The 576,716-nt window shown below is 32.8% G+C and overlaps 15 protein-coding genes and 3 long non-coding RNA genes across 39 annotated transcripts; 3 read left to right on the forward strand and 15 right to left on the reverse strand.

Moving 5' to 3' along the window:
* Positions 1 to 10,349: 10,349 nt before the first annotated feature.
* On the reverse strand, positions 10,350 to 62,663 carry LOC145316082 (protein Wnt-4-like). Its single transcript, XM_080156376.1, has 10 exons — positions 62,246 to 62,663; positions 42,068 to 42,256; positions 38,101 to 38,219; positions 32,475 to 32,631; positions 25,504 to 25,630; positions 22,808 to 22,951; positions 17,546 to 17,612; positions 17,086 to 17,159; positions 11,259 to 11,383; positions 10,350 to 10,471 (listed from the first exon to the last, which is right to left on the reverse strand). Exons 1-10 carry the CDS (start codon positions 62,308 to 62,310, stop codon positions 10,396 to 10,398), a joined length of 1,143 nt encoding a protein of 380 aa, XP_080012502.1. The 5' UTR covers positions 62,311 to 62,663; the 3' UTR covers positions 10,350 to 10,395.
* Positions 62,664 to 109,419: 46,756 nt separating this feature from the next.
* Positions 109,420 to 150,167, reverse strand: LOC145316083 (uncharacterized). Its single transcript, XM_080156377.1, has 7 exons — positions 149,877 to 150,167; positions 148,617 to 148,761; positions 122,575 to 122,725; positions 117,983 to 118,056; positions 117,513 to 117,587; positions 116,936 to 117,170; positions 109,420 to 109,678 (listed from the first exon to the last, which is right to left on the reverse strand). The coding sequence occupies exons 1-7, from the start codon at positions 149,920 to 149,922 to the stop codon at positions 109,496 to 109,498; spliced, it is 909 nt and encodes a 302-aa protein (XP_080012503.1). The 5' UTR covers positions 149,923 to 150,167; the 3' UTR covers positions 109,420 to 109,495.
* An 18,671-nt stretch (positions 150,168 to 168,838) lies between these two features.
* On the reverse strand, positions 168,839 to 172,089 carry LOC145316084 (uncharacterized). Its single transcript, XR_013878291.1, has 3 exons — positions 171,551 to 172,089; positions 170,555 to 170,643; positions 168,839 to 169,846 (listed from the first exon to the last, which is right to left on the reverse strand). It is a non-coding gene; the product is annotated as an uncharacterized LOC145316084 (long non-coding RNA).
* A 9,654-nt stretch (positions 172,090 to 181,743) lies between these two features.
* On the reverse strand, positions 181,744 to 187,826 carry strat (RAB interacting factor STRAT). The gene is made up of 5 exons (XM_080156386.1): positions 187,668 to 187,826; positions 184,876 to 184,985; positions 183,892 to 183,954; positions 182,499 to 182,558; positions 181,744 to 181,883 (listed from the first exon to the last, which is right to left on the reverse strand). Exons 1-5 carry the CDS (start codon positions 187,723 to 187,725, stop codon positions 181,785 to 181,787), a joined length of 390 nt encoding a protein of 129 aa, XP_080012512.1. The 5' UTR covers positions 187,726 to 187,826; the 3' UTR covers positions 181,744 to 181,784.
* An 819-nt stretch (positions 187,827 to 188,645) lies between these two features.
* Positions 188,646 to 193,015, reverse strand: LOC145316091 (ubiquitin-conjugating enzyme E2 G1-like). Of its 2 annotated transcripts, XR_013878295.1 has the most exons (6): positions 192,872 to 193,015; positions 191,903 to 192,004; positions 191,495 to 191,669; positions 189,982 to 190,147; positions 189,342 to 189,491; positions 188,646 to 188,691 (listed from the first exon to the last, which is right to left on the reverse strand). XR_013878295.1 is itself a non-coding variant. In XM_080156384.1 (5 exons), exons 1-5 carry the CDS (start codon positions 192,887 to 192,889, stop codon positions 189,446 to 189,448), a joined length of 507 nt encoding a protein of 168 aa, XP_080012510.1. In that variant the 5' UTR covers positions 192,890 to 193,015; the 3' UTR covers positions 189,242 to 189,445. The 2 variants fall into 2 exon arrangements, 1 of the variants encoding a protein (XP_080012510.1); XM_080156384.1 differs by lacking the exon at positions 188,646 to 188,691 and having other exon boundaries at positions 189,242 to 189,491.
* LOC145316090 (uncharacterized) lies at positions 192,929 to 196,148 on the reverse strand. Its single transcript, XM_080156383.1, has 2 exons — positions 195,710 to 196,148; positions 192,929 to 194,634 (listed from the first exon to the last, which is right to left on the reverse strand). The coding sequence occupies exons 1-2, from the start codon at positions 196,019 to 196,021 to the stop codon at positions 193,738 to 193,740; spliced, it is 1,209 nt and encodes a 402-aa protein (XP_080012509.1). The 5' UTR covers positions 196,022 to 196,148; the 3' UTR covers positions 192,929 to 193,737.
* A 3,128-nt stretch (positions 196,149 to 199,276) lies between these two features.
* On the reverse strand, positions 199,277 to 199,748 carry LOC145316086 (uncharacterized). Its single transcript, XR_013878293.1, has 2 exons — positions 199,610 to 199,748; positions 199,277 to 199,383 (listed from the first exon to the last, which is right to left on the reverse strand). It is a non-coding gene; the product is annotated as an uncharacterized LOC145316086 (long non-coding RNA).
* Positions 199,749 to 200,612: 864 nt separating this feature from the next.
* On the reverse strand, positions 200,613 to 211,418 carry rush (pleckstrin homology and FYVE domain containing family member rush hour). Of its 3 annotated transcripts, XM_080156379.1 has the most exons (10): positions 211,266 to 211,418; positions 208,546 to 208,781; positions 207,923 to 208,054; positions 207,469 to 207,611; positions 206,782 to 206,924; positions 204,811 to 204,878; positions 202,278 to 202,444; positions 201,506 to 202,061; positions 201,093 to 201,318; positions 200,613 to 200,753 (listed from the first exon to the last, which is right to left on the reverse strand). In XM_080156379.1, the coding sequence occupies exons 1-7, from the start codon at positions 211,279 to 211,281 to the stop codon at positions 202,391 to 202,393; spliced, it is 792 nt and encodes a 263-aa protein (XP_080012505.1). In that variant the 5' UTR covers positions 211,282 to 211,418; the 3' UTR covers positions 200,613 to 200,753; positions 201,093 to 201,318; positions 201,506 to 202,061; positions 202,278 to 202,390. The 3 variants fall into 3 exon arrangements, with proteins under 3 accessions (XP_080012505.1, XP_080012506.1, XP_080012504.1); XM_080156380.1 differs by lacking the exons at positions 201,093 to 201,318; positions 201,506 to 202,061 and having other exon boundaries at positions 202,274 to 202,444; XM_080156378.1 differs by lacking the exons at positions 200,613 to 200,753; positions 201,093 to 201,318; positions 201,506 to 202,061; positions 202,278 to 202,444 and adding an exon at positions 204,252 to 204,393 and having other exon boundaries at positions 211,266 to 211,408.
* A 2,102-nt stretch (positions 211,419 to 213,520) lies between these two features.
* On the reverse strand, positions 213,521 to 213,847 carry LOC145316100 (uncharacterized). The gene is made up of 2 exons (XR_013878296.1): positions 213,717 to 213,847; positions 213,521 to 213,581 (listed from the first exon to the last, which is right to left on the reverse strand). It is a non-coding gene; the product is annotated as an uncharacterized LOC145316100 (long non-coding RNA).
* A 1,257-nt stretch (positions 213,848 to 215,104) lies between these two features.
* On the reverse strand, positions 215,105 to 317,398 carry LOC145316094 (SLIT-ROBO Rho GTPase-activating protein 1-like). 11 transcript variants are annotated; one of them, XM_080156390.1, is made up of 17 exons: positions 291,053 to 291,144; positions 289,436 to 289,505; positions 257,912 to 258,035; positions 254,309 to 254,534; positions 253,588 to 253,710; positions 253,136 to 253,432; positions 245,868 to 246,190; positions 242,705 to 243,119; positions 234,813 to 234,984; positions 230,070 to 230,111; positions 224,151 to 224,271; positions 222,064 to 222,326; positions 218,636 to 218,736; positions 217,940 to 218,019; positions 217,023 to 217,584; positions 215,546 to 216,801; positions 215,116 to 215,337 (listed from the first exon to the last, which is right to left on the reverse strand). In XM_080156390.1, the coding sequence occupies exons 1-16, from the start codon at positions 291,140 to 291,142 to the stop codon at positions 215,572 to 215,574; spliced, it is 4,239 nt and encodes a 1,412-aa protein (XP_080012516.1). In that variant the 5' UTR covers positions 291,143 to 291,144; the 3' UTR covers positions 215,116 to 215,337; positions 215,546 to 215,571. The 11 variants fall into 11 exon arrangements, with proteins under 11 accessions (XP_080012515.1, XP_080012517.1, XP_080012520.1 ...); XM_080156389.1 differs by having other exon boundaries at positions 215,105 to 216,801; XM_080156393.1 differs by lacking the exon at positions 230,070 to 230,111.
* An 826-nt stretch (positions 317,399 to 318,224) lies between these two features.
* Positions 318,225 to 338,738, reverse strand: LOC145316097 (CWF19-like protein 1). The gene is made up of 14 exons (XM_080156401.1): positions 338,608 to 338,738; positions 337,799 to 337,913; positions 337,305 to 337,507; positions 336,729 to 336,840; positions 336,392 to 336,440; positions 335,917 to 336,009; positions 335,287 to 335,443; positions 334,776 to 334,862; positions 321,981 to 322,137; positions 321,433 to 321,505; positions 320,395 to 320,528; positions 319,942 to 320,087; positions 319,405 to 319,485; positions 318,225 to 318,448 (listed from the first exon to the last, which is right to left on the reverse strand). Exons 1-14 carry the CDS (start codon positions 338,689 to 338,691, stop codon positions 318,380 to 318,382), a joined length of 1,560 nt encoding a protein of 519 aa, XP_080012527.1. The 5' UTR covers positions 338,692 to 338,738; the 3' UTR covers positions 318,225 to 318,379.
* On the reverse strand, positions 338,714 to 341,036 carry Dbct (Dihydrolipoamide branched chain transacylase E2). Its single transcript, XM_080156402.1, has 2 exons — positions 340,938 to 341,036; positions 338,714 to 340,667 (listed from the first exon to the last, which is right to left on the reverse strand). Exons 1-2 carry the CDS (start codon positions 341,000 to 341,002, stop codon positions 339,221 to 339,223), a joined length of 1,512 nt encoding a protein of 503 aa, XP_080012528.1. The 5' UTR covers positions 341,003 to 341,036; the 3' UTR covers positions 338,714 to 339,220.
* On the reverse strand, positions 341,004 to 345,802 carry LOC145316099 (ciliogenesis and planar polarity effector 2-like). Its single transcript, XM_080156403.1, has 5 exons — positions 345,618 to 345,802; positions 344,347 to 344,440; positions 343,067 to 343,148; positions 342,134 to 342,746; positions 341,004 to 341,455 (listed from the first exon to the last, which is right to left on the reverse strand). Exons 1-4 carry the CDS (start codon positions 345,757 to 345,759, stop codon positions 342,531 to 342,533), a joined length of 534 nt encoding a protein of 177 aa, XP_080012529.1. The 5' UTR covers positions 345,760 to 345,802; the 3' UTR covers positions 341,004 to 341,455; positions 342,134 to 342,530.
* LOC145316093 (uncharacterized) lies at positions 345,774 to 356,419 on the reverse strand. Of its 2 annotated transcripts, none has more exons than XM_080156387.1 (11): positions 355,932 to 356,419; positions 355,290 to 355,416; positions 354,462 to 354,950; positions 354,118 to 354,289; positions 353,677 to 353,820; positions 352,857 to 353,379; positions 352,470 to 352,696; positions 351,982 to 352,123; positions 351,068 to 351,154; positions 350,420 to 350,540; positions 345,774 to 349,949 (listed from the first exon to the last, which is right to left on the reverse strand). In XM_080156387.1, the coding sequence occupies exons 2-11, from the start codon at positions 355,413 to 355,415 to the stop codon at positions 346,530 to 346,532; spliced, it is 5,451 nt and encodes a 1,816-aa protein (XP_080012513.1). In that variant the 5' UTR covers position 355,416; positions 355,932 to 356,419; the 3' UTR covers positions 345,774 to 346,529. The 2 variants fall into 2 exon arrangements, with proteins under 2 accessions (XP_080012513.1, XP_080012514.1); XM_080156388.1 differs by having other exon boundaries at positions 356,085 to 356,106.
* Positions 356,420 to 356,762: 343 nt separating this feature from the next.
* LOC145316102 (leucine-rich repeat and WD repeat-containing protein 1-like) lies at positions 356,763 to 364,377 on the forward strand. 6 transcript variants are annotated; one of them, XR_013878299.1, is made up of 14 exons: positions 356,787 to 356,922; positions 357,450 to 357,604; positions 357,726 to 357,789; positions 358,492 to 358,614; positions 359,430 to 359,628; positions 359,855 to 360,015; positions 360,258 to 360,355; positions 360,804 to 360,864; positions 360,979 to 361,047; positions 361,327 to 361,464; positions 362,098 to 362,214; positions 362,705 to 362,990; positions 363,239 to 363,639; positions 364,023 to 364,377. XR_013878299.1 is itself a non-coding variant. In XM_080156406.1 (12 exons), the coding sequence occupies exons 1-12, from the start codon at positions 356,857 to 356,859 to the stop codon at positions 362,753 to 362,755; spliced, it is 1,302 nt and encodes a 433-aa protein (XP_080012532.1). In that variant the 5' UTR covers positions 356,787 to 356,856; the 3' UTR covers positions 362,756 to 363,009. The 6 variants fall into 6 exon arrangements, 1 of the variants encoding a protein (XP_080012532.1); XR_013878297.1 differs by having other exon boundaries at positions 356,763 to 356,922; positions 362,705 to 363,004; positions 363,239 to 364,377; XR_013878298.1 differs by having other exon boundaries at positions 362,705 to 363,004; positions 363,615 to 364,377.
* Positions 364,374 to 402,727, forward strand: LOC145316101 (uncharacterized). 2 transcript variants are annotated; one of them, XM_080156404.1, is made up of 11 exons: positions 364,374 to 364,494; positions 389,119 to 389,571; positions 390,900 to 391,104; positions 391,560 to 391,770; positions 396,230 to 396,371; positions 397,538 to 397,627; positions 397,766 to 397,859; positions 397,969 to 398,303; positions 398,638 to 398,700; positions 398,885 to 401,892; positions 402,184 to 402,727. In XM_080156404.1, the coding sequence occupies exons 2-11, from the start codon at positions 389,212 to 389,214 to the stop codon at positions 402,404 to 402,406; spliced, it is 4,731 nt and encodes a 1,576-aa protein (XP_080012530.1). In that variant the 5' UTR covers positions 364,374 to 364,494; positions 389,119 to 389,211; the 3' UTR covers positions 402,407 to 402,727. The 2 variants fall into 2 exon arrangements, with proteins under 2 accessions (XP_080012530.1, XP_080012531.1); XM_080156405.1 differs by lacking the exons at positions 389,119 to 389,571; positions 390,900 to 391,104; positions 391,560 to 391,770 and having other exon boundaries at positions 364,375 to 364,494.
* Positions 402,728 to 409,496: 6,769 nt separating this feature from the next.
* LOC145316087 (uncharacterized) lies at positions 409,497 to 422,441 on the forward strand. Of its 2 annotated transcripts, XR_013878294.1 has the most exons (7): positions 409,497 to 409,582; positions 413,762 to 413,841; positions 414,688 to 414,784; positions 415,113 to 415,224; positions 416,433 to 416,454; positions 421,581 to 421,660; positions 422,164 to 422,441. XR_013878294.1 is itself a non-coding variant. In XM_080156381.1 (6 exons), exons 1-5 carry the CDS (start codon positions 409,535 to 409,537, stop codon positions 421,652 to 421,654), a joined length of 411 nt encoding a protein of 136 aa, XP_080012507.1. In that variant the 5' UTR covers positions 409,497 to 409,534; the 3' UTR covers positions 421,655 to 421,660; positions 422,164 to 422,441. The 2 variants fall into 2 exon arrangements, 1 of the variants encoding a protein (XP_080012507.1); XM_080156381.1 differs by lacking the exon at positions 416,433 to 416,454.
* A 20,388-nt stretch (positions 422,442 to 442,829) lies between these two features.
* Positions 442,830 to 482,238, reverse strand: Vang (Strabismus domain-containing protein Vang). Its single transcript, XM_080156382.1, has 7 exons — positions 481,955 to 482,238; positions 475,088 to 476,354; positions 468,072 to 468,177; positions 460,782 to 461,549; positions 448,590 to 448,758; positions 445,903 to 446,111; positions 442,830 to 443,443 (listed from the first exon to the last, which is right to left on the reverse strand). The coding sequence occupies exons 2-7, from the start codon at positions 475,411 to 475,413 to the stop codon at positions 443,225 to 443,227; spliced, it is 1,797 nt and encodes a 598-aa protein (XP_080012508.1). The 5' UTR covers positions 475,414 to 476,354; positions 481,955 to 482,238; the 3' UTR covers positions 442,830 to 443,224.
* Positions 482,239 to 576,716: the final 94,478 nt, after the last annotated feature.

A 576,716-nucleotide genomic window follows, 5' to 3' on the forward strand; every position in this document is an offset into this window, starting at 1 on the left:
ATAAGAAAAGTTTTACGGATAAAAAACTATATCTAGCTATTTTCTAGTGCAGTGCATCAACTATACTAAAGTGGTTGGAGAAAAGAATAGGTAAAATAAATCAAAATTAAGCGTTTTTAAAACTTAAAAAATGCCCCGTTAAAAAAAACGTTGCTGTAAACATTCTGTTTTAAGAGATAATTTCCCTGATATTTACGTCACTATTATTACCAAAATATAACATTATTACATAAATCTTTAATCATTTTAAAATTAGCTTATTCAACAAAGTTATAATGGGTTTTACCAAATTCATTCCTAAAGCATTTTTGTTGGACTATCACTTTTTCCCCAGCTAAACGTCTAATTAATCAAAATGTTGTTTTTTGTCAGAATTATGTAAAACTAATGAAAGGTTAATTTTGATTGACGGATAAACAGCTCTGGCCCCAAGTTTTGTGAGAAACAAACTTGTTTTACAAAATACACAAAAATATTTGTGCTCTGCACTAAATCTTTATAGAAGAAGGACGTAACAAGGGGATGGGTTTTGTTTCGCCAAAGAGTATTCTTGTATTTAGAAATTTAGTTATTATGAGGCAGGTTTTCATCCATTTAGAGAGAAGAGTGAAAAAAGTACCCCCAGAAATATGTTACCGCCTACTGATTTCCACTTTTACCGTTACCGTAGTGCTTTAACATTTTAAATTACCTGAAATTTTGTGTTTGTTAAAAGATCTCTGAAACAGCTTGGCTTTAAAGAGAATTTTTAATTTTTCTAAGCAATCATTTGCCAAAGATACATTATTATGTTTGAGAAAAAGGGCCGAATAAAATACTACCACCTATTTAGAAATGAATTTTTTTTCTTCATAAAAAATGAAGGGGGGAAATAAGACCATTTCTAGATATAAAGCTTGTTTTGATTTTAAATGTTTTTAGGTGTATTCTTGAACAATAAGAATAAACAAGGATGACAACATTTTTAAACGAAATATTGCAAATGAGAACATGTAATATATTGCTCAATTTAAGCTTTATCTTATTCTTTGTGTATATTGTAGTGTCCTTGTTTGAGGAATATGGTTATATTTTGGTTAACTAATTTAAAAGATAAAGCAAATATTTTGCGAATTTTTTGCATGCTTAAAAGATTAGTAAACGTCTTGAACTAAAAACTTTCACTAAATTCAAATTTAGAATATTGTTTCTTAAATTTTGTATTTTACTAATTTTCTAAACAAAAGAACCCATTTAAGGCTTGGTGTAAAATATAATTTGCGAAATTTTTAAAGCGAATCTTTTTTAAATAGATTTGTGCGTCAAAAAGTCACAACAAGTTTTTAAAATTTTTAACATTTTCTGAGAGTTATGAAATAATCAATTGTTTAGTTTGTGATTCCTGTAGCAAAACTACTGTATATTGTAACCAAAAAGGAAGTTAGAAAGTCCTTACGTTCAATTAAAACATGCTGAATTAGTAAACTTTTAAAAACAATTTTTGCATTATTTAATTCTCCTATTCATCTGATTTATTAAAATTATGATTCATAGGACAACAAGGTACAATATCATAAGCTAAACATTTATATGGTCAAATCCCAAAAATGTTCTTAAATAGTATCCTGTATTTAAGCAATTTTGAAACAAATTTATATACTTTTGCTTATTAAGTTTTAACACTTAAATGTGTTAGTTTTCGTTTGTCATACTCTACGCTTTTAAAATACGCTTTTATGGATGTTGTCGTTGTTATCCTTGTTTTATTAAAGAGTTGTAACCCTTCTAGAAATAACCAATGTCCAAGCTAACAAAATTTAATCAAAAATCTCTTACTGTAACTAGACAGTATTATAACTAGGGGAAAAGTTTGTATGTATGAATAAGTAGAATATTTGTTATAAAGATAGATCATCTATCAGAATTACATATACTGACATTGGAGCATTTAGTAGCCTTCGGCCCCTCGGAGTTAACAAAACTGGTTTAATTTCATGATACCTATTTTAATATTCGTGGAAAATTGTCGTAATACGATGCTATACATGAGATTTCAGTAAAGCTGAGAACCAGTTTTAATCCAGTGGATATCAATCGGTTTCGAAGCCATACTTGAAATGTCATTCTCCAGCTTTTAGTAACGCAGCTACTCACCACAAATGTTGTCTGATTTTTCTAGTGTAGATTCCCTAGCTATGCAGATTATTTTGAAGTTTGAACATCATATAACATTATTTTTTTCAATGTTATTTTACTACTTTGTAGCTTGTACCAATCATAGCCACGAAATATCTTTGAGTGTCATTCAAACCTTGCTCAATCTTAAAAAGTCATTGCTTAGCTTGCGGGGATTTTTTTGATCTTTACAATCTCATCCTAACCTATCCATAAATATGATTATCAAGCTATTATGGGTGGTCCATCCGATAAATATGAGATTTTGCTGATGGTATTATGAGAGTATAAAATTGATTTGACACGGTATAGTAGCACTCTTTCCCCATTGTCCAATGGTGCTTTAATAAACTAGCAAAATTGAAAATAACAACATAGCTTTTATACATCAAAATTTAAAAAAAATAATCATTATAATTAACTGACGATTCTTTAAGAACATTTTATGAAATAAAGACTATAAATGCAATTTAAATAGTCGATTTATTTAATGAATTTTCATAAAAACTAGGTTGAAATCTATATTTACTTGTTTGTTGGGACGCCTGTCCTTCGCCAGGTCACTATTTTTAACTGAATATTATCGTATAGACCATTCAGATGGCTTTTGACATTATAAAAATTATAAGTATGTAGGCCTTGGCATATAAACAAAACAAGGATGACAACATCCATAAAAGCGAAGCACTGAAACGGTAAGACAATCGGACATTAACACTTGTATAGTGTCAGAACTGAATAATCAGAATATATATGTATAAGAGTCGAAGTAAAATTGTAAGAAAATTTGTTGAAAAACTGCTTATTACAGGGTAATGTTTATGGACATATTTACATTTTTATGACTTGATTATAGAGTTGCTTCGTTTATAACATTATACTTTGTTGTCCCAGGAATCAATATACAAAAAATCAGATCAATCAGATAATTAGATCACATAAAAATTTGTCGTTAAAAAGTAGAAAAATCAACATGATTAAAATGGACGTAATGATTATAGGAATCACCATGCAAAGTTTGAAATCGATAGGACAATTCTAACATGCCTACATTAACGAAAAAAGCTATCTGTCTCAGACGCACGTACGGACGGACCGACTCTAATTCTAGAAAAGCTTCGCTTTTAATAATTATAGAAAAGCTTTTCTTTTAAAAATGATGTTACTCCATTGATTGTAAATTATAATTTTGTCGGATACCTGTGCGTGTTCTTTACAATCTCTTAAACGGCTTGAAGGAAGCCCAGGATTTGTAAGGATAAACAACACAAAAAAAAGTCCTTTCTAAGTTAATTCTATTTTATCATAAACTTATGAATAATCTACTCCCTTTTATTCTCATTTATTATCCTAAGCTAGAATAAATCTTCGTAGATTTTTTTGATATATAAAAAAGAAGAAATTTTAACTTTTTTATAAAATCTTTAAAATTTCTGATAATTTACTTGTCTCTCTATATAGGGTAGGGAGGGAACATTGGACTGTTAATTATACTTGCAACTTGTAAAAACGTTAACTATTTTATTCGTTGCATGGTTTAAAAATTCACTTTAATCTACAGAAAGTGTAATTTCGTTTTTCTTCATGAAGGGTTGGGGGGGGGGGGGGGGGGGGAGTCTATGCCGTCTAGAGAATGTTGTAGCCCGTAGGCAACCCCTAATTTGAATTTTCAAATTTTTTACCACCCCTCCCCCCCCATCGAAAATCTTGGACGTCCTTGGTTTTAAGCTTAGATGAAAAAAATTAAAATAAATGATTAAATCTAGTGAATTCAAAATGTGAATAAGTTTAAAAAGTAAGAAGACAAATAAGCATCAAAACACGAGCATACTGCTTAAAAAATGAATTTTAAGTAAACCCTTATTTCAAATGCAACAAAATAGGTTCCTAAATTAGCCTATCGTCAATAAATACATGCATAACATTTTTATTCATATATTTTTGTGTATATATTAATATTGATAAGTCACCTAGATTCTATATAAAGGTTATGATATATGTGCTGTCTGATATACTTTACTGTAATATACAAAGTTAGTCAAAAAGTCACCTAAAGATGTTACTAAACCTTCTTGATTGAAAAGGGTAATGATATTTAAGGGGAAATAAATTGACGAATAATGTAATTCATGACAATTTTAACTGCAGCCAAATAATAAGCAAAAATTCATATATGATGTTTTTAGGTTAGGTCAAGTAAGGGTTATTCGAGCCACACAGGGAAAGAAACCTACAAAGCAAGAGCCCACCGGGTCGCAAGATGAACGCTGTCTGCATGTTTATTCCCCGAAAATGCGCCAAACCTATGATTGTATGACTTAATAGATAAACTTTGGTTTAATCAGAGACACCAACGATAAAGGATTAGTCTTTATTATGTTTATTCATATTATGATATAATTTATTAATAATTTATATTTGCAAAATATAATCTTTTTATTTCCTATGGAACTAGTGTTTTTTTTTGTCTTTAATGGCATCATATCCTTAGACACTTTTACATTTAAAAAATCTGGTTCAGAAACTTCATAAGAAAATTTAATACCGATAAGTCATAGAGATGCATGATATTTTATTCTACTTTCATTTGGAAGAGTTTATTTAAAATTTTATGAATAATTAACCTCCTACCAAGAGATGTATGTCCGCTAAGATCTCTTGACCATATAGGTTTTCATTTTCAGAGAGGCTTAACGTAGGCATAGAATAAGGAGGAATAGAAATGAAAACCTCAAATATTTTAGGGAATATTGAAGAAAAGTTGCGCTTGCGCAATAAAAACATAATATGAAACTTGAATGGTACTTTATGTTCTTTGAACGTAGGTCCATGAAAAGCCCAATTTTGTGCTTGGGTAGTGTCAACCAAATGTCTTTTGTGCAATTGTTAACCCTTAAAAATAAAATAAAGGCGCTATGATCCTATTATATTATAAAGTAGAACGGATTTTTATATCTGAAGAAAACATCTCGAAAATTAGTGGTCAAAATAGGTTGTAATTTACAGGGAAGTGTTTTAAATGTCTTGTTGATGTGGTTTTTGGCTCTTTTCCTCATATCAGCTAGAAGCTAGGAGCGAAGCAACTAGTTATATAAATAGTGCAATATAATAATCAAATTGTGACATGTTGACTTTTAATCCATGAATATCATTTATATTATATTGATATTAATATTAGAAGCTAGTTCATTAGTTCATTTCATCATTCTGTCAACATTCAGTAGTAATAATTGCAAGTCGATAAAAATTTCAGCTATCATCCCCCCTTAATATAGAAGACAAAAAGTATTACACAGTCAGTGGCGTTTACGAAGGGGGGTTTAGCCACCCCCATGGCAAACATACTCGACACTCCACATAATATCTATCTTACCCCTAAAGGCATAAACCCCCTTGATACCTTGTCTGTTAATTACCCTGTAAAAACTCGGTGCACGCCACTATAACTGGCCATGTGTCAAAGCTTGAAATTAGTTGACTTAGAAATATACATTCGAGCTACTTTTCTATTAAGCTAAGCCTCTTCTTTACTTTTTTTTCTTATTTTGCCTAATGAACTAGTTTATTGATAATAATATTTGTTTGTAGATATTATTGGAATAAGGTGATGACTCTTCGCGGGTTTCACACAATCAAACAAACAAAAAATATTACTTAGACAGCTAAACTACTCTGCAGGTTTTCGTGGCTTTATTTATTGTAGGTATGTTTAGATCGGATCTACACTACAAAGTATTCAAAAGGATCTTATTTTACTATCAAATATTTTTTCCATTCAGGAGCTTTAATAGTTATTTCTCGCATCGTATTATAAACGGCTTTCCGCGGATATAGAATGTACAATTATGAGATTAAAACTAGTTTTAATCTTATGATTGTACATTTTTAAATTCGTAGAAAGCTGGATGTAATACAATGCTAGACATAGTTTTTTCGTATGGATGAGAACCGGTTCCTATCCACCGGATTCGAATAAATACGAGAAAAGTTTTAAAAAAATTGTATCAAAATTGGATATAAATGAGGAATGACTCAATAATTGTAGTTAATCTGTGATTTTTCAATTTATGATCATCATTTTTATGGATGTTTTAATCCTTCTTTTCTGTTTAAAGACGATGTCAGCAATATATGTATATAAAAAAATAATTTACTTATTTATCCAATACTATGTTTTTGTTACTTTGAAGGGCCACTCTTTAATTAATATGCCAATAAATAATCAGATTATCATTACAATAAACATATAAAAAAGGTTTCAAAAGTTTAAGAATAAAATTATTTTCTTGTTCGCTGAATATAAATCGGTTATGATACGAAATCTAGTTTTAATTACATTAAAAAAGTTCTTTCCTTCATTTAGAACATTTTTCATTAAAAAACATATACTACTTAAAGAGTTAAGCTTACAGCTAAAAATGTAAGCATCATAAATCTATTGCATCATTTTAGTTAAAAAACGAAACTCATCTATCTATTCACAAGATTGATATAGTAATTTTTAGTCTACTCAAAATTGTTTTTATCTATTAACATTATTTATGAGGCCTACTTTTTATATTTTTCTAGTTTCTTAAATTTGTTGATATTTCATCTAAAATCAATTAGAATTAGAAAAGCTTTCACACAAAGTGTGGGTTGATAACTTAAAACCCCACGCTCCACTTTTTGAAATAAATAGAAAACCTGGTGGTTGGTTTTTTTTCTTATGCATAACCCCAGCAGGGCATATACCTGCGGTGCCCTAACCCTGCGCAGCTACAAATTACACAACACAACCTAACCTAACCAGACTAAATGAGAAAGAACCATAAAAATGCCCCCACCCCCATCCTTATTGTCTTATTGTTTACAGCTGCAGTTGATGATATTCTTTTTATAAATTATAAAACCATTTATAAATTAAAAATATAGAAGAGATAAATGGTAGCTTAAACCCAGCTCATACCAATAACGAAATTAATTCGGAACTAAATCACGAAACCTATACGTGTTTTTCAGCTGTCGTTGGGGGGCAACACATCGTAAAATTGACGACCTCTCCATTTGCCCCCCAAATATTATTTTAGATTTATTTTGCTTGTTGGTTATACCTTATTCCTGGCTTAAACCTTTCAAAACAAACCAATAAAATAAAAGAAATTGTAGAGTAGCCATGCAACTAAAATCATTGTTAATTTTGTGTACTTTTGCTGAAATCATGCAGTTTATTGAAAAATGAAAAACATTCCCATACATAAATGCACCAATCTAGTTAAAAATACTTAGCCTGTTTACACGTCCATAAATCCCTGACTGAAAGAGAGAGAAATACATCTTATCTAAAAATGTAGTTGAGAAGTCTGACTGGTGGAATCAGGGAAAAGGGATAATGCATTTAAAGGAAAACTTTGCACCAGTGAAAATTACCATTTTCTTTTTAATTTAACAGTATCTATGTTGGTAGCTAATAAAATAGAATAGAAACAAAATAAATTTAATTTTGTCTCCATAGTTTAATATTTTCAAAATATGTAAAAAAAACTTTATTCGGATGTATTATCTCTTGTCCATGAATGGAACATGCTTTTTACAGCTAGAACCACTTATTTATCGCTTATCGCCACTACCCAACTTTTTTGGAGGGTAACTTTTCATAAATTTACATATGTATGCCGTCACGTTCCGTGTATGACTCATCATCCACACAATTTTCAATTGGAATCACAATCAATTGCTGTTAATACTCAAAAAGCAGTGATCAACAGCCTTAGCTGCAGCCTAATCCGCATTTAGTTGCTCGACTTAGTGAACCATCCACATAAAAGCCCCAGTCGGGTTGGAGAAATGAAGAGCCACTTGAAGCCTCAGCCATATTAGTAACCAACAGCTGCAGACGCAAAATTTGAACTTAGCAACTGTCGCGCCCTGTTCAAAACGTTTGATTATATCCTTTAGCAGCAAAGTTGAAGATTGAAATAAAAAATAAAAAACTTCCATTGAACTCAAATACTTTATATTGGTAGACGGACATACACTAGCTATTAAGAAGCCTTGTAATAAAACATTTAAGAGAAAAAATCAGTCTTTGTGTATTTATGTACACAGCTTGTGAGGGTTTTACCCTATTTTACCAATTGGATGGACCCCCAAACTCATGAAAAAATAAAGGAAAACTTAATCGAAAAAAATGCCCTATTTGAAAACAATATCTCACAATTCACATTTAATTTTGGATTGAATTATTAAAATGTTTATGATTATAAATTCACAATTAGAATAATCTATAAAGTTGAGCTAAATTCTATTTAAATTGTTAAACTTTGATTCTCTAATAACCCTGTTAATCTTTTGTGCTATTATTATTTTACAATGACACCTAATCAGAGTTAATTGTTAAAGAAACTATTCATGTTTTTTTTATGTATCTTGCAGCATTTGTCGATTTTCCATTTTAATTTTTCCACGTCGACTTCAGAAAGATTAATAAATCTTAAAAATATATTAAAACTATGGAGGAATGGAGAATTCTTTAAGCATATCCCGAGCAAGAAAAAAAAAACACCAGAAAAAAACTACACCACGCCTTATTTACAATTTATCTTAAAATAAAGGGGGGGTTTCAGTGCTCGACTGGGCATTTTGTGGGAAACCGCTTTAATGATAGTTTGACTACTTGCTGGATCACAAGACAGGAATTTTTAGTGATGGCTTGATAGTCGACACAAACCATAAACAAAATATGTCAACACAACGCCTCTAGATCCAACAGGGATGGAAGAGAGAGAGAAGCAAATTTGCTAATAATTTAAACTCTAAACAATATTGGAGAGAGATAATCCGATATCATCAAAATTCTCTCAACAAATCCTAAAATTTTGATATTTGGCCCACTTTAGTTTTATAAATTATGGATGTTAGAGTTGGACTCCGGAAATTCTCTCAATTCAAAATAAATATTTTGTTCCATTTTAATTCTTTTAGTGACGAAGCTACTTTACAATTGTCTGTTTAAAACTGACATTTTTAAAGTGTATAATAGGATATATAAGTTGGAAGTAATTTTAATGTTAGAGGGAGATTTGAAATCTGCATCAAATTTTAAGGATTTTTTATAAATTTCGTTTTTTGTATAATTATTTATCTAAAAGCGGAAATACAATTTAAGTTCATAAATTTTGACCAATAGGATAGGTGGATTGGAAACTACCTGCGCTCTAATTGGTTGAATGATGTGCGACACTTAAGCTTCTACTATCACAGATGTCAAAATTAATTAACTTAAATTGTATTTCCGCTTTTAGATAAAGAATTCTACAAAAAACGAATTTTACAAAAAATCCTTAAAATTTTATGCAGATTTCAAATCTCCCGCTAACATTAAAATTCTTTTTAACTTATATATCTTAGTGTATATTGCTTTATAATCCAAATAGTAAAACACTGACTTGTATTTGAGTGTAGTGGGACAAAGTGTCTCAATTATCAGCCATATGACGTTATAAAAATGAGGGAGATTAGCGGAGAAGTGGAAAAGAAAACCCCCCAAAAAGAAATGGGTGTTCTAACTGTTGTAGATGGACTGACGATTTAATCATACTTACAGAAAAGCTTCGCCTAAAAATCAACAAAAAACAACTCTTCATTAAACAAAGAAATGAAGTTCTTTTTGTTTTGTTTTTTAGGTATAAGAAACAATCTAAAAAACCATTAATCTTGTAGGATCATGTAGGAAATACGAAGTTCGTTGGGCCGATCGATGTAGATGTAAATTAAACAAGGATGACAACATCCAGAAGTTGCTAAGCAACAAATGAAAAAGTGAGATAAAGGGCAGATGTTTAGTAGTAATGAAAAGAAAAATTAACAATAAATAATCACAAAACCTTGAAAAAACTTTTCTTGCATGATCGTCAGACCGACGGACCAAGTAAGTTGTAGGCTGGATGATCTTGAGTATATTTACCAAAATAATTCACAATCTATTACAGATACCAGCTGAGAAAATCACATTTTCCTCATTGCGAAAAAACTTGTTGAAGGTCGGACGGACTGGTTGAATTACAGTATAGCGTCGCTACTATACTACCAGGGAACTGGCAGCCAAAAAGAAATATTTTTCTAGTGTAAGCCAGGTGGTTTTGCCTAAAACATGCCCCTTCCTTCCTATATCCAACTTGATCTACCTTTTTTTTACTAAAGGAAAACAATTATGTAGATGTAAATTATTTATTATTACGTATTAATTGTATTATTATAATTCTATTTACATGTATGAATATAATTCTTTCTTTTGCACTGTTTACACTGCACCGCACAACACCAAACAAATTTACACCTGAAATTTAAATAAACATTAATAAAGTTTTTAGGAATCCCCTATTAGCAGCTGTCTAAAAAATCAGAAATGTGACGTCATAAAAATGAGGGATGAGAGGAGAAGTGGGAAAGAAAACACATAAAAAAGAGATAGATAATCCCTTATTTTTATGACGTCACATGGCTGATTTTTTTGAGACTTTGTAAAGCTTCCTCCTATTATATAAAGTAGTAAGGGTTTTTGTCTGAACCGATTTAGTTTCTTTTTTTATGTAAGCTTCACAATGCTCATGGGAAGGGTTAAGGCCGTTATATTTTCAGATTTAAGTCTTGGGATGGTTTTAGGCTATTTTTCAAGCAAATGATAAAATTTAGAAGCAAAAACTTCCTACAATTTGATTTTGCACAGATCAGGTATCTTAGGGAAAAGACAATGGACGATAAATTGATGTAAACCCTAAATTACGACCAACAAAATTATCCCTTCTGTAGATTAAAGTTTTTGACACTAATGATTTGTTCAATCCAATCAGAATTTAATAATAAAAGTTCCGGAACTTTTAGAAGTAATAAAGCTTGGCCAATACTGATCAAAAGTAGAGTAAGAATATCAAAGAATAAGCAATAAGTGATTTATAATAAGTTTTTTTTATTTTGTAAAGTTTGTTTATTTTTTGAAATATAAATATTATGTTGAATAACTTATTTTTTTCATTGTTAAAATTTTTTATTATCCAAAAAGTTCTTGTCGTTTTAAATAATTCGACAAAAGGGGTACAAACATTCTATAATTATATATGACTTACTTGCATTTCTCGTACTCAATCTTGATCTCGGTGGTGAAACCCCGTCCACAACACAGGAATGAACAGCCGTCCCGTCCACGAGAATATTTGTTACATTGCCTTCCCCGGGTTCCCATAACTCCGCTCTAAAATATTCATGTAATCATAATTAGTTTCTTTTTTTTCTGGTGTTCATTTACTTGTTTATTTACTTCATAGAATGAGCTTAAGACAAAATAGGAGATAAATTTAAATGGTTAATAATGTGATTCTGTAAGTAGCACAGCAATACCAAGTATAATAAGTTGGAAGTATAAAGGTCTGTCCTTCTGTCCCTCCTGATGAAGTTTAAGACTTAGCTAACCACTGGACTAATTAGGCTCTGCTTTTCAGGATATATACCAAGTATTGTCTTACTAATGTTTTATCCTTTTTTTTTGGGGGGGGGGGGGGGTGGGGGAGGGGAGCTAAGAGCGATTTGCTACTAATAAGATAAGTTAGACTTTCGTTAGGAATGTTAATATACTTTTTTACAGTATAGACTAAAAGTAAACACATTTTATAGTTACATAGCTTCTCTATACTTTTCGTCTTTATGAATGTCTTCTATTTATCCATCTATCCATCTTTCTTTATCTCATTCTATCTATCTATCTCTTCTAAATTTAAATATATCATTTCTTTTTCTCTAACTCTATCCATCGATCTTGACGTAATTAATTATCTATTGTAACAGTATGACTGAATGTGACTATAAGGGTCGTATCAATTAATGGATGTAGAATAAGCGTGGATATTATTACAGGGGTAAAAATTAAGGTTCTTGTTTCCCCTGTCATTTATTGGCCAGTTCGTTTATCCAGTAATAGGGGAGAGGTTGGGGTTATGGAAGTGGGTGGGGTTGGGATCGTTATATTAGCCAGCAAAAAGATTCACTTTCTTAGAAAACATGAAAATCTGGTGTCATATCCAAGTAATAATAAATCTATTTATGAAGTACCAGTTCTAGTTTTGTCCTGCAAAAAAGCTTAGAATAAATGGATTGGTCATCTTTGTAGATGTTGAGATTTAATTACTTGAAAATATAACTAACAAAAATTAAATGATTACATTAAAAAAAATAATTATCGATTTATTGCAAGAAATGTAAGCCAAAAATATATCCAAAGTGTTTGAAAAATTGCAATTTCAAAATAGTAGAGTCGCTTATTTTGTAGTTACAGTATAAAAATGCTACACATACCATTTTATATGTTATAAGCTCTATTTAGTAAAATATAAAAAGTAACATTTTTATGCCATTACTGATGAATAAAGTTTAAAAATGCAAATTTAACATGACTCAACCATCAATACATTAATTATTGATTTGATTCCAATTCCCTTAAATATTTGAAATGTGACTTTATCAAAAGAGACAACAAAAAGATATTCGTTAAATGCTCTATATGACATTCAATTCATCATAATATGCAAAGAACAGACATTCCAGAATTAATATATACAGCTTTTATTAATTAATTGATAATAAAAAAACATTGTGTAAACTCTACGCTTCCCTAGCATTAATTGATCTTGACTCACTTAAGTCTTTTATCAGTTTATTTCTAAGTATACAGTCACTACGCTGTTTAGATGGATGTAGAAATAGAATATACGTGAATATTATGACTGGGTAAAAATTGTGGTCAATTTAGGTTGTTATTTCCCTTGTCATTTATTGGTCAGTTCGTTTATCCAGTAGGAGGGTAATGGGTGGGGTAAAGGGTGCGTAGTGGGGTGGATCGTTGTTTTAGCATTCTACAAGTTTCACATTACTAAAATACATGATAATCTCCACGCAAATTACTGAAATATTTTGTATGACCAATAGGTTTATTTCCTGAAAATCAGAGCTAACTCCTAAGTTTCATCTCGTCAGACAGATTGATAGATATTTAATTTTTTCTTGCTAAATATATCAATTCCAAATTAATTGCAAAAAATTATCAATAAATTCCATAGCAAATTATCTAATGATATTTTAATTGGTTTTTAAGTGTTGCAATTAATCAGAAATCAAAATATTTTTAATTAAGTCAATTCATTGTCATTAAACTTGATATGTTTAAGAAAAGAACATTTATGTCTATAAGAAGCAACAGTAAATCGTGGATTTTTTCAGCTTTTTTGACATTGACGAGGGTATTTTTTGTGAAAAATACCCTGACCAATAAAGTACTATTCTATCGGTACTATTTCTTTTAAAAACACAATTAGTTTTACTATGGAATTCCCACTTCCTCGTCTAATGGTAAAACTAGATGGCTGTGTTTATTTGTGAAGACTGTTTTGACTGTTCATAATATTGAATATACAGAGCTAACATGGACGTCCAAGCTTTTTTATTGGGGGGGGGGGGGGGGGGGGCTAAAAAGTTGAAAGTTCAAAATTTTTTGGCTGCCAAATTTGGGGGTGGGGATAATCACCCCTTTATATAGAGCGGAGAGAAAATGATTTTTTCATTACTTCTGTTTGAAATTAGCTTCTGAAATTTTTAACTAACTTTCAAATATTATACTGATTATTAGAATCGAATTTAAAAGTAGCTTTGTTAGTCAGTTTATTTGGCTTTTCTTGGCATTTTGGTGGATGTTTGATTTTTGTGACTTTTGCTACTTTTGTATGTTGTCATCCTTGTATTAAAAGCTGTACTTGTACAAAGAGAGGATTACATCATATAGACGTTAATTTCAGGGACGTATGGAACAATTGCGATATAATTTTTTTTACATTACATACAGTTCTACATGCTGACAAGTCAAGGATTTTGTAGTTAATATTTGGAGAGACGATTCATTTATTGTACTGTCCAAACTCTTTATCGTCCGTGTTCATATTTAAAAGTTAGGAACCAATAAATGTATATGTATAGTCTAGATGAGCATTCCCATAGATAGACCAATAGTAAAACAGAGTAACGACCACATTATTGTTTATATAGTACAAACTAATTATATGCAATTCTTTTTATTATTCAATATGATAATTCAGCTACAAACAGATGATTTTCTTAAGATAAATTTAAGCTTTGATTGGGAAGATTGAGTTGGGCGGATTAATGTGTCTGATTGTCAATCTAGGGTTATAAATGTATCTCTGAACCCATATAAATTTCATGTTACATATGTAATTAAACTTTTTACTGTGTGTGTGCATTAATTAGTGGAATTAATACTTTTTTACGCAAACTTTCATGTTAAGTCTTAGTAATATCTATTTGTATACTTATGACATATTTAGAAAAAATTACATTAGAATTAAAACGAAGCTTTTCTCTATTTAGATTCATTAAGCGACTAGGCACAATGTTATGATTGCAAAGCTTCTATAATCAAGTTCTGAGAAAAAACCTTCTTCCTTGGACCTACAGGAACCTTCACTTAAAAGGAGAACCATATCAATTCATCGGTTACCCTTAACATAAATATTATTAACCTTCCCTGGACAATGGCATACGAGAAGACTACTTAAAAGAAGAACCTTATCGGTCACTATCCCACAAAATAAGGACCTACAGGAAGATTCACTGAAAAGGAAATTCATATCGTTTCGGCAGTTAGCGAGAATATCCACTACACAAATATACAGACAGACAGATATCCTTTTACTATTATATAAGATCTGATGTAAAATTTCATTCGCGATTTTTGAGTTTGTGAGTTAAGCCTGGAGAAATATTTATCAGAACTTATCCGGATTTATCTCTGGATGGACCGACAGACAAGGGATGACTAATGAGGAGATATGAACTTAAAGTAGTGGGATGTAGGTGTGTTTTTTAAATTAAGATTTAAAAACTATTTAACAGTTGTATCTGTGTTTTCACAGTGTGCTCCTTGTAAGTTCTGAGAATACATTTAGATTTGACACATATTTATTTAAACTTAAAAAAAAAATTTCAAGACGAAATGTGATTGTTACTACTTGTATTTGTTGTAGTTTATTCAAAAAAGAAGACAATGCCATATTTTCAGTAATAAAAATTTGAGCTGGAAAAAAAGACAGAATTTGTATTTGAATCTCAATTTTTAATTAAATGACCCTTGTCCCTGAAATGGACCAACAGAGTTTGCAAAAATCCAATGATCACTTTAAATTAGACATAAAACTTTCTTCATCTTTATCGTTTTCTCTCTCTATCTCCGTTTTTCTCTTTCGTTCTCCCTATTTTTTCTCTCTGTCTCTATCTCTTAAACAGTATAAAAAGATTAGGAAATTTTCTCTTTTTGTTGGTGGAAAATCCTAACCTCACACCCTAAGAAACAAGTACAATAAAGTTCACAAGTAGCAAGCAGAATAGAGATAACGACATTTTAAATTAGTAAGACCAGTTTAACGTTAGCGCTAAATTACTGAAAAACACACAGACCTTATTTTTGTAATAATTAAAATTATAGTACTTCTCAAAAATAGAGGGTAGGAGGCAATAAGGTAACATTGGTCCCCCACTTGCAAAATAGAGATTGTGTCAAAGATTAAAGTCTCTATATGATTAGGGAATAAAAGTTATTGTAGATGCAATCTTCTTCTATTTTTACAAAGAATTGCATCAAACTCCTCTCAAACATTTACTGGCATTTAAAATAACAAAAGAATATTGTAAAGTTAATTTTTTTTGGAAATAATGACAGCTGGGTCATTGTAAAACATCCTACTGCTTTGGCAGATAGTCATCCAAGTATTGCATAGAACAACTGAAAATCATTAATTACTTCGAAGCAGCTGATGTTGTCTCATAAAGTGAACAAATGACTATTGCTGTCATATTTCCTTTTATTTCAGCCAAGCGCTGTAAAACTTTTTTTTAAAGACACTATAAGCTGTTTCCAAAATTTCATATAGATATTCACATGTACATCCCAAATCTTGACAGAAAGACACTAAACTATTGCATAGAACTACTGAAATGTATAAAGAAATATGATGAAAAATGTCAAAGATAAGTAAAATTTCATTTAAAAGACAAACTCATGTACATCCTACTATTTTCATTTTTCTCATATTTAGTCCCTGGATTTTTTTTTCATACAACATACAAAGAAAAAACTTTGAAATGACAAAATCGTCCTTGTTTGTAAACAATTTACCTCGAAAGTTTAATCTAAATTCCAATCAAAATTAGGAAAAAATCAAGTTGCATTGATTATAATCTTGCTCAGCTATTACAAATATGCAAAAAAAAAATATGCTCTAAATTTGAATAATGTTTTTTTTCAGTATGGCTTCGAACTCGATAATATCGATATGGCTAAGCGTCTTGACCTAAATTATCATCTTTTTCAGGTATTTTTGTCGCATTTAGTTCAACTTATTACTTTTTTACTTTATTTTCGATGCTACGCGGCATAAATTTATGAGCCAATACTATTTTAGTAGAGTTTAGTACAAATTTGCTTGAGTATATATTTTTTTACATCACATAAAGTTTATATTTTATGTAAAATTTGTGTTGCACTTATTTTGTGCTTGGGATTCTTAGAATAATCCTCCATATAGTCTTTTCATTGGGCAATTTTATTCTATTTTATCAGTTAGAAGTATTAGAATGATAGTCTGTTTGTAAAAAACACATGAACTTATCCATTTTATGGATTTTACACCAGATTATCTTGTGCTTTAATAAAGGGAATCTCGAAGTGGGCTAAAATAGCTCCCTTGAACATCCCCCCTTCACCCCATCCCCTCCCCTCCGACTGGTAATACGAATAAATGAAAGGGGAAATAGCAACCTAAATTGACGACATATTTGCCCCCTGTCATAATATCCATGTATATTATACATCCAATTTAAAAAAATATTGCAAACCTTGGGATCGTCTTCGCAATAATCTGGACTTGGCTGGATGTAAACCAAGGATCTCTTACTCACAGGCAGCGAAGCTGAAATAAAGAAAATTATTATAAACAAGGATGACAACATCCATTCAAGCGAAGCTCTAAATTTTGAAATCAGATGGTAAAACAACCGAACATTAAACCTTATACAGTGTGAGAATTTTAAAAGTAGAAAAAATTGTTGCATTGTTAAATACTATAAGATACTGTTTAAGAAAATACTTACATTTTAGGACTTGATTATAGCGAAGCTTCACTTACCTTGTACCTTGTTGTTCTAACAATCATTCTTCCAAAAATCAGATAGATAAGATAATTATATCATAAAAAAAAATGTCAAAAAACTTAAAACTCAGCATGTTTTAAATGTATAGAGTTGCTGTGATTTCAAAATTGTACTTAATTGTTATATCTTTTAAAATCATTTATACCTGGTGTACCAGTGACTGTTCTTCTATATCTGTCTCTGTCAGGATTACTATCCAGTGCTCTGGATACCTAGATATAAATATAATAATATCCACTTCTGTATCTGTCTCTGTCAGGATTACTATCCAGTGCTCTGGATACCTAGATATAAAAATAATGATATCCCATGCTCTGGATACCTAGATATAAATATAGTAATATCCAGTGCTCTGGATACCTAGATATAAATATAATAATATCCAGAGCTCTGGATACCTAGATAAAAATATAATAATATCCAGTGCTCTGGATACCTAGATATAAATATAATAATATCCAGAGCTCTGGATACCTAGATATAAATATAATAATATCCACTTCTGTATCTGTCTCTGTCAGGATTACTATCCAGTGCTCTGGATACCTAGATATAAATATAGTAATATCCAGTGCTCTGGATACCTAGATATAAATATGATAATATCCAGTGTTCTGGATACCTAGATATAAATATAATAATATCCAGTGCTCTGGATACCTAGATAAAATATAATATTATCCAGTGCTCTGGATACCTAGATATAAATATAATAATATCCAGTGCTCTGGATACCTAGATATAAATATAATAATATCCAGAGCTCTGGATACCTAGATAAAAATATAATAATATCCAGTGCTCTTGATACCTAGATATAAATATAATAATATCCAGAGCTCTGGATACCTAGATAAAAATATAATAATATCCAGTGCTCTGGATACCTAGATATAAATATAATAATATCCAGTGCTCTGGATACTTAGATATAAATATAATAATATCCAGTGCTCTGGATACCTAGATATAAATATAATAATATCCACTTCTGTATCTGTCTCTGTCAGGATTACTATCCAGTGCTCTGGATACCTAGATATAAATATAATAATATCCAGTGCTCTGGATACCTAGATATAAATATAATAATATCCAGTGCTCTGGATACCTAGATATAAATATAATAATATCCAGTGCTCTGGATACCTAGATAAAAATATAATAATATCCAGTGCTCTGGATACCTAGATATAAATATAATAATATCCAGTGCTCTGGATACTTAGATATAAATATAATAATATCCAGTGCTCTGGATACCTAGATATAAATATAATAATATCCAGTGCTCTGTATACCTAGATATAAATATAATAATATCCAGTGCTCTGGATACTTAAATATAAATATAATAATATCCAGTGCTCTGGATACCTAGATATAAATATAATAATATCCAGTGCTCTGGATACCTAGATATAAATATAATAATATCCAGTGCTCTGGATACTTAGATATAAATATAATAATATCCAGTGCTCTGGATACCTAGATATAAATATAATAATATCCACTTCTGTATCTGTCTCTGTCAGGATTACTATCCAGTGCTCTGGATACCTGGATATAAATATAATAATATCCAGTGCTCTGGATACCTAGATATAAATATAATAATATCCAGTGCTCTGGATACTTAGATATAAATATAATAATATCCAGTGCTCTGGATACCTAGATATAAATATAATAATATCCACTTCTGTATCTGTCTCTGTCAGGATTACTATCCAGTGCTCTGGATACCTAGATATAAATATAATAATATCCAGTGCTCTGGATACCTAGATATAAATATAATAATATCCAGTGCTCTGGATACCTAGATATAAATATAATAATATCCAGAGCTCTGGATACCTAGATAAAAATATAATAATATCCAGTGCTCTGGATACCTAGATATAAATATAATAATATCCAGTGTCTCTATACTTCTGTATCTGTCTCTGTCAGGATTACTATCCAGTGCTCTGGATACCTAGATATAAATATAATAATGGATTGAACATTTAGATCCTTCAAAGAAGCAGAATGTCTTATCTGCAAGTGTAAGTTTGTGATCGTCAGTGTGTACCAACAGATCTTGTCAAGAGCTTGACCAATTGAATCTTAAGTCTTGTGTAACTTTCATCTACTAAAGTGAAGGATGATCAACCATAAAAATCACCCCCCCCCCCCACCTCCCCCCTCCTGAAAAAATATTCAATTTAAAACAATTTAGAGGCTATGGGCGAAGCAATAATTCAAAAAAGAGCAAGAAATGAATATAGTGTTGACACACTTGTAAATTAATTGAAAATTATTCAATTGTAATCATTTTAATTAATTGCAGAGAGAAAACTGTCATCTACACACGAACTGTTTCTTATTACAAGGATCTTTAGGTAATAGATTTATTATCTTCATAGCTACATACTATGGAGGTGGAAATATCAATGTATTTAGTCAATTTTAAATGCTAATTGGAAACTTAATCAAACTTCCAAAAATTAATGGCCCTTCCAAAAATTGTGTATAAAAATATATATTCATTCTAAAGCACAAAATAAAAGAGGGGAAGGTTGGTTTTTCCAACCTTCTTTTGGAAGAAAGCTTCTTAACTTTCAAAATTTCATCAATTAATAAAAAATCTCGGAAAAGTTTAAGATCAATTAATGAAGCAGAGTGGTTTGACTCGTTGGGTTTAACACTCTAGTTATACTCTTACTTACTTGTTTGGCACTTTTTTTGATTAAAAGACTTTCCTTAAAATTACATCTAAATAATAATTTGCTATAACAAGAGTAAAGCAGAGATCTATAGGGATAAGACAATGGGAGATAAATTGATATACATCCCCAATGTTGATACGCATAATTACCCCTTCTGTAGATTACAATTAGTGTTTGAAACTTTTGGACACTCAATTTAATAAACCAACCAATAAAAAATCATTGAAAATCCCCAATGTTGCTAAACCAACGAATAAGAGAACGTTATAATTAAACATAGGGAACAGTACATTGTCTCCTCTCTTTCTTGAGAGTAAAGGGTATTTATTTCTATGTTTATATAAAATTCTAAAATATTTTTAACTATTCATTTTAAAGAAATTATTCAATAAAAGTACTTATTTGTGAAGGATTTCAAAGTCGTCTAATTTAAGTAGCGTAGATACCCTTAAATGCTAAAAAAATAATGTTTAAATAGTTTCGATATACGACTCTTACCCTTATTTAACTCCATTTACCCATGGATATAAAAGGATAAGATAATCATCGATAAATTGATGTACATCTCAAATGATGATACACAAAATTAGCTCTTCTTTAAATTACAATTAGTGGTTGAACCGTTCGGTTTATAAACTCCATGAACCAACCAATCAAAATTCATTTAAGCCCCCAAAGTTAAACCAACGAATAAGAAAACGTTATTATAAAACTTTAGGGACCAATAAATAGCCCAATGTCCCTTCCCTCCCAGCTATTTACCACAGAATTTTAACCCCATGTAAAATTCAAATAAGGATAAGAAAGAATGCCAGGGTGAAAGGGGTGTGCTAGTGGAAGAAAATCTATTTTTTTTATTTTTCCTACTTTAAAGATAAATTATACATAACATAATCTTTGATTTGGGGGAAGGAATGATTTAGTTTCTGTTGACCCATCCATTTATCCCTGGGTGGGAGGGGGAAAATTTCTAATTGATTGAAATCGGAAGATGGAATTAATTAACACACGACTTTGAATGGGAAATTTTACAGAAAATTTGGAAAGCAAATTAGATATAAGATTACATACATCTAGACTTCACAAATAAGGGAAGAAATAAAATGATTATATTTTATTTCTTGGACTGACTTTGCCCTCCAAAAAATAACCATTACTTGACCAATAAAAATCTTCCTATACCTGACACTTCAACCAATGAATAAAACTCTAGCCTATCCTTCGCTTTGAATTATATTTCATCAGGGCTAGGCATCCTCAAATTTAAACCCGTTTAGATTCGGGAAAAATTCTTTTAAGAATAAGGATTGCAATATTTGGGTTATGTTTAGACTTCAAGCTAATTTTAAACATTGTGAAAGGTTTATTTTCATGAGGTTTACAGGCTGCTGAATTGCGGGGGCCGAGCCCTGTATTTTATCTGATTCCAATATCGACTATATTCTTAAATTGATCTAGTTGACTTGTCCATTTATACCTGGATACTTTGCATATTATGTTTGAATTTCAATTAAAGGAATTCAAATCATAAATCGCTTCCTGGTAATTTTAGAAACTTAACTTTTGGCCATTAAAATGTTTTAAGTGAGGCTTAAAGTAAAACCTAAAAATCTGTTTAGAATAAATGAAATATCTGATATAATTTTCTAGTTTATTGGACTACTTCCTACTTTTCTTAATATGGTTTTCGGCTATTTATATGATTGGAAATATGCTATGGGAAAACCACATTTTTAAAAGACAATCGCTCAATTTTAATTCTAAAATTTTACTTTTTATGATTTTTTTACAACAGGTTTTTTTTTGCTAAAACAAAATTTCTTGTGCAAAGGCCCTAGAAGCAAAGTGCGAAGCTTACAAATAATAAGTCAATAAAGCATAACATCCTAATGAAATTAACTTGAGTGGTTTTGAATTTGTGGTTAAAGGGTTATGACTCTTGTATTCTCACATGCGAAAATAAATATCAACAAGGATGACAACATCCATAAAAGCAAAGCACTGAAACGGTAGGACAAACCGACATTAACACTTGTATAGTGTTAGAACTTAATTATCATAATATGAATTTATAAGAGTCAAAGCAAAATTGTAAGTAAATTTGTTGAAAACTTGCCTTATACAGGATAATTCTTATGGATGGACATACTTACATTTTTAGGACTTGATTATAGAGTTGCTTCGCTTATTAAATTATACTTTGTTGTCCAAGGAATAAATATACCAAAAATCAGATCAATCCGATGATTAGATCACATAAAAATTTGTTAACAACATGTTTAAATTGGACGGTCGGACATTTTGGTAATGATTATAGAGTTGCTACGCTTTCTAAATCGTACCTAACTACTAAAGAAATCACCATGCAAAATTTGAAATCGATAGGACAATTCTAACATGCCTAAATTAACGGGAAAAGCTATCCGTTACGGACGGAGGTGTATAAAATAAAATGCACTTGTTATAAACAATGCATTCCAGTAATGTCTATTTATGACGTCCATCTTAGTTTTTAGCGTCTTTCGTTTGACGAGATTTGAACCCACCGCATGCAACAGTCGAGGTTATAGGTTTTATAGATTTACCTATGTGATATTTACTGAATTTTAGAAATGATATTAGCGTATGGAAAAAAAGAAAAATTCTCCTAAACGAGTAAAAACGTAATCCTCAGAAAATTTGTTCCTTACCTGAACAGCAGATCTGTCATATTTCTTTTTCAAGAAGTTTCCAATTTCAGCAAACTGTGGCAGGCTTCTCCAGCAGGTCTTGAACTGGCAGCTACCTGACACTCCGTGGCACCGACATTTCAGCAGCATCAGCTTGGCTATAGCCTAAAACATTTAAAGTATTTTTTTGCGTTTAAAAATTAAAGATTTTTGAAACTTCTTGACATAAGCTTTTCTTTTAGTAAGGCAATTTATAAACTTTAAATTACACCAGGACAAACAAATCAATAAATATCGCAGTTATAACAAGAGTAATATTTTATGTCTTTAACATAAGATCTCACCAACCTCTGGATTGAAAACTGTCCATGGGGGTGAATCCGCTAGTTTATAAAACTTATAAAAAATTTCAAAAATTCGCTATAAACCAAATTTACAACAATAAAATATTACAACACATTTCCAAGATTTCTATAAAAGGTAATAACTTCACACCTTTTACATTAAGCCCCAACTGAAATGCTAAATTTACCTATTTTTATCACTTCTTGCCTTCCCTTAAAATCCTTCTCCCTACCTCACATTTAACACCTCTCTGTTTTTAGGAGCGTGGCTACTCTACAAGTCATCCGTTTCTGTTACTCTTTATGTATTAGTATGATTGTTTTTTTTTTCACCTATATTTTCTATTTTCACATAGATATCTATACAACTTTTCCTTTAAAACCTGCTTTTCTCTTTTTAAAAGCGAAGCTTTTCTATAATTAGGGTCGGTCCGTCCGTAACGGATAGCTTTTTTTGATAAATTTAGGCATGTTAAAATTGTCCTACCGATTTCAAATTTTGCATGGTGATTCCTTTAATAGTTAGGTACGATTTAGAAAGCGTAGCAACTCTATAATCATCACCAAATGTCCGTACGTCCATTATTGATTTTTTTCTTTTTTAACAACAAATTTATATGTGATCAAATCATCCGATTGATCTAATTTTTGGTATATTGATTCCTGGGACAACAAAGTATAATATAATAAGCAAAGCAACTCTATGATCAAGTCCTAAAAATGTAAGTATGTCCATAAACATTATCCTGAATCAAGCAGTTTTTAACAAATTTACTTACAATTTTGCTTTGACTCTTATACATTTATATTATGATTATTCAGTTCTGTCCTACCGTTTCAGTGCTTCGCTTTTATGGATGTTGTCATCCTTGTTATATTTATTATTAAGTTTAATAATATTTTACTTAATTTCCCCACCTTTAACAGTGTCTTTTCTGCGCTATAGGACAAATGGCAAATAAATATTCTCTAAATTCTATTTAGTGTTTTAATTGTTCCAAACATTGTGCCTCTATTCTTTTACTTTACTATTGTGCCTATCTTGGGTTTTTTTTGGGCATAAACGTCCTTGTTTTGTTAATAAAAAGGGCGCTAGGTAAATTACAACGTTTCACGTCCCACGCGTGATATTTTTTTTTATTTTGCGAATATATTTTGATAAATTAACTCCATATTTCACATCAGCGGTGTTTAACACAAATCAAGACAAAAATAAGTACCTACTACAAACACAGAGGAAGTAAGAAAAGGGGCAGTACCCCTCAATAATATTTTTAATTATTTTAAATTTACCCTTTCCCCCAGTATAAGAAATAAAACCTCTGATACCTATTATTAAAATATTGATGCTTTGTACAATGTACATTAATGAATAAAAGTTTGACGTTTTTAAAACCAAAATGTTGGTTATTATTACCCTTCACCCCCCCCCCCCCAAACAACAAAAAAGTAGTCATGATTTATCAAGTAAATTATATTCTAGATGTTTATTATGGATAGACAAAGTAAATTATAGAGTAGCTTTGCTACTAATAAGTTTCCTTAGAAATGTGAATAGAAAGTTGACAATTAAGAAAAAATATTCTAAATATGGAATACAAAATGTATGTTCAAAATTTTACATGGTATTTTTATGTATACGTGTTAGTTTTATTTTTGGCAGATTTAGATAAATTATGACAGAACAGATTTTCTTGTCTTTGTGGATAAAACAAAGAATACATGGATAGAATTATTTCTTAAATTTAGTTCGTATTTATCTATATAAAGCTCTGCTCATTATTTAAAGCATATGTTAGAATCTTCCTATTGATTTCCAATGTTGCATGGGGGTAAACTATTTATTAAAACCAGGTTGGAATGGTAAACAAAACTCCTTCATGAACTCGATTGCAGGGAGGAGGCAAACACCTCTTTTCCCCCACCCCTGGGACGTCCTTGTATTACATATATAGTACCTAACTTATGTGTGATTATATCTAACAATGCTTAAACAATGATTTTTAATTGTTTTGGATCGATGGGCATAACTTAATAATCAATCATTTTATTGACCAATGTCACGCGGTTGACAAAACAGCACAGGGTAACATAAAACCTTACCAGAGCAAATATAACAACAATTTATGGACCCAAGCTATTATATGATACAAGCGGCGATGGTCCCAGCTAGGAGCTCTGTATTCGAAGGATTAAAGTAGAAAAATAAGAAAACGTAACTTAGATAAAATCAAATAGCATAAAACCACCCAGTGACTTGTATGAAGCTTTTATAAAATGGAGAACTCAATCGGTTCAGTACTTATCGAAATCTTAAGCAATAGACAAAAAACCTTACTACTTTATAAACTTCCGATGCGGAAAGAATCTTACCCTGCGTCCCGCCTCGTTGTTGTGAAGATTCATGAGACTCCTCATGTCACCCTTCTTCCTTACCATCTTCCTGTCCGGGGCGTCCAGGAACTTTCGGGAGAACCTCAGCCCATACTTTAGGTTGTCACTAAATAGAATAGAAATTTAGAAAATAAATACAAATTCCTTAGAATGACAAACAAGCTTTTGAGAATAATGTAAGTATTTATAAATTATAATGCCCATTTTGGGCTAGGTTATGTGTGACGATCTGAGGATTCGAGGGGGAATGAGGGGGGGGGGGCAGGTAACGAGCTCCTAACCTCCTGAAAATGTTTGGCCTTTTGAGGGCTCACATCCCCCTAAGAAATATCGGCGTTCTCCTCTTTTTGAAAATTTGAGTACACCCCCTTCCCCCCCCCCCCCCCGACAACGAACAGGGTCAGATTGGGAGGGAGGGGGGGATTTGATTGGCCAAACTTTAAATATTGGATTATATTATTTGTCGGGTTTAAAGCAACTAGTTAAACTTCCCTTATTCCTGACAAAAAATTCTTCTAATGGCGAAATGGAAAATACTAAAGTAGGGAGTGCAAAATCAAATCTATTCTCTTAACTTTTAAAAAAAGATTATGATTATGACTGAGATAATTAGCTACAAAATTTGTAATTTAGTTGCAGTTCACTTGCTCAGCTGTTCAACGCTGAGAAACCATTCTTAAGCTAACCGCAGCCGCACTGCCTTTTTTTCAATAAAAAAGGCAAAGCCAAACTAAACTGGACAGTTGCTGTGCTCTGACTTCAATTTTCATTGAATATTAATTTTTCCGCTGTGTTAGAGCCGGTTTTGTGCAATATTTAAATAATAACATATATCTATCTTATTACAGAAAATTTTCCAAGAATAATAAAGAAAAAACAGAAAATAAATACCAGTTTAGTTCGCTTAGGTCTTTGGCACCTCAGGGCCAACTAAACTGGTATCAATCTTATAATTCATCACTTTACTATTCACGGAATGCAGTCCATAATACTATGCGATAAATAACTATTCCTGCTAAAATTTAAATTTTCCTAAATGTTTAAGTGAATAGACTTTGTTTCAAACTCCTGCACTGGAATTAATCAGGGAGACAGGGGACATTAGGTGTTTTTATTACACTAGTCCCCAAAGTTTATGATAACGTTTTTTTATTCGTTAGCTTAACAACTTTGGGGACTTTTAGTGATTTTTTTGGGGTGCTGCCACTTTTACCACTAGCAAAAGTACAGCCACTGTGTTTTTGACAAAAATTGGGTGTGCTTTTGTCAATTTCGTTTTTAGCTGTATTTTTGGCAATATTTTTTTATCCACTGTCAAAATTACACCTTTCTGCTGCCATAAACACAGTTTTACTGTCAAGTTCACACCCATGAAATTCAAGTATGCTGTCAAATTCACAGTTTTGATGACAAAAATACACCTACTTTTAAATCAATATTAATTATAAATATTTTGACCAAGTTGTTAAACCTTATAACTATTAATAATAGTTAAATCAATCTACACAACAATAATTCTAAACTTTTCAAAAGAAGGTAACAGACAAATATTGGATATTATAGTGGATCTAGTGGTGATATAAGTACAGGTGTAGACGTTGGAATTGAATGTCCAGGTTCAGGTACAGTTTCAGGTACAGTTTCAGGTACGGTCACAGGTACAGGCACTGGTTTACAGATTGTAATATGCCGTGGTAAATAGAAATTGGAATATTCCATATTACAAGAAGGACATGGTTTTCAACAGTTACGAGTGACAAACAATAATTCTTGTAGAATGTCAGAACTGAATATACAAAAAATTAATATATAAGTTTAGACAACATTATACGTAAATTTTTAACAAAACTTCTTAAATACAGAATTCTGTTTAAGGACATACTGACATTTTTAGGACTTGATTTTAGAGATGCTTCGCTCAAAATATTGTAACTTTTTAGTAGCGAAGCTACTCTATAATTCACTTTGTCCGTCCGTCAGTCCGTCAGTCCGTAACGCTATGGGGGAAATGGGATTTACTCAGCTCCTATAATAGATAGAATGCTGAAATTTTTTGACAACATTTCCATCATTAAGGAGCCTAATTGACTATAAAACATCATTAGCGGTCGGACTGCTTTTTAGCAGGTTTTAGGCTATTTTTATATTTTTCACATTTTTCTTCATATCTTCAGTGTTTATGATCCGATTTTCAAAAACTTTTCAGTTACAGATATCAAAATTAAATTTCCTGTCGTTTAAAGAAAATAACCATGAAAGCCAGACTGCCTTTTTAGCAGGTTTTAGGCTATTTTTATATTTTTCACATTTTTCTCCATATCTTCAGTGTATATGGTCCGATTTTCAAAAATTTTTTAATTATAGATATCTAAATTAAATTTCCTGTCTTTTAAAGAAAACAACCATGACAGCCAGAATGCCTTTTTAGCAGGTTTTAGGCTATTTTTCACATTTTTCTCCATATCTACAGTAATTACAGTCCGATTTTCAAAAATTTTTTAGTTATAGATATCAAAATTAAATTTCCCGTCATTTAATGAAAACAATCATGACGGTCAGACTGCCTTTTTAGCAGGTTTTAGGCTATTTTTATATTTTTAACATTTTCTCCATATCTTCAGTGTATATGGTCCGATTTTCCAAATTTTTAAAGTTAAGGATATAAAAATTAAATTTTCTGTCGTTTTAAGATTTCAACCATGGCGACCAGACTGCCTTTTATCAGGTTTTTGGCTATTTTTATATGTTTTCAAACTTTTTGAGGATATCAGTATCAAAATAATTTTTCCCATTGTTATGAGCATCTTGAATGTAATTTACTTAGACCATCGTCATCATACAAAATAAAACAAGGTTTCACGTTTATTTTATCCAATAAATCTATTCTTGATTTTAATTAATACCCTTTAAATCTACTTGTACGTATTCCCATCTAAGATTTTTTGTGCTTCGCTACTTATGGATGTTGTCATCCTTGTTGTAATATTAATCAGTAATCCAAAAATCAGATCTGATATGAGGAGGGGAGAAATAGGGGGTAAATCAAGGGGTATGTATAATGCTACAACATTAAAGTGGGTTTATACACATATTTTTCTATATGTAATAGATATATTAAATATTATGGATAAATTTAATAGGTGTATATTTGTCAATATGTAGGTGTATAATTTGGATGTACATCGGTTTATCGGCCATTGTGTTATCCCTTCAGACCCTGGGAATTAACCATGAAAAAATGTGCTAGGAAAAATGACCTAATATGCTCTTGGTGAACAAGGTTGGCAATAAGCATAAGTAGCGGAACAGTTTAATAAAATCGATAAAAAAAATGAGAGTAAATAGGATTTTAAGGCAGGAATTACTAAAGCAATTTTATCAACCAATAATATCACATCTAATTTTAAGTAAGTTATTTTTTTAATTTTAAAAACCATTAACAAACAAGGAAGTTACTGTCAAATTCATATAATTCATCATGATTAACGTAGGCTAGCTATGGAAAAGAGTAGCTGCGCTACAAAAAATGTAAGTGAGTGGAGAACATACATTATAAAAATTATGCAGGCATCTTTTCCAAGAAATAAACCCATATGTAGGATGTGGAATCAATACAGCAAGAATTTTTTAGAGAAATTTTAACTATTTTTTTCGGTTTAGAACATTTTTTAAAAGAAATAATGCAAAGAAATCTTTAATTATTCAAATAGTTTTGTTAATTATGGAATTTAAAAGTTTGCTCAAACATTTTTGCTTGAATTTACCACACTATTATTTTTTTGTTGGCTTCGACCTGTGTGCGCTTTTAGAGAAATATTATAATTTGACAAATGTATCTTCTAAAGTGTATACGTACATATATCCTACTTATATAACGTTTTAAGACTAAGTCACCGTCATCATTACTAAGCCATCTATCAGCTTTAAATTGGCGGCTATGTGGCGGCAGACTGATTTTAGTATGGTAAAATCATTAGAGTAAAACACTAGAGGGAGAATGGGTTAAATAACTGTATTTCTCCTTCCCTCGGACCCTGTGCCCACTTTCAATTGGGTCTTCAACCAATCAACCAATAGCATTTGGAATATTAACACAGCCAAGTTGCTATAGGAGCAGAAATCAATTTGCTAGCAGACGAAAAAGGTCTTTAACAGATGGATCCAGTAGTTGTCTGGTTATACATCTTTACTATAATTTTTATTGTAAAATCGAGAAGAGAAAAATTATTTAATTTTATATTGATTAAAAAAAGAGAAACATTATCCAAACTTGAATAAATAGGCCTAAATTTCTTCATTTGTATAATGTAATTACAATAAAATTATATATAAATTAATGCTGCAGGATAAAATGCACAATAAAATACCTTTCAATCAAACTTTCACTCATTTCCAAGAGTCCCACATTTACTTTGCAAACCTTTTTGTTTCACTTCAATGGACATTTCCAAAGATTCAGCCCATTGTGCACAAGAATTTTGGGGAGTCAGGAAGATGTATATTGAAGAAAATAATTCAAGATTAGAAAAATTCTTACTAGTGTAATGGCATAGAGTATGTCCCCACCCAGTAGACCCCGTGTCGACTTTCGATTGGGCCTTTAAATATCAGCTAATAGCGTCGGAAATATTAACGTAACCAAGTTGCTACAAACTAGTAGTAAGCAGACTTTGGATCCAGGTAGTTGTCTGGGTATACATTTAAACTTAATACATTTATTGGCAGGGCAACAAATATGTAAAAGAATGATAAGAAAAGGAACGCTATTCAAATTTATATGTTTTTTTCGAATAGAATATTTTTGATATCTTCCTTAAAAACGTAACAGACTGAAGACAGGCATTTTATCACTTCATGCATTAGTAAGTAGTAACAAAACTGCCAGCAATAGAATGATCAACTGCAACAATTTAACAAAGCATTTGTTTTTAAGATTTGTAGAAATACAGTTGCACTTAAGTGGATGGCTGGGTGAGATGTGCATTTGTGCACATGATGTGTAATACAGTGTGCATTGTGCACATTTAAAGAACATATTTTAAACCAAATGAAGCTCTTTATAGTGCCTATAAAAATGACGTCATATTAGTAGTACATTATTCTATTATGACAGAATTCAGGACTTTTCGGCCAAAAGTTTTTTAATTCATATCCTTATTAAGGGCGCAAATTTTTTTTTTCATTCCCTAATTACGTCATGTTAGAATAATGGACTATTCTAATATGACGTCATTTTTTTAGGCAATATAAAGAGCTTTAACCAAAATTAATGAAAATTGGAAAAACGTGGAAATATAAAAAATTCAAAAATAATAAATTCCTTTAGATTAATTTATGTGATCTATATAGAGAAGTAGTTTTACATTTTTATAAATTTAAAATACCTAAATCATATTGATTTCAATAAAATTCAAATAATAGTATATTATGGGAGGATCTTTATTATTGATTTAAGAATTTATTTAAGTGCCCTAAAGCAAATTTTTCGGAACTAGTTTAGAAATATTTATGCAGGGTGACTATTAAATGAAAGATTTATAACAAAAATTCTTTGAAGTCTAAGATTGAAAGGCAGAAAAAAAAGTTGACATAGAATAACAAAATAATTTCCTGCATCCAAGCAGTGATCTTGGTGAAATCAATACCGGACAACAAAATACTGAAGTGATTTTTTTTTGGGGGGGGGGGGGGAGGGGGGAGGTTGAAAAGTTATAAAATTGTATTTTTACATATTTTATGCTAAAATAAGTATGATAAATAGGTATGAAAATAAGCAAAATATTTTTTTTTATTTTTGGGAGATTTTTCCAGCCACCATGCATTAGATTTTAACATATTTCGACTAAATATACTTTATAAATGAAATATCTGCACCTACTACCAGATTACTTAAATCTGTGTTCAACAAAGCCTTAACATATTTCTAAATGAGAGGTTGAATTACTTATCAGTGTAAAGATCAGCCAGCCGCCCATTTACCGCCGCCCACGCTAAAAATTCAGCTCTCTTTAGTGCTAAATTTGACACGAACTCGCATATCATTTTACAAGGATGACACATTGCAAATATGACATAAATTAGTTATGTTTTTCACTCAAACTATAGCCAAAATGGCAGCAGCAATGTTAGATATAATATAGTTCCTGCACGGTTTTAGGCTATTTTATTTTTTAAATTAAGTCTGGGTATGATTAACGCGATTTTCTGCCCTTTCATATCCATTTGAATATAGATCCCCTAGATGCTAGGGGCGCAGCAGCAAGTATGGAATATATAAAGTGCCAAAAAAAGTAGTGAAATTGAATTTGTGGTTTTTGGGATCTTAGGTATCAAACATAATGTCAACTCGTTTAGATTGATGTCTTTGGTTACTTGGAAGATGATTTTCGAATCATTATTTCGTGTCATTATATTTTCTTATTCTCCTTGCATACAAATATAAAAACTAGAAAAGTGATCTCACATAGGACTTTTTGAATGAAATCTCTAAGTTTTAAATCATAGCACAGTCCCAAAATATTATTATACAGAGTAGCTATCCTACCACACTATGCAAACCGTGACACAAATAAGGAGATAGATCACTTACTAAGACATGTAAGTTAATTTTGAAAGCGAAGCTTTTGTACATTTTGTGTATGTCCTGACCATCCGTTAATCCATCAAGTGTCGTGCTTCATTTTATGAATTTAAAATATTCTTTTTTTAATATTAAATCAATGTTAGTTTAGCAAACCCTGTTTAATTAGGGTTGATTAAGGAAAATTAGTATCAGCTTGTATTGGTTCCAAAAAGCGTGTAGAATTATTTTTATTTGCAAAGAACCTCTCTAAAGCTCTAATATCTAAAAAAAACTCTTTATACTTCTTTTTGCATATCTAACTAATTTGTTGATATTCTTGTTATGTATTGGGTTTGTTTTATTTTATAGTACGAGAAAAAAGGCTTACCCGCAACCGCCCCACTTCCATCCTTTGCCAGTGTCCTGTCCCTGTGTGTATAGGTCACAGCTGCACTCTGTCAGGTTACCAGAGGAGCAGGCCTTGGTCACCACGTGCACAACCCCGGCACTTGTCACCGCGTACAGGAACGCCGTCTCCTTGGAACCTAGAAAAAATGTTTCTTGAAAAGTACAACCAATTCCGATCACTACAAAGCTCACCAAATTGGAAGCCCAATTATTTCTTCCTTTTACGAGATCTTAAGGTACAAGACAAAAAGACAGCCATACATACTTTTGTAATAGAAGATAATTAGATAAGATTTTTTTAGCTTGTTAAATATCTATTTGAAAAATATTTCAATTTTCAAAATTTGATATAAGAATCTTGATGCATTTCAAAACTTTCAGCTTCATATGGGGATTAAGGAATTCTAGCTTAAGATGGATAAATGATATGATGATATGTGACTTACCAACTGTAAATGGTTATTAATGAACATAATCATTATAAATTATCCACAGACAGAGATATGGCAACGGAAAAAATAATTTTCTTGAAGTTTGTAAATCAACATAAGTAAACTTTATTTTGTATGTTGTCACATTGTTATTAAAACATTATTATGTCAAAAGTTAAAAATAGAATGTCGGTAATATGTCAGCCAATGCCACTTATGTTGGATAGAATATAGGCGACATAAACCATTAAAATTGTATGTCAACAAAATGGCGTCAGCTTTAACAGGGATTTCTTTTTATTATTTTGTATCAACAGGGTTAGGGAAGAAGCCGAGAACAGACTAAAACCAAACCAAGACCTAAATTTGAACATATATAAAATAGCCCAAAACAATCCAGTAAATCTTCCCTAAAATGTAAAACTAAAAGGGGTTAGAATTCTATACTTTTAAACTTGCTTAAAAAAAGAACTTGTTAAGGATGCTGTGAGTATTGGTGCAAAAAAATATGACGTAACAAAAAAAATTAGCCAATGAGAGTCCACTATAAATTTTACCATTGGTCAATAACGGTCTCTCATTGGCTAATTTTTTTTTGTTACGTCATATTTTTTGCACCAATACTCACAGCATCCTTGTTAAGTTATTAAAAGTCATTGTAATAATTAGTTTTTAGATAAGCTCAAATTTTCTTATCTACAAATCAGACTTTCTTAAATAGTAAGAATATCAAGAATATTATGGATGTTTTGAATATAAAAAAAATAGATATACCAACGCAAATTTTTGGATATCTTGTTTTTAAGCTAAGGCATTCCACCTACAGTCCAACTATTCATTCTGCATTTAGGAGTGTATAGTATTTTTAAAGTCTTTAGTTTAACGTAGTCTATTTTCTGAATCGAACTCGACACCTTTCCAACATTCTAATAGCTGTGGAGGTGTATCTAATTTTATATTTAGAATGGAAAGTGAAGGGCGTATCCCCTAGAAAATACTCCTAATGAACAAATTATCTGGACAAAGTGTAAATAGTTCTAGTTTTTATCATAGTTGGGAAGTAGAGATATTTTTCTTATCTTGTAAAAAACTTTGGCTACTTATATATGATTTGATTAGGTGGTTTCAAACTAGCAGCGTTAAACTTTTCAACCAGAAATTTACCCTACATAAAATATAATTTATCCCTTCAGACAATCCAAAGAAAATACATTGAAATTTTTTGATTCTATTTATTTTACTTCAGTTTGTTATTATTTTTAGAATTTTTCAATAGTACTTTAATGTTTTAGTTAGAATGAATATATGTCATGTTTCATTTTTAAAAAGAAAGATAAAATATTATCAGCGTCCCACCTGTATTAAGGGCCGCAATTAGGCTAAATTTATCTTATTGTCACTTCAAATTAGACAATTTCATACTTGGATTTCAAGATTAGAATAGCAATAATTTCTAGAGGCGAAGCTTATCATGGTTTGGGCGTATCCGTATGTATTAGATGCTCCGTTAACATCATAAAATTGTCCTTTTAAAAAAAATTATTAATATTTTTGTTTATGTAGGAATTGTAGCTACTCTTTATGATTGGTTTGATCAAACTATTGTTGAATGATAGTAATTATATTTGTAATGATGAATTCTATGACAATTAGGTACAATATTAAGTAACTTTGATTCGAGTTTATAACTTTTAAAATGAACATAAATGCATGAACTTGAATATAAACGATTATTTTTATTTTTATTCGTATTTTTAAAATCAAAATAATGAACTGTCCAATTTGAACAATTTGATCTCAGATAGACGAAACAATATTTCTTAATTAGCCACAAATATATTTTCATTGGGTTACTTTTTAGAGCCGAAAACAAGAACAAGAGTAATCAGTATCCAATTAGACGAATTATAGGTAAAATAATAAAATCGTTACATTGAAAATTTAGTAGATTTAGTATGAAATGTCAAGGTACTATACAACATATGTGATCTGCCTTTTTATGAACTATGGAATTCCCCCTACTATAATATCTTGGGACTGATGACGTAGCTTGTCTCTTGTATGGAGCTGAAACTTCACACATACTCAGGGGATGCATATATACTATATACTAATATATAAAGTAGTAAGCTTTTTTTGTCTGTCACGAAGGATCGCGCTAACCGCTGAACCAATATTGTTCTAATTTACAGTGAAGCTTCTTATAGGTCCCGGGAAGGTTTTAAACTATTTTTGGGGAGGGTGTCTTCACACCCCTCCACCCCCCCCCAAAAAAAGAAATATTTTTTATTACTCTTGAAACTCAAATATAAAATGGGATGAGGTCGACATTTCCCCCTCCTACCCTTAGTGCCCCTAGAGGCTTCTAGGGGGCGTAGCCGCTAGTATCCTTATATAAAAGTATGAAAGACCTTGCTAACCGATATGATGCTCCTTTACAATGCAATGTTTTTTTCCCTATAAAGTAAATATTTCTTTTTAAACTATTGAAAACAAAACAAAATATTATACACTAGCGGCTTCGCACCTAGCCTCTAGGGGCTTTGCCCCAAGAGGTAATTAAAGAAAAAAAAATTACCTCTGGAAAAGCCCCCACAAATTTTAAATAATAAAAAAAAATTGAGGAGGGATTTTTTTCATTTTTTGGGGGATGGGGGTGTCCCACCCCCCAAGAAAATAGCCTAAAACCACCACAGGACCAGTAGGTATATTCCCTGAAGAGTAGATTCCGATCGGTTCAGTGGTTACCGAGATCTTAAGGGACGGACAGACAGACATCATTCTACTTTGTATTATAGATATTGTTTTATTAATGTGAAATATTTTACTGTATTTATATTATATAAAACAAGGATGACATTATCCGTAAAAGCGAAGCACTGAAACGGTAGGACAAACGGACATTAACACTTGTATAGTATCTGAACTGAAAAATCGGAACATAAATGTATAAATGTCGAAGCAAAATTGTAGGTAAATTTGCTGAAAAACTGCTTAAAAACAGGATAATGTTTATTGTTTTTGGACATACTTACATTTTTGGACTTGATTATAGAGTTCCTTCGCTTATAATATTGTTCTTTGTTGTCCCAGGAATCAATATACCAAAAATCAGATCAAACGGATAATTAAAACACTTGAAAATTTGTTGTTAAAAAAGTAGAAAAATCAACATGTTTAAAATGGACGAACGGACATTCTGGCAATGATTATAGAGTTGCTACGCTTTCTAAATCGTACCCAACTACTACAGGAATCATCATGCAAAGTTTGAAATCGATAGGACAATTCTAACATGCCTAAATTAACGAATAAAAGCTATCTATCTCGGAAGGACGTACGGACGGACGGACCGACCCTAATTATAGAAAAGCTTCGCTTTTAAAAATCCAAAAATATTATAGTTTATTTCATGCTATTTGTAATTATACTGAAATAAATTAAACTAATAATAGCTTCCATAGGTCCTGTGAAGGTTTATAATTTTTTGGGGGGAGGGTACAATTACCCTCCCGTGAGAATCGGCCCTAGAAAAATACATCCCAGTTTATTTTTTTGTCTTCCTATAAAGGCATATATGTAAATTTTAAAAACCGCAGAATAAAACTATAGAATAGCTTCGCTACAAGAGTAAACTATCTAACAATTTAAAGGGGCTGTTAGAAAAAAAGGGAGCAAAAAAGAAGGTTCAAATATGGAGAGGAATGATATTTAAGTAAGATAATACGAGATAATTAACAATTTATGTAGAACCTAAACGATAATAGACCAACCATAATTTGGGTTTTGGAATTTTTTGGTTTTCCTCAGACAAATGTGTATAATTTTTTTTCTATTCCAACACATTATGAATAAAAATGCTCTTAGAGCCTAGACGAGAACAGTCTTTAAAATAGCTTTAAAAGTGGTTTACTGGATCCTATTACAGTTCTTGGGAAAACTTTAGGTTATAATCCATAGACGGAAGCAAAACTCCAAGATGCTTGGGCCAAATAAATTTAGAAACAATTAAGCTACACTTTTCAAGAAATGTATATGGTTTCAGGCTATTTTCTATTGATATATTTATTTAAGGGGAGAGCTAGTTTTGGATAAGTCTACAAGTGGTCAGAGTCTGGTCTGATGTCTGACAAGAATTTATGAGTCTGGTAATAGGGACCATTATCATGTCAACTGATAACTTATAATCTTAAGACATTCATTTACACATGAAAAAACTCATAGCAGACAAGGAATGGAGATAGTTAGTAGGGATAGGTTAGTGAGAAAATTTTTTGTAGGTTCTGTGATCTATTACAAGTACAGTACTACCTGTCATACCTGTACTGGTATTCAGTGGTATCTTACCTCTTTCTAGTGTTGACTGTAAGGCCTGTGGTGACCTGTTATCTGTACAGTTCCACCTGTCATATCTGTACTGGTATTCACTGGTATCTTACCTCTTTCTAGTGTTGACTGTAAGGCCTGTGGTGACCTGTTATCTTTACAGTACCACCTGTCATACCTGTACTGGTATTCACTGTTATCTTACCTGTTTCTAGTGTTGACTGTAGGGCCTGTGGTGACCTGTTATCTGTACAGTACCACCTGTCATACCTGTACTGGTATTCACTGGTATCTTACCTGTTTCTAGTGTTGACTGTAAGGCCTGTGGTGACCTGTTATCTGTACAGTACCACCTGTCATACCTGTACTGGTATTCACTGTTATCTTACCTGTTTCTAGTGTTGACTGTAAGGCCTGTGGTGACCTGTTATCTTTACAGTTCCACCTGTCATACCTGTACTAGTTTGCACTGGTATCTTACCTCTTTCTAGTGTTGACTGTAGGGCCTGTGGTGACCTGTTATCTGTACAGTTCCACCTGTCATACCTGTACTGGTATTCACTGGTATCTTACCTCTTTCTAGTTTTGACTGTAGGGCCTGTGGTGACCTGTTATCTGTACAGTTCTACCTGTCATACCTGTACTGGTATTCACTGGTATCTTACCTGTTTCTAGTTTTGACTGTAGGGCCTGTGGTGACCTGTTATCTGTACAGTTCTACCTGTCATACCTGTACTAGTATGCACTGGTATCTTACCTCTTTCTAGTGTTGACTGTAGGGCCTGTGGTAACCTGTTATCTGTACAGTTCCACCTGTCATACCTGTTCTGGTTTTTACTTGTATCTTACCTCTTTCTAGTGTTGACTGTAGGGCCTGTGGTGACCTGTTATCTGTACAGTTCCACCTATCATTTCTGAACTGGTATTCACATTCAATGAGCCCCTGCTTGGTACCAAATGGAACTGACCTGAAAATGGATTAATTAATTTAAAAGATTGTTCAGTCTGCATTTCTAATTTCTCTCTCTTCTTTCCCCAAATATTCTGTTATTTTTTTTAAATAACATAAAAATAAATAGGTAAAACTGTGATTTATAGATATTATTATTTATTAAACTAAAAAGTGAAATAATATCAACATTTCTTGAATTCAATCATACTTGTGTATGATATTTTCAGGAAGGGAGGGGGAATTGGGCTGGTTATTATACTAGTTCCATACTAGTTTCAAAATTACTTTTCTTAATTGTTAGGTTGATCACTTTGTGGACTTTTCTTGAATTTTGATTGGTTGGCTCATTTAGTTGTGTGACCCAACGTTTCAACCAACAATTGTAATCTACAGAAGGGGTAATATTGAGTATTAACATTGGGATAGTACATCAATTTATCGTCCATTATCCTATCTCTTTAGATCACTGAATATTTTTGTAAAAAAAAATAATTCAGGATGAACAAACGAGATTAAAAACTAAAAAAACTTTAATCACAAGTCAAAAGCCTAATTTGAAAATTTTTAAAATTCTATAATCTAAAATGGCACGAAAATTTATTCTTTTTCTAAAAATTTTCTAAATTTTTTATGCCTTTTGGGGTTAGTTTTAAGTTATTTGTTTTTCTGAGGATAAAACCTTATTTTATGTTACACCCTGTAATAATGACAAATCCACCCCAAGCAAAACTTCAAATGCAAAGATTAAATTTTAAACTTTTATATTTCTGTGAATTCTGAGAGAAAATCAATTGAAGGAATAATCATTTTTTGTTTGGGGCCATAGAATAAGGTTTTATGTAGAATACTGATTATGTATGCTCAGATAGATTAATATGTGGAAAAATCAAATAATACTTTGTAGGTTAATGATATTGAATAAGGGTGAAAAATACGCCATAAAAAATCTGCTTTGCGCGGTATTGTTTTCCTCTATTTGTAGTTTTTTAAAGCTTGGACGTATTTGGTCCCAAATAAAAGAAATCTTAAAATTTTGAGGGTGAGTTTTGTTGACCCAAAACTTTAAATTAACCATGCAATTGATTTCTAAATCTGATTTTTTTATGTTTATCCAGTAATATTAATCTACCAATATAAAAGTCTACTGTAATATATGTTTGTTTTGGATATATTTCATAAATCCGCAGTGGAAACTTTTAAATTGTTAGTTTACGAGTGAACAGAGATTTATTGACGGGGAAGGGAGGGAGGGATGGGGAGGGTTGTTATGGTTTGGATTTTTTTTGCAAAAAGTAAATATAAAAAAAAATACATTCTTTTAAATCAAAATAAATAATCATTTTGAAAAAGAACTATACTTTTTAAATATCTTCTTTATACCTAGACAGGTTATGTTTTTGTAGGTTAATTAAATTTCATTGTTAAAATTTAGCCAAAAAATTCAAGCCATTTTTAAAGGTACTAAGCATTTTTTTTATAAACAATCATGATATTATTATGTTGATTGTAAAAAGAGAAAAATATAAAAATTGATAAATCTATAAATAACCATTTTCTTACTCTTCAAAATCTCTATTCTAAAGAGTTAAAAAGATAAACATATAAATTAGGCTTTTTTTGCAAAAAATATCGAAAAAGTCGAAAGGCTTTTTTGTATGTAGCTAAAAATATCGAAAATGGCTGGTCCGAATAGGATGTATATTTGCAGATCATCTTTAACAATATCTTGATGTGGTTTTAGGCTTTTTTTCTGACCTCACCCACCCATCCTAGGTAAAGCAACTAGTATGCTAAAAATGGGATTTGATCAAATTTTTCTTACTCTACCTAATCTCTATGAGTCTATTCTGAATAGTTGAAAAGAATGAAATATTTAAATGTAATAAATCTGAAAGGAGGATATGAAACCACTTTTCACTCCTATATTCATACTTAGCTTTAAACATATTAATGGATCTAATAATTAAGGATGCATATTTTTAAATTAACAAGGACAATTATGTACATAATGATTGATATAAAAGCAAACTAACAACATAACAAATGAAAAAATACTAATTTACTGTATAAGAGAAAGGTTTCTAGATTAGTGCTTTTAATGGCAAAAATTCGATTTTTATAAGTATTGCTGATAAAGTCAATTTTTCTTAACTTACTCAGGCGGAGCTAGATTTGTTTGGCCCCCACATATGATATTTTTAAAAATTGAGCTTTACGAGGGGGGAAGGAGAGGGGGGGGGGTGTAATACATGGCAAGAACATTAGGTATATCCCATGAAGAGTAGAAATTTATTTGTAGTGTACATTGTGATGCTGTTCTGATTTGTACTACACTTAGATAAGGCTAAGAAGTCGTGACCATATCCATATTTATTAGATTCTCTAGAGAGAAGACAAACAAAAAACTGAGGTACGTTGACAGAGACATTTCACTTTGAAATTTTATAATTTCTCCAATTCTAAATCTCCCCCAGCCAGAAAAGAGTGGCTCTTGGTAACAAAAGGATAGTTCCTAATAAGAATCCGACTAAATTAAGTAAACTTAGGTTTTTTTTAAATGTCAATACTAAGAACTACATTTACGTAGTTCATACATATTTTTAAAACCCTGCATTTTCAACAACTGTTAATTTTTAATTCAATTTCAAAAGCTCCTTTATAAAAAAAGAGCTAAGAATAAAAAAAATTTTAATATGCTAAGCTGGTTCAATACCTTTCATGGTTCTACCTCTTTCAACATTGTCTCAACTTTTTGCCTTGAAAACATATATGCATAGAAACTACTCGGTGAAACAATATTCTTAAATATCACGGAGGTAGGAGACATTGGACAGTTACTAATACTAATACAAAAGGTTTATAATCACGTTCTGTCGTTCGTTAGCTTAAAAACGTTAGAGGTTTAGATAGAATATTGATTGGGTTGTACAAAGTGGCAGAGTCCAAAGCTTACCACCAATAGGGATAATTATTTTCCTCATAATTAGGTGTACATAAAAATTATAGTCCATTGCCCCAACCCTGGATATCCCCTGCTAAAAATAAACTATAGAAAATGTTAAAAATCGATGGATATATTAAGCTTATTGAATACTTGCTATAGATATACATTCATTATGGTGAAAAAGGATATATTTTTCATAGTGTAGTATTTTATTTTGAAAAGAGGGTTACTTGGAGATTAAAAAAGTATTTTGGAAACAATGAAAATATTTAACCATAATACCTAATACATACATATGAGTTATTATGTACAGAATGATGGTTAATTTATGTATATCATCAAGATGGACTTGCAAACTTATATTGGTATTTATAGGTAGAGAATTAGGGCTACGAAAAGCTGTAACATTACAATGAATACAAGACAGAAAACAATCATAGATCCGTAGATGTGTTTTGTAGATATAATTTCACAGAGTATAACATTTATGATATTTATATTGAGAAAGAAGTGAGAATGAATTATTATTTTTTTTGTTGTCCTCTCCCTCCTTAAAAATTTTAATAGTTATTTCTCGTATCGTATTATAAACGGCTTTCCGCGGATATAGAATGTACAATTATAAGATTAAAACTATTTATTTTAGCCCCGAGGTGCCGGAGGCACCGGCTAAAAAAACTGGTTTCAATCTTATGATTGAACATTTCTATATTCGTAGAAAACTGGATATAATACGATGCTAGACATAGTTTTTTCGTATGGATGAGAACCGGTTCCTATCCACCGGATTCAAATGAATACGAGAAAAATACTTTAATGTTTCTGTATATCTAATAAAAAACAAACTAGTAATTTTCTGACTTTGAATCTACAAATTGAAGCAGATATTAATAGAGATGCTACGCATATCAAATACTTACTGAACAGTTTCTGGCCACTTGGTGCACATCTTTTTCTGTTGTTGTATTAGACCAGGCATGTTCAGGCAGACTCCTATCTCCTCGTCCCCCTGATCTGACTGCATCCTGTCCAGCGGGCTACCCTTGCCAGCATCCTTTTGCTGGAACATGTTCTCGTACCCAGGGAATCCTCCCAACATACTTAGGGGCCTAAAAATATTAGGACTGTTATTAAATATAAAGTTTAATATTTTAAACATGAAAAAAATAAAATGAGTAAATATAACCTGAAAATTTTTAGGTAGTTTTTATTTTATTTTATTAGAATTGAAATTATTTTAATTTGAAATATCTCCGATTAATATGCATCTACTTATTATGTATATCAATATTTTGTGCTTCACTACTTATGGGTTGTTTCAAAAATGAAAAAAATTAAAATCAATCAAATCAATTTTGTATCATTCTATCTACATTATTTTTTCCTATTTTCGACTGTTTATCGCCGCCACAAAACAAACATTTATCTAAATTACTAATTTGTTTGAAACCTTTCATTGGAATTAGATAATTGTAGAATTCAAAAAAGTCAGGGAGACAGGGACCAATGCCAATTCAATGGCAATTGTTTTTCCTATACAGAAAAGTTTGACTTTCAAATTCAATTTTAAGATCTTTAACATACCTTTAACAAGGAAGGCACCTTTTACCTTTTATTTGCAGAGGTTCCTTAAATTTACAATTAATTGGCGAAAAATGTTTAAATAATTATAATGTGTTAAAGTTACATTTCCCTGACTCCTGATACATACCAAAGGTGTTCCATGTTTCATATACGCAAAAAAAACAGAATAGCAAATAGGAGTAGTTAAGTGCTATTTAATAATGCAACTGTTGCAGTTTGCGCTGTAATAGTTATTTGGGGTTCTGATGATTTAGCAATTTTTTTTGCGGGATCAATGGAATACTTTTGGCAAACTTAGAGGTAAGCAGGGTGAAAATGAGGGAAAAAGCGAATGAAACATAAAATCCTTTCTAAGCTAATAAGACCAATAAAAACACCCCCTATTTCCAATTTAAAAAATTACCCTTGGGATCCTATCCCTGCTGGCCTTACCTTAAATGACCTTACCTAATATAACCCTTTCAAAAACATGTCTTTTCAAAAGTAAGTTTAAGGTCCACTTACAGTTTGAGGGATATTTGGAATGGAACTGCATCCCAATTCAAACTTTTTTTGCAAATCTGGGTAAAACAGACAGCCGGGAATACTGGAATATATATATGGAGGGAGCAGGGAAAGGTATATTGCAAAATTTAGCAGGAGTAGTTGAGGCAAAATTATTTTCTTTAGGTACATAATCCTACATAACTAACAGTAAGATATAATAGAAACAATTTTAAATTTATTGAATGGAATCTTAGCTATTACAGCTATAAAAAAATTTATAGTACAGCTTTTTATTGCTGCAATACTTAAAAATAATGATAAAACAAGGATGACAACACCAATAAATAGCGAAGCACTGAAAATTTATGGAAGGACGAACAGGCAAAATGAATTATAGAGAAGATGTTTAGTTGATAAATATGTAATAATCCCTAGAAATTACGAAACATTTCTGAAATAATAAAAAAAAAAAAATTTAGTGTCTTTTTATGTGTGACCGACAAACTGACGAACAAGGTAAATTATACACTTTATGCTCATTAATACAGGGAATCTTCACCAGAAATTTCAGCTGTCTATTTTTAATAGCACACGAAAAATCCCCATTTTCCCAAAGCGTTACGGGCGGACAGACAAAGTGAATCTTAACTAATAATTACTAATAACTATTATTTCAGAGATTTTATGTTCATCTTTTACTGAAAAATATTCTTAGAACATTAGTATTGTCATGTTGGTTAACCCAATTTGACTCTGGAAAGTATTGTTTTTAGCCAATATAAACTCTTTTAATCTGTTTCTCCGCTCTATATTTGTAACTGTGCATCATATTATACATATTTAAGCAGAAAAGTTGAGACTCTCCAATAAATAAATAAATAACACCAATAAATGGCCTAATTTTCACAGAAACACTATTTTCACCGTATGAAAATTGCAATACTAGAAAATTGGTGATGAAATTACTGAAATCAAGTTGACTTACATAATACACATGCTATAAGATAATATTTTATTGTTCAGTTAACTGAAAAAGCAAAAATATAAAAAGTATAAAACACTATGGAATAGGTGACTAGGGATCTAAAAGGATAAGACATTTGCCGACAAACATCTCCAAATTACTCCTTCTGTAAATTACAATTATATTGGTTAAAACGTTTGAAACTAAAAAAAATTAACCAACAAATCAAATTCAATAAAAGTCCCCAAAGTTGTTAAGCCAACGAATTAGAAAACGTTATAATAAAACTTGGGAATAGTGTAATAAACAGCTCAATGTCCCCTCTCTATATGTTGATTGAATGATATATGTTAGATTGAAAATTATTTTGGTATTTGCTTGTCCTTGTTTAAATTTTAAAAATAATCCATCAATCCCACATATGCTTGCTATAGGTTCATTACCAAAATAATAATTAAGTTTGTCTAAATGATCAACTAATGAACCAAGTTTTGGCTCAAGATTTGTTCAAGTCATGGATGATTTTAGATTCATAATTAGGTAGATAGGTAGATGATACTGCCTAGTTATTAAAAACAAACCAGAGAAATGAGAGTGAAAAATAGGAAATTAAATTGTTGTTATTAAAAAACTATGATATATAATTTTAAAGAATTGGTTATTAATTGCCGTTGATTGGTGCCGTTTACATTCTATTTATTCTATGACTACAAGTATTTAGTTAGCATCAAATATTCAATGCAAACCATACTCAAGTTGTTTACCAAAAATACATAAATACGCCAAATTAAATGTTAGTAGCATTGTTTTTTTAGGTTGAAAAAATATGTAAAAAATAAGACAGTTTTTTATTAAGTGGTAAATATGAAAAAAAAACCTGTATTTTATCACTTTATATGCTGCTAGTAGCCAAACAGCTTATATTCATGAACCGATTTAATCAAATTATTAAGTAGCAGGTATCTCGCAGCGCACGCAAATGCGCGAAATAACCAAACTGGGTCTTGGCTGTTTAATATTATATGAAAGTTTCTTGTGCTTCTAATAACCCTGTGCTAACTTAGCAATATATGTTACATTGTTGGATCCCCATTTAGGCTATAGGCGTTTGGCTAATATGGCAACACGTAAGCACATATTTACATATTGTAATACTTAGCCAAATAAAGCGTAATCATTATATTCTATTAGCAGGAGTTCTACAGCCGTTCTATAAATTTTTGCGGTCGCACGTTCTTAATTAGTGTAGATTTTAAATTCAGTGGTGGATTCTTAAAAATGTAGGCATGTCTCATCCGGCTACCCTTTATCTTTTAAGTACCCACGTTATGAATCGAGGTGGTTGTTTCCTTATCTAAGCAGTTTGCAAGATCTAAAAGACAGACAATAAAACATTCCCTTGTATAACTATACATGGATAAAATATACTATATTTTTTTCATTTGAACACAAAAGTTTGTTATTATAAACTAAAGAAGTTATGAAGAATTGAGATGATTATATTAAATGTGAATTATATTACCCGTAAACGGCACAAAGTGAATGTATTTGTATTTATAATTTGTTTATTATATTATACCATAAACAAGGGAAAGAAAGAAAACTAAATGGAAAAATAAAAGATACAAAGAAATGGATATAGAATTACTTGGATAATGCACCAGATTTTCACTTCTTTTAAGCTAGCTAATAGAACGATCGATATCCACCCTTCTCTCTTATGACTTTTTCACATCCCCTCCCCTGAAAATGGAGGAACGCATTGGCCAATAGCCGATGACTATATGAGCAACCTACACATATTCTCTGATAAAAATATAAAAAAATTTAGCATCAGATAATACTATATATTTATTTCATTGCTGTATAGCATCATCCCATACGTTTTAGCAAAAAAACCTCATTACGATATAAGGAATATTCCAACACTGTATTGAGTACTAGCGGCTTCGCCCCTAGCCCCTAGGGGCTTTGCCCTAAGAGATGGTAAAAAAAGTGTAAGGTGAAATTTGTAAGGACCAAGGAAATCTTCTACAAAGGAAATATTCCACAAAGGAAATCTTCTACAACGGAAATCTTCCACAAAGGGAATCTTCTACAAAGGACCAAGGATATTTCTTACAAAAAAAAAATAATGGGGAGGATTTTTTTTGTTTTTGGGGTGTTGGGGGTGAACCACCCCCCAAGAAAATAGCTTAAAACCACCACAGGACCAATAGGTATATACCCTGAAGAGTAGAATCCGATCAGTTCAGTGGTTACCGAGATCTTAAGGGACAGACGGACAGACATCAAGCTACTTTGTATTATAGATTACTTAGTGTTCTATGGAGTAATATGAATAAATAAAAAATGTGCATTTTATAGTATTATCTAATACTCTCTTTGGAATAAAATTCAATACGCTAGAAGGAAGTTTTTAATACTCTGGTTCGTAATTTTTGTTACTCTGTAGGGTAAGAATTGATACTAAAAACGCAATATCTCTGTATAGTAATAGTTATTACAGTATATAGTAATACATGTTGTTATATATTCTATTTGTTAATACAGCACACTTACGGGTCCAGGTCTAATACAACCCCAGCGTATCAATTGATACTAAATGAAAAAATTATTTTTACAGTGTATCACAATATCCATATAATATATATCCATTAACAAAGACGAGATAAATAATGAAAGATAGATAGAAATACAGATATACAAGTAGTAAGACAGAAAGAAAGATAGCCAGTGGGGTAGACAAACATATAGATATACAAATGAACAGATGGGTGAGAGAGATAGGAAGACAGATATACAAGTAGTAAGACAGAAAGAAAGATAGCCAGTGAGGTAGACAAACAGATAGATATACATATGTACAGATGGGTGTGAAAGATAGGAAGACAGACATACAAGTAGTAAGACAGAAAGAAAGATAGCCAGTGAGGTAGACAAACAGATAGATATACATATGTACAGATGGGTGTGAAAGATAGATCGAAAGGCATATATACAAGTAGTAAGACAGAAAGAAAGATAGCCAGTAAGGTAGACAAACAGATAGATATACAAATGTACAGATGGGTGTGAAAGATAGAAAGACAGCCATACAAGTAGTAAGACAGAAAGAAAGATAGCCAGTGAGGTAGACAAACAGATAGATATACATATGTACAGATGGTTGTGAAAGATAGAAAGACAGATATACAAGTAGTAAGACAGAAAGAAAGATAGCCAGTGGGGTAGACAAACAGATAGATATACAAATGTACAGATGGGTGAGAGAGATAGGAAGACAGCCATACAAGTAGTAAGACAGAAAGAAAGATAACCAGTGAGGTAGAGAAACAGATAGATATACAAATGTACAAATGGGTGTAAAAGAGAAAAACCTAAATATTCGTAAACCATGCTCAGTCACACACACATACACACACAAAGGTCAGTTGAATTTGAATTGCCGAATGTGTACACAGTTTCCTCGGTGTTTCCTCATCCTATTTTGATTTTTTTTGGAAGTTTGAAGTTTTTTTAGCTAGTATTAAATATTGAGATAGGATGAGGAAACACCGAGGAAACTGTGTACACATTCGGCAATTCAAATTCAACTCACACAAACACTTGTTAAAACATTATCACAAAGACAAAAAAATTAAAGATAGCAATGAAAATATTTTGACTTTGAAATTAAAGCAATTACGAGATTTAAACTATTCAGGGATAAGAAAATGATAATTAGTATAATTATGTTTGAAAATTGCTTATTTGCACCAACGATTCAAGATTTAATAAAAGTACCCAAAGTTTTTTAGTCAATAGAATATGAAACAGTTTGTTTAGGAAATCTTGGATACCAGTATAATTTAAAATCCAGTGTCCCTACCTCCCTGATCAACATAAAAGTGATTTTAAGCTGGAATTTTAACTATGAGATAATTTTCTGTGTTATGTATCAACCCTTTTCAAGGCATTGAACATGTTTAAAATCTTAATTATCCATAATTATTATCAAGTGTTGTAATTTGGTACTTGTAACTATGTGTATGTATATTACAACTACCCATTAATATTCTCTCAAACAAAGGAATAAGTAATAGAATTTAATACAAATATGATGATGAGTTGAAAGTTTATACTAATTCTTATGTTTAAATAACAAGGGAGGGATATGCCTGTATGTATCAAAAGATATTCTTAATTACAATGTAACTAAACCAAAAATTATTGGGTATTAAGGGGCGTTTCGTCTTATTTTCACAGTAGCTTTTTATAGGTTATTTTTGATTACGGGATTGCCCCTTAGGGGCTAGAAATAGGAGAAAATCTACTGTGAAAATACGACAAAATGCCCATTAAGAGGCGTTGTCACGAAAGAGATTATATCCAAATTATTTATCTCTTTATCCCATAAGCATAATACTTGAGTAAGCCACGCCCATTTGATTCTTATTCTGACACAGTTCATTACAAAATCTAAGCTATTTCTATTAATTTCTTAAAGTCTAAAAATTGATTGAAACACTGAAATTATTATGTTTTGCTTTTCATGGAAGTCTTATTATCAATAGGTTTAAGACACTTCCATCTTGAGAATGTGCCCTTCACTCATTACACCCTCTCCCCCCTCCACCACCCACAAAATCATTTCATACTAAAGAGAAGAAAAAGCCCCTAGAGTCTGAGAGCTAAACCACTAAGTGTGAAAAAATCTTTAATAAAATTTATATATATATGATTCAAACCATGTTTTGAAATGTATTTTTTTTCAAATTTATTCTAAAAGTTTATCGTTTGTATGTAACAAAGTGCATAAATAAATAACATTAAAAAATATTGGAAAAAAAAACTTTGAAACTAAATAACTTTACATAATATTCTAGACTTAAAGTCTCCTAAAGAATAAATATATATTTACCTCGCTCTACTTACTTAAATTTACAAGGGCATCACTATCCAGAACGTTTATATGTATACATTTAGTGGGCAATAAGCATTATAATGCGTCTTTAAAAAAAGGAATCAAAACAATAAGATATCAAAAGGGCCTAAACTATACTATTTTGTTATCATCTATATATAAAAGTATCAGGATTTCCATCACCGCTTAACCGATAAGGTTCTCCTTTACAATTTATCTTCTCATAGATCCAGGAAAGGTTTATAACCATTTTGGGAGAGGGAACAACCACACTCCAAGGAGAAATCGCCCCCAGATAATAATTATCCCACTCCAACCTTAAAATTTCGTTTTAAACTAAAATTTAAAATAGGGGTAGGGTCGCCCCCTCGCCTAACCTCAAGTAGCTGCTACCCAACAATATACATATATGTTAGCAATCACCTTTAAAAAATACCATAAAGTCGTTGATTGGCATAAAACACTCCTAATATTAGTTTTTCAAAAGAAATTTTGGGTATAGTCCCTTTCGTAACATCGCACCTTTTGGGGCGATTCTTCTTATTTTTCACAGTAGCTTTTCTCCTGCGGGGGGCTCTAACCCTGTGGGGTAATCACCTAACCCAATATAACCTAACCTAACTTAAAATAACCTATAAAAAGCATTTTAAAAATACGACGAATCGCCCCTTATGGGGCGATGTTACGAAAGGGACTATTCCCGAAATTTTGAAGCTATATTTTAGAGACGCATCTACGGACATTCATAATTTCTAAAGATGCTGCGATGCTTTAATAATCTGTAGAAAATGATGATATTTATCAGCTAGAAAATAACTTGGGGGGGGAAAGATTTGAGGTAAATCCTTCATTTTATGGCCGATCAATCCATTTTATTTCATGAAAATAAAGAGAAATATTAAGCAAGGATGAAGTATTATTTTGCCTTTAATTTTTCCGAATATCTAATATAACAGTTCCTTCAAATATTTAACTATGTGTTTTTTTTTAATAAAGTTTAAACTAAAAGAGAAATATTTTGTCTCGTTAACTATTGTTTAAAAAAGGATTTAAAAGATTTTTTTTTTGCAAGTTTCATATTCCTGTCAGTTCTAGCGTTTATTTATATATTGCTTTCTGAAAATAAATACCATTTACAGTATCAGAAATAAAACTCAAAATCAGTTTTCCCATTTTTGTTATAGGCAAAAAGGTAAGTATGAAAATTTTTTTTCGCCCTCCTTATAAGTTAGCATTAAAGTTCAAATTTTCTCTAAAATTTGTATCATATTTCATGGAGACTGGGGAAATATGAAATAACTTGCCAAATTAGTCCAGATTAAATGTGTAAAAGTTTATCAAATAAATTTGAAAAATGCAAATATCTAGAAAATATTTACATATTTCTTGTAACTTGTGTTTCATGAAACAAACTTTTAATTATTTTCATTAAATTTTAAATGAAAGTTTTTAAAATAAATCTTGATACAGCTTTTTAATGAACTTATGTCAATAAATTTCTTGGTATTTTCCTTAATTGTAAAAACATATACAGCATGACCCTCGAAAAAGTATTTTTAAGCATCTGCAGCCCTTATTTCTCAATGAATTATTAAAAAATGCATATGTCCTTGTTCTCCATAGTATTCCACGTAAGTAGATATAAAAATATTTTTTTTACCTCCATTAACACCGGAGATTTTTAGAGCTAAAGTTTTGAAAAAGTGACTGAGAAAAAGAATTTTTTTTGCTTCTCTTATTTTTTGGATGGTTATGTTATGTTTTTCTGGCAACTGAATAATGAGACACAAAGAAAAACAAGTTAACTAAATATTTCTTTTTTATTCCACCAAAAAATATAAATTTTTAATGGCAAAAAATACTACTGAATGAATTGATTATTTGCAAATTTTAGGTTATTTATTAACCCTTATTTATAGAAAAGGATTAATTATGACAGTTGCTCCGCCTACTTTTCTGACATCTCAATTATTTAATAGGGGGTAAATTAAGCTTTTTAGACTAAAAAATCATTATGTTTATTTTTTATTTTCTTTATAACTTTTTTGTTATTAAAGTTAGGATTGTGAAACAATAACAATTTTCCTGCTATATTCATAGAGATTTATTTGGTTTTTTAATCTTAAACAATTTTGCCTAATAAGTAAGTTTTTCAAAATATCATTAAACTAAAAAGACTCAAAAAATATGTGTAAAAAAATGCTTTTTACTCAAAAACTAAATTTTTTATTTCATTTTTGTATAAAGTTTCTGCTAGTAACAAAAATAAAAGGATTTCTAGCTTAATTTTGCTAAAAAAGTCGTTTCATGTTAAAAGTTACTTTTTCCTCAGTCACTTTTTCAAAACTTTAGCACTAAAAATCTCCGGTGTTAATGGAGGTAAAAAAAAATATTTTTATATCTACTTACGTGGAATACTATAGAGAACAAGGACATATGCATTTTTTAATAATTCATTGAGAAATAAGGGCTGCAGATGCTTAAAAATACTTTTTCGAGGGTCATGCTGTAATTTTTTAGTAGAAAAGATACTCTACAGTGATCAAATGTAGTCAGTCATTAACTCTTTATGACGGTACTAGTGGCTACGCCCCTAGAGGCCTCTAGGGGCACTTGAGGAGGGGAGAGTCGAATTTGATAATCCAATTTATTATTTTAGATTTTAAAAGAAAAAGTAAAAAAAAATTGGGGGGGATTTTTTTTAGGGGGGGGGGGGGGAGTGCTCCACCATTTTAATTTAAGCTAAAAAAATAGAATTTTTTTTTTTTTTTTTGGGGGGGTTAATTTTAGCCAAAAAATAGGAAACAATTTTTTTTTGGGAGGGTGGTGGTACCCTCCTTCAAAATAGTTATAAACCTTCCCTAGACCTATGAGAAGCTACCCTGTTAAGGAGAACCCGATCAGTTCAGCAGTTAGCGAGATCCTTCGGTACAAACAGCAACTTCCTATCATTACAGAACATACAGACATACATACATACATACATCCTGTTACTTTATTAAGAGTATTATTATTTTGTTAATGTTGTTTTCTTACCTTTCTCTCTATTTTCTATTTTTATGAAATACAAAATATTAAAATACAAGCACATTTTTTGTACTAAAACCTTAAAATTTAGTTATTACTGAAAAGTGCCCTATTGAAAGTTTAGTTATCTGGACTCTATCTAAAATTATGATATTTAAATTATGACTTCTGCGTACTTATAAAATTGTTGCAATATCCTTTCAAAACTTAAACAACCATCCCCCCACTCAAAAAAAATTAAAGTAAGTTAATTTCTGTGTCTGAGCAAAAGTAATTATTTTAGGGAAGATAATTGGTTAGCTAAGGTTAAGTAAAATGTGGGGTTAGCCCACATGGTGTAGGGTCCTACAGGGCTAAAACTCTGCAGGATTTAGGTTAATGAAGTGTTAGACATACATATAACCAGTCCATACTCTTCGTAACTATTCCTTCTCCCTACCACCCACTTTTATTTTCCTAGAATTTAACACGGGAGGGGGGTTAAGTGAGCCACGTGGTGATTAAAGGGAAAGCTTTTCATATCAACAATAAATTAGATTTATCAAAATTGAAAAGATGGAGTAAAAATTGAACTTGGACAATAAATTAGCCACAAATAGTTCTGGGTGTTTATCAAAAATGTTTGAGTAAATTAATAATAACTTCATGGTTTCCTCTCCCCTAAAGCTTTTATTCAAAACAATAAGAAAATGATTTACATATACATTTGCTGGAGCGGAAAGGGGTTATGTTCTTACAACAGGCTGGCTTTTTTTCTGTAAGTTACTTACTTCCTTCCCTTCTTCAAAATATCCACAAAAAAAACGATTGTGAACCAATTGTTCTAGCCGTCAACGAGATACAAAAAAACATCGAACTACTTTACAATATGAAGTAATTAATGAAGCAGCTTATAGTGCACATAAAAACATGTCGCCATACAATACAAATGACCAATGACAGGCCAGTATACATCTGATTTACCAATGCTAAAATATATCCCTCATTTTTTGTCGTCCCATGGGTGTTATTTGATACACTTTGTCCATTTTCTTGTATGACATCATTATTTATATAGCAACTATAAGCTGCTTCGAAATAATTCCCTTGTAAAAAAACATTCATTCATATCTTTTCTAGTTTCCTTTTTATTATAAAACACATAAGATGATAGGAAACTGTCATTGTCAATAAGTTTTCATTACAAATATTTCATCTAGATATTATTTAATTGACCGTATCATTTTTAATGCGCATATCTGACTTCACCTTGAAAGAAATCAAAAACGAATAATGTTTTGATTAAAAATAGTAATAAACAAAATATAGTCAGACTTTGTTTATCTTACAGCAATAAAACAAATTTCATTTCATAAACTAAAATATGTGAAAACTTGTAATTTGTAATAAAAGGAAGGAACTTTAATAAGAAACAAAGTACTAAATATATCAATAAAAATTGTTAAGATTTTAAGTTTGAAAAGGAACATTTTAATGTCCACAGGTAATAAGATTAACGAGGGTAAATTTAAACCGCCATTAATATGATAAAGCCATGAAAAGCTTCATACAAATTTGTAAAGCATATTAAAGCAATAAAATGGTTTGTCTTAGGGCTTGTCAGCCGCATTCGTAGACAGTACCTTAATTTCATAATTTGCGGTTGCAGCTTAACTATTTTAATCAATTGCCTAATCCAGAGCTGCCTGTCGGCGTAATTTTTAAAGATAATGTACAGCCGGCAATTCCACCACAGCCCTTAATATCAGCGGTCAAACAAAACGGCTACAGCTACAGTCATTCGCAACCATCGGACTGCCATATGCTTCGCCCCTAGCCTCTAGGGGCTTCGCCCCAAGAGGTAATGGAAAGTCAACTCTCCAGAATAATTTTCTAGTTATATTTTCAAAAAAGTTATTCTTTGCCGAATTACTCTTTGGTAAAATTAAACCTAGGTTGTGCACCGTGTGTACAAAAATTTCAATTCGTAAAAATTAAACCCAGGTTGTTCACCGTATACACAAAAATTAAAAACTCTCTTCTGTAAATTTTATTTAAAACCTATAATTGCGACAACTTTTTAAAGATGTCAATTTTTAAAAGTTTCAAAAAGCCCAAAATTTTTTTTGGGTGAAATGGGGTTTCATGGGGGCTTTGCCCCATGGTGCAGTGGGGTTCCCCCAACCCAATTACTGGTTTTTGTTTACAAAAATAAAAAAATTGGAAATGGGGATTTTTTTATTTTTGGGGGGTTTGGGTGTCCCATCCTCCTAGAAAATAGCCTAAAACAACCGGAGGACCAGTGGGTATATTCCCAGAAGAGTAGAGCCCAAATTGTTCAGCAGTTACTGAGATTTTACCAAAAATGAAGAAAAAAATTTTTTGGGGGGGTGGTTTTTTTATTGTTTTGGGGGGGTTGGGGGTGTCCCACCCCCAAGGAAAATAGCTTAAAACCATCACATGACCAGTAGGTATAATCCCTGAAGAGTAGAGCCCAATCGGTTCAGCGGTTACTGAGATCTTAAGCTTCAGACGGACAGACGGACAGACATCAAGCTACTTTGTATTATAGATATCCGCAGCCAGCCAGCCGCCTAATAAAGATGGCTGACAAGTCTCGGTTGTGATGACCATAAGGAGACTTAATGCTGTCAGATATTCAACAATTTCTGGTTAAAATTCTTCAACCATTCAACAGATTTAACCCCTTTCCTAATCCGAGGATTAAAAGTTTTTCCATCCAAGTCCAGCTCAAGATCAAATCGTAAGTTTTTAGCATTAAGTTGAAAGTTACAATGAAAATCAAAGATTAAAATTTGTTTGTTGAAAAAGTTTCAAAATAAATGATAACTTTCAGGATTTAAAGAAAAAGGCCAAGACAATAAATTTCTTGAATATAAATTTACAAATCTGTAAAAATATTCAATTTGACATAATTAATTTGAGCTTTTTAAGTAAAATATAGAACGAAAATAAATATTCATACGAATTTTTCCCCACGATTTTTAGTTCAATAATAATTTTCATTTGAAGCAAATAAATTAATTGTTACGAAGGCTACCATTCTTTTCAATGTACCTATTTTAAATTAAATGAATTGTATAGTCTTCTGTAAAAACTGATCACTTAATACACTTGACAAGGCAGTTTTTCATCTTACAGCACGAAGTTAAGGTGTCAGATTTAAGATTGGAATTCACTGCTTATCAAAATTAGGAGGAGTAGATATTAATTATTCCGTTAAATAAACCCATGGTCGTTCAGGAATAAGATTGGTTCAAACTCTAAAAAAACGGTTGTATATGAGGAAATTAAAATGAACCTACACGTATTTTGTAAATTACTAGGGACTGTGATTTAGTATTTGAAGACTCTCTAAAATGGCCAAATCAAATGGACAAATAATTACGCAAAATTAAATTCTTTTATTTTGAATAGTGTTTATATTGGATTTTTAAAAATAATCATTAGTTTAATCATTCTTATTTTATAGAAAAATCCTCTAAAATCCATGCATTCGGGAGTAGGGTAATCAAAATTAACTTGAGGTTTTAAAACATTTACCTAATACCAAGATTAAAGAGAAAAAGTGGAAAAACAAGGTGGCTAGCTGGTGTGTAGTGACGGGGCAACAGGAGCTTTAACATCAGATTACATTAATCTTTACTTTTAACTATCATCTGATAATTTTTTATATGAAAACTAACTAGTAAACCATTTATAGAAAAACAAGGACGGTTTTGTCGTATATAAGTAAAGCTTTATAAAGAAATAGGTCAACATGGCTTACTTAAAAAAAAGTAGCAAATCAAAATGAAAGGGGCGTTGAACAAAAAAAATAAAGAAGAAAATGTCAGTTTTGGAGTAACATCGCTACAAATACAAGGTCCAAAAATATAAGCTTATCGGTCAGAAGAATCTTCACAAAAAATCAGCTGAAAAATTCACTTATCCTCTTAAACGTAGCTAATAGACAGCCGGATTTTTAGAACTAGCTAGAAGCTTCGCTACATAAAAATTAGGGCAGCCAAAGAATAGACTTAATAATGATCAAAGAATAGAAATTATGTAACAGAAATAGATACAAGTTGTATATTAAATGCGCTACCATCAGAAAAAAGTTATATAAAACAAAGAAGGAAGTTATTATAGAATAAACGGGTATAGTCCCTTTCGTGGCAACGCCTCTTAAGGAGCGTTTCGTCGTATTTTTACAGTAGCTTTTCTAGGTTATTTTATGTTAGGTTAGGTTTCCCCCGCAAGGGTTAGAAATAGGGGAAAAGCTACTGTGAAAATACGACGAAACGCCCCTTAAGAGGCCTTGCCACGAAAGGGACTATACCCGATTAAACATATTAAAAAAATCAAAACTGAAAGTTATTAAATTCCTATAAAAAATAATATAGCTATGCCATCATTTATTTATTTATATTTTATTATACTTTACCTAAGGCTTAGTTTTGTTTAAGGTAAAAGATAATAAAAATAGATATATACAATAGTAGCGAAGCTTTTTAAAACTATGAACTAAGGGCTTACATTTTGGGAGAAAGAGAGAGAGAAAGAGAGACACAGAGAGAGACAGACAGACAGACAGTCCCTCAGAGAAAATAAAGACAGAGAGAATTAGGATAAAAACAACACAGAAAAGACAAAAACATTGCGTATGTTTTTTGTTACAGAAGGAGAGGAGGACATACAGACATGGTAACTTGTAGAGTTGGCATGCTACTGTAAAAAGTAAATATATACAATACCATTCTATTTGATGAGACTCACTACAGTAAACATAAATTATACAATAAATCCTCACAGTTTTAGTAGCGCAGCTACTCTATACTTAGGATTTGTCTGTCTGACCGTACGTCAATCTGTAAAAAATATTTTAAAGATTCCCTAGAACCTATGAAAATTACCTTGAACCTATGAAGATTCTCTAGAAGGAGTAATGAAGGGGAAAAATTTGTCTAAAACCATCAAAGACTTAAAAATCTGGCCATAAAATGGCCAATAAAATGTGAAGATTAAAAAAATGAATAGTTTTACTGGCAATCAAAATCTTGAGTTGATATAACAGTTAAATATTGTTAAATCTTTAATGTTGCGCTACATATGCATATTAACATCGTTGTTACTTGTTTGGTTCTTGTAAAACAATTTTTGGTTCTACTCCATATCTTTATTGGATTTTTATGGGTAATATACTTTTTACTTTTAACTGGACCTCTCCACCTAAGGCCCCCCCTCCCATCCACTTTTTTCTGGTTTACTGTTGGTATTTCAATTTGCTTGAATATTGTGTGCATAGATTTAGAGGAAGAATAATTAATTTACCATTTAACTTTAATTTTAAAAGTCGAAGTTTCATGCAAAATCCATCAATAAAATAGAAACCATTTGAAGATTTGATTTCAGAAGAGAGACGACATTAGACACAGGTAACCAAAGTCTAAACTTCAAAACTAATAATTTTAATCTACAGAAAGTATTTATAATCATTAGGGTCGTACCTAAATTTATCATCCATTGTCTTATCCCTTAAGGTCCCTGATAAAGGCTTAATTTTGATTGATAGCCCTAGGTAATCAATACCTTAAGTGCACATACCAATATATCTGATTTTAGAGGGGTATAGCTACTCTTTAATGTTATTTTATTAACATAAATTTGGTCGGTTGCACCAGTTTTCTATAGAATATTAAACTCGGTATAGGTAAAATGTATCTGAATTAAATTGTATAATAAGCTAAAAGGACATTAATGTGATTTCATAATAAAAAAAACGTGTGTATGCTAAACTTCGCAACCTTTGAACAAAATAGGTCTTGTGTATAACAAAAACATTGGCACCAATAAACCTGATTACAAAAAGGAGTTCTAATTAAAACTTCATATGATAAAAGCTAACCTCTTTTCTGTTATGACCGAGTAATAGAATATATAAACTTAAGACGAACAAGAAGAAAAATAAAATTCATATCTTATATAGGGGCCAATTAAAAATCCTTATTCCTAACATAAGTTCCTGAATTACAGAAATTGTCAGATATAAGTGAAATAAAAAGGATATTTATGCTATTTTTCAATACTATACAAATAAAAGTAAAAAGAAATGTTTATCGTCCAAAGTAAAAAGTAAATAGGGGTGGAAAAATTTTACCTTTGACAAATTGTTAGTAATAGAAAAAGTTAGCATTACTTCTTTCACCTTTTTCTGTTAGCAACTTATAATTGGAACACAAGCGGGGGAGAGATCAAATTTTTAGTATTTCATTCAATTGACATTTACTTTTTTTATATTTTGTTTGCCTATATAAAAGCTATTTGGTCAACCATCTAATTTTTTATAAAAGTTCATGAAAGTTGATGTTTCTTTTTTATTCTAGCCATGACTCCTTTATATAATGCCATATATCGACCAAAGCCAACAAAATATATATTTCCAGTTTTTACAGGAAGGTCTTATAAAATAAAATTTTGTTTGTTCAGAAAAAAAATATTATTTTCAGAGGGTCAATGACAAAAGAGGGATATTGTTTTCTTTTCTTTTTCGCTGTAAATCATTCCTATCTCTTCCTTTTTAATATTTCTCTTGAAATTAATGCATAAGTCTACTCTCAAACACGTATAGAAAGTAAGCATTTTTTAATTTGTAGTCAAATGAATTCGGTAAGTTTCTTTTAATTTAGGTGCGTTCACAGAAATTTGTTAGAGAGTATGCATTCCCTTTTTCTAAAGGTCCATAACACCCCAAATTTCTTATGATCTTTGACTAAAATTCCTATTGACTATGGATAATTTCATCCATGTTACTTCTTTGTGATATTTTAAGGTATTTTTATAAACTTACATTTCTACTAAATCTCAGGGAAGGATAGGAGCATTGCAAATAAATTAATCTATACCAAAATCTTCTCCTTATATTTGAAAACTACCAAAGAAATGACTTGGTGTTGAGAGATAATTAATTTATTATCTACTGTCTTTTCCCTGACTACATTTACATAAACTATACTTAATAAATTTCCAAGAAAAAAATCTATTTCTTAACCTTTTTGTTTAACAATATATACTTATGAAAGTTAAAAATGTTTGTAAATTTCTTGAAAAGATTAAGAATCTGTTTATCTGTCAAAAGCAAAACTATTTATAAATACTTTTTCCACAAAATCATATAAAAATATAATTAATTTTTTGAGAAACAAATTTATATACATATACTCTTTCTTTATAATGTGATGTGAATGAAAGAATTTAAACTCAAAACATCAAAACCCTAAACCGCAGCCACACACAGCCGCAACTAGACTAGGGGTGGCTGCGGCTGGTGGTTCCTTTTCGTGGGTCATGCTTAAGGTGGCTTAGACTAATACGACTTACTTAGGTTTCGCAAAGTTAGATTTTTTGTGTAGCTTTGTAAGCCGCGCGGATGATAGTCAGATCATCGGGTGACTTACGAATTTTGATTTTAGCTCGTATTTGAATTTATTTATACTATATACCGCATTCAATTGTCGGACGTACCCCCCCCCCCTTGCCAAAAAAAAACTCGAATAATAGGGAGTGTATGCATGGGCGGAATAATATCCAATAAAATTGGGAGGAGATAGTGTAACTACAATCCATACATGAGTGATAATAAAAATTTTATGAAAAAGCCAAGGCGTTTATAATAGGTATAGTAATGTCCTACACGTACAAGGTGGGATTGCAGGGTGTTTCTGCAAACAAGTTAAAGTTTAAAATATAATTTGTATAACCAAATATTTTAAATGTATTTCCTTGGTGTCTATGACGAAATTCTAAAACTCATAAACAAATAGATTCACAATTGGTATTAGGCTCTGAAATCAGATTTTGTTTCTTTCAGGGATGATAGGGGAAGGGATAACTGACCCGCCCTAGTAAAGAAAACAGGTAACCAATAAATTATAGTAGTTGATTTATCTCTTAGCTTCCCTGTGTAACATAAATGCTTAAAGCAATAAAGATATTAGAATTGATAAGGATATCATTGATAAAAATATTTATTTCTCTGCCATTAATTTCCTAATTTTAAGTATATATTTATAAATTTTAACTTTATCATTAAAACAGTTTAAATCTTGGGTGGTATTTTTACCCCTAGAGTTGTACTTTTTCAATATTCAAATAACAAGGAAGAAAGAAGTTACAGTTGGCGTAAAGTATATTTAAATATTTATTTTTATATATAATTTTGAAAGCGACTTGTGATGATAAAACATTTGAGAAAAAAATATTTTGTGTTTCACTTTTAATTTAATTAAAACACGTGCGTGCACAGAGATTTGCATTAAGGGTGAATAAAACGCTTCAAAACTCTAACTCTAATTTTGTTTTTAAATGTAATAACAAATCACTGTTAGTGTTGACAGTAAAATAGTTGGATGATATTTTCTCGTATTCATTCGAATCCGGTGGATATGAACCGGTTCTCATCAATACGAAAAAACTATGTCTAGCATCGTAATATATCCAGCTTTCTACGAATATAAAAACGTACAATCATAAGAATAAAACCAGTTTTTTTAGCCCGTGCCTTCGGCACCTCGGGGCTAAAAAAAAACTAGTTTTAATCTCATAATTGTACTTTCTATATCCGCGGAAAGCCGTTTATAATACGATGCGAGAAATAACTATTCTACAACCCCACCTCCATACCTATGTTTTATAAAATAGTTTAATCCCTAAAAAATGTCAAAGTTTGGATGAGTAGCAACCCACCCCTCCCTCCCTCCCCACCCATCCTTTTGCACGCCCCTTATTTAAAATGTTGAAATCCCAGACAAATTAAGAAGAGCGTTTCTTCTCTTGTGAATAATTTAATATTTTAGACTTTTCATATTTCAATGCTAAATTCTTTTTATTTTAAACTAGCAAGAATGACAACATTCATGAAAGTGAATCTTTACAAATCAGACAGAAAAAGAGCATAACAAAAAGTAAGTGTCAAATCGTCCTTTGCAAATTAAAGATAATATAATAATTAGATCAAGATCATGTTAAGGTTTATGTCATACTATACACATAGTAAATTTGTCTAAAATAGACATAAGGATTTTCTGGAAATGCTCGTAAAGTTGCTTATATTTCTATAATATACTTAACTGTTACAGGAATCATCTTGCACAGTTTCAAATAAATAAGACGATTTTAGCATGTCTAAACTAACAACTAAATGTGGAAAACTTTATCTTTTAAATAATAAGATTACTTAATCTAGAGATATTGTGAAGCTCTTTATAGTGACTATGAAAAGTTATGTAAAACAATACAAATAACCAATGATAGGCCAATGCACAGACTAAATTGACAATGACAGTTCAGTATAAATATTAATTGACCAATAATAGGCCAGTATAGGCACTATAAAAACTTCAGATATTTGTAGTAGTGCAGCAATTAAAGGATCAGAGTCAGTCCTTAAGTATGCCTGTCGTTTTGTCTGTCAAATACATTTTACCGCCGGCTAAAAAACATTTCCTTTGGTTAAAAAATCTTCTTCACTTGAACCTGGCAAATTCCATAAGTCCCATAGTACTTATATTAGTAGAAATAAAATCTGGAATTGTAATGTGTAATGTGAGTAACAGATGCAATATTGCAAAAATAAAACTTTTTTGCAAAAAAAAAAGGTGCAAGCATATCATTCTTTTAATTCACTTAAAGGGAACCTACAATAAAGTACTTTTATTTTTGAAAAAATGAGTAAATAAAGAAGACAAAAACATATTCCTATAACTTGCATGTTTTAAAAAACTCATAACATTCGACAGAGAAAGATTACTAGATTTTTTTCCTATATCAAACCTCAAATTAAAACACCAAGTTTGTAAAAATGGTATAATTCAAACAAGGATGATTAACTTTTAGTTTTCATGCATTTTACAGTTCAGGCTCCGTACACATAAAAAGATATATTTTAATAACAAAAAAACAAGATTTATATAAAGTTAAGCAATCAGATTAACTAACTTAATAAGCAGCAGCGATACTAAAAAGTTTTAATTTCAAAATATGCACTTGTGTAACAATTTGTAAATTGGTTATTCCATTTGAAAGATATTAACAAAAAAAGGTACAAAAAAACAACGTCTAACTACTTGAAAATTGAATAAAAAATTTACTTACATCCATGTCCCCAATGTGACATCCACAAGAAAAAGATTGACAATCAAAACGACAAACATCACCATTTGTGCTGCACACAGTCCTTTCAATATAACAAATATAAAATTCCAGGAGAACAGTCCTTGTCACACAGGCTCACTGCACTTCAATATTTAACCAATCCTTGGGTTGGTTTAACTTTGCCTCATATAAAATTCACTAGCTTTAACCCCGAGGAGGTATGAAAGGTAATATTTTCAGTTTCCAATATTGTCAGATTATTTGAAAGAGTTGAACTATGATGAATTGTATGAGTGCTGAATATTTAAATGATCACACAAGGACAGTACGGGAGTATATTATCTCTGATATCAGTTATAACAAGACTGTATGTGTCACATTTTTCTCGTCCTCCTCCATTCTAAACAATGATTACAAACTTTTAATTAAATTTGATTTTTAATTTATTTATAATACTTTACTTATTACTAGCGGCTTCGCCCCTAGCCTCTAGGGGCTTTGCCCCAAGAGGTGATAAAAAAAATTGGACGAAATACGTAAAAGGGCCAAGGAAATCGCCTACAACAAAAAAAAAAGGCGGGGGGGGATTTTTGTTTTTGGGGAGGTTGGGGGTGTCCCACTCTCCAAGAAAATAGCCTAAAACCACCACAGAACCAGTAGGTATATTCCCTTAAGAGTAGAATCCGATCGGTTCAGTGGTTACCGAGATCTTAAGGGACGGACGGATGGACAGACAGACAGAAGGACGGACAGACAGAGAGACATCGTTCTACTTTGTATTATAGATTAATTGGAAAGGGCTCATTCAGGATTCTTTTCTTTCGGGTATTTTGCAACTTTTACTTGATTCAACCTAACCTAATTTACTCATACTGTTTTTAAATATTTAATTTGTGGTCCATATGTGATATGAGTGAAACCGCCATGGATTTAATATTTTTATTTTAAGAACTATACACATAAAAACCCGCATTGTAAAATTAATATTGAACATGAATTTTATCAATAATCATTATATAATCTTATAATTGTTTACAACACTGTATATGTATGTATATAACAAGGGCAATTATGTTCTTGAAAAGCGCAGCAATAACAAGCAAGTAATAAACAAGGATGAAATTTAAAGATTTAAAATAATTTATAGAGTAAATGCTAATAAAGCGAATTACAAGCAGTACGACCGCTATGGATGTCTTATACTTAAATATCCTACATAATTATGGGAATAAGAGCCCAGAACACGTCAATAACGGACAGACTGAATAATATTCTTAAAATTTAATTTAAAAGTAAGCAATAAATTAGAAGTATGCAGTGTCTAAAAAAAGTATAAGCAAATATACAACCTTTTAATATTTACTTCAATAATATCATAACTATAGACGGACGGATACACCCTACATATATAGTAGCTATTCTCCCAATAATATGTATAAATTATACATATTAAAGTTTTAGATACCTATCAAGATTTGATTTACATACTAGATAAAAGTAATCCTTAAATGTTTGTTCATCAATCTCAAATATTGCGGCTATGTTGAACAATTTTATGGAGTTTTATAATTTTATGAGTTTCTCAGAAGCATAATTTAAAAGTCTTTAGTTAAAATATATTACTTTATTTTACACTAGTTGCTTTGCCCCTAGCCTCTAGGGAAGGGCGGAAGATCAGGAAAATAGCCTAAAGCTAGCCCAAAGATAATTATAACCCTTCCCTAAAAAATATATCATATTTAGACATTTTTTTCCAAGATCTTTAGCTTCAGACAAAAAACCTTCCTACTTATGGCCTAAACAAGACCATGATAAAATAAAATTTTTAGGTTATTTCTAGATTATTTTATTAAAAGCAAATCTTTTCAACAATTAGGGTTGGTCCTTAAGACTTTACACGTGGATAGGTTATTTAATTTAGGCAGGGTAAAATTATTTAATTATTTGTTTGAAACAAATTATTAAGAATTTTAGGGTATAGTCCCTTTCGTAACATCGACCCTTAATGGGTGATTCTTCGTATTTTTCTCCTTTTTTTAGTCCCTGCGGGGGGCTCCAACCCTACGGGGCCAATTATCTAACCCTGTGGGGCAATCACCTAACCTAACCTAAAAAAACCTATAAAAAGTTATTTTAAGAATACTAAGAATCACCCCTAAAGGTGCGATGTTACGAAAGGGACTATTCCCGAATTTTGTGAAAAATTGAAAATAAAACATAAACATGATAAAAGTAATCTTATCTAAAATCTAAAGGGCAAAACAAACAGAGTAGTTAAAATATTTACATATCACCTAATCACATGATTTGCTTTCTTTATACCAAAGTGATGGCTTCAGCCCTAATCTTGAAGAGAATATTTTTATATACTCTTTCTAAAGGATTAACTCTAAACTTCATGGAAATTAAGTTAGGCCTAATATTTTTCATTTGAGGAATTATAATTTGTGTTGTTTGAAATATCTGAATATTACACACATACACATCTTCACCGAATATTTCAACTTATCATAGTTTTCATCTAAATTTCTCTTTCTCCCATTTTCTTTCTCTCTTTCTCTCTCTCTCTCTCTCTCTCTCTCTCTCTCTCTCTCTTTCTCTCTCTCTCTCTCTCTCTCTCTCGCTCTTAAAATCTCTTTAGATTATCTCTTTATAATTCACTTTGTCCGTCTGTATGCATATGTCTTTCTTGATAAACTTACATTTTGTAAAATATATTATAAACATGTCGTCATGACTTTGTTAGAATAAAAGATTAAGATGAAAAGCAAATTGTAGCTATCAAGTTTCTACATGAGAGAAAAAACCTGTGCATAATTCAGAGTATTTATATCAGAAACAAAATATGAAGATGATTAAAGTACCTCAACAGAATTTGACGTCATACGATAGAATAGCCAATGAGAGGCCAGTATACACTTTAATTGACCAATGGTAAAATTTATGCTGGCCTCTCATTAGTTATTTTATCGTATGGCGTCATAATCTGTTGAGGGACTTTAATCATCTTCACAAAATATTATTTTCATGTGATGTATGCAAAAATAATTTGCATATTTCAACATCCTGTTTCTTAATCATTTACATATTTTTAATCCTGTATGTTTCAGGATTTATGCAGGCAACGGATAACCCTTCAATTTTAAATCAAACAAAAAAATAATATCAAGTCACGTCGCAATAGGAAATGGTACAAAAATACTGCTTTGCATTTAAACATTTTTGTTAGATTGCTCAAAAAAAAGATGTACGAATTTCAAAAGTTAAATGAGTAAGTTATTATCGGGCGGTTGGGCTTATAATTAGATTTAGCAATAAAACCAAATGCTTTCCTTCTAATTTCTATTCTATAATTTGTTTTAATTCGAAGTTTCTTTGGTCAGAGGTCATGAATATTTTTTTCTGAAGCTCTTAATTAATACATTTAATAGCTGAGTAATTCTTATGAAGCATTACAGACTGCCAGGCAATGAGATGTGTACAAAAATATACATAAATTTATAAAACATTAAAATTTTCATTTATTTTAAAACTTGACCGGACTTTGAGCTAGAATAGTGTGCTTACAAAGCAACCAAGTATTAATGATTTCTGTTAATATGAATACTGTAACTCCAGAGCTAAACAGCCGCAAAACTACTAGAGAATCTGCTCTAATGGGATGCTATACTCTAACACCTAGGGATATTATGTTAAGTAACATCCAACAGACATCCAACACATTTGATTGCACGACCTTTTTGTCTGAGAAGTCCTATCTGTGTATGGCAATGAGGTCCCCCTGTTTATGGACCGAGGCATTCCCCCCTACTCTAACTACTTTTGTCACGCACCTGACACAGCCGCAGTAGGAACCATTTTTAACGGCTTACGTAGGATAAAAAGTTTTTAATATAATGATTTTAAACTTTATTTTTCTTGCTTGTTCACGCTAGAGTAGGTTAGATTATGTAAGTTCCCACAAAGGGCTTTGCTTCTTAATTAAGCTCAAGTTATTTTATCAACACAAAGTTCCAATAAATTAAATATTTAGGTATTGAAATCTTATTTTTGTAAAATATTTGTTTTGCTATTTTAGAAATATTGTTATAATGTAGAGCAACTGTGTTGGATCAATTTCATGGTTTGTAATGAGGACTGACAGAATCAAATTTTCACAAAATGGCTCAGGGTATCAAATACGTTCAAAGATTTTTATCTTTAGCCCCCCTCTTCTATTTTCGGCCTATATCAAAAAAGTATCTTTACTTTATATCTTTAGCAGTTTGATTTTTGGTATCAAAACTTTTATACATATTGGTACGTTGGTTTGTAATGATCTAATAATTATTAGGTTCTTCATTTCTTGTCAATACCCTAACGATTGAAGAGGAATAGAATTGGCTAAAATTATGCCTAATGTTTTCTAAAAAAATATAGGTAGACGTATTTACTTTAATATTAAACATACCCCTTTTCAAAGCTTCGTAATTGTTGGACTGATAATGCCTTGTAATAGAGCATATCATGTTAAATCTAATAAATGCATTATGTATAATTAGTTGAAACTGCTAAAAAAAAGCTTAATTTTTTAACCCACATTTTCCTAAATGGTCCAAAGTATAAAAAAAATCTTATTTTTTGGTGTAAAATAAGGTTGAATATAATTTTGAAATGAATGGAGAAATTTGAATGTAATGCTTAGTGTCTGCTCACTTGTTGACTAACAAAGGTACAACAACATGCAATATGCTAGCAAGTAAAATAAGTTGAAAGTAAGATAAACACTGAACTAAAAGCAACGCATTTGTGGTTGGATTTTTGTGTGTAGATTAATGCTTCGGCATCTCGAGGCTACAAAAAACTAATTTTAATCTTATAATTAAACATTTTATATCCGCGGAAAGCTGTTTATAATACGATGCAAGATATAACTATTTTGTATTTTTTTTCACAAATAGAGACACTCAAAATTTAGATGACATACAATATACTTTTATCTGAATATGCATTACTTTTGGCACTTATATCACCTTTGACTTTTATTGATTTTTACCACAGTGTGAATACAACAACAACAACATTTGATATCGCACAAAATATTTTCTTTAAACAAAAGAATTTGAGAAGTTGCCTGCAAAAAAAAATGTTTCCATCAATCAAAATTATTAAAGCAAAAGATGGGCGTTCACTTAGGGTCTTGCAACATAATTCTAAATAATATTTTCCAAAGATTACATAAATATTTTAGCATAAGCCATAAATATTTTAGCATAAGCCATAAATATTTTAGCATTGATTTAGTTATAACAATGTTTTAAAAAGCAAAAGAGCTGATTTTTGGATTTTTAATCAAAATAATTGTATTAATAGAAGCCAAGTATTTAGCTTATTGAGTGTCATGCGATGATACTGTTAGGGAAATGACAATGGTCATTATATCAATAATCTCATCGAATTCATAACTGTAATATAATGTATGTGGTGGGTGTATATAATAAGGGGAAGAAAGGGTTGTAGGTCAATTCTATTGCCATTGTTCTTCTCCTTGATTTCAAGTAATATTCTTCAGGATTTTTTGAAACATCACAAACAGTCCTGCTGTCATAACATATCTTTGAATTGAATGGATGGTTTGCTATACAACAAGGATGTCAACATCCATAAAAGCGAAGCTCTGAAACGGTAGGACAAATAGACATTAACACTTGTATAAAGTCAGAACTGAATAATCAGAATGTAAATGTATAAGAGTCAAAGCAAAATTGTAAGTAAATTTGTTGAAAAATTGCTTGATACAAGATAATGTTTATGGACATACTTACATTTTTAGGACTTGATTATAGAGTTGCTTCGCTTATAATATTGTACTTTGTTGTTCCAGGAATCAGTATACCAAAAATCAGACCAATCGGATAATTAGGTCACATACAAATTTGTTGTTAAAAATGTAAAAAAAATCAACATGTTTAAAATGGACGTACGGACATTCTGGTAATGATTAAAGAGTTGCTACGCTTTCTAACTCGTACATAACTTCTACAGTAATCACCATGCAAAGTTTGAGATCGATAGGACAATTCTAACATGCCTAAATTAACGAAAAAAGCTATCCGTTACGGACGGACGGACGGACAGACCCTAATTATAGAAAAGCTTCGCTTTTAAAAATGTTAAATGTGAATAGATAAAAAATAGAAAGAATGTTGATGTAAACAAATTTAGCTGGGATGAGAAGAATGCATGTCAGTCTACCAGGTCTGGTGTCTGTACTTCTCATCAAATTCTTTACCACTTCACCTTTTAACTTTTTATCTTTCTAGTTCTATTCCTTCATAATCTAATATCTAGGGACTCTTTTGTTTGAAGGGAAAGATATAAATTGGCCTGAAACGATCCCGAGACTTTTATCTTAAAATAAAATAGTCTAAAACAATCACAGGACCAATATGAAGCTTCCCTAAATTGGAGGACTAAATCGGTTCAGTGGTTATCGAAAACCTAAGATAAAGACAAAAAACCATCTCACTCTTTCACTCTATACCTACTATATTTTTCTCTATGGTTAACCTATTATCTCATTCTTTTAGTATCTCTCTCTCCTCGTTTTATTGGTAGAGGTCCAATATATCTTTACATAATTGGTTGATTTAGTATTACACTAATTTGAGCTTTATTATTATAAGATTTGGGTTTCAACCTACCAAAAGCATCATAAATCACTAACCCCTTTTTTTACTGTACTCTCTACGCCCTTGTAAAGGTTTGTGTAAGATGCAGCTCTATAATTTTCTCTCATGTAAGACTAGTACTTACTCATTCCAATAATCAGGGCTCGGCAGCCGCGTCTAAGCTAAGCACTAAAACCCATTTGAGTTCTCATAAAAAATGTGAGAAACAGTTTAAGATATTGAAGTAATTGTTAAAATTATAAAATGTCGATTTCCATGCGACTTAAAGTAAGCTTGTAACGGCTGTCGAGCCTAGCTAATAACCACTTTCATGTGAGTGTGGGTTTCAATCTTCAACACTGGCTTTTTGTGTGCAAGGTTATACAACTGCTGAATTAGTTTTTGATATTGAAACAGTATGAAAATATTCCTTCATTAAACATTTTAGAGGCTTAACTATATTTACATTAGATTTTTAAAGATTTAATTTTAGCCTATATTACTCTAAGCTACATATGCTTATGACATTAGAAAATCAAAATAACAATCAGATTTTAAAAGGATAGGCTTTTATATGAATGTTTTGGTTTCATGTGTAATTTTGGCTTATGAATTTATTTTGAGTTAATATAACAAGATTCTAGCGGCGAAAACCCTGAAAATTTTGCCTAAAATTTGAAATATCAAATATGAAGTTTAGAGAAAGATGTTAAAATTATTATTTGGTTGTTTATATTTCTGAAAGTTAATATTAGTGTGCAAGAAAATAAGGGAGGAATCTTTATAATAAGCATTTATTATATTTTACAAGTTTTTGATAGGCAAGTAGATAAGACAGCTACTGAATTACAAATAAATTTGTGGTATAAAAGATAGAAAAATAATGTAACCTTTTCGTTTATTACTTATTTTTGAAATCAGTTATATCATAAATTTTCTTTTTATTAGATTATTTCGGAAACTTATAAAAGATAATACTAAGAATAATACTTGGATATTTGAATTAATGGCACCAATTTAAGGTATTTTCATCTGATTAGGATATGTAATATGTCATTCAAAAGACCTGTGTAGGTCTTTTGTTAAAAACTATTATCAATTTTAAAAATAATGAAAAAGGAATTAATGCTTCTATTTCTCAATAGTGGATTATCTGTTGAAACAATGAAAAATGTATTTTATGAATAAGAAAAAATTCTTTGAACAGAGAGGGATATGGAATTTTTACAAGAAAAGAGAACTTTTTGTTCAAGGTGATATTTTCCTTGGGGCAATTTCTCTTGGAAGGGATGTACTAACCTCTTCCAAAATAAGTAAAATCTGCATAGGACCTGTTTGAAGCTTCCCTAAAAAAGGTATAAAGATATGTCCTACATTATTCATATTATTATCAGAATATCAAAGGTAAAATATTTTCTTCAAAGGTGCAATATTCCTGTTTAAGGCCTAGAACTCTTGTTTTCTATTCTGGTATTTTAATATAAATATTTGTCTACTACTACCAAAATACTCGGTGATTTCTCTTATATCGCATTTGGACCACAAATGAACGTTTAAGAAAAAAAATTCGTTTTAGTGTTTATTGTAGGTAACTTAGAGTTAGGTAAGGTTAGAAGAGCCCCGCAGGGGAAGTGCCCCAGTACAGATTGGGCTCTGTAAGATTAGATCTCAATTAAGTCTGCAGGTGCTAGAAATGTGTGTTTTCAAAAATTTATAGTCAAGAAAAAAGTTTTGGTGAAAGAACCCAATATTCTTATTATAATGCCAAAGTTTTATGCAATTTTGTTGTGTTTTAATACTACAGCATGTCGGACAGATATATAATCGTAAAGTTAGGCATGTCATTTGAGAAGGCATAAGAAGGTGATGTTGATTTTGTACCCATACAACCTCTAATTTTAACCTGTTAATGATTTATAGAACGATTTCTAATGAGGAAATCATCCAGATAAGAAAGCTCTTGGTAAAATGTTTTATGTTTAAGATTATTTTCGGCATAGTTCCAACGGAATTATAAGTTTTTTTAACTACCTATTATTGTTTTTCAAGATACTTTTGTTTATGTGAATGTAGAATTGTCGATTTATTGTTTGTTTTTGTATTATACTAGTCTTATAATCATAATTCAGGGAAGGGAGGGGACAATGCCGGTATAATTTTATAAAGACCTCACTTCCTAAAATATTCCAGGTACCAAATTTACAGAAATTACACATGCGACATTTCTATTGAATTACTATTTATCGTTCATTGGCATATCCCTGAATCCCTGGATATAATCTATGTAATTCTGTTCTTATCCAACTTTTTATACAAATTCTTTCCGAAACAAATTAATTTGTAACACATTTCTATGATTGATGTATAAAGTATTGGAGAAAAAGGGGTCCTCGCAATTCGGGAGGGGACATTGGATGTAACAAAGAAAGGATTGGGAAGGGGGGTGGTATTTCCCCCATTATGTACATCTGGTTAGGAACTATGCCATTATTCATCCTTGTTAGTGGCGGAACTATTCAGTAACGTACAAAAGAAATAAAAATTGGCGTTATCCTCTTAGAATTTTTTTTGCAATAAAATAGGGTTAAGTAATAGGCTAGGGGCCGATCGCCCGCGTTTAGGCAAGCTAGGGGCCGAGCTCTGCGGCTAGGCAGGTGAAGAGGCTGAGCACGGCGGCCAGGGTTATAGTTAGTTTTAAAATTGAAAAAAAAATCCTTAGAGGATAATACCATTTTGTTTCAAAAATTTGTTTTTTTATGCTTATTACAGTAAGGCAAAATATAAGGAAATGTGTTATTCACAAATATAGGAAAAGCCGGTTACAATGTTTATACTGATTATATTGACTTCACCCTAGCCTTTTAGGATTCAATATTTTACTTATTTAAAAGAAAAAATGTTAAGACCACTAAAATAAAAAAGAGTATTTTTTGTAAAAAAAATGTTTAGAAGCTGGAAATTTGTAAATCCTGAGCAAGACTTATAGAAAATCACGACTGTAACAAATCCTTTATAGATGACACCAGGGATATTAAGGAATAAGACAATAGTAAATGTGTAAATTTTTGTACACCCTTAATTATCATAAACAAATATACCCCCTTTAGAGGTTAGAATTATTAATGAAAAGAATTTGTATACTGCTAGTTTTGCTCTACCCTATCAGGAGTAAATAAAGTTATAAAGCTAACGAATGAGTGAACGTGTTCTAAAACTTTTATGACCAGTATATTTTACAGTCCAATCTTTCCCTCGTCCCTGAGATGAGACTCATATATACTTTTCAGAAAACTACCAACACAGTAAAATTAACAAGGACAAAAACGGTCAGGACAAACACAGAAAGTATTTAATTATAATGCAAGATTAATATTATACATTACATTACAATAAGTTGTAATATAAAAAGTTTTTCACATATCCCAGCAATGATATCACAAAATAAAAAAATATGTACATGAAATGAACTATATGGATATTTTTTAAAAATTTTGTAGGCTAAGCTTATGTAAAAATACTAGAACTAAGAATTAACCTTTTAGTCTAGTGGGATTATCAAAATTTAAACTACTTCAAAATTTATATTCGTTTTATATTACATGTTTAGCAAAGTGTTTTCATAATAAACCTAAATAAAAACTAGCAAATTTAAATCCAATAAGAATTTCTTCTGAATAAAAATAGATTTCCAAATATTTAAGTTTTTTTGTATGAATATTTCTAGTGAAGTTGAAATATATTTTAATTGACAGGGTTCTAATCCCTCCCCTCTTAAATGGATGTGGAAACTCTACAGCAAATATAAATCAAAAGGGAGTGGAAATGAGACAACAAACAAAAATATTCAATAATATTTGAAATGCGACAGGAAATATCAAGTTAATGACTTTAAAATGCGACAGCTTCCAAAATTCTGATATAAAAAGCCATTTTGTACCGCAAAAAGTTGTAAATTTTTATTTTTTTATTTACTGATGTTTCTAAAACATACATGTATTTTGTTGCTAGTTTATATTCCCAGTGTTCATATAAATCTACAACAGAAAATAGATACAAATTAGCAAATGAATATAATTCATAAAAGCTATCAGAAACTAAATGTTAATAGTAAAATAACTCACAATCTCCCATATTTTACCCAATACATATAAAAAGTCTAGATGATTAATCACCTAATTGGACCAACAGTAACACAGTGTGGAAAAAACAGGACTGCATTTTTAATTAGTATAGTTGAATTTATTTTTTTAAAATTTCGTCATTTAGGTAAAGGTTGACTAACTATGTATCAGCAAAAATCTTCATCCTGGTGGAAATTCCTTATTGGATGGATTAATGTTTATATTTTACCATCTAGAATAATAAATCTATTTTCACACATATATTAATCAGACCCAATCTTATACAATTTATTGACTTGAAATATCAACATATGCTATTGTACTTTATATGACAGGCTTGATTGGACACCATTGAGGGCATGTCTCTTGAGAAAATATTCTAATCCTTCTCTAAACCTTTTTGTGATTCTATATGAGAAATAAAATTCCGACCCGACACATTTTACAAGAATAATAACGCCATAAAAAAAGTTGTTTTAAGACTTGACTTGACCCTTTCTCCCCCTTTCTACTCTCTCTTTTTCTCCTTTTTCTTTTCTGTTCTCTCGCTTTTTTATCCAATAATCTTAAGATGTGTAGTAAATTTGGTAGAATCCAATATTTGAGTAGTATAACCCCTTCCCCCCAATTATTGTCTTATTGGGAGATCTGACCTAGCCCCAAGTATCCTTAACTGTGTCTGTACTCATGGTACCCCTTACAAGCTAACCTTACAAGGCTCAGGGATGTTAAGGGATAAGACAATGGACGAAATATTAATATATGATCTCCTTAATTATGATTGAACTTGACGTTGATTAAAATCATTAGTGGAATGGTTTGGTCACTGTTACTTTGTACAACCAAATCATGATTATCTTTTAAGATGTTTTAGCTAGCGAAACCCAGGGGCTTTTTTTTTTGGGGGGGGGGGGGAATAAGGTTGCCATAAAAGCAAAACAGGGATTTTGTATAAAATTTTCATGTTTAACTAATTCTAGAGCTTATAAGTATGTACATAGGCGTCCAAGGGGGGGGGGGGGGTTAATGGGCCATTTGGCACCCCCAAAATTTTGTGAACAATACCCCCCCCAAAAAAAAATTACCCCTACCTTGGGGGTGCCGTAGGCACCCCCAACGATTTTGGGGGGGGGGGGGGGTATTTACCCCCCCAAACCATTTTGGGGGGGGTAATTACCCCCCCCAAAATAAATGTTCTTTAAAAAAAAAATTTGGGGGGGGGTATTTACCCCCCCCAAATTGAATGTTCTTAAAAAAAAAATTTACTGTCCAACCAGTTAAAACAGTTCTTAACCATGATAACAAAAAATTTAATAGTTTGATCATGTTTTATTTGCTTGGGCCTTTATAAGGGCTAAAACCATCCCGGGGATCTATGATGTAATTGTAAAGCACTGAAGATTCCATAAAATAGATACCTAACTAAATTAAATATTTCATTAAATAATGAAAAAGAATTTCTATAGGCGATTTCTTTTGGGAGGATGTCAGGGTGTCTCAAAACTAGTTATAAAACTTACCAGGACCTATAAGACGCTTCACTTTAAAGTAAAATCATATTGGTTCATTGGTTAGTGAGTTAATTATTGTATTTTTATGTTCTAAAGAATGAGATACTACTATATATTTGAATAGTAGTGGCGCCCTTAGCATCTAAGAACTCGTGTTTTCTAAAGGGTAAAAAGGGAGGAGAAAAATAGCCTAAAACCACTCAAAGGATTGACCTTTAATAGTGTGGAACCATCATGGGATCTATGTGAAGCTTTCCTAAAAAGGAGAACTCAGTATTAAAAGTAATGAAATCTGAAGCTATAGTCAAATAAACCTTACTTACTACTTTATGTTATAAGATAGTACTTATTAACTTAATAGATTAGGTAGGTGCTTTTTTTACATAATTAAATTACCCCCCCCAAAAATTTTACCCCCGGGGTAAATTAGTTTGGGGGGGGTAATTACCCCCCCCCAACAGATTTGGGGGGAGTATTTACCCCCCCCCAACAGACTTTAGGGGGGGTATTTACCCCCCCCCAATCAAATTTTACCCCCGGGGTAAAAATTTTGGGGGGGGTAAAAAAAAATTTCGGCGCGCTTCGCGCGCCATTTTACCCCCCCCAAACACGAATTACCCCCCCCCTAAAATTTTTTACCCCCCCCCAAAAAAAAAGCTTGGACGCCCCTGAGTATGTATGTATATGTATATGTTAAGGAGAAACTATAGAATGCCAACAAAACCAAAATTTAAAAACATTACGTGGACTAATTGGTGTTTTTAACCCCAAACTTTAGTAACAAGTAAAAAGTAGTAATATAGAAAAGAATTGACAAATGTTCAATATAAAAAAAAATATTTCTGATAATGAATATTTTTTTGCAAGTCTATCAACAGTTTTGATTTCAATGTTTCTTGCTAGCCAGATAAAACCACATGACTATTCATCTATAGTTTTTTTGCCATGTAAAGTATATTGAACATAAAGATGTACGTATAAATATTTTATCCTGCGGTAGGCGCTAATCAAGCAGATATGTGTAATGTGTGTTTTATGTACTTTCTGCAATTTTTAAAAAATCCGGTAAATATATTACACTAACCTACTGCTGTAAATCACACTGGTATACAAAGTTTAATATACACGTTTTCAAGTTAGTTGGCTTAAAAACATTGGGTAATCTTGCTAGTTAAATATTGATTGGTTGGTCCAAACAAAGAGTGTCTAAACTTTTCAATTAATAATTTTATATATACAATAGATTGCTGTTTATTTTTAATTTTATTTAAAGTTTTACAAGTTTTAAAATTTACTAAAGTACAAATCTTTTACATATATACTTGCATGTAACGAGAATGGTTTATAATTAAATGTAGGTAAATATTATATCTATAATACAAAGTAGAACGATGTCTGTCCGTCTGTCTGTCCGTCTGTCCGTCTGTCCGTCTGTCTGTCCGTCTGAAGCTTAAGATCTGAGTAACCACTGAACCGATTGGGCTCTACTCTTCAGGGAATATACCTACTGGTCCTGTGATGGTTTTAAGCTATTTTCTTGGGGGGTGGGACACCCCCAACCCCCCCAAAAAATGAAAAATACCCCCCCCAAAAAAAAAAAAAATTTTTACTTTTTCTTTTTAAATCTAAAATACGAAAAATTAGGTTGATCAAACTTCTTGGGGCAAAGCCCCTAGAGGCTAGGGGCGAAGCCGCTAGTATATTTATATTTCATAATAATCTTCCAACGCCCATGTACATTATATAATAGATAATTACATATTGTTGGGATATACATATATTTTTATACCCAAAGAAATTTAGAAAATAAGCTTAAAAAAACATAATTAAATTTATCATTATTTAAACTTAAGTTTAGTGTTTTCTTTAAGTATAAAAAGCTAAAAAATCTTACTTTTTAAAATCAACGCTTTTTGCACGTACATCATCATTACAGTTTTTTATGATTTATAGAGAATTAAAAGATTTTTAGTATAAATTTTTAATTGTATGTAAACTAAAGAATTCTTGATTTTGTTCTGCGTCCCATATCTCTGTCAATGCTTATTTTCACAAATAATCAGGGCTCGGCACTCGTCAATTTTTATAACGGCCTAGGATTAAAAAATGCTACTAGCTAAACCACTTTCTAGCGGCTGGTTGTCATCGAAGAATTTCTTTATTCGATGGATGTTATTTTTTTAACAGCTATGATTGTGTCAAAATCTATGAATAATCTAAGACTGATTGCCATTTAAGGATTGTCAGCTGTTAGCTTCGCCGAAATATAACAAACAAAATTGCTGCGTCCGCCGATCTTTTGTTTCGAATAAAAGGATGTTTGTGTTAACTTTTTTAGATGCATAATTTCTTGCATGGCTGCCTTACAAAGGAAGTATAAAACACAACAAATATTGCAAACGCTGAACTATATGTTAGAATATAGAAGGAAGACCTTTTAACGGGCTAAATATTATTTTTTTTAGTTGAATAGTTGAACTAATGTATTATCTTATTCATGAAATGATGGCTCCAACAAAGTTTAGGAACATTTTATTTGTATCACACTATAATTATGAAAGCTTAAATCTTTTATTTAAACTTAAAACTGACTTTATACCTTTTTAAGATTTTAAAGATTTTATGTTTGTTAATGTTCGTATGTCTGATTCGCTGAGTTTCGTCCTTGGTGATTCTAATATTATCTAATTTAATGAAGAAAAAAGTTTAGAAAACAATATTCAATCATTGAATAAAAGAAAAGAAAAGTTTTGAATATTTATTGAAATGAATTTGATTATTTAAATCTAAAAAGGGTAATTATATTCATAGCATTATGCTTTACAAAGCAATATTCTATTGTTGTTCAAAAATTTACAGAAATTTTGGAATAATCAATCAATTAAAAAATATCACTTAATAAAATTGTTGCAGTTGCCTAGTATTTAAAACTTTTACAGTCTTCGTGATGATGTCTAATGTATAAAGGCAACAAGATGATTAACATTTAGCATTTCTATTAGAGACCTATAACTACCATAAAATCGAATTTTTAGAGAAAATAAAAATCCGCCAATTTAAAAAGATTTAACAATAGGAAAAAAATAAAAAATAAACAATTAATTATCCATTAATCCTTGACTGCAGTGTATATCTGCGCTGCATTTTATTTTTTGCAAAAATCCTAAATTTGGCAAAATCTTTCGCCAATTCTATCCACACAAAGAAAATGTCAGCTTGGTCGGATTTTTAAACAACCAATGTTTCTATTTCAAACATCATAATTCTATCATTTTTGTGCTAGAAAAAAAAAACTAGAATAACAATGGCATATTAGTTTCCAAAAACACCTGATCAACAAATTAAGATTAAATAGACAATAACAGTTTGATTTGACCGACGAAAATACTAATACTAAAGTAAATAGTTTTTGATTTTATTGCCAGTAACAATTTTGCATCGAAGAAATTTGTTTTTAAGTCTTAACTATGCATATTATTGTTTCTGTTTCGAGGCATTCTATCTATTGGCTTTAATATGACGCGGTGTTGAATACACTTGACCCAAGTCGCATTACACTAAACTCCAAATTCTTTTTAAAATGTATTGAAGGTTAAAGAAAAGGTCTTGTATTTAAAGAGAGAAAAAGATAGAGCAGAAGAAAGAGATAGAGAGAAAGAGAGAGAGAAAGAGAAAGAGAAAAAGAGAGAGAGAGAGAGAGAGAGAGAGAGAGAGAGAGAGAGAGAGAGAGAGCCAAGTAATCTAAAATTCAACATCTGTTAAATCATTCAAAAATATTTGGCTCGCCTTCAATATGCAAATTTTGAGCTGCCATTTATGTTGAATTCATTATTGCTATTTTTGCACTTGCAGATTGGGGCGTGGACGAGGTTCGAAACCCCTCCGATCAGGAGAAAGGTTACAAATGGAAGATTGGCAATTTAAGTTTTACCAAAATTGTCAGGTGTTCTAATCAAAATATTCTTCTATATTGGAATTCAGAAAAATATTTGTCATAAATGCAACCAAAATAGGGTTTTTTATATAGTATACGGAATGTGTATCAGTTAAAAAAGTTTTCTTTTCACTACAGTTTTGACCTCTATCAATAACCAAGAAAATGAATGAGAGAAAAATAAAGAGAGAGGGGAGAAAGAGAAAAAAGCGAAAGAGAAAGAGAGAAAAAAGAGGTGAATTTGATGAAAAGAGATATATTGGAAAAGGTAAGGAAGAGATATGACAAAGAAAGGTAGATAGATTTAGTAATTACCAACACGATTAGTCCTACGCATAAAATACAAGTCACAAATTAAAGAATTTACAAACCCAACCATTATTAGAAGCTTCTCTATAACTAGGTCCGTCCGTCCGAGTACGTTAACCAAAATTAGATTCTCAAAGACAATAATGAACAGAGGCCTGTCTGATTCTTCTGGTAAATATTGTCCTATAAATATACGGCATATATGACCATTTGATATCATTAGGCACTAGGAAGCCAGAAAACTTATTGACTGTAGTTTTTTAAAGACTATAGTTTACTGAACTATATTATTTACAATTAATAGATTTAAATTTATTTATGTTTTTTTGCTATAAAAAGATTAAGTTTCTGTATAAAATAAATTTCAATGGCTGCTTCCACTCGAAGTCCCTATGCCAAGTCCTTGCGGGGCTATCCAGTACCAAATATAACCTAACCTGACCTGAAGTAATAAACAAATAAACGATAAGCCTCCCATCAGGCCTGCTCGACTATTCACGCAAAATACCATTTAGATTATGTTGTTGTCCAAGGAAATATTTTAGCCTTACTGTTCTGATTGTAAAAAGTATCCTTTTTACACTTTAGAAATTATAAAATTTGAAATGTCGGGTATAGTCCCTTTCGTGGCAACGCACCGTAAAGGGCGATTCTTCGTATTTTTCACAGTAGCTTTTCTCCTGTTTCTAGCCACTGCGGGGCCAATTGCCAAACCCTGTGGGTCAATAACCTAACCTAACCTAAAATAACCTATAAAAGGCCATTTTAAAAATACGACGAATCGTGTCTTAAGGGGCATTGCCACGAAAGGGACTATTCCCGAAATGTCTTCCTATTTTGTAATGGATAGTTTAACTTTAAACAATGTAAATAAAGTAAAAATGTCTGAATATTTAAATAAAGAATGCTTAAAATATTTACAAAATTTTTAAATTGTTTACAACAATTTTCTAGACATAGAATATAAAATGAAAATGGTTTAAAGTTTGGTTGAAATTAAACAAGGATGACAACATCTTTAAATTAGAAGCTCATCAAATCAGACCTTCGGACAAACGAACATGAACACTCATAGAGGATCTTTACTTGAAGAAACAGAATATTATTTGAAAATCAGAACAAAATATTCTCTAAATTATTGCAAAAATTCAAGATGCTTAGTATTGATATATTTGAAGATTCAGTTGTAGTCTCTACTTCACTCATAATATTATGCCTTATCAACCTAATCATCACTTTTTAAAAACTATGATTATTAGATAACATTTGAATTTCCTTGCATAGTTTGAAATCGATAGGACAGTTCTAACATTCCTTAATTATCTATCAGAGGTGTCCTTTTCTGGCGGACATGCAGACAAGCCCTAATGTATCAAAGGTTCGCTTTGAAAAGTACATACAGTTAGCTATTTAAGGAGTAAGAAAGTTTATTTTACATACAAGGTATTTTCATTACATTTAAATATTTTAAAACTCTTATGTTGTCCCCTTAAACAGGGAGGGAGAGGACATTGCAAAAAACAATTGTACAACCCATAATTAAAAATTAGATTTACTGGCTACCATAGACACTAATAGAGACTTTTGGAAAGATTATTTAACTTCATTGTCCAATCTCTGAATCCTTGCCTCCTATATAAAGCTTACAAGTAAAATATTTAATTCTTTTTTTAGCATAAGCAATTTTAATTACAGTTAAGGTTGAAAACGTAAAATTGCGCCAAAGCTGCCGTAGAAGGAAGCTACATTAAAAGAAGAAAATAATTGAAATGAATAAAATATAGTGAAAAAAAGAGGTTCAGGAATTTTGAAACTTTGCTCTTTGATATAAAATGGTCAAATAAAAAAATTATATTTAATATTCAAGTACTTTATTATTTGTTTAAAAATTTCTTTAAAAAAAGATTTTTAGTTATTTACTAAGCTCTTACAAAATATAACCTTATTCGGACATATTGAATTAATTAGAATTAATATAAATTATACTTCAAAATATTTTTTCCCCTCAAATAATTAACAGTCGAAAATTAAAATAGAAAAGGATTACAGTTTTTGTCAATTAATTCAAAAAACTTTAATTTTTAAAAAGAATTTCTCAGATCATATGTAAAGTCGTATTATAAAAAGTTGTATTTTTTGTTTGTGTGTTAAAATCTCGCTAACCAATAAACTGATTAAGTTCTTCATCTTAGGGAAACTTCATTTAGTTCCTGGGATGGTTTCTTTCTCACATAAACAGATAAAGCTGGTAAGGTTATTGAAAATTACTGTTTTATTTGTTGCATACTTTTTAGTATATATAATGAAATTTATTTTTACCTAAAAATAATTATTACATACAAATTAATCTGAATAAAATTCGGATAACTTATTTATGGTTTGTTAAGTACTTTGAATATAAAATTTATGTTTTAGTTTACCTTTAATTTTTGTGCAAAATTAGTAAACTTTACATTTCTCAATGGTTGAATCTACATTTAATTTTTCTGTTACATAATTTAAAAATAATGAACGAGGGATAGACTTTTTTCGAACAATTATTTTTAAAAATGCCAAAATTGTATATGGTGGAATCTCCCTTTAATTTTTGTGCTGAATAAGTGCAAACTCTTAACATTCTTCAGTCATGTTTAGAGGTGTCCCTTCAAAGCACAAGGAAAGTGAGCTAAGATAAGCAACAGTAAACTGTAATGCATCAATAAAAATAGCAGGTTATACTGAACCTTTTCTTAAAGACATCGAAATTATGCAAAGAAATTGGCAATTGATTTAATTTTTTGAATAATTTTAATTTGAATCATACTTTGATTAACTTAACTATAATATCAAGCATAGCTAAAGAAAATACTATTAAGAAAACAACAGCTTTGTAGTTACTTTAGTTGGAATATCATAGTTAAGAAGATTTAGAAAATTTTATGTTTCTTCATAAATGTAAATTATTATTTTAGATAAATTTAAACTTTACATTTCGATATATTTTATTCAAAGTCAAACTTTTTCAAACTAGGTTCGTCCACAACGGATAACTTCTCCTATGATAAATTTAGGCGCGTTATAATCCTTCTAAGGCCAAGCAATTCTATAGATATTTACAAAAGTACGTATGTTATTGTCTATCAAAAACATGTTGATTTAATTTAACAATTTGATAATTTTTAAAAGTTATATGGATTTCTTGTTCTTACAATTTTTTAAAATGGCGATTCCTAAAAAAATAGGCACCATGTAATATGCGAAGCATCTCTATAATAAATTTCATGACGTTAGTATGTCGTTATCAAATAGTTTATTTATAAAATTTTATCAGAATATTAACTTACTAGTTGTTTCGACCCTTCGACAAAAAACCTTACTACTTTATATTATAGGATTAAGTATACATTTGCAGTTTTGTATTATCTGATATTAAAATTAGCAAGGTAGTTATTGTTTGCCCTCTTCCAGTCTAAATAGTAAACAAATCAGGGATACAGGGACAGGTTAATTAAAAATTACAATACACAATTATTTGAAATAAATTGTCTATTGGATGAATAGTAGTAAAGAGATTCTTAACATTTTTGCTATAAGGGTTTGAAATTCATTATTATAATATTCTTTTTTTTTTGTTAGGGGGGAGGGGGTTAAAAGATTAATGTATCAATTATTGTTCTCTCTCTCCCTGTGAAAAAATTTAAATAGAAAAGGCACTTAAAGTTTCAGTAACAAGTGTAAACCAGAGGACTAAAATTTAAAATTAAGACAAATAGCAATTTTTTGTTTAGCAAATTTAAAGTTTTGTTGAAAATATGCATAATAAGGATATCAGTTGATAAGATGGAATATATCATTTAATTCCTGTTTGCACTCTCCGCAGCAAAATTACTATAAATCGAGGAAATATATATATAAACTTTTTATAAATTTTCATTTTATCCTCTAATAATTTAACTTAAAAAGCGATGAATAAGATAAACTTAAAGTTTGAAACAGTAACTATTGCAAGATTTAAAAGCAAAAGCATTTTTTGAAAAAAAAATCTTTTTTTACGAATCAAAGAGTGTCAAAACAATCCTTTTTAGGAAGAAACCAATTCTAGCAAAACAGAGAATTGATGAAGTAAATATTTTTTATTTTAAGAAAATCCTTAAATAGGATATCTGTAATTTTAAATGAAAATTTGATTTTATTGTTTTTGGTCCGACACTTAAGATCTCTCTAACGACTGGATCGATTTATATATTTATTTAGGTAAGCTTTATATTAGTTCATGGCAGGTTATTATATAAATATTTTTCTCCTAAATTAAGCCTTGAGACTAGTTAGTGGTAATGTCAAGTTTTTTTCTCAATGAAAATATGTTATAAATGGCCCTCTTTAGGAAACAAAATTTCTATATGTTAGAAGCGAAACCGCTAGGATAAATTTTAAAGAAAGAATCTTTCAAAACATATTAGAAGACTTTTTTTATTCTCCTAAAGTTTAATGGGTGGACAGACGGACAAAGATAGTTATATAAAATAGGTGGTAAATGCGCAATAGCTACGCCATGAGAAAAATCAAAAGTACAGGAAAATAAAACATTTAATAAATTTTTGAAAATCTTATGCAACTAAATTATATATGTTGTACGTATATAACATCAAACTTTTTATGGTTAAGATATTCTTCAATTAGCACATTAAATCATAACAAAATTGAGGAAGGACGATTTGTAAGACGATTGGGTATACGTTTCAACTCCATATTCATATGAAGCACAGTAAGTCTAATAATTAAATCTCAAGAAAAATAAAGACACCATGATCTTTTTAAACCTTAAATTTTAGTATTTTTATTGACCAGTGCCTTTTTTAAAAACTTTTTTTGCTATATTTTGATAAATTATACTTTATACATAAAATTAGTATTTTTTGAAACAATTAACAAGTCAGTCCATTTTTATAGGTCTGATGTTCTCGTTCTCCCATTCGTTAGAATAAGAACTTTGATTGGGTTGTAAAAATTAAAAAGTATCATTGTCCTAATTCTTCAATTAATTATTTTATCAAAGTGGTAATTTAAGGTGAAACATTAATTTATCGTACGTTGTCCCATCCTTTTGGCTCCATAGTTTTTCAGATTTAAAATTATATCTCTTATTGAAATTTGTCTAAAATTATAACTGTTGAACTGAATAAATCTAAATGTTCAATAGAATAAATTTCATATTTTAACTTTCTTCAAATATTGCAAAACAAAACAAAAACATCCAACTGATCAAACTGAAGAACGGAGTTGTGTGTTCCCTAAGGTCTCGGAAACAGTTCTACTATTGTTCACAATTTTTTTTAAAAAGCATGTTATAGTCCAAAGGCTGGTTTTTGGCTATTTTGTGGGGTAAAAGTCAACCCCCCTAAAGTTACTATTCCAAAAAAATTTGGCGAGCATTAAGTGTCCGAAAATAAGTGACGTCAAAAAGAGGGATGAGAGGAGAAGTGGGGAAAGAAACCCCTTAAAAAGAGATGGATCTATTGACATTACACGGGTTTTTTTGTTAGGTTTTTTCTTTTTTTAAAAAAAACAACAATTCTATTAAATCTTTTGAATTAGAACAAAACTAATATGATCCATAATTTGTGAATATAAGAAGAAGATAGAAAGAGGTTTAGAAAGGGGGAGGGAAAATGCATTTTCCTTACAATATTTTCAAAATTAGATACATTTTCAATTTTATGCAGAAAAGGAACATTTTATGGTATATTCACCAAGGAACCATCGAATTTTACCAGGTTGAAGTTTGGAATCAATACCAAATAAATAGTACATATATTTGTAAAATTAAACCAAAAAGAAATGTAATTATATTTGGAAAATTAAACCAAAAAGAAAAGTTCTATTAAAGTCAAATATAATCTAAAAGTTTCTTTTTTTAAGTAACTTAGGCTTTAAAAATTGAAAGCTAGTTCTCATTCTTGAACATATCAAAATCTGTAGGTACTCTAATATACACTTCTGTGCATCAACATGGTTTCAACAGTTTTCCTAGGCCCTTGCCTCTAGACAACTAAATTTATTTCTTTTAGTTCTATATATGTTTCGGCTTTATATGTTTTATTTTGGGTCCCTCGTCCAGTATTGGTTTGGTTGTTATCACCTGTCCAGTACTACTGGTAAATCTAGGAGTCTATAACCCAGTACAAAACTAGTACTTTGATTTCATGACCTTTGTCAAGAATTTAATAGAAAACCTTTCAAAGAAAGTAGATCTCTGGCCAAGGCATTTCCCCCACTTTTTCTATGACGCCACGCATCAAATATAAATACGATTTAAATATTTATACTAGAAAAAACAAAGCCGTTGGATTTATTTTTGTCTTGTGATTGATAACTAATTTTTGTTGAAAATTTTAACATTTTAATAGATTTTATGAAAATTCAATTTTAAGATACTTAACCATTAAAATATTGGTTTTTTTATACATATTTAATTTCAATAACCTATGTACGTTTTCATTATCTCATTATCAATAGTTTATTAATTATAATAATAAAAAGTATTCATAATATTGGAATTATTGCTTTAAGAACAAAAAATAAATGAGTTATTTTCATTGACTTTTGAAAGCTAAAAGTAGAAGGGGCCACAGCCACGTAGGTAATTTCACAATGTAACCAAATGAAGAAAATCAAAGGTCGCGGTACAAATACCTGTTCTATGCATAAATATAAGCTTATATATGCAATTTTAGCTTTCTAGAAGCATTCTTAGTGGTAGAAGGTGATTTTGCATTTTTTTGCCAATACGCGAATTATCTAAAACATCGAGGTTCTTGGTTACCCGTCTTTGGGCTGCCCTAAAGGCAACTTAAAGTAATTTTAGACTATAAAATAGCAACTGCCTTTCATTCTTCTTGCAATTTCTAAAAAGCTAAAGAGCGTCTTTCTGGCCCTTCTGTGAGCTGAGATCTGAAAAAAGTGTTACCAAGGCTCCATTGAAGGATTGAAACCATGGAGCTCAAAAAGTCCATCTTTCAACCTGCCTGCTGGCACAGGTGCTCTTATCCCGCTAGAGTTGGGCTAGAATGGTGTTTAAGGTGTTTGAGAAAGGTCATATTGTGAGTAGGAGATAACATTAAAGGGTGCCTAGTCTAAAATTCGTACCCTGAAGACGGGTAACCAAAAAAATTTCAATGTTTCACCTTCGCCTTCAAAATCCAAGTTAAGTTTTGACTTTGCCAGGTCTGCCTGGAGAGCTAAAGACAGTAGACCAATCTTTGTTGTTAATGTGTCTATAGAGAGCTATTATCATAACAAAGAGAAAACTTTAAGGGCTGCAAGTCTATTTCTCACCCAACTTACAACAGAAGGGCAAAAGTCTTGCAAAAATTAGGGTCGGTCCGACTGTCCATCTTTCCAAGACAGTTAATTTAGACATAATGATTCATATAACAGTAAAGTATGATTTTGGAAGCGTAGCAACTCTATAAATGTTACCAAAATGTCCGTATATCCATTTTTATATGATGTAAATATCCTTCTGATTTTTGGATTACTGATTCCTATAACAACAAGGTACAATTATATAGGTAAGTAAAACATGTCTATAATCATGTTCTAAAAATTTAAGTCTGTCCTTAAACAGTATCCTGTATTTAAGCAGTTTTGCAACAATGTACTATTTTTTCAACTTATACATTTGTATTCTGCTTATTCAATTCTGACATTCAATAAGTGTTCATGTTCGTTTGTCCTACCAGTTTGGAGCTTCGCTTTTATGGTTGTTGTTATCCTTGTTTGATATAAATTTGTAATAATTTGCCATTTTCGTTTTTTTTGTAAGAATTGCTGTAAAACGCTTCAAAATTGAAATATCTTTAAAAAAGGAATACAGATAATAATGGATAAATGTCTTAGTACATACTAACTGACATACTCCATCTCTTACAGGGAGGTCATACCATATCGCCAAGTCAAGTCATTAGAGGGTCAGTTTTATTGGTCTTAGGTAAAATATCTGACCCAGCATATTACCCTGACAACAAAAACACCTTTGGAAGTGATTTGGACACCTATAACTGATTCTATGGCCAATATACTAACCCAATAATTACCAAAATCCAAGAATCTTAAAATATTTTCAGTTCTCGACTTTAATGCCACTTTTCATGTCGTTTCAGAATATATGTTCAAATGGTACCTCCTAGTAGAATACAATGCCATTACTAAAATGCTAAAGAACATTTTTCTAGCTCATCTGTGGCCAATTTTAGAGTTATTGTCTTAAAAACTAGGTTGAAACTTTGATGTTTTTCAGTTCTCGATACATGACTTTAGAGTACAAAGGGATCCTTGGTTTGACAAATTTTTCAGATCTCAGACCACAGATGGGCCAGAAAGGCGTTCTATATCTTTTTAGAAATGGCAAGGCAAATGAACTTATAGTCTAAAATGACAAACCGGTGCCCTTAGGACAGCCTAAAGGCCGGTAACCGATAACCTTAAGGTTCAGGTTTAAAGATTCATTCTTCGCGTATTTTCGAAAAATCTTGATTTTACCTTCTACCACTTAGAATCAAGATAGAACCAAAAAAATTCATAGTATTGCTTATTTTTATGTATAGAACAGGTATTTGAACCGCGACCAAAAATTTTTTTTTTTGAAATTACCTAGGCCACAGTCTACTTTTTTAAACCTATATTTTTTTCATTTTTACAAAAAAAAGTTTCTTATATGGTACTTATACAAGTTAAATTTGATTTTAATTCTGTGATGATAGATTTACTAGGTTTTTTAAAGTATTACTAAATTGATTTTTGACAAAATCTTTTTATACATGAATTCTGATTTGATTAATTGTTTTAATAGATTTTTTACCATTTAATTAATGTACCTATATGAAAAAAAAAGTTTGTAATCCCTGAGGTTAAAACAGTCTTTTGAAAAACTCCACTTTTTCAAATTCATGTAACTTTTTTAGCACTGTTTGTCCTTTTATCACTTTTCACTCATTCAAATTTCATATATGAATGTATTAATTTGTCCCTGTCTATTTAGGGTTATTATGTCAGTACTGACCACTGTATAACTGATTCAGTATAGAAACTATCTTTCCTAACCTATCCTAAGAGCCGTCCCTTCTTGTGTGCATATATGATGTGTATGTATGTATGTATGAACAGGATATATCTCCGTGGTAAGTCAACATGTATACAAAGTTTCTCCGCGTATGAAAGCTGCAGCCACGGTTACTCAGTATTTCATAGCCTCGTACTTTTCCCCCACCCCTCCATTTTGTTCCCCCCACATCACAATGGCAAAATATTTTTTTACTTTGGAATTTTAGAATATTTATGTTTCTATGTTCATATTCTAGAAATTCACATTTGTAGTTAAACCAAGGAAGAGATCAATTTTTTTCTACAAAACGTTGTTAAATTAAACAATCTTAGTATTTTAGAACATGATCTTGACACGGACTTAGACTGATAGCTGGGAGCGCACTGCAAATGCCAATAATACTTGAAAAAAATATACATATCATTTTAAATCAATTTAACACAACTTCGTATTATATTCGCTTACCTTGACAGAAAAGTTTCAATAATTCTCATTTTAAATTGAGTCCCTTTTTTACAAAAAAATCATTATGCTTAATTTTTCATACTATTTTTTAACAATATAATTTCCAAACTCCCAAAATGTTCCACTGTGTTCCCTTATACTCCGTATAATATAATATCCACCAATAAATGTAATAATGCCCATTTCCAAAACTTGATTTTCCCCTTTTTCACGGTAAAAGAGCATCACACAGCCAAACGTATAAAAACACACACTCAAATGTTTTTTCAACGTTAATCCTTTTTGTTTGAATGTTTTGATGAATTAGTTATCCTTTGCAGACAGCACAGAAGGGGAATTTTAAAGTTACGGGTTTAAAACAAACTAGGACAGTTGTATCCATAAGTAGCTCATAAGTAAGCCATTTTAATTGTAAAATTATACATATATCTAGCTATATAAAATTAATAGGTAATTAAGATATTCAAGATTTTGTTCCTTATTATTATCCCAGTAACCAGTGAACCGATTGGGTTCTCAATTTTAGGGAAGCTTCACATAGTCCCCATGATGATTTTTATATTTCAGTCTTTAGTGGTTTCGAGCTTTGACTGTTCCCTTCTTCCTAGAAGCTAGAGGTGAAGTATAAAATATGTAAGTAAAACGCACAGAGGCTAGGAAAGTCTACTTTTTATAACGTGTGGTTCCTTGATTGATAAAAAATTTTAATTTTTCAAATTAGATTATTGAAGAATACAAAATTATTAGGTCATTCTTAATAGATATTTACCAGGGATGGAGGGGACATTAAGTTGTTTATTACACTAGTCCCCAAAGTTTTATAATAACGTTTTCCTATTAGTTAGCTTAACAACTTTGGGAACTGAAATTTGATTGGTAGGTTTATTAAGAATGTCCAAACGTTTCAATCACTAATTGTAATCTACATAAGGGGAATTTTTGTGTATCATCAATGGAGATGTACATCAATTTATTTTGTTTTTATTGAATAATGATTAATTTGGAAAAAGTTATGTATTAACAATCGCGGACGTACGTACATACAATAATCATAGAGTAGCTGTGCTAATAAAAAGGTACCTGTCTTCTTATAGGAACAAAAAATATAAATGTTTAATCTATTGGAAAACGAGGATTCCCTAATCTTTAATATCTCAACAACATATTTCTCGTAAAAACAAATTTCTTATTTCCAATTTATATTTCTCTACAAATACATTGCAGGGAGGAAAGGGACATTGGACTGTTTGTTAAACAAGTTCCCATTATTTTATAATAACGTTTTCTTATTCGTTCGGTTTAGTGTCCAAATGTATCAACCACTCATTGTAATCTACAAAAAGAAAAAAAAATAGTGTATAATCAATGTCATTGGGGATGTACATCAATTTACCGGCCATCTTCTTATTGATGATTTATAACAAATCAGGTGGCTTTGAAATCTATTAGCTTGAACATCAATCAAAAATAACTTTAAAATGTTATTCTTATAACGCTTATAAGTTGTAAATAGGCATAAGCAACATAAAGGAAATAGTAGAATTGTTAGAATTAAAAATTAATATTCATTAAAATAACATAAATTAGTATCGTTTTATTCATAAAAAGTAAAGTTAATCATATGTATATCTATTTTTGCTTGGCCATATATATGTTTTAAAGTCTTTAGATTCAAAAGGGGTAAGAGAGCCTTGATTTAAATTCTAAGAAAGAAAAATATTGTTGTCTGATCGTATTGCTGTATAAAAGCTGATTCTTACAATTTTAAATTCATCAATATAACAGTTAAAGTTATGGTTCGATTATTCTAACCTTTTGTAATTATACAAGTTTTCAGGAACCTTAGAACCCAGCCATAGATAGTTTGTCTAGATAATACTTAGTAGCAGCTAATGAGCTGATATGAATGATGTGATATGACATACACTCACTTCAGGGACTAGGTAGATGTTGTGCTTACTGCGATTTTTAGATTTGTGACATTTAAACCAGTGGTGCGGAGCCGTTATATTTTGTTGCGGCTCCGGCTCCTACCTAAAATCTAGAACAAAACCCCCCAAAAAATTTTCAGATATTTTTTAGCTATCCCCGGAACCGGAACCGCTCTGAAAATAACAACTCCAGCTAAATTTGACGGCTCCGGCTCGACATCACTTATTTAAAGTACTAGTTGCATCGCATCTAGCCTCTAGGGGAGTAAGGGAAGTAGAAAAAAGCCTAAAACTTCCTAAAACTCTTCCCTGAAAAGTACAATCAATACAGACAAGCATATTACGAAATCTCTAGCTTTAGAAAAAAACTTATTACTTTATAATTATACTAGCGGCTTCGCCCCTAGCCTCTAGGGGCTTCGCCCCATATATAGTTTTGGGAAGTCAACCCTCCTTAATAGAAATATTCAAAAAAATATTCTTTGTTTAATTACTCTGTGGTAAAATTAAACCCAGGTTGTGCGCTTTATGCACAAAAATTTTAATTTGTACAAATTAAACCCAGGTTGTTTGCCGTATACACAAAAATTTCAATTCGTAAAAATAAGACCTAGGTTGTTCGCATACACAAAAAATAAAATTTAAAAAAAAATATTTTGATTTTTTTTTCGGGGGGGGGGGATTCATGGAGGCTTCGCCCCATGTTGCAGTGGGGTTCCCCCACCCCAATTACTGGTTTTTGTTTAAAAAAAATTAAAAAAAAAAAATTTTGGAAGTGGGGATTTTTTTATTTTTTGGGGGGTTGGGGTGTCCCACCCCCCAAGAAAATAGCTTAAAACCACCAGAGGACCAGTAGGTATATTCCCAGAAGGGTAGAGCCCAATTTGATCAGCAGTTACTGAGATTTTACAAAAAATGTAAAAAAAAAATTTGGGGGGTTGGATTTTTTTTATTTTTGGGGGGGTTGGGGGTGTCCCACCCCCCAAGAAAATAGCCTAAAACCACCACAGGACCAGTAGGTATATTCCCTGAAAAGTAGAATCCGATCGGTTCAGTGGTTACCGAGATCTTAAGGGACAGACAGACAGACGGACAGACAGACGGACAGACGGACAGACGGACAGACGGACAGACATCAAGCTACTTTGTATTATAGATATCATAGGATATAGGGAAAATGCAATGCGTTCGTTCAAAATAAAACCATGCACTTTCAGGTTTGGTGGTCCAAAAATAAGATAAGGTGAAAGCACCGATTAATTTGTGATCCTTTATCCCAGAGTCGTATGACAATGCCAAGTAAGAAAGAAAAGAATATTTCAAATCAGATATTGAGAAGTAAGTAAATGGTCTTATAAATTACATTTTTTGAACAAAGGTTTCTCAAGCGTGAGCCTAATTTCATGAATTTTTAGGACAATAAAAACATTAAAATTTCTTTGCATTATGGCTTCGAATCTGACTTATTTCTGCTGGATGTAAACCGGTTCTAAGCCATTCTATTATATTCTGTGGAAAACAATAAGTATAATATCGATAATACATACAGGTTTAGATCTTCTGTGAGATGCTTTATCAACATTGTTATTTTTACTCACAATACGTATCCTTAGATCCCTGTAATGAAACGAAGCAAACTAGACACAACTTAAGTAACCCCTTATCTCTTACAAAGAGAAAATTTCACTCTCCTTTAAACCATCTAACCACCCTTATTACCCCCTCATCCAATACATATAAACCCACTCACCCCCTATTGTATGATTGCCATTCAATTTTCTCAGGGAGGGGGAGTACAATGATGGTTGAATTAATCTACAACCCTTCTTTCTACCACTCTGCACTGTATGTCATTTGTAAGTCCTAACTGTGTAAGTGTCTTCTGTGTTAAGCGGCTGTAGCTGTTAATTTTTTTAGGAAACCCATTTTTAAACAACAGGCATATATTGGTAATTAGTATATATGTAATATGTATATCCCTTTTTTAATTGTTGAGCTTCGCAGCCAAGGATATTATCATCCTTGTCATATCTATGAGAAGCTTATCGTGTGAGAGTATTTCAAATTTAAATGATTTATTAACAGTAGAAAATTTTAATATAAACAAGAACCCAAAACAGATACACACATACGTAGACATGCAGAGAGTTTTTTGAGGCGTACGCAGAATTTAATGAGGATTTGTGGTTGGTTTTTCCGTTTCTATGTATATAAATCATAAATGTTTGCAGTTTGAAATTTTTTGTCCTTGCATAACTCTAAAAGGATGACAAGATAAAAGCGAAGCTCTGAAACGGTAGGATAAACGAACATTAAACTCATTAGAGTGTCTAAACTGAATAAGCAGATCATAAATGTATAAAGTCTAAACAAAATTGTAAGTAAATTTGTTTTAAAACTACTTAAATAGAGGATACTGCTTACATTTTTATGACTTGTTTATAGAGATGCTTCGCTTATAATATTGTACCTCAGTACAATAAGTATTATAAAAATCAGATCAATAGGATAATATTATCACACAATTTTTTTGGCAAAAAAAGTAAAAATTCAACATGTTTTAAATGGACGTAGGAAGATTCTGGTAACAAATTTAGAGTTTCTACTCATTCTAAATCGTACCTAACTATTATAAGAATTATTATGCAAAGTATGAAATCGGAAGGCCAATATAAACATGTCTAATATAACGAAAATAGCTAACAGTTGCGGACGAACAGACCTACCCTAATTATAGAAAAGCTTCTCTTTTAAAAAACAAGGTGGTTTTAAACCTAGCAATTCTTCTATTTTTGTATTGTTCTATGTATCTAAAATGAAAATAACTAAGAAGCTAAACATACAGAAAATGCATATAGATAATAGGTAATTTTCTTTTCTTTTCAAACAGACTTACTGCATTATAATATACTAGCGGCTACGCCCCTAGAGGCCTCTAGGGGCACTTGAGGAGGGGGGAGTCGAATTTGAAATTTTTTTTTTGGGGGGGGGGTTATTTTTCATTTTTGGGGTGGTTTGGGGTGTCCCCTTCTCCAAGAAAATAGTTATAAACCTTCCCGGGACCTATGAGAAGCTACCCTATTAAGGAGAACCCGATCGGTTCAGCGGTTAGCGAGATCCTTCGGTACAGACAAAAAAAAGCTTACTACTTTATATAATAGGACTAGCGGCTACGCCCCTAGAGGCCTCTAGGGACTTGAGGAGGAGAGAGTCGAATTTGATAATTCAATTTCTTATTTTAGATTTTAAAAGAAAAAGTTAAAAAAATTTACGTTTGACGTTTTTTTTTAAAATTTAATTTCTCTAGGGAGGGTGGTGGTACCCTCCCCGAAAATAGTTATAAACCTTCCCGGGACATATGAGAATCTACCCTGTTAAGGAGAACCCAATCGGTTCAGCGGTTAGCGAGATCCTTCGGTACACACAGACAGACACACAGACAGACAAACATCCTGTTACTTTAGTATAAGGATAATATAACAACCTTTAACAAACTTTATTTATTTACATTCTAATAGAAGATGTATAGAATAGACGTATGTTGGATGTTCAACGGACGATAGATTTATATCTTTACACTCCCAATTACGATAAACTTCTGTAGATTAAAATTCTTGATGGTAAGTTTTACTACAGGCAAATCAAAATTTTATGGAAGTCCCCAAAGTTTTTGAGCCAACTAATATGCGAATACTAAGAACATGAGCATAAAACTTTGGGTACTTGTCTATTGTCCTCTACGTTCCAGTGGATGTTACATCTTTTTTTTGCCTTTTACATTTCTGCTATTGAATATAAAAGGAACGAAAAGACGAATCAACTATTTATATTAGAGCTTTGTTTTTTAATAAATCGTTGGCCTAATTTAACAAATCTTCAAATAAAAGTTTAAAAATCAGCCATAAATAATGGGCAACTAGAAAAAACAGAGCATTTATTGAAATGTAAAATGTTTAATCTGATAATTGATGTAGTTTTATGATCGTTGTAAAACATTTTATGTGCTTAGTTCGGATAAATCAGCAGATTACAACTTTTTTTTATTTTATTTAAAGTCAAAATTCATATTGAAAAACTGGTAATTTTTTTTAAAAAATTTGTTGCTCCTCTACAACTAAAACAAGCTATTATTAAAAGCAAAGCATTTCAATAATTAGGGTTGGTCACTACGTTCGTACGTCCGTCCGTAACGGATATCTCATATCGTTTATTGGGAATGTTAAAATTGTCCTATTGATTTTAAACTTGGCATGGTGATTCATGTAGAAGTTAGGCACGATTTATCAAGCTAGTATTTATATTATACTTATACAGTTCTGACACTCTTGCGTATAATATCTCTTGTTATTATTATTAACAATTTTTTTAAACTGTATATTTTGATACTTCAAGACTATGTGATTTAATGTATAGTTTGTTCTTAAAGGAATCAATTATTAAATAAGGAAGTTAATTCTGACACCCTATAAGTGAAAATGTTCGTTTGTCCTACTGTTTCATAGGCTCTCTTTTCGAAGTCATCCTTGCTTTAAGAAAATCATTGATATGATATTTATCCCTGATAATGTTTATGTCGACTATATGTGGAAATAAGTGGAAATAGCTGACATATATATCGATATAAACAAAATTTCGACCGGGTGAATCCAGTTAAAGTGTCTGACTGATTATGACGTAAGAAAAAAAATTTGCCAATGAGAGGCCAGCATACACTGTAAATGACCAATGGTAAAATTCATAGTGGCCTCTCATTGGCTATTTTTTTTTCTTACGTCATAATCAGTCAGGTCAGACACTTTTACTGGGTTCGACCGGGTCAAACAAGCAATAAACAGTTAAACAGTCATTCTTTCATCTTTGCACCAATAGTCTGCAGTAGTGAATAGATTAATATGTAAAGTTTACAAGTAAAGCATTTGCGTGGATTTATGTTAATTTAAACAAAGGGAGTAAGGTATAATCAAATCATCAAGTCAGTATTCCATACCAGAAAGTTTTTACGTCTAACTTAAAAATATTGAAGTTTTAGCTTTTAAATTGCAACCTCTATGATTATAACTCAAAAGGTAATTACATCTTGATTTATTAAGCATCTTGAATTTAAAGCAATTTTACGACACGTCAACCTTGAATCAGGCTTCTAAATAATATTCTAATTCTTTATTATAAAAAGTTTCTTTTCCATTTTAAGGCCTTTACTAAAAAGTTAAAAATAAATCTACGAATAAGTATGATATTTTAAAGCTTTGCTAGGCCTCTTTGATTTAGTAACCAATTATTTCAAGCAATGCTCAACATTGATTAAATATCAAAATACTGTGATTCTTATACATTATATCAAGATCTACTTTACAGAACCCGTGGCTACGCCCATAGAGGACTATAATGGCACTTAAGAAACGAGGACGGGGGGGGGGGAATTAACTATTTCTTCAAGAGGCGAATTGTCTTGATAAGGTTTATGTAAATAGTTATAAACCTTGCCTGGGCCTGTAAGAAGCTTCACTGTAAAGGAGAACAATATCGGTCAAGCGAGATCTAAAATTAACTACAGACACACGGTTAGGCATTATGTTACTTTTATATAAGGATAGGTAAGCAGTAATCAACCCAACAGCTTCACTGCTAAAGCAATGATTACTTGAACTATTCCGGAGCAGCCTAGACCTAAATCTTCAATTGATAATAGAAAGTTGGAAAGGGAAAATTAGTTTCAGTTCATTTCAACTGTTGAAACTTTATTCTGGCACAATCCCTTAATTTGGTTATGGCTGGCACATAATCAACCCCCTTCCCCATTTTTAAAACATGTGTCTACACAATGACATTTTTGTGATCATCTCGAACCCTACAGTACTAATCAAACCTTGATTGATTAGCAATTGTTTCTTAGGGTTTGGGCCTAAGTAGTCATGGAGTAGGCTGAGACACTTTTGTCTAGCCACTAGGGCTATCAAGATCCACGTTCAAGCACATTATGACTTGACCCGCTGTCTCATGAGAGCTACTCACTAATCAAACCTAGAGGCATTTTGGCGACATAAACTTTTAAAGGTAAAAATTAAAGATAGATGGGACAATGGTTCTTCAATAATTATTTCTCCATTGATAAGTTTAGTTTGACCAGGTTTGGAATAAATAAAGTAACATTATCCAGACTTTTTCTAAATTTACTAATAAAGAAATTTTATTTATTATAATTGAAACTTGTCCCTGGTCAATGTCAACTGTATAACAGTTATACATTGTAATCATTGCCTTTTTTTCTCTTTTTGCATCGTATGCCCAAAAATACATCTTTTTATAACGAATATTAAGAGGGTAGGTATGCGTGGTCCAGCCAAAATTTCAGGGGTTATTCTTATTCCACAGAGAAATGTCTGTTAAACTGTTGCTAAGCAATGTATATTTATACGTTTAACCCTGTCATCTCAATAACTTGTAGATTTACCATCGATTCTAATTATATTAGCCAAAATCTGTTGCTTTAAATGTATTGGAATTCTGGCCAAATGAAATTACACCCACAATCCACATGTCTCACCTAAGATAAACCTACCAAATGGTGCAAGCCCGTATGAGCTCAATGTTTCTTTCAAAGATTTAATTTATGAAGTAAAATGTATTGTTAATGTTGAATTGTACTTATGAGGTAAATGATATGAGCAATGGCTATAGTTCATTATGGGGCTTCAAACAACAAAGGTCGCGCAATTAAGTGATTGATTGTCTATAGCGTGTTGCCGATTGTAAAAAGTATATATTATTACTTGAAATTTTGGGTAATTTACACTGCGCCTAGCATGCCTTAGGTGAATTGCTAATTCAAACAAAAGATTGAAACGAATTAAATATCCAATTTGACTTTACTATAGCATTTGACGATTTTAATAATAAAATCAGTTTTATTAAAGATCTTAATTTTGAAAACATTATTAAAAGCGAAGCTTTTCTATAGTTAGAGTAACTATAAGCGTTACCAGAATGTCCATACGTCCATCTAAAAAATGCTAATTTTAACTTTTTCGACAACAATTTTTTTGTATTATATATTTATCCTATGATTATATGACTTTTGGAATACTGATTCCCCTTACAATAAGGTACAATGTTATGAGCGAAGCATCTCTGTATTCAAGTGCTAGAAATGTAAGTTTGTCCTAAAACAGTAATCTTTATTTTGCAGTTTTGCTATAAATCTACTTATCATTTTGTTTAGACTACTATATATTAGATACATTTATATTTTGTTTATTCAATTTGACACTCCAAAAGTGTTAATGTTTGTTTGTCCTACCATTTCAGATCTTCATTTTTATGGACGTTGTCATTCTTGTTTAGTAAGCAAAAAGTTTTAGAGAATTTTCACTCTTTAAAATTAGTGATTATGTAATCTAAAAGAATTGACAAATAGCAATTAAAAAGGTTAATTACCAAAATAAACATTCACTCTGGTTAAATCGATTATATGTATTGCCAATGCAAAAAAACTTTGCAAAAATAAATTTGCAATTCTTATATAAAAAGTTTGCAACAATGTAATCTGTTCAAATATATGTATTATGTATTTAGTTTGTTTAGTTTTGGTAGCGATGCTTGTATGTTTTTTACTTTGTTCACCTGTTTCCAGTCTGGAAAGATGATAGACGTCAGATTTTTTATTTTGAAGATTCCTCTGACTACTCGGTATTTTTTTTCTATTTCCATATATGTTCTGTAGGGGAACTGTGATTTACTCAGGACGAAGGCCAATCCGTCCTACTTTTGATTCCTGTGACGTCATAAAAATGGAGGATTATCTCCATCTCTTTCTTAGGGGTTTTCTTTCCCTCTTCTCCTCTCATCTCCCTCATTTTTATGAATCAAAAGTATGACAGATTGGGCTTCGTCTTTACTCAGCTTCTATCAAAGATAACAGAAATATTTATCACTTGATCGTAAGTTTGTAAGCTTTTCTTGCTATTAATATAGTATTTAACCAGTGTTGCGGAGCCGGAGCCGGGAGCCGCCATATTTTACTGGAGCCGGAGCCGTAATTTTCGTTAAAAAACGGCTCCGGCTCCGGACTAGATAAATAGATTTTTTATAAATTATAATTTGGTAACTCTGTTTTGTCATGTGCAAATGCCCCTATTAAGTTTTTCAAGTCAATTTTTATCAAAAATTGAACTTTTAAAACCTTCAAAAGTCAAAAATAGACGTGGGAAAAAAATGTCGAGTTTTTTCTTGATTTTAGGTCGGAGCCGGAGCCGCACCAAAATCAAACGGCTCCGCAACGCTGATTTAAACAAAATATATTTATGCTTCGCTTTTTTTATATTTTTATACTTGTTATGTTATTATATTATACTACCAATTTCACCAGTGAATAACATGCATTTTTGTTTTCCCATTAAAAAAAATACTAAAACTTATCCACTGATTATACAAAGCTTCCTTGAAAAGTACAACTCTCAATCCAATTAAAAATGTGAGGTTTTTTCAAGATTTTTGTTGCTCTTTTTTTAGGTAGAAATTAAGAACCAAGGGAATGATAGATCCACATTCTGACTCTTATAAATTATAATAGTCAAACTGTCAAAATTTATTAGTTTTCAATGTCGTGAAGGCTATGGGAGCGAGTCTTTGACCAAATCTCGTTAAATTATAGATACAGATGCTATATCAGACATGTGATATCAGAAGTTATTCTGAACAAATTATAATAAACGTTATTAAAGGGAAAAAAAGCAAGATTTGCAATATTGTTGTTTATTTGTATGACTTCTTTCTGGTGGGGAGCGTGGCAACTATATAACGCAAATCCATACGCAAGATTGTGATTGGCTTTCAGTACTCTGGACCTCTGGTGGTCAATATAAATATATTATTGGATTACTCATGAGCTGAGCTACTTATGGACAATACTTTCTTTGTACGTCCAGCCCAACAACTACATATTCACATCTGTGCTTCTAAAACTAACTTTTCCAACCACTTCAACCAAAATTTGCATCGCGACTAGTGTTTCTATAATTAAACTAAATTTACGTTTTTAGTAGAGGAGCTTAAATATCTTGTTTGCACAATGAAGTGCGAATCTAACATGTAAACCATTTGGTCGCTAGCAGTCAATAATGCTTTACAGTGAACTGATCAAGGTCCACTGGTCCAGGTATCATAGAACCTGATTAATCACGTTATATCTCTGTCAGAACGGTCATCAAATTCTTTAAATACACTGTTAGAGTTAACCTGCTTAACCTCTAGAGCAAGGACGTCCAAGGGGGGGTGGGGGGGGGGGTAAAAAATTTACTCCTGCCAACGGATTTCAGGGGGGTAATTACACCCCCAAGCAAATTTTACCCCCCGGGTAAAAAAATTTGCGGCGCGCTTCGCGCGCCATTTTACCCTCCCCCCCTCCAAAAAAATAAAAAGCTTGGAAGCCCCTGCTCTAGAGGACAAGCTACACCATTAGGTGTTATTTTGGTGTATCACTGAACCATATCTTGTTACTAAAGTGCACGACCTTTGTCTGAGAAGTCCTAACTGTGCATGGTAATGAGTATCGCCTGTTTTGGTCGAAGGAATTCCCCCTGCTCTAATCTAACTAAATGTGTGAACAAATTTAATTGTATTTGTGGAAACACGGTTTGACTTTGAATGTTAAACTTGTTCTGCACACACACAACATCATATAATATGTATAGATGCTTTGCTTGTGCATGTCTAGCGTTGGGTTAATAATAGCTGCACAAAGGTTACAGTCTTAATCTTTGTGCAGCTCTTCCGCAGCCGCTTACCAGCCGCCATTAGCTAAATCTTAAATTTTTGTTCTAGTTTTGCCATGACAAAATGTAGGTGTAATAATAACATAAGTATTACAGTAATAAGTATTTTAGAAAAATAATTGTTATTTCAAAAATTAGTAATGACCCTCTTTATATACATAGTTTCATAAAATTGTTATACCTTTGTACAACGATAATAAGGCAGATTTAGCCACTTTTTATATGATATCGATATCATACAACATTCATTCAACAACAGTTTAAAGGGGGCAAAATGGACTAAAACCATCCCAAGGCTTAAACTAAAAAATATATTTGTCTAAAACAATCCAACGATTTAAAAGCTTCTTTGCTTGGAAAATTCAGTAGTTGGGCGATTATAAAAGGAAAACAGAAAATCCTAACAACATTATATGAAAGTAATAAATAAAAAGATAATACGTCGCATAAGGTAGTAAAGATTCTAATGCGGAAAAGAAGGTTCACCATATTAAAATAAATATATACAAAATGATTACACAGGATATAGATAGATTCAATCTAATAACAAACATGGCAAAAAGTGACAGTTATGAGAAATACCAAAAGAAATACCAACAAAAAGTATCCGTACTTGGGGTAGAGAAAAAGAAGTAGATGTAGAAATATTTAATAAGATCTGTGTGGAGGAAGGATTACTAGATTAATGATTGTTTCTGTGTCCATCAAGACATCAGGATTCTCTACAAGAAAAGTTACTAATTGAATTGATCATTAATACATACCTACACATACACACACATACACATATATATGACCACACACACACACACACACACACAGTCACACACACACACACAGACACCCACACATACAAACAAATATCTAGAAACTAAAGGCAGATAGATTACCTCTAGATTGGCTCTGCAAAAGTTTTTTTGTTAGACTTACAAGCTTACAAAAAATATGTACAAGTCATTTATCACATCGTATCATAGACACGGGTATTAAAATGAAAAATTATAAGAATAAATGGAATTTATTTTATTCGTAGAAAATGGTCTGTAATTCTAAGCAATATTTTTCGGCTGAGATCCGGTTCTAATGCATATAGTTAAAAAACCATTAAAATTGCATGTCGACAGAAACTTAAACCAGATTTTGCGAGTATACGGTGCATAATCTTGTGGCCTTTGACAAACAGACAACGTCAAGCACCACACATGGCAGCAGTAGGGACCATTCTGATGTCTTTATGACAACGAGCATTCCAACATCTTTTGCAACAACCCACTTTTTTTATAGGCGCAACAAATAGAGCATCTGCTGTGCAAATGGGTTCAAATCTCGGTCCAAAACTTCAGACGTTAAAAGTTGTACCTTCTGCTGCCATGTAATCAGACAGTTGATACTTGTAAAACTATATTTTATATCTAAGTTTACTTTAAACACTTAAAACACAAAATAGATTTCTTTAATGTGAAATGATGCTTTCTCTCAAAGTGCCTAATGAACAACACCTTCTTTCTAATTAAAATAAATTGTAATAGGAGGGTTAGGGTGTCTGTGTTCGGTAAGCACTTTAAGGGAAACCGCCCAAATATTATGTTTAATCGATATAAAAAGAATCAAATGAAAAAATCCTAGGCCTTTCTGTTTAATCTCATCTTTATTGACTACAAACATTCCCAGTTCTACTTTTCTCATTGTGTTATATCAACAAAATTAAAATGTTAAAAGGTCAAAGGACATTTGTTATCGCATTATAAAAAGTTTTTCGCGGACGATGAAATAAGAGTTTTATTGGCCCCCGAAGGGTAGTGCCAATAAAACAAGTATTGATTAATTTACTATCCGCGGACAATTGTCTATTATACCATAAACTATATGATATTTTTGTATAACTCAGAAACGGTTCTAATCCAGTGGAAACTAATAGGATTCTAAGCCATACTTGAAATGTTTTATTATCATGTCGGGCAAAATTTCGACGTTATTTGGTAAAAATCTTTTACAGTAGCATACCGTTGAAACCACACTAATAATGTAAGTCAATACAATACTTTCATGTTTAACAGGATGGTCTAAGTCGCAAATCTGTCAAATATGTCCAGGTTTGCGGCCAAATAGAGACAAATTACAGCATACACATTCTATTAAATAACCACGCTCTTCATTCATACCTTGCTTTCGGAGGATTGGATAACTTCTTTATTGGTAGAGAACCTACTCTATAATATGAAATGTCCTTCCAGCCGTCTGTAAGAAACTGCTAGGGGGAAACGTGAATTTCAAGGATGTAATTTACTTTGTCCATCGGTCCATGCTACTAAAAGGCAATACATATTTTATGCAGAAATGTTTTGTAAATTTTTACATTTGTTGTTGAATATAAATTTCTACGCTATTACTTACTTTGTACGTTTGTCCATTTGTTGGATAAAAAGGTTGTTTTTTACTACGATGCCACCACCCCCGAAAATCACAAACAAAATCAGCTGAAAGTACAAATTATTTTTTCTAATAATTTCTTTTGTTGATTACAGCTTTTTCTTAATATGTGCTAACTTCTCTGTATTGCTCATTTGTGTCCGACTAAATTTATTTAATTATTCCTCCATATTGTGGCCCACAATGAAATGATGAGCATATACTAAAGTCCATAACTAATCATTTAATACACGAACTTGCCTTTATTTGAGACCAGACTATAATGCATAGCTAGAACATATTTCACCAGTGTCTTCGCCCCAAATACAATTACATTGGTACCCAAAGTTTTATAACCACGTTATCTGCTTTATTGAATTCAAAACTTATGGTACTTTCATTGAATAATATTCAAACTTTACTACAAATAACTTTAATTTACAAAATGGTTAGTCATCATTGGAGATAAACATTAATCCATAGTCCATTGTCTTATTCCTTAAGATAATTGTACTACATTCTATTCTAAAATATCTTTTCATGAAAATTTTTTCTCGATCTTTTAAATCTATTTGGAATTTTTCGTAGAATTGCATTTTTTCATCAGATGATTAAAATGAAATTTTTTGTTCAAAACTAGTTGATTCCCCTCTTGTTGAAATCTTCCAAGTTTCAGATTTCAGGTTTAAAACCTTTTCTTTGGTTTTGCAAAGTTTTTGCCACACAAACTTGGGTACAAAGTTTAGATCCATGTTCCAACTTGGAAGTATTTTGTTTACTTATAATTGTAATGGTTTATGTCGACTAATTAAAACAAATTGGTCGTAACTCCTCTATAGTAATGACATCGGAACCATGTTGATTGTTGAAGTTGGGTGTACTCTCCCTACTGGTAAAATTAAGGGTTGTAGATTAACTTCCCTTTGGGCAACATCCCCCTACAAAGGGATTGTCAAAAGTTTTGAGTGCGCTTCGCACATACTCCAGGCAAAACTCTGTTCACGCCACTGAATACGAGCTTTCGAAAATGTCAGTTTATCTGATATTTAAGTCGACAAAATGTCCAACAGTAACATTTATTTACCACTTGTTACATCGCACCTGATCTCTTGAAGAAGGCAGAAATTTATCTTAAAATCACCTTTTTAAACCTTCCCTTAAAAGTACAATTGGACAAGTACTTTCCGAAGTCAATACCTTCAGAACAAAAAGTTAAAAAGTTTACTACTTAATAGAATAGGATAGGTACACAGAATATACGCACCGCAGTCAACATATACATTTTATATGCATTCCACACACACACACATTCACACACACAAACACACCCGTTCACACAAAACGCACATTCACACACACAAACAAACAAAACACACATTCACACAAACACACACAATCATACACAGACTTATTACATTGTACAATAAATTAAAGCCTATATTGGGTTATACTTACAAATACAAGTTGGAAGCTGACAACCATTTATAATTAATTCTTACATTAGATTTGTTCCAAACTTAGGATATTTAGATCTTTATTGTACAATGTACAATAGACAAAGATACGTAGACTAATCACTGATCAGAAATAGTTTTAAATAATGATTGAATATCCAGGGATGTACTGTAAGGCGGGTTGATTTCCCCCTTTTTTTTGATTTTCACATTTTTTCAAGTTGGCCAAGCTGTAAATATGTATTTCAAAGGCCCTGAAACTTAAAAAATCATTTAAACTCAAATAACAATTTTCGCGCAGCTACTCCAAAATTCGCTGTTTTGGTGTAGAAGCTCAAAATCCTAACTTTCTTATTTTTTAAGCCACAATAATGGTAAACCTATCAAAATGCACGTAAATTTAACCACAAAAACGATAACCTGAAAATAAAATAGCCGGAAAGCATATCTAAAAAGATACAACACATTTTTTTTATCAAATATCATAATATTTTCATTTTTTTAAAGATGGCTGTATTTTATTTAATTATAATAATAAAGTCATGTTTTTTCCTTTTATTTTTGTCTTGCATCAAGTTTTAACACCCCTCCATCCCCCCTTACTATGATTTTTAGGAAGGTGGGAACTGCTAAATATTCTATTCCACTTATTTTCATGGATGCAATTGTGTATCATGATAGATTCAGCTTAAGAATTATTTTAAGTATTTTTATTACATTTTGATTCATTGTTTCCAGAATACATTGTTTCCAGAATAGTAGTGATCAATTTTTTTAGCCAATAATTTCATTTATCATCATTGGGAATGTATAATGTAATCAGTTTATCATCCATAGTCTTAAACCCCTTTTATCCCTGAGAGACATAGGTTATTAAAATAATTAGTTTACCAAGAGTTTAACATAAGGGATGTTAAGGGATAAGACAATGGATGATTAATTAATTTAAATCGCCCAATGTAAGTTTAAATCATTATTGGAAAAGTTAAACATTGTAGATTGATTTTAAAGCCAACAAATGATATTATTTTATGAAATATTGGGGACCAGCATAAATTATATTCCAATGTCCCCTCCATCCCTGTAAATACCTGTCATAATTATTAAAGAGAAAAAATATTTAAAGCTACAATAAAAAGGGATCTTAAGGGAAATGATAATGGACAATAAAATGTTATACATTCCAATGATTATAAACAAAATTACCCCTAATGTAGATATAAATTATTTGTTAACTAGTTTGTAAACTTAAAAAAAACTGATAAAAATTTTAGAGCCAACGTGGTTATAAAACTTTAGGTACCTGTAATGAACCAAAAATAATAAAAACCATTAAAAACTGTAACAAAAGGAACAAGCTCTCATGTATGAGAGATAAGACAATGTACGATACAATTACATATATCCCATAATTTTAAATAAAATAAATGATTATATAACTTTGGATACCTAAAGAACCAAAAATCATGAAACCATCAACATAAGGAACAAGTTTCAACAAACCAGCTCTCTAAAGAGATAAGACAATGAATGATAATTTGAAAAACAAATATTATTTGTTAACTAAATACAATAAAAGCACTTGAAGTCTGACTGACTGACGCCGACGGACATACAAAGTGAATTATAGAGTAGCTTCGCTGAAAACAATTAATAGATATAGAATAGATAGATAGAATATATTTTATCAGAGTGGAAAGTTGTTCGTCAATTTAGGTTGCTAATATCAATATAATTTATTGGCCAGGTTGTCCCTACAGTAGGAGGGGAGGGAATGGGGTAAAGTTGGTGTATGGGGGAATTATAGAGTAGCTTCGCTGAAAACAATTAATAGATATAGAATAGATAGATAGATAGAAAAGATTTTATCACAGTGAAAAGTTGTTCGTCAATTTAGGTTGCTAATATCAATATAATTTATTGGTCATGTTGTTCCTACAGTAGGAGAGGAGGGAATGGGGTAAAGGGGATGGATGGGGGTTTATTGTTATATTAACCAGCTTGAAGACACATTTTATTAGTGCATGCTCGAATCCATCATGTATTATATATAAATTGCCCTTTCTTAACTTAACATCTTAATAGTCCCTGTATGGGTAAATTTCTAATATTTCCGTTAATTTTTGTGTTAAATGAATGTATTATATACGTGATTGGGGGTTTTTAGGGTCGACTAATTCAAAAATGGGTTCATTTTTTATGTAGATTCAACCATTTGGTATCTAAGAAGAAAAAAAATCAAAAAACCTTACAAACAAAATGGCTTCAGTTTTATCAAAAATTAAATTTATATTTTTTTATCTGCGATTCTTATAAAGGCATATTTTCAATTGAAAATGCAATTTTCTAGGTTATTTTGGGCCATATTATTCTCGCCATATTTATAAAATCACCAATTCCAATATCAACCCACCTTAATGTACTGGGATAAAACAATGGCTGATAAATTGATGTACATCCCCAATTAAGATACACAAAATTAACCCTTCTGTATATTACAATTAGAGATTAAAACGTTTAGACACGCAACTTAATGAAAAACCCTAAAAAAGTTCAATAAAAGTCCCCAAAGTTGTTAAGCCAACTAATAAGAAACGTTATTATAAAACTTTTGGGACTAGTGTAATAAACAGCCTATTGTCCCTTCCCTCCCTCTGTTATATTTACAGATTTAAGTCTTTTTGCAGTTACTTGACCGTCCTACCACGACCGTCTTTGAGATAAAAAAAAATACAGAAGGTTTTATAATTTTTTATTACTATTAGGAAATAAGAATTTTATTTGGGGAAGACAAGAATTTTGATATAATTTTACATAGTTTATATATATATATAATGATTAAAATAATAAAGAATAAAGAAAATTAAAAGAAAAATAGAAATAAAATTTTTTAATGTACCAACTATTCAAATTTGAAAAAATAAAATGGAATATAAAAGACCTAAACAGAATCTTAATGAAAAAAGGTTTTTTCTTATGTGTTTAATGTATAATTCAAAGATTTCATCATACGTTAAAAGGTGAAATATTTTCTAATTGTTTTTTTAAAGGAACGGTGGTTATAAATAGATAGCAAGAAAATTTTATGTCATTTTAAAAACTTAAGTTAAGAATTATTAAAAATGAGGAAAACACTAATTTGGCTTAAAATAATTTATGGATAAGAGGCATTTTTTAATAACTATGATGCTAATATAAAATGTAAAGTTCTGGAATATTTTTCATCTTGATTATATTGCATTATTTTGGCAAACATTCTGTAGTCAGTCAAAACTAAAATAACATACAACAAAAAGGGTGAGGGCGGATGTGCAACTTTTTGAAACCAAAACAAAGAAGAAAAATAGTTATTTACCGCATCGTATTATAGACAGCTTTTAACGGATATAACAAAATTGGTATTGATATTATGATTTTTATTTTAATATTCGTAGAAAATCGAAAATAATACGATACAAAACATGATTTTTCAGTATGGCTTAGATTCTTATCCAGTTGATATTAATTGGTTTCAAAGCTATACTCAAAAATAGTTATAAAAAAACGTTTAGGCCGATGATATTTATATTCAATAAATTACGGCGGTAAATGGTAAATGGCTGTTTCTACTAAGTCCCACATTTTCTAGTATAATAAACTAACTACCAAGCCAAAAAAACATTTTTTTTTAGTTTTTCTTGCATGGTTGCAAAAAGTGGTACATCCACTAATCCCTCTATTTATGAAAATATAATTCTTTTATAATTATAACATCTAAAATATATAAGTGATATAGGAATATGGTTACCAAAGGAAATTTTGTTTGCCCTCAACTTTTTCGCCAGTCATGTAAATACACATAAAGATAAATATTTATATTGCAGATTTTCTAGACTATAAAACGTAGTAATAGAAAAACTACAGGAAAAACTTGTTGGCAACAAAATCAACTGCATGTGTCATATCCCTGCTTATTATGATTATGAAATATGATTGTAATAAAACTTGTAAAAAAAATATAATAATCTAAATTAAAGCAAATGTTTCTGTATTTTCTAGAGGTGTGAGTGAACCTTGGATAGAGGACATTTGGCGATAGGTTCCAAATTTTAGACCAATTTTTGTTGGGGGGAAGGTTGGAAAATAAATTAAATATAAAATAATCCGTCGCCAAAGCGTCATGTCCCTGTATCCTTGAGTATGTGTATTATTTCATTGACTATACCTTTTTGTCAGGTTTTAAATTTGCTTTTTTTCTGAGTAAAAATAATTCATACAAATAGGGTTGGTTTACTCAAAAATAAATCTCCATTACCCAATTGAGAGGAGTTTGGGGTAAATTTAGCTTCCATATATCGATCCCAATATCCCTATCATATCTAAATAATATCATAAAATAAGGTAAATATTTAAATTTAACATACATAATATCATGATTATATTATAATAAAACAAAAAATCACGAAACCTCTACCATAATAATTTACAGAGGTTTGGTGATTTTTAATAAAAGTATAAAATGAAAAAAGAAGAAATAAAACAAAATTATAGCTAATAGTAATACCATTACTGATTACACTTGTTTAAAAATTCAGGTTTCTTAGTTTATTTTTAGGAGAGAAAACAATAAATGATTAATAAAACTACCTTTAAATTTTTCAACTTATTAAAAGTGGCCTATTTTTTTCAATTTTGCAGGTATTGAAGTGTATAAACTAGAACATCACATAAGGTTGTTATTCCATTTAAATTATTTAATAAAAAGGCAATATTTATTAATAAGATTTAAAGATTTGTGATCTTATTTGTTTATTGCTTGAAAAGATACTTAGAGCTCGGCAGCCGAGCGTCAGCCGCGACTAAGCCTCAAATTTAAACCGTTTGGATGCTTTGAATTTTTTTTGTAGGGATTGCCATATTTGGTTCATGTTCGGTTCAGACTTCCAGCGGATTTTTAAAATCAAAGGTTTATTTCCCCGAGGCTTACAGGCGGCTGATGCGCGGTTTCCGAGCCCTGATAATACTACGTGGTAATATTTAAAAATAAATAAATAACCTACACTAAAGGCAATAAATGATCAATAATAAGATTTTAAGAGATGCTTTGAATTGGTACAGGCTTTATCTAAAAGGGAGGGGCGAAAGTGACACTTTTTGAAACCAAAACTAAAAGTCAAAGGAACTCAACTAAAAAAAGAGTTACAGGTCTGAGATTTTGCATGGCAGTTGCTTTATAGGGGTACAATATGGAACTGCGAAGAAACGGCGGCGCAACCACCGAAAACCGCCGAGAAAAGGCAAAAAAAAATTCGGCGGGAAACGGCGGTTTTCGGCGGTTGCGTTGCCGTTTCTTCACAGTTCCATATTGCACCCCTATAAAGCAACTGCCATGCAAAATCTCAGACCTGTAACTCTTTTTTTAGTTGAGTTCCTTTGTTGACTTTCAGTTTTGGTTTCAAAAAGTGTCACTTTCGCCCCCCCCCCCCCCCCCTTTATTTCAGACGATGTTTGTTAAATCATCTAAAGAAAATATAAAGTCATTAGTTCTAAAAACTTCTTAAATCTTATTAATAAATAGCTACCATTCATATTTTAAATTTCCGACAATTATTAAAAATCTATTCTTATAAAATTGTTATTGTAATGCCTGTTTCTTTCTTCTGGACAAAGTGAATTGTGTAAGTTTATCAAATCCTGCCAGAACTCCTGCCCCCGCCACCCCCCGCACAATGTTAACCCCTGCGCCCTTGTACAGAGCGGCCATACCCTCGCTGGCTACTACCTGACGAAGACAGGTCCATGATGATTTGTATTTATCCTGAAAAATAGAAATTGGTTTTAAAATAGTCTTTCACGTCATATTTCCAACATATCTTTGGTGTTTTTGGTCCGATTTTCAAAAAATTTCTAGATTAGGGTATCAAAATCAAATTTCCCGTCGTTCTGACTCTGAATATTAAGGGTTGCACGCGTTTGCTGTTAGTGTGCTAAGGTATTTCACATACTCTTAATTATTAATCATGCGTATGACACAGTAGCAGTATATAAAATTTGACGTTCATGGCGCGTTTAAGGCTTACATTATACTCTGGTAAGCCGAGCGTACTCGGCCCACGGGGTAACGAGTTCGGATTCAACGGGCCCTAGCCTTTAAGTATTCTACCAAACAAACAAGCAGGATTCAATCATACAGAATTATATATTTAAACTGAATAATATTTACAAGTTATGTTTACTATATATATACAACAAAAATATGACAATAGTTAGGGTTGAAGGGGGTGTGGGGCGCTAGGGCTTAGCGCCCGACGGTAGACAGGCTGTGGGGGCAGCGGTGGTAAAAGGGGAGGCAGTGCCTCCCGATTATATAAGTGCATGATGGACTCGTGATAGTTGCATGTTCAAGTCCCCTCCCCACATTTAGGCAGGCTTAGTTTGACCGCCGGGTGCGGGGTTAACAGCGGTCATGAGATGGATAGTGATATAATAGGATTAGTGCGGTGGGTTTGTTATCATAAGTCACAGCGAAGCAACTCTGTATTCGGCCTGTCCGTATGGGTGTCGTATTACCACAACCTCCCCTTCAAGGGTTGCGTGGCTCCTGAGCCACCAGGCCTTGAACCTGGGGATACGACAGCCGGCTCCTGCGCCGGACAGGCAGTTCCTGGGGCACAGCTCGATGGAGGACAGCTCGGGCTACACAGGCTCCTTGGGACACTCGTTGCTCGGTCTGACTGTGGTTGGTGATCAGCATTGTCAGCTCCTGGTTGGCTTCTAGGCGTGGGTTGGCCACGGCCAGGCCTCGCCGCTGGAAATTTTGCCTCGTCTGCAGGATCAGTTCTGTCTCGGCTGGTAACTGGACACGGAGGCCTAGGCAGATTCTGGTGGTTCCTAAGGGTGGAATGGTGATGGCAAAGGGCGCATAGAATTCCATGGGGGCGCCTGCTTGGTTCAGGTTGCTTGGCCTCCTAGCTCCTACCCGGATGGGGATGGCTGTCATCAGCAGGGGGCACATGGCTTCTTCCTCTTCTTCTGGGGCGGCTTCTTCCATCGCAGTGGCTGGCTCTTCTCCTACAGGTCCGCTGCTGGCTGGCAGGTTTTCCATGTCTGCGTCAGGGTTCCAGATGGCATCTCTGAGTGGCTCTGGAGCGGGTGGCGGCGGCGGTGGTTCGTTGGGTTGCTCCTGCAGGTTTTCCTCCACTGGGTCACGATCTTGGCCGCTAGGCTGTGGGGCGGCTGCGGCTGGCTGGTGCACTGGGAACTCTCCTGGGTTGCTAGCTGCGGGCGCCGCCGCTCCAACTGGCAGCTCGGTGGCATCCTCGTCGCCGTCCACGTCAACTTGGATGTCTTCTGGGATCTGGTGGGCAGTCACATCTCCAGTGTATTGGCGCAGTCGGCCTACATGCGCGGTAACTTCTGAGATCCTGGCTACTGGAGAGGCAGGTTTGATGACATAATGGACTTCTGTAGCTTTCCTCACTACTTTCCAGGGGCCAGTCCATCTCTTGGTAATCTTGGCTGCTTTTCCTGGCACCAGGCGAGGGGCCAGGTACCAGACCAAGTCTCCAACCTCATACTTGGCCGTGCCTTCGTAAGCTGCCGCGCTCCTCCTGATGGCTCCCTCCTCCTTTTGCTGGATGGCATCATAAACTGCATAGTAGCGCTGCAACAGAGCTTGGACGTTGGCTGGAACTGAAGCATATTCGGTCTCTGGCAGCCGTAGCACCATGTCCACCGGAAGTTTGGCCTCTCTCCCAAAGAAGGCCAGGAACGGGGTCACACCAGTGGATCTACAGGCCTTGGTGTTGTAGGCAAAGGCGATGGCAGGCAGGTGGGGCTCCCAGTTGTTATCGTCTCTATCTAGGAACAGGCGCATGCCTGTGTTGAGCGTCCTATGAAACCTCTCCACTCGGTTGGACTGCGGATTGTAGGGTGGTGGATGTGTCAGGCCAATCTCGAGCCGGGAGGCCAGTTCCTGGAATACCTGGCCGGTAAATTCCATTCCATTGTCGGAATGGATCTTCAGGGGGCATCCGAACGTGGCCAGGTGGCGGTGCAACAGGGCTTCAGCCACCGTGAGGGTGCGCTTGTTGGGGATGGCGTAGAGGCTGACAAACCGGCTAAATCCATCTTGGCAGGTGAGGATGTAGCGGTTCCCAGCTGGGGTCTCTGGCAGTGGCCCCACCAGGTCGATGAATAGGACTTGCTGTGGATACCCCTGGCGGGAGGGCACGTGGATCCCCTGCTTCAGCCTCTCCTTGGTAACTTTCTGAACACACTCAGGGCAGGTTTGTACCATCAGGCGGACGTCACGGGCCAGGTTGGGCCACCAGAAGTGCATGGCAACGCGGGCGATAGTTGCGTCCATCCCAAAGTGCCCCGCCATGGGGGTCCCATGGGCTAGAAAGAACGCATCCTGCTGGAGGGCCGAAGGCAGCAGGTATCTTGTCCTCTCTCCTGTCAGAGTCTGGTCAGTGGTGGTGAGGCAGCCATGCTCGTCGAGCCCCAGGGCTGAGAAGCGGCTGGCGTACTGCTGCTCGTCTCGTTCCTTGCCTCGCAGCTCAGCCTTGGTTGGGGCCTTGCCATCAGCCACCCATTGGCGGACACGGAGCAGGAGGGGGTCCTGTGTCTGGGCTTCCAATACTCTAGCTGAATCCAGTCGGGCGGCAGGAGGCCGGCTAGCTGCGGGCTCCCCTAGCTGGGCCAGGTTGTGGATATACTCAGCCTGCTCTGCTAATTCTTCGGCGCTAGCCGTTGGCATGTTGGCATCTTCCCGGCGGCTGAGGGCGTCGGCGTTGGTATTCTGGGTGCCAGGCCTGTGGCAGACGGTAAAGTCTAAGGCCGCTAGCTCCTCCTGCCAGCGGGCCACCATCCCTGTGGATGTGTTCAGTGATTTCATCTGTAGCAGGGCAGAGGAATCAGTGTTGATCTGGAAGCTGCGGTAGGACAAGATGCCGTGGAATTTTCGGATCCCATAGATAATGGCGGCCATCTCTCCCTTCCAGGACGGGTAGCGCGTCTCAGGGTCGGTTGTCTTGCGCCCCACGGCGGCAATCAGCCTCTCCTTGCCCTCCTGGCACTGACTCAGTATGGCAGAGATGGCGCGGCTGCTGAAATCTGTGGTGAGCTGGAACACTGCTGGTAAATCAAACCTGGGCGGCGCTCGGATGGGGGCCTGTCGGAACTTGTCCTTGAGTTGCAGCAGCTGGGCTTCCATCTCAGGCGTCCAGGTTAGGGCCTTGGCCGTCTTCTGCCGATTCATCTCGTAGGTGAGGTCTGCATACTCTGGGATGAACAGGCGGTAGTATCCAAAGAAGCCCAGCAACGCCAGCAAATCCTTGGGGGTGCTAGGGGCTGGCCAGTCCAAGATGCGGTCAATATAGTCCTCTTGCATGGCTATCCCCTCTCGGCTGAGGGTGTGACCCAGATAATCCACCTTGGACCGGAACAGCTTGGTCTTGGCTGGCTTGAGGCGGATCCCTCCCCTGCGGTGGGCTTCCAAGACCTCTCGGAGCCTGGCCAGGTGGGCCCAGGTATCCTGGTGGAAGGTCAAGACGTCGTCAAGGTATGACTGGAGGTTGGCGGTGCCTAGTGGGTTTAGGACCCCTGCAATAAACCTGGAATAGACAGACGGTGCCGTAGCCAGGCCAAAGGGCATCCTTTTCCATTGATACAAGCCCCTGGGGGTGGTGAAGGCGGTGCAGGGCCGGCTATCTTCAGACACACGGATGGTGTAGTATGCGGCCACCGCGTCTAGAGCACTGTAGACACGGTGCCCGCCAGCTCGTTCCACCAATTGCTGGATCCTAGGCAGGGGGTAGCTGTCCAGCTCCAGACACTTGTTGAGGGCCCTGTAGTCGACGGCCCAGCGGGTGCTCCCGTCCTTCTTCTTGATGGGCACCAGGGGGCTGCTCCAGGCGGAGTCCGACGGCTCTATGACTCCTTCCTGCAGCCAAGTGTCCAGTTGTTTCTCCAGTTCAGCCTCTTGCCGCGGGTTCAGATCCCTAAATCTCTGGCGGATCGGCTGGGTCCCTGGCTTGAGGCGCAGCTGCAATTCAACCACATCTGTGCAGCCGGGGGTAGAATTGGAGAAGACGTCCCTGTACTCTGACAACGTAGTCCAGACCTCCTTCTTGAGCAAGGGGTCCTTGCGTAGGAACTCATTGTCTTCCATCTCCAAGGCCTCCCACAGCTCTTGCATGTCTATAGGCTCAGCAGGTTCTTGGACCGAGTGAAGACGCGGGGGAGGCGTATCAGAGACCTCCAGAATGTCAGGTTTGACCAGCTCCCCTGCCACTGGGAGGCCAGCATCCAGCAAGAGGGGCACCTCCCCCTCATTGACCACCAGTACTCTAAACACAGTGGCAGAGCCAGGCCTGTGGGCATACAGGCCCTCTGGAATAACAAGGTCCTCCCCAAACCTCTGTTCTGGGGCAGCTAGTTGAATGGCATCCTTGGTGCGATGGCCTACTAGCTCAACAGGGACTGCCATAACCCCGCGGCCAGGCAGGACCACCCGCTTGGCTGTGCGGAGCTGGGGTGGTTGACCGTCAGTTGGAGTGACAGCGCTCAGCCTATACGTGGCTGGTGAGGGGTCAGCCTTGGCTCCGGGACCCACCGGCCGCGACTTGACGGGCTCGGCTTCTGGAGAGGCTGACGGGTCGGAGCCAGGCTTGGCTCCGGGGGCGTCCGGCCACGATTTGACGGGCTCGGCGCTGGGAGAGGCCAAAATGCTGGGTCCAGCTTTGGCTCCGTGGGCGTCCGGCCGCGACTTGACGGGCACGGCGCCGGGAGAGGCTGGGGCCTGAGAGTTGAGTGTGGCTCCGGGTACATCAGACCGCGACTTGACGGGTCTGGACTCGGGCTTGGCTGGTGGACTGGCTGGAGGTCCCAGGTAGAGGGGGCCAGGTGGACACGGCTGGCCGTTGATAAAAATGTCGGAGGAGAAGATTGGTTCTGGAGGGCTGGCAATCTCAGGAAACGTTGTTGGCAGGCTCTCCCTTGGCACCTTGGGCACTGGGGGCAACCCCATGGCTAGCAGGTTAGCGCCCTTGTGTGCGTTGAGCTCAGCGTCCACCCAGTGTGTGCCTTTCTCAACCACACGCGGCTGCTCAGGCAGGGGGCCTGGCAGAGGCCCCTCATAGCTTAGCTCTCTCTCGGCTGTCTCCCGGTCAATGGGGACGCCACGGAGTGGGATAAACTCCCCACGCGCCCACAAGCAAGGTGGTTGCATGTCGAAACAGAGCCTAGTTCCGAACTCCTTGAGAAAATACCCTCCTAAGTTCAGAGGGTGGGAGAGATTTCGGACCACAGTCACGTGGTATAGATGGAGTATAAGAGTGTGTGAAACTGCCATATATAACTCTTTTAATTTTCCAATTACCTGGAGGGGCTGGCCTTCCTCATTAGCAGTCAGGATCTGGGTGTTGTCCGGAATCAACATGCGTTGCACGCCCATCGCGTGCATGAGGTGCTCAGAAATTACAGCAGACCCTGGTACACGGTTGCCAGAATCAACCATGGCATCAACCTGTACATGCTGGGCAGGGTCAGGAGTAGGAAACCTCACCCTGATATGGCAGGGGAAGTGGAGGTCCTGCCCTTGAGACAAGGGGGCCTCTCGTTCGGCTGGGGTTGGCAGAAACTTTGGTGGTGGTCGCACCGCAGCTATGGTGGTATCGCTTACCATGGTGGCTTAGACTGTAGCTTCGAATCACTAGAGCTTATTAATTATCACTTGGTCAACAATTTTATATTTATTTTTATCACTTGGTTGACTTTTTATACACAATGATGTGTTGTTATCACTAGGAGCTCTAGGTGTGATTCTGGAAGCACTGGCAGCAGGGAATGTCCGTCCTGCAAGGTTCAGAGGGGTGACGGCGGTAGGGAATGACCCGTCCTACAGCGCCGCTGGTTCGAATCCCGACAAATGGCGGCAGGGAATGGCCCGTCCTACAGCGCCTCGGGTTCGAATCCTGGGGGGCAGCGGCAGGGAATGTCCCGTCCTGCCGTGCCTGTGGCTCAAAATCTGCTATCCGTCGCAGTGGTAGGGCTTACTTGTGTGCTGAAGCTTCGCAGCCACACATTGCCTTCTTAGGGAGACCAGCACACAGCTGTCTGTCTCGTAGGTTTGGCCTGGGTGTCCTGGGGCTTGTCCCAGCTACACTTGCCAATTTAGACTCAGTTTTGTAGCCGTCTGAGCTAAATTATCCGGTTGCCGTGGCTGCGCACCTAGCGCTACTCCTACACGACACGGAAAAAGCGTCTTAACTGGCGCTTTTAGCAGGCTAAATCTGCTTGCCGTAGGCCAGAGGCCCACATATTGCGTTCAAATTGATGGAAATTCGACCTAAAAAGGCCGTCTCACGGGTCAGTTGGCGGCTGATTGTCCCCTTACTTGCCAAAGGGTCCAATCAGAGGTAGAATAGGCTAGTTTCTGTAAGGCTCGATTGAAACACGCTGACACCAAGTTCTGGTAAGCCGAGCGTACTCGGCCCACGGGGTAACGAGTTCGGATTCAACGGGCCCTAGCCTTTAAGTATTCTACCAAACAAACAAGCAGGATTCAATCATACAGAATTATATATTTAAACTGAATAATATTTACAAGTTATGTTTACTATATATATACAACAAAAATATGACAATAGTTAGGGTTGAAGGGGGTGTGGGGCGCTAGGGCTTAGCGCCCGACGGTAGACAGGCTGTGGGGGCAGCGGTGGTAAAAGGGGAGGCAGTGCCTCCCGATTATATAAGTGCATGATGGACTCGTGATAGTTGCATGTTCAAGTCCCCTCCCCACATTTAGGCAGGCTTAGTTTGACCGCCGGGTGCGGGGTTAACAGCGGTCATGAGATGGATAGTGATATAATAGGATTAGTGCGGTGGGTTTGTTATCATAAGTCACAGCGAAGCAACTCTGTATTCGGCCTGTCCGTATGGGTGTCGTATTACCACAATACCTTACCACCTAAAAACTGATTAAAGATAAAAAATCTACTGTTATTAGGTTGAAATTGAAGTTAGACAAGTATATAATGGGGTTTGTAAACTGTTATGGTGCCATTTCTACCTTCTGTCCAACGGTCATCATCATCCTGCGCTTGATTGTATCCACCGGATAAGCCGCCAGTCCAGCGGTCACAGTGACCAGCCAGCCCAGCAGGAACACATGCACCCAGGAGCCCTCCTCTTTCAGTACAATTGGCTTGAGGCTGTCATACAGACCAAAGTAGAGGCCTCTGTAGATGAAGATACAAGTACATGACACTGCAAAGCCGCGGTACAAACCTCGAACACCATCACTCCTGAAAATTAGTAAAATTAGACATTAGAATTTTACTTTATTTATTAAGGGGCTAACAAAAAAAAAGTTAAATATCGTGGATACTGTTCTAAAGTCAAATTTTGAAATTACTTTTTCCTTGTTTCGATTTCTATTAAACTTGCCATGAACATTCTGTAATTGACTTTATGCTAACTCTTGGTATTATTTGTTGTTTTTAAACTATATTCTCCAATTCTAAAAAACTTTGTTTTAAATGCTTTATCAAATGTTAATTTTTGTCAGTTATAGATAGCTTCAATGGCTTATACATAATCCAAATAAATACAAATTATTCTGCAAAATACAAAAAAAAAACTGGAACCTTATTGTCTGTCTGTAAACATCAATGATGCCAGAATATTGTCGTGTTCCTCCATTTTTGGCATCAACTGCTAACCTAGAAAAAAAAGAGATTGTTTTAGAAAAATTTATTATAAGGAAGTTTTTACACATTAAGATCTATATTCAAATACATACGTCTTCAGCAATATTAAAATTGTGAATAGTTCATGTCAGGACTCGTTAGTGAATCGTTAGAAGTGGGTGTAATTAAAAAGCCACCAAATTAAAACTTTTGGTATCCCAACAGATTATATTGATTGACAGCTGAGATGGGTTCTTAAAAAACATGTATCGCTATGTCAAGTGTTGACAGGTCTAACTTTTGAATGAATAATTTATGAAATCATGATTATTGGATTGTTATGACATCATGTAAACAAAATTAGCAGAATACCTTATCATTAGGATTGGCCCATTGAAAACAGAAAAAATATATATATTTATGTTTACCTAGTTCTGGTGTAATCAATACTCTGTACAAATACAAGGGAAAGGGAACCTGCGCAGCCGCCAGACAAAATATTCTAAAACAAATATTTCAAATAATTGGTGCTTTTTCACACGGTGAATGTTGAAAACAAAAAACTCCTCCCCTATTTTTAAAATAAAGTTAAAATAAGGGAGAGGTTGCTTGTTTCTTAAGCCTAACCCCTGTGAGAGCTCTAAATCTACAGGTCGTATACCTGCGGTGCCCTAACCCTACGGGGCTACCCAGTACCCAATATGACCAAACCTAACCTGACGTAATGAACAAACAAACGAAAAACTATAACCGACAACCCTCCACGTATTTTCAAATAAAGGGGGATAATGATTATTTATGCTTAACAAGACACTTTGAGGGATAAGGCCGAATTATGGCGTAAAATAGTTTAAAAAATTGCGCCCACTAATTAAAATTCTTTGAATTCATTGAGTCTTTGTTGATTGTATGTGTTTTAGTCAAATAACCAACACACAATAAAAACACATCCGAAAAACAACAGGGACATCAGATGAAAAGGATAAAACACTATGTTACAAGTCCATTACAGACAAACAGACCAATGCACATTACTTACACGGTAGCCACAAAACTAATAAAATATGCTAAAACTGTACTTTATGCAAAGCCAAGCCCATCCGATTTGCAAGATAATTCACATTGAATTTTAAAAATTAAAACTTATCCTCGATCACTTAACCTCTGTCCGTCCGTCTTTAGTCCTAAGTATGGCTTTGAAACATGTTAATATCCAGTGGATTAAAACTTGTTCCCATCCATACTGGAAAATCAAGTATAGCATAGAATTACAGACAATCACGAATACAGATTAATACCAGTTGCGTTCGCTTGACCCTTCAGCCCCTCGAGTCTAACAAAACTGGTTTTATCTTATAATATTTTAATATCCACGAAAAGCTGTCTATAATACGATCCGATAAATAACTATTCTTTTTAGAAGATTTAAATGCTGTTGTACTCTACAGCAAGATTAAAAAGAAATAGAGTGAACTGTCAATATAGATGAATGTGACCTAGTTACAGAGTAGCTTTGCTAAAACCAATATACCAGTTTATTGTCTTTTAGTTCCTCTTTGGATATAACCGTCCTAGTTTAATTTGACACCTTAAGATCAAAGGAACAAAAAGCTATTACTTTTCTCAAAAAAAAATATTTTAGTAAAGGGGGGAGGCGAAAGTGACACTTTTGGAAACCAAAACTAAAAGTAAACAAAGGAACTCAACTAAAAAAAGAGTTACAGGTCTGAGATTTTGCATGGCAGTTGCTTTATAGGGGTAAAATATGGAACTGCGAAGAAACGGCGGCGCAACCGCCAAAAACCGCCGTTTCCCGCCGAATTTTTTTTTGCCTTTTCTCGGCGGTTTTCGGCGGTTGCGACGCCGTTTCTTTACAGTTTCATATTGTACCCCTAAAAAGCAACTGTCATGCAAAATGTCAGACCTGTAACTCTTTTTTTAGTTAAGTTCCTTTAACTTTTAGTTTTGGTTTCAAAAAGTGTCACTTTCGCCCCCTCCCTTTGAATTTAAATATTGATCAAATATTTTTTATTCAAATTTTAATTGTCTGTGGAACAAGAACGAAATTGGTTTCATTTGTGGCTTCGAAACCGATTAATATCCACTGGATTAGAACCCAGGGGCGTCCAAGCTTTTTATTTTGGGGGGGGTAAAATCTTTTTAAGGGGGGGGTAAATCGTTTTTTGGGGGGGGGGGGTAAAATAGCGCGAAGCGCGCCGCAAATTTTTTTTACCCCGGGGGTAAAATTTGCTTGGGGGGGGGTAATTACCCCCCCTGAAACCTGTTGGCAGGGGTAAATTTAGTTTACCCCCCCCAAAATTTACCCCCGGGTTAAAATTTTTGGGGGGGGTAATTTAAATTTTATTAAATATATGGTATTAAAAATGCGCGCGAAGCGCGCAAAAATTTTTTTTATTAGAGATTTTTTATTTTGGGGGGTATTTACCCCCCCATAAATGGTTGGGTGTGCCTACGGCACCCCCAGGGTAGGGGTAAATTTTAAATGGGGGGGGGGGGGTAATCGCCCCATTACCTCCCCCCCCTTGGACGCGTATGTTAGAACCGGTAAAAAGTCGTGTATAGCATTGTATTTAAAACAATTTTTCACAAATATTGAAATAAAAATAATAAAATTAGTACCAGTTTAACCTAACATCAGAGGTATTATAGTAGAAGGTTTCAAATCCAGTGTACGATTCTAACATGCATGAATAATCAGAGTTCTTCTAACTACAATACTTAAGGACTAACTTTAAGAGTAGACTTTTAAAAATGAAAAATTAGTGGAAGCAATTTAATATTCAAATAATTAAAGGAAAAATACTTTTGAAGTCGATTTTTATTGTTTCAAGAAAAAAAACTAAATCTTCGTGATTTATCACAGACATGAAATCATCTTGTACAGATAAATTGTACAGATTTTATAAAAAATGGGATCATGGAAAGGAAACGAAGTAGCGGGTTTTGTCGTATTTTCACAGTAGCATTTGATAGATTATTTTAGGTTAGGTTAGGTAAAGTAGATGTTAATGATATCCCCGAAGTTTTAAAGCCCCTCGCAGTGGCTAGAAATAGGAGAAAATCTACTGTGAAAATACTGTGGTAGGGGGCATACGGACAGGCCTTTTCCAGAGTATACTATGCTCCGTGTTTACCAAATAACACCCGGACGTTAATCCCCGGCTTATCACAATTCTAGCCAGCCCATTTTTGGCCATTGTTTGATCATCAGAGACAGTGGTCAACTTATCCACCGCTGATAACGAGAGGGGCGCTGCCCCTCCCCACTTCATGCTCCAGCAACCTACCCCTACCACAATACGACGAAACTCACTAATTCACATTCGCTCCATGATCCCTAAGTTTTTGTATTTGTGCTAAATTAAATTTGCGATAACATCCAGTAAATGTCAGAAAAATTAACAAACCACCCAATGCTTAGACACAAAAGCATTCTTTATGATTTATCTAATATTAGTAATGACAAAAAAAGTGTGTGATTAATATGCTTTTGTCATTAAATGATGTAGTGCGTTGCTCTTGACACTTTGAACTTAACAAAACATTCGATGCTACTTAGACAAAAATAGCTTAAAACATAAATCTTGACAAAATCATTGCTGGAAGGTGTAAGATCACATTGGCCTCATTTGTACACAGTCCTCTTTTATTGTTAACCTTTTTTAGGATTGGAATCCTCACCCCTGCAGGGTCTCACATAATCCAACTTACCCAAAACAACAAAAAAAATCGTCAAATTCAAATCTACGTCAATTTAAAGCCCAATTAGTTATTAAAAGCCGCCTATTAACAAAAAAACATAAAATATTGTATCAATGCTAAGATAAAACTAAAGAAATCGATATTTTTTATAAAAGCATAGCTACTTCAAAACTAGTTTTTTGTTGATCAATAAACATGTTTTTGTTTACAATTCGCTCTCCATGTCCACAAACATTTCCAAACCAGTCTAAACACGACTTACACATAAAACACTTACAATAGCGTTGCTAAATCAGCTATTTTACACATATACACTTACAATAGCGTTGCTAAATCAGCTATTTTAAACGTTAATTCTGTATTAAATATTAGCGGGTTCGCCCCTAGAATTTGAGAATCTGCGCTACATGTGAACATACATTATCTTGTCTATTGCTAAATCAGCTATTTTACACATATACACTTACAATAGCGTTGCTAAATCAGCTATTTTACACATATACACTTACAATAGCGTTGCTAAATCAGCTATTTTAAACGTTAATTCTGTATTAAATATTAGCGGGTTCGCCCCTAGAATTTGAGAATCTGCGCTACATGTGAACATACATTATCTTGTCTATTCTTTAAAGAAAATGTCTGATCATGATGTCATGGTTCATTTCACATATTCACTCATTTAAATAATTTTACAAAAAAACCTTTGTTTTAATTGCAATTTTGTCATTAATCTTAAGGGATTAGACAATCGACAATAAATTGTTGTGCACCCGAAATTATGGTTTATAAAATTACCCCTTTGTTATATTACAATTGGAAAAGTTTTGACCAATGAATCAAGATTTAATGAAAATCCCCACAGTTTCTAAATATTTGAATTTGTTTATTAAAACTGAGGGAACCAAAAAAATTTGCTGTCCAATGTCCTCTCCATCCCAGAATTATGGAGTTAATTGACATTTTGCTAACTTTTTCAAATAATTTTTTTAAAACAGTGAAATTTATTTGTAATGTTTTAACCTTTTTTTTTAATTTTCATTCTTCTTTTATTAACAAGTGGCATTGCAGTGGAAAATTGGGGGATATTTTTTCTTTGGTCTTTACTCTTAGTAAAAGGTTGACAATGCAATGTCTTTGAAAAATAGCCTAAAACTTGCATAAGACTAATACTAAGCTTTTTTGTGAACTCTTAAAATAATATGTGCAAGGGTTTCCAACTCATATATTTAGAACAATATCTAAATTCAAAATTGTAATTTTAGAAACGCATAAACTTTTTAAAACAAAAATAATTAACCTTTGAAAATTTTTCCACATAAAGAGCGTTTTTGCTAGGTTTGAAAATTTTCTTAATTTCATCTTTGAAAGCAAAGTTGAGAGCTTGCTGAGGGAAATATCTGATGACACTGGCCAGGTTGCCTCTCCAGAATCCAACTACTCCTTCATTCCTGAAAATAATATCATCCTATTATATAAAGTAGTAAGCGTTTTTTGTCTGTCCCGAAGGATCTCGCTAACCGCTGAACCGATATTGTTCTCCTTTACAGTGAAGCTTCTTATAGGTCCTGGGAAGGTTTTAAACTATATTTGGGTAGGGTGTCCCCCCCCCCAACAAAAATATTTTTTTTATTCTTTTGAAACTCAAACTTCATATTGGATGAGGTCGACCTTTCCCCCTCCTAACTTAACTGCCCCTAGAGGCTTCTAGGGGCGTAGCCGCTAGTCTTATGATAAAGTAACAAGATGTGTCAAGTGTCTCTAGAGGCCTCTATGGACGTTGCAGCTAGTATCGATCGAAAAAAAATCACAAAACCTATATGTGGTTTTCAGCTGTCGTTGGGGTGGCAACATATAGTAAAATTGACGACCTCTCCATTTGCTCCCCAAATATTATTTAAGATTTATTTCACTTCTCGGTTATACTTTATACCTAGGACGGGATGCACCACGAGATCTTACTTTGTTATATCTCTCTAAAAACTAAGGTCATGATTATACGGTCAATTTTCCTTCAGACTTTAAACCCTTTGAATGCACGACATTTGAAAGAAAGTCCAAACTGTGCATGGTGATGAGTTGCGCCTGCATTCCCAAAACATTCCCCATACTCTAACTATCTATGTCGCAAACCTGACATATCAACAGTAGGAACATTTTTTTCGTCTTTAGTTATGAGATTATGATAGGCCGGGATTCGAACATATTTAACACGAGCAGATACACTACGTTTTATACCTCATTCGAGGGTTTAAAGTTGACATTATATCAATCCACACAAAGAAATCATTTAATTAGAAGACAGATCTCCATAATATCTTTTGATACTTTTGGGAAAAATCGTTGTTTTTTTCTAACATTCTACTTAACCAAATAATACAAAAAAGGGCCGTAAAAAATTCCTATGTTTTTTTTGTATTTTTCAACTTGTTTCATAACTTTTAATTACTAATAAAAAACTATAGATTGTAATTTAGTCATAAATCATTATTTAATGATTTAATAGAAAAAATATGAGCTTACAACAAGAAAAACTTGTCATTGCCACAATTTTTATTTTATTTATAATTTAAAACAAAAGGTAATTAAAAGAAGTAATAAGGCATGCCCATTAACAAGAGTTTACTAATTTTGTTAAAGAGGTAGTTGCACGAAGTGCATTTAAACTTGTATTTAGTGAACTACATATTTTTTCAGTTCAAGAGTTTAAACTACATCTATTCCATAGGACATTTGTTTGAAAGAAAATTGTTTTAAAAATATAAATAGCTGTCAAGTTTTCACAAAAACAGCATGATGACTATTTTGGTGGTGCCAAATTGATTATACTCTTTATTATGCAACTATCCCTTTAGTATAATTGCTATGCAGTTGGAAGGCTATGTAAGAGGATAATTTTTAAATGAACTTCAGAGCATCTTTGCCTATTGAAGCTTTAGATTTTTTAAAAATGATTTAATTAAACAAGTTAAGAAAATGTAGTATTTCTAATCACTTCTTTGTCAAGGACTAAATAATTCTTTCTGAAGGAAATTAGGATGAAGCGGTAGCTCATTCTTGAAAAAAAAACCTCCAAATATTTAAAATCCTATATGTAGTTTCTTTAATAAAACTAACATGGGCAAATTGAATGATGAACAAAATATCAAGAAGCACCACAGCAATTTGATGATAATGTAGGAAATTAAAAGAGAAAACATATATTTTTGTTTCTGTTATTCTATAAGAAATAGGAGGTATCATATAAGTTAATAAAACAGGATATGACTGCAAATTTGTATGAAATTATTTTAATTGTTTGATTTGCGTATTTTTGTGCAATTTTGAATATTAGACTAAAACAATTAGGACTTCATTTAAGCAAATCACATAGCAAAAGTTTTGGAACATGGAAAGAAAACGAAGTAGTGAGTTTCGTAGTATTTTCGCAGTACCTTCTCTTCTATTGCTCTTCCCTTCGGGGCCAATTTACTTAATTTGCGGGGCAATCATTAATATTTTCCTAATATAACCTATCAAAAGTTACTGTGAAAATACGACGAAACAATTCGTTTTCTTTCCATGTTTCTTATAGAAATATGATTATCATTTATTTTAATTTCTACTATTTTGTCCATTTACCTAATACTTTATCCATAGTAAGAAATCAACGAACCAGGATTTAAGTTTTATTAGAGTTGGGGCCTTTTCATGACTATCAAAAATATTATCCATCCACAGTAAGTGAAAAAAATAACAAATAACAAAATATAATGAAAATTTTTGAAATAAGAATTCTAAAAATCCACGACTTTATTCGAAGTAATTTAAAAGAAATTATTGCAGATTTTTTTTGAAGAATTGGATGTAACTCATTATGACCATGACTTACACAAAGCATAATAAACCATGATTATAATATTATTAAAGAATGTACTCTTTCTTCCTTTGCAATTTTAGTTTAGGTAGAAAGTTTACTTTTACTGTAATTGCTCATCAAAGCGTTTGAGCAACTAATTATAATTATTAAACACCAGTGGCGTGCGAACCGAAGGGGGCATTTGGGGCAATCGCCCCCCCCCCCCTAGCAACCAAAACTCCCCCCCCTGCCCCCCCTGCCCCCCCTAAATGTTGAAAAATGCCCCATTTTGCCCCCCCCCCCCCTGGTCAACAAAAATGCCCCTTTTTGCCCCCTACCCTACAAAAAGCAAAACTATCCCAGTTTCCAAAAAAAAGATCAAGAAATACTCAAAAAAAAAATTTTGGAGCTTCGCGCCAAACAGACAGTTACTATTCATTTAACCTTACCAAATTTTTTAATTAGTGTAGAAATTAGGTTATAATCTTTTTTCACTGAACATAACAAACCAGGTAATAGGAAGTATTTTATTTTGTATAATATAAACTTTTTACCAAAGTAATTTTGTACATCCCCAATGATGATACACAAAATTACCCTTTATATAGATTACAATTAGTGAATGAAATGTATGGAAACTCGACTTAATTAACCAACCAATCAAAATTCCATTAAATTCCCCAAAGTTGTTGAGCCAACTAAAAAGAAAATTTTATATGAAATATTGGGGACTAGTGTAATAAATAGCCCAAAAACCCCTCCCTCCCTGCATATTTGAAGAAAAAAATTTGCACTTCGCGCCCTTCCAAATGGTTTCTGCTTTTTATTACATTATATATTTTGTTTTTATTTCTATAAAAACATGTGTAAACAACAAATTTTAATCAAAAAGTTATTTTATATAAAAAAGAAACAGCATTGATATTTATCCAAGCCTTTTTCTCAACACTGTATGTCTGTCTAAATGAATAACTATATATGATGTCATATTATTTTCAGGATAAGTTTATCATTTTTTTGTGTGTGCATACCCTTACAAAAATTTTTATGGCAATTTTCATTAAAAAACCTTAAAACTAACTACACTCTATATTCCTAACTTGATAAAATACGCCACTCTTGTTGTCTTTAATTGATTTTAGTTCAAAGAGGGAGTAAATATTTTTAGGTGCACTTCACGCACCGCCCTTATAAATCATTGGAAACACCACTTAATCAAAAATTAACTGAGTTTTAAAGTGGCATTTAAAGAGGGTAGGATATGTTGATATAACTTTTTAGCTTCTCTATAATTCGCTATGGCTGTCAGTATGTAATGCTAAGGGGGAAATGTGATTTTTTCAACTGCAATTAAAGATAGAAGGCTAAAACTTAATGTTAACATTCCCATCATTATGGAGTATAATTAACTATTAAAAATTCATGGAGGTCGGACTGCTTTTCAGGACGTATTTGGCTATTTTTGTATCTTTTAAATTTCGGGTATAATCCCTTTTGTAACATTGCCTCTGATGGTGCATTTAGTCGTATTTTTCACAGTAGCTTTTCACCTATTTATAGCTCCTGCGGGGCCAATTGCCTAACCCTGCAGGGAAATCACCTGACCTAACTTAACCTAGAATAACCTATTAAAAGCTACTATGAAAATACGACGAAATGCCCCTTAAGAGGCGTTGCCACAAAAGAGACTATACCCCAAAGTTTTCAATATTTCTAAGAGAATTTTATATCTGTAGATGAAAGGACAAGTAATTTTTTTTTATTTTTTACATAGTTCTTTATATCTTTGGTTTTTATGGTACTATAAATTTTTTTGTGGATTATAAGATTTAAAAAAATAAAATTTCTCGCTGTTTCGAGAATCCAGTATGTAATTTACTTTGACTGTCATCACACAACATACAGGAAAAAGGATTTGTGACTTTTTCTATCTAAAATATATATTTTATTATTTTAACAGATGCTCTTTAAATCTATTAAAGTCTGTATTCTTATTAATGATTTTTTTGTGCTTTGCTACTTAAAGATGTTGTCATCCTTGTTGTCATACAATAAAGAAATATTTAAAATCAGTTTTACATATTAGGTTAATTTTTGGTAAATTATTTCCAAAATGAGTGTTTTTATCCCCCCTGTCTTAACCTCTTTTCGAGGAAGCTTTGTGTTTATCAAGTTCGAAATTAATTCCTTATCATTATCCTAGAATTAAGCGCAAATGTCGTCTTTTTTGACTTTCCTTTCATAAAGTGACGCGGCATGGATTGTTTATATATTTTGATGCGCACGTTCCTGACTTTTGAATGAGATATGAGTGTGTGAAGATTTCGGAGAACAAAATTGGGCCTATCATTGGTCTCATAGTGCGTGAACGACCCTAGTATACCAGGGATTTGAAACCATAAGAACTTCAGGTAGAATTTGTTAATTTTATTAAGAAGAATGGTGTATAGGACGATTATATGTAGTTTTAAAAAGGCTTAGCCAGCTAAACATGAAACTTAATAATGATTAATATATGTTTTAGTATTTTTTATGTGCCTTTATTTTTGCATTTAACAATGATTTATTAAACCAAATAATTTTCCTTTAAAGCCAAAGTTTCCAAAGATTCTTAACCGTAGAGAAAAATGATTTTTAAAAAGCAATTAAGATTACGTGGTTATAAATAACTGGAATTATGAACTAATTGATTTTGTAATTTCAGGACTTTGAAATAATTTCATCAATAAATCTATATTCAAACCTGCTGTTGAAACTTGATGGTTCCTGGTATTGGGGGTTTGTATGTTCGCCAACAGATCTCGAGAACTTCCCGCTAATTCGGAAGTCATACTCAACCAAAGTGTCATGGTTGAGACAATTTCAAAGTATCTGATGAATAGGCGTTAGCATTCATCAAGAGATCAATAGCATCCAGTGAATTATTGATGCAATAAACTGTGACAATTTTTCTGTGAAATTAGTACCTAGTGAATCAATATGCCACTAACCAAAAAGCAGAAAATTGAGCGAGCTATCGCTATTGGCAGTGAAAGGCTAGAAGTGTTTGACGAACAGTTAAAAGTGTTTTATGACAATCTAAAAGCCTGCCAAAGTTTTAGTTCATGTGAAAATGTGAATGTAAAATCAATTCGGGACATTTTTAGTGAGGTCAAGGACCAATCTGACCTAATAAAAAGTCTAAAACCTGCCGTGGAGACTAGTGAGCTGCGCGAGTTCAAGCGTGATTTGGATGAAGCTAGTGAGCAGAAAACTGTTGCAGAAAAAGTTTATGCGTCGTTGGAGCAGTGTACAAAAATTCTGTACTGGCTTGACAATGATTCAGACGACGCGAGGTCAAGCACTGTTGCCAGGAACCTCGACGTCATTGAGAAGGTGAAGATGGACATGGGAGTGCTTAAAATTTCCGTGGAGTTGCGCCAAGAAGTACGTGATATGTACCGAAGGCTTAGAGAGATGGAACGTCGTTCATCTAACCTGGATGAGAGTGGGACACCTGCCATGCTCTCCAGAAGTATGTCTGCCGTGGATATTCGGAGTTCCAACCCGCAGTATGGGCGCTGGGACAACAGTTTGCTGCCGTCCTTCGACGGTACTGACACGGATTACCCAAACTTTAAACAGGTCTTTAAGGATCTATGCTCTGGTTACGGATTTGCTGACCAGAGGTTAAGTCTGATGTTGTGTATGGAGAAGGTGATAACCAACCCGGAACTACGCAAGCAAGTGTCAGCGATTAGAGATCATAATGAACAATGGTCGTTTCTTGATCAGATGTTTTTATCAAACACTCGCCGGTTCATGAGGATTTTAACTAAGCTGAACAAGATGAAACCTGTGGATAAACCTGTGGACGTGGTTAGCGCAATTGCTACCTTCAAGAGCATGATGCAGGAAGTAGAAGCCATCGTTGGTTCTGCAGCTAAGGATTACAACCACCTAACTCTTATTCATATATTTAAAGACAAGTGCCCTGAAAATTTGAGAGAGAAAATTATGATGGAGCTAGGTAGCATGAACCAACCAAACATCCAGAAGATTGTAGAGCTACTGGAGAGGACCAGGGGAGCCATGTTGGCCGGTGATATGTCCTATGACACTAGCGCCGGCAAGAGAAATCGTGACAGAGCTGCCGCCGCGCAAGTATCTGGCCGCAGCGACAATAAGAATGGAAAGGCTGGAAAGGACAAGGCTTCCAAGTGGAACAGTGCATGTCCTGTGGAGAGCTGCAAGGAGAAACACCCGATTTTCCGTTGCCTCACGTTTAAGAAGATGGATGTGGTTGACCGAAAGAGAGTTGTCCAGCAGAAGAAGTTATGTGAACTCTGCCTGTGTGACGGCCATACTGCTGACAAGTGTAATAAATCGGATAAGCTTGGTGTTTGTGGTACCAATAATTGCGACAGATACCATTCTAGGTTACTCCATGAGGCTAGTGCTGGTGTGAATACAGTCTACAAGTCAAGTTCTGCACCCAGCCCCTGTACCTTCTTACTTCAGTTAGTTCCTGTTGTAGCACCTGGCGGCGGCACCTGCCACGCCACTGTAATGTTTGACTCTGGGGCAAATTTGCCACTTGTGTCTGAGAAGTTATCCAACAAGTTGAAGCTGAAATCTACCGGCAGATATACAACTATTTCTGTAGCTGACGGCAGTGAGTCTTCCTGCCGCAATGTTGTGTTTTATCTGAAGGATAGGGACGGCAATTTGAGGGAGTTTGAGGCAGCTGTCATGCCTACCCTCGGCGGGGCCAACGAGATGCGCTTGGTCCACCCCGAAACTGCCGCCGAGATATTTAAAATGCCGCCAGAAAGATTTACATATATTAGTGGAGGCTTAGATATCATCATTGGAAATACACATCCTGACGTGTTTCCATCAACCTACCAGAAAGTGGGCCAGTCTATGTTGTGGCGAACCATTTTTGGTAGTGGTTTTATCTGTACGAGTGCTGACGGTGGAGCTGGAGATCAAAAGTCGGCATATAAGGCTGTCAGTGTCAGTGGAGGCACCTTGCCAGACTTTCTGACGTCTGAATTGTTTGGCGTACAGCCGCAGGCACTTTGTCCAGGATGTACTGCCTGTCAAGAGTGCAAGGCTATGGCCGACGGCACTACCTGGGACCAGCGTGAGAGGCATAGGATAATTGAGGCAGGTTTAACACTAGACTTGCAGTCCAACAAGTGGACAGGTCAATATGCTTATATTGAAGATCCTCACACTTTACCCTACAATGAGAGTTTAGCCCGCAAAATTGCTGAAAAGGATCGTGCCAAGATGGTCAAGGAAGGTACCTATGGAATGTATGTGGAAGTATTCAACGACGCCATATCCAGAGGCGTGTTTAAAAAAGCCACGCCTGAAGAATTGCAGTATGAAGGGCCTAAGTCTTGTTCATCAATAGTGGTTGCTTTCAAGGAGGATTCAAGTTCCACACCCATGAGATTGTGTGCAAATAGTTCTCTGACGTTCAAAGGTACCAGTTTTAATAACATAATGCTGGGAGGTCCGCCGCCAATGCAGAAGATTTTTTATCATTTGTTGCTTTTCCGCAGTTACAAGGTTGGTTTAACCGCAGATATTTCCAAGTTTTATAACTCCATCCTGGCCACAGAGTTCGACAGCCAGATGAAGAGAGTTTTATTTTCCCCGACGCCAGACGGTCCACTTGAAATTTACCTGACTAAAGTTGTGAATTTTGGCGAGTTGGCTGCGGGAAACTTGGCAGTTACAGCCCTGAAGTTGACGTCCCGCCTGTTCGGCGGAAAGAGTGAAGCAGAGGTCAAGGAGATGTATGGAGAGGGGCAGATAAACGGTAGTGAAATTGTTGCTAAACCTGAATTATGGAAGGAGCCACAAATACCTACCTACCCTGATGAGGATTTCAAGTTACCTCAGATTCCAGTTGCAGTCAAGCTTGAGAAGCACAGCTTCATAGATGACGTTATTTCGGGAGCAGGATCGAAGCCAGAAGCCAAGGAGATGATGAAAGAGGCCGACAGAATTATCGGCAAAGGTAGTTTTTCCTTCAAACAAGTCATTTATTCTGGAGATGATTGCCAGCCAACCAAGGTTCTCGGGCTGATATGGAAGCCAGCCACCGATGTGTTGTCCATCGCCACAAGAGTCAACCAAGATGGTAAAATCAAGGGAAAGAAGGTGAAAGAGGATGCTGATTTGTACAACCTCCAGGACGCCTTGGACGAGAATCTGACAAAGAAGATGGTCCACAGGTTCGCCGCCCAGACCTTCGACCCGATCGGGCTTTGCAGCCCTATTCTGTTGAGATTTAAACTTGTCCTGCGGAAAACATGTTTGCTGAATTTGGGCTGGCAAGATTTCATTCCAAAAAGTCTACGGGATGAACTTGTTAAGTCGCTGGAGGACAGAGCTGAGGTCGCCAAATTGGAGTTTGACCGTTGTGTGGTCCCGGAGGAACCAACTGGCCTTCCATCCTTGATGATGTTTTCGGATGGGTCATCAGAGGCTTATGCATGTATGGCATATTTGAGGTGGCCAACTAGACAAGGATTTGAAACGTTTCTGCTAGCCACCAAGTCAAGAGTTGCGCCGGTCAAGTGTGAATCAATTCCACGCCTTGAATTGATGGGTTGCCAGATGTCCACAAGGTTGTCAAAGTCCATCAGAGATGCCCTGCCCTTTGATGTTATCAGAGTGATGTACTTTACTGATTCATCGTGTGTTTTATCACAAATAGTTTCCAACAGTGCTATGTTGAACACATTTAATTCTCATCGCATTGGAGAAATTCAATCTGCAACCAACAAGGATGACTGGAGGTGGGTCCCGGGGACACACAATGTTGCAGATTTGGGTACCAGAAGCACCTGCAAGGTATCAGATTTGGGACCAGGTTCCAGGTACAGATTGGGCCCAGAATGGTTGCGCCAGGATGAAAGTGCGTGGCCGGTGAAAACTGCCGAACAAGTCAAGCAGGATTTACCACCAGAGGAGTTGAATACCAAAATGGTTAAGTTATGTTCAATGAAAGTTGCCGGAGAAGCCGCTGAAGATGTCTTTAGGTTTAAGCACAGGAGATCATTTGGACAGGCCAAACGTATTATGGCAGCTGTCCTGCAAGTAGCGAACACCTGGTTGAAGAAGCTAAAGAGCAGACAAGAAGGTAAGACTACAGCCGCTGGTAGTCATGTAGCAGCCGCAGATTCTGTGTACAAGCCGTCTTTGTACAATTTTATGGCGGCGGCGGAACTTTTCATTGTGTCATGTAGCCAACAGGATGAGTGGATAAATGACGCTAAAGGCAATTATGCGTCATTGAATCCATTAGTGCATGAAGTATCATTGACCTGGCCTGTCGTTGGTCCCGGAGGAAATTATGTGACCAGGGAGATGAGAATTCTTAAAATGGTTGGTCGTGGAGAGCCCGTCATTGACGCCATTACTGGTGGCCGTAAGATGATATTTGAAGACATGCCAGGTTTAATAATTTTGGAGCCTGGTAATTGGTTAGCTGCTGTTTTTATGAGAGAAGCGCATGTTGAGCTTCACTCTGGTGTCCGTGGAACTTTAGCTGAGAGCCGCCGTTGGTGCTGGATTGTGAAGGCAAGGAGGCTGTCCATCATGGAAGTGAAGAAGTGTTGGCCCTGCAGTGTTGAGAGGGCCAAGGAATGTCGTACTACCATGAAGGATGTGTTACCTGACAAGTTGGTCCCGAGCAGGCCTTTTGAAGCTGTGCAAGTCGACCTGATGGGTCCGCTGGTTACGAGGAGAGCTGCCGCCAAAACGAGGAGTCAGACAGCAACGAAGAAGGTGTGGGTGTTCGTGGTGGTCTGCAGGTTCTCAGGGGCGTTATGGTTAGATGCCTTGGAAAAGTATGATACCAGCAGTATCCTGTTGTCCCTGCGCAAGTTGGAGGCTGTTCATTGTCTGCCGAAGGTTATAGTAAGCGACATGGGCACACAATTATCCGGTGCTCGCAAGGTTTTAGAGCAGAAGTTGGGCAGCCAGGTAGAGTTTTCTTGGTCTCAGATCCCGGCCCGAGCCCACCATTTTATTGGGCAAGCTGAGAAAATGGTGGGATTAACCAAGAGATTGCTGTCCAAGAAGTTGGTGAATAGTTCTGTTAATTTTAATGAGCTCCTGGTGCTGTTGGCAGAGGTTAGCAAATTAATGAATAGCAGACCATTGACGATAGAAGCTGCGAACGACGTGGAGAATTGGCGGCTGATTACCCCTGGCCAGCTGCTGGGAAATGTTGACCGCCAGCCGTTGTGCAATGTGGCGATGAAACCGGAGGACCAAATTTCCTCCAGGTTGAAGTTGTTAGAAGATTTGTCTGCCCAGTTTTGGACTGCCTACCGCCAGGAGATCCTACCGAAGATATTAAGGATGTCCAAGTGGAAGGATGAGATGGCGGAGCCACTAGTCGACGGAGATATAGTTCTGGTTACGAGTACCAACCCGCTGATGAGATGTTTGAGGATGGGCCGAGTGACGAGGATTGAGGATGGGAGAAAGACTGCAAGAGTCTTGTTCAGGCTGACAGATAAATCTCCCCTGGAAGAACATGCTGTATCAGTCAGGCAGTTGTTAAAAATTATGATTAATAATTGATTCTTATTTTATGGAAATTGAGATTTTTTTAGAAAAAAGCCACATTTTTCATACGCCTATTTTTATGCCTAAAATAAGAATCAAATGAAATGCGATTAAGTTTTATTCTATTTCATATGCTCAAATTTAATTTTATTGAGTTTAAATTCTTTTTAAAAGTACAATTCATTATAAAACTTACCTGAAAAGTTTACTGAAAAAGAATAAATATGTCGAGGTTGCGTGATTCGATATTTATTCTAAAGAAAAAAATCAAGTATTTTTTAGCAGATTTTTTTAAAATTATATATGAATTTCAATCAAGTAAAACATTTTTATTCAGATCAAGGAATGATTGAAAATTCATATTTAAAGTCTCACATTTTTTTTTACAAAGAAAAATTGGTATTTTTTTTCATAATTCCGATGAAAATTCTAACGAAGATATTATTATTTTGCTATTATTTAAGTATTGAAAAGTTTTATTGTTGATTAAGATAGTACAGTTCTTATTCATTAAGTTTGAAAAACTTTCTGCCCAAGGATTTTGAAATATTTTTTCTTACTACTCTTTTTGATGCTTAACAAATTTAGTTTTAAGTACCTATAAATCTTAATTTTCTTGTCTAAGATTTATTTCGTTTATTTTACCATTATTGTTTACATTTCAACCTGATTTCGTAGGTACTTATTGATTTATTAATAATGATTTATTACCTATTGATTATGAAATGATTATTATTTAGTATAAGTTGTTATATTTACAACATCATGATTAATAGGATTATCCACTTTAGGATTTGTGTATGTGATCTTGTGAGTGTCATGTGCATGGAATGTTGTATGGTACAAACCAATCCCCATCCTTCTATCCTAAATGTGAGGTATTATGAGTCCTAGTGAGGAGTATAATATTGTGTATGCATTTCACGGGGTTTCATTTAGTTAGGAGCAAAAATTGTCACGGTTTTCGGGATGTGGCCATTCTCATGTGATTATGGTGAGTTGAGTTTAGTGAGAAATGTTGCTAGTGCTCAGCGCAAAAAAAAAAAACCTTGAATCTCGTTAAGGAAGTTAATTTGACTTTCAAACGGGGGGTGTGTCTTAACCTCTTTTCGAGGAAGCTTTGTGTTTATCAAGTTCAAAATTAATTCCTTATCATTATCCTAGAATTAAGCGCAAATGTCGTCTTTTTTGACTTTCCTTTCATAAAGTGACGCGGCATGGATTGTTTATATATTTTGATGCGCACGTTCCTGACTTTTGAATGAGATATGAGTGTGTGAAGATTTCGGAGAACAAAATTGGGCCTATCATTGGTCTCATAGTGCGTGAACGACCCTAGTATACCAGGGATTTGAAACCATAAGAACTTCAGGTAGAATTTGTTAATTTTATTAAGAAGAATGGTGTATAGGACGATTATATGTAGTTTTAAAAAGGCTTAGCCAGCTAAACATGAAACTTAATAATGATTAATATATGTTTTAGTATTTTTTATGTGCCTTTATTTTTGCATTTAACAATGATTTATTAAACCAAATAATTTTCCTTTAAAGCCAAAGTTTCCAAAGATTCTTAACCGTAGAGAAAAATGATTTTTAAAAAGCAATTAAGATTACGTGGTTATAAATAACTGGAATTATGAACTAATTGATTTTGTAATTTCAGGACTTTGAAATAATTTCATCAATAAATCTATATTCAAACCTGCTGTTGAAACTTGATGGTTCCTGGTATTGGGGGTTTGTATGTTCGCCAACAGATCTCGAGAACTTCCCGCTAATTCGGAAGTCATACTCAACCAAAGTGTCATGGTTGAGACACCCCCCCCCCAAAAAAAATTTTTTAATGTGGTTATTCATCCTTCCTGCCAAGATTTTATAACATCCCCTTCCACCCATAAAAAAGGTTTTGTGGTGTGGGGGGGGGGGGGAAGGTTAAATTATCTTCTGTACTTTTTTTTCGAAGATACTTTCTAGCTCCCTTCCCTTCGGTCATTGCAGGGTGGGGAGAAGGGATGGGGGAGAAGAGATGGGGGGAAGAGATGGGGGATATAAATGGGAAATAGGGATGGGGAAGAAGGGATAAGGACTAGAAGGCCCATAATCAAATAATCCCACCCCTTAAAACGCCCTTATTTAAAATTAGTAATAATCAAAATGCCCCCCCCTAAAGCAAAGTGCCCCCCCCGGGGCACTTTGATTTAGGGGGGGGCAATATTTTACAAAATCTTCAAAATGCCCCCCCCTAGACAAAGTGCTTCGCACCCCACTGTTAAACACTGTTCAAACAAAGAAAACACTTTTGTTGCGAAGCCACTCTGATGTTTTTGAAGATATACGTCATTCCTCATTCGTCTGTCCTTCTGTCCGTCTATCTGTCCTGTCGTCTGTCTGTAAGTCTCTATTCACTTCATTTAGGGAAACGAGATTTTCTGAAATACAAGAGATGGTAAGCGAACTATTTTTTTGTGGGGATTTCTCTGACTTATTATGGAAATTTTTCTGCGATTGATGCTTTGATGCTATTATTGTTTAAATTAAATTTCAGATGAGAATATTTATCCTTAAATATAATATTCAAAGAAGCCTAAGAATTTTATTTAAAAAGTAGAAGGTGCAACATAAAAAATGACTCAGTTTTTTAAAGAAATGACATTATATAAATCGTCAATGATCCGTATCTTACTTTTTTTTCTTTTCGATGAAAAATAAAAATAAATAATTAGTGTCGCGTCCAAATGATAATTGCTCATTAATAAACTTTATATTAGAGATTTCAAACACATATTCAATGATTGTTTGGTAATTTTTAAAAGACGCTTGAGCTAACAATTAAAAACAGTAGTTATTTTTATTTGTACCAAAAAGGCATCAAAATGTTGAATCTTTAACCTATCAATTTGTCAAATAATTTACACAAGTTTGGTAAAAGATGGATTAATTTTCAATGTTAATTACAAAATAACTTCTTTAAAAGTGATTTGTGACTATAACATGGCAATACTAATTTACGGTGCGTGAGCCTCACAAATAAAAGGAAAATAAAGAATATTTTATTTTATTTGAAAATTAAGGTGACAAATATAAATATGAAACCCCAAAAAAGCATGAATGAATAACAGACATTTCTTAGATATTATTTCTTTTGAAACCACCCGCAAAAATCAGGTTACAGTCAAATAATCCATCCCTTTATCTGTGGAAACGACTGCAAAGCAGATGCTTTTCAAACAGGAATCAAGGAACCAGGAAAAAACCAATGAGCAATAAAACTAAACTATAAATCTTGTAGAGTGGATAGGCTTTGATATATCTCTAAATTAATTTATATTAATAATTTTATTGAGTTATTACTAGTTGCTTCGCCCATAGCCTTTAGAGACTTGGTATTAAGAAAGGCGTTAAGGTTCGGTTCATCTTACATTTAATCTTAGTTCTATTAAACAAAAACAAATCTTTGTTTTAAATGAGTTATTTCTATTAGGAATCTTGACCTATACCACCTACAAATGGTCAATAACTTGCACCAGATACGAGATTTTACTGTACAAACACACTTTCATCTTACTTTATAATACAGGATTTTAATATTTTTTTAAAAGTTAATTAATATCTTTTCTCGTATTCATTCGAATCCGGTGGATAGGAACCGGTTCTCATGAATACGAAAAAACTATGTCTAGCATCGTATTATATCCAGCTTTCTACGAATATAAAAATGTACAATCATAAGATTAAAACCAGTTTTTTAGCCGGCGCCTTCGGCAATTCGGGGCTAAAAAAACTAGTTTTAATCTTATAATTGTACATTCTATATCCGCGGAAAGCCGTTTATAATACGATGCGAGAAATAACTATTCTCGTATTCATTCGAATCCGGTGGATAGGAACCGGTTCTCATCCATACGAAAAAAAACTATTTCTAGCATCGTATTATATCCAGCTTTCTACGAATATAAAAATGTACAATCATAAAATTAAAACCAGTTTTTTTAGCCGGTGCCTTCGGCACCTCGGGGCTAAAAAACTAGTTTTAATCTCAAAATTGTACATTCTATATCCGCGGAAAGCCGTTTATAATACGATGCGAGAAATAACTATTCTTTTTCTCCCTGATTTTTTCGGACTTTCCATGACATGCAAAATTTCTTTATTATTTTATTATTTAACAATTTATAAGTTATTAATGTTAGATAAAACGCGTCTCTTCTTCTTTTTACTAATTGCATAATCGATTTTAATATATTTGTAATTAAAATAAAATGTTAATTTCTAGAAGAAAAAAAATCTACAGCAGAAGTATATATAGGCAAAGCAAAAAAGATGTAGCAACATTTAATTTCAACAACAGGTGCTAAAAAATTGCAAAAAAAAAATTTTCTGTATACAGGATGGATATCAATAGCAAAACAATTAAGTTTAAATTGCAATAAACAAGTATTTTCCTATATTAAATAATCCTAGTTGCTTTCTTTATTTCTGGTAAAAAGTTTACAAAACATATGAAAATGTTTTTACCAAGTGACAAACATGACATCAAAAAGATCATGTTTTCGAGTAATGAAAGTTTTCAATTTTAATGTACACTTTTTGTTGATGTTAATATCTTTTTTTCAAGAGGCCTTTTTAGGGTTGAATTGTAAACCCCTTATAATATCATATTTGATCTGGTAGTTTTAGGATTAACAAGATAATTGAATTAGCAAAAATTTAATAATAAAGCAAATGCTTTTTTAGCATAAAAGTTATAGTTTACACAAAAAAAAATGTAAGTATTTTCTGCATGTCAATCGTGTCCGTCTGCCTTTCTAAAAATGGACAAAATTGTATTAGTTTTACTACAAGCACAAGCAAGCATTAAAGTTTACTTCAAGATCTCCACTTCTAATTTTTGTGAAAGCAATAAATGGTTCGTTAAGAATTATATTTTCCAAAATGAAGCAATAAAAAAATGATCTAATTATTGCTTGTCATCCTTGGACGAATTCTAAAACTATTTCTTTCCTTTAACAATAATATAAAAACTAACTAAATAATGAAACAAAGTGAATTATGGAGCAATATTCAGTTGTCACAAAAAGGAAGAAAAAGAGAAAGAAATACATAAGAGGTCCTTCATAAAAATTTTGTTACATGTTGACCGTCGACTAATTAAGTTATAAACTGGTGATATTCACACAAAAATCTACAATATCTAAAATAACTGCCGGAAAATTTACATTTTCCCCGTAGCGTTACACGCTGACGGACGTACAAACATACTAAGTGTATCATAGAGTATATTCTTCGCTACTAAAACGGTCTACCAAGAAAAATTATACAAAAACAATACTGTATATATTAATAAGCCAATTTTAAAACTACAATAAAAAAATTCTATTAAAAATAGAATCTTTTTAAGCAAGCTTCATGTTTCAAAATGAGATACATGTTATTAGAAAATCTTCCAAATAACAAAATATATTTAATGAATTTTCCCCTTTCAAACTTAGCAAGCACGGCAAGGTGGAAGATTATATAAAATAATCTCGTTCTTTGTATCTAATTCTAATTGGTACTACACTAAATACACTTTTTAACAAGAACGATAACATCAATACAAGCAAAGCTAAAAATGATATACAAAGGAATAAACAGACATAATAACTTTAAAGAGGCAAGGAATATACTACTGAGCATAAAAATACCGAATACAAAAATGTTGCTGTTTATTTGGTGCACAATTGCATTCAAAGCAAGATATTGCCATTTCTAATATTGATACAACATAATGATTCAAATATACAAAATTACATTAGAATTTTGCTTAAGATCATTAGAAAATGATCATACATTTACTGCAGTTGATAGAAAATGCCTGAACAAAGAATCAGAAATGGACAGACCTACGAACATACCAAATTTATAAACCAACATTGCTACTAATAAAAACTACGCGCATTGATGAAATGGACCTTGAAAAAGTGTACGCAAGGCAAAATTTATCACAATAATATTTGAATCTTTGAAGCAATGGTCACGATCACAATTAAAATGTCTTTCTTTAATTCTTATATCAAAATGAAAACATATACATATATGTTATTCTTGTATCAATAACTTTATTATAACATATAGCATGCTATACTTAGGTTTTACTCACGAATTAAACATATATCACAGAAAGACAAAAAACATATTCTATCTAGTGATAGTAAATTGTTTTAAAAATCAAGGATGACAAAATCTATAAAGGCGAAGCTGAACAAAGGGAGGGGGCGGTTGTGACACTTTTTGAAACCAAAACTACAGGAATTCAACTTAAAAAAGAGTTACAGCACTGAATTGGTGAAAGCAATAAATGTAAAGAACCATATGTAAAAGATGTTTTTTGTGTAGCCATAGTTTCTTAGTGTTTGGACCTAAGTTGTCATGGCGCAGGACCAGACCCTTTTGTATAGCCACTATGGCCAGTTAAAGCTCAACGTTCAAGTACATTATCTCTAAAAAGGACAAAACAAGTTAGATAGTAACTATAGCACAAAAAGAAAGACAATAATCAATAAAGAGGGCCATCTGTTCAAAAATAACTTTTTGAGCAATACCATTTTACTATGCTAAGTGTGTTCTCTACAGCTTTTCATTACATACTTTATTTATACTGCTATTTATTTTAGGGATCTAAAGGGATAAGACAATGGCCGATGAATTGATGTATTTCCCCAACAAAATTACACTTCTATAGAAAACAATTAGTTGTTTAACGTTTAGATACTCAACTTAATGAACCAACCAAGGGGGGGGGGGGGAAGTTTTGACACATTTGCGTAAACCTGGTGTATAGGCTTTATCTTTGGACTGAGAGGATAGGCTATTAGGGATAAAATCATTCTTATATGATAAATTTCCCCCAGATTTAAGTCTTTTGGATAGGCCTCCAGGTTCCGGAGCTCCAGGCCTCCAGGTGGTCTCTGTACAGGTAAAAATTAAAAATAAGATTTTTTTTTGAAGAGTTAGAGGTTAACTTATAAAACAAAATATGCTTCTTTTTGATTGTTATTCACATATTTGAAGAAAAAACATACATATTTTGTCTCATAAGCTGACATCTAACTCTTTAAAAAAAAATTTTTTTTATTTTTACCTGTAGAGAGACCACCTGGAGGTCTGGAGCTCCGGAACCTGGAGGCCTATCCAAAAAATCTTAAATCTGGGGGAAATTCATATAAGAATGATTTTATCCCTAATAACCTATCCTCTCAGTCTAAAGATGAAGCCTATACACCAGGTTTACGCAAATGTGTCAGAACTTCCCCCCCCCCCTTAATATTCAATAAAAGCACCCAAAATGGATAGGCCAGCCAATAAGAAAACGTTATTTTAAATCTTTGGAGACTAGTGTAATAAACAGCCCAATGTTCCTTCCCTCCCTGTATTTATGTAATGTCTTATCTATAATGTTACAGTCTGTTGGTCTTTATTTTTTTAACATTCTATCTCCCAAGTCAAGAACTTTATGTGTTATGGTAGTAAACAGCCTTGTTTTTATATAACAACATGTAAAATAAAAATGTTATTCTTGGCTTATAAATTAATCTTCAAATGCGGTGCTTTCAAACAAAGTCCCTTCCCACTCCCTTTCTTAAAATAAATAAACATTAAATGAGAGGTTTTCCTATGCTTAACCCCTGCGGGGGCCAAAGCTATGCGAAGCCTTAAACTGCGGTACCCTAACCCTGCGGGCTACCCAGTATCAAATGTAACCAAACCTTACCTGACATAAAGTACCTAATAAACAAAGAAACAAAAAACTGTACCATATTTTCAATTTATTTAAAAAAACAAGGGGGGGGGTCATCAATATACTTTTTGTAACAGCTCCTTAGATAAAAAAGACATTATAAAGAAGATTATATTCATAAAAGTTTTTCAAACTCGATCGTTTGGCTCTTAACAAAAAAAAATCATCAAATTGACGCTCGTTTTCTAACAAAGAGCGGTAAGACTTTTTATTGGGTGCGCAGCTACACTATCATCATGCAGGTCGTTGTTAACACTGTCAAATTGAGATTAATAGCAATCAATGTCTATCTCGAAGTATTGAAACATAAACAAAAGAGGAAATCTTTTTCCGTATTACAATTTACTGTATTTTTAAAATTTAGTATTAGGCATAAAAACGAACCCCTCCCCCCTATTTTCAATTGATTTAAAAAATGTGAGGGGGGGGGGACAGTGCTCAACAGGCACTTATGAGAAAGCACAGAGTCTTCCAAAAAGGGTTTTTATTTGTAAGTTTTTTAAAGTTTATCTTTGTTCATTCATTAGCATTTAACACAATTTTTTGGCAGTTTCAAAGTAATAAAATGAATCTAATGCGAAGTTTTTCTATTTTAATGGTTACCTAACCAGGCTATAAAAATTTCTTTTCTTATTTGGAATATCGATTTTGTTGTTGTTTTAAAATAGAAAATATCAAATGGCTTTATCTGTAAAATAATTTGAACCGTAAAGAAAGTATAATGAAAAGGTTATCTAATATCTATGCAAGATATTTATAAACTAAAAGAAGACAACGATGGAAAAATCCATAAGTAGCGAAGCACTTTAAATTAATGGAAGGACAAACAGACAAATGAATTATATAGAAGGTGTTTAGTTGTATGCAATTATTCATGGTTATCACGAAACATTTCTGATATAATTTTAATTTCTTTTTGTACATGACCGACAGACTGACGAACAAAGTAAATTATACATTTGATGCTTATTGATAAATGGAATTTTCACCAAAAATTCCAGCCGTCTACTATCAATAACAGCCAAGAAAATCTCATTTCCCTCATAGCGTTGCGGACTGAATGACAGACAGACAAAGTGAATTATAGATTAGTTTCGCTACTTAAGAAATAAAAATGACTCTATTGAACAGCAAGAGGAAGCTAATACATGGTTAGAGGCTCGGCAGGTACAGCTTTATTCACAGCTGTAAACAGTTTCAAACAGCCGCAAGTAAGCCAAGCCGTCATGTTGTTTTCAACGAGCATCCGACAACATTCAGCCGCCGCACTTAAAAAGGGCGGCTGACAAGTTATAATATTTGAGCTTAATTTTAAATTTTTACATAAATTTTTTTGGTATATTGGCTTTTTATTTTTGGTCATTCCGACTTTCAAAAAATACAACTTAAATTATGGCATAATTGTTACCTTAATAATTATAAAAAAAAAAATATTTTAATTAAAATTAACAAAAAAATATTGAGACATTAAAAATACAATTAATTTAACCAAATCAGATTGTATGATCCAAGAGAATGACATAATCCTTATTTATTACAAAACAAGGATGACAACATCAATAAAAGCGAAGATCTGAAACGGTAGGACAAACGGACATTAACACTTGTATAGTGTCAGAACTGAATGATCAGAATATAAATGAATAAGAGTCAAAGCAAAATTGTATGTAAATCTGATAAAAAAAACTTCTTGATACAGGATAATGTTTATGGACATACCTACATTTTAGAACTATATTAAAGAGTTACCTTGCTTATAATATTGTACTTTGTTGTCCCAGGAGTCAGTATACCAAAAATCAGAACAATCGGATAATTAGATCACATGAAAATTTGTTGTTAAATAAGTAAAAAATCAACATGTTTGAAATGGACGTACGGACATTCTGGTAACGATTATAGAGTTAATACGCTTTCTAAATCGTACCTAACTACTACAGGAATCACCAAGCAAAATTTGAAATCGAGAGGACAATTCTAACATGCCTAAATTAACGAAAAAAGCTATCTGTCTCGGACAGAAGGAAGTACAGACCAACCCTAATTATAGAAAAGCTTCGCTTTTAAAAAGAATCTAACTTCAAGATAGAATTAAACCAACAGTAAACTTATTCAATAGTTTGTAATATGAAGCTAAAAATTTATGTTGGCGAATTTTTTAGTAGCAAAACGCGCCCATAAAAAGGGCCTCAAATTGCATAATACATTATAGGCTGGGAAAACATATAATTTTAATATTATCAAAAACCATTAACAAACAAGGAAAACTTTTAGAGTTCCAAATTCCCTAATATTATCAGTATAACGTTATTCTTGAATAAAACTTTTTTTTTCAATTTAAATAACCAGACTTACACACTGAGTCAAATAAAGGGTTACTTTGTATGTAAGAAATTAATGAATTAAAAACTTGTTGCATCTATTTAAGCTGTCGTTGTCGGGCATGCATGGTGCATTTTTTCTTTATTTTTTTGTACAAAATAATTTAAATCAAATACGTATTTTAGCAAAGCTTTCTACATCTCCAACCTGTAAAATTATACCATGCGCTTTTTTGCGCATATGCAGAAAAAAGTGCTTATGTAAGGAAGGTTGCTTGGTTTTTAGTTTAATGAATGAAATGATTATATAAAGTAACAGGTTGACTCTGTACCCGACTGTGTAGAAAAATGCTCTTCTAAAAACATTTTTTTACAATTTCAGTCAAAAACGAAAAATGTAGGTGAAGGGTTGTACCTCTCCCACTCTTCATTCAAATGCCCCTTGAGGTCTCTAGGGGCGTAGACGCTTTAAAAAGAAGATACATAAAAATTGTATTGAAAAATAAATTAGATTTGAGATAATTTGACATTTTTAGTTTTCAGTAAGCTAACGTCCTTGTTTAAATTAAAAAGCGCGAATGAAAACCAATTTTAATTTTTTTGCCATGATTGTTTGAATATTTGTTTGTCTGCCCTCCAGGAGATTAATTTTCTTTTCATGTTAGAACATCTTTTGTTTTACCAACTGCTAAGTAATCATAAAGTACATAGATACATTCAGTTTATTAAGCAACCTTTACACATTTTGAAGCGTAGCTTTACCATAATTATGGTATTTTCACCCGTTCTATGCTTCTATGTTCTTGTTGTAAATTTAGGTAGCTGTTAGCAATGTCATATTGATATCAGCCTTACATTAAGATTTCTGTAATAATAAGGTATAATGTGGCAACTCTATAGAGTTATATGAAGGTAAGCATGTTCTGACACTATAGAGAATTAATGTTGAAGTTGATGAATCCAAAATCGATTAGGCCCTACAATAGAAGTGTGCAAATGTATTTATGACATATAAGGTAACACAGGTCTCCTTAGCAAAACCTTAGATTAAAAAAAATCTCGAAAAAAACGGACAACAAGACCTTCAAATAGGGTACAGTGGTGGTCAGAATCCGTTGGAGATTAAATCTTAGCTGCTCCTTCTTGCCAGATATTGCAATTTGAAGTTTTGTGGTAAAAATGCCTAAAATTACAAGAATTCCAAGGATATATGCATAAGTAAACACCTTAATTCATCAAATAAAAAGGGTGAGTTTAACATTTGAGGAGTTTATATGTCTCTGCATATGTAAACTACACAGTCCCTCCCCACTTAGAAAATTTATTTTCTTTAAAGAAATTATTTAATGAAAAAGGTACATTGTTCTGTTTACAACTTTAAGCTAGAGGCTGTTACCCTGGAACCAGTAAAGAATACCTCAGTTCTAGTTTACATATAGCTAAAGTTGATATTTATAATACTCTCAACCCCCCCCCCCCTTCAACCCCCTTTTGCAACCCATAAATTTTAGGGGGGAGGGCAAAGTAATAGTATTATGTTTTACTCAAAACTACTTGAAGTATTGGATGAAAACATTATATGTAAGATTCTTAGGCCCAAAGTTTCTTGAAATATTGATGATTACACCTTCCCCCCACCCCTAATGAAATCTAATTGGAAGGGGGTGAAGAGGCAGAAGAGTTCTTTAGATAGCACTTAAGATATATATAAGCTTTAGTACTTAAACTTTAGTAGGCATCAAAATCTCTTGCAAATATTGCTGAAACCAACCCACTCCCTCCTTCTTAGACCACAAATTATTAGGAGGGGGGCAGTGGATATGGAAAATATTCTTGTGTTACTTTGAAATCACTGAATTATATTAAGCAAACTTTAGATTTAAGCTTTTAGTTACTTTTACAAATATTGCTGAATTCCCCCCCTTCCTCTATCTGTTGGAAGTAGTGGCTAGTGGCATAGGTAAATAATATTGTATATTAATTAGAAACCTCTAGAGATATTCAGGGTTAATACTTTAACTTATGTAGGCTATATTTAATCTTATAAATATCTATTTCAACTACAACCCTCCCAATCTATTGTCAACCCATTGCTCCTTCCCCAAACATTGAATAGGTAATACATATAAAGCAATTTGAAATCTAAAAGTTTTATTCTAAGGTTTGCTCCTTATTGCTATAGTGGTGAGGTTGTATGGAGGGTAGCTGGAGAGGGAGGGGGAGGGCAAGCAATATTTTAATATTTTTTATGGGGGTGGAGGAAATTGAGCAGCAATTTGATTTTTCTGGATGGGGTTGGTTGAGGTTGGGGAAAGGTCAGCAATATTTGTTCAATTATGAAGTAATTATGGACTTACTAAAGTTTAAATCCTAAAGCACTCTATATCTTGAGTAATCTCAAAGTAAATCACAAGGGTATTGCTATACTCCCTTCTATTACTTATTTGGAGGGAGGGGGGGGGGAGATTGTAAAGCAATAGGGAGGGAAAGGGGGCTTAGAAGGAGGTTTCAGCAAAATTTGTTAAAATTACTTTTGACCTACCAAAGCATATTTGCTTTGCTGCTACAATTCTAGTGGTTTCTTAGTAACACACCATAGTAGTAACCTTTCAACTGCAACCCAACCATTCTCTCTTTACAAAATTTAATGTTTTTGATTTATGAGGGGAGGGGAAGAGGTGAGCAATTTATATAAAAGTGCTTTGGGTCCCACAACAATCCAAATCCAAAAGCTTTATATGTATCTCTAATATTTTCTTAAAACACATTGGAATGATCTTCTGCCAACACCCCCCCTCCATAATTATGTCAGGACGAGGGGGAGGAGGGAGAGAAGGTGGTCAACATAATTTCTACACAATTTTGGCCTAAAAACCTTACATAAAAATTTTTCCCACTATACTTCAATTAGTTTTCGAGAAACACATAATAGTATTACTATGCTCCCCCCCCCCCTCTACCCTAAAGTTTGTAGGTTGTGAGAGTATGGGGGGGGGGGAGCAGAATTACTAAAAGTAACTTGGGCTATATGTAAACTTAAACTGAAGTTTTTTCCAGGGTAACAGCCTTTAGGATAAAGATGTAAATTGGGCAAACCTCTTTAAGCTTATAGTACCTTATTTATTACTCTTATTAAAGGTAAAAACATCACCTATTGTGGTAAAACTTGTTCTAAATGGGGATGAAGTGTGTAGTTTACAAATGAATAGATATCTAAACTCCTCAAATGTTAAACTCGCCCTTTTTATTTGATGAATTAAGGTGTTCACTTATGCATATATCCTTGAAATTCTTGTAATTTTAGGCATTTTTACCACAAAACTTCAAATTGCAATATCTGGCAAGAAGGAGCAGCTAAGATTTAATCTCCAACAGATTCTGACCACCACTGTACCCTATTTGAAGGCCCTGTTGTCCGTTTCTTTCGAGATTTTTTTTGATCTAAGGTTTTGCTAAGGAGACCTGTGGTAAGTAAGTAAAGATAACTTGATTGACCTAAAAATTATACAAAAATTCACTCAACAATAAATCCAGATGAATATTCGATTTGTGTCTCCTTCGACATATAGCTATGCATATAAATATGTAATTGTTTTAGCAGTTTAACTGAAGAATTGTTAATCTTTACCAATATTTTTTTAAAAATTAAGTCAAATGTAGTCATAATTTTCATAATCTATACATTATTCTTTTCGTAAATAAGTCAAATTTGTTTATGTAGATCTTTGATATCCAAGTTTGGAAAATATTTTTTGTAGAGCATTCCTTTTGCCTGTAGGAAGAGTGGCCCCAACATTTCATACCACCAAGAGCATGGGTTTATTGTCATGGTAGTATGAAGGACCGGGGGATCTGGAGCACTCTGGAGATGCCAGCAACATCCTCCTGTTAACCCTTAACGGTCGGGGGGGGGGGCGTTGAACGCCCCCCCATCCGGTTTTTTCTATCTCATTTTCTGTGTGTGAAAGATGAAGAGCCCAAACTGCTTGACTTTTTAAGTATGGGTATGACACATAACTGAGAGTTGGAATTTTTTGAATATCTCCATCCTGGCGGGCACAGGATGCCAGCAAACCTGGCAGGGTCATCCAGGTAAAGAGCAAAAATATTTTTTTGACTAAAACAAAGCATTTTATCATACCAAAATACTAAAAAATCCTCTAGTAGTACATCCTAATATGAAATACAGGTGTTCGAGTCACTTTCAGGTTCCAGGTATGATCCTGCAGGTCCTGATCCTCCAGGTCTCCAGAAATCTTTAAAAGGCTCCTGTGGCCGCAATTTTTGACTTAGAGACTTCAAATTTTAAACTTAAGCTTTTCTTACATGTCTACATAACGTATTAAAATTTCATGAAGATCCGCCGCCGTTTTCCCGCCGACCGCCGACTGCGGCGGCTGGCAGCTGCCAAGTACAGCTGCGGCCGCTGAAATTTATATTTTGATATTTCTAATGTAAAATTTACATAAAGATAAACATTTTCTGGAAAAAAATTTTCTTCTAGCTTCAAAATTAAGAAAATTACAGCCGTTTGAAATTTTTAAGTAAAAAAGGACCTAAAAACAAAGGTTGTTAAATAAAAGGGTGAAGGAAGCGAAAATTGACTTAGACTTATAAAAGGTCGTAAATTCATTATCAAACAGGGGACTTGCACAAAAAAAATTAGCCCTCTAGCTCTAATAGGAACTGAGATAATAAGGGGGGCGTTGAACGCCCCCCCCCCCCGACTGATTAAGGTGCGGCAAGGGGCCCGACTGTAAAGGGTTAAGGTATTTTTACAGGTATCCCTTCCCTTCTGATTATCAAATTTGAAATAAATCTAACCTTAAAGTTCTGGTGAAGCACTCGACAACGTTTGTGTATCCCTTATCCAGCCTGCCCTGTTTCATGAGTTCTCCCTGGTTCTGCATCAACAGTTTTATGCGTTCCAGGGGAGCCGCACTAGTCTTCGCAACAGCGGCTGCTGTTCCTGATGTAAAAAAATATATTTTTATTTTTTGGGTAATGTTTTTAGTATTTTAAGAAGTATAATATATTTTTAATTATATTAAGGTCAAAGTAGTCCTAATGTGGAAGGGTTTTGATCTAAAATCACAATAGACTAAAATCACAATAGTGATTGAGTGTGACCTATTCACACCCACGACACCCCTGTAGGTTATCAAGGATGTATAGATACAGCGTTGGATACAATCACACTATAGTATAAGTGTAATTAAATTTAAAATTGAATGTAATTAGTATCACTGTAAAACGGAAGGGCCAACAACGGAACAGTTGTCGACCAATTCCGCATAGCCAGTGTGGCTATTAATCCAATGCAATATTGTATCTCATTTGTTGATTTCCAATTAAATGTTATATATTATATTATAATGTGATAATTACAACCCCCCCCCCCCCAACTCATCACACAAAAAAAGGGAGTAAATTTACGATCTCTTTAAATTTTACCCAAGGGTTAACAAAATTTTAGTAGATAAAAATATGCCTATATTATAATTAAGGTTTTTACCGCCAACCCACTAAAAAAAAAACATTCTTGGACGTTTTTGATAAATATGAAAGAGAAAAACTGAACAAACCTTAGCCAAACGTAAGTTCCATTGGGAAGTAAATTGTTTTCAATTGTACAATCTACTTGCAGGATACAATATAGAGGCGAATAAAAGAGGTAAAAACAAAGACATGGTAAAAGAAAATGGCATATGACATTTAGCTAGGAAAGTTTGAATGATATAAAGCTATGTACGTGTAGAATCAGAAAGTAAATAGCACATCTAAAATTTATCTTTTTTTATAAATGATATCGGAGAGTTCAAATTAATGCACAAAAAAGACCCACAGAAAGACAATATTTAATAACAGTAGCCTCGCTTCTCTCCTATTATATTAAAGTGATAAGGTTTTTTTTCACAACAGCTTAAAAATTCAATAACCACTTTTCAGATTTCCATTTTATGAAAGCTTTATGTAGCTACCGGGTTGTTTTTAGGCTATTTTTAAGCCCCCTCCCTTCCCGCTTCGAATAATTAGTCCCTGGATGTTAGGAGCGAAGCCTCTATCAATGCATAAAATACATACCTGACAACATAAAGTTTTCAGCAAATCCAAGCTTATCTTTACCCATTTTAGACACTTTTAGTCTATGCTATAACATAAAATATTCTTCCTTTCAATTATAACTTTTGTTTATTATAATTATGCACTGTTTTTTTTCACTGTTAATTTTAAATCTCAATTCATGATATGTCTTGCTAATCTAAATCTGAAAAAAGACGTTTAAAATATACTTAATTTATAATATCTGGACGTTAGAAATAATTAAAACAATTGTCTGAGCTTTGTTTACAATTTACTGACCGTACACTTGACAGTGTACACTAAGCAAGGTTGCCGGTGTGTAACACAAAACCATCGTTCTCCATTTTGTAAAATATCACATATGAAATATATTATAATATTTCGGGTAAGAAAGAGTATTATGTTAATTGTTTTCTCATTAAAGTTAAAGAATAGAGGGGGTTAAATAAGTGTATGTTCACAGAGTGGGGACCCTGCGCCCACTAACAATTGGGTCTTTAAATCAAAAAAGTCGCTACAGAAAAGCAGAAATCAATTTGCTAGCAGACAAAAAAAAGGTCTTCACTGGAACCAGGTAGTCACCTGGGTTATACATCTATACTTGTACATTTATTGTTCTCTTATTCAATTCATAACTTAAATCTTATACCTCTTAAAATTATATTTTGTTAATTACAATCACAAAGTATTAATTACAATTAAAGTCAAAAAGACTTATTTTAATAATAGTTTTCCTAGAAAAACAAGACTAATCTTATCGAATATAAGCGAAGCAAAACAACAACAAAAATTTTGCCGTTCGATTCAAGAGACTAAAATTAGCTTGGTTTATTTGATCATCGAATTACTTTTCGGATGGATCAATTTTGTTATTGGCTTCAGCAGCTGCATAGATAACTGCTTTAATAAGTGTAAGCCTATAATATAAGTATAAAGCAAGTCCTAATTTATTGTACTTTTCAGGGAAGCTTTATAAATGTCTCTTGGTACTTTAAGGCTATTTCTATGACCCCCGTCGTCCTCCTCTAGAATCTAGAGTCGAGGGTACTAGTATAATCATATTTTAGTGTTTTCTACCAACCAACAAATTCTAAGCCTGAAAAAAAGAGTATCTTTACACTAAATTAAATTTTGTTTAGTAAGTAATTAAAATCTTGTATATATGCTTTAGAATTCCACATGCTGTTACATAAAAAATCCAAAATTATTATTTTATATTTAACATTTAAACTAGGTAGGGAGGGGAGAAGAGAAGATTAGAAGTATTATTTTGATTTTTTTTTTTTGGGGGGGGGGTGGGTGAGAGGCTCTATACCAATTAAACGCGCGCCTAGCACATAATATTACATCACACGTAGAAATTAATAAGCCATATGTTTGAGTTTGCAAGACATAATTAATGCAACTTACGATGCATGCTTGCAATCTTTTTAAAAGCGCAGTTTCTTATTAATAGAATATATTTATACTGTCTGTCTTACATAAGCTAATTTAATCACAGAATAATTTTTGGATAAAATATGAATAAACATATATTTAGAGAGTTTATTGTTAACCAATTATGTAACATGAAGGATAAATTTTAGCTCATTTATTCGGCAGCGCTCATAGTAATAATAATCTATATAATTATTTAATTATCGGTAATTTGCACAGCCCAATAAAGATTTTATTTAATGTCCCCTCCCTCCCTGATAATTATACATTTTAAAAAAAATTAATAACAAAGAAAGACAAAATTAAACTACTATTTTTACAAAAAAAAAAGTATTTTTATGGTCATAAAACATCCCATTGACTATTATTAAAGTTATAAAACATTACCATTAATTCTTAAAATAACTTTTAGAAGATTTTAATTGGATTCCTTAGTCTTTCTGTCACAGTTTGTTACAATGAATTATAAGCCAGCTCAAGGAAATATAATAGAGTATAAAACTTAAAAAAAAACAGCATTAAAAACCACCTCAAACATTCAGGGATTCAGGCATAAGACAATAAATAATAAATGAGTCTACCCCTATTATATGGGAAATTCTACATTTAAAAGTTAGTAAATTTTAAGGAAAAGAAAAGTTGTAAATTACATTCAATCAGCATTATCCATAATCCTTAGTTCCCTGATGTTTTAAACTTAAATTGGGACGAAAAAGATTTGAGGAGATAAAAGCCTGTGCTGTGGACGAGAAGCCAAAGAGAAAGCTGGTTGTTGTTTTAAGGACAAAATCCAAAACCATTTTCAACAGTGTCGGGTTTTGAGTTGCGTAGCAACTCTACAAGTCTTTATCCAATGCCTAATAATTTACTTACAGAGGAAAAAATTGTGTACGCAATATATTTAAAATTTAATAAAAGTAATAAGATATCTATATGTCTGTCTGAACCTAAAGATACAAATTTTTTAATTTCTCCTTAAATACTTGGAATAATTTTGTTGTGGCTATTTAGGGCAGATTCATATTTTTAAATATTGCAACGAAGCTTTTCAAAAAATGAAATAAAACATTTTTTTAATTATTTGTATTTAAAGAAAAGGTTTTTTATTTGTTTTTGTATTTCTACTTTAGGTTCAATGACACCTAGAAAACACAGGGACAAAAATTTCTATGCAAGCGAACCAATTTTATTGCTAGTTCATTATAGCTTTTAGGTAAAATTATTTGTATTTTTAGAAAGAATTTGAGACCGTAGCCTTAATCATCACATTTTTTCATTTACTAAAGAGATACTTTTTTATGATGTCAGAAAATTATACAAGTATTATGTGAATGAAAGGATAAGTGCACAATTAAAATGACCGGTAGACGGAATCCCAAATATTTGCCGGCAGTTGGTCACTTGATGGTCACTGGTTGGTCACTGGTTTGTCACTAGATGGTCACTGGTTGGTCACTACTTGACTAATGGTTCCCAAAATAGATCAGATACTAGCAGGAAAAATAGGAGATAAGACAATGGACGATAAAATTTTGTAAACCCCCAAACTCCAATTATGATAAACAAAATGAAGTTTTTGTGTCAACGAATGAAACTTTAGGGACAAGTATAATTTACCAGGGACAAGTTTTTTTTTCAAAATTTTATTCTTGTCTTCATTATACATGAAAACCATGCATTTATAAATATCTTTTTATCTATTTTTAAAAGCGAAGCTTTTCTATAATTAGGGTAAACTATAATCATCTGATTGATCTGATTTTTGGTATATTGATTCCTGGGACAACAGAGTATAATGTAATAAGCGAAGCAACTCTATAATTAAAATGTAAGTATGTCCATAAGCATTATCCTGAATCAAGCAGTTTTTTAACAAATTTACTTACAATTTTCCTTTGACCCTTATGAATTTATATTATGATTATTCAGTTCTGATACTATTCAAGTGTTAATGTCCGTTTGTCCTACCGTTTCAGTGCTTCGCTTTTATGGATGTTGTCATCCTTGTTAACATTATTGTTCGTGTGATTTCTCTGCTGCTTATATTCATATCTGTCCTGGTTTAGGAAAAAATATTGTTAATATTTATAATAATCTTTTTATTTAATTAATTTAAATATCCTTGTTTAAAATTTCTCTTTGACAAAGCGAAAGCTTCCCTGAAGGCATAAACAAATATTTTGGCACAGTCGTGTTTGGAGCACATAAACAGACAAACATTCTATCACTTTAAAAAAGCCATAATTAAAACAAGATAAGATTAATTTAAACTAGCTTCCTAGACTGAAGGAATGTGGTTGAAAGTAAGTTTGTAAAAAAAAAGTCTATGAATGGCCGTTCTAATGTAAAAATTGTTTTTGCAACATGATCGATGGTTTCAGGGGCGTGCAGAAGGGGGATATATCCACCTCCCTGGCAATATCAAAAGGGCTGGATGATACACCCCACTAGTTGTCCATCCCTTCTGCACCCCACTAAAACAGCCAAGGGGGTTGTGAGGGTAAAAAGGTTAGATTAAAGGCGGGTGCAAAAAAATTGCGCGCTTCGTGCGTCAATTTACAAATTCAATGACGCTTTATTGACTTTTGAGTAGGTAAGTGGACACATGTATAAAGGAGGTGTCAAAAATCGTATGGAAAGTGAAAAAAATTCGCTGGCGCACCCCCTGGTGAAACCCTCTGCACGCCACTGCTGGGTGGTTTATTGTTACTTTTACTCTGAAATGTAACTAGCTGTCTTTTTTAGCGCTTCTTATGGACCTAATTGTCCAAGGTTTGTATGAAAATTAAGGTCAGTTGTTGGTATGCAAATATTTAATTAAATAAAACCATGAATAACCGACAACTGTTATATTTTCCAATTATGTTATGTATTTGTAGTTAGTTACAACTTAATAAGCGTAACATATTATATACTTACATTGTCAAGCATGCATGAAAATATACATAATATACATAATAGCAAGGCTTATAATAAACGACGAAGCTACTTAGTTCTTCTTTTAGAACTAAATCATTTACTGCCTTATTCAGTTTATATAGTTTTACGTTCTGTTAATCTGAATTAAAGGTAAATTAATTTTGTTATAACTAATTTATCATCCATAGTTACATTCCTTAGGTTTTCTTACAAAATTAGAAAAATATAAAAGCGTCTTTGAATAATGCAGGAACTACGTACATACACTTTAATGAAGAAGTTTTACTACCAAAAAACCTAAGCTTTTCAGGTGTGTTATTAGAAACAAATAAACCTCTAATCCGTTATTATAGGTTATAGTATTCAGTTATAGAGATGCTTTGGTTCTAACAAAAAGTATATATTTAATCAAACGGAAACGTCAAAAAATTGGAACACTTTTATGTCAAAATAACTATCAACAACAGTCTTATTGATAATTATTGTTGTTCATTTAAAAAAAAGTTAACGCAAAGCAAAGATGAAAATAAATGCGTTAAAGACGGACTTACAACTACTACTGCCAAGGCCTTCTGTTATTAAAAAAATTACATTTGCATTTTTTAGTTCAGAATTCCCAGTCCAAATTGTAAATTACAAATAAAAATTTTAGAGCTCTAAAAAGGACATACTATTTCACATACAGGATACGTCATCGTAGATGTTTCTGTAGATTCTTTAAAATCTTGCAATCGATTTCTTTGAGTCTTTGGACGCAGCCATTTAATTGTTAATAAATTACAGACCTTATCAAAATAAAGCCAAAAATGATTCTATTACAATTTCAAGAATACATGAAATATCTTTTATTAAAGCCAGAAAAAGACATGGATTGAAAAAGGCTTAAAATAACCTTAACTCTGTATGTGTGTTTTTATATTTTGTGCATTTTTAGACGTAAGTAAGTGTAGTTTTTTTGTGTTTGTGAGAGGGATGTTTAAGATTGATATGAATGAAGAACCAAAAAAGTACATACACACACACAAACACACATACACAGAAAATACATATGCTCTTACTATTTGACCTGAGTTTAGTTTAAGACCCCTCTGGCCATAAATGACCTCATACACATTCATTTAACAAATAAAAATATAAATTTACTATAAAAATAATAAAGAAATAATTTTTAAAAATAACGTGAAGCTTAAAAATTATCAAAATGGCTAATTTTTTATAATTAAAAAACCTTATGTTTAGGTAAGAGAAGAAAAAAGGAAATCGTATTTAAGATATTTAGTGAAAGTTTTACTTAACATGAACTAGACTATAAGGTTTTTAACTAAGAAACCTTACTTTAATTTACAAGTTATTCTTTTAAAACTAAAATAACCACAATTTCTTATCACTATATAACTAAAGCTAATATTTACACTTTATTAAGTGAAATTTAGAATTCTGCAGTAAAGGATTGAACTTGACTGACTGACGTTCAAAAATTGAAGATAGTTTTTCCAAATGGTCTTTTGGAGTTTGAAACGGGATAGTCCCTGAGCTAAACCTTCTCCTTCTCGCCCCTGGTCCTCCCCACCACCTCCTTCTGGTTGTACCACCACCACCATAGCGCTGCTACCCCGGCTCTCTGCTTCATTCTACATGTGGTGCCCTTCTCACACAGCAGAAATGCGGGGAACAATTTTAGCAAAATACAAATTCAACCTAAAAAGTATCATAGAAGTTTTTTTAGATTATTTTTGAAGATTATCCTCTGATATTGATAAATAGTAAGGACATTCGAAGGTTATGAAATAAATAAAAAGGTTAACAAATAATGCTTTTTTAACAGTTCTTGTTTTTCTTACACCTAGGACTTCGCACTATATCTTTAGTGAATTTTTAGGGGTTATTATTTTTAACATTTCTCCTATCGTTTTAAATTGCAGAAACATCAATAAGAATAATTATAAAGCATCCCTAAATGCAATAAACGAGTACTTGTTGTAGTTTAATACGGAGAGACAGACGAACCGCCAAGTACTGTTTATAATGGATGATGCTTAAATAATGAAAATTTCGACTATTTCTATGATATTTGTTATTTGTTTTGTTTTGTAATATATACATATACATATATCTGTAGTGAAGCATGATATATGCCGTGCTAATTTGGATCTCCTTAGTTTAACTAGGATATAATATATCCTCTTATATGAATTAACAAGCTTTTGGGTCAGTCTGTTATGATCTTGCTAACCACTGAACCGATTGCGTTTTTTAATTTATGGAAACTTCTCATAGCTTTCAGGTTGTTTTTGGGCAATTTATCTTTTCTTTGAAAACGGAACCTCTAGATGCTAGGGGCGAAACCACTAGTATTCTATCTTTACTCTACCTCAGGACATAAGAAATTGTACTTACTGCTCTTATTTTACCTTCGCAAAATGACAGTAAGAGGGGGTAATGTCTTGGTTCATAAATAGGTGCTAAACTAATAATTCGATTGAGTTATCGATTACTGGGAAGTTTATTACAGCTTTACCGGGTGGTTTTAGGCTATTATATTTTCAAAAGAAGGTGTATCAACTATTTTTTTTATAGCTAGCCGGTTCTTTTAGTAAGTAGTAGATGTAAAATTTTTCATAGAATTCAGATATGCAATCGGTTTTTTTGTAGACCTCTTATTTTTTAAGTAATTTAAGTTTTAAAAAAAAAAAATTAAGTCGATTTTAAGGTACTAAAATGCAACAAAAAAAAGAAAGAAAATGGTCATTATGAACAAAAATAGTAAGATCTTTAATTTGACACCTTACTTTTTCAATTCTGTCAGGTAATTATTGAAAAAATCGATTTTTTTAACCCACGAGAATAAAAACTTTGAACTTAATTTTATTATTTCACAAATAAAAAAATATGGGTTCATATATACCTTCAGAATCAGAAAAATATTACGAATCCATTGTAAGCAAAATTGAAAAAAAAAGTTTACAATATAGTATATAAACTACAATAAAAGGAATTATATGAAAATATCATATTATATTGTACAGGCAACGTCTTAATTCTTCAATTGAGTATAAAAATGGGAAGGGGGTAAAGAGGGGGTAAAGAGGGGGTAAAAAAGGGAAGACAATAGTGTTGTCTGAACAAAAAAAATAATTGGCCATTTCTTTAATTTTTTAATTTTTTAATTTTTTTCAATTTTGCTTACAATGGATTCGTAATATTTTTCTGATTCTGAAGGTATATATGAACCCATGTTTTTTATTTCTGTTTGAGAAAATATTTAGGTCTAAAGTTTTTATTATACCGAGGTTAAAAAAATAGATTTTTTCAATAATTACTCAACAGAATTTTAAAAGTAAGGTGTCAAATTAAAGATCTTACTATTTTTGTTCTTACTGGCCATTTTCTTCTTTTATTTTGTTGCGTTTTAGTACCTTAAAACCGACTTAATTATTTTTTTTAAAAACTTAAATTACTTAAAAAATAAGAGATCTACAAAAAAAACCGATTGCATATCTGAATTCTATGAAAAATTTTACATCTACTACTTACTAAAAGAACCGGCTAGCTATAAAAAAAAAAGTTGATACAACTTCTTTAGTATAGGAAAAGAAGAAAAGGGAAGTAATATAAGTTTCTCTTATACATTTTCTTGTGAGTTGCTTGCCTATTTTAAGGAGCTCCGTGATTAAGGCGCTCCCTGCATTTACAAGGTAGGAATCTTAATCCTTGTCTATATGACTACGCGTCGCGCGCACAAAACCACACACTCACACACATAACGCTCGCGCGCACACATATTTAGCATAGACGTATGTATGTATGTATGTTTACATAGAATCTACATGTATGTTTATGTTAGATATCCCTGTTTGAGTAAATTTTCTGGGTTCAATGGTTTTTCAATAGTTCTTGGGATTGAGATCTGAACCACCCCGTTTTAGTACCAAAGCTACTCATTAATTCTTAAACTCTTTCTGAAACGTTTTGAGGGAAACTAGAATTTTTCGGCTGCTATTTGAGATAGAGGGCTAGAATTTAAAAATAGATTCCTATGACCAAACAGCAGCCAGTCTATTATTCACTTGGTTCGTGGGTCTGTCTGTAATGCTTTAAAAGACATTAGATTTCTCCAGGAAAAATTATATTTTCTTGGTTACTATTTTAGATAGATATAAAACGGGGGCTGAACTGTAGCCTATCATGTATCAGTATATGCATCACTATTGTAATGCATCAGTGCCGTTCCTCGGCAAAAATTTAATTTTCAGATCCTCGCGCATTTTCTTCATATTCTTAAGACATTATTGCTGCAAGCAAGGGAGATACAAAATTACTTATTAAATACTTATGTTATATATTGATGTATGAAACTTATGTCTGTTAATATCTTATAAAAGGACTAATTTTTGAGGAAAGCTTGAATTAATCCAAGGAAGGAAATAGAAATTTTGGTTGGGGAATGGGGAGAAGGTTAACTTCAGACACGATACAGGGCCCCAGGAATAGAATTACCTCGCTAAAATAATTATTAAACTATAAGTAATAAAGATGATATAATAGTTGTTTATTGCATCGTATTATAGACAGCTTCTCGCAGATATTAGAATTGAAAACTATAAGATTAAAACCAGCTTTGTTAGCCGCAAAGGGCCGAAGTGGTGCCCGCCAAACAATAAACTAATGATACAATTTAGAGGAAAGCACCATTGAGGTGATAGGCAAATTTTCATTAATTTTGTTTAAGGCTTCCAAAAATATTAAATAAATTAAGATTAAACGGAAATCAATATTTAATAACTATACTAAGCGTTTAGAACACACAAAATACGACTATAAAGTAAAAATATAACGTGAAAGAAGACCATAAACTCACAAGATCTAGCGACGTTACAAACCACAGACAGACTGACCTTTATTATGACTTATAGTGTAGCTTTTTAAAAATTAAGATTTTAGAAAGTATATTTATTGATAAATAACATTTTTTTGCTACTTAAAAGATAATCAGACATCAGTATGATATCCGCATTGATTTTCCAGAACAGTGGTCATATCATCATGACTTGCAGGATCATCACCTGGCACAGATGAATATTCATCATTATCATGAACAGTAGCATAAGCACTGTCACCTGTGCTGGGAGATGCCTGCGGCGGCTGCACACTGTCACTAGTTCTGGGAAATAGCTGCGGCGGCTGCACACTGTAACCTGTGCTAAGAGTTGGCTGCGGCGGCTGTACACTATAACCTTTGCTTGATACACCTGATATTATAAATACTTCAATTGTAAATTCAATATTAATGATTGGAATCTTCAAAATTTAGCCATGTTTAACTAATGAACGTTTTATATTTCCTGATACCTTCTTATTTTAGCCAAAAGGCTGTTTTCTTATTTTTATATTAAAGAAGAAATCATCTTTTCATTCTTCTCAGTTTCAATAACAATATAATGTAAAGAATCTAAAACATCATGTCATTTGTTTTTTGCTTAATTTGTTAAGTATTGACTTTGCACATTGAAATAAATTAACTTTTTATTTGATCTTTTTTATAAGAACTGCGAAAATATGTCATTGACATTGGCATAAAGAAAAAATCACGCAACCTTAAATGTTAAATAACAAATAAGGTTTTGTGAATTTTTAACAATAAGGATAATCAATTGAAGTATTTTTCCTGACACAAATCTAGATTCTACCCAGCCTGATGTAGATGTTGTTGCTACTGGTTGTGAATAGTTTCTAGAAGATTCTATCCAGCCTGTTGTAGATGTTGTTGCTACTGGTTGTAAATAGTTTCTAGAAGATTCTACCCAGCCTGATTTAGATGTTGTTGCTACTGGTTGTGAATAGTTTCTAGAAGATTCTACCCAGCCTGCAACTGGTACTCGTTGTTTCCTTATGACATCATCATTATCTTCAAGAACTACTTCAGGTTCAGATATTCTTCTTAGTCTGAGAAAATACTTGTTCATCAAATTACCAAATTACCATAACCCATGAATAAACCCATAACCTTTAATTTAATTTACAAAAATACTGAATTAAGTTATAAAGCAAATATAATTAGCACGATGGACAAACAGACAAAATAATGAAAATTAATCAATCAAGAACACAATCTGCACATGAAATAAAGGATCTGAATCAAACTTTTTTTTAATTGAAAAAGTATTCCTCCCTGGAAGGAACTGTGTCTAGAGTCATATCATCAATATCATCATTGTCACAAGGAACATCATACACTTCAACTTCAACATTTATTTTTTTTTCATATTGTTCTCTTTGTGCTCTGTTGGATTCAAATCTTATTTCTTCTTCAGAGAGATTAGCATTAAATGTTGTTTTCTGATCAACATTAATATCAGTTTCCTCGTTGGTATCAATATCAAATGTTCTACTGTATTTTGATGTAACATGTCTGTGTATATTTTCTGTTTGATAATCAGACTCATTAACTATCTCAGTGTTACCAAGCATTTGAAATCCTCCGAGACGATGTCTATCTGTTTCAACAGTTTTTTCATTATCATTTGTTGGATATTTTTGTAAAGAAATATTCTTTGAATGATCATATTCTTGAAAACAGTTGACATGATATTTTCCAACTTCTCTGTGCCTTTCTGGAATTTCTCTTGGTTGTGTTTGAGTTGATATCTTTATTTCTTGTCTAGCTTTAGGTTCATATAATTGGAAACATCTTTGATGATACTTGCCAGGATCAAGATTCTTCTCAGGTCTTGATTTAGGAACTGTTGGGGATGACTCTCTATGAGGCTTAACTTCTTTTTCTCCTGAAGGATGAAAACATTTCTCATGGTAAGGATTTATTTCTGTGTGCTTATCAGGACGCCTTCTTGGTATAGTTGGAGAGGATGATCTTTTTATAGATTCACTATCAGCAGCAGTAAATTCTCTGAAACAGTTAGAATGATAAGTTCCTGTTGAAATTTCTTTTTCTTCTCTTTTTCTTGGTATTGTTGGACTTGAAATGTGTTTTTCCAGTTTCTCTGGTTGTTGGTATTCTTCAAAACATCTTTTATGGTGAGAGTTTATTTCTGCTCTTGTTTCTGATCTAGTTCTTGGTATTGTTGGGGAACATAATTTTCTTGGAGCCTCAGTTGGACCTTCATAAGGATCCAAACATTTAGTGTGATAAGGTCCTAGGTCAACAATATTTTCAGTTCTTTTTCTTGGTAATGTTGGTGATGGAAGGTTTCTATCATAATGTACTTTTTCTTCATATTCTGCAAGACAGTTTTTATGGTAAGGCCCTAATTCTACATTTTTATCTTCTCTTTTTCTAGGAATAGTTGGGGAAGGGATTTTTCTTTCCTTCTCTTTGGTTTTGTATTCATTGAGACAGTTTGCATGGTGAGGCCCAAGCTCTATATTTCTTTCAACTTTTCTCCTGTTGTGGTATAATTTAACAATAAAAACATATGGAATATAAGATAAACAAGGATTAAAACATCCACAAAAGCGTTGCTAACAAATCAGACATAGAAAGAAAAGAAGAGAAACAATGTAAGAGTATAACAAATGAAATCATTTATTCAGTGTTCACCATTTAATAACAAGTAAAAGGTTACTGTGCGTCGCAAATTTTACCTAAAGAACGTGTCCTAACTGTTGTGATTTTTCTTTAACCCATTCTTAACGAGCTTCCAAAGTATAAAGTTTTGATTCACCAGGGTTCAACAAAATAGATTTTTTCAATAATTACTCAACAGAATTCAAAAAGTAAGGTGTAAAATTAAAGATCTTACTATTATTTTTTATAATGTTAATTTTTTCTTTTTTTGTTGCGTTTTAGTACCTTAAAACCAACTGAATTTTTTTAAAAACCTTAATTACTTCAAAAATAAGAGGTCTACAAAAAAATCAGATTGCATATCTAAATTCTAGGGATCATTTTACATTTACTACTTACTAAAAGCACCCACTACCTATTTTTTTTTAAAAATCACAAAAGTTAGGACTCATTCTTTTATTTCATAGGAATGTTCATACAAGTTAAAAATAATATTGGTACTCAAATCTATGGTTGAAACCTTATGGATAGACAGACACATCATAAATGTAGCAAATGTAGCAAGTTCATGAAAATATTAGTTTATATTGTTAACATTCCTTGGTACAGTAGGAGCACAGCTTTTCCTTTCAGAACTTTTTCTGTCTTCATACTCATTCAAACAGTTTTTATGGTATGGTCCTAGTTCTATATTTTTACATACTTTTTCTCTAGGAATGGTAGGCGGAGGAGCTTTTCTATCATGCTTTTTAATATTTTCATATTCATCCAAACAAGTTTCATGGTAAGGTCCTAAATCAATGTCTTTGTTAGGTTTAGACCTTGGGGCTGTAGAGGGAGGGGCTATTCTCTCTTTTTTGCTGGTGTATTCATATTCTTGAAAGCAGTTGCTGTGATATGATCCCAAATCAATATTTTTGGAAGATTTAGATCTAGGTATTGTTGGAGCAGGAGCTTTTCTTTCCTTGATTACATTTTTATTTTTCAAATAAGAGTTTTTCCTATGTTCTTTTTTATTTTGATTAATCTTTTCAAAACATTCTAAGCAACTTGTTTCAAAATATTCATATTTGTTTTTAGATTTTCTTTGCTTTGAATATTTTGATCTTCCTCTATTATATTTTGGATTTTTATTATAAAGGTTATTTTCAGCATCAGAATCATTTGTAGAGTCAGTACTATCATCTTTACAACAATCATCTTTGTATTTATTTCTATCTTTACAGTTCGTTTTTCTCTCACAAGATGGATGTTTTATTGGTCTATTTACATCTTTATTGAAATAATTATTATTGGAAGACTTATTATATGAAAGAGTTTCAGTTGATTTTGATCTTTTGTTGAAAGATTTATGATTATTTTCTATTCTCTCCTCACTTTCTGTATACCTACAAAAAAAATTGAAAATTGATATTATGAAAGTTGTTCTTGGGAATTAATTGGCTGATGTTTGCTTTTTAAAAAATCTAATAAAAAACTTAAAAATTTAAATATAAAGATGAAGAGGGAGTTGCAGTACATTAGTTGAAGATTGATATAGCAATATCTTGGAAATTACATTTTACATACTGACAAAAAAAAAATTAGATAAATAAAATTTGGTGCAATATCACCTGCACGGATTGTAAAGAGAGTGGCTGCTGGCAGTCTGCCTCAACTTGAAGAAGTCATCTTCCTGACTATTATTTCTTTCATTAGAATGAGTATTGAGACTTTTGTTTTGATAAAAATCTTTATGTGATCCATAAAAATTAGATCTCTGATGAGAACCTTCTTGATGGAGAGGACCTGAGCTGCTGGACCTCCTCATGGGTGGATCAAGTTGACCAGCTGATTTGCAACAGGAACAGTCAGATGTTCTGTCATCAGGCTTGTAACTTCCTCCTGGTGGCTTTCTCTGGCTCCAGCTGTTCCTGGTCTGACCAGAAGTGTTTGTTTTTTGAAAAAAGGCATTGAGACCAGTTGAATATGGTTGATTGTTAGATATCTGCTGGTTTTTATCACAATATGATTTATCCTGCTGTGTCCAATACTTTTCTTGTCCATTAGAATTAAATCCACAATTATTTTTACTTTGTTCAATTTCTCTGCCATTGCCAAATTGATTTTTTCCATGTTGAAATTGAGTAGCACAATTTCCCCCAGAACATTGGTTAGATAAATTATTTACACCATAACCTTTTCTTTGCCCACATTGTGTATTTTGAGTGCCCAAAGGCATTTGACTATGTTGACTTGTCACTCCAAATTCTTTGCTATGATTATGATCATTTGACCTTGGATTTCCTGAAAGGCCATGATTATGATTATCTGGATGCATATGATTAGAAGGTTTAGAATTACTTGCATGACTATGATTATGGTTAGCTTGTTGCATATAACCATTAGGCCTTGGATTTCCTGAATTACTATGATCATGATAAGCTTGTTGCATATAACCATTAGGCCTTGGATTTCCTGGATGACTATGATCATGATTAGCTTGTTGCATATAACCATTAGGCATTGGATTTCCTGAATGACTATAATCATGATTAGCTTGTTGCAAATGATCATAAGGCCTTGGATTTCCTGAATAACCATTATTATGGTTAGCTTGCTGCGTATGGTCAGAGGGTCTAGAATTACTTGTATAATTATGATTAAAGTTAGCCTGTTGCATATGATCATTAAGTCTAGAATTATTTGCATGACTGTAATAATTGTTAGCTTGTTGCATATGATCATTAGGTCTAGAATTACTTGCATGGGTATGATTATGGCTAGCTTGTTGAATATAGTAATTAGGCCTAGGATTTCCTGAATGACCATGCTCATGATTAGCTTGTTGCACATGGTCATTGGGTCTAGAATTACTTCCATGATTATGATTAAGGTTAGCTTGTTGCAGATAATCATTTGGCCTAGAATTACCTTGATGACTATAATTGTAGTTGGCTTGTGGCATGTGATTATTTGGGATATTGAATTGTTGTTTACCATGCAAATCATTCATTGTCTGTCTTTTTGAACATGTATCATTGTTGCCTGTAGGTGATTGTCCATAACTGTCATGAATATTACCATTACTAGAGGTTTGATAATGGTTACTAACTGCTGGTTGACTGCAGGATCCATTTGGATTAAAATTGCCTCTTTGAGGCCATCCATTACTTTGTTGTATGCCTCCAGGTTGTCCACATGATCCTTGGTGCTGATGTCTAGCGCTACTTGGATCCTGCCAGGCCTCTCGTCTTCCATTTGATTGGTATGTTGGATATCTTCCACCAGGATCCAGATTTACCATGGAAGAGCTTCGCCTGAAAAAGAAGGTTATCTTTAGATAAATAAGAATAACTCCCAGTAGAAGCATTAAACCAATGGGATTTTATAAGTTGTCAGAATAAAACTTTAATTCATTTAGTGGATGTATGTCTATATTTTGTCCAAAAAAATTAACTTTTACAATTTGTTAATTAATCTCTTTTTTACCTCTTTAAGTTATGATATAATAAAATCCGCACGAGAAGAAAGTCGCTCAAAAAATCAGCAAGTGACGTCATTAAAATGAGGGATTATCCATCTCTTTTCTAAGAGTTTTCTTTCCCACTCCTCCTCTCCTCTTCCCTCATTTTTATGACGTCAGAATATTTTTTTCATTTCGAGCGACTGTCTTCATTTACTATTTTATTTTACTTCATCTATTATTCATGATTGCAAAAATGTTTTACTATAAATGATTAATCACCAAACTACCACAAATAACAGTTTTATTTAACATGGGTAACTTTGCCCGACAAAAAAAAATAAAAAAATTAACTGTTATTCAGTAATGAAGCCAATTTTTTAAGGGAATATCAATGAAATGTTGCGGTTAAGCAGTCACAGTGCAATCTGGCAATGTTTTTTGAAGACTACTGAGATCACACCGAAATTATAGAATAGCTGCGCTATTAATGTGGTTGAATTACTCTATTATACACTAGCGGATGCGCATCTAGGGAAACTGTATTCAAAGAGGAAGAAAGGGGATAAATAGCTTAAAACCACCACAAGACTTAAATCTGAAATTAAAGCATAAAACCATTACTTAACCTCTTAAGCTAACTTAAAATAGAGAACCCAATCAGTTCAGTAGTTTTTTATAAGATCTTAAGCTTCAGCCAAAAAAAACTTACTATTTTATGTAATATGATAAGCAAAATGATTAAAGTTATTTTTTTACCTGGTAAAATTTTTAATTTGTGTGCAGGAGCAAGACATTTTTATTATTCTACTTCTTCTTTTTCAATTGTTTGCGACCATAATTAAATAAATGTAACTTTGTCCCAAATAACTTTTAATTTGAGAAAAGCAAGGGAATACTGTTTATTAAGGTAGGCATAATATAGTCTGGAACATGAATAAATTTATATTCACTTGAGTGGCTCATCTTGTTTTCATCATCTTGGTTTTATAGGCATTTAATCACAAAACTACAACTTTAAATTGATATTTTTATAAAAGGCATGATCTATTAAAATTTTACCTAGGACCCTAACTAATTGATGGATCGATTCATAATTCACTGCTATGGAAATTTAACATTAAAATTATCATAGTTTGCTGGCCGGTTTAAAAAATTATTTTATGACTAATTGTTTCCCATCCCACTAAGCAATAATAAATCTGTAAAGCTATCAAATTAATTTGGTATAAAGCTTTTTTGTGAATCATATATTAAAAAACTAAGATATTATAAAACCCACTATAGTTGACACTGATCTACTGATAACTCCAACTATATAAGGTAGTGGTATGCCTAGGCCGGGAGTAGGCACAGCCAGATGTTTGTGTGACACTAGGCAGCTAGAAACTGACAAAATTTGGAGGCCAAGTCATACTATCATAGCTGTAGAGGACACTATAGTATAATATTATAGTAAAACTTTGTAGTAATATTTTATTGTCCAAAGTTTGTTTATTAAAAGTATATTAATATTATATTTTTTTCTTTTTTTTTAAATATGTTTTTTTTGTGTCAAAATTTGAGATTCTTTTGATTGATTAGCCATAGTCTCTTAGGGTTTGGAGCTAAGTAGTCATGGAGTAGGCTGAGACACTTTTGTATAGCCACTAGGGCTATCAAGCTCCACGTTTAAGCACCTTTTGACTTGACCCGCTGTCTCATGAGAGCTACTCATTATTACCTCACCCTCGCCGAGTATGGCAGGTGTTCCAAATTAAGTCACCGCAATGAATGACGCTTTCCGCAGAGGAGCTTGGGATAAGGGTAGTACTGATATTATGTACGTGACTATTAAGTATCCAAACTTACTCAATAATCCCCTTCTTACACAACCAGGGGAAGTTGTGTGAATGTATTCAACTGAGAAATTCGAGTTGCCACACGGGGACTAGAACTCGTACTCTCATCACCGTAACTCAGTGCGTTACCACTGAGCTACGACGCCCCTAGATTCTTTTAAATTAATCGAAAGAACAGAGACGTAGTAAAGCTTCTCGTAAAATCAAGTCAATTGACTAAGCCACAGGCGAACGTTTAATTCAGCGGTAAAATCGTTTCAGAAAAATGCGATGAAAAAATCTCTAAAAATCTAAAAATAAGTTGTTTGATTACTAATTATTATACCTGAAATTATAAACATTGGTCTGTAGGAAAATTATTCTAAAAATATATTTGCAATGTCATGGAGAAGGAGAGAGGGAGAGACTCTGACATAACAGGGAGGAGAGGGCAGGGTTGTGCAAAATCTAAAGATCCTAAAACTGTACGTGCTTCTCTTGCTTGTATATCTCTTCCTGCGTCCACGACATTGACAAAATCAAGCAAAAGCAGTGATAGCAGTGAAGGTTGTGGTAAAGAGGGTGATGTTGAGGATGAAGGTCTTGAGGCAGAGGGTCAGGATTTACTGTTTGCCGACGTCCTATCTGATGATGATATTGACAATGAACTTCTAGACGTGAATCTGGATGCTATTGAGTAATGTCAGTGTGAATAATGAGTCTATTCCTTTGTTAAATACATGCAAGGGGTCAATGAAAACATAATATTTTTTTTGTATAAATAATGAAAAATAAACTTATTTTTAAAACAATTTATGCTTTTTTTTAAACCCAAAAAAACCCTTGGGTTTTTTAGGTGGGTTAAAGGGCAAAAAACCCGGGTGGTTTTTTTTATCTGACAACCCTGTGAGAGGGACATTAGACTGTAAATCATGCCTGTTCCCAAAGTTATAAAAACATACGTTAGTTAAAAAACGTTGGAAACTTATGGATCTGATTGAGTTGTACAAGCTTTCAATGTCCACACTTTTACACCAATGAATTTAATATACACAATGGTTTTCTTTGTCCATCAAAGCAATTGTTTTATCCCTCAAGATCCCTGAGGTCAAACATAATAGAGGTCAAACGCTAACCATGTCAAACCCATTAATAGAATTATGTCCACAATATACCAATAAATTAAATTGGTCCTGGCTGGCCAAAAAATACAAAAGAAGGCCATTTTAGGTTAATGACAGCCGATTTATCTACTGCCCACAACCAATTAAATCTATTTTATTTCTTTTAGGTAAAAATAAAGAGAAAATAATATCGGAAAATAAAAAAATATTCAATTATATAAAAATTAACTAATGACTTAATATGCAAAAGAATTAATTATTTTCTAAAGTTAAATAATAGTAAAGTTCAAATGAAATTAAATGATTTTCTGCTTATTCTATAATACATTTTTATATTTTCTAATAGGCCAAAATAACAAATAGTTTTATTTTTGACAAGGGAATATCAAACTAAGTTAATTTTACGCATTTTTCTTACGATCATTTTTTTGTCTGATTACCGTTATATCACGAAATTACAACAAATAGTACATTGTCCATGAAAAAAGGGTTAAATTTATTTAGGGGGTACAATAACTTTTTAGGGGCTATTTAATCCTACCCAAAAATAATTAAAAGAAACCTCCTCGGGACCTTTAATAGGTTTCAACGTAAAGGAGGACAATATCGGTTCAGTGGCTACCAAGATATTTAGACAAACACACATCCTGTTATTTTTAAATGGAGTTCTTAATTTTTCATTTAAAACAAACAGATTTTGGTTACTTTTTATTAAATAATAAGTAAGATTATTAATAAAGAATCACAGACGTTAAAAACATAAAAATATCAATATTAAAATTGTTGACAAAACCTTTTTTATCTAATGTAGGCTTTTACACCCCCCCCCCCCCCTAAAAAAAGGTTTTCTTTAATTTTATTAAAAAAAGTAAAGTCAAATATATTCCATATATTTTAAAAAAACGTCCAAATTAATATGAAACGAGCGAATAACTAATTATACTTTTTAATTTTGATGAAAAAAATATTTTGCCAACAAATGCTATTAATAAGAATCAGTCACAAGTAAATATTTTGATTACGTCATAATAATGATATTGCAATAATAATAATAATAATTAGTAAAGTTAGATTTAATAATAATTATAGTAAAAATAGATCACAGGTTAAGTTGTCCCACAAGGATAGGTCCATAGTGGATAATTTTGCAGCAATATAAAAAAAAAGATTGATGAACCCTCAATGTTTAAAAACTGCATTTTCTGAAGAAAAGATGTTAGGCTAATTGAGAAAAAAGATATCCAGGAGCCTTTGAGAATTTTGGCTCCCATAGAGGGTAGGCATTGAGATTGACCCCCAGGGAATTATAAAAATATCGTTGAGACCTTTTTTGGCGCTGAAGGCTTAAAATTAAATTTTACTGATATCTTTAAAGTATGCTCTTTCCGTGTTATGAAGTCGATGAATACAGGGGAAATAATTACAAAGTACTAATAAAATTTAAAATAAAACCTTCAGCTTCCAAAAATATTTCTTTTCTTGCTGCAAAATAGATGGTGTTAGTAAAATTGTTATTTTGGTTTAATTAACCCTTTGGTGGCGATGGTGAGGCTGATGGATTTTATCATTTCTTCGGCAGAGGCGGTGTTGGGGTTCAGCTTCCCAAAATGTTGGGGAAACCGTCCTCCGTGAGTTCGCAGTTTTGCCGCTAGCTGTCTCTGCAGCTGAGAAATATAGACCGCGGTTCCTTCCAATATTTCATCCTGTAAAAGATAGGATTTTATAGAAAAACTTATTGTTTTAAATGTAAATTATTTGATTTGCCTCTAGCAGAGACTTGCTTTTAGAGTTGGGGGGAGGAGTTAACAGTACAAAAACTAGTCTGAGACCTGTACGAACTTTAACGTATTGCATTGCCAAATCGGACAAGCTATTTCTAAGAATATTAAAATATTTCAAGGCCATTAGGATTGGTCAATGGCAATAAAAATAACATCAAAAGCACCCAAATTTTGTAATAGCGTACTTAAAAGGGTTTGTGCAGGTTTGCTTTGCCTTTAATTGGCCTATGATCGGTTTAGCAAAAGAAAATTAAGATCCTTTAATTCTGATTTAAGCCATTAAAATAAAACATGGCATGTGGATTAGAATAGAAATGCTAGAAAAGCAGTGATTTATTATGGCATATTAGTTAATATTATATTATACAAAGTTGTAAGGTGTTATTTCTGTAACTTGAGATTTCAGAAACTAATTGAGCTATCCATTTAAAGGAAAATTACAATCTGTTCCAGGATGGTTTCAGGCTATTTTTTGCCATTTCCTATTCTTTGAATACAAAGCCCCTAATTACTTTAATATAATAACAACTGCAAATAAAATAACAAATATAAATAAAAATGCTTTGCTACAAATAGGACGAAACACTCTTCTTTTTTAAATTTAACATTATAAAAGTAAAAAATTTTTACCATTTCATTGTCTTTATTCTTGAGATTTGGAACCATACTTTCCAATTTTATCAACTCTTTCTCCAGGCTTATTGTTCCCATCCTGCAACCTAAATAATAAAACATTACTTATTAGAATCAGGGAGGAAGTGGACATTGGGCTGTTTATTACACTAGTCCTCAAAGTTTTACAATTGCGTTTTCTTATTCGTTGACTTTGGGGACACTTTTATGGATTTTGATTGGTTGGATTGTAAGTTGAGTGACTGTTTCAACCACTAATTGTAATCTACAGAAGGGGAGATTTTGTGTAGCATCATTGGGGATGTACATCAATTTAGCAACCATTGTCTTAGTCTTTAGATTGGAATAATATAAGGTTGAAAACATCCAAAAGTAGCGACAAGCACAAAAAAATCTCAGATGAACAAATTAAGTTCTAGAACAGATGTTCAGAAAAAATGAGAATATGTGATAAATTACATAAAAAATCACGAAACCTTTATTTAAAAAAATATCTTTTTGATTTGATGCATGAACGACAGACAGACGGACAGTAAATTATAAACTGGATGCTATTTGGCACAGGGAATCACAAACCAAATTTTCAGCTCTCTTTCTTAAATAACAGCCTAGAAAATCATATTTTTCAAGATGCGTTACAGAACGTAAAAATTCTCCTTTTAAAAGCGAAGCATTTCTATAAGTTGTTAATGTTGATATTAAAATTATTTCTCATAAAGAGAAGCTTGAAAAAGTTGTTAAAAAGTTAATAATCGCAATGTTTTAAATGAAAGAACGCACTTTCTTCCATCGACTATAGAGTATCTACGCTTTCAAAATCTTACTTAATGGTTATAGAAATCATCATGCAAAGTTTGAAATGGATAGGTCAATTTTAACATCTATGAATTAACGAAAAGAGCTATCCGTCACGGGCGGACGAAGCTTTTACAGACGAAGTTATAGAAAAGGTTTGCTTTTAAAAATAATCATATCATTAAATCACTTTTTTACCTTTTTTCTTGCTTATTTTCTTATAATTACTTTGTTCTGGTTACGTTTTGTTGTTATTGATGAATATGAACTTATAACAAATGTTTTTAGTAACCGGCTGTATTCGAAACTGCATCCACTAATAGCTATTTCTTCAGACACACGCGTTCCATCCACACACACACACATGCACTATCAACCAAAGGGGTGAATTAATACAACCAACCCTTTGATAAACCACCCTACTTCTTAGTGGTGAGCCAGTGATTGAAGGGGTGGGGGGTTATATCTTGGCGCCCCGTCCAGACACAATGGGTTACAGTAACTCAGACGAGACGGCTTATTACACTCAGACAAATTTCTTGGGGGTTGTATTATGTATGATGATGGGTCAATACTTGCATATGTTCATATTCATAAATACAATAACACAATATGAATCCGGGTGTGTAGGTGATGCGGGTTATATCTGCCCAAGTTGGAGTTTAAGAGTAGGATGTTTTATTTAACTTTTAACCACTGCCTCTCTATCTCTCTTGGTATGTACAGACCAGACTGACAGACTTTTCATATCATATGCAAAGAAGGAGAGAGATAGAGAGAGAGAGAGGGAATCCCCCGCATATTGGTTATGGGACAAACAATGAGTTGACAAAAGTTACCTATTTTTTACAGCTCTACAAAATCAGCAAAAAATTTTCTTTATAAAAATAGTTTTGAATTTCCTTAAATTGTTTTTTAAAAAACTAGATAAAGTGCTATCACACCAGAAGATGTTATGTTCAACGTTATCCTTTGTTGATATAACAGCACAAAATTCTGAAAGGGTAACTGTGTAGTTCCCAATAATTGTTTCATATCCTCCCACACTGCAAATGTCCTATGTTGATGTAAAAACAGCAAAAATTCAGACATTGTAGCAGTGTTACCTAATGTTGGTTTCATATCCTCCCACACTCTAAAGATTATGTTGATATATTTACAGTACAAAATTTTGAGAGGGAAACTGTGTGGTACCCAATGTTTGTTTTATATCCTCCAACACTTAATATATGACTATATTATGTTGATATATTTACAGTACAAAATTTTGAGAGGGGAACTGTGTTGTACCCAATGTTTGTTTTATATCCTCCCACACTTCTTAAAATATGACTATATTCCTATTTTGATATATTAACAGCACAAAATTCTAACAGGAAACTGTGTAGCGCCCAATGTTTGTCTGATATCCTCCCACACTTATTACTTGTATAGGTATGCGCACCTGGCAACTTTTACTCTGTGTATCCTATTCGGTGTCCCAACAATTTTGCACAGTTTTCATATTAGCTAATAAATACTTCCTCAAATAGCGCATTCACAACGTTTTTAAACGAATACTAGCAAAGGCAGGGATAAAGCAACCAAAGAAAGACTACTTTGTGCTCTTAAACACTTGACAAAAACATTTTATTTCAGTAGAATTTTGTAAAATGAAATAAATATTGCCCTTTTCATTATGTGGAATATATCTATAATACAAAGTAGCTTGATGTCTGTCCGTCCGTCCCTTAAGATCTTGGTAACAACTGAACCGATCGGATTCTACTCTTCAGGGAATATACCTAGTGGTCATGTGGTGGATTTAGGCTATTTTCTTGGGGGGTAATACAACCCTCTAAAATCCAAAGATATCCCCCCCCCCATTTTTTAAAAAAAATACGGGGGGGGAGGATGTCTTCACCCCCCTACCACCACAAAAAAATATTTTTTTACTTCTATTGAAACTCAAATTTAAAATGGGATAAGGTCGACTTTTCCCCCTCCTACCAGTGCCCCTAGAGGCTTCTAGGGGGCGAAGCCGCTAATGTAACATAAAATAAAAGTGACCAAGGAAAAAATTTCATCGGTATTAAATACTAAAATTTACAGCATTGACAATGATTCATTTTACCTATATGTCATTAAATTAAAGGCGTTATAATTTTTAAATTACATTTGACTATCGTTATTAATTCATATAGCAACAAACCATTGCAGGCGAGGAGAGGACTACACTAGAAATTGAAAATGCCTGATTGTCAATTTTCACCCATATAAGATTAGATTCCCTTGTCAAAGGATAAAAGGTTATTTTGCAGTTTTTCACGCACACTCTCCATTTCTATGTGAGAAGTGCGCGACTACGCAGATTCACACCTCTGCTATACGGACACATGGCATCCACACAACTAATTACACATCATATCATCAACATTACAGATCAAACAACCATCAAACACAAATTTTTACACGTAATTGATAATATGCAAAAAGATTCAATTGTTTAAAATGATTGTAACGGGTGTAAATGAAGGTTTCTCTGCCCCGAGGTTGGCTCCAGATGTTAGGATGAAAGCATTTAATAAAGTTACACTCGACAATTTTGAGAATTTGGAAATTGGGCGGCTTTATTATTCAAAGTTTATATGGTGAAATTTTAGGTTCACATATGTTATTTACTTGCCTCATACAGTCAAATATAATACAAGATTTTTAGTAGGGAATTTACTCTACATATAATTTTGGATTTGATTTTTTATTACCATGATTTTACATTTAAGAAGTTGTATTATATAATTTTTACCTAAAACAAGGATGTCAACATGTATAAATGCGACGCTCTAAATTCAGAAAGTAGAACAAACAAATATTAACACTTTTAGTGAGTCAGAACGTTTTAAACATAATTTTAAAAAAAGTTTATAACATTTTACCTTGTTGTCCTAGCAATCATTATTTTAAAAATTAGTTTAAAATGATGAGTATTTGATATAAAAAATGGTTATCAAAAATAAAAATGTTTTAAATGGATTTACGGATTTTCTGGTAACGGTTATAGAGTTACCATACTTTCTTTAAATCATACCTTACTGTTTCAGGAATCACAATTCCAAGTATAAGATATAAAAGACAAGCCTAACGGATAGCCTAAATTAACAACAATAGCAAACCGTTGCGAACCAACGCTACTTATAGAAAAGCATCGCTTTTAATAAAAGGAGACACGATTAATGAAGAGATAAAGTAAAAACAAGTGTTAGATTAAGAAACATCATAAAATGTTAAAAATTCATATACATGACGCCTATTCATACACACCTCTTATTGTCTGTTTTACACCCCCCCCCCCCCTTGATTTGGGTTTAAGGGGGTGTCAAACTTTTCGGGTGCGCTTTGCGCACGCATACCCTGGCAAAAACCTATGCACGCGACTGGACAAAATAAATACATTTCCCTGTAGCTCAACTTATGGATAGACATTTACAATTAAATGATAAATTTTTATTGTATATTATGTAATATTTAACAAGGATTGCGTCATCTATTAAAGCGAATCTACACAATGCAGACATTTATCAACTATTATTGAGTTGCGCCGCTTTAGATATATACTGAAACTATCTATAATACAAAGTAGAACGATGTCTGTCCGTCTGTCCCTTAAGATCTCGGTAACCACTGAACCGATCGGATTCTACTCTTCAGGTAATATACCTACTGGTCCTGTGGTGGTTTTAGGCTATTTTCTTGGGGGGTGGGACACCCCCAACCCCCCCAAAAACAAAAATCCCCCCCCATTTTTTTTTCGTATTTCGCCAAAAATTTTTTAATCACCTCTTGGGGCAAAGCCCCTAGAGGCTAGGGGCGAAGCTGCTAGTGTAAATATATACTGAAATGATCAAAATAAAGTGTTCATTATATAAACGTGCTTACATTTTATTACGTATTTATGAAGATGCTACGCTTTTGCCTAATCGTCCAGAGAATCAATTTAATGATAATTGATTATAGAGTTGCTACGCTTCGAAATTGTACCCAAATGTTACAGGAACCCTTATATGCCATTTAAACTAACAGATTAAGTTTTCCCTTGTTGTCATTAGGATATACTCTAAATGTAGAAACGCTTTGCTTTGTGAAACATATTGGAAAATACTTCTAAAAGTATGATTATATAAATACGTGGGTGAACTTATTTCAACTTTATTCCCTCTCACATGCGCACTAAACATTAATTTACACAATAATTAAATATAAAAACTTAATTATTTTTAGAAATATAACTTATAACCATTATCATTAATATTATTTTTAAAAATTTAAACAGCTTTTTATTATTAAAAGTAAGGAAAAGTGCTAGTTTGAATATCGAGTGTGTTTGATGTTCGTGGGTTTCTTAGCCTACAGGGATACAACCAGGCATTTAGGAATAGGCCTTACAATACCAACGCTGAAAATGTAATCTATTTTCTCGTATTCATTCGAATCCGGTGGATAGGAACCGGTTCTCATCCATACGAAAAAACTATGTCTAGCATCGTATTATATCCAGCTTTCTACGAATATAGAAATGTACAATCATAAGATTAAAACTAGTTTTTTTAGCCGGTACCTTCGGCCCCACGGGGCTAAAAAAACTAGTTTTAATCTTATAATTGTACATTCTATATCCGCGGAAAGCCGTTTATAATACGATACGAGAAATAACTATTCTCGTATTCATTCGAATCCGGTGGATAGGAACCGGTTCTCATCCATACGAAAAAACTATGTCTAGGGCGACCACTCCGAAACCAAAAAAATATAGTATTTTTATAGTATATTTTTTTAATCCATATAGTATATATAGTATATTTTTTTAAACTCATATAGTATGATATAGTATCGGACTTAGAATTATTTAGTAATACATAGTATATACAATATACATACATCATCAATAATAACTCAAAGCATAGCTGTTATCAAAGCAATTTCACATATAAGGGGTTTACTCTGTGATTATTAGGCAAGGTATCAATCGTGAGATTATAGGTTATTTAGGATAAAAGTTTACTTTTGGTTAGTATTTCACATATATTTAATCATTTTTTGGATAGGTCTCAGGTTCAGATGCTGCAGGCTATCTGGAAAGGTAAAAAAATTTAGATTTCTGTTTGAAGAGTTAGAGATCAACTTATAAAACAAAATATGCATCTTTTTGGATGTTATTAACATAAATGAAGAAAAAATTAAAATAGTCCTCCAAGTTCTGGTCTTGCAGGCCTCCAGGTCCACTCTGGACAGGTTATAGATATTTTTTTATTTGAAGAGTTAGAGGCCAACTAATAAAACAGAATATGCATCTTTTTGAATGCTATTAACATATCTGAAGAAAAAATTAAAATTGGCCTCCAAGTTCTGGTTCTGTAGGCCTCCATGTCCACTCTGGACGGGTAAAATATTAAAATTTCTTATTTGAAGAATTAGAGGTCAACTTATAAAAAAGAATATGCATCTTTTTGGATGTTATTAACATAACTGAAGAAAAAAATTAAAATCATCCTCTAAGATGTAAAAATAAAACTTCCCTAATTGAACAGTTAATGGTATATTTATGAAACAAAATGAGCTTATATTTGGATGTTCTTTATATATTTGAAAGAAAAAAATAAAATTGGCCTTCAAGTTTAGGAGCTGCAGGCCTCCAGGTGGACTCTGGACATGAATAAAATAAAAATTTTAAATTTATGAAAATAGACGTTTATTAAACAACATAAGCATTTCTATAGATGCTATTTATATGTTTAAAGAAAAAATGACAATCGACCTCCAGGTTTGATGCTGCAGGCCTCCAGGTGGACTCTGGACAGGAAAAAATCAAAATTTCTTATTTATGTAGTTAGAGGTTAGTTTATAAAACACCATAAGCATCTTTTTAGATGTTATTTACATATCTGAAGATAAAATACATTTGCGTAAACCTGGTATTTTGGCTTTATCTTTGGACTGAGAGGATAGGTTATTAAAGATAAAATCATTCTTATATGATGAATTTTCACAAGTTTTAAGATTTTTTGGATAGGCCTCCAGGTTCCGGAGCTCCAGGCCTCCAGGTGGTCTCTAGTTAGAGGTCAGCATATGAAAAAAAATTGCATGTTTTTTTTCTTCAAATATGTGAATAACATTAAAAAAGAAGCATATTTTGTTTTATAAGTTGACCTTTTTTTCATTTTTACCTGTACAGAGACCACCTGGAGGACTTGAGCTCCGAATCCTGGAGGCCTATCCAAAAAATCTTAAAACTTGGGAAAATTCATCATATAAGAATGATTTTATTTTTAATAACCTATCCTCTCAGTCCAAAGATAAAGCCTATATACCAGGTTTACGCAAATGTGTCAGAACTCCCCCCCCCCCTTGACCTCCAGGTCAAGGTGCTGCAGGCTTCCATGTAGACTCTGTCCAGAGAAAACCTGGAGACCTGAACTTGAACTCTTCAAATAAAAAATTTGAGTCTTTTACCTGTCCTGAATGAACCTGAACTTGGATCCTGATATGTTAATATTATCCAAATAAATGCATATTATGTTATATAAATAGACCTCTAACTCTTCATATAAGAAATTTGATTGTTTACCTGTTCAGAGTGGACCTAAAGGCCTAGAACTAGGAGGCCGATTTATATATTTTCTTCAGATATGTTAATAAGATCCAAAAAAAATACATATTCTGTTTTATAAGTTGACCTCTAACTCTTAAAATAAGAAATTTGATTGTTTACTTGTCCAGAATGGACCTGGAGGCCTGCAGGGCTTGACCCTAAGGGCAAATTTTCAATTTTTTTCAGATATGTTAATAACATCCAAAAAGATGCATATTCTGTTTTATAGGTTGACCTCTAACTCATCAAACAAAAAAATTTGAATTTTTACCAGTCCAGAGTTGACTTGGTGGCCTGCAGGACCAGAACTTAGAGGCCAATTTTAATTTTTTTCTTCAGATATGTTAATAACATCCTAAAAGATGCATATTTTGTTTAATAAGTTGATCTCTAAATTTTACAATTTTTTTACCTGTCCAGAAACCACCTTTTTCCTACCTGAACCTGGAAACTTACCCAAAAAAATATTGAATGTAAGTGAACTACTACCCTAAAGTAAATTTTTGTCCCAAATACCCTATAGTCTCACATTAATACCTAGCCTAATAATCACCGAGAAAGCGAAAGTCGTAAAACTTACCCCTCACCTAACTCTATGAAAAATAACTGATATTTATATCATAATCACAAACAAAAATATATTTTAAAGGATTTTCTTCATCTTTATGCATTTTAGTCGTATCACAGTATCTTTGGAGCCACCCGCAGGGGCTAGAAATAGGAGAAAACCTACTGTGAAAATAAGACAAAACGCTCCTTAAGAGGCGTTGTCACAAAACTGACAATTTTAGTTTTTTGTTATTTAAACCCCGAACCACTTCATTATGCAATCTACATTTTCCTGGATATTTTGTCTACGGTAGACCATAAGTGTACAGCTTTACAGTACATTGTTTCTATTTGTTAAAGCAACACGTATGATAAAAGAAAAAGATTCTGTTTAAAGTAAAATGCTTATATTTCAATCAAAATCTATATTTTTGTATTTTTTACCGATCCACTTCATTATGCAAATCAAAAGAAAATCAATAAGAAAACGTTTGTTTTGCCCTTTTCTCCACTTTGAAAAAATAATTCTGATAAAATAACAATTTTTTAAGGGATTTATGCATTTATTATAATGAAAAACAGTTTAAGGTAGATTTTATTGATTTTTCTAAATGAGAAATAATTGAAAAAAAGAAATTCTATCCCTATCACTTTAGAGGACAGCTGCCGACCCCCAGTCTTATGGATGAAGCTAAATACATGTAAAAAATATAAATTTGCCTGAAAAGTATACAAAAATGTTTTTTGATGTGTTAAAAAAATCCATTTTAAAATCTTGATTTTGAGGATGATGGCCTTTAAGATGCTCTTACTGGTGGTGATGGTGAGCTAAATGTTATCAAAGTGCATGCCCTTGAAGAAAACTTATATATTGAACTATGGTCCAATTTTTGTAGTCATAGCAGCCTCCAGCCAAGCAATATTAAAAAAGAAAAAAATTGCAATTTTAATTACTAAAATTCATAAAGTAAATAATGTAGTTTTTAGATAATGGTTATATTTCATGTCGAGAGGCTCCACTGGAGGCTGCTATGACTACAAAAAATGGTACATAGGTTAATAGACAAGTTGTTGTAATGGTCATGTACTTAGATAACATTTAGCTCACCTTCACCACCAGTAAGAGCATCTTAAAGGCCATCATCCTCAAAATCAAGATTTTAAAATGGATTTTTTTAACACATCAAAAAACATTTTTGTATACTTTTCAGGGTAATTTTTATCTTTAACATGTATTTAGCTTCATCCATAAGACTGGGGGTCAGCAGCTGTCCTCTATAGTGGTAAGGATAGAATTTCTTTTTTTCAATTATTTCTTATTTAGAAAAATCAATAAAATCTACCTTAAACTGTTTTTCATTATAATTAATGCATAAATCCCTTAAAATATTGCTATTTTATCAGAATCATTTTTTAAAATTGGAGAAAAGTGCAAAACAAACGTTTTCTCATTGATTTTCTTTTGATTTGTATAATGACGTGGATCAGTAAAAAATAAAAAAATATAGATTTTGATTGAAATATAAGCATTTTACTTTAAAAAGAATCTTTTTCTTTAGTATACGTGTTGCTTTAACAAATAGAAACAATGTACTGTAAAGCTGTACACTTATGGACTACCGTAGACAAAATATCCAGGAAAATGTAGATTGCATAATGAAGTGGTTCGGGGTTTATATGTAATATTATATAGTATATATAGTAAATTTTGGTCAAGTAAAGGTTAAAATATATAGTATATATAGTAAATTTTGGTCATATAGTATGATATAGTATCCAAATTCATTCTATATAGTATAAATAGTATATATAGTATGCAGTGGTCGCCCTGTTAGCATCGTATTATATCCAGCTTTCTACGAATATAAAAATGTACAATCATAAGATTAAAACCAGGTTTCTATATCCGCGGAAAGCTGTTTATAATACGGTGCGAGAAAACTATTCTCGTATTCATTCGAATCCGGTGGATAGGATCGGTTCTCATCCATACGAAAAAACTATGTCTAGCATCGTATTATATCCAGCTTTCTACGAATATAAAAATGTACAATCATAAGATTAAAACCAGTTTTTTTAATCTTATAATTGTACATTCTATATCCGCGGAAAGCCGTTTATAATACGATGAAAGAAATAACTGTTATTATTCTAATTCCAAACTAACACTTAAAGTTAATCATTAAGGCTACAGTACACGGCTAATAATTGCTTTGCTTTAGTTGTATTATCAAAACAATTTACCCTTAGGCAAAATTAAACCAACGAAAAAAATTACCCAAAATACCCAAGAAACGCTTTTGCATGAAAAACTAATTTTCTACGAATTAAAAAAATTGGGGATGATTTTTTCACAGAGGTTTCGTTCCATGGTGCGATTGGAGTTCCCCTGGCCTACCTGCTGAAAAAAATCGGGGTGACGGGAAATGTTGTTGCTTTATTGGATTGGTGGTGACACCCCCCGAGAAATAGCTTAAAACAACCACAGGACCAGTAAGTACATTTCCTGAATAGTAAAACTCAATCGGTTCAGCTGTTAACGAGATTTTAAGCTTCAAACATACAGACATACATTGTTCTACTTGGTAGAATAGATGTATTTATCATATAATAATATTGGATCTGAAACCAGATTATCATGTATTCTTATAAAGTTAAACTTGTAGAGGACTAAATTAACGATTCACCCCATTCCCTCCTACTTGATGAACGAACTGACCAATAAATGACAGTGAAAATAGTCACCTAAATTTACGACAATTTTTCCCCTGTCATAATTAACATGTATATTATATACATCCATTAATAAACGACATTGAATTAAAGTCTGTAAATTGCTACCAGTGTTGCTGCCGTACGGAAAACTGCAGACAGATAAGCTAATTAACTAACGTATATTGATCTAAAAGTAGCGTTAAATTAACCTCCAGTCTAAAAGGACACCTGTACCAGGTACATAAGGCAATAAGTAAACTAAGATAAAAATATGATGCAAAATTTTCCAAATTATATCGGAATGTGAGGCTCAAACCAAAAACATCCCATATCACAATAGAAATATTATATCTAGATGTTCTGGATAACGGCATTGTGAGCTTGTACATAAAGTCTTAAAGATAAGCTAAAATAAACCCATTCATAAGTCCATTATTTCTGCCCATAAGACTCAAGATATAGAGTAGCTTTGCACCAATATAACAAACATAAATAAAATGAATAAAAACTATTGTAAAAGCTTTATTATGCAAGTTTTAAAAGTTAAATTTTTTGTACTCTGTCGATGGCCAGGTAGGAGAGCTTGGTGTTGAGGTCATGGAATCCTATGGGGCCAAGATCACAGTCAGCACAGGATAAAAACTAAAAATAAAGGAGTTTTTAATAAGTTTTAACAAAAATACAATCTATATATATTTGTGAAATATATGCATTTCATGAGTTGAGCCTGTTTCAGGTCAGGACATTCCTTTACTCTTTTAATTGTCTCGCATTTGACAGCAGCAGCAGATTTGCCTTTTATTAAAACGCGTCTAGGACCGAGACCAGGACCTAACTCTCCAACTACGAGCGGATTAGCTTCAGTTGTGGGGTTTCTACATAACCTGGAAAATTTTGTCCATAAGTTTTGTCACTCTATAGGTATTTATGTTTGTTTGTTCCAAAGTTTGATTTTAAAGCTTCGCTTTTATGGATGTTTTCATCCTCGTGAATTTGTGCATATCAAGATTTTGACAAATTCTAGAATATTTTTTTATTTTTCAGTATGGCTTTGAAGCAGATTAATATCCACAGAATTAGAACCAAGACAATTTTCCACGAATAATTAAATAATAATCATAAAATGTATACCAGTTTTGTCAGTACGAGCCTTCGGCCCATCGGGGATAACAAAACTAATTAAATCTTACAATTTTTCGTTTTAATTTCCGTGGAAACTGTCTATAATACGATGTGATAAATATCAAATAACTGAACCTTATGATTATCAACAGTGTTTGTAAAACCCAGGTTATCAAAATGGAACATGTCCTCGACCTAAGCAACATAAAACATTTATAGAATTTCAAAATAAAAATACTGCTATCTATAATACAAAGTAGCTTGATGTCTGTCCGTCTGTCTGTCTGTCCCTTAAGATCTCGGTAACCACTGAACTGATCGGATTCTACTTTTCAGGGTATATACCTATTGGTCCTGTGGTGGTTTTAAGCTATTTTCTTGGGGGGTGGGACACCCCCAACCCCCCAAAAAACTAAAAAAAAACCACCCCCCAAATTTTTTTTTTTTACATTTTTTGTAAAATCTCAGTAACTGCAGAACAAATCGGGCTCTACCCTTCTGGGAATATACCTACTGGTCCTCTGGTGGTTTTAAGCTATTTTCATGGGGGGTAGGACACCCCATCCCCCCAAAAATAAAAAAAATCCCAACTTTTTTACTTTTGTAAACAAAAACCAGTAATTGGGGTGGGGGAACCCCACTGCACCATGGGGCGAAGCCCCCATGAACCCCCCCCCCCCTCCAAAAAAAAAATTTTAAATATTTTTTTTATAAATTTTAATTTTTGTGTATGCGAACAACCTAGGTTTAATTTTTACGAATTGAAATTTTTGTGTATACAGCAAACAACCTGGATTTAATTTGTACGAATTGAAATTTTTGTGCATAAAGCGCACAACCTGGGTTTAATTTTACCACAGAGTAATTTAACAAAGAATATTTTTTTTAATATTTCTATATAGGAGGGTTGACTTCCCATTACTTCATAGGGCGAAGCCCCTAGAGGCTAGGGGCGAAGCCGCTATCTATAATACAAAGTAGGACGATGTCTGTCTGTCCGTCTGTCCGTCCGTCTGTCTGTCCCTTAAGATCTCGGTAACCACTGAACCGATCGGATTCTACTCTTCAGGGTATATACCTATTGGTCCTGTGGTGGTTTTAAGCTATTTTCTTGGGGGGTGGGACACCCCCAACCCCCCCAAAAACAAAAAAATCCCCCCCCCAATTTTTTTTTTTTTTTTTTTTTTTTTTTTTTTTTTATTTGCTGAAGATTTCCTAGGTCCTTTGTTAAAAAATATTTTTTATTCCAGCATTTATTTTGAATGAAAGAATAGTAACATTCTCTCACTAAAAACAATAAATATTAATTTTTTTTATCACCTCTTGGGGCAAAGCCCCTAGAGGCTAGGGGCGAAGCCGCTAGTATTTAATAAAGACCCAAAGATTTAATCCAACGAATAAGGGCCTGTTTATAAAACTTTGTAAACCAGTAGGATTTACAGTCCAGTGTACTCTCCCCACCTAACCACAATTTTACAATACATTGAAAGGGTTCAATAAAGATTTTTTTACGTACTATTATTTTTACCTTAAAGAATTTTTTCACGATTTCTTTCTCACCCTTAAAGCTGACCAACTCAAACTCAAGCTCCTACAAAAATTAAAATCGTAAATCAATCCTCATTATGTTAATATCAGTGAATGTGTATTTTTACACCTTGCTTATACAGACAGTTGATCGAGAATAGTGACATATAAGATTATTAGCGGATACGGATCTAGAGGCCTCTAGGGGCCTGAGTGGAGGGGGGGGGGGGGGGTTAAGAAAAAGTTAAAAAATAAACCTTCCCAGGACCTATGAGAACCTAAACTGTAAAGGAGAACCATATCTGTTCAGCGGTTAGAGATCCTTCAGTACAGACAGACACAGATCCTTTTACTTTTTTATTAGGAAAGAATTGATTCAGTGTTATGTACTGGTCTAAAGGGCCAACATAAAGAAGGTAAAAGGTTTTAACTTTTTAACCTTACCATTTATAAGTATTTATATTTTTGTGTACAATTTATGTAAAAACATACAATATATCATTTGTTATCCGAATATAAATGTGATACAGAGCCATGCTTGAATTTAATCTTTGGCTCTAGGAGAATTCTTCATTTTGTTATTTATATTTTGGGGAATATTAGTATTTCTGCTATTTATCTATCTTTCTTTATAAAATCTATAGGTATCATTGTATAAAAATTGATTTAAACCTTATTTTTAGAAGTAATGGAGATTCAATACCTTACCCAAAATGGCCAATCTGACACAATAATTCATTAAACTTGAAAAGGAATTTCTAGCAAGTGAGAATATTTGTTAGGTAATTTATGTATTTTATATAAACTTTCATAATACGAGCAACCAAATTTTGGACAACAGCTACCTAACTTATTAATTTTCCTACCTAGATGAAAAATATTTTGATTGCCCTTGAGAACTTAATGTGTACACTTTCTAACCAATAAAGTGGTCGGATTGTTCCTATACTGTGCTACTAGACTTTCTTCTTATTCCTCAACTTACCATAAAAGTTCCCATGCTTGGAGGAAGAATTTTTGAGCTGCAATTTATGCAAACAATCTGTTTTGTGTTCTTTCCTTCGTCATCGGTTTCCTCAACAATGGCAGCATTCTCTGGTGTAGGTATTTCAATGAAGTCACAATTATTTATTACACTTGATTGACATTAAGCCTTCTTTTTTAAAATTTAAAATCTAAACTTCATAAGCTCAGCACAAAAAAGCATTTTAGAAATATACTTATTGCATAGATATTAATATTATATAGGTAGGACATTAAAAACTTAAAACAAACCCCCAATAAATGTTAATAAAGGGGATAGCTTACACATAACTGAAAAATAAAGATAGATATCAAGAAGTGTAACAGTATTAGGCACTATTAGAATGTCATCATGCCCATTTAGTTAACTCAGACATTTTTTAAAGTAGCATCTACTACGACAGACTTATAGACAGATGAAATCCCAAAATATTTTTGAATAAATTCAGTTGATGATTATCCTACTCTATATGTGATACTAAATGATACGCCCCTAGAAGCACTTAATATGTTAGGGGTTGAATTTGACCCCTCCCCTTTAATTTATTTTAGGTTGTAAAGCACATCCCCTTATAAATTTTAGTTTTAACAAGACATTTTTAAATATTTTTTCTAGTGGTGATGTATCTTGTGAGGATGGTGGACCTATGCGAAGCTACAATTTAAAAAGAACAATTACGGTTGAGCGGTTAGCAAGATCCTTCGGTACAGACACACAGAGATCCTGTTACTTTTATAGAAGGATTAGTAAGATCTAACAAGCTAGGAGACGCTTAATAAAATAATAAGGGGGGGGGGGGGTAATCTCGTAATCAATGTATAAATGAGTAATCCTTGGTAGGTCTATTTTCCCTAAATTGAACAAAAAGTTAGAAAAGTAGCGGCTAACGGCTGAGCCGTTTAGCCATTTGTTGGGTATTTTAAAGCGAAATCCATCACGAAACCTCTCTCCACATAATGCTTTTTTTCCGCTCCAAAACGTTTTCAAACGGTTCTAGCCGGTAGTTGCTGGTACTAGAAATCTAAAAAATGTTTTTTTTGTATCATTTCACATTATTTAAAGCAAAAATATGTTTCAAAGAGTTGATTTCTACGTAATTTATGACAGATTTGCCCTAAAAATTGCCAAAAAAAGGCTACTTTTTGTTCGATTTAGGGAAAATAGACCTACCAAGGATTAATCATGCAAAATTTCAGATCAAAATTCAAAGGGGGGGGAGGGCGAAAGTGACACTTTTTGAAACCAAAACTAAAAGTCAAAGGAACTCAACTAAAAAAAGAGTTACAGATCTGAGATTTTGCATGGCAGTTGCTTTATAGGGGTACAATATGGAACTGTGAAAAAACGGCGGCGCAACCGCCGAAAAAAGGCAAAAAAAATTCGGCGGGAAACGGCGGTTTTCGGCGGATGCGCCGCCGTTTCTTCACAGTTCCATATTGTACCCCTATAAAGCAATGCAACTGCCATGCAAAATCTCAGACCTGTAACTCTTTTCTTAGTTGAGTTCCTTTGTTGACTTTTAGTTTTGGTTACAAAAAGTTTCACTTTCGCCCTCCCCCTTTTAAGTACCATTTATACATTGATTACGAGATGGTTGCATTAAACCACCCCCCCCCCCCCCCTTATATAAAATCAAATAGAATCGTGTTCGGATATGTCATACAGGAAAATAAAGGTACTAAGAAAGAGAGGGAATGTCTGATTGAGCCAATAGGAGAATCGCATCGGTACATACATTTAATTTCATTGGTTGAAATTTTGTACACATCTTGTTACGAATGCATGTTTTTTTTCATTTCATACATAGTTAAAAGTCAGCTGTAAACAGTATATTTTCTTAGTAGAAAGCTTTGCGGAATCAGAATTAATTGCCCAAAAATTTCGATTAAATTTGAAAGCTTCGAAACGAGGTGGATTCTTACAAAACAAGTTAGGCTGGCTACTCGCTGGTGAGGCAAAATTATTTTTGTGAAAAATCCTCCAAAATCGAATAAAAAAATTTACAAAAATTAAATAAAATATTAAAGGGTTATTAACATATGATTTTGTTTAATTTTTGTAGATTTTTAATGTGCTTTTGGATGATTTTTCACAAAAATAATTTTGCCTCACTATCGAGTAGCGAGTCTATAATATTTTAAGAATCCACATCAGCTTGAGTCGAAAGTAAACAATACTTGTCTGCTAGAAATGTTCCTTCTTAGATTTGACGAAAAAGGGGTTCAGAATATGCTTCTATTCTTCTATTTCTATTTACAGGAATTAACTGAGTGATATGCTGGAATAAGTTATAGCCAACACGCGTAATAAAACTAAAATAATATTTGGGGGGCAGATCAAAGGGGTAGTTGCACGAAATGCATTTAAACTCGAATTTAGTGAACTGCATATTTTTTCCTGTTCAATGGCTTAAACTACATTTCTAGGGCATTTCTTTGAAAGAATTTCAATTTTCTACCAAGTAGTTTTAAAAATATTAAGATTTAAGGAAATCGTATTTTTGAAAATAATTCATGAAAATAGCTGGCTTATTTCACAAAAACAGCATGATGACTAATCTAGTGATGTCTAATTGTTAATTTTTGTAATACAAAATTATATATGTTTGATGGCATACGTTTAACTTGAAATTATTTTTCTGAAATGCACTTCATGCAACTATCCCTTTAATAAGAGTTGACGACAGTTGAAGGTAGGTTTCGTGATTTATTTTCGAATTAATTTCGTTGTTGATATGAGCTGCTTTGAAATACCCTGAACATCTTTATCAGGTGCACTCCTTTCTTTCTCAGTTCCTACATTTTCATTCATCTGAAAAAATTGTTTAAAAATTACGAGCCTTCACTTACTTTTTTATACCTCAATGCTTACCTAATATTAGAGCCTATTTTACCAATAATCTAGGTATAACCTTCAACTGAATTAGAAGGAACTTATTGAATATTTCAGCTCTTTTTATGGAAGTTATCGTAGTAAATACAAAAGTACCACCTAAAAATAGCTGAAATTGCGAAATATTTCTCAAATTAATTCAGATGTGGGTTATAGCTTCTATTTTTCTCTTTCTTTATAAAATAATCAAATCCCGTTTCTTGCTAGGTACTTATTTATTATAGTATAATTATATTATACTATAATTATATTATAAGTATACTTGAAATTTTTTTACATATTCAAATTAAAGCCCTGGTTTTAAAATATTAAAATAAAATAATAAAACTCGCACATTACACACATATAATTTATTGAATGAGACGGAATTAGCATGTAAAAAAATGAGTGACAATGGAACTGAATATTTGAACAATATATATATAGACGGTAAAAAAGGTTTTTAAGATGATAAAAAAGGAACAAAACTTGTGGATTTTCTAGATTAAGCTTGAGTAGTTTCTATGTAAACTTGAATTAAATGAAAAATGAAAGTACAGCATTTCTAAATCAAATCTTTGATGCTGATGTAAAAAATTTTGATCACTTTAAAGCTAAGAAGGTCCTATAGTTGATAAAATTCACTAAATTCTTGCTAAGCTTTCTTATCCATACATAAAATTCGTATAAAAAGGTAATACATGGAATTTTTCTATGCAAATCAATAATAAAATGATCAAAAAAAGTGTGTTGAACAGGGTGATGAGGGGGATTAATCATCGGCGCCAAAAGTGATTCCACTGATTCTCTACGATAAAAAAGTGTCTTTCACAAAAAGAGCGTTAGCTTCTGATGTTAAAGGTGCTTTTATGTTGCAGGTTCGAGTTGAGGACAACATTCAGCTGTCTATTCATCAAACACATAAATTTGGATTCAGATTCACTCGGGGTGTTGGAGGAAGATCTTAGGGATTTTTTTGCTTATCTTCGGGACGTCATATAAAACTTTAACATGTGATAGTAAATGAATGTTTGCTAATTGTTTTTCAAATTAAGTACTCACTGTATTATTCATAGTTTAAAATGAGAAACATAAAAAAAGGGGGGGGGCGAAAGTGACACTTTTTGAAACCAAAACTAAGAGTCAACAAAGGAACTCAACTAAAAAAAGGGTTACAGGTCTGAGATTTTGCATGGCAGTTGCTTTATAGGGGTACAATATGGAACTGTGAAGAAACGGCGGCGCAACCGCCGAAAATCGCCGTTTCCCGCCGTAATTTTTGTTGCCTTTTCTCGGCGGTTTTCGGCAGTTGCGCCGCCGTTTCTTCACAGTTCCATATTGTACCCCTATAAAGCAACTGCCATGCAAAATGTCAGACCTGTAACTCTTTTTTTTTAGTTAAGTTCCTTTGACTTTCAGTTTTGGTTTCAAAAAGTGTCACTTTCGCCCCCCCCCTTTAAAAAGAAATTATGCTGTTAATACAGAGAATTAAATAAGTTTTTGTTTGTTGAACCTTGCTATGCTAATGATTGATTTATGATGATTTAAGTGGTTTCCTAGATGGATAAGAGGACTTTGAGCATGGGGCACGTGGAGAGGCTAGGTGTATGTGACATGGTGGTGAAGTGGGAGAGGAGGAGGGAGTATGGTCTGGGTAAAATTACAGCTCCTCTTGAGATTTCCGAACACATCTTGCCACCTTCTTTCTAAAAAGTAATAAATTGTTATTGGATTTTCTATTCTTTTAAGTGTCACTGCCTAGGTTTAATCTTAGAAGGTACCGAATCGTTTAAATGGGTAAATATGATTTATTTTTGGGTTTTCAAAGGTAGGTTGCGGGTAAAATCCGTGAAGGTTGTGTGTTTTAAGTTAAAAACAGTAGTAGAACTATAAAAAATTATGTTAACTTTTTTTAAAAAATTTTTGTCTAGGTATAGTTCTTTTTAATAACAAATACACATATTTAGTGAATATTATCGTTTTACTACTATTTTTAAGCCTTAAAACACATACCTTTACGAATTTTACCCGCAACCTACCTTTACAACACATTTTCTGTTTTCATTTGGGCGTTCTTTAGGGGGGGGGGGGGGGGGGGACAGAATGTTTTTTTTCTTGGGGGGGGGAGGGATGGTATAGGGTGTTGCACTTAGCAATATAGACTCATAGAGGGATAAAACGTAAAATAATACTTACTTGAATTCCGGGTACGCCTCCCTCCACTCCTTGGCCGCGTCTACGTTAGCTGGACTCTCGTCATTAGGGTCTGCGAGCATAGATATGACAGAAATGAGTATGGTTTCAACTGTGTGAATGGGTAACCATCGTTCACTAGCCTTCTCGTAGCCGTATCTATCATCTCCTAGATAAAAAAAAACATTCTTAAAAAAGTAAAAATAATACCTACCCCCCCCCCCCCCCCCTCCCTCATATATATTGTTTTCTCTTAAGTTTAAAATATTTTGGAGATATTATTTTCTGGGCTTTTCATCAATGTTGATGTCTAAAACCTGATCACACCAGGCCTCTCAATATGCATTTAGAATATATGCTGCATATTTTTCTTCTTAAAGGGGGGGGGGCGAAAGTGACACTTTTTGAAACCAAAACTAAGAGTCAACAAAGGAACTCAACTAAAAAAAGGGTTACAGGTCTGAGATTTTGCATGGCAGTTGCTTTATAGGGGTACAATATGGAACTGTGAAGAAACGGCGGCGCAACCGCCGAAAACCGCCGTTTCCCGCCGTAATTTTTTTTGCCTTTTCTCGGTGGTTTTCGGCGGTTGCGCCGCCGTTTCTTCACAGTTCCATATTGTACCCCTATAATGCAACTGCCATGCAAAATGTCAGACCTGTAACTCTTTTTTTAGTTGAGTTCCTTTGACTTTTAGTTTTGGTTTCAAAAAGTGTCACTTTCGCCCCCCCCCCCCCTTTAAAATAATTAATCTTAATTTATAAAGATTTTAACTAGACTAAATGGCCGAAGACCTGCCCAGGTCTAATAATACGCATTTAGAATAGTCATAAAACGAAAACCATATACTTTAACAGAAGTAAAAACCTATTAAATAATAAATAAAATATTAAATATATATTTTAAGGTTTCTCTGAATTTCTTACTCCCGGATTTAAAGATTCATAATAGTTTAGTACAAAAGCACTTAATGCCTATTGATAATTTTTCCATTTCTCGAAAGAAGATACTGTTGAAATATAAATTGGTGATTGACGTATAAAAATTAATTAATGGTAACTCATGCTTTTAATACTATATATATTTTATTTATGTAATTTTTTTATAACTTTGGGAATCAACAATAAACAAGACAAATTAAAATTTTCCCCGAAAAATTAAACTAGAGCTGATTTTTCCCTTAATTTCATTTAACAGAAACCTGATATAGCAAAAATTGCTGTAGTACAAGCCTGTTAGGTGCTTAAAACACTTTATATCGTTCGTGCATAGCGCTACTTCAATGACCAAAATCATATCCAACATGAGAAGGATCTTGGAAAGCCCGGTATAGAAAATAAATACAAAAATGATTTTATTCCTTGACGAACCTTTTCAACTTCCCTTAAAATTGTCCTGTTATTTCAACTATTTTTACTCTCTTCTGTTGTAGTATTTGTTATGCAACGAGAAATTAAAAAAAGAACAAGAATTGCAAAAAAAACAAGTATAATTTTTGTACTCCTTCATAATTTACCTGGTTCATGTAAAATAGATATACAGACTTTGCCATTCTTGTCAATATTTGGGTGCCAGATCTCTGTAAGAATTCTCAACTCTGGAGGCTTCAAGGGATACTCTTTGGGAAACAGAAGGTGACATTTGAAAAATCCTCCCTCGTACAGGGTGTCTGGCGGTCCAATTATCATAACCTGTAATGTTATTAAAATAAATATAAGAATTAAGACAAGTGCATAAGCGTACTTAGATTTTTGAGTGGGTTTCGGTAATCCTCTAATACAAAACTGTTTTTTAAGTATCTCTTAAAATCATACATTTACTGAATATTTTTAGATTTTGATTTCAGGAAAGTTTGATGAAGTTCTTGGACAGGTTTTTAGCTATTTTTAAAAGTTTAATATGCCCCAAGAAGCTTCGTGCTTACCTCCCATCTGTAAATATCATCATCGTCTATGAGACCAGCAGAGAAACCCTCGACAGGATTTTTGTTCAACTCTGCCAACTGTTTACGAAGTAACAGGGATGCCTAAAAAAAATAATTTTGTCATAATCAAATAATATTAGAAAATTTATTTGTTGAAATGTCCCCAAAAAGAATAAATTAAATAAGTTATCAGTACATTTTAACCCTTTTAAGACTTAAAATAAGTTGATTTCAATTACATATTATTTGTGTTACTACTAAGAATGAAAATAACATTGTACTATTAAAGGGGGAGGGGGGGGGGGGAAATGTGGTGACTCGTGCCACGACATACCAGCAATTTTATTTTGGGTGCTACTCCCTTAGTTTTAGAGATAATTGGATGAAATCTTTTGGGCTGGGTCAGTAATTACCCCAACTATTGGTACCTTGATATACGAGAATTTGAAAAAAATGATGAAGTCCCCCCGCAGGGTTGCTTGTAAGGGGAAAAATTTTTGAAAAAAATAACATGGTCTCAAATGATTCCAAATTGCCTAATTCGGCGAGAAATGCAAAAAAAAAAATTTTTTTGGTGGCGGCGGAAAACGGCGGCGGGCGGCGGGAGCGGCGGTCCCGCCGCCGTTTTTTTTTGAAAGATACCAATAGTTGGGGGTAATTACTGACCCAGCCCAAAAGATTTCATCCAATTATCTCTAAAACTAAGGGAGTAGCACCCAAAATAAAATTGCTGGTATGTCGTGGCACGAGTCACCACATTTCCCCCCCCCCCCCCCTTTACTGGTACCCAAGATTTTTATAAACGCGTTTACTCATTTATTGGCTCTCAACCAACAATTCTAATCTTCAAAAGGCGAAATTAAATTTATCATCATTGGAGGTGCAATTTACATCAATTTTATCTTATCCCAGATCCCAGAAAGCCATTAAAGCTGGACACTCAATTTAAATGTGAAAATTAGCACTTACCGTTGAATTCTCCCCCATGGCAACCACTGAAACAAACCCTTCTTAAAACTAATCCACTCTGAAATATTAATAAATATAATTGGTAATGATTATAGAGCAGCTGCGCTATAAATAACCACATAAAACATGAAACAGAGGTGTATATTCTCCACAAGGAAGGGACAAAAATGGAAAAAAATGTTTTCTGTTCTCTTTAGGTATTTTTACATTTTCCCCCAATCACATATTTTTTATCCCCCCCCCCCCCTCTTCCCTGAGCAGGGTCAATTTTGCAGAATATACACCCCTGACATTAAAACAATTAACAAATCACAGCAATGAAAATACAATTATTATTTAACACATTTTTATCTACAAGTTGGTTTTGATTTAAAGTTCACAAACAAATAAATAAAGTTACCTACTTAAGAAAAATAGTTTATGCAAATTTTGTTGCTTACTTAAACGCAAGTCTTATAAAATCTATAGGTCAGTCAATATCAAATAATTTAAAATAAATATTAAAGTTGTCAAATATGGCAGTTTTTACATATAAATATTCTATCAAGACACCCAATTCTTAAGGTTTGTAAATTGTAAAAGAAAATTTTCAACTTTTCTATGGAGAAAACTGCTAAATACCTTGCTTGACGTAAATTAATGCCCTGATTTGCTATTTTTGATTTTAGATGAAAACAGAAATCCGTATTTCTACATGTCTAGCTGTTATTAGATATTTTCTCTTTTTTTTAAAGTAACATCTAATTTAGGGTTTCTAGAATTCATCAGCATTCCTTTCTTTCACAGGAGACATCTTACTTATTGTAAGTCTTCATTTTTATTTCTTCTTGATTTTACCAGTCTGCTTGTAATATTGAGAAAGAAAATCAGCCAGTGACCTCAGCAGGATCTACAACCCTCATCTCTCCTTGATGTTCATAGTCCAGCTGTTCTGCAAGGAAAACTGATCTTCGCCTTCCCGGATTTTCTGCCTGATAACTTAGATACTCATCAGCTGTCATTTCAGCAGAGGATTCTCTTTCGGATGTAGTTACTGTTGTAGCATAGTTTGTATCCAGTGTTAAGCTGTCAAATGAGGCGGCTCTGTTGTTGTCAGAAAAGACCGTGGGTTCAGCCGATTCACTATTATCTTCACAAAATATGACCTCCCTTACAATTGAAAGATCTAGTGGTCGGTAGTCGTCGGACATCTTTTCAGGTTGGTCCGTGGTGATACACAGTTCCTGTGCCATCTCCAGCAGGTTTAGAGATTCCATGTCATGAATTGGTGTGGATAAATTTTCTTCTGGTTCTAGGTTGACCAGCAGGTACACAGGAGACTCCATCTCTCCGGCTAGGGTATCCTGATGTTGACTAGAGTCCGCCAGGTTTATCTTTGAGATCATAGGTTCATTATTTGATTCTAAAGTTGTTATTTTATCCTCATTCAGTCTAGTACTACTGTTATCATAGTCTTGGCATCTGCTCTTGTTAATATGATTACGAATATGTGTTTGCATGTTTTTATGAAAACAACTTGTATATGGACAGTGAGGACATTTCAGGTTTTTAATCTTATCATGCATATTTTTGTGCTCTTTGAAAGCCTTGGCAAGCCGAAATGATTTTGAACACACGGGACACGTGAATGGTTTCTGATCAGAATGTATGGACATGTGGACTGTTAGGTGAGACTTCTGGAGGTAGCTTTTGCCACACACTCCACACTGGTGAGGTCTAGGGGCAGAGTGTGCCCTAACGTGTTTCTTGAAATAACTGCTATCCTGATATTATTAGGTTTGAGTTCATTGTTAATTCAATATGCTCACATCTACGGGATTATAGAAGAAAATATATAGGTATTAAGAAATATAAACTTTAACGAGAAAATATTTTGAAAATAAATAACACATGGATTTTAAGGAATTATGCATAGTAAGATCTTGGACAAAGTAGCTTCGAACAAAGTAGCTTCAGGACAAAGTAGCTTCAGGACATTTACTTAAGAAAAGTTGCTTCCTAAGAAAAATAGTCTCCAATATGGCCGCAGCGCTCGGCCCCCTGGCCTGCCTATCCGCGGGCGCTCGGCTCCCTAGCCTAAAACCTAACCTAACCTATGTTAGCCTCAGAACATTTATTTAAGAAAAATATCATCAACTGATAATACATTGGCGGTTTAGAATTTCGAGGATTTAGCAAAAAGTGGTTGATAGATTATTACAATTTTTAATAATGTTTTTACAATTTTTTGCGACCATGACCTTAAATAACAGTGGAGGCTACTTTGTCCTGAAGCTACTTTGTCCGAAGCTACTTTGTCTGAAGCTACTTTGTCTGAAGCTACTTTGTCCGAAGCTACTTTGTCCGAAGCTACTTTGTCCAGGATCACATAGTACAATAAAGAGAGGGGTAGGTTTCTGGTAAAGTAAAAAAGTAGTAGAACGATAAATAATTATGTTAACTTTTTTTTTTAAATTTGTCTATAGTTCTTTTCAATAAGAAATACACATATTTAGTTAATATTATCGTTCTACTACTATTTTTAAGCCTTAAAACACACACCTTTACGGATTCTACCAGAAACCTACCCCTCTCTTTATATTAATCCTTAATGATTATACAAAAAAATAAAAGTTCCCATTCTGTAGATTAAAATCATTTGTTAAAAAGTTTGGACACTTATACTTTAGAACCAACCAAACAAAATTCAAGAAAATTAGATGGATATAAAAAATTTGGGTACCAGTATAATAAATTTTCCAAAGTCCCTTCCAATCCCACCAGAAAAGCTAATTAACAAATCCCTTTGATGTCTTACTTTATTCTATTCCCTTAAAATATAAATGGACGCAAACCAACCTTAATAGTTTCATTGCATATATTACAAGTAAACGAGGCACTTTCGTGCGTCTTTTTATGTGCATTTAGAGCACCTCTGTGTGGAAAACGTTTGTTGCATACATCACAGGACAGCTTCTTCTCTCCGTGGACAGTCTTAACGTGGCATTTGAGTGTGTGTGGATCTCGCAGAGCTTTCCCACACTGTGTACACGTAAACTGTTGAACCTGGAGACTGCTAGGGGCCGACAGGTCCTGGAGGCTACCAGTGGCCTCAAAGGGAACCAATACAACCTTCTGTTCCTCTATGTCATGTCCGACTTTAAGCTCCATCGGTAGGTAGTGAGTTACCTCTTCTTATGTAAACAAATGTCACATTACAAGTTTTACGGGGGGAAATTCGGCAGTTGACTGCCAGACTTAGTAAAACTCTACATTTTAACTGAAAATAAAAATGTAAGGTTTTAGTAATGTTACTTAGATATAGATTTTTATTACGGCCGACAAATCAAATAATTTGCAATTGTTCTTAATTTGCCAATATGCAATATAGCAACAATTAATGATTTAGTCTGTCTGCTGACAATGAACTAAAACCATATACTAGAACTGTATTGATTAATAACTGAATACCTAAACCGTAAACGTGCTCAGGGTACAAATATATTAACCTCGTTAAGATTTTTAGCGGATACGCAGAGCCCTCAACGGGCACTTGAAATTAAAATGAGGGGGGGGGGGAGACGTTTTAATACATTCCCTAGACCAATGAGAAGCTTCACTATGAAGGAAATCAATATCGGTCCAGCGGTTAGTACTACACACACACACACACACACAGACAAACATACTGTTAATAAATAGGGGATGGGAGAGGGGGGGTGGGGAGGGGGTAGGAAGAAATTAAACTAACTTTTTGAGTTATTAACCAGGTTAAGTATTTCATATATACAGGGTATCCCTCGTAAACTGTTTTTTTTCAAACACTTATTACTCCCTTAATATTTGTAAAATAGAAAGTATTTGGCAGCCTACTACTGATCATTTAATCATATAGTGATGAAAAATCCGCTAAGTTAACAGAAAAAAATCTACAAGGGTTATACATAACAGGCTGATTTTAGTGAATATAAGACTAATCCACAAGAAAATTATGCCTTCGTTAACTTTAAAAGCAGCTGGTGGTCAAACGGTGGATCAAAAAGACTTACTCCAGACATTATAAGAACTGGTATTGTAGTCTAATTTAAAAAAAATTATATTTCAGGTTCTTGTGCGTGCATTTGAAGCGAGCTCACGTGAAAAATTAACAAAGAAGATCAATATTATGCCTATTTTTACATATTGTTCACTTATATTACACTTCAGAATCTTGAATATTGAGAATTTCTGGTATGCCATATATATTAAGCCTGTTCTATTTTTGTGCTTAGAAAGTCTGAGCGACCAGCCGTTTGGACCCTAACTAATCTTAAACTTCACAAAGCAAATATTTTCTTGTGGATTAGTCTAAATTCAATAAAATGAACCTCTTATGTAATACCTCGTAGATTTTTTCCTTTTTATTTTGAGGATTTTTCATCATTACCCCATAAAATGGTCAGTAGTAGGCTGCCAAATACTTTTTATTTTCTAAGATAGCTCAAATATTAAGTGAGTAATAAGCGTTTAACAAAAACCAGTTTACGAGGGACACCCTGTAGGTATTATGCAAAGTACGTTTGAGAGAACAATAAGATAATAATGATTTGTAAATAGTAAATCAATTTAACCTACAAAATAAAAAGGAAAGAATAATATATCTTAATAATAATATAAATTTCAAAATAATCTTTATAACGTATACCTAACAACAATTTCTAAGAATATAATATATATTTAAGTAGGTCAAATTATAAAAATAAATATTTTAGGCTAGCTAGCTAAACGTTTTTATATGATAATTCATGAAAATAGAGAAAAATTAATATAAAATTCTTTTAATACGTTCATATACTTTTTATATCTATCTATTTCAATTAAAAAAACACTCTTTAAGATAAAACCGGCAAATTAAAGAAAAGATTTTTTTCTCTATCTTTAAAGCAGACAAAAATCTGTCTAAAAACACGTTTCTTCGCAAAAATTTATATTTTACAAGTAATGATTATTTTAAGCAAAACATTAAATAGTAAAAATAGCACTCATATTAATAAAAAATATCTTAAAAACTGTAAAATGAAACATAAAAATTGTTGGGACTCAAACCAACCAACCACGACAGTGGACAGACACAGCTTAAGCAGCTGAAATTTAGCTATAAATGGAAAGGGGGAAGGGGGCGATTATGAAGACATATTTTCTCTGTCTATAAATTCCCACTCAGGTAGAGATTTTTGTATCTTTTTTTTCTGAGAATATATTTTGTAAAAAAGTCATTTCCTGTTTTATACACCTAGGTGATAGGTTGTGCTTCTTTCAAATAGTACAATTTTACATTTCTACATTAAACTTTTCATTTCTTTTTGGGCAATGGGCATGTCCTATTTTCCCTCTAAAATCATTCCTTACATCATATTCCATCTTCTACTATAATATAACTTATTATAAAACAACTAATTATGTTTACTTTCAATGGTTCTTTTTGTGACCTAATTCTAAATCTTTATTTTTGGGAAGAAATGTCGTACAGTAAAATGTCGCCTATTAGACGAGGGCGTGAAGGGGAAGGAATGGCATAGCGTCTCTTTCCCCTCGACTTTAAAAAGATGCCCCTCTTAATTTTTTGCTCAATCTATAATACAAAGTAGAACGATGTCTGTCTGTTTGTTTGTGTGTTTGTGTGTTTGTCTGTTTGTAGCGAAGGATCTCGCTAACCGCTGAACCGATCGGGTTCTCCTTAACAGGGTAGCTTCTCATAAGTCCCGGGAAGGTTTATAACTATTTTGGGGGAGGGTACCACCACCCTATCAGGAGAAATCGCCCCTAGAAAAAAATTACCCCTCTCGAAAAAGAGACTCCAACGAAACATAAACCAATTATTTCTGTAATTAGATATTTTAAATAAAAAAAAACATTCAAAGTGCCACTAGAGGCCTCTAGGGGCGTAGCCGCTAGTATACAAATACGACAATAATAATAAGGTTTTTATAACCTTTTCTGGACACAAAGACGGACTAAAAAAATCTCAAGGTAGAGAGATATAAGAAATAAAGATTTTATTTCAACAAAGCGGCCTTGGTATTATATAATTTGTTTTTTTTTTGATTAAAAAAATACCTCTTTATAAATGAACATGAATAATTTAGAAATGGCTAAAAAATGTAGTTTTTCTTTTATTAGGATCGATCCGTAACGGAGGTCCCAACGCACTGAAATCCAAACTCATGCACACAAGCAACCCTTTTATTGCACGGCCTTTGTCTGGAAGAAATCATGGTAATGAGATACGCCAGTTCTGTTCTAAGGCATTACCTTTTCTTTTACGTCTTTTAAAACGCGGATATGGACCGAAATTCAAATCCGTCACCTCCCATACGACGAGTGGATGCGCTATGTTTCAAGTTACAGTTGCGGGTCAGCTTAAAGTACACAAATAAAGAATGACAATTATATTTAAAAAACTTTATTATGATATCTGGAAATTTACTATATTATCATAATATATTCTATATTAATAATTGAACTTAATTTTCTATGGTTATGATATAATGTAGCTCATAAAAAAGATTTTCTATTTCTAGAATTTTTTAAACGTTATTAAAACGAACAAAGGGAGGGGGCTGTTTGAACGTAACACATTTTGTAACCAACAAAACTTGGCCGAAAAGAGAAAAAGCATGATAGTTGCTATACTTTATAGATAAGGAACAGTGGAAAGAATGGAGAAACCAAAATAAATTAGGACATTAATGTAAAAAAGTCCTTTTTATATGAGCTAACCAAGATTAAATTGGCACATAGGTTTTAATCACATTCTTATTTTAAACTGGATATAAGGATATTTTGTTTATGATAGAAAATTGTTAGATCCTCTTAGTTTCTTAGATCCAGGGAGAAAGGAAAATTGGACTGTAAATTATACAGGTATACAAAAATTATTAATCATTCAATTGAAAATTTTAAGACATTTATTAAATCTTGATTGGTACACAGGGATAATTTTGTTTATCAAAATTGTAAGTGTACATGATTTACCGTCCAAGGTCTTATCCCTTTAGATCCCTGGATTAATCTCTTAAAAAAGAGGATCTAACATTTCATAATTTTATGTTAAATGGCTAATGTACAAGAATGGAATTTAATTTGAGACATGTTTCTAATCAATAATCCTTTTAAATAGTTTGAAGTACAAAAGTATACATATTTTTCAGTTGAAATTTAGGGTATATTACCTTTCGTGACAATGCCTCTTCAGGGGCGTTTTGTCTTATTTTCACGGTAGCTTTTGATAGGTTAATTTATGTTAGATGATTGCCCTGCAGGGATAGGCAATTGGCCCAATAGGGGAAAAGCTACCGTGAAAATATGAAGAAACGCCACTTAGGAGGCGTTGTCACGAAAGGGACTGTACCCCAAATTTCTTATATTAGATTGATATCAAAATTATTTTATTAACTAAATTACCAATTTAATTTGATGAATTTTATAAATTTATGTTAACTAAAATTTTCAAATAGCTAAAAAATGAATTAATCTAAAAAGAAAGCAGTGCGTTGTAAAACTAACTACTAAATGCATAACAACTTTACTAGAGGGATAGTTGCATGAAGTGCATTTCAAAAAAATTATTTCAAGCAGAAGTTACAATTATACCATCAAACATACGATTTTAAAACTTGGTAGAAATTTTAAATTATATACCCTATAATGTAGTTTAAACCATTGAACAATAAAAATTCTGTAGTTCGCTAAATTTAAGTTAAAATACATTTCTTGTAACTACCCCTTTCATTACAAACAAAACTAAAATCCAGATATATTTTACAATTTTCAAAATGACTGTATTCAATTACTTGGTATATAAAATATATATCTATTGGAAGGAATTGTCTTTTCGCATATTTCGTATTTAAGTTTGCTGGATCTGGAACAGTTCACTGTAAAATGTTGCTAGAAGCCATTATTTTCAACAACAAAAAGGCCGATAGCGGTCAAACGGCTGAATATACACTATTTATCCAGTACTAGAAGTCGTTCAAATAATCCAAATAAGGAGAAAAAACGTCTGGCAAAAGAATAAAAGCATAAAATAAATCTTTTCGAGCGTATATTTAACCTATGAGAAAACTCTGTAATATTGTGTATTATCTATTTAAAATTATCTGCAAGCTTTTTTGTTCATATCATAGAAGATCTGCCGTTTGGCCACTTGCAGTCCAGCCCTTTTGCATTTTTAAAAAAATAAACACCAGCAAGATTTTACCGTAAACTGTACAAAATCCAGTTAACTTTTCATATAATTTATTTATTTAAAAACTTTTTTTTTTGTAAAATATCTAAGTATGCAAAATAAGCATTTTAGGTTATTCCTTAAGTTTTTTATATACGTTAAACTAAAGCAATTTATCATCACATATCAGATCTCGATAAGGCAATTAACTAAGTCCAGGGATGCTGGTTTTAAGCTATTTATCTTTAGACAAGGTATTCTTATATGAAGAAAACAAAGGTAGTTCAGATACTTTTTATAAAAAGTTTAATATTTATATACGAAGGGCTTATAATTAACACTTACACAAAAGAAAAATATTATTTTGCGAGTTATTTTAGTGTTTTATGCGTTTGTTGTTTTTATGATTTAGAAAGTGCACATTCGGCATAAAAACAAGAAACTACCTAAGCTTTTTAAATATCAACTATGAAAATAAATTTTTTCTCCAGTATTGCTTCGAAACCGTTTAATATCTGCTGGATTAGAACCGGTTCAGCCATACTGAAAAATCATCTCTACCAACGTATTACAGACAATTTTCCACGAATATTGAAGTAAAAATAAGAAAATTAAGAACAGTTTCATTACCACGAGCCTTAGGCCCCCTTGGGCTAACACAACTGGTTTTAATCTTAAGTTTTATAATTTTGATATCTGCGAAAATATGTCTACAATACGATGCGATAAATAAAACATATTTTTGGTTGATCCTATTATCATGTTATTTTAGAGATCATTGGTAACATTGAACTAAAATATTTGATAATAATAATCTTAAGAGTTAGACCAGTAATCCCTGTATTTCTAATATTACATAAAAATATAATTATAATTTAATAACTGGGCTAAATCAAGTTTACAATCAAAGTTATCAAAGACATAGATTTAGATATATTCGATGTTTTTCATAAATACAAAATCATGATCAAAATTAAATCACGGCATGTGTAAATTTCAAATCTGAAATAAGCTAAAATAAAATCATAATATAGGCTCTAAATTTTAAAACGATAATTTTACAAGACGCTTAAAATTATCAGGATAATATAAATAGCAGATAAATCCATTTTTCCCACAATTTAAAACGTACAAAATTCTGATTTTTTAGAAATCGAATCAAACGAGATTCATATTTTTAGAAAAAGAAAAAAAATTAATATGAAATAATTTACCTACCTCAAAAAAATCAAATCAAACAAAATAAGTCATACAAATAAAAATCAAGTAAAATGTATCAAAGGTCGCAAAACAAAAGATGAAATAAATGATAGAAATGTTTATATTTGATTTTATTGTTGGCGTGGTTCGGTTTCTTCTCTGTAGAAGTTAGGCGTCTTGTCATTCTAAAAATAAAATTATTAATTAGATATTTCTTAAATTTATGGAAAGGCTTCGAAACCGTTTAATATCCGGTGGATTACAACAGGTTCTCAGCCATACTGAAAAATTATGTATAGCATCGTATTATATCCTGTTATCCAGCATTAAAACTAGTTTTAATCTTTTAATTGTACATTTTATATCCGCGAAAAGCTGTTATAAATACGATGCAATAAATAACTATTCTTATATGGAAGGGCTTTCCAGCCTCTACAGTACAAGTGTTCTTGCAATAGTTAATGAAAATGATACATTGTCACATAAAAGTGTCTGTCTACTATAATATTTTTATAATATGAAACGTTAGGATATACTATATCAAATATCATAGAACTAGAATTATACTCAGTAGATTGTACCAATAAGAACACAGTTGATGAACAAACCGGCCATATTAATGGTTAGAACGTGTGCACATTTTGGTAAGAAAGGGTAATTATCATTTTTCATTTCGCTTATACTAATATGTGAGTTTAATAAATAGTTTGAATTTCGTCGGTGGTATTATTGGAAAGAATCATATAACTAAATATAAACAAATATGTTTGTCTGTCATAAATTTAAGTTGTATGGATTATTGTAACTGACAACCAATCAAGGGTTATGCATCTATTAATACTACATATACTTACAACACCCCGTGATTCCGTGGATGAGTTATTATGGCTCTCGCTTAATTTTCTGGGCTAGGTAGTATAGTCTACCAACAGTAACACAAATTTGAAATAAGACATGATTAGAATTCCTCCTTATCGTTAGGGTAAAATATTAGATTAGATTAATAAAAGAGGACACCTGCCATACTCAGATTATAGTTAGGTAATATTGAGTAAGCTTAGGCTACGAAAGTGGGTATTTAACATATTTTAACGGTTGGTTTTATCTCACCCCTTACGATTACAAGAGAACACTAGTCAACAAAACAAATATTTTTTTTCAGATTTTCATCTCATAGTCTTTTATTTATTTTTTAAAGTTGTTAGTTTTTGTTTTAGAAGTCTCAAATATATATTTACTAAATATACTAGGTAGGTACAATATTTTGTTAGTCAAGTTAAAAATACTTTATAAAAATATCTACCTCATACTCTAATAAACAACTTTTATTGAGTCTTGAAATAATGTATGAAAAAAAAAAAAATAAATAATATTTATTTTGTTATTGTGTAAGATATGTTAATAGATTAATTTAGATGAAAATGTTTTCCTTTTCATTATTAAGTAGGTACTTCAATGCTTTGTTAATTCATTAAAATACTTTATCTAAATTCTAAACATCTCTTAATTCTATTTTTACTTACGAAATGATTTTTGATAAAAAAATTTCCGGATTAAAAATACTTGTATTGCATTCCATAATCAAATTTATGGGTTAGAATACTTTATGTAAAACCCCAATCAATAATAGATATTTATTTGTTATGTTTTTATCATAAATGTAAATGAGCAAAAAGGGTCTCAACTTAGAAATCTCGCAATTCAAGGTAGTCACTTAAAAAATAACAGGAAGCTCAAACTTCTTAGCTACCTATTCATTTATATAACTTTCACAACGCTATGTATGTATAAATATAAAAAAATAAGTATAAGAATAGAAAAAAAACCTGTTTATTTGGAGCTGTATGTAAATTTAGGCTTTATGTTTTGTTTTTAAGTGACCTTTTTGCCTTAAATATGATATTTCTACAATGGTCCAATTTCTCATCAAATAGTTAGGTTGTTATTTAAAATAAAGCAACTCGGACACCCTTGGATGCTTTCTTACTGGTTTTAAAACTGATGGCTGCTATGGCCAAACCTCCAAATTTTAGCGAGTTATTCTGCGTGAAGAACGAGGATATGAAATGGGTGCACCCGTGGCTACAGTGGGGGCACCCACACCCACTCCTGCCCATTCAAGGTCTACCTCATCCTAATAAATATTCTTAAGTCTTGATATTCACTTTTAAAGAAATGGTACTTGCATACAGCTAAAGTCTTCTGTTAAATACTTAATAAAATTACAACGAGTAATAGAATTGTCACACAAATGTAAAACCAATGAATGTATGAAAGAATCCTTATTACTCCAATAAAAACAAAATCCCCTCCCCTAGGTTTCTTGGAACAAAAAATAGGATCATGGAAAGAAAACGAAGTAGCGGATTTCGTCGTATTTTCACCGTAGCTTTCCTCCTGTTTCTAGCCCCCGTGGAGGCTCTTACCCTGCGGGACAATCATTAACATTTACCTAACCTAACCTATCAAAAGCTAATGTGAAAATACGACGAAACCCAATACTTCATTTTCTTTCCCTGATCCAAAAATATCCTTTACATGATTCTTTTACCTGAATATTTGTAGGATTATCATCATCATCAGAATCATCTTCACCAGAGGAATCTGTTCCCTTAGAATCTAAAAATAAGGCATTCAAAATTAATATATTGACATTTTTGTTTAATTAACTGTTTACATTCAGGTATAGCCAACAAGCGAAATAATTCTAAAATATTATTTGGGGGGGCAGATATTAAGGTCGTCAAATCTAATTAGTGTTGCCCACCAACGATAGCTGAAAATCATGTACAGATTTCGTCAATTTTTGTTGTTGATTTTCTATCTCTGCTGCACTTTTTAATAGAAACCTTTTATCATAGTTGTGTATTCCGCATATTAACACATCCGCAATTGAAAAATGTTTCATTTTTCCCAAAATACACAATACGAAAAATGGTACCTAGGTAATATCCTCTTAGAAATATTTTTTCAATTTTAAAAATTTGTATACCTCCCCCCTTCCCCCCTCCGACAGAACTATAAACTCTGGCCGCGGCGCTCAACCCCCTTGTCTGCCTAGCCAAAGCGCTCGGCTCCCTAGCGTAAAACCTAACCTAACCTAAATTAGTTGTTCTGTTTGAAAAAAAAATATTTCTAAGAGGAGAACGCCCAAAAAGTTAATGAAGAGAATAAAGCAAACAGGTAGGAGCAGTTTGTGCTGTTGTAATAATGTACAGTTCTGAGAATGTGATAAAACACAGCCTTGTATACACATACTAACGGTTGCACCCCTAGCATCTAGGAGCTCTATCATCTTAGGAGTAAGAAAAGTAGGAAAATAGCCCAAACCTAAACTTAGAAATAAAAATTAATAGCCTAAAAACATCCAGGGACCTTCGAGAAGCTTCCATTAAATGAAGAACTCAATCGGTTCAGTATTTATCAAAATTTTAAGCAACCGAAAAAAACCTGGGTACTTAATAAAATAGGATATCATAGAAGAACAAAAAAAATATACTTTTAACACTTTGACGAAACTTATAAAAATTAAGTATTTCAAAAATATCTGCCATGGATCATATTTGTTATTTATCGTAGGTACTATATCATTAATTTTATGCTTATTTATCAATTTAAGAACAAATTGTGCAATATTTTTACAGAAGAGTGCATATCTAAACATCAAAACACCTGATTTTTTTTAACAAATTATTTTATTTGCATATAAGTTTTTCTGTGCGTTCTTTAAATTAAAAAGTGAAAGAATAATATCCCGAAAAAAAAATATTAAGATGCCACACACGTATCCCATTATTGAGGAGTACCGTACAACTGAAGATGTTCTCTTAGGTCAACATAAGCAACAGCATCCGTCCCCTCTTTGATATCATCAATATCTTCACTTTCTACTTGAGCTGTAGCACTATCATTCTCATTAGGTTCTTCAGTAATAGTTGGCACAAAGAAATTTCCACCGTCTAAAGAAATATCAGGACTGCCATCTTCTACTGCCGATCTTTGATTCTCAGACGGCTGCTGGATGCTTTGCTGCGTAGTATCAAACTGCACCCCCTCATCAAAGCTGTCCCACCAGAGCATGGCATCAGCCTCAGATTTTCCAACTTTGCCAAGCTTAGGCTTGCTAAGCTTCGGTATCTGGCGGATGGTAGCGCGCAGGTCAGATCGCAGAGTTTTACCGATATCTTAATTTTGATGAAAACAGAATGATGAAGTTAAAAATCGATTTTTGAAAATAGTCATAAGCTAGACCATCTACTGAAATAGTAAAACAGAATCAAAATACTTTTTCGATGTATCTTAGAAAATTTCTAACAATATTTTATAGAATAGCTATTACATACCTACCTAATGAAAATAATCTTTGTTTAAAATCAAGATTTTAAAATTGTCCATTGAAATTTTTTACATCTAGATAGGTATTACCTAAGAGCCAATGAAATGTGTAGGACAATGAAAAATAAGGTACATTTCCAACATAATCAGTATTGTTTTTATGACTACTTTAAATTGAAATGGTCACCTTTGGAACTGAATCCTGCATTATTAGAAGATTTAGCTAGCTCATCATAACACTGGTCACAGACTCTCAGAGGTTTAGAAGATTGGGCGGGCAGGAGGAATCTCTGCACTGAACATCCATTACAAACAACTTTACCACATTTCCTATAAAAAAATCAAAATAAAGTCACATAACAGAAGGTTTTTAATACTTCTTACTGGGGATCTTAAGGGATAAGATAATGGGCGATAGATTGATGCAAGTTCCGAATTAAGTAAAAAAAATAATCCTTCTTAAGATTGTTTGTGATTTAATTGTACCTATAGCAATCGAAGATCATAACAATAACCACTAACTGTGTAGAGCCTTCTGAAGATTAAAATACCTATTGAACCCTCTTGAATGTTATGGTTCTCATTGGAAATTTTTTATGCAAAATTGCTAACCTATAAAATTACGGAACTATCACACTAAGGTAAATCTCCACGCCTTTAACTTAAAAATAAACTGAAAATAAAGAAAGCCGCATATTTTTATCAACCCTGCTGGGCTACCCACTATCCAATATAACCTATCCTTACCTGATGTAATGAACAAACAAGCGAAAAACTAAACCCGACCCCTTATTTTCAATTCATCTTAAGACTTTTATAAAAATTCAAATTAGGACATAATAAGATATAACAGATCCTTTTCTCATGTTCATACCTGCAATGGTGCCTTCTATTGACCAATGTGAACTGTGTTTTCTTGCAGGACATGCAGGTGTTAGCCTCTGAGTCAGGTACCCACACAGCAGCATGCTCTACAGATGCCTGCTTACCTGGCTTCTTTAACAGATCATGAATACACTGAAATAAAAAGATTAAATTTTAGCATTCTAGTATAGTACCTAATAAATATTAACCAAAAGATAGATGTATGCATGTTCAGTAGAATTTAAAATTGGTCCAAAATTTTAAGAAAAGCTTAACATTGAACCAGAACAGATATAATATTCCTTTTAGAGTGGAATGGGGGTGGTGCTAGTTAAACCCCATGAGAAGCATGGCCCCGGGGGAAAAACTACTTCACACAATTTTTTGGAGGATGAGGGTAAATTTTATAAAACTAAAATCATTCAAACTAGATTAATTATTAATGGACAAAAAATATATTTTACCTTATTGATGTGCGCCATCCATTCTTGTTTTTCTGTGGCTGTAGCTGCGTACACTGCAAATGATTTGCCCCGCGTACAGATCAGCCAACCATTCTTAAATTGGCCGTCATCGTCCATGGACTTTAGCTTCACCTGGAATTAAGGATATACTTTATATTAAGTAGTAATGTTATTTTAAGTATATCCGTTAAGATCTCGCTAACCGCTGAACCGATTGAGTTTTCCATTTTGGGTTTGACTGATTATAGGTCATGGAATGTTTTTGGCTAATTTTATCTTTAAATTCCCTACCCCCACCACCCTAGTCCCGAATTCAGAGCGCCTAGATGCTAGTAGAAGTGCAACTGAAGTTAATGTTAAAGAAATTTAAAACTAACAATGAAAGTTTTATGAATCGGATTTTGAAGAACAGAAAATACTCATATTATTCAAATATAAAAATATGTTTTAATCGTAACCCAAACTACTTGAAAGTGACGAAACATAATTATTTATAGACATTTAACATATAACATTCCGAATTGAATTCCATTAGATGCGCACTTTTTTGTCAGTTCCTACCAATTACTTCGAAACAATTAAATAACATTCTTATGTATCGATATTTTATAAATAAAAATTACCTCTTCTAAAGGAATGATATGTTGTTTATTGTATTTTTTCTTTTGAAGGATAATATTTCCATAAACAAGAATATCATTGAAGAGGAAAAACTGTCTCGGCTTTGGTTTCTTCCTGCAGGACTTGGTCAGGACTCCCTCGCCCACCAGAACCCTGCCGGGGACACCCAGAGGCTGACCGGCGGACCCGAAGCAGGACTCGACAAGGGCAATGCGCCGTGCGTTGGCCTCGGAATTTACTGAATTTTTTAACATTATTAGATTCTTATTATTTATTGTAACATAATATTAATGAAAAATGCTTGACGGGCAAAATATAACTAAGAAAGGCCATACGACAAAATATATAAAAGGATTGTACAAATATAAAAATAAAATTTGCAAAACTTTTTTGGTAGAAAATCGCTTTTATATTGCTTATAAGACTATTGTTAAGTTTTCATGAAACTTGCATTATCTAATTTCAATTTTATTTAAATAAATATAAGATTAATAATGTATTTTACTATTAACACATGTTAAATTTAAAAGTTGTATATAAAGAATCATATGATTATTTGTACATATAATATAAATACCTCCTTGCATGTTTTTTAAAACGGATATATTAACTTTAATCTACATATGTAAATTTAAAATTTTAAATGCGTAGAGACCTATTATGACATTCGTGCATTATTATCTAAACACTTGTTATATCACCAGATAGATCCATATATATGTATAATATAATATAGGTGGTAGGTACTATATGTATATTACTTTGTTTATCAATATCATAGATTTATTGATTTTTATCTACAGCTACTAGGTAGTTTGGACAGAGATAATGATAAGTAAGAACATATTACCATTAAAACCAAGAAATTATATTGATGTAATGGTTATAATAACAATAAGCATCCGGATTAGTTAGATGCAATCAGGCGCGTGACTGGGATTTTGCTAAGGGTAGTCTTTAAGAATATAAATATTTAACAACCCACCGAAAACATAAAACTGGGGGGGGGGGGTGATTACGATATTTAAGAGGGTGTATGTATATAGTTCATCAAGGGGGGGAGCGAAGAGTATAAAAAGAAAAAAAATATTATGGAGATAATTTTGCCCTAGTAAGTAACAATCATATTTCGATAATTTTTCCTAATAATTAGCCGAATCTTTACTAAAGGCATTATATGACCTTCAAAAATTAACAATGTAAATATGTACCAAGGGATTGGGAAAACGGTGTATAGATTGCGTAATCAAAACTCAACTTTTTTAATATACTTTTTTACAACCAAACTTTAAAAAATAAGTCTTTCAGAGGGTAGGTATTTATTTCGCGTTTGAAAATATTTTTTCAAATGCCACATTTTCTTACGGATATTGGCAATTCGAATAAATGTGTGTATTAAGGCTACCCTTTAAACATAGGAAAATCAATATATGCCAATTAAGCCTAATATTTTAATAAAAATATTTCCTAAACTTAAATATTTCACTTACAAAAAGAAGCAAATAATGTATATTAATTCAAAATATATAAGTACAAATAAATTCTTAACAAAACTTTTTCACTTTACCCGACATAGTTGTCGCATGGAAACTAAAAAAAAACATATAAAGTAAAAAAGATAAGAGAAAAAAACTCCCATTTTTTGTATAATATATCTGACTTGACAGTTATAGTTTACTTGTCGGTATTTATGGAGTAAAATGTTTGAGATAAGCTTTATTTTAAATTAAGTATGGTAGGATGGGGAAGGTGATAACACCTAAGAATCAATCAATCATGAATAAATCAATGAATAAAATGTAAAATTTGATTACCTATTGGTCCATAGAAAGATATTTACAAAGTTCATCTATTATAAATAACTATATCTAACTCTTAACCAGAAAAAGACGTCGGCATTTGCTACCGCGGCGATTGTAATCTTTGCTAATTTAAAAATATATATGTAATAATGAATACTTTTATTATGTGAAGTTTTTAAATAAGTGTCCGTTTTATATGAATTACGAAATATCTTCTTTTGTAGTTACCCCTCCCTTTTGAATCATTAAATATTAACATTAATTAATATAATAATAATCTGAATATACCATAAAAATAAGATTGGCTGATTAAGGGAGAGGCGTCGGGTTCGAGTCTCAGCTACATCACCTCTTACTAGACCGAGACGTTAAGATGGTACTTACTGCTACTATGGCAGACAAATGTGCACTAACATTTAATTAGAGTAGGGTGAATACGCGTTGGCCTTTTTCATACAAGCATAATTAATTTATTATGTACAGTTAGGATTTCCAGACAAAGGTCGTGTTACTCTATCTATAAATGGCCCAGATGTTAGGACAAAAATGGAAACATTGCTACTCTTAAAGTTGTCTAATTAACAAGCCTCAAACATATCCCAGATAAATTGCAAGGTTATCGCGTACGTACAAAACTTTGTATAATTCTAATTTTAAACTTTATTATATATATATATTTTACAATGCAACAAGAAAGTATTGATAATTGTACTGATATTAAAACGAAAAATTATTAATGAAATTGGTTCTTAAATTAAAGAAATAATAATAAACAATATTAATGAATATACTTTTGATTTTAATGATTTTAATCGAGTTATGTAATTTATAAAAAAAAAGTTTTTTCATATTGATAATTTTTCTTTCTATAATTTATGTTTTACCATCTTTAAATAGCAAAATGTTATCTAATTTCTTACCTAGTTGATCAACCATTTTAATAAGATTTCATATTTTCACTTAAAATATTCCAATAAAAAAAGTAGAAGTTTAAGTTTTCAGGATAGAATTATTTTCAATTTTAATCTGAATCCATCAATAAGGAATTGTATGTTGACACCACCTAAACATTGAACGCGGCATTCTCTGAGTCATATTGGGATAAGGTTTCTTCGCTTTAATTAAAATTGAAATCAAATATTTTCCTGGCGTAAAAAGATTTATAAAGGATCATTTTCTTAGTGAATATAAAAAAATCTATAAAATCTTTTAAATCTGATATAATTATGTATACCTACACAATTTAAATTAATTTAACTGAAGAAAAAACTCATATATTGGGCGAAGCATATAGATCGTTGTATGCATTGTAAACTTTCCCAGTCGGCTACGAATTCTTTTTTGAAACGAAGCGTTTTTTACAATTTACTTTGTCCGTCCGTAACGCTATATATGAGGAAATACAATATTCTTGACTGCTGTTTTGTAGTAAAATATACTTACTTAGTCCGCAGGTCTGTTGTCATGCTTCAAAAGACATTTATATATTGATATGTAGAGGTTTAGTGGTTATTTATCTTATCCTCCTCTTATCCTCTCCCTCTTTTTATGACCGCTAAACGTCTGCTCTATAACTCACTTTGTATTCCAGATTTTCTTTTTAATCAATCGTACATATAGATTTTTTATTTGCAAATAAACCAAGGATGACAACATCCATAAGCAAAGATTCACGGATTAGAAAGTCAGACAAACAAACATTAATCATCCTATTAAAAATAAATTGTACCTAACTAATAAAGGAATTACCATGACGATAGAGCAAATTTAGTATGCCTAAATTGAAGATATGAGCTATCAGTTACGGTCGGACGGAAGACAGGTTCTAGAAATTTTGGTTAAGGTAAGACATGTTCTCACAATTCCTGTATCAAAAAGGTATAATTTTGAAGCGTGGCAACTAAGATCTTTGACATAAGGTCCGAGTGTTCATTATAAACATAAAAATGTGTATTTTTATTTATAATATACCACATAACCCTTATCTTTCGACTAAATGATCCCTGTGATGATTAGGCAATAGGCACAAATTAATAAGCAAAGCATCTCGTTATGTAATCAAGTTTTAAAACTCAAGTACGTCGATATTGACTTGATTATGTATTTCAGTTATATGACTTTTATCAAGATTTATTCAATTTCTAAATATATAAACGGTTTCACTCTACGAGTCTACATATGATGTGAATACAGATTATACAATGTATTGTACATGGATATTATGACGGGAAAAATTCAAGTAGCAAGCATGGACTGGACATCACTTGTTTGTCAGTTCATTCTCAATGATGAGGAAAGGGATGGGGTAAATGGGGGTTCGTTACTTCAGCCAGCTACAAGTTTCACATCCAAACAATAATGTAATAATAAATCCATCCTTGTTTGTTTTTTAATCTAGCAGTGGAGTATATTTGTATTGGTAATGGAGAATTGTATAGTTCACCAAAATAATCCGATTAAAACAACAAAAGTGGGTGGCGGATGTGCCACTTTTTGAAACCAAAAGTAAAACGTGCATAATCTCAGCCCATAAAAGAGTTACAGCTCTAAAATTCGGCACAGTAGTTGCTTTTGTGGAGAACATATGGAACTGAGAAGAAACGGCGGCGGAACCGCCGCTCCCGCCGATATTTTTTTGCATCTTCTCGACATAATAGACAATTTTCAATCATCTGAGATAAACTGTAAAAAGATTTTACACATGCATTTTTTTTGATAAAATTATGACATGTTTGAAATATAACAAGTGTGATTAAATATAGGTTCCGGTTCCGCCGCCGTTTCTCCACAGTTCCATATTGTTCTCCACAAAAACAACTGCTGTGCCGACTTTTAGAGCTGTAACTCTTTTATGGGCCGAGATCATGCATGTGCATGCATGTTTTACTTTTGGTTTCAAAAAGTGGCACATCCGCTTCCCCCTTTTTGTCTTCAGTGTATCGGTAAGGATCTCTGTAATCGCTGAACCGATATAGTACTCATTACATTAAAGCTTCTCATAGGTACAGGGAAAGTGTTTTAAACATTTTTGGTGAGGGTACAGCCACCCACAAGAGAAATAGCCCTTATAGAAGAAGTTCGACACACTCACTCCCCTCTCAACTCCCTCAAGTGCTCCAAGAGGCTCTAGGAGCGTATCCATTAGTTAAAATAGTTAGAATAAAAAACTACAAAATGGCTCAATAACATTTATTTTCGGACAGACTAGCCTTTACAATGCAGTTTTTAAGGAAACGCTAATAAAAATTTGTATTTTAAAATCTTCTTTGAATAGATCTAACAAATATAGCTTCGAATACTTTAAATGGCCTGCGGAATACAAGCAAACAGTTTTTAAGCCCCAAGAATCTAATCAAAGAAGAAAAAAACACAAAAATTCGAGTTAAAATATTTACACAATTTACGAACTCTGTATGAATAAGAATGAATTAAAGCGAATATATGATAATATGAGATACAAAAAAAAGACGTTTCATTATTATCGAAAAGTTTAATACATTATTACAAGAATCAGTTTTAATAAGACTTATGGTGTTTATTTATTTTGATTAACTTTCTGAAAATTGAAAGATTAGGTTGTCAATAATATTGATTTTTGGAAGGCATTAAGATTTTAATATTTCATTAAGAAAATATCAATTTTACAGCAAATAGTTTTATAAAATCAATTATGTAAAAGTAGGTATAAAAATAAGCAGAAATTTTCTTAAGATAATACTGAAAAATGTAGAATTTTAACAAAAAAAAAAAAAAAACACCAATAATACAGACTAACAAAGTCTTTTTTTATCAAATAAACTTAAAATCATTTGAAATCAGATCAAAACTCTCAAATAAACACATCTTATAATATATAAAGATCACATAAATAATATTATTAAAGGGATAGTTCTACGAAGTGTATTTAAAGAGTTAAGGTACTTAGAGTAGTGAACTTTTATATGTCTTAGTAGAATATATTAGGCATTGGATAGATGTGATTATATGTTAAAGAATTTTTAACATTGACCAGGCCAAACTTTTTTTATTTGACAATATCTAAAAAAGTTAAAGTGATTTGCCACATAAATTGCATGAGAATGGTCTATTTTTTTCCAAATATGTATAGCCAAAACACCAATATCAGAGAATTTTTTTCCACATATTTCACAAGAGTTATAAAAAAATTGAACAGGGGTTCCCCTTGGGACAAGTTACTTAAAAAACATAAAAAATAACGTCCGGTTCATTATAGGACAGGTTTTCTATAGATTCTTTTTTTAAAAAATAAAGAAAACCGTCCGGTTTACTTACAATATACACATTATCTCACGCGGAAATACCAACTAACCATACAACATATATATATATATATTTAAAGACCATTCTCATGTAATTTATGTTGCAAATCACTAACTTTTTTAGATAGTGTCAAATAAAAAAAGTTCGGTCAGGTCAATGTTAAAATTTTTTATCACAATCATATCTATCCGATGCCTAATATATTCTACTAAGACATATAAAAAGATCACTACTCTAAGTACTATACTAAATATTTTATTGGTAAATGCTATCTAAAGTTGTATTTATGACAAAAAAGTTCTTGCCATATATAACATGCAACGAAGTTGAAAATAAAAATGAAAAATTCATTTTTTAGGAAAATCCCTGGTCAAATCTTTTAATTTTAATCAATAACTTTATATTATGCACTACTACGTTATTTAAAATAGAAAAAACTTACAGTTCACTATTTTTTTTTAAATGCACTTCGTGAAACTATCCCTTTACATTATACGTTCTTGTCAAATAATAAAAACAAAAATATTATTAAATAGTTATGTTGCTAACAGAACAAAATTAGGGACAACTTAGTCAAAATTATTTTGCACCATATGAATAAAATAATAATATTTCACAACAAATTAAAATTTTAATTGCATCGTTGTTGTCTCGGGTTAACATAAAGTATTTGTGATTGTTTATTATTTATTTTTATACAGTAGTAGAAGGCTGAATGGCAAATAATTATTAGAGCTAAGGATCCAATAACAGCAAGAATAGGTAGCAAGAATTATTGTACTTTACATTTATTTCTGGAGACATTTAAGCTCGAAGGGTTTATTACTAGTTTAGGGGATTTATTTATACTTTTGTTAGAAAGAGGATTTCTTAGCATTAGTTGTGAAAGATCAAATATGTTTAATAAATATGTAATTGCCATTAAAATTTCAAAACATTATAGGATTATTTAAGGTCTTTTGCGTTGTCTTTCTTAATTTCTGGTTTGACTTGAAGAACAGGTTTAACCCTGACTGATGGCTTGAACGAGGAATTTCCCGAGGCAAAGGATGATGTTGATGTGTCCATGCTGTGGGACGGGGACCCGAGCCCGCCACCTACACCTTGACCAAACTTGGCCATAACTTTCGGCGTCTTCGGTCCAGGCGAACGGATTGGCACGACGGTTGACCCAGGAGTGGAGGGTATTGCAAGTGGTTGTGGACGAGGCTTTGGAGAGGGTGTCAGCAGGCCGCCTGATGACAGGGGTGTCTTTTTTAGGGTGTCTGTGACCGCAGCAAAGTTGTCAGCGCTGGATAATGAACCTGGCTGTGTACTGCTACCACCTGGACTGTCTTCTGACGAAGCGGTTGACCTGCCACTGGCTGAATCCGATGAGGGTGACCGTGACTTTGAACGCCTCGGCCTTGGAGCTGGGACTGGTGGACTACTTGCCAATGGTCCAGCCGGCAGATCCATTACAAGATCAGGAGTCTGGCCTGGAGTATTATTTCTGGAGGTGCTTGTCTTTTGTTCCCAGAAGCTTCTGTTTCCTCTAAAGCTACTCCCCCTCTCACTGCCCTCATCCGCCGAGGATGGACTATTAGAAGTTCTCTTCTCCCACATGTCTTTTTTCTTGGCAAATACTGAAACATTGTTGTCACTGTTATCATGTTCCTTGGTACCTTTCCTGCTAGCCCAACTGTTTTGCTTGAGAAGAACACCTTCCGGATCCGAAGAGCTACTTATGCGTCCAGTGCGAGGGGTAACAGTTGGAGGTGTTGGCCCGGCCTTGGGACGTGCCCCACCGGTTACAACGCCGACCTCAGGACTTTTCTGTCTACGTTCAAATCCAGAATCACTGGAAAGTTGTCTACCAACACCCTCCCTGGAGCCTGGTGTTCTACCAGCAAGCTCAAGCAATGTATCTACCTCGGCAATTGGCTTGTCAAGGCCTTCAGGGCTGGCCTTGCGGACAATAACGTCCTCCACAGCGGCTTTAACCTCGGCAAGACTGCTCTCCAGCTCCATTCTCAGCTCCTGGTTTGAACCTGTGCTGGCAAGGCTGTCCTGTGAGGACAGGATGGATTTCATCTGAGGAGACAGCTTGCGGGACAGCGGTGCTCCACTGCGGACAGTTCTGTCGATGGATCCGCGGCTGATTCCCTCGTGGACTAGAGTTGGACCGGGAGATATCTGGAAAAATAGAATTGTAAGTCAAAGGTAGGACTAGCGGACTAGGACTAAACTATGGTTAACTACATCTAAAACTACAAGGTACATTAAATAACTATTTTCTTTTGTATGTTTAAATGTGTGTGTGTATGTATGTACAGAGTGTGAAAGGTACATCTGTTTTACAATGAGGTCTGTAGTGTTGTTAGAGATTTCTTTGTAATGTTGTGTGGGTTGCTCACCTCGGAGGCCGCGGCCATGGCAGGTGGTGACTGCTGAACGCGCGTCACTGTCGATTCCATAGAATTATCCGCCGACACGTGGATCACAGTTGTCCCAGACTCGGAGGACAGCCGTGGCTCGGAATAATCGTCGACGGACAGGGAGTCCAGGTCTATGGAGCGCGAGTCCGACTCTGAGCCCACCTCCATGGGCGAGCGCGAGGTTCTCTCGCTGGTGAAGGTTGTGTCCGGGGACGGGTTGCCAGAATCCATGGAAAGACTTTCTCTGGACGCATGGGGAGGCACTGAGATCACTGTTGTACGGACAGTCGGGCTGTGACTACCACCGCCAACGCTGCCGCTGGTGACGCTGCCGGTAGTGCTAACGCTTCCAGGCGTGTGGCTGATGGAGTGGCGGTGTGGCAGCGCCCGTGAAAGCGGCGGCGTAGCCGGGGGTGCTGTCACAGAGTGGTGGGAGCGCTGAATTCTAGGACTGTGTTCACTGCGGGTGGACCGTATGGTATCAGATTGGCTTGAGGCTCGACGACGAGGATCTTCGCTGTCCCGTCCATCTTCGTCTCCCCTTAACATATAAGATGAAATTATAGTTCATTATTAGTCAGAGGCAAGAAATAAATATTATTTATGAGCAAATTAACAAAATTTATTACAAAACATTTAACCAATAAACATGCTTCCCCATTTCAAAGCCAACAAATTTAGCTGCATCATAATTTTAATGTTAACACATTTCAGAAGAAGAAAATTATCCATCAAAAAAAGAAATATTAATTTAATTTACTATCCTTTCACCCCTCAAATACCAAAGTTAGAGTTTGTAAGAGATAAATTTTTCTTTAATTGTCCCTATCCCTGTACAAAATGAGGGTTGTTTGATTTATTTCAAAGTGTGTCATCCCTGTGTCCCTGAATCCTACCTGATCTTTATGAGAATATATTTGTCAGGAATAAGTCCTTCTTTTCCTGCCACACTGCCGCGCCACCAGTCTCCGCTCACCTACAAAGTTAACATAGTCTTTGGTTTTTAGACACTCGTCGTGTGTTTAGGTTTGACTGTCATTGCTTAGTTTTGACTTAAGTATCCTTCAATAAAAAGTTTTTAACTATTCCGAGTAAGGTAGGTCCGACCCTCAAGATTTAAATGTATTTAATGTAATAAATTAAATGGATGGGAAGAAACTCCAACCTAAAGCGATGCGCCTAGAATGAAGACAAAAGTAAAATACGCTAAATTTTACAAATTAAGACATGAAAAATATTAAAAATTCACGTGACAAAGGATCAAGCATTACCATTAATTTTTGTAAAATTGAAACCTCTAAATATTTAAGTGTTATCCCCATAAATAGCTCTGCCATAAATATAATGAAATGTTTAGTATATGTCCTTATAATAAAGAAACAGGATCTGTGCCTGGCTGTCTGTCTGTACCGTGGGATCTCGCTAACCGCTGAACCAATATGGTTCTCTTTTACAATGTAGATTCTTAATCTCATAGGTCCTGGGAAGGCTTATCACTTTTTTTAGGGAGGGTACCACCACATTCCCAAGAGAAATCGCCCCAGAAATTCTCCCACAAAAAATCTTAATTTTTCGTTTTAAAACTAAAATACCTGAGCAAATAGAATGATGGTGTCCCCCTTCTTGAAGCTGACCTCCCTCGAGCTTCTGGCGGTGAAGTCGTACTGAGCCTGCGCTTCAAGTACTTCAGTTTCTATAAGATAGAAAGAAATTAGAACAAGAATTAGTTTTAACAAAAAAAAAGGTATTTTCATAAAGATTTAACCTTCTACTTAAAAATAATAGCAAGACAAATTTGGTTCTATTCTTCATACCTATACACCTAAACTCCTTTCACTACCCCTCAAATTTTTAATATGATTAAAAAGCTTTCAAGTAAAAATATTAGAACATTAAAATAACTGAGAGTAGCCAGTGGAAAATTAATAATGGAAAATAGAATATTTGCCTTGCGGACAATATTGATACGAGGACACAATTTATTAATATTTATTGAAAGCTTTACTGATAATGTCTCTTTACACTTTGTATTAAAAAGGATAATATATTATTTTGTGTGAGTGTGTGTGTCTTTGTGTTTGCGCGCTGATAAGAGTAAATTTTGCACAAGTTTATATTTTTATTAGCACAGCTACTCTACAATTCAATATACTTTTTGTATTTAACAGGACTGAGCAGTCCGAGCAATTTAATACAATGTAAGTTATAGGATTATACCAATAATCTGCACATAATCCCCTAGAATTTCCATGGATCACTAAAAATGATTATAATAATATTTCGTTCAGGTTGATTTCTGTTTCAAGTTCGTGTATTTTGAATAGTTGTAAAACTACCCCGTACAATATAAAATTATAAAGTTGCATGAATTTAAAATTGTCAAGCAAAATTGTCCACCCCAAGATTTCAAGTGGCCAGTAAAATTCCGGTCTCTCTTGTCACGTTTCCAATTTCAAAGTTTCCTTATTTCCAAAAGTTTCCCCCTGCAGGACAGGTGTACATAAAAAACCAACAAAATTTCAAACAGCTGTGCCATGAAATGAATTTACTGTAGCTGCATATTTACACCGTATTTAAGTTCTGTTTGAGAATTATATAACTAACTTTAATAATAGAATTCAAATTATTTCTTTAGTTTCCTCATTTAATCTTTAATTTAGCTCTTATAATCTTCAATAAGAAACAAAGCTTTTAATAAAATATCTACAGGAATAAAAATGGTTGCATTGAGAAAACTTTATACCAAGAACCTTAACTACTAAAGGACAAAACTGAACTTAACATAGGACATGTACCATTTTAGCTTTTAAGGTAAGGTAAAGATGCCATTGGTTTATTTGAAAAAAAAATGCATTTCAGCTTTTGATTTCAATCTTAAAATAATCCAATTTAATAATGATAAAAAATTAATCAAAATTTCTATTTTATACATAAATAAAAACAAGTTTGTTAAATATGTATTAAATTATGAATCAAATAAAAAGTTTATTTGCAAAAAGTAAAATTAAATTGATTAAATTGAATGATTTTATTTGGGTCAAGTTGAATTGAGTTTAAATGTTTGAAATGTTGCATGAAATTCAATTTAAACTCAGTTTTAAAATCCAGCACTAAACACAAAGTTTATTAAATTGTGATTCAATTTGGTACAGCTATCAAGTTTTGAATCTGTTCGTTTTGATTTACATTTCAATTTTGAAAATCTAAGGATTTTAAGTCTTTTGAAAATATTTCCTTAAGTTTTAAGTCATCTCGTACAAGCATACTTATTTTTTTTTCAATGAAAGTTTCTGAAAAGTCTTACTCTACTATCAAAACCTCATCAAACCTACACAGGACCAAAAAAGAAACTTGCTGTAAAGTGTACATACGAACACACACATACATTAAGCTTCCTTAGAATAAAGATCGACAGGTTTAAATAATATCAGAAGAAAATGTTTAAATTTTTATGGGATTTTTACTATGAATAAGTCAAACAAAATCCTTGAACCCGCCAAAATCCTAAAAACTTTTTCAACTGCTAACTGCAAAGAATGTAAAACAGCGGGATATTTGCAAAAATGTAATGGTAAGACAAACCCATAAAACCATGAGTATGTCAAGAAAGGAATAGAGATATAAGTGTAGAGTAATTTGTTTATATGACCTTTTTTATTGTTTGAAATGAGAAAGTTTTTGGTGGTACAAATACTCATAGTAACAAGTTACTAATAGAGAGGATATTGTGACTCGTCTACATAAACTCTAATATAATGAACAAGAGTGTAATACTTTTTGTGACATTTTACATAGTCGTCTAATACTGAGAAAGTGTGACTCTACAGAAACTCTAATATAATGAACAAGAGTGTAGCATACTAATACTGTCACATTGGTCATCTCAGCCAATTAAAGAAACAAAGGTTGAGCAGGCAGTATGCAAAAAAATTAAGCATGTTCAGAATGCAAAAAAGTATTCTTTAAAATTGCAAGAATTTTTAGGGATGTAGGGAAAACTTCATAATTGGATATTTTTAATATTGGCCATTAAAATCATTGTCAATTCATCACATTTCAAGAATTTGATTAATTGTATGTCTTTTACAAAGACTACAAGAATTTTTTTGCCTAATACTAATTTCTTCAAAGAAAAAATTTCGTTGATTTTTGTCAAACATTTAAAAGATTTAGGTACCTTAATTCTTTTTTAAAACTTTTGTATATCAAGTAAATTAATAAATAGCTAGACATAAATTTATAACATAAGAAGAGAAAGCCAAGTAAGAAAGTGAATTGCGTGCAAAAAATTAATAACAATTTGCGGATTTTTTACTGTCCAAAGTTAGATTTAGAGCCAATTAAACAAGAACAATTATATCCATGTGCGCAAAGGTAACACTCAAATATTTTTAATACATTTAGAATAGAAACTTTACTTTTCGAGTAATATTAAAAAGCTGTCAACATTGTTGTGCACTAGTTTTGTGTCCGACAGATAAGTTTACAGAATAGCTGCGCTACTTATTAGAAAAAATAAGTGATGGATTATTTCTTTTTTTTAATACCTAGGTATGATAAAAACAAAATATTTTTTTCTTCTTATTCTACAAAAAAAACTTTAATTTTATTCCATCTTTTTTATAAAAAAAATATAGGTATCATAGGTCTAAATACGATGTATCCATGTTTTCATAATATATATTTTCTTATTACTATTTAGCAGACCACAATTAGGTTGGGCTTTTTTTGTTATCCAAACAACTAAATTAATTTAATTTTGTTCATTATTACGTTCTTCCATGTATAATATTTAAAGCAACGAATTTATATAATGATTTTAACTTTATATAATATTTGTATTTTTTTTTATAAAAATAGTAATAGTAATATAACAAGTGGTGGGATATTCTTTTGCTCCTTTCCCTGCTGTGACGTGACAAAAAAAAATAACATCAACTGGCAAATTCTTATTATATCTATACCCTACCCCTATGGATCCACACCAATACGACTGCTATTGAATATTATAAAAACTCACCATCCTCAGTAACCTCTGACTCTAGGTCATCATCCGCCACAAGACTAAACTCCTGGACATCCTCTGGCTCACTAGAGATATACTTCTCATACAGCAGCCCAGACACCTCCACAGGGAAGATGTCCTCGTGGAAGATGATAAAGTTCTTGATGAGCTCGTTCACCAGGTTCTGATACTGGACCTGGTCCCTGTCCGTGGGTATGGGCACCAGGGTCGGCCCGAAACAGATGGCAAGGTTGTACGGGTCCATCATATTTTCATCACTGAGAACAACAAAATAATTAAAATACTAATTAAAAGGTTAAATAAGAATTCTTGAAATCACTCCTCGTTTCTTAAAGAAATTGTTCCTACAACCAACAAAACAGTATGCAATATGTCAGGTCAAATAAGGTTATTTTGGTTAAGGGGGGTTCACATTTAAGAAGATAGGGTTTGAATGAAAATATTATATAGACTTTCATAAGTATAATCCCAACAAAATTAAAAACAATTTTATAAACTAAAAATAGAATTAACAGTCAAAAGTTTATAAAATATTAATTATGAAAAAATCTCAAATAAGTTAAAACATGTGGTCTCTATAAAATATTGTATACATATGCATTGCCCTAATATATCAAAGTTTTTTATGATCAAAATTTTGACATAAATTCATGTTTTGTTAAAATTTCACATTAGGGGGGAATCAAGTCACATCTGAATATATTATGTTTTGTTAGCAATTTTATTTCTTATTTAACCTTGGCGAAAACTTAAGTTATGAAAAAATGTCTTTTGATGAAAAAAATATAGGAGTTGGGTATTGAAAACTAATTTTAATTTTTATAATCTAACGAGTGGAAAAAATTAAAAACTGTTTTAATTTCTTTTAGTTGTTATGTATGAGACGTTATGTTTATGAAAATTATGCTTATTAACCAGGAAATAGGGGGGAGGTGAAACTAAATCTTTAATAATCTTTTATTAATAAGTGTAAAAAAAAACAAAGTTGTTCCAAATGTCCCCTCCCCCCATACCTTCCTTAGATAACAATGCATCATAGATATGATAATCGCAGCCGAGTTGAACAAAAAATATTTTTATATATCTTATTCTTGCTTTTTTCCCCTTAACTTCCTTAAACTATTTTCTACCCTTGCATGTGAAATCCTGCAGGCCGTTTTGTTTAGAAAAACAAAAAAGCTATAAAAAAGTGTAAAACAAAACAATTTGAGATTATACAGGAAAGGAAAAAATAAAACAAAAGAGTGTAAATCTAAGTGTTGCTTAAAAAATACGTTATAACATTCTAGATGTATAATAAAAAAAATAAATCATTATTTTTATCTTAATGCAAATTATTTCTCTAATGAGATTGGCCGAGAAGGTGCCAACCTTTGAATTGAATTGAAAAGAAGCTTTGCTCCAAAAAATACATATTTTGTTTCTTTCCCCTCCGTTCCTAATCTAATTTTTTATGCAGCAACACGCCTCACCGATTTTTCTAATTTAATTCTCAACTTTATTTAATTGTTTGTTTAAATATAGAAAAACAGAAAATGTTAAAACGATTGGAATTGCACTTATTATCCATTTTGTCTGAGACTTGAGATAATTTACATTGATTTTAGTTGAAAAACAATTCTTAAAATCATTTTTTTTTATATTTTGAAGCAAAAGTAAAAACTTTTTTTTTGTTATTTCTTAATCTCTAGCTTTCGATAACTACGCCTTAAGTGGGATTTTAAGAGGTTATCTCAAATTTACAAAGCCAATTTCTCTAAGTTGTGACGTGACCTATCTATTCCTCAAAATAGCCTTAAATCTGTCCAGTGTATCAATATAAGGTGAATTTGAAAACTGAGAAGCAATTGGTTTGAATATTTTAAGATTGTATGGGACATACATACTTCCATTTGCATTGGTATACATAATAATAAGTATCTAGGAATCGGGGGAAAAAATGTTGAAGATTTATTAACTAATATTTTAATGAATTTTATATATTCATTAATTATTTAGAAAACAAAGTTGAAATGTATTTTTTGGCGAAGGGCCTTGAAAAAACCTACTAAAACATTATCTAATATAAAAAAACCTGTCACCTGTATTCAGAAAGATGATTAAGGAAAGCAAAAAGATATCTCATCACAATGAAAATAGTTCTCGGCCAGGTCTTCACCAGGTCTCGAACTTTGATCACAAACTCGTGTTTAGACTCCAGCTCTAAAATAGAAAAAAATATTATTTATTATATCAAAAAATATAATTAAAATTAAGCCTTTTAAAATCATGCAGTTGAAGCAAATCAAAGACAATTTGATTTTACGTTTTTGGACATTTTGAAGCCTTTTGGCATATTAAAAAAAATTACTTTATCCTAAATTAATACCTACATGTTTATATTTCTTTCTTCTTAAAAGCATAAAATATTTGCAAAAAGCGTTTGGAAGTAGTTTAGAAGCAAATTTGTAATTTGTAAAAATGTTTACTTATTGTTTTCACACAAAAAATGATGTTTTATTAAGTGTGTATATGTGTACATGAGAGTGTCGAAGCTACTTGATAATTCAATTGGTCCTTCTGTCCATCCGGCACGCTGTAGAGGAAATACCAAAGAGATATCTTTATACAACTTACTTCGTCCTGCTAATTATAGATAATTTTTTTCTATTGTGATACAATTATCTTTTTTTTTTATGGCCACTAAATATCAGCTCTTTAACTAACTTTGTCCCTTTGACTATTAATGATTTGTTTGTGCTCCCTACTTGTGCAATGTTGTCATTCTTGTTTCTTCCTCAGTTTGCAAAAATAGTATAATTTAAAAACAAAATATATGTAAATATTCAAAAATCAATTTATTTTTGAGTGTACATAAATGTGTAAAATGTGACTTATTATTGAAATGATGTGCAAATAAAAACAAGATTAAAATAAGAATTTGTACCAGGCATGCAATTCTTATTAATTTATTTCTTTTTCAAATGTCCTAATTAATGAATTATTTAACTAATAATCGAAATTTAATCTGTATTCTTTAAAATGTTAATAGATGCTTCGCCCCTAGCCTATAGGGAAAGTAGGTTAGGGATTGGGCTAAGGAGTAGCCTACAAGTATATAAAGACATTTATAAAGCTTCCCTGAAAAATACAAACCATTTAGGCTGGCAATTTCAGATATCTTTAGCTCCACACAAATAAAAGCTCATTATCTATAATACAAAGTAGAACGATGTCTGTCTGTTTGTGTGTGTGTTTGTTTGTCTGTCTGTTTGTGTGTGTTTGTTTGTCTGTCTGTTTGTTTGTCTGTCTGTTTGTTTGTAGCGAAGGATCTCGCTAACCGCTGGACCGATCGGGTTTACAGGGTAGCTTCTCATAGGTCCCGGGAAGGTTTATAACTATTTTCTCGGGGGGTGGGACACCCCCCCCCCAAAAAAAAAAATTCTTTTTTAAAACTAAAATTAAAATAGTGGGGTCGACTAACCCCCCCCCCAAAAAAAAAAAAAAAAAAAAATTCCCCCCCCCAACAAATTTTTTTTTTATTTTTTATTTTAAATCTAAATACGAAAAATTGGTTTGATCAAACCTCTTGGGGCAAAGCCCCTAGAGGCTAGGGGCGACGCCGCTAGTTTTAAATAATAGGATAGGTGCGCCTCATTCAGACATAATTGTTATCCATGGTTAAAATGATCCTTGTTTGATTGTGTTGAAATGAGAAACTGTAGACACAAAAACAATTCAAAGAAATTGAGTCGTGAAAGAAAAGTATCAGCGCGCCTTAATATTATTTTTTTAATACTTGCATTTCTAAAGGAGAAAATTATTTTATTATTTAGTTAGTATTATTAGTAGTAACGTATAATACTTTACATTTATGCATTTCGAACATTTTTCCGCTAAAAAAGAATCCCGAATGCCCTAAAATTGTATTAGCATGTAAAAAAATATTCAAACATTTTTTTCAAAAATGCTTTTGGTTCACAAAACTACAAGAAATATAGCAGATATTAGGTATTACACAATGCAAGAAAAATTATTAATCCGTAAAATTGTTCTTATGAAGAATGACAACAAAAAGATTAAGTAGGACTTTCATGACTGTAAAGAAAAAGTTACTTACTTACTTGCAGCCTTTATTATACAATTTAAGGAAGTTTAGTTACTCTATTCGCAATCGTTGGCTGCAATCGTTAGGACTTACTTGCAGTTTTTATAGTACAATTTAAGAAACTAACAGTTTTGTTACTCAATTTGTAATAGTTTCGCTGCAGACAGACCAACAGCACCTTTGGGGTTAGATTCGTCCAATGCAGCAAAGGGCTTTAACAGCATGTTTGCATCAAAATGAATTCGCTGTCAATTCAATAGATAATCTTTTGTTTTAATATACCAACTAGATTAAATCAATTATTAATAGGTTATCAAACGTTTATTTTAAGAGCAAAATAAAAATTATCATTAGACCACTTATGTCTTTTTATATTTCATTTTTGTAAATAAAATGATGAAATTTTTTTTTTTGAATCATACTGTAAGAAAAGTTAATCTCATGGTATCTTTTTCACATTCATATTAAAGTTCCAACTCTCTCCATTCACAGATTATCCACACACCACCTTTACAATAATACCAGTATCCAAATTATTTCACTTGGACTTGGATAATATCCCTTCTCTTTATATGCTTTAAAAATTTGAGTTAAAGTAAAAATATTCATAGATTTTCAGGGAGGACTTAAAAAAACATAGTATTGAGACAAGATTCAAACAAGACATAAGATATGTCCAGTCGTCCTGAAAAGGCAACGGCGCGGTAATTGCTCTAAGAATTTGAGATTTTAAGTGCCCAGGAAAATTGAAATTGCATATTAAAGGCCTTTAACAATTGATGGTGATATATCATAACATAAAGTAAATCATAAGCTGACTCTAAACGAAATATCAAGAAGATTATTTTACAATTAGCTTCTAATTTTAAACTTATAAATGTTGTAATAGATCATTATAAATGAGGTTGAATTAGAGTAAAGTACCAGCAATACTCTGGATAGTAGACATGTAAACAGGAGTAGGTCCTGTTTATAAGTGCAGGTTTGATGTTGGATGATGAACTATTCATCATGCAATGATTAAATATTTTTTAACGTAATAAAAGAAAGGCAAAATAAAAAGACTTATAACAGACTAGCTACGCTCCTGCATAAAACGATGGCTAGACTAGGCCCGGGTGCATGAGAAATAAAATAGCAGAGTAGCTGTCCTCCTGGCTAGACTAAGGACGGGTGCATGAGAAATAAAATAGCAGAGTAGCTGTGCTCCTGGCTAGACTAAGGACGGGTGCATGAGAAATAAAATAGCAGAGTAGCTGTGCTCCTGGCTAGACTAAGGACGGATGCATGAGAAATAAAATAGCAGAGTAGCTGTCCTCCTGGCTAGACTAAGGACGGGTGCATGAGAAATAAAATAGCTGAGTAGCCGTGCTCCTGGCTAGACTAGGCCCGGGTGCATGAGAAATAAAATAGCAGAGTAGCTGTCCTCCTGGCTAGACTAAGGACGGGTGCATGAGAAATAAAATAGCAGAGTAGCTGTGCTCCTGGCTAGACTAAGGACGGGTGCATGAGAAATAAAATAGCAGAGTAGCTGTGCTCCTGGCTAGACTAAGGACGGATGCATGAGAAATAAAATAGCAGAGTAGCTGTGCTCCTGGCTAGACTAAGGACGGGTGCATGAGAAATAAAATAGCAGAGTAGCTGTGCTCCTGGCTAGACTAAGGACGGGTGCATGAGAAATAAAATAGCAGAGTAGCTGTGCTCCTGGCTAGACTAAGGACGGGTGCATGAGAAATAAAATAGCAGAGTAGCTGTCCTCCTGGCTAGACTAAGGACGGATGCATGAGAAATAAAATAGCAGAGTAGCTGTCCTCCTGGCTAGACTAAGGACGGGTGCATGAGAAATAAAATAGCTGAGTAGCTGTGCTCATGGCTAGACTAAGGACGGGTGCATGAGAAATAAAATAGCAGAGTAGCTGTGCTCCTGGCTAGACTAAGGACGGATGCATGAGAAATAAAATAGCAGGGTAGCTGTCCTCCTGGCTAGACTAAGGACGAGTGCATGAGAAATAAAATGCATTTTCATTATTATTGTATGAAATGCGTGATACAAATTAGTAAAGGTTCAAATCAGGGCTCGGCAGCCGAAAGTCTAAATGATCTGCAGCAAAAATTCTGCTCTGTATCTACGGCCGGACTGCACTATTTTTTAGCCGTCAAAAATTTAAGCAAAGCCATAAGATTTTAAACAATCCAAACATTAAAGCTTGCTCATATTCAACAATAAGCGGCACAATCCCGACCACAAAAACTAAACTACACCATAAAAAATATAAATAATTTTAGGGGTAAAGCAGTGCAATATTGAAAAAGATCAATATAGGTTAACAAAAACTTTTTTTTCTCGGTATTATTTGAAATTTTAAGCAAAAACTGTTTTTAAATGCTCTTACTACAACTTACCATTTCTTACACCAAAAACCGATTAATAGAGAAGAATTTCAGTAACGAACGTTTTTCCGTCTGTTCTAGAGTTTACTAATTTTTTTAGCAAGAAATGTGAAGGTAATGTGACTTTAGGTATGACTCTCTCAATCCAATTAATTTCCGCTGGATTAGAACCAGTTCTGGGCTTACAGAAAAAATCATGAATCGCATTGTAGATATTCACGAAAAACATCAATAGAATCAATCCCTGTTTTTGATGGCCAGGAGCCTTCAGCCCTTGGGTCCAACAAAGCATATGTAAATTCTATAATTTTTCATGTAATTTTAAGCGGAAAACGTCTACAATATATAACTACTAGCGGATGCGCCCCTAGCATCTAGGGGCTCTTTATTTGGAGGGATGTGGATTTGTAGAAAAAAAAGCTATACCCAGACGTTTATAAAAAAAAAAATAGCCTAAAACCATCCTGGGACCCACAAGCAGCTTCACTGTAAAGGAGGACCATAGCGAGACCTTTCGCTACAGACAAAAAAGCTTACTACTTTATAATAGGATTGAAAATTAAACCATTCTTTAACCTAATTTAAGTCCAACTTATTGGCCTAGTAAATATGTTAATGTGACGCTAGTCGACCATAAAATATAAAATATATTGTTTTTTTTTGCAATAGTTTTACATCAGAAGCATTCATAAGCAATCAAGCAAAAAAATATTACAATAAGCAATTTGTTAATAACAAGGACGGCTACGTCCAATAATAGCCAAGCTTTTCAAATTAATAAGATTTCCTAAAACAATGTATTTTTCTGACACATTTCTTACTCTGGATTCAATACAAACGACCAAGGACGTCTATGGGAAGGGGGTAATGAAGATCCTCATCCCCCCCCCTCTAAAAAAAACTTTGGACCCTTACAGCAAAAAAAAAGAATTTTGGATCCTTGCAAGTTACTACGACATTAAAAGCAGACAAATTGAAACAAAAACTTACAAAGTAGCTTTGCTTTGAAAAAAAATATGTCATGGGTCACTGATTGAAATATTACATTTTTTTGTTAAAATAAGTTTAATCATTAGAATTTAATGGTTAATTTATTATAAAGAATATTCGTCTTTGAATTATTCCTAAAACTGTGCTAACATGCTTTTTAAATTGTACAGTGAAGGTTTACATTATTAGCATTTTAATATATTTAGATTTGTATATTTTCCAAAAGTTGAAAATACTATGATTTATTTGTACTAAATATGGAAAATATACACATCACTCTGTGCTTCTTAATCAAGAAACTTAAAGGTTTCGGCCTAACACAAAAAACCGTAGCCCTAATTGAACTTTAGGAGTAGATAAAACACATTTTTAAAATTCTGATAAATATTAATAATTACTATTCTACAACCAAAATGCAAAAGGACAGTGATTTCTTATGTATATAGTTTTAACCTACAACTTTCTTGGTCGAGAAGCTTAGGGTGAATGTTCATAATAATATTTAGTGATAAAAGGACACACTCAAACATACTTATGTCCTTAGAATCTTGTACTATGGGTGGTGGACACTCCCCTGAATAAAATATAAAGTACAATAATGTACTACCTGTTAAATTAAAAAGTACAATATTAGAAGAGACACTCAAATAATTTTTAAAAATAATTTTAAAAAGAACAGACAAAGATTTTGCTGCCAGTGTTTTATAATCTTCTTATCAAAGTCGATAAAACAAGGCGGTAGTTGACATATTATCGACATACTGTTGGGTTATTTACCTGAGATGGATACTTTAAAAAATTAGGGTCGCTGCATCTCTGCCTCACTCGCTGATTTTATTAAATTTTTGTAGATTTTTTATGTGATTTTGGAGGATTTTTCAAAAACAATTTTGGCGAGGTAAAGATGCAGCGACCCTAATTTTTTTCTCAAGAATCCACCTCTGATTTTTTAATTCGTCATTTTTACAAAAATTCCTAGTTGTAATAAAGACATTACATAGTGCCTTAAAAAAAATACCAGATACCAAATTTATTTAGATAATTTAATCACTTCATAAATTTTTAATTCAAGATAATTTACAATCTAAAATTTTGTTTACTTTTCTCCCCCTAAAAATGCTCCCTAAAACCCTTTTAATACACTTGCCCTGTTTATTGTCAGTTGCTTCAAGCATACTTCAAACAAATAGTTTCAAAGTTCTCGGACAATTTTGCTAAAAATTCTGATCAAAGGGGGGAGGCGGATGTGCCACTTTTTGAAACCCAAAGTAAACGCGCATGATCTCAGCCCATAAAAGAGTTACAGCTCTAAAGTTCGGCACAGCAGTTGCTTTTGTGAAGAACAGTATGGAACTGTGAAGAAACGGCGGCGGAACCGCCGCTCCCGCCGAAAATCGCCGTTTCCCGTCAATATTTTTTTGCCTTTTTTTCGCCAAATTAGACAGTTCTCTATCATCTGAGATAAACTTTTTTTTCTCATAAAAATATCCCTCTTATTTTCAAGTGACACTCGTAATATTTCTTACAAGTGTCAAGTTAAAATATAAGGAATTTTTGTTATAAAAAAAAGTTTATCTCAGATGATTGAAAATTGTCTATTATGGCGAGAAAAGGCAAAAATAAAATTAGGCGGGAAACAGCGGTTTTCGGCGGGAACAGCGGTTCCGCCGCCGTTTCTCCACGGTTCCATATTGTTCTCCACAAGAGCAATTGCTGTGCCGAATCTTATAGCTGTAACTCTTTTATTGGCTGAGATCATGCACGTTTTACTTTTCGTTTCAGAAAGTGGCACAACCGCCTCCCCCCTTTTACATGGAGTTTTAATAGAATATTCATTCTACTTTTGTGCCATACGTCTGGATGTCCGTCAGTACATCTGTCTGATAATTCTTAAAATTCTTAAGATCTTTTAAAAGGATAAACTTAGACAATAGAACATGTTTGTCTATTCTACCGGGGGGGGGGGGGGGGTAGCTTCAACCCCCCCCCCACTTTTAAAAAAGAAACTTAAAATTTTTGTACCTATTTCTTTTCATCAAAATTTACTACAAAGTATTAACATCAAGACCTAGATAGTTATATTCCCTCATCTCTTTATAAATAACCCTTTAAACGTTGTTCATTGATTGATATACAAAGAGTTTAACGATGTTTAAAATAATCTGTATAAAAAAAGTGGAAATACATTTTTCTAAATGTTTGGTTTAATTAGTTAATCAAATACCTAATAAAAACATTTTTAACAGTTTTTAGAAAACATAATATCTAAGTTTCCCTATAGAAAATTTAGTGTATTTCAGCAACTTAATTTATCCCTCGTCATATTTATTTAAATATCTCAACCCCTACAGCACACACGCACTCTATAATAGATTAATTCAAAAAGGGTCAAAATGTGCAAAAATAAATGCGACTTTCATGCATGGCTAACACATTATTTTAGGATCTTAAATTTATCCTATTTTTTCCGAAGCTGAAGATCTCAATTACTACTATACCGATTGGGGTCTCTATTTTAGGCAAGCTTCACATTGATCATGTGATGGTTTTAGGCGATTTTATTTTCAGAATAAAGTCTTGGGATGCTTTAAGCTTTTTCTTCTAGCCCCCTATGCTCTTACGATTACAGAGCCCCTACCTATAAGAGGCGTAACCACTAGTGAAATACTAGATTAAAAAACAACCAGCCATGTGGTTCAAATATAGAACTCTATAATTTTGCATAATAGTGTAATTATTGATTTAATTGATTTAATGTTTAAATTGTGTACAATTTAGTCCATTGTGTGAGGATACACAGAAAAGAGCAAACACTTAAGATCAAGTGTAAACTTAACTTTCGGAAGAAGGGGAAGTATCATTAGGATCTTAAGGGATAAGATATTTGATGATAAAGTTATATACATTCCCAATAATGATTTCCACTTCTGTACTTTAAATTTATTGGTTGAAAAGTTTGGACAATACAAGTATGGAACTAACCAATCAAAATTAGATAAAAGTACCCACAGTTTTAGATTAACGAATAAGATATCGTTGTTGTTTTGGTACCAGTGTTATATACAGCCTTGTGACCCTTCCTCCCTGGTTATTTCTAGATTTTATGTAAGGCATCATCAATAATAGACAATTTTAGGGGGATTAAAATAGAGATATAAACAAATATTAGCCTCGTAGATTTTCTCTATAATATATTAATATTCGAACTCTTAACGCCAAGGTGAACATGCCGTTTTTTATAGAAAAAAAATATACTATTTATCTAAATTAGCATAGCATTGAGGTGGAAGCTCAGTACTAGTTTCATTTCAGTAAAAGGTTATTGTCTGTCTATGTGCTAGACAGATAATGTGAAGCTTCTTAAAGGTCCAATGAAGAATTATAACTAGAAGAAATACCCCTTTGAAAATTAAAATTGAAAGTAATGGTCGGCCCCTTTCCCTTTCCTTTAGTATATCTGTAGGCATCTGGGTGCGTAGCCTCAAGTATATAAAGACAGCATTGAGTGCTATAATTGTAAATATAATGACATAACTTATTATAATTTATCAAATGATAATATTATCTTGGTCAATCTGAAGGAAGGAAGAGTGTTATTCTAGGCTTACAAAATTACGCATATTTACTTTTTAGCTAAATATAGCTAAATATTAAAGTGTGTATGCTTTTTAGCCGTGGTTAGCTCTGTGGTGGCTTTAAGCTACCCAGAAAGAACTTTTTTGATCCTATCATCTCTAACGGTTTCCCAAAAATTGCCCAGTGAAACACTTCCTCCCTATTTTGAAATGAAATAAAAATAAGTAGACTTTTTTAGCATTTAGCAAATTAATAATCAGTAAAGAAATAAATCCTATGAAAATCGTTCAAAATCCAAAAAATATTTAACATGCAAAAATTTGATTCCATTGTTAAAAGGAACTAATAATTAATTTTTCTTCCTTCCCGTTACATCTTTTCCTTTTTAGTTCTGGGCTGAACAACTATTTATCCAAATATGGTCAACATTAATTTGTTCAACATCCAGCCCCCCCAATATATAGAAAGCCTAGATGAACAATCCCTCAATTAAACCAATAGGAACAACTGGACCACAGTTTTGGTTAGAAGGTCTTTGACATCTTCGTATGGAAGGGTATTTTATTTCATTTCATCCATATAACAAGTCTTATATTCCTTTTCGAGTTTTACTTGTTATTGTGACTGATTGACCATCAAGGGTAATAAATCTATTACGCCCCTCTTGGTATACCCCCCCCCCCCCCCAGCCCCTTCCAACATCCCTCCTGCAGCTTTTTACAAAGTTTCTTCCCAGAAATTTTAGCTAAAGATGCCAAAATTATGACAATTCATTTTTCTAAAAAGTTTTCTAAAATCTTATTCAATTCCATCACAATGTAATACTCTAAATCATGGAAAATTACAGAATGATAAAATTAGCTAAAAAATGTAATACAAATTTTGATTTTAAATTTTATACAAAAATAAGTATTTGCAACAAAAAATCATATCTTTATTCTTTGACAGCGCAAATCTTTAGTATCTATATATATATTTTTTTATTTTCTTATTAAAATAACTTAAAATAAAATCCATTTTAAAGAAATCTAAGGCAGTAGCATTAACCTATCTACTATAAATCTCTATGGAGCAAACTTAACTTAAAGAAGCATTTATAGTGATAAAATCTTTCTTTAGCAAGTAAAATTAAAAGAATAAAAAGCGTGTATTTTTAATTGTCTAATTACAGGGGATGCATTTAGATTATTATATGGATAAGATAAGGCTCAAGACACGACATAACATCAGCTAAAGACAAGTACATGTATTCTAACAAAAATTTAACAGATGGTCAGATTGTATTTTAAGGCAAAAAAGGTATGGACTGAAAAATTTAGAATTACTTGCAGTAGATATTACTTTTGCAGAAATGTTCAAGCTTAAAAACCCAATGGAAATCATAATTGTAAATATTACTCTGCTAAAACAAACATTATTATTGTCCCTAAGAAACTATTATTAACTTGAACTGTATTACTCTTTATTTAAAAACTACATGTCCCTTTCCATGGCTGACATAGCCCATAATGGGTTCATTTCACTTGGAATTATCTTTAAATGCTTTTTTTCAGCATGCTTGAATTCTAATTTCATTAAATTTTCTTTCTAAAAGGAGGTTGTACTAATAATAAGCAACAATAACTTGTTATTTAAAGATAGACAGTCATCCTAACACTCTTATTGCTAAGTAAGAACCTAAAATAGTTAGAATACTTACGTGCTAGGTCCATGAACTGGTCAAAGTATTGTACAGAGAAGATGGGTTCCCTGAGCTCCCGCAGGTAAAGCTTCATCACCCCGCACACAGAGTTGATGTCGCTGGCGTCCGTCATCTCCCCCAGGGGGTCCTCGCCGCGCTCAAATGCCTCGCGGAAATTGTTGATTTCAACCTAAAAGTAATAGATGATATATAAACTATTAATTATAAATCAAAAGGCTGAAAATATGAAGAAAAAAATAATCTTAATAAACAAATTTACGAAAAAAGCTCCAAAATCATACATCATTGAACACCAAAAAATGACTTGTATTAAATTAAGACCACAAATATTAAATGATTAAACTGATCTAAATCGATCAGCAAATATATGTGAAAACCAAATATAATTGTAACTCCAATCCAATTACCATATTTTGAATTTATTTATTTATGTATGACGAATACCGTTATTATGTCATATAAAGATTTGAAAAAAATTAGTTTTGCCATTTCAGAGCTAGGCAGCAGCGAGCTACTTTAGTTGTTGGTGTTTAAATATATATAGAGTAATATCAAGAATAAAACTGCCTTTTGTTTATCATCATTGGAAATGTAAATAAATTAATCATTCCTTGTCTTATCCCTTAAGACCCATGAAAATAGGCCAAGGCTTAGAAATAAAATACACAAATAAATTAATTTCATAATTCATAGTAAAACATATGGCACCCAAAAATTTAAACATTACAAAACATAATTTTAATCTTTTGAAATTGCAATCAGTCACTGACAAATAGTTTAAATTAGAAAGTTTTTGTACTCTCGAGCATTTATCATTAATAAGTTTCATTTAGATTTATAATTTCTTTCATCACAGACAAGTTATTTTATAGATCTCTCATTAACTATTTTACAGAGTTTTCCATATAAGGGAAGCTTCCATAGGTCTTAGGGCTATATAATTTTGAAATTTTCAGTCTTAGGGTGTTTTAAGTCATTTTTATGTCCAGTCCATTCCCCTGTTAACACAGAGTCCCTAGGAGGTAAGGGCGAAACCGCTAGTAAATATGACTTTAATTCTTACTTTTGTAATATAATAAGAAATTCTTTTTCAACAATGGGCTAACCAAAGCCAACCAAATCTAATAATTAAATAGTTGAAAAAATAACAGTTTGATTTTAAAGTTATTTTATGTTTAGTATAGATTTGGATAACCATTGAATGCTACAGCCTTCTGCATTAAATCTGAAATCTAAGCTCTAGTTTTCAATTTTTTTTGCTTTTACCAATTTAACACACACAGAGCACAAACAATCAAACACACCCACTTACACACACCAACAATTAATCTTGAAGCATGTACAAATCTTGAAAACCATTTAAATTTAAAACAAATTTGAAGGGGGCGTGTTTATGTTTATGTCTGTTTTAGAGCAGCATAAATTAGCATATTTTATTTATAGTTAATGAAAAGAAAAGAAAAATACATATGAATATAATCATTTAAGTTTTCTAAAAAAAATAAGAGTAATTAAGATAGTATGGAATCATGCAGTCTAAGCTCTACAGTCTTTGTAGTCTAAAAAAAACTAGACTTTGTAAACTAAAAACAATCTATACTTGATCTCTACACAATCTAGACTTTACAATCTCTAGGACAAAATCAAGACTATTTGATCTCTACACAATCTAGACTTTACAATCTCTAACACAATTTAGACTATTTGATTACTACACTTTATAATATCAACACAATCTAAAGTTTGAAATCTCAACACAATCTAAAGTTTGAAATCTCTACACAATCTAGACTTTACAATCCCTACACAATCTAGACTTTACAATCTCTACACAATCTAGACTCTAGTCAACAACCTGAAAAACAATGTCCGTAGAGACAGCATAAACAAATTATGGAGTTGCTTCATTTGATTTGAAATCCAAACAGACATAGTCAAATAGAAGATGAAAGGAATCAATATCAGAGAGATAGGTAAATACTAAATAGAATATAAATCATTCTTCCCTCTATCTTCATCTAAATATTTGTAAGTTAAACAAGAAAGAAAACTGAACAACTAGAGTTTGGGGGATGATTAATTTATCTTTCTTGGTGTATCCCTTTATCCCTGGACACGAATAGAAAGCCCCCACTAAAACCAGACCATTATTATCTTGCCAATAAAAAGATGACAGTCAAAATGCAAAATGAACCCTGCAAAATAATTATTTTATTCTTTGCAATTTCATCAATCTTTTATTACTCTTTCTGGTTTCTTCAGGGAGGAAGGGGACAATCCAATTTGATTAATTTGCCACCAACTTCTCTTTCCTTTATTATTGTTCCAAATTATTCTAAATACATGAGTTTTAAAAACAATAACTTAATAAAACAAAAAAAATATAATGTACGCTAATATAAATTAATTTAAAGCTTGTATGTTTTAAGGCAATTACAATAGCAAATACTTATTTAAGTATAATTTCGCATTACTATTACTTCCCTCTTTCAAAGAAAATTCTTTATACATTGAAAAGTAAAAATATTTTTGTACAACCATAAGAGCTATCCTCCGTTTATCATAGTTCATCCTTTTCTATAGATGAAAAGAAAGAATAATTGAATAGAGAACACTCCTTAAAAATAAGAATAATATTGTTCAAAGGATGTCCTTTTAATTTAATAAAGCCTATAAAGTCGCTTCTTTGTAAATAGAGTATATCCATACGGCCGTTCAACATTTCTTATTTATTGACACCCCCCTAGAAAATAGCCTAAAACCACCACAGGACCAGTAGGTATATTCCCTGAAGAGTAGAATCCGATTGGTTCAGTGGTTACCAAGATCTTAAGGGACAGACGGACAGACAGATGGACAGACAGACATCATTCTACTTTGTATTATAGATAGACAATTCTTAGATTCATTATTCTTCTCCACTGGACGTATCTGTCTTTAAACTTTTTATTACATAAAAACGTTGACAATATCTGAAACTAAAGCCAAAAAAGACAAGGTATAAAAAATCTCTTGATGAAAATAGAAAACTGTAAATTTGATTTTAAAGATAAAATCTCCCTCCTGAAGGGAAAAGAAAGGAAGACTAATTTTGTCCTTATCAGGCATATCAATATTGGAGGATAATCAACACAGAATGGCAGGGATCTACAGTCGCTAATTTTCCGCGGTTTTGCAATTTAAGATTTATAAATTAGTAGTTAGTTGCTATATACAAACGTTTTACAAGAATTGGACATCAAAAGTTAGGTTTACTATAATCTTAGCGGCTAGAAAGCCCTGCAGTTAAGCCTACAAATTAGACAATATATATAAAAAAATAGACATCTAAAAAGAAATTCTATAAAAGGTCCATATATATTTTCCAAGAAGGTTTTTTTTCCATTTGTATAAAGCAAGAAAACCTACATTTTAGTAAGATGGAATGATAGAAAAATAAGACTTTAAAGAATAAAAATGATTACATTATTAGTAATTTTTGTAAAATCTATTATTAATTAAACAAAACTTTATCATTAAAAACAATTTAAAATAAATGCAAATATTTAATATACGCATCAAATATTTAACATTCTGTCATATTCAAAAAATTCAAATTAATTAAAGTTTTATTTAGAAAATCAAATGTAAAAAGTGGGTTAAAATCAACACTTCTCAAGGACATTTTTTGATAAAAATTAACAAGGACAAGAACATTAGATTCATATCAAAGACATAGTAATAAAGAAAAAAGATACCAAAAGAGAGATACGCAAAAATACATAAATCAAAGATGTCAATATCCATAAAAAGCGAAGCTAAACAAAACCGCCCAGGCTCATTTAATATTCAATATTATTTTAAAAAGATAATCTGCTTTTAATATTATACCTAATAGTCCTAGGACTCCATATCAAAAATTTCTAATTTAAATACCCAGCTAAATTATTTGTTTTATAACAGGTACATTAATGTCAAAAATAGTTACGTGTAGATTGGTTTGTTCAAAGATGAAATGTAAGTAAAAAATGCATTTTGATATAGACTTACGAACAAGTCATTTAGTACCAACGATACCAAATAGTCTAGCTGGATAAACCAAGAATGTGTGAGTGTGTGTGTGTGTGAGTAAGTTATTGAATTTAAACTAGGTTACAACTATTTTGAAGAACAAACAAATCTAATGAACCTTTTACCTAGTTAGGTTCAAATAAATTTACACAAAACTCATGGACGTGCTGGATTAAATAAAATTTTCAAATATCAAACTTTACAATTGATTTCAAATTAGTATCCCCACATCTCACGCTTAAATGGAGTATAAATGATTAAATATTTTAGTTTTAGTTAATTCTTAGATGACGTGATATTGCATAGCCCTCTAATAATACACACCTAAACTGTAAAAAAATATTTTGCGCATGTTTTAAAGTCCAGAAAGAAATATTTTAATTAATTTCTTAACGAAATATACATCAAATCTATCAAAAAAAAATCAAATCAAATCGAAATTTTAAAAATATTACAATTCCCCCCTCCCCCGGCATATAATTATATAAGGTCCACGTCCAGCAATTATAGATCCAGGTAAGCTGGCCAAATACTGGCGGAGAAACAGAGAAGTCAAATAAATCTCAGTTAGCAGATGGGGTCATTGGTCGCCATTCTTGCAATACAGCTTAAGAAAACCATGATATTAAATAGCAAAAGTAGTTTTTTGTCCCTTAAATTTATTTGCTTTTTAGGATTGCTTCGAAAAGTAATAGACAAGTTTTATGCTATTCAAAAGAGCAAGAAAAAAACTAAAAACCATTTTTTCTTATTTAATACTAAAGAAATTATTGTGTTAAAATAGCATATACTTAATGAGAGGCATTAAATTCTAAAGTTCAGCATCAGCTGATTTGTAAAAACATCCTATCTGCCCCCTCGCAAGATTTCAGACAATTTATAGGAACTTATTCTTACTATAGTAACTTAGACTAAATAGAATTTAGATAAATTATAGGTAATTTAAAAAAGCACTAAAGGCTTCGCCCCTAGCCTCTAGGGGCTTCGCCCCATGAGGTAATGGAAAGTCAACCCTCCAGAATAATTTAAAGTTATATTTTCAAAAAAGTTATTCTTTGCCGAATTACTCTTTGGTAAAATTAAATCCCAGGTTGTGCGTCGTAAGCACAAAAATTTCAATTCGTAAAAATTAAACCCAGGTTGTTCACCGTATACACAAAAATTGAAAACTCTCCTCTGTAAATTTTATTTAATACCTTTAATTGCGACAACTTTTTAAAGATGTCAATTTTTAAAAGTTACAAAAAGCCGAAAATTTTTTGGGTGAATTTTTTTTTTTTTAAGGGGGGGGTTTCATGGGGGCTTCGCCACATGGTGCAGTGGGGTTCCCCCAACCCAATTACTGGTTTTTGTTTACAAAAATCAAAAAAAAATTTAAATTTGGAAATGTGGATTTTTTAAAATTTTGTTGGGGGGGTTGGGGTGTCCCACCCTCCTAGAAAATAGCCTAAAACCACCGGAGGACCAGTAGGTATATTCCCAGAAGAGTAGAGCCCAATTTGTTCAGCAGTTACTGAGATTTTACAAAAATGTAAAAAAATTTTTTGGGGAGGTGGTATTTTTAGTTTTTTAGGGGGTTGGGGGTGTCCCATCCCCCAGGAAAATAGCTTAAAACCATCACAGGACCAGTAGGTATAATCCCTGAAGAGTAGAGCCCAATCGGTTCAGCGGTTACTGAGATCTTAAGCTTCAGACGGACAGACAGACGGACAGACATCAAGCTACTTTGTATAATAGATTATCCTATAATAAAAAGTATTAAGTTTTTTTTTAAGCTAAAGATCGCGTAAACTGATGATCCCAATCGGTTGTTGATTCCAGGTAAGCTTTATAAGTATCTTGGGGTGGCGTTTTATCCTGACCTTTCAAGCCCTACCCTAGAGACGAAGTAACTAAAGTTAACTGATACTATGTACAGCATGACCCTCGAAAAAGTATTTTTAAGCATCTGCAGCCCTTATTTCTCAATGAATTATAAAAAAATGCTTATGTCCTTGTTCTCCATAGTATTCCACATAAGTAGATATAAAAATATTTTTTTTACCTCCATTAACACCGGAGATTTTTAGAGCTAAAGTTTTGAAAAAGTGACTGAGAAAAAGAATTTTTTTTGTTTCTCTTATTTTTTGGATGGTTATATTATGTTTTTCTGGCAACTGAATAATACACAAAGAAAAACAAGTTAACTAATTATTTCTTTTTTATTCCACCAAAAAATATAAATTTTTAATGGCAAAAAATACTACTGAATGAATTGATTATTTGCAAATTTTAGGTTATTTATTAACCCTTATTTGAGAAAAGGATTAATTTTGACAGTTGCACCGCCTACTTTTCTGACATCTCAATAATTTAATAGGGGGTTAATTAAGCTTTTTAGACAAAAAAATTATTATGTTTTAATTTTATTTTCTTTATAACTTTTTTGTTATTAAAGTTAGGATTGTGAAACAAAAACAATTTTCCTGCTATATTCATAAAGATTTATTTGGTTTTTTAATCTTAAACAATTTTGCCTAATAAGTAAGTTTTTCAAAATATCATTAAACTAAAAAGACTCAAAAAATATGTGTAAAAAAATGCTTTTTACTCAAAAACTAAATTTTTTATTTCATTTTTGTATAAAGTTTCTGCTAGTAACAAAAATAAAAGGATTTCTACCTTAATTTTGCTAAAAAAGTCGTTTCATGTTAAAAGTTACTTTTTCCTCAGTCACTTTTTCAAAACTTTAGCTCTAAAAATCTCCGGTGTTAATGGAGGTAAAAAAAAAAAATTCAATCTACTTATGTGGAATACTATGGAGAACAAGGACATATGCATTTTTTTATAATTCATTGAGAAATAAGGGCTGCAGATGCTTAAAAATACTTTTTCGAGGGTCATGCTGTATGTATATTGGTCCCATAAAGAAACACTGCCAGGTTTTAGGCTATTCTGTTAAGAGGCATGGTCATGAATTTCTGGATAATAATTCGTAGGAGGCAAAGTTGTCGATTAAAGCGAAAACTTGAATCCGTAGGAAGCAAAGTTGTCGATTAAAGCGAAAATTTGAAGAACAAAATTTGTGAAGCTTTTTAAAATTAGGTTTAGTCTAAAATGTTTGAATCAGGCACTGAACTCAATATTTGCTCTGCCATGAAAGAAGATATTGGTGTTTTACCGTTCCAACAAAGCCCCACGCGGAAAAGTATTAAGGTAAAACTATTAACGTGGTGGTATATCTATTTAGAAGGTTCAATAAACATATGTATATGCCTACGAACCTTAAATTAATCATATGCACTAAATGTATATTGCTCCATTTCTTTTCTTATAGTATTTAATAAAGAAATTTAACAGTTCTCTTGCACACAAATGTACGAACACTTAAGCCATTGGCCGGTTATAAGTCTGGGCAAGGACCAGGGAGAATCAACTTAAACTAAACCATTTAGATGCTATTGTTGAATAGAAGTCATCAGACCATTTAACACTTCAACAAGATTTTATTCGCAGCAGATTTTTAAAAATTGTGACATACTTAGGTAGTAAAATTGTTCTTAAAGTTTTAGCCTATTTTCTTCAGTCTAATGCAAAGAAAAGTTTCTGCACATTTGGGTAGATACACACACACACACACACACACATATTTACAGATTACCATGAGTTGTATAGAATAAATAGACAACATTGTAGCTAATTCTAAACTTGTTATCCTGAACAATACCCAACACTATGAAACTTACACCATAATAGTAAAACATACAAACATTCTTTGAAAACTTTGTTAGAATATTTAAATCATAAACTTGCAGGATACATTTTGGCACATTCCATCACTTGCAGAATTATCTACTGACCTGTGAGCCAGAGACCCTGAAGATCCCCTGGTGATGCAGACCATATAGATTAATAACGCGGATACAACTCCGCAAAATCAGCGGAATATCCTCTTTGGTTGACTCCAAAAATTCCTCCAGACTGCCGCCAAACAGCTTTGGCTGGCCCGCCAAAATAGTCCGCCCAATGCGGCGGCGGGACGCCGCTATCGGTCTCGGTAACGTGGCAGTTGCCCCGGCCGCGCTCTTGTCGCCCAGGCACTTACGAATGTTGTCATATTTGGCCTGTAACCTTGCTATTCTGTTACTGTTGAGAATATACTCGCGGAACTTGGCCAGGTAGAATTGTTCAGTGTCGTGTCGGTCAGCCCGTTGCTTGTTCACTATTGTGTCAATCTCACGCTCCTTGCGTATTGACTCCTCCTCCACAAAATACCTAATATAAAAGAAAATTTAATAAATATAATACAGAAATAAATCCGAAAATCAAATTTGCCATAAAAACTTATTTCAAACAGACATTTAAAAATTTCGATTATACAAAAATAATAAGAATTAAATTACGCAAGCAAGCAATAAAAGACATGAATAAAGCAAAATGTTTGACATTGAGCTGTCTGATATATATAGTTATAAAAGAAGGGATATTTAAGTTCCATTCCCCTTTCTTTACTTGTTGAAATATTAGTAATAAAATGAAGAAATGTGTAAAATATCAGGCAGGGAGGGGGCATTGGACTGTTGATTACACCACTCCCCTAATCTTTAAAATAACATTTCCTTATTTGTTGACTTAACATCTTTGGGGAATTGAATTGAATTTGATTGGTTAGTTCATTAAGGGGGGGGGGGTTAATGCAACCATCTCGTAATCAATGTATAAATGGCACTTAAAATTCGAATTTTGATCTAAAATTGTGCATGAGTAATCCTTGGTAGGTCTATTTTCCCTAAATCGAAAAAAAAGTTGAAAAAGTAACGGCTAACGGCTCAGCCGTTTAGCCGTTTTTTGGCTATTTTTAGGGCAAATCTTCATAAATTACGTAGAAATCAACTTTTTGAAACATATTTTGCTTTAAATCATGTGAAATGATACAAAAAAACATTTTTTAGATTTCTAGTACCAGCAACTTCCGGCTGGTGGAGAGAGGTTTCGTGATGGATTTCGCTTGAAAATACCCAACAAATGTCTAAACGGATGAGCCGCCAGCCGTTAGCCGCTACTTTTCCAACTTTTTGTTCGATTTAGGGAAAATAGACCTACCAAGGATTACTCATGCAAAATTTCAGATCCAAATTCGAATTCTAAGTGCCATTTATACATTGATTACGAGATGGTTGCCTTAAAATCCCCCCCCCCCCCCCTTTAAGTGTCCACACGTTTCAAACACTATTTGTAAACTACAGAATGGATATTTTTGTGTATCATCATTTGGGGATGTATATTAATCTATCAATCATTGTCTTATCCCTTTAGATCCCTGATAAAATATATAGAATTTAGTTGTGAAGATTCTACTTATTTAAATGTGAATAAAATTTAAAGATTTTGAAGCCACTCTTGTAGAAATGTATGCATAATCATCTCTGAAATATATCACCACGAATTCAGTCGTCTCAAACTAAGAACACCCAACAGACAAACGGCTACTCGAGTCATCTACAAACAGATTCAAATCCTGGACAAGGATATGGCTCAAGAAAATAATTATTCAAAAATCCCAGTATTAAATTTTTCTTATCATTTTCCTTATTCTTAACAACTAACTGACAACAATGTTGATAGAAATTGGGCCATCAAACAAATTTTTTTACAACTTGAATTGAATTCTATTTTCCGGTTAATTGGTATTTTATATCAAAAGGAAAAGGATTTAAAAATGATTTTAACAAAATGTTAGGCATCTTTCCTTCAATTTGCAATTTAATTTAACAGATTAAAAAGATTTTGTGTGGGGTTTGACCCATAAACACAGAATAGTTACAAACCAAACTAAGGATACCCCCCCCCCCCCAAAAAAAAAATGTTGAATTTTCGATTTCTCTTTTTTAGAGATCAAAGGCAACATCAAACTCCGTTGTACAAAAATAAAATATTAAGTTGGAGAAAAGGACCCTCCTAGATTAAGCCCCTAGCAAAAAAAAACAACTAATACAAATTTTCTAAAAATCTTAGGAGTATTTTTAAGGGCATAAAGAAAATCATTGAAGAAATTCCAATAAGTAATTTAGAATTTTCAGATTTAAGTCTAGCTCATCTAAAATTAAATTGGATTATTATTTTCAAGAATAATATGAATGTTTACAAATGGAAAAAATATCTAGAAATTTCAATTACATTTTATATCTTCAATTTTCGTTCTGAAAAATATTTAGCAAACATATACATTTCAGCTAAAGAATAAGGGGGGGGGGGGAAGTTTTGACACATTTGCGTAAACAGGGAGTATAGGCTTTATCTTTGGACTGAGAGTATAGGTTATTAGGGATAAAATCATTTTTATATGATGAACTTTCCCAAGTTTTAAGATTTTTTGGATAGGCCTCCAGGTTCCGGAGCTCCAGGCCTCCAGGTCCTCTCTGTACAGGTAAAAATGAAAAAAAAAAATTTTTTTTTGAAGAGTTAGAAGTCAACTTATGAAACAAAATATGCGTTTTTTTCTTCAAATATGTGAATAACATTCAAAAATATGCATATTTTGTTTCATGGGTTGACTTCTAACTCTTCCAAAAAAAAATTATTTTTTTAACTTTTACCTGTACAGAGAGGACCTGGAGGCCTGGAGCTCCGGAACCTGGAGGCCTATCCAAAAAATCTTAAAACTTGGGAAAATTCATCATATAAGAATAATTTTATCCCTAATAACCTATCCTCTCAGTCCAAAGATAAAGCCTATACTCCCTGTTTACGCAAATGTGTCAAAACTTCCCCCCCCCCCCTTAATCTGCCTCCAATTTCTCACTTAAACAAAATACAAATTATCTTAGATATTCTAAATAAACAACTAAATGATGCATAATGTTGAACACTTGCAGTAAACCAAAACTTTCTATCTCAGTAATGATTATTTTGACTTAAAGATTGCAAAGGGTAGAAACTTTATTGTATAAGAATATGATTAAAGTACGAAAAGCATTGTTTGGCGGTTTTTTTTTGTAAGTTGTAAATCTAAACATTGTTTACCTGGTTGTATCATAGTCATTACAGTTGACCATTTCCAGCAGAGTTTTCTCCGCCTCCTCCAGGCTCTTCCACACCTCCTCCGACTCTGTCCGGAGGCTGGACAACCTGTCCGCCAGCTTACCCTTTCTGGACTCCAGCTCCTCCAGAACCGGCTTCAGCATCACCTCAGACTCGTCCCTGCGGACAGGAACGTACTCAAACTTCTTGGGGATCATGAAGGCCTGGTCGTTCTTCTCCAGGAAGTATTTCTTGTCCAGTCTGGAGTCCAGAGACCCAAGAACCTTCCCCATGCAGTCAATGTCCTGCTGTAAAGATCTTCGCACCTAAATTAAACAAAACTAATTACTAACAAAAACTCTTTGCATCATATTTTAAAAACCAAATGGTGACACTGTTTTGCAAAAATGAAGAATATATCATTTGATTGTTTTCCCTCTATGTAAATATCCCCTTTTTAAATGCAAATATTAAAATAAAAGAATTAAAGTCGTGAATCTAAGTATGCATTTTCTCAATCTAAAACAGCGAGAGATAAAAAAAGGTGATTGAAAAAATATTTCTCACTTATATTGAGAACGTGACACGATAATTTGCAGTTAGGGATACAGGGACAATGGACGCTAAATCAATCTTACAACTTTTCATTGTTTATTTTTCGAATAGAATTATTGGCAGAGAAAGGAGAAAGAAAGGGGCGTTGATTATTTTTAGTTCCAGTGTACCCCTCCCCTGAGTGTAAGTAAAGCTATCTATCTCTCACCCACTCCCCCCACCTATATTCTATTTCACTTTCTATCTTTTCTTCTAGATGTTTATTTATACATAGCATATAATATTTGCCGAATTGACTGTCAGAGATATGGCACTTGGAGAAAAAAACTATCTAACCTCTAACTTTTCAACCAATCAAAATGATTATCAAGTCAAAATGTACTTTTATATACCAAAACTTACTACCAAAACTATGTCAAAAACAAAGAAAACTATAAATAAATGGGTAGTTAATAAGTTTAAGGTTTTTGAATAAATTTAATGCATTATAAAATTCCACTTTTAAATACCTAATTTACAAGTAATCTCTCACTTTTAATTGCCTATCGTAACATAAATTTTAACTCGTAAACCTTTGGTCAATTATGTTCCCCATAATTTGTGAAAATAATTGCTTTTCAGCGATGCATCAAGTTTTGATAGGAAACAGGAATAGAAAATTGGAAGGGTTCGACACCCGCAAAATTAGAAGGATGGCATTTTAAATTAATGCCTTTAGCATATAGAAAATGCCTTGTCTATAAAAAGGCATTGCCTTTTAACAGTAAGGTCTTAAAGGTCTGTCATGAAATATTGGTTGTCTGTTAGATGTAAAGAGTAGTGTTTAAAAGGAGAATGAACAATTGTCAAAATATTCCTAAAAAATGTCGGTTATCGAACCTTTAAAATTTGCACTAATATAGGCCGGTTATACATCTTCTACATATTTAGAACCAACTTTATAATAATCTAATTAAACTAATATAAGATTCAAGGTTAAGTAAATGAGGGTGGGGTTATCATTTGGGGGTGGAGGGATTATTATGACAATTCTGAATTGCCGAAGGCAGAATAATTGCCAAATCCTGAACTTTGAAAGCTTCAGACATGCATCATATTTCATTAAAAGTGAATACTAAATATGTGAAGCTTTTAAAGGCTATGAGCGCAGCTAATATAAAGTATCAATTTGTCTTTAAGTTATTATTTATTGGTTAAAAAGTACTTATATGATGAAACTAAGTTTTATAGGTATTTCTTAGCATTTTTGATTTAATAAATATTTTATCCACTACGTGATCATTGTGTAGAGCGTTGCCGCGTCTTATTAACAACAAATTTGGACATGGTCAACAATAATATATACAATTACAACACTAACATATATCAAATAGCGTCAATAATTGATTTATTAAATATACTTCAGCCGTATTTAGTAATTTTATACGTTAAGGTCGTTAATATATTAATGAATGGTTTTAAAATTTACAGAACCAGTGGCTTTGTCTCCCCCCCCCCTGTACATTTGAAGAAATATCAGACCAATTCTCGACTTCCCTGAAAATAGTGGAACGATCAGTCCAGCCATTTACGAGATCTTGGCTGACATAAAGAAGGATATCATTTTATTTTAATATTTAGGATTGAAAATATAAAATCGTTACTATTAACTAATATTCTATTCTTGTATATTTCAATTTATGTTTTTTTTCATATCATCTAGGTAAAACATTTTTGTTTCATTATTGCGGCTCTACAAGATGGATATAACATTAACCTACAAAAAGAAGATTACATAAAAAAAACTTTAAGCACTATTTTATTACATTTCAAGCAGGGATAAGGGATAGCATATCTGAAGAAAATTTTATTCCAATTTTGTTTATCCAAAATATAAATCATTTAGATAATATTTTTTTTCAGTATCTTATTTTACAATAGAAAATAAATTATAAATCACTAAAAATTGTTTTCTTCAGTTTCAGTATCTCTTATGCACTGTGAAAAGCTATTGGCTTAATTATGTAGTCATTAAATTGCCTAATGACAAGTTTCACCTTGGAGCCTAGTTTTATATCCTAGTCACATAAAAATAAGGATGACAATATCCATAAGTAGAAAAATAAGTTTTTTGAAGGTTATAAAAGAAGCATTATTAATGTGTATTTGTTTCAAGTAAATAATGAGAATATGACATTTGACGGAAATAGAAACTTCGCTCAAAATTCGGATGCTATTCTAAATTCTAAACCGCATCGATTAACTGTATTATAAAAAAATATTCAATCATAAATCCTATAATATAAAGCAGTAAGGTCTTTTTTATCTAAAGCTAAAGATCTTGAACACTACTGGTCCGAATGGGTTGTATTTTTCAGGGAAGCTTTACAAAGGTATTGGGGTGGTATTAATGTATTTTCTTACCTTACCTTTACCAAGCTAGGGACAAAGGAACTAGTGCTCTTCAAAAAGTATCAAGCTATCACGAAAAACAAAGAGCAGCTTAACTCCCCAAAAAGCTATAAGTTGTCAATCTCATGATACTAAACGAAACATAGAATTTTTTAAGTTTAAAGGGTGAATTTTTCCTTGCCCTTGCTCTGTAAAACAGTGAGAAGCTAAAAATGATTGTAAAACTGGGATTAAATATAAAATTCTTTCTTTACTTTAACTGTTTTATAGCTTTTTAGCCTAAAATTATGTATTAGGTTATGTTTAGAAGAACTTATTGACACAGTTTAATAGTTCGTTTATTTTCTAAAATAATTGGAGAGTACTTAGATGCAAAATAGAAAGTGTTAAAGTGCCGTCAAGGCTTTTTGCTCTAAATTTTTGGTAAAAACTTTTAATTGGCAACAATTAAACGTGCCATGAAAATCAGCACTTTCTGCTAAACAATACGTAACCTACTTTTTGAACTGAATAAAATAAAATAAAATTTTTAAGTAAAATCATGCTTACCCCGTAAGCACTATTATGTCTGTTCGTTAAGACCAGTATTAGAAACTTGTGGTTTCCTCAACTATTATTAGGGATAAAAGGCCGATTTTAAACAAACAAGGATGACAACATCCATAAAAGCGAAGCTCTGTAATAAAACGGTAGGACAAACGAACATTTTCACTTGTAGAGTGTCAGAACTGAAAAAGAAGACTATTAATGTTTAAAAATGAACAAAATTATAAGTAAATTTGTTGCATAATTGTTTAAATATATGATACCTACATTTTATTTGATTTAGGACTTGATTATAGAAATGCTTCGCTTATAACACTGTACCTTATTGTAATAGGACATAATATATATTCCAAAAATCAGATGAATAGGATATTTTTAACTTACATGATCCTAGTTATCTTCTGAATACCTATTCCTACTACGACAGCAGGGCATACCGTGCATTTTAACATTTACTTAATGAGATACCAAGTGGACTAATTAGATCAGGGATATAAAGGGATAAGACAATAAATTAAGTTACATCCTCGATAATAATAAAGAAAATTACACCTTCTGTAGATTAAAATTATTGGTTGGTGAGTTTGAACCAACCAATTAGGATTTAATGAGAGTAACCAAGACAAAAATAAAAAGAACAGTTTGTACCAGCATTTACAGTAAAATGTGTCCCCTTTATCCCCTTATTAGCTATTCAAACGAACAAATTTAGATTCCAATCAAGTCAAAGGGTTTCTAATTTTTATGCAGAAAACAAAAAGCTATTAAAAATAGATTAAGAATTCTAGATGACCAATCTATTATAAACTAATAGTAACAAAGTTAATCTACGTCTGATAGAAATTCCTTTTTAAGTTGAAAGGATTGACCATATAGCTCTTTTATTAAATATTTTCCAGTATGACTTCGAAGCCCTTTAATATCCACAAGATTAGAATCGGTTCTTATTCATACTAAAAAATAATTTATAGCATCATATTACAGACAATTTTTCACGAATATTAAAATAAAATTAATAAAAGCGCAAAGCTGTCTATAATATATATCTATTAATATTGGATCTAAAAAAATTCTCTAATATTTTTTTAAAAAACTTATATTTTAAGTAACATCAAATCTCTAATTCGGTGTAAAACTATGGACATTGCATTAATCACCCTAAAACCCCCCAAAAAGAAATTCCATATTCTGCCTTTTGTAGTTTATAGCTATTTGGGAAAAGTTATGGAATTGGATGAATTAAAGCAATTTTTTCTTATGTCCTGATATAAGTTATCATTTTTATATTATTGAAAATCAAAAGTGACTTTAATTGTTTTACCCACGGATCTATAGGGATAAGACAATGGCTGATAAATTGACGAATATCCCCAATTTTATTACACAAATTTAACCCTTTTGCAGATTACAATTAGTGGTTGAAACGTTTGGAAATTCAAATTAAACAAACCAATCAAAATTCATTAATAATCCCCAAAGTTGTTAAGCCAACGAATAAGAAAATGTTATTATAAAACTTTGGGGACAGCTCATTGTCCCCTCTCTCTTTGGCTTAACCTGTCTAGCTAGCGTAATGTGTTCAGGATAACTTAATTTGTATATTGTTGAATAAAAGCGGGGGGTGAGATCTTACTGGGCACATACCAGGATACCAATCAACATATTTTAAATCCTGCAAGGAATTAAAGTACGGGTAATAATATATACTAGCATTTTAAATACTCTTGGTCACTCTTTTAAGAGATTTTGCAATATAAAATCCTAATTTTAATAAGGAAATCAGTGTTAAAAGTTAAGAAAGACAATTAAATATTAAACCACAAAAAAATGAAACTTCAAAATTTCAAGTGCAAAATAAGTTTATTTTATTTATGTTTGTCTATCTAAATTTTAAGTTAAGATTAATAAAAATATCTTTAAAAAACGAATAACCCCCTCCCATTTTCCCTGAAGAAATTGAAAATTAAATAACCCCTTCCCTGGATATTACATTTAGCAATGCATCTTCTCACACCCTTCCCTTCAAATAATAATAATATATCTATCTACTCTCATGGCATTTAGGAACTTTTTAATAAGGAGATTTACAAAAAGCTTTGAACAGCAATAAAAAAATATATCCATGAAAAGTATGAATTTTGAAGAAAAAGCATATACAATATACAAGAATAACCAAAACTCTATGTTAAATTTATATTTCCTTATTGAACTTTAGTTTTTTTTTATTAAGTTTTTGGCTTTGTAATGAACCAAAAATTTCATCTGTAAGAAAATACCAATACCAAATTAACTAAAAATGTACATGCACAATACAAAATAAAATACTGCTTTTGTTCCAATAGCTACATTTTGAGCGTTTTAATTTCTAAAAGCTTTATTTACTTTTATTCTACCCTGTTAATTTTATTATCTATTTAACAGCAAAAAATATCAACATCCCTTTATCCCAACATACACACTTAAGAACCCTCACTCACTGTACCCCTTAATTTAAGTATGCTGTTGTCAACCCTTAACATTATTCAGATCACAATTCTATTTGAAATAATCATATACTTGAGGAGGTGGGGGGGAGGGGCGTTTGACTAGCAAATTGGGACATGTAAAGGTGGTGTTTCAAAAATAAAAAAAGCTCGATATTTTTTTTTATAAAATTAGTGCAACAATTTTTTGAATGACATCTGCATAGAAGTTTAATAATTAGTTTTTGTTAGCAAAAAGTTCCTTTTTTAAGGGGGGTGGGGGGAGGGGAATGGATCTTGTAGCGCGTGGGCACTCTACATTCTTGTTATTCAGATGATAACACAGACAGCAAAAATTTACATATTTTCAAATCTTATTCTATCTTAGATATTATTTAAGATTAATTATCTTATTGTTACACTTACATATTTTTATTGCCATTTCCTTATTTTTAATTACAAAAATTATTTTTCCTTTTAATAACAAAAATAATAATGTAAAATTTTGTGTATGAATGGATAATGATATAGAATATACGTAAATATCATGAGAAAGGAAAAATTGTCGTCCATTTAGGTTACTAACTTACTAACATGGACATCATTTATTGGTCAGTTCGTTGGTCCAGTACGAGGGGAGTAGATGGGGGGGGGGGAGGGATACTCATTTTAGCCAGCTATAAGTTTCACTTGATTGGAGTACATGATTATCTGATGTTGATCCAATAATGATAAATCCCTTTGTATACCTATGCTTTTAAAAAAATTATTCCAAGCCATTTTATCAATTATTAAGAAGTGAGTTAAATCGGTGCTGCGCTACTAACAAGGCGTATACTATTATATAAACCTCCGGAATATAATAAATCATGCTTTGTTTTTAATACTAGGATAATTAGCCTATACAGCTATATTATTATAAAGATATTAAACATATGGCTGTAATAAATATATTTTACATAGATAGGACCTTTATATCATTAAGGAGAGAGTTTAATAGCATCTTTTAATGTGTCACGATTGTATTAATGATTTCTAGTTAGTGAAAAATTATTAATTTGAGATACCAAAATTAGTTTTAAAGGAGTGGGGGTGGGGGGGGGGGGGGTTGATTATGTCGAAACAAAATATTTTCATTTACTCCCTAGAACCTTTAAAACAACCAGTGTAGTTGTTTAAGATGTCATTAGACAAACATGTGTATAAAAAAATGTTGCTAGTTATGTAGTTTTATATTGATATTTCAAGGCTATGTGATTTATAAAGTTATGTAGTTTAATCTATATCTACATTCTACAACCAGGCAAAGATGTTTACCTGTTCCAAGGCTGAAGACCTCATCATCATGGCCCTGCCGAGCGACTGATGGAAGCCAAAGTCCATGCAGTCCATCAGATCAGAGAGATCATCCACAAAATACTTGTGTATAGATGCGTTGGCCGCCTCCATGCACAACAGGTACTCGTTTCTGGCCTTCGTGGCCTTTAACCGCGCCTCCGTGAATTTCTGTGTCCGCTTCGCGACCTCCTTTTCGATGACGCGGTACTTGCGGTTCTTCTCCAGCTTCTCCTTGGGGATCTGGTCCCGCAATTTTGTCCGCTGCTTCTCAACAACCTGTCAGAAAAAATATTACAGCTCATTAATTGCAGCTGAGTAGCTAATAATTAAAAAAGAGCAATGCCTGTCCGTTCGTCCGTCCATCCGTAGGAGGCTTACCTAGTTTTAGGCTGTTTTTCTGGAGGTTGGAACTACATTGATGAAAAAATGACCTGTAATTTAGACTCCGACACCCTGAACTCTGACTGGTAGGTGTGATGGGTCTTCATGGCTGTGTGCAGCTCGTGCAACACCTTCAACACCTCCTCGTGGATCTCGAACCCGATCTCGCGGCACTAAAAGTATTTCAATAAGTCAATTATTAGTCGGTTGGTCTGTCAATACATTAATAAGGAATAAATAATTAGGAAAAGTATGAAAACGCAATAAGTTTATATAAATCTTAATGTCCTTCTTAATAGAGATTCAAAGAAGGGATAATAATCAGTATTCTTTGGTAGATGCTATACTATTTTTTGGGAGAGGGAAGGGGGGTGGTGAATAATAATAAAAAAAAACAATGTCCACTCCCTTCATGCCTTTTCAATTTTTATATTAGTAATCTGAATATAAAAGTCTGTTTTCTCCAAATTCACGTTTTATCACTTATGAAAAAAAAAGATTTAAAAGCAAAAACTTAATTATGTCTGCGTTCACAATTTTGAAAACCTTTTTGTAAAATCATCGCTTTTGTAAATTGATAAAAATTGCATACAAATTAAAGGGTATAACAAACTACTAATTTTTTTTCAGTTTGACACCTTTTTATATTTTTTTTATAAGCCTTTGAAGAAAGCCAAAATTACATAGCAATAACAAATAAGTCTCTATAGCAGCATTTAAAACAATAAACTGCGCTTAGATGGAATAGATTTAATCAATGCTGAAACTGACCTTTTTGAAAATTCTTGTGATGTCATCGTTGAGTTGGTTGCACCTGGAAGTGATGGCGGAGTTGTAGATCTCAGCCAGGGCGGCATGGTCGCGACCTGCCTTCCGAGTCTCGTTCAACAGCTGTTTCCATATCTCGTGACTGGAAAAAGTTCCCCAGCCCTGGGTTTTGGCCTTCTGCTCCTTTTGTCGGCTGCTCAACAGCTTCGCTAAACGGTCCAAGTCACGACTAAAAAAACAAATACAATAAAGTAATTGATAATTTCTACTTTACCAAGAATAAGATGAATGACTTTAAAAAGTTTCCTGTCGTTGACGATCTATAAAAACTAGAGAAGAAAAAAAAATAATGGGTAACCATTACGATTTTGTTAAAATAAAAGTATTTAAGATAAAAAAGTGTTAGTTGTCTAAACCCAATAAAAATTCGATAAAAATGAAATCCAATCAATTTTAAAATAAAAACGTCAAAGTTGTATCTTAATCGATCAAAACTAACAAGGATTTTCAATCGCTTCATTCTGTTTATCTAAAATCTTAATTTGTATTGGATAATAACTCAAATACAACACTTACAGACGCAATTTTTTTACAATTAGCTGCCAAACAAATTTGTATTACTTGCAGCTGGGAATAATCCCAAAAACGGCAGCGACCGTGTAAATAGTTTGATAAGGAGCGGCTTAATCAAGCCAGTCGCCAAATCTACAACAAAACAAAATATGCGCCTACCGAACCTTAGAAAAAATATTGAACTTGTTTTATTTACTCCTCCGCACGTCATTTAAAAGGGCGTTGCTACAAAAGACCAACTCTACAAAAGACCAACGTCTACAAAAGACCAACTCTACAAAAGACCAACGCCTACAAAAGACCAACACCTACATAAGACCAACAACTACAAAAGGGTCAATTTTTTAAAAGCAAGGTTGTATCGGGTTCGAAACTATTCCGTTACGTAGCAAACACAGACTTTGGACAAACTGTCGGACGGAATTTTAAAATTCAGCCTGTGGACAAAGTTATTCAAGAAAGAAATTTCGGTTTTGAATTTTGTCCTTGTGTTTTAATCGCCATATTGGATATCATTAAAATTGGAAGATTTTTTCTTTAAAATTTAGAAGATTTTCAAGCCATTATTTGATTACATTGATACAAAAAAATAATTACAATTTTTTTCTTGTAATTGTGTCGCTTAAAATCTATTTAAAGCATTTTGTAGAACCGACTAGTTGGTCTTTTGTAGGCGTTGGTCTTTTGTAGAGTTGGTCTTTTGTAGCAACGCCATTTAAAAGATATAAACTGTCAGCTGCAATGGTGTTCTTTTGGATACATTCTATTCATTTTTAACCATGGGTGGGTTAAACGTGAGAATTTATTATGCCTTATCACATTGTACGCGATCAGCCAATTTCTCGTAGAATTATTAGTTTTGCAACAATATTTTGTACGCATACCTACTCTAGTCCATCAAACGTCCATAAATGTATTAAATAATAAAAATTTTCAGGGATACATAAAATTTTCTTTCAAAGACTTTCATTGAAAAGTTCAATATATAGACCCATAGCCCATAAAAGTCCTGGATAACAAACAAAAATTTAAAAGATGCAACTTTAAACTTGGACATAAACTGACATATTTTAATCAATTTTCTACAACCCAACCCATTTCTTGAGCATAACATTTTACCAGGGACTTAGGAATAAGACAAAGGACAAAAAAAAATTATTCTCCAAATTAAATGTGTAAAAACCTACCCTTTTGAGCTTATAAATTTTAAATGGAAGATTTAATAAAAATTCTTTTTGTCATAATTTTTATCTTCCCTTGGGTTTTTCTAGAAATATGACATTTCTCTGATTGAAACATAAAGTGGGATTGGTATTAAGGCTTGTGTACAAAATATGAAGAAAAAAAATTATTTCTATTTTTGTTTTGGCCAGATAAACTTAAGTATAAGTTATATTACTATATCAAACCTTCAAAAAGGTGTCCTTTAATTGTAGCAGTTTTCAAATAATTCAATTTTACTATATGTTTCTGTTACCTACTCATTTGTATTGTAGTAAATTAAGCAAAAATTAAAAATTGTTGTTTTCGCATAGCAATAAAAAATCATTGTACTAAATTAGAAACAGGTTTAATTGCTGATATGAGATAACACACTTAAAACTAATTGTTATAAATTGCCCCCTTTGCGTGACAAGTAATTGTCTTTAGTTTATACATATGAGAAATTTATTCTTGGTATTATTAAGATACTTTAATACTAACAATAAAACAAAATAAATTTCACATAACAATCAAAAAAGTAAGAGGGGATGGACCTTATGATAATTTATTAATTATACACAATCCCAAAAGAAGAGTTACTACATTTATTTTTTCCTTTCTTCTGTTTGAAACAAAACCCAAGTTTACACAAGCAAAAAATCAAAAATTTTGAAAAAATTATAATAAATTTAAGTACTGTATACAGCTGTACCCCTAACATATCTCTATCTCATTTTAACTCCTTTGTAGAAAGACAAGCTTCTTATAAATCGACAGACTTGAAAATAAATGCAATATAATATTATATATATGCTTTTCATGTAAGCTCTCCTTTGATAGATCTGCGACCAAGATTCAATTTGGAACTCAATGACGTTTATTCAAACGAAAGATAAAACTCTTTTTGCTTAAATTCATGGCTGTAAAATAAAACCTCATGTTTTTACTACAAGTTTTTGAAAAAGAGCATTAAATCTTTCATACTTCCTTCTTATAACGTCTAGGTTATTAGAATAAAAATAGACTTCTTTAAATATACGTGGTTATTAGAGGTATTATATCTGTCGTCGCATCCCTTCTTGTTGAATTGCAAAATCATTTCTAATTACCCTAAATTAAAAAAAAATATTGACACTCTAAATTCTAAATCTAATGTTCCAAGACGATTATGGATCAAGACGAGCAAAAAATTACGGGAAGGTCTCCAAAATCCACTTTTAAATTAGATGTTTTCAACGTGGGCAAAAACTCAATGGCTGGCAAAGAAAAACTAGACAAATGAGAAATGAACTAAAGGGACACGCCTAAACTTTAAATATTGAACTGATATTTTGTTCATAAAAATTAAAGATCGCGGCCTTAATTTACTTAATTTCTATGTTTTTTTAGTGTCTGAAAAAGTTACAAACCATTCTCCCGCATCTAATTTATATGTTAATGCTAAGAAAAATATTATATATAATTGTCTTATTGATCTCAGAAAAGCATACTCTCTTGAATCCAAGGTGTTTTGTACTGTAAAAGTTGCCAGTACTAATAATTAATTAATCAATATTGCCAATATAAAGAAATATAAGGTTGCCAGATCATCCTTTTATTAAATTAACAGGATCTCTGTGTATCTGTCTGACCTGTAACCAAGGATCTTGCTACCCATTGAACCGTTATGGTTCCCCTTTACAGTGTAGCTTTGCATAGGTCCTGGGAAGGTTTAAACCTACTTAGGGGTAGGTACCACAACCAAACAAAAAAATAGAAAAAATAATTAATAAATTAAAGCGGAAGAATTCAAACATGATTAAAGGAAAGATAAAGAATTTTTATTATTACCTGTAATTTAGTTCGATTTCTGCCCGTCTCTTGAAGACATCCTGTATTTCTGCCAGCAAGCCTTGTTGAGACTCAAGCCTGCCATCCAGGCACCGAAGCTGGTCGTTCAGTTGTATGCGGATATCTGAAAAAATAAACATTTTAAATATATAAAAGAAGTGGGATGTTTGTGTTTTTGTACAGAAATATCTCAATAACCGCTCGACTAATGCGTTTTTTTTTTAATATTGAAGCTACTTATAGGTCCTGGATAGGTTTTAAGGTCAAACCCTTCCACGTAATACCCCTTGAAAAAAACCATGATTTAAAGCTACAAGCTGAGGCGCAGCCGCTATTAAAAAAAGTATCAATTTTATCAGCTTTTTGTGACTTTTTTTTGTTGACCACTAGAAATAAATGTGCAAGAATAAAAAGTGACATTTATCTCTCACACAATAGGAATTTTTGTCTTTCATTCTAACAAAGTTCGGCTTCATATCTTTTTTTTAAATCTTCAATTTTTTCAACTCTAAGATTCTAACAAAGATATTGCAGTCAAAGTTTAAAAGATATGACCATAAAGAAAAATATTTAAAGCCTTTTCAGAGGACCAACACTTTTGCATCAGGACGTATGTGCAGTTCGTAGTAGCAATACTACTCTATATCTATAATGTCTGTAACTATGATTGGCAAATATGATTTATTTGGCTGGATACAATTTTTATGAAAGATTGTTTGGTGAGGGGTGAGGTCAACTTTCACAACTATATAAGAAATGCTTTTGTATCCTATTAAAATAATGAGCGTCTACTATACAAACTTCGCTACCTATTGATGTAGTCATCCTTGTTAATACATGACAAGACAGTTGGAATAGTAAGCAGTAGGCATGATCAATTGCCATTCACTGGACAATAGTCATCACAATTCAGTCGACAGAAGGGGGGGGGGGGGGAGGGGCGTCAATAGTTTGTGTTTGGACACGGTACAATACAATTATGATAATATATCTCCTTGGGGGCTGCGTGATCATGTGCTTAACATTATTACCTTTTCAAACTTTAGTCAAGCATTGCAGATTATGACAATAGGGTACAGTAACAGTAGCTGTGTAGTGAAACAAAAGATATGCCAAAAATAGACATAAAGCCGTAGATACATGAAAAAATACATGATTGAAGCATTTGTTCAAGCGGGGAAAAAGAAAAAGTAAAAGAAATACACAATGTCCAAACAAAAACACACCTCAATAAAGAAACAAAAATATTCTATTTTATTTTGTATCTAACTCCCATTCTTAACATATTACCTCATTTTTTTTTATCTAAAATAAATTGTTCTATCTATTTAATATTTGCGTGACAAAATTTAATGAAAAATCTAATTGGTAGAACAAGATAAGACAAGTGGACATTATTGTTGGGTTTTAAAATATTTTTTAAAGAAAGCCAAATAGTAATTCCACATTGTTCTTAAATTTGATATGTGTTTCAGGAAAATTTCCTTAAATAGACCAAGAACAATCTATATATATTTACAAGGGCATACATATATTGAGATAGCCTAAAGGGGGATTTTTCTTACAAAATAACAGACAATTATTTAACTATAGAGTAGCTACGCTACTAATAAAGAAACATACGAATAAACATAGTTTTTTTTTCGAATGAGGATTAATATAAAAAGTCTTATTACGATTGTATCAAAATAAAGCCATATAATAACAAGTGAGGGTTTCATATAATACAATATGATACCTACATAAATCCTTATTCTAAAGTAACAGAATGTCTATTTGCCTGTTTGTGTGTCTGTGTGTTTGTACCGAAAGATCTCGCTAACCGCTGAACCGATCGGGTTCTCCTTAACAGGGTAGCTTCTCATAGGTCCCGGGAAGGTTTATAACTATTTTGGGGGAGGGTACCACCACCCTTCTAAGAGAAATCGCCCCTAGAAAAAAAAATCCTCCCCCATCCCAAAATAAAATTATTTTTGTAAATTTTTTTAATTAAAAAAAAATACGGCGGGAGGCACCGCCCCCCCCCCCCCCAATTTTTATTTTTTAAAATTTTTCTTTTCAAATCCAAAATCATAAATTGGGTTATCAAATTCGACTCTCCCCTCTTCAAGTGCCCCTAGAGGCCTAGGTGGCGCAGCCGCTAGTATATATATAATACATGTAAAGGGTTGTAACAAAACTCCCTAACACAAACCTACAAATGTATCTCATGTCTAGACAAACAATAAACTTATTACAGATAGATTTTCATCAAAGAAAATGTCAATCTAATGTTCTAGCCTATTCTACAGTGCATGTTTTCAAGGAGATTATATATTTTAAACATTAATGATAAGTTCACCAATACAACCATTCTATGGAAAAATTGTCAATAGTCTTCGACCCTAATCTCTAACGGCTCAGTCAAGAAGAATACCCTAAAAATTTACCCAGGTTTTAGAACATTTTTAAAGAGATAATGAACATCTATCTTTTAAGAGGGTGGTATACAGCACGACAAAAAATAATAGCTCCAACCATAGGGCAGAATGTTCATTTGCTGAAAGCAAACTGCAGATTTAGATATCTTTTGTGTTAGGACAGTCTACAATAGGACAGAATTAATCTGTATCTTCATGTTTATAAAAATGTTTTTTTTTTTAAATTATTGTTACATTTGCTATCCACTGTTTTATGACCATACTGTTGAATTGATAATAAATCTATGCAACACCCACTACCTACAGCATTGAAGATATATCCAAAGATATGCCCGGTTTCATATTATAGCTAACCATATTTGAAACTATGTCTTTATATATTGATAGATATTGATAAAAGATAGCTAATTTGACACTGATTTAGTGATGGGGAGAAGAAAACTGGCTGTATTTTCTTATGAATTATAGTCAGGAAGGAAGTGGACAATGAGCTATTTATTACACTAGTCCCCAAGTTTTATTTTAATGTTTTCTCATTCGTTGGCTTAACCGCATTGGGGACTTATTGAATTTTGATTAATTGGTTGGAAGACCAAAAGTTTTTTAACAACTAATTCTTAACTACGGAAGGGGCAATTTTGTGTGTCATCATTGGGGATTTACTTCAATTTATCGGCAATTGTCTTATCTCTTTAGAGTTCTGATTATAATAGTTTAGTAACAATGTTTTTTGTTTTGTTATTTTTTTGTTTTGTTATTATACTAAAATAAGCTTAAAGTAACAATGTCACTATCCAAAAGTAGTATCTACCTAATCTAAATCATAATGTCAATTATGTCAGGCATAGCCACTTTTAGTAAATAGTAATTAGTCGACAAAATAATATTTGGATATAATGAATGGTATGATAGAATTAACACCTAACATTTTATCATATAAGGAGTTGATTAAATTTAGCTTGTTTAATAATGTACATTTACAAGCAAGTAATTTGAACAGACAGACAACTACGATGTTAAAAAAACAGCTAGGGTTTATCTCTACATCAACTACTTTGTTTTGATTTACTGTTGAATGGTTATAAATAATATTAAATATATACATATATTTAAGATGAAAAGATTATATAGATAGAAGCATGCATAGTTGCTCTCCTGACCATAAAGTATAACAATGGGTTTATTGTTTCATATTAAACCAAGGCAATATCATATCTTAAATCTTTATACAATAAGACAAAATTTTTGGTTCTTAGATATTGGTAGGAATCTTAAAAATATTAAGGATCTTTAAAAGTTTCCCTGAAAAGTAGATCAAGATTTTTCATAGATATATTTTATTAGGGTAAAGGTATAATATTAAACACTTCATAGTCTACACATTTTTTATATTTAATTAGTAAAGATTATTTTACCAGCGGTAATGTAAAATATCTGTTTTTAGATTTAAATAGATTACAATCAGTATTTTTGAATATAATAAAACATTATCGGACACACCCTATCTGTCTATTTGTTGGTATGTACATTATGTTTCAGTAATGACCATTACTATATAACAATGAAATTTAATCAATAAAATGAAGGCTGGAAAAAAATCATAAAGAGTTACGCGGATTTTTCGCGGGTATCCTTATTTTTGGTATATATAAATCAGAGGCTTTGATTATTTATGAAAAGGGAGGTTGGTTGTGCTAATTTCGCAAAGGTGTGAGTTTTAAGGCTTAAAAACAGTAGTAGAACGATAATATTCACTAAATATGTGTATTCCTTATTGAATAGAACCATAGACCAAAATTTTATATATTTATATTTAGTGAATATTATAATTTAAGCCTTAAAACTCACACATTTACGGAATTTTAGCACAACCTAACTCCCCCTATTTTGGAGGGGGAAATTGGACTGTAAATTATACTGGTACCCAAAGTTATATAAACACGTTATATTATTTGTTGAGTTTTTGATAAATCTTAATTGGTTGGTCTAAACTAGCCTAGCAGTATCCAAACTTTTCAACCAATAATTTTAATGCTCACTGCCTTTCATTAATAATTCTTATTTTAATTAATTAGTATTTACTGCGAATATAAAATGCTAATTGTAATATGAGATTTTTCTAATAAAAAATATCATTCCCATTTAATGACAATATTAACATTTGTATTCCATAAAAATTTTAATAATCCAATAATAAAAATAATAAGTGATAAGTAAGACAAAATTAAAAACATCATTACAAGATACCAACAGGCTTTTTGCTTTTAAAAATCATATAATTTTAACATAATAAATTATCTATAATATGCAATTTTAGTTTTATTTGTGGGAAAATTTTTGTAAATAATTAAAATTAAGAAAACATATAAATCTTAACTTGCCACCCTTTCCCATGTAAGCTAGGAATTATGTAACTATGCAGGGCAGATCAGGGATCTTAAGGGATAAATAGGACAATGGACGATAAATTGATGAATATCCTTAATAAAGATAAACAAATTTTTCTTTCAGTAGATTACAATTAGAGGTTGAAACGTCTGGACACTCAATTTAACCAATCAAAATTCATTAAAAGTTACCAAAGTTATTAAGCCAAACAAATATTTCAAACATTGGGGACTAGTATAATAAACAGCCCATTTTCCCCTCCCTCCCCGAGGGCAGATAGCAGGGCGTTCATATGGAGTTAATAAATTTAGAGAACAGATATGCATCCTTAACAAATTTTAGCAGAACAAAATTACAATTTGGAAATACGATAAAACTGAAGATAAACTATCTTTTCCATCAATAACATTTTTTTCATAGCAATTGTATTCTAATGCTTCACTAACATGCAAACAAAAACAATTTATTGCTTTTCTCTTTTTTTAAAAAATATTCATTCGAACTAGAAGGTATATTTCATTTCAATCGACTAAAATTAATTAGAAGATTTTTATCTATTTTCCCTGATAGGAGAGAGAGAAGGCGATAAATAGATAGATAGATTTATCTGTGAAGGCATAAATATTGTTAGTTTACATGCCGGAGAAAGCAAGATATAAATCTAACAAAATGTTAATCCTTTCAAAAGAAACAGTGGTCTAAAATAAAAACATTGTGCAAAATAAGACTTTAGACATTATAGGAGTAGACTCAAGGACAATGTTTTTAAGGTAAAGTCCAGGGGAAAATCGTTGGCCTATAAACAGGCATGACCAAATATCAATTAACTTGTTTAAAAATGATAAAATAATAAAATTAAGATAGTTATATCCCACAATAATCCATTGTGAAAGATGGGGGCAAAAGTGAAACTAATCAGAAGCTGAAAATAAATTTAAGTTTGGATGCTATATAGCTCTTACACAACTACTTATAAAACAAGCACATATTTGGCCAATAATAGTGCGGCATTTTTATGAGTAAAAGAGAAAATAATTGATGACCAGTAACGAGCGAAAGCAATGTTATATCTCCTTAAATGAGGTTAACAAATAAAAAGCACTTTTTGTACATTCTTTTGAGTTTGTAAGACGGATGAACGTACATACGTACATGCCCTAGACACAAAGTATCTTTGCTACATAAAAAAAAGAAAAATGTTTGTTGTTATAACATTTCTCCATGAAAGAGGGCAAAGATTATCAATATTTTGAAATCTGAGAACATTAATATTTCAAATTTCTTTAATGCTTTTAAAGAATAAGCATTTTCGTTTATTTAAATCCTTTAATAGGAAGAATTAAGGTTTCTGTCGGAACCTAAAGATCTCGAAAACAGTTGGTCTGAATTGGTTATAAGAGAATCTTTAAAAATGTCTTCAGGGTTGTTTTAGGCTATTTTCTGACCTGTACCGCACTACCACAGAGGCCAGGGTGGTGAACCAACTATTTTATTTCTCAAGGTGATTTTAACCTATTTATTAGGAGGTTACTCGATTGCAAACCTTAGAGGATATATGCGAAGCCTCTTGTGTTAAAAACCAACTTGAAAGGGTTCTCTGTTTTTTATGAAACCAAAGTAGCGCTAAACCAAAAATCTTTTTTCAGATTCAATAACATCACACCTACCCCCTCCCCCCCTCCCCTATTTCATCAATTTTCACTAACAAGGGGTGACACGATGCACTCGCAGAAAAAAGATTAAAGTCAAAAGCTTTAACCCTGATACAAATCTAACCTTTAATTCAAAATTCTTGCATGTTTATTCATCTGATTCTTATCAATTTAATTCCAACAAAACCAATTCATTTATTTCCAAAAATTTCCTAATCATTATAAAATATCAAAATATGCTGATTTTTCAGGTCAGTAATTAAAGAAATGATTATAATTATAAAGTTGGAAGACTAATCCGTCCTTGATTTGTGTGCATTTTTAGAAGCGTATATACTCTACAACTAGGCAATGTTTAAATCCATCAGTCATAAAATAAAATTAGTTTACACTTAATAAAGGTAACTTTCTTTACTTGTTCACAAAAGACATAGGTTGACCTTTAGAAGTTTAATGTCAACCGATTTTATAAAGGTATTTGTTGGTTGTATCTGTTTAGGTTGACCTTTGAAAAAAGAGGTCGAAAACTTATGATCATTTTGTGAACTGGGCTCTTGTTTATTGATTGATTTGAATATTATTTAAATGTATTACATTAAATGCCTTAGGTATTCCTTGCTATTTCATTCATGGCTTTATCAAATATTTTATTTGTAAAGAAAAATATAAATTCTTGAAAATATAAATTTTAAATACAAGTTTGATTTCTAATATGTAGTGCAAATATCCATTAATTACTTAAACGATTGGAATGCCAAAATTTCCGGCTTTTGAGGGTGTTCTTGTATTGAAGCGTGACTCTTAACATACTAGTATATATCATACGTTTGTCTTCAATAAAACATCTAAAAAGATATATATTGTTGCTTTTGCCTACACATTTCTCTATTTTCTGTTTTTAATCTAAATGAATTACTTATCAATTTATAAAATTGTTTTTTATTTTAAAGAGTCTTCTGTTTTGTTTACGTACAAAATAAAATAATCGTCCAATATTCGCCCTGCATTTGACCCCTTTCTTGGGGTATTACGACTCCCTCCCCTCTCCACTATATCCCAACTTTTATAATTCCACTTTAAATTTCACATTCTTTTAATCATTAAAGCTTTCAATAAGCCCTTTGACCAAAGTTAAATAACAATAGAAGTTTCTACAAAATTGCTAAATATTAATTACAGCCAACTTGTATTTATCATACAACTACTGATGTAACGGGCAATTTAGATAGATAATTACAGAACCTAAAGCCATATTTTAACTTATCCATGCAGGGTGCCTGCCCAAAGCCTAATGAATTATAAAACCAAATAAAAAATGATATAGGTAGATGTTTATAAAAGCAAAACTTATTCTAAATAGGTTATTATAACTAACAAATTTAATTTTTCTCACCATGCAAATTATTTTTGCTAACCTAAAATATAACATTATCTGTAAAATATGTAGTTATCAAATAATCTTGAACTGATGATGAGAAACAATCTTTGCACATATCAAATAGTGACTAGGGGTTGAATCTAACAGTCTTTACATATGTGTAATTTATATAGATGAATATTGAAATAATCATCTGATCAATGTAAAACTTTGCTTTGCACTAATCATGATTTGGAGTAAAATCTTTTACCTTAGAAATTTGGAAAGTGTTTGTTTTGTATTAGTTAAAGGGGGAAGATTAAGTGGTATAAGGAAGGTAACAAATATTTTAATTATCTAATAGTGAATAGGATTATTTATCATTAATTAAAGATAAACATATTTTAAATTTTTTCATTCAACAATAGAAATCTCACTTGAAAAGGCCTAGAAACAATGAAAAAAAATTTTTTATGAGTAAACTAAAAAGATAAATCTAATAGAATATTTTCAAATAAGAATTGAAATAAAATAAAATAAACTTAAAATTATAGAAAGACCTACGTTGAGGCTACTAGTTAGTTAAAAGTTGAACTAGAAGAAAAAGCACTGTAATTTTTGTTGAGTAATTATAATACTTAAATACACAGGAAAACATACACAAAAACCTTTGCCTACATAATAATTACGGGGGTCAGGAAAGCTTGAAGTCTTGCAATAACACAGATTTCTATATAATAATTAATGCAGGCATGAATTTTCTATAAGGATTTATTGTACGTCATTAGCCTGATATAGCAGTGCAAATTATATTTTTAACGTCATTAGTATGACGAGATGTGTGACGTTACACGCCGAAGTTGCGGGGTGTTGATTGATATTAATGCAACATGTAAGGTACATGCACGCACATAAGCACTATGAACAACATTTATAAATATTTAGACACAATGTAAATATTATGCATTAACAAGAATAATAATGTTTGGATCTACTGCAGTTCACGGTAAAATATTGCTGGTAACGAATATTGTCAAAAATCTATGAATTTTAAAGGCTGCTAGCTGCCAAACGGCTGAACGTACAGATCATGCCCGCACACTGCGGCATAAGAAGACCTACAAATAATCTGGAATAGCCATAAATCAATAATGCATAATTATCTCGCAGTGCAGACAAATGCACGAAAAAGGCCTATTTTACGCGTTTTTCTTCAGTGAAGCATTATTTGATCTTGGCTATTCCAGATTATTTGTAGGCCTTCTTATACCGCTTAAAATGGTGTGCAGGTATGATCTGTACGTTCAGCCGTTTGGCAGCTAGCAGCCTTTAAAATTCATAAATTTTTGGCAATATTCGTTACCAGCAATATTTTACCGTGAACTGCAGTAGATACCAATGTTTTCCACGTAAAAAAAAATATTTGACCACTATTTCCTTAATTCTATTAATGTAATACAAAAGCTCTTTACAGGGATTACCTTTTCTTCTAATAGAACCAACAGTGCATACATATTTACAAACGGTACATATAAAATTTCAGCCGTCTATCTTGGATAGGAGTTGAGAAAATCACAATCTAGGAATCGATCTAGCACTACTACCAATAAGCAAATCTCAATAAAATTTGATCGAAATATGTAGAATGTGAGCTTATTCAATCCCTGAAAATTTCAGCTGTCTATCTTAAATAGGAGCCGAGAAAATCACGTTTCCCCCAAAGCGTTACGTACATGCATAGTAAGGGAAATAAACAATAATAAAACAATCTATGCGTTTAACAAAAACGTAGAGATGTTGCGCTGCTGTGAAAAAATGCAAAGAAGCAAAAAGAAAAGTCGTGGGACTATATTTAACTTGAGATAACCCATTGCAATTTTAAATAAATATGAGTTGTGCATCTTGTAGAGAGTTCTTGGTGTACACCTCCTCGATACTCACTTTTGGAAGTCAAGTCCTCTTGTAAAATAGAGTTAGTATTATTTCAGGTTGGGTTTTTACTGGGATCTTAGACAATAAACGATAAATTAATTAGTAAAAAAGATTGGACATTGTTACTTTGTATAGACCCCGATTGGATCTTGTTTTTAAACTTTGTGGGTCATTAAATGTCCAATGTCCCTCCCTCCCTTACTAACTACGGAGACCTTAAATGGAATTATTGGGATGAGCTACTTGGTTATTTTCTCTAAAACAGTAAGCAAATATTTTATAATATTCTAATAATAAAGTAACAGGATGTTTGTATGTCTGTGTGTGTGTTTGTATGTTTTACGTGTTTGTTTGTACCGATGGATCTCGCTAACCGCTGAACCGATTGGGTTCTCCTTAACAGGGTAGCTTCTCATAGGTCCTGGGAAGGTTTATAACTATTTTCTTGGGGGATGGGACACCCCCAACCCCCCCAAAAAAGAAAAATCCCCCCCCCCAAAAAAAAAAAATCTATGAGTAGCCCCTGAAACTGTGAAATTTAAAATGAACACATTAAAAACTTTTGATCTTGCTATTAAGGGTTGCAGGAAATGTCTACATGCCCTTTTAATTTGACTTATTCATGCATGTGTATACATATAATATATATTCTAGTTTTGCACGCAAGGATCAATGATATGGCAGATATACCATCTAACGTAATTCATCCAGTACAGGCAAAACATTATGGTAATTTAAGAAAAAAGGCATTGATAGTTTGCTTGAGACATGTATTACAAAAAAACACAATTGAAAAAATATCCAGAAGGTAGGTATAGTATTTTAGTAATAAAAATATAAAAAAAACTTTTTTCATAATTTAATAATAACTGTTTCTAGGACGCTATTAGAACTGACTAATAATTTATAAACTTCCACATTATATTTAACCAGTGGCGTGCGAACCGAAGGGGGCATTTGGGGCAATCGCCCCCCCCTAGCGACCAAAACGCCCCCCCCTGCCCCCCCCTAGCCACCGCCCCCCCTGCCCCCCCCTAAATGTTAAAAAATGCCCCATTTTGCCCCCCCCCTGGTCAACAAAAATGCCCCTTTTTGCCCCCTACCCTACAAAAAGCAAAACTATCCCAGTTCCAAAAAAAAGATCAAGAAATACTCAAAAAAAAAATTTTTGGCGCTTCGCGCCAATCAGACAGTTACTATTCATTTAACCTTACCAAATTTTTTAATTAGTGTAGAAATTAGGTAATAATCTTTTTTCACTGAACATAACAAACCAGGTAATAGGAAGTATTTTATTTTGTATAATATAAACTTTTTACCAAAGAAATTTTATACATCCTCAATGATGATACACAAAATTACTCCTTATATAGATTACAATTAGTGGATGAAATGTATGGAAACTCGACTTAATTAACCAACCAATCAAAATTCCATTAAATTCCCCAAAGTTGATGAGCCAACGAATCTATAAAAACATGTGTAAACAACAAATATTTATATAAAAAAGAAACAGCGTTGATATTTATCTAAGCCTTTTTCTCAACACTGTATGTCTGTCTAAATGAATAACTATATATGATGTCATATTATTTTCAGGATAAGTTTATCATTTTTTTTGTGTACATACCCTTACAAAAAGACATGTTTTTTTTATGGCAATTTTCATTAAAAACCCTTAAACTAACTACACTCTATATTCCTAACTTTAATACGCCACTCTTGTTGTCTTTAATTGATTTTAGTTCAAAGGGGGAGTAAATATTTTTAGGTGCGCTTCACGCACCGCCCTTATAAATCATTGGAAACACCACTTTATTAAAAATTAACAGAGTTTTAAAGTGCTATTTAAAGAGGGTAGGATATGTTGATATAACTTTTTAGCTTCTCTATAATTCACTATGGCTGTCAGTACGTAATGCCAAGGGGGAAATGTGATTTTTTCAACTGCAATTAAAGATAGAAGGCTAAAACTTAATGTCAACATTCCCATCATTATGTAGTATAATTAACTATTAAAAATTAATGGAGGTCGGACTGCTTTTCAGGACGTTTTTGGCTATTTTTGTATCTTTTAAATTTCGGGTATAGTCCCTTTTGTGACATTGCCTCCTAAGGTGCATTTCGTCGTATTTTCACAGTAGCTTTCACCTATTTATAGCTCCTGTGGGGCCAATTGCCTAACCCTGCGGGGAAATCACCTAACCTAACTTAACCTAGAATAACCTATTAAAAGCTACTATGAAAATACGACGAAATGCCCCTTAAGAGGCGTTGCCATAAAAGAGACTATACCCCAAAGTTTTCCATATTTCTAAGAGATTTTTATATCTGTAGATGAAAGGACAAGTAATTTTTTTTATTTTTTTACATAGTTTACTTTGACTGTCATCACACAACATACAGGAAAAAGGATTTGTGACTTTTTCTATCTAAAATATATATTTATTTCAACAGATGCTCTTTAAATCTACTTGTCTGTATTCTTATTAATGATTTTTTGTGCTTTGCTACTTAAAGATGTTGTCATCCTTGTTGTCCTACAATAAAGAAATATTTAAAATCAGTTTTACATATTAGGTTAATTTTTGGTGAATTATTTCCAAAATGAGTGTTTTTATCTCCCCCCCCCAAATTTTTTTTAATGGGGTTATTCATCCTTCCTGCTGAGATTTTATAACATCCCCTTCCACCCATAAAAAATGTTTTTTGGTGGGGGGGGGGGGGGGAAGGTTAAGTTATCTTCTGTACTTTTTTTTCGAAGATGCTTTCTTGCAGGGTGGGGAGAAGGGATGGGGGAGAAGAGATGGGAAAGACGAGATGGGGAAGAAGAGATGGGGGGGAAGAGAAGGGGAGGGGGAGAGATGGGGGATATAAATGGGAAATAGGGATGGGGGAAGGGATGGGGAAGAAGGGATAAGGACTAGAAGGCCCATAATCAAATAATCCCACCCCTTAAAACGCCCTTATTTAAAATTAGTATATATAATCAAAATGCCCCCCCCTAAAGCAAAGTGCCCCCCCGGGGCACTTTGATTTAGGGGGGGGCAAAATTTTACAAAATCTTCAAAATGCCCCCCCCTAGACAAAGTGCTTCGCACGCCACTGTATTTAACTGTGACCTATTATGATTAAACTACCTTAGGTAATGAAAACAATTCTTGGTTTACATATTAACACATAATTAAACTTTCATTTTGCAGCCCACAGCTACATTTAAAAAATATAATAACTATTCGCAATTCAAATTTCTTATCATAACATGTATTCTAATCCAGACAAATCTTTTATACAACTTTTTAATATTTATTATAAAACATTCTGATGTTCTGTATTTACACTCTCAAATGGCCAACTATATGATTTTGCATACTAAGACAATAGCTTGCCAAAATTGCAGTGATGTGAAGCTGGACCAAAAAATGTAAAATTGTTTTTAGATAAAATATTTTTTTTTATTTGATAATTTTATGTAATTGCTTGCTAGTTTTTCTTTAAGGAAAAATTTTATTTAACTTATTCCAATTTAGTGACAAATTTTGTCATTTGGTAGCGTGTAAATATTGGGGGATGGGAGAGGTTGAGAGGTAGATAAAGATAGTTCTAATATTACTTCTTGGTAAAAATTCTTAGACAATTTTTAAATGGTACATAATATTAAAAATTGTAGGTTCCGCAACCCTGGTGCACTGAATATAACCTGAAATAGGCATATTTGCCATTTTCATGCATAGAAGTGCATGTGTTGATGGTTCAGCCCTCCTCAGGCATATGTAATATGTATGTATAGGCATAATAGGCCTTAATTTCATTTAAACATGTATGTATGTATGTATGATTTGGGAAAATCATTCAAAATGCAAGTATCTTAAAGAAGATTTCTAATGTTGTTGGTTAGACAACTAAATTACTAAAAAAAAAATGCTCAATTAATCTTAATTATCTGAACTCGTCAAATACAGTTTACTTTATATTTATGTATAAGGTAAGGGTTTGGATTTCTTTTAAGATCTCCATTAAACTGAACCGCTTGAGTTTTCTATTACATGAAAGCTTAATATGGGTCTAGGGTTTAGACTAATTTTTAAAAAATTAAATACAAAGCCCAAGATTTTAAATTAAGAAAATAAATTTTTATACAAATATACATATACATATTACATATTGAATAGCAAATAATTTATTAAATCCCTTAATTTGCAGTGATTAAATTTGATTTATTATCTAAATTAGAAATAATCCCACTGTCTTAACAGGGACTTATCTTATTTGTGCTAATCTTAACATATATGTATACATTGAAATATTTATATTCCAAGGTTTTATTGATTAAAAAATACAACTAAGATTTCAATATCTAGCGTAAGTTTTAATAATGTGGCTGCTTTTGGTCATGGAGGTGTTAGGTTCAAGTCAATATCAATAGTTAAAGAAGAGAGAATGGCTTTACAAGATGACTCTTTCGAATTGGCGAATTGGGAGATAAATGTAAACATCTAACATTGAACTATCCCTTATCTTCAACACCACGAGTTCAAATTTACCCAAGCAATCTAATTTGATTTTAGAAATTTCTAAACATACCTAAAACAAAGATATTAATTGAATAATTTTTTTATAAGCATTTGATTGGATTTAACAAGAACAATCTAAGGCATAGAATCTTAGTTTTAAATGTGCCACATTTATCCATGTTGAGATTTTTCGGATTTAGTGCAGTTAACAGTAAAATTTTTCAGAAATAAATTAACTCAAAAAATCAATGAACTGTAGTCTGGTAGCTGCCAAAGGGCTGAACGTAAATGTTATGCGCATACATCGGTATATGTAGCAGAAGGCAAGTAAAACAGCCAAGACACTACGATGCATAGGGAAAGATTGATTGAAGAAAATACACATTATGTGCGATCTGAGAAAACTGTGCATTAATGAGTGATGACTTTGTAGTCCTTCTTCTGTTGGTTAAAACACTGTGCAGACATAATAACACACTCAGCCGTTAGAGCAACCTTAAAAGATTACAGTTTTTTATGAGATAATCGATCTCAGGAACATTTTGCCGCAAACGGCACCTGATCCGATTTTTCTTAGCAAGCAGTGTTGCCTAATAGGTTACAAGAATCACATCTCGTGAAACTTGAAAGGTGTTTATACAATAAAGTTTAATATAATATAATATTACCACAAGAAAAGTAACGCGTCCAAAACTTGAGATTTTACCCTTGATTCAAAATCATATTATCGTTTTTAGTTGCTAACAACTATTTTATCTTCTGATGAAATATCCTTGTATTGAATAAAATTATTATCATACTTTATGCTATACAACAAAATTTCTGTTTAATGTTATTGAATAAACACTGCAAAGCCTTAAGCTGTCTACTTCTGGCTAATTGGTTCACTTCTTATATTCTAAACTTATCACACAATTTAAAGTTCACTTCTTTATTTTGGTAAAATAAAGCATATTTACTTAGTATATTTTTGGATGGTAATATGCATTTATCGCCAAATTTCGATACAACTTGATTGGTAGACATACATTCTAACATTCTGTAACTTATTAAATCAAAATTTTAACTTATTTAGGAACGAACCCATGCTAAAATGTTCTACCATAACATCACATCGTTAAAACATAGCAGTGTTTTTATCTAAATTGTATAAACATTTTAAATTGAAAAAGGAAGTCACCAAATTGGTGCATACGAAACTAAGCAAGCTTCATAATAATAGAAAATTATTAGATTATCCATAAACCCAAGTTTTTAAAGGCTTATCTACACATCAACGTCGTCTGTATGTCTGCCTGTCAAACTGTAACGCTCACGTGACCAAAACATTTATTTTATATCTATTTTTACCTTTACTTTTTCATATCATCCTTTCATTGAAATAACCATCCTTATTTTATTCTACAAAATATAAAACATCTAGTATCAATGAACCTACTTGAAAGTGTTACAATGAACTTTAAAAATATTTTCTCAAAAGGAATCTAATTCTACATTCTACATACAGTAAACAATTTTAGTTTACCCTGTATGCTAAAATCAAATATCCTAATCTACAAAATAAACAAGCACATATACTTGAATAAATATTAAGTGAACCATTTCATTAAATCACAATGCAAATATTTTAAAAATAAATAAATTCAATGAATACAGCCTAAAATTGTCAAATAATATGAAACTAATGGCGTCGCCCCTAACATATAGGCGTAAAGTATTTGAAGTGGGAATGAGGGAGTTTGGGAGCGAGAAGAAAATAGTATAATAAAATAAACTAAGTATCTATTTGAAACTTCCCTAAAACAGAGAATTGTATCGGTTTAGTGGTTAAGGTTTAAGAAAAAAAAACATGGCGACTTGCATAATAGGATATTTAAGACTGCTTAAACTTTAAATTAATACTTGTTTCTTTAAAAACTATCAATTAGAAAAAACAAGGATTATTATGTTTATTAGTAGAGCCGCCAGAATAAAGTAAATAATTCTAAGTATTCAATAAATCACCTTCTATGGCAATTATGTTATTTTTATAAACACAGAAGTTCTAGTAAGTACAAGTATTAGTAAAGCAACAGACTTATATCGTAGTATAAAGAGGGTGCGCTACTAACAAAAATATAAATCCACCCACATGAAAATTGTATCCTTTAAGAAACTAATTCAGAATACAAATTAAGATTTATAGTATCAGCTTTTTATTATTAAGATTTGTACAAATCTAAATTGATAAATCACAAAGCATTGTTTTATTCAAATTAAAATAAAGAATTTGTGATAAAAAGAATGAAGATTTACATAATAAAAATAACTTTAAGCGTTTTAAACACTTTTATGTCTTCTTTGTTGTTTATTATAGTTTGCATACATAAACACATTACATTACATATACAGTATTATACAAATCCTATATACTTAAGTAACAGGGTGTGTGTCTGTCTGAATGTCCAGCTGGGCTGGACCATTATTTTGACCAAGTTCTAATATGGGTCTTTGGGGACCGAGGGGATAAGCTATATCATTTGGTAATTAGCCAGATGAAAAAACCCATTCCTCTCTTGTTACGAAGCTCCTAAAGACTACGGGTGAAGCCACCAGTATATGTAAAAGTAATATAATCTAATACAAAACCTTATGTGTTTGATTCCAAAACAAAATACAAAGCATATTATCAGCATTTTGACATTGATGTAAGTAAGGTAATTAGCATAAAAACACATATAACTTAAATTGAACTAACCAAAAAGTTTAATTCTTTGATTTATTGACTTTACTTGCCAAAAATTTAACTTTTTCTTTGATTTCATAAAAATATTGTTATGAAATAAGTGGCGCGAAATACAAATGCGCAATTTTTTTCTTTAGATTTTAGTAGTTTCATATTATAAAAAAAGTTCAAATTTGTAAAAAGCAAAAAGAAGAGTAGAATATTGAATTAATTAAGATATTTATACTAATAATATTTCATGCGATTAATAATCTTTTGATACTTTAATTTATTGCTAGTGGGTTTAACTGAACACATTCCGATGAATATAATTAAATACTATCATTGCATAAGTTTAATTATACAAATTAAAGAAAGAAAATTCATAATTTTATATAAATTTAAAAAGTTAATTATTCAAAGTTAAGATAATTAAAGTAGGTATAAAGCTATGCTATTAAAAACAAACAATTTTGTTTTATAAAAGATTGCATTATAATATTATTTTATGAATCTAATTTTATACTTTTAATTTTCCCTACCTATCTATAATACAAAGTAGAACGATGTCTGTCTGTTTGTTTGTTTGTTTGTTCTAAAAATAGTATTTATCTCAAAAGAACAAATTATTAAGCAGCTTCATAATAATAAAAAAATGAGCGCCAGAAATTCTAGAAATTTTATTTAGGTTATAAAAAGTTAAATAAAATTCAACCCAAAAATTAAAATAAATTTTGAGGGTTCCAAGAAACTGGCCATAAAAAAACCTTAAAAATATCAATTGACTTGTAATTTGATGACCTCAAATTTTATAAGCCAAAAGGCCACAAGAATTAATTGTATATTTGATATTTTTATTTTTATTGTTGCATATTTTAAGAAAAGTAAAATGTAACATTTAATTATGAATCATTTCTAAATATAAGAAAACACACAAATGAATTAATAATATTTAGAGCATAATATAAAATGAATGAACACTAGAATGAATGAAATTTAGTCTGACAAAAACAGTGTCACAAAAATTAATAGGAAATCATTTAAAGCAAATGTCACACCGAAGCATAAACCTCAACCCCTCGCAAAATTATTTTTCTCTCTCCCTTCATAAAATATTCATTTTTAATCATATTTAATCAAATTCATTCAATACAGTTTCTTTATTGATTTTTAAAAAGCGAAGCTTGTCTATAAGTAACGTAACGGAAAGTTCTTAGCGTGGATTTATGAATGTTAGTATTGTCCTGTCAATTTCAAACTTTATGGAAATGAAATAGTTTTACAGTATTGTGCTTTAAAAAGTATAAAACCTGTAATTGATGCCTATTTAATTTACTCCCAAATTTTTGTTTTGTTTTCTATATAAAAGTTGAAGCCTTAATTTTTCTACAACACATACATTTAATTCATTTCATAAGCATAAAACAGAAATGCAATGACGGAATAATGTTATAAGAATTGAAATAATGATTGCACAAGGTTTTATGCTTATGTTGTTTTAATGCAAATATTATATTACATCTGCATGTCTTATAAGTTATAAGAAAATTCAGGAATGAGAAGGAATGTAAAAAAGAAATTAACACAAAATTTATTTGAATATGTTTGTCCTAAACTGGTATTTTCAGCATATGGAACGGCCAACCCAGGTTATGAAAGTACTAGGGTTGGGCCGGATACTTTTTTGGCCGGATACCGGATACCGGATATCCGGCTGATTTCAAATGCCGGATATCCGGTAACCGGCCGGATATCCGTCCAACGCCGGATATCCGGCAAATATCCGGTTATCCGGCCAAATTACCGGATATCCGGCCGGATAACCGGCCAAATTACCAGATATTAAAGTAGTAAAAAAAATTTCTTCAGAAATTTTATATAAATTTACATAAAGTTAAACTTATTCAGAAAAAATGTTCTTCTAACTTCAATAATAAGAAAATTATAGCCATTTAAGATTTTAAAAAGCAGAGATTTTTGGTGTAAAGTATAAAAAATTATAGAGCCGGATATCCGGCCGGATAGTTTCAATATCCGGTATCCGGCCGGATATTGAAAATGGCCGGATATCCGGCCGGATATCCGGCCACACCGGATATCCGGCCCAACCCTAGAAAGTACCAAACTATGCATAGAAAGTATGTGTAATAATTTTATAATTATTATTTTGTATGCTGAAATACATATCTATCTGCATGTCTTATAAGTTATAAGAAAATTCAGGAATGAGAAGGATACCCAATGTAAAAAAGAAATTAACACAAAATTTATTTGAATATAATTGTCCTAAACTGGTATTTTCAGCATATGGAACGGCCAACCCAGGTTATGAAAGTACCAAACTATGCATAGAAAGTATGTGTAATAATTTTATAATTATTATTTTGTATGCTTGAAATACATATCTATCTATATTAGAGCAATAAAATACATGAAATATAGCTCCAGCGATATTTTATAAAAGACAAGGGACGATAAATCAATTTAAAAGGTACACCCAATCGATAATTAAAATTATTGGTGAAAAGTTTGGACACTAATATTTCGAACCAGCAATCCTAGATTTAATAGAAGACCCGACAGTTTTTAAGAAAACTATTGATATAAAACTTTAGATACCAGTAATGTATAGTTCCTTTTTCTACTCTAAATGTCTTTTGTTTCTGTTAAGAATATTATATTTCTATGCAAGCTTGCTTATTACAAAACAAATAAAGAAATTACAAAATTATTTCTACAGCCAAAAAAAGCAAATTATTAAGTTGGAAGGGGGTTCTGTAGGGACCACTTGTCAGTTGGTGGGATTACACCAAAAATAAAGTTTATGGCATTGAAATTTACGACTTCTTCATTAAAAAGGTGAACGCAATAGTCAATTTAGTTATTGCAAACATAAAATTACGAAATATGTCAAATACAAAACTATTTTTTTCTGCCTTAGTGCAGTTTTCCATTTGTAAGTTGTCCAAGCCAAATGTTGCATAATACAAAATTTTGAAGATGCAAATTTTGTTTTACATAGCAAGAACAAGAACATTTACGTACTTTAGAAGTGCGGCCATAACAAGCTGAAAATATGATTCAGAGCATTCAGAATTGTGATAGTCATTCCTGTTTAGCATTGATATATGAATAGCAGATAAAATCGCCAATTAACAAGAACGAATAAGTTAACTTCGCTGGTGAAAAGAAATATCTATTCATTGAATTAGTTATGTCTCTTTAAAAGAATTCATTTTACCACCAACAAAAAAAAATATTTTGTAAAATCATGTGTGTAAAAATTTACAGTGAAGAGAGGATAATACTTTTTTTTATAAAAATATATAAAAGAAAGATTAAAAAGTTTAACAATGAAAGTAAGATGACTCACGAAAAAAACAGTCATTCTGCTTAATAAAGATAAAAACAAGAACAATTCTGTAAAAAAAGGGGAAAAAAGATGTTAAGACAATTTTAAGATTTTAAAAATTATCCTAAAATCTGCCATTACTCTAATAAAGTAAATTATTGTAAATGATTGTATCTTACTTTTTAAATGACGTCATATTCAATTACCTGCAGCTATTTGAGAACAAATTGTCACTACACAAGAAGCTCTTGATTGGTCCCGGAAAGGAGATAGAAATAAAGATTGCAAAATAAGAAAAAGTGATTCTTAAAAATATTGTTTTGATAATTATAGTTTTCCAAATATGAAAAAAAATGTTGTGTCATCAAAATTTTTTCTTTTATATTCCTGTTAAGAAAAGAACATAAAAACAAGGATGACAAACTTGCATATGTACCAAACGACATGATCATTATGAATGGACAAACAGAGAAATTTAGTTGTTGAGCAGATATTCATTGTTCAATGAAAGGCAAGTAAAAGAGAGAGATAGGAACCGTGATTTAAATTAAATATAAAATACAAAATTAAATAAATATCTTTATTAGCATGACTGGCAGAGCAACGGACCAAATAAATTCTATTCTAGAAGATCTTTGGTTAAAGAAGCTTAACAAACAAAATCAGTCGTCCTATCTTAAACAGGAGCCAAGACAAAAATGTTCTAAGAGTCAAACAAACGAACATCTCAACTTATATCGTTGCTTCTCTGCTTATAATAAATTTAAAAATTAACCAGACATATGTTTGAAAAATTTTGTTGATTAAACACATAAAATGTCAAGCTTAAATTAAATTTGACGGATGAGACGTTTTAAATTCAACTTTCTTTTTAAACTTGCATTTTATAGGGCGATTTTAAATCAAAGAGGTATAAGTGTAATTAACGAATTCAGCTACTTCAATATACTCTTGAACTCAATTAATATTTAGGTGTGTTTTTCAATTCTTGATAGAAAAATTAAAAAGAAGTATTTAACAATGAAAAACAAAGGTCATAGAAATAAAAGCTCCTACTTGAACTACCTACATATTTATTTTAAAAAGGCAAGAAAATTTTTATTATTCTTATTTCTATTATATCCTAAAACTTACCCATTATTGAATTAATCTAAAAATAAGTAGTACATGATTAGCTTTTGATTACGGAACTTAAAATTTCGGCACTTTGAGTCTAACCACCCCCCCTCCCCCCACCCCCATAGTAATTAACCACTGAAAGGTTATAGAAATAGTTTTATGAATTTAATTGATAATTTATAAACCATCACACTAACCAATATCTATATAGGGTTGCATAGAATGAATATATTTAGGAGACTTTATATATACTATACAGGATTATGTTTTAAAATTCAGTCCACTAAGATCCTTTGAGTTTTCCTTTACCAGAATACTTCGATTAGGTCAAACGACAATCCTTTTTTATTTTCTGGGATCGTAGCCGTTACTTCAGTAGTAGGTCGTCTGTCTGCCTCTAAATTTAAATTTTAATGGTAGTCTAGTGTTAAATCCCGCAACAACATATCATGTCGGTAATGGCACTTCTTTAGTCGACATTCTGTATTTAAATTGTAATGCAACAAAGTATTTCCTAATTTGACAGGGAAAAGTCAATATCAGTAATATTTTACATAATATAAATAATCTCACTAGAAATTAACTTTAAAACCATTATAAATATTTAGACCTTGACTGTTCTAATTATGAAACCAAGGATTATTGATATAATTGTTATCATAATGATTATAATTATCATACTATGCAAAGTCGTGTGGTTAGAACACTTCCATATTTCATCTAAGCATATTTCAATTCTTATTACCATAAGAGGGGGGGGGGGCAGGAATAATATTTTGAAAACAATTCAATGGGCTATAACATGTCCTGTTTGGATTTTGGTTTACTTTAGAGCCTTACTTCGAATAATTTACACAATTTGTTTAAAATATACAAAAGAAATTTAAGAAATAAACAAAATTAATTTAATAAATCTCTAAATATTTAAATTAAATTGGCTATGATTATTGAAGGGGCCAGGGGCTAAATATTTAAAAGGGTTAAATTAAAAAATAATAAAGGAAGTGAGAAAAGGTGTAGGATTAATCAAGTATGTTCTCGGATTAGCAAATAATAAGAAATTCTCATGGGTTTAAAATAGATCAAGGAAGTGGGAGGGTGGGGAGGGGAGGTGTTAAATATATATGATTAGAAAATAAGAAATGGCATTTATATAAAATTACAAAGACTTTCAATTTTAATATTTTAAGCCTCGATTTTAATAGTATAAATATAAGGATGAAACGAATATTTATGTATTATTTTTTAATGAATTTTAATCTTATTTTTTTTTTATTTACGAATATGAATCCTAAAGTTTATACCTAAACATTTAAATTAGGCAGAAAGGGAGGGGGCATTGATTCATTAAATTAAACTAGTCTCCGTTTTAAAACCTATTTTGGATTACAAACTTTTCATTATATCTTGATTGGGTTGCACAAACCAGCAAAACTAAAATTTTGTTTATCATAAAGGGTAGGTATTTAAAATTTTTTGTCCAGTGTCATATCCCTAAATGTCCCTAGATTTAGGGGGTGTTATAAGGGTGTAAGCAAGGCAGTCAATCATGTAGGAATAAATTCAATGGTCCATATAAAACAGCCAATTTTTTTTTTTTTTTAAATTATTAGTGAATTAAAGGTAGGTTTTAATATCGCTAGGTAAGAACTTGGAGTATATGAATAAAAGACTTAAATAAAACTCTGTTACATTTTTTTAAAAATCCGACAATAAAAAATGAGACAGTAATATGTGAACACCAAATAGTAAGGCTAAAAAGGGTGGAGTAAGGCATAGTAACACTAGAATTGGCCATGTTATCATCAATTTAAATATTTGGACCATTTTTGGTCATATACATATTTAGTATTTACATACCTTAATTACCCTATTTTACCAAGATTTATAGTTCCTTCTTAAACTAAGGTTTAATTTAACTTTTAATTACATTTATATAAACTAAACATGAAAACCTTCAATTAAATTCAGGGCACAGCCGCCGTTTTATACATCATGCCACAACAACATACAGCCGCTTGATCAATATCAATGAATCGGAAGCCGTAAGCAAATAGATAATTCGCAGCTTGGCAGCAAAATATGATTAGGTAATGTGCAGTCGAAAAAGCAAAAAGTCATTCGAGTCGTCTTTTGTTATATCTTAAATACTCAACTTGGTTTGAGCTTTGCTCAAAAAAACGAAAATAAACGGCACTTTTTTCTCAAAAAAAAGCAGTGTCCAGCCCTTACATTGAGCGGCTGCCTGCTATATTAAGGCATCCTTTCTTTACTTTGAGGCATGCTGAAAATTTTCATAAAATGCTGAGGAATCCGAAAACTTTTACTACAAAGAATTTAATCAAATATTTATGTTTAATAGAACAGCTACTCTATACGAGCAGAAACGTCCGTCAGAAAGACACTTTACAACTGTATTAGTCTATCTTTATCACATTTTTTAAAGCAAAGCTTTTCTATAGACTTTCGGCATGGTTAGCTCTTTTCGATACTTTAAACATGTTATAATTGTCCTATCGATTTCAAACTTTGCATAATGATTCCAATAACTATTTGGAAGCATAGCAACTCTATAACCGTTACCAGAAAGTCCGAACATCCATTAAAACATGCTGATTTTCTTACATTTTTATATTTCATAATTATTCTATTGATTTGATTTTTTAAATATTGATTCCTATTACAATAGGTACAATATTGTTTATCAAAGTGTTATAAACTGTAAAGTTTTCATAGATTAAATTCGGTTTTGATAAAAAAATCCTCGAAATTTGGGGTAAGAAAATCACACGCACACACAAGCATTTACAAGATAATTTTTCAAGACTAAATCTTGCTGTTATATAATATTAGTTCCACTTCACTAATCATTGTTGAAAATAAAGTCCTTTTATAGAATTCATTTTATATCCAAAGTTGCATTACTTCTCTATAGTTTAAACTTCAAAATCTTTTAATAATTTAGTTACTGTAATACAATTTCAATTTGTGTTTTAGAATGTTTTAACTCTTTTTTAGATGCAACCGTCTAAATAGACAAAATTTTTCTTGTTTTCAAATTTGGGTTTTAGAAGTACTATAAGTATTTAAGTAGAATTACAAAATAAAACGATAGAAAAATAATCCATAAAATTTAATTGTTCATTTTCTTAGTTTTGAATAAACAAAAAACAATCAATACCTTTTTACATTTCCATTTAAGTATTTAATTCTAATAAAATTTTTTTTAAAATGATATTATTTATCAACTATATGATACTTGATATGTGTACAATTGTTTAGATATGTTCTGTAGTAAGATAAGATAATAAGTTTTGTAATTTGAACATTATGCTTTCCAAGTGTTGAAAGTTTTAATCATATAAAATTGAAATATCAATATTTTAATGCTTATTGAAATACAACTAAAAAAACTTTTTTTATTCCTTAATCAAGGATGCCGCAAGAAAGAAAAACAGACATACAAAGTAAAATATCGAGCTTCTTTACACTACAAATTTTTTAACTTAATTTACAAAATTCAAAGTCAGACGTTTAAGAAAAAAAGTTTAAAAGAAAAGCAAATCTCACAAATTGGTAATTACATTCTAATTGACTTAGCCCAAAATAATAAAATATGTTGAAAACAGCTAAATCAACACAAAATTTCTACAATTCTTTAGAGGTATTCTTATGTTAAACAACTTAATAATATAATAACTATACCCAATTAAAATTTGGAGCGTAATAATTTTTCATCAAAGAAGGTTAATTAAATTTCTAGAAGATGGGGCGAAGAAAATATTTTTCTTAGAATTGGCCAACATTCATTAACATTGTGCATTTAATTTCTAAAGTTTGTATTTTAATGAAATAAAAAAGATACTTTTCAACAAGGCTTTGAAATTGTATCACCCAAAAAACAGACCAGTTCTAAACCGTGAATAAGATCTGTGTTTCGCAGAGGTTTATAAAATCATCTAGAAAACCAAGCCCCCCCCAAAAAAATCTTAAACAAAATAAGAAATAAGTAAGTTAATCTGAGACTATTGTCCTAAGAGATAGCCATAAATCAAAAGAAGCCTGAGCTTTATCATAGTTTTTATTCTGTTTAATAATACTTGGACAATAAATCATAAGAGTGCACTAGGACAAACACACACACATGTTCTAGCATGCACTGGTTAAACCTATGCATCATACTAATCATATCACCATTAAACAAGGATGACAACATCCATAAAAGCGAAGCACTGAAACGGTAGGACAAACGGACATTAACACTTATATATTGTCAGAACTGAATAATCAGAATATAAATATATAAGAGTCGAAGCAAAATTGTAAGTAAATTTGTTTAAAAAAATGCTTTATACAGGATAATGTTTATGGACATACCTACATTTTTAGGAATTGATTATAGAGTTGCTTTGCTTATAACATTATACTTTGTTCTCCCAGGAATCAATATACCAAAAATCAGATCAATCGGATGATTTGATCACATAAACATTTGTTGTTAAAAAAGTGAAAAAATCAACATGTTTAAAACGGACGTACGGACATTTTGGTAATGATTATAGAGTTGCTACGCTTTCTAAATCGTACCTAACTACTAAAGGAATCACCATGCAAAATTTGAAATCGATAGGACAATCCTAACATGCCTAAATTTACGAAAAAAGCTATCCGTTACGGACGTACGGACGGACGTACGGACGGACCGACCCTAATTATAGAAATGCTTCGCTTTTAAAAAGCTTAAAACAGAGTTGTTAAAAAATGGTTTGGACTTTCTTTTAAAAATATGACATTTTCAACAAAAAAATAATCTGTTTGTACAAAATACAGAGAAAATATGTAATACTCAGCTGCTATTAGAGATAGACATTAGTTTTTTTTTGTGTGTGACTGAAGATTCTGCTTTGATCATGCACACTATAACTCACTTGGTCCGTTGGTCTGTCCGTAATGCTTTATGGTGCATCACATTTCTTTTGGGAAAAAGTGTTTAAAATACTAAAATCTACGAATCTATTATATGATGGTTGTTTGTTTGTTGATTTAATTTAAAAATAAATGGATGAAAATCTACAATTTTCAGAGAAGCTTTATAATGGCAGATATTAGGCCATTTTCAACCAAATAAACAAAGATAGATTTAAGTTTTTAGCATTTATTTTTTGCTAGGTATTAAAGTTTAGAGTAGAATCTAAAATTACCCCTTTCTCTGGTTAGGTCTAGATTTAGAAAAACTGAAATAATACAGTTAAAAAATAATTAAGTTTGAACCTGGAAAAACTCCTTTCAGCTCTGCAGAATTATGTATCAAGCCATTTCTGGGCTGTATTATACACTGGAACATTTTACAAGGCAAATCAAAGCCTTTTTAACAAATATATATATCCACAAACACTTGATTTATCACATCTTGAATTAGAATTAATATTTCTGGTAATTTCTATGTTGATTTAGTCAGATGTTTGTCTGACAAGTCTCACATGGCAACTAGTGTAAATATAATATAAAGTAAACTACTACAAAGCAAAGCCTAAAGCCATGTAAAACTTGTGAAGAAGGGAGGTGGGTGAAGCTCGGGGAGGAGTGACGGAGAATGAACAAGGGGAAATTTTAGTTTCCAGTGGGCCCAAAAAAGGGGAAGGTTAAGGGGTGAATTCAATGGTGGAGAATCAATTCCACATAACAACACATTAATCAAAATAAAAAATTGAGACTTCATTAACTATGGCAGAAGTTAACACAAAACCAAAAATCTGAATAAAGTTGTCCACATAAACGCAAAAAGCTTTCAGACACAATGTATTTATAATATCATATAAGCACCATAATATCAAATTTAGCAAAGTGAAGTTAATGATACATAGAATAGTTCTCAAAATCCAACTATTGAATGTTGTTTTTACAATATTTAGTAACTAGTTTCTTTAAACATGGATTGATGCCTTTATTGAATGGATCTAATGAATCTATGGTGAAAATGGGCCGAAAATGACCCTTTACAGTTTTATAAAAAATCTTTTTTGGCTAAAAGATAATTTTATGAAAAAAAAACAGTTTTTGAAGTTTCAGCGCTAATGATTGATATTTAGACGGAAATAACGACCCACCGAATTCTAATACTACATACATTACTACTACGAGGGGTTTAGGAAACAGGTTCTAATAATAATACTTGGGAGAAGGAGGGGGGGGGGGGGTCTACAGGGGAAAGGAGGAACAGTGTTACCGGCACTTAGTCACTCTCCCAGTTCTATTTCTAATTCCTTCTCTACACATATAATGTATCCCACCTCCTCCCCTCCCCCAATATTCTGACTAATTTGTGTATTTCCCATTTCTACAAATATGTATATGTGTGTTTGTTTGTTTATAAATATGGATGCATCAATTTAGTTTTGCAAAATTTGCAAAAGTTTGTAAATAAAACTAAAGCTTTCCTATGCAAAGCCAAATCTATATCAAATTAAAGGCAATCCATTAGTATCGAAGCTATGATGGCAGCTTCACAATAAATTGTTAAATCTATCTGGTGACACTGGTGTTTACTAGAACGGCACGGACGGACATGTAAGCCGATTGAAATATATAGACCTTTTTTTAGTATTGCAGCTACTCTATGATTTTATATTGAAACAGAAAAAAACACAAATAAAGGATATAGTTGTTCGAGTTTTTAAATTAAGGGGGGGGGGCGGGTTGATTACTGTGGAGATCTCGCAATCAAGGTATGAAGTCAATTAAAAAAACGACAAAATTTAATATGTCTTCTTAAAATATGGCTTTAAGGCCCAATTAAATAAAAGTTATTATTCTAATCTGTAATTTAGAATATACAGCTTTCAAATTATCTTTTCCTCCCAATCTAATTCGCTACTATAAAAGATCTATTCTTGTTAAAGTTTAGGTGGGGGCCAAGGGGATATTTTCTAATTTTGTAGTTTGTACGCTTTTTATTGAAATAGGGTGCTTTTAGGACAATTAGGGTGAATAGTTAAGGCCGGTTGAGGGGGGAGATGGATTGCTGCGTAATCAAATACTTATTTTACCCAATCCAAAGATATTTATTGCATGGTAAAATTGGAAATTGATTACTATTAGTGAAGGGTCTATCAAACATACATAGATTCATTCCATATTGAAACTAGAACAATTTTATCAATAAGAAGCGACGAAATATTATTTTAGATTAAACAGTTCAGCTAAGCATTAAGAGAACAGACAAATTATAGAAAATCTGCGACAAAAAAAATCTTTTTAAAGTATAATTTTAGTTTAGTTTGGTCATGGATAGGAAAATTGAACAGAAAACTACTTTGTTTCCAACAGTTTTATCTCGATGTATATTTTTTGCTTGAAGATTTAAAAGCATGCTTATTGTCCAATACAAGATGCATTTTAAGCAGTTTAATTAATATAATCAATTTAATGACGAAAAGAAAATAATGGAATAGCTCTGCTCTTAGCCTTATAAATATAATGTATAATTTTCAAGATAAGATAAAGATTTTAACTTCCATTTTTTATATATCGATGACAAGCGTGTGAACAAAAATCAAATTTATTAATAATTTTCAAGTGCAAAATTCTTAGAAAAACATCTAATAATGAAAACTATTGCATCACTAATATTTCTTGGGAATATAAAAAAGTTTAAATTCTATATATTCATTGATATTAGAGTGTTAATCAATTGCACAACAAAAAGAACATTTACCAAGTTTAGAATGAAGTATTACAAACAAAATTATTCTTTTCTTATTTTTCCTAAGAAGTAAGGATAATTTAGACCATCTATCGATGTCACGCGCTTTACATGGTAGGTTTTAAGGACTGTAATAGTTGTAGGGATTGTAAGCCACCCAGAATGATAATTTTTCAAAGATAAGTATTTTTCTGAGAATATAAAGTCATTAGTTAGTGACAAATAAAAATGTCAAATCCTGTACTTAATTAAATGTAAAGTTAAGTGCATATAAGTAGCGCAGATTCTTAACAATCATGAGAGCCACTCTAAGGCCATGCGGCACGTCTGATCTCTGTAGTATTAGCCATGTAAATTATGTATTACTCTAGCGGCTATTTCTTCTAGGAGAAGGTTATAGTTTAATAGTTTTAAACCTTACCTAGACCTATAAGAAGCTTCATTGTATTGGAAAACCAAAACCGTTCAGCGATTATCGAGAGCTACAGACAAAAGAACATCCTATTACCTCTATATTTGGATAAATAAATACCACTTTCTTATGCTAAATGCTGTGCTATTAGTAAATATAATTGTCCTTGTTTAATGAATAAAACAATGAAACGCTACAGGGCAATTTTATCAAAGGTTCTCTAAAAAAATATATACTGTCACAAAAAAAAATTCGAAAAAAAAATTCTGTTCAGCGGCGAAGATATAAATAACTAGGAAAATAGTATGTGCGTTCGTCTATCATACTACAAAAAATAGATTTACTCGGTTGTTATATAAGATAGCGTCACAATTATTTTAGACTTTTTCTATCAGGGTTCCGGAGCCGGGAGCAGCAACATTTTTGGTGGAGCCGGACCCGGATCCGAAGCCGTATTTTACGTTAAAAACGGCTCCGGCTCCGGACTAGCTAAAAATGATTTTTTAAAGTAATATTATAATTTGGCAACGGTCTATTTCCATATAATAAACTGAAAAACTATTGTTACTTAACAAATAGACACACATCCTTCTACTTTTATATAGCTTTAATCAAATAAAAGCAAAATATTTTATATTATTTATTTTATTTTATCAAATTCAATAATGAAAAAAAATTGATATATTAATTTTAAGGTAGGAGCAGGAGCCGGAGCTGGAGCCGGAGCCGTATTCCCAAATACGGCTCCGCGGAGCCGGAGCCGCATCAAAATCATACGGCTCCGACACCCTGTTTTCTATTATAATTCAGAACAAATAATAAATATGCAGATATGTTGTAGCTCACTAGTGAGAGGTCTGAGCTACATATGGACAGTATTGTCCTTGTGTTTACAAATTCTACTGACACCCTATTAATTGAAAGTTTAAGATTAGATTTGTCACTAATTAACCAATATACACAAACATAGTCCCTAGATAGGATGGCAGGATCAGGCATATAGCAATAGGTTAAAAATATCACTAAACCTTTTGATATCACGAATTTTATCTGTGTCCCTAAAGTTATATACGTAGTTCAGTTTTAAACCAGTTTTGTTAGACGAAGGGGCCGAAGAACCCGGGCTAACAAAACGGGTATTAAAATAATGTTTTTTTTATACTCGAGGAAAATTTTCTGTAATTCGATGCTATATATGATTTTTCAGTATGGTTGAGTACCGGTTCTAATTCCAAGGATATTAATCAGTTTTAAAGACATACTTGTAAAAGAGCTATAGATGTCTTAGATTATTAATTTCCAAATGCGTAGCATATCTTTAGGTTTACTCTTCCCTCGCTGACTGACTCTTACAATCATTAAAATTTTCAGAACTTTAATCTATCTAAATATATATAAGCCAAATCATTTATGACTACTTGCAGATTTTTTTTGCTAAATTAAATATCAAACTAAGTATCATTTATCCCAGAAAGAAGACACACAGTCTGAAAACTTTATTAATTAAAAGCTATAAATTCAAACAAATAATGATTAATAAGTATTTAATGGATTATTGCATAATTAACAGAAGTTATTTATGAATTTTGAATAATTTAACATAAACTATTTTTGTGTATTTAAAAATGTACAGTACATGCACTAAAATATCTTGATAAGTAGCTGGAGGTGCGTTTTTGCGTTCAGTTGCACATTTATTTAAATGTTCAAATGTGACTAGAGCTTCTATTATATCTATTTAGTTGAATTCATGCGAAGGCAAATGATATTTCAGAGGTTAACCTAACACAAAGCAGACACCCTTTTCAACCTTATCATCTGCAAAATCTTGAGATCCTAAAAAACACACAAACATCCTTCCTTAAAATATTAACACATAAAATGACAAAACCTTCCCTAAAATAAAAATTAAAGCATCCATAAATAATAAAAGCAAACGAAATGACAAAAAGCTTTTGCTTAGAAGTCTTACTGTTCATGTCCTTGTCCTTTTTCAGTGCCTCTTTAAGATCTTTAGAACTTATTTCATCATTTACTTCATCCTAAATTATTTATATTTAAAAAAAAACAAGGTTGCCACGGCTTTAAGAATGACCAAACTTTTTTGGTACAACATCTCTAAAAAATGGATGGCGTAAAATGGCGCACGAAGCGTGCCAAATATTTCTTTGTAGGGGGGATTTTAATTTTGATCTTTAAAATTACCTGATTTGCAAAAAAAAACCTAAAGGTTAAAATATTTTTTGTTTGGTTTTATAGATTTTTGGGACCCCTTGGCCAATAACTCAGCAATTACAAAATATTAATCCAATACACATGTTTAAGAGCATATTTCCTAATAGTAAAATATTAATATTATCTTCTAGAGGAACATTTGTTAAGTTTTCTTTGTTTTGTCAAGTTGAAAAGAAAAATTATTTTTAGAGGGGAGAATTTTATTAGCAAATCTACTCTTTTATATGATATGATGGTCTGTCTTTCAGAAATAGTTGGACAGGTTATTTGCTAGGCCAGGAAGTACATAAAAATAATTACACCTCACCCTATTATCTTTAAGTTCTACTATGTATCTTAATGATCTTTGTTTACGGGTTTTAAATATAAATAAATCTTTCCTTTCTTCAAAAAGTTCGCTACAATTGCAAGTATTTGTTCTAGTTTGTGGAGTGTGAATTAGCAAAAACAGATAATATATTATAGTTCAAATTGACTCTCTTTAAACTTTAAAATCATTCATAAAACAAAAAAAGTACCCAAGCAAAATAAAAGTTTGAATATTTAGTAGCTTCGATCTTAACTTAGATTGCCAATTAAGAAAATGCAACCCCTCCTATAGCATGCTTTAAAATATATGTATAAATATACTATACATTTTGGAGCAAGAACACAGCTATTCTATAATTCATATATATTTGTTTCAGTATGTTTCTACTTAAATTGACGTCAAATCTGCTCGTTTGACATTACTATAGTACAATTTAATGCTTAACAGTTACTTCCTTGTTTATTGATTGCGTTTGAAAATTTTAAACATTAATTGCTATATAAATAAAATGTTGTATTTAGAGATTTTTGATCATGCTTGTAAATTGACGTTTATAATTTCAATAAAGTTACTGATAACAGTGGATTTTTCATTACTTGGATCTTACGCCAGATTATCATATACTCTAAAAAAGTGAAACTAGTAGCTGGATAAAATAACGATCGACCACCCCACTCCCTTTTACCCCATCTCTTCTCTCATAATGGTTGAACGAACTGATGATATCCATTTCAGCAACCTAAATTGACAAAATATCCACATATATTCTATATGCAATTAGTTTACACTGCGCTATTTATGGAAATAATTATCTTTGTTGCATACCTATGTATGTACAGAACTTTATAATATAGTGTGACAATAAAAGGGGGAAGATAGTTAATACTTAGGGGGAGAGATTAATTAAAAGATATGAAATCTGCATATCGCGTGAAGGCGTATTAATCAGGCATATGTGATGAAATATTTTTAGATAACGCGAGGTCTTTCATGCAGTGAAAATTAATTTGAGCGTTGCAAAATAAAATTAAAATAAACTTTTACCGCAGCTAACATTTTAAAAGACAATGATCTAAGAGTGCCTCTGTCAAGAGTAGAACTATCATACAATTCTTCCTCTATGATATCCTCCATTTTTATCTAAATTTAACATTAAAAAATCTATGAAATTTATCATTAATATCAAAAATATAATTGTAAGGTTGCGTGAATTTAACATTAATAAATACCTAACACAATAAACATATAAAACGCAAAAAAATATAATTATAAACGATTTACTCGATAACTTACACTTTTGATAAAAACATACATAATAACTATATATTTATGTTTCCTTTGACTGAGGTTTCGTGATTTCTCCCTCAAAAATATAACCTAAAAACCTTAGAGTAGATATTATTATTTTGGATTGCCAAAAGAAATATTTTGGACTAAATCCAATAGGCATACTATTTCATCATGATCAATATTAAAAATAGGTTTTAGTCAGTTATAAGGTATAAACAATTCAAGTGACTTCTTAAATAATATTTGGGGGGCAACTGAAGGGGTGGTCAATTTCACTATGTGTTGCCCTCCAACGACAGCTCAACGCCACGTATAGGTTTCGTCATTTTTAAAAATTAATTTCTTTATTGGTATAATCTTGGTTTTATTGCGCACTGAAGGACAAGCCATATTATGGAAAAAAGCTTCACTTATAACCTAACAACAAAACATAAAATCAAAACATAGACTCAGCCTTTCAACTTTTAAAATTGATTGAAATGAAAAGAAGTGACCCCATGAAAAGGCCAATTGAATACTGAATCAACATTGCATTATCGTTATTATCATGTTCATACGCTCAAGTAAATATACATATAAAATAGCTTAAAATTTATTAATAAATAAGGGGGGGGGGCGTAATGACATAAGCTCTTAAACCGTGAGCAAAATGGTCTAAAGATTGAGCTAGACCCTTCAAACTTGGTATATAAGCCTAGTCCTATAGGTATTACATCTAAATGGCAAAAAAATCCAAAATTTTTTATTTTTAGGTTAGGTTAGGTAAGAAAAACCCTGCGGAAATGGGGTTTTTAGGCTTTTTTGGGTCTATTTTGATGTGGAAACTTGCCTTAAATTGTTTTTTCTTAGGGTTTTAACTTAAATACACTGTATCTATTCACATGGACATTATATAAGATGATTCAGCAAGTCGGGGACCGACCCCAGGGGGCTAGGTGGGTGGCCCGCAGGGGTTAAGTTCATTTTTCCCAATATATTTGTTGTGATACATCAAATTATAGTTTTTTTAGGTCAAGGAACTCAAATTCAGAGCTAAAATAAGCATTAGACTAATCTGAAGCTAGCCCCAGCGGGCTAGGTTGGTGGCCCGCAGGGGTTAAGTGCATTTTTTTCTAATATATATCTTGTTATATATCAAACTATAGGTTTTTAAGGTCAAGAAACTCAAATTCTGAGCGAAAATTAGCATTAGACTGACCTGAAGCTAACCCCCCCGGGCTAGGTTGGTTTTCTGCAGGGCTTAAGAGCATTTACCTAACCTAACCTAGAAACTTACTTATATTTTTACAGGTTTTTTTCTTGAATAAACTGTGTCTATTAATGAAGACTTTATTTAAGATGATCCAGCAAGTCGGGGACCGACCCCAGCGGGCTAGGTGGGTGGCCCGCAGGGGTTAAGTGCATTTTCCCCAATATATATGATGTGATACATCAAATGATATGTTTTTTAGGTCAAAGAACTCAGATTCAGAGCTACAATAAGCATTAAAATAATCTGAAGCTAACCCCAGCGGGCTAGCTGGGTTGCCCACAGGGCTTAAGTGCATTTTACCTAAGCTAACCTAGAAACTTACATTTATTATTTTTTTTAGGTTTTTTTCTAGAATAAACTGTCCATTCATGAGGACCCTATTTCAGATGATTCAGCAAGTTGAAGACCGACCCCAGCGGGCTAGGTGGGTGGCCTGCAGTGGTTAAGTGCATTTTCCCCAATATATAGGTTGTGATAAATCCAATTATATGTTTTTTAGGTCAAAGAACTCAAATTCAGAGCTGAAATAAGCATTAGACTAATCTGAAGCTAACCCCAGCGGGCTAGATAGGTAGCCCACAGGGCTTAAGTGTATTTTACCTAACCTAACCTAGAAACTTACATTTAATATTTTTTTTATAGGTTTTTTTCAAATAAACTGTCCATTCATGAGGACCTTATTTCAGATGATCCAGCAAGTCGAAGACCGACCCCAGCGGGCTAGGTGGGTGTCCCTCAGGGGTTAAATGCATTTTTTTTTAAAGTATGTGTTGTCATACATCCATTTATAGGTTTTCAAGGTCAAGAAACTCAAATTTACAGCTAATAAAAGCATCAGACTAATCTGAAGCTAGCCCCAGCGTGCTAGGTGGGTTGCCTGCAAGCCTTAAGTGCATTTTACCTAACCTAACTTGTTTTTTTTATGGTTTTTTTCTGAAATAAACTCTGTCTATTTATTAGAATATTATTTAAGATTTAAGACCCCAGCAGGCTAGGTGCGTGGCCCGCAGGAGTTAAGTGCATTTTTAGTTGTCATACATAAAATTATAGGTTTTTTAGGTCCAGAAATTCAAAGGGGTAGTTTCACGAAATGCATTTGAACTTAATTTAGTGAACTGCATATTTTTTCCTGGTTTTTAATATGCTAATAGGAAACAATTTTTTAATTTAATGTATACCACATACCACGAAAAAACTAGCATCAGGTTGCTATTGTGTTTTTTTTTAGCTCCAAATTGACTTTAAAAACCTATAGTTTGATGTATAACTACACATAATTTGGAAAATTTACCCCTGCAGGCCACCCACCTAATCCGCGGGGGTTAGCCTTAGGTCAGTCGTATTCTTAAAATAGCTCTAAATTTGAGTTTCTTGACATAAAAAACCTATAATTTGATGTATGACAACACATTCTTTAGAAAAAATGCACTACACCCCTGTGGGCCACCCACCTAGCCCACTGGGGTCGGTCCCCAACTTGCTGGATTATCTAAAATAATGTCCTCATTAATAGACACAGTTTATTCAAGGAAAAAACCAAAAAGAATAAGTAAGTTTCTAGGTTAGGTTAGGTAAAATGCACATAAGCCCTGTGGAAAATCTACCTAGCCCGCAGGGGTTAGCTTCAGGTAAGTCTTTTGCCAATTTTAGTTCTGAATTTGAGTTTCTTGACCTTAAAAACCTTTATTTTGATATATAACAAGATCTATATTGGAAATAATGCATTTAACCCCTGCGGGCCACCAACCTAGCCCGCTGGGGCTAGTTTCAGATTAGTCTTATGCTAATTCTAGCTCTGAATTTGAGTTAACTGACCTAAAAAACTTATAATTTGATGTATCGCAACATATATATTTGGAAAAATGCACTTAACCCCTGCGGGCCACCCACCTAGCCCGCTGGGGTCGGTCCCCGACTTGCTGGATCATCTTAAATAAAGTCCTCATTAATAGACACAGTTTATTCAAGAAAAAAACCTGTGAAAATATAAGAAAGTTTCTAGGTTAGGTTAGGTAAATGCTCTTAAGCCCTGCAGAAAACCAACCTAGCCCGGGGGGGTTAGCTTCAGGTCAGTCTAATTCTAATTTTCGCTCAGAATTTGAGTTTCTTGACCTAAAAAACCTATAGTTTGATATATAACAAGATATATATTAGAAAAATGCACTTAACCCCTGCGGGCCACCAACCTAGCCCGCTGGGGCTAGCTTCAGATTAGTCTAATGCTTATTTTAGCTCTGAATTTGAGTTCCTTGACCTAAAAAACCTATAATTTGATGTATCACAACAAATATATTGGGAAAAATGAACTTAACCCCTGCGGGCTACCCACCTAGCCCCCTGGGGTCGGTCCCCGACTTGCTGAATCATCTTAAATAATGTCCATGTGAATAGATACAGTATATTTAAGTTAAAACCCTAAGAAAAAACAATTTAAGGCAAGTTTCCACATCAAAATAGACCAAAAAAGCCTAAAAACCCCATTTCCGCAGGGTTTTTCTTACCTAACCTAACCTAAAAATAATTTTTATTGGATTTTTTTTCCATTTAGATGTAATACCTATAGGACTAAGCTTATCTACCAAGTTTGAAGGGTCTAGCTCAATATTTAGACCATTTTGCTCACGGTTTAAGAGCTTATGTCATTACGCCCCCCCCCCCCTTTAGTATTCACATAGATAAAAAAAGTCCTTTCCAATGCTCGGCACTGCTTCTCACTATGATGATCAGAAAAATAGCCTAAAACCTCCTAAAGATATTCATATTGCTTCCATTGGACCAGCCATTTACGAGATCATTGGCTTTATATGAACGGATTATATCTTTATAACGTGCAGAAATCAAATTCAACTGCAGATTACATACTTACAATTTTTGAAAAATCTGCAGCCTCCAAGATGGCATTGTGGGATTTAAAATTGTAATACTTTAAAATAACAATAATCCTGTAACCTTTAGATGAGTTCAGTTTTTATTCTAAACCGAAGGTTCTTTTTAAATTACTAAAATAAATATATTAAAACAATTTCAATAAATGACCAAACAGAACCCATAGTGAGTTCTGAAAGCGGAAACGAAAGAATGATAAATAGCTTTGCATTGTTTTCTATTTCAATTATGCCATGTTCATTTTGAATATAAAAATTATAAATTTCTAAGACGACACAAAATCATAACAAAGCATAAGTTTAATTAGAGCAAATAAAATAATATTTACTAGCAGATGCGCCCCTAGCATTAATGGGCTCTATATTCGAAAGGATATGGGTTGGCAGAAAAATAGCCTAAAACCATACCCAGTATTAGTTTTAAAAAGATAAAAGCCTCAAACCACATCAGGACCTATAAGAAGCTTCACTGTAAAGAAGAACCATATCGGTTCAGCAGTTTGCGAGATCCTTAACTTCAGACAAAAAAGCTTATATTTTATATTATAAAATTGGATTACAGAAAAGATTGGTTGAAACCTCAGATATGTTGTTTAAGAGATTTTATGTTCCAAATAGACGTAGTACCTAGAATATAATTGATCACCCAATATATTTTCAGAAGTATGAAAAGCTATTTTAAACACATTTAATGAAAGATAAACAAAGAAAACAGTTAAAACATGATTAAAATTCATCAAACCCCAACACATGTAGGCTAATGAACATTCAATAATCATGACGGAATAATTAAATAATGGGCGTTCCCCTTTTTCTTCATTATCATTTAAAAGATCATAAAAAGACAAAAGATGTTGGATATTTAATAAAGATAATAGATTTCTGGCAAAGCAACAGAAAAATTAGGAGTAGACTGATCATGATTTAAAGCTGAACCACATAGGATCATTATTAGCGCAGATACTCTATAACCATAAGTATAACTATAACAATAAACAAAACAAAAACTTGTCAATAGCCTGTAAAGTTAAATAATGAAAAATAAGAATAATCTAGAATCTTATGATTTAATATGAAGTAGAGTATGTAGATATATTTGAATTGAAGCAAGGTTGCAAACATGGTCGCCAACTTTGGAGCATTAAGGGGACATATCTCAAGTAACAATCAATAAATCTCCATGAATATATTAATTAATATTAATTTAGAATGTGTTAGAAAAATCCTGATACTTTTATATAAGAATGAATAAAAAAGGTTGCGTGAAGTTTTCATTTAAATTCAAAGCAAGCTTTAAAATATTTAAGCTGATTCCAAGTGCAAAAAAGCCGAAGTGTGCAAAAATCTGGCAACCCCTTTTCGCATACATGAAGTTTGCATGTATTAAGATTGCATCTATATTAATCCAGCATGACTAATATGTTTATTCACAAAGCCCCCTCTCTCATGCATCCTAGCAGGCAAGGAGCGGCTTTAATGATAATCCCTGACTACCCACATCAAGCCTTATTTAGCAATATTATTGCTTCATCATAAATAGTGAAAATATTGACTGTCATTAAAATTGCAATTTTTTTTTCAAAGCTGAAATAGGTCTTTATGTATCCACCAATCAAACACAAATAAAAGATTCAAATGGACAAGAAAACTGCCATTTAAGCAGTTCCCAAACTCTTAAATTATATAAGATCACTGTTCAGATTTCATACATGATTATAAAAATTTTCTTACAGTCGTTAGTAAAATCTGAAGTAGTACAATGTAAGACTGTTATTTAATAGCCTTTAGAATCCAGCCTTTTTGGAAAAACTTTTTTATAGTTATTTTACAGGGCATGGTAAATTTCTGCCATCAAGAAATTTGCCGTAATCAAAATGTCCTGTTATCTTAATTTTGGTAATCCCCCTCGATGCCAGGGGCGAACTTGAATTTTCAATTGTCTATCCATTTTATAGGGGGGGGGCGGATGTGCCACTTTTTGAAACCAAAAGTAAAACGCGCATGATCTCAGCCCATAAAAGAGTTACAGCTCTAAAATTTGGCACAGCAGTTGCTTTTGTAGAGAACAATATGGAACTGTGAAGAAACGGCTGCGGAACTGCCGCTCCCGCCGAAAACCGCCGATTTCCCGCCGAAATTTTTTTTTGCCTTTTCTCGCCATAATAGACAATTTTCAATCATCTGAGATAAACTTTTTTTTTCATAAAAATTTTCCTTATATTTTCACTTGACACTTAAAAGATTTTACACTTTTAAATATTTTAAAATATTGACATGTTTGAAATATTACAAGTGTCACGTGAAAATATAAGGGAATTTTTTTATGAAAAAAAAGTTTATCTCTGATGATTCAAAATTGTCTATTATGGCGAGTAAAGGCAAAAAAAAATCGGCGGGAAAACGGCGGTTTTCGGCGGGAGCGGCGGTTCCGCCGCCGTTTCCTCACAGTTCCATATTGTTCTCCACAAAAGCAATTGCTGTGCCAAATTTTAGAGCTGTAACTCTTATATGGGCTGAGATCATGCGTGGTTTACTTTTGGTTTCAAAAAGTGGCACATCCGCCCCCCCCCTTTGTTATATAAATAAATCCATTGTGAATATAATAAAAAACCTTGCTAAGATCAGATTATGTAGAATAATAATAGCTCATTGTTAACAAAACAAAACTTTTTTTTAGAAGCAAAACTTCTATAGGATTACATAATGTACGTATGCCTAAAGTATTTATGTTATACAAAATTTTGTTATTTATGTTATACAAAATCATCCCTTCTGTAGATTATAATTAGTGGTTGAAAATTTTCACACTAAACTTTTTAAACCAACCTATTAAAATCTAATAAAAGTCTCCAAAGTTATTAGGCCAACGAATAAGAAAATGTTATTAAAAAATTTTAGGGAATAATGTATAAACAGCCCAATATCCCCTCCCTCCCTCACTAATAAACAAGGTTGATATGTTCCTTTAATCGCCAGTTAAGTAACCATAATTCTCCAATTTCTTAGTTATTAATTTTTAAAAATCCCTTTTTACTACTTTTTAAAGAATTGGTTATAAACAGTTAGGTTAAAGATAGCTCACCACTGAACCGATATGGTTCTCCTTTAGAGGGAAGCTTTTTATTGGCCATGAGATGGTTTCAGGCTATTTTATTTTTATAAATAAGCATAGGTATGGTTTTAAGCTATTTTTCTGCCCTTCCATATCCCTTCGGATATAGAGCCCCTAGATGCTAGGGACGCAGAAGCTAGTTAATCTATAAAACAAATTCTACCATACATATAAGACTAGCTTGAGTAACAGATTTAACAGTCCATTGCTTCTTTAGAGATAAGTACCATAAGTAGACTGCAGGATCTTACAAAAACAAGAACAATTTTATCAATAGTATTTTTTACTGAAACATAAGATTTTAATAACTACTACCTAAGCTTTTTAGAAGCTTGATTTTTTCTTCTATTTTCTGCACCCTTCTAATTTATCTCTTTGAATGCAGAGCCCTTAGTAGCTAGGGGCGAAGATGATAAATAAATGATAAACGAACAAATAGAAAGATACAGAAAGAAATCCTATATACATTATACATCGGGTAAATGATAAACTACCCCCCCCAAAAAAAAAAAAAAAACCCTCCAAATAATGCTTTATTTGTCTTTAACAGAAATATCTTTAAATATATATATATAAATTATCTTTCTGAAGATTGCGAAAGCATGAAACTTTAAGTTAAAGATAAATAAAATTGAAGTAAAAAACGTTGTTTTACTATAAAATATATAAATTAGGGTGAGGCGGGGCATTACCGGTAATTTATTTGGTTTTTTGAAAAAAAAATGGGGTAAATATTAATATTTTTAAATGGGACCAAGACCATTAGAAAGCTTACGGAAACGACTATCAGGTCCTATTAGGACGTTATCCTAGGACTTTTAGAAGTTTGTCATAATTGGACTCAAAGAAATTACCGATAAATGCCCCACGGTGGGGCATTGTGGGTAACGTCTTTTCAACCTAAAAAAAATTGATGAAAAACGGCCAAACGGTCAGTCAAACATAAATAATCATAACTAGTATAGGATATAGGGATTATCCACAAAAATTTTTATAAAGATCGGATTATTCCTTCTATGTCAAAAATCATTTTTTTAAAAGACGAGAAATTTCGATTTCTTTTTTCACAAAAATTTTCTTAAAAAATAAAATTTAATTTTTTTATATAAAAAAACCTGTTCTATTCACTGTTTGGCCTAATTCTTAAAAAGCCCATATTGAATTTTAGATTTTACCAAAGAAAACCTGAAAATTGATCTTAAAAATCGAATTTGAATTTTTTTTCGACGTTACCGAAAAATACCCCGCGCGAACTTTGGTCATTTTTGAAAAAAATATTAACTCTACATTTAAGCTCTCAACGGATTTGGAAAGAGCGGGCAATTCTTAGTTCAAAAGGTTTTAACGGATCAGTTCTAGGTCTTACCAATTTTTGTGTAGGTCGATCTTTATACACCTAGGTGAAAAAATTTTTGAAAAGAAAAAATTTTCGTCCGACTTTGAGACCCAAAAAGTACCCTTAAAATTCATCTCACAAAAATTTCATTTTATACTTTTTTGTAGGCAATTTAATAAGGAACAAATTTGCTTTAAAGTTTTTTTCTGTCAGTCGATTAGAACATGGAGAAAAATGTCATTTTCTGAAGATGGGTAAAAAATTACCGGTAATGCCCCTTACCGGTTAATGCCCCACTTGACCCTAGCTATTTTCATTTATATAAAATAATAAATATATGTATGATATATCAAATCAATGTATAGAGGCCTCATGGGTAAAATAATAATGGTGCACATAAAAAAATAAATCTGTTTTCACATCGACACACCTTTAGACAAAATTATGCGTCGTATATTAAGCAGTTTTTTTTTATTATTTCATCAAGTAAAATAATAAAATGATAAAAACCTAATTGAATCAGGGGGGGAAGGGACTTTACACAATAAATAAATTATTATCCAAAATATTATAACACGTTTTCTAATTAGTTGGCTCAAAAACTTTTTTTGTTAAATATTGATTGGTTGTTCAACCCTGCAGTGTTCAAACTTTTCATCTAATTTTAACATACAGAAGGGACAATTTTGATAATCATCATTGGGAATGTATATAAATTTACCGCCCATTGGCTTATCCCTTCAGATCCCAGTAATTTTGAAGATGAGAATGTTATTTAGCAGGTTGATATTTTACTATTAAATCTCTTAAGAATGTACAATATATTAGAAATTTTAATAAAATAGCAAGAAAGACATGCAAAGTAAATTTGCAACATACCGATGACTAATCATACGGCTTAGAAAACAATCTGCAAAAATACTATTTATAATTTTTCTATTTTTCCTCATAATTTTTTTCAATTATATGGCGATGTTTTCTTTTTAAAAAAAACTCAATCAAATTAACTCATAAATCCTGATTTAAAAGTAACAGAATATTTGTAAGTCTGTTGTCTGTCACTGTGTAACAAAGGATCTCGCTAACCGCTTGAACGATATAGTTCTCCTTTACAGTGCAGATTGACACAGGTTCTGGGAAGGTTTATAACTATTCTTGGGAAGTGCACCTTAACCCTTCAGGAGAAATCGCCCCTGGTAAAATAACCTACTCAAAAACATTGTTTTCAATTTTAAAAAAAATAGTTGTAATGTTAAGTGCAGGGTCTACTCCCCCGCCCTCCATTCTCTCAAGTGCCAGTATCTACCTAGCAGCTAGTTTAGAAAAAAGTGTTGGTTTTTCGGTCATGAGTATTTTATTAAAGTAAAAAATTATGATTATATAGTGGTAAAACAAGTATCTAGAATAAGAATAATCATTTTTAAGTATCGCAGCAACTATATAATAATTATAAGAATAAACAAAGTATCAATATAAATAGCAGGCAAGTTTTAAACATTTGCTTGAGTAAAAATTATTTTTTTTTACTTTACTATAAAAGATAATATTTTTTTCTCGCACTTATACTTCTATGGTCCTTATTAAAGAAAATGTTCGCTGCTTTATTTTAATTTTAGAGAAAAAAAATCTTTTTTAATATCCTGTCTCCTTTTATAAATTGTCTAACTACGCCCCTGGCAATTAACTTGTGATCCATGAAGAATTCTTTGTTCTTTATCAAATTTGCTACCTCGTAATTTCCTATAAAAATTTCTAAAGATGTATAAACCTTCCTACTGCGTGTATTATGATGATAATTTAGGCAAACCACAACAAAGAACCACAGTAGTATAATTAAACGTAATGTACAATGACCTAGAAGGAATAAAAATGATAAAAATATAAAGTATAAATATTCAGTAGGTATAGCATCAAGAAAATTAACTTTTTGAGTGAATTAACTTAGTTTTTTGTTATATAAGAACAAAAAAGTAATATTATTTGAAGTATTGCTTTTCAAATGCTACCTAATTTTTCTTGTTATAATTAATTGGAAATCGATTATATTTTGCACATAGTTAGTCCATAGTGGTGTAAATACAGCTCTTAATCTTATGAAATTTACTTAATGTAAGTAAATTATTAATTTTTTTTACAAAATCTTCTAAAAATAGTATTTTTTGCTGTTGAATCTTTAAAAATGTTATAATATTAGGACATGGTGCTTTATATTAAACCCAAGCGGTTTTCTAACTACAAGAGTGAAAATTAATAATAGTCCCTCAAAAATACTAATTACCAATCTCAATATAAAATTCAAGTTGAAAATTGTAGAGTTGATTAAGTTAAAAAAATTACATCTAAAAATAACTTCTATTATAAAAGGTTAGAACCTGCAATCTTACTTGAATTTAACCTCAGGTTACAAAGTAATCCGGGATTCAGAGATAGATAAAATAAACATAAACTTTATTCTTGAAGCACATAACCCCAAAGAATAAATCTTGATAAAAGATTAGTTTACATTCCGAGGTGTATATCCCTGAAAGTAATACAGTGTCTGACCTTTATCTTGTGTGTGAGTGTGACACAACAAATACCTAAAAAGCTTTTCTTAAAGCAATATAAATATATTTAGGTAGTCGGATTTTCGTTTGTGTAAATCCATCTTAGTTTTCAATAAAGCTTCACAACAGTCTTGGGCTTGTTGAAGGCAATTTTTAGAAGTTCCAGCCAATCCCTTCCCATTAGAAAGATCCGTGGAAAAAATTGGTGTCCAAATAAATTTTCTATCATATTATAGGAAATACAATATTAAATACAAAAAAATAGAATGTTTGGTAAAAAGTAAAACAAAATTATGCAAATGAAATGTAAGTAAATACATTTAAATTGCTTTAAAATGTTGTTAATCTGAAACCACACCATGCTTCCATATTTGGGTAGAATAGTGTTTTAAACAGTTTTTTGAATGGATGTCTAAAAAAACTCAAAATATGCAACAAATTGTAACTTGTGAAAGATATATTTTTGTGTCAGTAGATTTAGGTGATATAATGATATCATTGACCAATGCTTATTTCTATAAAAAAAATGACTCATTTGATTATAGCAAATCAAAGCTTCCATAACACAAAATTTTTAATGGCTAAATTGTAAAATTAAAATGTTACTAAGTCTTTGTGTATACATCAACTCTTCTAGAAATGAAAACTCCATTCAAAATTAGAATTTTTGTGGACTCCTAACTTTTTAAAAGACACTTGTACAAATCTTTAAAAAGAAGGGCACATCCATAATATTAATATGGGTATAATTATGTCTACACAGGAATATATCTCTAAACCAGGGTTAAAGGGATTGAAAAATAATATTTATCGCATCGTATTATAGACAGCTTTTTGCGAATATTATAATGAAAAATTTTATCATGTGACAACGATAAAGATTCAGAAATATGATAAAATGCTTTAGTAAAATATCAGAGCAAGAAAATTTTAACCAAAGACATTAAAAATAAAGATTAAGGATTTTCAGAGGTAAATTTCGAAATCATGATTTTTCAACTTTATGCTAGGAAAATGCATTTCTTTTTCCCTTCCCTGTGATAATGATTCCCATAGAAGACAAGGCCGCAGCCGCTAGTTAGAAATAAAAAAAAAATAAATAGGATTTATTTTCTTATTAAACTCATTCTAGTAATTTTATAAATATATTCAAAATGGACATTCAAAGTTTAAGGAGTTTAATTGAGCTTTGTGAAAATTCATACACAGCTTTTTAATAACTTGTATCAGTGAAATATCAAATTATAAAATCTTTGATTGCGTTTTCAATTATCCCTTTATTGCTGATTACCCACATAAATACATAAATAGACTGGCTAGTTCTGAAAGGGTGTGACTGTTAATGGTTAGAATAACACTATTTATTATAAAATATTACACCTTCAAATTGGTGCTATATGTTACATATGGGCAAGCAATACTAAATCTGTACTTTAACGAAAAATTGGGATATAACATTAAGTGTGATTCATTTGTAAGGCATAAAGAAATGCCTAATATATAATGGGTTATGACAGTCATTAAATTCGAATCCATCCAGCTTATACCAATAACGAAATTAAATCGGGGAAAAATCACGACACCAATACGTGTTTTTCAGCTGTCGTTGGAGGGCAACTTATACCTGGAATCAATCTAGTTGTTGGTTAAGGTTACAGCTAGTCCAAAAATATCAATAAACAAATTATTAAATTAATCCGAATTTAATCGTAAACCGAATCATTAAATTAAGCCGAATTTAGACATATATGTTGTTGTTGTTTATTTATAATTTATTTCCAGGTAAACATAAATCAAACTATGAATTTATGTATTTTCAAATGTTTATAATAGATACGAATTTCGAATTAAAGAATATTAAAAATAAGATAATTCTATTTAAGATAACCTAATAAGATAAGATAAAGCAATCATGTACATTTGAAGTATGAGATATTGTTTTTTTTGTTTTAATAGAAACTTGTAAACAAACTTTGAGATAAAGTCCTGCAATCAAAGGATTTATGGTGTTGTTATCAGGACTTAATAAAAGTAAATTTTACTACTCTGCTACAAAAAAATATAAATGAAAATAAAAAAAACTTGCATAAAAAATCTTCAAGAACATACAAGGACATTTTGATATAAATAGGAGGAACCTGTATAAGGATTTGACAAAAAGCAGAAGTTTTTAATCAAATTGTGCGTTGTAAGGGTTGGTATTGTTTTGCCAATATTGTTCTGGCCTTCCCTTTCCTTATTCCGTACAAACCCAGGGATCAAAGGGATAAGACAATGTCCGATAAATTAACATACCCAAGGGTGTTACACAAAATTACCCCACCAATATATTAAAATTTGTGGTTGAAATGTTTGGACACTCGACTTAATAAACAACCAATCATAATTCTATAATAGTCCCAAAACTTGTTAAGCCAGTGAAGAGGTTTTTATAAAACTTTGAGGACTAGTGAAATAAACAGCCCAATATCCCCTCCATTCCTGGTACAAACCACACATTTATAATAACAAGGACGTATGTTTAATTATAAAGCGTAGCAAAATATCTAAACAACAATGAAAACTTTCAGACAAAGGTTAGGAAATCAAGATATCTTATTGGTGCTTCATTAACCTCTTTAGCAAACACAGAAGAAGAAAAATGTAAAAAGAACAATGTGATTTTTTTTCAAAAAGGCATAACAAATGTCTCACCTCGAGTAGTAAAAATTATACTTCTGAGGAGCTAGGCTCTAAACAAAGGATTAAGCCTGGAGCTTGTAAAATTTAAGGAAATGAAAACTATTAAGTAGTATTTCTGTTTTACAGTGCCACTTGAAAAAAAGGTATTTCCATTAGATATAAGAGGCTTCTTACTACCACGAATCTTTGAATAAAAATGTTGTTATCCCCTATTTATTAAGGTAAAAAAAAATCTGCATTTGTTATACATTAAAATTTTTGCTAAAAATCCCAAATGAACAATTTCCTATAATAAAAAATGGAATTTACTCCAAGACTGTGAAAATCTTAATTTTCCTACAAATCTTTGTTCTTAAAAATAGAGATTTTAGTATAGAGTGATTGGCCAATATCTAAAATTTTTCTCAAAATAGTTTAATTCAAGTTATCCAAATTGAAAAGACAATATAATTGCATAGAACTATGACGACTTAAAAATCTGTTCAGTAGGGTCTAACAAACGGCCGAACCTACGATCTGGATATTAACCCTATAGGGCAGACGCTAGTAAAAAAGAAACCATAACAATCTAATAAATGTTGTCTATTGTCGTAAACAAGACAAAATTGGCAGCTATTATTGCCTGAAAATCAGAGTCATGAAATCTCAATTTTACGCTGTATAGTCCACATCTAAATCATTCACTATCATCAGGGAGGAACGGAACATTAAACTGTAAATTACACTGGTACTCAAAGTAACCAAAGTACTAGTAACCAAAGTTTTAAAACTACGGTATTTTATTCATTGCCTCATAAATTCAGGTACTTGTGTTAAATTTTGATTGGTTCGTTCCTAAACTTATTTGCAATCAATATTTTCAATCTGCAGAAGTGGTAATTTTGTTTATCATTATGGGGACCGGGATGTAAATTTTATCGTCTATTGTCTTTATCCGTTGAAGACTATATAAAGGGATCAAGAGAAAATTTGGTATTTAGGATACAATCTAAAATTTATTTTCCATTGAAGTTATAAGATAGACATTAAAAACTTTATTGATAAAAATGTTTTTCATAAAATATTATACATCTAATTCTATTCTTCAGATGTTGATAATAAAAAAAGAAGTTTATTTTATGATAAATCACCTATCCTCAAATCCCTAGAAATAAATGAGAGGTTTTTAATTGCAGCACAATCTTTCTCGAACAAAAACTTTATTATATACTTGCAGTTGAATTTCTCTAGTAATCTGACACTTTCTTTCAATGTTTACACTTTTTTCAAAGAATAATAGGATATAAAAATGACATAATATTTTATTGTCATTATTGTCATGGTATTGAAATTATCATATTCAAGGAAAATTATTCTAAAATTAATTGTTTAATTAATTATAGAAGTCTTCTTTATATGGGACAATGTTCAATTAGATAAAATATCCATTAGTAAAAAAGGCCAAAAAGTTTTCCTTTATCATTCCTTTTTTCACAAATTCATCTTGTAACGCATATAAAGCTATAAAAACTTTCGTTGTTAAGAAGCCAAGAAAATACAATACAACAATGTTTTTTTTTTTTTTTAAAACTATAAAAAAAGAGAAAGTGCTTTAAAAATAGATCCATTTTAAGAATTTGGAGGGATATTCAATTGGAAGGATTGAGTAATTTTCTTTTATTTTTTCCAACATTTCAATTTCGAACCATTTTTAAAATAAAACGTTATGTAACATTTCAAAAAATAATACGGTTTTTCTCAAATCTAATGATTTGTGAAGTACCAATAGTAGCCTAACATTACGACTGATCTATAAATTGGACTCTAAAGTCGTAATTATTTTCCTCCATTAAAACAGGCCTCATTAAAGAAATTTTTTAAAATCTAAAAAATTAGACTCACTAGTGCTATGATGGCGGCGTCTTTTGAAAGACTTCCAGCGGCTGACACTTCGCCTGACGGTCAGATCAGTCTCTGAAAACCAGTGACCGCGGTCACCACGTCTAGGCATTATGAGGTTAACCCAACCTCAGTGAGTTACTCATTTTATTTCACTTATTAAACACTTTCATGAAGAACTGAAATAAATTCACTTGATATTCAAATTGTGTTCTTTTATTTTATTGTAATGTTATAATCACTTAGTTTATGTATGTATGCAGGTTTGTTGATGTTATTATTAATACTGGTTACAAATCTTATAAAAATTCTGGGGGCAAAGCCATGGTGCGTGTGTAAGTGTAAGCTGAAGGCTAAGACAGTGTTGTTCGTTGGTTGGTTGCTGGATGTGGTGTCTTGTTTTGTATTCGTGTATGTCTGTGTGTTCATGTGTGTGTGTGTATGCAATATCGGCGCAACGTCTTCTAGCATGGGAAGTAGAATACGCACACATAAATTTCACACACAAACTCACACACACCACAACACTGTTGTGTCTTGTCTCTCTGTGGTAGAAGAGGTGAGAAAAGGGTTAAGCGAGAAGGAAACGAGGTGTCTTATAATAACAATCCAGCCTTTTCCTCCACACTGCGTGCATGCAGCTAAACAACAATATTTATGGTGGATGTGCCATTTTTTATGTGTTTGTTCTGTCTTATGCGTTACTACAACTCATATTTGTCAAAAAATATTTGTATGAGCAAGGTTGGCTCGAGTAATGGGGTTCACCTTTGAACTTGAAAATCCGTCAAAGTTGGAAAATAGAGGGGGGGGGGGAGTATGACACATAGCGATCCAGAAACCCAATTATCTCTACAACAGTATCCTATTATTTAAGGCCATTTGGCCTTTTTAAAATTTGTTGTTGAATTGTAATACTGCTACCTAAAATAAGAAGGATAGGTAAATAACAGGGATCTAAAAGGATAAGGCAATGGCCTATAAATTGATTTGTATTATTGTGTATCTACAATGATGATACACAAAATTACCCGTTTTGTAGATTACTATTAGTAGTTGAAACATTTCGACACTCAACATAATGAACCAACCAATCAAATTTCAATTGATGTCCCCATAGATGTTATGCCGACGAATCGATAAACATTTGAGTGCCATTAAGAAAAAAGTATCGTCTAAAACATACATAAGTAGGCACTTTCCACGAACAAAAAAATATTTTCTAAATTTATATTTTGTAGAAACTCTTCTAAAAATATGGGGGTGGGGTCATAATATTTTCAATATAAAATATTAAGGAAAATGTCAGCATTTCTTCCTTGATCATGATTCCAGTCAGACTTTGCACTACATAGTCTGCTTGGTCTAAAGTATATTTGCAAAAAGGATAGTTCCATGTAGAGGATTTTATAATAAGTTAAAGAAACTTAGATGGTATTTTGTTCAATGATGAGTATCAAATCTGTAAGTACGATATTTGAATGAGAAGTATCTCAGGCAAAAATTGTTTTAGGTTGCTAACATAGATATCACTTATTGGTCAGTTTATTCATCCAGTAGAAGGGGAGTGGATAGGGTACAGAAGGTGGATGGAGGGGAGGGCTCGTTATTTTAGCCAGCTACAGGTTTTACTTTACTAGAATACATGATAAATTGGTGTGAGATCCAAGTATTAACAAATACATTTTTACCTCGTATAGTTATGAAAAAAATGCTTTTTTGACTGGCTTATTTTGACAAATGTTTTATTTTAACTAGGTATATAATTTTTATTTTCTTATTGGTAATAACTTAAAATATAATCAATAGGATAAACTTTATAGCAAAAATATTTAATTTTTACATGAGTTTTTAAAACAAAATAAACTTCATAAAACTATCACTTTAGATATCATAACCTTTCCTACAATTGTATTTGATAATAATATCTTAAATATTTAAAGGAATACCATTCGCTCATTAACATATCATAATTTGCAGATCACATAACTGAGATAATGTTCTGTACAAACAAAATGATAAAAACTAATTTTTTTATCCAGCTTATCTATAAATACATCATATAAGAATACAAATATCATAATATGCAACATAAACACCTGTAAATATATAAACAGTTATTTTTTATACCTATTTATTTGCCTTTTCTTTTCAGTAACGTAACTGCTTTATAACTAGAGAATGTTCGCAAGGCCCTATGTCCGTCAATTTTATTGTAAACCAAGAAGTTAGTTTTTATAGATATTTTTGTCCTTGTTATATAGATATAAAATGCAAGTCAGAAATTGAGTAGAAGTAAATCTTCCAAAAATCTATATGCATTTTACATAAATAAGTGGAATCTACACAGAAAATCAGAACTTTAGAATCTAAAATGGCTTGGACAAGGGTAGTTACAATCTCTAGTTAGGCTACATTCTCTTGTTTATTACAAAGATAACAAGTGTTTTTATTTCAATAATGAAAAAAGGCGATTGATACATCATAATTGACTTTAAATGCATGTTTTTTTTCTATTTATGACATTTTATTTTCAATCACGAAGAATAAAATTATTGCTCATTGAAGCAGGGAAAAAATTTCACCTGTCTAACTCGAATATCAACCAAGGAATTCACATTTCTCCATGCCGGTTTTGAGAAACAGAAAGCCGGAATAACGTAAGGATTTTTAAATTTACAGAGTAGCTACACTACTAAAAAAATCTAAAAGCTGTCAGTTTGCATTTAGAAATAATTTAGAAAGATCCTCCCTTTACAATATGATCTAGACCCCAGTATTACAAAATATGATCATGAAATAACATTTTTTCTTCAAAATATTTAAGAAGGACTTCTCCATGAAAAGTATTTGCTAAAAACTTGATAATTCTTTAATGCATTTCTAGTAGTCTTTAAAATGCTCTTCATGGAAGTACTACATTCGATAATCTTATAATATAAAGGTTTTAGGCTGTTTTAATTTTTAGACTTAAGTCTTGGGATGGTTTCAGGCTATTTTTTTAATCTTAAAATAAAGAGCCTCTAGATGCAGCAGGAGCGCAGCCACTAGAATTCCATAAACACTTTCTTCACCTTAATTTATAATAGTTTCCTTTTCTTTGCAAACAAACTTTTTGCTTATAATGAAAGCTATTCATTGATTAACCAGGACCTATTAAATTGTGGTTACACGCTTAAAAACAGGGAAATGAGAAATGTATTAGCCTTGGGAAGAAGTGGGGTCTTTCTGTAAGCTAGGATATTTTAGAACAAGTAAAATCATGTTCAAATAGCACAACTAAGAATAATTTTTAAAAAGCTATTTTGATAAGAATGTACATATGATTAAATTTTAAACACAACAGAAATGGGAGAGGGTTAAATAACAATTTCGAAATTTTTTTCAATGAAAATGTTAAATGTATATACAGACATACACACACATTAGACAGTTAGACATTCTGATATTTTTAAAAGCGAAGCTTTTCTATAATTAGGGTCGGTCTGTCCGTACGTCCGTCCGAGATAGATAGCTTTTATTCGTTAATTTATGCATGTCAGAATTGTCCTATCGATTTCAAACTTTGCATGATGATTCTGTAGTAGTTGGGCACGATTTAGAAAGTGTAGCAACTCTATAATCATTACCAGAATGTCCGTACGTCCATTTTAAAAATGTTGAATTTTCTACTTTTTCAACAACAAATTTTCAAGTGTTCTAATTATCCGTTTGATCTGATTTTTGGTATATTGATTCCTTGGACAACAGCGAACAATATTATAAGCGAAGCAACTCTATAATCAAGTCCAAAAATGTAAGTATGTCCATAAACATTTTCCTGCTTAAAGCAGTTTTTTCAACAAATTTACTTGCAATTTTGCTTCGACTCTAATACTTTTAAATTCTGATTATTCAGTTCAGATACCATACAAGTGTTAATGTCCGTTTGTCCTACCGTTTCAGTGCTTCGCTTTTATGGATGTTGTCATCCTTGTTATATAAGGATTACCTAAATATTTGAATATGCATAGAAAGTTAAAAGGTTAAAAATAAATGCCTGGGAAATTTAAAAATAGAAACGATCTTTCTATTTATTATAGGCAGGTGGAGTTTTGTATCAATAAATTTATTTTGTGGTTATTTAAGTCTGTGCAAGCTATGTCATTTCCTAGCCGTTTTGGTATACCATGTTATTGGACAGTAAGATGCCGATAAAAAAGAATAAATATTTATTGAATATTTAGTATAATTTTTCAACTTTACAATATAAAAAATTTCCATAACATTATTTGACACTAGAAACATGCAGATGTATGAATTCAATGGTTCGCTGAACACACAAATAGGTTTTAACTGCTTTTTCGTTGACTTTTTGAAGAACAGGCTTTTACAAAACCGATAGAATGAAAGAAATATCCCACTGAAAGTTTAGAAATAAACCCTTTAACTAGTTCACCTCCCAATCAAATAGCCTAAAACCTATGATACCAAGCTTCCAAGAGAACTGTGGACGGATTGGTACAGCCGTTTTGGGGATCATACTGAAAACACAATAAAAGATCAAGGAACTTTAAAAGCCGTAAAAACAGACATGATGGTTTATGTTATCAAAAATATAACCACGTAGTCTACCTTTTTAAGTAGGATGGAGAAAAATGCCAACATAACGATGACAGTAAATTATTTTTTTCAATGTAATAATTGATTTCTATAATAAATCAAGATTAGGGTAGAACATCTGTGCTCTTTCAATGGGGTGGCAATGGTCTTTAAAATTGAGGATTAATATCAACAAGGTTGAAAAAATTATAAAAGCAAGACTAAAAATTATTAGGTACATTTGTTAAAATGATTAAATGCGTCTGTCTATCTGCAACTGCACCATAAAAGTTACGAAAGTGTGATCATAACTTCCATGTATGTTGAAGTTTTTTAAAATATAAAGGGAGCCTCTAAGCAATTTAAGGATTCATTGCTACGATACTTGACATTTTATAAAAGATCTAGTGGCCCTAGTGGCTCTGTATTCGATGGGGAATTGAAAACTATAAATTTAAACAATAAAATAGCCTAAAACGATCTCAGAACTTCACTGAGCACTCAATCGGTTTAGTATTTGATACTTAAAATAATAGGATAATTTTAGGTATTCTTATTTGTATATTTTAAAAATCAAACCCTAAGCATGTAAATTCGGTCAAACAAATAGACGAGAAATATTTTGCAGTTGAAAGGTGAAATTAAAAGGGAAATACATTGGAAAACAAAGAAAGCAATTCTTAATGGCGAGAAGGGGAATTAAGTTTATATTAACAAAGAAACAATAGAAATTATTTTTATAGGAAAGTGTTAATTATATATTTAAGTATCAAAGAGTGTATTTTTGTTTAATTTTAATACTTTACTATAAATCAGTAAGGAATTTTGGTCTGCAAGTGAGGATCTCGGGAATGGTTGCTCTGATCCGGTTGTAGTTTTCTGGGAACCTTTAAAAATACCTTGGGGTGGTTTTAAGCTATTTCTCTGACCCGTCTATTGAGTCTATAGGTGAAGCAGTTCGTATAAGATTAAGCATTTATAGATATTGCGAAGATAATGTTGCTTCTTATCCTAATTAGTATAAATGAAAGGATGACCCCTATATGCTAATGATAACAACCCCTAGTTATTCCCCTGTCTACTTCCCTCATAAGTTCCTATATTGTAACAAATTCTTCAATTGTAAGTTCTGAGTACCCATTACGAGGCTTTCAAGTAAAGTAGGGCATATTGTAACTAATAAGGAAAAAAATTTTCCTCCATATTTACTACCCAGTAAATTATCGCAATTACTTTCGCCGTAATGGTAACTCCATATCTAGTAGCCACACAACCACGGCGAAAAACAACACATTTTATCTTAATACCAATTATTATACAGTTTCATAAGAACACTGTGCTAATCACCTCTTGAATGTACTTGTTAATGAATGAGGATATTGAATGTAGGAATTTTTACCCCTTTTTTAAGAGATACATCCGGTCATTGAGTTGAAACAAAAACAGAGTTAATTTAGATTAACAGAAGCTTTCTTTTCCCCCAGGAACTGAAAAAAATGTTTTCTATAAAAAATGTAACAACAGTAATTTGTAGCCGCCATTTGTTAGAGAAGCTGTCGAGCAGCTGACGGGCATGGAAGTAACTAAGGGCTTTAAAAAAGCTGTTTCTTAAAAATTGGCTTCCAAAGATCATTTGGGTGGTGGCTGCATAAGTTTTAAAAAATACAAAGGGGGGGGGGGGGCGAAAGTGACACTTTTTGAAACCAAAACTAAAAGTCAACAAATGAACTCAACTAAAAAAAGAGTTACAGGTCTGAGATTTTGCATGGCAGTTGCTTTATATTATATATAAATATTTTTTTATATGCAAACCTCATTTTTAAGAAAAATATTTAAAATATTGAAATAGGAAGGAAATTATTAAAAGGTAATTGAGCTGATAAAACGCAGGTATGCTGATATGCGTAGTGTATGTGTAGGGAATGGGGGGGGGGGGGTGAGGTTAATCACTAATCAATACTAATATCCCCCTTCCTGTAAAATATGCAATGTACCCTTCATAAACATTATCTACAATTGTAACCGTATTTCCAACAGCAAAGCCTCTTTACAATCAAAGTATGTGCAAGTGCATATATCTGACAATCGTCAATCAATCAAAAAACTCTTTCTTAAAAAAGCCAAATTTTTTTCATTTTCTTTTTGAATATCAGATTCGAACTGCGTTTTGTTGATTTCCGTGATTTTAAACAAGTGTAGATGAGAAATATAATAAACTTATCATTACTGCGCTATTTATAGACATATTTGTACTTGTCCTATTATGAGTCATGGCATATGTTTTATTAGGATATTAAAGAACTAGTTCCAATTCACGGATGAATTATCGGATTTATTTAAGAAATGTTGAAAGAATATTTATCAGGGAGGAATAGGACCATGGACTGTAATTGATAATGCCCCACAGAGTTTATCTAAATTTGTTAGCCCCAAAATTTAATGGATCTCTATTCGAACAAAATAAAAGTGACCAAACTTTTCCACAAATTATAAATCTGCATAATGATTAATATTGTATTACATAAATTGGAGTTCTTTATTTTATTGCATATTATATTATCCTTTACGAACCCTATAAAATCAGTAAAAATGTACCACATACAGCAAAATCCAGAACTTACTTAAATCTTTCTAAAACTAACTTTAAAATTATGTTGTTCTTTATTGGTTTATTGTGGAAAAATATGTTTTTTTTAAAGTCCTAAGGCTATTAATTACAGGACCAAAAACTTGAATAAAAATATTGAATGGTCAATTTACTTCAAATACTCTAAACACAAAAGTATAAAACCTTTTTAGTGGCGAAGCTCCTAGAAAACGAAGGTATGTCCGACATACCGCCATTTCCTATTAAGTAGTAAATTGAATAAGTTTTGTTACTTTTTTATCTTCGAATATTTTATTTAATCTACAACAAAACATTTTCACATAAAAAATGTTTTTGTTGCGCAATCTATGGACAAAATTTTCGAAGATTTTTACCTACATTTTAGGCATAAAAATAGTGATAAAAACTCAGTGATTATGCTATGCCTGCCTTACATACATGCTTTTATCGGTTTTAAACAAAAGAAATAAAAATAGTGTGTAAAAGGATATGAAAAACATTGTAAAATTTTCGAACCAGTCATTTTTATAATTTTATTAGTCACACTAGTCAGCGAATTGTAATTCAAGAAAAATATATGAATATAAAATAAGAATTATTTAAAATTTTGTTTACAAATAATTTAATGTTAAAAAAAAAAGCAATAGTAACATTATTTTTGATGTAAATATAACAGTAAAAGTAAAACGATTTGATTGAGATTCAAACTTTTCAAAATCTTTATCTAAATCAACCACAACTGCCGAAGTCCACGTAATGCAATTTTTGGGCCGCCTGTTAGAGCAGCGAGTCTTATCTTATACTATGTTGAAGGGAATAAATATTGACTAACTGCTGAACATATATTATTTATAGAGTAGCTACGCTATTAACAATGATGCGTAGATCAATATAAACACATATTGGTTTATATTACACCAAAAACTTTAATTAGAAGTACTATAAACAATGACGAACTAAAGTAAACGTTTGCTTATCTCTGTTTTTATTATCAATTTTTTTTTTATCTATGGTTTATACTATACATTGTTATACAAATATTGTTTTGTTTAATTAGATAGATGCAATATGCTGATAAACACTTGGGAGCAAAGCTTCTATACAATTTAATATGATTATGCAGGTCTGTCTGTATGTACATCAACAAGTTGTAAGATGTAATGTCATATTTTTTTCTCTCTGTGTTTTTTTTAATTTGCAAACTAAAGTAGGTATAATAGTGATGAGTGGCTTTTTTCTCGAAAGGAATTCGCCCAAAATTTCTCGGGTTACTCACATGGGTCCAGCCATTATACCTATAGGTCTTAGTGGTCAGATAGATTGAATCTTGTTACTTTACATACAGCTAAGTATTTTAATTAAGGATTAAATATATAGATTTTAAAAATGTCATCTTTACCTAATATTTAAAATTGACAAAAAGGTCATTCTATAAATAAAGTATTTGAATAAAGCTTATTTTTTTAAGATTACGTTAATATTGACTGCAAAACAACACAAAATTAAATAAAAGTTTGAATTCATTCCTTCTTGTGTATCGATATTAATCCATTAATGCTTTACAAAATTCAGGACACATTTTTGTGTTAATTTTAGCTATAAAGTAAAATAACATGTGTTTTAGGAATAAATTAAAATGTGCCATGCAAAAAACTTTTCAACTTTATGTGTTTTTAGTAATATATTTAAGGAATTGTAATATTTTTATTCAGAGAATTAAAATAAATCAAACAGTTCAAGATTTTTTATTTTTAAAAAGAATATGAAGACAGTAAGACAAACGAACATGCGACAAGACAATAAAAATATTAAAGGTAGCAGACCGAGAATGTACGCGAGTTTAAGAAGTACAAGAACAAACATATAAAAAACTGTTTCAGAAAGTTTAAACTAATTTTTGGATTTCAAAATATCTTTGTTTTTTCCATTTTAGTAAATCAACTTTTATATGAAACATCTCTTGAACTTGAGAAACCCCAAATGTACATTAATGTAGTGTACACAATAGGATCCTGAATTAGCCAATCATTATATAACCTACCTTTTTGAGAGATGAGTGTAGAATTGAGAAGCCCTTTTTCAGATTTATCAAGCTTCCTCAACTCACTTGACTCCAGTATACGGGAGTTCAGCTTCAGTATGAAGCCTCCCTCCACCTCGTCCTCCTGCACAGTCAACATTACAGCTGCTGCGTACTGGCAGTACAATTATTATCACCTTGCAGTTAACCTCTTCCTTGCAAATCAACATGTACAACTACAGAAATGTTGTACAAGATTTCTCACTAATAACCCATTACTCACTAAAAAAATTAGTTGTTTAACAAGTTGAAAGTCGCAAGTTTCTCCAAAGTTTGAACAACAACTACATCAAAAATAAAATTCAAAAGGATTCCGCGAATGAATCACCTTTGTTATGAACTTTACTTAAGAAGCAGCAGACTGTAAAAAAATCACAATTAATTAAGACATGACTTTTGTTTACACAATCACAAATAAATCTTGAATAAAATCACATGCATAACTAACGAATTTCTCTGTTTATTGTTATTTCACATTTATGTCACTTTATAATATAAATGTTTATATTTGTGTGTGTCGTCAACAAAGAAATGTATGTTTGTCAGTGTATAAGACAAGTTAAAACTGAAGCACAACTGAACTATATTTAATTTCCACCCGGTTTCCTCTTGGTATATATTTTTACTACCTTTCTTTTTTCAATTGACTACACTAGTCTTGTCTAACCCTAACTCACTCACTCAACTATATATATTCACTGCTCTGCTGCACTTTATTATTACTACACACAGTGTTGTCTGTATTTTATGGGGGGATTTATTTTTGTTACAGAAGGGATTCTCTCAGGCTCCTATTGCGCAAGCGTAAACCCAAAATAAGAAAGCCCTTTTCTCAATGAGAGTCGAGTCGACTCACAAATGATAATGTTTTTATGTATGATCCTTAAAAATCACCATTGTTACTTTTTCTATTGAGAAAACAATAATGTTTTCAATTGGCGTAATTGTCAACTATTTAAAAAGTGCACTGCTATATGTGCTTGTTGTACATTACATTGTTTTTAGTTGATTTGGCGCCTTTGTTTCTGCTTTGGTGGCGGGAAATTGTATGCATTGAAGCTGTTATTTTTTTATATCACTAGGCCAATTTGATTAATAATATCATTCAAAACGCCACTGCTTGAATGTTTGAGAAAATCTGAAATATGATATGTTAAAATGTTTAATATTTGTAGAATATAAAAACATTCATTTGGATTGAATATGTTACAAGAATTTAAAATTGAAACCCTAAATAGAGCACGAAAACGTCTAAAAATGTAATGTCTATTTAGCATTTGAAATGTTTTTTTTAAATATGCCACTTATTTAATACGCATATCTTAATTAATAAAAATCTGAAAAAGCTGCGCCATTAAAAATTATTCTTGCTGGTGTGTACAACAAACAAGATTTAATGGAACCCCAAAAAATTTCAGCCACCGAATGAGAGAACGTGTTTATAAAACTTTGAATACCAGTACATTTTAGGGTCCATATGTTCCCCTATTACAAAGTTTATTAGGTAAAAATCTTAAATTTTGGAGAAAAAAAAGTAAGACTTTTATTTTTAAGACTGAGAATAATTTGATTACATATGATACAGGGATCCCCATTGTCCTTTAACTTCAGTACAAACCAAACAGAGTATACTTACAAAAATGTCAAATTTTGAAACCAACACAAAAAAATTCAACCAAAACCATAAATTTTTAAAATTAAATACTAGTCTTTACGCTCTAGAAGCCTTGAGGTGGGCAGAAGAGTAAGTCAACCCCCCTCAAAAAGAGGCGTTTCCAATCCCATAAAATTGCATACCATTTCAGACATGGTCATAACTTTCAGTATTGGGATTTTGTCGTTTTGCTGAAATATATTATTACGTTATTAATCTCTATATTTCAATTTATATCATGTATATCTGAAAAAAATAACATCAATTATAAAAAGATAAATCATTAATGTAAACGTAAATATCAAATAAAGATAGTAATCAAATATTTATTACAAAAATTCAGGTACAAAATTATAACAACAACATTGATCATTGATATGTTGCTTCTTAGGAGCAATTATTAGTTTAAAAGCTTTGATTTGTCCCCAATAAACTTGGAATATCCATAGACCGCCTTGCCAAGATTATTATTCCATTGTAAAATCAAAAGCAGCAAATGATTTTCTAAACTCTTTGGTCTGGTCGATCTCTTCCTCCTGTAAAAAAAACAGATTTTGAGTTTATATTTAAGTTTATATCATTACTAGTGACTACGGCCCTACTAGAGGCATTTAAGTTAAAGGGAGGAGGGGGGGGGGGGGGGGCGACCCTCCAATTCACATTCAGAATTGAAAAGAAAATGAAAAAAAAAATTGTGAGGGGGGGTGATTTTTTTCCTGGGACGATTTCTCTTGGATGGGTGGAAGATACCCTCCTTCAAAATAGTTAAAAACCTTGGACCAATATAATGCTTCACGGTAAAGGTGTAAAGGGGAACAATATCTAGAACAATCTATTATCTAAACTACCCAATGCCCATTAAAGACAAGAAATGCAAATTGAATTTTTTTACAGGACCAAAACTGGTCTGACCGACCATGAGCTAATTTACAGGGAGAAAAGGGAACACATTACACATACTAGTATCAAAGAAATTTTAGTTGGTTCTGAGAATTAGTGTCCAAGATTTCAAACAATAATGTTAATCTATAATCTATTTATCATTATTGAGAATGTACATCAATTTATCGTTCATTGTCTTTTCCAGGGTGTCGGAGCCGTTTAATTTTGATGCAGCTCCGGCTCCGCAGAGCCGTATCTGGAAATACGGCTCCGGCTCCTGCTCCGGCTCCTACCTTAAAATTAATATATAAATTTTTGTTCATTATTGAATTTGATAAAAAAATAAATAATATAAAATATTTTGCTTTTATTTGATTAAAGCTATATAAAAGTAGAATGATGTGTGTCTATTTGTTAAGTAACAATAGTTTTTCAGTTTATTATATGGAAATAGACCGTTGTCAAATTATAATATTACTTTAAAAAATCATTTTTAGCTAATCTGGAGCCGGAGCCGTTTTTAACGAAAAATACGGCTCCGGCTCCACCAAAAATTTTGCTGCTCCCGGCTCTGAAACACTGGTCTTTTCCTTGGATAATTTATGTTTACCTGTGATAATTTGCATGTTCTCCAGTCCACACGTTCTGGCATATCCAACAAGTCAGGACCACACAGCACATCTCTACCAAACTAAAAGTCAAAATATTTATTTAAGATTTTTACCTTATTTTAAAAACCTATTTGTAACAACTAAAAAGGTTGTAATATTTTTATATGTAAAACTAGCGGCTTCGCCATCAGATGCATTTCTTGGGAGGATGGAAGTACCCTTCTTCCAAAATGTGAAGAAAAAAAATCCAGGGACTTTAAGAAGCTACACTGTATACTATAGGATATATGTCCAACTGTCAGCGATATCATATCTTTAGTAACGGAGAGACAGAAAGACAAACATCATGTTACTTTTATTTAAAAATATTATTAAGTTGTTAAATATAGATATACGAAGACCATTAAAACAAAGAGATTTTAAAATAGGTATTAACTTTTAGTAGTAGAAAAAAGTTGTTTTCATTTGTAAAACATATCTAAGTTATTAATCGAAGATAAGTCTATTGAGCAACAGAAGAAATAACAACATTCTACCTGGATAGGAAAACCAGGATTAATTCTACCAAACAAGGTTTCCTTGTTGGGAGTTTCCACCAGGAAGTAAGGCTGTCCCTGTACAGCCAGCTGACCCACAGGTACGTGACTAGGAATCTCATTCAGATCTATTTCTTGAGATGACGCCTTAAGACCGCACCGATACTTAATTTATTTGTCACCTGCACAGTACATATTTTTCAGTATAGCAGGTACCGGTCCAGCGGAAATGAACCGGATTCGAAGTTTTACTGGAAAATGATAATATTGTACTACATTTTTTTCGACTAAAATGGATACCTAATGCAATTGGTTTGAGTATCTGTTTTTAATGAACAATAATAAAGACTGTATAGGGATATCATTTCTGATCGTATACATCGTATACCTTTTTAATTATGTAAAAAATTGAAATAGACATGATGATCAACAAATAATATTTAAGTATCCATCCCTGTTCCAGAAATTGTTTGGTGACAAGAGTGGCATCCTCCTTGATGACAGGTATAACCTGGATCTGCAGGTGCTGAGTCTTATAATTTCTTTCAAAGAATACTGGAACCTTCCCGTGCTTTTTAAACATTTTCCTATAATTAAAAAATATTTTTCAATTACACTTATTATTGGAAAAAATTTATCGGAAGGTGAAAAACGAGTTTCTTTAACTTAATCTATAATATTAAGTATTTACACCTAGACATTGTTTGGTCTAAAGTATAAGATTTTGTAGATAGCTGGTATTTTTATTTTCAGGAAACTTCCTTTATGTTTTAAAGGGGTGAGGCGGATGTGCCACTTTTTGAAACCAAAACCAAAAGTCAACAAAGGAACTCATCTAAAAAAAGAGTTACAGGTCTGAGATTTTGCATGGCAGTTGCTTTAAAGGGGTACAATATGGAACTGTGAAGAAACGGCGGAACAACTGCCGAAAACCGTCGTTCCCCGCCGAATTTTTTTTGCCTTTTCTCGGCGGTTGCGCCGCCGTTTCTTTACAGTTCCATATTGTACCCCTATTAAGCAACTGCTATGCAAAATCTCAGACCTGTAACTCTTTTTTTACTTGAGTTCCTTTGACTTTTAGTTTTGGTTTCAAAAAGTGGCACATCCGCCTCCCCCCTTTGTTTGAGCCTATTTGATTGACAATTCCTCCAATTCGCTAAGCTCTAGAAACTAAAGGCAATATTACTGATAAAAAATCATAAAATATAAACAAACAGTCATGATCTCAAATTTCACAAAAACATTTCTTAATTTTATCTTTATTTTTAATGTGATAATCACCAAAATAATACTAATATTACAAAACAGAACAATAAACTAGTTCATCTGTCTGTCCGTCTGATGATAAAAATCTAAAAAACCACTGCACCGATTGAGCTCTACTTTTCAGCGAATATACAATATACATACTGGTATTTTCTAAAGTGGTAGAACTCGGTCCACCTGAAAACGCCGCCTCTCTTTAAAAAATACACAATAAAAAACTTTTACCTTAATGCAGATTTGAACTTATTAATTTCATCCGACACTTCTTCTGGTAGATTGACTGAACATTGGTGATGTCCTAAAAAAGGAAATATCATTGACGGAATATTTTAATGTATAATAGGTAATAAAATTTCATTTATTATCAAAATGACAAAATTCCTCAAAATGCCCGAAACGAGAAAATAAATTTTTTTAGATTCATTAAAAAAAAACCTTGATACTTTTTCTAAAACTTCCGTTACAATATTTACAAACTAGCAGCTACGCCCTTAGAAGCCCCCCCACCCCTACCTTCCCACATTTTCATTTAATGAAAAAAGAAAAAGAAATTAGGGGTGGTCGTATTTTGGAGATACCCTCCCCCAAATAGTCTTCCCTGGACCCAAAATAAGCTTAACTAAAGCGGTTCAGCGGTTTGCGAGATCCTTCGCTACTGATAAAAAAGCTTACTACTTTTTAAAATAGGATACCTAGTAAATTATTAAATCTAAACTTTTTTGGTGTAGCTAGATTATATATTAATAAAAAAATCAACTAAAATGTAGCCATACCTATGGGTAGAATCATGACATGATCTCCTGTGAGGGCTCCCTTGGCCATGGCCAGGTATGAATTCTCGCCCACAGACACAATCAGGTGCTTCTCAACCTCGGCAGAGGAAAGACAAAACCAACAAGGTCCAGAAGGAGCTTTCTTTGTACCTCCGTCCTAAATAAGAACATTTTATTAAACCGTACAGTAACTTTCGGTCGGAAAGTAAATATACATAGTATAATTAAATGTTTGTAAAAAAGCTAGTTGCTTATAAGGCCTACTGAAGAATAATATTGAAAATGAACTATGGAAAAAAATCTAGGGTAAAGCCGAGAAAAGGCAAAAAAAATTTCGGCGGGAAACGGCGGTTTTCGGCGGTTGCGCCGCCGTTTCTTCACAGTTCCATATTGTACCCCTATAAAGCAACTGCCATGCAAAATCTCAGACCTGTAACTCTTTTTTTAGTTGAGTTCCTTTGTTGACTTTTAGTTTTGGTTTCAAAAAGTGTCACTTTCGCCCCCCCCCCCTTTGATTTTATGTTTTTTTCTGTCAGTCGATTAGAACATGGAGAAAAATGTCATTTAATGAAGGTGGTCAAAAAAATACCGACTTCACCTCAAAACCGAGATCGCCCCGCTTTACCCTAACATATTATATGAATTTATGCAAGGAAATAATTTTTGTAAAATATAATAAGCAAGATACATATACACTGATACAGGGCGACCACATAACATCAAAATTTAAAACTTAAGGAGTTAAATGTTATTTGGCGTTATCCTCTTAGAAATTTTTTTTTAAATTTTGAAAATTTGAGTACCCCCCGGGCCCCCCCCCCCCCCCCCCCGACAACGACGAACAACTATTTTAGGTTAGGTTTTAGGCTAGGGAGCTAAGCGCTGCGGCTAGGCAGGCAAGGGAGCCGAGCGCTGCGACCAGAGTTCATAGTTCGCTTTTTTTTTTGGGGGGGGGGGGGGGTGTACTCAAATTTTTAAAATTGAAAAAAAAATTTCTATAAGGATAATACCAATTAGTATATCAAACAACATGAGCATCTTTTTTAGATACTATTTATGTGTTTTAAAGAAAAAATCACAATCGACCTCCGACATGTCCAGAGTGAACCTGGAGGCCTGCAGGACTTGAACCTGGAGGCTAATTTTCATTTTTTCTTCAGATGTTAATAAAATCCTAAAAGGTGCATATTTGGTTTAATATAAGTTGATCTCTAAATCTTCAAACAAAAGTTTTAAATTTTTTACCTGTCCTTAAACCACCTTCCAGCTAGCCTGCAGCACCTGAACCTGGAAACCTATCCAAAAAATGAATAAATCAAAGTGAACTAATACCCAAAAGTAAACTTTTATCCCAACTAACCTATAGTCTCACATTAATACCTAGCTTAATAATCACGGAGTAAGCGAAAGTGGCAAAACTTTTTTCCTCCCCAGTTAAGTTAATTCTATGAAAAATAACTGATATTTAAAACATAATCCAGGGGTGTATATTCTACATGGGATCCCCTGCTCAGGGGGGGAGGGGGGGGAATAAAAAATAAGTGGTTAGAGGGAAAAAAAATGTAAAACTTAAGAAAACTGAAAACACTTTTTCCAATTCCCACCCCCCCCCCCCTCCTCCTAAGTCCTTGGTGAAAAAAAACAAAAAAAATGTGTGGTAGGAGGGATAAAATATATAAAATATAGAGTTCTTTAAGTATTTTTTATTTTCCCCCCTACTGGCGAGAAAAAACAAGGGGGGGGGGGGTAGAAATAAAAAAAATTGTAACAGGGGAAAAAAATAAATCTTGTGCAGAATATACACCCCTGACATAATCACAAACAATAATATATTTTCTCGTATTCATTCGAATCCGGTGGATAGGAACCGGTTCTCATCCATACGAAAAAACTATGTCTAGCATCGTATTATATCCAGCTTTTTACGAATATAAAAATGTACAATCATAAGATTAAAACCAGTTTTTTTAGCTGGTACGGGGCTAAAAAAACTAGTTTTAATCTTATAATTGTACATTCTATATCCGCGGAAAGCCGTTTATAATACGATGCGAGAAATAACTATTCAGGATTTTCTCAATTACTGTAGAGCTTTATGCATTTTTGTCATATCACAGTATCTTTTAATGGGTTATTTTAGGTTAGGTAAGTCAAAGGTGTAGTGGGTCTTACTTGAGATACTTGTAAAATAAGCAGAATGACATTTTCGTGATCCTAAACGAGTGGACAGATTTTTATGAAATTAGTACCATTTTAAAGCGTTTATTTTTCTCTATTGATTTTACTTTTATTTGAATTTTTAAGCCCACAAATGACGGATTTCGAGTTTTAATTATGAAACATTTGTACTTATTATATTCTGTTAAAATCTTATGATATCTCATATGAGGCCATATTTTTCCAAGAAATTGATATACATATAATGCTGCGCATTTATATGTATATCTGACCTTTTTATAATCTACGCGTGTAGGTTTTAGGCGATATTTAACTTATGTACTTTTGTAGAGAAAGGCTCCAGTTATCCAGGGATTTGGCATCCTCAATGCATCACGGAGATTTCCCCGGCACAACTGAACGTGACTAAACGGGAAACTCAACATACACTCCGGCCTGCTGATATATCCTATGCAGACCTACGTGTATCCCTAGCCATCCCTGTATGATCAGAAACGCCCCCTCAATACTTCAATACTCTCTGTAATTTTCCTATATGTATATTGATATAATATGTATTCATCAATTTGTGTAAACTATACTTGTCTATTGAAAATACATCAGTTCCGCACAAACAGTTGTTAGTAGAGTATCACTCTTATTTTTATGCAGCTATCTCTAGCTGCCATTAATTATCCAGAAACTTATAAATCCCCTGTGGGTACTTGCGTGCAGTTTTGTTCTTTAACTTATCGGAGACGTACAAACGAAGGGAACGAATTGCTTCGCTCTTGGATCGCTTCAGCCACAACGTTACCAACTCAACGTGAAGTGCCGCCACACCGCTCGAGGCGGGCTTTATTGGTTTTTAAAAAGCTAGTAAGAACGTCCGATCCGTTACAGTCAAACTGGTGTCAGCTGTGCTTGGATAAACCGAAGTGCTCAACAGGAGATTTACGTGGAAATTACCCCGAGGAACTACGGTAATTTCGGACAATCGTGTGCAACCAGACAGTTTTTATGAGAACTGAGATCAGAAAGGACGAAGACCCCTGTGTTTGGAGACCAGTGTGGGACCATTCTGACGTCTGGAACACCAACTTGGTAAAGTTTTCTTTAAATTTTGAAGAACTTTCGTTAAGTTTCAACGATGGCGCAAGCTGCCCAGGCTGCCGATCTAGAACAGTTGAATTTGCAGCGTGCCATTCAAGAGGCACAAGCAGAAGGAGCGCCGAATGAGAACGCTCAGCTCATTGCGCTAGGCAACACTTGGTTGGAGAACCAGCGCCGGAAGCTTAACAAGCAGAATTTCCCTCGGTTTTGCAACCGTGCAGGAGAAGATTGGGATGGCCACAAGACAAAGATGGCCAATGCGTTTAGAATTGCCCGTCATCACCCATCAGATCAAGAGGGCAGGAAAGGCCAATACATCATGAGTCTCGACGGAGAAGCGTTCCAGATGGCCAGAGAAGTCGCCGACAACCAAGATGCGCTCACCCTTGAGCAAGTAATGCAGAGGCTGGATGCTATTTTCTTAGCACCTTCGGATTCAGACATCAACAAGGACGCGTATAAGCAGTTGTCGCAAGGCAAGAACGAGATTCCGCAAACTTACCTTGCTAAGAAAGAGCAGATGTGGTTAAAGGCCTACTCCCCAGACAACCGCGACCCAGGTCAATTCCGGAAAGAGGTAACCCTTGGTTTACGCCATCGAGAGGTACGGAAAAGAGTTTTCTGTCAGCTACCTAGTATTACCAGCATGGGTGTCCTACGGAACGTCATTATGAACGAGATTGCCACGCAGCGCCAACTTATTCACCATGAAGATGCTGAGGATACTTCCATGGATGGCCTCGCCACATCCAACCGTGTCATCTATCGCAACGACGGCACCGAGGATATGGAGGTCAACGCGGTCGGAGATGGAAACAGTAGCGTCAAATGCTACAATTGTAACCAGACTGGCCATTATTCGCGTAATTGCCCCAAAAAGAAGCAGCAAGCGAGTAAGGGTACGGGCGGTGCCACCAAGGACAAACCGAAAGGCAACTGTCGGAGGTGTGGCACGCCTGGCCATTGGCAGAAGACGTGTACTATTCCTGAGGACCGGCTGGCGAACGTGCGCAAGAGAAACCAGGAGAAGAACGCCAACAGCGGTGGACGCGGCCGACAGCAGCAAGACCGTGGCCGCCACGCCGTGCGAGAGATGCGCATCAACGAACCTGGAGACACTGACAGCGGCGTAGGAGATGATGATCAGGCGCAGTTCTATGGAGATGTCAACTGTCTGGAAGCAGTTGGCCACAGAAGCAAGACTTCAAAAAATGTGAGAGAGGGCTCCCGTCGGTAGGTCGGAGTCCCTCAGCAGCTGTAGACCCTACCACCCTCAACCAGATGCAAGGACGACGAGGCGCCCGGGCCATGGTCAAGATCAGCCTGCGTGCAAATGGACCGACTGTGCGGACCTATGGTCTCATCGATACCGGTAATAAATTGCACGAAGGAGTCGCCGTAAATGAGGAGTTAGCCCGGAAACTACAGTTGCCGATCGTTCCTTGCGATTTAACAGTGGGAACAGCGGCGAATGGCGGAGATATGGACGTCATCGGCCGTGTTTACAACATCAGCGTCATCCTGGGAGATGACTGTCCTAGCTACATTCGAGAGGCCTTGGTTATACCTGAGCTTCGCACCCCCATCAATCTTGGGTGCAAGTGGGTCGAGGAGATTCGTGGAGTTCTAGATTATTCATCACCGGTGCAGGCGGCGTTAGTCGTGAAGCAGACGAGAGTTCCGCTTGTGCAGTCCATCGACTACGAGGCTCCAAGTGCCTCAGAAGACGAAGAGCGGTCTGGAAAACCGCCGGGGGAGCACTCGCCCCCCAACCCTCAGATAAGTGTTTCATTACGAGCCTTCGAGGAATTGAATGCAGAAATAAGTAGCTATAGTAGTGCCCTAAATGTTTGTAAACCCACTATTAAAGAATTATGTAAAGCAGAAGATAATTTTGCGAATGGTAATGTGCACCATTCACGTGAGTTTTTAGCACTTAAACCGGATTCCGTCGAATCATATGTTGCGCAACTTTCTTTTAAGCACAAAGCAAAAGCAGATTTTGAGCGCAAAAACGTTTGGACACGTAATGTCAAGGGACCGCTTCGTAATTCCCAAGGGCCGGCCGTTCGTTTGAAAACCGTCGCAGTAGGTAAGCGGCCGCGTCCTGTCCGTTTGTCCGTCCAAGCGACTAGGATTCTCGCGCCAGAGTCAGTGTCTGTCGTGAATTTTCTTCCTAGCCGAGAACTCCGACCACAAATGACTGTCATGGTAGAAGAGACCGTTTTAGATGATAGTCCAGTGCGTGTGTTGGAAGGAGTATACAGAGCCCAGCAAAATGGGATTGTCCGCATACCTGTTGTGAATTTACAGGAGCAGCCGTGTGTCGCATCGGCCGGGTGTGTGTTCACCGCCGAGATTTGTGAGGACAGCAGTATGGTGATCAACACTGAAAGCTTGGTGTTGAGAGAGCCCCACGAAGTTATCCAGTCAATGTCCGAGAGCTACGCAAGCGACCCCAACAAGCCCATGACGAAGGAGCAGATGGAGAACCCCACATTCAAGGAAGTGTGGGAGGACCTGGAGATGGAGGACAACGAGCTACTGAACGAGCACCCCGACGTCAAGAAGCAAGTCAAGGAGCTCATTTACAAGTACAGAGACATATTCAGTCGAGAGGCCCCTGGGCACACAGACCTGGTAACAATGAAGTTGAAGCTCAAGCCAGGGACGGAGCCCATCAGGCAGAGATACAGGGAGTTGAACCCCAAGATGTTGAAGGACCTGGAGGCGCAGATGGCCGACTGGCTCAACCAAGGAGTGATCGAGCCGAGTTCATCGCCATGGGCGGGCCCCCTTGTTCCTGTGCGCAAGAAAGATGGAAAGATCAGATGGGCAGTGGACTTCCGCAGGTTAAACAGTTGCCTAGAGCAAGACAGCTACCCGCTGCCGAGGATACAGACTCTATTGGACCGCGCAGGAGGACATCGTGTATATTCTACGTTAGATGCCACAGCCGCCTACTTCAACATCTCCATCGATCCAGCATCCAGGGAGCTGACGGCTTTTGCCACGCCAACGGGTTTGTGGCAATTCTGCCGCATGCCCTTCGGCATCAGCACAGCACCAGCGGTTTACAGCAGATTCATCAGTACCGCAATGAACCCGCTGGGGAGCGAGGTAGCGCAATGCTACCTCGACGATGTAATATCGTATAACCTGAGAGTTGCGGATCATGTACCACAGATGCGACAGGTTTTTGAGGCCCACCGCAAGGCTGGAATCAAGCTGAAGGCAAAGAAGAGCAAGCTGTTCCAGAAGAAGATACAGTACCTTGGCCACATGCTGAGTCATGAAGGTATTGGTATGGTGCCTGAGTATGTGGAGCGTATCAAGAACTGGCCGCCGCCAGCGACTGTCGCCGAATTGAATAGTGTTCTCGGTTTTTACGGGTACTACAGGACGTTCATACCTGAGTACGCCGACTTGACGTGTGAGATGAATGCACAGAAGAAAGCCACGACGCTAGAGTGGACCCCAGGGATGGATGAGCAGTTCCAGCAGTTGAAGGACAAGTTCCAGAATGCACCCATCCGCGCTGTGCCTGATTTTGAAGCGGATACCCCGTTCCAACTGACCACCGACTACTCAGGAAGAGCTATCAGTGCGATCCTGAGTCAGGTTCAGAATGGCGCCGAAAGGTTGATCGCCGCCATGGGACGCAAGACGACTGGCGCGGAGCAGAGATATCCCTCATGGAAAGGAGAAGCCTCCGCAGTTATTTATGGCATCAGAAAGTTTCGGACAATCCTGAGCTTCAAGCCGTTCCAAATAAATACGGATAACAGCGCCCTCAAGCAGTTGAAGTCACTGAAGAAGAACACTGGCATGATGGCCAGGTGGACAGAGGAGCTGGCTGGTTACGAATTCCGTGTGGTTCATCGGCCGGGGAGACTCAACACCAATGCCGACGCGTTAAGCCGGCGCACCGATGCTGATATGCCAGACCCGACAGCCGAGGAAGAGGCTGAGCAAGAGGAGTACGTCGGAGCTGTAGAGGATGAGCCTGTCGACGAGCTTCCTGACAACCGAGAACGGTATAGAGACCGAGTGTACAAGCATCAGTTAGACGACCCTATTTTAGAGAAGGTTCGTAGATGGATTGGCGTTGACCGGCGTGCACCAGATAAGGCAACTCTGCGTGGAGAGAGTAGGGACGTGCACCGGCTGGCCGAGATTTTTGACACTTTGAGGATCGCAGAAGATGGAGTTATTGAGCAGGAGATACAAACCTTCACAGGGAAGCGACGCAGGATAATGGTCCCTTTGTCCCTGAGAGAAGAGGTGTTCACTCACTGCCACAGAACTACCACTGGAGCGCATTTTGGCATGCACTCCACGATATCAAAGTTTTTGAGGAATTTCTACTATGTGGGACATCAAGCAGACATCCGCCTGAGGATCGCCGTCTGTCATGACTGCGTCCAGAAGAACATCAAGGCCAACATCAAGATAGGAGCGCATGTGCCCATTCAAAACGGGTATCCTCTGCAGACAATCTACATGGATGTGGTAGGCAAGTTCGACACAACCCCAGAAGGATACAATTTTATCCTGACGCTGCAGGACGGATGGTCGCGCTTTGTTCAAGCGTACCCCTTGAAACAGAAGACCGCTGACGAGGTCGCCACGACGATCATGGACAAGTTCATTTGTACCTTTGGATGTCCGCAGGCATTCCACAGCGATCAGGGAAAAGAGTTCTGCAACACCATCATGAAGAAACTCTTGCAGAAGCTCGGTGTTAAGCACGAGCTAGGCCCCGTGGCGAACCCCCAGAGCAACCTCATAGAAAGGTGGCACCGGACCATGGAAGAGACGCTGAGAACAGTGATCCAAGGACGGGAGACTCTATGGCCAGAGTATCTACCTGGAGTTGTCCTGGCTTACAACACAAGGATCCACAGCAGCACCGGCGTGACCCCCTTTCTCGCCTTCCAGGGTAGAGAGGCTACTCTACCCGCGGATTTAATTTTGCGGTTACCAAACCCCGACGATGACAAGGATATTCCCACAGCCGTGAGAAATTTGTTGGACAGATACACGACCATGTATGAAGCCATGGCGAAGAGTCAAGCAAGCACCATTCGAAGAAATGCTTTGCAGTACCACAGCAATCGCGAATTCAGAGTAGGCGATAAAGTTTTTTATTTGGCACCCAACCATGGTAAAGCAAAGAAGAAGATGACCAAACATTGGAGTGGACCATACTTAATTACCGAGAAGTGTGCCGACGTTTTATACAAAATTCAGACAATACCAGCGGGAGAAAAGGAGGACTTGGTTGTACATGTTGGTCGGTTAAAACCATATTACCCCCCAGCAATGACAGATGGAGACCCAACTTCTCCCCCAGAACCATTTGAAGAAGACGGAGATGAGGCAGGGGAGCAAATTCCCTTGAATCCAGAAAAGCAGGCGAAGCCGCCTAATCCAAGAGTTGATTTCTCAAATGGGGATGACAGCGATGAAGAGGGAGGACCCCCCAATAGACCGGGAGGAGCACCACCACCACCGCCCAACATTGACCCCCTCAACCTTCCCCTACCGGATACACCACCGCCCAGATCACCAACGATGCAGCGCACACCGCGCAGAGAGCAGAGTGAGAAGAGAGGGAGGGAGAGAGATCAATCTTGCGAACCGTCCGGTTCGGGCATTCAACGGAAAGATGCCAAGCGAACCCCCGATAGAGAGAGAAGCCCGAGAAGAAGCTCGCCCCCGCAGACACCGCGCCGAGATAGAGAGCGCGAGCGAGCTACATACACATACCCTTCCGCACCCCGGGTAGAGAAGCGCGCTCTGAGCGACAATGAGGAGCCGTACACGGACTCACCCGCAAAAGGGGAGAGGGTTAAATCCGGAGGAAAGAAACAGAGGAGTGGGACACTTTGGCAACAGCAAGTGGAAGAGAGCAAAGAGGTGCTAGACAGCTCAGACGAGGATATGGACCCGCCTGCAGTGGCAACACTTGCGCGGACAATCAGAATCCCCGTCAAACGCGGAGCAAAGTTGCCATACAAGGGTACGAGAGAAAGTGCGGGCCATGACATATACTGCCCCGCCCACACAATCCTTCCCCCTGGACAGCAGACTTGCGTCCCTCTCAAGCTACACACCCGTGTACCCCCCGGATATTTCCTTAAGTTATTCGGCCGTTCAAGCATAGAACGGGAAGGAGTAATTCTACTGGCAGGATTAGTGGACAGCGACTACACCGGCGAGATACAAGCAGTCTTTTGGAACTTGAGTACTGAAGCAGTGGAGTTCAACAAGAATCAACGAGTGTGTCAAGCGGTGATCCTAGAGACTCGCGAGGTGGAATTTTATCATGTCGATAATCTTCCTACCACTGATCGCGGTGCTAACGGCTTCGGTAGCACCAACTAGTGAGGCTTACTCATTAGACATAGTAGATTGCACAAACCCTTCTACCATCAAGAAGTTCAACAAGGAAACAATATGCAAAGCAGAGGAACCGACACAGGAAGTTCCAGTGAAGGAGCGCTACACAATTCTACAGAGGCCAACCCTGACGAAGGTATATGGATACTCCTGCGAAGTGAGGGTATCCCTATACCATTTCAAGTGTGGAGTTTGGGGCCATCTCAAGTTACAACAGGTACCCCAAACCATGAGGCACGAGGAGATTACTGCAGAAAATTGCCGCCGCATGTCACTGGTCCAGGAATATCAAATTTCTGGCTACGGTGACCCGATCAAAGTGAAACTTAACCGCCCAACCTACGTCTCGGCAACCCTAGCCGGATCATTGAAGATGGAAGATGACAAGATCACCTGCATAGGGCAGACCATCCGTATGGGCGACACTATCCACTACAACACCCTGAAGTTAGCTGAGTACCAGATTCTACTCAAAGAAGAAACCTTCCTGGTTAGCAACAACAAGGTAGAGAGCGAGACTGACCATTTATCTCTACCATGTCCATATCACAAAGGGGAGTGCATCACTGGCGCCGCGACATTCGTCTGGAATATCAACGACAGCTCCTGCACTCTACAGATGGTCAACACCATCAACCCCCTCACCACCATGGACACCTACTTAGTGGACCACCAGCAACAAGTTTTACTCAACACTACCGGTGCAATGAAGCTAATGCATTGCCCTTTTAATGTCCTCACCACGGACCACGACGGCATCTACCTGGGCAAGACCAGCGACCTCAGCAGACTCGCCACCATCGACCCCGGACAGATAGATGTGAACCTTCAAGCTGCAGTACATTTAAATTATTTAGCCTACAGTATGCGCCAAACCTTCAGCCAACTAGATGTAACACTACGGAAGACCATATGCGAGACCCATTACCATGGAAAGTCAGACCAACCAGTGCTGCTACATGAGCAGACTTATGGACTCTTAAAGGGAGACCTGTTGATGACCTTCCAGTGCACCAAGAGGACTCAGAAGATCAAGGACGACGTCAACTGCTATCAAGATATACCTTTGGATCCTGATGGCTATGCAGATGCTGCAACTAAACATTATAAGTTGCATTCTACAAGGGTAACGTGTTCCGCGACTTTCCCCTTAACTGTCAAGTCTAAAGAAGGCTGGGTTCAGCTGACCCCCGCCATCATCAAGACTCAGGCCCCCATGGAGATGACCATCGACACCCCTCTAGTTAACTGGACGGATTTCAGCCATGGAGGAATCTACACGGAAAGAGAGAGAGCTGAATGGTTACACACCCTCACCTTCCCCTCCTACACCGAGGCAAGCCTGAAGGAGATCACCTACGGACTCTGCATTGGAGACGGAAATTGTAACCAACTTTCTACCAACAACCTACCTTTGTACACCCTTGATAATCTAGTGCCGGACATGGAACGGAAAATCGACTTATGGAGCAGCGTCAAGAGCTGGCTCCATGAATACGGCGATCTAATGGCATTCGCATGCCTGGTCATCCTAGGGCTAAAATTTATTACTGATCTGATATGCATTATCCTCACATTTCTACGTGTAGGACCTGGAGCCGCCATCGCCTTAGTTGCCCACCTTTATCTTTATAACAAGCATTCCTACCAGAAGCTTATGAGAAAGAAGAAGGCCGATACCAGAACTGAGAGGCGAGAACCTACGACAACAGCAGAGACAACGTCGCTATTGCCAACGACATCAACCCCGAAGATACAGATGACAGAGATACAGCCCATCATTTTAGATCCTGCATCCTTGCCATCATACAACACTGTGACTAAAACATCTAGGCTATCAACCTTAATACCATGACAGAATAATAGGTAATATTGGCCGACCAGTCTATTGTCTTTGCCAATTTGAGCGTTATGTTATCTGGCACGTCTGTCTAGCCAGATAAAAAGGGGAGAAAATGTAGTGGGTCTTACTTGAGATACTTGTAAAATAAGCAGAATGACATTTTCGTGATCCTAAACGAGTGGACAGATTTTTATGAAATTAGTACCATTTTAAAGCGTTTATTTTTCTCTATTGATTTTACTTTTATTTGAATTTTTAAGCCCACAAATGACGGATTTCGAGTTTTAATTATGAAACATTTGTACTTATTATATTCTGTTAAAATCTTATGATATCTCATATGAGGCCATATTTTTCCAAGAAATTGATATACATATAATGCTGCGCATTTATATGTATATCTGACCTTTTTATAATCTACGCGTGTAGGTTTTAGGCGATATTTAACTTATGTACTTTTGTAGAGAAAGGCTCCAGTTATCCAGGGATTTGGCATCCTCAATGCATCACGGAGATTTCCCCGGCACAACTGAACGTGACTAAACGGGAAACTCAACATACACTCCGGCCTGCTGATATATCCTATGCAGACCTACGTGTATCCCTAGCCATCCCTGTATGATCAGAAACGCCCCCTCAATACTTCAATACTCTCTGTAATTTTCCTATATGTATATTGATATAATATGTATTCATCAATTTGTGTAAACTATACTTGTCTATTGAAAATACATCAGTTCCGCACAAACAGTTGTTAGTAGAGTATCACTCTTATTTTTATGCAGCTATCTCTAGCTGCCATTAATTATCCAGAAACTTATAAATCCCCTGTGGGTACTTGCGTGCAGTTTTGTTCTTTAACTTATCGGAGACGTACAAACGAAGGGAACGAATTGCTTCGCTCTTGGATCGCTTCAGCCACAACGTTACCAACTCAACGTGAAGTGCCGCCACACCGCTCGAGGCGGGCTTTATTGGTTTTTAAAAAGCTAGTAAGAACGTCCGATCCGTTACAAAAGGTTAATGATTGTCCCTTAGAGATAAAGCCCCCCGCAGGGGCTAGAAATAGGAGAAAACATACTGTGAAAATAAGACAAAACGCTCCTTCAGAGGCGTTGATTCAAAACTGACAATATTCGTTTTTTTGTTATTTAAATTTAATATCATATAGTATATATAGTAAATTTTTGTCATATAGTATGATATAGTATCCAAACTCATCCTATATAGTATAAATAGTATATATAGTATGCAGTGGTCGCCCTGCATATACTTACATTATCGTCGTTTTTCCGTTTCTTGCCTTTTCCTTCGTCCTCCATTTTTGCATTCATGTCGTAGAAAAACTGCTGCTTTTTCTCCCCCTAAAAATATTGAAAATACTTTTCTTAATTTATCTATTTTATTAAAATAACAGATGTGAATTCTTATAAACAACAAGAATCGCTGAATTGGCTATTTTAGCCAAGTTACCAAAATTATTTTTGCAAAAAATCGTCCAAAATCATATAAAAAATCTCCGAGAAATGGATAAAATCGTATTTCAATAACCGTTCTATGATTTTAGGTAACTTTTATTTAAACCCACCTCGGAGGTACTGGCCGTATTCTAGTTCAATGGGCCGGGTTAACAGTGACAAAGATAACTTAATTGATAACCATATCTATTTTACACAATTTAATCCCACCTAAACTATCAAGTTGCCATTATTTCGGTTAATCCCGCTGACATTTATTTGTTTTCATGTACGAGAATATGATACAAAAAATTGTTAAAACCAGCCTCACCTTAATTTCAATGTCTGACTGAGTGAATGGAACATCAGTGACACCTTGAGGTTGGGCCACAAGCTCTGCCCGCTCAAGGTTCTTCATGGGTGTAACATTGAAGGCGTACATCCATTTCTTTTTCTCCTTATTTCCAACTTTAGCCAATGCAACAAATCTAAATTTTTGTGTTAATGAATGTTCAATAGTCTTCCCTATCTAAACCTTTTTAGTACAAGTAAATTTGGTCACCAAAATGCATTTTTAGATAATCTAGTGTAGTTACAAGTGAAAATATCAAAATCAAGTTTCTTCTTTTTTATATGTTTTTTAGATGCACCTGTGCTGGAAAACATTTGTGAATTGCATAAAAACCGGATGTACCAATTAACAGTGTTAGAATGCTGCTTAAATCTAAATAATGGGATTTTAATTAAGACTCACTCATGAATAACGTTGCAATTCATTCAGTTTTATCAATAATCTTTTTAAAAATATGAATAAAACACAATTATGAAATGGACCACACAAATGAATGAATAAAATGTGCAAATTAAGATAATCATATAGCAGTCTGTAAGAAATAAAAAAATTTGTAACTCGTTCACGGACGGACGACAGGCATACACAAATTCATTCACATTTTTATACCTGGTTATGTGCTTTGCTTGTTCGGCTCCACTCTGGTGATTTCTGTAAGGAGCTCGCTCATAGTTCTCATCATGGAGTCCACTAAAGTGGTACCTTAACATTTTTGGAAAGTTTCAATTTAAAATCCATGTAGACAAATTTACAATCAAATTATCAATTACTCCCACCTCCAAAAAAAAGGAAAAAAATTCTTCTCCCCCCAATTTTTTAAAAAAAAAATAAGACCACACCAGTGGATGAAGTTCCACTGAAAAAAAGTCCCTAGAGGTAAGGGACGAAACCGGTTGGTAGATTTCTATTTGTCAGAAAATATAGAAGTTTTTTTGACCAACTTTTTCTCACTTGAAGAACTCAAATCTTGAAATATTATTAGTTAGCTTGTATCCAAGCAGTTGTGAATAAATAATTTGAGAAAGTCAAATGATCCTAGTCAGGTACTTCTTAGTATTTGACAGTTTAAATATCTAAGCATTACCTGGGTCTGGAGAGTAGAGCCAGTCTAGATATTAGAGGAGATCCAAGTTCTAAATAAAGATATACTTAATAATAGACAAACATAGGTGTGAAAAGAAGGTAGAAAGATGGTTGTTTTGTAAAGCTGTCCTTGGTGAGCCTTACATCAACGGTATGGCTTTAGATAGCTTACGACCAAAAATTTAAAAAATGCAATAAATACCTATCAACATGGAACCTGAGTGATTTTTTAGAGCAGCTATCAACGACAATGACGTCCAAAAAAGCTTGAACGTCCTTGACCATTCATACAAAATAAATAAATAAATCAAATACAATTGCAAATATTCATATCTAACCTGCATCCTTAGTTTGTGGATTCATAGCTCTGTTGCTGATACCCCTGGGCCAGTCAGAGGTTAATAATATGTCCACTCCTTGATACCTAGAGTCATCCCACCGGAGACTGCTCTTAGAAAAATAGATAATCATTAGTTAGGTATTCTTTATTTAAAATAAAAATAAGTAAAATAGGTAATGTTATAGATTACAAATATGTTGGGTTTGTTTAGCTTTAAACTAAGAACCTTTAAACATGACAGATACATAAATAAGATTTTTAAAAAATACATTGAAAGTCGAGACATTATATCCCTTAATTAGAAAAATAAAACATAGTGTAGGAAAATTCGACCAAATATTTAATTACTAATGGTTGCTCCCCTAGCATGAAAGGATTTTCTGTTCTATGGAACGGCAGAAAAATTTCATAAATCCATCCCAAGACTATAAACTTTTAAAAAAGCCTAAAACCATCCAAAGATCTGTGTGAAAGTTAACTAAAACGGAGAACTCAATCGGTTCAATAGTTTTTGAAATCTTTAACATCAGACAAGAAATCCTACTTAATATATCATAAGATTCCACAAACTCACCTCTAGGCTTTGTAGATTTTGTATGGAGTAATTATAATCTTTGGCAGCCAGAGGATCCTCTGCATTCACGCCAGACAAATAGGCAATACGAAGGCCATCATTGGTTGTAAAGCAACCCTGTCTTCCCAGATATATCACGTTCTCACAAATCTCGGCACCTTCCAGGTCTGGATAACAATTCACCTCATCTCGGCTGTTGGGACCTGCAATTCGGATTTCAATAGAAAATAATTCTAAATATCTTCAAACATATTTTTACCCTTCTTATGATTTGAATGTACACAAAGTTTAGTTGCAAATAGCGCATTGAAGATGGGAAGCATAGCTAATCAATAATTTAAACTATCCGTGCACTCCTTAGGTTAGGTTAACTTGGTCTTTATTATCTCTCCTGCTATATAAGATAGTTTATTTTGGAAAGAAATTAAGTAGTGATAGTTAGATATATGAATTTTCTCATTAAGAAAAGAAATAATCTAATATTATTATCTTACCAAGAATATAAACAGGCAGCGGAACTTTGACTCTGCCAGATTTGTAATCCTGCCAGCCAAGGTTGCCAGCTCCAAAGAAAGAACCAACACAAAGAACCATTTCGAATGGACCAGCCTATAAAGTACATTGATGTAAAATCATACACAAGTATTCAAAACAATTAGGTTATTCTATAATTCAGGTCTATTAGTCCATCCATTCGACCGAAACACTATCACATCAATAACAAACTTGAATATGTTACGGATTAAAAATCCCAAAGATTTAATATCTATTCTAAAGGATATTGAAGGGGCGTCGTAGCTCAGTGGTAACGCACTGAGTTACGGTGATGAGAGTTCGAGTTCTAGTCCCCATGTGGAAACTCGAATTTCTCAGTTGAATACATTCACACAACTTCCCCTGGTTGTGTAAGAAGGGGATTATTGAGTAAGTTTGGATACTTAATAGTCAAGTACATAATATCAGTACTACCCTTATCCCAAGCTCCTCTTCGGAGAGCGTCATTCATTACGGTGACTTAATTTGGGACACCTGCCATACTCGGCGAGGGTGAGGTAATAATGAGTAGCTCTCATGAGATAGCGGGTCAAGTCATAATGTGCTTGAACGTGGAGCTTGATAGCCCTAGTGGCTATACAAAAGTGTCTCAGCCTACTCCATGACTACTTAGGTCCAAACCCTAAGAGACTATGGCTAATCAATCAATCAATCAAAGGATATTGTTATTTTTTATACATTTAAAATACTTCATGCTTCTATTGAACTGACTTTTCCGTTTTTTTGTTTATTAAGGATACCTTCTAACCTTTTTATTAACAGAATCAATTTTCTTAAACAAGGTTGCCATATTTCCGTCCACATCCCCAGTTACCAAAATTTTTAGAGACATTTTGCTTTAAAGGTTATATAAGTCTGAAATTATAAGAATACATTTTTATTCTTCATCACATTCTATTTGGAGAACTTTATATTCCATGACTATATTTATATTCAATAATAATAAGGCACTTTTGTTTTATAAATCTACATATAACAATATATTTTAAGTATAATGAATAAAATAATATTATAAAATAATCTTCATGAATTTTAGTTTGATTAGCACCATGTTTTTCAGTTTAAACTCAAAGATTATCACAACAAAGCTCAAGAAGAATTGCAAATCAATAAAAATAACTGTTTGTTATTATAATAGAAAGAAAAAAGGAAAACTCAGAAAATTATGATATTCACTGGAAGAGCACATTTATCAAATCAGTCTATCAACTAAATGGCACTATGTCTTTCTATGAAACGATATGAATCATGAATAATGAAACTTTATAATCAAACAACATAATATATAACAAAGCAATAATAAAATAACATAGAACATGTCTTTGTGACAAGAGAAATTAGAGTATAGGATAGCACCAATACTATTTCAGATCAAGGACCATATTTCCTGGGTTCTCCAGGTAGTCCTTCCAGAGATTAGAAAATCTGGCCACAGTGGCTCCATCCAACAACCTGTGGTCAGCTGACCAGCTCACATTCATGATTGTAGCTGGATACACCTCTCCCTTGGAATTATATCTGGGCAATTTTCTCAACTTACCGAGGGCACCGATTGCAACCTCAGGTGGAAGGATAACAGGGCTGGCATACGTTCCACCAATAGATCCAATGTTTGATAGAGAAAAGGTACCTCCAGTCAGATCCTGTGAGGAGAGCTTGCCAGCCAGACCTACCTGGTGGAGACGGGTCAGTTCTGCAGCAATTTCAAATACTGACAAGTTCTGCACAGCCTTAATGTTTGGCACCAACAGACCTTGTGCGGTGTCCATAGCAACACCAATGTTATGATTGTGCTTGTAGGTCAGTGTACCACCATCAACATCAATTGAGCTGTTGATAATTGGATACTGCAAAAGGGCAAGAGAGGCAGCTTTTACAATGAAAGGCATGTAGGAAAGCTTGACGCCACGAGATTCACAAACATTCTTCAGATCTTTTCTTAATTGAACCAAATTGGTCATATCGATTTCGTCGTAATAGCCAAAATGGGGGATTTTCAAAGCTTCACTCATAGATTTTGACATAGCCTTCACCATGCCTTTAAGGGGTTCCACACGATCTTTTCCCTCAGTAATAACCTGTCTGACTATCCTGGGTGGTATTTGGGGTTGAGCCGCTGGTTTGACAGGAGCAGCTGGGCAAGCAACAGGAGCTGCTGGAGGTGGGGCAGATGCACCAGTTTTGCCACCCTCAAGAAATCTAAGAATATCCTCTTTTAACACTCTTCCTTCTTTGCCTGTTCCGTTTATGTCGGCCAGGTTAACATTATTTTCCATTGCAATTCTTCTGACCGCTGGAGTTGCCAGGGCTCGTTTCGATCTGTTCACTGGCATATCTTGCTCATCATCTGAGGGAGTGTCAAGGTTCACAGAGCTGGATGCTGATCCGCCATCACCAGCAATTTCAACATCAACCAGAGGATCTCCAGTCTGAGCAATGTCATCAACCTCATAGTACAGCTTTGTAATAATTCCATCAAACTTTGATGTAATAGTGACACTAGCCTTGTCTGATTGTACCTCGCAAATATTATCGAACTGAGCAACTTGGTCCCCAACTTTAACAAACCACTCCTTGACTGTCACCTCCTTGATGCCCTCACCAATGTCAGAAAGGTTGAACTGTACAATATCAGCCATGACTGCAGTTGTGTTGAAAGACCTTGCTTGTGAAGAGGGTGCAACGGTGATTTGGTGGACTCGAAGGTTGGAGGCCTGGGCTGGAAGGAGCCTGTGCTGAATGGAGAAAACGTGTCTGCAGGTGCTGGACAAACATCTTCTATCAGATAGGGAGATAATGGAAGCATTTCTAATTTAAATAAATTTCTTTTTCTCTATAAAATATGTTCTTTTTAATTCCGATAGCCCCTATAGCTTTTTAATTCAATAGTATGTTATGTTGACCCCATTATATTATATACGTAAAAAATAAAAACTGTAAAAATGCGCAACTCTTTACAAAATGATCTAAGGAAAATTTGATGCAAGTTGTATGCCATATGTGAATATGATAGAGTGACATTGTAAAGTATAAATATTATTAAATTCTTTTTTTAGGGGTTTAGAAAAAGAAATCTGCCTGGCAACTGAAGGTTGTGTAATTACTAAACGAGAGAGTCTACGCCCCAGGCAGCTGGACGTCATTTTTAATTCTGAAATTTTAAAAATAAAAAGGTAGAAAAATATAAATACAATTTTAAATAGGTAGGTACAATGTAAATAATATTTTTTGGAGATAAAAAATGAGATTCATTTAAATAACAATTAAAGATCAAATTTATCTATAAAAAAAAATATTAAATTAGGTATGTTTATAATGAAAATTTGGTATAAAATTTTTAAGTATTAAAAAAATGTTAAACTTTGTCAATCATTGTCAAACATTAACGGAATGTTTAGATCTATTGCTTGCAATATAAAGTTGTTCACAGATAGTATTGAGAGCTGGTGCTACTTCAGGTATACTTGGAGGGCTGTTCCCATTAGTTTGATTGCGCACAGTTACAACAGGAATGCCGCGACTCTTTTCAAACTCTACCATCTCTTGTAAGGTAACAGCAGGCCCCTCCATGTCAGATGTATAACGATTTGCAATTACTGAAATAATTTTGAAGTTAAACCAATGCGATGGCTAATTTGAAAAAAAGGAACAGTTAATTAAGTAACTCTAAACACAAACAGATACAAGTAAGGAAGAACAATTATATTTCGTTATTGATGATTATAAACGGAGAAAAATAATCTGTCTATAGGGGAAATATCCTTCCATAATATTAGAAGAAAATCTATGTTAATTATATGTAAACTTGAAAATTCTTGGATACTTATTTTTTATGCTTAAAAACTCAAATATCATAAAAGAGGAATATTCTCAACATTTACTTACTATTAAAACACTTGCTGATTTTAATTTCCATGTAGATAAATATTTTAATTCAAATTGTAAACTAATAATCTAATCCTTAAATTAAAAAAAATAGGGTTGGGCCGGATACTTTTTTTGGCCGGATACCGGATATCCGGTTCCGGCCGGATAACTGGCCAACGTTCGATATCCGGCAAAATATTGGATATCCGGCCGGATAACCGGATATCCGGCGTCAAAAATCAGCCAGATATCATGTAACCAGATATTTTAAATATCCGGTATCCGGCCGGATATTGAAAATGACCGGGTATCTGGTCGGATAACCGGCCAGACCGGATATCCGGCCCAACCCTAAAAAAAATATGAAATGCTAAGCTTGTAATAACAACGCTTTGATCATGAAATACCTATTGGGGTAATGGTATCAGTAGGCTGTATAAATCTTTGAAGTAAATCAGGAACATCCTAAATTGTCCATAATTTCATATTGTATATGTTAAAGAAATATAATCATTGTTACATTAGCCAAAGCCTCAAATAAATAAGAAAAACTGGGGGGGGGGGGGGGGGGGGAGGAGAGAAAGAAAACAGTTTTTCTTAAGCTAAGTGTTACCTTTATCTATATTAGGTAATATTGGGTACAGGGTTGCCCCGAATGTCTAGGGATCCGCAGGTATAGGCCCCGTAGGGGCTAGATATAAAGAACACCCCATCCCCCTCAATTTTAATACATTTCAAAAATAAATAGGGTGGGGGGTCTTAGCCCGTGGAAAGCACCATATTTTGTGGTAATTTTAATTAATCTTAGAAAACAGAGAAATTCAATGGGTATTTAACACGAATGTTGGGAATTACTAAAATTTTATTATTAAATAAGAAAACCAATATGAAACATTCCTGCCAGGAGGGTCTATCTGTACATGAGAAGACAGGTAGAACTCCCATAGCACCTTCTTTACAAGCTGGAAACAAGTGTCCATACTTCTTTACAGCACCCTCGCCACAATCCCAAATATTCAACTAAATAAAAATACATTTATGACAGACAACAATAACTGGTAATAATACATACGTGGAAATTATGACAGGGGAAATTTTGTCGACAAGTTAGGTTGCTAATATAGTTTTCATTTATTGGTCAGTACGTTCCTTCAGTAAGAGGGGAGGGGATGGTGTGAAAAAAGAACGATATAACTTGTGAACTCTAATCAATATATTATTTTATAAGAGCAAGCAAATGTGATAATAAACAGACACCTTTCTCCAGATATAGAGCAGCTTCGCTTCTTTAAATGCACATCTAATAATTCCTGAAAAATGTGTAAAAAATGAGTGTGTACCTTAAAAAGTAGAATATTTTTATGTATTTTAGCTGGCCAATACACAGTGGTCACTCGTAGCCCAGGACTTTCACCAGCTTGTCTGCAATAAACACACACATTATGTAATCTGGATCTACTGCAGTTCACGGTAAAATATTGCTGGTAAGCAATATTTTCAAAAATCTATGAATTTTAAAGACTGCTAGCTGCCAAACAACTGAACGTACAGATCATGCCCGCATACTGTTTTAAGCAGCATAAGAAGGCCTACAAATAATCTGCAATAGCTATATACAATAATGCATAATTATCTCACAATGCATAGAAATGCGCGAAAAAGACCTATTTTACGCGTTTTTTTTCAGTGAAGCTTTCCCTGTGCATAATTTGATCTTGGCTATTCCAGATTACTTGTAGGCCTTCTTATGCCGCTTAAAATGGTATGCGGGTATGATCTGTACGTTCAGCCGTTTGGCAGCTAGCAGCCTTTGAAATTCATCGATTTTTGGAAATATTGCTTACCAGCAATATTTTACAGTGAACTGCTGTAGATCCTGTAATCTTATACATTGGCTTATTTAGCTAATCTCTATTTATTCGGGTTTTTTTTGTCATTCACTTCTCAATTTGATATTAGAGGCCTGTGCATATTTTTAATGACTCTTTACGTACGCACTCAAAAAGAAAAATATTTGTTATCAGACCTAATGAAACAGGATTAGAAAAATATGACATGAGTTGTGTAAGGGGGCATTGAATTATGAATTACACTTGCAGTTAATTATATACCTAACCACGTTATCTTATTAGTTGACTCTGGGTACTTTTATCGATTTTTGATTGGTTAGTTTAAAGAAGGTCTACAGAAAAGATTATTTTGTTTATTATCATTAAGGATAGGGATGTATTGAATTTTGATTGGTTGGTTCCAACTAGCAGTGTTCAACCAATATTTTTAATCTACAGAAGAAGTTATTTGATTAATTAACATTAGATATATATAAATTTTTCGTCCATTGTCTCATCCATCAAGGTACCTGATGAATCTACTCGTTTCTGAGTAGTTTGGATGAGGTTTCCTTTAAGCTGCGACCTCCGGCAAAAAGTGCTGCAGCGAAGGATATTTTCGGCGCAAAATGAATATTTAATAAGATAGATAAAAATATAAAAACAAACTAGAAAACAAAGTACGTAAAACTTAGGGTTTCAAATCTTTTTTGTCTATGGTTAAGTTGTATCTCATACCTAATACCTACACAAAATGAAGTTTAAGTCAACAGAATAATAAAATTTTGTACCTGTTCCAAGCTGGTATGCCCGCTAACCAGGCCGTCACAGCTGATTTTCCAGCTCCACCATCCCCCAATAAAAATAATTTGTACTCGATGCACTCTAAATTTAGTTTCAAAGATAAAAATCATAAAAAAAAAAACAGATCAACAAAAGATATAGGTACCTACATAATAATTGTTAAAAGCGAAGCTTTTCTATAATTAGGGTCGGTCCGTCCGTACGTCCGTCCGTAACGGATAGCTTTTTTCGTTAATTTAGGCATGTTAGAATTGTCCTATCTGTTTCAAATTTTGCATGGCGATTCCTTTAGTAGTTAGGTACGATTTAGAAAGCGTAGCAACTCTATAATCATTACCAAAATGTCCATACGTCCATTTTAAACATGTTGATTTTTTCACTTTTTTTACAACAAATTTTTAAGTGATCTAATCATCGGATTTATCTGATTTTTGGTATAGTGATTCCTGTAACAACAAAGTATAATGTAATAAGCGATGCAACTCAATAATCAAGTCCTGAAAATGTAAGTATGTCCATAAACATTATCCTGTATCAAGCAGTTTTTCAACAAATTTACTTACAATTTAGCTTTGACTCTTAAACATTTATATTATGATTATTCAGTTCTCACACTATACAAGTGTTAATGTCCGTTTGTCCTACCGTTTCAGTGCTTCGCTTTTATGGATGTTGTCATCCTTGTTATTTTAAATTCTAAGGAAAAAGTTTGACTCTTAACAATTTTTTCATTATTTGTAACTTTGTTTTGGTAGATACAAATAACGTAAACTAATCGTCAGGGGTGTATATTCTGCATAAGATTTATTTTTTTTCCCCGGCTACAAATTTTTTTATTTTTTTTCCCCCCTTGTTTTTTCTCTTCAAGTAGGGGGAAAATGAAAAAATATTTAAAGAACTCTATATTTTATTTATTTTATCCCTCATACCACACATTTTTTTAGTTTTTTTCTCCAAAGAGGGGGGGGAAATGGAAAAAATGTTTTCAGTTTTCTTAATTTTTATATTTTTTTTCCCTCCAACCACTTATTTTTTATTTTTTTTCCCCCCCCCTTAGCCGGGGATCCCATGCAGAATATACACCCCTGCTAATCGTTTTCCCTGAAGAAAATCTTTGTCTTTTACTTTAGTACCAGTCTAATTTACCCAATTAATATCGAGAAAAAAATTTGTTCCAGTTTATTAAAAAAGTTTTTTTACTTGACTGAAAGCAAATTTTTTTCTGGTCAAACATTTGACTAAAATATCAAAATCTAACCTATAGAAGGTGGAATGCCCGGATATTCCAGGTACCCATACAGGCGTCGGAGACCAGTCGCTGGATGGGTCAAGTGGGCCAACAGTCCCTGACCTTCCCCACTTTTGTACCAATCATATGACAAAACACTGCCACGTAGCATCTCTATAATTTACATTTTTTTCTGAAAAAAAAAATATTTTTCTTATACATATATTTTCAATTTATCAAATGTTATGTTCATTGTTCACAAATAGTATTGAATAGGTATTTAATGCAGATATTTTTTACAAATGTTATTAGGAAGGTAATTTGTCCTTGTATTTTCTTATCTTATTTACAGAATATTATAGAGAAATTACCAAAATATAATCTTTAAATATTTTTTTTTTAAATAAAATTATTACAATTGTACACTTTGGAATGTACTAGTAAATACTTAAAACTGGGCAGCTAGGAGTAGGCCAACAAAATTTTAAATAATCTTTTACCAAAACAAAATGTTTGTTTGGTTTAAAAATTCGTAATCTCATGTTTATTTATCCCTGCAGTACATGTAAAATAGACAATTTTACCTATAATACAATTCAGAAAAAAAATATGAAAATAATATATCACTAGATTGTTTAATCTACGAGAAGTAGACTAAAAATGCTTTATGACCAACAATTTACAGTGTGAGCTATTGAATCATCATACGTTTATATTTAAGCTTGCTTAGAATATACTTTCGAACAGTGGCTTTAATAAAAAAACACTTGTATATGACATTTAGTTAATCAAATAAAGTTCTATTATGTTTCAATGCTAACTAAGAGTAATTTGAGGCGTATAACACTTTTTGCCTGCCTTCTCTTTTGCTTAGCTTCATAATATTAAGAACACAAGCTTAAATTTAGGTACAGAAGTAAATTTTTAATAGTTGTATTTTTTTTACAAAGTGTTTAACAAGTCATCTATATCAGTGTTCGTTTCAGTTTCGTTAACAATACAATTATATTCTTCGAATTGCATAATCTCTTTAGTGCTAGTAGAGGCCATTTGGGTGGACACAATATTGGTGCTAGATGAAGCTGCTACTCTGCTGGAGGAAGCAACTTGTTGGGAACTATTTTTCTGCGAGGATACGGCCATTTCTGCCTCAAATAGCAGAGACATGACAAGATCACTTTCTTCTTTGGAAACTTGCGCCTTCTTTATGTTGCTAGGCTTATTTGGCTTTTTAAGTTCATCCAAATTAACATCCTCCTTTTTCTGCCCGAAACCCAGTAATTTTTTCTTTTCATTTTTCTCTGCTTTACGCTTTTGTTTTGCAAGCATTTTCTCAACCCTGGCCTTTTTGGATGTACGAATATATTTCTGGTCAAACTTGTTTATATCAGTTGATGCAACTTTGGTGACAGAGTCGTCAGGTTTCTTTTTGGCACTTTCTAGTTCTGCAGCTGCCTCGTAATTATCAATATCTGCTTGAGATGGAGGTCTAGAAATATTCCTTTCTTCCTGGCGTCTTCTGGGAGTAAACACTGGAGCATCCACCTCAGAATCTTCAATAACGCCGACAGACTTTCCATCGATTTTCTTGTTTCTTGATTTTGGTCTGTCTTGACTAGTATTCCTACTACCGGGCCGGCTGCTGTTCTCTCCAAGCTGGCTGTCTGGCCTGTTGCTAGACTGACTGCTGGACCGTTCGGACAGAGCACTTAATGCTCTTTCTATGATGTTAGGACTTGTGACTGGACTATATACAGGGTTTTTGGAAGATGTTCTGCTACCTGGCCTCATAGAATTAATCTGACTAGTTGTGATTGCAGCTGCCGTTAATGATTTTTCTGAATTTGTCATTTCTGTATCACTAAACGTGACCCGCCTTGTTGGGCTAGGAGGATTAATAACCCTTCGAGGAGATGGTTGTAATGGAGTAATTTCAACTACATCAAACTGAGAAGTATCACTTACAGAGGGAGGATCATCAGGGTTGTCTTCATTTGCATCTTCATCAGCAAAAAGAACAAACTTTTCCTTAATCCTGGCAGATTTTCTGGTATTTCCAGATTCTTTGCTTCTGTACAAATCATCCAGGAAGAGGTCGGAATCATCTAAATCTGTATCACTAGAGCTGTCAGATTCAACTTTTCTTGGTTTTTTACGTTTAGTCTTTATTAGAGAATTGAGTTTTAGAGTTTCATTTGAACGCCTACCTTTATGGTTGTTGGAATCTAATATTTGATTTAAATTATACATCTTGCATGTAAGCGGATTGTCTTTGGATCTTCCATCCTGAGCTTTATAAGCTTGCTTGCGTTTTTTGGTGAAGATCTTCTCGTCGCCCTTGATCTTGGGCAACACAATGCCCAGTACTCGTTCTTCTAATACACGTTCAGAATCGTCTGTCAAGTTTTGTTGTGGTGCACGTGGTTTGAAGGGTACACGCTTTTTGGGTACGGTGACCGCCGCAAGTTGATGATGTGGGGCTGGATCAAACTCCTCTATCTCTGTGTCAGAATCAACAGGATCATCCTCATCCTCCGAACTTAGTGGCATTACATTGGCAATAGTATGCTTTTTTTCTTTTTTCACACCAGCAACTTCAAAATCATAGAAAGGCTGAGCCCTCGGCACTTCTTTCTTTTGATAGTCTATCCTATTATGTTTCATGCCCTGTTTTGTAAAGCAGGCCTTGATATATTTGACCACTGCTGGACTAAGTTGGGTTTTAGCTCTGACAACCTCTGAGTAGTAGCGCACTGGTTTCTTGATTTGTCCATACCTGTACTTAAATTCAGCGGCACGTTCATTACACAGGGCCATTACGCATTTTATGTCCTCCTCATCCCTAACATAAACCGGTTTAAAGGCAACTTTGCTGCCTGTATTAGGATCCTCGTAGAAGAACTGGATGCACATGTTGCCTTCTCCAATAACATCTGCCTCGTTGACAACATCAACAGAGGCGGGGTCCACAATAGATACACTCGTTCCATAACTTGCATAAGGATCACTCGGCTCCTGCTTGATAGTCAAATCTTGCGGCATCGAGTCTTCAGGTAGAGTTTTAATATTGAGACCTTTTATTCTTATCATTTTATCAATCAGATCCTGCGATAAATGTTGAGTTACATCATGTCTTGGCACAGTTGGGCGTTCTAATTTTTTCAAGGTTTCCTTGGACAAATAATCATGCAGCTTCAAGTTGGCAGGTTCGATGTAAGTTCCTTCAAAAACTTCCTTACACAGCTTAGTAAACTCATCTCTTTTTAATTTTAGGCGTGACCGGACAAAGTCAATTGCATCATCAACTAGCAAGTTGTAATTTTCCACTAAAATGTTAATTTTAGATAGTACTATCTGATAAAAGCCGATACAAAAAATAACATCTTTAACATCTGTACTAAGTTCTTTTTCTTTTATCAGTGCCTTTAAAGGTTCTGTTTCATGTTTAGCTACAAGCTCTTGGATGAAATCATTATATTTTTCACATAAACTTTCATCAACATTATGTTTTCTCCAAACAAACCAACCGTCTCCAAATTCAACCTTTTTGTTATACCTCCTGCGGGGATTTGGCAACCGCTCTATATCATCAGGAATCAAATCTTTTGCCTCAACAGATTCGCTTTGAGATGTTAGAAAGACTTTGTTTGAACCTCTCTCTGTGATCTCAAGGGTGTGCATCTGTTGGGGCAGATCTATTGTATGGTGCTGGGACACGTGGAATACTGTTTTAGACGAGGTAACATCACTGGTTGGTTCAGTATACTCAAGTTTGTTTTCCATTCTCGGTGGGGAAGAACTGCCGGCCGCTAGTTTCCAAACCTGCGATAGTTCAGGGTCATTCCGTTCCTTATCAAGATTGTTCAGGGCTGGGTTGTTCCGCATTCTTTTCCAGTCAGCCTCAGTGGGAATACACCGTACTGGTCTCATTGTGTGCTCTATTGTTCGTACATTCGCCGTCTTAATAGTAATGCCAGGGATTCCAGTTTTCAGAACAAGTCTATTACTTAATGAAGGCAAACTTTTAAAAATATACTTAATATCATGCAGTGATGAAATATTTCTCAGAGCAGCAATATTTTTCTTGGGCTCTGCCTTAACTTGCGTGTTTTTATCACCCGGAGAGGTCATTATACTATCAATATTCTCGTCAACCATTGAATAATTCTCAGCCTCATCATCGTTGGAAACTGAATCAGGCAGTATAGAATCTGATTCGTGGGATTTATTTAAGGAAAAACTTTGTGGTGACGGAAGACTCTGATCTAGGTCTGTGCCAGGTGTGGAGGGCATAGGAGACAGCGGGTCAATCATACTCTCCAGGTTGAAAAACAAGTTCTTTTTCTCGGGGTCACCTTGAACCTAAAATAGAATTATATAATGTTGAAATCAATACACATTGGTTTAATGTAAAATGTTGCTGGAATCCATTATTTTAACAAATATAAAAATAAAACTTCAAGGTCTGATGGCGGCCAATCGGCTAAATGTACAGTAATCTCGCATCACACACAGGGGCGCGAATAACTCTTCTTATGTCAATTTAACGATGTGCGGACATAATAAATCAAAAGTCAAATTTTCAAGAGTCAGTAACAATCATAGAACATAAGGGATAAAACAATGGAGATAAATAGATGTTATTGTTCATCCTCAATTATGAAAAAATTGTTTTAAGTAAGAAGTCTCAAAAGTGTCTAAAACAACATGTTTATAGAACTTCGGGTACCCGGTCCCTTATAATTTACAGTCCCCTCCTTCCCCTGAGTTTACTATGCTGTGATTTGTATCACAAAATATCCTTTTCTGAACAATGACGTAATCAGTTTTACCTTGCGAATTAACTCCTTTTTGAATTTAGGAGAAGCTTGGTTTACTTTTTCTTCTGGTGCTAGAGGCTTCTTGAAAGCTAAATTTGGATCTACAATCTCCATAACAGCATCGGTAAACTCCCTAAAATCAAAAGTAAAGTTAACAATTAAAATCAGTTAGGCTCGCTTTTCTTCAAAATTTAATGTTTATGTCCGTGTTTACGACTGAATGTTAGAGGGGACGGATAGCTGATAACATAAATTTTGGGTATTAACCTCTTAGAAATTTTTTTCTTTCAATTTTGAAAATTTGAGTACCTCCCCCCCCCCCCCCCCCCTCCGACAGCGAACTATGAACTCTGGCCGCATCGCTCCCTAGCCTTCAACATTCATTTCAAACATGTTGATTTTTTTGCTGGACCAGTAGCTATATTCCCTAAAGAGTAGATCCCAATCGGTTCAGCGGTTACCGAGATCTTAAGCTTCAGACGGATATACAGACGGACAAACAGACGACAGACATCGTTTTACCTTGTTATATATATATTAAAGATATTAATACTAAAAGCGTAGATACTATATATTTGTTAATGGTCTTTTGCCAAACTGCAATTTTTTTAACTTCGCTTTTATTTAGGTATGTTATACTCCTTGATAAATTATACTTACTCTGAATTAAAATCGTCCATAATTTGATCTTCTGATTCTGATATTTCTTTTAATTTTTCACGGGCAGGTAATTCCAGGCTGATATTACTAAAGAGAATAATGTAGAAATATTGATCAAAATTAAGATAGTGATTGCTAACATATGGGGCTACATGAAGAGGCAGGGGGGAGTTGAAATCCATAACCCAATTTCTCTTGACAGGGAGGTGGTACCCTCCCCAAAAATAGTTCCTAGGACCTATGAGAAGCTACCATGTAAAAGAAAACCCATCCGGTTCAACGGCTAGTGAGATGCTTTGGTACAGACAAACATCCTATTACTTTATTATAAGGATGCATATTTTTTTCCATAATTCCTACGTAATATTTTTTAAGTTTCAGTTCTTGGTCAGGGGTGTATATTTTTAAACAATTCCCCTCAACCCGAGGGAAGGGGATTCAAAATAAGGAAATATTATATACCATAGCTTTACAATGTAAATTGGGAAAATAAATTCAACTAGGTTGGAAAATATACACCACTGGTTGTTACTTAAATAATACTTAAATTTTTACTGCAGGGGTGTATATTCTGCACAAGATTTATATTTTTTCCCCTGCTACAAAATTTTTTATTTTTTTTTCCCCCTAGATTTTTCTTAAAAAATAGAAAAATATTTAAAGAACTCTATATTTTATTTATTTTATCCCTCCTACCACACCACACATTTTTTTAGTTTTTTTAACCAAGGAGGGGGGCGAAATGGAAAAAATGTTTTCAGTTTTCTTAATTTTTTCCCTCCAACCACTTATTTTTTATTTCCCCCCCCCCCCCTGAGCCGGGGATCCCATGCAGAATATACACCCCTGATTTTTAGGTGTTTTATCGTTATATAAAATTAGAATTTAGAAGAAATTTTTTGAAAACAACCTACCTTGTTGTAAAAACTTTTTCAATATTCTGCTCATCTTGTCGTTTGCTTTCTTCATCCAGCCATTTAATTGTGAAATATTTTCGAATTAATTCTGAGACAACCTTGCCTACATGAGCTTTGGCAACTGCAATACTGTTGTCAGCTAAAATCAAAATTGATTAATAAGAGATTAAATAGTATGGTAAAATATTTACTGTTATTGAAAGTAGTAAGGTCTTTTTTTGTCCGTTAAAATGTTGAACCGATTGAGTTCTTCATTATAGATAATTTTTGTGCAAAAGCAAACTACTTCTTGTATCTCACACACACAAAAAAAACACTATATGTTATTTTTGGACACCTGTCATAATAAGGTACCTAATAAAGAGATAATCCTAAGCCTCAATGTCCTTGAATGTGGAGCTTAAGCTGGATGTAGTGTCTCATAATGCTCCATGAGTACTTAGTTTGAAACATTAAGAAAAAACACAATGCAAAAAAAATCTTACGTTTGTCGATCTTCTTCTTGTAAGCCTTGCACCTGACCGTATCCAAACTTCTGCGTATGATAAGGATCAATTCTTCTAAATGTCTTTTTTCAATACAAAACGGCGGACACACGACATTCCAACCTGTTCGCGGATCCTCGTACTTTATGCCAATGCACGTGTCTCCTTCCCCTGGGTAACTTTCATCCTTGTTCTTCTCCATACAGTACACAATTATATCAGGTTCTCTAAAAGAGATATTAGGAATTAAACAACAGGATAACTGAAGGTAAACTCCCAAAAATCACGAAAAAATCTGCTTAAATTACAAAATATTTTTTTGTGGAATTAATTTAGTTCCATTGTTGGTTACAGATGATAAAATGTATGGTGAACAAAATATCTTACCTGTATATTACAGACTCAATACTTTCATCAGACTGAATGCTATCCTGAGATCTTGCAATAATTTCTCGTTTCATTGGCCGCTTATTGGACAAAACAACTTCATCAAAAACTCCTGACTCTATTGAGATCATTGAAGCATCATTTTCGTCTTCATTTTCTAAATGTTGAGATGAAGGAAGGATGCTGACAGGAACCATTTCCTCAAACAACATTGTTTCTTCTTCTGAACCCTGTTCCAGCGTTTTGTTAGTTTCATTATTAGCTTGAGAAGGACTTTTATTACTATCTTCTCCTATCCTATTTTCCTCAATAGATATATCCTCAGTATCAACCTCCCCACAAGGAAATTGTATGTCTGGTCGCATTTCTTCATCAGAGGAATTTTCTTCGTCTTCGTCTTGAGGACTAAATGCTCCGCCAATGTCAGTTGTCCTGTGCTGGTTTTTAGAACATTTTTGAGAGTGCTGTTTTCTTCTATCTTTTCTTTTCTTCTTCTTGCCTCTTCTTTTAACTTTGCCTTTGCCTGAAAAGAGGTTTTAATTAGGTACTTATTATGAAATAATACTTATTTTTTTTAAGAATTGATAGTTATTTGAGAGTAGTAACTTGAAGAATAACGTACATATTCCTTAGTATAACTAAGAAAATTATGTAGTTTTTGAGAAATAAAAAAATATAGGTAGAAACCAATTTGAGAGTAGTTAGTGACTATAAGAAATATTTAAAAATTGCATTTTCAAGAACTTATTGTTATTGAAGAATAATATCTTTGAATGAAATCATCCAATGCCACAGAAACTAGTATATAACAAATCTTCACCTTCAGCATCTAGACTCTGGCCAGAAATTTGAGTCATTGTTGAACAGTTGCTGACTAATTCCTCCAGTTCAGAGTCAGATCCATCTAATTCACTGTCATCCTGATCTTCTGCGTCAACACTGTCCATCATTGAGGCTCCCATTTCTTTAATAATCAACGTAGGTGAGATTTGATAAACAATAAAATTATATTAGATGGTTTTAAAAATAACTGACAAGGAATGCCTACAAATTCTTGAAAAAATTACATCTAAGACATGTTGATAATTAAAAGATACGGGGCTTTAAACATTGAATAAACAGAAAATTTATTCAACTTGAACGTCGTGTATTTCATATTATTTGAAATCAATAAAACCAAGCCATTTGTTTTAGGAATTAACAACAATAAAAATGGACTATGACAATTAATTCTCTGTTAATGAATAATCCAAGAGAATACCTGTTTCTTCTAATATATCACCATCAGTAACCCTTGAATCAAGAATGTGGACAGCATGTTTAGGAAGTCGTAAAGGTTTTCTCAACGCCACAGGCATCGCCTTAAATATTTCTGCTTCTGTGAGTGCAGGAGACGGAGAAACCACAACACTGCTGGGACCAGGAATGACATCCTAAAACAATCATATCTTAGGGATTACTTTAATTAAAAAGTTAATTTTTGATGAAGATCAGATCTTTAAAAAGATATAAAAAAAAACTTTTTTTACTTTCCCTAAATTTAATCATTTTAAATTTTTTTATGGATTTACAAGGGTCTAATCCGCTGATAATTAAGTATTATACCTGTTCGTTTAAGGTTGAAACAGAACTTGATACCAAACTGTCTAAAGGATCAGCTTCTGGAGCGGGCTCCGGTGCGATAGAAAATATGGATGCTGGCTCAGTCTCTGATACATCAGTGACACCAATTTTAGGTTTTTTATGAACATTTCTTGAATCTTGAGGAAGCTTTCTTTTGCCGAAAGCCTCCTGTGATTTGCCTTCTTTTGCATGTACAACTTCATGAATATCCACAAGAAAAACTTCAGCTTGTTGTCGTTCTTTGGAAGGAGAAAATTCTTGTAAATCTACTTGTTTTTCTGACGAACGGTCTTTATCAAGAGAATTTACCGATGAAGTTTCCTTTTTCTTATTAGGTGTAGCGTTTACTACAACAGAATCTTTGCTAGCATCACTTGCTGTCGAGACATCTTCAGATTTTTTTGATTTGGGTGCTTGAGCACTTGGAAATGTTACTTCTTCTCTAGAGTATTCAGAAAATGGCCATGGACACTAAAATTAAAAGATTATCATTTATTATAATTTTACCACTGTAATTAAATTTTAACTACAACAGAAATAAAAGAAAATATCCCAAAACAAAATATATCTTGACCAATTGAAATTTCTATTACCTACCTCAAATGTATGAATTTAAGTTTTGACATATATGTATTTATATCAAATAATTCAAATGTTCATAAAGAAAAGATACTTAATTAAAGGCGAATATATTATTTTTTGTTAAAATTGAAATCTACTACATGGCAATATATTTTTAGACACGAAATCTTTTTTTTATGACCAAAAGGTAAGGATTGCAAAAAGGGAATATATTTTCATTTTTCATACCTTCGAGTTTTTGCACATTATCATGGATGTTCCATCTTTCATTCGGAACACCTTGACCTTGCTCTGTGTGTCGGATTTTGCACATTGTGGACAGTATTTAGGAAGGTTGTTCACGTCTAATCCCATTCTTAAATATAAGCATTAATTATCAATAATTACCTAAGAGTAAAATTACATGCTATCCCCCTACAAGTCCCTATGGAGCGATGAACTTACCATTAAAAAATAAATAAAATAAAATATAAAGAGAAGGGAGGTCAACTTTTATTCCTTTTGCCAAACCCCTTCGGGAGAGGGGGGGGAGGGCTTAACCATAAAGGGCATATAACTATGATGCCCTAAATATTTTCTAGTCTTAACTTGATTAAAGTAAAAAACAGACACGATTAACTGGGCACCCCCCTTTGCTCGAGAAGGTAGTTAGAGGGAAACTGCAATGATGCATGAGGGGCTTCAAACTCCTAAAAGTGTATGAACTAGAAAACTGACATATTCCCTAGGTGTGATAGTAAAATTTGCCTTTTCACTCCTACGTCTTCCAACGCAGTAGAGGAAAGAAAATTTTTACAAATGATACTAATATAAAATTATTTAGGTAGAATTTATGTTTCTATAACATGAAATAGAAAGTAAAATAATTACCTTGTATTATAAGAATAACACTAACATGCAAAAAATAGAAGAATTTTAACTTTACACTGTGATCATGTTAACATTCATTTTTTTTACAAAATTATTACTACTTCAGTCGCTCTTTTTCTTCCATTTAATCTTAAATAAAATATAATTTCTCACACTTATAATTCAACTTTAATACAACTCTTCCTTCAATATAAGTTCAATGGAATACTTTTCATAGTACTTTTCAGGCCAACATCTTATTTCTAAGCAGACAGACGCTTTATTTTGTTATTGATTGATTGAGATAGCATGCCAAACGTTTTTTAGTTCTATTATACGTCACTAGGTGTCTTTCTCGTGGCATACTTTATTATTTCTATCAAAAATGCTGTTTATATCAACTTAAAAACCTTTTTTTAGACAATTCTGTATATATTTTGCTTTTAAAAAAATTAATGTACGAATATTATCCGTTAAACGTCCATATTTTTTACTTTTATGATTTGTTTTGACGTTTTCCATATTTACTAAATGTCGTCGTTTATTAATATTCATGGATTTCAACTTCTTTCATTCCTTCAATGCTTTTTTATAAATCGCATGCTAAATAATACAATAAAAAATGTGAAATGTAAAGTAATTATAAAATTCACAAGAAAAATTTAAGTTTTTAAAACTAAATATTGTTTTTTTTTTATATTTGGTGCTTAGACTAACTAAAATATTATCAATATGGATTGTCTTCTCTACAAGCATTAGAAATATTTTCAAACTTGATAACCATGCGTCCTTATCAAATTAAAAATTTAACGTGGCATATTCCTGCGCGCCGCTTGGCCGACTCGAACTTAGAATACATTTCCCCAAATAATTGCATTTTTTTTATGTTTTTATACCACAAGTGTTACACTTTTTTGACTTACATACTTTACAGAATAATTTAACAATGCCTGATAAAAAGAAATCTAAGGATGAGCCGAAAAAAGATGCAAAAAAGCTGAAAACAGACCAGGTAAATATTATGAAACTAAGGATATTATAGTTTAAATTATTTATCAATGTTAAACATAACTTGAATATATAGCTTCGAAACCGATTATTATCTGCTGGATAAGAGCCGGTTCTTAGCCAAACTGAAAAATTATCTTTCGTGTTTTTATCAACTATTCACGACGGAATAATAAATTAAAAATCATAAAATCGATTCCTGTATAGTCGGCGCAGGAAATCGACTCCTCAACTAAACTGAAATTTTTCTTAGTTTTTTTTTATAATTATCCACGGAAAGCTGGGTATAATACGTTGCGCGATAAATTTTTCTTTGAGATTTTGTTTAAAAAATATTTTCTTAGTTAAATTTATTTTGCCTCATTATTTTTAACATTTTACGTTGTTTGAATTCGTTAAAGAATTTAATATCTTGATTTTATTTAAAGTTTTTATATTTGTGTATAGATTTTCGTTTGAATTTTATTCAGGTTTTCGTTATTTTGTGGCTACATTCAAAATATAATTTTGAAAATTATTTAATATTTTCAGATTTCTGAAAGTTTCAACTATGATCCAGTCCATTTCATCAGATCCCACTCAAAGAACAATGATCCCGCAGATGTTCAAACCCAAATTTGGGAAGTGGTGTTTGAACCTGACCCACTGGATAATTCTAAAACACTCAGCAACGTAGCCACATGCGGGTTAGTTCATTTTAAAACAATACATTTGTTCATTATTTTAAACACCGACTAATTTTCATATCCTATTATATAAAGTAGTTGTAATATATACTAATAAGACTAAAAATAATTTTCTTTTCAGTGGAAATTCAATCTGTATCATAGACGTTAACTCTGGGACAGTTCTTATGAAATACAAACATAAGGTTTGAATTATATTTTTCTTTATTTTTTATTCGTAGTGAACCTAATTCATTAAGTTATTGTAACAGTAACAAGCCCTTTCTTTCCACAGAGGGAGCATAGGCCGCTGACAATTTGTCAGTGTTTCTGTAACAATGTTGCTTTTTTTATGGATATGGGATAGGGTTGTCAGCCCTAAGCCCTATGATTGCGGTGTAAAGCGTCCATTGGCCCATCAGACAACCAGCCCTTTGATTGCACGACCTTTGTCTGAGAAGTCCTAACGGTGTAATTGTATGGTAGTAAGTTGCGCCTGTTTGGGGCCAAGGCATTCCCCCTGCTCTAACTATTCATGTCGCGCATCTGACATAGCAGCAGTAGGAACTATTTTTAACGTCTTTTAGTTATGACGCGGTGTCGGATCGAGATTCGAACCTATCACCTTCCCGACGACGAGCGGATGCGCTACGTGTTGAGCCACGGTCGCGGGTCATTAAATTATTGTATCAATGTTATAATCCTTGCAATATTCATATTCCTCAGAAAATTCTATCTATTTCTTTTATGATACTTGAACCACATAGATACCTACCTAATGTTTTATGTTAAAACACTTATTAATAGAATGCTAACTCCTGGATAAAAGAGTACCATAGATATATTATTTTAATATTATTGATTTTCTTTTAATATTAGTCGTTCAGTTAATTGATTATTAAATCTAGGACAATCGCGAGAATTTCTACACATTAGCGTGGACAACTCTAGAGTTGGGAGGAGAAAAGACAAATATTCTTGCCAGTGGCGGAATTAAGGGGGAAATTAGAATGTTTCATCCTAGTGCTAAGGTATTTCTTATTATCATATAGCCGACAAAACCGCAATATAACAAACGCCATCATTATACGTATAAGAAAGATAAAACGCCATTATTCACAATACTTTTTTTAATGTTATATGCAGAGTTGTGGATCCGGATCCGCATGTTTTTGAGTCCAAGGATCCGGATCTGCAAAAAAATGCGGATCCGGATCCTGGGGTATAAATTTATTTAAAAATCTACCTAAATTTATATAAAATAGTCACTTACAAAGACATTCTCTTGATGAGAGCCAATCTTTAAGGTTTAGGTTCAGACTTAAAAATTAAAAGTATTTTTGACTTCAAGATGAAGGAATAAATATTTTTTGAAAAATTTGGTGATTTTATTTTTATTGTCAAGGATCCGGAGTCGGATATTTTTATTGTCAAGGATCCGGAGTCGGATCCGGATCCGCACTGACTAAATTTTGAGGATCCGGATCCGCATAAATCAATGCGGATCCGCAACACTGGTTATATGTATAGGTAATGTAAATTTGACAATCAAATATATTAAGATATTCAAAGTGATCTTGGAAAATAACCTTATGTAAAAATACAGGATCTTGTTAACCGCTGAATCGATACGGTTCTCCTTTCCAGTAAAGCTTATCAAGATCCTGGGAAGCTTTATAGCTATTTTAGGACAGGGTATCACCAACACCAAAAAAATTATCCACCGCCCATTTAAAAAAAACTAAAATAAAAGGGGGGGGGGGGGGTAAAATGAAACCCCCACCATCTTAAGTACCCCAAGAGGCCTTTAGAAATGTATTTTACCAAAGTTTGACATTTTGTCTAGGTATGTTTTCACGAGTGGCGCCCATTGGACAAGAAGAACACAGCGGTCAATTCTTTAGTTTTTCATTCAAGTAATCCATGTTGGCTGTTTTGCGGGACCAACGATGGATATGTTTCTCTTTTTGATGTAGGAGTTCCCTCATTGCCAACTTATGAAGGCGTCACACCAAAACAGCTTCTCAAATTGTTCCCGGACTATGGTAATTTTTTTTATTGAAAACTTGTATATTTTCTGAAACCATAAAGAGGCTGGTCCGATTGAGTTTCACTTTTCGTGAGGGTCTCGTATATTAATAAATGACTGTTAAGTTATTTTTCTCTTTTAAGGCCTTCAGATGCGAGGGGCGAAGCCACTTACATGTTATTAGCTAGATATTATATATTAGAAAATAATTTGGGATCTATCTTTATGTTCTTTTTTTTCAGGTGATGTATACAATCTAGCTTGGTCGGGCCATGAGTCCAAATGGCTATTTGCAGGCACAGCTGCTGGCCTGGTCGGGTGGAAAATAGAAGAAGACAAAGTTACCACAAAATACAGACCCATGATGGTCGACTTTCTGTTACCTGAAAATGAAAGAGATAAGGTAGACACTCAACAACATCTAAAAAGAAAAATTTTGCATTTTTAAGTCCAATTATTAAATGCTTCGCTTAAAATGATCAGAAAATCAAATGTGGACTACATAGTACACGCGTTCGTACTACATTCAATATCATTAGTGCAAAGGATTTATATCATTGATAATACCTTAATAGATGAACAATTATGACAGTCTTCTGTAAAAGACCATTAATAGGTATGATATATATAAACCTCCTATTTCAGGGGGAAAATCCTATCGTTGATAGTATAGCGATTGCCGGTGAACACTCTATTGTTGCCAAATGTGCTAACCATGGCCTCATTTATATGTTCGATTTGAAGTAAGTATTACCTATTAATTTCCAAGCTCTTGAATCTGATAGTAGTTAAATGTTTTTAAATTTCATATCATTTAAAATCCTGTTTTATGTCCGATTATGATAAGAATAAGAACACGAAATTGAAACTAGGATAACCACATTAATACGTAGATCATAGTTTTTTTTATTGACAACACTTTGGCAGTAACAGACATAGATGCAAAGCGAGCTATTGAGGAGATATTTATTGGATAGCAGTGAGTTTTATGCTGGGTGCGAATATGATTAAGGGGAATCTTAACACATAATTCCAGCCCTCTATCCTAGTTGGCAGCCGAGCTAATTACATTTCCTTCACAGCCTTAAGGACTGACATAGACGGACGGACAGAAAATAAAATTGAATTATATCGAAGTTTTGCTACAGAAAATACTATAATGTATACCTGTTACATTTTATATCCTTTCAGGAAGACTGTTAAAGATATTACAATTGAAGAGGGCAAGAAGGACAAAGTGATAGAACAGGAGGTAACAAAACTTTTTTTTATTTGCAATTTATTTTCATTTAACTTTTTAAAGGAGTACCTATTTGTATCAATTATAATTTAGACAAAAAAAATGGAATACAAATTAATTTTTCAGGTGTTCTTGCTAGCAAATCTGAAATGGTCAGATACAGATAATTTCTACATGAATCTCGGTTGTCACAAGGTAACACACAATATTAGTTTTGTATAAAATTGAGCGTTTTCCACTTGCTGGGATAATTTTGGACTTGTGTCTAAATTGACTTGTTAGAATTAAGATTAAAACTCCTCTTTTGGTATGTAGGTTAGGTACTTATTGTATTTTTTATTTTTTTATCGAGGTTTTTCTATTTATTAATCATTTTCATTTTAAAAAGTCCAATAAAGTATAAATATTAAATTAAAACATTTTAAATTTGGATTAAAATCCATAAGTCTTGCTAATCAAATAATTTTAAAACAGGGAAAGGGGCTGGTTGTGTGCGGAGACGACAAGGGAAGCCTTTGGCTGTACAATGTTCCCACACTGACAGGCGCGGCAGCAGAACCACTCAGAAAGATTGCAGAACCAACTACCAGACTCATGTGGCCAGAACTTCAGGTAATTAGTGGATCATGATCAATTCACTATGTTAATGTTCTACAACGTAACTTAAAATGCAGCTAATGGCTTGAATCACAGTCTCTGTTTGCGCACCGTTTGTGAGCTATCAGCATTTAAAGGGGGTGGGGGGCGAAAGTGACACTTTGAAACCAAAACTAAAAGTCAAAGGAACTCAGCTAAAAAAAGAGTTACAGGTCTGACATTTTGCATGGCAGTTGCTTTATAGGGGTACAATATGGAACTGTGAAAAAACGGCGGCGCAACCGCCGAAAACCGCCGAGTAAAGGGGAAAAAAATTTCGGCGGGAAACGGCGGTTTTCGGCGGTTGCGCCGCCGTTTCTTCACAGTTCCTTATTGCACCCCTATAAAGCAACTGCCATGCAAAATCTCAGACCTGTAACTCTTTTTTTAGTTGAGTTCTTTTGTTGACTTTCAGTTTTGGTTACAAAAAGTGTCACTTTCGCCCCCCCCTTTATGTTTAAGTTGTCGGCACAATGTCCTTGTAATTTAATAAAGAATATTATTGTAATTATTATCCTTACTTATTAAAATTACAATTTATGAAGCTAAATGAAATTCAACTTGTATTATTACACCTTGTTGCACTTACTTATAAACTTGTGATTTTAGGATGACCACCTGGAGAACAGCAGAAAAGTACCTCTAGACCGCCATGATATTATCATTGACAAGGTGACCGTCAGCGCTGACTCCAACCACATTGTTGCTGTTACCTCAAACAATATGGTAAGTAAACTACCTAAACTTTATATTAATAATAACATCTTGGTTAGTCTTTTTTGGTTATGGTGGCACTTTAATTACATAATATTAACCAAACAGCCTTCTGGGATTTTGTTTACACTATGTGAGGAGTTTATTCCCTCTACTTTATTTGAAATTCAAGAAATGTTTTAACTGTAGATCTAACTTAATTGCAGAATAGTTCTTAGCAACTCAAAAGCTAAGAGCAAATTAGCATGAAAGATTCTGCTCATTAAGTTTAATCTTATTTGCTAAAGATTTTTTGTACTTTATTCAATACTTGCTGCCCAGCCCCTAGACTCTCTGGGACAAAAGGGAAGTCTCATAAAAATAGCCTAAAACCACTAAAAGACATTTATAAAGGTTCCTAGAAAAGCACAATCTTGTCAGACCAGTCATATCCGAGATCTTAAGGAGCAGACAAAAAAACATTGCTACTTAATACATATTCCATATATGACCCTTTTTATAGGTATGTATCTGGAAGAGAACGGACGAAGACAGTTCAACATCCGACAGTTAAACGTAAAGGCCAAAAATTCCGCCACGGGTTCAGTTTCCAGTTAGCAGTGACAAGTGATGGACCTGTGAAACGTCAGGACACATAGTGTACAAAGACTTATATATTCATTATTCACGCTGATCCAGATATTAACAGAGATAAGACGTCATTTGTTTTCAATTTTGTTACTAAACCTACGTACTTCAATGCATTAGCTTTAAATAAACAATAAATTCAAATCAAGAGATCGATAAAAGTATTCCTATTTAGGTATTGATATTCGTTTTCTAGAAACGCAAAAATTAAGAAATCAATATTTATAAAGATTTATATAGTAAAGCCATTGTACCAAACGCAAAAGACGTTGTTTTATAACAGATAGCTTTGATTATGATACTACTATATTTTTGCAGCTATTTTAAATTTTTTTATTTTTTTCGTCCTTGAGCAGAGCATGCCAGTTTTCACAAGTTTTAAATCAATATCTAGTAATTAAATACCTAGACATTAAACTAAAAAATTAACACAAAAGAACTTAAATTATATGCAAGACGATCTTATCAATAAACATTACTTAGTAAACATTACATTATTGAAATTTGATATTACAATATTTTCTGCAACCTAATGATAGATATCTCTTCATCATATACAAGGCTTTATAGTTTAATAAATATTGTTGATTGAGCTCCTATATACAAGTTGAGTCAGCAAATTTTTAAGGAAAAGATAAAGAAATTTCAAATATGATAGTAACAATTTAGTAGATTACTAACGAATTTTTAATAAGAAATGGAGGTAAGGGAAATATAAACAGCAATTTTTATTATAATAATGAATTACAAAATTTTGTATCTTTCTCTCGTTTTGTTTTTCACAGGTATATTTAAAAACAGAATTAGCAGGTATAGATATTAAAAATGGATCAGAATCGCTAAATTTACTCCTTCAACCTGTCCAAGTATCCTTCTAAATAAAAATGCACAATGTATGTCATCCTTTACTTAACCTTTTATAATATTAGATACATAGCATTTAAATAATAGATGAAGAAAAAAAATAAGAAATATTTATAAGCAGATTTTAAGCCAAAATTATTACTTTTTCTATGAGATTACTAAAAGATGATCTAGTGTGGTTCAGATAATTTCGGTCGTTGCAGGGTTTGGGGTACAGCTAAATAAAGATTTGAAAAACTTCTGCATCATAAACCTTTTCTAGGTTTATCTGAAGGAAAGCTAGTCGATGACTAAATTCTGATTTTAATCCACCTTTATTTACCCTCCAGCGACGTAACTTATTTTGAACTTAACTGTAACGTTCTTTAAATATTGCAAGTTATTAAATACCTATTATTTAAATTAACATGTTCTCTCGTCAATTAGAGGTGTTTTTACTAAAATTTGTAACTTACATTCCTAAATTATTAAAGCTTGACTTAAATCTTAGTTTTTCTTCAAATTACGCTTTGCCAAACAAATCTGTTAAGTTTTTCTTACCCATGGTTTAGTACTTCTTTATTTGTGTGTAAATATGTTATTTTTTTATTTTCAATTTGTGTATTATTATTTTTCATTATTATTGTGAAGAATCTAGATGTTTAAAAGTTGTGTATTTCTTATAACTGTTGTATTTATTTCAGACCAAGTAAAATGATTGAAGCAGTTTACATAAGAAGAAGACTTGAAGTATATTGAACGCAAACATTAAAAGAAGGAGGGAGAGAGAGAACAGTGATTTATTGAATCTTTAATTTATAGGTACCTAGTTTATTATTTAATTTTAAAGTCTTTGTTGCTGAGCAATATCAATAAATAATTCGCCGAGGACATTATCTTTTTACACTATTATTCTTTTTTTCCGTGTCATTAAATTTTTGCTTTAGTATTTAATTATCCTTATTTAAAAGTAACAAGATGTCTGTTTGTCTGAACCGAAGGATATCTGAAATCACGAGACTGATATGGTTCTCATTTATAATTTAGCTTCTTGTAGGTCCTTCCTGGGAAGGTTTATAACTATTTTGTTACTTTGTGGGAGTGTACCTTGCATCCAACCTCCGAAACGATATCACCCCTGGATAAAAAAAAGTGGTCCCCTCAATTTTTATCTTTTTAAAACTAAAAACAGAAGATTTAGGGTTGTCGACTACATTTTCCCTACCTCAAGTGCCCCTTGTTGCCTCTTCGGGCGTAGCTGCTATTAATGATATATACAAAAGACCTCTTGAAAGGGTAAAATCCTTTTTTTTAAATAAAAAATAAAAATTGCTAGCATTTTTTTCCATATTGGAAGACCTCCATGTTAATGAAAGAACATAATTTTCTTATTTCTGATAAGTAGGTACCTAGTAGTTTTCTTAAAGCAGACTTAAAAGTTATTTGATATTATTCAAGAATAAAAGTTAGTTTAATTTAGAGAGGTTATAATTTTATTTAAACTTAAAATTCATATCCGTTCGTGTTATAATTCATCAAAAAGTTCCTTCCTAATAAATCAAGAAACCAACGTAATAATCTATGGCCGTTTACGTGCTCTTTCCATATATCTAGAAATCTATCATCACTTTAAACTCTGTTTTTGAGAATAGAAGTTTCAATAAAACAGTCAGAATTTATTCATAAAAGACAATTATGTACATAAGAAGCGCAGCTATAAGTAACATTTTGAATGGAAAGCAATATAAGAAAAATTAAGTACATGGAAAAAATTTTTTTGTATAAAATACGTAAAACGAGATATTGTAAGAGTTAGAGATTTGTTGTACCTGTGTGTCCTTCTACTATACAGTCAAATTTATCTTAACTATAGAACTAAGCTTTTCAAGGAAGGTAATTTTCATTTGAAGTCAATGTGTGACAAACAACTCTAGATTTTTTCCCTTAAATTTTCCCTTATTTGATTTAATCAAAGCAGGAATCATGAAATGTTATAATGAGCACAAATAAGAATTTAAGCTAGGTCGGTAATAATGTAAATATCAACAATAAAAATGCGAGGGGATGATCTAAACTAACAATAAAAGTCTGGCAAATTATAAGAAAAATTTTCAAAGCATTTCAAATACTTTACATTTTAGTAAAACATTATTCAGTATTAACTTCACTTTGCGAAAAATCCGTGAATCCATCAAGTCAGAAGATAGAAAAATAGCCTAAAACATCTCATTACATAAACCTTCAAATAAGACAGCATATAACCATTCTGGGACCTATATGAAGCTTTCCTAAAATGAAGAACTCAATCGGTTCAGTAGTCCTAGAAATTTTTAGTTTTAGACAAAAACTTACTACTTTATAATATACCTAGTATCTGACGCATTTTTTAAAATGGTTACTCCATAATTCAAAGTTTTCTTTACAAGAAAGATTCTTTTTTTTATTGTTTATATGAAATACTACAATTTAATGAAAATATAAATGCGACTGGAAGTTAATTTTATCACCTAGGACATTAATCAAAGGTTCAAATGTAGCGCAGCAAAATCGCATAATTTTATTTCATTACCTAGTTGTGCCTTCAATCCAGATATTTATAATAAAACCTAATATCATATGTAGTTTTTTTTGGGTTGGATATTTTCTGGTTATACTAGATTCTAAATAAATTCGCAAAAAAAGACATGCTGTAAGCAGCAGTTTTTTCCGCCGTCATGACTCTACAAAAAGTGTACGTCCAATTGTACGTACATTGCGTTGTAAGGTAGCATAGTTAAATAGATCTGAGGCTTTTAACCACACAATATAGTAAGACGCTAGCTTCTTGCCTTTTTAAAAAAAAAAGTATGACATCATCTATAAGAAGCGAAGCAAAAAGTAATTAAAGGTTGACAAACGGGCAAGTTATAGGTATATCAGGTTTTCATTAATCACATATCCTTTAAAAAAAATATAACTAAACCTTTAAGATGTTTTTTAGATATTTTTGTAGCAAGACTGATAGACCAAGACGGACCAAGTTAAGGGGGGGGGGGTTTAATGCAACCATCTCGTAATCAATGTATAAATGGCACTTAAAATTCGAATTTTTATCTGAAATTTTGCATGAGTAATCCTTGGTAGGTCTATTTTCCCTAAATCGAAAAAAAAGTTGAAAAAGTAACGGCTAACGGCTCAGCCGTTTTGCCGTTTTTTGGCTATTTTTAGGGCAAATCTGTCATAAATTACGTAGAAATCAACTTTTTGAAACATATTTTTGCTTTAAATCATGTGAAATGATACAAAATAACATTTTTTAGATTTCTAGTACCAGCAACTACCGGCTAGAACCGTTTGAAAACGTTTTGGATCGGAAAAGAGCATTATGTGGGGAGAGGTTTCGTGATGGATTTCGCTTGAAAATACCCAACAAATGGCTATACGGATGAGCCGCCAGCCGTTAGCCGCTACTTTTCCAACTTTTTGTTCGATTTAGGGAAAATAGACCTACCAAGGATTACTCATGCAAAATTTCAGATCAAAATTCCAATTCTAAGTGCCATTTATACATTGATTACGAGATGGTTGCATTAACCCCCCCCCCCCCCCCTTATATAAAGATACTCAATTGTAAAGGGAATCTTCACAATAAATAAGATGTCTGTCCTAAACAGCAGCCATTTTCCTCCACAAAGTAAATAATAGGGTAGCTTCGCTACTAATAAGAATGTTTCCTATTCCCAGTAGAAGAAATTTAGCATATTGCATAGCTATCATCTGAAATCATGTCTGTCTGTCTTAAATGAGGAAAACAAATTTCAGGAGAAATGTGTTTTCTCTTGTGTTGTTTTAGATAGAGAAGTGTTTTTTCTGTTTTTTAAAAAGTCTTTACTGATGATTTTTAGTTTAGCTGTGTTTGATATGGATGTCAGTTGCTATTAAAAAGGATGTATCGAATTTCGAATTTCTTCCTACTTCTCAGCATTTCTTACTTTAATGTTTAGTATCTAGTTGTTTCGCTCCAGGGTGCTAAATAAAAGACTAAAAAAATTTATTCAGATATAAAATAGCCTTAAGCCATTACGAGAACCACCAAAAAAGCTTCCCTATGATCAAAAAAAATTTGGTACTTTTTTCGGTATTTAGCGATATTTTAACTGACCAACAAAAAAGCTTAAAGATGTTTTCATTATTCTTTTCGGTTATTCTAGTAATATAAAAAGAAGACGAGAACAAAAATTAAATGAATATATGATTGATGTTTGGAATAAAGTAGCTTTAGCATATACATTACATCCGATTCCCTGGTGTTATTAAATACCACAGTTTTGGAGCTACTTCTTTTAAGCTACTTTATAGGATTGCAGTGAATTTGAAAGGGGGGGGGGGTAATGCAACCATCTCGTAATCAATGATTAAATGGCACTTAGAATTCAAATTTCGATCTGAAATTTTGCATGAGTAATCCTTGGTAGGTCTATTTTCCCTAAATCGAACAAAAACTTGGAAAAGTAACGGCTGGTGGCTCAGCCGTTTTGCCTTTTTTTGTCTATCTTCAGGGCAAATTAGTCACGAAACTTATCTCCACATAATACTCTTTGCCGTTCTAAAACGTTATCAAACAGTTCAAGCCGGTAGCTCTTGGTACTAGAAAATTTAAAAATGGTTATTGCTATCATTTAACATGAATTAAACCAATGTTTTAAATAGTTGATTCCTACGTAATTCATGATGAATTTGCCCTGAAAATAGACAAAAAACTGCTAAACGTCTGAGCTGCCATCCGTTACTTTTCCAACTTTTTATTCGATTTAATTTTAAGGAAAATAGACCTACCAAGGATTACTCATGCAAAATTTCAGATCAAAATTCGAATTCTAAGTGCCATTTAATCATTGATAATCAAATATTTAATCGAATAAATATTTTTGAAATTTTTCTCAATTCCTTGCTTGAAAAAAACCAGGAGGGGAAAAAATATTAAAAATTTGCAGCAGGGGAAAATAAAGAATCTTGTGCAGAATATACACCCCTTAACTTTTGTATTGTAAATAAATAAGAAGACAATTGATATTTGCAAGACAAATGTTTTTGATATTTCATTCTCAAATAAAGATCATTTTCTGAAAGTATATACCTATAATCTTTTAAGATTTATTGAAATATTTGTCATAAAACAACTTAGGAAATCTTATTAATGAAACCCCTCTAGGGCAGTAAATAAAACTGTAAAAAGAGTGAATAAATATCTACATCTTAAAGTTTTATTATTTTTCCTGCTGTGGATATGAATCAAAATTAAATTACATTCTCTAAAATCAATTTCATCAAGTTTTGGTTATCCAAACTCTCAAACCAAGAAGTAAATGATGTGAATTGTAAATAATTGAAACTTTCAAAATACCGTTTTTGTTGCACAGCTACAATAAAATTATATCTAACTTGTTGTTTTCGAGACAAAAATCACGTAAACTGATACTTTTCAGAAGTATTTTTTGCCAATTCCGCTTACCCTGTGATTATTAGGCTAGGTGTTTTTAAAAGCGAAGCTTTTCTATAATTAGGGTCGGTCCGTCCGTACGTCCGTCCGTCACAGAGAGTTGGCTCTTTTCGTTAATTTAAACAGGTTAGAATTGTCCTATTGATTCCAAACTTTGCATGATGATTCATGTAGTAGTTAGGTACAATTTAGAAAGCGTAGCAACTCTATAATCAATACCAGAATGTCCGTACGTCCATTTGAAACATGTCGATTTTTAACTTTTTTGACAACAAATTTTGTATGTTAAAATTATCCGATTCTTGTGATTTTTTTAAAACTGATTCCTATTACAACAAGGTACAATGTTATAAGCAAAGCATCTCTATAAACAAGTCCCAAAAATGTAAGTATGTCCTTAAACAGTATAATCTATTTATGCAGTTTTGCTACAAATTTACTAACAATATTGTTTGTACTGATGCATTAATATTCTGCTAATTCAGTTCTGACAATCTACAAGTGTTAATGTTCGTTTGTCCTTCCATTTCAGAGCTTCGCTTTTATGGGTGTTGTCATCCTTGTTTTTTAAAGACTACATATGTTTGTTTAGGGATAAACGTTTAGTTTTGTAATACCATGTTTTTCAAAATTAAATTTTGTTCAAAAACATTTTAAGAAAAATGGTTTTAGCTTCAATGAAAAGTAAGGTTTTTTTTATTTATCAACATTATTTGGTCGGTCTTTATATTAATGACACCATCGTGTCTGCGCCCCTAGCGGCTCTGTATTAGAAGGGTAGGCAGAATAAAAAATTACCTAAACTTCATAAGTGTTATAGCCCATCGAAAATGGAATGATATTCTGACAAACAATTCTAAAGGATAATTTCCCCACAACCCCCTTCCCCCTTTTTCTCCTCCTTACCCACCCCTCTTCAGTTACATGAAGAAAAAAAACAAGATATACCCCCACCTAACTTCTAAAGGTTTCGTGAATTTTTGTAGAATTGATTGTAGCTAGGCCTGGTTATACCCTAAAACCATCTCGGGACCTCTGTAAAACTTTCTTAAAATGAAAAACTGATCGGTTCAGTGGCCATCAAATTCTAAAGCACTACAAGAAAAATTACTACTTTAAATAATAGAATAGGACTCATAAGCTATTGAAGATTATTCAAGTGGCCAATTAAATTTTATTTAAAATACTTTATCAAGGTATATAGATAACCTTCTATTGAACAGTGTTGAGGCAATGAATAATAGATCATTCCCCCCTTGACCAATTTTGACAGTTGGAATTGCTGTAGGTTGCTGTTAGATATTGGGTAAATAATAGATTATAGATTTATTTACTTCCTGAAGTTGAGAAGATCTTTGATAATTAAATACTTATTAATCAGAGCGGATAATTTTCATCCTTTGTTGTATTTAAACCTTATTTAAAATTAAGAAAATCCAGTAAGATCTTGAAATCGGACTGTGGAACAGATTAGTCAACAAACTGCTGAACAGCAAATACATTTATAATTTTTTCCCAAAAAATTAACTGAAAGCTAATTAGATCAAAAGTACAATAACATAATAGAAATACATAATTAATATATCTTTTGCAAAGGGGTGGAATGACGATGAAATTTAGTGAACAATAGCGCAATGTAGACCTCAAGACCAACTACGCCCTCAAGTTACCTAGTCAACCCACTTTTATTTTTTATGCCTTTTATATTTTTGTATTGCGTATGACCGCGAGATTTTGTATTTTCTCTGTGTCCATCGCATTTTTTTTTGTTTTCTTTCATTTTAACATTTTTTAGGAGCTAGGCTTCTCTGTATTTCAAAATGTCCGTTTCTTAAATACACGTTTTGGGGGATCATTTTGCGTACCTTTTGCCATTATTTATCAGATATTAAATTTTTAAGATAATAGGTTGGAAATAATTATGCAAAATTAACAGGATGTATGTGTGTCTGTCGAAATGAGACTTCGGATTTTCAATTTTAGATTGTAATTGTCAGAAAATAATTTTAAGACGTTCAATGGGTTTTATATCTTATTATACAAAAGATTTTTTTTTTCAAAGGGCTTTAGTTTTAGTTTCATGATAATAAGTTGAATGTCTGACCTTCTACATGCAGGTATAGGTTAGTGTAGCTTAGTCTTTATTTCGACTGCCCCCAAATTAAGCTGAAATTACAAAATAGTTTTGTTCTATTTCACTTGGTTACAGCTGCTTCATTAGTTTGAATTTTATGATGACTTTTCACTTAAAGTATCAGAATTTAGGGAAATCTGTCATAACTAGAAATCTTTACATCAGAATGAAGCCACCAGCCTTCAACTACCTATAGACTAATTGTCTAATTTCCAAAATATTTCGATAAAACCTTGCCCTGTAAAGCAACCCGTGCTCGTTTCTTTATTCATAAAAAGTTAAAAGAAGAAATCACTTATGTAAAATAGATCTGGCATCAAATGCCAACATGGCCATCGTTGAAGAGTTGACAGTGGAACTAATCTTAACATTTTACTTGTTGTACATGCATTACTCCTTTCGTTTTTTATCCTGTACTTGAAGATCATTTTATTCGACAGAGATTTATATTTTATAAAGCAAAGCCATTCTATATTTAGAATTAGTCCGTCCTTAACGGCTAGCTCTTTTTGTTAATTTAGTCATGTTAGAATTGTCCTATCGATTTCAAACTTTCATTAAGATGATTTCTATAAAAGTTAGGTAAGAATTAAAAATCAAAGCAACTCTAATTGTTAACAGAAAGATCGTAAATTTATTTAAAACTATGAACTTTTTTAACAATTTTTAATGTATTATATTAATTATCAGATATTTGGAATACTGAATCCTAAAATAACAAGGTACAATGTTATAGGAAAAGCATCTCTATAATCAAGTCCTTAAAATATAAATAAGTCCTTAAACAGTATACTGTTTTTATTCAGTTTTTTCTACAAATTTACTTACAATTTTGTTAAGACTCGTACATTTATGGAGTGTCATAACTGTTTTTCAGCTTAAACACTACAAGTGTTAATATGCGTTTTTCCTACCGTTTCATAGCTTCGCTTTTATGGATGTTGTCATCCTTTTTTTAAAAAATATTTATAGAATAATTAACAGCACTTTTATAAACCTTCAGTTTAAGACGTCTTTTTTAGATATAAGTTGTTACAAGCTTTTAAAATTTTAAAATTGAAAATGCACAGATAAATACGTTTTAATTGTTTATCTTGTCTATTTAAAATATGATTCAACATTTCTTCCTACCAACGAATTTATATATTTCCTGACAATGGGTTTAGTTGGTTATCTCCAGGAAGTAAGGGAGGGGACAATAGATCGAATATTTAATTTTTAGGAGTCGCAAACTTTGGGTACTGGCTTAAAGGGAATGTGCTAGAATTTAGCAGGTTCTGACTGACTTTGGGTAATAGTGCATCAAATGCCGCTAACTCGCTTTAGTTTTGATTATAGCAGAGGAGTATCAATAAACTTAATTTGTTATGAGATGGCTGGTTAAAAAAAAAAATTTCTCCAGAAAGAAAATATCATTTCATAGATAAAAAACTTTATTGTTAAATTTGTGTAATAAACAATCTAAGAATCTAGGTTGAATGGGTTCTAGGGACGGTTTTTCTAGTATTTAGTTACAGAAATCTTTAATTTTGATACTATTATCCACAAGAATTTTGAAAATAGGACCAAAAACACTAAAGATATGGGGAAATGTGTAAAAAAATATTAAAAGCTCCTTTGAACACAAAAATCGTTTAGAACATCGGGAATTTAAGTCTTGATACTGTAATCCAAAATGTTTTTTTTTTTAAATCGAACCAAAAACACCTGGTGGAAATAATAGAAATTGCCTAAAACCTGCTAAAAGTAGTCTGACCGCCATTGACTTTTTATAGTTAATTAGGCTCCATAGTTAAGAGAATGTTGATAAGAAGTTTCAGCCCTCCATCTTGAATAGGAGTTCAGAAAAAAAAATTTCCCCCACTTCGTGTATAACGGAGGGATAGACAATTGAGTAGCTTCGCTACTAAGAAATAAATTGTTTTTATGCCCTAAAGAGTTGAGTGACATAAAGCACCTTTCAGTTCAGCTTTTCTATAATTAGGGCCAGTCCTTAACGACTATCTTTTACCGTCAATTTTAAAAGCAAAGCTTTTTTTTAATCAGAATCTTTACTTAAATAACTGCTATTTATTTTCTTTAATTTAGGCACGTAAGAATTATACTATAGAGTAGCAACTCTATAATCTACCAGAAAGTCTTACCCTCATTTGACATTTAAATATTTGATTCAGCTAACTTAAATTTGTTAAGTTTATTTCTACTATTTAGAGTTCTATTCATTTGTTCAAGAAGAATATTATTATAATATAAAATAATTGGCATGTTAAATATTTTTTTTTAACGAAATATTAAGCATTTCTTTGTCTGGGATATACAGTTTATCACTTACTCTAGTGTGCAATGCAGGTAAACTGCAAGCATTTTTATTTCTATGTAATTGTTTGAAATGAAGCGAAAAAATGGATTTGTTCTTTAAAAAAAAATATTTCCGATGGGAATTAAAAGTTGTTTTGCTCTCTTTGTGGTAAATACACAATCTCTAGGAAAAGCTGTTTTTGTTGACTCTACTATATTAGACAATTGATTTTGATGAACTATGTAGTAAACTTGAAAAAAAAGCAAAATCTATTCCCCTAAAAAGCAGTTATAATTTGATTAAAAGACGAAATCTCTGTAGCCATTTATTATCAGCTTGTGCCTATCATGTATACAGAATTTATCCCCCTGATGAGAAATATTGTAAATCAATTTGGAAAATTATTTCAAAGTTTTTGTGGTCTAGTAGAAATCCTGATGGAAAATTATCATACAGGTACAAAATTTCACAAAAGCGTATAGAACAAGATTTCACTCAGGGTGGCTTAAATTTTCTAAAACCTGAAACGCAAGCATTTTCAATCTGGATCAATAGTTTTATGAACTGTTTAAAATTCTCTTCTCAACACAATGATACTACTATTAGTTTAATTTTGGAACATAAGCACATAAACATTCAAGCTATGTTACCTACATTTGGATATAAAACAATAGTTGAGCATCAAAAATTCTTTAAAAGTCTATACCCATGTGCAGGTGGTAACTTCTTTCATAAACTTGTCGAGTTTTTCTATGATTTAGAGCATGAACCATTTACTTTTTTTCAATCCCCCATTATTACTTCAAATTTTGCTAATATCTCAACGAGTCAACACCCTTCACTAAACACGATGAAAATGTACTACTTAAAGCTAAGAAATTAACCATTGCTTCTATATTTAAAACAAGAAAATTTGAGGAAAAAATACTGTTTCTGCCATGCATAAGAGCTGATCTGCCGAATATAATTAGAGACGTTTCCTTAATAAGTCTTACCCTCATTTACTAAGTATATTTGCGATTACTTTTATTTAATGAAATCTTCTAATTTTTAACATGTACAAAACGGCCTGCTTAATTGCTTCAAGATCCATGTCAGATTTATATAGGAAATAAATGTCTATAAACGAGCTCAAGTTTTCCAAGGAATATATGATTAAAACTCATAGTGCTCCAATAATCCATAATAAACTCTCATTGCCCAGAACGATAAGACCCATTATTTTACTTTATTAAAAATAAATTCATTTTTTTCATTTCATGTTGCTATTTACCTTATATTGATGTATTTAATTTCTAATCATAAAAAAGAAAATTTAAATTTATAATATGATAAATTTAAGAAAACTATGTTTTAAAAGAATTCGATTGTGGCGACATTTTGTGTGTTCAAATATTAAACTAAAATTGTAATCATCATCATTAACCCTTTGGTGATGGTAATGTAAAGAAAAAAATATAATTTAAAAAAATCTTTTAAAAATCATTTAAATTATTAAATATTTACTTTCTTTTAGATAGTAATGCCGGGTGAGGAAAATAGATTTATTGTGAAATAGATATGCATATAGAAAACTAGCCAATAGGGAGATAATTATATCGAGCCAACTCTAGTTTAAAATATAAAACTTTATTCAATAACCTTTCACGCCTATGATCTATGTGGAGCTTCCCTAATGGAGAATCTAAGCCCGGCCCATGGTGATTTTTAAAAGCGAAGCTTTTCTATAATTAGGGTAGTTCCGTACGTCCGTCCGAGATAGATAGCTTTTATTCGTTAATTTAGGCATGTTAGAATTGTCCTATCGGTTTCAAACTTTGCATGATGATTCCTGTGGTAGTTAGGTACGATTTAGAAAGCGTAGCAACTCTATAATATAAGGGGGACGTAACTGAAACTTTTTTGATGCTGGGGGGGGGGGGGGTTTCTCAGGAACCACTTGATGAACCGTGTAAATTTTTTGGACTTAAGCTTTTATGGGTATGAACATCTTATGGTTTCAAAGTCAATCCCCTACCCCTAGCCCCACGGGGCTCAAAAACCCCCTAAAAATGAACCTAACCTTAATTTTATCAGAAACCATTTGACCAATAGGGATGATTTCTTAAACTTAAGCTTTTATAGTTATAAACTAACTTCTAGTTTAGAAGTCACCCCCCTGCTGCCAACCCCTAGCCCTCCGGCACAGCGGTCTAAGGCCGGACATTTCGATTATAACCATAAAAGCTTAGGTTTAAGAAATCATCTCTATTGGTCGAATGGTTTCTGAGAAAATTAAGGTTAGGTTCATTTTTAGGGTTTTTTTGAGCCCCGGAGGGTTAGGGGTTGGTGGCATTGGAGTAACTTTTAAACTAGAAGTTAGTTTATCACATTTAATGTGAGAATGTTGCTATTATCATATTCAAAATAAATGCTGTAATAAGCTTTAAAATATTTAAACACTAGTCTCTCATTGGACACAAAATGATGTCCAATAAGAAAAAGGAATAAAAATATTGGAAAGAAAATTATTTTATTTAAAAATTAATTCTTGGCATTTTGGAATAAAAAATATAGGGGAAAGAAAATTATTTATTTCAAATTTATTTCTGGTCTTGAAATAATATTCATTATTTTATTTTAATTCGAGTGTCAACCAATAAGAAATAGGCATGCTGTTTTAAAAGTTTGGAATAAAAATTATTATTTTTTGTCAATTCCTTTTTTCAGAGTATAAAATGAGAATAAATTTTCCAACATCATTATTGATTTCTAATTTAACATTTCATACAGTGGGTAATATTTATTTCAACATTTTTTGTCATTCAAAATCAAGTGTCACAAAAATAATAATATTTAACATAAAAAAGAAATTTTTAAAATGATTTTGTTTTCTTTATTTGTTGAAGATTTAAGCCCAAGCTTTTTCTGAGGGGGGACCCCCCTCAACCCCCCCCCCCCCCCTGACGCTCTCTTCTTTAAATCTTTCATTATTTCTGTAATTCATTCTAACTATCTTATAAATTTCAAAACATGAGATAAAAAGGAAATAATTTGCTGTACATTATTAAAAGATTTAAAAATTGTAAAAAAAATTCCAACATGAGTTTTAATTTTAAATACAAGAATATTTTTTCCTATATGATATGTTGAATTTAAATACAGGAATAATTTTGTACTGTGGAATTGAAGAAATAAATGCTGTACATTAGAGTGGCTTGATTTTCAATGATTTTCTAATTTTAAATGTGCTACATACACTTTCTATCTGAACATCATATAAGAGACCAAAAAATGAAAAGAAAATATTTTAAATAATGGGGAGGCTCACTGATGCATGTAAACTTTTAGAAAGACACTTGTGGGGAGAATTTTTTTTTTTTTTTTTTGGGGGGGGGGGCAATTATTTTTCTTTCAAAGTATAGCTTTATGCACCTTCCCAATTTTGTCTTGAAGAGTAGAATAAGAATAAAAAATCTGTTTTTAAAACTATTGATCCTAGCAAGAAAAATCCATAAATAAATTAAAAAACCAAGAGATTTTACTTTTAATTTAAGATTTTTCATGCTTGGATGAATATTTTTTAAAACCAATTTGATATTCTTATATTAATCAACAAGACAAATTCAAAAAGATGCATAAAGCAATACTTTGAAAGAAAAAAAGTTGCACCTCCAGAATAAACTTCTAAAATTTTTAATGCATGGAAACACCTTCCCCCCATTTCCCCTCAAGCACAAAATCAATTTTTTATATTTAGGTTTCTTATATGACGTTTAAACTGTAGATGTTGATTACAAATTCAATGTCCAAAATTGATCCACTCTACTGTACATTGTTATAATTTAATACTTGATGTGGGTATAAACATTAGACATAGATGGTCAATCTGACCCCATTTTTTTCTTAAAAAGAAACCTTTGTTCACTTTTTGTTGTATATGAAATACAGCCCTATACACTAGTAAAATATAGGTTTTTTAGTCAAAAAGAAGAATACTCTGGAAATTCGACCTGATATCAATTATTTATACCTATATAGAGGGCCCCACGTCTTTGTTTAAATCATAAGTGCATAGCCTAAAAAATAAACTGCATTCGAACTTGAGTATATTTTTTTCTTGGAAAAAGGGATAAATTCATGTTTTTAACATAAGTAATTTATAAAAAAAATCCACGAGTCAAAAAATGAAAAATCCGGGAAGCTTATTAGTAATAAAATTCATACTTAGTGTGATTGATTCATTAATATCAAACTACCATATTTTGCAATAGATCATTTAAAAGCTCGAAAAATAATTTGTGTAGCTTGTGGAAGAAGACAAGAATTGCCAAGATATAGTGAAAATTAAGCTTGTAAAATCTGGTGCAAAGGAAGGCTTAGATTTTATAAATCTGAAGGAACCAACCTGTCTTTGTAATTATTGTAAAACATATTTGTAATTATAAATTATAAATTTAAAGTGATGTATTTATTAAAAGTGAAACTTTTCTAAATTAGGGTCGGTCCGTCCAGAGCTTTTCCCGTTAATTTAGACATGTTAGAATTGTCTTATCGATTTCAAACTTTCCATGGTGATTCCTGTAGTAGTTTAGCTTTGGTAGGTATAACTTAGAAACCGTAGCAACTGTAATGTTGTTACCAGAATGTCCTTACGTCAAGATTTTCAACAAATTTACTCAATTTTGTTTCAACTTTTAGACATTTATATATATAAGATTATTCTGTAAGTGTTAATGTTTGTTTGTCCTAGTGACCTATTCCAGTATGAGAATTGCTATTATAATTTAGTTGAAATCTTCATATACTTTGAATTTTTTTTAAAATTTTGAATGCCATCTTAGTTTATTAAATGTATTTCTATACAAAACAAATATTATTGTGGATTTAAAAGAACTTCATATAAAATAAATGAATAAAACTTGTTGAAATGATGTTAGATTTTTGGAAAATAGAGGGTTTTATTAGGTATAAAATATAAAAAATATGAAAAAAATTAGGCTATGCACTTATGATTTAAATAAAGACGTGGGGCTCTCTATTTAGGTATAAATAAATGATAACAGGTCGAATTTCCTGAGTATTCATCTTTTTGGCTAAAAAACCTACATTTTACTAGTGTATAGGCAACATTATTTGCAACTAAATTTTGCAATGATATAATTTTTAGAAAGATAACTTTATTATGAGAAATTAAATTATTTATAACTAACTTATTATATGTTGTGTCATAAACTTCACATTATATGATGGAAGAAATATTTTCTTCAAATATTTCACCCAAGGAAAGCTTTAACCTAAGATATTCAACAATTTATAGCTGATACATAATGTAAACAAAATTCCCTTGTGCTGTCTCTAGGTTATCTCTATTGTATAAATGAACGTACAAAAGAGGAGGAGAGAGAGAAGGAAATAGACAGAAAAGTGGGGGAGGGGGAAGAAATATAGAGAAAAATAGACAGAGATATTTATTGTTCACCCTTAGATGATGTAAATTTTTTGATAGACTTTTTTGAATTTAAGAAAAAGATAGAGAATGAGACAAAACCAAGTATCATATTTTATTAATATTGCTTATACAAGAAAGGTCATTCAAAATTATTTCACCAATATTAAGGTCAAGTGACAAAAATTTAAATTTCCACCTACTTCGCCCCCAGAGGGGGCAATAGTAGAAGGAAAATTCAAATTTTGATCACATGACCAAAATTGTTGAAATAATTTTAATATCCTTTCTCGTATTCATTCGAATCCGGTGGATAGGAACCGGTTCTCATCCATACGAAAAAACTATGTCTTGCATCGTATTATATCCAGTTTTCTACGAATATAGAAATGTACAATCATAAGATTAAAACCAGTTTTTTTAGCCGTTGCCTTCGGCACCTCGGGGCTAAAAAAAACTAGTTTTAATCTTATAATTGTACATTCTATATCCGCGGAAAGCCGTTTATAATACGATACGAGAAATAACTATTCTAGCATTCACAATATTACGAAAATATGATAAATAACTATTATAACCATAAAAGCTTAAGTTTAAGAAATCATCCCTATTGGTCAAATGGTTTCTGAGAAAATTAAGGTTAGGTTCATTTTTAGGGGGTTTTTGAGCCCTGTGGGGCTAGGGGGTGGGGGTAGGGGGTTGACTTTGAAACCATAAGATGTTCATACCCATAAAAGCTTAAGTCCAAAAAATTTACACGGTTCATCAAGTGGTTCCTGAGAAAACCCCCCCCCCCCCCCCTGCATCAAAAAAGCTTCAGTTACGTCCCCCTTTTATAAGCAAATTTACTTACAATTTTGCTTCGACTCTTATACTTTTATATTCTGATGATTCAGTTTAGACACTATACAAGTGTTAATGTCCGTTTGTCCTACCGTTTCAGTGCTTCGCTTTTATGGATGTTGCCATCCTTGTTTTATAGGAAATACTAATTCTTTTTTTTTAATAACTTTGCCTAAATTTAGGTTTCGACGGATTTTTGACGAAAAATTTAGCTGAAACACTTTAAAACCATATTTACTTGTTAAATTACTTTTTGTATAGAAACTTGATTTAATCAACTGTCACCTAAGAAATTTTTATACAAAACTACTCTACAACACATTTTGTCCGTTCGTCGTTTGTCAATAGTTTAATAGAATTATACTAATTTGATAACTGTGTGATTGTGATCGAGTCAGTGGTTGTTTTAAAGATTTTTCTCGTATTCATTCGAATCCGGTGGACAGGAACCGGTTCTCATCCATACGAAAAAACTATGTCTAGCATCGTATTATATCCAGTTTTCTACGAATATAAAAATGTACAATCATAAGATTAAAACTAGTTTTTTTGGCCCCGTGGTGCCGTCGGCACCTAGTTTTAATCTTATAATTGTACATTCTATATCCGCGGAAACCGTTTATAATACGATGCGAGAAATAACTATTCTTAACTTCAGAAGGCCCTAAGCAACAAAAATCTACTCAAAAGATAAACGTTACATGTTAGTCCGTCAGTGCATAACGAAATGTGGAATATAGTATTTATATTTATAAAATAAGATTTATAAAAATACTGAGAAGTTTTTAGACAAACAACTATCCACTCGTTTTCTATGTGCGTAGAATATACGTGGATATTATAAAAGAATAAATTAGATTGTCGTAAATTTAGCTTCAAACATATAACTCGTTTATTGGCCAGTTTGTTGATCCAGTAGGAGGAAATGGGATAAAGTGGGAAACATGATAAAGAGATGGGTAGGTTTCTGATAGAATCCGTAAAGGTTATGTGTTATAAGTTAAAAACAGTAGTAGAACGATAAAAATTTATGTTAACTTTTAAAAAAAGAAATTTTTCTAGTTCTTTACAATAAGAAATACACATATTTAGTGAATATTATTGTTCTACTAATATTTTTAAGCCTTAAAACACACACCTTTACGGATTCTACCAGAAACATGCCCCCCTCTTTGGTGTAAGATCCAAGTAATAATAGATCTATTATTACCTCTGATTGGTGAGGGGTTAGGGGAAGGACGGATGTGCCACTTTTAGTAACAAGCACAAAGAAACTCGAGAAGAGATACGGCAATGTTACTTATCCTGGTGATTGCATGAAATTTGGAACTATAAATATTGAATAACAGCGTCAGTGCCGCCGAAACCGGGATATCTCATTGCAAATAAAAATAAATTTATGAGATTTTAATTATTTCATCGCCGTTTTGTCCCATATTGTACCAAATTGAAGCAATTGGCAAGGAAAATTTCAGTGCATTTTTAGCGGATTTCCTTTGTGTTGGTTTCAAATCGATACCCTTCGATAAAGTACCATTGGAATAGATTAAAGATTAATTTTTGTAAAGTTTAAAGATGTTTAAGTTGAACTTTAGCAGAATGTCAATTTAAATCTACACGCATGACAACAAGACCAGTTTTGTCCATAAATAGCTTAGCAACGAAAATCAACATTTCAGTTGAAAAAAAACCATACTCCGCACCTAATTATTTTAATGATAGATTAACACTGCAATGACTAAGTTAGACTTTTGGATTAGTTTTACTTAAATATAACCCACAGCCTGCAATCAACAATATTTCAATTGTGGATGTCTCACTGTATAATACGTTGCTGTTCTCTTTATCACGGCATTATCATTATTATATTTGTAAAGAAAAAAAGTCTAGCCTTAATACCAACCAACAAATTATTCGAAAGGTTTATTATTGGAGGAAATTGTCCTTTTAAATTTATTTAAAAGCGAAGATTTTCTATAATTAGGGTTGGTCCGTTCGGAACGGATAGCTTTTTTCGTTAATTTAGGCATCTTAGAATTGTCCTTTCGATTTCAAACTTTGCATGGTGATTCCTGGAGTAGTTACGATCTAGAAAGCGAAGCAACTCTAAAATCATCACCAGAATGTCCGTACGTCCATTTTAAACATGTTGATTTTTTTACTTTTTTAACAAAAAAATTATGTGATATAATTATCCGATTGATCTGATTTTTGGTAAACTCATTCCTTGGACATTAAAGTACTATATTATAAGCGAAGCAACTCTATATCAAGTCCTAAACATGTAAGAATGTCCAAAAACATTATCCTATATCAAGCAGTTTTTCAACAAATTTACTCACAATTTTTTCTTCAACTCTTATACATTTATATTCTGATTATTCAGTTCTGAGAACCTAGTAATAGTGTCTAACTTGTTATCTTTGTGACGTAACAAAAGTCGAAGAAAGAGAGGGGAGGTGGGAAAGGAAACCCCTAAAAAAGAGATGGATTTTTGTTACGTTACGAAGGTAAAAATATAGACACTATTACTAGGTTCCAGTTCTGACTATACAAGTGTTAATGTCCATTTCCCCTACTTTTCAGATCTTCGCTTTTATGTTGTCATCCTTTTTTATGCCTTTTGGAAAAAGTTTAACATTTATCTTATTTTTGATGAAGAGCGTTTAAATAATAAATGGGTTCTGTCAATACTCACCCCCCGCCCCCCCCCCCTAAAAATTAAATCAGGAAGTCCTGCCTCACCTGTTACATCCATTATCTTAATTATTAATTTAGATAATCCTTATAATAAAATAAAAGGATCTTTGTCTGTCTATGTGTACCGAAGGATTTCCTTTACTTCGTCAATAGAAAAAAAATAGGGAGGAAAGTCAACTCCCCCGCCCTTGAGTCATCGTTTAGTTTATAATCACAAAAATAAATTATAAACAAGGACGACAAACATTGATAAAAGGGGAGCTCAATAATTTAAGAAAGTCGGACACAGTCCACTCGAAGCGACAGTAAGAGAAAAAAAATTTCCCAGACATAAGGCCAACTGTTTCTAAAATGTCCCAATGAACATATAAATTTAGTATAAAAGACTTGAAATCTTAAAACGAGGCCTTTCTGAGAAAATTAGATTTGAAAATTTCAAGTTCAATTTTCACCCCCTAGGAGTTACCGCATAATCATGACAAGAAAAGCAAAGATTATTTATTTAAAATTTTGAACAACTTTGCTTTTATGAAGTCTTTCATAAAACCTCTATATATGATTTATTTAAGGCTGAATTTCCGTGACCTTAGCAAAGCAACTGATAAAAATGGCCATTAATTAACTCCCTTCAGGAGTGGTTTTATGAAGAACTTGACAAAAGCAAACTTATTCAAAATTTTAAATAAATAATCTTTGCTTTTCTTGCCATGAATTGGCGGTAACTCCTAGGGGATGAAAATTGAACTTGAAATTTTCAAATCTAATTTTCTCAAAAAGGCCTCATTTTAAGATTTTCGTTTTTCCACTAAATTTATATGTTCATTGGGACATTTTCGAAACAGTTGGCCTTATGTCTGGGAAATTTTTTTTCTCTTACTGTCGCTTCGAGTGGACTGTGCGGACAAACCAACAACTTGAAAATAAAGTGGCATCGCTTTTTAATACTGGAGAATGCGATAGAAACTGAACAAAATAAATTCCATTTGGATCTATAGCAAAATTGATTATTAAGAATTAATTCTTAATGTTTTATCATATAAATACTTTGCTTTTAACTTAGTACAAAATGTATATTTATTTTAACATGTTTATTCTTTACTTTTTTACATGATCGTAGTTATTTATCGCATCATAATATAGACAGCTTTCCGCGGATATTAAAAGGAATTAGAGTAATATTAAAACCAGTTATATTAATCCCGAGGTGCCCAAAGTTCGGGCTAAAAAAACTATTGTTTATTTTGATATTTATGGAAAATTGTCTGAAATACGATACTATACATGCTTTTTCAGTATGGCTAAGATTCCACTCGATATTTGGGCACCTCGGGATTAATATAACTGGTTTTAATATTACTCTAATTCCTTTTAATATCCGCGGAAAGCTGTCTATATTATGATGCGATAAATAACTACGATCATGTAAAAAAGTAAAGAATAAACATGTTAAAATAAATATACGGGCTTTCTGGAAAGGATTCTAGAACTAATACCTTTTCTAACATGATTGACAACATCCACAAAATCGAAATTCTGACTATCAAACATTCAAACATGTTGAAGTGTACGAACTTATTGTGCAGTATATAAATGTACTCTTATAATAAAGTAACTGGACCTGTGCGTGCTGTATGTGCCGAGGGATCTCGCTAACCGCTGAACCGAAAATGTATTTTTTACAATGTAGCTTCTTAAAAGTCCTGGGATGGTTTATAATTATTTTGGGAGAGGGTATGCCCACCCTCCTAAGGGAAATCTCACCCAGACAAAAAATCCTCCCTTCCAAATAAATTTTAAGTAGGTATATACATTTTTTTTGCAAAGCTGCAAATTCAGGATACATACTTACATTTTTATGACTAAATTATAGAGATGCTTCGCTTAAACATTGTACTTTGTTGTTCTGGGAATCATTATTGAAAAAATAGATGATTATGATTATTTTATCATAAAATTGTTATCAAAAAACTTAAAAACAAAATGTTTCCAACGGACTTCCTGCTAACAAATATAGAGCATCTACGCTATTTAAATTGTACCTAACAATGACAGGAATTATCATGCTATCCGTTACAGACGGACCTTTCCTATTTATATAAAAGCATCGCCTTTATAACTGGATCTTATTATTAAGATTCACCAGTCAGAGTTTGAACTAAAAGAGCAGATACAATATGTCTGATATATTTTTTGTAAAAAGCCAAAATTAAAAATAAAGACTATTACGCCCAATACCAGTAAAGATTTTTAAAAGCGAAGCTTTTCTATAATTAGGGTCGGTCCGTCCGTCCGTAACGGATAGCTTTTTTCGTTAATTTAGACATGTTAGAATTGTCCTATTGATTTCAAATTTTGCATGGTGATTCCTTTAGTAGTTAGGTACGATTTAGAAAGCGTAGCAACTCTATAATCATTATCAAAATGTCCGTACGTCCATTTTAAACATGTTGCTTGTTTTAGTTTTTTAAATAGCTTTTTTCGTTAATTTAGGCATGTTAGAATTGTCCTATCGATTTCAAATTTTGCATGGTGATTCCTTTAGTAGTAAGGTACGATTTAGAAAGCGTAGCAACTCTATAATCATTACCAAAATGTCCGTACGTCCATTTTAAACATGTTGATTTTTTTACATTTTTAACAACAAATTTGTATGTGGCCTAATTATCCGATTTGTCTGATTTTTGGTATACTGATTCCTGGGACAACAAAGTACAATATTATAAGCGAAGCAACTCTATAATCAAGTCCTAAAAATGTAATTATGTCCATAAACATTATTCTGTATCAAGCAGTTTTTCAACAAATTTACTTACAATTTTGCTTTGACTCTTATACATTCGCATTCTGATTATTCAGTTCTTACATTATACAAGTGTTAATGTCCGTTTGTCCTACCGTTTCAGAGCTTCGCTTTTATGGATGTTGTCATCCTTGTTTGAAGAAAAATATACTTAAAAAGAGAAGAGAATATTATTGTAACTTGCTTAGCAATATGTAGATATGAGCGCGCACTCATTCGTATATCCCCCGTCATTGTTTTCAGTAGCGAAACTTCTCTCTAATTGACTGACAGTTTCTCCGTTATTTGTCATTTCGAGACGCCATGTGGAAAATTTGATTTTATTAGTTGCTTTTAAAGCTAGATCTCAGATTTTTTTGGTTAACATTTCCATTTTTATGAGTTTTATTTCAAATTACTAGCGGCTTCGTCCCTAGCCTCTAGGGGCTTCGCCCTATGAGGTAAGGGGAAGTCTACCCTCCTGTATAGAATTTGTTTTAAAAAAATAGGCTCTGCTACAGGCTGATGCCTAGCCCTACCTAGCCTACCTAAAAAAAGGAATTGGAGGATTTTTATTTTTTGGAGATTTGGGGTGTCCCATCCCCCAAGAAAATATCTTGAAACCACCACAGGAAAAGTAGAATCCAATCAGCTAAGTGGTTACCGAGATCTTAAGCTTCAGACGGACAGATAGACATCGTTCTACTTTGTATTATAGACTAGCTGCTACGCCCCCTAGAAGCCTCTAGGGGCACTTGAGGAGGGGGGAATTGAATTGGATAACCCAATTTCTTAATTTAGGTTTTAAAAGAAAAAGTAAAAAAAAATCTATTTTGAGGGGGGTAATTTTTTCTAGGGGCGATTTCTTTTGGGAAGGTAGTGGTACCCTCCCAAAAAATAGTTATAAACTTTCCCAGGACCTATGAGAAGCCACTCTGTTAAGGAGAACCCGATCGGTTCAGCGGTTAGCGAGATCCTTCATTACAAACAGACAGACAGATAGATATATTCTACTTTGTATTATAGAAAACATCCCACAGTGCAAATGAAGGTGCTTTGACTTTTGTGTCAGAACCTAAATTGGGACATAGTGCATTTCATTACCCTAGGTTAGGTAACTTCATTTCACTTTTCAATAAAATCTAAAATGCAGCGGTTTTTCAGAAAATTAAATTTGAAAATTTCAAGTTCAATTTTCACCCACTAGGAGTTACCGCATAATCATGACAAGAAAAGCAAAGATTATTTATTTAAAATTTTTAACAACTTTGCTTTTATAAAGTTTTTCATAAAACCACTCCTGAAGTGAGTTAATTAATGGCCATTTTTATCAATTGCTTTGCTAAGGTCACGGAAATTCAGCCTTAAATAAATCATATATAGAGAGGTTTTATGACTGACTTTATAAAAGCAAAGTTCAAAATTTTAAATAAATTATCTTTGCTTTTCTTATCATGATTGTGCGATAACTCTTAGTGGGTGAAACTTGAAATTTTTAAATCTAATTTTCTCAAAAACCGCTGCATTTTAGATTTTATTGAAAAGTGAAATAAAGTTACCTAACCTAAGGTAATGAAATGCACTATGTCCCAATTTAGGTTCTGACACTAAAGTCAAAGCACCTTCGAATGCACTGTGATCCATATTCCATATGAGTCCGACTGTTTTATAGCATCTTTTAGTCGCTCTTATTTATTGTTTTCCACACACCTGAATTTCGAAATTTTAGTGAGTAAAAGCTTTAAAAGTAATTTGGTTTTAAGTGATTTTGTGTTCATAGATGAAAGCAGCTTTTTTTTACTTTTCACCTATTGTTGATTTTCTCTGCTATTGAAGATAGATTTCTAATTCTTTTTGTGAAGGTCTCATTTGCAAAAAAGAAATAGTATACAACTTTCTTTGTCTGCCAGTCCATGGGTCATGCAAAACAAAAAGCTGTAAATATTTTTTAAAGTTTACGTTATTTTCTATCATTCCCATTTTTTCTATTCTTGTGTCCTTCTATCTATTTTTCCACTCTTTTTTATGATCACTGAACATTTGCTTGATTAATTTTGTCCATTAGTCAATTCCATGTTTTTGTGCTTCGCTACCTTTGGATGTTTACAATAGTTTATACGTAGAATATATAAAAATCGGACAACCTTCAGGGTTCTAAAGGAATAATACGATGGCCGGTAAATTGATGTACATCCCCAATAATGATTCACAAAATTATCCCTTCTGTAGATAAAAATTGGTGGTTGAAAAAACGTTTGATCACTCAACTTTATGAACAACCCAAATTTACTAAAGTCTCCAAAGTTGTTATGCCAACGAATAAGTAAAGTTATTATAAAACTTTGGGGACTAGTATAATAAAAGTAATAGGAAGTTTGTCTGTGTGTTTGTCTGTATGTATCATCCGTATGTTTGTACCGAAGGATCTCGCTAACCGCTGAACCGATCAGGTTCTCCTTAACAGGGTAGCTTCTCATAGGTCCCGTGAAGGTTTATAACTATTTTCTTAAGGGGTGAGACACCCCCAACCCCCCCAAAAAATTAAAAATCCCCCCCCCAAAAAAAAATTTAAAAAAATTAATTTTTTTTACTAAAATTAAAAATGAAGTTAAAAAAAAAAATTTCGCACCCCCAAATTTTTTTTCTTTTTCTTTTATAATCTAAAAAAAGAAATTGGGTTGTCAAATTCGACTCTCCACTCATCAAGTGCCCTAGAGGCCTCTAGGGGCGTAGCCGCTAGTCTTAAATATCATAATTAGAAAATCTTAACAATTTGACAGGTTCAAATATGAACTAAATAGAGAAAAGAACAATTAAGAGTTAAAATGAAAAGAAAATATTTAACAAGTTGGGTATTATATTCTGTATTAAACTATATGATCTGTAATTAATGACTAACAAGGATAACAACATCCATAAAAGCAACGCTCTGAAATGGAAGGACAAACGACCATTAAAACTTGTAGAGTGTCAGATAGTAGAATATTAATGCTTAAGACTAAACAAAATTGTAAATAAGTTTGTTGCAAAAGTACATTGAATACATGATACTGTTAAAGATGATACTATGATATTTATTTAGGACTTGATTTTAAAGATGCTTCGCTTAAAGATTGTACCTTGTTGTTGTAAAAATCAATATTAAAAAAATTAGATAAATCGGACTTCTGATAACGTTTATAGAGTTGCTGCGTATTCTAAGTCGTACCCAACTGCAATAGGAATCATCATGCAAAGTTTGATATTGATGAGACAATTTTATCTGTTTAAATTAACGAAAAGAGCCAACCGTTATGGACGGACCGATCCTAATTATAGAAAAGTCTTTTTTAATTCGTTCTTTACTATTTAAAAAAAAACCAAATAATATGTTTTTTTTTAAAGTTATTCATAAAAATATCACTGTAGAGTATCTGTCTTAGCCAGATTATTATTAAGAATAAAAAATACATTTTTGAACCATTTTTTTTTTTAATTTTAGCCAGCTTTGTCATATACAACAAAATTCCATATATCTTAGGTGTTTATTGTCCGATTTTAATTTTTAATTAGAATCACTATCGGACCTATGTTAAGCTTACTAAAAGTAGAGAACCCAATCAGTTCAGTAGTTATTGACATCTTAAGCTACAAATAAAAAACCCTTACTGCTTTATATAATAGGATTAGAAGTATTTGAAAATTATGTTCTTATGGCGTTTCAATAAAGAGAATTTTTACAAAGTCTATAGTATAATTTCACATAATTTATTTTTTTTTCTTTCAACATGGGAATTCTTTTTAGAAGACAAGAAATCAAAACAGCCCACAGACAGAAAATAAAATTCAACAAAAAAACGAAGATAATTCAAGAAGCTAGTACAGACATTGGCAAAAAATGTTCCCTAACTTTAGGGGGCGGGGCGGCGGCGGCGGTTTTGGGGGCCCAAGATTTCCTATGATGGGTGATTTTGGCATGCCCCGCGGTGGAGGTGGCAATATGATGAGAGGTGGATTTAATATGGGTGGTGGTGGCGGGAGAATGCCACACCAAGGCGGCTTTAGGCCACCTGGAGGAAGGGGCAGGGGAGATTTTAATCATGGAGGTGATTTTAATCGCGGTCGAGGTGATTTTAATCGGGGTGGTGGTGATTTTAATCGGGGACGTGGTAACAGGGGTGGACGTGGTGGACAGCATAGAAATATAGAGGACAGAGGTCCTGGCCCGGCAAAGAAAGAAGCACCAGCTACTCCCAAGGTAAGCCAAAACGTTATCTGACATGGGATAGCCATATATTAATTTGAGCTAGTATTTGCAGGGATCTAAAGGGATAGGACAATGGCCGGTAAATTTATTTACATCCCCAATGTAGCGTAAAATTATTGGTTAAAACGTTTGAACACTCAACTTAATAAACCAACCTTTTAAAATTCACGAAAGTCCCCAAAGTTGTATAACAAACGAATTAGAAAACTTTTGTGACTTGTGTAATAAACAGCCCAGTAACTCCTATCTCTGAAGTATTTGCTACTAAGTTTTTATTTAAAAAAATTGGTAGCAAAGGTGCTCTGTTATTCCATATTTCCGTCTTTTAAGATTGTATTCAAGTTGTACAGCTGTATATTTTTGTAAAGATCACTCCACCACCCCCCCTTTTCAATAACTTCATATTTATAACTCACCTCTTCCATCCGCCTATGCAATTATGAACGGAGGTCAATGTTTTTCCATTTAAAAAAATATAAATTCAGTTGCACAAAACAAAACATTCTATTGATATTGTACCATAGTATTTTAAATCGTTCTATTTAGTAAGACGAATTTTGAAAAATACATTTGCAAATAATCGGCGTCAATATTTAAATGTCATATGCATAGGATATTCTCATATATTTCTCAAGTAAAACCCGCATCTGCTTGTCGTTGGAGAGGTGATAGGTTCAAATCTCGGCCTGACACCGTGTCATAATTAAAGACTTTTAAAATTGTGCGCGACATAAATAGTTATGAGAAGGTCGTGCAATCAAAGAGTTGGTTGTCTGATGGTTGTTAGTTAACCTAATACCCCGGGTGTTTGTACGGAAAATGAGAGATTTAACTCCCCTTAGTTATTCTGGGTTGTTTGACGTGACAAGTACGTATGAGATACAAGTAAATTGGCGCAGCTATTGCAACATAAAACCATCTAGACTCTAAAAGTACTCTCTTGGTTTACACATTACAAGTCAGAGATCTCAATGGATAAGACTAGACTATGGACCAGAAATTTATGTACAATGATAACAGAATAAAAACTTGTGCGGATGAAAATTATTGATAATAATAAATCAAAAATCCGAGGGTTTACACTCTTGAAAACAGAAGCTTATCTATAAATAGGGTCGGTCCGTACGTCTGGAACAGATAGATTTTTTCGTAAATTTAGACATGTTAGAATTGTCCTATCGATTTCAAATTTGCATGGTGTTCGTTCTAATAGAATTCTCGTAATTCAACCGCTTTTATGAAGAAAAAAGAACCTTACAAACTTGTAAAAAGATTTAGCAAGTCTTGTACCCTAAACTGCAATTCCCTTATTGTATCAGGTTGAAACATCCTCTCCGGCTGCTGGACCGAGTAACGTCGTAGCTGCCGCCGCAGCTAGCCTTGCCGCAAAACCTGCGGCAGATGGTAGTCTAAGTATCTCGAAACGGCCAGGTGATAAACCTGTGCCCACAGGACCCAGAAAGCCTGCAGCCCCTGGAGAAGATGAACCTGAATATGATGAAAGTCTTTGTATTTTAGACTGGTGTAAGTTTTTTATTTATTTGTACCTGATAAAAAAGTAATTATCTTGCAAAAATCAGTGATATACGTCTATTCAAATTACACTAATTCAACAGCACACAATATAGATCAATTAAAAATCTTATGTGCTAAAACAGATTTTTAAGAAAAGTAGGTGGGTTTTGTTTTAAAATAGCAGACTTTTTGTAACTTTTGTATTATAATGCATTTAAAAATGCCATTAGTATGTTGTTGGGTTTCTAACTTATACAAAAGTGACAGAGTATAGAACAAACTAAGAAAATTATTTATTTAGTTTAAAAGTAGAGATAATAAAACAGATATATGCAGAGAAAAGTAATCTAAACTGGTAGAAAAAGACTTTTTCTAAAATTGATTGTTTTATTAACTTACTTAAGATATATATAAAAATAAAAACAATAAATGCAATTTTACCAACATCTGTCCCTACTTTGCAGACAGCTCTGATCTGAACCTGAAGATCAAACCTACAGACTTTTGTTCCGCGGAGGCCATGTCCAATGATGGGTTTGGATACATGTGGGCTGGGGCTAGGGCCTCATACGGGGTCACCAGGGGCAGGGTCTGCTTTGAGGTCAGAATAGACAGAAACAAGCCCACGGCCCACCTGGAGAATGAAACAAACCCGAATGTTTTGCGTGTTGGATGGTAAGTATTTCTAGTAGTTTTATTTCTACTATATTACTTATAATTGTAACCAAACTTTTTTTCTATTTCCATAATTGAGGCTTGACAAACTGCAATTTATTTTATTGAATCAAATTTTGATATTGGTGTTGTTTGTATCACTGCAATAGACAAAATATATCTGGATGGTACATCTAACCCGAAAATTCGTCCAATTTAAAAAGGAAATTCTGGCAGATGAACACCTTTATTTTTGTTTATTATACACTATTCTTTCTAAGGATACCGGCGACGATTTTATTCAATGATATAATTTACCTAAAGCTAGCTCTATTCTATGGAATTCTACTTTTCATAGCCGACTTATAATAAATGTTTAGTCATATGATTTATATTACACGATTGGAGAAATGTTTACACGATATAATATAACCTTTATCCTTTTTATAGCTGACTCATTATGCGAACAAAAATGAAAAATGTTTGCCCTTTCCTACCAAAATCTGTGCACAATTTCAACCAATAACATGACCATGTTGTTCCTCCACTGCTTATCTATTGGCTGATTTAGGTAGAGAGTATATCTCTAGATTATCTCTATTATCACTACATATATTACCCAACTGGGTTGAGTGTAGCAGATACAATGAAGTGTCGGAAGAACTGAAGATATGTGTATAATACTGAAAAGATTCCGCGAAGTATAGTAAAATTCAGTGCTATACAATACATTTTTTATCAGAAATATATAAAATAAATTTGAAAAATACAATAAGAATTTATAAACTGAAGTGAAGTTTTCAATAATGATAAATTCACTGGTGTGAAACAAAAGTCATTTTCTTTATAATCTATAATACAAAGTAGAATGATGTCCGTCCGTCCTTCCCTTAAGATCTCGGTAACCACTGAACCGATCAGATTCCACTCTTTCAGGAAATATATCTACTGGTCCTGTTGTGGTTTTAGGCTATTTTCTTGAGGGTGGGACACCCCCAACCACCCCCCGCCCCCCAAAAAAATCCCTAATTTTTTTTTGCTGAAGATTTCCTTGGTCCTTTTACGAATTTCGCCTTAATTTTTTTTTGGATCACCTCTTGGAGCAAAGCCCCTAGAGGCTAGGGGCGAAGTCGCTAGTTTATTTATACAGGGTTAGTCAGAAAAAACTGAGTTTTCCGATTTTCTGATACAACCAGTAGGAATATGGAAAAAAACAATTATAGGTTCTTGTTCTCTATAAAAATATACATTAAACTTAGAAAAGGTGTTTTTGAATATCTCTGAAAACAATGGCGCTTTTTAGAGCATAAAGATTTCAAAAAGTGTGTGTGATGACTTTTTCGGCCATTATTTTGTACTTTTTAGGTAGATTTATTTATATTTAAAAAATGTCTACCATTCTAAAAAGATAAACAAACATATTTTTTGATTATTAGAATTTTTATTCAACAAATTAATACTTTTATATAAGAGTAGACTGAACCTGATATGTCTGAATTTTTAGTTGCTTGACAATTACCTGGGACTAAAAACCTGCCTAACTCGCCAATTTGCATTCCATTAGGATCAAAACAGTTTGAAACCTTGAAATTTTTATTTTTTATTTTTGATAGAAATTGTCTTGGAAACTATACATCAGTTTTGTTGGCTTGGCTTTTGAAATTAAGAACAAAATCAATTGATGCTTTAATTGTCCTATTACGTATCCTGTGTTCAAATGTTTGTATAGGCTTACAATATACATGCAATAAACAATAGATTCTTTAATTGTACAAATCAACACAACTCAATGATACTTTTTAGACGCCCCTATCTTGCGTGAGAGCGCTAAAATGATTATGGATATTGTTGCCTAGCTTTAACCATCCGTTTACCAAGTCCAATGAATGTGATTCTGACAAACAATTCTAAATAAAAATTTCCCCACAACCCCCTTCTCTTTTTTCTCCCCTTTTTGCCCACTCCTCTTCAGTTACGTAAAAAACAGGTTTTACTCAGCTTATACCAATAACGAAATTAAATCGAAAAAATCAAGAAACCTATACTTGGTTTTCAGCTGTCGTTGGGGGGCAACACATCGTAAAATTGTCGACCTCTCCATTTGCCCCCCAAATATTTTTTAGATTTTACTTGTTGGTTATACCTTATACCTAGGTTTTACTCCAACTTTACTACAACAAAATATTAAATTTTGCGGCATTTTCTATTAGAATTGATTAGCTGAATAGCAGCCCCTGACCAAATCCAAGGGTCATTGGCTTTGATAGTGGATGATATATATCAAATGTGTCTCATAATATATTTAATTTGCTGAAACAAAATGAGGTACTTGGATATTGCACCAGTTTTCATGTTCTTTTATAAAGTGATGCTCACAGCTGGCTAAACTAGCGATACTCCACTCCCCTTTACACCATCGTTTTCTCTCCCTTTGGATAAACGAACTGACCAATAAATGAGGTTATTAGAAAGCTAAATTGACGACAAATTTTTCCCTGTCAAAATATATTCTTTTCTGCAACAGCTTGGATGTGTCCCATCGTTAAAATAGTCTATGTTAGAAGCGTGTCATCAAGTCAAAATCCTGCATGAGGAATGAGAATTCATATAAGTTGTATCTCTGAAATATATTTTAAGAAAAATTATATCATGTTCCTTTAGTATTAATATTTGAGTAATTAAAATTTACTTTACACATAAGAAATAAACAAGGATGACAACATCCATAAGTAGAGAAGCACAAAATCTATAATAAAATAGACAAACAGACAATGTAATTTATAGAGCTGATTAACTGTTATAACAAAGAAAAGAAGGAGATAAATATGCAAAAACTTAAAATCATGAAACTTAGGGTTTATATCTGAAAGTTTTAAAAACAAAAAGCAGCTTAAAAGCAATCAGACTACCAAAGATAGGAGCCGAGAAAATCTGTTGCAAAAAGTAAAAGCAGTTAAAGAGCTGTTTAGAAGCAGTCTGGCCGCTATTGATGAGGAATACTTAATTATGGTTCATATTGTTGGGAATGTTGACAAGAAGTTTCAGCCTTCTATCTTTTACAGAAGCCGAGAAAATCAGTTTTAAAAATAAAAGCGGCTCTAAGCTGCTTAAAAGCAGTCCGACCGCTATTGATGTTTTATACTTAATTATGCTCCATATTAATAGGAATTTTGACAAAAAGTTTCAGCATTTTATCTTGTACAGGAGCCGAGCAAATCAGTTTTGAAAATTAAAAGCGGATAAAAAGCTGCTTAAAAGCAGTCTGACCGATATTGATGTTTTATACTTAATAATGCTTCATATCAATAAGATTGTTGACAAGAAGTTTCAGCCTTCTCTCTTTTACAAGTGCCGACCAAATTCGTTTTGAAAAATAAAAGCGGCCAAAAAGCTGCTTAAAAGCAGTCCAACTGCTATTGATGTTTTATACATAATTATACTCCATGTTGATGGAAATGTTGACAAGAAGTTTCAGCCTTTTCTCATTTACAGGAGCCAAGAAAATCAGTTTTGAAAATTAAAAGCTGCTTAAAAGCAGTCTGACCGCTGACGATGTTGTATACTTATTTATGCTCCTTATTGATGGGAATGTTGTCAAAAAATTTCAGCCTTCTATCTTTTGTAGGAGCTGAGAAAATCATGTTTCCCCCAAAACGTTTCAGACAGACATACATACATACAGACGGACATTTCAAATTATAGAGAAGCTTCGCTACTAAAAAATCAAAAATATTACAAAACGTTACAATAAAAGAACATCATTGAATATTTACAGTTTCTCTTATACATTCTGACAAAAAAATACACTTTATCTACAATTTGGCTTTATTCAAAAAGTTCTTGGAAAAAGAAGAGATAGCTTGAATGAAGTGAACGAACACCCTTCACTTTTTAAATTGACAACTACATAATTATATTAAATACAAATATTCTATATTCGTAGTGTCGATCCTAAATAAAACCTACTTCAAACTATTCAACTAATTTAAGAATTGAAATAAAATTGTGCTAATCCTTCCATCTCTATCAAAATATTGAACGTCAAACCTAAGCCGCTAGCCGTTACTTTTTCAACTTTTTGTTCGATTTAGGGAAAATAGACCCACCAATGATTACTCATGCAAAATTTCAGATAGAAATTCGAATTTTAAGTGCCATTTAATCATTGATTATGAGATCGTTGCATTACCCCCCCCCCCCCCCCCCCTATGTAAAGAAAAGCACTTAGATGATGTAATTTCATATGAAGTTGTCGTTAAGTACTTTAATTTAATAGCGGCGGTCTTCAAAATGTCCCAAGTGTCTGTAACACTTTATATAAATTTGCTTTTCTTAGCCTTTTTCATGTTGATTGCTTATACAAGTTTCTAGTCATTCTATGGGGTTTGTACATCTACCCCCACAAAAGGGAAAGTAGCTTTTGTTCAATTACAAAAGACCCAAGTTTTTATGAAAACTAATCTTGTCACTGCATATTAAGGTCTTTGTCTGGCAGTAACCTTCAGCTTGGAGAAATAAAACATTCATATGGATATGGAGGCACTGCTAAAATATCTGAAAATTGCAACTTTAAAAACTATGGAGTTCTGTTTGGTGTCGGTTCTGTGGTTGGAGCTTATTTGGTAAGTAATAAGAATGTAAAAAGTCAAAGAATAATAAATAAAAAGAACGGCAGTTACCCTCAAAGTGCCTAGTGTAGAACGGAACCCCGCTCCCCCTTTTTTAAACCAATGAGAGGGGTGTGTTCTGTGCTCGCTAGGCAATTTGAGGTAAAACACATATATGCCCAAATTTTTTTGTTGACTATATTATTCACATATTTTGGACAATGATTTTATATTTATCCTGCAATAGAATAGGTGTCTGGACACAATTACAAGTTGGGGGGGGGGGGGGGGGGGGCTATATTTTGTCCAGGAGTCACACAAGTTATCTATAATACAAAGTAGCTTGATGTCTGTCCGTCTGACCGTCTGTCTGTCCGTCCGTCCCTTAAGATCTCAGTAACCACTGAACTGATCGGATTCTACTCTTCAGGGAATGTACCTACTGGTCCTGTGGTGGTTTTAGGCTATTTTCTTGGGGGGTGGGACACCCCCAACCCCCCAAAAAATAAAGAAAACACCCCCCAAAGATTTTTCTTTACACTTTTTGTAAAATCTCAGTAACTGTTGATCAAATTGGGCTCAACCCTTCTAAGAATATACCTACTGGTCCTCTGGTGTTTTTAAGCTATTTTCTTGGGGGGTGGGACACCCCAACCCCCCCAAAAATAAAAAATCCCCATTCCAAAATTTTTAATTTTTTAAAATTTTTGTAAACAAAAACCAGTAATTGGGGTGGGGGAACCCCACTGCAACATGGGGCGAAGCCCCAACGAATCCCACCCCCCAAAAAAAAATTTACATATTTTTTTTTAATTTTAATTTTTGTGTATGTGAACAACCTAGGTTTAATTTTTACGAATTGAAATTTTTGTGTATACGGCAAACAACCTGGGTTTAATTTGTACAAATTAAAATTTTTGTGCATAAAACGCACAAGCTGGGTTTAATTTTACCACAGAGTAATTAAACAAAGAATAATTTTTTTTTGAATATTTCTATTTAGGAGGGTTGACTTCCCATTACTTCATAGGGCGATGCCCCTAGAGGCTAGGGGCGAAGCCGCTAGTTATTAATAATTTAGCAAAACATTTGTATAACATATAGATTTTGGGGCTACTGAATTATTTTGTTCTATCTTTTAATGTCAATTAGAAGAAATACAAAACATTTTATATTTCTAGGATATGTCATCAGAGAACTGTTTTATCAAGTATACTGTGGATGGCAAGGATCAGGGAGTGGCATTCAGATTCCAGAAAAAGGAGTTACAGGTATAAATTATTTTTTCCTTGGTTGAAACTTGAGGGGGGCTATTGGTACTTTGCCTTTTTTTATTAGAAAACCTCAGTTTTATATTAAATTGATTTTCTAACTTGAATTTTTGCGCTAATAGATAAATTTTGTTTCAGGGCAAAGGTTTATTTCCTCATGTGTTGACCAAAAATCAAGATTTTACAGTCAACTTTGGTCAAATGTCAGCACCGATGCGAACACTTTTACCAGGTAAAAAATTTATCTGTTACTTAAAATTAATAGTAAGTACTAATTAAATATTTATAAGCAAAGGTTTTTTTTACATATTGTTGAAATTTTAAAAATATAAACTTTACAGGATTTACCCCTATCGGTCAGCTGGATCTTAAGGATGGCCTTGTCCGGGGTCCTGTGCCGCCTCCCAGCAAATCCGACTGCCAGGTATTGATGATGGTCGGCCTTCCCGGAGCTGGCAAAACATTCTGGGCGGAGAAATTTGCAAAGGATAACGAGGACAAGAACTGGAATATTCTGGGCACCAACAACCTCATTGAGAAGATGAAGGTGCAGGGACTCAACAGGAAGCGGAACTATCATGGGAGGTGGGAGGTGCTCATTAAGAAGTGCATGGATTGTTTCAATATTCTGCTGGGAGTTGCGGCCAAACGAAGAAGAAATTATATTTTGGATCAGGTATGACTTTCTCATTTAATAAGTTTAATTTGAAATCAATAAAAAACATTTGAATGAATTAGATTTACAAACAATTGGTGTTCTTTAAATACATTAACTACTTGCAAGGATAGGTAAACAGAAAAATATGAATCTTAATTTATGATTTACAGCTCCCTGACCTTTTAATTTTTATACCTATAAATTTCATTTTAAGTTAGGTTAAAAATCTAGAGAGTGGGTAAAAATTTTTGCTGTTCTTTTACACATAATAAAAAGTGTCTATCTTAAATTATAAATTTCAATATAAATACCATATAAATAAGAAAGTAATCTTAATTTAACTCTATTTTAGACAAATGTTTACCCAACAGCAAGAGCCAAGAAGATGAGGGATTTTAGTGGCTTTGATTGTCAGGTATAAGATTTTATCCATATTAGTATTACTTAACATCATGAAAGATAACGTACCAGGAGTAGTATCTAGAACTAATAATCCAAGGTTTGGAATTCAAGTTTATATGGTTCCTGTGTTATGTCCATTTCTTTGACCAATGTTATTATTTCTGTATGTTCTACGATTAAATTTTTTAATTGTTCAGGCTGTTGTGGTGGTCCCTACAGATGATGAATTCCGACGCCGTGTTGCTGAACGCGAGGCCATTGAGGGAAAGGAAGTGCCTGACAGCGCCGTGCTCAACATGAAGTGTAACTTTGTCCTCCCTGACGTCGAGGAGACAAACAACTTCTCCGAGGTGTGGTACACAGAGCTGGGGCCACAGGACTCTAAACTTGTGGTGGCCAAGTACAACCAAGAGGCCATGTCAACGGGAATGAAAGTTCAGGGTGGTGTTCAAGCATTTAAATCTAGAAATGAAATGAAGAGAAATCGACAAAATCTGCCACTGCCAGGCAGACATGTAAATCCAGACAAGGCGGCAAAGTTGACATCAACCACTGTAACGCCAGCGCCAACTCCGACACCAGCTACTCCAACACCTAGCAAACCAGCTGCATCAAGTGGAGGACCCTCACAAGGTGCCAACAAGTCAACTGCACCAGACGTAAAGCCTGATGTTAAACCTGTTGTCAACAATAATGTCAAAAAAGAGACAAATATTGCAACAAATAGTAATCAACCTAACAGTACTCATGAAGCTTCTGGCTCTAAAAGAGACTCTAGTAGACGTAGTGATAGTAGATCCCGCAATGCTGAGGGGCCATCCCGTAGACGGTCTCGAAGCAAAGATCGCAGTAGAAGAAGATCTCAAAGTAGGGAGCGCTCGAGAAGCAATCGACATGATAGAAGGCGTTCCAGAGATCGCAGCAGGGAAAGAGACAGGGACAGGGATAGGCCAAGGAAACGCAGCAGGTCAAGGAGCAGGGATAGAGATTCCGGCAACCAGAGAATCAAGCGGGAGATTAATCCTTGGGAGAGGGGTGGAAGCACAGCCGGACGCAATTCTATGGATAACAACTTTGGAGTCAAGAATGAGTTTGGAGATAACAGGGACTTTCACAATAATTCTCGTGGAGGTGTTTGGAATCAAGGTCCGCCACGTGGAGGTCCAAGTGGTCGTGGTCGCGGAGCGTGGGACGGAGGAAGAGATAATGAAGGAGGTAGACGTGACAGGTTTGATGTAAAGAACGAATATGATGTTAAAGAGGAGCAGGATAGAGGCTATGGCGATGGATTTGGAGGGAGAGGGGGTCAGGGTGGTTTCGGCGAAGAAAGGGGCAGAGGAGGGCGTGGTGGTAATAGGTTTGAAGCAGAAAGAGGCGGCAGATTCAAAGACAACAGAGGTTCTAGATTTGACAATGACAGAGATGGTGATTTTGACAGGTTTGGTGGACAAAGAGATCATTTTAATAATGAACGAGACGACAGACCAGGCTTTCAAGACGAGGGAAGATTTCATCATGATAGGGAGGAGAGAACAGGATTTGATAGGGAAAGGGGCGGAGCTAGAGGTGGCTTTAGAGGAGGTAGAGGTGGATTTGACGAAAGACAAGATTCTGATAGGTTCAGAGGAGGTAGCCAACAAATGGATGAATTTAAAGGCCCAGAAAGAAGTGGTTCGAACCGCAATATTGGTGGTATTGGTCTGCTTGGCATTCATCCAGGGCCCTCAGCTCCAGAAAGAATGGATGATGCTTATGATAGACAGGAGGGTAACAATGAATATTTCAACAATGCCAACAACTTTGGAGGCGCTCATAACCGTCCCCACAGCAGGGAGGCTGATAGAGATAGAAGTTCTGGAAGGATGGATAATGTAGGTATTGGCAGGCCTAGTCAAGACCGCATACCTCCTAGAGATTTCAATAGAGACTCGCGTGGGTTAGTTGATAACGCAAGGTTGGTTAAAACTGAACCTATCCCATCCACTAGTCAGGATAGAAGATCAGGAAGCATGCAGCAGGATGTTAAAGTTAGAGACCTCGATGAAGAGTTTGCCTCGCGCATGGAAAGAAAATTGCAGGATTATGGCTATGAAGATGAGGACCAGGGACAAGGATATAAGGAGGATAATTATTATGGCGGGGATGGGTATCAAGACGATTATTATGAGGGAGGAAATCAACAATATAATGAGGATGGATATAATTATAATTCTAACCAAGACTATGGTAACAATGATGAATATTACGAGGAAAATGATTATGGCAACTATTCACAAGACCAACGGGGTCAGAACAGACAGAATAATGATTATCAACAAAGAGGCCAACGACAAGATGACTATTCATATCATGGTAGAGAACCAGATCATTATCAAGGACGAGAAGATGCTAGGCAGGATAGAGGAAGATTTGGTAATCGAAACAATTCGAATTATAACGATGATCAAATGAATATTCCACCAAGGCGTGGACCTGGTAGGAATGATCAATATGGACATGAGCAGTCTGGTGGACCACCTCAGCATGGGCGCGAAGGACCTCATGTTGGACCACCTCAGCATGGGCGCGAAGGACCTCATGTTGGACCACCTCAGCATGGACGCGAAGGACCTCATGTTGGACCACCTCATCATGGACGCGAAGGACCTCATGTTGGCCCTCCTGGAAGGCAACCTCCATTTAGTCAACAAGGACCGCATGGTGAACCGCCTTCAAGACATGGTCAGCAAAGACCTTATGATGGACCTCCTGAGAGACAACCACCGTATGGCCAGCAAGCTCCGGGGAGCAACAACCAGAAGCAAGCCTTACCTTCTCTGATGGGACAACCTGTCAGGCAAAATCAACAGTTTCCTCCAAACTCAAAAAATTTACCCCATCCCTCCCAACAAGAACATGTAGGTGCAGGACCAAAACAACCAGCCGCCGCAGCTGCACTACCAGGATGGAATAAGCCCGGCGCAGAACCACAAAACAACACTGCATTGCGAAAAGAGGGATATCCGATTACATCAGACGGTCGGGCTATGAATATGGGTTATTCTGTCCAATACCATGAAGGGGATGGATACTCAGCCCGTGATGCCTACCATCAGGAGAATGTGCGTGTGCACCAGGGTAAAGGTGGTGCAGCGGCCAGTCTTGAAACTTCTAGTTTTACAGCAACATCCAGAACCAACTTTCCTGCCCAAGATTTTAATAGACCGTAAGTTTCTTTTTTTATTGATAAAATTCTTTTCTAGTTTTTTTTTCTGCAATACAAAATTGTATAGTGTTAGGCTTTTATTTGTACATCCCTTAAGATCTCGTAAACCACAGAACCGATTATATTGTACTTTTCAGAAAACATCCCTGCTGGTTCTTCTATAATTTTAAGATATTTTAAGATATTGGTCCCTCCTTCCATTTGCAATTAAAAAAGAAGTTTTGTTGTAAAATTCAGGCACAATTATAGTACTTAAACGAAATTTTTTATTTAATCACATTTTGTTTATAGGACTAACGAGCGCTTGAACGATTCGTCTGCTATAGCAGGCGTCAACCCGCCGGCGCCAGATGCCGGAGGCAAGCCTGGAGCAAATGCAGGCGGACAGGCTGCACCTGGTGGAGGTGCCGGGGCTGCTGGTGGTGCCCAGGGAAATTCTGGACCTGACTACGCGGCCTTGTTGCAGTACTTACAGTTCTATCAGAAAAAAATGAATACAGATCCCAAGAAATAATTTTCTCCAATAAAATTTCAATATTCTTATGTAAATTTTGTAATTTAAATTTTAAAATTTTTTCATTTTTGTTTTCACACAAGATAATTAAGCCATTATTATTTTTGTGAGTTTATTTGTCATTTCTGTAACAAAATATTATTTGTTCTCAAATGTTAATAAGTAGAATGACGTTCTAAACTTTAGTAAGCTTAATCTAATCTTGACTACAACACATCAAATATGTTATCATTTATTCTATTTTGCTTTGATTAAATTATGCTTAGCTGTGAGAAAAAAATTTATATTGTATAGGTGTAACATAAAATCTTCACAAATTAAGATATCTTTTGTGTTCTATATGTTGCACTTTTTTTGGAAAAACGTATCAGTATAAAATTTATTTGTTGATTTTTGTCATATGTTAAAGAAATAAAAAAACATAAAAAAAGTTTCTATTATTTAGTTGAAATCTATTTCCTTCTTCTTCATAACTTAATAACTTATTATCTTAAATTTTTTTTTTTTTTTTAGGAATATAGCCGTTGAAAACACAGCATTGAAAATTCGGAAACCATTTCCTAGCTTTACATCAAAAAATTTATTTTATTAAATGTAATTAAATAGACAGTCCCTGAATTGGTCCAACAGTAACACTCAGTGTGGGAACAAACAGTCCATATTATTGGTTAAAATCTGTACAAATTATTATAAGAAAGGACAGTTTTCTTATAATAAAGCTTTGCTTTGGGGAATTTCGCTGCGATAGCTTTCGCTAAAAGTATTTTAACTATTTTTGAACACAATTAATCGTCTGCTAAAAATTCTTTCCAAGTTGAAATGATTATTGTGTGTGATAGAACATCTAGGGTAATAAATCATTTGTTTTAGCTATGATCTTAATGATATCTTTTTGATGATAGCTTTATCTACATATTTAATTGCCCCTGGAAAATAAAAGGCTAAAGTGCGCAACAAATTTATTTTTGTGTCAAATGTGTTTTGTTTATCTCGAGTTATGTGTTTACATATTATTATTGAGGTTAAGTTACATAAATGACATCTATTTAGGCTCATATTATAGCGCGAGAAAATGTTCAAAAAAAGAAGCAAAATTTATTATATTTTAGCAATTTTTTAAAGCTTTGGCAATCCCCTACTTACATATAGGAAACACCAAACCAAACAACGGTGCAACAACCCACAAACATTTATTTACTTCTTTCAGCTAGTAAATCTTCCAACGAATTCTAACATAAAATGTAGAAGAAATAGCTAAAATACTATTTTATAGTCACTGTTTTTTATTCAATGAATTTATATTACTTGGATCTTACATCAGATTATCATGTACTAAAATAAAGTAAAACTCTTAGCTGGCCAAAATAACAATACCCCCTTTACCCCATCCTCTCCTAATGGATGAACGAACTGGCCAATGTTAGCAACCTAAATAGATTATTCCCCTGTCATAATATATACATACATTCTATACCCATTTTTCTGCACTCCCCTTCTATCAGCTTTTTTTCTGCTGTAAATGAAACCAGTTCTACACAGTAACTTTTTTTGTTCTGGACCGTTGGCAAAACAGAGGAATCTGAAGGGACAAGATAATTGGTGGTGAATTAATGTACATCTCCAATTATAATAGATATAATTTGTAGTTTAAAATTATTGGTTTAAAAGTTTTTACACTGCCAATTTATAATAATACTAATACTGAAGAATCAGGATGAGTCCCCAAAGTATTTAAGTCTATAATTGGTAGAATAGCTTTGGGTACCAATATATTTTACAGACCTGTCCCCTCCCTCCCTAGAAAAATCTCCAGAATTTGTTTACGTTTCTACGGTCAATTGTCGAAAAAAATAATTTTCTGTTAAAATATAATATTGGTATTATTGTAAGAACACTTATTAAGGAGGGCCCGAGGGCCATGGGTGTAGATAGAGGAAGTAAGGGGGCTGGGGGAGGCAGAGATAATAGGCCTTGTGAGTCAATGTATTGGCCTCGCAATAGTTCCACTAAACCTCCACTCACACACACACGCACACAATGCTCTTACTCCCCCCATTGTAATATTCCCCCATAATTTATACCCACCTCCCCTGGGAAGCTCTCCCTAATTAAAGTTAGTAGACTGGTAGACCTCCGCGTGATATGTCATATGGTTCCATCATCAGTAGTAACAATGTTGATATATATATATTTTATATATGTGTGTATATAAACTGAACACATGACTTTTAAACATTTCCAAAATTAAAGATCAAACGCTGATAATTTATCAGACATTCATCTGAGATGAGTGCAGAAAAAAAATGAAAATGCCCAAATATTTGTATTGTAATCTGATATTGATGATTAGAAACTTGTAGAATCTTTATAATTAACCATTGAACAACAATAAACCCCCCCTTCCTTCAAATTAATTTTTAAAACTAGCAATATCATTTTAACTTATATAGGACCACAAACAAACATTTTTGTACTACATATTGTTTAGTCACAAAAAGAGACGTTAAAAATATTACCTACTGCTGCTATGTCATCCAGGTGGAATTATTACAACAGTAAGGTAAATGCCTTAACCCATAAATGGGTGCAATTTATAACCATACAGAATTAAGACTTCCAGACAAAGGTAAAGTAAGAAGTGTACCCCTTAAAACAGTAAAAGTCATTTTTTGGTCTTTTTTACTTGAGTACTGTTAACTTTTGTTTTAAATATATTGAATTTTTTTTCAACTCACACTGTCAGCGATTAAATTATTCTCATTTTCTAAATTATTTTCAACAAATTTGTTTCCGCCACAAAATGCCTATCAAGCACACAACCACCTCCACCAAATGAAATTGAAATAAGGGGGGGGGGGGTTAGGTTTTTTCCTTATGCCTACCCATGCAGGGGGGCCTAACCCTGCTTGGCTACCATGTACCCAAAATAACATAGTTTAAATTAACAATTAAAAACTAACCACCCCTTACTTTTAATTAACTACAAAATAAAGGGGACGGAGGGGTTTCTGTGCGCGACTAGGTACATTGAGGGAAATCACAAAATATACCCCAAGCTGTTTTTTTTGTATTTACATAAATATTTGAGGGAGGGTGATATGTTTCTCCACTAGCGAATATAAGGATACTGTGTATATAAGTATTGTACAAAGTAATTGAGTGTATTTAGGATGAGAAATAGAAGAATAGAAAATCATTATTTATATATACCTCATTTAGATCTATCTCACACAATTTTCGGAATTAGAAATAAAACTATCTATTTACATTATTAAGTACAAGCGGCTATGTCCTAAGCATCTATTAGCTCTGTATTTGTAGTGGCAGAACGGTGCTATAAAAATAGTCTGAAACCATCCCAAAACTTAAATCTGTAAATGAAATATCCTAAAACCTCTTAGGACCTTAATTGAAGCTTACCTAAAACAGAGAACCCAATCGGTTCAGTAGTTATTGAAATCTTAAGCTTCAGACCAAAAAAACCTTACTACTGGATTATATTCCTATTTTCTACTTTGACATATAAAAATTTAAATCTTTAAATAATGGATTTTTTACTTTTTAAATGAAGGTATTTTACACGTTGAACGTTTTGCTAAAGTCAATTATTAATAATTATTGTATTATTTTGCTAAAAAAATGTCCTATTTTGCATTATTATCATTATGGAAAATTAAAATACATATGGAATTCAAATTTTGGTATAGATAGTTTTAATGTAGAAAAGACTTTTTTCCGATTTATAACTAAGAGCTTAAATTTTGTACCCTATATTGAAGAAAAAAATCTTTTGCTTTTTATTTTTAATAAGTAAATTTTTAAACAAGAAACTATGGGAGGAATTTTGGGGATTTATAAAATTTCCCACCCTTTGCCAAACAATTATAAGTAGTAAATGTACTTCTTGATGATTGGTTGGATGAATAAGAGCTCATATGATATAATCAGTATTTGTTTACATAACAAATGTAAATACACTTAAGCCTTTTATCTCATTTAATTAATTGAGGATTGTTACATATTTAGATATTAACTTTGTCAATATTATATCCTATTATATAAAGTAGTAAGGTCTTTTTTGTTAGTAGCTTAAGATTTTAGTAACTATGAAACTAATTGAGCTCTTTATGGTAAGGATGCTTTACATAGGTTCCGGGATGGTTTAGATTTAAGCCTTAAGATGGTTCTAGGCTATCTTTCTGCCCCCTACCACTTATAATACAGAGTCCCTAGATTTTAGGGGCGTAGCTGCTAGTTGGAATATAAAACAGAAAAATACCGGCTGCGTTTTTTTTTTGTAACTAACTTTCCGCCAAACATGGACAACTCTTAGCAGCTGGCAGTAATTCAACAATCAGCGGGCCTAAGTTTTTAAAACAAATTTCATGGGTCGTTTTAGCTGTAACTAGCCTATTAGAAAAAGATTTGCAAGCCTATTATTCTAACTTTTTAGAAATAAAAAAGTAAACAGTGCCTGTTTAATGAGATAGTTTAAAATGTAACGTTAACTCAAAACCTTGACATTGCACATCCAAACCTTTGTCTGAATGTCTTAGGTGTATATTTGAATTACTCCAGTGCTGTGGATTGCTTTTGTTTGTTTTTTATTATTAGTGTACTTACGTCCGTACGCAACGATAACTCTTTTTATTAATTTAGGCATGTTAGAATTGTCCTATATATTTCAAACTTTGGTTGATGATTCCTCAAACAACAGGATTATATCTAAATCTGGAAGTTCAACCAATCAATAACCACGAATAAAGGGTTTTTATTACCGATAAAGTTTACATTCAAGAAATGAAAATACCAAAAAAGTTACAAAATAATATTTTGTATTTATGTTTTATAGAAATCCTGTACAAAAAGAAAATATATTTTGTAAAATATATTGGATAATCCTAAAATAATTTATTGTATTGTCTGGGCAATAAAGTAAAAGAATAGAGGGGACAAGAGCTTTATGTAACTTTCCTTACAAGGTAAGAACCCTTTCCCGATAGTGTATTAGGTCTTTGAAAAAATCAGCTAATAGCATAGCTGAGAATATTAGAAAAGGACTTTGCTGCATTTTAGGGAAAAACTAACAAAAACAATGAAAATTACAAACAAAATCTACTAACAGTTTCACCGAGAAAGCAAAATTAATGAAATTGATTTTTAAATGCTAATTTCAAGGTCTTTCCAACTTAGGGTTGGTACATGTCTGGAATTTGCATCTATACATACATTTTTATTGTCTGGGTAAAAGGAATGGAACGTAATATGAACAAATGATTCTTTTCCTTCTTACTTAAGATTTTCAACAAAAATTTTAAGCAAACATTTTTTTGCATGCAAGTGGTTTCCGCACATTTTTATTCAGTAGCATAATCGTGGCGAACATCTTTTACATTTTTAGCTATTTTTAAAAGTGAATCTTTTCTATAATTGGGGTCGGTCCGTCCGTACATCAATGTTTCTATCTTTAAGCTTTCCTTTAATGGAAGTTATTCTTGTTTTTTTTTTACACCTTGTTATAAATTGTTTATATAAATTTTATTATAATTTAAAACATTTACAAAAATTACTGAGATTTTAATCTTATGCAGTCTGTAATTAGTCACTATAAACTTTTGCTACACTTTCAAAGTTTTTAAAAATTAACAAAACTTTTTAAAAATCTATATTTTCTTACTTAATTAAATTCATTGTTTCACTATTTAAAATCTTTATAATATTTTTATTATTATTTTTCATTGGTTTACAAATCATAGTGCTTCATTTTCATCAAGATAAAATCAACATGACAATATGAATGAAGCATTAATAAGAGCCAAAGACGGACAGCATGAATTATAGAAAAAGTGGTTATTAGTTACAGTATTCTTTTTATCTCTTATAAGCCAATCAAATTTAGTAGCTGAGTAAATCTCATCCCTCAATTTTTAATTATTGGTTGAAATGTTTAGTAACTGCTAGTTTGAAGCAACCAATCAAGATTTTTTAGAAGTATTCAGACAGAATAAAATTACATAGTGAGTTAAATAGCAAGAATATGAGGACGGATTGGATACAAAAAAACAAGGATGACAACATCCATAAAAGGGAAGCACTGAAACGGTAGGACAAACGGACATTAACACTTGTATAGTGTCTAAACTGAATTATCAGAATATAAAAGTATAAGAGTCGAAGCAAAATTGTAAGTAAATTTGTTGAAAAACTTCTTGATACAGGAAAATGTTTATTGAGTTTATGGACATACTTACATTTTTAGGATTTGATTATAGAGTTGCTTCGCTTAAAATATTGTTCTTTTTTGTCCCAGGAATCAATATACCAAAAATCAGATCAAACGGATAATTAGATCACATAAAAATTTGCTGTTAAAAAATTAGAAAAATCTACATGTTTAAAATGGACGTACGGACATTCTGGTAATGATTATAGAGTTGCTACGCTTTCTAAATCGTACCTAACTACTACAGGAATCATCATGCAAAGTTTGAAATCGATAGGACAATTCTAACATGCCTAAATTAACAAATAAAAGCTATCTATCTCGGACGGACGGACGGACCGACCCTAATTATAGAAAAGCTTCGCTTTTAAAAACAATAATATTCAGTTGATTTCAAGAAACATTTATGAATTATTGTTAGTTAGATTTTAGTAAAGCAGTTGATTTCGCTAAAAGAAACGATATATTATTACTTGGATGTTACACCAGATTTTCATCTACTCTAATAAAGCGGTACTCGCATCGGGCTAAAATAACGATACCCCTCATCCACCCCTTTACCCCTAACCTCCACTCCTACTGGATGAACGTACTGACCAAAAAATGAAATCCATGTGAGCAACCTAAACTGACGACAAATCATATAAAGTATGTATATTTACTGTATCCATTGCTACAAGGTACAAAGTACACATTTTTCCAATTTAATAAAAGTTTTATTTATCCTTTAGGCAAGCAAATTTCAAAAGAAATTTTCTGTGTTCTTTAAATTTTCTTAGTTACTTTTTAGAAAATTTAGATAGTTATGATGTTCAATTGATGAAATGAAAACATGTAATTTAAAAATGTAACTAATATACTTGTATAAACTAAATTTCAGACAATTGTAATTCTGTGGTGTAAAGATGGCTGGAATGATGCTTAAAATGATGAACCCCATGGGGTCCATGCCAGTAAGTTTTTCTAATAGGATAATCTGGATTACCTCTTGAGGAGGGGATTCACAATTAGTTATAATTTTTGTGCATAAATTAATTACGCATCCAACCGACTTCAGACAACCAACCCTTTGATTATACGACCTTTGTCTGCAGTGGCGTGCGAAGCACTTTGTCTAGGGGGGGGCATTTTGAAGATTTTGTAAAATTTTGCCCCCCCCTAAATCAAAGTGCCCCGGGGGGGCACTTTGCTTTAGGGGGGGGCATTTTGATTATATATACTAATTTTAAATAAGGGCGTTTTAAGGGGTGGGATTATTTGATTATGGGCCTCCTAGTCCTTATCCCTTCTTCCCCATCCCTTCCCCCATCCCTTTTTCCCATTTATATCCCCCATCTCTTCCCCCCCCCCCCATCTATTCTCCCCCATCCCTTCTCCCCACCCTGCAATGACCGAAGGGAAGGGAGCTAGAAAGCATCTTCGAAAAAATAGTACAGAAGATAAAATAACCTCCCCCCCCCCCCCCTCCACCACAAAACATTTTTAATGGGTGGAAGGGGCTGTTATAAAATCTCAGCAGGAAGGATGAATAACCCCATTAAAAAAAATTGGGGGGGGGGAGATAAAAACACTCATTTTAGAAATAATTTACCAAAAATTAACCTAATATGAGAAAATGATATTAAATATTTCTTTATTGTTTGACAACAAGGATGACAACATCTTTAAGTAGCCAAGCACAAAAAATCATTAATAAGAATACAGACAAGTAGATTTAAAGAGCATCTGTTGAAATAAATATATATTTTAGGTAGAAAAAGTCACAAATCCTTTTTCCTGTATGTTGTGTGATGACAGTCAAAGTAAATTACATACTGGATGCTCAAAACAGCAAGAAATTTTATTTTTTTAAATATTATAATCTACAAAAAAATCTATTGTACCAAAAAACCAAAGATATAATGAACTGTGTAAAAAATAAAAAAAAATTACTTGTCCTTTCATTGTGATAAAAAGCAGAAACCATTTGGAAGGGCGCGAAGCGCAAATTTTTTTCTTCAAATATGCAGGGAGGGAGGGGTTTTTGGGCTATTTATTACACTAGTCCCCAATATTTCATAGCAGAAACCATTTGGAAGGGCGCGAAGCGCAAATTTTTTTCTTCAAATATGCAGGGAGGGAGGGGTTTTTGGGCTATTTATTACACTAGTCCCCAATATTTCATAGCAGAAACCATTTGGAAGGGCGCGAAGCGCAAATTTTTTTCTTCAAATATGCAGGGAGGGAGGGGTTTTTGGGCTATTTATTACACTAGTCCCCAATATTTCATAGCAGAAACCATTTGGAAGGGAGCGAAGCGCAAATTTTTTCTTCAAATATGCAGGGAGGGAGGGGTTTTTGGGCTATTTATTACACTAGTCCCCAATATTTCATATAAAATTTTCTTATTCGTTGGCTCAACAACTTTGGGGACTTTAATGGAATTTTGATTGGTTGGTTAATTAAGTCGAGTTTCCATACATTTCATCCACTAATTGTAATCTATAAAAGGTAATTTTGTGTATCATCATTGGGGATGTACATAATTTCTTTGGTAAAAAGTTTATATTATACAAAAAAAAATACTTCCTATAACCTGGTTTGTTATGTTCAGTGAAAAAAGATTATAACCTAATTTCTACACTAATTAAAAAATTTGGTAAGGTTAAATGAATAGCAACTGTCTGTTTGGCGCGAAGCGCCAAAATTTTTTTTTGGAGTATTTCTTGATCTTTTTTTTGGAAACTGGGATTTTTGCTTTTTGTAGGGTAGGGGGCAAAAAGGGGCATTTTTGTTGACCAGGGGGGGGCAAAATGGGGCATTTTTTAACATTTAGGGGGGGGCAGGGGGGGCGGTTGCTAGGGGGGGGGCAGGGGGTGGCGTTTTGGTCGCTAGGGGGGGGCGATTGCCCCAAATGCCCCCTTCGGTTCGCACGCCACTGTTTGTCTGAGAAGTCCTAACTGTGCATGGTAATGAGTTGCGCCTGATTTGGGCCAAGGCATTTCCCACTACTCTAACTATTTATGTCGCTCACCTGACAAAGCTGCAGTAGGAACTATTAATATCCGCTGGATAAGAACTGATTCAGAGACATACTGAAAAATCTTGTATAGCAACGTATTACAGACAATTTTCCATTATATTAAATCATAATTTTAATACCATTTTTTTAAGCCCGGGCATTTCAACCCCTTCTGGCTAACAAATTGTTTTCAATCTTATATTTTTTTCACTATCCACGGAAATTATAAAACATTTTGGAATGCCAAAAAATGTTCAAACTTTCTTTTTTACTCTAAAAAAAGAAATATTTGTACATATATATTCTATAATAAGAAGAAAAAATTATTTGTTTATTTGTTGCAGTTGTACTGATAAGAATATTAGAATTATTCATTATACCAATATGATTAGGAATAATATATTTATTAAAAGTCAAGAATTCCTAAGAATCATAAATTATACTCACACATCTATATAATCTTATTATATAAAAAAAGAAATTTTTTTTCTGAAGCTTAAGATCTCTATAACTATTAAACTGATTGGGTTCTATATATTAGGTAAGCTTCACATAGTTCATGTGTTGGATTTAGGCTATTTTATTTTGAGATTCAAGATTCGGGCTTGTTTTTAGATGTTAAGGGCGTAGCCGCCCTGGTACAATAAGAAAGGACAACAAAATATTTGTAAGTCTGTCTATATGGATAAAGCTTTAGATCTCGGTAACTGCTAAACTTATAGGGCTTAGTGTTAAAGGAAGTTGCTTACATTTTTTATTCGTTAAGCACCCTTTTTACACCAAAAATTGTTAATGATTTTATGTGCTTTCACTTAAAGTGTCTAGCGAGTACAGTGGACTATAATACACGCAGTGCCCTGTACCCAGAGCTTGATCTTTAAATCATTTTAGTTGTGAGCTAGATCGGGGTGAGCCAACTTTCCCCCAATGAGAGCACAGCATTTTATGTCGCGCTCTGATTGGCGGAAATTCGGCGCACCCCGATCTGGCTCACCATAAAATGATTTAAAGATCCAGCTCAGTATAACCTGACTTAAAGTAAAAAAACACATGATAAACTTGCTTATTTTCAATTTAAAAAAAATAAGGGTTGGGTTTCTGTGCTCGACTAAAAACTTTGAGGGAAACGGCCTGACTATGGTTGTTCACCCTGTGGGACTATATATTAATGATATAAAAATGCTTATTCAGCCCTCTATTTTCCAAACAAAGGGAATAATAGTGCTGACATTATTATCATCTTACTTCATTTATCATTATATTATACCCAATATATATAGTAAGAGAGATATCATATATATCTAATATATAGTAAGGTAGATAACAAGTTCTTTCTATATCGACGTAAAATAATTAGTAAGTTTCTCGTGGAGGGACTTGACATTGGATTGTAATTAATACTAATCTCCAAAGTTTTATGAATATATTCTCTTATTCTTTGCCTTAAAAGCTTTAGGGCCTCTTTTTTAATCTGGATTGGGAAGTGCAAACTAACAGTCTCCAAACATATAATCTATAGGATGGGTAACTTTGTTGAACATAACTGGGGTGGATTAATGATTGTTTTCATATGTTTCTTTTTCTGAAATATATGGCCTTGATTCTGATATAATGAAGAATGTTTACTATGGGATAATAAGATTATGTATTAATCAAAACATCTTTTTAATCAAAATTGAATATTGATTTTTTTTCGTTGGCGTGCACAGGGACCAGATTTTCATGTTCTCTAATTAAGTGAACCTTTTAGCGAGCTAAAATAACAATCTCTCACATCCCCCCTCTCCTCCTAATAGATATACTAATTGACCGATGAATAAGATGGGAAATAGCAACCTAACTTGAAGACAATTTTTCCCCTGTCAAGATATCCACGTGTATTCTACATCTATTTCTCTTCAAGAGGACCTGGATTTTTGTTGCCCAGCCCAACAGGTCTCCCTTGCCCCACAGGTCAAGTCTTCCTAGCCACGCCGCAGGTCTCCACGTCGCAGGTCAAGTCTCCCTTGCCCCGCAGGTCAAGTATCCCTAGCCACGCCGCAGGTCTCACTAGCCCCGTTGCAGATCTCCCCAGCACTGCTGCAGGTCCCCTTAGCCTCCCAGGTCATGTATCTCATGGTTGTTTGTTCAGAGTGTACCTGGCGTGGGAGATGATAAGAAAGAGGATGATGGAATGACAAGAGAAGAACAACAAGAGCAAGAAAGATTAAGGTAATTATTATTAACTAGAGGCTTGTCCCATAGCATCTAAGGGATTAGGGGAAGGGAGATGCCAGTAGATAGATTAAAACCATCCCAGGAGCTATGTTAAGCCCTGCTAAAATGAGAAACTCAATTGATTAAGCGACTAGTGATATATTAAGAAAAAAATCTTCACTGTTTTATGTAATTCAATTTTCAGCAGTTATAAACATACTACAGTCATAATATGCATATTTTATTGTTTAGTTATAGTTTTAAAAACTAAGCTTTTTATGTAAAGATATTAAAGCTTAAAAGTTTGAAAGGATTCTTCATAAACTTATGAATGCTTTATATAATAAAATTCAGAAATGTGACGGATAAGAGTACGGCATAATTCTTTACAATGATTCCTCTATATAAGTAGTGACAAATTTTTCTTTGTCCGTTAGAGATGGAGCCGCAAGCAACTCGCACCTGGAAAAACATTCATGTTCGTTATATTGTTGAAAGTATGACCATGGCCGTGACCAGGGATGCACCATATCTGCAAACGGATGTGTTTGAACTCAGTGGTATGCCAAAAGGAAAATCAATTTTTAATTTTACCCCCCCCCCCCCTCCCTAAATCAAAAAGCTTGGACGTCCTTGCTTTCAACACTACCCTTAAAATCTAAATTGGAAAGGTATTAATTCCCCCTTTATAACCCCTTTGGTGAAACACTGTGCACTCCACTGTTAGCACTACTTGAACACTCTTTGAGCAAATGAATGGCAAATTATATTATTAAAGCTAATTTTTTGGAATATTAATATAATAATTGTTTTTCCAAATACCATTTCTGAACAAACACCAACTAAGTATTTCTATTGCAGGCAAGAAGCCATAAAACAGGCAGAGAGAGCCAGGCACACCAAGTACAAGAAGCAAGAGGAGGAGAGAGAGGTCATAAGACAGGGAATTAGGGATAAGGTAATCTGTTAAACCTGGATAGCATGTCTTAATGGTGTGTTTAAGTTAAAGTATTCTAATCTGGAAGGATGACGAGTGTTTTTCTTATTTCATAATACATTTGATGTAGAGATTGTGTCTCTAAATTATTTAAAGTGTAGTGTCTCTTTTAGCGTAACTAACATACGGACGGACAGATAAACTTTTTGGGGGCTATTATTTTAGAAGTTCCCAAGGCCACATAAATGATGAGAAAGTTCGCAAAAAAGCCCTAAACCTGCCTTTGACTTACACCAAACTTCCCTGAAATTAACTCTTTCTCAATTTTCATATAATTAAATTTTTTCAGTATAATATTGAGAAGCCAGTGAATGACGAGGAGGAGGAGGAAGATGAGGATGATGAAGATGGCTTCGGTGCCAGGAGGAAGGAGGAGGAGGAAGACGACGATCCAATCATACGTAAGTGTACACTACAACAACAACTAAAAAGCCCGCGAAATTATTTGATTTCGCGCGTTTTTCTTGTTCAAAGATAAGTTAATGTTAATAAGGCGTAATGCGGTTACAGCTAATGTTATTTAGATAAGGTGACTATAATTATTGAAACAACATTTTAATAATCTAATATACCTTAGGATTTAAGGAATAAATTTATAAGTCTATACTTCATATTTAAAACGAACGGTCCAGAAAGTGTTACATTTTATACATAGCTATAAAACGTCTATGGGTAATTTAAACGATAAATGAATATAATATTAATGTGAAATTATGAACATATCATTTTGAACACAGTGTTGTACAATATTTGTTTGCTTGTTATAAATGGTTTTATTGCAGGTAATTTGGATTTATAGTTCACATTACGTTGTAAATATACATATTAGAGGACCTCAGGATTACGTTCTTTTGAAGTACAGAAACTAACCTAACATCTAAAGATATTTTGGAGCTTTCCTCACAAAGTGCTTATCGAGCACTAAAACTCACCTCGTTAAAAAATTAAAAAAGGGGAGGGGGGGTCCTACTTAAGAATTTATATTTTTAATAACTTAATTTTATATAGTTTAGTTTCTGCTCTAAAAAAATGAAAAAGTTCCGAGGTCCTCTAAACTTATATACAATATATAATTTATATCTTAACATTTTGCAATAATGTTAGAGAAATGCATTTATAAATCATGGGATGCAAATTCTCTGCAAAAAATATTATCTCGAATTACATCAAAAGTATATTACTCCAAATTATTTAGGGAAAACAATTTAGATCTTTTATCATTTTATATATTTAGAGAGAGATGGAAGGTTTTTTGACAATCATAATGATTCATATTGTGTAAGATGGAAAAACGACAATAATTTATGACACATACCCTATAACGCAAAATTTTAATCTTTTAAACTCCTTTCTGAGGTCAAAACTGCCAGAAATGAATTTACCAAAGCATTTAATGTTCCGAAAAGTAAAATGACATCGATATTCTTTATCATCGGTGAGGTATTTTTTTTACCATAATTCTAATACTATATCCAAGGGCCAACACATAAAACATTGTAAGATTATAATATCTAAGAGGCTTCTTTACTAATATTAATGATTTTATTATACATATAATTATTTATGACACTATATAAAAAAGCGCTCAGTTGACTATTTTAATTATTAGGCCTAGCCACCGGATAAAAATGGTAATTGTGAAATTTGAAGAGTTTTTTTTGATCATTTACTCCTTTATTATTAATTTTGTTTTTTATTCACATTATTCAGCATCTGAGATTTTGAACAGGACAAAAATCTGACATTTTGGTTGCATTTTTTAATAATCTTTCTCCTTGTTTCGCCCCTCTTCCACTTTTTTTAACTCTTTCTAACGTTTTGTCACTGGTGCCCTTTCTCTCTTTCTCTCCCCCCCCCACAACGCCTCTGTCCTTTTATTTTTCAAGTTTCATGATAAACTAATATTTAATTTATTTCTGATTATTATATTTTGTGATATCTGCACTTCACTGTAGAATATTTCTTCTATTCCGTATCAACATAACAGAACTACGTTGGAATATTACATAATATTTTATTTTATTTTATTTTTGCTTTATATATTTTTATGAAAAATTACAGTTGAAACATGCTGCTTATATGTTTGATTATCCATATAATTCTTCATAACTTGCTTTGTCTGACTGTAGCAAAATTATTGTCTATTCTATTATTTTGCGAAAAAAAGAAAAAATGGTTTTAAAGAAAACCAAATTTCAAAATATTATTTAATGCTTAAAAATTTGAAATGTGTACTAATATTTTGAATTTTTCATTATAAAAACAAATATTTAATGTTTTCTTTCTCATAAAAAAGTGATGATGCATTATTAATGAATTTGTTACAGGAAAATACATTTAAAGTTTATATTTTTTGTGAAAGAAACAAAGACGATAACATCCAATAGTAGCAAAGCAACAAATCAGAAACTTTAAGAAAGAAAAGGAAATATTCTAAACATTATACATGCTCATTAGAGTGTATCAATTTTCTACCTTAAAAGAGTAAGAAATGTTAATGTGTTTCAGTGAAGGGTAAGTAAAGGGGGCACAGTGGGATTTTTGGTCATTTTTTAAATTTCCTCAATTTTGAGTTAAATGTCCCAGGGGCTAGTATTACCATTCAAAAGTTGCCATGCTACAGATTTTTTTATACACTACAAAATTAGGCAAAATACAGCCGTTTTGCTGAACGTGGTCAAAGGAATATTTTTAAAAAGTGAATTTTTTCATTAAATCATCATACATTGCTTTTCCTACTTTTTCCTAGAATAAATTGGTGTAAAAATCTGATTAAATGATATGTAACAATATTTCAATGATATATACAGATGTTTCTACTTTAAAATGCAAAGAAAAATAAGAAAAGTTGTCATAAATCTGTAATTTAAAATCCAAGAACACCTAATATTGCATCTTAAAATAACATGTATTTTTTACGTTTAAAGGTTTTTCTCACTTGGGGCTACGAGGTGCCAAAAGTTATTTAGGCCCTGATTAAATTCAAGTATTCATAATTCAAGATTAGTTCATAACTCTTGGCACCTCGTAGCCCCAAATGAGAAATCCAGCTTAGAAAATAGATACTGTGAAGTTGTATTAATATAAATTAAATACCATTATGAAGTCAAACTACTAAAAATTGATATAATTTAATAACTCACATATTTAATCTTTAAAGGTTACCTTTCCGTTTTTAATAGTGAAGCTATTCTGTAAATGATACGTCCGTCTGTCGGTACATCTGTCCATTAGAAACATTATTAGGGAAAACGTGAATTTCTCGGCTGCTATTTAAAAGACTTTATTACCATACTAAGAAGTATCCAGATTATAATTTACTAAGTCCTTCAGTCTATCGGTAATGGTCTGACAACCAGTTGATTTATATTTGAACAAGGATGACAACATTCATAAAAGCAAAGCTCTGAAACGGGGTGGCAGACGAACATTAACTCTTGTAGAGAGTGAATATGTAAAATATATATAAATAAGTCTTGTCAAAATTTTGCCTACATTTGTTGCAAAAGTTCTTAAATATAGAATACTGATTAAGGGTATACGGACATTGTTAGGAATTGATTATAGAGATGCTTCGCTTATAATATTGTACTTATAATATAAGTTAAAAAACAACATAAACGTATGGACATTCTGGTAATGATAATAGGGTTGATACGCTTTCCAAATCGTACAGAACTAATACAGGAATCACTAGAACAATTCTAACATGCGTAAGTTAACGAAAAAGCTAACGTTACGGACGCAGGGACGTACGGACTGACCCTAATTATAGAAAAGCTTTGCTGTAATTTTAGATAGACAGCTTTTTTGGGGAGGGGGGTAAAGATTTACCTCATTGATGGTAATCTACTCTATATAAAACTAACGTCTGCGCCCCTAGCATCTAGGGTATTCGAAGGGATATTGAAGGGCAGAAAAATAGCTTAAAACAATACCCAAGCTTATTTTTAAAAATAGCCTAAAACCATCCTACAAGAAGCCTCCCTCTAAAGAAGAACCATATCGGTTCAGTGGTGAGTGAGATCCTTCGCTACACACAAAAAAGCTTAGTACTTTATATTATAGGATATTCTGAAAACATATACAATGATTATTATGAAATAGTTTTAGGAACAAAGCTGCTCAATTTTTATAAATGTGTGTATGTCTTCCTTTCTGTATTTCTGAAACTTTTAAATTAAATTTGACTTATAAGCCACTATTTTTTATGCCAGTCCTTTAACTTTGTTTAAAATACTTAATTTATATTGTTCTTTCCTTTCAATGGTCTTGGTTTCTAAATTTGATAGTAGTCCCTGAATTCACATTCATTTACTGTAGGTATTACTTAAACTCTCCATCCAACTATTCAAATTTGAAAATAACAAGGATGACAACATCCATTAAAGCGAAGCTCTGAAACAGTGGGACAAACGAACATTAACACTTATAAATTGTCATAACTAAATAATCAGAACATAAATGTATAAAAGTTTAACAGAATTGTAAGTAAATTTGTTGAAAAACTGAATAATTACAGGATAATTTTTAAGGACATTGTAAAAGGGCTCTGCAGCCTGTATACCTCAGGCAAACCGTTTACAATTTTAAATATCAACTAAAAGGTCGAACCTGAACCAAGTATGACAATCCCTCTTATAAAAGATCTTTTAAAGCATCAAAATGGGTTAAAATATACAGCTTAGTCACAGCTGATGCGCAGCTGCCGAGCCCTGTATACTATTTATTGAAAGCATATAATATGCATATTTATCATATATGTACACCTTAAAAACTCTCCAAAAGTTTTAATTGAGGTCTAAGTCGATGTTAAAAAAAAGTTTCTTTTCAACAGAATAATATAAGAAATTTCGAATTTTTAACCATATGAGTAGATTAGTTCTAGGGACTTTTTTCTTATTAAAATCACGATAATATGTATATAATATGTTATATTACATAAGCTATAACCTGTATATGAAAGGTTTTAACTTTATTTTTACATAGAATAAGCTTTTGTTGGCATTTGTGTCTCATAAAGTTTAAAAATCCCCAAATTAGCCAAAAAACCCACTGTGGGGGGAGGGAAGAAATGAAAAGGGATGGGTAATGAAAGGGGGTGGGAAGAAATGAAAAGGTTGGATAAGGAAAGGGAGAGTTCTTGAAGGAAATTTTAAAGAAAATGGAGAAATGGGGGGGGGGGGGAGAAAAGAATTATCTGCTCTTCTAAAAAAGCTAATCCCTAACATTACAAACTGACAGAAATGCTTATAAAGTATCTTTATTACTTAAATATACAAATATGTACCAAATCTATAAACTTTGTTGTACGTAAAACATGCATTACATCCATTTACACAAAGAAATTATAAATATGACTGCCCCTTGGTTTCCTATCCTTGGTTACTATAATGAGACTTTGACAGACGCTATTATATTTAAAACTAGCGACTACGCACCTAGTGGCCTCTAGAAGCCCTTGAGGGGAGCTGGAGTCGAGACACCCATTTTCAATTGTACTTTTAAAAGAAAAAGTAAAAAAAATTTTGTGCGGGGTATTTTTTTCTAGTGGCTATTTCTCATTGGAGGGTGGTGGTTCCATCCCCAAAAAGAGTTATAAACCTTGGTAGGACTTATGGAAAGCTACGCTGTAAAGGAGAACCATATCGGTTCAGTGGTTAGTGAGATCCTTCAATACAAAGAGACAGAGAGACATTCTGTTACTTTATTATAAGGATTTGCTAGAAACATGAAGTTATTTTTTTTCTCTCTTGAATTTGGTCTAATCCTTGCTTTACTTTTGAAGTTATTTACCATTTCAATAGCCAAAATAAACATAAAAATAAAACAATAACTAAATTATGAATCTTTTTTTATAATTAAGTGCAGCATGAAGTTTGCAAATTCAAGTTTGGAATATCTAAGACAAAAAATTTCAAATATTTTATGATTAAATTATTTTGCTTTAACTTGATTATCAGTATGGTTGCAACTTTTGCATTTTGCAGAATTTTGAGAAATTATTTTCCTTCGTTGATTTAATTATCAAAGAGACATATGAACAGGGCTCGGCAGTCGTTTAATCAGCCGGGCATAAGCCACTAATTTAAATTTATGGATAGAAAATTTGATTGAAAAGATTTATTTCCATTTTAAAGTTATCAAAGGTAAACTTCCTTGCGGCTTAAAGATGGCTGACGCGCGGCTGCCGAGCTTTGCTTTAAAAATCAAATTGAAAGGAAAATATTATTCTCATAAATGCACAGTAAATGAAAAATTGAGAGATAACATTTCTACAATTTTATGTTGTTCTAATTTGTTTTTTAAGCTTTTAATTATTTCATTTTTAGTGATACAACATTGATATTGAATAGAAATGTTTTCTTTTAAAGCCTTGTGATATTGCTAAATTGTAATGCCATTGTGAAGGACAAAATGGTATTTTTCTCAAAATTATAATACAACAACATAACTTATATACTTCCACCAATATTATTATTTATTGGAAGCCTATTACGAGTTTCTTACATTGCATGGGAATATTCTTTATTTTATTTTTTAAAAACCTGTTGAAAAAGACAGCATAATATTTAGTTTATAAAAAATCAAAAAGTAAGTTGTATTGAGAGTTATAAAATAAATATTTTAAAAATCTATTTTGAAATGATGCCTAAATATCAAAAATAAGTTTACAATATTATTTACATCATTATTGATAAAATTAGTTTGTATGTAATATAGTTTTTTTGTAACTAATAATTTTTGTGATGGTTAGAGGCTCAGAAGATGGCGGAGAAGCACATGAATGATGCAAAGAAAATAGCGGAGGAAAAATGTGTCCTCCAGTAAACTCAGGTACACTAAATGTCCTACGCGGCATTTGTACGTACAATAGAGAAAAGAGATTTGTAACTTTATTGATTGAAAAGAAGACGACCTAAACTTATACATAGCATGATCCTATCTAGAAAAGGATCAAACCAATACTTTAAAAATACAATTTGGAGAAAATTTAAACAAATTTTCCAATTGTGTACAAACTGTTCAAATCCATAGAAAAAATTCTAGCTAAGAAGAAATTTTTCTATTTTTCTGCAAGCCACTTGCAATTTTAGGGTCGACTCGTGGGCGCATACTATATTGCGATTCTGGTTTAAGAAAAGCAACTTTACCTAACTGTTTTCATCTAAAATTAAGTAATTTCAATATACTTATTTGATGCAAAAATATCATTTAACATAACCTTCCTACAATTAAGAAATGTTTTTTTCTGTACTAAAAGAGAGTATTAATGAGTGTTTTCTTATTGTTTGTATCTAATTCTCTGAAAACTAATAATTAATTTATATTCCTTTCAGAGAAGATATATTGCCTACTGCAACCCATGTCAAAACTTTTACATTCTTGGCAGAACAAATTATTCTTGGAAATTTGTTCAGTAGATGAAAATGGCTTTTCTGACTACTTGGGATTTGGTCCAAATTTTACGTAAATCTTTGATTATGTCATTTTTGTACCTTTAACATTGAAATAATTTTCTAAAATGATTTTTTAAGTCTCCAAAGCTTTATTGTTTTTGGACATGGACGTAAGCGGGTGAAAGGGTCTGATATTGACACCCCCCTGATAAAGAAAACAGAATTGTCTATTTCATTTTTGTCCAACAATAAATTTAAAAGTATATGTTAAAACCAATAAGGTTACATTATGAGATAATGAGTAATCTACTTTTTATTCATTAAATTAATCAATTTTTCTTGGTAAAAAAAGTTTAGATTTTTGGACAAATCTTGAGAAGCCATAATGTTATATCCTAGATATTTTGTATTATAATTAAATGTATTTGATTAATTTTTATTTTGAATTAGTTTTGAATTTTAAAAAATCTTGTTGTTAACTATGAAGTTAAAATACTCATGTTATATTTTTAGTTTTTAATTAATTTTCAATAAAGATTATCTCATTTCCATGTTAGTAAAGTTATATTTCCTATTTTCTTCTTATTTTGATGATATGTTAATTTGAGCCCATTTCTGTGTTATGAAACAGTTAGGGCGTTGAATCCATTTTTATAGAAGCAGAAATACAATCTATGATTATGGTTTGGACCCTCTAAAACTGTAATCTACCTTTCCACTTTCCCCTCTCTTGGTGAAGATATCTTCAACGCTGATACGATTTTTGAAATGTAAGATCCTACTTTTCCTTCTCTTGGTGAAGATATCTTCAACGCCGATACGATTTTTGAAATGTAAGATTCCACTTTCCCCTCTCTTGGTGAAGATATCTTCAACGCCGATACGATTTTTGAAATTTAAGATTCCACTTTTGCCTCTCTTGGTGAAGATATCTTCAACAAGAGAGACAAAAGTGGAATCTTATATTTCAAAAATCGTATCGGCGTTGAAGATATCTTCACCAAGAGAGGGGAAAGTGGAAGGGTAGATTACAGTTTTAGAGGGTCCAAACCATAATCATAGATTATATTTCTGCTTCTATAAAAATGGATTCAACTCCCTAACTGTGAAATGTTGTTTTGTCTGCTTGTTATTATTCAGATATAGTCATAATACATTGTTATCCAAGATTCTCTACTGATATTAGGATCTTGTATAACTTTGTACAATTATTAGATTTACTATTATTATATTATATAGACTACGCTTATTTTCTAGTATTCATGGAGATTTTAATTAACTATATATGCACTTTTGTTATCATTCAAAAAATTTAAATAAGAAATTATCAACATTATTATTTAAGACACAGAAGTTTACAATTAATTATTTGTAATAAAAAGATTAATCTATGTAGGTTAAACATTTTTCATAAAAAACTATTTTTTTTTATTATCTTATGTATATAGAAAAACCTTTGCACTTATTTTATTCTGTTTGTAACTCACTGTAAAAAATAGACCAAAATTAACAATTAAGATTATGTATATTTTGTGTCTATTTTTCCAGTGCACCCTCGCTCTCTATGCACTATGTAGCCTTACCCTTTGTAATAAAGTATCTATCTATGTAAATTTAGCCTTGATATGGGATATTAAACTTTTAAAAGAAACAACAACAAAAAATTGAATGCTAGCTTATTTCAGTTAAATATATTGATTTATAATTAAACATGCATAAATTAAAATTTCGAATATTTTTTTTTTGAAAGGTTGAGATATCCCATGCAAAACTGAATATATGCAAAAACATCACTAAAAATCTATGCAATTATGATATAATTAGTGACAATTATTGTTCTTGAAAACCTCTATAGATGACTGTAAAATTAAAACCCTATTAGAAATTGTTGTATATTCTTAATGTGTCAAAATATTATTTTTTCTTTCATATTATTTAAATATTTTGTAAACATTTCATAAAACGGTTCAAATTTGAAAATTCAACACCAAAGAAATGAAAATACAAATTAGATATTTGATCTTTTTCAATTATTTAGAATGTGCAAAATAAACCTGAATAGTTTTGATAAAAGAAATTACATGAAAATTCTGTAATCAACGAAATTTAAAAGTTCAAAGAAGAAAAACTAAATGAAATATTTCCATAGCACTGTAAATTATGTAAAGCACTTTTTTGTTATTTTAGTAAACTTCTTAATAATTTACTTCGTTTTATATTTTTTTGTTATATAAACAGAGTTTTGAGATTATAGGTGTTATTGGTGTATTAGATTCTATCCCAGTTTTATTTTCTAGTACTTCCAGAATTATTTTATTAGTTAAAGTATCATATTAATTAATTAGTTGGGAACTATATTGGTAGTTAATAATTACTAGTACCCATTTTAATTTATCATTTTACGTTATAGCTGGAATAATATACAAATGTGTAGGTATATCTATAACCAATCTACTCTTAGTAGATATAGGTATATCTCACTTTTAGGTTATTCAATTTTGTTTTGATTTTAAAAATATTTACATACATAGATTAAAGTATAAAACAATTAGATTTAGTTGATGTATTTTTAATGATCTATGATCATTTTATTAATATTTATGAATTATTTATAATAAATTTATTTAAAACAAATTGTTTTTTTTTGAGCGAAGCTCCTCTACGATTCTAAATGTCAAGTTTTCCTAAACATTTTTTTTGGAAAAGCTAGATTTTCTCTGCAGCCATTTAAGATAGAATGCTAATGTAATCATCTTAGTCCGTCAGTCTGTCGGCAATGCTACAAAAGACCAATAAATATTTTGTATACAAAGGTTTCGTGATTTTGTTACAAATTATATATTTTTATGACACTGAATATCTGCTTATAACTTACTTTATCCGTTAGTCCAAATTTTATAATGGTGCTTCGCTGCTTATGGAAGTTGTCTTAAATTAGATTGGATATAACAAAAGATAAAACAATCACAAAATTTTTTTTTAAAAATCTGCTAACATAAATATTAAATAAATGCCCTATTTATTATAGACATAGTGCTTTATATGCAAACACACACACACACACACATACATACATAACCATAAGATTAAAATCTAAGATAGAGGTAGAAATTTCCCCTTAAATTATAATAATCTTGGCCACCGAAGATAAGAGGCTTCACTAGCACACAGAACATGGAGGAGCAGATTGAATATATTTTTCTAAAAAAGAAGCATTTTTACTATTAGGTTCGGTCCGTCTATCCGTAACGAATAGCTCTAATCGTTCATTTAGTTATTTAAGAATTGCCCACAATTTTATTTAGAATTTACAATAATACAAGAGTCCAGACTCTCTGTTAAGTGTTAATGTTCATTTCTCCTACCGTCTGATCAGTTAGTTTCGCTTTTATGGATGTTGTCATTCTTGTTCTCTCAAAATATTACCAAATCATTTTTTAGATTTCAAAATAAATTGGAGACAATTCTATAGTAAAAACTGCCAATTCTAATCCAAATTTTTATTTTATTTTAAACTACAGTCGAAATTTAAACAATCATTTTAGTTCTCATTTTTGAGATTTTTATCTTAGGTATACCAAAAAGTATTTCTTAAACCATTCTTTTCAAATTTTTATTTTGAATGTATTAATCCTCCCAAATTGAATGTTTTGAATGGCCCTGATTGTGGGTGTTCACGATTCTATGCCAATTTCAGGTGGGTTATGAATATTACCAACAAGTAATTTTCAGTAACATAATATCTAGGATTAAAAAAAAAAAATCAAGTTGTGCTATGATTACAACTGACAAAAATTTTAAATGAAACTATATATATAGGATTCTGCAACAATTTTAATTGGTAAGGAACTTTACAAACAGAATTTTTAGTAATATTACATATAGGATTTTTTAACAAATTTCGTTGGGGTAAAACTTTAAAAGAAAATTTTATCAAAGTGTCAACTATGATTTTGGTTTTTAGGTAATTTTGATTTCTCAAAAGTATTAATTAATATTAATTTTTGTGAAGTAATTTACTTTTTTTATGCAAAAGATTAAAAGCAAAATTTAATTGCAACAAAAAATGTTTAAAACAAGAAAAAAGTCCAACCTAATAATTGTAAAGTTAGTTATTGCCCGACCTTTTTCGGTTATTTTACTAATTCTGGGGAAAATATGTAAAAGATATACGTGCACAGGAAAGTCTTGGCTGTAAACATTAAAAAAAATGAATGTTCTTTTATATCAGCTAATTTTTTTAGATAGCAAAGTGATTACATTACTATTTTGGTAAAATGAGAGAAAAACTAATACTAACTAAAAGCGAAGCTTTTGTAGATTAGGGGTCAGTTTGTCCGTCTGTTCTTCGTTCGTCCTTTCCGTCCTTACGGATTTATAGATGTTGTCATTTTTTATCTAATAGTTTAATAGTAAAGTCAGCTTATTCTTTTTCTCTTGAATGATTTTAATTTTCTTCCTTGACAGAAACAATAAATTCCTAAACCAGTGAAAAACTCCCCTAAAAAGGAATAGTATTATAGAGATATTTTGCTGTAGACCAAAAAGCTATTCATATCTTATAGATTTAAAGATATATGTATCTATGTATTTAAAATATAAATGTGTTTATGTATATTATAAGTTGTAGATACCCCCTGCTTACCAAATAACCACTGCTGATCTTATCAATACTTCACGTTGGTGTATCATCATCTCCGCACGTAGTCATATTTGCAAAAGTAATTATGATAACTTTTTAGACAAGGAGTGCAATTTTTCAGCACAAATATTTTTTTAGCTTACTATGACGGACTGATTGACAGATGGACAGACCGGCCTAAGTTGTTCTATAGTGAAAAATTACAGTTCTGAGCTGGATCTTTAAAGCTTTTTAGTGGTGAGCCAGATCGGGTTGAGCCTAATTTCAGCCAATCACAGCGCGGCATTTCATAAAATCCTGTGCTCTCATTGGTGGAGAGTTGGCTCACCCGGATCTGGCTCACCACTTAAATGATTTAAAGATCCAGCTCTGATGAATTGAAATTATGATTTGGCGGACTTGATGGCTCACGTACATAGTAGTATAGGCCAAGAAATAATTACAACTTGAAAATTTTACAAACCAATTTCTATGTAAGATAGCATAAGCGTTTGAGGGGCTGAACTTCAGAAAAAATAGCATAAAACTCTCACATAGCTAGTTAAGAACAGCAAAGGAAATCAAAAGAAATAAGGTGCATAACTGATATACAGACCTACACAGTAAGTAATTATACACAGAGGTAAACAAATATTCAGATGTTTATCATCGATATCTAGAATCGCAAATAAAAATATTTCCACTAAATCAAATGACCTTCAGAGCATTACCTACAGACGATCAAGTAAACTATATACTTAATGCTGACAATCATATATTAGTTATTTCTTTTGTCGTATTATAAACCGCTTTTCGCGGATATAGAATGTACAATTATAAGATTAAAACGAAGGCACGGGCTAAAAAAACTGGTTTTAATCTTATGATTGTACATTTTTATATTCGTAGAAAGCGGGATATAATACGATGATAGACATAGTTTTTTTCGTATTCATGAGAACCGGTTCCTATCCACCGGATTCGAATGAATACGAGAAAAAATATTAAAAAGTTTCAGCTGTCTATCTTAAATAACAGCTGATAAATTTTCCTCTCCTCCATACTGATTCTTACTGACAGACAGACGGACGGATGGATTTTGATTTAAAGAGTATCTTTGCTACTAATAATACTCCACAATTATGCAATCATTTTTAAAAATCGATATATTTTCAAATGATTGTCTTTAAGATCTACGATTCGACAGTCTTTGTATGCTTATGTCTACTTCCATAGATGTTCTATATGAAAGACTGTTCCTTAAATTTAACAAAATTGTTAGTTTATTTCTTGGCTAGTATATCATTTAAGCTTAGTAATTGACTATTTGGATCATGGAAAGAAAATAAAGTCATTCCTAATTAGGACAGAAGTCACTGGAAATTGATCTAAGGAAGGCTACTTATGTCCTTCATCTAACAAAATCTAACTTAAGGGAGGTGACTTATGTCCTTTGTCTGACAAATTCTTACATTAGGAAGGCTGCTTATGTCCTTCATCTTGCAAAACTTAGCTTTTCTGTCCTTCATATTGCAAAACCTCACAAAACATAGCTTTTCTGTCCTTCACATAGCAAATTCTTGCAAATCATAGCAAATTCTTGCAAAACATAGCAAATTCTAGCAACACATAGCAAATTCTTGCAAAACATAGCAAATTCTTGCAAAACATAGCAAATTCTTGCAAAACATAGCAAATTCTTGCAAAACATAGCAAATTCTTGGAAAACTTAGCTTTTCTGTCCTTCACATAGCAAATTCTTGCAAAATATAGCAAATTCTTACAAAACATAGCAAATTCTTGCAAAACATAGCAAATTCTTGCAAAACATAGCAAATTCTTGCAAAAAATAGCAAATTCTTGGAAAACTTAGCTTTTCTGTCCTTCACATAGCAAATTCTTGCAAAACATAGCAAATTCTTGCAAAACATAGCAAATTCTGGCAAAACATAGCAAATTCTTGCATAACATAGCAAATTCTTGCAAAACATAGCAAATTCTTGCAAAACATAGCAAATTCTTGGAAAACTTAGCTTTTCTGTCCTTCACATAGCTAATTCTTGCAAAACATAGCAAATTCTTACAAAACATAGCAAATTCTTGCAAAACATTGCAAATTCTTACAAAACATAGCAAATCCTTGCAAAACATAGCAAATTCTTGCAAAACATAGCAAATTCTTGCAAAACATAGCAAATTCTTGGAAAACTTAGCTTTTCTGTCCTTCACATAGCTAATTCTTGCAAAACATAGCAAATTCTTGGAAAACTTAGCTTTTCTGTCCTTCACATAGCAAATTTTTGCAAAACATAGCATATTCTTACAAAACATAGCAAATTCTTGCAAAACATAGCAAATTCTTGGAAAACTTAGCTTTTCTGTCCTTCACATAGCTAATTCTTGCAAAACATAGCAAATTCTTACAAAACATAGCAAATTCTTGCAAAACATAGCAAATTCTTGCAAAACATAGCAAATTCTTGGAAAACTTAGCTTTTCTGTCCTTCACATAGCAAATTCTTACAAAACATAGCAAATTCTTGCAAAACATAGCAAATTCTTACAAAACATAGCAAATTCTGGCAAAACATAGCAAATTCTTACAAAACATAGCAAATTCTTGCAAAACATTGCTAATTCTTACAAAACATAGCAAATTCTTGCAAAACATAGCAAATTCTTGCAAAACATAGCAAATTCTTGCAAAACATAGCAAATTCTTGGAAAACTTAGCTTTTCTGTCCTTCACATAGCTAATTCTTGCAAAACATAGCAAATTCTTGGAAAACTTAGCTTTTCTGTCCTTCACATAGCAAATTCTTGCATAACATAGCATATTCTTACAAAACATAGCAAATTCTTGCAAAAAATAGCAAATTCTTGAAAAACTTAGCTTTTCTGTCCTTCACATAGCTAATTCTTGCAAAACATAGCAAATTCTTGGAAAACTTAGCTTTTCTGTCCTTCACATAGCTAATTCTTGAAAAACATAGCAAATTCTTACAAAACATAGCAAATTCTTGCAAAACATAGCAAATTCTCACAAAACATAGCAATTTCTTGCAATAAGGGTCCCAAACTCAAAAACGAATTTTCAGCGCGATTCGACCACCGGTTCTTGAGATACAGTGACCTGGTGTCCTTGGTACCGATGGTAAGATTTTGGAAATGGTTCGAATCCCTAGTAAATTTGGCTAAGTCCAAAAATATTTTGACACTTAGTCAAATTTTTGAAGAAAAAATACCAAGGTGACACCAAGCGTACCTACTGAGAGGACACCAGGTCAAAAATATTCTAAGAGTCAAAAAATTTTTGGACTTAGTTAAATTTACTAAGGATTCGAACCATTTCCCAAATCTTACCGTCAGTAACAAGGACACCAGGTCACCGTATCTCAAGAACTGGTGGTCGGATCGCGCTGAAAATTTGTTTTTGAGTTTGGGACCCCTATTGCAAGAATTTGCTATGTTTTGCAAGAATTTGCTATGTTTGGTAAGAATTTGCTATGTTTTGCAAGAATTTGTTATGTTTTGTAAGAATTTGCTATGTTTTGCAAGAATTTGCTATATTTTGTAAGAATTTGCTATGTTTTGCAAGAATTTGCTATGTTTTGTAAGAATTTGCTATGTTTTGCAAGAATTAGCTATGTGAAGGACAGAAAAGCTAAGTTTTCCAAGAATTTGCTATGTTTTGCAAGAATTTGCTATGTTTTGCAAGAATTTGCTATGTTTTGTAAGAATTTGCTATGTTTTGCAAGAATTTGCTAAGTTTTGTAAGAATTTGCTTTGTTTTGCAAGAATTAGCTATGTGAAGGACAGAAAAGCTAAGTTTTGCAAGAATTTGCTATGTTTTGCAAGAATTTGTTATGTTTTGTAAGAATTTGCTATGTTTTGCAAGAATTTGCTATGTTTTGTAAGAATTTGCTATAATTTGCAAGAATTAGCTATGTGAAGGACAGAAAAGCTAAGTTTTCCAAGAATATGCTATGTTTTGCAAGAATTAGCTATGTTTTGTAAGAATTTGCTATGTTTTGTAAGAATTTGCTATGTGAAGGACAGAAAAGCTAAGTTTTCTAAGAATTTGCTATGTTTTGTAAGAATTTGCTATGTTTTGCAAGAATTTGCTATGTTTTGTAAGAATTTGCTATGTTTTGCAAGAATTTGCTATGTTTTGTAAGAATTTGCTATGTTTTGTAAGAATTTGCTATGTTTTGCAAGAATTTGCTATGTTTTGTAAGAATTTGCTATGTTTTGCAAGAATTTGCTATGTTTTGCAAGAATTTGCTATGTTTTGCAAGAATTTGTAATGTTTTGCAAGAATTTGCTATGTTTTGTAAGAATTTGCTATGTATTGCAAGAATTAGCTATGTGAAGGACAGAAAAGCTAAGTTTTCCAATATTTTGCTATGTGATGGACCAAAAACCAATTTTATGCAAGATTTTGCTATGTGAAGAATCAAAAAGCTAGGTTTTGTGAGGTGAAGGGAGGCTACTTATGTCCTCAATCTTGCAAAATCTTTGTTAAGGGAGGCATGTTATGCCCTTCATCTAACAAATTCTCACTTAAGGAAGGCTACTTATGTCCTTCCTAGGAAGGTGACTTCTGTCCTAATTTAGGAATGACTTTGTTTTCTTTCCATGATCCGACTATTTTTACCCTACTATTTGTCTCTAATTATTAGTTCAAATACTTTTTAGAAGTAGGCTTTTCTGTAACTTTCAAAGTTGTCTGTCCTTTGAAAGGGAGGTGATATGCTTTATTTGACTGATGAATTTTTATGTTAAAGTTCTCTGACTCTATAACTTATTTCTTCCGTCCATTTTGATATTGAATTTGTATAATGGGAAAACTAGGATTAACTTTGTCACTAAAGACACAATCTTTCTTAAAAAATTATATGACCAATGAAATCTTTTATATAAAACCGATTGTCTGTCCACTTTAAGACAAAATTATATTTATATGTAAATCTGTAATCAATTTATTTAATACTAAATTTCGCTCCTATCAGATGTTGTCATTCTAGTGTTTTTTCTCTATTCATTCTAACTCGCGCAAAACAACCCCTCCACATTTCCCCACCCCCTCCGTTCCTGTTATTCTTTTTTTTGTATTATGTATAAGTAAGGTAATTAGGCTTAGAAATGATTGTTTTTATCCGCCTGTCATTAGAAACCTTTCAGTAGCCGCTACCCTAATCATACACCTTACTTCTTTTCTTTTAAACAAACCGCGATCCATTTTTTTCTATTGCAACAGTGTTCTAAAAGTATTCGAATCACTCACAATTGCACATTGTTTGGGTATAGTCCTTTCCACGACATCCCTCCATAAGGGGCGATTTATCGTATTTTGAAAATGGCTTCTTATAGGTTATTTTAGGTTAGGTTAGGTTATATTGGGTTAGGTGATTGCCCCACAGGGTTAGGTAATTGGCCTAGAAATAGGAGAAAACTTACTGTGAAAAATACGAAGAATCGCCCCTTATGGAGGGATGTCGTGGAAAGGACTATACCCCATTGTTTTAACTGATATAACTGGATCACTTAAAAATTCAAAAATCGAAATATATAAATCCTAGATGCAATCCCTTTATTGGGCTAACAGAAACACATCGTAGGAACAATCCGACCATATTTTATCGTTGTATATTATAAGTTAGGTGTAAAGAGTTGAATTTTACTTAGGATACAGCTTTAATGGGGAAATTATATCGTCAAAAAATATCCTTTGATATCCGTCAAGATATGCAATATAGTTTAAATTTATAACTCCTTCATTTCAGTATCTTTTTACCTCTTTTTGTTTTCCTTACATATTTTTCATTTTTTTCTATGAAAATTGTTGTGCTTGTTACTCCTGCTTGCTTCTTAATTACAATAGCTGATGATTTGTTAAGATTATCGTCCAGGGGTTAATAGAAAGATACCTTGGACATTTGTGTCTATAGATAGCGTAGCAATAACAAACTAATAACATTTTTTCCATCAATATAAAAACAGTAGAATGTTACAAAATTAGAATAGGGAAAAATCAAAATTGTAGGTTTATAATAATTTAGTTATGGACGTACTAATCTTTATATTACAGAAGATGTGTAATAAGGATGACAACATCCACAAAAGCGAAGCTTTAAAATCAGAAGGAAGGACAAACAAACATTAACTATTGCAGAGTGTCAGAACTTAGTAAGCAAAACATTCTACACAAGATACAGTAAAAGGACACAGTTTCGCTTTTAGGATTTTATTATAGAGATGCCTCGCTTGTGATATTGTACCTTGTTGTCCTAAGAATCATCACTCTAAAAATCAGTTGAATAGGATAATTGTATCATAAAAAAAAGTAATCAAAAAGTTAAAAATAAGCATATTATCGTACATAACTATTACAGGGGGGCTCATCGTGTAAAGTTTGAAATCGATAAGATATGTAAAAAGTAACGAAAAGAGCTAACCGTTATGGATGGAAGGACGATCCTAATTATAGAAAAGCCTCGCTTTTAAAAGTTTATCAAAAATATTTGTTTTATCTCAGGAAAAAGGTATAACTAACAAGCGAAATAAATCTAAAACAATATTGGGGGGGCAAATGGAGAGGTCGTCAATTTTACGATGTGTTGCCCCCGAACGACAGCTGAAAACCAGTATAGGTTTTGTGAATTTTTTTTCGAATTAATTTCGTTATTTGTATAAGCTGGTTTTATCTACTTTCAGATAATTCAAGGTTCTAAAAGTTTGGAGAACCTTTTTTAGACTAGATTTATAGAAAATAAAAACAGTAAAGTAATTTATCTTTTCAATCTTCTGTTTACTTAATTAAAGTCATAGGTTTTATAGTTGTGAATTTTTGACCAAAAGTGTTCAGCTATTGCAAGTAATCATTCTTAGTTTACTTGAAAGAAGATTAATTAAAAAATTTGATAGCTTTCATAAAGATATACGGAGAGATATGAGGAGGCATAGATGGAGATTATATAGTGGAGGGGTAATGCCCCCCCCCCCCCATCCATTGAGATATAAGTATACATATATATGACTAAATTCAAATTTGAGAAAAAAAAATTTAATGGTGAATTCTCTTAGGATGGTGGTACCCTCCCCTGAAATAGACAAAACCTCTTCGGAATCATAATTCATCTGGACTGAAAATGAGAGTCAAGCGGTTAGCTAGATCCTATGGTAGAGATATACAAACATCTTTATAAAAAAGATGACCCTAGAGAAGTCATAGGCCTGGATCTCCAAATTTACCCATTTTTAAGTGGTTGTGCACGCCCTTGTATTAAAATATATGATGGTCAAACACATAAGCCCGAAAGTTTAAACTAACAATAACAATACAAAAGATGTTCCTTTGTCGCTACAAATTCATTTTAATAGCAAAATCTACGCTGAATTGTACATAGCTGAAACAGAAACACATTGTTCATGGGATATTTTAGACAGCAGCCGAGTATAAAACGTTATCCACTAAACTTTTCTGATAGACGGACATACTGACGGACGGGTACTTTATTCTAAATATTTTAGTTACAATTTTTGCTGATTTATGAAACCACCATTATGAGATTAGAGTTTTACAAAACTATTTTATATATTTGTACATACATGTGAAGGTACCGCTGGAAATATATTAATATTTTTCAGCAGGGACCCAAGGGATAAGACAATAAACGTGAATTAACATAGACTCCAAAATTGCCACTTGACACTGCTAGTTTGTGCAACCCAATCAATATGTTATTACAAGTTTTTAAGCCAACGAGTGGGAATAAGACCCTGGGGACCAATATAAATAATACACTAATGTTCCCTTCCTCCCTGTTTTTTAACAAGTAGTTCCGAAATCACAGCATCCTACCCAATTTTTGCCTATCCGCAACCCAAACCGCAGCAAAGCCGCACTAATTTTTACCAATCTGAAGCCGTATACTAAAAGTGACAAGGAAACATTTTCATTTTTATAGTATATTCTATTGTATATTGATCATTCTGTATAAAACCAGAACTAATATTCAACGACCAAATTAGACAGAGAAATTTATGATGAGTCGGGGAACATTGTAAAGAACATAGCTGCTCTAAGAGTTTCTATTGGAATGTCTAAATAAGGCAATCTTTGACCCAAAAGTTTACTGTAAAGTGATGATTTATTTATATTTTAAAGTTAGTATATTTTGTATTCGTTCTGGTGTGCCTTCAATATATGAAGTTTGAATAGTTTTAAAAATAGAGTTGATTGTCCGTCATGTTTAATTGTCTGGATGGGTTATGCCAAATGAGATAACTTATTTGCTGTCAAAAATATAGAATGAATTTAGGATATTAATGGCTTGTTTTAACTTTAATACGAGATGAATTTAAAAAAACAGATACGAAGGATCTTTTCAAGGTTGTAGAATATTTTTGATTTCGAGTATGGTTTTAAAGAGAGTTAATTTCAAAATTTGGGAATAGTCCTTTTCGCAACATCGCCCCATAAGGGGCGATTCGTCGTATTTTTAAAATGGCTTTTTATAGGTTATGTTAGGCTAGGTTAGGTTATATTGGGTTAGGTGATTGCCCCATAGGTTAGGTAATTGGCCCCGCAAGGTTAGAGCCCCCCGCAGGAGCTAGAAATAGGAGAAAAACTACTGTGAAAAATACGAAGAATCGCCTCATAAGGTGCGATGTTACGAAAGGGACTATACCCCAAAATTTATAATTTATGTCTTCCAAAGAGTAATTGATTATTGTCCAAATTAAAATTACTCTCTTTGAAAGCAAAGCTATACGAGATAGAATTATGGTCACAAATCATCTTAAAAATGTGTAAAAAATTTGCCCTGTAAGATTAAAGGTCACGTGCTTTAGCGAATTGTTTTTTTCTACTCTATGGTCAATACTTCTCATAAAGCAAGAATGATAATTTCCAATGGAGCCAAGCCTATTATCTATACAAAATAAAACAAGTGAAGAGATGAAGATAGAATTTTATTAATGTTAAATAATTAGTAGTGAGACTACTCCATAACTTCAAAGGTCCATTTGTACTCGTGGCCGTCAGGAATATCTTATACGTGAAGTTGGACAGCTAATTATTACTGTGCATATTTCCCAAAAAAGAACGTCTACACACTTTGCCAGCCCGTCAGGATGTGGTAAACTTTTGAAATTTCTGGTGAAGATTTTCTGACTAATGTGCACCTTTTTAAATACTTTTTGAGTCAATCTGTCTATATGTCCGGCTTCTGTAGCATATAGACTTTTTAATTTAGTTGGTAGATTCTTCGGGTCACTAGCATATGATTCATAACTAAATTTCTTGGTTAAACAAATTTGTGCTTCGCTACTTTTTGATGTTGTCATCCTCGTTCTTAAATATTTTAGATTTGTAGGGTTTAATCAAGCATATCATAAATCTATTTCAATTTAATTAGATTAAAAGGACATAAAAACAAATTAATTTTTTCCATGGTTTAATTTTTATATCATTTAATAAAGTTATTAATGAGAGGATCATAACAAACAATTAAAATTGATTTTACACTTTAATGTATTTTTGATTAAAGTTAAACTGTGTTATTAATATGACCCATTCATTCTAATAACTAGGGAGTCAATACTTTTAAAAAGCGAATCTTTCCTACATTTTAGATGTGACTTCAAACCTTCTCCAATAAAGATGATAATGATTCCTGCGACGATAAAATATTCCCATATTCTATTTTTGTTTGGTTGTCTGGTTTCTTAAAAATTCCCTTACTTTTTAGTTAGGACTTTCAGAAAAAGTTTAGATTACAATTATTTGATATGTTACATTTTGAATAATATCCTAAGTGTTTGGATGGAATATTTATAAAAATTAGGGTTCTATATAATATTATCCAATTTATACTTTACATATTTTGCGCAGTGTGTATTGTTCAGGTTACCTTTGACCATCATAATCAATTCACACCTCGCAGTACACAATTTAAGAGTTACACTTTTTTATTCTTTTTGTCAAGGCTCCAAAAAATTGCTGTACTAAAAACATTTCTTACAATTACATTGTGGATTTGAAAATTTGAAGAGTACTATGTATATTTAGTTTTGTTTTAAAAAAATGACCTTTTTTAAATACCAAATTTTGGCGAGGTGTGGAAAGTTCATTCAATTTTATGATGTTCATGGTTTAAATTTTACTAACAAGCGCCTCTTATGTTTTATCCTTATATAAAAGTCACAGGATGTTTGTCTGTCTTTCTTTCTTCGTGTTTGTGTGTGATTGTTTGTGTATAGCAACAAATATCGCTAAACAATGAATCGGTATAGTTCTCCTTTTCAGTGAAGCTTCTTAGGTCCAGGAAAAAATTATAATTATTTTGTATAAGGGTATCTCAACCCCTCAAATCCTCCCTCCTAATTTTTTTTCTTTCCACTTTAAAAAAAATATAATTGAAAATGAAGGGTCAACATACCCTTCCTCCTTCCCACAAGTGCCCCTAGAGGCCGTAGCCGCTATACTTGATGTAGTGGTTAGGTTCACGAAAGCAAAATTGTTAACTTTTCAGTTTATCTACTATTCTTATTTATATAATTTCATTTAAGATCCTTCTGAACAGACAAGCACACAAAAAAATTTGAGTAAGGATATAATAATTAATTTCTTTTGTTGTAATATGACCACACTAAAGTTTTCCGTGAGTTTCGGCCCAATGCTTTGATGATGATTCTTCATTATAGTTTATGCCAGCAAAGTTTCTAATCAAATTTATTCTTCGGTAATAAGGGCGCAAACAAGATTTTTGCTCAGAGGAGGAGCAAAATTGGCAACAAATGGCCTTTCCCCCTACCCCCTACTGCTAGGAAATTTCCATAATTTTCTTCGAATATAAACTTATTTATCGACACTTGACAAATTCATCATAAAAATTACCTAAAACACAGTAAAACCAATTTAGGACATCTCTACAAAATTTTGAAAACTGTTTAGAATATATTGAAAATATTTACGCAATTCCTTAATTTTGAGAGGTTAAGGTTGCATTTTTTTAAACCCCCAAGAATTTGCTACCCTAAAAAGTCTAGCTATACCAAGATCACTGACTAAATCTCGTAAGCATATGTATATTAATTCTTCATAAAAAATAGCTAAAGATCAAAACGGTCAAAACCAAAGATGGAGGAAAAGATAGGGAAAGTTTTTTTAAGTGCTTGCTAAATTCAGGGATACAGGGATACAAATATAAACGTTAAAAAAATTTTGGCTAATTTTTTTTCATGTGACATTATATCTTTGGAAGATTTAAAATATACAAGGGGGGATGTTAAGGTTTATCATGCATTGTCTCCTCCCTCCCTGTTGCGAAGTGCTTGTTAATCCTAAATTAGTTTGGTTGTTGTTTTGTTCATGCACACGTATGGTACGAACAAAATCAATTCCAAACATTTTTGAGTGGGTACAATTTTTACATCAGGGGGTTTTAAATTTTTAGTTAGTTTTTTTTAACCAGAAGTAAAAAAACAACATCTTAGAAGATCTTGCTTTCAGCCCAAACTGGGATCCTGAACCCGGCAATGCTTTACTTTGAAAAAGATAGGTGTAAATTGCTGTCGATTGCTGCTTAAGATTCACCACTCATTAACATGCATAGTTTTTGACTTTCAGTCAAAGGCCGTCTAATCAAAGGGTTGATTTGCCTGTTATAAGTTTAATACCCTAGGTTTTTATGTGCTGTGTTGTTTTACGTTATTATCGGTCACTCATTCTGACTTTCACTAAGTAAAAATGTGGTGTCTGTCTGTGTTCAGCCGCCTGTTCTCATCCCTGCATGAAGGGTGTTCTAACACTTCCCAAAAATTTATAACATTGCAAAATCATTAAAAATATAAACCACTTCTATATTTGCATATCCCTCTGCAAACTTAAAAATAAACTTTACTAAGTTCTAATATTCCTTTTTGCAATACTAGCATCCAGGAGCTCTACAGTCAAAGGGGTAAGATGGGGATAAAAAAATAGCCTAAAACAATCCCAAGGCATAAATCTAGAAAAGTAAGCTAAAATCATCACAACATATATAAAGCTTTGCTAAAAGGAGAACTCAATAAGTTTAGTAGTTACTGAAACATTAAGGATTAGACAAAAATACTTTACTACTTTGAGTAATAGGATAAAGTGCTTTGCAGACCCAGCCAAATTCATGAAATTCTGTAGACATACTATTTCAATGGGTTATGTCACTATAAATATAAAAATAAAAATTATCACGCCTGACATATTTACGTCGACTATAATTGAAGGTTATCATAAACATAAATCTATATAGTAGGTCCAAAATCAACTCTTTTATTGCACATTCTTTTTCTGTAAGTCCTAACTGTGTATGGTTTATGAGTTATACCTGTTTTGGGCTAAGGCATCCCCTCCACTCTAAATATTAATGTAGCGTGTCTGACAAAGCAGCAGTATATTCAAATTATAAAGCGGTTTGGGCTAAGATTCGAACCCATCACCGCCCAAACGACGATTTTGACAAGGGATGTGATAAGACAGTATACGGAAGAGATGATACACCGTGTAGTAAAGGTGTTAAAGATAAAAGACACCGACAATAATTCACATATTTCATGCATAACAAAGCAAACAAGGATGACAACATCCATAAGTAGCGAAGCACAAAAATTATGTATAAGATTTTAAAGATTAGTTGTCAAAAACATGTATATTAGGGAAAAATCACGAAACCTTTTCAATATTTGTTTTTAATTTTTTAATACTTATATATCAGTACTATGACTAACAGACTGACGGTCAAAGTAAATTGAATGATCAAAACAACGGAAAATTTAATTTTGATATTTTTAACTAAAAAAATTTTGAAATTGGACCATAAACATCAAAGATATCAGGAAAAATGAGAAAAATATAAAAATAGCCAAAAACCTGCAAAAAGGCAGTCTGACCGCCATTAATGTTTCCTTGAAAAGACAGGAAATTTAATTTTGATATCTATAACTGACAAAATTTTGGAAATCGGACCATAAACACCAAAAGTATGGATAAAAATGTGAAAAATACAAAAATAGCCTAAAACCTGCTTAAAGGCAGTCTGAGCGTAATTTTTTTATGAAAAGACAGGAAATTTTATTTTGATATCAAAAACTGAAAAAATTTTGGAAATTGGACCATAAACACCAAAGATATGGAGAAAAATGTGAAAAATACAAAAATAGCCTAAAACCTGCTAAAAAGCGGTCCAACCGCCATTGATGTTTTATAGTTAATTGGGCTCCTTAATAATGGAAATGTTGTCAAAAAATTTCAGCCTTTTATCTTTTATAGGAGCCGAGAAAATCACGTTTCCCCCAAACTAAGACATACGGACATACAGACTGACGGACATTTCAAATTATAGAGTAGCTTCGCTACTAACAAGGACAATTTTATCAATACGTGTATGAGGTTAAAATTCATAATAAGTATAACTGTTTATATCATGATATATTTTCTATAATTTGTAATGGCGATATTAGTTAAATACAATCAAATTCTTTCCAAGAGGGGATGAAAAAACTAAACAATGAAAGATATTAGGAAAAAACAATATCTATGATCTTTTGATTGATTTAGATTAAATAACAATACAAAAAAATATGAATCCAATTCCAATCATAATTTTGAGGAGTGGGATGGGATGGAAAGAATATTTGTTAAATCTAAGATTTATCAATCTCCCCCCCCCCCAAAAAAAAAAAAATCTTGTCCCTGATTAAAATTGATTAAAATCACATCACTTTTTTTACCAACATATAATAATAAAGTTTATAGGTAAAATAGTTACTTTATAGCTACAAAATATCTTTTGTTTTAAGGGTATTAAACTTTACAGGGAAGTAAAAGTTCAGGGACCTAAAAGGATAAGACAATGGCTTATAAAATAATGTACATCCCCAATGGTGATACACAAAATTACTTCTTCTGTAATTTATAATTAGTAGATGGACACTAAACTAAATGAACCAACCATTAAAATGTCAATAAAAGTCCCCAAGTTGTTGAAAACGTTATTATAATACATTGGGGACTAGTCCAATGACCCTTCCCTCCCTGAAAATTTTATAACTCTTGTTGGAATTTGTCACCTTTATTCTAATTATGCTTGACAAATTAATTTTATTGGACACAAAGTAATTTGTTTTCATCAAAATTTTGGCTCTGGTACGCTAAGATCTCGTAACCGGATGGATCAATCGTCTTGAGATTATCTTATATATCAATATCATAAAACAAATTATGTAAGTTATTTTCACAAAAAAAAGTTAATTAAGAATACACTAGATTAACAAGGTTAATACTATTTACTAGTAGTATAGCAATATAATAGTAGAAAAAATAGGCCAAGTTTAATATATATATATACATTAAATAAACTGACTATAATCTTAATTAATGTTACCTATAGATTGACTTAAACGATTGAGTTATATTTTACAGAGAAGCTTTTTATTTGTTATACTCACTTATACGCATCTATTATTCTTGATCTGTACCTGGATGACCCAGCCAGAGTTTTACAAGACCTTCTAAATCATTTTAATTATTTCTGTAGGATTAGGAAAATAATTAGAAGCTCTTTATAGTGCCTATTAAAAAAAAACATGACGTCATAAAATACAAATGTTTAATGATAGGCAAGTACACAGACAAAATTACCAATGACAGGCCAGTATACATTTTAATCGACCAATGGTACTCCATTATGAGGTCATTTTTATAGGCACTGTAAAAAGCTTCAAATAAATATGCCACCTAATTTCAACCTGCAATCTTTGAAACATTTAAAAAAGGTGAGAGAGTGCATCTTACCAGAAAGGAAGGGAGAATGGGCTGTTTTTTACACTAGGCCCCAAAGGTTTTAATAACGTTTTCTTATTCGTTGGTTTAACAACTTTGGGACTTTTAATGAATTTTGGTTGATTCATTTAGTTGAGAGTCTAAACGTTTCAATCAATAATTGTAATCTACGGAACAGATTTTTGTTTATAATCAAGGGGGATGTACATCAATTTATCGGCCATTGCCTTTCACGTCAGATCCCTAGCATCTCATACACCTTTCCCCACAAGAGATTATGATAAAAAAGAATATCCATTCATTCTTTTTCTTTCAGTTGGTCCCACATTTTCTTCCAATTATAAACTTCATGTTTCTTTTAAAAAGTTCCAAGTTAAAGCTAGGCAACCGCATCCGCTTGTTTTTCCTTGCATAATTAATCATTTGACATCCACCTAACTCAAAAAAAATGCAGAAGTAGCAGTTTTTAGGCCGCAAATTGTGTATAAACCGCAGCCGTTTGGCAGACATAAATCATTTAGTCTCAAAATATATAATGTTTCTTCGGCCTTTTTTGCAGCCTGAATCAACAATCTGCAGTTGCAGTTGGTTGGCTGTCCAGCTTTGGTTAAATTATTCAAAGTTTGCTCAAGTTTGTCGAGTGTTTTCAAAGGATTAAGTTTAATTCAATATTTTGCTTTTAGGACACAAGAAAAAAAGTTTTATAAACAGCGGAACAAACATACAATATTTATTATTTTATATTTTAAGTTGTAGAGAAATTTTATTAAGCAAAAATAATCTTTAAATTACAATATGAATATAAAAGGGTGTCTCTGAGTGAGGCAAAGAAACGGACTAACCGCTAAGTCACTTCTCATAGGTCCAGAGAAGGTCTATAACTATAACTGCACCCTCCCAGAACAAATCGCGACTAGAAAAATAACCCCCTCAAAATTAGATTTAAAAAAAAACTAAAATAAAAGGTGAAGTTTCGACTCTATGGACTTAAACGCAAGTAAAAAAATTAATATAAATAGAACAATTCATAGGTTTAATGTCTATTTAAGTAAAAAGGTAAAGAAGGGATAAATGCAGTTATCAAGCATACGGACAGATTATCAACCATTATAGAGTAGTCCTGCTACAAATGCATAGCAAAAAACTAAATAATAATATTAGTTAGTCTATCAATAACTTTATTAAATAAAACAAACATTGTTTTGGCTATAACAAAATACATATAACATAGTAATTTACTGAAATAAAATTATACTAAATAATTAATTCACTGTTAACGTTTTCTAAAAAAAAAATAATATCACTTTTATTACATATAAAGTTTAATTTGTACAATTCACTCACATTCGTCATGATACTTTTTATCATTTTAAATGTTTTTCTTAATTAAATTTTCTTTTTGTTTAACCCTGACTTCATATGACTTCAATTTTAAATAAATTTGATTAAATTCAAATAGTCTTGGTAACAGAATTAATTCACTGTGACAGTGTCTTTTAGAAGTTACTCTTCTGGTTATTAGTAGCGAAGCTACTCTATAACTATTAATGATGTAACTAAACTGAAGTTTCAGAGTTAAGTCTAAGCACAAACTTATTTGATTTAGGATCAATAATCTCCTCTGAGATGGCCAGGTAGGGGAGGGCGTGCACAGAACAGAGGAGGGACACATCCCCCTGCCTCAGCTGGAACCTGGTCCCGTCCTTGATGTCCCTGGTTAACATGGTATCACAGATCAGGGACCAGGCCTGTACGTCCACTCGTTCTCGCTCATTCTGAAAAAAAATAATCATTAGCATTAAGTTTGGTTTTGCAAATACCTCAAGAGCTATTTTATTGTGCATTTTGAAAGCAAATCTATACTAGAAATGTCTTCTACTTGACGGTCAGTTCTATTTCTAAAGATACATAGATAAGAAAAAATGATAGAAAAAATGAAATGATATGGTTGCTTGGTGAATGATTTTGTACCAATTAACGAGTTAAAGACACTCTTGAAGTGAAAATGATAAACGATAAATTTATGTTCACTCTCAATTATAATAAATAAAATTGGTTCTTGATCTTTGCTTTTATGAATGTAGTCATCCTTGTTTTAGTTCTTTTCAAAATATCAACATAAAATATTTTGTCCTGAATTAAATTTGCAATTTTAGTATCTAAATAAATTCCAATAGTTTAGAATGCCCACAAAGTCATGTTTAACAAATATTTTGTTCCCTACAAGGGCGTCAATTTATTTTGATCATGCATCTGGACTTTAGTTTTTTTTAGTTGGGGTGCTGAACAAAGTTTTTCTTTTAAAAAGATAGGATGTTAGCCTGTCTGAGTGTCTGTATCGGAAGATCTAGATAACCGCAGGACCTTTAAAGTGACACTTCAAAAAGAAAATTTGGATTATGGAAAGAAAACAAAGTAGCGGTATTCTTCGTATTTTTACACTCGCTTTTCTTCTATTTCTAGCTCCTGCAGGGGCTCCAACCCTAACCTAACCTAACATAAACTATCAAAAGATACTGTGAAAATACGATGAAACCCACTTCTTCGTTTTCTTTCCATTATCTGAATAGGGGAGGGTTGCTCTACCCTGCTAATAAAGATCGTTGAAGAAAAAGTTTAACCATTTTCCATCTAAATTTGTTCTTTTACTTATTGTAGAACTGTTTTTAGCCAATGCAATGTATAAAAATAAGAAATTTATTATACGAATATTTATGATGATAGTATTGATTTATTGGCGAGATTGAAAAAGAAATAGTGAGCCTAATATTAGAATAATTGAAATCATTATGAATCTATTACAGTATTTATAACACAATCACGAAATTATATATATGTATACAATATCTAGTTATTAATCTTAATTCAATATTTATACATATATTTATATAACTAGAGTTATTTAGGGGGAAAAGATACATTTTCAAAAACAACATTCTAAAACAAGGACGTCCAAGCTTTTTTTTTATTGGGGGGGAGGGGGGCTAAAATTTTAAAAAAATGAGGGGGAGAATTTATCAACCCTTTACCCCACACCCTTAGGCGTCTCAGTTCTAAAAGTTTTCTTAAGTTATTTTTATTTTTAATATTTATAAAAATCACACAACCTTGCAAGTTTTCACTTTTTATTTTCACTAGTAATTCAAATCAATATTTGGGGAAAAATCAGGGAGAGGGGGAATTGGGTTGCTTGTAACACTAGTCCCCAAAGTTTTATAATAACGTTTTTTTATCCGTTAGCTTAACAATTTTGAGGACATAAAATTAATTTTGATTGGTTGGTTCATTAAGTTAAGGTCCAAACGTTTCAACCAAAGTAGGGGTAATTTGGTGTTTTATTATTGGGGATTTACAACAATTTATCGGCCATTGGCTTATCCCTTTAGATTCCTAGGAAAAATATACAAAATGATAAAAAGATCAAAATGAACCTAAGGTTTCAGGACGATGAAAAATAAGTTCAGAACTTGGCAGTCATGCCTCAGCCGTGCATAAACCTCTAATTAAAACCCGCTTGTGCGAAATTTTTAAAAGCGAAGCTTTTCTATAATTAGGGTCGGTCCGTCCGTCCGTCCGTACGTCCGTACGTCCGTCCGTCCGTCCGTCCGTCCGTCCGTAACGGATAGCTTTTTTCGTTAATTTAGGCATGTTAGAATTGTCCTATCGATTTCAAATTTTGTATGGTGATTTCTTTAATAGTTAGGTACGATTTAGAAAGCGTAGCAACTCTATAATCATCACCAAAATGTCCGTACGTCCATTTTAAACATGTTGATTTTTTTACTTTTTTAACAACAAATTTTTAAGTGATCTAATCATCCGATTGATCTGATTTTTGGTATATTGATTCCTAGGACAACAAAGTATAATGTAATAAGCGAAGCAACTCTATAATCAAGTCCTAAAAATGTAAGTATGTCCATAAACATTATCCTGAATCAAGCTCTTTTTCAGCAAATTTTGCTTTGACTCTTATACATTTATATTCTGATTATTCAGTTCTGACACTATACAAGTATTAATGTCCGTTTGTCCTACCGTTTCACTGCTTCGCTTTTATGGATGTTGTCATCCTTGTTTTTTTGTAAATATTGATTGTCTGTTCAATAAAAGTTTTAGACACTTAGCTGAATTTTATCAAGTTATAATATGAAGATTTCACTGAGGCTAAAACGCAGCTTCCGAGCCCCGAATAAATTTATCTTCAATAAAAGAATTGTGAAAGCAATTGTACCTGTAAAACTGGCGAGGTCCTTATATATTTCTCCAGGAAAGCTCTGGGAGAAATATCATAAGTGAGTGAGGTTGCGAGGTGCTGCAGTATTGACTCCATGGAGTGGCGGGGCTGCTGCCGGGTGATTCTCAGGTACTTCTGCAGCGGCCGGCTCAGGCTGGGGAAGATGGCCTGGGCCGCCTCGTATGGAGATAGGGCCTGCTTCCGTCCTAGAATAATCATTTTCATTTGTTAAATATTAAAAAACGCAGCTTCTTTACATATTAATAGTAAGTATGTCCGTACGTCCGTATGTTTGTCGCTCGAAGTACGTATAGATTTAAATACATTCTTTAATCAGGTTACCAACACATACTAAGTTCATGCTCGCAAACAATTTTGCAGCAGAGGTTATCTATCTAAGTTGTTATTTTTATAATCAAAATCTTACAGTTTAAAGTTCTTTATCTTTAAAAATATGAGTTGCTTTTCGATATTTAACAAAGTTGCCCTTGTAATGAATAATGATAGAACTTAGCAATAAGAAGAATACGAGAATTTAAAATGTAAAATTAAATGAAAATTAGAGGCCAAGAGAATGAATGTAATTTAGAATGAAAATGACCCCTCATAACCCGTATTTGAGACATCATTACCCAACTTAATCTTAACTACTCCTCATTATTAGTAGCATAGTAGCGTAGCTACTCAATAACTAGTCCAAAAATAAGTCCATAATTATGTCTATCAAAGACAAAAAATTTACTGCATATCTACGTACGTCTATGTGTTAAAAAATGGATGTAGAATATACGTTGATATTATGACAAGAGAAAATTTGTCGGCAATTTAGGTTGCAATTTACCCTCGCTTTTAATGGTCGGGCCGTTTATTCAGTAGGAGGGAATAAGAGGGAGAACGTTATTTTAGCCCGCTACAGAGTTTACTTTATTAAAGAACATTAAAATCTGGTGTAAGATCCAAATAATAATATCCATTGTTAAGAAGCATCTTTGGGTAGGATAATAGTTATTTCTCGCATCGTATTATAAACAGCTTTCCGCGGATATAGAATGTACAATTATAAGATTAAAACCAGTATTTTAGCCACAAGGTGCCGAAGGCACGGGCTAAAAAAACTGGTTTTAATCTTATGGTTGTACATTTTTATATTCGTAGAAAGCTGGATATAATTCGATGCTAGACATAGTTTTTTCGTATGGATGAGAACCGGTTCCTATCCTCCGGATTCGAATGAATACGAGAAAATATGTTATTTTCCTGTTTGCTTATCAAATTTAAATTAAAATTGTCTGTATTGAATTAGATTACACTAGCATTGTTCTTGTTTCGCCACTTATGGACACAGAAATGTTCTTGTTCTAGCTAGAACAATCTTTAGTCCTGTAATTAAGCTGAAATCAAAATACTTTTAAATAGTCCAAACGTTTTATTGGGATTCTCATGCGATTCGGTAAGTTGTACATTTATTAACAAGCCAGAAAATTTTTAATCTTTTTTCTTATAAAGAAAACTTTAGCCTTGCTGGCAACCATTGCGAAGCTTCAATGAAAAATTTGACATATGGAGTTTTAAAAAAGTCGCAAAGGAAAGATGTCCTTATAGCTTTGCCTTTGAATTGTGCTTTACAGTTAAGCATTTTATCGGCCATTTTTATATATTGTTAGTTTGGTGTAGTTATTATTTTTAAGCGTATAGCGCAAAGCTATGCTGTTTAAGTGTTACTAAAAGTCAATCATAAACTTTGCTGGGATGGCGTTTTTACTGGCTTCCGTGTTTATATCCATTTTCTACGCTCAGCAGTATCTGCACTGCACATGTGTGTATTGCCAGGGAGGAAGGGTACATAGGGCTGTATATTACACTGGTCCCCAAAGTTTTATTGGCTTAACAACTTTGGGGACTTTAATTGAATTATGATTGGTTGGTTCATTAAGTTGAGTGTCCAAACGTCTCCACCATATTTTTTGTAATCTACGTAAGGGGTAATTTTGTGTATTATCATTGAGGATGTATGTCAATTTTAAGGCCATTGTCTTATCCCTTTAGATTCCTGATATATTGTACAGTTTCCTTTATAATGTTAGAGGACAACATATTGCCCCCCCCCCAAAAAAAAAAAATTGAGCCCCGCAAAAGTTACAGATTAATGGAGTGAAATTTTCATGGACTTTCTCAATAACCCTCATTTTTGCAAAATGAGATGTATGCAAAAAGTGGAAATTTTGGCAACAATTTTAGCAATTAAAAGCCATTTTTAGCTGAATTTGTTTCTTTCGGGAATTCTGGTGTGTTTTACAAGACTATTAAAACCTCTTTTTAATTTCTTTGAATAATGGTCAATTTGTAAAGGATTTTTTTTGGCTATATTTTATTTCATGGTGCATGGGTTAATTCATTAAATTTTAAACTATGTATTCTATGTTTTAAAGTAAAAGTAAGGGCTTTTTGTTATTAAAGGCACTTATATTGCTTTACATTTATTAGTTAACATTTCTTGGTTAATAAGCTTTCTTACCTCATATGTGTTGGAGAAAAAGAGGGGGGGGGGGGTCAATTTGACACACTACAAAAAATTTTTGTCTAAAAATTATCTGGGAGCTGTAAACCCAACTAAATTTTTGTATTCTAATTCTAAAACAGAATAGGATATGAGATAGTAATGGAAATGAAAACATGTATCTTACCTGAGACTTCTCTGAGCCTGCGTATGTGTGTGAAGGACTCCTCCGCGGCAGTGATGAGTCTGGCCCTCCTCTTCCTCACCTTCCTCTCGTACTCCCCCTCCTCGTAGAACCTCTCGTTGTGGGAGCTGTGGCCGCGCTTACCCATGCTAACAACCGTCGAATTTCCGTCCTGAAAACATTAATTTAGATTAATTGCAATTTTTAAAAAGTACACCTAATGCAAAAAAGTAGGGGGAATGGAGAAGAAGACAAAATTAAAGATAATAAAGAATTAGGACTTTGATAAAGACTGGCTTTGCGACTTTAAGAGTAGCTTCTCCTATGTAACATGAGAAATTTAAAAAAAATATTTTTTTTTAAATTCCAAATTAAAGTTACTTTTTTAAGGAAAGCTTTGTCTTGGTCAGATATTAGTTTATTGGGTTTTAAATGAGACAAAAAGGCTTTTTAGACCCATAAAATTTTACATGCATAAAAATCAACTTATATTGTGGTATTCGGCAACCGTGAGCCATGCCTATGGCAACCCTGACCGGGGTTCGGGGAAGGGCCAAAGGCCCTCCCCCGAGTCCTGGGGAAGGGGTCTGCCGACCCCCTCCCTATGCCTAAAATTAATGATTGATTCTGACAGCCTTATTATGGTTAAGCTGTATTGTTAATTCCCCCCACCCTTTCCAGGGATGGGGGATCATTATTGCCCAAACTGACTATTGTATATGTATTATATTGCTTTTATTTATGATTATTTATTCCTATCTGTGTAGCTATTGTTTGTTGTATATAACTTTAGTAATCCTTAGACCTTCAATAAAGGAACAACTGAATAGATCCTGTTTATTATTTAGAGATTTCTAGAGAAGCGTAGCTTCTCTATAGTATAGGTGTCCACGTCTGTTCACACTGCCGTAGTCATTTGAACTCGGGTGTCTGCCATTTATCCTAGGCGGATACCACAACTTGGTGACAGCTGTGTGAGATTACGGCAAACCACAAGTGTAGAGCAGACGCACAGCTGAGGCTAAGGTACTCCCAGCAGTGAAACTGGCAAAACTGACACAAGCAACCTGAATTACCCACCCTGGATAGCAAGGTCTAACTCTGCATCCGGCAGTTGTGGAAGCGAAATCTAGCGAGATCGGACGAGAGACTGCGGAGAGCAGCGAAACCTGACGGAGAACCGCGAGAAGCGCCGACATCTAACGGAGAATTGAGCGCTCAAGGGCTGAAACAGGCCTGCGGACGGGCTGAAACAGGCCAACTAAGTGTAAACGGCTGAAAATAGGCCAACATTTACTGCAAGAGATAGCAGGATTCGAACCAGCGGCGCTGCAGGACGGGACATTCCCTGCCGCCACCAGCCGGATTCGGATACACGGCGCTGCAGGACGGGACATTCCCTGCCGCCGACAGACTGAAACAAGCCAAGGATTCGAACCAGCGGCGCTGCAGGACGGGACATTCCCTGCCGCCACCAGCTGGATTCGGATACACGGCGCTGCAGGACGGGACATTCCCTGCCGCCGACAGGCTGGAACACGCCAAATAGCTGCGAGCTGCGAGCCAACATACGAGTGTAGTGTACCAAGCAGAGGAAACTACGTCAACTCCAAGTATTCTGAGAGGCTACAGCGCAGCCACCCATCTAGAAAAGCAGATATTATATCACATTTTAGGGATTACCACCCTAGTGTGAAGGCTGAACAATAGATTTATGAGCAAGGATTGGTAAACAATTTGTTGTGTATTGTGATAAAACTAAAAATAGAACAGGCTTGGTAAGCAAATCTGCTGTGTATTGTGATAAGGCCAAAAATAGAATCTAGATGTAATATAACAATGCATTGATAAACAATCTAACCACCCAAGCCTCCAGCACAACAAATACACCCCTTATTCCAGAGGAAAGGGAGGGGCCCACCATCCATTGAGGAAAATACAATCGAGGTGACATAACAATAAGCCCAGGATTAAGGAAAAGGGCACAATTACCTCACCACACAGTTACCTCAAACCCACAGCACTCCCCCCTCTCCACAGGGGGGAACGGACGGTTTTACCCCGTCCCCTCACGCGCTTCCCCCCTCCTACCCACACTTGACTAAGTCCGCCCACGGTGTGGAGATAGCGACCGGGAGAACAGAGCGCCATTTACGGGTCGCGCAGCAGAGTTCGGGACGTATAACAAAATTCAACGGACAAATAAGACAAAGCGGACCAATGAGAGAGCGGGTTGAGGGATAAGTGCGCGTTTTACCTGTGTGCGCGGATTTGACGGTGCGTAAGCGCGTTGCAAGGAAAGGATATTTCACGCACACACACACGCACACCGGAGCGGAGCTACTCCATAGCATCTAACAGAGATATTTTTAGAAAACAAGACTTACAAACTTCTCCCTCCTATCTATAGTGTGATAAAGGAAAACCCAATCAGTTCCTGACAGCAGTTCAGACCCTCAACAGCTATCTACCCCTACCAGCCTACTCTACAACTCAGAAAAAAACTAGTGACAAGTACATCTAAGTTACATCTTTGTAGTTAAACTACCAACCTAGTGATAAACAGTGTTGGCTGCTAGGCTAGAAAGCCTCAAGTGTAGACCATTTATAGTATTGACTTAAAACTTCGTGTCCCGCCGCTGAACCGTTGACCCGATGGAGCAGCCGCAAGCGCCAGGAGGCGACCAAGCCCAAGGATGGCTCCAGGATGACCCCCAACCGGCTCCAGCCGAGTACCGCAAGCTGATGCTGAGTAACCTGCCGGAGTATAGAGGACCGCCCAAGCAATCCTGGAGTTCCCACATCCTCAAACTCGAGATGTCATGGGCGGCTTACCGCATGCCTCCCCATGACACACTAAACCGCCGCAACGCCCTTTTACTGTCACTGGTGGGGCAAGCGGCGGAGATGGCCTCTCATCTGTTTGGCGAGGCAGGCCAAGCCTTGACATACGAACAAGTCAAGGCCGAGTGTGAAATGTTATTTCGTCCAGCCTTTGAATCCCAGACTTTGAAGCAAGCCTTCAGGGATTACAGGCAACACTCGACAGAACCTATACAAGCATACATATCCACAAAGTGTGCCTTGTATAGGGAGGCCTACAGCCATGAGGACCTTGAATTGTTGATAGACGAATTAAATCGTGGCATTCGTAACGCTAATGTGAAACGTGAAATGATGAGTCATGAGATCGCCTCGGTACCTGAGTACACGAGGCGAGCCATGTTCACCGTCACAATGATTACCAAGCAGCTGAAGGAGGGTGTGTGCCTAGTGGACGCCACCGACGGGCTCACGGGATCCGCCAGCGTCCAGTTGCCCCACTATGACGAGTCGGAGCCAATGGAGATTGGCGCCTTGGCTCCGGGTCTCCACCAGATGGGGAAGGTCGCCCCAGATGACAAGACTTCAGGCCGCTGTTTCCGCTGCCAAGGGAAAGGCCACCGAGCCCGAGACTGTCCGACGCCTATGGAAGTCAGCCTAGAAGAGAGACGCACCCAGCCACGCCGTGACCGTCCTGCCAAGTGCGACCGTTGCCACTATGCCGGCCATACAGCGGCCGAGTGCAGAGCCGACTGGGACCAGGTAGCCGGCCGGAGGCGCACTGCAGACAAGGGCGCTCCCCCAGGAAAGCCCCACAGAGTAGCCAACATGGAAGGGAGCGCGCCCCCAGCAACACCGCAGCAAGCAGCCGCCCCCAACGCAGCGGGCCGAGCCTACGGAATGCCGCAGTTTGGAACCGTCCCAGCTAGAATCAACGTACTGGGAGGAGCGGCTGAACCCAACCGGGTTGACCTGGGCTTCAGCCTCAACCACCTGGGGCCGGAGTTTGTGCAACCCAACAACATCGCCGAGCCAGAAGTCCTGAGGCCCCAGCCCTTCAGCCTAAACATGATGGGGCCTGCCCGACCGAGCCTACCCAGCAAGAGTGGAGGGGCGCTACCCAGCGTCACTGAGACGGTGTACGGAGAGGCCCTGGCGGCCGTTGAACGAGAGAGGCAGGAGGCGCTAGCCAGCGCATCAGAGTCGATGTATGGGGCGCCACCCGGCGCCGCCACCTGCGATGACTGGGGGGTGCTATCCAGCGCCCCCACCCTGGTGCCTGGGGCGACAACCGTCGCCGCCACCGAGATACCTGGATCCTGGAACAAGCCAGCAGTCCCAGAGGAAGGGGTGACACCCGTCACCCCCAGTCAGCCAGCGCCACCAGCCCGTAGGGAGAGCCCAGCCATACACCATCCAGCGCCCACTGCCAGCCGAGGGAACCCCGCTGCCCATCACTTCCAGTCGAGCCAGGATAAGTTAAATTTGACAAATGTATTGTATCCAAATTATTGTAACCCCCCAACCTTGCCTGTGCCTCCTGCACCAGAGGCTGGGGAGATTGAAATTTGGGGATATAAGGACTTGCCTGTGCCACATGCACCTGAGTTCCTAGGGCAGGGGAGGGACGTAATTCAGGGCGAGCCTGTGCCACACGCACTTCAGCCCCATGCCACTGGGCATGCCATGGACAAGGGAAGGGACCCCTTGGGGCTAGGGGAGCCGACACCCAGGCAGGCGCCAGTCGCCTGTCAGTCTGTCATTGGGGAGGGTATCGGGATGCCCCGGGCACCCAAAGATAACGCTCAATGGAAATTTGTATCTAGCCAGGAGCAACCCAGCCGTGTCCAGCCCCAAGAAGCAGCCGTGGCCCGAGCCGAAGATCCCCAGCCGCGTGTGCGAGGTAGATGGCTGTCTGGTAGCTTCTCACACTGGTGGCTGGTTCTGTGGGGACTACTGCTCGCAGCCGTGTGGCCTACCACTAGCTACGTCCTGGTAGGGTGGGACTGCGCCAACCCCACCCACGTCACAGCCTACAACAAGGAGAAGATGTGTAGCACGGAACCGCTACACCAGGAGGTGCCCCTGGGCCACGAGGTACATGTCCTGCAACAAGTCAAGATTAGGGAAACAACAGGATATAGTTGTCAGCTCACCGTGTCCCAGTGGACATTTAGGTGTGGGGTATGGGGTCACCTCAAGGTGACCTCGGTCCCCACCCTCATGAGGCCAACCAAGATTGATCCAGAAACGTGCCGAGACCTGGCCAGGAACCGAGTCTACACGCTGCCAGGCAAGACCCAGCCACTGACGTTCCAGCTGAACCATCCCCTGTTCTTCACCCTCGACATGGTGGGCGCCTTGGTCAACAGCCCCGAGGGGGTGGGTTGTGAAGGGGAGGACATCCATTTCGAGGGCCAGCTGTACCGCAATGAATTAGTGCTCCAGGAACGACGGCTGCTGGTCAAGGAAGAGACCTACGTAGTAGAGGATGGACGGGTGGAGTCCCAATCTGACCACCTGACCCTAGAATGTCCCCATTCTGAGCTGTCTTGCATTACTGGGGAAGCCACCTACGTGTGGGACCACCTGGGGAGAGATTGCCCCTTGAGGCTGATCCGCAGCCTCCAGCCTAGCCTAGTGCAACTGTGCACGCGGAGGAAGGCTGGATAGAGCTAACCCCCGCACCTAAGAAGAGGCCACCCCCGCTGGATACGCCCAAGCAGCTGCTGACAGAACCCTTGGATGACTTTAGTTCGGGAGGCTTGTATTCGCAGGCTGAGCTGAACGACTGGCAGCAGCTGCTAGCGTTCCCAGCGTATAAAGCCGCCATGCTGACCGGCCTGTCTTATGGCTCATGCGTTCAGCAAGGTAGCTGTTCGGCCACCGGAGACCATGGGATCGTGTCCTACAATATCGACCGACTAGCGGATGAAGGAGAGGCCGCCTGGATGTCTGGGCTGGGTTCAGACAAGCTATTCACGAGTGGGGAGATGGCGCAGCCATACTGTGTTTGCTGTTGTTGATCCTCAAACTGCTGGGGGATTTAACCATCATTTCCCTGGCAACCGCACAAGGAGGTGTACGGGCCGCCATGAATGCGATGTCACAAGTGTTCCTGTACCATCCAACCTTGTACAGGAAGGCCTTGGCCAGAGCCCGACTCACCCATGCCAAGTCCCGGGACTTTTCAGTAGACTGGGATGCCATTCCTATCGGCCGGGAAGCAGCCGAGGAAATGGTGTCCATGCAATCAGCCGATAGCGGGCATGACCGCCCAGGCAGGCCTGGACCACCCTCTGGAAAGCCCCGCGGCCCCTCGGGAGGCCAGGCTGTCGCTCAGACGGTCAACTTGGTAGCCAGTGCCCCAGCCGCTGCCAACAACAACCAGAATGCCCCGTTACTGACCGGCCCCGCGGCGGCTGTGCCCCACGCCAACCTGACACCTGCTGGCGCCGAGCTACGTGTCCAACCAAAGCCAGCCTCTACCTTCTATCCCACGTTGGGAGCCCATCAGCCCTGAAAATCACCACTAGGATTCCATTGAATCATTATCGTTTGTATATACATCTTAGCCCTAAGGAGCGGGCCGAAGGCCTCAACCACTGTCGGAAGTCTGGCAGGGAGACCCTCTCCCAGCCTTCCGAGGGGAGAGTTGTGGTATTCGGCAACCGTGAGCCATGCCTATGGCAACCCTGACCGGGGTTCGGGGAAGGGCCAAAGGCCCTCCCCCGAGTCCTGGGGAAGGGGTCTGCCGACCCCCTCCCTATGCCTAAAATTAATGATTGATTCTGACAGCCTTATTATGGTTAAGCTGTATTGTTAATTCCCCCCACCCTTTCCAGGGATGGGGGATCATTATTGCCCAAACTGACTATTGTATATGTATTATATTGCTTTTATTTATGATTATTTATTCCTATCTGTGTAGCTATTGTTTGTTGTATATAACTTTAGTAATCCTTAGACCTTCAATAAAGGAACAACTGAATAGATCCTGTTTATTATTTAGTGATTTCTAGAGAAGCGTAGCTTCTCTATAGTATAGGTGTCCACGTCTGTTCACACTGCCGTAGTCATTTGAACTCGGGTGTCTGCCATTTATCCTAGGCGGATACCACAATATGTGTGTCAGGTTTGAGAAACTAATATTAACGACTTTTAATCGAAAAATGCTTCATTTTTTATGGGTCCAAAAAACGAAGTCAAATAAGTGAGTTGGTAGAGGTCAAACGACCAACAACGTAAACTAGAAAAGTGTATTAGAATCAGCAAAAAAAATCGATAGAAAAATCATCATTAAAACCAAATTAATTGTATTCTAGATGTTGTGTATACTGAGTAACATTTTGACAACTAAAAATATGATAAGTTAAAGGGCCTTTTTTAGCCACGTTGAATACTATTTGAAGTTTATTTTTTATATAAAGTACCTGCCATGTTACTTATGGTACAGTTTTTTATCATGTAATGATTTTTTTTTCTTTAATGCTGCGACTCTAAAATGCTTCTATTTTTTTAAATAAGTATAATTTTCAACTTAAGAATTGTAAGGGGGTATTTTTAGGTACCATAAACAGGGGTTGGTAATGGGTAGAAAATCAAGGACTATCTTGTCCAAAAGTAGCACAGCAACAACAGACTACATGTAAGGACATAATAATAAATTTAGAAATCATTAGACATTAGGAATTATAAATTTAAACTTTAAAGATTAATCATGTCTTTATGTCTGATTGAACTAAAACATCTAGCCAACCGCTGGACCGACATGGCTCTAATTAACAGTGAAGCTTCTAATAGGTCCCAGATAGTTGTTTTCTTCCTAAATCTAAATTGCAACATGGTGAGTAGACCTAAGTTACTTTAGAATATGTCCTAATGGTTGTGCGCCAAGTTAGTTGAAGAGTAGCTGCACTACTAAAAATTAGGCAGAATAGAAAAGTAGGGTTATAAAAGTTGGACAGCAGGGGTGGAAATTAATGGCAGATTGGCTTGTTAAGTTGTTTGCAAGCTCTAAAAAGGCTTCCTTTGTTTTTAAAGGACTAAGATCCTTAATAATTTTAGACTAGGTGACCCTAACTTGATCATTTTATCTACTGCGCATGGTTGAGGCTTTTTATATGCTAGGGCATTCCCCATATTCCTAAACTTATATTAATATCTTAACAACTAGAATATTTATTTCTCGCATCGTATTATAAACAGCTTTCCGCGGATATAGAATGTACAATTCGGCACCTCGGGGCTAAAAAATGGTTTTAATCTTATTATTGTACATTTTTATATTCGTAGAAAGCTGGATATAATACGATGCTAGACATAGTTTTTTCGTATGGATGAGAACCGGTTCCTATCCAACGGATTCAAATGAATACGAGAAAAAAAATATACTTTACGTTGCAGTCTTAAGCTAAAATTAATAAGTATTTATGAATATAAGTCAGAAAAGTTTAAAATATCAAACTAAAAGAGTGTACTAAGGAAAAGAAATTGGGAAGTTAATTTTAAAAATGGGGGTGAGTTGTTTTAAAGTATATTCAATGCAGCCGATATTAATGACTTCAGGGTTAAAACTTAGGATTATGTTCATACAAAAAAAATAATTTGAGTTTAGCAAATTTGTTTAAAAAATATAGATAATTGTATTATTTTATAATATTGTCATAAAAAGGTTATGTATTTAATAAATGCCTCTCTTTCTTTCTTTATATCACATTCTTTTTTTTTATGACTAATGGACTAATGAACATCTGCTTTATAATTCACCTTTCCGTTTGTCTGTTTTTATGGTTCGCTACTAAAGTAAACCAGGGAAAACAAAGAAATATTTTTTCATCCCCTAAAAGTTTGCGTCCTCTTGGAAAACTCCTATGCACACCATAGCTTTTAGTGAATATTTAGTTACGTTTCTAAATGGATCTATTGTATTGCCACGCGTTATGGACAATACTTTAGATATTTCTTAGAGTTGTAACGTTGTAATACAAATGGAATATTATTTTTTTTGACAAATACAATACACAAAATAGCCTAAAACTTGTCGTTGAAATAACATAATTCCTTTTAGAATCTTGGTTGTGACAATTATAGATTTTACCTTTCAAAAAAATAAGGATTACTATTCTAGAGTATTTAAAAGACTCTTTTTGAAACTAGGGGTATTTTTGACCAAAGAACCAAGGCTAAAGTTTTATGGTTCACTATCACATGCTCCTTTGTCGATACATTTTAGGATGCGTTGTAACTTTATAAGTGTAACTATAAACAATAGCATTCATATTGTTCTAACAGAGTGGTTCGCGAAAAAAATTGGCAACCCCTTACAGTTTTGGACACCCTGATTAAACCAAAACAAAGGTGTGGGTGAGCTTTACGGGGTATATGAGAGACAACATGAGGGGTGCAATTTAATCGTCAGTGGGGTGTATACACTCCCATTCTGTACGCCTCTGACTATGATCAATTTAAAGTTTAAACCCCTCTATCCTGATTGGACGTGAAACAAAATTCATTCAGGAGTATGGCAAAGAGATTGACATCCATAGAACAAATTGATCCATTTACCCCGACGAGTCCGCCTATAAAATAAGACGTCATACTGCCCTACCATTGGTCAATTAAAAGGTATACTGGCCTGCAATTGGTAATTTAGTCTGTTTATTGGCCTAACACTGGTTATTACAGGCACTATAAAGAGCTTCCTACCTTTTGTCTTGATGAAAATGTGTGTCATGGTAAAAAACTTTTGAAAGAAGCACCATGTGTACTAGAAAATTGTACATACATTGTAATACTTTATCTCTTTAATCTAATAACAAGAACAAGCATGTTCAAAAGTAGCACTTTTTAGCCTAAGGATGTGCAATTTAAAAGTTGTGGGGTGACACATTCTAAAAACCTATTGATTTTTAGGTATTCATCACATGTGTGTGTATGACTTTAATATTGACAGGAAAATAAAAGGTCTAATTAATCAATAGTTTTTAAAAACAAAATAGAAGATTGTAGAGTGGCTCCGCTACTAGAAAATATCGCGGCGTGTGTATAAAGAAATTTAGTGATGTGAGTAGCTAGAAGCGAGCATGGCTAGTCGATAGTCGCTACAGGTTTTATATCTAATAAATTATTTTCTAAACAGAGAGGTTTTGACAGAAAAAAAGAAATATATGTATAAAATGGATTATCATTTTTTAAAGGAAGGGTAAATCGTTAATTTTTTATATCTTTTTAGAGGAGCACATAGCAAATTTACAATCATTATAAGTATGTCCTTACATCCATTTAAATCATATATCTAATTGTCCTATTAAATGATTCTTTAAAATGTTGATTCCTATAACAAGATAAGTCCGTCCAAGATGTATATATGTCCACATTAAACTTTTGCATTAAAACAATTTAACAACTTATGAACGCAATTTTTTTGTTGTTCAATATTTATATTCATAAGTATTTTTCTCGTATTCATTCGATTCCGGTGGATAGGAACCGGTTCTCATCCATACTAAAAAACTATTTCTAGCATCGTATTATATCCAGCTTTCTACGAATATAAAAATGTACAATCATAAGATTAAAACCAGTTTTTTTAGCCCGTGCATTCGGCACCTTGGGGCTAAAAAACTGGTTTTTATCTTATAATTGTACATTCTACATTGTATATCCGCGGAAAGCCGTTTATAATACGATGAAAGAAATAACTATTCTCCAATGTGTTTATGTAATGCAAAATTTGTATTTAAACAAACAATAATGAAATAAAATTTTAAAATGGGAGCAAATAAAAAAAATGATTTTTACAACAATGGCAGAAAACCAGCTAATTTTAGTTGAAATAAGAATAAATCAAAAATTATATTGCTGGCTTCAGTTCCTTGCAGTCATAGCAATAGAGATAAAAAAAAGAGTAATTGTCTATATTTTAAACTCTAGGGCTACTCTTTCAGTCAGGCGTGACTGTTTGTATGTCTGGTCCACCTTTCTTATGCAATCTGTCTGAACATTGGACTAAAATTTATGTGGTTACCAAAGTTTTACTCATTAGTTGGTTTAAAAAATTTGGGGCATTTTATTAAATCTTAATTGGTTGTACAGTTTCCAATTTTTTCCACAGATATTTCATTATGAATCTTCAGAAGGGGTAATTTTGTTCATTATAATTGGAAGAGTACGTGGGATATCTTTCCAGTTAAGATCCTAGCAAAATCTAAATATATAAATACTAGCTTTTTGACTGTTTGTCCGTATATATCTAATTGTACTACAAAATGTTTCAATGAAGAAAATTATAGAATTCGACAAAAGTATGTTTAGAGAGGTCTATAACTAATTATTAGTGTGTAACTGTGGCCAAACCAAAACTGTGGGAAAACTACTCAGGCTGGAACATTTATTTCACCAAAACAATAGAGTTAATACCATTAGACAGAAAATAAAAGGGGTTAGTTGAAAAATAATTAAAAATTAAAATGGAGTTGAAACGAAATTTCTGCGGAATAAAACCTAATCCTTTAAAGCAGACCATTACAATGAACAATTTATTCTCACTCCGGATTATATTTTGATCCGGATTAAGTCTATGATTTTTAAAGGGGTTTGATAAAAATGAATTGTTTGTTTAGGTATTTTGTTTGTCCGTTAAGATCTCGCCAACCTTTGAACCGATTAAGTTTTCCAGTATGAGAAACTTAAAATAGGTAAATATTTAAACATTGGGATGGTTTTAAGCTAATTCTTTTTCTGCTCCCTCTTCTGAATGCTAGGAGCGCAGCTGATAGTATTAAAAAAGCTAGTCTTTATTTAGACTTGGTGGGAGGTTTATATTAACTCCATTATCCCTCAGTCACCAGCTCTCTCACTCACTCGCAATTCAAAGAAAATTAATTTCATTGTTGTATGAAACCTAATGTGACAATAAAAAAAGGTTATACGACTTCCTTCCAAAACAATTTAACCCTTTGAATTCAATTTTTGATGCCATATATCATGATTCTTGTTTTATTTCATTTCTTTACTTATAATATTCTTTACAAAGAAACAATTGAATTTATTTCAATTTTCTAAATTTTTTTATATATTTTTTAAGAAGTGCATCTTCTCTATGATAAGTTATGGTCATAATTGAATCGTTGCATGATTTTTTTATAAGTCATAAAAAGGCTTTTAGTAATACGCAATAATATCAGAAATTATGTTTTATAGAACTTTTATTGCTGCGTTACTTATAATATATATATATTTTTTCCTGTATTTTTTTACTTAGAGGGTTTAAGAACAAACATTCAACAAATTTGCACTTCACACAATCTTAAAATCATTGTTTGTTGTCAAAATAAAAACAAAAATAATGTTTGTGAAAAAATTACTTACATTTATATTTCCGTTGCCCATGTTGTCGACATCATAAACCTTGTATCCAGTCTTGCTCCTGGCTCCGGGTAAAACCTCCAGGTATGGATTGTAGATGGGGAAGTCAACATAGTACTTTTCCAGAATGTTAACGGCCGCCCGTTGGATGGACAGGTCACCGATGGTGTAGCTCTGTGAGTGGCCGTCTGGAGATCTGACAACTTTGACATAATATTGAGCTTTCATCTGGCGCAGCTCTATCAACAGAACCGCCAGGTAATGGACAAACAGCAGCGCATCTATTAGGGACAGCGCAAATTGTACAACATCCTTGTAGTGAATGTTGTTACGATCCTGTAACAAATGAACACCGTAGAACAGCCAATAGGAAACTACAAAAACAAGAATGAGTAGGGACACAATGGCGCGGAAGCCAAATATTCTTGGCAATGTGGCCCGCGGGTGTCTAAAGAACACAGCCCAAGATCCAACCAAAAGGATGAAGAGCTTGAATGAGAAACTAATGAGCATGCCGTCACAGGTAACATCGCAGTGGAGGTGATCCTCGCGTATATTGAACACCCCCACCTTGGGGAGTATGACCATGAGCACAGGGCTCAAGAAGGCGAGGGAGGCGAGGGCTGCACAGGTGAGGGGCCCCAGGTACTTGTCACACAGGAACCTGACAGAGTTGGTCTGGTGGATCTGCCACTTGGATAGATCCTCCATAGTGTACTCAAGGTCTGAACCGTTCGTCACAGCTGTCGTTGTCTCGCCCCAGTTCTCATCCTAAAATAATAAAGAAAGTTAATATTTGTTGATGTAAAAACTGGCATTTATGACTTATTCCTTAAAGAAACTATTTTTGGGACAACCACGTATGTTTTTGAAAGGTTTGATTGTTGTACATATGATTTATAAGAGAAACGATCAAAGTTCAAAGAAGTTTCTTTTAAAGTTACTAGTATATCTGAACTGGGATCTTAATGGGCAGATACACATCAAGTAATGGATATCATTACTATTAAAATATTTAAACCTTAATTCCGTGACAATTCACGAAATGAAACAAATCAAATATTTTATCTAATTTCGTGAGAGCTTACATTAGTCAGAGAAAAACTTGTTTTCATTCTAATATTAGCAATTAAGATAAATTTGATACTACTCTTAGGAACTAATAATTTAAATTAACGACATTTAAAAATTTAAAATATAGGTTTTTAAACGAAAAAAGATAATAACACAAATAAAGGACAAAATGACATGTAAAATAACTATGATTGATAGAGATACCTTGCTTTCAAGATCAATCCTAAATCATAAAAATTTTAAAATAGACAATCTTCATGCATAAATTTTCAACTCTAGGTATTTTTTACTGACAGACTACACTAAATTTAGAAAAGCTTTGCATATAATTTTTCTTTTCTTTTAAATTTAACGTAGATGTTATCATGCAGAATGAATCATTATCATTTGAATTAAACTTCTTATTTACACTTTTGGCATGACTTTTATCATTAGGAGAGGGGTTGATAAAGTTAGGGTTACCAACTTTATTTTAGTTACTTTTAATATGATTTCTTAAAGCATCAAATAATAGTTATTTTTAGTTTTGGAAGGGAAGGAAAAAATACATTTGATATCAAAATTATTAATAGATGAAAATAAAAAAAAATATATTAAAAATGGCAACCATGAAAAAGATTATTTCTTTTTGTTGCTCTTCTCTTTTTTTCTCCTCACCATTACTTGACGGGAAAACTATGCCAGAATATATAAAAGTCACATACAAGGATGTTTTAGTCCAAGAAAAGCACAGCTTTGGAAAAGACAAAAAAAATGCAACAGGCAATTTTTACTCAAAAGTTAAACTGTGGGTGTCTAAAATACATCATGTAACACATCATGTGTAACACAATCTTTGTCTTTTATTGGCAGATTTTTTATAGCAGCTCTACGATAGGTCAAAATGTCTTTCTAGAATATCGTGATTCCTATTGGCTGATTTGTTCGATTTTTACCAATTTAGGTATCTCATTGGTTGACTACTGGAAGTATATTAATTGATTGCCATTATCTCTCTCTGATTGTTTAAAACAGCTTGGTACAAAAGGATTTTATCACTCTTGTTTAGTGTAGTGCAAAAATGATTTTAAAAATCCAGGATTGTTTTAATTTGTAAAATATTGGTATGACAAGGAAAGTTTTCTCGAGCTTGTGTGTTGTCAATCAAAAAAAAAGATTCTAAGATAAAATGAACTGGGGCCGTATTCTCGAAATCAAACCCTTACTTTTACCTTATTCAGGACTAAATTCTAAAAGTAGTTCCTTTTCTATAAAAAAGCTATCACATTTTAAATATACCAGCGGCTGCACCCCTAGCATCTATGGACTCTGTCTTGAATGGGATAAGCAGGGGCAGATAAATATTATAAAACCAACCCGAGATATTTGTGTAGCTTCCCCTAAAGAGAGAACTAAATCAGTTTTGCCGTGATCGAAATCTTAAGCTTAAGACAAAGAAAACCTTACTACTTAATAGGACCCTACCAATTATACGAAAAAGTATAAAAAAACTTTTAATGAATATGGTCTTGGAAGACCTTTAGCTTTTCTTTTCTTGAGTTTTATTGTATGTTAATTTTGACTAAAAGTTCAACAATTTCGATACATCATACATTTTACACACACACTGTGTAATATAGCATCAATACATTGTTCTTTGGTGCTGGGCTTTTAATTAGAGGCTGAGAAATTCTATAAAGACAAAGTAACTCTATGACCTAGACTTTGCTTTCCAAATAGCACAACCTTTTCAATAGAGCCTATTTCTTGGTGTATGCTTCAAATGTTACCTTTTAATGGAAAAATGAACCCAATTAAAAAAGATCTTGTTCATTTCTAAACTATTTCTCTTTTTTTGGACACTTAATCTTGGAATTTGATTTGGCAAGTACAAAGAGAGGAAGACAGGCAAAGTAACAGGTTTTAAAAAATTTTAAATAGCATTTTACATTATTTTTATAGAATCAATCAATCTATTAAGAGTAGATAGTAAATAGAAGGTTGGGTAAATTTTTACAAATATTTGATAAATAAATTATGCTATGCTAATCGGAATATTTGTTGCAATGGAAACACACTTAGATGCTCAGCCCTGGCATTTAGGATTTCATTTGGTTCAAATTAGAAGAGGTTTTAAAGCTAGGAAAAGGATAATTCGAAAAACAAAAAAGTATTGTTTAAAAGTGTTGTTTTTATATAGGGAGGTCATAAAATAAAAAAAAAAGATTTAGAAAAGAAAAGGGCAATGCCTTGTTCTAGATAATTCCAAAGTTGATTCTTAACTTTAAAGATTAGAGTCCAATTCTGTAATATGCAAAGAGCAAGGCATTTTTTAATATAAATTTTATGCGCTAGACATATCAGCAAAAGGAGCAATTTAAACGTCTTTGGTGTAAGACGTTGAGGTCTGAACTTAATATGGACAACTAGCAAATGTCGGTGGATATTTTGTTAGGGTCCATTACATAAAAAGTTAATCCATTTCTCACCTAAGACAAGGATTAAATAGAGTTCTCCCCCCCCCCCACTCCTTTCTTATTTTAAAAGCGAAGCTTTTCTACATTTAGGCTGTGTACTTATTGGATTAAAATATGCATGTTAGAGTTGTAATTTATACCCGAACACTAACTTTTACGTAATAGAATGATTATTTTGAAATTTTATATGTAATTCTTATCCGGCAAAAATTGTAAGCCAAATCCCAACAAATAAAGATCAAATTATTGCTGAAACTAAAGAACAACATCTTTAATAAAACCTCTAAAAATAAAAAAATCTACCTTTTCAATCATTAATAGTTGTTTGTGTAGTTGATTTCTGAGCATTGCTGTTATAAATATTGGTCATCCTTGTTGGATGGGATTTAAATGAAAGAATCAAATGAGATGAAGCGTAGGAAGGTGGGGGGAGAGGAGGGGGGGGGGTGCGTGCAGTATTAAATTGTGGAATGCAATTACTTGGCAGGATTTAGCTTCATTTTCAACTAGTAATATATTGAAATTTACCTATTAAAAAGATCTAAGGATAAAATATTTAAAAATATTAAAATTATAATGTTTGGTAAAACTAAAAATTCAATGATTTTTGTAAAATTAACTTATTGCAAAAAATCGGTCAAACTGTAAAAAGTTTCTAGTGGTCTAAATATTTAGTTTTCAAATATGTTATAAGCTTGTATAACCCCTGTGGAGCTAAGAATCTGAATAATTAGCCCCTAGCCTGTTTTAAATACCCCCCAAGGGGAGGGTAACCTAGCTCCCCGCAATCTCTTTAATAAACATTAAATATGAGAGTAGTGGAGGTGCAAAAACTTGATGGTATGCTCATTTTTGTAAATATGTTGGACATGCTCCAACTAGGATTTTAAATATTTAGAAGATCAAAGTTTTTGTGATAGGCTAAAGCGATTTCATTACGAAGAGAAATCATTTTCAGTTGAGTGAATTCTCCATATTAAAGAAGCTTCACATAGGTTCCGGGATTGTTTTAGTCCATTTTTATTTTCTGTTAAACTTTTAAGATGGATTTAGGTTATGTTTCTGCCCTTCTCTGCCACTTCGCATACTAGGGGCGCAACGGCTAGTTTAATATAAAAGTGGTGAAAAAATATAGCTAGGTATATTTAAAATTTAAAAAAAACAAGCTTCATTGAAAATTTTCGATACATTTTATTTTAGTTTACATCAGCATCTTATTTAATGTAGACGGAGAGTTGGACATACCCAAGTTATAGAGTAGTTGCATTACTAATATGCATAACTTTGGAGATTTTTCCCAAATAAGGCAACTTACAAGAAAGTTGTCTATTCATAAACCACAAAAAAGGACTCATTTCTTCCCCACCCCCCTACCATATGTATATAAAACACATACACCCAACCTTCCCTGTCAAACTAAGGTGCTGTTATTACATCAAAATAAGACTGTAAGTTGTTATTAAGTTGGTAGAAACTACTATAGGAGAGAAAATCTTATTATGGTGATCATAATGTGGACAAGTTAGCGGTTATGTTAAGTAATGGTTAGAGGCCTGCATGGACAAGGCCCCGCAGGGTTGGAGGCCCCTAGCATATAGGGGCTAGAAATAACTTTGCTTTTAATATAGAATATAAGGGGGTTGAAGGAATGTTGGTGGCCAGTCAATAGGTTTCAATGAAAACCCGACAAATTCGAGATCAGAAAGAAAATGAATATATTGCAAATGACTAATGTCATAAAGGGGGATCAGTAATATTTGACATAATATCATTTGACATAAATTCATTTGACATAAAACATTTGGCATAAAATCACTTCACATAAAGGTACATTTGACATAAAAACATTTGCCATAAAGGTACATTTGCCATAAAGGTACAATTCACATAAAAACGTTTCACATAAAGATACATTTGACATAAAGGTACATATGATATAAAGGTACATTTGACATAAAGGTACGTTTGACATAAAGGTACATTTGACATAAAGGTACACTTGGCATAAAACGGTTAGAAGATTTTTGAATTTTTTTTTGAAGATTTTCCCCAAGGTAATTTTGCTTTCTTTTAATAATAATTAAAAATTTCTAAAATCTTCCAAAAAAAATTCAAAAATCTTCTAAAAATATTTTCATATAAATATGACTGTATAGACATGGGAACTTCAGTCGTGCGAGGCTTGTGGTGCAGAACTGAGATTCTGTTCACCGGTTGCCATGCTTGGGGAAAAAAATAATACTAGGAAATAAATGAGATACTGGGGAAAAAAATATTTACATCCACTATTATATTTATTTATTTATATGGGAATGTACCTTTATGTCAAATGTACCTTTATGTCAAGTGTACCTTTATGTGAGATGTACCTTTATGTTAAATGTACCTTTATGTCAAGTGTACCTTTATGTTAAATGTACCTTTATGTCAAGTGTACCTTTATGTGAAATGTACCTTTATGCCAAATGTACCTTTATGTCAAATGAGTTTATGTCAAATGATACTTTATGTGAAACGTTTTATGTGAAATGAATTTATGTGAAGTGATTTTATGTCAAATATTACTGATCCCATAAAGGGTTGTAAGTAGACATTAGTCAATAAATAAATGTTGAAAAGATTCTCCAAGTTTTAATAAGGTGCATTTACTATTGGCGAAGCTACTCTTTACTCTGATTTTTACATTTTATTTACCAATTTGACGTTAAAAAAGTGTAGTGTAAAAATAATTTTTTTGTATTTATCTAATTATGTCCATGTGTCGAATTCTAAAGAGGAGGTTGTTTAAATATTACAACAGATTTCTATTTTGATTGAAAATAGGCTAATACAGTTTTAAAAGTCTTTTAGAAGCGTAGCTACTCTGTAACTTGATAGCTTTCTACCAACCGTATTCCACCAAAAGTCTAATAACGTAACTTGTTTAAAATTTAAAGAGCTATTTAACGAACCCGTTATCTAAGGGATTTATTGGGAAAATCTGCCCAAAACAAAGTATCTGCTCTAATTCACCGAATTGTCATTGCTGCCCTATTTAAGACATAAATGTCCTTCTTCTAAATATTCTTTGAAATAAGGGAAAATAATTTTATTTATAATATTTGCCAAAAAAATGTTTCTCTATTTTGTATGAACTAGCGATGGAATAATGAATGAGATTTTGTATAATTTTGTCAAGATAAACATCTTTTTGGGGACGTAAGCTCATTCACAGGTTATGCACTTTGGCTCGAATGGAACATTTAAAAAAAATTCTTGGTATTTCAGATTAGGTTAGGTTGTGATGGGTACTGGGTAAAAAAAAACAATTGTGTACAACAGTTTAAGAGGTTTTGAGCATTATAAAAATCATACAATCTATTATTTGTTTTTTGATTGATGGAAGAGATAAACTAAATAACTTTTAAAGGACATCTAAAAAATGTTTTGTACAGTTTTAATACACTGTGAAAAAGCTGTCAAAGTTAAAAAAGAGATGGTTATCCTAATGTGACTGAAGCGACTCAAAAGTCTTTGATCAACTTAACCTATTTACAAAATGGGAAAAACATGGAAACGACATCAGCTAAGTTGTGTAGTCCTTTTGGTGTCATTTATGGCCTTATGGCAAAAAAAATATAAAAAAAGGCAAAAAACATCTTTTTAGATTTTAGAGAACAGATGGACAGATAAACACCTTATATCATTCCTATAAGATACAAAAAGCAAAATAAATTTTGCTTGAAACAAGAATAAAAACAGTTCATAGAAGAGAAAATGTTACCTGTGGTAAAATCTGGACCTCAATGACCTCCTTAGCCTCGTCCGAGTCCTCAGGTATGGAAACTGTTGTCTCACAGGTTGTGTTCAACCTCCCCACTCCGTTCATACTGAAATATAACATTCATAAATTCATATATCTGAACACAGTAATAGTGTCTGACTGATTATGACGTAACAAAAAAAATTAGCCAATGAGAGGTCGTTATTGACCAATGGTAAAATTTATGGTGGCCTCTCATTGGCTAATTTTTTTTGTTACCTCATAATCAGTCAGACACTATTACTGTGTTCCTCTATAGTTTTAATTTAGTGATTATTTTGGCCGTTCTAATGACAAGGACAATTAGCAAAAAAAAAAAACAATGTACATGTACAAGTTAATGAGAAGGACTATAAACCGTTATACAGTAAAATGGGACTATACAGTCACCAATACAAACCAAAAGGTAGAAGGACTATTTATTGACATTTCTTGTATACATCATTAAACATAAACTTCAAATACAATTAAGAATACAAAAAATTAAATAGGAAGAAATAAAAACTATTCTTAACTGTTTAAACCTTGTCAGTTGTCAATTAGAGGCCATTTAACAAATATTTATGTCTTATTTTGAAACCAGGGATATCAGATAACCTAGAAATGGTCGTATACACAACAATCAACATACATACTTACTAAGATTCTAATCTATTCAGGGAGGCAAGGGATTAGGGGCGATAAAAATTAACAAAAAAACATTTTGGACAGAATAGTTGCATGCTACCAAAGTAAGAATTTAAAAAATGAGTATTAAGGGGAACATTAATTCATCGGCCATTGTCCTATATAATGCTTTAAATTAAGATTCAATGTAATTGAACATGTTAGTCTAGACTAAACTTGAGAAAACTTTAATCATAATTTAGTTCACTTTGGAGTATCGTAACTACTATAAGACTAAGTCACGATTGTTTGCCTGTCATACGACTTTACATTCCTTGCTTATTGACGAATTTTAAAATTTTGAAACTTTTATGGTTAACAAATGATATAAGTTATTAAACAAAAATGTTTCATTGTATGATTTATGATTAGTACCTCAAAAGAATATAAATCATTCTTGTCCAAAAAAACATTTCAAGCAATTTTAAAACAACAAAATTTTGCAAGTTGTAATCAGAATTTGAATTATCAAATACAATATTCTGGCTCTAAAGACTTTAAGTCTTAAGATCAATGATTAAAATGGCCTTTCTCTGATAAATCAACTGTTTAAAGATTTATTGGTATATGTTTATACTACCATAGTAAAGACTCTTTTATAGGTTAACTAAAAGGTTCAGGTTTTTTACTACTTTTGATCCAATATAAACTATGGAATGATTAGACAAACACTTGCGGTTTATTTATCTGAAACGGCTCTGATAAAATACTTTCAAAGTTTCATTTTTGATTGTGAGTTAGTAATTTTTTCTCATCGATTATTTGATATCTATAATTAAACATTAGACATACTAACAATTAAATTACAGAATTACTGATCTAGAAATTACAAAAAAACAAACAAAAAAAAACTTAAATTATTGAATTAAGTATTGACAATTTCAATAAATTTTTCATTGATTTAAATTTTCTCATGCCAAAATTTAATTTTCATGATTAATGCATTTGTGGCATATTAACGTACAAGATATAAAAAAGAGCAATGCTTTAGATAAAAAGAATGTAAAAGGTATCTGCTTTTATATGCGTACATAAATACAACTTAATATACAGGCGCACATATGTAATAAACTTTGATAGAACGTTGAGGGAGGGAGGGGGGAATGGTGGCTACATAATATGAAGAGAAATTTGTATGAATAAAACATAAAGAGTTAGGACCCCCTGTGGGGTTCCTATTGGTAGCTTACTCGCATACACATACGATCAGAGATCTTAAGGGATAAGACTAAGAAAGTAAAATTGATGTACATCCCCATTGTTAAAAAACAAAAAACAAACCTTAAGTAGTTTTAAATTATTGGTTAAACCAGAAATTCTAGATTTAATAAACGGATAAAAGTGCATTCTGATGCAACTTTGGGAACCAGTAATAGTATAATTTAAAGTGTAATCTCCCTTCCCTCCCTGCATACAATCAACAATAATAAAATACAAAATATACATCTGTATACCTTACAATGAACATTTATGTTTACCATTCAGGCATTTGTTAACAACACGTATCACAAACTTAATATACAGGTAGCTTTTGTATAGTAATAATAAAAATCAGGCCATTTTTAACCATTACATTAAATGCAAATGCCTTAAATTTTGTTAAATTTTAAGAAAAGAAGTGTATTAAGCAGATAAGATCAGAAATTCTATTGAAAAGAACCATTGCATGCTATCAAAGAATTTCTTATTTATACACTTGCATATTCCTTTTGTGTTTTTAGTAGCAAAGCTACTTTTAATCCAAGTAAGTCTCTCTGATTGACTACTACTAGTTTTATACATTAAAAAAAATGTATGTTTTTTTTATTAAACTGTTACTAGGATTACCAAAGTTTATGTCGAAAAGTTTAAATTTAAGTTTAATAAAAATGTTTGAAAGTCAAAATATTTGAACTCAATTTGTAATATTGATGTATTTTTCGAGGGACTTATTTTACACATTAATGTTTTAGTTTACAATGTTTAAGCTCAACAAATCTATAAATTGTAACATCTTAGCCTCGCCTTGGTGGATGTACTCATCCTTGTTTATAAATTAGGATATAAAATTCTAAGGTTAGGAAGAGGGAGTAGAAAAATTAAGGATTTAGAAACTTAAAATTAGATTGATCTATTTAGTTTAAACATCCCATAAAAGTCTATGAACCTGTTAAAAACCCAGCCTTATATTTTAATTTTGGAGGGTAATTAAAGTGATCATTTTAAAATTTGGGGAAAATTTTTGATCTTTGACTTACTAATCTTTCCCTACCTCTTATAAACACTTTTACAATAAGGGACGGTTGTGCATTTTGGGTAGGCTAATGTCTGTGTGGTGGGGGTGAGGGGGGTAATTAATGAAATTAATGAGATTTTGATAACAGGAAATTAAAGTATCTATTCCCATCAATCCTTGAAACAATTGTAAGAATTAGAATTAATGATCATCTTTTCTTCTTAACCCCTCTTTTTTCAATACCTAATAATACGAGTTTTTTTTGTAGACTTTTTAGAACTCTTTAAGGAAGTGGTAGCTTCGTCCCTTGCTTAATTTACTTTCTTAATTATTTAGAGATATAACCAATCTAAAGCCTCTATAAAAATGTTCAGATTTCAAGTAATACACAGAAAAAGACACAAAACAATTACTTGTTATTACAAAGAATGGTTAGTTTTAATAATATATTGCTTTCTAAATATTTCTTTTACACAATTATTATGTGCCCTTATTGACGATTATGATTATGTGTATCTTATTGAACACCCCTCACCCTCTTTCATTCTATCATCTTATGCTCTTATTGACTATCCTTTACCCTCTTTTATCATATGATTATTTACCCTTATTGAACAACCCTAACCCTCTATAATGCTATCACTTTATGCTCATATTCATCATCTTTCATTTTATCATTATTTGCCCTTATTTAGCATCCCTCCCCTCTTTTACTCTATGATTATATGCCCTTATTGCCAATCTCTTACCTTCCTTATCGTATGATTATGTGTTCGTAATAAACACCTCTCACCCTCTTTCATTCTATCATCTTTTGCTCTTATTGACTATCAATTACAGTCTTTTATCCTATGATTATTTGCCCTTATTGATTAATTCCCACCCTATTTTATTCTGTGATTATATGCTCTTATTTAGCATCCCTCTGTCATAATATCAGTTTATGCCCTTATTCACCCTCTTTCATTTTATCATTATGTGCCCTTATTGACCGTGAGATTAACTCCATGGGAAATAAAAAAGTATAATCATGATTGAGGGAGTCCTACACCACATTCATGATTAATAGCGAAGCTACTCTATAACTATGAGATGACCGACCGACAACCGTTGCTAGTAAAATGACTTTTAAGGCTACCGAAATATTTATGTTCATAAATTTATGGAATTTAAATGCTACAATAAAACACTTAAATTGTTTTTTTTTTGTTAAAATGATTTTTATCTTTCATAACTCTCATATACTAATTATTAATAAAGGGGAATCTACCTATTTACTCTGACGGAGGGACAAAGTGAGTTATAGAATAGCTTCCCAACCATTAAAGCTTATCAATTGTTAGCATGGGTTATTTCAATAAATTTATTTATTGAATTATATTTATATTAGTTACCAGTTGGAAATCAATTCATCTACATTTATTGATTTACACAGTATACTCAGGGAGAAAGGATAATGTATCACAAGCAAAAATATTTCGAAGATCGAAAGATATTGGATAATTAAAATAAATTTGTAGAAAAGTATGCTGTGATTAATCAACAACAAAGACAATAAAACGAAATTTAAAAGAACCTGTTTTTTGAAGATTGTTTTATACAAATGCATTATCCCTTTTCCCTTATGTACAACACTTATATGGATATCGCTGGAAATTTATTTCAACTAAATAAATAGTATTAAAATCACTATGGAAATTTAATGCTTTATTTTAGTTTAACAATTTTAAAGTTACTTTCTACAGCTTGTTGTGAATTTAAAGCATTAAAGCATAAAAATCTTTTAACTAAGCCGATTGATTTTTTAGGAAGACTTTATTTAGGTACAAAAAGATTCAATTGATCTGTAAAGAGTTATCAGTACAGCATAACTTGACTTTTAAAAAAAATCCCTTTCTCATCATTTTATTTTCCAGTAATGTTTGATTGTTTTGGCTTTGGCTTGATTAAAATGTCCATCCATAAATAATTGAAAGTAAACACAGGAGGTAGACTTTATAAATTATTGTAAATGATTTTTACATAAAGTCAAATAGAAGGGGGGGGGGTTAAGATAATTCGCCTCCAATAAAAATGTTATCTTGTTACAAAAAGATTTCATAAATCTCACACAGTAAAAAGCTGTCTGAAAACCAAGGATTATAAAATCCCGAATCGTTATGTGAATCTACACATAAAAAGCTAAACGTATATCTTACTTAGCAGTTTAATAAATCTCATTTGAAGTGCGGAAAACTTTAATTATAAGTTAGCTGCACTACTTAAAAAATAAGAATAATAGTTTATCATTCATTCCTATAATGACTAGGTACCCCTACTATGTAAGACAAATGAGAAAAGAACTAGAACAATGGGGTAACAGGAACTTAATAAGAAACAATATTAATGTTTTGGTTAAAACAGATATTTTACACTAACCTACAACTATCTCAGTATGGGGTATGAGATTGTTGCTAGTTACTGAAGCAGACTTTCTAATATTCTTTAAAAGATATTGGTTTTGAAGAGATTTTTAATCATGCAGACGGGGTAAAGACAATGAATTGTAAATTATACTTCCCCCCATACTATTTGAGGTTAGCGCAGCCGCTAGTAATCTAAAAAGAGCCTTACTTCCAAAATTGTTCAATAAACTGTATATAATATTGAACATATGGACAGGTAAATGATCAATAAAAAGTGAGGGAATAGTCCCTTTCATGGCAACGCCCCTTAAGGGGCGATTCGTCGTATTTTTAAAATGGCTTTTTATAGGTTATTTTAGGTTAAGTTAGGTTATATTGGATTAGGTGATTGCCCCACAGGGTTAGGCAATTTGCCCCGCAGGGTCAGAGCCGACCGCAGGGGTTAGCAAAAGGAGAAAAGCTACTGTGAAAAATACGATGAATTGCCCCTTAAGGTGCGTTGCCACGAAAGGGACTATAACCAAAAGTGATATTTTATACGAGTAACTTAAGATATGTGTGAAAAATATTATTTTCTTTAATTTACGTATCCCTGCAGTCCTGAGGCATACACATATATGAGTGTGCCAGTTGTTACTTGCCTGCGGGCGAAGCTGGCTAAATCCTTCCCAAACCAAACAAATGTTTTCAGGGCAAAAATTTTCTCCGCAAAAAAGATGTTTAAGTGCCAAATGCAATCATTACTCTTATGGACTATTAATATTTTACTACAATAAGAAATAGTCTTATAGTTTTAGCCATGTTTATAATAAAGTACCATACTGTGTTTGTGCTCTTAAATACATTTTCAATAGCGCAGCAGCTCAATAAATAATGACAATCCTTACGCCCATCTTTCAATTTTTTTTACATGTCGCTTGCTTAAACAAGCCGGAATTTTTTTTTAAATGTTGAAAATATTTGCATTTATTTGAAATGTAATGATTTAAAAATATGCTGTTTATCAACATAATTATCCTTGTTGATTTAAACTTAGTTTTAAGCAAGATAAAGTGCAAAATGGCTTCGAAACCGATCAATATCCGGTGGATTAGAACCGGTTCTCAGCCATACTGAAAATGATGTATAGCATCGTATTAGATTCAGTTTTTTACGTATGTAAAAATTTACAATCCTAAATTAAGACCAGTTTTTGTAGCCTGTCCCTTCTGCATCTCTAGGCTAAAAAACTGAGGTTATTTTTATTATTGTACATTTTTATATCCACGGAAAGCTGTTTATAATACGTTGCAATAAATAACTTTTATAAACGTAGCTAGCTGTAAGTAAAATGAATGTCGTCCATATATAGATTATGCAGAATATAAATTCAGATGTGATGAATCCTGCTAGCATCAATACAATCACTAGCCACGATTTATTCAGTTCCAGGGCGAGGGATAAGGATTCACATATTTTAATGTATTAAAGGGTTTCTCTCAACCATATATATCCACCTACCCTTGACCAAAAAAAGTTTACCTTTGCAATTCCTATGTTTTTTAATTGAATTAATTTTCTGATTATTGGCCCCTTCATTTTTGTAAGATATGTATTTACTAAGGCCAGAAACCGTTTCGCAATAGTCATCAGCAGGTTTTATATCATTTTTGCATTTTGTCTTTTTTTATAATCTAAAAATGTATTTTTACCTGGCTTCGTGTTGAGATGCATATCCATGGTTAGCCACTCCACCATAAACCGGCTGCGGATGCGCCAAATGTCCGCTGCTTCCGCCGCCACCGCCTCCCATACCACCTGCTCCTCGCCCCTGCACACCGCCTCCGGGTTGAATCGGTAGCGGACGGTCAAGAACGGACGGAATAGGCGGCGGATGATTTCCACTCTTTTTCCGCCTCGCCAGGCTGGACACAATAAGCTCCTGTTGGGATTGTCCGGAACCGGATCCTGGCGATCCGTCCTGCTGGATTATTCTCTCCATATCCATGGTTGCAGCTGCCACAGCCAGTAGAGGCATCTAGTTTATTATACAATCACTCCCGATGTGTCTTTTCTAGATAGACAGCTTCACTGATAAATGTTTGTGTTTGTGGGAAATTATTGTTGAGCTGTTTTTAGTGCACTAAAATAGTTTACTAATGACAGGCAAGCATGAGAGCTACACACACACAAATATAACACAAGGGGGTAATTATCTTCTCAACTTTCAATGAGGGGGCAAACTTTTTAGCTGTGGGTTGGTGTAAGAGAGAGGGTTACCCAAAATTACTCAACTTATAATCTCCTTTCAGCTAATGATAAACTGTGTTAATGTGTGTGTTAAGAAAACCGAGGGGAAAAGGTGACTAGGTTGTTTTCTTTAATCTTTTCAAGGATGTAATTAAAAAGATTCCGGTAATTCCTTTTCTGTCCTCCTTTCACTCAGATGTCTTCACTGTAAAGTAATAATTATATTTTTGTCTGTGAGAATTTATAAAAATAAATATCACTGCTAGTCCAGATAAAATTTAAGATGTTCACTGGAAATTAAAAATCTTGTCACGTTCAACTGCTTCACTAACTCCCACACACTCTATATGTGTGTGTGTGTGTGTGATATGTGACGAGAGATGCAGGTGTGTGTGTCCCCCTGGGGATAGATTACACACAGTGATGGAAGGATATGAAGGGGGGATGTCAAGACTTCCAGTGGAGATTCTGTCACTCAAGTATGCCGCAAAAATTTCCTAGGCCTTTTTTCCATACACAGATAATTTTATTTTTGTAATTGTTTACATTAAGATATTCTTTAATTTTATTTTTATTTTATTCATTTTATCACTAAGCATAAAGTTTTTATGATTTTGACATTTTAGAGACTTTAACTATTACGAAAACAGTATCGTTTTTTTGATGCTTCTTAATGTTTTTTCTTCAAATTTGTGTTGTAATGGTGACTTCTGCTTCCGTTGAAATAACCTGAAAACAAAATCATTAAATTATAATTTGAATATTTAATATATTTGATTTACATATATTTTACATAAGATGGTGGATGGGATAGTAAAATATGGATATATTGACTGACACAAAGCTAGTTGACGAGCAGCTGTGTTACTACAAATAATCAAGGATCTTAAGGGATAAGACAATGGACGATAAATTGATGCACGTACCCAATGATGATAAATAAAATTATCCCTTTTAGCAAACCAAAACTCAAGAAAAGTGACACAATACAATCTGTCCCGATTTTGTATTACTTTTGCGGAACATGATTTCAGTTACGTCATATTTTTTTTCCCGAAAAAGGGAAGGGGGAAAGAAAAAAAAGGGAAGGGGGGAAGAAAAAAGAGATGGGAGAAAAGGGGGTTTTCCCCATCTCTTTTGAAGAGATTTTCTTCCCCCCTTCCCTTTTTCGGGAAAGAAAAATATGACGTAACTGAAATCATGTTCCGCAAAAGTAATACAAAATCGGGACAGATTGTATTGTGTCAAGAAAAGTACCTACAGTTTTTGAGCCTACAATAAGATAACGTGGTTATAAGACTTTGGGTACTAATGTAATTTATAGGCCATTGTCCCCTGCCTCCCTGGCAAACACTTTATTAAATCTATCATTTTATCCTATGAGTATGACGTCATAAAGTTCATTACTGACTCATCATCGATATAAGTTTTGAAATATTAAATTTTGATTTTGTTTATTATGTCCGAAATTTGGAAAATTGCAAAGAAATGGAATATTTTAATATTTCATTCCATTTTCTTATTCTGATTTTCTGAATATTCTCAAGTATGAAATATTCATATCATTAGAAATATATGTACATTTTTATTTGGATTGGTAGACTGTAGTCTTATTGCCATTACTAGAATATCGTTATATTGTAGACAAGGGTTACAAGTTGTACGCACTTATAACTTTTGTTGAATAAAAGATAGTGAAACTAAACCATTTCTAAGGATGGAAGTTTAATTGTAACGATTTATCCAATATATGAAGTAGTAAGGTTTTTTTTGTCTGAAGCTTAGGATATCAATAACTACTTAATTGATTGGATTCTCTATTGTAGGCAAGCTTCACATATAAGTTCCCGTAATGGTTTTAGGCTATTTCATTTTTAGATTTAAGTTTTCGGCTATTTTTCTATCCCCTATTCACCCCTATGATTATAGAGTAACTAGATGCTAGGTACACAGCCGCTAGTATATACTAAAGTATATTATTTTTACATTTTAATACTACTCCAAGCTGCATTATTATAAAGAAATTTAAAAATTTTCTCTAAAACCCTAACATATGCGATTTCATGAATCTAAGAAGTTTAATATATTCTAAATGTTAAAATTTATTCAATCAAATATGGAATTAAATCAAGGGCAAACATATGACGATTTTAAATTCAATTTATTATTCTATATCAGAAGGAGGCGAAGAATGTTTTTAGATTTATCATTTATTAAATAAATTATATAAGTAAGAATTACTCAAAGAACGCGAGAGTGTTAATTTCCCACCAGATCTAATTTATGTTTTAAAATGGTAGAAGTTAACCGAGGTCAGTTAACCACCTATAAACTACGACCTATGTAGAGCTTCCTTGAAACCCCAAATCGACGTTTTACCGAATTTAAACGAAAAAAGACGACAAACTTTCTACACCCCCGTTTTGTATGCTTATTCTTTGTCGTTAGGTGAAGTAGCGGTTAATATAACCCAGCTGGGTTAGAGAATTTTTTTGTTATAAATTGAAAGTTATGGGAAGGCCTGTAGTCTACACATCAGTTTGACGAATTGAACAATTTCATCAAAACTACAGTTCTAATTAATCTTCTAAATCTCAGATATTATATTTTATCAGATGGAAACATTTTATAATCTAAAACGTCTATATGATATAACTTAAAGCATCCTCTGAATACACCGTTGTTTGATATTATTTGAGTCTTAGTTTGGAATGTTACAGTTTCTATCTGATAACATCTCTAATAGCTACTCTACTATCTTCCACTCCTCTCCCTCTGCCTCTCTTTCTCTACTCTCAATCTCCCCCTCTCTCTTTTTCTTCACTCTATGTCCATCTCTCTCTCCCTCTCTTTATCCGATCTTATACTTAAAATTTCATTAGGCATAAAGCTACTCTTTTAAACATTTAATTTGGTAATAATTTTCATAAAAAATAGAGATAAAGGGGGTAGGTTGAAATTGGCTGTATATTATCAAAAAAGTGCGGTTTACCTGCTACCTTGGATAATGACTCTGCAAAATAAAAGCGGATGGGATGCAGCTGATAAATAATGGGGGCTGTGTCTTAGCGACTGCTGCTTTCAGCCGTGATTATAAATAAAAGCAACAGTGGTTTCAGCTGAAATCACTGGATAATTGAAAAACTGTGTATGCAAATCCCTGGTTGATACCCAAGAATGTTTTTATGATAAATGAATGCCTCTGTATGTATGTATATATTCTGTAGGATGATAAAAGTATTTAATATTAATTGTGCTGCCTTTTAAGAGTATTTAATCATTTAAGATATTATGAAGACGCGTGGACGACCATTGTTCAACAAATTACTTTTTAAGAACAATTTATCCACCAATTAAAATAATAAGTATGATAAAGCCAATGTAATTTTTAAGTGCTAAGAAAAATATATGTTCGATTAAGTTGTTTCGAGGTAATTTGGCCGTAGACAGACGTTAAATAGGAATGAACCAACGGATTATGGTGGTGATTGATATTTTACACGACCAAAACCCGATTTTGTAAATGTGTTTCACCGGCCGGCTAAATGATAAAACATGTTTATCGTATATAAATTCTAGAGTAGCAGAATGTTTCCATTTATTTGACCAGTAAGATCTTAAAGCTACTAGAACAAAATGATCAAATTTTAGAAAAGCTCTCGATTGGTCCTATTTTTTGCTAGGGGTGGGGACTTAGAAGTTAACCTCTCCCCTCAACTCACGAAGTGATATGACCCTGAAAATATCTAACCCCCTTAAAAATTAAATATAAGGAGGGCAAATCTCAAATCTAATAAAAAGAAAATTACTTATTTATTTAGTGTTTATATAATTAGTAATTTTTTAACAATTGCACAATTAATTGATTTTTTAATTTTACTCCGTTATCCTCTGGATTTAGATTATTTGTTTAATTTTTTTTTTGTTTGGTGGCACTGCTACTTTATAGCTTAGGGTCTGTCCGTATATAAATCACTAAGCTAGGGTACATTAAGAAATTGTCTTCCTAAATTACCTTTTCACTATCTATTTAAAATCATCTGTTTTTAAAAGCGAAGCTTTTCTATAATTAGGGTCGGTCCGTCCGTCCGTCCGTACGTCCGTCCGTCCGTCCGTACGTCCGTCCGAGATAGATAGCTTTTATTCGTTAATTTAGGCATGTTAGAATTGTCCTATCGATTTCAAACTTTGCATGATGATTCCTGTAGTAGTTGGGTACGATTTAGAAGGCGTAGCAACTCTATAATCATTACCAGAATGTCCGTACGTCCATTTTAAACATGTTGATTTTTCTACTTTTTTAACAACAAATTTTCAAGTGTTCTAATTATCCGTTTGATCTGATTTTTGGTATATTGATTCCTGGGACAACAAAGAACAATATTATAAGCGAAGCAACTCTATAATCGAGTCCAAAAATATAAGTATGTCCATAAACGTTATCCTGCTTCAAGCAGTTTTTCAACAAATTTACTTACAATTTTGCTTCGGCTCTTATACTTTTAAATTCTGATTATTCAGTTTAGATACTATACAAGTGTTAATGTCCGTTTGTCCTACCGTTTCAGTGCTTCGCTTTTATGGATGTTGTCATCCTTGTTCAATAACATTTTTTGATAAATATTTGCATTGTAAAGATAAACAAGAAATATTATGAAACATTAATTTTTAGTACAGTTTTAGTGCGTTTTCCGGTGTAATAACACATAATATAACAATGTTTAATGTGTAAGCTTGCAGGGATATAAAGGGATAAGGCAATAGGCGATAAAATGATGTACATCACCAATCATGATACACAAAATTACCCCTTCTTTAGATTACAATTAGTGGTTGAAACATTTAGACACTTATTAAATAATGAACCACCCAATCAAAATAAAGTAATAGTCCTCAAAGTTGTTAGTCCAACGAATAATAAATCGTTATTATAAAACTTTGAAGACTAGTGTAATAAACAGCCTAATGTCTCCTCCCCCCCCCCCCTGGTAAGCTTGGTTTACTTGAAAAATAGCTTATTTTATTTTATTCTCATGAGAAAATATTCACACATTTCCTGCACCGTGTTTACTCAATATTTTTAAAATGCTGCTATTTTTTACACAAAATTTAAAAAAATATATATTAGTAAACGGACTTAACATAATTTATCACTTAAATTTAAATAAGAATATTATGTCAAAAATTGCCATATATTGGCGACCGTTGGACTAAGTTAATTATTAAGTATTATTTATCAGTTTTTTGCTTTAATTTTAGTCTTTGTTTCGTGTGTTTATGAAGGAACACTTTTATAAATATTATAACATTCCATGCCTTCATTTGGTTGACTATTCATATTAATTTTAGCTTTTTTTGCTATTGTGCCTTATTAATAGTTTATATTAAATATGTATGTTTGTCAAAATAGGTGTACATATCTCTTATATACCTATTTATGACATAGGTTAATATATTATCTGATCGAATCAATTATCTATTTTCCTGAGTTAGCTTCTAAAAATAAGATAACTCTACTTTGTATGATCCCTTTAAATAGTATGTGGACCACAAAACACCTCCCAGGACTTACTTTTTTTTACATTATTACAACCTTATTGCTAGCCCTTACGGGGAGCTCTAGCCTTTCCCGGCTCTCCTAACCTAACTTAAACTAAGGAAACAAAAAATAAACATAACATAAGTTGACTTTGTGATTCCTTACTTTTGTATTACAATTTTTATCTTTATTATATGTATTTAACAATGCTAAAGTTAAATAAATTTTATATTTAAAGAAGATGGGTTAGGTGGATAACTAATAGGTCAAAGGCCCCTTAGAATTTAAAAGTGTTTTTATATACAAGTTTGAATATAGTTCAATTCAGATAGATTGACATTGCCCAAGACTTTGTTTATGTTGTCAAGGTTTCGTGACCTCTTTTTTTTATAGTAATATTTAAATTCTCTATTTCAGATTTTAAAAAAAATAACTGATTTAAAATTGTTCTGTGTATGACGCACAAGTGCAAATTTGTGATAAAAATATAGTGTTTACATATAATTTTTCATAGTTGAATAAAAACTAAGTAAACTACTTAAATAGATATTTTAATATAAGCGATACCATTTAGATAAAATGATGGAAGGTACAGTAAATGAGCTTTTTACCATCCCAAGATTTTAATATTAATGGAAAACTGCCTAAATCCTCCACAGGACCTACATAAAGCTTCCCTAAATGGAGAATTTAATCGGTATAACGGTACACTTTTAACGGACAGACAAAAAAACAATAATACTTTATGTTATTTAAAGAAAAAAAACTAAAAGCAAAACAAAACTCTTACCTAAACAATAAAGGTCTATAATACAGGCCAAGAGGATTTAATAACAGACAAGTCACAAAATTTCACTTATTTCTTTCAAGAAAATATATTATGACATGTACTTTCTAACTTTAACTTATAGTTTCATTTATTTTACTTTTATAACTAAATTAACCCAAGTATATTTTTTGTTTTAAATGTTTGTAATTATTTGTTCACTTGTTTCTAAAATTTTTGGAAAAACGATATACATAAGTAAAGCCTGTTTGAGTAGGTTCAAGCTTCAAACATAGCTTTGAGAAACTAAGCTTGTGTGTGTGCTTGAGCGTGTGTGTGTGTGTGTGTGTGTATTGGTTAAGGGTGGTTATGGGAACCATGCGCGCCCCGGCGCACTTGCGCACACCACAACCAGACACACATATCCACACACACACACAAACATACGCACACGCACACACACACAAACAGACTCATGCACCTTCCTTCCTGCCCATTCCCCCCCCCCCCTTAGTTTGACATAACCAACCTAACTTACCCTGAACTTTCCACAACCCCCTCCCCCACTACCTTCCATCCCAGGTTCTTCTCACTTACCATTTCCTTCTTAAGCTTCCATGAAGAACTTAAATGCATATTATACTTTATACCCCCCCCCCCCTCGACCACTCCCCCCATCCCCAATATTTTCCTTCCCCCAAAGCTAGTGCCTGAATATTCTCCCTCAACCTTTTTCTCTTTCACTATCTCACTTAACTCTCTCTCTTTCTCTCTCTCTCTCTCTACTCTCTTTTCTTATCCATAAAAATACATTTATCCCTTCTGCCCTCTCGCCCTTTCCTAATTTTCCCAAACATACATTTTATTTCTAATTTTCTTCAAACTCCTTCGCCGTTTCTTGACCCTGTTGTCCGCATTCCCACCGTTTATGCTGAAAATTGCTAAAATAACATGGCTCAACTACCATGTACCATCATCTATCTAATCTTGTATGTACATACAACCCTCCATTTTTTTGTCGACCAGTAAAAAGTTTTTTTAGGTTCGCATTACTTTATCATGTCTAGCGGCTTCGCTTCTAGCATCTGCGGTTGGTTTTGTAGTAAAATAGTCTTATACCAATAAAAGACTTTATTTTAAGTAATGTCTTTTTTTATAAAACACAAAGAAAATACCTAAATAATAAAGCATTGAACTATTGAACGTTAAATATTGTAAAATTCTTTTGATATTAAGTAAAATTAGTTCCAGTTGTTCAATTAAGATATCATAAATTTGTTATTGAATAGAGGTAAAATGTATACCTATACTTCATATAGTCAATTAAAATACCTTAAGCAGTGCCCAAAATTTTTTTTCCTAAAATTAATGTAATATAATTGCAATTATTGAATATGAAAAACTTTAGTGTTTAAGTTGAACAAGGTTGACAACATCTATAAAGGCAAAGCTCTGCAAATTAGATGGATATACTTACAGCAAAGAAGAACTATGAAGTCCTAAAAATCTTTTTTTTTTCAGCATTGCATTATATTGAAGATTCTTGATATGGACCTTCTTTTAAAGTACTGTACAGATTTACGTCTCATAGTATCATGCCCAATTATATAATGAATCTTTATCTGAAAAATTAGATTAGCAAACTTCTTTCCATTTACCTTATTTTTACAGGATTCAACACTTTAGGCTTATTATTGATAGAACGATACTAACATGCCAGAGTTATACAATACGATCGTTCAAAAAAACATACCTTAAATATAGAAATATTATTTGTATTTAAGCCGAAGATAATGGTTGCTCTTTTGTCGGGAACCCTGTAAAAATCGTGGTCTATAGTAAACTATTAGTATTTGTTACACATTCAATATCAAAACTAAAGAAAAAATCATTTATCAAAACATTTTTTCTCTGAAAGAACAATAGAGAAAAAATCATAAAAATGTTTGTTTTGGAGGGAGTTTTGGGACAGTGAAAATTTAAATTTTTTGACAAAATTTATTCAATGATAGGAATTAAATTTTTATACAACGTTTGTTAAATGAAAAATAAAAATAATAAACAATAAAATTAATCATGATTAAATGATAAAATTTACCAAAGGCAATTTCCTATTTTTAAAATTGAATCAAATATATATATCATAGATGAAAAAGTAGTCAGAACATTCAACCAAAGAGAAACGTTGACTTTTTAAATTTGGGTAAGATTTGTGTTTGTAGTGTATTAGTATATGTGTATTTTAAGCATATCAAACAAATACAATCTGTCATTGATCTAGAGAAAATATTAATTCATCGTCAAATGCCTATCCCTAATGCCCTGGTAATATCCAACTGCTTTTAACAAATCTTCTAAAATTTTGATAAATCATTTATTTTGTATTCTTTATTATGTGTCACCAGAATAGTAAAAGTCATTCTTGTGGTTCACTCCAGGGATATTAAGGGATAAGACAATGGGCGATAAATTAATGTAAATTTCCAGTGATGATACACAAAATTACCCCCTCTGTAGCGTAAGATTGGTGGTTGAAACGTTTGAACACTCAACTTAAAAAAAACATCCAAACTAAAGTCCCCAAATTTGTTAAGCAAACGAATAAGAAAACGTTACTATAAAACTTTGGGGACTAGTGTAATAAATAGCCCACTGTCCCCTCTCTCTCTGGGTTCACTTTTTTTTTATTTCTCTCTCCCCTATCCATTCTTCTTTCTATTTTGTCCGTTTCTCTCTCTCCCTTTCTCATTTCATTTCATCTCTGTATTTTCTTCTCCAATTATCTTTTATATTTACGTCTTACAGTGTCCCCCCCCCCCCCCTACTCTTATAATACAAAGTCTCTATATTCAGATATGCAATCGGTTTTTTTGTAGACCTCTTATTTTTTAAGTAATTTAAGTTTTTAAAAAAAATAATTAAGTCGGTTTTAAGGTACTAAAACGCAACAAAATAAAAGAAGAAAATAGCCAGTATAAACGAAAATAGTAAGATCTTTAATTTGACACCTTACTTTTAAAATTCTGTTGAGTAATTGTTGAAAAAATCTATTTTTTTAACCTCGGTTTAATCAAAACATTAAACCTAAATATTTTCTCATACAGACATAAAAATATGGGTTCATATATACCATTAGAATGAGAAAAATAATATGAATTCATTGTAAGCAAAATTGAAAAAGTTTAAAAAAATTGTAATAAAAAATAGAAAAAATAAAAAAGTTATTTTAAGAATTGTAACTACTAAACTAGCCAATCACAAATCGCAAAAATTGACGAATCGGGAAGCTTAATCTATAAAATTAACCTATATAATTGCCAGAAAAAAAGGAGAACGTTCATACAATATATACAATAGATACTACATTAAATATAGTGATATTAAAGAACATGTAAAGAATGAAAAATTATGAACAAATATGCATCAGTCTGTTTATAAACTTCAAAACAATGCAGTTAAAAATACATTATTGTTTCTTGTGTTTAAAAAATATCTGCTACATTGCATTGTCTTTTGTTTAGGTTTTTTTCAGGTTTGGTTTAAGCTAACCCTTTAAAGCCGAAAATTATGATTCTTAAAATTAACTTATTTTTTTTATTATAGTTTTATAAAACTTTTTCAATTCTGCTTAGAATAGATTCGTAATATTTTTCTGATTCTAAAGGTATATATGAACCCATGTATTTTATGTCTGTTTGAGAAAATATTTAGGTCTAAAGTTTTTAATAAACCGAGGTTAAAAAAAATAGATTTTTTCAATAATTAAGTATTAGAATTTTAAAAGTAAGGTGTCAAATTAAAGATCTTACTATTTTTGTTCATACTGGCCATTTTCTTCTTTTATTTTGTTGCGTTTTAGTACCTTAAAACCGATTTAATTATTTTTTAAAAAAACTTAAATTACTTAAAAAATAAGAGGTCTACAAAAAAACCGATTGCATATCTGAATTCTATGAAAAATTTTACATCTACTACTTACTGAAAGGACCGGCTAGCTATCTTAAATAAAAAGCAAAAAAGTTGATACAACTTCTTTACCAAAATTTTGATTGAGGCACTTTCCACCATGAGGACTGAATAGGTGTAAATTAGGATTAATTTTCACTCAATTTATCTACAAAGAAAATTCATTTTTTGCTTAATAAACAGTTTCCTTATACGGAGGTTTTTTTTCAAGGCTCGGCAGCCAATATTTTCAATTTGCTTTATACAAGCTCAAAAAATTAAAGGTTATGCGCTGTTAAGTGATATTTTTTTCAGACAAAGACCAACTTTGCCTCGAACTTTTTTAATAGTCAAAATTCATAACAATTTCAACATAATATTGATAGCTAAAGTACATAAAGAAAATAATGCAGGGATCGGAAGCCGCGCGTAAGCCGCCTGTAAGCCTCAGTGAAATCTTCATTTTATCACTATAAAATTCAGCTGGATGTATAAAACTGCTCTTTTGCAGACAATCCTTCTTTCTGAAATTTCTTTTTATGCTCACAAGCAGGTTTAAAACTGAGGCTTATGCGCGGCTGAGGCGCGGCTTCCGGACCCTGAAATAATGTCTGTTGGGAATGGCAGAAAATTAGGTGCGTGCAAGAGGGGGGGGGGGTGGCGTTAACCCCCATTAGTTATGAAATTAGGGAAACCAGCCCTCCACTTTTTCAACAACTCAAGTCTAATCCCCCCCCCGCCTTTCAGATACCTATGGACGTAGCTGGATGAAAAATTCTTGATTCGACATGTCGATCCTTGTATTTTTTCGACGAGCAAACATCATTAGATAGTGTATATTATGGAAGTAGACAAATTATAATTGTTTAGTTAAGATATTCAAGTGTTTTTAAAACAGATAATCATAATATTTGTGCTTTTAACATAAACAGCAAAAAGTCATTGTTTTTAAATACATGATGAAATCGCTATAACAAATTAAACACTTTTTTTGTATTAAGAAAGCTAGATAAAAAAGTTTCCCCATTCTATTTATACAAATATTGTTATATTCTATTTAGGCATTAATGATTTTCATTTTATACAATTTTGCAAAACCATCATTTTGTATAAAAAGATTCAAATAGTTATTTCTATATATGTCATTTAAAATTATAAACTACATATTTAAGTTGCACAAAGCAACTCTAAAAGTCCATCTATCCGAACGCCTTCCTTAGCGGAAGTGTGTTTTGATCACTGTTTATTAAATATAGATGGCTGTGTTTCATTGTAAAATAACATCTTCTCAATAACTCTCGTTAGCCTGTTTTTCATTTACGCATTTATTTTATAAAATTGTATGTAATATTTATAGACTTTGCTACTTGTAGATGTTGTCATCCTTGTTTATTCTTTTTCTCACGTACATACATTTATGTATATTTAGCTCTATTGTGTCTTTGCTCCCCCTACAACATTTTTATTAGAATAGAGTTACCCATAATCCACAAATCATACAGTTCCTAGATACTTCTATTTAAACGGTTATAGTAAAATTTGTAATTAAAAAATGTAAGACTCCGGACACTAATTTGAAAAAAAATAATGAAGTAAAGTTTAATCACTTTACCCAAAAAATCGACCATCTACTTTAAACAAAATATTACATCTAAGACTTTGGGGAAAACAAAGCATTGCAATAAAACCCAATGGATTTTTACATGGATATTTTAATCCCCTGTGTGGTTATGAATCTAAATTATCCCCTCTGCAAACTTTGAAACCCTTACATCCACCTGACTTTTAAAACCCTTTCTCTACAATTTTCCATTCTCCATGCTTTGGAAATGTGTAAATTTCTGCCTAGGACATCATTGTGGGGCCAAATTATCCGAGAAAATTGATTAAATCCATGGCAAAAAGTTTGAGCTTGCCTGGTTGTGCAGTTTTCATATGGGTCTTTAGTTTCTGGGTTTATACACAGTTTCAATACAAGAACAATATTTATGCAATACTTGCAACGTAATAAATATTTGCAAGTTACGAGGAGGGAGGGGAAATTGGTCTGTAAATTATACTGGTACCCAAAGTTTTATAACCACGTTATCTCGTTTTTAAAAAAATTGAGTACTTTTAATGAATTTTGATTCGTTGGTTCTATCAATAATTTTATTATACAAAAGGTGTGCAACATCATTGGGGATGTGTATAATTAAATTTTTCGTACATTGTCTTATCCCTTAAGATCCCTAGAAAATTAAATAAATTGTTGGGATAAAACTCTCATCAAATTTCTTTGCACGCCTCTGAATTTTTGTTAGATCTTATTCATTTAAAGACCTCACAGCTTTATTATAATCAAAATCTGTTATTATTATTCTATTTAAAAATGTTGGGCTCTTAAAACTGCTTCAGTATTACAGTAGTAGGACTAACGTACACAGTTATGTCCAAACTCAGAATAAAAATAGTTAACAAGCATGTCAACATCCATAAAAGCAAAGATCAACAAATAAAAGTATCTGACAAATTAACAATTTTTTAGACTTGATTTCCGATAGGATTTGAATATGACTTAGTTCCTATTTGTCCTATGAATCCCCTTTACAAAATTAATAATAAAATCTAAAATTTCATAGAAAAATAAAGCATCCCGAATTTTACATAACTACAGGAGTAAAATGCCTAAATGAACGTCTTGACGGACCACAGATATAAAAAGCTTCGCTTTTAAAAAGAATAAAAAAAGGGTTGAGGAGTTTGTCTGAATTATAATTTGAGTGTGAGAAAGTGAAATGGTAAAGTTGGGTACAATACCTTTTTATAAACATTGTGCGCCCATATTTCAGGGTAACCATTTAGGATCTGTTATTTCTAGAGTAGCTACTCAATAAATTAGCTGTGTTTGTCTGTTTGTTCAAATTGTTTTTTTATTAGATTACTTTTTATAAACCAACTTTAATATTTTAAATTTTTTATCACTCTTATCTGTTAAATCTAAAATTAAGAGCTTTTATATTCATATTTATTTATATTTGTATTATTTAAAATTATAATATAAAGCATATTTTAATGTACAGTTTTTTTACGGGAACAAAAATTAAAAATCGGCCAACGATAAAGGAATTAAGCATAAGATTTTTTACATGTTTTTGTAGGCAATACATATGCAAGACATACATTTTCTTTGCGGATAATGACCGGTTTATTTCCAGTTGAATAAATATTACCTCTCCAAAAATGTAATGGACGCACAGTGCAAAGATTTGTAGGCGCAAATACGTTGTAATGTGTCTCTTTAAATACTTCAACTCAAGCAAAATAATTACTAACTACTGGACTCAAATACATTACATCTGGTTGTACTTGTGGCTTCGCCCCAAAACAGAGGGTTGTTCCACATGCCCCCTTCTTTTTTAGGAGTAATTTAAGGATTATATATTTATCTCGTTGTATTATAAACAGCTTTCCGCGGATATAAAAATGTACAATTATAAGATTAAAGCCAGTTATTTTAGCTTCGAGATGCCAAAGGCTAAAAACTGGTTTTGATATAATGATTTTTCAGTATGACTGAAAACCGGTTCAAATCCACCGGATATTAATCGGTTTTGAAGCGACACTAGAAAAAATAAGGTTTCAATTTAGTTCGTTCTTTTAGCAGAAAAATTCATTTGATTATAGGCTTATTCGCGGCTCAAATTTGTACAGTAAACATTGTGTGAAATAAAGGTCTTCAATAAGTTTTACAAATACATATATCAATTGTATAATATAATATAATAATATAATAACATTGTATAATATCAATACTACTTTGATAGCAGTATCTATGTGATAATTTGCATTTGTTCTTTTAAAACGTGCGTACATAATCGGTCTGTTTGGTCCCTATATCATACATTCACCTCATTCTATGCCAATTCCCGGGACAACAATAATCTTATAATTTGTATTTCAATTTTTGTGGGTATTCTTTATAACTCAATATTATACATGGTTTTTCTGTATGGCTCAAAACCGGGTTTAACCCAGTAGAAATGGAACGGATTCGGAGCCATGCTGGAAAAAGGACTCATAAGATTGTTTTACGTCTGGCACACCCGTTCTCAGGATTAAGATATTAAGATGTAAGATTAAAAACAAGGATGACAACATCCAAAAACAAACAAGAATAAAGTATATTTTAAGAATGTTAGTGTACAAGTTTTTTAAACATTTGCTTTCAATAACTAATTCAATTATGAAAATTTATCACAACTTCTAGTTCTTTTCATCATATAATAAATCTTTAATGATATTATTAAAAAGTTGAAGTACAGAAGAACATAATTTATTTCAGAAAATATTCGAATTGAAAAGAAGAGAATAGACATGTTTGTTTGAACAGTCTTTATGACTGTAGTCCGAGAGAGACGATTGGAATAGAAATTACTTTGACATCTTTTTTATTTTGGAGCGGGACTTTTCATTAATTTAGATATAGTGCTCAATTTTTAATGCTATTCTAAACGTTCAAATTGGACATGAGTTCGAAGCAGATACTAGGTAAAATATCATGTTCTATTTACTTCACACCTAGCCTCTAGGGAGAACTGGGGTGAACCATTTCTGACCTGCAATTTCTTATTATTTATTATTTAGCTTCAAACAAAAACTTTATATTATATGATAACAGTATACAAAGTATTTGTCCTACAATATAGAAAATGCCATATAGACTTTTTTGGATGCAATCACCCTTGTTTTTATATTCCCCTCTCAAGTTACTGCCTGGTTTGACCTTTTAATGGAGTTGAACATGTTTATTTACACATATTGGATTGTCTGTGACATCCAGTGACGTGCATAGGGTTTTGACAGGACGTGTATTTATTCATTTGATGAAAAAGGAAAGGCAGGCCTAACTAATTTTAAACTTAAGGGGGTTGTAGAAAAAACCCCTTCCGCACGCTTATAGTGCCATCCTTTTTTTGTTTTAGAAACTGATATTTTTGGCTATTTTTCTGACATCCCCTTCCCTTGCCTAAAGGCTAGGGACTAAGAAACTAGTAAAAGTATAATGAAAAGTAAAAGTATATGAATAGGCCTAAATAGAAGAAGTTAGATAGATAGATATATGTGTATATACGGGGAAATATAGATACCAGAGTGATAATAATATGCACAACTGTATATACGGGAAAGATAGATGGACAGAGTGATAATAATATGCACAACTGTGGACAGAGGGGCATAATGTCACCTAGAGCAATACGAACAGACCAACCGACGGGCAGTCAAGTACACCTCTTTAAATTCTTATGGATTGACAGACAATATGAATCATAGAGCAGCTTCGCTACTAAAATAAACAAATAGAAGAGCATTAGATAGATTTAGAGGTAGAAAGACAGTTAGAAATAGGTAGAGAACGATTGCAAGATCTTACAGAGGATGATAAAAAAAAACTTTAATATTGTTGGACAAAATGATAATATAAAATTTGCGAGTAGACAAGCATGATTAAGTTTGCACAAGTACCCAGGGATTTAAGGGATGTGGCAATGGATGATAAATTGAAGTAATCCCCAAATTATAATAAACAAAGTAACTTCTTCTATAGATTAAAATTATTAAAAGTAGAAATATTTTGATTCTTCTTGATTGTAAAACCTAATCAAGATTTAATAAAATTCCTGTTAAACTACATTTCAGTTCCATATACTATTCTTCCCTGACATGTACTCCTAACACTGCCTTCACTTGGGTAAGGTGTTCCATAATCCCCACAAAACTTAACATTATGAATAATAAAAGCTTGCAAAATCAAGAAAAATTAAGACCATTACAATTTATATAGTTTTACAAAAAGGTTTCTAGATAAAGTTCGTTAAAATTTTGGGTTTAAGTTGAAAAGAATCTCGCTTATTCTTTTTATTTAAGATTTCGTTATAATATATTAGTAAAGCCAAGCGATACATGTTATTCCATCACGGTGCAGAATTGGTTTTATATAACTGATATAAATCGGACTTCTTAATTGATAATTTTTATTATAAAAACAAAACAGTAACAAGCCCTTTTCACTCCACAGGGGGAGCATAGGCCGCTGACAATTTGTCAGTGTTTCTGTAATAATGTGGCTTTTTTATGGATGTGGGATATGGTTGTCAGCCCTAAGCCCCATGATTGCGGTGTAAAGCGTCCATTTGCCCATCAGACAACCAACCCTTTGATTGCACGACCTTTGTCTGAGAAGTCCTAACTGTGCATAGTAGTGAGTTGCGCCTGTTTTGGGCCAAGGCATTCCCCCTACTCTAACTATTTATGTCGCGCACCTGACATAGTAGGAACCATTTTTAACGTCTTTAGTTATGACGCATTGTTGGACCGAGATTCGAACCTATCACCTTCCCGACGACGAGCGGATGCGTTTTTATATATTTTTATTATAAGCAATTGTTATTGTTAGCAGTTTTGCTGATATGATTTTAAAGTATAATAAAAAGTAAAAGTAATAAATTTGATAATATTCTAAATTTTTACTATAAAATTTTCGCAAGCATTTACATATTTGCTAATCTGAAAACTATGCGAATCTGATTGAAGACTTACATGGGTTGGGTAAAATTCTCAATATCCTCATATTAGTGATGTAGTAGGTGGGTTGGTATAGGTGGATGTAAATATAGATAGTTAGACAGATAGGTAGATAGATAGATTTATAACCTTGAGGGTTCACGTTTAATTTATTGGGCGAAACTTTGAACATTGCAAATAAAACATTTTTGAATAAGCAATATTTAAAATAACTCTTTGATTTTTTTACTTATTCTATGTTTGTTTTCTATGACATGCCAAGTGCAAAAAGATTTCGAAAGGTTCAGTTAATTCTTAAGCAAGAGAGAGAATGGGCTAAATATTACACTGGTCCCCAAAGTTTTTTAACAACTTTGTAGACTTTTATTCAATTTTGATTGATTGGTAAATTGAGTGATAACGTTTTAACCACTAATTGTAATCTAAAGAAAGGTGTGCCATCATTGGGGATGTACATCAATTAATCGGCCATTGTCTTATCCCTTTAGATTCCTGAATAACAACCTCTAGACAACCAAGCCTTTAATTTCAAAAGTTAAAAGAGTGCAAAATCTATTTTGCCGCATTTTATACATAGCAGCAATAATTAAAACTATTTTTTAACGTCTTTGTTTTTCCCTGTATCCCTGATGAAAGATAGTGTCAAGAATTGCATGCAAACTCGAATAATGGGATTGTCAAATATTAAGGATAAAACTCAGGGGTTGTCAATCCTTTCCACGATTGTGTACAACGTACAATTAAAACGTATATTGATTTTTTAAAAGTAATAGGATATGTGTCTGTCAATCTGTAGCGTAGGATCTCGCTTACCGCTGAACCAAAATGGTTATCCTTTACAGTGAAGATTTAGGGAAGATTTATACCTTTTTTAGTATATCATTCCTCCAACCTCAAATATTTTTTTTACTTTTTTTAAAAACGATAATTGAAAGTGGGAAGTCGACACTTTCCCTTCTATAAGCCTCTAGGGGCGTAGCAATAATAAGTGGCAATTTAATGTAATGTGACAATTTTGACAAGATACACCTAGCAAACTTACAATAAGTTGAACTAAACATCATTTATAGGAGTGGGAGAGAGGAAATATTCATTAGTCATTATCCTATCGCTGAAAAGAGATAATCTATGTTGAAATGATAGAACACCAGATCTGATGTGCCCTTGTGGAGGCAAGGATTGTTGGTGTTCTTGCAGGGATAAACAATAAGTCAATAAAAATTAAAATTATTGATCAGCTTTGTTAATCTTTTGTGTTATATTTAATTACTCTACTGGATTGATACGAGTTGCTTAATACTTATCAATGTCGACTTAAATAAAAAAGAGAAATTAGAACAGTTTTACAATTGAATGCAATATTGCATGCATTATCGATATTAACATTGATGGTTCGGTTAGGTGAAATTCTATTATATAAAGTAGTAAGGTTTTTTTGTCTGTAGCTTAGGTTTTCGATAGTTTCTGATCCTATTAAGTTCTTTATTTAAGGAATGCTTCTTAAAGGTCTTGGGTTGGTTTTAGATTGCTATTTATTATTTAAATCTTAAGATGGTTCTATGATATTTGTCTACTTTAGATGTTAGGTGCTCGTCCGCTAGTATAAAAAAGTACGATTTTTTTGCGAATTATGTATGTATTTTAGTTGCTGGTTTCGCTCTTATGTCATTTAATTAAACTGAATTATTTATGTCGAATACCACAATTCATGGACTTCATTCGTTTTATTAAATACTTAAAATCAATTTACTTACTTATCCTTAAACCAAATATTAAAGAAATAAACCGAGAGGAGGAGGGGGTGTTGGAGGAATCGGTTATCATATTAATCTGAGATTGAATAATAAAAAGGGGTGGAGAGAGGCAATTATGATTTAAATGCTGTCATGAACATTTTTTATTACAGAATCATATCTACATCAGATTAAAGATACTTGATATATGCATAATCTTAGAGTAGAGAGGCAGACACAATTTAATTTGTGAAAATTAATACTTTATAACAGTGATTAAAATCCACGAATGAGAGATCGGTTATTAAAAACTTTGGTACAAGTATAGTTTAATGTATGCTAATCAATCAAAATTTTGAATAATTGACTTTAGTATTGATTTATCCTCTATAAAGGCACAGTTATAAGCGTGATGGTTGGTCAGACAGACGTTCTACACACCCAAGTTATAAAGTAGTTGCGCTATGTGTTACCTTCGATTTTTTCTTGTTATTGAAAAGCTTATAGAAAAGCAAGAATAATGCAATGTTAAGTAGAAGAATAATGAAGAATTGAAATAATAAAATTGCAAATACCGACAAAAGATTTTACACTTTGACTTTCTCAAGAATTTGAGAAATAAGACCATGACTTCTTACATCCTTTGGCTTGAGTGCCTGTATATGTTTGTTTGTTTGTTTGTTTGTGTGTGTGTGTGTGTGTGATGTGTTGTGCATGTGCATGTTTGTAGTTTTGCCAGGGATCTTAAGGGACCAGACAATAGACGATAAATTAATGCCATTGTTTTTTAAAAATGTTAGTTTACACAGCTCACTAAAGATTTGATAGTAAAACCCCAAAGTTCTTAGTATTGGTTGAAGATACATGAATGACATCAACAATATGACCTTACTGTGATTATGCACTGCTTCTTAGTTTTTATTGCAGTCTGATGGAGGTGCAGTTTTGAGCCCTAGCCCAGACTGTTCGCAACTAATAGTAATGACCACGATAACAAATTATGCCATGTTTTAACATTAAAAATAAAGTGAATGCCATGGTCCATAAACAATTTACACAAATTAGTCTAATAGGAAGCATGCACTTTTGGACTTGGTTGTCTATAAGTAATAACATTGCCACAAAAAAAACTAAAATTGATTTTCAATAACTCTTTCTTATATTCCTGGTTTGTATGTGTGTGTGTCTGTCTGTGGTTTAGAGTTGTGTGATTAGTGTTTACATTTCATGTGTGAGGTGTTGAGAGGATGTTCATATGCTCATTAGCATCAAGCGTTGTTGACCTTGTTTAAGGTGACTGACAGGATCTGGCTGTCTGTCCTGCAACACGTGTTTGTCCTTGTTTTTCATCCTGTCATCATTTTCTTATTGTGCTTTATAAACTTTAAGATTAAAAGGAATATGATTACAAAGCTTAGGTGTGATTAATTGATATAATTTAGATACACACTGTCTATATTAACCAATAGGAATACAGTGTAAGAACAATCCAGCAATATCATTGGTTAAGAACTATACAGATTTTTCGCATGATATGAGTCAGGTTTAAATAGCCGAACTTAGGATAAAGCTTTGCTTGGGTAAATTATTATACGTAAAATTTCACATGACAAAACATATATAATAAGTCAGCTATGAATAGCAGAATTTCTTAGTATATATAGGCTTTCGAGAAATGTGATCGATTAAAAATTTCTTTATCTATTTACTATCAAATTAAATGAAAAAGTTTTTGAATCTAAAAACCAAAAATTACTCTGAAAGGTAATTGTTTACCAAATAGTGATACCAAAAATAAGTTAGATAATAAAAATAGTAAATTCTGGGGTTTGTCAGATATATGTACACCGATATTATCAAGCTACAGAACTTTGACACCAGTTGTTCTTGTTCTTGTTTATTGAACATATTTCTTGGAATTTGTTTGTCCTTGTCAAAGGTTACAGGAAAGGATGTTAATATTGTCAAACATTAAATCGAAAATCAAATTAAAACTAAACCTTAAGTTCTGGGTTAAAAATCCTAGTTTATTTCATTCTTAGTATCATTAAATCTATAACCTTATCTTGAATACCAAAATTTTATTCATTTTAATATCAGCACTAGATTGATTCAAATATGCTTTATATATAAAAAAAAACAAGGATGACAACATCCATAAATGCGAAGCACTGAAACGGTAGGACAAACGGACACTAACACTTGTATAGTGTCAGAACTGAATAATCAGAATATAGTATAAATGTCGAAGCAAAATTGTAAGTAAAATTGTTGAAAAACTGCTTGATACAGAATAATGTTTATGAACATACTTACATTTTTAAGACTTGATTATAGAGTTGCTTTGCTTATAATATTGTACTTTGTTGTCCCAGGAATCAGTATACCAAAAATCAGATCAATCGGATTATTAGATCACATAAAAATTTGTTGTAAAAAAAGTAAAAAAATCAACATGTTTAAAATGGACGTATGGACATTCTGGTAATGATTATATAATTGCTACGCTATCTAAATCGTACCTAACTACTACAGGAATCACTATGCAAAGTTTGAAATCAATAGGACAATTCTAACATGCCTAAATTAGCGAAAAAAGCTATCCGTTGCGGACGGACGGACGGACCGACCCTAATTATAGAAAAGCTTCGCTTTTAATAAAAACCCCTTGGAAACTAATGAAATTGTAGTTTTGACTTGGTCTTACGTGTCCCATTGTAAAATTTTAACCCCAAAGTTTCAATTGCTCAATGCTTGTTTCTTGGAATATGAATGAAACTTTTAAATCTGTAAAACTACTCTATATTATATTAGCCACTAGTTGCTTAGTTTCTAGTTTCTAGGGGAGAATAGATGATATCAGGAAAAGAGACTAAAACCACTCTTTGATATTTATGAAGCTTTCTTGGAAAGAACATTCCATTCTGACCATTTTTTTTTATCGATATTTTTATCTTCAGATAAAAGAACCTTACTATCCTATTTAATAATAAAAATGCTTTAAAACATCAGACTTAATATAAAAAAATTTGCTTAAAACCATCGGCGTTACTATGTAAAGTGAAGCTTGTCCTAAAAAGAGAACCCAATCAGTTAACTAGTTATTGAGATTTTAAGCTTAATGAAAACAATTACTACTTTATATCATAGGACATGAAGCCTCCTCGCTCGCCCAAAATAGACCAATCTGCAGTCGAAGACAATTTCCTAAAATACTATATAAGCTACAAAAACATAAAAATTTGTCGCTCAGCGGATGGAATTCGACCTCAGTCACTTTCCTCATCTACTATTCTAAAACTAGGAGGCTGTTGAGACCCAGAACTAACATTGTCGCTTATTAAAATCAAAATATTTTTTTTGTTTAGCTGTTTATAATTCTAGCCTTTTTTACTACTTTAAAACATTGGATTATTCTAAAAATAAAAATAAAACTACCCTTTACTAAATAGCCGTAGGAAATTTTTACAATCAAAGTTTTTCTTTTCTGCCTTATTCATATTTACTTGTGTATACATACATAACTTTTCACGTAGATATTGATTTAAACTAATAGTTGCTTCATGAGGCTCTTTATAGTATAATTTTTGTCATTATTTTTAATTTCAGACAGCGTCTAAGGTGAATGCGTAGAAAAGTCTTGGAACCATGATTAATTTTCTACTTGACTTTTTATCTGATATTCAAACAATCTTGGATTTAATTACCATGCATACCAGAAGACAAGTGAAGAGAAGTTAATCCTAAAATTTAATTCATTAAAAGGTGAAAATGAATACAACCAAAATAAAACAAGGATGTATGCATTATAAAAAGCGAAGCACAAAATTAAAAATGAAAAAAATATCAAAATATCCAGAAAAGCAAAATAGTTAGATGGACAATGAAGACAGATCTAAATTGAAAATAATGATTATGTTACAGCTAACTTTTAAGAGGATTTCAGCAATGGAAAACCAACCCAAACCAATTGAGAATATATTTTAAGATTTTTTTTGGTTTTTAATTTTACTAAAACCTATGTTTTAACCATAATTCTGCTTTCAGAAAAGCAAAAAAATCCATTCAGTTATAGATTCTAACTGACAACCAGAAAACAAATATTTAGGCTAATTATAAAAAAAGGATTCTGTAGTTTCGTTGGAACTTTTTTGATGAAGCCGTTACTTTCTAATTACACAATATACAAATTTAATCTTAATTTTCTTACATTCAGGCATACAGGGATTTGTTAATGGGAGGCAAAACTAAGCTTTCTTTTTTCAACCTCAAACATTAGGTACGGCGTACGTACGACAGTAACTATGGATATACAAGCGGCCTGAGTTATAGAGTAGAAGCCCATATAAAAAAAATCGGGTATAGTCCTTTCCACGACATCCCTCCATAAGGGGCGATTTGTCTTATTTTGAAAATGGCTTTTTATAGGTTATTTTATGTTAGGTTAAGTTATATTGGATTAGGTGATTGCCCCACAGGGTTAGAGCCCCCCGTAGGGGCTAGAAATAGGAGAAAACTTACTGTGAAAAATACGAAGAATCGCCCCTTATGGAGGGATGTCGTGGAGAGGACTATACCCAAAAATTCTACTCAGTATAAGGCTAGAAATATTGGAGGAAAGATATTTTTTCTTTAAGGTACCTATCCTTGGCAAAATATCTCAATACAGAATTTGATACCAAAGAAGTTTAAATTGACCCCCTCCCCAACCCACAAAGAAATGTTAAAAAAATACGTACACAGTGGCGTACACAGAATATTATTTCAAAACAATAAACGTACATTGATATTTTTGGGCTATTGCCTTGATAAAATGACAATATTTTTTAGAATAGGTTTAAAAAATGAAATGTTTGACGCAATTTGACACCCATCCCCCTCCCCCATAAAATGGTCTGTCTGTGCTCGCTCATGACAAAAATCCTGATATTGAAACTAATTTGAAGGGGCAGAATAATGTAAAGGAGGTCAAAATGAGATTGATCCTGTTTAATTGCAATGCTTCACTTCATTTCCAAGTATTTTAATGCAATCTCTCTCTCTTTCATTTTATCATGGACAAGGGATCGTTCCTCTGAAGGAAAAGTAATTCAACTCAATTTTACATTAATTTTTCACAAGTCAAATATCACAGTTTCTTTTGAATATTGCATTTTTTCTTTATCTGTAATGATAATTGAATAATTACAATACATTACACTAGCGACTGCGTCTCTAGCCTCTAGGGGCACGAATTAAAAAAGTAGGGATTGGCTTTAAATTATCTTAAAACCATCCCAAGACCTAAATCTGAAAAGAAAACAGTCTAAAACCACCACAGGAGAATGAATCTTACCTTAAAAAGATAACTCAATCGGTTGAGTAGTTATTGAGATCTTAAGCTTGAGACAAAAAAACTCAAAACAAAAAATAATTTTGACAGGGTATTGAGGTAGAATAGCTTTCCTTTAGATAAACAATCCCTTGTCCCTGAAATATTTAGCTAACTCTCTCTTTCTCTTTTTTTCACCTGCTCTCTTTATATATTTTATATCACAAATTATATCGTTTCTGAGTCATTTCATGTTTTGCATAGTACTGTAGACAGCTTTCCACCGATTACTAAAATGAAAAATAAATGAATTACAAATATTCTTGGAAAACTGTCTGTAATACGATGCTATAGATGATTTTTCAATATGTCTTAGAACAGGTTCTTATCCAGTGGACATTAAGCGGTTTCAAATCCATACTGGAAATAACCCAATGGTAGCATTCTGAAAAATTCAAATTACTAGAGAAAAAGAAAAAAAAATTTGGAAGACAAAAAACATCATAACTAATTTTAAGAAAAGCCATTGATTTATTGGTTATAAAAAGTTATATTTTTACTTTAGACTAGCTACCTGAATTTTATTCTATACTTTATCTACACACACACACTCAGCTATTTCATTAGCGTTGATAACAAACTAATGCACCATCCCATAACTGTTTTTTTAGGCCTAGGCTTGAAATAGGCCTGAAATAATATTCTCCTACGTTTCCCATCCCTTATCCCTGGGAATAACTATTCTTATTTTATTATAATCTTTCATTCCCCCTTTTAACTTCTATTTTGCATTTTATCCTTCATCTTAGTTTCTCTCGTCAAAAATAATAATGAAACGAAAAATCTTGTGTATCATTTTGTACAAATATAATTTCTATCATGAAATTACTTACAACATTTAAGTTATATCAGTTTCTGCTCTATTCATTTTTACTAGTGGATGCGCCCCTAGAGGCCTCTAGGTTAGAGAGGGGGAGTTGAGTCGACCTTTCCCCACTTTCAATTAAAGATTTTATAAAGAAAAAGGACCCTCAGCTCTCCCAAAATAGTTATAAACCTTCTTAGGACCTATGAGAAGCTAAACTTTTGAGGAGAATCATATCGGATCAGCGGTTAACGAGATCCTACGATACAAATAGACAGAGAGAGAGAGAAAGAGAGATATTCATGGATTTAGATAGACCCCCTGGCTGTAGAGGTCCACATATTGGAAAGAAAAAATTGAAGTTGAGAGGTGCCTGCTTCGATAATTGGTTTCTTATCTCCATGCCAATCTATATTTTCACCTATGCCTTGGATCTTATATTATAAACAGGCTAAGTACATATACAATAAGAACGTTAAGGTACAATAGTAGCGAAGCTTTATATATATTGGTAATAATTTAAAGACAATTATAAAAACACCCTAGAATCTTAAAAATCCCTATTTATGAAGCTCTTTATAGTGCCTATAAAAAAAGGAGATAAATCTAAAAACAAAAAAATGACATCATATTAGAATAATGGACTATTCCAGTATGAAGTCATTCGGGATACTTTAGCCAATAGGTTTTTTATTTACCCCCTTTTTATAGGCACTATAAAGACAGCTTCCGATTTCAAAATTATTTGGTAGCTTCCATAACCCTTCCCTTGCTTTTTGCTCTAATCCCTCGAAAGCACACTACACTTGATACACTGACAAGACATAAAAAATAAAAAAAATAGAGGGGGGAGGGGTTAAATAACTGTATGTCTCAACCCCCTGGACCTTGTGCCGACTTCCATTGGGTCTTTAAATATCAGCCAATAGTGTCGTTTATACTAAAACAGCTAAGTCGCTACTAAAGAGCAGAAATCAGTTTTCCTGCAGACAAAAAAGGTGCCCAAGACAGGGCCCAGAATGTTTTCTGGGCTATACATCTATACTTATTACATTTAATCACAAGGCATACAAAGCAAAAGACTTCTAATGTAGCTTTGCTTTGAAAAACCCTGAGAGCAGGTAATTAAGTTTTAATCTAGTTTATATGTAAATAAAGTTAGGTTCTACAGTAAATTCGCGTATATCTTATCATTTAAAAAATAGCTTAATGAATAGGTCTTTATTATTTGGGGAAGCTTCTTAATGCTCCTATAGAAAAGTAAAGCAATATTTAAAGCAAGAAACTATTGACGACCTGCAAAAATACATTTATCCTGGATTGAAATTCAACGGTTTTTAAAAGATGACAAATGCAAAGAAATGTTACAGGTACGTTTTTTCTCACTGTCTTAATTCTCTACTGTGATAACATAATAGAAAAGAAATATAGAACCCGCCTTTCACGACAATGATATATAGAAAAAGAGTTCTATCATAAGATTTTATAAAACATTCATTTTCTATCTTTAATGTTTTCAAAGTCAAACAACGTGGCGTTCTGTTCCCAAATAAACCTAACCTAACCTAAGCTAAACAAATAATATTATTATTATTGATTACAGGCCTATACATTTACTAAGGGGAGATAAGAAGGTAGAAGGGCCCGTTGATCAAGCATAACGTGTCAGTGTCACCAGTTCTGAAAACCCAGGTTACAAACCACCTCGTTGCTGGGAAAAGGAAGGCATCCATCCAAAGCCTACAATAACATTGTTGTCTCTATAAAGTATTAAATAAAATCTTATCTGTTTTTAAAGGACTAGCAGTATCGAAGTATCTCGACAGAAAGACAATCAACTCTTGGATTGTCCTTAAGCTGATGCGAAAAAGACAACCAACTCATATATTAAGTGACCCTTTTATACAGTTTTAATTGTGTATTTCATTTAATTGCGCCTTTTTTTTGGCCAAGGCATCAGCATCTCCTAACATTGTCACGTGCACAAAAAAGCAAAAAACAATGTTGGTACCTATGAACACTTTAAAGCATCACTCAAAATACACACTGCAAACTTTAAATTGAATACCAGTATTCTTATAATTATACACAACACACACACACACACACAAAACACAGACAAGCACACATATCTCCTATAACGTGAATAGTTTGGACTTGCTAAATCATTTTCTTATTTTGCTAACATAGAGTATTATAGTTTAAAGACTGGACATTTTAATAAAGATATTTTACATAGAATACTAAAGAGTCGTTTAAGAAAAGGTTATATTTTTGTGTCTAGGCGACGTAATTTAATATTGTAATTTCCATTATAAGCAATGGAAATCTTTCAAAATTTTCATTGTACATAAAATGTCATTTTTAATGCCTAGAACTTTTTTGTTGTTGAAGCTGAAGGCTTCAAATTTGTGGTATTAGATCTACTTGTGGCAGTCTTTTAGCAGTTTGCATTTCTTGTAGGCTTCCTTTAAGCTATATTCTTATTAAATACGTCAGCAGAATAAAGATATATTTTTGCAGACTTTACTGAGCCTCCAGATAAATAGAACAGTGAACTGTCTTGAACTTTTATACAAGTCAGAATTATCAAAAATAATGTGCCTCCATTAATGATTTTAGTATTTTTATTGTGAATTGGTAAAATAATATATTAATGCCAAAAAGGTAAAAATATACTTTTCTCAAAAAAAAAGACCTTAAAGATGAAAATTAACATGTGATATAAATAAAACATCGCTGGCCAGCCTTTACCCAATATAGATGGAGAAAATGATGTGGCAAACAACTGGCAGACATTTTTAGTTATTTCCATCTTCTATGTGGATATTTTAGCTCAATGTAATTACTCTTTGGAACCCCTCAATGTGCACCAACACTTGTGTAGTAAAGACCCATTCAAACATATTCAAGAATAAAATTAAACAACGCTTATTATGGCCATAGCATTTGGGTTAATTAAGAACAGCAAATAGAAACACAGTAATAAATAGAAAAAATTAAAGTTGTCATACGTTACATTTTTATTAATGCGCCTTTTCTGTCTAGGAGGTAGAAAGTAAACACTTTTTGTACACGTCTTTATTCACGTTATTGTGTTTTTCATCGGTCGGGCTTACCATCATATTTATAGAAGAGGTTTGCTACCTAAAAGTGCTTGCATCATAAATATATAATCTATAAAGCTTTTTATGCTGTAAAGAGGGTGAAATTTGAATTTTTATGACCATCACACACACACACACGCACGCACACTTAACCACAAAATAAACCAGTAATCAAAAAGACTCTAAAATAAGACTTTGACTCAGAATTGTTTAAATAAGAATATATTATTTATATCAAGTAACGAAGCTACACTACAATTTTATAAAGGGTCATTTAGCCCGTCTGTTTTGCTATTTTGGAAACAGGATTTTCTTGACTGATATAAAATATTTATGATAAGTTCTCTTAGAATTAAGTTGTATAAAATATTTTGTTATTATTCAGTCGGTAATGCCACAAAAAATTTGGAAGATTTCTCTAACCTCTGACTATAATATAACAGCGGAGACTTCATTATCGTCCTTTAGAATTTATGGATGCTGTCATCCTTGTTTAACTTTTTAAAGCTTGAATGTAAAAACGTGTGAAAACAAAGCATGGGTATGAAAATAAAAATTTAATTAACATAATAATGAGAAAGGCGTCATAACCATAATTAACACCTTTTAATAAAATTTATCAAACATTTTCAAGTTAAAAAAACCGCATAACATTATAATTCACAATAAAAATTATTAGAAAATTAAAAACATATAAAGTAATAGAAAACATTGACAGCAAGATTTCCATTTAATAAAGACATAGTTTCCATATTTTAAAAATATTTTATATTTATATACTAGCTGCAACGCCCCTAGAGGCCTCTAAGGAGGGGAGGGTGTGAGGACAAAAAAGTTTTAAAAAATTCTCTTGGGAGAGTGGTACTCTCCCCCTAAACAGTTATAAACTTTCTCGGAACCTATGGAAACTACACTGTAACAAGGAAGACAACATCCATAAAAACGAAGCTCTGAAATGGAAGGACAAACGAACATTAACACTTGTAGATTGTCAGAACTGAATTAGCAGAATATTAATGCATCAGTACAAACAATATTGTAAATAAATTTGCAAAACTGTGTAAATAGATGATACTGTTTAAGGACATACTAACATTTTTGGGACTTGTTTATAGAGATGCTTCCCTTATAACATTGTACCTTGGTGTAATAGGAATCAGTTTTAAAAAAATCAGAAGAATCGGATAATTTTAACATCCAAAAATCGACATGTTTAAAATGGACATACGGACATTCTGGTATTGATTATAGAGTTGCTACGCTTTCTAAATTGTACCTAACTACCAGTGGCGTGCGAACCGAAGGGGGCATTTGGGGCAATCGCCCCCCCCTAGCGACCAAAACGCCCCCCCCTGCCCCCCCTAGCAACCGCCCCCCCTGCCCCCCCCCTAAATGTTAAAAAATGCCCCATTGCTTTCTAGCTCCCTTCCCTTCGGTCATTGCAGGGTGGGGAGAAGGGATGGGGGAGAAGAGATGGGGGAGAAGAGATGGGGGGGAAGAGGTGGGGGATATAAATGGGAAATAGGGATGGGGGAAGGGATGGGGAAGAAGGGAAAAGGACTAGGAGGCCCATAATCAAATAATCCCATCCCTTAAAACGCCCTTATTTAAAATTAGTATATATAATCAAAATGCCCCCCCCCTAAAGCAAAGTGCCCCCCCGGGGCACTTTGATTTAGGGGGGGGCAAAATTTTACAAAATCTTCAAAATGCCCCCCCCTAGACAAAGTGCTTCGCACGCCACTGCTAACTACTACAGAAATCATCTTGCAAAGTTTGGAATCGAACACAGTAATAGTGTCAGACTGATTATGACGTATAAAAAAAAATTAGCCAATGAGAGGCCACTATAAATTTACCATTGGTCAATAACGGCCTCTCATTGGCTATTTTTTTTTGTTACGTCATAATTAGTCAGACACTATTACTGTGTTCTTGGAATCGATAGGACAATTCTAACCTGTTTAAATTAACGAAAATATCTAACTGTGACGTACGGACGGATGGACCGACCCTAATTATAAAAAAGCTACGCCTTTAAAAATAGGCTGTAAATTGACTAATATTACACATACTCCCCGATGTCAAAAGTTACTCTTTGAGACATAATTTTCCAATAAAATTTTGTTTTGGTAAGAGTTTTATAATATTCAAAATCAATTAGAGTTATAACGAACCAATTAGACTCGATTCAATGGGCGACAACATCAAACTTAACAATTTAAAAGGGTTTGTTCTCCTTTAATTAACCTAAATTTGTGATTAAAATCAACTTAAAATTATAATAGGCCAATAAATTAAAAGAATTAAAACAAGAAGAACGAGAAATCCTTACAACAAACACAAAAAGGTGCCTTCTTACAAAGTGCATGTCGAGCTCTGGCCTCACAATCTTTATTTCTTATTAAATTGAAAATAAGGAGGGGGGGGGAGTATTTTTTTCCTAAGCGTAACCCCTGCGGAGGGCCCTATTCAATAAACTTGACTTCAACGAACTGAAAAGGTAAAACCTACTGACATACCCTGTCAATAAAGTAGTGGAGCTACAAATAATTGGTGTGAACAATTCCTTAGAACCCACCCCATGTGTGAAAAAGTGTGTGTGTGTGTGAAGTTGTGTGACCGTGTGTCACTCATTAGTTTCCAATCAATAGAAATGGATTGATAACAATCTGATTGGAAAATATTTGGTCCAACCCAAATTAATTTTAAATTTTTATATCAGGCTATTTCTCATTCAATAACATGCAATATAATTCACTCATTTGAATGATTTATAAAACGCAAAACATTTTCTCTAAAGCTTCTTTTCATCATCTTTTCTGTCTATAAGTAGGTACCTCATGTTTCATATTCTTAATAGCTTCCATGTTTCTTGTCAGAAATGTACCTTGACGTTACAGGTTCTAAAGTTTCCTGTTTTAGTGGTACAACTAATATCCAATTGTAATAAGTAGGCCCATCATTAGTTTCAAGATATGCACTTTGAATTAACATGTAAAATTTACAGCAACAAAAGGATATTTAATTGTCTTTTCTAAGTAATAGAGGCTGTGACAAAACGTCATTGTTTCTAAGAAATAAGTAGGGGGTAGATAGTAATATCATATGTTAATAATATTTTTTCAACGATTTCTATCTTTCAAATTAGTAATCCATAACTACAAATGGACAAAATCCTCCTTGTTTCTAAAACCTACAGAAGGTAGGTGGTAATATATTTTGAACAATTTCTAACCACTAGAGGTGAGTGCCATAAAGCCCAATTTCCAAGCATCCCAGATAAGGTCATAAAATTTGAATATTCAGACTTAAACTAACTGAGAACATTTTTTAAGTTCCTAAGATTTTTTGACGCGGGAAAATATTAAATATTATAGAGCAGAGCAAAAAAAGTAGAGTGAAATCAAATAAAGGGTTTTATCAACTAGGGGCGTGCATTAGTAGGGTGTAAGGAGTGTATCTAAATCCCTATTCTAAAAAGAAATTGCAGATGGCAGTAAAAAGGCGTTCCAAGGGGTGGAAGAGGTAAAAAGGTGTTTTCAACACTCTCCCCCCACTAATAAAATTTGTGGAAGTAATTAGATTTTAGTTTTTTTAGCCCGTGCCTTCGGCACCTCGGGGCTAAAAAAATGGTTTTAATCTCCTAATTTTACATTCTATATCCGCGGAAAGCCGTTTATAATACGATGAAAGAAATAACTATTCCTTTCCAAAACCTTTCAAACCATTCATTTAACCCCTTCCCTCCAAAATATATTTAATGTTTTACCGCATTGATTAGTACATTAATCATATAGTAGTTGCGCTTAAATATATTAATTTCTAAAAACATTAAAGTTCTTGTTTTAAAAGTTGTTCTCACTACCTTTAAATTTTATTATATGAAAGTCTTAGCCTAGCACAGCGTAGCAGAGCCTTGCATGCCTTACTTAGGTGGGAGGAAAGAGAGATAGAAGCCAGAGTAGTGGCCAAAACATTAATGAAAACCAGGGATCTAAAGGGATAAGACTATGGGCAATAAATTTATGTACATCCCCAATTATGATATACAGAAATTCCTCTTCTAGCTGAAACATTTTTACATTCAAATTCAAGAACAAACCAACCAAAACCAAAGCTTTCAAATTAACGAATAAGAAAATATTATGATAAAACTTTGGAGACTAATTAATAGTCCAATGTTCCTTCCCTGATGAAAACAGATAAATGTACATACAATATAAACAATTATATGTATATTGTAGGAGCATATAAAACAAGGATGAGAGCATCAGTAAAGGCTAAGCTCAACAATTGGTCAAATTTTGTGACAACACTTTTTCCTAGATGTCCGAGAAAAAAAAATAAAAACGTTTGATGATTTTGAAATTTGGCACATTCTTTGCTAAAATAAAAAAAAACAGAATTGTTACAGTTTCTTTAGGTTTAATTTCATATTAGTTTTTTTTCAGTATTTTTAACACCTACCCCGCAGCCATAGTTAAATGAATAATTATGGCTAAAACTTTGGATTGTTTTCTTTGGTGTTAAGAGAAAAAAGGTGGTAATTATTTAAATTAAAGTTTTTATTTTCGCCTTTAAATTGGAGCTTAATTTCTCAAAATTATGGTTGTTATGATATTATGATTTCTTTTTCAATTTTAATATTAAAACAAAATTCTATCATCTTAAGAAGCAACAATTTTCTTAAATGCCTCATATAATTTTTAAAAAATTTATCAACGAAGCTAATATGCAATTCGCCATTGCCGGTATTAATCTCAATGCTTCTTTTCACTGAAAAAAAAACAACAGAATCTGCTGAAATAGCACATGCACCCAAAATATGCCTAATAAAATGATGAAATACTAGATAAGTTACTTAAATATATTTTCATATCCTCTTTATTATTATTAGCAAAGCTACTCTACAATTAACTTTATCTGTCAGTCCTTTCCTTCATTTAATTTGTATGTCCATTGAACATCTGATCTATAATATGTCCGTTTGTCAATGTCCACAATTTTTTGCGCTTTGCTACTTAAGAATGTAGATTGCAGATTTTAGAAATAATTGTTACTTTTATCAACTATTCATATTTAGGAAATGCCAGAAATATTAAAGCCCAGTTCACAAAAGACAAAGGTCGACCTCTGGAAACTTTAGGTCGACCTATAGAAGCTTCAGGTTGACCGAGTTTATAAAGGTATTTGTGGGTTGCACTTGTTTAGGTTGACCTACAGAAAAAATCGGTCGACCTTTAAAAGTTATTTGTGAACTGAGCATATTATTTGGATTTCGCAGCAACAAAACTACAGCAACATATTTTGGTGGCTTTGCTGCTAAATTATTATGAAACCACTTGATAACAATTTTCTTTTAAAGTTTAAAAAAAGGGTTCAAGAATTATTGAGTAATGGTACTGTAGGGTCAGCAGGGCAGTAGTTTACGGTGTGATATACAGGCCCAGGGGCATCATAATAATAGATTATAAAATTAATGGATAAAGTTATTTCATGTTAGATTAAAGTCATGAATTCTCAGAGAATATCTTTGCTGTTGTCTTATCACTGACAACTAATTATGATCTTTTATAATTTTAATGTTGAATAGTAGTTTATAAAAACTTACTGTCTTACTGACCGACACAAAATGTATTGCTATCTAATTTCTTTTTCAATAGATAAAAAATAACAATAGATCCATGATTTTTATATCCATTGGCGTCAATTAGACCTTAAAGGATGAAATGAATTATGGAAAATTGTTTGTGAGATATCTCTGACTTACTGCAGGCGAGAATATCATATACCAAATATTTTACCCCAAAGCAAAACACACAATCACACACACACACACACGCGCACCAACACAGTATCACTGATAATAATATCACTTTAAGGATCAGAATTAATAAAAATTTAAGAATCGCCAAAAATTTAAAATAAAATATATTAAAAAGCTTGATATAAATCTTGAAACAAATTTTATCCAAAATATACTTATAACATGTAAGTTAAGTTGTATCTGACTTGTTAACATTTTTCATTAAAAAAATTGAATTTGATTTGAAAATAATGGAAGTTTTTCTAATATAACATATGGATCACAAACAAACTTGTTGAAAAAGAGTATATTAGTTTAGGTTTGGTAAAGAATAGAAGAGCCCCGCGGATACTTGTAATGTGTTTTTTTTCTCCCGAATATTGAAAATAAATAGGCAGGCTTTCGTTTAAAGCACATTATTGTTAAATGCCGAGATAATTGAAAATTAATAAATGCCATTGAAATATCTACTGGATTATTTATCCCTACATTTATGTAGAAATTTAAGATATCATATGGCCTTAGAGTTGGAGAGGGATGGGGGCATTAAGGCCCATATAAAATTTGCCAAATTTCCTGTAATGCATCAATAACACAAACACACACACACACATACACACGCAAACACACACACACACACGCACACACGCACACACACAATTTATTTTATCCTTAAACCATAAGATTGTGTAGATGTTCAATATATTGTAAATACATTTATCAATTCATGAATCAAAGACGGGCGTGAGTCCAAGGTGTTGGTTTATCTTGGCAAAATGTATATGTTAGGTTTTTTTGTCATTTTTGTTGTTAGGACAGTTAAGTTTTGGCTGCAGCTGACATATGTAGAATTATTAGCTTGTTGGCTTTTATGTGAGAAACTCTGAGCGGTTGCGGCTACATTTTTCGCAGCGACTGCGAGTATGGTGGACATAATGGTGTCTAAAGAAAATTTTAATTAAAAATCATTGCTACTTGTTTTTTTGCATTTATGCATTTTTTATGGGTATAGCACGAATAATTTCTTTGAAAACAAATATAAATATTCAAATTTTTTGAATTTATTTTCAGATTGACTCCACACCAAAATTTTCTTAACGAAATGGAACGTGCCTTGAGGACAAAATAAGGGATTAATATTAATATTGGACAGGGGGGATAATTCAGGGTCCGATTTTGTACAGAACATATGAGTTTTACAAAAATAAAAAAGTATCTCTACTAAAATGTACAAAACAAAGATATTCTTAAACTTAATGTAATAATTAAGATTCAAGAAACGGTATTTTAATTTTATGTGCTCTTGTACTTTTAGATTTTGTGTACATTTTCCGTGTACTGTGTGTGTGTCATCTGTTATATGAGGAGAAGGAAAAGGCTAACTCGGGGTGGCAAATCACATTAATATCTCATAGAAAATCATTTAGGTGTAGGATAAATGAATTTTGTGCGTGGTTCTGGGGTACTTAGGGCTTCCTTTCAAGGCTAGGCAGATTAAAATTTCTGCTTTTAAAAGGACTTTAATTTTATAACATTTTCTTCCACCTTTCTGGGGATGAAAAAGAAAGTCAAACCTAAAATTCATTCTTTCATTGAAAAAATCATATTTATGAAGAAAGAATTATTATTTACTTCTTATCAGATCTTACCTATCTTAACTAAGATCTAAAATTTTACATTCTAACAAATTTAATCAATCTTTTATTTTAATTATAAATGTTAAAAATATCATTTCTATATCTTAAGAAATAGCTGAAGGGAAATATCTAATTTTGTACGGTTTCTATTTCTATATATCTTAAAAATATTTTTGGATATAAAGTAAAAACAAGGATTATTACGTTCATTGGTAGCACAGCAATAACGAGATAGAAAATTAAAATTTATTTGTGGGCATGTACTATTTAAATATCATCAGTTATCAAGGGGTTCCGTATTGGAAGGGATAGACTAAAACCATCCTAAGACTTAAATCTCAGAATAACATATTCCAAAAACTATCCCGAGGCATATATAAAGCTTCCCTAAAATCGAGAATTTATAATGTAGCTATCGAAATCTTAAGCTACAGACAAACACGACTAACTATTTATATAAAGATAATATTTCCCCTTGAAAAATTTATAATAATATAACTTCTATTACTTACTATTGGACGTACGAACATAACCTAGCTGTAGAGTAGCTGAGGTTTTTTTTCAAAAATGTTTTAGGATATAAAATGAAAACTTTTTGAAAATGGTTTAGGAAATAGAATGAGAATAGTTTAGGTTCATATTGTCTACTTTTTATTCCTTGGATTCAAGTTCATTTATTCCCTGTAAAAGTTTAGTGATGTTGGTATTTAATCAACATATGACTTGTTTTGCTTGAATGAATTTGAGTTGGAATGTTACTTCAATATGTTGATCATAATGTCAACAAAGTTACAAGATAAATAAAGGCATGTCGATAAATATGGTAATTGACATACAGTTAGTTTAAATGCCAATTATTGGACTGAAACCATTGAAATTGCATTTCAACCAGAGGCGTGCAGAAGGGCGATGTATCCACCACCTTATACCCCTCTACATCCCCATTAACATGGTTCAAGTCACTCTTGCTCACTTCACACGTCAATTTGCCTAATTAAATGACGACTTTTTAGTATGTTGAAAAGTAGGATAGTGGACGTTTAGATTGGTTTGCCCATCACCCACCCCCACCCCACCCCTGACAATATAATTACACCACTTTTAAGCTTACACCCTCCTACAACACCCCCTTCGATTTTGACTTAATACAACATGAAAGTCCACGATATTAATGAAGTTTTTCTCATGAACGAAATTGTCCTTGTTAAAAATAACTTCTTAAGAATATGAGTATTGCATATTAATATGAGATAATTTTGGCAATAGTCATGTTTCTATTAGATGACTTGCAGTACCTTTTTATATTAGATACATACATATACTATCTTGATACAGGGTGACCACAAGGTGGTCTTAAAAAAATAAAACAAACAAACAATATTATTTTATGGTCCGAAAAATACTAAAAATAGTTCTTTCACCTAAAGTGCCTGTTGAGAACTGATAACCTACCCCCGTTTCTAAAAAAATTAGTGCAAATAAAAGTTTTTTCCCATACCTAACATCTTGGGAGACCTTAACCCTGTGGAGCTTCCCAATACCCATTATAACCTTACCCAACCTGACCTATATTAATAAACAAACAAACGAAAAATTCCCCCTACCCCCTTTTTTGAAATTTAAAAAAATAAAGAATTAAGGGGTTTTAAGTGCTCAACAGGGTACCTGAAAGCACCCTGAAACTCCAAAATTTATTGTAGCATAAAGGAATAAATCGACTATAGTAAACATAGGTTAGGTCAAAAAAGTTTATTAAACATCTTCATAAAAAGTTAACTAGGCATGATTAGCTATGATCTCTACATTCTACTTTCTAATGGACTTTTATTAAAATTTAATGCTTTAATTTATTGACCCTGTATATTTGTAAGTTGTCTGTATGTATGTATAATATTTCATAGTATGTATACGATTGCAGGTATCATTTTCGTGAGAGTTTCTTCGTAGAGAACATAAATTTGGAAAAATCGTACAGAAAGTTCGTATTCATAATCCCAAAAAAGTGGGGTTATTTCAAGGGCGTCCAAGTTTTTTCATTTTGGGGGGTTAAAATTCCAAATTTTGTGGGGGGGCCTATGGCAACCCGAATTTAATTTTTTTTTGTGGGGGGGGGGGGTAATCTTTACATTATATAGGCAAGGACGTCCAAGCTTTTTATCTTTTAGGGGGGTAAACATTTAAACTTCAAAATTTTGGTTTTTATTTATTCTCCTTATAATATCGTATTGGTATAACCTTTTTTATTATACCTCATACAATAATACTTCTTTTTGAGGTTAACAAACTTTAAAATTTTTTGGAGTTTAAAAGTTAAAGTTGGTCTTCTCCTGAATTTTAAAAAAGGTGGGGTCTGTTCCCTTTATCCCCCCTATGTAAACGCCCGTTTGGAGAGAAAGGAAGTAGTAGACAACAGGTGCAGATCATGGCGTTCATACATTTACCGTTAAATTAAAAAGAAAAATAATAATAAATTATTAATTAGCAATGTTTTTTCTACATATTTTCATTTTTTATTCAAATAAATCTTGTGAAAATTATAATTATAATTTTTTGGACAAAACCAGTCTCCTCTAAACTGAGAGTCCAGTTATTTTTTCTTAGCTGTAATGTATAAACACCTAATGTCACACTATGTCGTTATGATATTAAGTCCTTCACACATTTCTGCAAATTAACAATATAGCAAATGTTTATGTATCCTAATATTGAAAACAAAATATAAAAAGTTAAGAAATGTATCTATTATATTCACATATTGAACAATTGACAATATGTAATGAATATTTTCTGCTAAAGTTTATTGCATTTCATCTTCTTTTGTTGTCTTCTTTTATATTTAATGGAGTCTAGTTTTCATAAACTAAATTATTTTTTGAGTTTTTGTATAGCACATTTATTTTGTTATAAGAATGAAACACCATAATAATAAATATGAGTGACCTATCAAGTTTATGAGAAGTGCAAGTTAAGAGAAAAGCTACTCTATAATTCACCTTGCCAATCTTTTTGTCAGGAAAATATGCGTTAAAATACATAAATAAATATGTGATAAACATGTCTTGTCCTTAAACAGCATCCTCTAATTAATCAGTTTTGCAGCAAATTACTTAAAATTTTGTCAAGACTTTTCTATGGACTTTTATGTACGTTTATAATATATGAGAATTTATGGCAACATCCATAAAAGCGAAGCTCTGAAATTTTATGACAAATGAATATTAACACTTGTAGAGTGTCAGATCTGAATAAACAGAATATAAATGTAGTAAATGTAAAAACTTTACCGAACAAAATTGTATTAGATTTCTTGCAAAACTGCTTATATACAGAAAAATGTTTAAGGACATACTTGCAATTTTAGAACTTGATTTTAGAGAAGCTTTGCCTATAACATTGTACAAAGAAACGTTTCCTACAATATTATACGCCACGAAGTTAAGTTTAACGCGACCCATTATGTATAATGATTTATAAGATACAACAAGATTGAGTATTGGTATTCATTTCATTCAACAACAAAAATTTTTCCAAATTTTAGCAATAAATCGTTCAAATTATTAGCTTTTTAAATATAAATTGTTTACAATGATGAGGATTCGATATTTCTATATTCAATAGCATAAAACCTTCCCCAAACCAACACTACCATTTCCTGAAAAGTTGGAACGCCATTACAGCCCTTTACTAGACCTTTTGGGACATGAAACACTAATGCAATCTACTCTGCTTTACATACATTATTACGCACGTACCGACGTTTTTAGTCAGAGATATGTTGTGCTGCTCAATATTGCATTATTGTAAAAACGTCTTGAGCACATCTTATACTTGGAAGAAGGAAGAGAAATAATTTCTGGAAAACAGTGATATGACAATGGGCTATAAAATAATATCTCTAACCTATATTTATATTGGCCTATACTATCCTTTTTTGTCTGAAGCTAAAGATCTCAGAAAACTTTTCAGGAAAGAATTAAAATGGATTTAGGCTATTTTCTGACAAACAATAAGCTCCCCTAGTGGCTAATAATTATTACTTCATTTATTATGTCTTGGTCTTTATTACTTTATATATTGTTTTAGATTTCTCGAAAATTATTTTTTCCCACTGTCCAATCTAGGTTTATCGATTTTTGATCATAATTATTTTTGCGGGGGGAGGGGGTATAACTTTGTAGTCAATGGTTCTATCCCTGTATTCCAGATTAAATGGGAAGAGTAGGAGCGCGTGACAACCAATTTTAATAAATATTTAGATAGATTCCCCTTCATATGTACATTGTACATATATACAATACTCCTAATATAAAAGTAACAGGATGTAGGGGAGTCTGTCTGTCTGTGTGTACTAGAGGATCACAATAACAGCTGAACTTGTATGGTTCTTCTATACAATAAATCTTCGTCAACCTAGGTTGCAAACATGGAACTCCTGTGTTGGTCAGTTAGTTTATCCGTAGGAAGAGAGGGGATGGTGTAGAAGGAGGTTTAAGGGGTAATCGTCATTTTAGCCCTCTGCGTGCTTCACTTTATTAGAGAACATAAAAACATAATAATACATCTATTACAAATCCATATTCAGGTCTTTCTTAGAAAACTCTTCTACATTTCTTATTACAAAGCAAGATTAACTTGCAAAATATGTATAGGTAAAGATTGGACATATTTATATTTTACGTTGTTAATACTTCCAAAATAAAAGATTTTGTCACAATAATGACAGCTTGCAGCTATACCCCAAAGGCCTCTGGGGGCACTTGTATTGGACCCCATTCTTTTTAGTTTCAAACATAAATGTAAGATGATGGTACCCTCCCCCATAATGGTATAAACGTTCCCAGGACCTATGCAAAGCTACACTGTAAAGGAGAACCATTTCGTATCAGTGGTTAGCGAGATCCTTCGCTACATACAAAATGCACCTTATCAATTTATACTATAGAATAAAAGCATACAATTTAAATTTTTGGTACATTGAAAATGTCTGTACAAATAATAGATATAAGTCATTGCGACCTTCTCTTAAGATAAGTTGAATCTCTCCAATTTCCCTCTTCCGTCTAGTTTGTATGTATGTACAACATTGGGGACAATTCTTGATTGTTTTTAAAAACCTACAGTTACAAGACAAGAGAAAAACGAGAGAAAATACGAATAAAATAAACAAACGGTTATTAGTAAAAAATAATATCTAAGTTATTGTTGTGAACAAAAAACAAATTATTTTGACCAGAGAAAAAAACTGTAAATTGTTTTATTGATCTAATGTCTATTGACGGAGACTGTAAATAATTAAGGTTTTGACTTGAAAAGTTTTTAAAAATCTTGACTATTTGTAAAACTATTGCTTTAGAAAACCTATTTGTAAAGTAGTTGCGCTGCAGAAGGTAGAAATAATATTCGGTGAGAACTGTCCCTCCTATTTTTTATTGTAACTCCTCCCACTCTTTCACTCCGCCATAAAAAACCCGAAGCTACTCTATAACTCAAGTGAGCATTCAAAGAGAATAACGTAAAAGAAAATTTAGTGACTTTTTATAATGATGATGCGAAATAAAGTAAATAATTTGAATATAAATTCGTTGTTAATTTGTTGCAAATACTCCTTATATTCCTTATTGTACTCTTAATTTGAGATAGTAAGTATACCAAAACAAGCAGAACTCTACGTTATTCACTAACGGACGGATTAACCGACCAGATACAAAAAAATGTGGCTTTTAAAAATTGCAAATATATGAATTATTTAATTTAAATTTCGTATGAGAATAATAGTGTTTGGGTATATATAGTATGAAAATTAGCCTTTGATTGTTTAAGCTGTGCAATTATAGTAATATTCATCCTTGTTTTTAATTGTAATACTTTCTTGTTGTCATGAAACAGTGTTCTGACAATTCTTCTTAAGTTCATTTTTAAGTATTAAATTTACTTAAATATTCTTTCTAAAATTAAACCAAAAAGTATGTTTCCATGCAAATAAGATATTTATACGATTTTATTTTATTGTGTCACAAAAAATATTTAAAATTTGAAAAAGGCTTTCATTTTATTGTTTTTTTTTGCATGAAAGTATTTGTATTTATAAAAAAAGAAAAATGTAAACTCTTATTGTTATACCATATCAACCCTTAAAATAGATTAGTAGATGTCAGTCTTATTGAATCAGATAATAATAATATAACATTAATTTAATTTGCTAAAATATATAAACACTTATATATAGATACAGGAAGGATGTAGAAACATAAGTTTATTACCCTATTTTCAAGAAGATTTAATCAAGGATACCAATGTAAAAGTTAACAAAATATATAATTCTTTACAAAAACACACACACACACACACACTTACATAATATTGTCTTAGGTTAGGCAAATTTAGAGTTATAGGAGTTTCACAGAGATATTCCTTCCCTAATTAGAAACAATGGTAAATGATGGGATATGTAGGTATGAGTTAAAGCACACAAACTTTTGGGTTTTTTTTTATCTTTTCATTTAATCCAATTAAGTTGCACTTTAAAAAAGGTGTTGTATTAAATTTTGTACCTGATAGTATTAATCCTTAAAAAAATTTTATTATATGCAGCTGTTTGTAAATCTACCATACTCACAGAGTTCAGGGATAAGTAAATGTAAAAAAACATTTCTTAAAAACTTATTTCAAGCTTTAAACATAGAAATTTGCATAGTAAAGAAAATGTTGATTATGTTATTATTTGTTGTGATTATGTTACCATTTATTGGCATATACTTGTTTAATGTACTCTGAGATACTTTTACCTTTTTTAAGACTTTTAAAATATATATGTATAGATTGAACATTAAAAAACCTTAAAAATACCTTTAAATAATAGATTTATTCTTTAAGTAAAATTGAAATTTACTGTAGTAATTTATTTCAATATTTTTGATCAATTTGCGTATCATATTATTTGAACTATCATGAATAGATCACGACGAAAAAACTTTCGTACGAAATTTCTATGCGTTCGAAAATCCCAGTGATCACCTATGTATACACACAGAAGGGGGCATCACACATACAATATAACGTTAGTCTCCTTCACCCAGGGCCTAAGTATGTTTACCGAAAATTTGACCAATTTTGTATTTTACATTCTTTATTATATGTTTGAATTTTTTTTATTATATGATTGAATTTTTATCAATTAAGAAAACCAGAAATATTTTTCTCGTATTCATTTGAATCCGGTGGATAAGAACCGGTTCTCATTCATACGAAAAAACTCTGTCTAGCATTGTATTATATCCAGCTTTCTGCGAATATAAAAATGTACAATCATAAGATTAAAACCAGTTTTTTTAGCCTGTGCTTCGGTACCTCGGGGCTAAAAAAAAACTGGTTTTAATCTTATAATTGTACATTATATATCCGCGGAAATCTGTTTATAATACAATGCGAGATATAACTATTACAAAACTGTCTTATTTGATATAAGAAATGTTGTTGGCTAAAAAGTTTTTCTATAGTTGTTATATTTGTGAAACTGTTTTGTTCCCTTTCGAATTATTATTAAAAAGCCATAGTGAACTATACACAGGAAAATACATGTGTTTATAAAGTCCGGAAAATATCTTGTTTTTTTCCATCATAATTTTATAAAATATTACTAAAACAAAAGTCTTCGGTTATCGTCCCTTTCGTGACATCACCTCTTAAGGGGCGTTACGTTGTATTTTTACACTAGCTTTTGTTGGGTTATTTTATTTTATTTTAGGTTAGGTTAGGTTAGGCGCAGATTTAGTTTGGGGCTAGAAATAGGAGAATAGCTACTGTGAAAATACGACCAAACGCCCCTTAAGAGGCGATGTCATAAAAAGGACTATACCCAAATCTTCTATTTTATTGATTTTAATTATAAAAAAACAAAAATTTATCTTATTGCAATATGTTTAGTTTTGCAATTATGGTAAAATTAACGAAAGATTGCGCAAATGGTGGAACATCTAAAAGGTGATATTAGTTACACCAGGTTAATTAAGATTATCTAAAAGATTAATACCTTGTATCATGCACTTACGTTTTTTTAGTAGCATGTCTACTCTGTATAACTGGTCGTACGACTCTACGTCGCTAAATTAGCATTGAGACAATCTCCCAGCACTGAAAAAACAGGAAATGGGGTAGTTTTCGCTTGATTGTTTATTTCATTAGGTCAGGTTAGGTTAGGTTTTATTGGTTACTAGGTAGCCACGTAGGGTTGAGGTACCGCAGTGTTAGGGGCCCGATGGGGTTAGGCGTAGAGGAAAAAACTATCCCCCTCCCCCTCCAAATAATTTAAATTCATTTACTAAATTATATACAATTTTCTACGTTGTTACTGTAATTAAGTTCACAAAATATTATTAGCTTGTTATTGCAGCGCTATAATGGAAATAATTGACATTGTTTTACTCAATAAACTTTCTGAAGTTTTTGCTTCCAATGTGATATGTATGCTAGAGTAAGTAGCGTTTAGCCTTTTAATCTTCTCATTTAAGATTGAAATAAGAAATATAATATTCTAAAATTTCTAAAAAAAAACAAGAATAACAACATCCATAGGTAGCAATACAGATGTAAAATATTATAGACATGCACAGTGAGTTATATAGCAGATGTTTAGCGATTTGTTGTACATTACAGACAGACTGACAGACCAAGTAAGTATACTTGATAGTTTTTGGAATGGGTTACCTTTACAAAAAGGAACAGAAAAAAAACACATTTCCCCAATGTCGTTACGGACGGACAGTAAATCATAGAGTAATTTTCCGTATGCAAAGTAGCTAAAATTTTAAAAATCTGTAGAAATTAAATTTTTCTATATTTTTTTATTTCTTTATTTCTTCTTACTTTTTAGAGTAATATTTATAATTTTTGTAACTACATCAGTTTCTTAACCCAATCTGCTTCGAGTAGGATAGGATTAAAGTTACCCCTCGAAGACTGAATCCGTATGGTAAGGGCTATGTACAATTGTACACACCCTTTACTTATATAGAAATAATCTGTGATATAACTCAGGGATGATACACAAAATACCCCTTCTGTAGATTAGTGGTTGAAACGTTTAAACACTGAACTTAATGAAATAACCAATTAAAATTCACTGAAGTCCCCAAAGTTGTTAAACCAACGCATAAGAAAAGATTTTAGGGACTAGTGTAATAAACAGACCATTGTCCCCTCTCTCTCTGGATGTAACTGACTAGATCTCTAAATATCTAAATATAAAATCAAATTTTGTGTCTAGCGAATAAAAACTAAACTTTCTCTTTGTCCGCCTTGCTAATCTTAATTTGATTTGGTCAACTAAATTCTGAGCCTGCTACTTTTAGCACCATTTTTACAAAGAATGGTAAACGCACAAAAATGGTAAAAATAAAATTTGATATAGCAAATTTTCCACAAGGAAAATTATGTCTGATAGTAGATAAGCGGATGAGGCGAGACAATGTTTGTGAATGCAGTTTAAGAGAAAATTTGCAAGGACGTCCGAGATTTTTTATTTGGAGGGGGAATAACTATCAAGGAAGGGGATATTCCAATTTAGGGGAAGGGGGGGTACCTATCCCCCATTAGACGGCCCTTTAAGTGTGTGAGGAAAAGATAAGGTTTTATAGAAAAGGTAGAAAAATTACTAAAAAAGCTTCACTTAACCTATAGGAAGCTTCGCACAGAAAGTTAGATACATTAGAAATCTACTTATATAAAGTCAGATAAACTTTTATTCGTAAATTCATACATATGTATAATAAAAATGCGTCTGTTTTTATTTATATTCTTTCTGTCATTCTTTATGCTGCATACCATTTTAATCACCAAAAAAACTGTCATTCTTAATTTCATTTGTATTTGTATTATGTATAGTAACGACCTTACCCTAATGCAAAACCCAAACGTTCCGGGGATGTGAAGGGTTCATTTCTCGACCCAAACTGCGTCAAAACAAAGACATTAAATTGTGTCCAAACTGCTACTATGTCAGATGTTCGACATTTATAGTAATAGTAAAGAAAATGCCTTAGACAAAAACCAGCACAACTCATGATCGCATGCACAGTTATAATATTAAGACAAAAGACTTGAAATTAAAAGGTCTGTAGTATACTATAAAGGTCTTGCAGTACGTTTTTTTCCCTTTGCCTTCGGAGGTATTAATCAGAGGTAGTAACTAAAGAATCTATTAACCTTAAAAGGCTTCTAAATGACTAAGCTTTAAAGAAAACATATAAAGTATAGACTGTTAAATAAGTATACACGGGGACATTTTCAGACGGTTTTATTTAAACAATTTATGTTCAATTATTTGTGTTATCAATCAATGAACAAGAGAGATTTATAAATGTATATTACTTAATTTACAGATTAACGGACATACCCTGATAATAGAGAAGCTGTGCTTACGCATTTTATTTGGTTTGGTGTTGGTAATGTGTGTGTGTGTTAGTTTGTTATGGAATTTAAAGTATGTTAAGTAGCTTTACTGGTAACTATAAACCTTTTTAGATCATAGTTACACATCTACAAGGGTTTACTATGTTAAACAAGGACAAACATCTTTATAAATAGCACAGCTTCTAACAAATAAAATATTGCATTAATTTCAAGAAAAGTTTTGTAAGGTTTCAATTAAATTAAAAATTGTCTTTATAAAGCTACTTAACCAAGAACCTTAAGTTATAAAATATCGAACAGACAACCAACCCTTTGATTGCAGGTTTAAACAAGTTTATGGGCCAAGGCACTACCCCTATTCTTACTATTATTTCCAGGCACCAGGCAAAGCAATTATATGTACCCTTTTAACGTCTCTAGTAGGATGCGGTTTGATCCAGACCCGAACCCATAACATTTCCGACGGCATCAAAATAAATTGAGAAAAACTTTTTTGTATGTTTCATTTTGCACTTGCCAACCCTTTGCAAATTTAATACCTAGCTTTCAGACAAGCGAAAATTACACTAAAATATTTTCATAAATTCTTGTGTGTAAAATAAAACATAAATACTCGTAGTAGTTCTATACTATTTTTAAAAGTGAAGCTTTTCTATAAGTAGGATCAGTCCGTTCGTCCGTCAGTCCGTAACGGTTAGCTCTTTTCGTTAATTTGGGCATATTTGAATTGTCCTGTCGATGTCATACTTTGCATGGTGATTCTTTGCATTTATGTATGTCTGTGTATTTGATTCAATTTTAAATAAAAATCTTTACTGTTTAACAGAAAATTGTTGTGAGGGAAATGGTTTTAATCGTCGGCCAAAACCTTTTTCTGCTATGTCAGACGCGTTACTTCTTTTAGAACAGTTGTCAGAATGTATTGGCCTAGAAACAGGTACATTATATCAACACAAAAAATGTTACAGATAAAGAGCTGGTTGTCTGAATAACACTAATTTACCTAAATCCCTATGTGAACGAGAAGTATAATAAAATAACTGAGAGTCTGTTTATGAACTTAACTGTTCTTGTTAAAAAAAGAAAATAAGTTTGAATAATACACACATCAAAAATCTATTAGAGACGGTTGGGATTTAAACATTATATTTTTCTTTCTTCTAAAATAGCAATATGTTATAGAACGGGAATGTATTTTTTTTTTTTTGGGGGGGGGGCGGGGTTGGAAAAATTTCCGCAATGTTATCGAATATTAGCCCAAGAGAAAAATTAAAAGCATAGTATTATTATTATTTTCAATTTCAAATTCTTAAACTATATTTCAACTTCTTGTTTAGACGAAGCTCAAATTGTGTTAAAATTGTGACATAATAAAAATGAGGGATTATCCATCTCTTTTTTAGGGGTTTTCTTTCCCACTTCTCCTCTCATCTTCCTCATTTTATTACGTCACATAGATCATTTTTGACACAATTTTAACACAATTTGGGCTTTGTCCTTGTTTATCCTAATGCTTGGTCAACTTCGTAATTGTGGATGTTGTCATCCTTGTTAAGATTAAAATACTTTAATTAGGAATATAAAAACAAGTTTTTCTGACTCTATTTGTGTTGCTTTATATGAACACTATTCGCCCCGCCTATGAGGAGAACCTTGATAAGAAAGTAAAACTAAAAGTTGACCCATGACTAATCTTTGATTACTGTAGTACAGTCTAATCCCCCTAAATTTATATAAACCATTTTAACAAAAAAAAAGATCCTAACCCCCTTAACCTGTATAACATACATGTATGCGTATGCTTTTCAGGGAGGGTTGGGACAATGGTACACAAAGTTTTCAAACCACATTATCTTATTTGTTGGTTTAAAAACTTGTTGGTTGAAATGTAAGGAATTTTAATTGTTAAGCTCAAAACTAATAGTGTCCAAACATTTCAATTAATAATTTTCATCTTTAGAAGGGATGATCGTGTTGGTTCTCATTGAAGATATTTATGAATTTATCGTCTATTGTCTTATCCCTTAATATCCCTGATGCTTATAGAACAAAGATTGTAACTTTGCTCGATATAATAGAATATGTATGTAGTTTTAATTCTTCTGAAACATATTCGGATCATATGAAGAAAATGAAGTCATTCCTAAAAAGGACAGAAATTCCCTTCCTTGGGTATAGGAAGGCTATTTACTTTCCTTTTTCTTACAAATTCTCTGTAAGGAAGGTGATTTCTGTCCACTATCTTACAAATTCTCACTAAAGGAAGGTGACCTCTGTCCACCATCTTACAAATTCTTCCTAATTCTTAGAAATTCTTCCTTTTCCTCACTATTACAACTATGCTTAATAAATCTACCTTATTTACCCAAATTCTTACTTATTCTCAGAAATTCTACCTTAATTAGACAAATTCTCCCTTATTCTAAGATGACCTACCTTATTCAATGAAATTCTTCCTTATTCTAAGAAAATCTACCTTATTCCCTCAAATTCTTCCTTATTCTAAGAAATACTTCCTAATTCTATGAAAATCTACCTTATTCTAAGACATTCTTCCTTATTCTAAGAAAATCTTCCTTATTCTAATAAGATCTACCTTATTCTAAGAAATACTTCCTAATTCTATGATAATCTACCTTATTCTAACAAATTCTCCCTTATTCTAAGAAGACCTACCTTATTCTAGGAAATTCTTCCTTATTCTAAGAAAGTCTACCTTATTCCTTCAAATTCTTCCTTATTCTAAGAAATACTTCCTAATTCTATGAGAATCTACCTTATTCTAAGACATTCTTCCTTATTCTAAGAAAATCTACCTTATTCTAAGACATTCTTCCTTATTCTAAGAAATTCTTCCTTATTCTAATAAGATCTACCTTATTCTAAGAAATACTTCCTAATTCTATGAAAATCTACTTTATTCTAAGACATTCTTCCTTATTCTAAGAAAATCTACCTTATTCTAAGACATTCTTCCTTATTCTAAGAAATTCTACCTTATTCTAAGACATTCTTTCTTATTCTAAGAAATTCTTTCTTATTCTAATAAGATCTACCTTATTCTAAGAAATACTTCCTAATTCTATGAAAATCTACCTTATTATAAGACATTCTTCCTTATTCTAAGAAAATCTACCTTATTCTAAGACATTCTTCCTTATTCTAAGAAAATCTAGCTTATTCTAAGAACTTCTTCCTTTTCCTTACTAATTCTCTCTTATTTTCAGATAACCTAGCTTTTTCTAAGAAGTTCTTCCTTAATTCCCCTAATTCTTCCTTTTTCTCAGATAATTTTCCTAATTTATATTGGGATATCATAACTGAAATAGAGGTATAGAGAATATATAAATTCTGCCTTTTCCCCTTCCTTATTCTCTCAAAATCTTGGTTTTTCTCACATATATTTCCTTATGTTTATTGGGATATCAGAACAACATGTGTAGGATAAGTTTGAGTTGTATCTTTTGACCTGAAATGTTTGTTTGTACTTTAGAGGTGGAAATTCATAAAGTACATTTTAATAGGAACCCCAGTCAGAAGTATGAAATTATCTTAAGAAATAATAGAAAATTCAGTATTTTTTTTGGTTGTATCTTTTGACATTTAGTGTTTATGTTTTTATTCATAAAATTATTAATAATATTAACATAATTTTGCAGAGAAATAAACCTAATAATAACAGGATAACAGAAAAAGACAAGTAGTCTTTACAATCTTTCTCTAGCCAACACATAAAATATTAGACCAAGACCAAAAAAGTAATAATTTCAAAACAAATTAAAATATTTTGTATATTTTACTGATAATTTTCTTCAATAACTATATGTAATTAGCAATCCTTTTATAAAAGTAACAGGATGTTTGTCTGAGCTCCCAAGAAAAATTGCCTAAAGAAAAAAATTTCCCCCCTAACCATCAGAAAAAAATCTTTTCCTTTTCAAAAATAAAATCCCAGGCTTAGAGTCAGACATTTTTATTTGATTAATTACCCAAAGTGTTCATAAAAGCCTCTAGTGGCGAAGCTGCTAGTCTCAACCAATGTAATGTTTTTTTTCTTCACATTCCTATTTATGTGGTACAAACTCTATAGAAAGTTGGCAACTTATTCTTTTCGTCGGTAAACTAAAACAGCTGATAATTATGAAATCAATTCAAGGGCAATTAGAGTGGGTCAATTTTCAATTTTTTTTTAATTTTGAATTCACCACAATGGATTTATTATTACTTAGATCTTACACGAAACATTTCATGTTCTATAATAGAGTGAACTCTCTTGCGGGCTAAAATAACGATCTTCCCCACCCAATTCTTTACCCTATTCCCTCCCATCCTAATGGAAAAATGGTACACCAAATAAAATCGAAGGGAAATTGCAACCTAAACTAACTAAAAATTTTCTCCTGTGATAATATCCACGTGAATAAATATAGAATTAATTGGAAGTTGAACCATAATTTTGTATCCTCTTAAAATATCATTGTTGTAGATGGTTAAAACATTATCTATCCCCTCTCCCCTTTACCCTATCTCTTTTCCTTCTTTATGGTGAATAAACTGACCAATAAACAGGTTAGCAACTTAATTTGGCGACAACTTTTCTATGTAACTCTATGTCAATAAGATAGGGTACTTATAGCTTTAAAAATCGAACCATCCTTTTAAATATTGACCCAACTCGACCCAATTTGTTGCTTTTAAAGACCAATACTAAAATCTAAATACAAAAAGTTTTGACATTAAGAAATATTTTATTTTTTGGTATTAAGTAATATGAATATTAAGAAAATTCATAATCCTTTATATCTTTTGAACATATATTTATAATTATAAAAATATCCGAAAATCAACAATTCTTTAGCTCTGATGTTGGTCATCACTCATCCCCTCACTAACCCATATGTTCTATTATTCATTCCCCAAATATACTATTAACAGGGATCTAAAGGGATATGACAATTGCCGATAAGTTGATGTAAATCCTCAATGATTAAACATAAAATTATCCCTTCTGTAAGTTATAATTGGTGGTTAAATCGTTTACTATTAACAGGGATCTAAAGAATAAGACAATTGCCGATAAGTTGATGTAAATCCTCACTGATTAAACATAAAATTATCCCTTTTGTAAGTTATAATTAGTGGTTGAATTGAATTGTTAATGGACAGGACACTCATTTTAATGTACAAACCAATAAAATTCAATAAAAGTTTTAAGTCACTGAATAAGAAAACGTTATTATAAAACTTTGGGGACCAGTGCAGTGTAATAAACAGCTCAATATTCACTCCCTCCCTGGATTATTACACAGTTTTATTTTAACAATTTCTTATTAATGGGCTCAACAACTTTAGAGACTTTTTATTTAATTAATTAAGTAAATTGATTTATCATCCATTGTCCTATCCCTCTTAATTCCTGATTATAGGTTGATTTCTCTGTTTCGGCATGGGACAAGGACAACATATCAAAGACAATTTGTAAATATAGAATATGTAATATAAAAGTTTTTTTAAAATAATTAGATACCGCTGAACCGATATGGTTCATTTTTACACTGTAGCTTCTCATAGATCCTGAGAAGGTTTATAGCCATTTTGAGAAGGGTACCACCACCCACCTTGAAAAATATTACTCCTTTACAAAAAATTTTAATTTAAAATAAAAAAAAACAGAAATGAAAAATGTGGGGATGAGTATGATCCCCCCCCCCACCAAAACAAAAAAAATTAACCCCCTTCCCTTCATTTTTTTCACTTTTTCATTTTAAACTACTATAGAAAATGGAGATATTAAATTCAATTCCCACCACCTAAAGTGCCCCTAAAAGTGTCTCTAGGAGCGTAGCCGCTAGTTTGAAATAAAACACTAACAATATAATTAATTATCCATTAAAATTCTTAAAATTCTAAATATACATAGTCTTATTTTAAATGTATGTCTGTGGGTTTGTGTTCGTTCATAAAAAATACACCCCCTCCCTTACCATGTAGCCGGCCGTGCTGCGTCAAATTCTTGTCCAGGCTAGCCAAGCTGACGGACGTTTTTTTTTCTAATTTCTAAAAGCTACCTTTTTTATAAGAATATTTTTTTAATATTATATAAGAAGCAGTATGGTTCTTCATTACTGTTTAGCTTCTTATAAGACAAAGGAAGGTTTATAGCTATTTTGGGGGAGAGTACTAACACATTCTAACACATCTCCCCTAGGAAAAATCTCCCCCCCCCCAAAAAAAAAAAATTAGAAACCCACTAAAATTAAAGAGGTCTCTAGGGGCTAGTTTGTCATTAAATTAAAAACATTCTTATTTTTCACTCTTAAAAAAAGCTAGCTTTTTTATTTGGATGAAAAAATCTGATCTACATAAAATTATTGCAACACAGCACTTTTCTCATCTCCTGGTAGAATATGAAGAAAATAGTAAGGTTTTTCTGTCTGAAGCTTAAGATCCCAGGAATGGTTGGTCTAATTAGCAAGAATTAGCTAAATTATCTGAGACAAAGGAAGGATATGTGATGAGAAGGAAGAATGTCTTATAATAAGGTAGATTTTCATAGAATTAGGAAGTATTTCTTAGAATAAGGTAGATCTTATTAGAATAAGGAAGAATTTCTTAGAATAAGGTAGGCTATCTGAGAATAAGGAAGAACTAGGAGGTATTGGGTTAATTTTCTTATAATTAGGAAGATTAAGTGAGATTTAGGAAGAGATTTTCTTAGAATAAGGAAGAATGTCCTAGAATAAGGTAGATTTTCTTAGAATAAGGAAGAATGTCTTAGAATAAGGTAGATTTTCTTAGAATAAGGAAGAATGTCTTAGAATAAGGTAGATTTTCTTAGAATAAGGAAGAATGTCTTAGAATAAGATAGATTTTCATAGAATTAGGAAGAATGTCTTAGAATAAGGTAGATTTTCTTAGAAAAAGGAAGAATGTCTTATAATATGGTAGATTTTCATAGAATTAGGAAGTATTTCTTAGAATAAGGTAGATCTTATTAGAATAACTAAGAATTTCTTAGAATAAGGAAGAATGTCTTATAATAAGGTAGATTTTCATAGAATTAGGAAGAATTTCTTAGAATAAGGAAGAATGTCTTAGAATAAGGTAGATTGTCATAGAATTAGGAAGTATTTCTTAGAATAAGGTAGATCTTATTAGAATAAGGAAGAATTTCTTAGAATAAGGTAGGCTATCTGAGAATAAGGAAGAACTTAGAGGTATTGGGTTAATTTTCTTAGAATTAGGAAGATAAAGTGAGATTTAGGAAGGTGATTTTTATCCTCTTTTTCAGATATGTGAGAAAAAGGAGAGTGATTTTTGTCCATATTTGAGATATCTGAGAAAAAGGAAGATGATTTCTGTCCTTTTTGGAAGGGAATTTCTGTCCTTTTTAGGAATGACTTCATTTCCTTCATATGATCCACATATTCTTTATCTTGTGAACAAAATTTATGCCTAGTTTGAAAATTTTGAATGATTGTTTCAAATTAGTAATTTGCAAACTTTACAACCAACAATTTTAATCTACAAAAGGCGTAGTTTTGCTGTAATTTAATATATTTTTCATTGTTTTATCCTTTAAGATCTCTGAGAAGAATTAAAGGTAAAAGAACAAAGGGGAAGAAGGTGGTTTATCATGTGTGAGTACTGTGAAATCTAGAATTTATTTACCTTATAATTTATTGACTACACTATTTATTTAGGGAGCAACCACCCAAGCTCCTAGTAGAGCACCCAAACTCCCTCCCCTTTCTTGATACGAAAATAAGGGTTTCTCCATCAAATTAGGCTGAACATTTTGTGGGACATGGAAATTTCATTTCTTAAGAAGGGAGCGGGACGGTGTGGGAGTCATTTTTTCACTCACAATTTGGAGGATTAAACCACATTTTCCTTTGAACTTGAGCTTACCCACGTAATAATAAATGTACCTATTTTATGCTTATATCATAGTGATATTTGACTTTCAACTTATTTCTTGATGTTTTTTTATTTACTTTTCATCTGTCAGACGCTTAAAATCTATGAAATGACTAAAAAACTAAATTGTAAAATCTTTTATAAGCCCCTGCAGACTAGAGGCTACGCCACTAGAATTTATAATTTTACCTTACCCCTTATGGAAATTTCACGGTACATTCAGATAATTCATGAAACACCCTGATAAATATTGATGTGCAATCATTTACACTTAAAATTAGCAAACAGCAATAACGATATCTTAAAATATAATTTTCTGGAGGAATAACTTATGCAATCTTATTATATAAGGTATACAGTTTTTGTCTGTCTGTTAAAATCTCAATAATTTCTGAATTGATGGAGTTATTGTTTTTAGGGAAGCCTCATATAAATCCCAGAATGCTTTTAGTCTACATCATTTCTACAGCTTTCATTCCCAATGGAATTCAAAGCCACTCATACTACTAATAACAAGGATGACAACATCCATAAAAGCAAAGCACTGAAACGGTAGGACAAACAGACATTAACACTTGTATAGTGTCAGAACTGAATAGTCAGAATATAATGTATAAGAGTCGAAGCAAATTTGTGAGTAAATTTGTTAAAAAACCGTTTGATACAGAATAATGTTTATGGACATACTTACATTTTTACGAGTTGATTATAGAGTTGCTTCGCTTATAACATTATACTTTGTTGTCCCAGGAATCAGTATACCAAAATTCAGATCAATCGGATGATTAGACCAAAAATTGTTAAAAAAGTAGAAAAATCAACATGTTTAAAATGGACATGCGGACATTCTGGTAATGATTATAGATTTACTACTCTTTCTAAATCGTACCTAACTACTACAGGAATCATCATGCAAAGTTTGAAATCGATAGGACAATTCTAACTTGCCTAAATTAAATAATAAAAGCTATCTGTCTCGGACGGACCGACCCTAATTATAGAAAAGCTTCGCTTTTAAAAACATGAATTTGGCAAATATGTTAGCACATTTAAAAATTAGGCATAATTGTTGGGTTCTAGAGACCAATGATTACATCTAGTTATAGTGCAAACCATTGTTATAATATATACTGTGATTTTAATGTAACACAATGTAATTAAAGATCTCTAGAAATCAGTTAATATATTTCTTTCTTTGCCTGAACACTTACTTTATTCACGTATCATTTCCACACAAAAGAGCGTAGCCTTAATATAAATCATTCTTTGCCTAAATTTACTCTAAGTTAACGTATTTACAGATGTAGAAGCTTCCCTTTAGGTAGATCATATATTATGATTAGAAAACAAGAATTATTATTTCCAAATCAACACAGAACGTAGGTCCAACACAGCCATAATTATTTAGATGATATTTGAAAACATACGAGTCGACTAGTTATAAATGTATATTTTCTCCGCTGCATATCCTTCAGTAGCTAGTTCTTTTTACCATTGAACCTATTAAGTTCTTCATTTTATGGAAGCTTCACATTAGTCCGGAATGTTTTTTTTTTCTTAGATTTTTAGGCTATTTTTCTGCCCCATCTTTCAGATACAGAGCCCCTTGATGCTCGGGACTCATTCGTATAAATAGATGTGAGCTGACTGCATCAAATTATATGTATTTAGTTCCATGCCTAAATATTCTCTATCTATCTTCTTCTCAAAATTTACTTCTCCTTTCCATTAGGTGTTTATTAAATGAAGCTTTAAAAAATCCTCCAAATATTATTTTAGTAAACCACAGAAAACAACTTTGTAATTTAAGCTTTTTTAGATTCATAAATGGCTATAAAAGCTTATAAAGATTATAAAGAATCCTCCATATGATATTAAAAGACTACAGAAAAAAAATTCTTTAAAACGCAAAATTAATTCTTTTTTCTGCCTAGTTAGATTCATTAATGGTTAGTAGAATCCCGCAGGACAATTGATGGGTATAGATATTTTATGAAATAAAAATTTTTATTTGTTGTTTTTCAGGAAATCGTTTTTTCTTCTTCTTAAAATTAGTTCCCCTTTTTTCTGCCCCTGCATCCCTATCAATTTTTTTTCTTGAAGAAAATGATTTTATTGAGCTCCTTTCATCAGTTGGGAACATCAAACCTCTTTTTAGCCACATAATTATTGTTTTTTAAGTTCGTCCCATGAGATTTTAAGTTAAATGAATCTGTCTTCTGTAAAGTATAAGCGTAAAATATTTATTTGGTAATCTTTAATACCTTAAACTAATTTAACATTTTGTGCAGTTTTAACCTATTTTCTAGCTAACTTAGTAAAGATTTATTGCATATTATTTAAGTTCTTTGAGATAGGATAAAGCTTTTTCTTTTCTGTGCTGATAATTCTTTACAAGATAGGTGTAGGTTATTAAGTAGTAGTCTCCTATGGTCTAATACTAAAAACAATTAAGGTGATTTTTTTTAGTTTTGGCGTTTTGACTTTTGTTTTGTTAGTTTCATCAGTTGGGAACATCAATCACATAATCTTTATTTTTTAAGATCGTCCCAGGAGATTTTAAGTTAAATGAATCTGTCTTCTGAAGTCTAAGCGTAAAATATTTATTTGGTAATCTTTAATACCTTAAACTAATTTAATATTTTGTGCAGTTTTCGCCTATTTTCTTACCAACTTATAAAAGATTTTTTTTGCATATTTTTTAAGTTCTTTGAGATAGAATAAAGCTTTTGCTTTTCTGTTTGTGCTGATTATTCTTTACAGGTAAAAAGTGTAGGCAATTCAGTAGCGCAGCTGCCTGATAACTTGAGTTTATCCTTACGTCTGTTTCTCCTATGGTCTAATACTAAAAACCATTAAAGTGATTTTCTTTAGTTTAACCGTTTTAACTCTATTAGTTTGGAAGCTTCTTATAGTGCCTATAAAAGATGAGGTCATGCGGCCTACCATTGCTCAATTAAAATCTATACTGGCCTGCAATTGATAATTTAGTCTGTGTGTCGGCCTATCATTGGTCATTTGTATTATATGACGTCATTTTTTTTACAGGCACTAAATATAGCTTTGTTAGTTTGGTATTGCTGTGCTACTTATATTCATAATAGTTCTTATGTGTTGTGTAATGTGAATATAATACTAGGTTTACCGCTTCCAACTGTTCCCCCTCCCCTAATAATCATCCCTACCATTTCCTACTTGCCTAAAAATGAAATAAATGATACTTTATTGAGCACACAAAAGATAATTTGAGTATAAAATTGGGCAGTATTTGGCTTAGAATCAAGATTAACTTGTCTGTCTGTTTACACAATCATAGATAAAGTGGTGGGCAAAATATATTTTTTTTAAAATCAAACACATAAAAAAGAAATTTTGAATCGAAATTTTTATGTTATATTTATTTTAGATTTAATTATAGCTTCATCCCAGCCTCTAAGTTTAGGTGCACTTATCATCTATTTATAAATTAACCTTTTGCTTATTTAATAGACCTAGATTTTCAAAATCATAAATTGCTTTGGTTTTAAATAGCTATCAAACATAATAATGATCATTTTAACAATCGTTTGTTTTAGAATCGCCAATTTAGCATAATATTGACAAACATATGTACTTTTTAGAACATATTCCTATCTATTTATCTATATGAGACTATGCAAACCGACACAGTGTATTGTATAGGTAATTGTACATTTACAAGGATAATAATCTCCACAAGTAGCGCAGCAATAGCTACAATATCAAAAGAAAAGAATGTAGTGTCCAAAATAGTAAAGTAAATGAACAAATGATTTTAATACATGTTACATTAATTTGATCCGATTAAAACATAACTTTAATAGAGGAATATACACAAAAAATTTGATTATTTTCTTTCTTGGCATATTTATAAGTATTTAAAAAAAAAATAGATTTGGCCAATGAACTGACAGAATGGCCCTAGCTATAGAGATGCGATGCTAACATGTGCATACAGAGTATTGAATTGAAATTTTGGTCAAAATAAGAATCTCATATCATGTTTACTTTAATTCTAAAGAAATATAAAAGAAGGATACTCCTTTACTCAATGTGTTTCGAAAAAATTTGATGACACTTTTGTTTGAGCTGTTTCAATATTTAAGGTTTTTTGTCCATTAAGATCTCGTTAATGATTGAGTTCTCCAATTTATTTAAGATTCATATAGCTTTATGGGTGGTTTTAGGCTATTTTCTGCTCCCTACTACCTATTTGATTGCAGAGCTACTAGATGTTAGGGTCTAATTCACCAGTATTTAAATAAAATGAGTCAATTCATCCCTTTAAAATTATTAAAATTAGAGATAATCTAACCAACGCCATTCTAGATATCTTAATGTCAGGATTGAATATAAAATACGTAACCGAAAGTAGTGAGTAGTATTATGTATTTAAATTGAATTGTGTGAAAAAAGTATAATCTGACTTTTACACCTTCTTCTTTATATATACAATCAGGGAAAAAGGACATATAAAAAAAACGCTAACTTTTTTAGCTTCTTGTTATGCAATAACATCTTGTAATTAGTTAAAAATAAAGAATATTTTAAAAATTCAGTTTTTTACTAGCTGAAAGTTGTTATAAAACGTTTTCTTTACTGGTATTATCCCTTTCCCCTGCACACAACTGGGAGACACAGATATAGACATAGAAGTCTTCATACAAACTACCTTAAATTACACATGCAAAATGGTATTTTTACTTTTAAAAAGTTTTGTATATGAATTAATTAATGCAAAAAAAACTGAAAAAATAATTAACATTGAAAAGGAGCAGTAAAGTGTTGTCCAGTAAAAAAAGAGGAAATATTTATTCAAAATGTAACCTTAGAGGCAAATTTCATAAAAAAAGTAAAAGGTAAGGTTACCATTAAAAGCAAATATGGTTGCTTGTTTGCTTGTATATAGTTACGGACAGACGTTTTATTTACAAACCCTAGCTATAGGAAAGTTGTACTTTTCCAACTAACACTTCTCTTTAACCTTTTTTTGTTGATCTGTAGACTAACCAAAAAAAAGGTTGTCAAATAATATGCAAATTTAAAGATTACACTTATTCGGTGACAGTTCTCTTTCCAGGGGGTAGGGAGAGGGGGAGGGGCATTGGGTTTCAAATGGACGAAAATTTGAATAAACTTTTAAGTAACGAAACTACTCTGTAACAGACTTCATCCGTTTGTTACGACTATATGATACACTTTGTCCATGTCCATCCGTCTGTTAACCTGTCCATTTATTAAACAAATATCCCCCCTCTTTATTTTTTCAAAATAAATTGAAAAATAAGGAGAGGAATTAGTTTTTCGTTTAGTTTATTTATAATTTAGGTAAGGTTAGGTTATATTATGTCCTGGATAGCTCCACAGCGCGGAGGTTAGACTTAGGGAAAAAAGTTATTTAAGGAAGTGGGATTATCAGTGTTCAACAGCCTTCTAGTATGCAAAAAGTTTCCAACAGTTTCAAAATAGTTTTATTGATAGACCACTGAATATTACATTTTCGTCAAAGAGTTGAGGCCATTTCAGGTTTTTAATACTAAAATCCGCCAACAAACAAATTAGTTTTAGTAAATTTAAGTCATGGACATTCGGATTTAGGTCTGAGAATATTTGAAAGATAGCTGCGCTACTAGAAATATGCCAAATGGGCTTTTCGTTTCTAATTTTGTTTGCAACTAATTGTTTTTAGCAGCCTGGCTCAAATATTTTAATTACTTTGACACACAAAGCCTAAAAAGCTTAAAGTTTACACAAATAACTCTTCTGGTTTTATAGGTGCAACAATATACTGTACCTTGGTGTATCTGAAGATTGCTGTTTTTCATTGTTGGTAGATTGGTACAAAATACAAAAGGATTTTACGATTTCGGAAAATAATGTAAAAACAGCGGTTTTACCAAAGGTTGCAGAAAATTAGGTATAAACTAATCAAACCAATCCAAGAATCGACTCCTCCTATTTTCAATTTAAGTGTTAAAAAGGAAAAAAGAATTTTTTTGGGGGGGAGGATGGGGTTGGCAATTTCTATTTAGAAGCTTGAGAAAACCTTATTATTTCAGCGATTAGCGAGATCCTTTGCTATAGACAAAAAAGCCTACTAATTTTTATTTATCAGGATATCTTGAAACATAATCCTTGTAGAAAATAAGCTTAGGGTTGAAATATACATTATACATTCATACTTTACAGATGGTATATAAGCCCATATTGTGTCACCCCTAAAATGAAAATAGTTATAAATTCCTCTCGCGTGCACCACCAGACATGTTTATTTAAAAATATGGAACCTCGCAACTATATGTGCTTTTCTAGAAGTAAAGGGATCGTTGATTTAAAGCTATTTTTTGAGGGAAAAGAAATAATGAGTTTCAAATTTTGCCAGTTGAGTTGGGTTAAAGTCCTACGAGATTAATGTGACTGAGCAATATCCTCAATAGATGGCATTTTTTCCCAATTTCTTGTTTGAGGAGGGTGTTAACACCCCATTAGAAACCCACCCCCCGCAGCCCCACCGCCGATTGACTGTTGTCTTGAATCTTAGGTGCTGAGGTGAGCCGTGATGCGTATTTTTTCCCACTAGTATTCTAACAGTAAAAAACAATCTTTTTATTACACGATTTTTTTTCTGTGAATATTAATGACTTCTATGGCATTCTTATTATCTTTAATACTTTCCTTTACATAAATTGTCTTACCTTTCACCATATTGTTCTATATTTATCTTTTTAGAAAATAACTTTTTTGTTTTTTAAAGATCAACTTTTCTCCCTGATATACCATATTTATACATGTTGTCTGTTTGATTAAGTCACTTTATTTAAGGAATTTTTAATAACTTCTTTGAGAGAGAGAGAGAGAGAGAGGGGGGGAGGTAGGGGAAAGATAGAAATATGAATTTTATGGTTTAGCATATATGTTGTGTTGAACTTGGTGGTTATTGTGAAACATGCAGGATCTACTAAAAAATTACTTACACATTACATATTCTTAAAAGTGAAGCTTTTCTACAATTATAGTAGCACATTTACATCTCGCAAAAGTACAATAAATGTATTTTTCGCAAAATATGATCTTCTTTTTATGTTGTTGCCATTTTTAAAGCTAATATTCATTTTGCCATAAATACTTTTTGAATTGTACCGGTGAAAATACATCCACTGGACTTTCGCCGAATGTGGAAATGTCAGTCCTCCTTATGGTTACCACGTTACATATACATCATACAGTACCTCAAGGACTATTTGGCTTATTACTGTTCAAGTTCCGACTATTCCTAAATCGTAAGATACTTTAAAAAATGGTAAATACAAAGTATGAATCCCCTGGCAAAATTAAATAAGGTGGATATGCCACATCATAGTGGTCCATCTCCATTAGTGTGGCCCAAATGAAGGTCTAAATCACTTTTCAATGTGCGTTAAGTAAAAATAGGTTATGCATTGTTTGTAGATTTTAGCCTTATACAGTTAGGGAGTTGAATCCATTTTTATAGAAGCAGAAACATAATCTATGATTATGGTTTGGACCCTCTAAAACTGTTATCTACCCTTCCACTTTCCCCTCTCTTGGTGAAGATATCTTCAACGCCGATACTATTTTTGAAATGTAAGATTCCACTTTTGCCTCTCTTGGTGAAGATATCTTCAACGCTGATACGATTTTTGAAATGTAAGATTCCACTTTCAATAGAGGCGAAACTAGAATCATGGTTTACATTTTTAATATCTATGTTTCTGTAATCTTCCATTACTTTTTTAACATCGACATAATAGAAATGTACCATACTATTTTAAAATTATGTCAATTGTGAAAAAAAGCATAAATTTTATACATAATTTAAACATTGTTGTATATTCTTAATTAAGTAAACAAAACATACAAAGAGCCTTTTATAAAAGTTGTTTTGTTTATTTAAAAAAATACTTTTAAAAGTGTATCAAATGAGTAATGAAAATTATTTTAAGAAAGTCGTTTATTAATTAATTCAATTGTATATATTTGTAATTTTTTTGTTCAATTTATTTCATCTTAATATTTCCCTAGTAATCTCTCACCGTGTAAGTAAGCACTTAAAGGAAGCCTGCAAGAAATTCCACGCTTTAACTGCTGAAAGACTGCCACAAGTAGACCCAATACCCCAAATTTGAAGCTTTCAGCTTCTATAACAAAAAAGTTCTAGGCATTTTAAAATGACATTTTATGTACAATGAAAATTTTGAAAGAATCTCAATGCTAATGTTAGAAATTTTGAAATTAAATTACGTGGCCTAGAAACAAAATTATAAGCTTATTTTTGCCATTAATTTCGGTTGCCAGTAACTTATTATATTTTTACAATAAAAATACCTATTTTTATAGTCAAAATCATTAAAAAAAATTAAGTTTAACTTGCGTTGTACTGAGTGTACTGTAGCCAATCAGAAGGCTGAATCAGCTAAGCAACCAATCACAGCTGAGATTGTTTTAGTTTTCCCCTTTGTTTCCGCTATGATTTTCGTTCATAAATGCAATTTAAATCGAATTTTTTTCATAAATTTTGACTATGAAATGTGGTGTTTTTATTGTAAATATGTAATCAGTTACCGGCAATCTAAATTTCTGACAAGATAAGGTTATAATTTTATGCCTAGGCAACGTAATTTAATATTGTTTTTTCTTTTATGAGCATTGTAAATCTTTCAAAATTTTCATTGTACATGAAATGCTATTTTGAAATGCCTAGAACTTTTTTGTTATTGAAGCTGAAGGCTTTAAATTTGGGGTATTGGGTCTACTTGTGGCAGTCTTTCAGTAGTTAAAGCGTGGTATTTCTTGCAGGCGTCCTTTAAAGGTTAGTTGCTGATCTAATTGTGCATTTTTGTGGTAAATTACTGATCAATTACTGAACAATTTGGTCTGATTTGTGAGTTAAAAGTGGATGGAGTAAATAAATGGACATTTAAAGTAAAAGTTGCTTGTATCAGTTGAAGTGAAGAAAAAGAAGGAGGAGTAATAAGGGGGGGGGGGGGTGGGAGTTCTGACACATTTGCGTAAACCTGGTGTATAGGCTTTATCTTTAAACTGAGAGGATAGGTTATTAGGAATAAAATCATTCTTATATGATGAATTTCCCCTAGATTTAAGATTTTTTGGATAGGCCTCCAGGCTCCGGAGCTTCAGGCCTCCAGGTGGTCTCTGTACAGATAAAAATTAAAAATAAGATTTTTTTTTGAAGGGTTAAAGGTTAACTTATAAAACAAAATATGCTTCTTTTTTGTTGTTATTCACAAATTTGAAGAAAAAACATACATATTTTGTCACATAAGCTGACTTCTAACTCTTAAAAAAAAATTTTTTTTTCATTTTTACCTGTAGAGAGACCACCTGGAGGCCTGATTTTGTATATATATATAAGTCAAATAATTTTCATTGATTACTTAGTAGGGGTGTCATGCTTAGTGGTAGCACACTGAGCTAAATTGGTGAGAGTTCAAGTTCAATTCTTATAGGTTGACTCTAATTTCTCATTCGCAACATTAATCGTGCATCATCCCCTGGTTGTGTAAGATGGGGATTATTGAGTAAGTTTGGATACCCAATAGTCACTTACTTACAGTACTACCTTTAACCCAAGCTCCTCTTTGGAGAGCGTCATTCATTACCATGACTTAATTTGGGACTAATTTGGGCCATATTCGGCAAGGGTAAGGTAAGAGTAGATCTTATGAGATAGCAAGTCAAGTCAAAATGTGCTTGAACTGGAGCTTGATAGTCCTATTTCTATGGAAAAGTGTCTCCGCCTACTCCAGGTCAAAACTATACAAAACTATGGCTAATCAATCAAATTGATTACTTAAAAGTATTTTATCATAATATAGCATGATTTGGTATATGAGCCAAATAAGCAATAGTTTTTATTGATTGATTATGAGTATTTTTTTGTAAAATTACCATGATTTGGACAATAGCAAAAATTTTGATTGATTGCTTGAAAGTAATTTATCAACAAATGGCATGATTTGGTATAAAAGCCTAATAAACAAAAACTTTCATTAATTTCTTATAAACAATTAATCAAAAGTTCTTTTTCTACAAAATGAAAGAGTTAAATTTTCTTGCATTAGGGTGAGGGCGAACTAAACCGGTAATTTTTTCAGTTTTTGAAGAAAGAAAATAGGGAAAATATTAAACTGTGTTTAACCTATTTTTAAAACATATATCAAATATATACTATGACACCATTAGAATCAAACTGCAGAGCCTAAATTTGAATTAAGTCCCCAATAAACTTTTTGGGAGGATTTAAAAATTAATTTTTACTGTTGCTGTGGTCCTTTGTGATCAGAGCAAAAGCTCTTTTTTTATTTGGTTAAAATTCATAGCTTTTAGAATGTTTTGCTTCATAAATATTGTATTCTGGTATAGAGTAAAATTAGGCCTTTTGATTTCATCTAAATTAATTCATTAAAAAGTTAATTCTTTACAATATATCAATGAATTAACATTATCATGTTTGTTTTCTATCACTTATTTAAAACACATAAAACTCAGCTGTAAAGGGTTAAATATATTATTAATAATATAAGATGACAACAAATGTTTATGCAATACAACAAATTCATTTTTGTCACTTATACAAATATGATATAATAGAGGATTATTCAAACTTATTTTTTAAAATATTTTTTAAAAGTATGTATGTTTTATGTGTATGGTTTTCATTCTTTTCATTTTGATTAAATGAAAATTATTTAACTACATTGGAAATGAGTCACTTTGTGAAAACACTCTTTTTTGAAATGTAAAGAATTGAAATGAAAGAAGACTTCTTATTGGTTCAGACTTTAGAATTATATGTTTTATTGTATATGTTAGATTTTTCAATGAAATTAATTGTTTTAGAAAAAAAAATATTTCCATTGAACAGAGTTATGTTTTTTTATTGTATCAATATAAAGTGAATTATATATAAATTGTTCCAAATGCCACAATATTACCCTTTTGACCTTTTGCTCTAGTCAAAATGACCAGAGCAACATTAAAAAATCCCCCCAAAAAAGTTTATTGGGGACTTAATTCAAATTTGGGCTCTGCAGTCTGATTCTATAGGAGTCCTAGTATATTTTTGACACCCCATTTAAAAATAGGTTAAAAACAGTTTAATATTTTCTAATGAAACCAAGAATGTTAGAAAGCTTACGGAAAAGACTATCAGGTTATCCTAGGATTTTAGAAGTTTGATATAATTGGACTTAAAGTCGTTACTGATTAATACCCCACAGGGGGGCTAAACCAATAACGTTTTTTTCAACCTAAAAAAAATCAATGAAAAACAGTCAATCAAACATAATTAGGTTAGGTTAGAGGGATTATCCACAAAAAATTTCATAAGGATTAGACTATTCCTTCTATGTCAAAAATCATTTTTTTAAAGATGGGAAATTTTATTTTTTTTTGCAAAAATTTTCTTTAAAAATAAAATATTTACATAAAAATCCACTGTCCTACCCACTTTTTGGCCTAATTCTTAAAAAGCCCATATTGAATTTTTGAAAACCTGAAAATGGACCTTAAAAATCAAATTTATATTTTTTTTCAAAATTACCTGAAAATACCCCGCCACCAACTCTGGACATTTTTAAAAAAATATTAACTCTATTTTAAAGCTCTAAACCGATTTGAAAAGTATGGACAATTCTTAGTTAAAAAGGTTTTTACGGATTAGTTCTAGGTCTTACCAATTTTTATGTAGGTCGATCTTTAACACCTACTATTTTGTCCAACTTTGAGACCCTAAAAGTACCCTTAAAGGGCGCCTGCAAGAAATACCACGCTCTAACTGCTAAAAGACTGCCACAATTAGACCCAATACCCCAAATTTAACTGATTATATTTTTAAAATAAAAACACCAAATTTCATAGTCAAAATCTATGAAAAAAATTCGATTTAAATTGCATTTGTAAACCAAAATCATAGAGGAAACAAAGGGGTAAACTAATACAAGCTCAGCTGTGTTTGGTTGCTTAGCTGATTCAGCTTTCTGATTGGCTACAGTACACTCGGTATAACGCGAGTTAAACTTAATTTTTTTTAATGATTGTGATTATAAAAATGGGTATTTTTATTGTAAAAATATAATTAGTTACTGGCAACCTAAATTTATGACAAAATTAAGCTTATAATTTTGTTTCTAGGTCACGTAGTTCAATTTCAAAATTTCTAACATTAGCACTGAAATTCTTTCAAAATTTTCATAGTACATAAAATGTCATTTTAAAATGCCTAGAACTTTTTTGTTATAGAAGCTGAAGACTTCAAATTTGGGGTATTGGGTCAACTTGTGGCAGTCTTTCAGCAGTTAAAGCATGGTATTTCTTGCGTGGTTTAAAGCTATTTTCTTGGGGGTTGGGACACCCCCAACCCCCCCAAAAATGAAAATTCCCCCCCCCAAAAAAAATTATTTTCTTGGGAACACATTAGACTATAAGCAGCACCAGTAGTACTATATTTTTTTTATTATCTCTTGGGGCAAAGCCGTTAGAGGCTAGGGGCGAAGCCGCTAGTTACATATAAGCAATCAATGAAAATTATTATTTATTTGGCTTATATAACAAATTATGCTATTTTTGATAAATTACTTACAGGTAATCAATGAAAAACATTGCTTATTTGGCTTATATCAGTCAAATCTTAATTTTTTTCATAAACTGCATACAGGAAGGAAGGGATCAATTATTACTCCTCCTTTTTCTTCACTTCAACTTATATAAGCTACTTTTACTATAAATGACTGAGTATTTAAAGTGTGCTACCTTTTTATATGTTTCATTATTATTTGGCCACAACTTGGTCAAAAATGCTCACAAATCAGACCTTTTTCGACCAAAGATACTCAAATGGTTCCTTTACAAGCTCAATCAATCAGTTTTAAGATATCTTTATATTTCAAGGAAAATACCAAAAAAAGGCATATTTGGGTGTTTCCTTGGTAATTTCCTCTATTTTAAAATTTTGGTACCCCCCCTCCCCCCCAACAACAAAATAATTTTTTTCTGTAAAATATTATTATGTTGGACAGGAAGGAAGGGAGGGGTGGGAGGGAGGGTAAGTGGAGAAATAAGCCTCATTAGTCTGGTGAACAGAATCACAGTTCTGCACCACAAGCCATGGGCAACTGACATTCAAATGTCCATTCAGCTTATTTATATGCATCTTAAAAAAAATCTGCTATGCTCACTGTTCCACCCTCAGATGTAAAAACTTTATTTTGGTGTTTGGCCAAATTGACTTAGCAATTGTATCTGTAAGTACGTCTAATAACACCCTTTGCTATTTTTAAAATCCAAGAAAATTTTTTTGGCAAGAAAATTGCAAAAGTTTGCAACCTTTTTTTGCACCACTACTTAAATCGAGTTTGAAAACTTTTTATATAAAATCATTTTTACAAAAAATATCAAAAATTACTTAAAATTAAGCCAGAAAGCAAAAAATCTCATTACAAGTGTTAATTTTCATGTTTTAGGTCTTTTTTTGAGGATAACTTCTCCTTTTTTGACAATAATATATTTTTTAAACAATTCAAAGTAAAATATAATAAAACTTAAACAATTTTTTTAATTATCAGTTGAAAATTTCATCAAACATGCAATTTAAGTGATGAAAATTTAATGAAATCATTTTTTGAATGTTTAGAATTACCAATTTTCTACAATTAAAACAAAATGTTAACAAAATTTAAAAACATTCTAATATATAATTTTAAAAATCAATAACATTTAATAAAATGATGTTTTAAAAAATAAATCATTAAAAGGTATTAAAATGCATTTTAAGTTATTTAAAATTAAAACAAGAACATCTTTTAACACTTTATTCTTTGTAATAGAGTTTAATCATTATTTGATGAAAATGAAACATTTAATAAACTAATTGAATCTTTTTGTGACCATATTTAAACTTTGAAATTTTTACACTAAGGTGTCTTTTAATAAAAATCTTTGTTAATTTCTCTTTTGTGACAATAAAAGAAAGGGGCCTTTTTACTATTTCTAGGTTATCTTATGTAATTTAAACTATATAATATGAAATAAATTCTAATTATCTTTCTTTTTAGCCATCAAACACATTAAAATGTTTCATATATGCAAAAATAACATTTTTTTAATGAATATTAAAATTTCCTTATATGACATTACATCACATCATATTCTTCAAATCATATGTCCAGGAAAAGTAGCTACAACTTGGAGGGTTGTGATATTTTTTTAAATATTAAATAAACTTAAATGGTAAAAATATTAGCATAACCTTTGTTAATTCAAATGCTTTATAATATGATTTTTTAATTTACCTAAATTCCTGATAGCAAATATTGCGTTATTGGTATACGAGGTAAAAAAACAACATTTTAAAGAAATTCTTTAAATATAAAACCCAACATGTATTGGCAGTACAAAAATCTTAATGCTAGCAGACATATGTTTATCAACATTAGCAGAAAACTTTTTCCACAAGAAAAATTATTCAAGTTTCTACTTTATAATTTAAAATATTTTTTTCTGATAAAATGTTTGACATATATCGTATAATCATTTACCAAAAAATTATTTTGATAATTTAGATTTCAGAGAATATAGATCCCTTAGAAAAACTAAGACGACATTTTTGATCTTCTACTATGACATTTTTCAAAAACAATAAAAAACCAAAATTTAGTATGAAAACTATTTTCATCGATTTTTCTGAAGTTATTATTGTATTTTATGGGTTTTTTATTATCATTTACTTATATCGAAAGTGCCAAACATTGTACCCTAACTTATTCATTTAATAAAAACGAACCGTGATGCTATTTGCTAAAAAAACTCCAACCAATGAGAGTCACACTCGGAGAAAGGGGGTAGTTACCAAAATTTTAAAAATTGATAAAAAAAAATTCTAAGAGGATAATTCCATTTCCTTTTATATGCACAGATACCAAAAAATCAACAGAAAAAAATACTTATTTTTTCTTTTCTCTCAGTGATAATAATCAGCCCAAAAAGTAAAACAAAATCACGCATGGTATATTTATCTTTTCTTAGACAAAGATTATTTTAAATGTGCATTTATTTCAAACCAATAAAAATTCAAACTGAAGTACAAAATAGAATTCAGAAGTTTTGCCTGTCTATGTTGGCTTTCATTGTAGGTGGATTGAATTTATGTAAAGGTAATTCTTTAAAACTGTAAAAATAGATTTAAATATATTTCAAATAGCTTAATAAATTAAATTCAAAGGCCTTATAGATTTAATTAACTTTGGGATAATGGTAAAGGACAATGGAATATTAATTACCCTTGCCAAACCATTTCATTTTTATGTAAAAAGGTATGATAACCAATCTGCCATTGTCCTATCACTCTCAGATAAAGTTTAAACTTTGGCCTATGTTATATGTTATAACACATACTTAATAAAACCTAATGTAATGAAAAGCTTTCACTTAAAGGGAGTGTGAACGTAAAAATTTCTCATCTGATTATCAAATCTTAACATTTTCTAAGCACATTTCACTACACTGATCAACCAAAAATGTCCTATTAACAAAAATATCTAGGAATAATGCATTGATTTTATGGTATTTTGGGAGGGAAAAAGGAAAAAACAAGGAAAATCTGAACGTTTTTGTTTCTTAAAATGTTTGTAGGGGTATTTAACTTGTCATATATAGTTGAAACAATTTAGTTACTGTTAAGGAATTTATTTTGTAATATAAAATTGCCAATTAGTTTTTTTTTATAACGTAGTAATTAGGTAATAAAGATCTATCTTAAATTTGTATTATTGACAAAAAAAATACCTCAAAGTCTACAACGGGTTGAATCTCATAGGTTATTTTTTATTGTGTTGGACAATAAATAACCTACTTTGAAGAATTAGTTTACACTTTTATCAGACTGTTTATAAAGAAATATTGCACCTTTATTATTTACAAATTTGTAATTAAAGGTGGGCAAGAGATGGGCCATCTAAAGTTACTTGGATACTAATAAAATAACCTGTTTCTAGCTTTGTTATTGTATTTGGTTTTCAATAAAAAATATTACTTTATCAATTTTTAAGTAACTATACATTGGTTTACAGAAAGGATATTGTTAAAGGTGAGCTTAAGGTGAGGTGAAAAATAGAGAACTATGTCAAAAAGTTTAGTTTTAGCTATAGAAGGAAAAAAAGACAATTAACTGCACATTTATATAGTCAGGAAATTTTTTCCCCAAACTTGGACATAGTAAAAATCGTTGGAAAAAGCCGTTTTTTAAGGAAACAAGACAGTTTTGCCCTATATTTGAGATTATATTAATGATATGATGTTAAGGTTTGATAATCTGATGAGAAATTTTTTCGTTCATAGTCCCTTTAAGCAAAGCAAACAAATAAAATTATGAAACATATCAGGGATATAAAGAGATAAGACAATGGCCGATAAATTAATGCACATCCATAATGATGACGCTCTAAATAACCCCTTCTGTAGATTAAAATTAGTGGTTCCAACGTTTATAAACACAATTTAATCAACCAATCAAAATTCAGTAAAAATCCCCAAAGCCAATGAATAAGAAAACGTTGTTGTAAAACTTTGTGTACTATTGTAATAAACAGTCAGTTGTCTCCTCCCTCTCTGGATACGAATACTAACTAAGAAAGAATAAAATGCGATGGTACTCTACAATTCACTTTTCTGCCTGTCCGCCATTCTGTCCATGATTTTTTATGATTTTCCAGTATGGCTACAAAACCAATTAATATCTGCTGGATCAGACCCGTCTAATCCATACTTGAAACCATGTATTGTATTGTATTATAGACATTTTTCTACAAATAGTAAAGTAAAAAGTTGTAATATGAACACCAGTTTTGTTAGACTGGGCCTTCGCCCCTTCAGGACTAACAAAACTGGAAAAACAGATGCAATAAACAACTAATCTTGGCTGTTTAGTTTTGACAATGCCAGTTTTTATCAACCAATTAAGATTAAATAAAAGTAAAAAAATTTATAAATCCAACAAATGTTTATAAAACTTTGGGTACTACTGAAATTTAAACCCTCCCTTATTATAGGCATTATTATGAAGACATAGTTATAGAAACCTGCAAACCATAAGAGTGATTTTTTTACCAACCCTTTTTGTAGAAAACGTCACTTAGAAGCAATAACATTTTGTATGTATCTTATCAATTTATATTGTCATAACAATTATTATAATAAGCTTCGTCAAATGTTTTAAATGGACATTCAGGACTTTCTGATAACGATTACAGGGTGCTACTGTCCTTCTCATTCTGTTTTCTCATGTTATTATAGACAGAATTTATTTAATTTTTCGTCCATTTTTCCCTCCCTTTAGACAACTTTTATTGTACCCAGGGAGGTAGGGAACATTGAACTGAAATTACCTTCTTAGCTGGTCCAAAACCTCTAGGTACTTTAATTCAAGTTTATTGCCACCAGTGATCTGATGAGTTTAAGACAATAGCCGATAAATGGATGTACATTTCCAAAAATACCCCTACTGTAATTTGCCTTCAGTGGTTGAAACGTTTTGACACTATACTAAATAAACTAACCAATTAAAATTCAGTAACAGTCCCCAAACATGTTAAGCAAACAAAAATGAAAACGTTATTGTAAAACTTTGGGGAACTAGCATAGAGAGAGGTGGACAATGGACTGTTTATTACACTAGTCCCCAAAGTTTTATGATAACGTTTTCTTATTAGCTGGCTTAACAACTTTTGGGACTTTTATTGGATTTTGAATGGTTAGGTTATTAAGTACTAGCAGCTTCGCCCCTAGCTTCTAGGAGCTTTGCCCCATGAGGTAATTTTTAAAAAAATAAAAATTCAGGTGCTGCGCCCATAATTTATGAGCATCACCAGAATATTTTTTTTTTTTTGGGGGGGGGGGAATTTTCATTTTTTGGGGGGTTGGGGTTGTCCCACCCCCCAAGAAAATAGCTTAAAACCACAACAGGACCAATAGGTATATACCCTGAAGAGTAGAATCTGATCAGTTCTGTTGTTACTGAGATCTTAAGGGACAGACGGATGGACGGACAGAAAGACATCATTCTACTTTGTATTATAGATAGTAGATCCAAATTCAGTAAAAGTCCCCAAAGTTGTTAAGCCAACGAATAAAAAAATTTATGTTTTGAGATTTCTAATATAAAATTTACTTTAAGATAAAAATTTTCTGAAAAAAATTGTTCTAGCTTCAAAAATAAGGAAATTAAAACCATTTAACATTTTAATTAACCTTAAAAAGAAAGTTGTTAAATGAAAGGGTGAAGTAAGCAAAAAATGACTTTGTCTCACTTAAAGTCGGAAATTTATTATTTAACAGGAAACATGCACAATTTTTTTTGCCATCTAACTCTGTTAGGAGCTGAGATGATATGTGGGGGGGGGGGGAGCGTTGAACTATTAAGGTCCGGAAATGGGCCTGGTTGTTAAGTGTTAGCAACCTTTATTTTTAGGTCCTTTTTTTCTTAAAAACTTCAAACTAATAAAAATATAAAAAAACTAACTAATATGTACCATTTCTACTATGTCGATTTAAATATATGATATGTTATCTTGAATGTATCATTCCAGTTTTGTCTCTATTGAAAGTAGAATGATACATTACTATTATGTCGATATAAATAAGGAAATCAATGTTTATGAAAACGCTGATATGTAAACATGAATGTATGATTCCAGTTTCGCCTCTATTGAAAGTGGAATCTTACATTTCAAAAATCGTATCGGCGTTGAAGATATCTTCACCAAGAGAGGGGAAAGTGAAAGGGTAGATTACAGTTTTATAGGGTCCAAACCATAATAATAGATTATGTTTCTGCTTCTATAAAAATGGATTCAACTCCCTAACTGTTATAATTGATTTTAAGAAAAAATCTATCGCTATCTCGTCAAATGCATTTCTATTTTCATTCTTTCTTCCCCAATTAATATAGCCTTACACCAGATATAAAGCAAAACATCAAATTTTCTGATTGTTTGTTTACAAACATTGAAATAAAATATTAAAATCACCAAGAATAAACATATGAAGAAAGAAAGTATTAATTTTTTTTATGTACAATTACAACAATTTGGGAAAGCTAATTCATACTGCAAAATCATTGAAGAAAAATAATTAAAGATATGCCTTTCTCTTTATTCCTGGTTTAATAATAAACAATTAAATTATTTTTTGCAATATTAATTTTTTTATTAGTATCCTTTTTTTTAAAGTTGGATATGAGAATAAGTGTATTTTTTTACCTTCATTTAATTTCTTATTTAAATAAAATGTCTCTTTATTGGCGACAATGTCTTTTGAGACATGAAATTTATTAAAAACTCTTTTTCCTATTTTATGTCTTTAAAATGTAGATTTTTTAGAGTTTTTCATCATTTCTCTTCTCTTAAGACTAATAAATACTGTTTTAGTTCAATTTCTTACACAAATTATCAGTTAAAAAAACAAACAATGTTTTTAGACGTTTTTTGGAATTATTCGGCAGGAATGGCGGTTCTGTCTACTTTTTATGATTGCTTAATATTTGAACTCTTGTTACATTATTTTAGGTTGGCAGTTCTTTACTTATTTCTTGTTAAAATCACGAAAATATGAAATTTTTGATAAAAAGCTTAAGATTGAAATGTCGAGATCAATTTTCATTGTAGAGAGGTCTAGTTTTCACTAAAAGGTCTACTTTTGAGCCGGTAACAACTTCAAGGTATACGCAAATTGATATGGTAAAGATTTAAAAATTCATGTTTTTTTGGGCCAGTCTAATCCCCATCTACGGTCTACATCCACCTAACACAGCTAAGGGGGTGTCAAGCCACCCCCTGTTAAAACCTTATGCACGTCACTAGTTTATAATCAAGTAATCAATCCCATGTTGTTGCTTAAAAAATTATCTAAGAGCAAAATATTAGTAGCTCTCATTGTGTTGCGTACAGTGTAGTGTGTACCGTGTATTTTCGCTTAGAATGTAAAAACCAAGAAAAAAATATTCAATTTAAGGTTCATTAAAGTTATTTACAAGAAATGTACACAGTTGTGTGTGTCCAGTCGTTGATATAGCATTGAGCTGGCAGCGGCAATGATTGGAATTTCCTAAAGATTTTATTTTTGTCTACAACTGTTGATTGATGAACATTTAGGCGCCTGAGCACGACCAACTGAATTTTTTTTTCATAGGGCGTCTTTTGACGGCAGCAACTGCAGAAACTTGAAGAAAAAAACAAGATAAAATCTAATTTTTCAGTTTGAAAAATTAGCCTGTCAGACCCCTCCCCACTTATTTTTATCGCGAGTTACCCATTAAAGTTATAAACAAACAAACGAAAAACTTCCCCCCTCCCCCTTATCTAATAATATTTCAAAAAAAATATTATGAGATGTACAAAAATCACAAATGAGATCCATTAGATAAAATTGACTCGCACGGAAATTGGAAGGTATTTATCAGTTGTAAAAAGTAAATATTTGTATAAATATTGCAAAACGCCAGGGATATATGGATGGATAAATAAAATCCCATGGCTATGGCGTTACTCATACCACATCCGTTTGTTGACGAGAAGGTGATAGGTTTAAATCCTAGTCCAACATCGTGTCATAACTAGACGTTAAGATGTTTCCTACTGCTGCTATTTCAACTGGGAAAACATAAATAGTTTTCGCCAGGGGAATTATTTGCTTCCTAACAGGCGCAACTCATTTCAATACACAGCTAGGACTTTCAGACAAAGGTCATGTAATCAAGGGTTGGTTGTCTGAAGGACGAATGACCGTATAAGCATGCACTTAATTAGCAAAATTTAGTTCAGAGATACGCCAAAATAAGATCTCCTGGTGTATCCCGTTCCTTGTAGGTTATCCAAGTTCTATGAAATATATATTGCTTTCCTTGAAGTAAATTTATTACTTTCCATAGACCTATGCTTCCATTCCTGGAAACATATGTAATGTTTATTTTGTGAAATATTGGTATTGCTACAAGACTTATTTAACAAGAATGGTATTGGAGATGCGACCTCCAAATTTCAAAATTCTTTGAACGTACGAACACGACCTTTACAGAAATGCTTTGCATCTAGTCCACTTACTTATATTCGCTATAAATTTCACACCATATAAAACTCTGATCTAAATAATGATTGACAAGCCATGGTAATTATCGTGCGTAACTCAGGCACAAGATACAATTACTCTGGCTAGCCCTTAGGCACTTTTTATATGTTTTAACGAATTTATTAGTCTATTCTTACCAATATAATACCTTATATGGGTAATACTAGCCTAATCATGGTAAACTGTATGTGATTGAATATTGTTATATGCTTATAAAAACATTATTTCTTTTGTTAAAGTAACCATGTAACCATCCTGTACTAGTATGTATGCCTACAACCATAGCTTCATTTACGTCACAAGTTTAACATACAAACACCTTATTTAACAGACAAGGGCTTAGATCCTGATAAATAGTTGTTGTTATAGCTTGCACTTCTTAAAATATCTCAGTTATTCATTGACTCTCGAACCATCAAGTTCTTCTGGCTTAAAGGTAATGACTTAGTTGTTTTGGCATGCATTGTAGTTTAAATTTAGGTCCCTCAGTACTTAGCATGAATTGTGCCTAGGTCTTATGTTAGAGATCTAACACTATGCACAATTTAATGCTTTGGACTTAGGGCATTTTCTGTCCTACACTACTTATGTTTATTATCACTTATCCTGTAAATATTTTCATACTTAACTGATTCACTTGTAATGTAAATACACTTTATAAAACTATATTCCTTCTTAAGTGCTTAATATACTTATATGATATAGATCGAACATCATAACCAGCCATTTATTCTAAGATTAAAGCAATATAATACTTCGCGTGGGTATTTGTTGAGCTACCACAGGTTCAACCAAATTCGTATTATACTTGTGGGAGTAAAAGGAAAAGCATTCTAAACTGACGAACCGACGATGAGAATGTCTATGTGTATTGCAGTAAAAGTAGGATTTTAAGTAGTACTCATAGAAGAGCGATCTCCATACCATAATATTGGACAAGCGCCCCATTCGCACTACCAGTATATTTTATAATTCATCCGAATTGTTTGGTAATTTTTTTGTCTAGAAGAAAATGATAACCTATTGCATACCAGATATAATAACTCCCACGACAACCAACAATTTCATATACACGATTATTTCTGGAAGTCCTTACTGTATATGGCAATAAGTTGCGCCTGTTTTAGGCCAAGGCATTCCACACACTCTTAGATTAATGTCGCAACTCTGACATAGCAGTAATAGGTACTGACACAGTTCAAGTTGCGATTCATACCACTTACCTCCCCAACGACGAGGGGATGAGCTACGTGCTAATTTAGTCGCAGGTTTATTCAGTAATATAAAAGGATTCTGTAATTGTAATCCATAAGAAATCTAATGATTTTATAAAATGAACTGACGAAAAGTTTTCTTTGTGTGTCATATCTCCATCTTATTCCATGATACTTGCGGGTGAAGACTGGTACTCTGCAGGAATAAAGGGGACAATGGGCTGACAGTAGTTCCCAAAGATTTATAATACCATTTTCTTTTTCGTTTGCTTAATAACTTTTCTCGTATTCATTCGAATCCGGTGGATAGGAAACGGTTCTCATCCATACGAAAAAACTATGTCTAGCATCGTATTATATCCAGTTTTCTACGAATATACAGCATGACCCTCAAAAAAGTATTTTTAAGCATCTGCAGCCCTTATTTCTCAATGAATTATTAAAAAATGCATATGTCCTTGTTCTCCATAGTATTCCACGTAAGTAGATATAAAAATATTTTTTTTACCTCCATTAACACCGGAGATTTTTAGAGCTAAAGTTTTGAAAAAGTGACTGAGAAATCGAATTTTTTTTTGTTTCTCTTATTTTTTGGATGGTTATATTATGTTTTTCTGGCAATTGAATAATGAGACATAAAGAAAAACAAGTTAACTAAATATTTCTTTTTTATTACACCTAAAAATATCAATTTTTAATGGCAAAAAATACTACTGAATGAATTGATTATTTGCATATTTTAGGTTATTTATTAACCCTTATTTATAGAAAAGGATTAATTATGACAGTTGCTCCGCCTACTTTTCTGACATCTCAATTATTTAATAAGGGGTAAATTAAGCTTTTTAGACTAAAAAATCATTATGTTTTATTTTTATTTTCTTTATAACTTTTTTGTTATTAAAGTTAGGATTGTGAAACAAAAACAATTTTTCTGCTATATTCATAGAGATTTATTTGGTTTTTTAATCTTAAACAATTTTGCCTAATAAGTAAGTTTTTCAAAATATCATTAAACTAAAAAGACTCAAAAAATATGTGTAAAAAAATGCTTTTTACTAAAAAACTAAATTTTTTATTTCATTTTTGTATAAAGTTTCTGCGAGTAACAAAAATAAAAGGATTTCTAGCTTAATTTTGCTAAAAAAGTCGTATCATGTTAAAAGTTACTTTTTCCTCAGTCACTTTTTCAAAACTTTAGCACTAAAAATCTCCGGTGTTAATGGAGGTAAAAAAAATATTTTTGTCTTAACCTCTTTTCGAAGAAGCTTTGTGTTTATCAAGATCGAAATTAATTCCTTATTCATTATCCCAAATTAAGCGCAAATGTCGTCTTTGTTTGACTTTCCTTTTCTAAAGAGACGCGGCATGAGTTTGTTTATGTTTTGATACGTCCACGTTCTTTACTTTTGAATAATATGTGAGTGGGTGAAGATTTCGGAGAATAAAGTTGGGCCTATCATTGGTCTCATAGTGCGTGAACGACCCTAGTATACCAGGGGCTTTAAACCATAAGAACTTCAGGTAGAATTTGTTCATTTTATTTAAATTGAATGGCGTATAGGACGATTTTATTTAGTTTAAAAGGCTTTAGCCAGCTAAACATGAAACTTTATTATGATTTAATTATTATGTTTTAGTAATTTTTTATGTGCTTTTATTTTTGCATTTAACAATGATTTATTAAACCAAATAATTTTCCTTTAAAGCCAAAGTACCCAAAGATTCTTAACCGTAGAAAAAAAGATTTAAAAAGCAAATAAGATTACGTGGTTATAAAAACTGGAATTTTGTATTAATTGATTTTGTAATTTCAGGACTTTGAAATAGTTTGCCTCAATAAATCTATAATCAAACCTGCTGTTGAAACTTGATGGTTCCTGGTATTGGGGGTTTGTGTGTACGTCAAACAAGATCTCTAGAACTTCCCGCTAAAGTGTCATGGTTGAGACAATTTCAAAGTATCTGAAGAATAGGCGTTAGCATTCTTCAAGAGATCAATAGCATCCAGTGATTATTGATGAAAAAAAAACTGTGACAATTTTTTCTGTGAAATAAGTACCTAGTGAATCAATATGCCACTAACCAAAAAGCAGAAAATTGAGCGAGCTATCGCTATTGGCAGTGAAAGGCTAGAAGTGTTTGATGAACAGTTAAAAGTGTTTTATGACAATCTAAAAGCCTGCCAAAGTTTTAGTTCATGTGAAAATGTGAATTTAAAATCAATTCGTGACATTTTTAGTGAGGTCAAGGACCAATCTGACCTAATAAAAAGTCTGAAACCTGCCGTGGAGACTAGTGAGTTGCGCGAGTTCAAGCATGATTTGGATGAAGCTAGTGAACAGAAAACTGTTGCAGATAAAGTTTATGCGTCATTGGAGCAGTGTACGAAAATTCTGCACTGGCTTGACAATGATTCAGACGACGCGAGGTCGAGCACTGTCGCCAGGAACCTCGACGTCATTGAGAAGGTGAGGATGGACATGGGAGTGCTCAAGATTTCCATGGAGTTGCGCCAAGAAGTACGTGATATGTACCGAAGGCTTAGAGAGATGGAACGTCGTTCATCTAACCTGGATGAGAGTGGGACACCTGCAATACTCTCCAGAAGTATGTCTGCCGTAGATATTCGGAGTTCCAACCCGCAGTATGGGCGCTGGGACAACAGTTTGTTGCCGTCCTTTGACGGTACTGACACGGATTACTCCAACTTTAAACAGGTCTTTAAAGATCTGTGCGCTGGTTACGGATTTTCTGACCAGAGGTTAAGTCTGATGTTGTGCATGGAAAAGGTGATAACCAATCCTGAACTACGCAAGCAAGTGTCAGCAATTAGAGATCATAATGAACAATGGTTGTTTTTGGATCAGATGTTTTTATCAAACACCCGCCGGTTTATGAAGATTTTGACTAAGCTGAACAAGATGAAACCTGTGGATAAACCTGTGGACGTGGTCAGTGCAATTGCTACCTTCAAGAGCACCATGCAGGAAGTAGAAGCCATCGTTGGTTCTGAAGCTAAGGATTACCACCACCTAACTCTTATTCATATTTTCAAAGACAAATGTCCAGATGCCCTGAGAGAGAAAATTATGATGGAGCTAGGTAGCATGAACCTACCAGACATCAAGAAGATTGTAGAACTGCTGGAGAGGACAAGGGGAGCAATGTTGGCTGGTGATATGTCCTATGACACTAGCGCCGGCAAGAGAAATCGTGACAGAGCTGCCGCCGCGCAAGTATCTGGCCGCAGCGACAATTAAATGGAAAGGCAGGAAAGTACAAGACTTCCAAGTGGAACAGTACATGTCCTGTTGAAAGCTGCAAGGAGAAACATCCGATTTTCCGTTGCCTCACGTTTAAGAAGATGGATGTGGTTGACCGAAAAAAAGTTGTCCAGCAGAAGAAGTTGTGTGAACTCTGCCTGTGTGATGGCCATGCTGCTGACAAGTGTAATAAATCGGATAAGCTTGGTGTTTGTGGCACCAATAATTGCGACAGATATCATAGCAGGTTGCTCCATGAGGCTAGTGCTGGTGTTCTGCACCCAGCCCCTGTACCTTCTTACTTCAGTTAGTTCCTGTTGTAGCACCTGGCGGCGGCGCCTGCCACGCCACCGTCATGTTTGACTCCGGTGCAAATTTGCCACTTGTGTCTGAGAAGTTATCCAACAAGTTGAAGCTGAAATCTACCGGCAGATATACAACTATTTCTGTGGCTGACGGCAGTGAGACTTCCTGCCGCAATGTTGTGTTTTATCTGAAGGATAGGGACGGTAATTTGAGGGAGTTTGAGGCAGCTGTCATGCCTACCCTCGGCGGGGCCAACAAGATGTGCTCGGTCCACCCCGAAACCGCCGCCGAAATATTTAAGATGCTGCCAGAAAGATTTACATATGTTAGTGGAGGTTTGGATATCATCATTGGAAATACACATCCTGACGTGTTTCCGTCAACCTACCAGAAAGTGGGCCAGTCTATGTTGTGGCGAACCATTTTTGGTAGTGGTTTTATCTGTACAAGTGCTGACGGTGGAGCTGGAGACCAAAAAGCGGCATATAAAGCTGTCAGTGTTAGTGGAGGCACCTTGCCAGACTTTTTGACGTCTGAATCGTTAGGCGTACAGCCGCAGGCACTTTGTCCAGGATGTACTGCCTGTCAAGAGTGCAAGGCTATGGCCGACGGCACTACCTGGGACCAGCGTGAGAGGCAGAGAATAATTGAGGCAGGTTTAACACTAGACTTGCAATCCAACAAGTGGACAGGTCAATATGCTTACATTGAAGATCCTCACACTTTGCCCTACAATGAGAGTTTAGCCCGCAAAATTGCTGAAAAGGATCGTGCCAGGATGGTCAAGGAAGGTACCTATGATATGTATGTGCAGGTATTCAATGACGCCATCTCCAGAGGCGTTTTTCAAAAAGCAACGCCTGAAGAATTATAGTATGAAGGGCCCAAGTCTTGTTCATCAATAGTGGTTGCTTTCAAGGAGGATTCAAGCTCAACACCCATGAGATTGTGTGCAAATAGTTCTCTGACGTTCAAGGGTACCAGTTTTAATCACATAATGCTGGGAGGTCCGCCGCCAATGCAGAAGATTTTTTATCATTTGTTGCTTAAACCAACCTTATAACCGCGGACATTTCCAAGTTTTATAACTCCATCCTGGCCACAGAGTTCGACAGCCAGATGAAGAGAGTCTTATTTTCCCCGACGCCAGACGGTCCACTTGAAATTTACCTGACTAAAGTGGTGAATTTTGGCGAGTTGGCCGCTGGGAATCTGGCAGTTACAGCCCTGAAGATGACGTCCCGCCTGTTCGGCGGAAAGAGTGAAGCAGAAGTCAAGGAGATGTATGGAGAAGGACGGATAAATGGTAGTGATATTGTTGCAAAACCTGAGTTATGGAAGGAACCAGAAATACCTACCTACCCCGAGGAAAATTTCAAGTTACCTCAGATTCCAGTTGCAGTCAAGCTTGAGAAGCACAGCTTCATAGATGATGTTATTTCGGGAGCAGGGTCTGTGCCAGAAGCCAAGGAGATGATGAAAGAAGCCGACAGAATTATCAGCAAAGGTAGTTTTTCCTTCAAACAAGTCATTTATTCTGGTGATGATTGCCAGCCAACCAAGGTTCTTGGGCTGATATGGAAGCCAGCCACTGATGTGTTATCCATCGCCACGAGAGTCAACCAAGATGGTAAAGTCAAGGGAAAGAAGGTGAAAGAGGATGCTGATTTGTACAACCTCCAGGACGCCTTGGACGAGAATCTGACAAAGAAGATGGTCCACAGGTTTGCCGCCCAGACCTTCGACCCGCTCGGGCTTTGCAGCCCTATCCTGTTGAGAATTAAACTTGTCCTGCCGTAAACATGTTTGCTGAATTTGGGCTGGCAAGATTTCATTCCAAAAAGTCTACGGGATGAACTTGTTAAGTCGCTGGAGGACAGAGCTGAGGTCGCTAAATTGGAGTTTGACCGTTGTGTGGTCCCGGAGGAACCAACTGGCCTTCCATCCTTGATGATGTTTTCGGATGGGTCATCAGAGGCCTATGCATGTATGGCATATTTGAGGTGGCCAACTAGGCAAGGGTTTGAAACGTTCCTGCTAGCCACCAAGTCAAGAGTTGCGCCGGTCAAGACTGAATCAATTCCACGCCTTGAATTGATGGGTTGCCAGATGTCCACCAGGTTGTCAAAGTCCATCAGAGATGCCCTGCCCTTTGATGTTGTCAGAGTGATGTATTTTACTGATTCATCGTGTGTTTTATCACAAATTGTTTCCAACAGTGCCATGTTGAACACTTTAATTCTCATCGCATTGGTGAAATCCAATCTGCAACCAACAAGGATGACTGGAGGTGGGTTCCTGGGACGCACAATGTTGCAGATTTGGGCACCAGAAGCACCTGCAAGGTAACAGATTTGGATCCAGGTTCCAGGTACAGATTGGGCCCAGAATGGTTCGCCAGGACGAGAGTGCGTGGCCGGTGAAAACTGCCGAGCAAGTCAAGCAGGATTTACCACCGGAGGAGTTGAATACCAAAATGGTTAAGTTATGTTCAATGAAAGTTACCGGAGAAGCCGCTGAAGATGTCTTTAGGTTTAAGCACAGGAGATCATTCGGACAGGCCAAACGTATTATGGCAGCTGTCCTGCAAGTGTCGAACACCTGGTTGAAGAAGCTAAAGAGCAGACAAGAAGGCACGACTACAGCCGCTGGTAGTCATGTAGCAGCCGCAGATTCTGTGTACAAGCCGTCTTTGTACAATTTTATGGCGGCGGCGGAACTTTTCATTGTGTCATGTAGCCAACAGAATGAGTGGATAAATGACGCTAAAGGCAATTATTCGTCATTGAATCCATTGGTGCATGAGGTATCCTTGACCTGGCCTGTCGTTGGTCCCGGAGGTAAATATGTGACCAGGGAGATGCGTATTCTGAAAATGGTTGGTCGTGGCGAGCCCGTCATTGACGCCATTACTGGTGGCCGTAAAATGCTCTTTGAAGACATGCCAGGTTTAGTAATTTTGGAGCCTGGTAATTGGTTAGCTTCTGTCATTATGAGAGAGGCGCATGTTGAGCTTCATTCTGGTGTCCGTGGAACTTTAGCTGAGAGCCACCGTTGGTGCTGGATTGTGAAGGCAAGGAGGTTGTCCATCATGGAGGTGAAGAAGTGTTGGCCCTGCAGTGTTGAGAGGGCCAAGGAATGTTGTACTACCATGAAGGATGTTTTACCTGACAAGTTGGTTCCGAGCAGGCCATTTGAAGCTGTGCAAGTTGACCTTATGGGTCCGCTGGTTACGAGGAGAGCTGCCGCAAAAACAAGGAGTCAGACAGCAACGAAGAAGGTGTGGGTGTTCGTGGTAGTCTGCAGGTTCTCGGGGGCGCTGTGGCTGGATGCCTTGGAGAAGTATGATACCAGCAGTATCCTGTTGTCCCTGCGTAAGTTGGAGGCTGTTCATTAAGTGCAGTCAATAATTTTTTTTGGGTGGAAAATGGTTGCAGCTACTTTAAAAAAGGTAGTTAAATAATAATTAGTTTATGAAAAAGTAATTTAATGGTAAAAGGTCCATCTAAATCACATTTGTTACTTGTTTGTAGTTCAAAAATTTTCTTAGAGTGACATTTTCATTTCGAAGACGACATTATTATATTTATAATATACGCAGCATTTATAACAACTTTAAAATCATCGTTACATGACAATTAGTGGACGGATTTTAGATTGGTCAACGGATTTGAATTTATTACGACCAGGACTATTTTTTTGCTACCTTAGCCGACTAAATCGGCCAAGGAATAACCGGCTACGGTATTTTTAAATTTTACTTCTATTTTATGCAATTATTATCATGTCTACAACTTTAAAAACATCGTTACGCGACAACCAGTGGACGGATTTTAGATTGGTCAACGGATTTGAATTTATTACGACCAGGACTATTTTTTTGCCACCTTGGCCGACTAAATCGGCCAAGGAATAACCGGCTACGGTATTTTTAAATTTTACTTCTATTTTATGCAATTATTATCATGTCTACAACTTTAAAATCACCGTTACGCGACAACCAGTGGACGGATTTTAGATTGGTCAACGGATTTGAATTTATTACGACCAGGACTATTTTTTTGCCACCTTGGCCGACTAAATCGGCAAAGGAATAACCGGCTACGGTATTTTTAAATTTTACTTCTATTTTATGCAATTATTATCATGTCTACAACTTTAAAATCACCGTTACGCGACAACCAGTGGACGGATTTTAGATTGGTCAACGGATTTGAATTTATTACGACCAGGACTATTTTTTTGCCACCTTGGCCGACTAAATCGGCCAAGGAATAACCGGCTACGGTATTTTTAAATTTTACTTCTATTTTATGCAATTATTATCATGTCTACAACTTTAAAAACATCGTTACGTGACAACCAGTGGACGGATTTTAGATTGGTCAACGGATTTGAATTTATTACGACCAGGACTATTTTTTTGCCACCTTAGACGACTAAATCGGCTGAGGAATAGCCGAATACGATATTCTTAAACTTAACATGAAGAAAATTTGGGCCGATTATGTTCATCGGCCGGTTCCGGCCGAAGTCGGCCGATTTCCGGCCGGCAGATAACGAAAACAGCTTGCTAATACTGTTCCAATTTGGTTACACTTTTAAGGGAAGGTTTATGAATGTCTTAGGGTTGGTTTTAGGCTTTGTTCCTGACCTCCATCAGACTCCCCAATAGGAAAAGGATCAAACAACTAATATTCTAATATTATAGCTTCTAAAATCCTTATTTCTGAACCGATTTTTAAAAAATAAAGGTCTAGCAGCACAGTTATGGGACCTGGAAAACGATTAAAGCAATCGTTATATGCGTGGATTGAATCATAACAAAGATATTAAAAACCGCATGAAGATTTAGGGTTAGCAGAGTTATGAAATTTAAAAAAAAAATTTAGCTCAAAGATATAAACTTTTCAGATAATTGGCAATTAAAATCCTTATTTGTATCATAAAAGGTAATAGCTGCACAATCATTCCAAATGTTATAGCCATTTTAGAGAATATTGACTGCACTTACTGTTCATTGTCTGCCGAAGGTTATAGTAAGCGACATGGGCACACAATTTTCCACTGCTCGCAAGGTTTTAGAGCAGAAGTTGGGCAGCCAGGTAGAGTTCTCTTGGTCCCAGATTCCGGCCCGAGCCCACCATTTTATTGGGCAAGCTGAGAAAATGGTGGGATTAACCAAGAGATTGCTGTCCAAGAAGTTGGTGAATAGTTCTGTTAATTTTAATGAGCTCCTGGTGCTGTTGGCAGAGGTTAGCAAGTTAATGAATAGCAGACCATTGACGATAGAAGCAGCGAATGACGTGGAGAATTGGCGGCTGATTACCCCTGGCCAGCTGCTGGGAAATGTAGACCGCCAGCCGTTGTGCAATGTGGCGATGAAACCTGAGGACCAAATTTCCTCCAGGTTGAAGTTGTTAGAAGATTTGTCTGCCCAGTTTTGGACTTCCTACCGCCAGGAGATTTTGCCGAAGTTATTAAGGATGTCCAAGTGGAAAGATGAAATGGCGGAGCCGCTAGCTGACGGAGATGTAGTGCTGGTTACGAGTACAAATCCGCTGATGAGATGTCTGCGGATGGGCCGTGTGACAAGGATTGAGGATGGGAGAAAGACTGCAAGAGTCTTGTTCAGACTGACAGATAAATCTCCCCTGGAAGAACATGCTGTATCAGTCAGGCAGTTATTAAAAATTATGATTAATAATTGATTCTTATTTTATGGAAATTGAGATTTTTTTAGTAAAAAAGGCCACATTTTTCATATGCCTATTTTTATGCCTAAAATAAGAATCAAGCGAAATGCGATTAATTTTTATTCTATTTCATATGCTCAAATTTAATTTTATTGAGTTTAATTTCTTTTCAAAAGTACAATTCATTATGAAACTTACCTGAAAAGTTTACCAAAAAAGAATAAATGTGTCGAGGTTGCGTGATTCGATATTTATTCTAAGAAAAAAAAATCAAGTATTTTTTAGCAGATTTTTTAAAAATTACAAAGAAAAATTGGTATTTTTTTCATAATTTCGATGGAAATTCTAACAAGATATTATTATTATTTTGCTTTATTTAAGTATTGAAAAGTTTTATTGTTCATTAAGATAGTTACAGTTCTTATTCATTAAGTTTGAAAAACTTTCTGCCCAAGGATTTTGAAATTTTTTTTTCTTACTACTCTTTTTGATGCTTAACAAATTTAGTTTTAAGTACCTATAAATCTTAATTTTCTTGTCTAAGATTTATTTCGTTTTATATTCTTACCATTATTTGTTTACATTTCAACCAGATTTTGTAGGTACTTATTGATTTATTAATAATGATTTATTACCTATTGATTATGAAATGATTATTAACCAGTATAAGTTGTTATATTTATAACATCATGATTAATAGGATTGTCCATTTTAGGATTTTGTGTATGTGATCTTGTGAGTGTCATGTGCCTGGAATATTGTATGGTACAAACCAATCCCCATCCGTCTATCCTAAAATGTGAGGTATTATGAGTCCTAGTGAGGAGTATAATATTGTGTATGCATTTCACGGGGTTTCATTTAGTTAGGAGCAAAAATTGTCATGTTTTTCGGGATGTGGCCATTCTCATGTGATTATGGTGAGTTGAGTTTAGTGAGAAATGTTGCTAGTGCTCAGCGCAAAAAACCTTGAATCTCGTTAAGGAAGTTAATTTGACTTTCAAACGGGGGGTGTGTCTTAACCTCTTTTCGAGGAAGCTTTGTGTTTATCAAGATCGAAATTAATTCCTTATTCATTATCCCAAATTAAGCGCAAATGTCGTCTTTGTTTGACTTTCCTTTTCTAAAGAGACGCGGCATGAGTTTGTTTATGTTTTGATACGTCCACGTTCTTTACTTTTGAATAATATGTGAGTGGGTGAAGATTTCGGAGAATAAAGTTGGGCCTATCATTGGTCTCATAGTGCGTGAACGACCCTAGTATACCAGGGGCTTTAAACCATAAGAACTTCAGGTAGAATTTGTTCATTTTATTTAAATTGAATGGCGTATAGGACGATTTTATTTAGTTTAAAAGGCTTTAGCCAGCTAAACATGAAACTTTATTATGATTTAATTATTATGTTTTAGTAATTTTTTATGTGCTTTTATTTTTGCATTTAACAATGATTTATTAAACCAAATAATTTTCCTTTAAAGCCAAAGTACCCAAAGATTCTTAACCGTAGAAAAAAAGATTTAAAAAGCAAATAAGATTACATGGTTATAAAAACTGGAATTTTGTATTAATTGATTTTGTAATTTCAGGACTTTGAAATAGTTTGCCTCAATAAATCTATAATCAAACCTGCTGTTGAAACTTGATGGTTCCTGGTATTGGGGGTTTGTGTGTACGTCAAACAAGATCTCTAGAACTTCCCGCTAATTCGGAAGTCACACTCAAACAAAGTGTCATGGTTGAGACAATTTTTTTATCTACTTACGTGGAATACTATAGAGAATAGGACATATGCATTTTTTAATAATTCATTGAGAAATAAGGGCTGCAGATGCTTAAAAATACTTTTTTGAGGGTCATGCTGTAGAATGTACAATTATAAGATTAAAACCAGTTTTTTTAGCCGGTGCCTCGGGGCTAAAAAAACTAGTTTTAATCTTATAATTGTACATTCTATATCCGCGGAAAGCCGTTTATAATACGATACGAGAAATAACTATTCTTGAATTTTCATTAGTTAGTTTATTAAGTTTCAATCGTTTCAACCAAATTGTAATCTACAGAAGAGGTAAATCATCATTGAGGATAAACATTAATTTAACGGTTTTTGTCTTATCCTATTAGATCCCTAGGTATTCTGACATATCTTTAATTCCTTGTGGATATCAAAGTTGAATTCTGCCACAGTTACCATACAATCAAGTTATAATTTCACTCTGATAAATAGGCTTTGAAACCCGTCAAAACTGTCCTTGAAGCGAATTGTTGAAATATATCTGATTGTTATGACATCTTCATATCTTAGTGCTCATTCAATACCCACAAAAGTCTTTAAATAAAAATCATTGTATTCGTGTACTAGCGGCTACGCCCCCAGAGGCCTCTAGGGGATAATTTTTTATAGGGGCGAATACTCTTGGGAGGGTGGTGGTAGCCTCTCCCAAAATAGTAATAAACCTTCCCGGGACCTATGAGAAGGTACCCTGTTAAGGAGAGCCCGATCGGTTTAGCGGTTAGCGAGATCCTTCGGTACACACAAACAGACAAACAGAAAGACAGACAAACATCCTGTTACTTTATTATACAGATTTATTACAAAATATACTTAATTATTGCCTTTAGTTTTATAAATGTTTTTTAAGCGCTACAAGATTGTTTGGTTAGTTATAGTTTTCAGTTCATATCAGAAAAAAAATCATACATCAAACATTTTCTATTGAACTGTATAAAAAATCATTCGTTCGTCATTTAGTGTAATGCTTTGTCGCGTGCATATGATGCTTAAATATATGTAAAAATCTAATATTCAATTCATATAGAAATCAACTCTTGCTTAACTACAGATTGTTGAATATCTTGTGGCTGGGAATGCAGGGATTTTAAGAGATAGGACAAAGATGTACATCACCAATCATGATAAACAAAATTTCCTCGTCAGTATATTAAAGAATAAATTATTTATTTTAAGGGGTTTAGCTATCTCCAACCTTTGATACAGAGTCCTTAGATGCTAGGGGAACATTTGCTTGATTAAAAAAAATCAAACATGACCTATATACTTAATTGCTAATGGTAGCTACATATTCATATAAAAAGCTTTCCTGATGAAAATGAAAGATAAGAAAGCAAGGTTTGTTTAGCGTAACAATTGAGTATGGCCAGATTTTTAAACATAACCCCTGTACATTGGCTTTTCCAGGAATTTCAAGAAAAAAATTTGATCTCGGGTGGAAAAAATTTGGTTTGTCATTCAATTTTTCTCTTGGGATGGACCTGCAAACCTAATGTCTTAAAATTTCAGCCGTCTTATATATCTTATTACGCATATGGGCATACACACACATTTAGATTGATTTTTATATATAATTTGAATATAGATAAATTTGGTAGTTTCTCTTACAAAGAAAATGTACCACAAACATTTTGTTCTTGTTTAAAACTTTTTTTGAAAGGTTAGGTTAAACAATTGTTTAAAGAGTCCCACAGGGATATTAACCCGTTGAGATAGAGTTTTGGAGAGTCAGAGCCCCGGAAAAAGTCGATAATGTTGAGGAGGGAGGGGGAGGGCTGAGGTTGGTTTATTGCATGAGTGAGAGCACAAAAAGTGTTTAAAATGTATTTAAATATACATACACGAAACGTGATTAAAGTGGTCTATATTACATGGTCTTTCTGGCAAGATCAGTGCAAACTGTGGTTACCTTTGCATAGACCCACCCATTTTAAATTATTTTTAAATTCATAAATAAGGGATAATCAATGGAAAATTTTCTGATGACCAACATAATTGCCCTCTTTTTTTAAAAATACATTGAAAATAAGGCAGGGTTTTTTTCCCCCCGAACTAATCTCTGTTGGGTGCCTTTACCTGCTGATACTTGACCTTCTAGGGCTGCCCAGTACTCATAATAACCTAACCTAACCTGCTCTAATGTATTAAATATAAAAATATACTCCTTCCCTCCTATTTACAATTTATTTTAAAATATAAGGGAAGGGTACTTTTTTTAAAGTTTGTACAAGGCATACATTCCAACATTTTTCATTGTATAACTTTGAAATTCATTTAGCATAATATCTCTTATTCCTGCATGTTCACACTATTTACAATTAATTTATTATAACAGACATATCAAATTAATATTAAAGTAGTTTTGCTACTAGCCGTTTAGGTCTCTGTAAGCTAAGGGAGTAGACTTTTAATATTTTTTTCAAGGACCAAATCGAAACCTCTATGGGTTTTAAAATTTTTAAAGGCTAGTAATTTAAACGATCTTTAGCAATTATGAAGACAAGTTTCACTTCTTAAACAAAGTAATACGTAAAGAGATATAAATAGTTTCTGCAAAATCTTTATAAAATTATCTTTATGGTTAACTAACAGATGAAGTGAAATTTCCTATAATAACATGAATTCAAATATGTCTATTGAACATAAGCATGCAGAGTTTGAAAACAATTAATTTTTTCCTCTCCCAACATAAAAATTGTATTTGCTTAAACATTATCTTTAAATTACATCAGTAGCTTATAACCCATGCAAATAAAATAATATTATTCTCAAGATAAAATGATATTATCTTTTATTACTAGTTACTTCGCTTAGATTCTATGTACACTTTTAAAAATTACATTTTTAAATTTACACCCTTATATGTAAATATTTGAAGGATTATTAACTTCTTAAAATTTCTGTAATATAAAGTAGAACAATATCTGTTCGTCCGTATATCCACGTCCGTCTGTCTGTACGTCAGAACAAAGCTAAAGACCTCGTCAATCGCTGCACCGATTAAGCTATGCTTCTCAGGGAATATACCATCTGGTACTGTCGTGGTTTTTAAATATTCTCCTGGAATTTGGGACACCACCCTCCCCCCCCCCCTCCCCATAAAAGTTAGGCAGTACATCTTGAGAACTTATTTGGTTCTTCCGTTTAAGAGTAGGTTTTCTATAAATAGACTGAGAACAGTAAATTATGTGCCTTTTATTGAAGTTTTGCGACAATTTGTTTCTTTAATAATTCTCCTTACCATATAAAGATGAATCTAATCACTATTCAAATTAATATACAAAGTTCATTCAAATCAGACGATTCTGTCACACTCAAAATAAATTATACTGAACTTGGAACTGACGTAGTACGCACAGAGCACAGACCATATTTATTGAAAAGCTTTGCATTTGTAAAAGTAAAAGTTTTCAAATGGACACATATTTAAATTAATTGTGGCAGTGGAATTAATATTAATGGATAGAATAAACCCTAAAGCTATTCTTGATCTATAGTGAAATTATTTCAAATTCACAAAACTGCCATAAGATGGGTTAGGTTAGATAAGACCCACGCCAGACTAGGCTACCGTAAGGTCTGCCTCCTGAAGGGATTATAGACTTGAGTGTCGTTGGGTGCAATCCAACGTGGGATTAAATTCAATGGGACCTTTCAACTCTTTTTCAAATACTTATGCTTGTGGTCAGCTTACATCTGTAATACATCTTTTATCTCCATAACAACTAGATGATGTTTTATCCATGAGATAAAAATTGATTAACTTGTCAGTTTTTTTCTCTCTGGGAGTTGGCGAACATTGGGCACACCGGGCCAAGTCAGATAACAATATCAAAATTTATTCTATCCTTAATGTCTACATTTGAATTAAGCCAATTAAGGCGCTTCAAATGAGTTTGTGATGGCACGGGGAGAAAGGAGGGAGGGAGGGGAAGTGTGATATAAAAAAGTTGTACATTAATTACATGCTTACAAAACAACAACAACAAGTCCAAGCTAACCAAAAATGTTTATGCTTTCAGAGGCTAATTTGTGAGTAGCTACTATATAAGTAAAGTTTGTCGAAGCAACTAACTAGCATCAATAATCCAAGAAAAAGAAGCAGCTTATAGTACCTATAAAAATGACGTCACACTGACATACCATTTGTCAATAAAAATATACATTGGCCTGCTATTAGTCAATTAAAATCTATATTGGCCTGCCGTGTATTGGCCTATCATTTGTCATTTGTATTGTATAACGACATTTTCTATAGACAATTTAAGCTGATTAAAAAATAAGATTACTCAGAGTTCAATTTTAGATTTTAATTTAATATCAGTTCTAGCCCTAGGGGTTTAGTGACAATACATAAGAAAATAGTTTCTCTTTTAATTGTTGGCTGATATCTAATTATTTGTTCAAAATGCTTTGCTGTTTCTTTTACTTATTAATTTTCATTTTAACATTAAATTAGCAAAGTTTTTTTTTCGATTTTTTTCTTTAATTACTTTATACTAATTTACTGTCTTATGTAGCGCTGATGTTCTATAATTATAGAATTTAGTTTGTAACCTTATCTTTGTATAATATTTTTAGTTGATATTTAAGAACACTACTTCAGTGTATATAAAAGGACCTCTAGATTGTTTCAGGTTAATGTACAGAAACATGGCCCAAAATTATTAAAATTTAACAAAACTTATTACGAATATTCAAGGGTTTTGCACAAAGCCTTAATCTTGATAAATTCACTGAGTGAAACGTCTCTGAAACTTCTTAGATATTAATTGAAATATATTTCAGTGAACATTGCACACTCTTCAGTCTTGTAGTTTATCTGGATGTTAATTATTACAAGTTTCCTTCAAACCCAAATAAAAATCCATAAAGGGTTAATTTTTTTAGGCATATATTTTGGGTCTCCGTTTTTTTGAAGTTTTTAAATAGACTTAGCCTTAAAATGAGAAATTTTCAACAACAAACAAATAAATAAAAGTTTCAGAAACTTGATCTTTATAAAATTTATATTTGCAATTCAACAAACTTGTATCAGTGCTTGGAGAAAGCATAAAACTTGATTTTACCGCTTCAAATGTTTAGATAAATATTAAAATATTCTTTTTCATTTATATATTATCAGCGGATGCCACCCTAGTATTCATGGGATCTATTTAGAGGTGAAAAATGGAGGAGAAAGATAGCACAAAAGCATCCAAGGCTTAAATCTATTAATAAAATAACCTATGGGAAGATTCCCTGGAAAAAAGATCTAAACTGCAATAAATGATGAACTAAACCTTATAACTTTATTTGATTTGATGGTCAGGTTTTTATGCTGGAACATGACACAATCCTGTGGTGCTCTAGTACATGTGTATGTGTGGGGTTGGCGCACATTCTACTCATTGTACCAGAAATTCCTGGCAATTAAACTAAATTCAACTCATTTAAATTAAGCTAACATATGTATATGTATATACATTATACATTAGAGGCGTTCATAACACACTTTTTATACTTATACCTTAAAGCAATATTATGTTTTATATAAATATCTACTTTTAATTGATCAGCATCTTTATTAGAGACTGATTTCTTCTTAGTCCTTAAGTAACTTCAAGCAGTAAAGCAAATCATGTAAGTTAATATCTTAAAATCCATAATAATAGCCTTTTATTTTAGATAAATAATGGAAATAAATAAAAAAAAACAGGAAAGATTTTTAGGTCTAGATTGAGAATGTCCTGAAAAAATTCTTTCTGGGTTGGTTGCCTTCTAAAATCTGATAAGAATATCAGAACAGAAACTCTAAGAAAATGCGTAAAATGGAGGGAAGGAAAAAAAAGCAAAGCGTTTACAATAAAGGTACTAAGAAAGAGAGGGAATGTCTGATTGAGCCAATAGGAGAATCGCATCGGAATTTACATTGGATCTCATTGGTTGAAATTATGTACATGTTTTTTTTCATTTCATACATACATAAAAGTCAGCTGTTAACAGTATATTTTCTTAGTAGAAAGCTTTGCGGAATCAGAATTAATTGCCCAAAAATTTCGTTTACAATTTGAAAGCTTGAAACAAAGTTGGATTCTTAAAAAAAAAGTTAGGCTGGCAACTCGCTGGTGAGGCAAAATTATTTTTGTGAAAAATCCTCCAAAATCGAATAAAAAAATTTACAAAAATGAAATAAAATCTTAAGAGGGTTATTAACATATGATTTTGTTTAATTTTTGTAGATTTTTAATGTGCTTTTGGATGATTTTTCACAAAAATAATTTTGCCTCACTATCGAATAGCGAGTCTAACATTTTTTAAGAATCCACATCAGCTTGAGTCGAAAGTAAACAATACTTTTGTCTGCTAGGAATGTTCTCTCTTAGATTTGACGAAAAAAGGGTTCAGAATATTCTTCTACTCTTCTATTTCTATTGCGTTTACTAAGAATTGCAGAAAACCAAATAATTCTAATATAGGTATGAAAAAAATAGTATCAAAATACCTACATGCGCCTTATATCTACTAAACCTGGAATTCCAAGGGTATTTTTAAAAAGTGGTTAGGCTTTCATATTATCGACATGATCAATATTTAATATTGGCATTTTAACGTAATACTTCTTAGTTTTTAATAAAGTAAAGTTTGAGTGGGACAATCTTTAATGAATAAATATGATTAAAATGAGAAAGTGAGCAGAAATTATCCTCTCACAGCTAAATATGATTGCAGAATAGATAAACACTTTTTTATTATCTAGAGACAGCTAATTAAAATTTATCTTGCATATTATAAAAATGTACTTATAAAGATAGTTGCTTCGTCCTTAGCCACTATTAATAGAGATTTGTAGAAGTATTGATATCGTCGAGAAATACTATCAATGGCTAGACGATTTGTTTTTTTCTTCATATTTATGCCCATGACCGAAAAAAAACATATTCAATATTGTTAAAACATTTTGTATGAAAGAAATTTTTTTCATTTTTAAAAGTAAACAAATTGACACACTTACATAATTAACCTGTACCCTGTTATTTTAAGCAATGCTTTTCAATAATAATAGAGATGATTTTGGGGTCAAAGATGGCCCATCTCTAGATATAATATGTCCATTTCAATGATTATTAAAAGAGTAAGTAAGACTGACATTTAATTTAATCATTTTTTTGTATAAATAAAGCACATTACTCATGAAGACATCCCTATGCCAACTCCCTTTAATTTGATTATTTTACTGTGTGAAAACTCCGACCCTCGTAATGGTATTCCCTAGAAAGTTTCAGAAAGTATTTCCTGGGATAGAATTGTGGTTTATGTCATAGTAATTGGTGTTCAATTGCTCGGAAATATAGGTTATTTCAACAAATAATTTAAATCTCCAAAAGGTGTAATTTAATTTATCATCGTTGGTAATATACATCAATTTAATGTTCATTATCTTATCACTTAAGATACCTGAGTATAAACACATAATATATTGATAAACTTAGTATGATGCGTTCCAAAGAAACCTTTCACAAAGTTAAACCCTTGTTAAATGTTTAAAGACCGCTAATAAATTGTGACCAATTTTTCAATGTCTGTAGAGCGCCTATTATGAAAATATGCTTAAATTTGTGAAGCATTCCATGTAACGAGTTTATAAAAAGCATCGATAAAGCAGGCATTGTTGTTATGCTCAAGACTCAATTTATTTATTCAAAGCAGCTAAAAAGCATAAATAGCCCATGTCCAAAGCCTTTAAAGATTATAGTTTTTAAAATCGTTAGTTTTAATATTTCCTTTATTTGTTTATGGCTTTTTAATCAAACAACATTTCAAATCATGGTTTTGTTTATGTAATATCTTACAGTTTTTCATATTCTATTAATTTTCATTTCTGTATTATAGTACAAAGACTATGAATCTTTAAAGACCATGCACTGTAAAAATTCATTCTCTTATATAAACTTTCATTACGATTAAAAATATATATCGAATTATCAAAACAATCACAGAAACCCCCTCCCTCTCAGTTTAAAATGAATTGAAAACAGGGTGTGGGAAATTTTTCATGTGTTTGTTTTTTTACTATAGGTCAGGATTGGCTAGGTAACCCCAAAGGGTCAGAGCACTCCAAGTAAAAGCGCTGCTGGGGTTATACAATACATAAAGAAAAAAACTGCTCTCCCCTTCTTTAAATTTATTTATAAAAATTTTGTTCTCGCTATGAAATTTAAAGGGAAAGCACTTGCTTAATTCATGATGAATAAAACATCTATAGAAATTCAATAGATTTTTGAATCATTTCTTAAATTATAAACAAATATATTTTTTACAGTGTGTAATCCAATAGGGATGCCGCGCTAAAGAATAGTTTGCCTCGGGACTAAACGCTGGTAATTCATCTTAATTTTCTTATAAAGTGTTTTATGATACTTTATCTCCCCCTCTAGATTATTGTTCAATTTAGAATTCATATACATTCATTATATTTAAACCCAGGCTGTTCAATCTGCTAATTTTTTTAACTTTTTAAATGAGTTAATACACTTTATATAAGGATATTATTTTCACATGATTTATTAAATGAAATATATAAGGGACAACATAATATTTAATCCTAACTAACTATCAATTTGAGTCACAAATTCATATAATATTATTTAAATGTTGTAATCATTGACAGGTATTGGGATCAAAAACCAAAAGCACTATTTTCTAGTAAATTCAATATACCTAAAAAGTAATTAAATCAAAATTATTAGTTTTTTTTCACCACTTAAACAAAAACCATCCCTAAACAATTTAATTTAGCATATCTGTTGTATAACCTACTTTGTCTATAAGATATAAGTGTCTGAAATTTCTTGTGACGATCCCTCTCTTCAACAGTGAAGCATCTACTACACTAGGTCTATATTTATTTGTATTTAATTCTATGCTCCGCTACTGTATTGCTATCCAAATTTTTAATAAGTTTATAGGAGCGTCTAAATCTAATCAAACATTTATAATCTAATAGTAGGGTTGATAACTTTAAGATCCGGATTCCCATCCCTGGTTATCCCTAATTGATGATCCTATAATCCACTAAACCCAAATTAGCCTAGAAACTGTGGCTGTGGCATGATTTGGGAAAAAGTTCACCATTTTAATATTTGCTTGCCTTGCATCGGTGTTCTTGTGGTGAAACAAAAGATTTTATAGCAAATTAATTTGATAAATACAAAAGGAAGCATATCAGGCGGACAAATGTAACAAGGACATATTCAGAAATAAGATTAATATTTTTTTAAGAATTTCATTTACTAAGTTAAAGTTTAAACATATCCTCGAAAAGTGTCGCAGCATTCGTTAGTTAAAAATATTTCTATGAATAATTAACAGAAAACTTTGTATGGAGTACTTATTTTATCACTTCTATATCTAATTTTGAATTTTATGAAAAAATTATTTTTTTAGAATTTAATATTATTGGTAGTACTGTATGCGCACCCACCCATCTATGGAAAAACGACACCGCCCTTAAATATAATATCCTCCTCCCTGTCTTGGAATCATAGGGCTCAACAATATAAATGCTTCATTGAAAAATGTCAATTTTGAAAATGATATGTTGGTCTGTCTGTCTGTCAGTATGTTTTGCTCGCTTGTATTTATTTCAAACATATGTATATAATTTTCCTCCGTTTTTCCCCCATAGTTTAATTTCCAACTTTTCTTCTTCCTAACTTGAAAAAAACTATATTTGCTCCTATTTTCCTCTTGATGTCTCTTACTCTTTCATTTATTCATACTAGCGGTTATTCATCTGAAGGCCCCTAGAGACACGTGAGGGAAGGGGTGTTTGGGGCGTAGGAGACCCACTTCTTTCGCTTGAAGTAAAAAATTTAGGTGAGTATTGTTTCTAGGGGCAACGTTTTTTGGAATATACCCTCCCCAGCTTTATTGGTTCAGTGGTTAGCAAGATCTCTACACACACACACACAGATAGACAGACATACAGATAGACAGACATACAGATAGACAGACATACAGATAGACAGACATACAGATAGACAGACATACAGATAGACATCCTGTTACTTTTAACCAGGATTAAATATGACAAAATAAGAGAAAGCATATTTGTAGTTGGGTCTAAGGATGAGATGAACTGAATTTAGTTTCCGAAAGTGTGCGTAGCTTCCGCGTCCTATCTCAATATTTGCTACTAGCTAAAAAAGCTTCCAACTTCAAAAAAAATCAAAATTTGAAAAATTTAAACTTTTCAATGTATAATGTATAAATCGTTTATACATTAAATCGCTTTCCCATTTGACCGGAGTCGCTGAAAATAGGGTCTGCTGTACACTTTAGGAAACTAGGGCTCGAATAGGAAATTTATTTCAGCTGATCAAGGATGATGATGCTATTCCATTCTAATAATCACTTTTACTTCAAATATTTAGTTTTCATAAAAGGGATATAAAGGGATAAGACAATGACCGATAAATCAATGTACATCTCCAATGATGATACACAAATTACCACCTCTGCAGCGTAAAATTAGAGGTTGATACGTTTGATCACACAACATAATAAAACAACAAATAAAAATTTACTAAAGTCCCCAAAGTTGTTCAGCCAACGAATAAAAAAATGTTGTTATAAAACTAGTGTATTGAACCGCCTTTTTTATTTCTGTGCTATTTATGAAGGTTGTCATCTTTGTTAATAATTTAACAAAATCAAACCTAATGAAAATTTTCATTTAAATATAAAATAAATCCTTTAAATTGTTGAAATATCAATTTATATTCATCATCATTAATTATAATTTTTCTAAATGATTATTGATTATTTTACAGATATTTTATTTTCATGTTATTTTTACAAAAATAATCATCTTTAATTATAAAACTTTTTTTTAAAAACTTTGTTGAAAGAATTAAATTTTCGATTTGAATTAATTTAATTTTATCTTCTTGTGTTTTCCTAAGATTTAGAGAACTTAAAAACCTTTTAGGATAATGTTTCAACATTCAAATTTCAAAAAGATTCATACATTTAAGGAGATAATAACAATTTTGTTCATTTGTAGCGCAGCATTATGAATATGTTAAAAGTACAGTAAACTGTAATATGGTAATGTTATTGTAAATCTGTGGAGTGAACAGCGAATCAACCGGGAGGCGAAAAAAGCAGAATGCATGACTTCCTAATTTAAATTTGAAGGGGGGTGCTTTCACCCCTCTACACCCCCGTACTGCACGCCATTGGTTCATTCAAGCCATATTTAGATTATCATAGATATTAGATTTACTTTAGGCATTCTTGCTTGTGTGTCAGTTTTGTCATTGAGAACAAAATAGAGAGCAGCTCCGTCTTTTAGTCAATATATTCATACTTGACGAGTGTGCTATTCTAGAATGAAAGAATCCTGAGATTATTAGAAGAATATGCCTACATCCACCTCCCCCCTCCCTTTGTACGCCCCTGATTGTAACTAAACAATGAATCAGGCAAACAATTCCGCATAATTTTATCTGACCATAAATGATTTCTTAAACATATACAATGGGCCACTCAGGGACAAAATTATATAAAAGTGCTATATACAATAAACAGTAGAGCGATGTGTGTCTGTCCGTATGTCTATCAATCTGTCTGTCAGTCCTTCTTACTGTCCGTTTTAGAGTATTTTACAATTGGTATGGGACATCCTCCTATCTCTGAACTCCCACCCCCCCCCCCAAAAAAAAAGATATTTTTCTGATGATTGAGTTTTACCTCTGAACTGTTTGTAATAAGTATTAATTAGCATTAAGGCTAAAAATACCGACTGAAACCAAGCCTGTCTTTATATTTTATCCATCTCTTAATTATTCTATCCTATTGTATAAACAATGTGGACAGAAGTAAAAAGTTTGGTCTGCCCCTCCCTTCTCTGTATATATATTACTTGGTGTTCCTGAAAATTTGCACAATTTCCATTTTTATATATTCCTATGCTTGCATACGTTTTAAGCGTATAGAAATTCAATAACTTTCAATTGTTACTGATAAGTGGTCTTCCACTAATGACAATTAGATTTTTAAAAGTAAATGTTGCCCCCTTATCCTGAAGAAAATACTGTTTTTATTTTTATTTTTAGCTGAGGCTGTTAATATTTTCCAGGCCAGATGCAATTTTTAGGGTTGATCAGCCCCCCTCCCAAAATACAGATAACAAAGAAACTTATCTAGGATATTAGGGACAAACTTATACACCATAACTCTTTCAATATTAGAATTTACATCATAAATGCATAAAATTAAATATTGTTTTTTTGCGGATTTGTTTGAGTACCATATTTGAGATCCTCAGACCAAATCTGGACAAAATTACAACACTTGAACACTTTAATTCTAGTTTAAATATCCATGCTGTGTGTCTATTGGTTGATCCCATAGTTTTAGGCACTCAGTTTTGTTTCACAACGATGATTGTTGAAATGTTTGAGTTAGATTTGATTGATTTACTTTTTCCTACAGCTGTTTAACAGCTGCTCCGAAAAGAGGAGCTTTCTATAATCAGTGTCAGTCCTTCCGTCTGTCCAGAACCGTTAGCTCTTTTCGTTGATTTAGTCATGTTAGAATTAGTTTCATAGCTTCGAATTTATGGATGTTGTCATCCTTGTTAGATAAGCTTGATCCGTATATTTATAAAAGAAAGATCTAGCAGTTTGACCTATTTGACTCTTCATCATATTTTTTAGATCTCAAAATGGTTATTAACTATTTTAAATGAGTACATCCTCCCTCCTGAGAGAAAATTAAAATTATATAAGAAATAAAATACAACAAGTGTAGCTAAATATATTTTAAATCTAAATATACCTTGTCAATTTCAAAATAAGTAAAAACAAGGATGACAACAAAATTAGTTATTATATTAGAAAAATCTCCCACTAATTTCCACAATAATATAAGAAACCGACATTAGACGAACAAAATGAAAAATAGAGTAGGTACTCATTTGATCAGGGAATCTTTACAGAAAGATCAGCTATCTATCCTTGACAGCAACCGAGAAAATGCATATAACTCCTATTTACACTTTAGCGTTGTAGACAGACGGACACATTGAGAATATTTATAAGAATATAATAATTATAGAGTAGCTTTGCTACTAAAAATTGTACAACAAAACAAAAAAACGGATATCATCCTATTTTTTAATCCAACTGACCACCACAAAAATGTCCAACTTTATCATATTTTAAACAGTTCAAATTTAAAATTAGGCGTAGCCCGGGGACTTGATACGGGGATATCTACAATTTTAAATCTTTACACCCCTTTCAATGGCTGGTGAAATGTTAAATTTATGGCCTTAATGTGATTCTTTGGTGATAATGTTTATCTCTACATCATTTCTTTTTAATTTCACATTAAAAAAAAAACTCAGTTCACAAATTAATTTACCGATTTTAAACAACAACAATTAATTCCAATGACAAAGCTTTTTTGAAAGAAAAACTGGCATATAAAATAAAAGAGAGTCATTTGTTTATTGGAAATTAAAAAACAAAACTGATTACATGCAGCAATGTTATTGTTTAACTCATTGAATATTTGCATTCGTTCCATGTTCATAAAGAAAATTAATATAGAAACAATAATTTAATCGGAGGAAAAATCTGAAGGGTAACCAATAAAACAACGTTTGCACTGAAAGAATTGTTCAATTGCTACAGAAAAATTAACTTTAAACATGGAAGGCATTAAACAAATAAAGAGAGATAGAGATAGAGAGAGAGAGAGAGATAGAGATAGAGAGAGAGAGAGAGATAGAGAGAGAGAGAGAGAGAGAGAGAGAGAGAGAGAGAGAGAGGAAAAGAAAAAAATAGCCAATATCCAATATTAGAGCAGCACACTTTTGACGACTAATTATAATTATAAACAAGGATGACAACATCCATAAAAGCGAAGCACTGAAACGGTAGGACAAACGGACATTAACACTTGTATAGTATCTGAACTGAATAATCAGAATTTTAAGCATAGAATTGTTGTAAAAAGAAGTTACACATTCCAATTGACCAGAGGTGGGT

Source organism: Acartia tonsa, chromosome 4 (genome assembly GCF_053477335.1).
Source record: "Acartia tonsa isolate MP-2025a chromosome 4, ASM5347733v1, whole genome shotgun sequence".
Lineage (NCBI taxonomy): Eukaryota > Metazoa > Arthropoda > Copepoda > Calanoida > Acartiidae > Acartia > Acartia tonsa.

What these genes read in the sequence shown, in the direction of transcription:
- LOC145316082 (XM_080156376.1), bottom strand. Translation starts at nt 62,310, where the DNA reads ATGGTGATGTTTGTCGTTTTGATTGTCAATCTTTTTCTTGTGGATGTC. An exon ending in GTCACATTGGGGACATGGAT is followed by an intron (nt 42,257 to 62,245) that starts GTAAGTAAATTT and finishes TAATATTTTTAG; the next exon opens with GCCCCTAAGTATGTTGGGAG. An exon ending in AAGTGGCCAGAAACTGTTCA is followed by an intron (nt 38,220 to 42,067) that starts GTAAGTATTTGA and finishes ATCCATTTTCAG; the next exon opens with GTCAGTTCCATTTGGTACCA.
- LOC145316083 (XM_080156377.1), bottom strand. Translation starts at nt 149,922, where the DNA reads ATGGGTAAAGATAAGCTTGGATTTGCTGAAAACTTTATGTTGTCAG. An exon ending in TGAAAACTTTATGTTGTCAG is followed by an intron (nt 148,762 to 149,876) that starts GTATGTATTTTA and finishes TTTTTACATCAG; the next exon opens with GAACAGCAGCCGCTGTTGCG. An exon ending in ATTGATTACACCAGAACTAG is followed by an intron (nt 117,588 to 117,982) that starts GTAAACATAAAT and finishes TTTTTTTTCTAG; the next exon opens with GTTAGCAGTTGATGCCAAAA.
- strat (XM_080156386.1), bottom strand. Translation starts at nt 187,725, where the DNA reads ATGAATGAAAATGTAGGAACTGAGAAAGAAAGGAGTGCACCTGATAAA. An exon ending in ACCTGATAAAGATGTTCAGG is followed by an intron (nt 184,986 to 187,667) that starts GTATTTCAAAGC and finishes TACCTACACCAG; the next exon opens with AGAATGCTGCCATTGTTGAG. An exon ending in CAAGCATGGGAACTTTTATG is followed by an intron (nt 183,955 to 184,875) that starts GTAAGTTGAGGA and finishes TAATTTTTGTAG; the next exon opens with GAGCTTGAGTTTGAGTTGGT.
- LOC145316091 (XM_080156384.1), bottom strand. An exon ending in ATGATATTTACAGATGGGAG is followed by an intron (nt 191,670 to 191,902) that starts GTAAGCACGAAG and finishes ATAACATTACAG; the next exon opens with GTTATGATAATTGGACCGCC. An exon ending in ATCTATTTTACATGAACCAG is followed by an intron (nt 190,148 to 191,494) that starts GTAAATTATGAA and finishes TTTTTTATCTAG; the next exon opens with GAGATGATAGATACGGCTAC.
- LOC145316090 (XM_080156383.1), bottom strand. Translation starts at nt 196,021, where the DNA reads ATGGAGCTTAAAGTCGGACATGACATAGAGGAACAGAAGGTTGTATTG. An exon ending in TATGCAATGAAACTATTAAG is followed by an intron (nt 194,635 to 195,709) that starts GTTGGTTTGCGT and finishes TAATAATATCAG; the next exon opens with GATAGCAGTTATTTCAAGAA.
- rush (XM_080156378.1), bottom strand. An exon ending in ATATCATTCCTTTAGAAGAG is followed by an intron (nt 208,055 to 208,545) that starts GTAATTTTTATT and finishes CCTTAATTCCAG; the next exon opens with GTGAAGCTAAAGTCCATGGA. An exon ending in AATAGAAGGCACCATTGCAG is followed by an intron (nt 206,925 to 207,468) that starts GTATGAACATGA and finishes ATTTTTTTATAG; the next exon opens with GAAATGTGGTAAAGTTGTTT.
- LOC145316094 (XM_080156389.1), bottom strand. Translation starts at nt 291,142, where the DNA reads ATGGAGGATATCATAGAGGAAGAATTGTATGATAGTTCTACTCTTGAC. An exon ending in CTTTTAAAATGTTAGCTGCG is followed by an intron (nt 289,506 to 291,052) that starts GTAAAAGTTTAT and finishes TAAATAATTTAG; the next exon opens with GATGAAGTAAATGATGAAAT. An exon ending in GAAATCGAACTAAATTACAG is followed by an intron (nt 254,535 to 257,911) that starts GTAATAATAAAA and finishes TTGTTTTTTTAG; the next exon opens with TCGTGACTTGGACCGTTTAG.
- LOC145316097 (XM_080156401.1), bottom strand. Translation starts at nt 338,691, where the DNA reads ATGTCTCTAAAAATTTTGGTAACTGGGGATGTGGACGGAAATATGGCA. An exon ending in TCCACAAACTAAGGATGCAG is followed by an intron (nt 336,441 to 336,728) that starts GTTAGATATGAA and finishes ATCTTTATTTAG; the next exon opens with AACTTGGATCTCCTCTAATA. An exon ending in AGTCAGACATTGAAATTAAG is followed by an intron (nt 334,863 to 335,286) that starts GTGAGGCTGGTT and finishes CAATATTTTTAG; the next exon opens with GGGGAGAAAAAGCAGCAGTT.
- Dbct (XM_080156402.1), bottom strand. Translation starts at nt 341,002, where the DNA reads ATGACGTCCAGCTGCCTGGGGCGTAGACTCTCTCGTTTAGTAATTACA. An exon ending in ACACAACCTTCAGTTGCCAG is followed by an intron (nt 340,668 to 340,937) that starts GCAGATTTCTTT and finishes TATTTAAATTAG; the next exon opens with AAATGCTTCCATTATCTCCC.
- LOC145316099 (XM_080156403.1), bottom strand. Translation starts at nt 345,759, where the DNA reads ATGCTACGTGGCAGTGTTTTGTCATATGATTGGTACAAAAGTGGGGAA. An exon ending in GGGCATTCCACCTTCTATAG is followed by an intron (nt 344,441 to 345,617) that starts GTTAGATTTTGA and finishes AACTAAATTTAG; the next exon opens with AGTGCATCGAGTACAAATTA. An exon ending in AAAATATTCTACTTTTTAAG is followed by an intron (nt 342,747 to 343,066) that starts GTACACACTCAT and finishes ATTTTTATTTAG; the next exon opens with TTGAATATTTGGGATTGTGG.
- LOC145316093 (XM_080156387.1), bottom strand. Translation starts at nt 355,415, where the DNA reads ATGGGATTAGACGTGAACAACCTTCCTAAATACTGTCCACAATGTGCA. An exon ending in TGATATATTAGAAGAAACAG is followed by an intron (nt 353,821 to 354,117) that starts GTATTCTCTTGG and finishes TGATTATTAAAG; the next exon opens with AAATGGGAGCCTCAATGATG. An exon ending in CAAGAAGAAGATCGACAAAC is followed by an intron (nt 352,124 to 352,469) that starts GTAAGATTTTTT and finishes TTTTGATTTTAG; the next exon opens with CTGACAACAGTATTGCAGTT.
- LOC145316102 (XM_080156406.1), top strand. Translation starts at nt 356,857, where the DNA reads ATGCCTGATAAAAAGAAATCTAAGGATGAGCCGAAAAAAGATGCAAAA. An exon ending in ATTTATATGTTCGATTTGAA is followed by an intron (nt 360,356 to 360,803) that starts GTAAGTATTACC and finishes ATATCCTTTCAG; the next exon opens with GAAGACTGTTAAAGATATTA. An exon ending in TCATGTGGCCAGAACTTCAG is followed by an intron (nt 361,465 to 362,097) that starts GTAATTAGTGGA and finishes TTGTGATTTTAG; the next exon opens with GATGACCACCTGGAGAACAG.
- LOC145316101 (XM_080156404.1), top strand. Translation starts at nt 389,212, where the DNA reads ATGTTCCCTAACTTTAGGGGGCGGGGCGGCGGCGGCGGTTTTGGGGGC. An exon ending in TCTTTGTATTTTAGACTGGT is followed by an intron (nt 391,105 to 391,559) that starts GTAAGTTTTTTA and finishes CCTACTTTGCAG; the next exon opens with ACAGCTCTGATCTGAACCTG. An exon ending in GCCCAAGATTTTAATAGACC is followed by an intron (nt 401,893 to 402,183) that starts GTAAGTTTCTTT and finishes TTTTGTTTATAG; the next exon opens with GACTAACGAGCGCTTGAACG.
- LOC145316087 (XM_080156381.1), top strand. Translation starts at nt 409,535, where the DNA reads ATGGCTGGAATGATGCTTAAAATGATGAACCCCATGGGGTCCATGCCA. An exon ending in ACCCCATGGGGTCCATGCCA is followed by an intron (nt 409,583 to 413,761) that starts GTAAGTTTTTCT and finishes TTGTTTGTTCAG; the next exon opens with AGTGTACCTGGCGTGGGAGA. An exon ending in AGACGACGATCCAATCATAC is followed by an intron (nt 415,225 to 421,580) that starts GTAAGTGTACAC and finishes TGTGATGGTTAG; the next exon opens with AGGCTCAGAAGATGGCGGAG.
- Vang (XM_080156382.1), bottom strand. Translation starts at nt 475,413, where the DNA reads ATGCCTCTACTGGCTGTGGCAGCTGCAACCATGGATATGGAGAGAATA. An exon ending in GCATCTCAACACGAAGCCAG is followed by an intron (nt 468,178 to 475,087) that starts GTAAAAATACAT and finishes GTTATATTTCAG; the next exon opens with TATGAACGGAGTGGGGAGGT. An exon ending in AGGTCCAGATTTTACCACAG is followed by an intron (nt 461,550 to 468,071) that starts GTAACATTTTCT and finishes TTATTATTTTAG; the next exon opens with GATGAGAACTGGGGCGAGAC.